The sequence below is a fragment of the Oryzias latipes genome (assembly GCF_053564925.1).
Source record: "Oryzias latipes strain Hd-rR chromosome 1 unlocalized genomic scaffold, Olatipes_Hd-rR_3.1 chr1_Y".
Taxonomy (NCBI): domain Eukaryota; kingdom Metazoa; phylum Chordata; class Actinopteri; order Beloniformes; family Adrianichthyidae; genus Oryzias; species Oryzias latipes.
The window spans coordinates 4114738-4595553 of record NW_027616335.1 but is presented as its reverse complement, the minus strand read 5'-3'; the positions used below and the strand labels follow the sequence as shown (position 1 = coordinate 4595553).

The following is a 480816-nucleotide window of genomic DNA, read 5'->3' as shown; positions in this document are numbered from 1 at the left end:
ATATGGAGGGTAGGGCACCCCCCCTCCCTCCATGCAACCCCTCCCCTTTACTTCCTGAGACATCCAAGCCCCGAAGCAGAAGACCGAGTTGAACAGAGCCAGGTTGTTGAGCTTTGCTAAAGTTGAGCAAAGACTTGATATTCTGAAAATATGTGTAACTGCAGAGGTCCTGTCCTATCCGGCTGCCTGTGGCCTGACGGTGTGTTGTCATGACAGAGATTCATGCTTGGTGCCATCAAAACACGCCATTCTCTCTTTTATTTTTTAAATCAATGCTGTTGTTTTATTTCTCCTTTATAGTAAGATCAATTTCTGTTTACCTTCCATATTTTATGTAGTAGTTTTATGTTTTAAAGATTTTTTTCCAAAAATATATGTAAAAAACAAACAATCAAGCTGATCCCAAAGTAAAACTCTTCACTGGGGAGTTGAGGGGTAAAAACAAATGACAACTTCATGCAAAAAATCAGATTGTGCAACTTCAATACAAATGCAAAAAATGCATAATTTTAGAAATTCTTTGTGGTAATTATTTTGAGAAAAAAACCCTCACTGTTATGCCTTTATTTGCATTTTAGTAAATTAAGTTCTGCTTTTAAGATGCAAACATGAGTTTTAAAAAAATTCCCAGCTTTCCTTGAAGATGTAATGTTTAGTGCAAGAAGATGGAAGACTAAAAAAATAGTTTTCTTTCATTGAAGTCCCACTCTGATAATCTCTTGATAAAGAGTTCCCAATGGTCTTTTAAGTATGATTTTCGTTTTTGGCCAAAAAAAAAAGTTGTTTTCTGTAGCTTTGCTGCAATTTAAACATATTTAACGTCTATAATTGTATGACAAAAACTAATCAAGCTGTTATCAGAGTAAAACTTATCACTGAGGAGTTGAGAGACTTAACACTGATAGAGGTTTTTGTCAGATCAATTTAAGCATCATAGGAATTTGATTTTTTTTCAACTTTCTTTTATCCTTTTTTTTGCAATAGTGCTCAGCTTCATCCAAAAAAAGTGCATAAAATCCTTTTTAAGAGCCATATAGGCAAATGCACTCAATCTTACATTATAATCCAGCCTGCATAAACTTCTCCCCCTCTGCCCAGATCCCACTGAATTTAAAGGATCCCATCAGCATTAGTGAAGAGTGCTATTTCATTGTTTTTCTCCTCTGAGTGGCTCAAACACACATATCAGGGTCAAATGTGTTGTGAGAAGATTCAGAACACTCCCAGCACTCTGTCTGAGAGATAAGGCGGCCATGCCTCTGCTCCATTTTAAAAATGTAAGTGTACATGATACACTTAATCCCAAGAGATTATTCAGAAATGTTTTAATTATTTATTCATCTATATGGTGTGTGATTACTGCATTCAAATCTTACACAAACCTGGTGTTTAACTTGTCTCTCTTTTAGTGCTGGGATACTGAAGCACAGATAAAATCATTTAAACTTTTGCCACTTTTTTGACCAAAGTTACTTCTTTATACATTTCTTTCTATAAAATATTTCCCTTTTTTTTAACCTTTTTCCAGCTCACCACTCACTCCTCATTTCTTTTTTTTCTCCCCCCACTCTGACAGCTCTGTGCCAATTCCTCCGGCTTTACAAATATGATAAGGCTCGAGCTGCAAGAACTATGCTAATGGTTAACCAGATAATTCATCCTACAGGGTGGGAATAGACAACAGTTGGAGGCTTTTCTGTCTCTTTTTTGGTGTGGCTGCGCGCCTTTTGCCACACTCATTGAAAAGGCAAGAGTCCGAATGGAGGAGACGCTTCAACAAGAGAGGCAGGAGTTGGAGGACACAATCCAGAATGAGGAGGAAGGTAATTTACAGTTCTCCTTCTCACTTAATTGAATCATTTTTTTGTGATTCTTTTAATATTGTTCATCAGCTCAGACAAGGTGTTTAACATCAGTGCACAAATCCAACACTAACATAAGTGTGAAAATAGTATAAAAAGGCCAGAAAAGTATCATTTTTTTGTCAACAACTGCAGTTCAGCATGTGTTTAACTTCACATGACACCACCTAAATGTGACTTTCATGAATGGATTTGTCTTTTAAAGGTGGGATTCGTCGCCGATTGAGAGACAGGGACCTCCTCAGGAAGAGAAAAGCCGAAGCAGAAGAGAAGGAAACTTACCAGTGGGTTTTTGGGTAAATTGGTTTGAAAGCACAGTCGGCATGAGTGCAGTAACCTACAGTACAACTGTGGGACGTATATCTGTGGAGTGATAAAGTGAAGAATGTAGTCTAAACAACTGCAAGTGGAGCAGAAGTAATAAACGCTTTCTATTCTTCACCGGGACGGTGTACTTTACTGGGACAAACCACTATCAGCTACTTTACTGCTTATCACTCCTCTGGTTTGTATTGAATATGGAGCAAGAGAAAACCAAAGGTTGCTTTGGTCAGTCTATCCACAGCCCAGGTCCCAGTCAAGGACTTTGTACTGTTAGTTTTTCAGAAAATCTTCCAGTATAAATATGTCATTGTCCGCTGCTGGTGACTTTTGTCACAACTGTCGTTCTGTTTCAGGGTGGAGAGCCAAAGAAAGAGATCAAGAACTCAAAATGGCACGAAGAGGAGGGGGAGGCCCAGAAAGATCGACTCAGGGCCTCACATGTCAGTTGTTCAGGAGGAGGCGCCTGACACTCAGTTTCCTCCTACAGCTGCTGTGGCTCCTGCAGCGGCGGCGGCAGACATCTCAGAGCAAATCTCAGGCTTTCTGCCCCCCTGTGTGGTGAAGGAGTCAACGTCAGCTCCTGCGCTCGCTTCTCCTGGACTTGACTTTGTCCAGAGCTCAGTGTTTGATTCTACTCTGCCATCTTCTGCTCCACTAAACCCAGTTTTGGTTACCTTCTCTCCTGCTCCTCTTCAAGATTCAGCTTCACTTCCAGCTCTGACCCCCGATGGAGCGCCACCTCTATCTTTAACCACAGGACTTGCTCCTGCTTTTGCTCCTTCTCCTGCTCCACTTTTTGGTCCTTCTCCAGCTCCTGCTCCTCCTGCTCCCGTTCTTGGTCCTACTCCTGCTCCAGCTCCAGCCCTTTTCCAAGACGGTGTTCCAGCTCCAGCTCTTGTTCCTCCCTCAGCTCCCTCCCAGTTGGAGAACCTGTACGTAGAACCTGGGCAGGAGGAAAATCTTGAAAAGGTCCAGATTGAGGACTTGGGTCCTGATGAGGAGGAAGATGTTTCTGCATACCCAGGAAAAGGAACAGATGCAGGTGGGAATGTTGTTGAAATACAACAGAAGTTCAAATCTTTGAAAGATTTTGATTTACGCCCCCGTTAACTACCCTTCTCTTTGTCCTTTTTAGATTTAAAGGAAACGATGCTGATCAATGCGCCAGAACAAAACAAAATCTTCTCAGTTCAAACTTTGCCCTCCACACCACAGTATCTGCCTGGAAACTGATCCTGTTTTTCCTAAAATGACCTTTAAAATGCTGGTTTTAGGCTAAGAATGCGCTCAGTCAGTGTTGGAAAAACACATTTTGCTTTGCTTTACCTAAAAATCAAGGAAATCTTACCAATTAGTTTGCTTATTTATTCACTGAAACATTAGAAAAAATATATTTTACGTGTGTGTTTATGCGTGTATTTTATCTAGAAGTCAATATGCATCACATTAAGCTTCTTTTTTAATGTGCTAAAAATGTTATGTAATTATAATACGTTTGATTCCTAGTGTTGATAGTAAAAGGATTATTGTCTTATTGATACACATGTAACAATAAAAAGAATAAAGTGTGAATAAATGACGTGTTTTCATTTTAAACAAGGCTCAAAATCGGTTTAGATGCTTTTTTTGTGCTACCATTGAATGACTTGTTTTGTGGGATGGATATTTTGGAATTTAAAGAAACAAATAATATTTTCCTGTGATTTAAAAAAAAACTATTTTTGACCAACAAAGTGTAGCCTGAATGGTGTGTGGCCGCTCCATCATCAGATATACCAGCCTGGCACCGCCTCCTCCTCCTCCTCCTCCTCCTCCTCTTGCTGGACGCCAGCCTGCTCTGTCACTGCTGTGCGTGGCTATAACCAGCATGATGGCATGCCGTTTCAACAAAGAATCACTCAACTGAACACAAATTTGATCATTTTTTCTTTTAAATTAAAAGTATTTGAGTAGGATTGAAACATCGTTCTCTGCACAGAATCTAATGCATCTTTTAAGTGGATTAATGAGGGCATAAATGATCAAACAGTGAGCTTTTGTATGCAACCAAAATATGTTTCGTGTCCACTGTCCACGTCTTGTAGCGGACATAGACGGAAGCAATGAATCAAAGACAAAGAAAGTGGAGACAAAAACACATTTTTGCCACAAATGGAAGCGCGTACTCTTGCTCTGCTAGGCTGGCGTTACATTTTATTTGAGCTTTTATTAAGTCTTTTACTATGTCACTTATTTTATATTTTACTTTTTAAGTGTTTTAACCTTTTAGTTATTCTCATATAGGCTCCACGTAAATAAAAGCTATCTGATTTATGTCTCAGTTAACATATGTTGTATTCCAGAAGCCCAAAGGCTTAGTCCATGTGATTTTACATGTTTACCTGAAGAGGTCACACTTGAAATCCTTTTTATAGAATTTCTGTGCCCTCTTTAAACCGTTTTCTTCCCTGTCTCCCCCTCATGAATTCTACCCGTCTGCTTCATGTCATCTGTGATGCTGCTTCAATATTGCAGCAATATTTCCTTAAGAATTGAATTAAATATATATTTTAATGTAAAGAAAACATTTTACAAATATATATTTTTACAGTTTTACCTTCCTATTCTGCATTATTTTCATTTTAACTGTCGATAGAAGTTTCTCGTCTGCTTTTCATTGTTCCCATTTACAGGACACAATGTCATTAGAATAATCCAGAATGACTTTATTTGATTCAAAAGAAACTGCTTTTGCAGAACTTACTTAACCCCTGAAAACAACAAGTTATATTGTTTATTCGGTTGTTTGTTTGCTGTGCCACTATAGCTCGAGTTAATGAAACAGGTGTAAACAGTCAAATGATTGTTGTAAAATGAGAACTAGAGTCGCTTTAGGATGAAAAATGTTCAAGAGTATTAATCAAACACTGTTAATAAAAACAAACATATAAAAAAATATTAAATGATTATCCTGAACTTGTTCCCTACATTTTTAAATGAAGTTGTTGACATGAGGAATTACAGGGTGACAGGGGTTCAATACGCCACCTACTGGCAGGTTAAATTATTGCCATGCATTGAGATGCTTTGTTTTTAGACCCCCCCCCCCCCCCCACACACACACTCGCACACGCGCACACACACTCACACAAACACACGCTCAAACTAATATACAAACTTGTGTACACTACAAATTCCAGTGCTGTTTCCTATCTCATATCTCTGTCCATCTTCACAAACCTGGTCAACACAAATCAAATCCTTAGCCTAATAATGAGTAAGAATCCTTGAAGTTTCCTTTTTAAATATTATATATATACTGTACACTTAATATGTTCCAATTGAGTCTGAAGAAATATTCAGTTACTTCCTACATTCTGTCTATAGTAGAGTTGCTATATTTATACTTAATAAAATAAACTATTATTATTTGCTGCGGGATGCTATAAAGCTGTAATCTTATCAGCCTTGCACAGTGACACAAAGCCTCGTCATTGTTTTGATGGGACTTGACCTAAGGTCAAACATGATGGAGGTTCAAAGACATTTCTGGTGGTTTGCAGCCTCTGACACAAGGCGGCTCGATTGCATAAAGAAATTAATGAAATTGCACGTTTGCCAAAGAGTTTCATGGCCAAAGGTGGTGAAAGTCATTGATCTTCTAGCAGGACAGTGACTAGAAACTCGCTTCAGAAACCAGGTTACAGACAGAGTGATGGTCTGAAATTAATCTAGCTTCAAATCCGATAGGAACACAGAGGAGGACATCACAGGTGGAAGAAGCATCGAGCATTTCTGAACGACCTGAAGCGGTTTGCAAAAGAAGAGGGTAAGTCTGAAACTCATTTATTTGTTTATCATTTTTTGTGAAATAATCATTTTTTGAAAAGGAAAATTCATATGGTCACTACTTATAACATATAGATTTATCAGATTAAATAGCGTGTCAAACAATGCAAAATACAACGGATATACAATTATCAAACAGAACAGAGTTCAGAAAAACCCGCACATTCCCGCTCTAGTTGTTTTGGTTCTATGTTCTTCGAGTCCAAAGGAGACATCGCAATGCATCTTGGGAAGTAAACAGAGGGAGGCTCGAGCGGCGTTCGTTTTTTTTTTGCTTTTTGTTTGTGTGAGTCTGAGCTGAAAACAGGAGCTGCTGCAGTGATGGTGTCTTCAGTTCAGTGACCGAAAGATTATCAACTGTTCATTAAGTGATGAAAAAACAATTTTCAGTTAGAGGAATACATATCAATAATAAAAAAACTTTATTGTACAAATAAACATATACAAAAAATACGACTGGAACTGATACACTGAGATCACAGCTAAGGTAGACAAGAATCGAAAGTTTTCTCTGCATTAAAAAAACCCACAAGTGCTGATGATCCAGAACGGTTTGGTTACAGTAAAACAGCAAATAAATGTTTAATAAAACAATTATCAACTATTGTGTAGCATGTTGGAGGTTTTCTAAGACCCTGAATGTGTTACCTGATCTGAACGATGGAAAAAAAACCTAATGACCCACTAAATGAAAATCGTGTTTTTGGTGTTTTTAAAAAATTTTTTTTTTCAACTTGTCCTGTCCAACAGCTGGGCAGACAGATGAGAGCTGAGGGCCTCTTGTGTTGGACATATTTTACTTTAACAAGAGGGGTTATTAGTTTTTGGTGTTTTTAACTTGTTTTGAAGCATTTTTCCCATGCTGCACCAGTAATGTTAGGTCGGGATTGTGAATGGGGCAGTAAACTAGCGGCAGAGTGTGTGAACAAATGGATGACGGGAAATGGGGTGGGCTAACTTCGCACCAACAGTCCCAACTGTGGGTACCGGATGTTCTCGGGTTGCCGGATGTTCTCGGGTCCTTCGGGGGTCCTTCCAATGAGTTATATCACTAGAGGAGACATCACGAGGAGAGCACCGCCATCTTGGTGAGGTCAAGTTTTGAAGACCAAACCACTTTTTATAACATTTAATAAAGAGCTCTGTTTTTACTTTCAATCAGTTCATTATATGAAAAAGAAGAATGGCTTGAAATTGCTTAGTTTTGTTCAGAAGTACAAACTTCACGAGTACCCCTAACTTAACTAGTATTAGACTATTTAGATTTTTTCTATGTTCCTTTATTTTATTTTACTTATGTTTTTATTTATTTGTGTGTTATGTTCATTGTTTCTTTTTTTCCCCTCTATTCTTTATTTTCTATGTTAATATTTTGTTTGGCAATGGTGACTGATCTTCGAGGCAATATTGATTACATTGTTATTGTTCGTTGTTAACGTCATTGTTAATGTATGATACCGCAATTGTGAATAAAGTTTTAAAAAAACTTAGCGACGTTAACTCATTGGTCGTGGCAACTTACAGCCAATCAAATAGTGTGACGTCATCATTGGTCGAAGGACCCCGAAGGACCCCGAGAACATACGGCAACCCGAGAACATCCGGTACCCACACCCAACCACAACTTTTCAAGAAATTGGCAGTTTAAAAAATGTTTTGACTAAAAACAGCAAAATGAAAAGACCACTGGGAACACTTTAAAAACGGACCAAAAGATGATTGGAGTGGGACAGAGCAGACCCATGTTGATGCTGTAGGGAAAATGTTTATTAAAAACTCTAAAAAAGACTCCTAAAATGGCCTCCCTGTTCGACACTCAGCTTTCAGGGGTTGGTCTGTGGGGTTAAAACACCAAATGGTTCTTATTGAAAACAAACTTCTTTCAAAAAGGATTTCTGATGCAAAAAGAAACTCAGGTTCACTCTTATATATGGTGTTCATCTCATAGCTCTTGTAAAGCACCAACAGAACAAAAATAGCAAACAACTACAGAAATGCATCTTAGAAAGGTCACAAAATGAAATGAATTACCGTAATCTTCTTGGTAGGTTACTACGGCAAATCATCTGCCTCCATCTGACCCGCTTCTTTGAATCCCCCACACTCATCCCCCTCATGTCCTCCATGGCTACATCCAAGAACCTCCTCTTTGGTCTTCCTTCAGGCCTCCTTCCTGGTAACTCCAACGTCAGCATCCTTTTATCAACATAATCACTGTCCCTTCTGTCAATCTGTCCAAACCATTTCAGTCTTCCTCCCTGCATTTATCTCTGGAACATCTCACATGTTCTCTGCTGGATCCATTCCTGATCTTCATCACTCCCAGAGAGAACCTGCAAAACCATTCCACAAATTAAACGATTTTGTGCATTAAGATAATTGTGAAAACTCAATAATAATCACATAAGCATCTTCCTGCTGTTCACTGGTCTTAAAATTTGTTTCCCTTTCAGCTGGCAGGAATAATCAAAGTATCTGTTCTCTGTTTCAAAATGGGCTTGCCCCAAAACTGTGTGTTATCTCCTACTGGAATAGCTTTGGATGTAGAATTCAGTGGGAAAAGGTCTGGTCCCTGCCCCAAAAGTATTTCATCACCAATAAAATCAGAGAAATTTCTTTCAGAATTCGTCATAAATTTTATCCAGTGAAACACTTCTTTGATAAGTTTAAAAAAGACATAAACTGTTCATTTTGTCATTCCTCACCAGAAACTGTGCCTCATCTTTTTTGGTATTGTTCCTTCACTCAATTATTTTGGAAAGATTTGATACATTTTATAAGAACTGATCTATTTGAAGATTATAGATTATTTTATGAGCATTTTATTTTTGGATATTTTACACAAGGGAGACTTAATGCAGAGAAAATATTAGAAGTTAATTTACTTATAATTATGGCTAAATACGTAATACACGTGTAGATATGAAAACAAAAAAATTGTATTTTATGTTTCTGTTGTTTTTTCAGAAAGAAATGGTACTGTATGTAAACAGTATAAAATCCTCCACTAACAAAAAAGCTGTCAGAACATTTGAAACATGGTCTCTTTTGAAACTTTAACATATTCCTTTGCCTTTACTATTTTTGTTTTATTTTTGCTTAACCTGTTTTACATTGTTATTATCATGTTTTTATATTATTTTTTGTTCATTTTCCTGCACACAGTGTGGAATTTTCTTTGGTATTTTGTATATGCAATATTTGTTAATAAAGTTTTTTTTTAAAATTGTTTCCCCTTTAAACAGACTGAAGCTTCTCTATACTGCCCCCTGCTGTTGAAAATATTGCGCGCGCGATTCTAAAAGCAATCTGTGAAGAATTTGCGTTTTGGGGTTTTATATCTTCTATCATGTCCCATGAATAAAGTGCAGTGGCTCCCAAGCAAGTTTTTGAACAATACTGTAAGAAAAAGAACTTTATTTTCACAAAAACCGTCCACATTTGACCGTCGTCTGGTCACATGAAGCGGTCATGGTTGGCCAACAATTAAATCCACTTCCGCCTCTACAGGGCTCCATGCTTTCCCCACAGTTTTCTAAGGTCTCTACTGCATTAGTAATTTGCGCCCACAAAAAACTTATTACTAATACATATATATCTAAAAATGAAACCGCCGTGTGATTGTTGCAGCGAGCATATACAAAAACTGAACCAGCAGGTTTCTGTCATGCGCAAGGAAATAAAAAACCTGAGGTAAGTTGGTGTAATTTTGGGGGGGCTCAAAAATCCTTGTAAATAGATGCAGGCATTAAATGTGTGTTTCTGTGAGTAGAGCAGTTACATCGATAATATTAATGAGACTGGATCTTTTCAGGAGTTACATGTATCAGCCCATAGTTCTCATGGTTTGTAGTTTTTTTCTTCCTCTCTTCAGACAGATGCTGGACAGTTCAGTCAGAGCTTTCCGCAAACATCTGACCTCAGTTCAGACTGCTGTGTCCAGGATGAGCTGCTGCAAGGAGGAGAAAGCTACAGCACCTGCAGCCGCCTCACCTGCTTCTCCACAGACAACTTTAGAGCAAGGTCTATTCTATTCTATTCTATTCTATTCTATTCTATTCTATTCTAACCTGTTCTTTGTGACAATAAAAGGGGAACAAAGAGAGAAAAACACATCATTTCTGTCCTTTTTACATAATAAATAAAGTCACTGGTACACCTTTTTTCCTTCCCTCAGAAAATAAAAACAAGAAAAAAAATACATCAGATATCAAAAACCAACAAATGAGGGTTCCTTAGTTAAAACTCTATAAAACTGTTAAAGATTGACAAAATAAACCAACCTTTGTGTATATTTTTGTAATGTTACATAAAAAAATACAAAATATGTTTCTTGATTTAGCCTCTGTAATTTGTGACTGAAGGTCACTCTATAACCTCACATCATGTCATTTTTTTTAAGTTGCATGCAATTTTAAATTACAATTACTCTTATTTTTTTCAATTTATTTGTGTATTTTGAGGTAAACATTTATCAAGCACTTTAAACATTCATTTTAAAATACCACAGTTTACTAAATGTGTAAATTTTAATATATTTGATAAAAGGTTGATTGGTCCCCATAGCTACTTCCTGTGATTCATTATCCTTTTGCTTTTTTCTTTGTAAAATATAAATGTAATTTCTATAAGTCCCCATATTTCATTATAATAGATCAGGTATGAATAATCAATACAATGCATTGATTTCTTATGACCATGTAACTTTATATATATTTAAATATGAGATTTCCAGGAAAGCTGATCACCCATCTAACCATCATGTATATCAATCAGGTGATCATGCATAGTAAATATAGCTAGACGGCATTTGTTGAAGATGATAATAAAGTTCTTCTTGTTAGAAAGCCAGAATATTGATATATTAGCTTCAATTTCAGGGATTATCCAGACCACGCCCATTGGTTTCATTAGTTCCTGTTTCGCCATGAAGAACGGGACTCCCAGGCAGCCCACGGTTTGTGGTCCGTCGCGTGCAGAACTCCGAATCCAGCAGAACATCTTCAACAACCCTCAGCATGCTCTGCTGGGGCTGCAGCAGTTCTCTTACGTCTGGTAGGATGCAGTGAAATTATAATTTGTGCACACAAAATATTATTTTTTTGTGAACAAAATAATTTATGTGCACAAAATATTCATTTATGCACACTTAATATAATCAAAATTCCAATTTGTGGCCACAAGGAATTAATTTGATGGATTTTTAATGTCTTGTTCAGGGTTTTGTCTTTTCTTTGCAATCACAGATGTTTCTCAGATGTTTCTTTGTTGAACTCTGTATCTTTTTGTCTGAAGCCTAGAATACGTTCTAACCAGATTTGTTCTCGTTGGCCTGATCTAAATGCTGCCTGTGCTCACATAAACAGTTTTTATGGCAGTTCTGTTGCCTTTTCTGAGCAGTGTTTGTCGTTTATTCAGTTTCCAACATTTCTTCTGCCTTTTGTGTTCTCTCCTGTGTGCAGGATCATTTTTCTCTTTCACAAAAATGGACAACTGAGTTGCAAGGCCAAAGTGAAGCCTCCTCGACTGAACGGTCAGAGGGTCGGAGTCTACTCCACCCGCAGTCCACACCGACCAAACGCCTTGGGGCTGACGCTGGCCAAGCTTGACAAAATTGAAAGTGAGTGTCGGTGAACCAAAATGTAGCTTTTATTCTCTAAGATATTTCTACATCTAATCAGTTAAAACCACTGAGCTTGAAATAACTTTACTTAAAACCATCAGTTTGGGCAGTTTATCACCTGGCATCAGTGTTACGTGTTACATCTAAAACGGTGACTAAATAAATGACCGTTTCATCGTCAGCGTCTCGGCCTGCTGATGTGAGATAGCTTAAATAGTTGTTCTGCACTAAAATGATGTGTGAACAGCAGCTCCCATGATGCCTTTCAACTGATGATGTCATCAGATAGAACTTTCAACTATAAAATAACCAATTTTTACTAATTCATTTTTGAATACAGACTTGAGGTAAATTGTTTTAAATTCCTTCTTGTTTTTTACCTTTTAGGACACCAGCTTAAAAGTTTACATTTGAGCGTGTATGAAAGGTTTCATTAACTATTTTGAGACCACTATAACTAGAAAAAGACATTATTACTTATTGAAAGCGTATGATCTGCATTTGTTTTGTTGGTAGGTCATGCACACAAACAGAGAGCAGATTGAGTCTGAAACGAATGACCATAAAATGCCACAACCTTCCTTGTTTTTTTTTTGTGTTTTTTTTTCAAATGTCAGGATCCTTTCTGCCCATTTGATGATTTATGGACTTTAAATCATCATCTGGTTTTTGGGAATTTAATTGATCTTTTCATTATTTTTGTAACACACTGAAATATTTGTAAAGTTAATTTGTTTTGAAGAGGTTATGACATCATGAAGGTCTGATTTAAGAACTAAGCTGAAGTTAAAATGCTTTCTTTTCTTTTTTATTCTTCTTGAGGTGACACATTATACCTGTCAGATATTGACATGATTGCCGGTACGCCGGTCCTGGACATCAAACCCTACATACCCGACTACGACTGTCCGGACGTCAGGATGAGCCTGGAATCCCAGCAGACAGACTCAGATCAAAATATTGGAGCTCCTGGTGACCTGAACACAGAGAAAAATCCTGTAAAGTCTGATGAAGATGAGGAAACGGATGCTCCAGGGAATGTTACAGAAATAAATGCTGAGGTTCTTCCGACAAAAGACTGCTGTGAAAAGGAAACTTCTCCACTGAGCACTCAGGTTTCTGCTCCTAAACACCTTCAGAATGTACTGAAGGAGGTCGAGGCCTTTGTGACCCACATAGACACCTGTCAACCGTCCTGTGAGAGCAAGAACCAGGTTTCAGACTCTGCGAAGTCAAAACCAGCAGCTCTGAGCACGGAACGCCCCTGCTATGGTGTGGAGGCTGCTAGATGGATCAGACAGCCTCCTATTGCCAGTCTGGATGTGCGCTTTACCCCACGGGCGGAGAGCCAGTTGGCAGAGTTCCTTCCTGCGCACCCATCAGGTGAGCAGAGACTAAGTCCCCATCAGAGAGGGCTGTTGTGATTCACACAGGTCAGAAAAGTGAGAGTCTGAAAAGCCCAAGCGGTTCTGTTTCTTCCACAGGAGCTCCTGGCAGCGACAGACCCGGGTTCCAGTTCCTGCGCAGTACAGACGAAGCAGCTTCTGCCATCAGGGGGATCCTGTCAGCCGACCCGAGGTCGGTGTACAGGAGAACTCGCTGCAAGGACAGGCTCTTCTTCTTCACTTTGGACACAGCTGACGTCACATGCTGGTTTGGGGAAGACTTTGCTGAAGTTCTGCAGGTTCGACCCGTTCAGAGCCACATGAAGAGTTATTAACCAGATCCTGTTGAATGTTCCTGCTTTATCTTCCGATTATTTATTTCCTCTGTATTTTTGTCAAACCCACTTGATTAACAATGGTGCAAAAACGTAACCAAATAAAGAATTATAAAACAGAATTTCTGCTTTTCTTTTGCCCCCTACATGCACAGTGTCTAGGCAGACGCTTTTGTCGGTGCCCTTAAACATTTGATGAAATCCACAGTGAGCAGTTCCAGCAGAACACAATGCTAATTGTGTATCTAAACATTCATACAATATGAAGATTATTGGTGAAACGACAGTTTTACTTTAGATAATTTAAATAAGTTGAGCTGATTATTGCTGCAACATTTTTGTTCAAGTGTAATTTGTAGCCAAAGTTGTTCCCATTAGGCCACATGTGTTATTGTGTGCAATTGTGTTTTTGGAGTCCATTTAAAAAAGTGTCTGTGTGTAACAACAGCAATTCCTACAGTCCCACAGGTCGAACTTATGGTGTTTAAAGTTTATTTATTCAATTTTTTCAATTAAATTTAATTTGTATAGCCCAAATTCACAACAACAGTCGTCTCGATGGGCTTTGTTTATCATCATCTTTGCCAGCAAAGCAGTAATTCAATGCGAAGCAGAGAAATTTAAAAAGTGAACTTCTGTCTTCAGTTCCAAATAGAAAATATAAACAATAAATTATATGGTTTTACCTTCATACAATAAAAATACACATGACTCTTTTAACTAAATGTAATCAATTCTATTCTTAGAGGATATTTTGTCCTTTTTTAAAATGCTTACATTTCAATACCTTCTTGTTTTTGTTCAAAAGGTGTAGCTGACATAGAATTCCTTTAGAAATGACCACATCTTTGCCTAAATCATAATAAAAATGTTTTAACTGTAGAGTAATAATAATTTAAAAAAAACCTAAAGATATTCTTTTTAAAATGCCAGATTCTACAAAAAGGGATCTTTATTTTATGCGTTCAAATTGAAGCACACGATCTATTAATCAATTTAAAAATCTAAATCATTTGTAGTAACTCATAATGTGCGGTAGATGGCAGCAGCAACGATGCTGCACAGAGCACACGGCGTGGCTGAAGTAACGAAGAAGAAAACGAACCAATAGGAGCTCAGATGTTTGTGTTTTTGAACCAGACGCGGTTGAAGGCAGCTAAAACGACACTCGTTAACAACTGTCATTTGTGCCTTTTCTACATTGAAGTTCTTGATTGGTGATATTTCAAAGGTACATTTTTAATTTAACAACATATTAAGTATTTACTTAGTACCGTTTAGAGAGCCCATTAAAATGAAAATTTGTTTGTTGATTAATGTTTATTTTACCTAATAACGACAAACCGTTTTGCCTAATTCGAGTTGGAAAATTAATTGAAATGCAAAGTTACTCAAGTATACATTTTATATCCAGATGTTATTTGTATTCCGGAATTTAGTTCACCCTTGCAAAATTATAGTATCCGAAATGTTTGACTGAAGTCCACAACAGTATAAATTAGAAATTACTTGTAAGGCTGTGATATTAGCTAAAATTACATTAGCATCTATTTGAGATGCTTTAGCATTTTGATTAATTTTTTTTATTTCTCTACCTCCACTTTAATAAAAACAAAAAGAAATGCAGATAAACTATGTACCTTTTATCTGAAGGGGTGATGTATTTAAAGTGTTCTTATTGCAGATCTGCTATGTTTATGAATGCCCCCCCCCCTCCCACAACTGTTGACTAGTTTGCTTTACAATAAGTGAAGATTTTGATTACAAAGTCAACTACAATGTTTGCCTTAAAATCAAGAAAAATTGATTTATTTACATGTCAAGTTGTTGTTGAATTCTAAAAAGTGGAGAAACAAGGCGGGACCTGGAAACATTTTAAAATGACATAAAAAAACTGAACAGGCTTGATAAAAGTTTGTTTTTGAATGCAGTTTTAAAGGTTTGTCCTCATCTTCAGAGTCATGTCCTCCAGGAAGTCGAGTTCCAGTAGGGAAGACCTGGTAAGACTTTTCAGCTTCCTGATCAAGAAAGAAAGGAAAGTTTTTGACCATAAAATAAAAAGCAGAGTAACAATAATTTCACCAACTTTTGTTCACACCAGCCTTCCAGTAAACATGGAGAGCGTACACCCCTTCGAAGTCTGGACAATGAAATCCTACATTTTTCAACTCCGTCATCTGAACTCAAGAAGCTGTCCTCTGAAGCTGCGAAAATGTCAATGGTAAGTTTATTTTTTTTCCATTTAAAAATATTCATTTTAATATATCTATCTCATACAAACCATCTTTGTCACCAACAGGCGAGCTTTTCGCCGTTCGGCCCAGAATTCCAGTTGAATTCCCCTGTGTTCACCAAAATGACACAAAGCAGTCCTCCCCATGTGGACTGGTCTACGTCCGACTGTGGACCTGAAGAGGTCACGTTCAAATCCTTTATGTGTGCCGGTGGTGAGGTTGAGATTCCCGAGTCTACAGTTTGCCACCAGGCGAGTATTATTTTGCCTACAGATGTTGACACTTGCTGCAGTGGAACCGAAGATACGATCCCCTGTCCCAGCGTGATGGAGCAGTACTGCTGTGATCACGCAGAACACCCCTACTACAACCCCAACATCCACCAAGCCTGCGCTGTGGACATCGGCTCGCCAAGACTCGGGGAAACCTCCGCTCAAGCGTCTCTTGATGCCACCAGTGACGGACTACCTTACACAGGAAGTGAAGACCACCATATCACTTTGAAATCCTTTGACTGCCACGGAGGGGAGGTGGAAGTTTCCGATGCCACCAAGTTACAAGACGAGACCATTCCATTGCCCACAGAGCCGGATTCATTAGAAGACAATAGTACAGAAATCGCTAACTTCTCTGATTTTAGCCATTTGTGCCAAGAAGAACATGCTGATCACCCATACTGTATAAATGACAAATGTCCTCTGATCGCCACCTTTTCTGAAACCATAACTGTTTTTGAACAGCCTGGAAGCAAAGCTACTGAGTTGCCTTCTAACAGGCTTACCTGTCATGAAGATGAGATTCAAATCTCAGTAGATGAGAAGAGTTTTCTCCATTTACCAGCAGTTTCCAGTAAAAAACCCTCTAACGATGATCTAGCTCCAAGCGTTTTGGCCGCAGAACATGATCTGCAAAGTGATCACCTAGACTGCTCTGTTCCAAATGAATCCTCACCTCACCACAAACAGCTCTTCCCCAACCAGGAAATACTCTACAGTTCTGGAACCTTTGGAGATGAACATCTGGATCGGACGGTCCAAGGAGATCCAGTTAAAGCCACCTTCTGTGCTGTCTTCACAGCAGGAGGCGGCACTGGAAAAGCAGTTGACGACTCGTCTGGTTTACCTGGACAGGCTCAAATGAAAGAGGAGGTTGTAGAAGGTGTGGGTGATGGAGATTCACCAGTTTTTAATGAATCCACGAACAAACCGAGTCAGAGGGCTTTACTCGGCGAAGCCACGGATTGTGAGGTAGAAGATGTGACACTAATGCATCCTTCAGTGCTCGCTGGGCCTGCAGAGGTTTCTGTGGATGACATAGCAGCACAGCAGGTTAATGCATCACACAGATCCTCTGAATTCAGTGAGATAAAAGAACGCGCACTTGGCTCATCATCTGTTAATGGTCCTCTTCTTTGCAACTCTGCGGAAAAACCTGTGGAGAACACTCCTGCGGTTTTGAAGGTCCTGTCAGAATGTCACTCTCTTGCTTCAGCTTGGAAGTTGGGGATCCTGAGTCCCATTGTCAAAAGAGCATCTATTTCTTTACTGAAGGCGAGTGAGCAGATCGCCAAAGACAAAAACTTGGCGGACGATTCTGTTCTTGAGGGTGACAAGAGCTTATTTGCCCCGTCTGGGTTATGTACGGAGCACTTGGAGAGCCCCATGCCCAGCCCTCTGTTCAACTCCACGGTGGTGTGTCACAAATTCTCGCCAAGGTCGGCCACAGTGCAAGAGGGCGATTCGGGTAAGCAGTCCTGTGTCGAGCCTCAGCCTGAAGTCAAGCAGCACGGTGAGGAGATTCCACTGATTCCTGAGGGGCAGCTTCAGCAGCAGCTTCGGCAGATGGCAGAGTTCCTCATCCTGGCGTGTGGAAAGATTGGCCCCGCTGTCTCCACCTCTGCCCCGCCTCCTTTTGTCGCTGCGCCTGCAGAGTCCCTGAGTGTTTGTGTGGGCACCAGTCCGGTCAAACTGGTGGACTGCAGTCTTAACACGTCTGGCCTGTTTGAGAGGAGAAGAGAGTTCTCTGTAGCGGATTCCTGCACCCTGACTGACCCCCTCCTGTGGAAGTGAGTCTTTTCTGTCTCTGAACTCTAAACCTCCCTGGGATTTTGGCTTCAAAGTAACTTCTGGTGATGTTCCAGTTTACCTCCAGGCAGCTTGGAGAGTTTGCCCAGACGGGAGCTGGAGCAGAGGCTGACGTCCAGCACCATCATGATCGAGGCTCTGGTCCAGCAGCTGGCCGCAGCCCGGGCTCATGGGGGGGTCTGCGCAGGCGCTGCTCCTTCAGACCTCCGAGAGAAGCTGGTGCAGACGGACCACACCGAACTCAACCAGGTAAGAAGACGAGCTCCTTGTAGAAGATGCCGTGATTGAATTTTTACAATATTAGTCATCGGTGTGTCAATTCTGCTCTTTGATGATGTAGACATCGATGTACAGAGACTTGTATCTGGAAGCTTTGAGCAGGATTGAGAAGCTGGAGCTTGATGGGGAATCCCTGCAGAGTCTCCTGTGTTCTTTGGATGATGTGAGGGCGACCATGGTGAGGCTTAAATCCACTATAGGTTCAATAAATATATATACCTTAGTGATCATATTTAGCCTCAAAATAAACTTGTGCCTAAATTCTAACAGGCTAGTTTGGCTGGAGACACGGACGCCGCCCTCTCTAACGTGAAAGAGATCTCAGTGGATATTAGAGCGGATCACCAGAGCCTTCTGTCACACGTAACAAACTTGTCTTTTATTTTAATATTCCTCTTCTTAATCCATCCAGGTCTAAATAGTTTCCTCCTGTGTTTCTATTTTTTATTTTTTCAGTACGGGCAGATGAAGGCTCTCTTTGACAAAGCCAAGGAGTCTCAGAGGAGAACGATGGAGAAGGCGAAGGAAGTTATCGCCCAAAGAAACGACATGAGGACTCGGATGGAAGACGCTTTCACAGCTAAGGAAGCTGTAAGCGCTGACTGTCTGGATTTGGAGTAACACTGCGTGCTCCTGCGCCCCCGTTCTGCATTATCATGAACTTCTGTTTGTTGTAGGCCTTCAGCGCGATGGAGCAGCTTAGGAGACATTGTTCTGCAGAGATCTCTGCTCTGGAGGAGAGCGTGGGGTCTCAGCAACAGCTTGTGGCTGCTCTAAGACACACCTATCCTGAGCAGGTACACACACACACACACCTACACCTACACGCAGTGCATCTAGTTTCTCTGAGCGTTAATTATCTTAATAATCTGAATGTTTGTCTTTCGTGCTTTAAATCCACAGGTTGCATTAAACAAGACTTGTAGTGAAACTCTAAAGTCAGCCAACGAGCTTTTGTCCCAAACTATGGATGAGCACTCCAATCTGATGAATGAGGTTTGGTTATTTTTATTTTAAATTATAAACTAAATGCACAGGTGTTGTATTTCTAATGGCTAAATGTACACTGCTTATCAAAGTCTTAAGACAAGTTAAGAAAATGTAGGAACTTTCATTCCAGAGCTGAAACTTATCAGGGTTCTTGCTGGAGCTTCAAAATGCAAAATGACAATAATTAAAACTAACATTTTTAAAAGAAATGCACAGTTCATCAGCTGATCAGACGTTTAGCGCTGCAGCCTTTTAAAGACAAAAACAGAAACACTTTCATTCAAAGGTATTTCCTTAGTGTAGTAAATAATCGCCCCGTCAAGGTCTCTTGATGGCAAAGGCAAAAAAAAGTCATTGTTTTTTAACATGCAGGGTTGTTGCGCTGCACAAGCAAGGCTTCTCACAACGTGTCATCGCTGCTGAGGGTGGATGCAGAAAAATAGTAGTTTTGAATATTTTTTTGAAGGATCTGGAGGGTTACAGAACAATAAAGTGGCAGACCCCCAAAATATTTCGCTGGCACTAAGCCGAGGATCCAGACAGATGTTCATCAAGAAACGGGATGGTCCTCGACCCAAATTAAGACCGTCACTGGTGCTGCTGACTGTAGCCAAGCAACAATCGAGTGGCGTCTGCAAGAGAAGGGCTCCATCAAAGGTCACGTCAAGGGAACACCAAACCTGGAAGAAAGTTCTCTTCTATGATGAGAAAAAAATGTCCGTTTCTTCTTTTTACATTAAGCTCTACTTAAAACCTTGTTCAAATCTAGCCCTGCAAAATACAAATTCTTGCCATTGGTCTTAAGATTTTGATCAGGATTTTTTATATTTCGTCTTTTTGCCTGTATGTTGAATCATTACCTTGATGTTTTTTGGTTTTCCTAGCTTTGCACAGTCCAAAACCTTCTGCAGAGAACTACCCCCATGCTTCTGAGGCTGAAGGAGGCAGCAGCCGATGCCTTGACGGAGCGGGACGAGCTCGTTTCTGCAAGAGATGCAGCCAAAAAGGAAAAAGAGCAGGTCTAATGCTTTTGTTTTAGTTTGAATTTTTTATTAAAAACATGTTTTTTCTTTGCCCTAAAATGTTTTTCTCTAAAACACTTTTACAGATGGCGGAGGAACTGGAGGAAGCGCGTGTGAATCTCCAGGCTGCTGGACAACAGATTGGGGATTTGAGCCTTCAGGAGACCATCCTCACATCAGGTAGAGTCTGAAATCAGGTTTTTTTTTTTTTTTAGCTTGATTATCCATTCCCCTTGTGATCTGCTGAATTATTAATGATTTACAAACGAAAATGTTTCAGAAATGGAGGTTTTAAGACAGAAGCTGACAGAGGAGGAGGAGGAAAAGGCTCAGCTTGACAGGAAGGTGACAGAGTTGTCTGCCACCATTTCCTCCACACTGGCCTCCTATGCTTTCTTGGAGCAGTCTCTGGCTGCTGAGACCGCTAAGTATGTTTGCATCTCGGTAAAGAACCGGCATATTTGAGAGCTTAAAGGAAATGTGCTTCGTTTTTGTTCATTGAAAACACACGATTTGTTCTTTTTTTGTTTTAGGTTGCAGCTGTCATGGAAAGACATCCAGCAAGCGAATGAGAGAGCCTATCAGTGAGTGGGAATCATGTTCGGTTCATTTATTTCCAGCTTTCTCCTTTCTCTTTAGTTTTAGATTTAGAGAAACGCCCCCCTTCAGTGCCGCTTGTCCTTTGTGTTTGCTTACCACCAGGTTGGAGGCATCTCTGGGCGATTCAGAGCGGCGCGTCCGCCAGCTGAGTCAGGCTCTGGCTCACAGCGAGGAGCAGCTCGGTCAGCTGCAGAGCCTCTCGCAGTCTCAGAGTTGTCAGATCCAGCAGCTGCAGGATGCTTGTGCACAACTCAGCAGCGTGAGGGAGATGAATGAGGTTAGCTCATCCGTGTTCTGACCTCTCTTGAATTAATTCATCTATTTTTTTGTATTACTCTAAATTGCCTGACCCTATTTTATAAACGGCTTTTGCTCATATTAGTTCCAGGAATTCTCTGCTTCTCATTGCAGATTAACAATGAAAACAGATTCTTTCTGTTTAACGATTTCCATCTGCTTGTGTTTTTTTTTTTTCCTGCAGATCTGAACAAAATCTAAGTGCCCCTTCGATCATCTTTCGAATCATTTTAAACACATTTCCAGTGTTCTTTTAATTAGGATGATGCCATTTTTAGCCAAAAATAAAAAACAAAACCTGTGTTTTTTTTAGGACATAGTTCCTGCAGAATGGCAGGAGTTCATTAGAAATTCCCCTCTGAGTTGTTGGCTGGACTGTAAGTGCAGAGCAACCCCTCTTCCTCTTCCTCTCCCCTCCTCTTTGCTGAGAGGGAGCTTGTAGCCCGCCCAGCGTGTTTTCTGTCACAAATACGCTCCTTTGCAAACGGAATTTTTGCGTCTGCTCCTGATTGACAGTTTAAATGAAAAAAGTACTCAGAAATGCAGTTTTAATCTTTCTTTTTTTTATATTTATGTCCTCCAAGAACATGTTAAAAACACAATTTTCATTGGATTTGGTCTTTAATCCAGTCTGAATGTGTTTTTCCTGATTGAATGGTGTTTTTTTGTGTTGAAAATGGGTCTGTCCTCCATCCTACATGTCAGTTTCTGCAAATGGAGAACGAGCTGGCGCGGGAGCAGGTGGTTGAGAGCGAGCGTCTGCTCAGGACCAACATGCAAAGTCTGCGGGAGAGAAACATCCAGTGTGAGGACCTGAAGGGGGAAGTTGGAAAACTTCAGTAAGTTCAAGCTAACATTCCCTTAACTTATGTTGACTTCATTTATACATTGCTAATTGTCATCATTAGGCATCCTTATTCCACTAGCTAGCACTTAAAATAACATTTGACAGTTTTTACGACAGATTTGAGTCTTAATGGAAATTTGCAAGCGAGTCTCTGAAATGTTGTTATCTTTTTGATAATTTACCAACTGCAGTTCTTTATGTTTTTTATGTCCATAGATATATTGGTTTTAGCAGAAACATTACAAAGAATCAGAATCCAGGAGTTATTTTGCGTGCACTTCTAACATTCTTTGGTCTGAAATTGCTTTTTCGGTCAATGGTGGCGCGTTTGTTTGTTGCAGGACTGAAAACCAACAATTGCGTGAGCAAATGGTGGTCACAGAATCTGCAGCCAATTCAAACCGGCAGGAACTGGAAGAGAAAATGGCTCAGGCCGTCACCCAGATCACGTTGTTGCACCACACGCTGAGAGGTGTGACCGATGAGCTGCATGCTGCTCTCAATGACCAGGTAAGGTTACATAAATGAGTTTAGACGGTAAATGTGCAGGCCGCACAATAAACCGCAAAATTATTATTATCGCAACATCAAGTTGTGAAATATCCTTATCGCAAAAGTCGGGGAAAATCGCAATAAATTGGTAAACCTTAAATGTGCTAAACTAATCTTATGGCAGCTTTAATTATTTAACAAATCGAATAAATCCATTTATGCATTTGACCAATCGGATGGAGCTTTTATGTTAGATGTTGGCTTCCTATGTAGACGAGGGTCATTTGGAGAATAATTTAATATATTTTGACTCTTATTGAAATTAAACTGTTGCAGTGAAATGGAAATGTTTTAATTGTTTTGCTATTTGTTCAAGTATCGCAAGTAATATCGTCATCGCAATATTGATCACTAATATCGCATATCGCAAGTTTTCCTCATACCATGCAGCCCTATTAGACAGGGATTTCCCCTGGACCTCATTTAGGAGGCTGTTTGAACATCGTATGAAAAATGCCACCTGGATGTGGAGGGAGGACGTACCACAGCGAACCCAGAACAGGCTTGAGAGATTAAATTCTCCTGGATGCGTGATGGGGAGGGAGGTTTGACCTTACCTGCTGTCTCTGTGAACACCTGATAAACGACAAAGAGTAAAGAAATGCGTGGATTTGAAAAAAAAAATCCAACTATCCTGATTTTATTTAGGTTTAATTTGGAAGAACTGACTATCAATGCGAGCATGTTGACGTGTATGTAAGTCTGTTTATCAAGACCACTCAAGTACTAAGTGCAGAGCGTCATTCTTAAATGACACTACGAATGCAGTGACCTGTGAGAACGAGTTCTTCATGGCTGTATCCTCAACAGAACCAGAACCCATGGACCATGGAGCCCGGCCCCTCCTCCAGCTCTTTAGTTGACTGCATCATGGGAGCTCGAACAGCTGAGAGACAGACTGACACTAAAACGGAGGAACCTGCTGGATCAGGTGCATGATTGTTCCTGTGTGTGTGACATTCATGCGGCCAACAGCTGTCAGCCTCATTAATGCAGTGATGCCCAGTTCCGTCTATACTGAGAGTCTTTATTGCTCTCCAACTTTGTCAAGTCTGACACTCAACCTGCTGCTTAAGGAAACTGGGGATGATCTGTAGAAGTTAGGATTTGACATAAACGAACACTTTTTAAAATGATCTGCTGATTTAGTTTACTTTTTTTTGGTTATGATCACAGCTTTTATTAAACTAAATTATGAGTTATTAGTAAAAGAGCCATCTTTAAAAGAAAAAAAATTTAGGAGACGGATGTATAAAAAAATGGATTTTTTTTTCCTCAGACAAACCTGAATCCAACGGTGAAGCTTTGTTCAGTGAGACCAGCGCCTTCACCCGTGTTGCAGCACCTAAGCAGAGCATAAAGGCAGAGGAGCTGGAGGAGGAAGAGGAGCAGAGCAGTGTGGCTGACCTGCTGTCGGGCCTGGGCTGCACCGTCGCAGAGCTCACCGCTGCGCTCAAGTCAGTGCGGCAACGAAAAGATGCTCAGTTGGAGGAGCTGCAGAGGATAATGTATGTAACCGAACACAGATGGAGACAGATGGAGACGTGGTATCTGTCACATTATCCATTCATTAACATTACTGAAGAACCAAATCGCTTTGGTTTCAATTTACAAACTCTCTATTATTTGATTTTCTATTCAACCTAATTTTGAAAAATATGAATTTGTCAGATTTATGTACTAAAATCCTTTTTTTTTTGGTTATCAAAACCAATACAACGGAGAAGATCTTTCAATAATAGAACAAATCATTTTTTAGATTATTTCTAACAAAAAATTGAGATTTTCTCGGCCTGCCAAGGATAAAATAGCTACATTTTAAATTTAACAAAAGATGAAGGTTAAATGTTTAACACATTTTTTATAAGCCAGCTCTCATTACCATCATTTTAAAAATGGTCCTTTTTTTTTTTTTGTTTTACTAAAAATGTACAAACCTAGGTTCACACCATCTCATTTGTTTACCTGTTCATCTGAAAAAGAGCCCCAAACATTGAAATTGTTTTTATCAGTAATATTTAGGGAAAATAAAAGTAATAAAAAAAACTTGAATTTTGGCCCTAAAAATCCTCATCATAAAATGTGTAATTCCAGCTGCAGCCTGCAGGTGGAGCAACAGACCATAACCAACAGGCACGAAGCTGAAGTCCTAGAGCTCAAAGTTCAGCTCGGCCGTCTGAATAACTTGGTTGAAAAAGGAAACCAGGCTCTGCAGCAGAAAGCTCAGGTGAAATTCTAACTTTACCTTTTATTTAAAAAAAAAAATTTGTGCAAAAGGTGAATGGAAATGATGAGACGAGTTTGAGAAATGTGCACTTTTAATTTTATAGGATGAGAAAACTTTAAATAAGCTGATGGCGGATGTTCAAGAGACCCAGGAAATTCTCAGCAAACATAAGAACGACAATAACGTAAGGAAGTAAACCGTTTAAAACTCGTTCTTATCTGCTGTCTTGATTTTTCTAATGTTTGTTTTGGATTTGAAATTCTCCCAGGAGCTGCGAAGGGACGTCGCCGAGCTTCGGCGCTCTCTCCAGGAGTCGAGAATTGAGGGTCAGTTCCTGCGAGAGGAGCTGAAGAGGGCAGGAGGCCAGTCATCTTACCCGGCACATTACATGGAAGAGAAGATCCAATTATTGAAAGAGGTCCGGAACTACTTTTGTTTTTTCCTTTTTTTTTAAAGGACGCAGAACCAGTTTTGTGCTTTTCCATAGCAGTTTTCGAGCTTCTTGATCAATAAATCAATATACAACTCATTAAATTGAGTTATCTTTCACATGTCATGTGATGTTCAGGTGGAAAGAATGAAGGTGAGACTTCAGGAAGCCGATCAGGCTAGAGCGAAACTCCTCGAAAGAGCAAAGAGACATGTAAGTTCCACTTTTTGGATTATTTTTATGACAGAATCTAAAAAAGCACCTTAAGTAATCTGGGATGTTTTTATTCTCTTCACAGCAAATCATCCATCAAACTAACCAGCAAAAAATTGAGAATGAGCTCCAGATATTGAACAGCATGATTAATAAAGTCAGAGAGGTGAGAGATCCTGTTGTCTTCTTTTTAACCCCTTGTGTACCGTTTGTCAGTTGAATAACTCAGATGTATCTGTCATCTTGTTTTTATTTATTTATTTATTTCATTCCTGCAGACGCTCCTGTCTTTGCCAGACGTTGTGCAGAAATGCGACCAGCTCCAACAGCTGGTTGAATACATCGGATGATTTGTTTATGACTTTTATCTAGTTGGTTTATTTATATTGTACTTTTCATGTTTTATGCAGATTGAATAAAATGATTTTGGCTTAAATGTCTTTTTTTTTTTTGTATTCTACTTTGTAGGATGTTGCTACATTTATTGGTCTGGCCCAATTGGGTCGCTCCAAATCTTTATGAACCTCTTCACATTCCTGATGCGACGGGTTTTTATGGTGCTGTTTTCTTGAATGGTGGTCAGAATCCCCGGATGCATTAAAGTGCCTGTTCAAACATTTATCAACATTTGAATTCTCAGTTTTGGTTTTCAAAATTATAAAGCAAAAAGGATCCCATACTATTGTTTTCTGTTCAAAATGGAACCAATACAACACTTGAAAATGGGCCAGTTTTGGCTAAAAAAAACACAATTTTAATGTTTTAGAAAAAAATAATATTTGTAAAGTTAAATACAAGATTATAAATCTTGAACAAATTATAACAATGAAGATGATAAACCTTTAAAAAAAAGCTCCTGCTTTCTTAATGTCAAACATCACATTTGCAGACAGATAGTCGCTTTAAACTTTTAATTTAAAGTTTTGAACAAGGATTTTAACAGTTCTTCATATTCAACTGTAATAATTTAACAATTTGTTAAACTGTTGTCTACCCTCTAAGCTTAAATGTTTTCATTATTTAGTTTTTTTTTCTGATAAATATGATTTATTTTGTAGATCTAATTAAAAGTAGTGTTGCCCAAAAGAAATCATCAAACTAAAAATATTTGTAAAGTTAAATACAAGATTATAAATCTTGAACAAATTATAACAATGTAGATGATAAACCTTTAAAAACGCTTTCTTAATGTCAAAAATCACATTTGCAGACAGATGGTCGCTTTACTTCTAGGGGGATGAAATGTCATTTTCCTTTATCAGTGGATCGGAGTGCATCGATGCTTTGACGGGATAAATGAGGCCGGTCACAGTCACTGCAAACACCAGGGCTCCAGACTGCACTTCAAAGCAGTTGGGCTGAAACGCTGCTTAAAAGTAAGAGAAAACCCCCTCCACTCCTAGTAGGCTTTTATTTTGAAATCAAAAGATTGTCTGATGTGAAACAACTGAAAATGCAATGACACTGTGATGTCTGTAATTTTTTTTTATTCCTGAACATTTTATTTACAGAGTGGCCTTTTTAATGCTGTTCTTTTTCATGGCAAACATAAAACCAGTGATCTCCACACAAGCTGCTTACGGTTAAGTTTGGACCACAATAATTTATATAAACATCACACAGTGTGCCATATCAGCTCTGAAGTACCGTCAATATTTAACTTGCACATTCAAGTCACAACAAAAACAGTAAAACCTGCAACCACACATCTACTTTACATGTAAATGGCATCCCCGCGCGTTGACATTTCAAACCAGACATTTTCAATGTTTTCAGCTGTAATTTGCCATCAGTCCTGACGGTGAGCTCTAGCGTTCATGCAGGGAAGTCACAGTTGGTTTATCATCATCATTGTGGCTTTTATGAAATCCGTGGTGTTTGGATGCAGGTACGCCTGGCTCAATTCACATCCTCTGAAGTCCACCATGGTCTAAAGCTCACACTGACATTCTTAGTAGCTTAAATTGCAGAAACAAACCGGTCAATGTTCCCTGTGTAAGTGGGGTGTCTTAGGTATCCCCCAGTATTGGTGATCGGCCCTGGACTGTTGTAGTGAGAGAAGGAGCCTAGCTGCACTGGGGAGACCCTGCCATAGTGGTCCATCGTCTCTGCGGGGCCGTGAGCTGAGGCGTGGATCCGGCCAGCTGGTGGGTAGCTCTGTGTCGAGCCCTGTCCGTAGGAGCTCTGGTGGTGATGCGAATGGCTGCTCGGTGCAGAGTAGTTGAATCCTGGGTGTGCCGTGGAGCGGGGAGCCACCGTCCCCCCACATGACTGACCTTGATAGCTGGGAGCTCCTAAGCCACAGGGCGTTGACCCGTTCATGAGTCCCTCCGGACTGAAGGTCCGACTGGGCTGCTGCATGCCGTCTACCCCTTGGTTGGCCAGCATGCTGGCTGCAGAAGGGTGTCCTATGATGTTGTTGATGCTGAACATGCGGGTCTGACTGTGAGCAAACCCAGGCGGGGATGGAGAGGGGTAATAGGCAGAGGGCAGCTGCTGCCCGTAGGTGGGGCTGACAGTCATGTTTGGGTAGACCGGGTTGGAGTATGCAGCTGACCTGGGGATCTGGACGGGAGAGAAAACCGGCGTGTCGTGGACGTATGAGGCATAGGTGCTGAGGTCGCAGCGCTTAAACCTCTTCCTGCGCCGCAGAAAGCTGCCGCTCTCAAACATGTCCTCTGCATTTGGGTCCAGGGCCCAGTAGTTGCCCTTTCCAGGCCGTCCTGGCTCACGGGGGATCTTGATGAAGCAATCGTTGAGCGTCAGGTTGTGGCGGATGGAGTTTTGCCACTTCTTCGAATTGTCTCTGTAGAAGGGGAATCGCTCTGTGATGAATTTATAGATGCCTCCTAGTGTCAGCTTGCGATCGGGGGAATTGGCTATAGCCATGGAAATGAGAGCGATGTAGCTGTAGGGGGGTTTTCCTCGTTGGAGGGGTCTCTTCCTCCTTCGGCCTCTCGGTTGCTCCTCTGTCTGCGGTGGAGGGTCAGAGGTCGGCAAAACAGCATCTGATTGAGAGTCCTTTTCAACCTTGACAACTGGCATCTTGGACAGATGAACAAAAGTGTCCTCAGAAGAGAGAAACTTAAATTTATGGCACCAATAGTTCCTCCAGCGCTCCTTTATCTAAAGTGAACTAAACAAGGTCCCAAACAACAAAAATAAATAAAAGACATCTGCCCATCAATCTCTTGCTAAAGAGTTTTTGACAACTCACAGTCTTTGAGTCCAGAAAATCTTCTTGAAAATGCAGGAGAAGCAATTCAGCTTTTCAGACTAAAGTTTCATGAAGTAGTGATCCTTCTCCGGCTGTGTTCCATTGTTTGCTGTCAGCTTAGGTTGAAGAGTTGAGCTGTGAACGCACCATTTGCAGTGCTGAAGGTGTGAGAGCCAGTGAGTCACCCAGTTACCTGAAGAGAGTATTACCTGCCCAGACAGCCGGAGAGCTCCGCCTCCGCTCCCCGCATACCTCACCTATCATAAAGCTTGTTAAAGTTATCTTTAAGAAAGTTTTATTAAATTAAGAAAATATAATAGCTTTTTTTTTGTATTGTAAAACATTTAGCCCTTGAAAATATCTTTAGTCTGTAGTTGATTTAAAATAAAAATATTTGTGATTACAGCTCTCCAAACATTTATTTTAGCTGTTAAGAGCTGGAACTGTTTCCTCTTTTTATTCAAATTTTTTCTTAAAGCTGACCTCAGTTTATTTTAAAAAGTCTGAAATGGTCTATGTTGTTTTGACGTTTAACACTAAAACACCTCTTTAGTGGTAACTTAACCTACGGGTTGTTTTTCTATCTTGCTTCCTTGTTTGTTTTGTGCCAGTGGTTGGACAAGCCAGCTGTGTTAAGAGATGTAAATGTTGTCCAGACAAAGACTCTCCTGTGATTTCAGCATGCAAAATACAGACCAGGACGCAATCTGAACCTGAAACTGGAGGGGAGAGAAGGATGATCCAATATTGACCAGTGAGTTGGAAATGGCTCCATTTGAGAAAAGCTGCAGCAAGACAATTTCAGTGTCACAGATCATCCTTTTTTATCTAAAATCTGCCAGATCCATCCCTAAACCACCGCAGGTCTCTCCCAGACTCTGCGGTTTGAGGTGGTGCCGATCCCGTGTGCTTTTCTGGTGGTTTTGAAGTTGCAGGACGGGGTTCACCCACCCAAAGCTTTTAACCAAACAGAGTAAAAGCCAGCAGCACACTCCCACTACTCAACAGCAGAATGGGTTCAGGCTGCAGGCATGTGTCAGAGCCGCTGCAGAGAAAGACCCAGAGAGCTGGTTTGCTTAGACAAACAGCCCGATGAAAAGTTAATTCCTCTAGGAAGGTCTGTGGAGCCTGTGGAGCAGCAGCACCCTGTTTTGGGATGGATGGGTGTGGTATGTGATAAGACGAGGGTAACGATGAAATCCAAACCTGTTTGGTTTTGTTGGAAGAATTTTTTATCACTTTGAGTAATTGGAAAAGGGAAAAAAGTGTATTTTAGGGAGGGCATAAAAATTGAAAGATCAAAAACTGAATTTTGTTCCATTTTATGTTTCAGTGAAACTTCTTTTTACAAAACTTTTTTGCACAGATAAACTTCACTGCGATTGAGCAAAAAAGTCCTTTTGTTGGTGCTCTGAGGAAAAATTCCTAATTAAATGTATTCCCACAACAAATAGCTAAAACTGGATCTAGAGCAGAATTCTGCAACCATATACTAAAAGAGGCATTCGGGGCTGTTTCATACTGATCAAAACCTAGTAGGAGCCACAAAATCTTTAAAAAATTGAATACAGCTTTTGCATTCATTTGTATTGTCGTTACTTTTGAAATATGCATGAATTATATTTCTATTTTTGCATGAATAAAAACAGAAATATGCAGAGAAAAATAATTTTCTGTAAATATATATACATTTTGTAACTTTTGACAGAGGCTCGTGTGGCTTTCTTTCAAAAATAAAAGACATCCTGTGCCACACAGGATCATCCCACTGAAGCTAATGTTCTCCAATGAAAGGTTTTAAACAACAAAGTAAAAATTGGCATTTTTTCTGTCAACTTTTTCCCTATTTACTACTGTTGTTAACCTAAACATGACTATTGGTTTATGAACCAATAGAACTAGTTTAAAGACTGAAAAAAAATTCTTAACAACTGTCTTCTGTGTAGTTAATAACCATTGTTGTGACACAAAACAGAGTCATAAAAAGAGTGATAAGAGAAGATCAAATCTGTTGCTAAAGTAATCTCTGCACAATGGTAAAGGAATGGGAGAGCAGAGCACAGTGTAATGTCAGCAGAACTAATCTAAATTAAATCGATGTTGACAAAGTCATTTTTAAAATCCCTGGCTACTATCTTATTTTTCTTTAACCAGCGAGCCACAGAGGGCTAACAGCCACTGGTGGGTCTGGAGCCTCAGGTTGCAGACCCCCATGTTTACGTAGAATTATATACAATAAAGATGGTTCCGCATGCCGTTGACACTTTTTTCACACATTTTTATGTGTACGGTAATTGTGTTTCATGATTTGTCAAGTGAGCAATAATAATTGTGCTCTTGTAAACCTGATGCTGTGTTGACCCTATTTTGGGAGCAGCAATCATATTATTGTTAAAAAAATCTGTTTTCAGTTAGTATTTACAGGTAAATGAATAAGGAAGTAGACAAAGATCGGGTTATTTGAAATTTATTAAATAAAAAATCTGATCCTATAACACTTGAATACTATGAACTCTTCAGAAACTAAAATGGTTTTATGACATTTGTATTTGATTTGTAATATCGTGTTTAGTCGTCCCTATCGTCACAAGACCATGACTGCTATTTATCCACCCAAGCCTCTGACAGGTTTGATTGACATGTAATGCAGTTTGCAGCAGACCTCACCATTTGCTTCTTATGCTTGATGGTGATGAACAATCAGCGGTGAGTAACTTCTCTGGTACTTGTTGATACTGGAGCTCAGGCTTACATTTGTCATTGTTCGCTTCTGCATTTTGATTTAGCTCTTATTCAGTATTTGCAGTCTAATGTTTGCCCGCAGGCTTTTTATCATTGCATTTGTGGTGGACGGATTAAAGAGGGCTTATGCTGCTGCAAACTCACTCCACTGTCAACATTTGGTATCACGAACCTGTTTAATGTGTCAATGCAGCCTAACTACTTCAGTCAAAAATGCATCAGTATAGATTAAAAGTTGATTGACTTGACAAAATCTTTGTAAAGTGATACCACTGAAGGTTATTCACATTTATTCCCTATTTGTTTCAATCTAAATCTCCAAACCCCTGAACCTTTTCTAAAGAGCCCTTGAGCTCAGCATCACTGAGTGCACCCCGGAGCCTCCAGGACTGCGGAGCCACGCTCTGCTGCAGCTGTGAGAGGCCTCCGCCTGTCCATCACAGGGTGGTGTAAAGACGCAAATGACGGCCGGAGCCAGAGACAGCTGCACAGCCGAGCAGCGCTGCAGCTGAGGCAAATGAAGAGCTCTACACTTTGTGTGCCATCTCTGGCCCTGTCTGCGCCAGCGAGAAACGGCTCTCTCAAAACAAAGACAAACAAATGAGACATTTGAATTTGAACACTTGAGTTTAACCATTCAGTGGCTGCAGCTTGGAATGGTCTGTGGGATTTGCTCTTGTCACATTAGCAGAGAGAGTTGAATGAAAGCTTTAAATGTAGAAGTGGTTGACCACAAACATTTTTAAATTGTCATAAAGCAAATAGTATGTGTAATGTAGATGCATTCAACTCTTTAAATTTTTTAAAAAGTTTTATTCTTTTTAATAGCAAAGACTAATAAACTACCATTACGGTACTGAAAGGTTCTCTGCCCTTCCACCCACAGAAAGTTTAGCCTGGAGAACCTACTGGGTCAAATTTGGTCACTGTATTTTTATTTTTTCTTTGATTTATTTTGTTATTTTAGTTGATGTATTTATTTTTAAGGACTGGCGTGTACCCCGTCTTCATCCAACAGGCTAGGCTCCAGCAACCGTCTGACACCAAAAGAGATAAAGCGGGTTATAAGAAAATGGATGGATTTATTTATTTTATTTTTTTGGCTACTGTTCATGCCTGCTACCAAAAATGAACAAACGAGCAACAAATAAAATAAAATAACTTAAAATAAAAAATGTCAAGTTAACTTTAAAAACCTAGAAGAAATTTGTTCTTGGGTTCTCCAGGGTTCAACAACCCACAACAATTCATTTTCTAAAGTAATATACTTCAGTAAATGTTAATATACTTAACTCCTGGAAGTAAACTAAAGATTTTTTTGATAAGTTTCCTTCAAGATCTAGAAAGTCAGTGAAACATGACCTGTTATTACAGCAGTGGGTGGACTGATAGGAAGGCCGCTGAAGTCCTGACTCTGTTTTTTCCTCCCTCAGAGAGGAAAATAATAAAAAAGAAACCCTTCCATTTAAAAAGAAAATCCCAGATATGTATGAACCCTTTTTTAAAAGTACTTCAAAATGTAAGACTTCTAAATGTTTTATTTGGTTTGTTTATATTTTATTTTTGTAACAATCTTTACTTTTTTAGTTTGATTTTCTTTAAAAAAAAATCTTTTATGCTCTAAAAGATTAAGTTTGTCCTAAGAATTTTTTTTTAACGATTACCTTTTATTATAACAAAGAGCAATAATGACAATCTGCATAAAAAAATAATAATAACAAAACACCCATTTAACAATGGTACATTCTTTTTTTTCATTTTTGGATTACACTTTGCATCCATTCTTCTGTGTGTGTGTGTGTGTGTGTGTGCATACTGTGTGAGGCTCGGGGCAGCGTAGAGAAAGTGAAGGCATCTTGTTTGCATTGGAAGCTCCAGGGGTTGGTGGGGATGCAAAGTCCTGACGGTTGACTTGCTTCAAACTCGGCCCAGTTTACATAACTGAAGCAGCTCACTTCTTTGGGAGCTGCCGTTAAATCAATGTCTGCCCTCCACAGTCGCTCTCCATGAACATGAGGAGATCAAAAGAAGAAACACCTGTCATATATCTATAGAATCTGTCAATAGTTTGCAAAAAACAAATATCTCAGGGCCTTACAGCATGTATGTTTTAGTCAAGTTTTCTGTGTGGAGGAATTTATAGGCTGTAGGGATGCAATAATTTTTTAGGTTAGGTTTTAGGTTTTGGGGGCTTATTTTGTGCACAGTCAAAACATTTCAGTAACCAAACCATTCCAGTGATGTTACTGTTTGAAATTTAGATTCGGATTTGTTACTTGGAATGTTTATGAAAAAAGAAGGGTTTATGAAAAAAAATGTGGCTGTTAGACAATGGCTTTAGTTTTTCAGAATTTATATTTTATTTTTTAATGAATTTATTTGGTTCAGTGGCAGTAAATCCAACCATCAAGCTTCACATTTTCTCTGAGATTTGGTTTCTGTGCCAAGCATTAGGACCAAACAACTCTAATTTTGTCTTTACTTCCTTATTTGTTTAGCTGCAGTTTAGTGAATCTCCACTATAAAGTCTCATAAAGTGTGGCTTCCACACATTTAACATGCTCAGTTAGACCTTTAAGATCAGATATGAAGCACTCAATTATAGTTATCTTGGCATTTTACGACCAAACTTTGGGTCGCATTTTTTGTTTTACTCTTTTATTTATTTTAAAATGCTTCAACGACCTTTTCCACATAAACGGGAAGCAACAATTTATCTGTCTGTCATTGAAATGCTTCAGACCAGTTAACTGCTTAAGTTTTTGCTCTTTCTGAACGTCTGGGCAGCAGCTAATAATCATCAGTTTGTTTTGCTTCTGTAAATCTTGTAAAGGCATTTATTAACTTCTGGTTAATGCCCATGCGTTGCTGTAATGACTTTATGTTTTTAAAACTGCAGGATTGTAACCCAAGGGTGCTTCACTGAGGTCTGCGGGGAAAACACCACTGTGGCAGGATATGTGGTGTACTAAGAAGCTCACGTCATTTGTAAGTCTGAAGTATTTAACTCTAACTTCAGGTCTAGTCTTCCGTCTCAACATTTATGTTTAAAAGGAATATTTCCTCATCATAAACTACTGGAAACATAACAAAGGCAGCTGGTGTTTCTGGATCTCCAAAATAAAAGCATCATAAATAGAACTTTTGTTTTGACATTTGACTGATGTCCTGTGCTGAGAGATAAAAAAAAAAGATTGTGTTTGCAGTCTTAAACCTTAAGTCTTAAGCTTGATTATTGTTTAAACGTAGTAAAAATGTTATATTTGAAGAGCCAAATAAAAAAAAGTCAAGTCTCAAGTGACTCTTCATGCAAGACCTAAGTGTGACTCATGTCCAAGTCGCCATTTCTGGAAGTTTAAAAGTGATTAAAAGGTAACAAAAAGGTTTATTTCTAGTTTTGATCTATTTGTAAAATGTGTTGCTACGTTTGAATGTAATCTTCCATTTTTATCGGTATCTGTAGTAGTTTACGGATCCGGTTCATTCTCTGACTAACAGTGTGACTCACCCTTTGCCTGATCGCGACAGTAATTCACTTCTGCAGTGTAGCACAGCTCACAATTAAAAGTTATGCCTCGTTGCAAATGTCAGTGCATCTGTGTCAGTTGGTGCTCTGTTAGGATCTGTGTGTCAACACCTCATAGATGTCTCAGCCTGCACAGAGCAAAGGCAGCCACACATGAGAATTTTTTTACCCATGCCTGCACCTGAAAGGAGCCTGGGTTTCACAATAGACTTGCATGTTAGGGTGGCCGTGGAGGTTGAGCACCATCCTTATTTTGTTCTACTTCATTAACACGGATTCATTTCTGTCTGTGCGTCTGCTGTCTCAACACCAAAGCGGAGAGGAGCAAAGCAGGGAGGTTTTTTTGGCTCTGTGTTTCCCATGAATCAAAGCTTTGCTGTCTTGTCTTTTGAGCAACGCACTATAACTCATTCCGTGTGTGGGCGCAAAATGGCACGCAACTTGTTGAACAAAGGGATGACATTTGTGTGCTTTTCTTTTAAAACACCTTTTGTGAATGAAACGTTCCTCCAGTTATTTTAAATTTCCTATTGCGATGCTTAAAAAGAATGAGAACTTTCCCATGTTTGCCCTGTAAATGTAGAACTTTTCTAATCAACTTTACAAGTGTTTTTGGTTCTCCCATGTCATCCAGCTTTACAAAGACAGAATAAAAAGTTAAAAGGTGGAAATAACTTCAAATGTAACCAGTCGGTTTTGGTTTAAAGAGACTGAGAAATAAAGTGTAGTGTAAAATGAAAAAAGCATCAAAAAATGTAATCATCAGCGTTGAAAGTGCTGCCTGAAAGGTAAAGAAAGTGACTTTTTCTTTTTTGAAGCAACAAAGTCGCTAAACCAGAAACTGCTTTCTAGTTCAAGCCAGGAAAGGAAAGGGTAACTATGCCCTCAGCAACAGGCGTTAAAGTGACCACTTTCGTTGAAAAGTCTTTGAAAACAGGCTTCATGCACTGCTGTGCACGTGTCTATGACCATTTTCTGGCTCTGTTTATTAAATTAACCCTAGATCACCACTCGTATTATATTTGATACGTGTGTTTCTGAGACCCCAATCTCATTAGCATATAATCCAAACTTTTCTTAAAAACCCATCGTGTATGTTACTTGGTACATGTTTTCTGTCCTGTAGTTCATCATCATTCCACTAGGGGCAGTACAAGGGCTTTTCCTGTCCATGTCTGAATGGCTGCTTCCATGAAATCTCAAAAACACTTTTGTGATGATAACTTTTACAATTTCATAGTGAGAACAACTCATCTAATGTCATTCTGCTTTTTTCTTTTTAAAACGACCATTCGCTGTATTTAAAGAATGCACATTTGTTGATAAATGCTTTATAATACAGTGACAGTATGTTAAAAATGTGGTTTAAATTGAAGTCAGTGCGTGAATTAAGTGTTTTTTTCCTGAACAAGCATGTCAATATTTTTGTGTATTACACTAACATTTTTATGAGCAAAAACGTAACAAATCATCGACCAAATCAAAATTGATAGAATTTATGTCATAATTTTTTAAAATGATTTTATTAAAGATAAAGAAAGAAAATATCTCAAATTAAAAAAATATGAATTTTATGTCAGTTCTTTGATGTAAAGGGCTTGACAGGATTAAAATAAGCTGTTTATGGGTTAGAAAACTGATTATGCATAACTTCTGAACAAATGCACGGCCAGCTCAATATCTTGTACGTCTACTCTGTTCATTCGGGGGTTCAACACAAAGCTTTTGTTTGCCATTGCTGACAAGCTTTCAGCGCCACCCAAATCCTCTGACTTCCAAACAGGAAGACAGGTATTCATGCAGCCTCTGAGCACAGTGTTGTGTTTTCTCAGCTGACATTTCTTTTTTAAGGAGGCAGATGAAGCACTTGTGGAAAAGCCTTTGGCTTGGAATACAAATGTTTGTCGTTATTTGATGTTCACCCAGGTTTCTTTTTCAGTACAAGAAGGAGGAAGAATTTTTGTTCATAGAAGTTCTAAAGACTCATGGAGTAGTGTTGAGAATAAATCAAATACAAAGTCAAGGATCTGAGTTGATTGAAGTCCTTGTTTCTTCTCACAAACATTAGCAGTGGACAGAGGAGTCTTGTTGTCAGTTTGCTTCAGTTCAGTGCAAAATTTGTAATATGACCATATCAAATATGTGCTTTACAGGTTTGCAAAAAGTAATTAGTTTTCATCAGCCTGGAGAGTTTTTGTACTGATTACAGAAAAGCCACTTCCCTTTTCCTGAATCTGTCATTTTAGATTTGCTTGTGTAAACAGCCTGTTTTTTCTGCTCCATTACAAAAGATACTACCTGGTTAAATAAATGATATATTTATATAACACTTTTCTACCTTCCTTGAAGGCCCAAAGCACTTTATAGTCTCAGTCACATTCACACACACATTCACACTCTGTTAACTTACGGTGGCGCCAACCTCCAACCACCACGAGCAATGTGGGGTTCAGTGTCTTCTCCAAGGAAGGACACTTCAACACACAACGGGACCCTAAGGGCCTTGTCACACAGCCATTATGTACATTTGCACATTTTCCATGTATGAAATCTCTGTCTTACGGGATACTTGCTTGATCTATGTAATTCATATGTGTTTCTTGCCTTTATCATTTGTCGATGTGTGCAGATGTCTGTCGAGGGTTTCGGCCAATGGGTCTTTATGTAAATTTGGTTTTGAGCAGTTCAAAATTTTGGGTCGGTTGAGAATTACGCATGTGTATTAAAGTTTATATGAAATTATTGCGTAAAACTTATGCAATAGTATATGCAGATGCAAATTTGTGTAATTCCACGACTGTAAAGGCCTGTTCACACCGGGACAAATTTCGCGCGTGATATTCGGCGACGTTTAACGCTTCGTGACTAAACAAAGGGCACCAATGTGAGTGTGCACACCGACGCGAAAAACGCCACGCGTAAAAGTGTCGTTTTTTTTAAAACGTCTCGGGTTCGTTTTTTTGGTTTGACGCACCACGTCAAAAACAATACGACCAATGAGAATGCCGCTTTTGCACACGTGTCTGGCGCTTCTGAAGTTACAGTAAAACACAACTTGGGGGCGCTTAAAAACAAAACTGTCTTGCCGAGCACACATACGTAACGGCGAAGAAGATATACGGCAGGTAGCATCTACACTGCCGTGAAGAAATAAGACAAAAAAGTCGAACTCACTGACGGACATTCTAAAATATCCCCGAAAACGCTCATGATGCATTTTCAGCTCTTGTACCAGTCGATAAAACTCCCCATGTTCTACTCTCCTCGTAACAATGGGATGTACCCAAAATCGGCGTCTTTTCCGGCGTCTTTCATCATTCAACAGAACAATAATTTCTTTGTTTATGTTCTTCTTTCTTCTTGCTTCTTTCTTCTTTCTATATGTTGTATGATTCTGACAAGCGCGTAAATACTTGCTCTCTTCTTCTGAGTGAAAAGTGAGTTTAAGAAGCGTAAAGTTGCGCAGCGCCACCTTGTGTACAGGGGGTATTTCTGTTTTACATTAAGCGCCATCTAATGTCAGGGAATGAATTTGCATACTCACTCGGCTCATCGTCAGCGAAAATTGCCTGGGTGTGAACACAAAAAACGTGGCGAAAAACGCTGGCGAATAACGTGCGCCGATATTCGTCCCGGTGTGTACGGGCCTTTAGTGTTCCACGTATGTCTAATGGAGTTTTCACACATGTACCAACCAATATATATATATATACATATAGGTGGGGGTTTTGTTTGTTATTTTGGCCTCTGTTCACCCTGAAGTCTTTTTGCTTCACTTTTAGTTCTTTTCGTTTTTTTTATTCCTTTGTAAATAAATGTGTTAATCTTTGTATAGAGAAAATTCTTTTGTTTTTTTTGTTAATTTAAATTTGGTGACAAAACCATTACTTTTTACATTATGCTCTTCTAGGGCCCCTAGACTTAAAAGGGGCGTAAAACAGATGAAGCATTTTATTGCAAAAAACAATAAGCTGTGACTATTGTATTTCATGCTCTGCAGTATATCATGCAATGGGGGGAGCATGACATTTCTAAAGCATGGCTGGCTCCGTGGGAACCACTCGAGAAGCGCGTGCTACAGGAAAACACTGCTGCTTTAGTGAGCTCGGATCCATCGGGCAGGAACTGCAGAGTCTTGCGGGCGATGAGGGCCTCAATAAACACTCCAGTGGGCCGGAGTGGTCTTCTGCTGGGGACTTGACGTGCTGCGGGGCAAGTAGCGACTTTCTGATGACAGACAGAATTTGCGCTCAGTGTATTTAAACACGCATGTGCAGCGACGTATGTATCAGAGGATGTTCGATTGGCCGTTCTGCATGTCAATCAGGTCATGTACTTCTTGGTGAGGATTTTAATTTACTGACAGATTTTTTTGAAATATATTTTTATTTGTTTTGGTTATTTATCTTTGCTGGCCTGCGATCTACCCTCATTTCCTTGAAGATCGACCGGTTGATCACGACTGACTGACACTCTGACTAAACGACTTTACGTAGTGTTAAATGTGGTACATTCATAATAGATCTGTGAAAATTTCACGTAATTTCAGAACTTTTCTCACTTTTTCTACGTATATTCACGTATGGCCAATTGTCATTCTTGTAAAATGCCCAAAATGTGTTTAGTGGCTGTGTCCCACGGCCTTAACCTGCGATTTTCCGACCAGAGGTGAACCGCTCTACCTCTGCACCGTTACAAACGTGAAGAGCAGCTAACCTTTATGGATTTTAGAAAAGCCAAGATTCATAAAATCCACATTTTTTTGTGCAAACATAGAATATATAAACTCTAACTAGAAAATCAGTCTAACAGTCATGAGTTAGAAAGTAAATGTTTCAGTAGAAAACATTAGAAAACGAGGGGTGTTGTTTAAGCGAGCAAGGACAGCCAGGTTGATTATGGGCAGAATTAAGCTATTTTTACTCTTCATTCAATTCTACCTTGATTTTTTTTTTACTCCCAAATATATATTTACAGTGCAGGCAAGAAGGATTTTTTTTTGACCAACTCTCAGCATAAAAAAACAACACCATTCATTGCTTTATTGCCTAGCAACTGCTAAAGAGACCTCAGCATCTAGAACAGAGCTGTTTTTCACTGTTTGTTAGATCATATTAGGCCTGTTTAGAAAAAAAGGCCTTCTTTTTGTCTGTTTTTTTTGGAAGATTTCGAGAGCTAAATGAGCCAGGTGGTGGCTTATTTTTTAAGCCCCTAAGCTCTTATCTTCCAGGACGACTTGAGTTGGGGGGATTCAGGCATGAGCACTGCTGCAGGATGCGATGCAGAACAGTCCACTTGTGCGAGCAGCAAGAGCCCGTTGTGAGGCTGGGCTGCGCAAAGGGAGGTTGTCCCTGTGACTCAGGCTTGCATGGTAACTGGCCAAGAAAGAAAGAGAAAGAAATCTAGGTTGGTATGCTGTTTCTTTCCAGTGCCACCTGTGTGTCTGTTACAGCGGGATTTGTACCTCCTCAATCACTGACACTCCTGGATTATCTGTTCTTAAAGGAAAAGGCCAATACAAGCCACATCTTGTGTGCAAGCAATCAGGTGTTCACACAACATGTCTTCCCCTTTGTGGATAGAGTCTGCTGAAGAGCTGCTACCAGTGTAATTACTGCAATTACCTGCTGAAGAATGTTTTCTCAGTGTAACTCTTCACATTTGTAAGTTTATTACATTGATCTCAAAGCCCCCCTGAAGCCAAATTGTATTTCTATTTGGAGCACCTTGACATAGAGGTGAATTTAGCCTCTGTAGCTTGGCAGGTTGCTTCATAAGCAGCCTTTGTGGTATTGTTGGAAAGTGTTGTGGGCTTGGGTTTATCAGACAGTCAAACACAGGGTAAAGGTTGGCTGGCTGTTGAAGACAGAAAAACACTTAAGTAGTGCTGATAATCAAAGTCTCATCTGGATTCTCACTGCAGGTGACTCGACATTACAAAAAAAAAGTACCGGTGATGGAGACAAAACCACCCTTTGACCCCTGACAATGTCATTTACTAAAGCTCTTATCTTTACTCTTAACTGCATTAAATTATTATCTAAATCTAAACTATTTTAGGAAAACAGAAAGAGAAAAAAAGTCAAGAAAACAAACCAAAACTTGCTGATTTTTTCTAAACCAGCAATCAAAATAAAGCTTTATAGTTAATTAGTAATATGTACTAAATAGTATTAAGATATTAAATAGTATTAATAGTATTAAGAAAAATGAGCAAAGTTTTACAGTGAGGAACAATCATCTGGATTGGAGAGTAGTTTAGTAGCTAGCTAATCACTAATTATTACTCATTTGTGACTCATGACTTGTTTTTAGTAAACTACTTATAACTTATTAAAATTGTTATTATAATATTATTAATAATAAGGTACAAAAATACTTTTCAGGCCATGAGGAATAGGTTTGGTAGGTAATTATGACCCTTTAAGTAACTCATAAATCACTTTTTTTCTAAAGAAATGTATTATTAGTTGACTATTTAAAACAATACACTGCATGAAACCGTGGAGTAAACAATACTTTAACAAGATTTTTTTTATAGTTTCTTTGATTGACCTTTTCTCTTATTTTCAAAACAAAAAATAAAATAGTTAAATAAACATAATGAAAAGAAACTGATAAAGCGCTCAGAAAAGGTGTGAGTAGAAGAAAATCTTAATTAAACACAAGAAGCATCACGATACCAAAGTCATGATTGTCTGTACATTCTCTTATTAGGCCTTTCATTTTTTGGCACGTTCTCAACACTTTTTAGTCAACTTATTGTTTGTTTTTGATACAAATCTGATCTACTGCTGGTTTGTTTATCTAAAGAAACAAAAAAATATTATAAAACTGTTAACAAAGTTTAAATATAGGAAAATAGTTACATTTGTTGATTTATAAAAGTAAGCCAATGTAATTTAACATTTGATATGTGGTGGACTTCTGTACTTGAATTCTGTGGATTTTACAAGAATAAAGATTAAGTGTATTTTACCATCAGCTCTTTAAGATCTTAGTAAAGGTGCCAAAGTAACAAATATTGAGACAAATGGATAGCTAAACAGAATACCAGTTTATGCTATTTGCTTGAAACGTCTGCCATGTCTGAGAACACTAACGTTTCTTGGTTTCCACGCGTAGGCGAGATGAGCATTGTATCTTCTTTCAAAACAGCTTGTGCTGCTGGTACGTGAATGTTCTGTTGTCAAACAAGTTATTCTGGATTAGTTGACAAAAGACTTTGTGAATCCATCTATAACTTTATACCGACTACCTCCATGGTGAGTTAAAACTTAGATTAAATCTGCAGATTTGCTGGTGTGTACAACATCACCATAAAGGAAGAATTACAGATGGAATCCATTTCTAAATTGTGTGCAAGTGTTGGGTTTGCATGCCCAAGTGCACACGCTCCGGTTGGTTTGGATTGTGTGTGAGTTTGAGGCAGTGCTCACAGGCTGGTAAACTTGAGCAATTACTCTCCATCATGCAGAAAAATAGTTACAGATGCACTTTGGCATGGCGATGGGTGTGCACGTGTCAGGAATTAAAGACAGAAAGAGAATTTGTCCAGAAACAGACAGGTTCCACCAGCTCACATGCTCAGACGTCTTCACACCGAAGAGGAGGGGAAGTTCTCACACCTTCTAATAGAAAAACAGGCTTGTTTGAGATCCCACCCTCCCTAACATCCACTGCTTTATTGATTTGTTTGTGTATCAGCTTTTTTGTTTGGGACACCATTTGAATGGACTGACGGATTTGCACACCAAATGTTCTCCCATTGTGGTGTTTTGCATGCTGTGCGGCTGGCCCTCAACCTGGCACCATTCATCAGGGAAGCTCTTTTTCCCTGGCTGAGTTGGTCCCCGAGCTAAACCACTGTGGACAATGTACAACCCAGAAAAAGAGGCAGAGAAGCTAAAGTGCCCAAACCCTGGCAACCACTTTATCCGTCCAAAACCTTCCAAAGTGAGAAAAAGCTTTTTTTTTTTTTTTTTAAGAAAAACACTTTTATTAAGAATGCTTCTCCCAACAGGATCTGTACATCTGTTTGTACAAAAAAACGTATCTGCTTACAGAAAAATGCACGTGTAAAAGCCATATGATATTCTGTTACTAAACATAAACCATTAGCAAATATTTGCGATCTTTTTAGGTTATTTAAAGTGCAAAATTACACAAGAAAAGATAATAATAGAGTAAATAGAGAAATAAAAAAAACATAAAAGGACAGCATCTGTGCAAATCCAGTTGCGCCACCTTTATGGGCAGATTAGATTTATGCAGAGATGATGATAACATTTTCTTTAGTTTCAATGCATTACTTTTAAAATTCAATGAAACTTAGGGAAAGGTTGAAAAACCTTTTTGGAAAAGATTACTTAAGATGGTGACAGCAGGATCTGCAATTTTTTCCATTCCTTTTTTACAATCAATCTGCAACAACTGTCCAGGTTTGGTGACATTAATTATTCTGTGTTCAGATGGCCTGCAATAGAACATATTCTTTTATTTTTTAGTGGTTAGGGCTAACAAGGTGAACAGTACCTTCTTGGGGCAACACTAGAAAGTGTTCTAACTGGGAACTTGTTTAATCTACTGGGAGGCTTGTATACCTCGTGAAAGCAATAATAGCATAGCTAAATGATCAGGGGCATTGATTTCTGTGACCTGAACCTGAGTAATGCTTTGCTACTGAACTTCTGTACCAGTCATAGTTTTTTTATGCACAGGGGTGTCAATTAGTGTATGTTGCACCAGGACACCCTATAGAGGTCAGTGATCGACTTTGTTGCTAACTAATTTGTCTTGAACACTCTGAAGAGAGGAGTGGAGCCTTCATCTGATCACCACCTGGTGGTGAGTTCGATTCCCAAACAGACTCTGTAGAGTCCATTTGCAACTTTCCCAAGTCTGTTTGAGACTCTGTTGGGACTCTTAAAGCCTCTGTAGGGACTCTGTAGAGTCTGTTTGGGAACGTCTGGCTCAACCCATAGACCATAGACAGAAAAGCCCTTTTATACCCACATCAAAAGAATCTGTAACCCTTGTGCTATCCTAGGCATTTTAACATTGGGAGTGGGGTCATCTAGACCCACTAGACAGTGCTTTGAACCTTTTTTCTTCAATGATTTGTGCTCTTCACTGGTGTCCATGGATTACATGAAATCTTTCCACCTTTATCCACCTTTGTCATTGTAGGGAGAACACGTCAATGTGAGGGTGGGGTCATCAAAGATAGCACAAGGGTTAACCAGGAACCCCGGCCTGCTGAAGGCATTATGTCAGACTGGACCAGAGAGAGGATGGATGGATGAATAAATGAATGGATTGATTGATGAATAGATAGATGAAAGGATAGTGGATCTATGGGTGAATGGTTGAATGGATTGATGAAGAACGGAGTTGGATGGATAAATAGATGAATGGCTGACAGGATGGATGGATGGAATAATGGATGAATGAATGGATGGATGGATAAATGGATGGATGAAAGGATGGTTGGATGGATGTAGTTTGTGTTTTATGGAATTAGATAAAATAAACAGAGATTTGTGTTGTAGTTAAAGCCTTTGGTGACTCTTTGTAACTCTTTCTTTGTAAAAGATATCAGAGATAAAACAGTTGGACATTTTACACTTTGACCTCTTTTAGCATAACTTGTTTTTGTTGTCACTAAAAACTGATAAACAGAGGCGTCCTGGCTGATAGGTGGGACCTCCATGCACTTGGGTATTGTTTGTTTCTCCTCGTGGCCACGGTCCCTCCTTCCTGGGCTCCGGCTCTGCTGCTGCCGTACAGCTGCCTGACCTGTTTCGCTGCTTCGTTTGTCATCTCCAATCACTTGCTTTTTGAGCAGCTCTGACAGACGGGGGTATTAGCTGCCTCTGTTTGGTGTTGAGAGCCGGGCTTCCCAGCTGAAAAGAGAAACTATGCAAGGACAGCATAGCAAAACATGTAGCAACACACAATGGCACACTCCTACCAATTCTGCTCAGGGTGCATATGTTAGGACTTCTCTGAGGTTCACCTTTCTCTTTTGTTTTGTTTTGTTGAACTTTTGTTCATCTTCTTTTAAAGCCAAGAAACTTTTCTCTTAGGCAGGAGGCCATAAAAATACTCAACTTTATGATCATTTGTCCTTATTTATGACCCAGTTGTGCAGGTATTAGAAAAAAGGAAAATTATTTTTTCTAACTATCATTAGTATCTTAATCTTTAATAATGTTTCTGCAACTTTCAAGACACTGTTTGGACAATTATAGTGTGGATTACTCAAAAAAAGGTGGAAAATTTTAAATAAAAACAAGGGCTGACACTCATTCCTGTCTTCATAAAGGCTTACGTTTTATCTCTCAGTAGTAGAAATGCAGCTGGCTATACCCATGGATTAAGAAAAGGAGAAGGTTTAAGCCCAGCACTTGTTCCAAACTAATTATTCATTATTTATGTCAGAAAGCAGTGTAACCAGTGCGCTGCAGTTAGATTCTGAATGTCCTTTTGTTCCCTTGGCGTCGGAGGGTTTGTGGAACTTGACTGGTGTGGGTACTTTGCGGTCTGCTGTGGTTTGGGGTTTAACAAGAACAGAAATGCAGCTTGCCATTCATGCATTAAGAGGCGCGTCTGATTCAAGTGTCAGATATGATGGAGTGGCTGCCTACGCTGCTAGTTTAAGCTTGCTATGGTTGAGCTGATGACTCCTCGTGTAGCATTTCTTCCCTTTACACGCAAACTAAATATGTTTCTAAATCCAGCTCATGCAGACGGGCCAGTTAAGCTAGATTTGAGAAGAAAACTTTCCTTACAAAACAGGTGAGAAAACAAAAACTCTGAAGGCAGGTAACGTTCTTTTAAAATGTACTGAATAGTGTTCAGTCAGGGATCGTGTGGCGTTTAAACGTGGCGTGGTCATTAGTGTGTCAGGGTCTGCAGCACAGGAGGGTTTGAGGAGACAACACGGCCTTTAAAAAAAAAAAAATACAGGCCACCCACGAGGAAAAACCACTAAAGGAATGCTTTTACAAAGATCTCTGCGTTTCTGCTGTCAGACCTACAGTATGTGTGTAGATCTGTGTTTGTCACCACATACCTCTGCAGGATGGAGGTGGAGTGCATGCTGATTTTTCCATGTAGTAGTGGCTCAGAGTCAGTGGATGCAGCCCCGATCTTGGATGCTGACAGATATTTCAGTGCGACCCCCCCCCCCACTTGAGTGTCAGCTGTGTTAATTCATACAAACAACTGAACAACAGTTGAGCAGTAATTGAATGACTCCTCCAAATGTATTTGTTTAAGCAAAGGTTTAATTGCTCATTTGGAAAGATGGAGCAGTCATTCCACCTCCCGCTCATTGCTGCCGGTTGCCTGATAAAACACTTGCAATGACGTCAGCAGAAAACTGTTACAAAACAACTGGTCAGAAAAAATATCATCTAAAGGAAGATTGAAAACATTTGTGTCTATGTTTGCCTATTTTTACAGGTTAGCACTTACCAAGGATAAATAAAAAACTAGACTTGATAGATCATAAAAACCAACTGAATGATCTTCTCCCTTTCATCATAATTACACAGACAGTGAGATTAGTGCATCCCAAGAAAAACCAATCAAATGTGTGCCAGATCTTATCAGGTTTGCTGTTGACAGCCTTTGCTCTCTGCATTTTGAAAATGATTGTTGTAATGTTTGGCAGCCGGCTCTGCCAGTGCTAACATGGAGAGATGGCGGTGAGACTGACGCATGTGCCGTGTCTCCAGCTGCATGTTTTGGCATGGAAAAGCTGCTTTGTGTTTTAATAAAGTTTGATAAAAGAAAACTATGAATCAAATTTTCCATGAAATAAAATGTCACAGCAACAAACATTTCCCGTCTTAGGTATTTTTATTTTTTTGATGATTCATTTTTGGGAAATAAATAAAATCTGAAGGATAAAGTGCACAAAAGAGATATTTATTTTCAGATACTTGAGAAGAATTTTTCCTTCAGAAATGCCGGATATGTTTACATTCTGTTATTTTTGGCTGTAGTGTGTTTCAGTGAAGAACCATTGCACGATGACAACCGGAATTTTCAGTCTAATGATAACTTTTCTTTTAGATTATTTCTTTCTGCTGCAAATTCGGTCGCAGAGTTAAAACGTCAATTTTTAATCTTGTTTCCAAATTTGCTTGATAATTTTTGTACATTTTTTTTCTTTTATTTATTGACACTGCAACAAATTATTTAATGCTTCCTTATGTCAGATCTGGTTATCAAAGGTTCTCTTAACCCTTGTGCTATCTTAGATGACCCCACCGTCACATTGACGTGTTCTCCCTACCATGACAAAGGTGGATAAACGTGGAAAGTAGGCCTGCACGATTTTAGAAAAACCTGCGATATGCGATATCAGTGTTTGAAACTGCGGTGACGGTATGACTTGCGATAAATGGAAAAATAGAAAAGCAAAAATACCAATACATTTTGGTTTCAGTGTGAGTTTTATTCAAATAATTCAACACAACTTAAATTAACGTCCAAGTATGTACCATAGAACTTGCCAAAACTATGATGAATGATTACAAAAAATTTATATAGATGCCCAGGAATAAAATAGGTTGGTGTCTCCTACATTTCCATTTTACTGCAAGTGTTATTAAATAAGTCAACATAACTTAAAATCCAAGTCTTTTTCAAAAAGGAGAAAAAGTTAAGACCTATAGCTGTGGCCAAAACATAAATGAACAATGAAGAAAAAAGATAGAGGCCCACAACTTAAACGTGACCTAGTACGAACTAGGGCTGCACGATATGAGGAAAACTTGCGATATTAGTGATCAATATTGCGATAACGATATAATTTGCAGTAAATAAACAAATAGAAAAATAAACAAAAACATCATTCCCATTTCATTGCAACAGTTTAAAAATTATACTCCAAATGACCCTCGTCGACACGGGGGACAAACATCTAACATAATAGGACTCCATCTGATTGGTCAACAATGGGAAGGCGTCCATCTGATTGGTCAAGGCATAAAGGGATTTATTTGATTCGTTAAATGCTTCAAGCTGCTAGAAGATTGTTTTAACACATTTTGGGTTTGCGATTTATTGCGATATTCGCCGTCTTTTGCGATATGCATATTGCAGAGCTGGATATTGCGATAACGATAAATTTGCGGTATATTGTGCAGGCCTAGTGGAAAGATTTCATGTAATCCATGGACACCAGTGAAGAGCACAAATCATTGAAGAAAAAAGGTTCAGAGCACTGTCTAGTGGGTCTAGATGACCCCACTCCCAATGTTAAAATGCCTAGGATAGCACAAGGGTTACATTCTATAAACTTACTTTGAATGTGAGCTGTTGTTTAAACCATTATTAGCTTAACAAGTTTTGAATTAATGCATTTAAATGTTTTTTTTTGTCACTTTAAACATTTTTTAATACAATTTATTGTACTTTAATTTAAGTTGCTACAGCGAAAAGAACGTTTTCTGAGCTAGTTATATCCTGGTGAGAACCTTTAAAAACATGTTGCTTTTAAAGCTGATCTGAATGTTTTTAAATATAAATGTACATTGTTTTCCCTAAGTGTCGGCATTTAAAAAATAAAGTAAAAAGGTTACTATATAGTTGCAATTCTATTTTTTCATATCCTTTCCATAATTATTATATATATTTCCCTTTAAGGATGCTTTCAAGTTCAAATAATTACAAAAAATCTAAAAATAAAAAATAACACAGAAAAAGGAAGATTCCAAAGCATTTAATAACTTTTATGTTTTCATACCGCATGGAGTAGGAGACGCCCTTTATCCACAGTACCCACCTGTACACATATCCCAGTGCCAGTTACTTCATCTTTTGGTTTGCATAAGTCTTTGTAGTCTCACGGCAAATGTGCGGAGCAAAACAAACCGAGGGCTGAGTCCATATTTGCAGTGATCAGGATGTGTGACACAGACTCTGACCCAAGAACCCAGCAAAGTTCATATGCGGCAAGACCTCAGGTTCCCCTGAACTGTAAACATCACGGTCGCACAGCCGTGCACCCGTGGTGGTGTGTGCGCTTGATGTGTGGAACTGGGGTGTAACTAAGTGCATTAGGACTGAAGTGAGTGCTGAGAGACAATGGGTGGGGACACGAATGGCTCACTGTCCATCAGCTGTCAATCAGCTTAACACTGGTGACACATCAGAAAAGCTTCACTTATCTCATCTGATAACTTTTCTGATCTTTGTTTAGCACAGAGTGCAGAATCACTTTGGCTAAATATTTACTGTGTGCAAAATCTATTCAAGTAACTTTTAAATGACAAAATAGATACTTTTATTCCAAATGAAAAACCCCGGGCATCCTGATTTTTTCCCCCTTTTTTCCTTTTTCCTTTAGCTAAATAGTCCTCAATTACAGAAAAATGTAAGAATTATTATTGCACACATTTATTTAAAAAATGTTGCAATTGCACATAACTGCAGAAAATAGGCAAGTTTGCAAATAATAACTGTCATTCACTGAAACGATTGTGTTCTGTGCACACAATATAAATGACATGTAAACACAACTTGTCTTGTGTTGTGAGAACACGATAACAACATTTGCCCACAAGATAAATAGAAAGTAAAATCTCTTTTTTTTTTTATCCCAAGAGCACACAATAGTTATGTTTACACAGGATTTAATTAGATCGCACAAAACTGTTTCTTGTGCTCATTAACAAAACTTGAAATTGAAAAAAGGTACGAAAAACAATTAACAAATTTAAAGTATTAATGTTTTTTCTTCTGTAAAAATGACACATTTTTAAGCTTAAGCCTGGTCTAAACTAAATACATCTCATATTTACAGTCTACATTTATATAATTTACAACAGCATAAACAAAAGCAGCATTTATTCCTAAATATTTTTATAGAATTGTTTGGCTCATTTTAGCATTTAGAAGTTAGAATTCATGTTTTCAGAATGGTTTGGGTGAATATGTGCTTTCATTTGGTTTAGGTATTTCTATATTTATTTCTATCCTTTTGACATTTTTTTGTATGGTCGCCTGTTTACTTGTAATGTCTTATGTTTTCCTACTTTAAGACACTTTGTGCTGCTTATATGTAAACTTTCCATTTTAAGTAAAGTTTGATTTGAACCAAAACTAAATATTTTATCTAAATTAAATACAGCGAAACTGGCCAACTTTAAGGTCGTGTACGCAGTCACTACGTACATTCTGCGCATTTTCCAAGCATGAAATTTCATTTTTTGTGATACATGCATGATCTACATAAGTCATAACTGTTTTTGCGTTTGTCATTTGCTGATGTGCGCAGATATCTGTGGAGGGTTTCGGCCGACAGGTCTTTACGTGAATTCAGTTTTGAGCTGTTCAAAATCTTTAGTTGGTTGAGAATCACGCAGTTTATGCGTATTTTACTTAGTTTATGCGCAATTATTAAGTAAATCTTATGGACTTTCGCATTGTTTTTGCAAAACGCATACACAAATTTGTGGCTTTCCACGACTGTTCCAATGGACTTTTTCATGCATGTACCACTGATGGATAATTTTTAATATTGTATATACAATGCTCATATCTGTTAAAATTATGTAATTGACGCACAAATTTTGTCTCTAATTTGGGTTTTACATTGATTGATGTGTTTTTTGTGTGGTTTATCCCTTGTGCTATCTTAGATGACCCCACCCTTACATTGACGTGTTCTACCTACCATGACAAAGGTGGATAAAGGTGGAAAGATTTCATGTGAAGATCACAAATCATTGAAGAAAAAAGGTTCAGAGCACTGTCTAGTGGGTCTAGATGACCCAACTCCCAACGTTAAAGTGCCTAGGATAGCACAAGGGTTACTTGTACTTCTTCCGTGGTTTTAACGTGATTCATTCGTGAAACATCTGTGAAAATTTCACATGAAGACCACAACTTTTTCGCACTTTTTCCATGTTTACTCACGTATGACCAGTTTTTATCCATGCAATATATGCAAAAATGTATGTACCTGTGTGACACGGCCTTTACTATGAACTAGACAACACGATTGCAGTAAGGACCGCTATGAAGTATAAACCGGCCTTTACTTTTGTTAAAGCTGCAGCAGCACTAATATCATTTTTTGCTTGTGCAGGTTGTAAAGGTTTGCAGTTTGTAACCAGGTTCACACAAGCATAAAACATATTTGACATATTTTTGAAGCTTTGGGGTGTTTACAGCTACAGACTTAACTGATAATGTTGTGCAAACAGGATTACCCTGAAGGTTTTGGGAAGCAAAACGATATTTCATCAACATTTTCTATGCTTTTGAATTTAAAAATATAAAACAGTTCATCATATTAAACATTGCAGTTCTTCTCTTATAACAGTGATATTGAGCAAAACTGTGACATCACGGTTTGTGTTGAACTTTTGCCTTGTGTGCACAAATGAAAAGCTGCTAAACTATAATAGCTCACCAGTATTTATTTGAGTAAATTACACTGACTTATCACATGTCTTTTTTTTCTACATTGAGCGTACAGTTGTAGAATGCGATGCAACAGTAAAATCAAACAAACCAAAACACAAAAAACAAAGACAATCATGTGCAGCACAAAGAGGCCATCCTGTAACATCACTTCTGGGTAATATATTGTTTGTATATATATATACACACACACACCTACACTCTATATTTTTGTCACAGTTACAAAAATAAAATACAATACTATAGATGCGTGACTATACGCACAAGGTGAAAACAAAACACACAAAGCTGTACAGTCCTCATTGAGGGCAAAGATACACGGCATTTTAAAAAACCAAGTGAGAAAGAAGGAAGGTTTGCTTTGTCTTAAAAAATGAACCAATACATGACATCTCCCAACTGTTTCACTACACTTTAAAGCCAACAAAGTATCTCATTTGTGCTTCCTTTTGACAAAAAAAGACCCCAAAACAATTAAAAAGTAACACATATATGGTATTTGTAGGTTTTGCATCACTCGTTGTGGGTCTGTTGGATGTAATGACTCAGTGCATTGACGTTATTTTGTATTTCTCAAAAAGCTTGGCAGGACATTATCTCTCTGATCCCCCCGAACATAACAGAAACTGTATGCAAACACGCAACCCCTCCCTGGACATGCATGCATCACATCACTACAGCATGTGTGAAAGCAAAGAGCGCAGCTGCAGCACAGCACAGCAGTTCATACCTTGTCCATGGTGAAACCAAGAGCCTCCAAACTAACACACATGTATGGGTTCATCTGAGTTTCCTTTTTTTTTCCAGTAAGAAAAGAGAAGGAAACACTTTCACAAAATAGTTCTGAAAAACAGAACTATTTGTTCACAAATAGAAAGAACCTTTAGTGTAAGCTACATTAGTTTTAGGTGACTAAAACAGGAAATAAATTATGTTTTTTCTTTTTACTCCCAGCATCTTAATCTACTGTGAAACTACAGCACACTAAAGTGAGCAGCAGGGAAAGGAAGCAGCTTCTGCAGCCGCAGAAGAAACAGCTGCCCCAGAGGGCAGTTAAACGCTTCACAATACATCAAGAAGATTTCTTAGTGCTTATCAAGTATAAGCTGAAAAACCATGAAAATGTGCAAATTGTACTTTTTCTTACATGTAAATGTCAAGATTTCAAGCATCACATCTCACGTTTTCCCACAATTTGCTCACGTATGTAAAGTTTTACAACCATTTTCTGATGAAACACCAGAAGACAAGCATTAGCTTCACAGCCTGGTGCACATATCCCAAGTTGTGCCACCAATCATTGGTAAGAACGTACTGAAACTGGATCGGCTAGGGTTAAAATGAGGCATGCTTACAACTCAAGGGACAACAACCACGAAATAGAGGCATGTTAGAAACAAAACAACCCAGATTTACTTTTTTAAAATGTAAGAATGACTGAAAAACAGTTAACCTACGAACTAAGAAAAAAAAAAGAACAAAAAACACACATTTGTTCTGCCTTTTTGTAGGATAGTGCAGAAAAGCACCTGTACAAAAATGAAAATGTGGATTTGCAAAGCTGTCCTGAAAAACTCATGAAGGACTCACGGCCAACTTAAGCCAAGACAATAGCTGGGACAGGAAAGCCAAAAACAACAACTGAAGACTGGAGGTACGTCAGGGGGAGGGGGGGGGGGTGTACAATAATACCAATCCTGCCTTTTCCTCATCATTGTTACACTCTTTATGGTGCATTCTTGCTCTTCAGTCTATGCTGCTGCTGTTTTGACCCTTAAGGAGGACTGACTGTGGTTAGCAGGAAATAAAGTTTAGTAACAGGTTAGTGGAAAAACTGGAACTGGAGGCCAGGCGGTGTTGCAGACACAGCTGGTAATCTTGACTTCTTAGTGGGGCAACGGCACAAGGATATCCACATAGTTGATGGGAAAAAAGCCTGAGTTGCCATGCAGCATCCCTTCGTACCAGTTGTCGTCGATCTTATTGGTCAGAGTGATGATATCGCCTTCCTTGAAACCTAGCTCCCCTTCATTCTCAGGGTCAAAATCGTACAGCGCACGACAGGAGGGCTGGTCCAAGGGGGCTGGAGATTTGGAAAGATACAGAGTGTTACAGGAGACTGGAGGAGATCAAGATGCTGCGTATAGATTATTATAATTACATTAAAAGCTCACCTGGAGACCTGGCTGCAAGAGGGAAAAAGACAAAGAGATTCAAATCACGAGTCAGTGAACAGGTTCTCTTAATCAGAGTTAGGAGGAGCAGGTCAATATTTAAGGGAATATAGTTGTGTGGGAGAGTTAGATGAGAGAATGTAGTCTTTTTTTTCCTATGTAATTCTTTCACAATTGACAGAAGACAACAAAGACTAATATGTTGAATTTTGTGAAGGAAAAACTTGTTTATTTCTGTCAGATGTCTGGATCCTTTTATAAAAGTTAGAGAGCAGCCTTGTCTCTCTATCTGTCCTTGTGCAGGTCCAGATATAAATACTGTCTTTCATCTATTCGAAGATAAACACATGTGTTTTTTTTAATACTTTACAAATGTTGACCTAAAGTTTTTGAACAAGACAGCAAAAATGCTGATTTCTTTCTTTGAGATGATTTATTAGGTCATCACAGCAGAATGCTACTTTGAGACTCTTTTTTGCTATTTTGCCTTCAGTCTGTGAAAGAGCATGTTCTGTTGCACTGAAATCACATGGATGGACTGGCTTGTGGGATTTTACCATTTTATTGTAGTAAAATCCCACATGCCAGCATCAAAAGATGATTAACTTTAAATACCCGCTCTGATCATCTTATGATCTGCTGTAAAAGTGTAGTGGTCAAAACATGCTACTTATATCCTGACTGCTGTTTCAATGCATAAAAAAAGGCTACATAATTTACTTTTTTCATTTTACTTATCTACCAAGTCTGTTTCTATGAACTTTTTCGTACAGTTTAGTGTTTTGGGATTATTTGCAGAAAAATACTGTTTTCTGCACCTGTATTGAGAAGTTCTCAGGCAATCATGGACAAGTGAAAACATAGAAATGTAAATCCCATGTTGAATTGTATTATAAATGTAAATAATTCCAAAGCAAAAACCCAAATATCCTAAATGAGAGTTCACTAAATTATTCTGTTTTTTTTCTTTTTTACTTTTCTAACTTCCTGGAAAGTTATGTACGCTGTGTGTGTACTGGGTCTAATGCTGCTTTCACACTGGGCTTCTTGGGCAAAACAAATAACTTTCTATCCTAGTTTGGAGAAAAAAATACAATGGAGGAAATAAGCATTTGATCCCTTGCTGATTTTGTTGTTTTTCCCACCTAAAAAGAAATTGACCCTCTGCCATGTTAAGGTCATTTGAATGATGAGAGACAGAAAATCACAAAGAAAATCAAGACATCAACTCTAAATAATTTATATACATTTAATTGCATTTCATTGAGGGAAATATGTATTTGAGCCCCTAGTAAGAGTTCAGGTTCACACAGACCAGTAAGACTCTCCTCATCAACCTGTCACCTGTATTGCAGACACCCGTTTGCACTAATCACCTGTAGAAAAAACACCTGTCCACAGAATCAGTCAGACTTCAAACTCTCCAACATGGGAAAGACTAAAGAGCTTTCAGTGGATTTAAGGAAGAAGGTTGAAGACCTGCACAAGACCAGAATAGAATACCAAACACTATATCAGCTAGAAGCTGGGGGTCTAGATGACAACTGTTGATGCGATTGTCCATGACCATCAATCCACCTATAGGTCTCAGACTCATAACAAAATCTTCAACATTCTTGTGAGAGATTGGCTTTAAACAACATGGCAGGAGTTAGTTAATGATCTCAAAGCAGCTGGGACCACAGTCATCAAGAAAACCAATGGTTGCAAAGTACTCCTGCTTACGAGGGCACATACTGTGTGCAGGCCCGCCTGACGTTTGCCCATGAACAACTTGATGATTTAAAGTCAATTTCTTGATTATCTTTCATCGTTATTTTCTTTCTCGTATTGTTTAAATGAACCTCTCATTGGGAAGAGAGACAGTCAGCTCTTCTCCAAGTGGGTAAACCTACAATATCAGCAACTTATTTCCTCAAGTGTGTGTTTGTGTGTATTTATTTCATCTTTTTCTGACACAGTTGTCACTAAGATCTCATCTCACCTGGATCCGCAAATAAAGAGTCTATAGCCCCAAAAATATCTAAATTGTGGCAGCAGCTGCAGGTTTAATATCCAGACAGAAAGCTTTCATCCTCTCATCTGACTCTGAGCAAACAAGCACATTTCCCCAAAATGTTCAGTTAACAAAAAACAAAGGAGAAAACAGGAGTTAGAAAGAAACAGCACTGCACTGCAAGCAAGAATGCAGACGGAAAAAACACACGTGAAAGAAAAAAAAATAAGAGTGACAGTGAAACTTTGGATGTCTCCCATAGTCACTCTTTCTCACCTGGAGATCTTGCTGTAAGAGGAGGGAAAAGCAGGAGAACAATTGTCAAAGAAGAATTTTAGCAATCAAATGTTGACATGAAGAAACAATGAAGTGATGTCGCAGAAATGGAAAGGTCGGTTGAACACAAAGTGAGAAGAGCCTCATTTAACACCAGCGAGACAAAAAACAACACATTTGGATAAAGTTGTTTGGACAAAAGTGAGCAGACAATAAAACAGAGAAAACAAATGCTGATTTGCCAGAGAGCTTTGGATTATTGGAGTTGATCGGGTAATTGTAAGGCGAGCGCACAGCACTTGATTTTCTGCTGTTCCATAAAAGAAAACGTGAGAGGAAAAAACATGAGAGAAAAGAATCATACGTGTACTCTCCTCTCACCTGGAGACCTTGCTGCAACGGGAAGGAAGAAAAACAGCAGGAAAGGGAGGTGAGGGCGTTAAAAGAGCCCGATTAAAGAGGATGTCAAAGAGGAAATGAACTGATGAGCACACAGATGGGAAATAAGATTAACCTGGCTCACCTGGAGACCTGGCACCTAAAGGGAGAAACACAAATCAAATTGGAAAAAAAAAAATCAGATTTGCATCGAGTCATCTAGATTAAAAAGCTGAAAAGATACAATACCCTCCCTTTGTTGTGGAACCATTCTTTTCAAAAAAAAATTTTCATGGAAACATTAAATTATTTTCTGAGTTTCTTTATGTAAAAATTCACCAAAAAATTAGTTTTCCTTTTTTTTAGTTTTTTTGTTTTGTTTTTTACAATACCGAGGCTCCGTCTGACGTATGAGTCTCACCTGGAGAACGAGCCCCATGCATGCCTCCATTGTGGGTCTCGGTGATGGAGAAGTCCAGAGATGGACGTGGTTTTGGGACGTACTCTTTCCTTGGTTTGCCAGAGGCCTCTCTTATCCTGCGGATATGAAAACAAAAATCCCTCAGAGCCCAAAAAACCCCAATCAAAATCAACCGATAATTTTTTCCCCCTAAATTCCTGAATGTTTTAATTAGAAAAGGACAGATTTTCTGCTAAGCATGTTGGTGTAACCAACTATGAAGACCAAAAACACAGAAGCAGCATCAGAACTGACCGTTCATCCATTTTACTGGAGAGCTGTGTGAGGATTTCTGTGGACCGGCTGTGATATTCCAGCTGAGCATTAACCAGAGCAGCCAGCTGGCTAACCTGTTCAATCTGAAGACAGCAACACAAGAAGACAGGATCTACTGAACAGAACTGACAAAACATGCCATGCTTGACACTAGAAGGCCTTTGTTTTTAGGATGAAATCCAGTTGTAGAAGGTTATTTCGTAACATGGGTGGTCTACTTTAAAAATGACAACAAAAAAACTCAAAAGTTGTTTTTACTATTCCTGTTTGGCAAAACTGGTTTAAGGTTAAAAAGTGTTTTTTAAAAGAATAATGATACAGAAAAAATATAAATAAGGACAAAATAGATCATTTTAATATTATTTCAATGTTGTTTTTTTTAATGGAAATCAGATGGAAAATAAGTGGATAGATAAAAAGAACAAACAAATCTAGTAGCTAATATATATATGTAATGAATATAGTGATAAAATGTTGACTTTTGGAAGAAAAGAATGGGTTGTTAAAAAAATAAGGAAAATAAATCAGTGTGGTACTTCTTTATGCGAGCAACGGTAGAGATGCAGTCATTGCTACAAAAAACATGATCTGGCATAGATAGATGTTTACAGGAGGTTTTAACAAAACAAAGAGTCAAGAGGATAGAACGGGTCATCAAGTGTCTCCTGATGTAGATAAAAGTGTAAAGTGGGGCTGATGATTCCAAACTAACATCGCTCTCCAGCAGGTTGAACATGGACAGCTCAGCAATTTCCTTGGAGTCATCAAACTTCTCGAGGGCCTGTTTGATCTCATCTTCCGTCACTTTGCCCTGGCGTTTCTTTTTATAATCAAAGTCCAGACGGCGACCCTCCAGTTTCTTCAGGTGATGCTGCAGAGTCGACATTAAGTTAAAAACCTCATCGCTGGTGATGATGCTGACATGTTTCTCATCTGCCTCCAAGCACACGAACGCTAAACTATCATACCTGGATCTCCTTGAGGTCTTTTTCATGAAGGTTCTGCATTGGATCGATGAAATTCTGCTTCACCTCCATGTCCAGAGCGTCCTTCACGTCACTGAGCTCACGCATGGCTTCCCCCACATCGATCAGTGCAAGACCTGAAACCAGCAGCATTAGAAAACTCAGCAAACAAATCACAATTGACATATTTAGATGCCAGAAAAAACAGAATGATGTAAAGAAAAATGGAGTGATTTTCAGAGGCAGGATAAAAATCTACACCAGAGTTCTAAATCTCAAAGTTCAAGCAGTAACACAGCAGGGCCAAATGCAGGTGTCTTCAATGTCAGAGAGGCTCATAAACAATTTGTGATGTTAAGACTGCATCCTTTGGGAACCTCCATTATTCCCTCTTGTGCAGCCTGCAAAGAAAGAGGCGCGCCCTTCGGGGTTAGTTTCGTGTTCAACAGCTCACCAAAGCTAGAATCTTCTCCCAGCTCCCTGCCAAACCTCTGCATAGACTCCCCCAGGACGGCCTCCGTCTGCGTGTAGCCCGGTCCCTTCTCCTGGCCTCGCATGCGTGACATGGAGTTCATCATGCTCATCTTGGCTCTGGTGGCTGCATTGACAGAAAACACAAATAGAATTAAAAAAAAAAAAAAAAAAAAAACTTTGAGGTTCTTACTGTTTATCTGCAGTGCAAAGGCAAACTGAAGCAACTGTAATTATTTTATTATTTGTTTATTTATCTATCTATTTATTTACCCTTTTAGGACAGTTTCCAAGAAGAGTTTCCAACAAACTGATGAGATAAACATCCCTCATTATGAATAATCCGAACAAAATATGCACCGAACAGATTTTGATTATTGGGATCAAAATTAATACAGGAATCATTTTTTAATAACTCAAACTGTGAACTGTTTCAGCAAAAAACATTTATTTCAAACACTCTGAGAGTAGATTATGGAACATTCTACACGTGTAAGATGCAAAATGTTAAAATAAAGCACAAGTGATTGATGAAAAAATGAATATTACAAATTTTCTGGGACAATGAGCATGGAGTATAAAATAGTGTTCAAATAATCAACAAATATAATTTAGCAGCCTCGGTTATGGTGCTCAGCTGGGTTAGGTACCTGGGTTTGGCTGCAGGTACTCAGTGGTCTTAGTGATGACGTCCATCACTGCTCGGGAGGTGGTGTCCACCCTCTGAACAGATGAAGGTTTGCACAGAAATATCGGGTAAGAACATGTTACACACATGCAAACAAACCAGCAGAGAGAGTATGGATGCTGTATTCACATTTGCAGACATTTGGGTCATCTCCAGATTTTAATATTATTTCTGTAACTCAAATACAATTATTTACATAAGCTTAACTTTTCAAACACATCTTTGTTTTTCATTTTTGCAAAATTTGTATTAGTTTCTTGGTGAATTGATATAAATAATGTAGATTATTCATATCAGGTTTAGGATTTACAACAACCTACAATACCTACAATTCAATTTAAGTTATTTATTCAGCTTTAAAGGAAACTGACAATTTTTATTATGTATCTGCTATCAAAACAGGAATTAAGGAAATAAAAACCAGATAGTCCAGACGTGCCTTTTCCATTACAGTGAAGTCATCATCGAGCTTTGTTCCTTCTGCTCCTCCAACCTTTTCACTCACTCTCTGCAAAAGATAAAAAAGAACATCATGTACATACAATTATTTCAGGTTTTTTAAACTCTAAACATATTTATGTTGTCCTTTAAGGAAACAAATAAACGCAGCTGTTTTCAAATGTGTTCTTTAAGCAGCCAGAAAGATTTGTATCATGGAGGAGCAGAGACAGTAAACACGCACTGAATTACAAAAATAGACTTAATTCTACCTCCGGCAGTGAGGCTGACAATGTTTCCACATTTGGCTCCAAGGTGCAATACAACAAGACACCACTAGTAGGGAGCAATAAGCAAACAAAAACAGCCAGATGCAGTCTTTCAGGGACTGTCTCAGTGTGACTGAACCGATCAGGACGAAGAAAGTCAGACAATAAACCTTTTAAAGGAAAAAAGAAAAGTGAAAGGCACTTATTGTCAGTGCTTTTCCCAGCTTTCTCTTCTCTTTTGCTAAATCTTTTTTTTTCAAAGCAGTTTGGACATCTCTGAGCTGAGTCAGGAACAATCGAGCACATTTTTCAGTTGGCAGAGCAGTGATCTGTGAAAGCACACAGGGGGTTTATAATGTTAAGCCTGTGGCAGAGGTTAGTGCAGTGTAAGACTTTCTGAAAATTGTTGCTCTGTGACTCATCACAGGAAACTCTTCCCTGATCCCACTTGTGTTGAGCCCCCAAAATTCTGACAGCAGTGCAAAAAAAAGGCATACATATTGAACAAATCTTGCACTGGACTGCATTTCCTCTCATTATCATCAACTATGCATTGCCTAGGCAGTTACTTTAGCTTGTTCCCATGGAAACAGGGACATGCACACCTTTCCTGCAACAGACGCTTCCTTCTGTCCCGTTTGATCATCAAGGATCACAAAGTCGAGGGTAGCGCCAGGGAACAGCATTCTTTGGCTGCGAGTTGATGCAAATATTTTCAACTGAACTACATTCAAGATTTTAGCTTTAAAAAACTCTTCATTTTGTTACTGAATTTAAGAAATTGGTTTTACACTGAAATCTTGTCAGGTTCATTAATTTAAAAAAAATTGTGAAAACAATATTTGAAAAAAGGTTTTTCCCAAATATTTATTCATACAAGCGCCAAGCCATTCTTCCTCAGCCTCTCTTTAAATAAAAGTGATTTAAACACATAAAATTCAGAAAAAAAACAAGATTCATAAGCCTTCAAACCCCTAATTTTAGTCAATCTTTCATTATTAATGTGTTAGCTCTGATTCACGACATTCAAAAACTGATAAAAACATGACCCACAGTCATTTTATGACTTCCTCAGCTAAAAGCAGCATTAGTCACGCAGCATCTTATAGGCACCTGTGGGCTGGAAGATTTTCAGAGAAAAAGTAAGAGGATGTTCGAAGATGAGCTTTCGGGGGATTGTTATATAAGTGGAAGGATGGTTGATGACGTGGCTGCTGCAAGCACACCTTCAAGCCCATTCAAGAGTGCAGCAGAAAGTCAATGGTCACGGTTCTTTGGTGGCTTCAAGCTGAAGAGGCGGCAATTTAGAACAGTGATGACAGGAAGATGCAAGCAAGGATGCCCTCTTTGAATCCAGCACGTCACAATCGATCAGTAATGGAAGGTTGACTGGGGGGGCAGTGGTGTACTGCTCACACAATGTGACACAAGGAAACGACCAGGAAGCCAGTGGTGAAAAACTTTACAAAAGACGTGTAATGGTGTAATCGGCCTCATGTACAAACTAACTTCATACGTCAGCGTCCTATGAGGAAAAGATGAAGGTGAGGAGAGCTTTGATGGACTGAGGATGTCCTTTCAAAGTCCTTCAATATACATAGAATATGACAACTGTTCCAAGCAGTTTTCAAAACATGCACAATCCTTGATTTCATGCGCCAAAATGCGAAAACGCATTAACAGCTGGGGTTTTTGTTTGCGGAGACAGGTGCACAGGAAGACAAATTCAAGGCGGTTTCTTTGGAAAGCGTGGTTCAACGTCTCACCATGGCCCCTAAAGTAAACAGCTAGCATCAAATATAATTACTACAGCAAAGCAGAGATATTTGTTAACTTATAACAATAACGTTTGAGCCTCAATGCTTTAACAGCAGTTATAAGGAATTGGCTTGTCTTTTTAGCAAGATTTAATCTGCTGTTTCAGTTGAGCAAACACTATTGCAATTAAAAAGCTGCAAGGTCCTGGTTTCAAAGAATTGTTTATCTTCAAAGACATAAATTTGTTTCTATCTGTACATTTCATCTCTGACACACTGCTCTTTTTCTAAAGAAAAATTACCATCTCGCCCTGTGGAAAAAAATGGTCTACAAATATTTAAACAACTGTTTTCCTTGTAATTTGGCATGTTGTTCCAGCACACCATTTTAGAGATTTTACTTTTTCTCAGCAAAGATGAAAAATTCTGCCAAAGCATGCAAAGCAGTCAGAAGGAAACTGATTTATGTTCAACATAAATAAATGTTAAGATAATTGTCCAGTTAAAAAAGGAAAGGAAAACAACAGAATAATACCTCAAGGTGTGGGACTACAAAGACAGGCCTGATTTCGTCATCTCTCTTTACTCCTTATTTCCTTGATTTTTTTGTTTTTTCCCCCATTTTCTTTTAACTACAAGCTGATTTTGACTTGACTAAATATTCTTTATTTTAAAGTGAACAAAAAGTCTGTAGGCCTACGTGCACAGATGTGCGTTTATATAAAAAAAACAAGCCATCGCCTGTCCCATCTGGTAATCAAATTCCAACTAATTTTAAAAGGCTCTTTGAGCCACCATGAAAAGGGAAAAATTAACGACACCTTTAACTTCCTGGAGACTTTAAGGATTTTATGGATCGCTGACAGGTGTTTTGATAATGTTCCTAATGTCCTCAAAGCAACAACAACCAGGAGAGCAATATTTGTTCAACAGTGACTGTTCATCAGCAGTGTTTTCTTTTCGATAAAGAGAGCTGCCCTCACAGATTAGTGGAAACACTTTTGGCAAACACAGTAAGGCAGTTTAACCAGCAGGGAGTTCACACCTGTGTGAGACACTCTAAGCTAATGCTATTAAAGGCAGAGACACACTCTGACACAGAAAGCATGTTGTTACTTTTACACGCAAGTGCTGGATTAGATTCTGCTTCCCCCTGCATGGACATAATTAATCAATACTGCAGCATCTGCAGTGTTGTTCCTTTACTGTGCATGAACAGTAAACCTATCTGTGTGTGTGTGGGTGGGTGGGTGCGTGGGTGTGTGTGTGTGTGTGTGTGTGCAAAGCATGTGTGTGTGTGCGCGTGTGTGTGCGTGTGTGCAAAGTAGGTGTGTGTGTGCCAATAATGTTCAATTAACTATCCTTTTTGAACAATTTAAGCATAAAGTAAAATAAAATAAAATAAATTAAAAATGTCCACCTTAATCTTCATTTAGCATTTATGAAAAAAAATCGCAGGAAATTTTTTTTAATTTTAGATTAGAAAATGTAAATTTTTACATGTTTTGAACATTTTTTAGCATGTCATTTATTTACTATTGTGATTTTATAATGTGCTACAACAAGTGAATGTGTTGCTACTGTATACGTAAAAGATAATGAAATTGTAGAACATTTTCTTTCTTCTATAAATTTTTCCTTTCATGAAGCAGCAAAACTAGCGACTACAAAGCTCAGTTCGCTGCACAGGACTGGTGCGTGGGGGGGGGGGGGGGGGGCGGGGCAATAAACTTCATTCAGTGTGGGTCCTTGGGCAAAACCATTTAAGCCACTGCCTAACTGTGCAGTCACCAGGGGGGGGGGGGGGGGGGGGGGGGGCAAGTCTGGGTCCACCTGTGCCGGTCCCCAGCCCGGAATAAATTCAGGGTTGTGTCAAGAAGGGTATCCGGCATAAAAAATCTCTGTGGAAGCTGATTTGCGGCAGCGGCCCCTGACAGGTTATGCCAAAAGATGAACAACATGAAGCATCAAAAATAAAGAAAGACATGTATAGCTGGACAGCTCAGTTGGTTACGTGGCATGTGAAATAAAAGTTTGATTCCCAAAGAGAGCAATTAGCAATTTACATAATCCAGTGTGGGTCCTTTGGAAAGACGCTTCATGTTACCACCTATACAATGTAGCAATTTGAGGACAAAGATTTTTTTTGCAAAGTAATGAAAGGCAGATATGTCATTTGGGTAAAGAGAACTACATTTTTTTCTCTCAAGCATGATGAATTCTAAATAAAAAGCTAATGTCATTAGGATTCAACCTAAGGCAAACGTGTCTGTTTACAGCCTGCAACATGGCACCATATTTGACAAAAAAAGAGGACAAATAAAAGGCTAACGTTCCATTACACGGGTATGATGAATGCAAGAGGCTCAGCAGCTAATGTTCTTACTGTTCAGAATACATTTTCTAAACCACCTAAATGCATCCACAAGCATTGCTTGTGACATATACTGAACACGGTGCTTTTAGCGTCAGCCTTGGTCACATGGTGCCCAATGTGAGGCTCACAAGGAGCGGCTGTCCCTGCCTCCCACGCCTCCCCCTCCCTGTTTCCTGCTCATCACTCTAATCCCTACTGGGCACAGAGAGGCCCCTGCTTTAAATACGTACCGAGTGGAAGACAGAGATTAAAAATGACAAAAGTGATTAGTGAGGCTGTCAGGATAGCCCCTTCTCCTGTACAATCACAGAAGGATCTAGCTCCCTCTGAGTGTTTTACCCCCTTAAACAGGTTTTTACCTTTAATAGAGACACAAACACTTAAAGCTCATTTCCTCATTCCTCCATGTTTTTCTCAGAGAAAGACAATAGACAGAATAAAAGGAACAAACACACCCAAAACACTTAAAAAAACGATCTCCTAATTTTGAAAAAGCTCAAAAAGATGCTCTCTGACACACAAATCTCTCTGTCTTTGCTTTGTTAATGTCCTCCTCTCACCTCCGGACCCCCTCTAGTTTTCACTGTTCCCATTGCTGTGACTGTCATGGTGAACTAGCTCTAATATTTTTCAGCCACCGCAGGGCTTTCATTTTACCACAAAGTCCAGCCAATTTAAAGCTTGACCTCAGCTGACATGGATATTTAAAAGCAGCACAGCAGTAAGTCTCAGCAGTGACTCCACATTAATACCTTGATTAACGGTGAACTTCTAATCTTACTGCCCATCCCAAGAATAGACCTACACTCTTGTAGAATTGAGAAGAATCCCTGTCAGAATGGGGGACTGAACTTCTCGCTCCATCTGCTGCTTCAGGTTAATGCCCCCCTTAACATCCAATGTTATCTGAGAACTTGGATTATACTAATGAGAAGAACCAAACTTGTAAGTTTGGTCTTTAGGGGTGTTAATATTAATCGGTTTAATCAATTTATAGTCCTATAATGCAACCAGATTGATTAGTCTGAGGCTAATTGTTAGTGGAATTGACCTATATCATTAGAAAATCTTTTCAAAATGAAATTCATCCATTTTAGGTCAGTAAATGGGATTGTTCAAAATGAACCAATATTGACTAGGAATCGAATCGTTAAATAGAATTGTGACATCTGTATTAGTCTTCATTGGGACCAAATACGTCTTCATTCAAACCCAACAGTCATTGCTGCTTCACCTAAATGCTTTTCTCTCATTGTGCCGCCTATAGCAATTTTAATCTGATTTGTAAGCCTTTGCATGTCTTTTATGTAACATCATGGATGAGTCTGAGCTGAGGAGAGGTGTGCACACACTCCCTTCATTTTGAGTAACACAAGGGGGAGGATGGGTGGTGATGGGTGAGAACCAGCTGGCACTGTGCGAGTGTGTGTGTGTGTGAGACAGAAAAGAAAGCGTGCTAGAGCTTGTAAGCATTTCTGAACACACTCAAAAATAGAGCTTGGGTGGCTGCCTGCATGGTATGAAAAATTGACAGGACCTTACAGAGGTTCTAGACTGGAGTCAGTGAGTTCAAATCCATGTTAGGAGTTTTGGAGAACCATGTAGTGTTAGCATTTCCTCCTCCTTCTAGCATTTTCTAACACTTACATTAACTGAAGTACACACACCAAAGCAATAACACGCCTGCCTGAGAATTATGACAAAGTGTGAAAGACTCATTGTTATTTACTGCTAACAAGTATTCATTTTCCTTCTTGTTTTTATGGTTACATGTTCAAATAAAGATTATATACCAGAATAAATCTTTGAATTCTTCTGTTGTACATTAAAATCCTTGTGCTATCTTAGATGACCCCACCCTTACATTGACGTGTTCTCCCTACAATGACAAAGGTGGATAAAGGTGGAGAGATTTCATGTGAAGATCACAAATCATCGAAGAAAAAAGGTTCAGCGCACTGTCTAGTGGGTCTAGATGACCCAACTCACAATGTTAAAGTGCCTAGGAAGCACAAGGGTTACAAGCTTTTTTTTTGGGGGGGGGGGCACACTGGCAGCACTGGATTTTATACACTTCAAACTATTTGATTGTTGGAAAGATTTAAAGTTTATTTCTAGAGATAGAGATTCAAGATATTTTACCAGGTTTTATGATGTTTTGACTTCTCCTTGCTCTAGTCTCTCTGTGTCTATTCATCAATGCCACATGTGGCTCTCAGAGCCTTTTTTGGCGGCTCTCAAATGGATTTCAGTTTTCAAAATGCACAAACAATAGCTATTTAATTTATCTTAATTTTTATCTGTACATCTGTGCTCATTTTCAGAGTCATAAATACATATTTGAGCTCCACTTCCTGGTCTGCCTATTTTCTCATTGGTGTCTAAGTGTGTACGATTGTGTCAATACCAATGAATGGTCACAACATGTGGATCCATATCTGATTTAAAAAAATGGGACAAAATACAGGCAAATGGATACAAAACAATGAAAGGACAACTGAGGATGTGATCACAGAGGAGACTCAAAATGAAAGTCCACAGGAAGATGCAGGTGAGGCGACGGGCGCGCAAAATGGCGGTGAACCAGGCAAAAGAAGAAAAGCAAGAGCAACACAAGACGAGCACAGGAAAGTTCAAGATGAATGGACTTGCAAATTTGATTTGTTCTTCACGGGGCTAACCCATTGTGCTTAATATGTAAGCAAACTTTGACTGGATTTAGGCAGAGTAATTTGGAATGTCCTTTCAAAACTGTGCATCTCAAATTTTCTAGGACAACAAAATCTTTCACAGAACCACCTCAGAGGCCTCATATGAGATAGCATAGATTTTGGCACAGGCTACCAAAACCTTTTCAGACTCTGACTTAGTGAAGAATTGTTTTTTTGTGTCCGCAGAAATATTGTTTGCTGATTTTGACAACAAGGATGCAATTATCAAGCAGATTAAAGGATTACAGCTCTCGGATTAAACAATTACAAGGAGAGTTGAAGACATTGCACAGGACATGCAGGACCAGATGCTAACTGATTTATGTGGCACACCTCATTACAGCATGGCAGTAGGTGAGAGCACCGATGTAACTGAGGCTCCCAGAGAAGATTCTTTTTAAGAGGAAATGCTTTGTTTATTACCTATCCTTGGATAAACTAGAGTACTACTACTTTACTACTAGAAAAAAAGTAAAAGTAGAGTACTACTTTTTTTTTTATATTTATTTATTTATTTATTTAATACAAATCTCATTTTCGATAATAATTTCAATAATATTTGTAATTATAATTTTCAATAATTTAATATTCTTAATAATTTAATACGAATGTCATTTTTTATGTCATTTTTTGATGTTATATTATATAGATTATTTCTGAATGTCGTTTTTTGCTGCCACAGATATATGAAATTTCCCTATAGTGGGATTAATAAAGTCATCATCATCATCATCATCCTTGGATAAACTAGAGGTGAAGATTCTCTTCTGATTTTTTTTTTTGAAGAACAGGGCATCAGCTTGTGAGTCTATGCACCGATGTAACGCCCGGCATGCACGGCAAGGAGAGGGGTCTCATTGTGCTTATGAATAAAATACCAGATATCGCCAGCTTTGTCAGTTTCCACTGCATTATCCATCAACAATCACTTGTTTCCAAGCTTAGAAACCAACAGTTCAAAAATGTGAAGAAAAGAGTGGTGCATGAATTTTATCTTCTCAAGAGCTCTAAATCACAGACAATTGATTGAAAAATATGACAAAGAGTACAGTGATTTGGTAATGAACTGCAAAGTGAGATGGCTGTCTCGCGGAAAAGTGCTCGATAGGTTTCTGAGCCTTCTCCCTGAAATCTGGACACTCCTGAAAAGCAAGGGGAAAGATCAGACAGTGCTGAAAGACCCAGCCTGGATCATGCAACTGGCCATTCTCTTAGGCATCACCTGTGACTTAAACAGGGGCGATTTCTTTAAGACTGCAAGGGAAGCTTGGCTTCCCTTATGTCACAAAATTAATGGTCAAATATGTACTATTGTATTGAATTCTATTAACATTTTATTGACTAAAAATGCGTTAAAAAACGTTCATCTCAAAGACGAGTTCATTCAGAATCAGTTACATATAGCAGGTTGGCTGACTCGATTTCCTTCTCCCGCAGCATCACAGTGCATTTCCCTATTGAAGCCCAGCGTCCATTGACTTCAATGAGGCTGCTTTGAACGTTTTTTTTCAGCGCTTCGAAACTAGACGGTCATTGGATAAACGCTGCGATTATGTCCCGCCCACGGATGCTCAGCATCTCTGGGGGTGAATGGGGAGTGGCTCGGCCCGGACTCCGAGCTTCTGCATGATGATTGGAGGGTCTGTCGAAAGACTGCATCTCCTTTTGACTGACAGCGGTTCTGTACTATAAGGAATCACTGAAGCTATTCGCGCTCAGTCCAATCGCGGATTTCCCAAGTTCAGTTGAAATAAAAACTGTTGCAACCTATTTCTTTGATATTTGCTTGGCGAAATTGCTTGATTTTTTACTTTTAAATAAATAGATAATTTTATGATGTAGGCCGAAAATGAGCTTCCCCTCTCTGACAGACCAGTAGCCGCCACTGGACTTAAATGCTTTGACCCTGCAGCTCCAATGGAGATGCAGGCTTCCAAGTGATATGATGCGAGCTGTCAAAGTATTTCAAACCAAAATATGTGATCTGTGGATACCTGATGAGAAACACAATCACTTCCCAAAACTATGGAAGTGATTGTTATTTTTTTAAAGATCAGTTTTTCTCATTCTGCTTTTGTGGATGTTTTGAAGGAGCTGAAAGGATAATTTAAATGCAGGTTTAGTGATTTTAATGAACCCAATGACATTTTTTTTTAACTTCATTGAAAATCCTTACCATCTGAGTGTAACCCAGCTTTTACTAACCATCACACCACTCCGTCCTCTCAATCGTGCCAGCATTGAAAATGAAGTCATTGAGATCCAAAGTAATGACATTCTCCAAGCTGAACTTAAAAAAAGTGTTATTCACTTCTGGAATTTGGATTGTGAAGCAGACTTCTCCACTTTGAAGGCCGTTGTGCAGAAAGTGATGTCCTGTTTTGTCAGCACATACACATGTGAATCTACCTTTTCCCCAATGAACACAATCAAGAGAAAACAGAGGAAGAGACTGACCAATCCTCACCTGAAATGTTTTACTCGCATTGCTACAACAAACTAGAAATACGAAATGAAGAAAGTCAAGGAACTGCATACTGTGCTTCCTTGAACTGAGGTAAATGCACACACACTGTTTGGCCGTGTTTTTAAAATCAGTGTTTAGATTACACACAATTCTTTAGTGCTGGGGATATTTTCTGACTCGCCCTTTCTCTATGGTCCAATCATAGTGGCTCTTCTTTTAAAGAATAGTGAGGAGTACTGCTCCACAGCCTTTCAAGCTTTTGTTAAATTCAGCACAGTGGGGAATTTTTTCGTCTCAGTAAGAAACAAGAAAAGATCAAGACAAGATCTAGATATTAGCAAAATATTTTTATATATTTTTTGCTCCATACTCTTGTCTTGTCAATAGAAAAACTTGAGTTAAAACTAAAATAAAACTCATATTGGTTCATTTAAGAAATGTTCACAAGACATTCAAGGGGAATTTTATCTAACAGAATGACTGGAGAACAACATGAAGTCAGATTAAATCTCCCATACAGTTTGGTCATCAGACCAAAACAAACAAAAAAGTAGGCTTATGTTCTAAAAAAAGCAAGTGCTAGTGTTAGATTTAATGAGGATTTATTAAGCTCAGCCAACTTGTACTAAAATCATATTCTAATTTTCTTCTAAAATGAGTAATTTCCACTTATTTAACTATTTTTTTGCCACTGTAATCAAAATGAATTACTACATTTGCAGTGTAGCCACATATCAACAGTCTGATTAGTTTTAAAACGTAATTGTATTTAGGTATTTGTCATTTATAAATATTCCAATCTTATTATGCAAAGAAAAAAAGTACAAAAAAAAGATGGTGAGAGCAATTTTTTTAAATAAAAGTGCTAAATTTTCTTTTCCAGCCTAGGAAAAATATTAACGAGGGCTTAATATTTTCGAACCTGGCAGTTTCATTGGTTGGAGCTCTTTCACTTCCATTAATCTCCTACACAGACAGCAGAAGAGAGGAAAAACCATCTAACATCTGACAATTCAAATGTATGTGCAAGTGACTCATCCTTCACCTTCAAACACGTCTGCAGCCATTTCTACGACAAATGTGTCACATTTACATCTACAGGAAAAGAAAGACAGTTAAATGTATTTTTAGTAAAACGTATATATATAAAAATGCGTTTTATTTTGTTTATTAACATCAAGTCAATGCTTGTACTTTCAAACTGCTTCTGTTTGGTGTAGTTCTATTACGTTATTTATCTTCTATACACATCAGATTACAGCTATGTGATGAAGTTAATGTATACGGCACAGAAAATAAACCGCTATTATATTAAATTTGAGGCCTTTTTCACTTAGATGGAATCTAGATGGTATTTACTCAGTGCAGCCTGAGGGGAAAGTGGCAAAGCAGCCATTTTATTCGCAGTATCTGCTGCCTCCTTGACATGACACCATGCTGTCTATTATTTATGCCTTAGCGGAAACACTGGGAAAGCTCAGGAATGACATCAGTGTATTTTTCCTTGCAGGAATGATGCGCCCTGGATCGATGCACGGGGCAGCTGCCATTTTCGCCTGAACTCATTGCACACACAATGGTGTTTACACATGTCAGACAGCAGCAAATCTTTTGGATTTCTGACTGTGAACATACAATGTGATAAGTAGCTTAAGATAGAAAAAAAGGAAAAATTTAAGCCGTAAAAATGAGGCTGACTCAACAAGGCGCTTTATGTGTCAGACCACAAAGCAAATGAAAGGAAAGAAATGCTTTCAAAGAGCTCATCTAGAACAAGAAGACAGCTGCACTGCATCAGAACACGTCATGCAATCCTGCTACACTGCAGACAACCTAACATCGATGAAGAGGCCCTATCCTCGTTGCTATAACTTCAATATCCTGGGTCAATTTTCTTTAAACTTTCATCAAGTAAACTGAAAGTCTTCCAAGTAATTTATGTTCCTTCAACAATGGATCTCAACCAATCAGCTTCATTATAGGCAGATTTGGAACCTTTGAAAATGACTGTTAATGACTGCGGTGAGCCGCTGCTACCAGGCTGAAAAGCTGAGAACAAGTAATCAATATACTACAGCTGGCAGTAACATAATAACTTTTTTTTAATCATGTATAGAAATCAGACTTCAACACTAATAGTGGGAATGCAAAAGATAAAGCCAAAAGAAACAAAAATTAGTTAACCCTTGTGCTATCCTAGGCACTTTAACGTTTGGAGTTGGGTCATCTAGACCCACTAGACAGTGAGCTGAACCTTTTTTCTTCAATGATTTGTGATCTTCACTGGTGTCCATGAATTACATGAAATCTTCCCACCTTTATCCACCTTTGTCATGGTAGGGAGAACACGTCAATGTAAGGGTGGGGTCATCTAAGATAGCACAAGGGTTAAATAAGTTGCTTTCAAACTTAAAACTTCCACAAAACTCAGCGGTGCGAGTTTTGACAAGGACCAGGGGGCGGGAACACATTACACCCATTTTAAAATCAGTGCATTGGCTCACTGTGCATTACAGAATTTATTTTAAGATTCTTTTAATGGTTTATAAATGTTTTAGTGGTCTTGGACCTTCTTATTTAAATGTTATTTTAAAGTATGAGCCCTCGTGGACCCTGATGTCCTCTGGCACTGGCCTTAGTTGTTCCTAAGGTGAGGAGACCAAGAGACACAGTGAGGCCTCGCCTGTGGAACAGCCTGCTGGCCCAGAGGACCGCAGAGTCTATAGAGTTTTTTAAGAAGAGGCTCAAAGCCCACCTTTTTTAATTGGCTTTTACATGACTTTGGTGAATTCTTAATTATTTTTTTTTTTTTTTTTTTTTTTTTTTTTTTTTTTTTTTAAACTTGTCCTGTCCAACAGCTAGGCAAACAGATGAGAGCTGAGGGCCTCTTGTGTTGGACATATTTTATTCTAACAAGAGGGGTTATTCATCTTCAGACAAACCAAAGGTATGTCTGAATAAACCCCTTTTGTAATTGAGGCCAAACTTTATTAATTTCAATCATGTTTGAAAATCTTTGGTGTTGGACCGGACGGAAAAGGAAAGAGGGGAACAAGAGAGAGGGACGTTAGAGAGAGGGGGGGTAGGAGGGTGATAATAGGAGGGGAAGGGGGGTAAGACCATGAAGCAGCATAGAGCAGGCAGGTTTACTGGTTGTTTATCGTTACGGTACGGTTCAAATGTAGTACAAAAAGGGCGGGGCCTGTTCACACACACTCAAATATTATCAACACACCTGCTAGCCGCAGAAATGTCCACATGTCAACATGCACACAAAACAGATAGTGTTCACGAACGCATACTTATGCCTTTAAACCAACTAGTGTGAAATCTTTCATTCATTCAATCATGCAAACTATTAGTGCAAAGGTGAGCTAACACCTGTGCTCAGGTGAGTGTTTATGTTCTTCTAAAATGGATGGTGGAATGTGAAAAGAAGGAGGAGGAGCGCCCAGCCACCCCCACACCCAGACCCCCGCCGCAGCAGCAGCGGCAGCCGGAATTCCCCCAGCGCCACACGGGAACAGGCAGGGAACAACCGCCCCCCGGGCGACCAAGACCGCCACCCAGGCCAGGGCCAGCAGGACCGCCGCGAGGCCCCCAGAGCCAGAGAGCAGGGAGGCGCAGAGGGAAAGAGAGCGCCGCCCCAGCCCAGCCAGGAAAGCAGCCCCCCGCCGCGCCGGAAGAGCCCAACGCAGGGCCCCACCGGAGAGGGACGCCCACAGCCCCAGACGAGCACCCCACCACCACCCAGGAGTTCCGGGGGAGTTCTTAATTATTTTACTCATGATCTATTTATTGATTTATCTATTTTCTCAACTTAATACTATTTATTTATTTTTTCATTGTATAAGGAGTATTATCATGATTTTTATGTTTTTAATACACTACCTTTTTTATTGTTAATATATTTCTGATGTTTAAGGTTACACTTTAATAATTTTATGTATTTTATTTTATTTATTTATTTTCATTTTTATTTATTTTTTAAATGACTAATATTGATATATCTTATATTATTTTTGTTATTGTTATTTTATCAAAAATTTTATTTTGATGTTTGGTAATCCAGTACTTCCTCTTGGGGATCTTTTGTTCTGGGGCACTACCGGCTCTGCCTGCAGGGGGTGCTGTTGCTGCAATGCTTGTTCTCATTGGGCCAGCTGGGGTCCCGCTCTGTGGTCTTATAGCCATGGAGTGGGCCCTAGCCTGCTCTGTGTTGTGCGGGCGCTGTGGTAATGATCCGTACCAAGCCAGACTTTTCTTTATGCTGCAATTCTTCGTTTTTGTTCAGGGTTGTACTGGGGGAACTGGGTGGGTGAAGGGAGCAATCTGGTGAGGGAGGGGTCCCATCTGTGTGTAATTGTCCTATGTTTTCTGTTCTAAATAATTTTCATATTTTATGACTATTTTATCTGCTTTTATGTTAAGCGCTTTGTGTTTTTAACCAAAAATCAGCAATAAAGTTTGTAGTATGAAGTTTGAAGAAAAAAAATCACAAAATAATAAACAAATAATGCTTTGGACTGTGAATAATTGAACATTTTCACTAAACAAAAATTTGAAAGCGCTTACAATGTGTCCATTCTTCATTCACTCCTCATACATACTTGCTGATGGTAAGCTACTGATGTAGCTGGGGCAGACTGACAGAGGCGTGTCTGCCAGTGCACCCCTACGGCCCCTCTGACCATCACCCAGACATTCATATGCATTCACACACCAGTGGAGCCACACTGGAGGCAGTGTCTTGCCCAAGGACACAACAACAGTTGACTGGGGGGAGCGGGGATCGAGCCGCTGACCCTTCGATCATTGGACGACCTGCTCAACTGCCTAAGTCACTGGCTATGTCTGAATTCCCTTCCTACTCCCTAACTACATATAGTGGGACTTTCTAGTGCCATGGTTTTTAAAAGCAATTTGGACAGTCTCACTACTTTTTATTTATTTTCTTCTAAACAACAAATATGACGTCACAGATGTCCCAAAGTAAAAACCTAATAAATATCTTTATATATCATTAAATATTTTATCATTAAATATCATAATATCATTTTACGAAGATCTTTTATGGTGTGAAAATTTAAAAATAAGCTGTTAGCATTGCTGAATGTCCCTTGTCATTCAACAACGCCTGTCACGCTCTTTTGGGTCCTGTTCCATCAGGCCCCTCACAGGTGGTGCTGGACCAATGCCCTCCAGGGCCCTGCTAACCCAAGGCCCTGTAGGGCCCTTTGTTCACATCCTTCCCTGCTTATTGATATATGCTAATGAGGTTCGGTTTTTACTTTATGAAACCTGTGATGTCACATTTGCAGGAAAAAAAGTAGAGCATTGGAAGGGAATTTGGACACAGCAGATTCAATTCAACCTGAGTCTTCATAAACTTTTTTTTTTAAACTGCTTTGATACACATATTCAACAATAACTAAAAAAAATGCTAAAAGGATATATTGACAAAATAATTTACATTCTGCCAGTATCACGTTGTATGTGTTTAGCTAAATATGAAAAAACAAAAAACAAAACATTTAATACAAGAGGTATCAGAGTTTATGCACCAAGACACATGCCTGCAGAAAAACTATGTTGGTACAAACAAGAGCCTGCTGTTATCTAACAGGCCCACATTGCCAGCAAACATCCTTTATTTTTACCCAGCAACAGCTCCACATCCATCAAGCTGCCCGAGATGAAAGCAGTTTCATTATCATTGTAGATAATGATAAATGTCTTTAACGTGAAACTCCGAGCTGTCATTACCCAGAAACAGATCAGTAATGGATCCCGCGGGAACCAGAGAGGGTGCAGCTATATAAAAATCAATGGAACAGAGGGAGAAAACTATCAAGAACATTCTATCACAGCATCTAAATCCCTGCAATCAAAACAAAACAAAACAAAAAAAATTAATACAGCTGCCAGCTGGAATGACCTCAGAAACATGGAAAACACAATCTGTATATAATATTGACTTTCTGTTAAGCACTGTTCTGATTACATTTCCTACCTTTGAGAATGACAGCAGGTCTACGAGGACACCTGGAATACTGCTGTCAGCTGCAGAAATGTATAACTTAGTGGTTAAGAAAAAAGAGTATTTTATTTAAACTTGCACCCGTCTTTAAATTGTGGTAAAGTACCAAAAATAAAAGAAAATAAAAGTGATTACATTTATTTTTTCTGTTAATCAACAGAGTAGTAATTGAGTTCATCTTGAATTGGTTCAAATTTGAAATATAGAAAACATCTATTTTTGAATGTCAGAACAACATCTGAGATGTCTGCATTACAAAAGTCAAAGGTCCTAAAATTCTCCTGTTAAATAACTGCCTCCAACATCTATGTGACGGTTTCTAAAAAGGTCCTTAAGTGTTTTTTTGCTTTTGTAAAATTTCCTCATGATTATTAAGTTATTTGCTTGTATATGTTATTTGGATGCTATAGTAAAGTTTGAATCGTTTCCTCATTTACAAACAGTTAATAAATTAGGAATAGCTGCAACTTAAAAAAAACTTCCTGACAACATATATAAGAAATATTATTTTAATCTTAACAAGTCTTTAGAAAGTAATTTATTAACAACTTCTTCGTGATCTACTAATTATACAGTTATAAATCATTAATATATAGTTAACAGGTCATTTAGAACTTATTAACTAACAGCTTGTTAGTTAGCAACTGTCCATTTATATGCCACATTTGTAAATCCTAAAATGTTATTCAACAAGTTGTTTATAACTTAATAACTAACAGTTAATTAATGATTTGTTAACGAGATAAAACAGATGTTATTATTATATAGTGTGACCAAATCTTTAACATTATTTTTGTGGACATTTTTCCAAATCTAAACCTAAGAAATCTGTAACTGCTACATTTGAGTCCAGTCTAGGTTAAATGAAATTGTGCACGTTTAATATTTTTTTCGTATTACTTATTAGCTTTTACTCTGAAACTACATCAATTTATGATGATGATCCATGTTTTTAATCTCTTTTGAGCCAAAGTACATTTGTTCCTTACTAAAAATCCCAAAGCACACAAACAACCAAACATTTTATGGAACCGGCTGGTGACTTTACCTGCAGAGAGACTTGCACGTAAAATATTTGATTGGAGCTCATATTTATCCCTGGTGTAAAGATGTGTTGAACCTTCTGTCCTCTGTGAACCTACAATCATTATTTTTAATTGGTTGAAATGTAAGATAGATAATGTTAAGGAAACTTTAGTTGGTTTTTATGAAAAAGAATGGAAAATGAAACTGCTTCAAAAACCAAAATTACGAACAGATTTGCAAATTAAGGACACATTTTCTGCTGAGCCATTTGTGAAGTACAACTTAAAAAGAGGTCAAAGATCCTTATGTGCTCAACTTAGAGCAGGAGTGCTCCCCCTACAGGTGGAAGTAGGGCGCTTTAAAGGCGTTCCTGAGGAGGAAAGACTCTATGAGGTCTGTGAGCTGGAAGTGGTGGAGGATGAATTTCATTTTTTGTTTTATTTTCCTTTGTACGAAAAACAGAGACTTTTTATGTATGGGGTGATAGAAAAGAAATTACCTGATTTGTTTTGGTTACCTGAAGATAAAATCTTACGTTGGCTTTTTGAAAATGAAATTTTTTGTTTGTCAAATTTTGTGTCAAAGGCATGGAAAATAAGAATGGACACTTTGTATTCTGTTAGACTCTGATTAGGGGGTTATTGGATTTTTGTGACGGGCATGTTTCTTTATGTATTTTGTCTTTCAGTGTCATATAAGCCCGTGTGCGCTGGGCACATTAGTGCATGACACTTAAATAAATAAAAGCAATCAATCAATCAAAATAAAGAAAAAAAAAGAAACTCTACAGACTATAAAAACAATATACAGTCATTCTTATCAAAATGTCTTAATAAGAATCACAAAAGAAAAAGAAAAACATAATTTGGGAACTTGCATATTTCTACAGACTGTGATCATGACCATAGGGCTGATATTCTGGCAATAGTCAACGCTTTATTAGGTGAAACTGAATCATTTCCAACAACACACCTGTTGAAAAACACTTACCGTAAATAGATCAAAACCATAACTGAATACTCTGAAAATTATTGAGCACAATATCAGTAGAGTTCCAAACGTCATTAAGTTCCTGACAGAAAATGTACTTAAAACTTAAACACTTTGTGGATGTAATGTAAAGCTGACTTTCCATTATATAGATGCCGCCCAGCCCTAAATTTATCTCTACAGTGATTGCTTTTAACAGACTACAGTATAGCCAAACACAAATTATATTCAAGCTTTGCATCCTTCGAATCCTATTCTCCTGATGGCTGAAAATCAGCATATGTTATAAATGTTTATAGAAAACCACACACACACACAAAAAAATTCTTGTTTTCACTGAAAGGCTCATTACTGAAATTGCAAATTGGCAGCATTTGACAAAGTGTCTCAATCTATTTCTGACCAGAACACTCAGCTGGAACCAAAAACACCTAACAGGCCAATGTGTGACAATCATCCTTTCATTACTGCTGAAAGCTACGGCCTCCCCTGAGATTAAATTTAGAGAGTTGAAAGAGATGATGTTTTTGTTCCAGCAAGAAAAGTAGGTCAAAAGTATCATTTGAGTCAATCCATCAATTATCAGTATTTTTAGGTGTGACACAGTAAGATAAATGACATGATGCATACAAAATGATAAATTCAAATAGTACCTCACAAAAAGTGAACTTGTGTAAGCCTCACTTTGAACGTGTATAAAATAGATGCCAACATGATTTCCATTTTAGAATGTAGAAACAGCGAGAATGTAGCTGCAGAACATGGCATCAGTGTTTCAACACTGTCAGTACAATCAGATCTGTTCTGTTTCATCATTCAAGACATATTATATGGTACCTGCACCCCAAGGTCTCCAAACTGCCACAAAACATTCAACCGCTTGCAGCATCTGCCCCTCAAAAGAACGCCCTTTTCTGAAGTACAACTGTTGAGCCTGAAAGATCTGTTTCTGGACATGCAACGACCCCCCAGTTTCTGGTTATCTAACTGAAACCCCATTGGTTTCTAGCACCACGCTGTGCGGCGTCGACCAAATCGGATCCAATCCGTGGGGGTGAGGATGAACCCGTTCTCAGTCAACACCCTGAGCACCAACGCTCCACAGGGCTGCATCCTCTTTTCACTGATGACACACAACTTGGTTCTGAAAATATAAACTTTTAAAGCTGAAACATGAAAAAAATTCCCTACCCTTGTTTTTTCTGAATGACAAAATTTCTTTCTTTACTCACTGCAACATGTAAACAATAATGAAATGACAACAAACTGATTATAGAGTCTCAAAGAAGAACATAGAGAATATTCAGCATTATTCTTGGATAAAAGACATTTGCAATGAAATTAAGGCTTAAATGGTTTGGTGTGTGCACTGTGGGTGGTGTTTGTCATGTTAAGACTTAAGAGCATGAAAATGACCTTGTTTACCAGAAAGATAAATCCTGCAAGTCATGGAGGTGATGGATAGATATTTAAACAGAGCAAAGCTGTTGTCATAGAAGGGCTTAAATGCAAACAAATGGTTCACAAATTAGCATTGGTGTGTTTATACAAGCATACACACCTGATGTGAAAGTGTTAGTGGATTATAGAAAACGCATCTGTTTTCTTCATACATCCTCCTAAACCTTCAGGAATAAGAAGAAGAAAAAAGATGATGGTTGTGGCTAATATAAGCATCAAAATGAAATCCACCTGAAAAGATGGCCTGGCTTAGACAAACACAAACAAGGCTGCTCTGACCCTGTCACATGGTGGTCTCGTCGGGCACATGCAGCACGTTTCCCAGATTACAACCACTCTGCTCTAATTCTGAGTGGCACGCCGCTCCGATATGATGCAAAGTCACTGTCTGCTGATTAAACTGGGTATAATCCCCGCCAAGCCATTCAGGCTGAGCTCTACAGCAGCTGCGAGGATGATGTCTGCTCATGAGGGCTCATGTGTGTCCAAGGTTAAGATCAAACAACATTTTCTGATAATCGGGATGCTAAAGTACATAGTGTCCTTTCCCATCTCAGGCATGCTCTCTGCCTCTCCTCCATTACTGTCACATCATGTGACAGTCAGCCGTTGAGCGAAAGACAGGAGGAATTGCCTCCTTTTTCTTTTCTTTTGCTGCTTTTCCCTTAAATTTTCTAAATGACTTTCTTCTTATGATGTTATATCCTTCAATCCTATCATGGTGGTCCGCTCATGGTATTATCTTTACTATTTCTCTTTTAGTTTAAATAATTAAAGAAACAGAACCTTTTCATTGCAACAAAAACTACAATCTCAATAGATTTCATGAATTTCAACAAACCTAAAAAAATGTGCAGGTAAAGAGTAAAATAAAGCTAAAGCCTTTTAAAGGAATTGCTCACACATGAAGTGGAGAGAAAACAAGTGCTCCCAAAATTACAAATACAAGGAGGATTCTGGGTTGTTTTAAAGCACAAACCCCAACAGCAACAAAGCTCTGACAGTGGTAAAAAGGAAAACATATCGTTTTGGGACATATTCATGTTACAAAAGTTTCCTTTTTTTACTTTAAAATTAATAATAATGCAGAACGAGATTAGTGGACATTGCTCAGCAAAGGTTTATATTTTACTTGTTGCTCACTAATGTTTCCTATTTATTTTATTTTGTAACATTTTTGGAAACTCAAAATAATCAGCACATAACCATGAAAAAACCCAACTCATAACAGTGATAATCACCATCAAAGTCTCAATCTGATCATTTTTTGATTTACTTTTTCCAGTTGTCTTTTATTTATAATTATGCTGTTTTTTAGCCAAAATGAAAAAAAAACAGTTGTTTTTGTATGACATAGTTTCTGCAGAGCGGCAGTAGCTCACCAGAAATTCATCTCTGAGTTGTGGGCGAGACTGTTGGTGCAAAGCAGCCCTGCTGCCTCTTCCTGTCATCTATCTGTTTACACTCTTAACATTAGCAGTGCAACAAAAATGGCGAGCAATGTTTGAGCTATCCAGCCGTAAAGTTTTGAGCCAGATGTCAGCTCAGACGAGGAAAACAAAGACGTTCATGGATCTATCTGTCCAAAAGGAAAGCATCAGAATGGAGCAGACCAGGGATCTTACAAGCTTCATAATGATTTGAATAAAAAAATACTGCATTTTGAGCTTAACTTTTTCATATATATGTCCTCCTTCCTTAAATATTACCAGCTCAGTGGCCTTGGGGTGGAGAGTCCTCCCTGTGACTGGAAGGTCGGCTGTTCAAATCCAGGCTGAGTCATACCAAAGACTCTAAAATTTGGACCCAATGCCTCCCTGCTTGACACTCAGCATTAAGGGGTTGGATTGGGGGGTTAAACCACCAAATGGTTCCCGAGTGCGGCTGTGTCTGCAGCTCACCGCTCCGCTAGGGGATGGGTCAAATGTGGAGAACAAATGTCACACCTGTCACACACCCAGGTGTGTGACATTTAATGGTACTTTAACTTCATAAGAAAATGTTACAAGAACATGTTAAAAAAAATAGAAACATGATTTTCATCACAGTGGGTCTTTAAAAATGAGTGAGTTATGTGGTTCAGAGATTTTTTCATTAACAAAATAATACAAAAAATATTTAAGATTAAAAAAAAATGGCACAAGTCGTGTTTAGATTTTTAATTAGTATGTTTGTAATTTTGCAGGCTTCAAAATCACATTTCTGCCTAAATCCTTTCAGTCAGTAAATTCAGTATGCTCTTTCAGTGTGAGACTAAAGAAACTAGCACATTATGTATCATATTTCTATGAAAATTGGTTTGGTGCACGGTGTGAAAATGAAAACCAAAGGCGTTATGTGGGTACAGAGTCCTCATGTACGGTACTTTAATGCTTTGCTTGAGAAAGTAACTGTTTTGCCGCACAATTTGGCTCACGACCTCAGTTTGGAGAACGACCTTTTGCGCCAAAGCAAGATAGACACAATATACACAGTGTGGCCACTCAGGCTGGAAATGCATCCGGATGAGCTAATTCAATTACAGAGCTCTTTATCATAGTCATGGAACAATCTGAGCCTAAACAAAAGCTCATATCAGGTGGTAAAACGCTCTGAGGAGAACAAACTGCAGGCTTTTAAGTCACATTTTAGACTCATTATTGCTTACAGGAGGTCAACCATTATTAGTAGGTATTTATTTTTCTGATGGCTCTCTAACAGTAGATCTGGTGCTTAAAAACGGTTTCAATGAATTTTCTTCTTCAGCACCACATCATCGTTTATCTCTCCTGCAGTGGCTGATGCTCGGAATACATAATGTTCAAGTTCTGAATTAAACATCATCTATGGCCTGAATACAGATGTTAAGACAGAGGCAGAGGCAGGAGGAAGAAGAGTAAGGAGAGAAAAGGAAGACACAAGGAAAGGCAGCGTTGGATGCTCAAAAACTAGAACAACATGCACAACATATAAGCTGCAAGTTTTAAATAAAAACCAAACAACATTGTGTTTAAACATGGCAAAAGTCCCCCTTTAAGAAAAATATTCAGATATGTAGACATTTGAAACATCTGGTAGAACCACATAAAACAAAGGAATCCACAAGTTCCTAGTTCTGACTAAAGAACCGTTTCAGATGATCGGGCTCCACCAAGCCATCAAATAATGGAGGAGAGTGTAAAAACTAGAAAATACTTAGAGAAGGCTTGACAGGATTTTTATCAAACATGGACACACAGTGTTAAACCCTTTTGTAAAAGAACAATGTTTTTTTTATGGCGTAAATGGTAAATGGCATATAGCACTTTTCTAGCTTCCTTGAAGGTCCAAAGGGCTTTTCCAACCAGAGGTCGGGCGCACCAGGGCCATGAAAACACCGCTGATATAGGAGGCTTAATTTCAGGTGCCAGCTGTCTTGTGTGTTTGTCTGTTGTGTGGAAAATGACTCTTTCAGGCTATTCTAGATTTTTAACAAAGACTGAAAACATGTGATCCACCATGTTCCAGAGTTGTGTTCAAGTTAAGATTCAGCTTCATTAAAATGCACAAAACATCAGATTAACTAACAACCTGAGCATACCAAATGAAAAGGTTTTTCATCAGCTGTATTTTAGAAAGGTTTACTGGACTCATAATAGGAGGACTTCCTTCAGGGAGTATGGCGCGTCCCAATCACATATGGACTCATCTGCTCAGCAGAGAAGCCAGATTTTAAACCCTGCCAACATCCAGGAAATGCAGCAACATTTCTTTTTATGTAGCTGCTGTGGTTTTGAATGGAACTAAATGATGTGGCATTGCACAGGTTTACTGTAATAATGTTGTGCAGAATGCAGCACACATATTTATGGGTAATAGCACTTTAACGGTTTTTGTAGCTCCTTCTCTTCCCTGTTGGAGACTCATGAATGAAGTGAAACAGCACAGCTATTATCCGGCACTGCTGGTCTTCACGCAAGTTTCGTGTTTGTATCCACAAGGTGAATGACTGAGATAACACAGCCAGATACTTACCTGGAAAGAAATTAATTAACAAAACAACAACCCTGAAATATCAGAAAGTGTAAAGTTGGCAGGATCATTTCTCCATCCTGGCAGGAAAAACTCCTCCACGTGTATCAATTTCCATAATCAGTACCACTTAATTTCAACCATCTGACTTTCTACAGTGCACGTTCAAGCATTTCCCTCCTTTTTGCTCTTTTTGGTTGCTCTAACTCTTTCACCCCCCCTTCTCTTCTTTGTAATCTCCCAGCTGGATCTGCTTTACGCTGCACTGCAGTACTTCCAAAAAGAATCCAGGCTGGATGAGTCACTGACTCACAATCTGCTGCCCCGGAGCCCCGCAGGCGTCAGCAACATCCAAGGACCCCACATGGTCCCCAAGCTTGCGTGGACATACGTCCATGCAGGCTGCATCCATATTTCTATAAGGCAATGTGGAAATGTAAGATCACACTTTTCAGTCCAGTGGAAAAAACCTCCTTAAACAATTTTATTTCTGATCAATATGAAAACCAACTCTTCTAGGGACTAAAAACTAGGAATTGATAATCAGTACACACTCAGGGAAAGCTCCTGTAAGACCAAAGCTTAGGATAAAATGAAGCATCACTGCTGCATTACCAGCAGCAGGAGCACACTCCATTCAAATCTGATAACTGCTCGACAGTAAGACTGAAGTAGACTCCAACAATCATGCCGCTGTAGAGTGGCAACGGTTCACTGGATCTCCACACAGAGCAAACTCAAGACTTCAAGCTGTTTGTACATCTGTTCCACCATGATGGCTTCATTTCTCAGCTTTCTGTTGCAACACCAAATAGAATCCACAAAAAGATTGGGTCCTTTTGAGCACACCTGGAACCCAGATCAACCACATTGTCGAAACAAGCCAGTAAAAAAAACAAAAAAACTTTAAACTGTGAGTTTAGGTGCATCAAAAAATGCTTAAAAAATATTAATTAGTGCATCATTGAATAAAAAAATTTAACTGAAGTGTAAAAATTGTGTCCATACAATAGATGTGTTTAGCACAGTGCTCAATCTAAAAGTGGTGTGGAATAGAAAAATCCAACTCGTTTTTTTTTGCTCCAAATATTATTAAATGCATCACAAACTAAACCGTCTACATAAACTTTAAGTGAGTCAGGGTGAGTCACAGCACTAATAAAACTGCTGGTTGCAACCCGACCGACCTCCAAATCAGTCGCTTAAAACCCTAAAAATAAAACCTCATATTATCCTTTTTACATAGATGCTGCAGTTTATGTAATGAACAAAAAACTTGCACGCCTAAATCTATAAAACCCATGTAGATTTGATCAGATAGATGGAAAATAAACCAAAAAAGGTAAAGCTGAAAACATTTTATTTAGATAAGCTGCAGAAGCTGAAACCCAATGACATTTTGTTTCCTTCCTTAGTCACTTTGCATCCAGCCTTCCCCTCCTGATAGCAGCTCAAACTCATAGTTTGTAAATAAAACATGGAACTGTAGAAATGAAGATAAATTCCATCAAGGTTGAAATGTAAACAGGTGAGAAAATGTGTTGATTTTTTAGAGCAGTTTGGTTGGTTGTTTTCTTCATCATCACAAAACTACCTTCATAAAGATGTTTTTTCCCCTCCAAACTATAGAAATAACCGAAGAATCTGCCTATTGAACCATTAATTTAACGTATTAAATGGTGTATACTTTTCTACCTTCCTTGAAGGCCCAAAGTGCTTTATAGTCATAGTCCCCTTCCCCTTCACACATTCACACACTAATGGCCGGTGTAGGTACCATAACCGTTCAGCCTGGAACTTCCGTTCGGGGTCCTTGCGACTGCAGGTAACGTCACATTATGGTAACCCCACTTGGACAAACTACGTAGCGTCGAGATCTGCTTGGGCTCTACAAATTTTCATTTCACGTTCCCTTTTGTAACCTAAAGTTATTTTCACTCATAAATTGTGTCTGATAATATTCTTTGTAATATTTATAAAGACGTGTTGCCACAATCCGCTTGTTATTCCAGTTTAAGTTCAGCCGTGGCTGAAAATGTTGTTAGCACGGCTAAATGTTGTTCTTCCGGGTCCATTCTGCCAATAATAAAGCACTGGGCGCACAGATTAAAAAAACTACAAGCGAACATGCATTTAATAATAATCATAACAATAATAAAGGCATGTTTGTTTACAACTGACTTCATAATATTTTCTTCTATGGTAGTATCGTAATTTGTCCAGACCAAACACTATCTGACACGTTCAGGTCAGCGGACCAATGTACAGCCAATCACATAATGTGACGTCAGCATTAGTCCCAGGACCCCGAACGGAGGTTCAAGGCTTGTTTTGTATTGTGTTCAATAAAAAAAAAAAAAAAAACGCGGTTCAAGGCCGAACGGTTTTGGTACCTCCTTCCCGAACACTGGTGCCAACATTCCACCAGAAGCAAAGTTGGGGTTCAGTGTCTTCAATTCAATTTTACTTATATAGCCCAATTTTACAATACTAGTCGTCTCTATGGGCTTCTTACCATAAAGATGAAATCATAAAGAACATGAAGTAATAAAATTAATAGGTATTGACTAAACTAAACTACGGTAAACAGTCTAAGCTTAACTGGGCATCCATGCCCTTAGACCCTCCTTCTTGCCCAAGGACACTTCGACATAGGGGCAGGCAAGGCGGAAATTGAACCTGCAATCTTCCAATCAAGGGGTCGTGCGCACTCCCACTGCACCACGTTTTTAAAAAGCATTGAAGTTTATCTGAATATTATCTACCTACTGATTTTCCATAAAATCAATTGAATATAAATCGAGCTTTTGGGAAAGGTTTACTTCATTAAATGATTCAGAGGCAAAAAGAAAGAATTAGTGTATATAAATAGGCGGAACTGTCTTGGAGATTCTTAGGACTTCCTTGTGTAACAAAACCCCCAAACAGATTTAGATTATGTAAGAATCTCTGGAAAGGTGGCACCGACAGCCAATTATCCAGCATGGACGGATGTTCTTGTCCTGTGCAGCATCTGCACCACCAAACTGTGCTGTCCACACATCACGTTCTCCACGAAGGTTCTATAACCACAAGAGAACATTTGCTGCAGTCGTTAGGAGAGAGACGTTTGCTGTACACTTGGAGGTAAAGTAGAAGCCTTCACGCCAATGTTGAAACTTGAGACGAAGAGAGGACACTCTATCATTAGTGCTTGTGTTTAGACAAAAACTCCCCTGCAATAGAGGAAACACAGAATAGACTCCTGGTGAAAGTACATCTAGTCAAAGACAAAATCTCTGATCTCCCTAAAAGGACAACGACAATAATAATCTACATTGACGCCTGATGTCCTTAAAAGAAAAGGAGTGACGTCTTAAATAGAGTTTGTGGTGTCAGTTACCCAGTTTTATGTAAGATGTTAAAGCTGATCATGTGTCATTCACGTTTCTTTTGGAAAATTAAAAAAAAAATGTGATCAAGAAGCACTGGAAGCCTCCTCAACAAGACTGAGAATAAACACTAGTTTCTAAAACAGAAAATCACGACTTTGTTCATCAATTTTTTTTAAGAAAACACCAACAAACAAACAAACACCTGATATTAGAAGCTGGAAAATGTACAGATCCAATTTTATTAGAGAAATTCATTTGAACTTCATCAAACCAATAATCTTTTGACCCACCTCCCATCGGAGTGTGGTGGGAGGAAGAATGGCTGAACAGCATGAGTGGATATATCAGCGAACAAGTGGCCAGATTGCAGATAAATCTGGATTACAAGGCTGAGGCTTGAGAACAGAGGGGTTGAAGGGAACCGTCTGCCACTAGGGGTGTGGGGTGGGGGTGGGGTTGAAGGCGGTATTTGTGTGTGTGTTTTGTTTGAGGGTGTGTAATGTTAAGGAACAGACGACCGAATACCACAGAGACAACCCATTCCTCGCTCAAAGCCAGAAGAAGCACTTTGGGACTGAAGCACTAACGGAGCTGTGAAAAAACCACAAACAGCAGATTCTGCCTTTTCATTTCCAAGCGCAACACCAATAATTCTTCGTGCTCATACGCCGCACCTTGTATCATCTTTGAAACACAGAGATGCATTGTGTGGCTCCAAGCATTTGAAGCTGTAAAGGAACATCTGCAGGGACACAGAGCAGCCCCGGCTAATTGGTGACAACTGACTCATCGCATTGAGTTAACACACTCTGTGCTGCCTTGGAATGACTCACTTGGGGGGGGGGGCTATCTATTTCCAATCTGATAAAATGAAGTATTGATTATTGAGAAAAATTTGTTTAGAGTACGGGTGTAGGGAATAAAATCGATTCGACGATAGATCGATATTTGGTGATATTTGTGTCGATATAAAATGCTGTCAGGGTGATATTTATTTAATTATTTATAGGTGTCCTTCAGCGTCTCACTCTTGTTTTCCACGTAAACCCCAGACCGCTGGTTGGCAGCAGAGCACACTAAGGCTCTTTGAGCAGCTCTACATCGCACAAAACAACAACAAAATCTTGCGAGAATCAGCTTGTTTTGTTGTTATGAGACATGCACTACTTAATTTTTACTTAAAATGGGTATAACTCTGTAAAACTCTGTGGCATGTTGCTGTCAGTATCATATAAAAGCGGGGATTCTGGTGCTTTTTAGTGGGCTCAGATAAGAACAAGAGAAGCAGTGCAGCTGCACAGTGGCTAATGCACGGAGCATCGGCCAAAATGCTGTCGGCAAAGTGAGCCAAAGTTCTGCAGAACATCACAGCAATAGAGTCTAGTTCTGCAAATGATGGATCAGAGCGAAGTGTAAAAAGGTCTGAAAAAAGGCCAACTTCGTGGCTATGAGCGTTTAAATCTGTGTTTACTTCTGCATGTGAGAAAGCAGAGCAGCAGTGGTGCAATGCAGACTGTCATGTAAATAAAGCATCTTTGTCATATTAAAGTGCGCTTCTTCACCCTGTCATGCTGCTTCATCTCACTTTAATGTTTCTGGAAAGAATTGGTGATTTTTTTTCTCCTTTATTTTTGAAGTACCGTTCAGGCTCCTGAACTGTTTAAAAGAACTGAAGAAGCTACATTAAGCAATAATGAAAGTAAACAGCACTTTATTTCCTCAATCATACTTTTAGAACCTTATTGCTTAAGGTACATTTATTCTCTTTTTTCTTATGCTGAAAATTTTTTTGTTGTGGAAATCAGACTATTTTGACCCCTCCCTTTAAGAACAAATATATTTTAAGTTACCAAAAGAAAAGCACTATGAATTTGCTTGGGTAAAAGCAACTTATGTGAGATACAGTTGCAGTGCTTAACATTGTCATCATTAAATAAAATTAATTTTACCATTTTATTTTAATGAAAGGCACATTGATATTCAGGTAGATTTGTTTCTAAGTCATACTCTTAGCAAAAAAGAAAGTGTTCCAGTACAATGTTAGGATACGTATTGTGTCGCCAGACTCTTGCCGATACACACCTGTAGTTTAGAGCAGATCAAAATGGTCGCTAATGAACCATTTTCTCAGCCACCAAGGCTCTTCAGGTCTTACAGTCTCTGATTCTGTTTGGGTAGAAACTGTAATTTCAGCACCTTAGACATCAGTGTGACATTATCATTAGGAACAAAATATAAAAAAGACAGCTTTAATCTCAGTTGTGTTTTACCAAAATCCAAACTGGAAACAGCATTAATAGAACTTCTGTTCCTATGTTCACTCAATGGTCACTTTGTTAGACACATCTCTCCAACTTCATTGTTCATTTCTAACCAGCCAATCAGATGGCAGCAACTCAATGCATTTAGGCATGTAGACATGGTCAAGACGGCTACAGCTACAGTTTAAACCGAGCATCAGAATGGTTAAGAAAAGTGACTTTGAATGCGGCATAGTTATTGGTGCTAGACGGGCTGGTCTGGGTGTTTCAGAAACTGCTGATCTACTGGGGTTTTCACCCACAACAATCTTTAGGGTTTACAGATAATGGTCAGAAAAAGAGAAAATATGTCCAGTGAGCAGCTGTTCTGTGGGCAGAAATGTCTTGTTGACGTTACATGTTTTGGATATAAACTTAACAAACCTTATTCAATTAGTGAGACAAGTTCGCACTGTCACCCAGAAAATGTATGTTTTACAAGTCGTTTTATTCTGTAATTTTTCTGTCATCTCACCGTGTTACTGGGATGAACAGACCCTAATCTATAACCAGGCCATTTTTGTTCAGCACACATGTACTGATGAACCCATGGTTGTCCACTAACCTGTGTTTTGTTTGAGTTTTGGAGCTAAAACTTAAAAAAAATGTTAACTTCTCTTTTGCTAGGATGGTTTATGTTTAAATACATGTTTTACAAATATGCATCCTCTGACTGGATAATCTAAATCCAATAAAAACTCCAAATGGGAATGACAAAAATTCAAAGTACTGTATGAAGAGAAATCAACCTTTCATTTTCCAGAGGGAGTGCAGTGAACTCAGTGTGGAATCATTTAAAATTGAGTGAGAAGCTGTCTTGCTTTGATCAGTCTTTGTGGCAAAACAGAACTCTGCAAAAGGTTTTCTTACATTAGATATTTTTAGACTGAGGTGAGCCCCAACAGATAAATTGCAACTGTTCAGCAACAGCTCAGAAACAAAAGAACCAAAAACAGAAAAGCAAGCTGTTCTTTTTATTAAATTGGCATATCTGGTAGGCTTGGAGCTCGCTGGTCAGATGATTCTGGCTGTTTGAGTAAGAATGTTTGGTAGGAATGCTAACTGGTGACCGAGCTAACTTAGTAATGCTGAGGCATGATGGCCAAGTCTCATTCTTTCACTCTTCTTTTTTTCCTTCCTTAAATTACTCACTGAGATAGGACACATATGCTAACACCCTGATTCTGAGGGAGGGTTTTATTCCGTAAGCTCCTTTGGCATTCTGGTGGTACAGTATTCGGATTTCGGATGACTTAGGAAATATTTTCGGTTGTTTAATGTAGGAAGTACAGATGCAGACAAGTTGAGGGGTGGCAGTTCCTGGGATGTGGGAAAACCCTGTTGAGTCTTCTCTGGTTTGGTTCCATTGACTGTATAAGAGAACTGGACTGAGGGACTTCTCTCCTTCGCATTTCAAACAGGAAGTACCTGCCGGCTCCAAGAAGCCAAAACCCCATAGACTTGTATAGAGAAATAAACAGCTATTACTTAGTCATTATATGTCAGAATAACCATTCTTGATCTGTTATATTTTTTATCATATTCTTGTTAATCCTAATTTTTTTTTTATTGTAAGTTATTCAAGGTATGAATTGGCCAATCAGATACCTCAATAAAAGTATGTGGTGCCCCTGGCCCCCACCATGAACGTTCAAAATGTATGATTGACAGATTCTCCAGCGGTCCTCTTTCAAGTGGTAGGGCTGTGGCCTTCCAACAAGCTCACTCCTGATTTGAGAGGGTGGTTGCCACAGAAACATTGAATTCGACCAATGAGGACCAATCACCTTATTGATCAGCACTTTTTCTTTTTTAAATCATCAACCAGCCCCATTTACATTCCTCTTTGTGGCTGTAATTCATCTAAGAACAAAACCACTGGTAGGAGTCCTTTTAGGGATTAGTAGATGAGGACAGGCAGCCTGCTTCACCAGTGAGTGACTAAAGCTCCACGTGCCTGAAGCCGTCTGTCACTGTCACTGCGACCTACCCATCTCCTTCCCTCAGAACCAAAATGCTCCAAGTTGACATAAAAAATAACTTTAAAGCCACGGAAGTGGCTAAAAACCACAGTAACAGATCACTTGTTTTTTCTGATTTGATATTACTAAGGAAGACTTTATAATAATAATAAAAATCTTAGCCAAAAATATGAACTATTACAGACGTGGTGAGATGCAACCATATATACAAGAATACCTCTGAGTAACCTTGGAACAAAATATTTCATCTAGCATTGGTTGAAGATACCAGGCGGCTCACAATCAGATGCAGAAAATATGATTGAATGAATCTGTTAAACCGCAAAAAGGGCGTATAGAGTGCGCTCAGAGTGCGCCAAGGTCAAGGCTTGCCGCCTTTGGCAGCAGTGGATTTCCGTCAAGGCGGCACTTAATGATTGCATAACATGGAACGGGTCGGATTTCCCCTCTGTGGTTGGCTGGAAGGAGCAGGGATTTAAAGCACCTATGTTCCAAGGAGACAACGTGTGTAGCTCAAAGCGCGAGCAGCTGCAGCTCTGCGGGGGTTTCTCCTGTGCGGAATGTCATCTGAAGGGTACAAAAAAAAAAAAAAAGAGGCAATTCTCCATCCCATCGGTGCGCCATCTGGCTCCCAGACGGCCACACAGGCTTCAGGAATGCTAATGATGGTGTCTTCCCGTCACGCATTGAATAACCGCAAAGTGACGGGAAGGCTGCAGACTGGAGCAATGATATATGCATGAAAGTGTTGGTGCAGTGCTGCACCACAACCCTCTCAGTACAGCTGATGGTAGCGCCAAACCAGGTGGCGCGCATAGCTTCAGCTCTGACACGCACGGATTTCTCATCGCTGCAAAAAACAAAGCTGAACCTAAAAAATCACGCGCTGTCACTACAGAACTATGCAGGACTCCATCATATAACAGCGGCGCGGCTTTTTACCTGAGTGGCTTTGTGGAATTGCTTCTTCAGTCCCGCCACAGACATGACTGCTACACGGCGATGCTGGCCTGATGCTGCAGGTGAGAGCAGAAAAAGCAGACTCTGGTGAAGGTCTTGCGGGCTTGGATGTCCCCAATCTACGCTGGCCCTCTCCAGAAGGAAGTCCTGTGTGTGGGCGGCAGAGTAAAGCCCCGATCAGGCTATTGGACGGCCAGCCCATACGTCTTAAAAACGGCGCTGACGTCGCAGCCTGCTCGTTTTAAAGCGGTGGGTCGTCATCACGGATAAATTAAAGAAGAGATTTTTCTAGGCTCTCAGAGCAGCAGTAATGGGACATTTTATTGTTAAGATTAATCCAAATCAAACAGAAATACTCTGCGTAGAGACATTGTAGAACACCTCTGAGGGGAATATCCTGCAGGAGTTGTTGCCTCTTTAATGAGATGTACGCTACAGGCCATGTGACTTCAGCACCCTGGACAGCGCCCATCACACCGAGCCACTGAAACTAGCCAAACAAAAGACCAAAAATGGTTTTTTGGCGCTCTTTACGTAATAAATGAAGTATTATAAAGATGACAAAATATGAGTTGTAAAACTACAGGAATAAAAAAAATGAAACAAACAAACAAAACAAAACAGGAATTTGAATAATTTGTTTTATCTTCATCGTATTTCGCAGGAAAGTTGTGTTTGTACACTCCTTCAGGTATGAAAAATATTATATAAAGACACATATCAACCACACAGACTAAAATAGTCTCTCAACTCTATGAAATAACATAAAATATAATTTAACATAATTGTTCTAAATTTTCCAGAATGGAAAATTGCAACTACCAGTATATAGATAATATATTTAGATGCTGTGGAAAAGTACACATAAAGTAATCTTGCTTTGAAAGGGAGATCCCTAGAGATCCACTCTAATGACAATTGTGTTTTGACACGTTTTTTTTTTTTTTTAGTATTTTTCTCATAATGAAGGACATTAATAAAGAAAATTAAGCTTAAAATAGAACATTTGAATTTCTCTAAAAATGGCATAATCATAATTAAAAGACCACTGGGAACGCTTTTAAAAATAACTCAAAAGATGATCGGAGTGAGACTTAAATAGTATTAACCAGCAGTTTCTTTGACTTTAAAAAAAATTCATTTAAACATTTGTATATACATGACATTTTAGAGTAAACCCAAAATGCTGCATAATTTTCTTCCATTTGCTTATTGACATCTAAATCTTAGCAAAGCAGAGAAAAATCAATTTATAAAACCCAAAAAACAAAGTAAACTCAATACTGTTTTGGAGAGAAATTCCAAAATGAGAAGGACATAGAAAGCAGGGAACAATTCCATGATATTCTTACAGTGTTAACATGCGCTGATAAGCTGAACTAACAAGTGAGAATAACAAACTGAAGCAGAAATATTTGGTAAAAAGCCTAAAAACCAAATTCAGTTTACTCATTTTCATTTGTCAAATTTGTTTTGGCACAATTTCTGAAGCCTTTTAGTCTTCGACTCTGACCGCTCCAGAACCTTCATATTTTTAAAATGTTTTTTTAGACTTGCTGATACATTTAAGATCATTGTTCTACTGCAAAATCATAGCCATTTTTATTTGAAGGAAATTCAGTATTTTTTGGATGCTCTCTATTGGGATGTTTTTTAAAGCGAGATGGGCCCTTTACCGTAATCATATTCTTTTTCTGTTTGGTTTTTGTCTGAGAATCCTTCCATTAAATTCCCTTTTTACACAGTTTCTTTGCATTTACGCTGAAAATTGACCACGGCTGAAGCAATAAAAGAGCTACAGGTTTTTAGATACAATGCTACACCTCAGAGGTGACGTCTTGACTGAGTTTGCTACCATTTCTTCTCTTGTGTCAACTTTGGTTGACTGACCACTCTCCTTGGAGGGTTCACCACCGTTCCTTACAGTGTATAATGACTCTCACTGTGGCTTGTTAGAGTCTGAGGCTCTAATCAAGGCCTTTAATAAAAGCTCTGTAACCTGTAGTCAAATGTTGTTTCTCATTTCTGAATTTTGATAGATCACAGCATGATTTGCTGCTTCTAAAGGTCTCACTGCCTTCTTTTTTTTGTCAAACAGCTTCTGACAGAGTGTTTTATTTTTTGTGCAGCAGTGGCAGGGATCAGACCTCACAGTGGTTTGTGAAATTGAACTCTTCAGAAAAATATAATAAATATATGCAGAGGTGGTTGGGGGGGGGGGGGGGGGTATTCTACCTTTCCTGTTAAGTCATAAAAGTTTCAATAGCACCTTTCTTTTCTTGTTTTAAATTTAATCAAAACAAACTTCATAATTATGGCCCAAGCACATCCAAGCGTGCAAATGACCGTTTTACAACTTTAATAAAGGAAAAAAAAGCTATAAAAGGTGAGAAAAAAAATAGTATGGTACTTGATTGTCAATAATGCAGCACAAACTAACTCCATACTTCAGGAAACTGGTAATGTCATATTTATTGTTTATAAGACAAAGAAAAAAAGTAGTAAGCATTATGTCCAAATTGCTTTTAAATTCCAAAACACTAGATAGTCTCACACTATGTAGTTTTCTAGTAGTTAGTAGTTTTCCTAGTACTGGTAGTTAGGGAGCAGGAAGTAGGGAGGGAATCTGGTGTGAACATGTTGCTAACTCATTTAGCTAATGTTAGTGTTCTTGTGCTATTTGACACTTAATCTACGTCTGAATTCCCACCCTAATCCCTAACTGCTTAAAAACTAGACAGGACTATCCAGTCCCCTGGATTTGAAGGTCATTTGACACCATGCTCACTAATTTTTTAGTTTTCAAATGGAGTATATGACGTCACAGGAATCACGAAGTGAAAATCTAATTGAGAATCTAGGGCACTCGATTTTGCAACCCTGTGCCTGAATTAGGGCCCTAACCCCTATATAGTGGGTTCGCCATTTTGTTGTGCTGTCCGAAACTACGATTCCAAAATCAAGTGCACTAGAAACTCCCCAGAAGTCTCTGCGAAAAACCAGTGTGGATCGATGCTCACTAAATTGGCAAATATAGACCATAATGTACTGCATATAGAGCATATTGCACCAGATGCAATGCATTGCATTATGTAGATGTAGATTCGGACAGCACTACAAAATGGGGAATGCACTATATAGTGCACTACAAAGTGTGTAGTGAAGAAATTCGGACATTCCCTTGGTCTTAATGTTAGCATCATGCTAGCTTGCACTGCTAAATATGATACATCAACCCCAGCTCCACCAGTGAGGGCCCTGGTAAAACAGGGCCTGTGAAGGCATGGCAGGCATCGATGAATGCTAGCAGCTTTATGGTCATTTTGAATGATCACTTAAAGTTTTGACAGTATTATTTAAATGTCAGTGTGACAAGTGTTAAAATAAGTTTAAAAAAATATAAGTGAAACATGGTATATTTGCTAATTACATCTGACAGTGATGGTATAAATGTTTATGAATAAGTTTGTTAAAAAAAAAAAAGATCACAAAAAGTATATTTTTTTAAATTACTCCAAAAAAGTAAACCCTCATTTTGGATCACAACAAAAAAAAAAATTTTATTACAAAATATATCTGATCAAGAATAACTTTATTTGCTCTGGTGCTAAATAAACAAATAAAACAAATTGTGTATTTGTCTGTTACTGAACTACTACGTCTGATTAAATCTGCTTATAACAGTAGAAAAGTGTGGAGATTTGAGTCTTTATTGTGTGTGGCGGTGGCCATCACAGATTTTCTATGGTCCTATAAAGGAATACTGACCTTTTTATACCACAGTACCCACTATTAGATTAGATTTTCAGTCATGGACTTCACTAGCAAATGCTAACAGTCACTGATTGTGCCTAAAGTAAAGTTTTCTGCTTCACCATAAAGCTGAGCATTACAGAAATAAGAAGAAAGTATCTGCACAAAACTGTCTTTTCATAGACTTTTTCTTTTTGTAGAACAAAAGATGTCTCTTACTCTGTTTTTAGTATTAGTTCTACAAAAAAAAGATGTTTTCCTTAAATAACGCTACTAGAAAAGCCTCAAGACTTGATGATAGTGAATATTTTAGTTGGATTGAAAGTTTGATTGTTTATTGTTGTTTATGTGTGTCCTGTTGTGTTGGAGGACTACAAATAGAGCGAGGGGTGTTAATAAACCTGGTAAAAAACAGATTTTTACAATTGTACTTTGTCCCTAAAAAATAAGCAAACAAAAAACAAAACAAAATTGTTGACATTACATAATCCATGTACACCACTAATGGGTCCATTCAATTTGACTGAAATGTTACGGTATGATATTTTGTGTTCGTTGTGAGGCTACACACATCCAAGCCACCACTGGACAACTTGCATGGTCCAAACTGAGTCCAGGTATGGTGACATTTATGCACAGCAACATTTCAAAGCCGGCACCTGGCTGCAGGACCAATGTGGGAGATTTATCTGAATCATAGCCAAGGAGTCAGCAGCACACATCTGTCAGCACAATGGCATCAGCCTGCAGCTGTTGAGCTACATGGGTCGACTGTCAGAGATATAAACCCTGCAGGGCCTTTCTGGCAGTGCTTGAGTGAGTCAGAGCTTCAGACACCAGTGTTTAGCCTGTTATCCAGAAACATATCCATGAGGATAACTAATAAAAAAGCTGCATCTGTTTGTTTGTGGTATAACGTGTTTGCCCCTTTGAGCAAGGCATTCAGAGAAGTGCAGCAGGAAGAAAAAAAAAGTGCAGTTATATGTACACAATCTACTATTATGGAAGTATATGCATGCAAATGTAAAGAGAATTGTGGACAATTCTGCACATAAATAAATGCATTTGATCAAATTCTCCTTTAGCCTCCCTATTTTTAGCATCTGTGCTGTTCCCTTTGGCTGCTGTAGCAGAGAGGACATTTCATCACAGCAGAACAGCAGCGCCATCCTGTGGAGAACTGATGAAGACAAGTTTAAGTCTCCAGCTGATTGGCATAATACTAAACTGCAACATGCCTTAATTCAAAATTGGTAAGGTTTAATTAACAGTAATAAAAATGAGAATAAAAAAAAAGTTCCTTTCCTCTCCAGAAGCATGTTTTATCGATATTCAATGTTTTACAAAAAAAAATCTAAAAGTAAAGATTAAAATTCTTCATGAATGGCACGCTTTACTGTCGTTCAAACCATGAGGCTCTGCTGCCATCTAGTGGTAAAAAACGATGCAGCAAATTGGAGCCACAAATTAACAATATAGATTAAGATTAGAAAACAAGCAGTACTGAAAGCAGGAAGATATTCTCTTTCCAGCTGCACAGCGCATGATAAACAAACCGTCTTTTGTTTGTGTGACTATTGTTACCCAAAAGAGGAGTCTTTCACACAGATGTTGTTCTTTTCTTTTGTTGGCAGCTCAAATAAACTGTTGGGTCCCACAGCTCGCTGATCTGCTCATCTGTGTGTTGACTGAGACAAGCATCTGTTTTTACCTCAACCCAGGACATAATACACCCAGGCTTTGCAGCCCAGCTGTGATAGTTGAGAGAAGGTTTAGTACTTATTGTTTAAATTTTTAACACTGATGGCCTGCCTCAGCGTTCATCCTCCTGCCTTGAGGATGAGCTGTTTTTCTGCAACCACTGTTGGTTCGATTAGCTTTTTATTTTATTTTTTTGTTACGTCTGGAAAAAAACGACAAACACATTTTATCAAATTTTTATGCTATTAAACAATGCTGACTGATAACTAGATGAATCCCAGTATACTCATGTGATGACGTACTTCATGAACTTTTAACAAAAAGATTTATTTTAAATAATTTTTTACAACACATTTGTCAGATCATACAAGTTTCTTTTTAACTAAAATGTATGTTTGTCAAAAGCTAAAAACATCTTAGCCCTAAGGAACATTTTTTAATCAGAACAAAATCAGAACAAAGAACAAAGATCAATGCATTGCAGGTTTTATTCTGTAGTGATTTGAAGCTAAGTGTTGCTGAAACAGAACTTGAAGGACACCAAGTCAAAATAAAGGTTTCTTCATGGCTGAGAGGTACCTCAAGCTTCTTTGCCAAAAGTAAAACAAACAAGCAGAAAATAAGATACATAAAAGAAGAGTTTTTTTTTTGTAATAATCAACTCTGCAGTTTGTGAAAAGGAACATCTCAACAAAATAAAAATTTTGCATGTTCCTCAATTAAACTGCTGAATTTCAACAAAAATCAGATATACATTCATTCAAAGACGAATCAAACTTAGAATAATTAATGGTCGACTGTGCAACCAAAGATTGCTTGAAAGCGAGTGGAAGGAAGCAAACTTATATAATAATCTCACCCCTGTTCTACTGTATTATTTTTATTACATGATTTAGCATTATCCAGTTCATAACTTTATCAGACAGAATTAAGAATTCTTAAGTATCAATAAAGCACATGACAAAGATGAATTACTTCATTATTATGTAAAAAATGACATAACTCTATTTTAGAAATCAACATAGCACATGCAGATCAGTTATCTAAAATATGTGCAGAATTTTTTCATTAGAAAAATCCTAACTATGATTAAAAATAACACTATAGCATCAAAAATAGACATAACACTGTTTCAGAAATCTTCATAACATATGCAGATCAAATTTAAAAAATCTGTGCAGATTATTTTTCATTAGTGAAATCATGAATATAATTAGACATAACACTATTTCTGAATTCATCGTACCTGCAGACCAAGTATCAAAAGTAAAACATATGTATTATTCACTAGAAAATCATAAATCAATTTTTGGGGCAAGTGAAGTGATATAATTAGAGATCAATTGCTTTAACCATCTTCAATAATTGATTAAGCAAATTTAATATTATAATTATAAGGTAATGCTCATTAGCAAGATACAAACATTCCTTAAAAACTAATTGTAAAGAACTTAGCTCGCTTCCTGTCCTGTAGTTCATCACCATTCCACTAGGGGCGGTAGAAGGGCTTTTCCTATTTATTTTAAAAATGGCTGCTTCCATGAAATCTCAAAAATACTTTTGGTGGGAAAAAAATTGTTAACTTTCTTAACTTTATGGTCAGAAAAACTCATCTATTGTTATTTTTTAAAGACTACTTGCTGTATTGAAAGAAGGCAAAATTAGCTGGTATTTTTTCTTTATAATGCAGTGACAGCATGTTAAAAACGTGTGAATCAAAAATAAGTCAAAGGGTATATAAGAATCTGTTTTGTCGAACACTAGCACTGTTGTTAGTAAAAAGCTTACCAAATCAAAAATTTATACTACTTATATATATATATATATATATATATATATATATATATATATATATATATATATATAATTCTGTCAATTCTTTGATTTTTCTTGATTTTTTTTTGCTGCCAAAAATGTAGTCATAAATTTAAAAAAGGCTGTAGGAATTTACACTTTTAATCAAACTTCCTAACAAAATCCTTAAAGCATCTGATTCGATCTTGAATACTAACAACTCAAACATGAGTTCATACCTGCACCTTTATGTCAAACTGATCTCAAAATGTGAATTTGAATAAGCATTTATTAACACATTCAGACAAAAGAATGAAAACCATTACAAAAAAGGCTTTAACAACAAAACAGGGGGCATTTGTCGCACACGTCTGTAACACGCGCCTGCTTAAGATTGTGCATTTCTGTGTACTTCACAAGGTCCAAAATCCCCACGCCATTCCACTCCACTCAAACATGCTAATGTACCTGTACTCTGCTCTAATTGGTCCCAGGGATGCTCGCCCTGCTCCACCTGTGTTCATAGGAAGCCTCTAGTCAGTCCTGAAGTCAGGCCCCCGCCACTGACTAAGCGCTGGGCCTGCTAATATTATGCAAACAAACACTTTGTTGTTTGGCGCTCCTTACGCCAGCCTCGCCACTGTGGAGGACCGGGATGGGGGGGGATGGATGAAGAAACAAAGGTTGGATGGGTTGGGGTGGGTGCTTGAATTTATTAGTGTGATTACCTGAGGTGTGCAGCTTCATAGGAGGTAACCTGCGAGTCTGCTTCATACCCTCCAACTCCAGACTGCGCTAATGAGAGCTTGGAAAAGTTTTTCAAGGTGGTGATGCGCTTTGAGGAGCTGCATGCCCCAAACTGCTGTGAGACTTCATTTTCTGGAGGAGAGAACAAAAGAAAACTATGGGTTTTGTATTGTGTAACACAGAACAAATGAAGGCTGATAACATTTAGATTGCAGATCTATACCGGTGTATTAAAGTATGTAAAGTGATTTGAATGGAACTGCAAAAGAAATGAGCAGCGTATGATCAGCAGGTGCTACTCACCACTTTCCTTGTCCCCTTTGACCCCCTTTACTCTCCCCTTCAACCTCTGTCACCCTGGTCAGACCTGCATGGGACAAATGTATGAAAAGCGGCTTTTCTGTTGATCTTATATCCATGGCAACCATTTTATTTTGGGTTGCCTGGGGGTGACAAACAGGTTTGTGTAATTTACAGAAGAATCTGCAAAAGTAAATTTTTGGATTTTCTTAGCAACAGAGTTTTTTGTTAACCATGCCCAAATTCCTTATTTATTCATATTGTACTGTATGTTGTATCTTTTCATTCACCCTGAGGCAACAATTTGTGTTTTAAATTCTCACAGTGTTTTCAGTAAAAAATATGAGCAGGGGGGAAACACCATTATTGTAAACTTGCCACGTGCAGTTCAAAATCGACAACTTCAAATTTCAACATTTTTTCCCCAAGTAGCTTCCCAATAATGCTTTAGGAATTAGGGGTCAAAAGATCAAAATTGCAAGGAGTTTAATTTTGTAGCTGGTACTAAAGGGGAGTTAAAAAAAAAAATCAAGATGGAGGCCTCTTCTTGAGGTCAAAGGTCAACGAAACTTTGGTTGTGGTTTGATATTTAAGTTGGCAGCATGTGATTCACATTTCAAGAGGATCACTCTGAAAAAAGTTTTATTTTCCCATATTGCACAAAAATTGCCAAATTTCATAGTTTGACACAAAATAGTCACCAAGCTATAGGTACCATGGCCCTTCCATGATCATTTTAAAATTCCTTTGGATATCCCTGACACGTATGGTTTTGTTTAGCTAGTGGACTTTGTAGTCTTTTTTTTTTTTTTTTTAAAGCTCCATGAATGTTTTTAAGCATGTGGCGGGGGCAAAATGTTTGCTCAAAGACGAATTCTTACAACGGGAAAGAAAGAAGAATTGCAAAAGTGATCTGGTCCTTGCAGTTCAGAACTGCTGCAGGCCAGACTAATAAGACATTAGTTTTCATTGACTATGAAATTGCGCAAATTGGATTTGTGATAATAAATTCCCCGAATGGAAATACAACTAAAAAAAAACTCGTTTTTTTAAACATAAAAACATTTTAGCGGTTGGAGGTGCTTTTTGAGGCTTATTGAAATTGACGTTTTTCGCAAAACCGCATTGAAAACACTTTTCGGATAAAATGAGTCAGAAAGCAACGGCAGTGCGCTTCTTGGTAGGAACTGGCTGCCTTGGACACTGCACAGCGGGCGCCACAACATATCCCAAAGCATCACACAGCTCATCAAAAGTTAAGCGTGTCATGTGGAATTGCAGAATCCACAGCTCCTCTGTAAAATCACCGCTCCCACGTGTAAGGAGCTTGCCGCTCCGTGGCCTGAATAAGATGCCAACATCTCCTTTGAAAGATGATGATTTGAAAGTATCTGCTGTAAATTAAAGTATCGTTAAATTCTATCACCATGTTTTTAAATAACTCATCAAGTGAGATGGTTTGTGTTTATTCGCATAATTATCATTTTTTTTCGACATTTTTAAAATTTGGATAAAGTTCCTTTGCATATGTTTAATGGAAACCCAGCTCATGTCTAGTTTAAAAAGATGGAATGGAAGGAGTTCAAGGAATCAAAGAAAAGATGTGTGCTGCTACTTTCCCATGTTTGAAAAAACAAAAAGACTAGAAACCAGATCAACCCCAAACCCAGTGTCTTTTCTTTCTGCCTCTCCGAAAGCTCAGATCCCAGTTTTAAAGAAGCAGAGAGACGCAGGACAGTTCGTACAGATGGCAAACGTGAGAGTGCAGGAAGTCCAAGAAGAGCACCGGAAAAGCATCAGGAAGCCAAACCTGAAAAAAGGGATTATAAAGTATGGATACAGTGGAGAGCATAACGTTCCACTACCTTTGGCCCTCTGCCTCCACTTTATCACACAGCATCAAAACATAGCTTTATTCCCCCGAGTGGCTTTCCTTTTTATCTGCTCCCTAGCTTCCCACGGCGGGCTGCATCCACCCATAATCTGCTGCCGTTTCATGTCTGGAGCACAGTAGAGGAGGATAAAGGACTTGTTTGAGTGAAGATCAGTGAGGATGTGTACATAGCATATGTACATCAGGACAAGCCTTCCTTTTTTCAAAGTGCCATCTGTTCTAATATTAAACATTATACATAAATAGATTTGGAAAGGGAACCTGTGCGCTTCAATATTTACCACCAGACCGATACCTGGTTGAGGTTTGTGTCATCCACTGGGTAAACAGCATCTACCTCTCGTTTCTGAACCAGCTCTCTGCGGATCTGAGGATAGACACAATGAAAACAGTAAACATGTTGCATTATACATTTTTCAAAAGCATATTTGGCACCTTGTTATTTATGTCGGTGCCAAGTGTCTGCTATCAAATCAGAGCAAATCGACGTATTGGCAGCGATAGCTGGTGTGTGAAACTGTGTCAGTGAAGTGATGGAAACCACCAGCGGCCGTCTTGTGTTCATCCACAGCTGTCGAACCAAATCTTCAAGGACTAATTGTGCATCAATTGGAGGCTTAAGAAATTCTCAGTTTGCGTACTGGCAGTTCTTTGTATTCTCGGTGCATCCTCCCACCCAAGTGGCATGCAGTCACACTAGATAAAAGGAACTCATAAGTAAAAAATAAAAATAAAAAAAATAAATAAAAGAACAGGATGCCTCTTATTTTTGACTAACCCTAAAGTCAAGGCACTAACCTTCTTCTGGAACATTTTACGGCTGAATCTGTGGAGAAAACAAAAGGCAAAAAAGTGAGAAAAAAGGGATAAATGACACTGCACCCAAACCAATTAAAGTGGAAGAAAAGAAAAACTTTTAATTTGATCAAAATGATTCCCAACGGAAATTTCTAATGAGAATAATACAAGAGAAGAAGGGAAAAAGACAAGAAAAACGACAAACAAACGAAAAAAAACAAAAGAGGAATCATCCACGACACCTAGCGGGGAAAAGCTGGTGTGAGTGAAGAATATTGGGTGAGACGAAGAGTGTTTTCAAGATCATTTTTAACATCTTCACTGTGGGAGCATCAGAGGCAAGACCAGGTTAATTAAACCCGAGGGAGAACAAGCTGAAGGGGCCCGCATTTGAATATGTCACAGAAATAGCACAAGTGTGTCAGACTAGGCCGGATGGCAGGCTCGGCGAGCAAATATGTTGACTGTGCAGTAAAAGCTAAAAAGAAGAGAAGAATAAGAAAAAAACAGTCAGGGAGGGGTGGGATCATTTGCATAGCACTAATGTTTTGCTCTTTTTTTATCTGCCGTGCCACAGGATTTTTGACTTATTAATGTTTGTCGTTAGCCGCATTGTGCTGGAGGACAGTGACTGGAACAACACTGGAGAAGTTTATATGGGACAAATATTGACAATAGCTGGCTCCTGGGTATCCAGAAGAAAAGATGCAAACTATGTTAATGAATGGTAATTAACCACTGGGGTTCGTCTCTCCTGAAATCCCAGCTAAATTGGTCCCCGAGTTGCAGCTAGAGACAGTTCTGGCCTAATCCTTTATTATAGAAAGATAAAGGAAAACGACATCATTAGCATATATTTGTGTGGGGAGGGGGGGATTATAAAGTGAAATTATTTCTTTTTTAATTCCTGAATGGAGGATTTCTCACATTATTGTTCATTATACATAGTAAAAATGAAAACAGGGAGGCAAAAAAGGAGGAAAAACAAAACAAGGAAAAGGTCAAAAAGGAAAAAGACAATATTAAGGCCTCCTGTGCAGGATGCCAACTCAAGGATGGGAGCCAAAAAAATCATTCAATATTTAAAATAGTAATCACAGAGGAAAAGGAAGATGAAAAATGTTTCTTGCTAATGTGCCGCTGCTGTAGGTGTGTGTGTGTGTGTGCAAAACCATTCTTGTTAATGGTGTCAACGACAGGGGTCACTTGTTTCAGACAGAAACCATGCCAACAGGCACCTGTCAATCAGGACAGGTGCAGAACCCTGCACCATCAAGCTACGTTTACACCGCCCTCGGCAATGCGTGTTCAAGCGACTACTTCCAAAGAAAGTTTATGTAAACAGGCGTATATACACGTTTTGAGCTTCTGCACAAAAAATTCTCATGTTTGCACATTTTTAGACCGTTTTCAGGCTCTAGGTACAAAATGCGCAGCCATTGGATGCAGGTTAAAAGTTAAGCCAGAGCAAACCTTGACCAATCAGGGACTTGGATTTGGTAGTGACGTATGGATGATTCATGAAAGGGCCAACATTGATCATGGGGGAGAAATTATTAATTGGAGTTTGTGCCTGGCTGGAATTCTATGACATCAAGTCTTTTGTGTATTGGAATAGAGCTGTGAAAGAAAAAGATTCACCAGATTTGCACCGCTTCGACATTTCACACCAGGACTCTTCCAACTGTAAGTGGTGGACAAGCACTAGTGAACAGTACTTAAGAAGCCCCTCCCTGCTTGTCCACTGCACGACAATTTACTCAAGACGGACCAAAACAACAACAACAAAATTGAATTTTGTTTTTATTTACAAACAGGCATTTTGTGAGCAAAATGACAATCCATGTTCAGAGATTTATAAAATAATTGTCAAATAAATTATTAGACAAAACGATCAAGAATAGAAGCCAAGGAAAAAGAAATCTTTCAAAAAATGCATCCTTGAAGAGGATTTGATGCACTGGCTTTCTAACATTTGTGTTACTCTACCACAGTCCTGACTTGCCACTGCAGTGTTAAGCGATAATGAGCTTCTCAGTGTGTCAAAGAAAAAGAGCAGAGAGTGTCTGGTAAAGGTTTGGGTAAGCATATGTTTTATCACCTGGGTCTGAACTGTGTGAAGGAGAGTGGCTGTGCTGGAAATGAACTTGGCACTGGAGCACCTTGTCAGTTAGATGTAGTGCGGTGAGTACTAACACAGATGTCGAGGGCTCATTTACAAAAGCTGGAGTGCTGTGTTGAGCCAGTGGCCCTGAGGGAGGAGGCCGCGCTTTTCTCACAAATATTGGTTCTGCCGCCCCGGCTCAGCTTGGCTCAGCCCAGCTCCCACAGAGGAGGAACCGGGTAAGGAAAGAGGGAGGCAAAAAGAAGAGGATGACAGTTTTCCCAGTCGCAGCCCAGGGAGTCAGGGTTTTTCGCTGACTGGTGTTGTGAGCACGGCCAGCTCTTCTGTCAGCACTTTCCTCTCCTTCATCTTCACACGCACAGCCTGCATGAGCTGGCTGGCTGTGGGGATCTGCAGGTGAACAAAAGACAGAAATGAGACACGGAGAGGTGATTTCCGATAGAGTCGAGGAAAATGAGGAAAACACAAATGCACCACTGTTAAAAAAATAAAATTAAATTAAAAAGTAAATAAAAGATTTTGGAGATTTGGAAGTTTGTCAGGAGGTCTGTTTGCCATTTTGTGAAACAAGAGAGCCCCAGATGGAGCCTTTGGACCTGTGAAATGCCCGAGGAAGTGTTCCTGCTGAATATTTTGACAATACAATTCCCTCTGCAAGCAACAGAGCTGCAGCTTTCGAGTCAATCCTGCTGCTAATTACATCTAAACCTACATTTTTGAACAATGATAACATGTTTCCGTATCATTGTGGATTTTTTTTTCACACATATCAAATTCCCATTAGTATATTCCACCAGTAGCATCTATTTTGAAAGTAAACGCGCTTCCAGGCTGTGCCTCTTTGACGGATTAAACTAGAAAATGATCAGAAAGGGGAGAAATTGAAAATATTTTTTAAAAATATATAAAAAAAACAAACATTATTTTGGTATGTCAGTACCAAAAAGACAGACAGCCATGAAAACCAAAGTAACCATTCTTTAGCTGCTTAATATAGAATCTATTGATTAATGCTTCTTTGAAACCTCGACATTAAACTGCTTGGAAGCTCATGAAAATGGTTTTTAGCTTTATAAAAAAAAGAGCATATCTGGAGCATAAAATGGTTTGTGCAAAGAAAGGTCTCATTGCTGCAAAGACAGGATTGTGACAACAGTCCAATAAATCATGCAATATTCAAAAGGTTAAATACGGAGATTGTGTGTGTGTGCTTAGTTGTTATGGAAACACGAAGATGCTAAGTGTGTAGCTTTTTAAGAAATGAACATACCAGGAGTTAGGTGCAGTTCATCAAGCTTACTAAAATAACAAACTTTCACCCCTTTATTAAAAAAGAAAAAAAACTGTTATTTTTTGGGGACAGCTATAGTGGTGGTAAATGTTCAGGTTGTGATGTTTGACTGACAAGTATCATTTTAAATGGCATTTTTCCCTAAAAGGTCATATAACTATTGGAATAACATTCGTGTTTTAATGAAACAAACATTCCAACACCAGGATTTGACACCTTCATAAAACATTTGTGATCTGCCTGAAAAGCCATTACCTACTCGCACACACTCATGTAGTCTTCCTACTCCATGACATCTTTTCCTCGTTATTAAAGGGAATTCTGGGACGTGTGCACTGTGAAGTTGTGTGTTTGTGCGTGTGTGTATGCACTGGCATAAATGTGTGAACTTCAGCAGCACCGGATGCAAAAACACAGAGCTGCTCCTCAGAGAACACTACTCTCAAGTAACTGCTGAGACATCTTCCTCTGGCTCTGTCCTCCGGGGAGGATTCACCCAGTCTTACACACACACACACACACACACACACACACACACACACACACACACACACACACACACACACACACCAACACACACACACACAAGAGTGTGTGCGCAAACACACACATGTCTTAATCAGCTAATTGCATTTAGAGCCACTAACTATGCAAACAAATGCACTAAAATAGAGACACAGCCACAACACGGGGCTCTGTGGGACGGCAAAGACAGACTGGATCATTAAGAGTCCCGATACGGGAATGTGAGTAAACAACACCAACAGGTAAACATGAGCTAGATAAACTCAGAGTTTAATTTAAGTCAAAAACTGATATCAAAACGATGAAATAAATTTCTAATTTGACCCAATATTTAGTAATTTTATAAAAAAAAGCCTCCACAAATACAATTTGAACTTTTTAAACATTTAAGCTTTTTATGAGACTGTCAACACAAACACCACATGAGGAATTAACAGCTCCAGCACAAAGTCTTCTGAAAGTTGTCAAATCAAAAGGAAAAAAGTAGTTTTTTTTTGTATATATATTTCACACTTTCTAATGATTTTCTACCTCTGTGAGCAGATTTCTGGTCAAATGTATTCATCCACATGCTCACAAAAGGGACAAGCATGACTATCATCTCTTTTATCTAACCAGCACATTGGCTGAGGACTGATACCCTGCAGGATGGTTGGAGGTTAGCTCTGATGCAGCTGCTCTGCTGGATCCCCTGGGCTGCTTAAGGCTGTTTTAAGAACTGGCACTAATGTTATGCTACAGCTGATTTAGCTTGGGCCTCTGTCCCCTCTGGCAGAACTATCACCAGAACTAGCGCTAAGCAGTCACTGTTTTGCAAGTGACCCTGTCCCCCTTGGCAAAACTACAACAGCTACAGTAGCATCATCCCATGCTAACTCCACATCCATTACTATTCAACAGGCCCTGCAGAGCAGAGCTTTTCTCTAGGTATGATTTTATGAGCGTCTTTCAGGAGCCGACTGTCGTGTAAAGGCACAGACAAGCATGCGCGAATGTGTGCGAAGATAAGATCACGGACTGTGAGCAAAAAAGTGTTTTTAGGAGCCAATTAAATGACACTGCCATTCCACAGCCCTGGGGCGCACCTAAAGGCAAGGAGCAGCTCAAAGTTTCAGCCCTCCAGTGACTGCTGTGTGATAGTGGCATTACACACGAGAGTCTTCGCTTTTACATAAAAGATCGATCATTGCAGCTCTTTTGTCTCTGAACAGCTCGGCACCGTCGTTTCAAAAGGTCCAATTTGTAAGTCCCAGTGTCGAGCAGCTGGATATCTGAATGAAACAAAGAGGGGAAATCAAAAAGCCTAAAAGGTATAAGATGAAACATCTGCATGCTGTCATCAGATAAAGTCTTTTTATGGCTCCACTGCAAACTATTTGATACTTCCAAAGATTTAAAACCTTTTTTGTAGACATTCAAGATATTTTACCAGGTTTAGCAATAGGCTGCACAAAAAAAACGGAAATTTATTGCAATATCAAGCTGTGCAATACGCATATCGCAAAAGATGGTGAAAATTGCAATAAATGATTACCTTAAATGTGCTAAAACAATCTTATGGCAGCTTAAAGCATTTAACGAATCAAATACATCCATTTATGCATTTGACCAATCAGATGAAGCCATTGGATGTTAGATTCCTGCCTCCTATGTAGACGAGGGTCATTAGAGTATAATTTATGTAATTTGTTAACGATTATTTAAATGAAACTGTTGCAGTGAAATGGAATTTGGTTGTTGTTGTTTTGCTATTTGTTCATGTATCGCAAGTTATATCGTCATCACAATATAGATCACTAATATCGCATATCGCCAGTTTTCCTCATATGTTGCAGCCCTATTTAGCACCTTTCCAAGCTTTTCTCAAAGTAATTTGATCACTTTTTGTCCCATTAAGAGGTAGGAACTAAAAATAAGAACATTACTTTTTTAAATGAGTCCAAGTCATTTTTCTTCATACACTTCACCATAGAACAACTTGATTTCAGACTCAGAAAATATTCAAGATCATCTGTCATTTTTGGTTCAATTTTAAGGACGATTTTTTTAAGTTCAATAAATATTCATATGTTTGACTGGAATTCTTTTTTAGTCTTTTGCAAACGATAAAGCAGATTTATGTTCTAAGAATAAGTGCTAGTTTTAGATTTTAAGAGGATTTATTAAGATAGCCCAACTTGTACTAAGCTGCTATTCTTCTCGTTTTGTTCCAAATGAGTCATTTCCACTTATTACACCATTTCTTTGTCACTGGAAGCAAAATGAACTACAATTAGTTACTCACATACCAGTTGCTTAAAACTAGCAAAAAAATCCTTAATGGGTTGTATAACATCTAATGTGAAGTAATCCTATATAACAGTTAGCTTTTTAAACGTATTTTTCCCTTTTTCAACGTGTGTGTGTATTTTGATATCTAGAAATACGATATAAAACTCTATCAAAATCAGTTCACTTAAGTGAAAATGTACTTGCGTACTGGATAGAAATGTTTTAAAACTTTCTAGTGATTTTCCTGTTTTTAGGCCAACTCTTTTTGCAGAGAATATTGTGAATAAACGATAGATTTGGACATGATTGGGCATGTTACCAAAAATATATGTTTTTATCATTTTTACAGTAATAATAAATAACCACTGATGCGCACAAAAACTATTCTTGCATTAAATCTTTGTCCCTCGCAGGTGAGTTCTCACCAATGTAGGCCACTTGTCAAGGTAAAGAAAAAAGTAGGTATGGTAGCTTTTTCCTCATAGGGGAGAAAATAAATCTCTTTGATCTTTGATCTTCTCACTTTTGTTTGAAAATCAAATTTATTAAACTGGGGAATAACAACAACAACATTATAAGTAGATTAAAAAAAGCACAAAGGTACCAAACTAAGAAGCCTTGCATTTGATTACCTCCAATAATGAATGTGTCACATAAGCAAACAGGGCTCAGGTAAGAAAAATCACCAACAAGCCTATTCTCCTGCTCTCCTTCATAATTACCACCCCTTGCAGCAAAGAGGATCCCTCTCTTTTTCTCCCTTTTAGGCCGCCGGGGACTGATATGAAAGGGAATTGGACACTTGGGGCCACAAATACTGTAATTAAAAATCTCTCATTTTCTTGATACACTGTTTGGAAACATCATTTCGATGTACAACATGAATTTGTTAGCGATCTGACCTAAATACACCCAAGATTAAACAGCAAAAGCCCCAGTCTTTGTTGCAGGTTCCTACTCATTAGGTGAGAAAACTAGGTGATTTGGGCACGATTGGAGAATAAATATAGAAAAGAGGTAAGCGCGCAAAAGAGGTGCAACCTGCAGGTGAAATTCAGCGATCAACAAGAGGAAGTTTGACTCACTGGTTGAGGTAAAGAAAGAACTTGATATGAGAGGGTGGCTGTGGTGCAGAAGTAGAGTGCTCCACCTCTGATTGGAAGATCACAATTTCGGTTCCTTCCTTGTCTGCCCATGTGCCAAAGGGTCTTTGGGCAAGACACTGAACCATACATTGGCACCGGTGTTAGGCAGTGGAGCCGCCATCAGTGTGTGAATGGGAAGGTGAAGCTACATTCACACCGCCTTCGGCAACACACGTTCAAGTGACCACTTCTAAAGGAAAGACAATGCATTCGCGTGTTTTGGGCTTCTCCATACAAAACTCTCACATGCAAGTTTCTACAATCTTCAAGTCAAAGTTTTAGAGTTAGAGGGTTTATATCATAAAAATTAACCTATAGAGCTTTAAAGTTTTTAATATTGTTAATTCCTCACAAAAAACAAACCAAAAGGGGTATTTTGATCCATGTCTGAGTATTCCATTAAAAACAAGCCCCTCCCAATCCACGAAAATGAGCGGGTTCTCGTATTCATTCATTTCATACGTATGAAAGACAGTCTGCGCTGCCAGCATGGCCCCCAGGCTAACATACACACTTTCTCCATGGAACAAGATCTGCAACAACGTTTCCTTTCATATGCACAGTATGCAACCATCCGTCTTTGCAAAAGTTTGGCTCTAGGTTGACGTCATGAAATGGGCGATCCCTACACAGAGCAGAAAGGCGGTGCCTCAGAGATCGAGTCGTCTTACTTCCGGGTAGGAAAATGAGCTGTGAAAAAAACTAACATATCATAAAAATGTGTTCATTTGTGTACCAAATTATATATTAAAATATATTTGGATATAGTTTACATGCTTCAGAAAGGCCCAATATAGGCCCCTTAACGTCCCATTAAGTGTCACGCACTTCGATGAGTTTTCCACGTTTGACCCATCCCCAAGGGGGGGGCGCTGAGCTGCAGACACAGTCACACTCAGAAACCATTTGGTGGTTTAACCCCGCCCCAATTCAACCCCATAATGCTGAGTGCCAAGCAGAGAGGCACTGGGTCCCGTTTTAAGAATCTTTGGTCTGAACTGGCCTGGATTTGAACTCATGTGTCTGGGGGACACTCTTCCACAAGGTCACTGGGTTGGTTTTCAAGCTTTACGTCCATTTTGCCCTCTTCCAACCCTCTTCCAATGGTCGATGACGGACATGCACTAGTGAACACTATCACAAAAAAAAAAGAAAAGGCACCCTCCCTGCTAAATGCGCATTTAGGAATCTGTGTTTGGTGCGTTCATAAGCGCGGGTCACATGCTCTGTGTGAACATAGCTTCACTGTAAAGCCCTTTGGACCGTCAAGGAAGGCAGAAAAACATTATATAAACTAACTTCTTAAGTGATTTTAACACATCTAGACAATTTTTTCCTCCGAAAGGTAATATTAGTTTCACTGTGCTCCAGTAGACTAGATGCATTCAGCAAGCTCTTTTCCCAATCCCCATTGCCGTTTCAGTGACGCATTTACAGAATCAAGGCTGTGCTAAAGTCCCCTCTTCACGGATACAAATGCACTCACAGAGACAAAAAAAGAGTGGATGATTTAATTTGCTCAATCATTAAATGAGGCTTAATTAGTCACTTTCCTTCAGAGAGAAGAGTGCGAGTCGGAGCCGTTTCTTGTCATTACATTGCCATAATAGGCCACACAACACGCCGTCTGTCACCCTCGCAGGACCACACAACAGAAAAGTTTGTCTGCACATTACAGCTGTCGGGAAATAAAACATCCCATGTGTTGAGAGCTGTTAGTTTAAGCACCAATGGAGTAAGTGGAGCAACAAACCCACTATGTGATATTCATATACCTGTGTCTACCCCTAATAAGGCTAAGCAAGGCCTCTCTGAAATGATTTCTGTCTTGGAGACCACACATACAAGCCTAGCATATTATATAAGGTTATGTATGTTTGGTCCAGGTTGGTCTGGCCTGTCTCTTCATCTCTCTTAAAACGAGTTTACCTGCTTGTTATGGCTGGGAAGCTGATAAGAAGTGATGCTTGTACATCTCCCCAGAGTGTGATTGTGAGGTAAATATTAGCAGGCCCTCAGCGCCACCCCAACACCAGTAAACCAAAGCGCTGTCCTCTCATAAAGAAATCAACACAGTCAATGACTTTTTAAATCTTATTATACTGTCATGAGCTTTGAGATAGGTATACAAAATGAGTGTGAAAAATTATCTGGAGGAAGTGTTTGTGTGTGTGTTTGCAGACCTGAACACACACTCGTCCTTTCATTATTGGCCGGCAGCAGAAGCCAGTCATTTCCCTGTCTTCATAAAGACTCGGCCCATTAAATTCTACCTCCAGTCAATAATTAGGACTCCACAAATAAACCAAAGGCAATTAAATCAATGCTTCCCCGGGCTGGTGTTTGGAGCTCGTGGCCCACACGGACACTCCATCTTCACTGCTGGCCTTATTCATGGTATGCAGCAGTGGAGCCACGCTGTGCACTCCCTTGCCTACTCATGATTATTAGGTATCACTGTCCCTTGATCCCGGCTATGGAGCGCTCCTCATGGTGGCTCTCCCTTGTGAAGCATCCAGTTTGATTTCATTAACTCTCCAGTAGAGTTTAGGGAAGAGAAAATGAACACAATGTTTCATTTTGTTTTGAGCGGATATATGGGCTTGTGTGGGGGGGATCTATGGCTTCTTTGACATAAAGAGAGGAGGCGGTAAAGCAGCTCACATGCAGATACATAACTTTAGATCTCCGTCGCCCAATTTGCTAGTATTTCACACGGCTCTCCTTCTTGTTATGTTGACATGTGGCAGCGCATGACAGTGATTGCGAAAAATAACCCACAGTGAGTTGAAGACACACATACCTCTTTTGGAGACTTATGACATTGTCAAGTAGAAAAAAAACTTACCCACACACACACACACACACCCACACACAAACACACACACACAAAGACGGCAAGTGATGGGTTTGGCCATTGACAGGGCCACTGAGATAATAAAGTGCTGTCCCACTGGCAGCTCCATTAGGCACTGACAGTGACAAGATGAGGCTGTTGTGAGAGCGCACGGCTCGCGCACAAGTGTACACGGATCCGGACGTGGCACACACCAGCAGATGGACATAACCTCATCCTCTTTCAGTGACAGAACAGTCAGTTAAGGACATGGATCTCTCCCGTCTTTCTTTTCACTGGATCTATTTCTGTCTCCCCGTCTTCATCTGAGGTAGACTGTGTAAGTTCAGGTCTGCGCATCATCATTCCACCATTAGGAAAGTTGGTTATTAATGTCACAGGCAGGGTGACAAGCCGGGCTGTTAAACTTCACAGATGTTCTGGTTGGTGATATGTGCACAGGCTAGAGAAGAAGCTAGGAGTCCCTGAAGTCCAAGAGTTACCCAAGTCACAGTCGATTTGTAGACTTCAGCAATGTGCTGCTGAATTCTCTTAAAGTCCCACTCCGATCATCTTTTGATCTATTGTAAAAGCGCTCCCAGTGGTTTTTAATTATGATTATGCGATTTTTAAGCACAATCAACAGGCCTGTCTTTCTTGGACATAGTTTCTGCAGAGCTGGAGTAGCAAATTAGAAATTACCCTCCAAGTTGTGGCACATAGTAATCTTTCCCTTCATTCCTTTGTTTACTCTCCCCCCTGCTAGCTTACAGCCCATAACAGCTTATATATGTCTTCAATGATGAGAAAAATGCCATTATAACATGTTAAAATACAGTTTGTAATTCTTTAGTTCTTTAATGCACTTATAATGATCAGCTTTGACAATGCGCCTACCTAAAAAAAATAAAAAAGCATTCAATATTCCATTTTGGTTTAGAAATGTTCAACTGTACATAGGCAGAGAGCTTGGTGTCCATTGGATACAAAAGAACAATTTAAAAACACAGAAAGCAAAAAGAAACTGGAAGACAGAGAGAAGTACATGTATATAAATAAATAAACAAAAAACAGAACAAGATGGACTTGAAAGGGGATAGAAAAAGTCTGATTCAGTGAAGGGGGATGACTGTGGTGGTCCCAGCGGTCCCCACAGGGACCTGGGGGCAAGTCTCAGCCTTGTCATACTCGGCTCTTCTCCTCCTCCACTGCGTACAGCAGCTACAGCCCCCCCCCCCCCCCCCTTCCTTCACCACCCCTGTTCTGCCCACGGAAAACGTCGATAGCAGGCTGCCGGTGCCGAGGTCTCTAGTGGACACTAGCTCATTCTCCCGGCATCGACAGGCCCGCCAAATCAATATTTAGTTCCCCACTAACAAGCTGCCTCGGGGTCTGAGCCAGAGAGGGAGGGAGGGAAAGAGAGGAATGCGGGACAGTGGAGGACGAAAGACAGAGCAGGGACTGAGAGCTGTCCAGCTAGAAGGGAAAAACATGGATTCAGAGAAGTGCTGTGTGTGTGTGTGTGTGTGCGCGCGCTAGTGTGGGAGGGGGAGAGGAAGGTGGAAAGGTCAGGAGAAGATCTGGGGAACAAGAGAACTGTGTCTGGTGTGTGTCGTGGTGCGGAGGCGACGCATGAGTGCCTGCAGCAGCTCCTGACATGAACAGAGACGAGACACACATTCGACACTCTCAATCACTCTCATACTCTCGAACACGTATCACAGCTAGCAGAGGTTGACAGTGCTCAAGTGAAGCTCCAGCAGAGCACTCACAGATGAGTGGCTGAGTGCACACAAAAGGCTCCAACAGAGATGATGTACTCGCCTTTTTTTGTTTCATCTTTTACATCATTGTTCTTGAGCCTAGAGCACAACTACTGGGGCGGGATGGCAGTTCTGCGTGATCTATTGTTACTGGGTAAATCTTGGTGCCCTAATTACATTTAGACTAATAAAGTGGTACATTTGTCAAACTAGTTTACGGAAAAGTCAAGACCTTGAGATAAAACACAACATTTTAGTCGCTTTGAGTAACTAATTATTAAGAATAAATAATTACCTAAATTATTATAAAAGCCGAAAAAATGTAACATCTAATAAACTGAATAATTTATCATCCTATAAACATTTTTTTAACTTTTAAAAGCAAAAATAACATTAAAAAAACATTTGCACACTCAGAAAAAAAATGTTGAAAAAGATGCTTTTCTGTGATGACATTGTAGGTCCACAAGAGTTGCATCATGCTCCATGTCATAGAAAATTCCGTTTTCTTCTTTGCCCTTTTTTTTAAACCTAATACTAAGAGTGTCATTCTTTATATAAAGTTCAAGTATCTTAAAACTGTAGTAAGTGAATGCATATGTGTGTGTTAGGAATGCCTTTTGAGGGCATAAAAGTGGAAATCAAATTTATTTTTCACTTCCAGAACTATGTGTCAACTTTGATCTTGCAGAGAAAAGTAACTCAGTTATTAGTGGCAACTGCAAAAACGTCTTGAGTGATATTTAGCTGGAGACATCAGCATTAAAAAAAAGTTAAATGAATGTTGGGAACCTGACCTTCTGCTGGAGGATGAGGTTTAGGTGATCAAGCCACTCCTGGTCTCTGGAACTCTGACCGTACCCCTCTGTAGTCTGTAAATAAAAACAGCAAACACACATCATTTAAAAAAAAAAAAAAAAAAAAAAAAAAAAAAAACAGGGTATGAGAAATGGTAGACACTAAAAAATGAGAACTGTGCTCGTGTCTGAAAACATTGATTCTTTTAGGATTAGTAGTATTTACTTTGTAGACAGATTATGTAAAAAAAAGTCAAAACCTTGGGTATCACAGTGTGATCCTTCCAGAGAGATAGTACCACAGTGGCTTACCTCGGCCTGACCCTGCTTAAGGCTGAAAGGTAGCATCACATTAGGTGAGACCTTGAAGAAGCTCTCTAGAGGCACAGTGGCAGTGTATGCCAGTGCACCTTTGCATAGTGCTCTATAATAAAGACCTTAAAGAGAAGCAGCCTTGTTAGCGCTAATGAACAGGTTGGACTGCCCGCTCATGTGCACCTCAGCACTTATGCATTACCTCTGCACTGCAAGTCCAAGTGTTTGCTCACGAAATGATGTGACAGGGCTTCCACTGCTGTAAATTGGCACATGTGGAGGTGTGTTTGTGTGTGTAAACTTAGAGGTTGCACCTGCAAATAAAGTTGTGAGGTTTTAGGCATCTGTGCAACAGAAATCTGCAAATTGGTTAAGACTGACATAACACAGCATTCTCCTTCTTTCAGACTCTGGTGCCTTGAATACTGACTAAAACTAGGTCTAAAAATGGATGCGGTGGCGTGTTAGTAAAGGCTAAGGGAATATGCTGTCTTTTGTTGCAGTCTCACACAAACTATATGTGTTCAGTCTTTCTCTAATTGTACTGTCATGAACATAATCCCTTTACATACCAATTGTCACCAGCAGGGTTTACCATTTAACTTTCGACTTTCTTGCAGTTCATCTGAGACAAACACAATCTGAGCTCAGAGTGAAAGGCTGAAAAACTTGCCTTTAATCAGAACTCTTGGATTTCTTAGAGCAAATCGGAGATTTTCAGATTAGCAAACAGTCTCTTTCAGTTTTCACACCTACATTCTAGTTACAAAAGACAGTAAGGGTGTTAGTCTTTCCTCAAAAGACACCTTAATGATGCTTGACAGCAGAAAGAATTTACCGGTATTTAAAAGTCTCGAGTCAGTACTACTTATTTTTAACTGTGCTTCTGATAAGCCAGACTTTACTATAATTTAACAAATATAATTGATAATATTAAAGGCTTTGTTCAAAGTTACTCTTTATTGATATAATTAACATTACTATTTTTAGTTTTTTATCCATTTTCTTCCTATTTTTTTGACCAAAGGTTTGGTCTATAAAGAGTTTGAGAAGAAAGGTGAACTTTAAATTGCTCTTATCCCTATATCCCTATAACTACCCCATAATACTGGGAACGTCTGCTTAGTTTAATGCGGTGTTGGATAATGACTCAAATAGGGAAATGTTCAACCCATCAACTGCATCTATAAATTCATCCAAAAAATTTAAGGTGCAAACGTAAACCTTTTGGACGCGGTTAGAACGTTAATCAAAAAGCCAGGTTGCATGGTGGTGCAGTGGTTAGCAGTGAGAAGTCCCTGGTTTGAATCCTGGCTGGGTTCTTTTTGTGTGGAGCTTGCATGTTCTCCTCGTGGGTTTTCTCCAAGCTCTCCAGCTTCCTCCCCCAGTCCAAAAACAGGTGTTTCTACATTATCCCTAGATGGAAGTGTGAATGTGTTTAGTTGCAGCCCCATAACATATTGATGACCTGCCCAGGGTGTACCCTGTCCTTGCCCAATAGCAGTTAGGACAGGCTCCAGCAACCCTGGGATCCTGAAAAGGATTTAGTAGCTTTAGAAAATGAATGGATTTATCAAAACCTCACCTGAGTCTGAAACCACACAATCCTATCATTGTACAGTGTGTATATATATATATATATATATATATATATATATATATATATATATATATATATATATATATATATATATATATATATATATATATATATATATATATATATATATATATATTATGACAAAGTAGTAAACTTAAGTTAATATACTTTAAACAATTCAGAAACTATAATTACATGTGTATGATATGCATATGAAAAATCTGTTGGTGATCATTTTTTGAATGTCATCTTTGGATAAATGAGTAACACTAACTTTAGTTTATTGATTGTTTAAAATGTATTGACCAAAAAATGAGTTTACAATGGCGAAGAAGGAAATTAAGATACAGATCTAAAAATAAATAAATAAAAATTGCTACAATAAAAAAAATTTGAAGGGACATGTACAAACACCATATTTAAAATCTTAACTTCTGAAACATTTAGTCATGTAATACATTTAAAGAAATCACTGAGTTCATAAAAGTACTTGAATGCAGACAGTGTAAGAATCTTTCACAAAATTTGATTTTTCTGCATTTAAGCAATTTTTTAATATAACCAGACAACATAGACATTGGTGCATCTAAATCATTTGTGTAACAGTTTTCCCTAAAAAGAGCACTTTCATGGGCCTAGTTTGATGTGTGATGACATTTGTATTAAAACAGTGAAACATTTAGTATTTGGATGTAGATAAGGTTGTTTTTTTTTAAGTCCAGTTTAAGAGCTTGTTAATATAAATGTGTTTGGATAATTAGAGTAATCTTTGAGGTAAGTTCCACCCTGAACACAATCTGGTCTCTACCTGGGAGAAGTTGTACAGCAAAAAGTTTAAATTGATGATTTTGGTTTTTTATCTGACTAAGGTCATCTCAGTAAATGCAAAATTGACTCTCAGTGACCTTCCTGGTTAAATAAAGATTGGATGAAGGAAAAAATAAAACAAATGCAAATGATAAAATCAAGTAATGGTGTTTGTATGATCAAATTGGCTTCAACAAGTATGACTACAACCTGCTGACAGATAAAAGCCAATTTCTAGGATTTTTGATCTGAGAGGAAGGAACTGTACAACAAAACTAGAGTCAAAGTAACCCAGTCAGACCTGATGCAACATGTGGGCATTGAAAGTTTCAACCCTTGGAGGAAGCCTCGGGTCTAAAGGGTTAAACCTTGTATGAGGTTTAAATATATAGCAGGCATTGACAGGTTTCTGATTGAGTCCTAATTACTGACTCCTTTACGGCAGCGTAACTTCCCAAGCCATTGGCAACACACCTTGGCAGACATTTAAACCCTAACTTTGGATGCAATCAAACTTTACTCATCAATAAAAAATTGTACAAAAGACGAGATTTTTTGGGGAAGTTGGAATTGGTGGAGGAAAAAAAAAACCCCAGAGATCTACTTTCTCCTTATTTTGTATCTATCACACCAACAGGAATCAAAGTACCTCTACCCTGAGGCCAGAGTAAAGCAGATTTTCGTCAGTGATTTTATCTGAACTGAAACAAGTAGATCAAAGGTATTATGTTTAAATATATTTACACAGAAACAATTACATAAAAACTTTTAATTAGATCTTCTTAGTAGCAATAATCATGATTTACTGATCATAAAAACTGGTATGGAATCCTAAACGACTGCTTCTTCGCCTTACCTGATCGGGTTCCATTATGTCTGCTAGATCATTCTCTGACATGTTGAGAATGGAGGCAGCAACCGACTTGGCTTTGATCATAGACTTGGCTGATAAGTTGTTCCTCGCTGCCATGGAGCTAGCCTGCTTCAGTTTCCTCCTGTTCATCAGCTGCTGCTTGACCTCTTGAACGTCTAATAGTATTTCGCTGGCCAAGGTCTGAGGGGGAGGGGAGAAAAAGAAATTAAATTTTTTTAAAAAAAGAAGAAAAAGAAAAAGAAGGGATGATGAAACTGATGAAGAAAAACAAGAGGGATAGCGATGTCTAGCAGATGAAAAAACGAAATTGATCAAGCATGCGCCAGAGAGGCCTAGTACATTATGGAGGAATATTGAGTTTGACAAAGTCAGATTCTCTTGGTTTCGTCTCGCACTCTCCTGCAGGAACGTGGACCTGAGGGTTTGTTGCCCTGTCGATTGGAAGCTGAGGGAGCACGGCTTTGATATTAAACACACCCCAAGTTTTGCAAAATTCTCCACAGACAGAAAATGATGCATCAGAGAGAGGGCGAGAGCTACTAACACATAAAATACAGCCATTCATTTATTTATTTGCTTTCTGAATGTCTCACGGTACAACAGGGCAGCATAACGCAGTTAATAATTAAGCTATGAGGGCCGTTTCAAATGGTGCCCAAGTGTATGGCAGGAAAGAAGAGGAAGGCCAAGGATGGCACGGTTATCAGGCACTAAATGAGAGTTTGCTCTAAATACAGAGAGACAATTAAATGTTAAAACTGCCACTGTACACAGGAAAGTCAATAAAGTAAACTCCCCTTTGCTTCATTTTGAGCTTATTGATCGAGGCAATAATCTTCTATATCATTCCCTTGTAAAGCTACTGAAAAGCTGACCTTGGTTTGATAGCCGTGGAAGAAAACTCAGAATACACAAAAACAAAACACAAAGCGATGCGCAACATGTCGTAGACGGGTAAAAAAAAAAATCAAATGTGTTATTACACATGCACACTGAAAAATGCTTTAAGAGACGTCATCACAAACAAAACCAGATAAACATCTTTGATTTTTTCTTTGCTTTATACAAGTTTCTCAGGGGAAATTTGTTCTGAAAAGTCCATGCAGACTCTGGTTTTCATAGTGTTTTCACTAAATACTTTATTTTTTAATTGTTTGGTCTTACCCTAAACCTTTTATTTACCTCTTGTTATGTCCTAAATCTTTAAGACTCTGTGGCCCAAGTCGCCATTACTTGCAACATATTTTCATTCTTAACAATATTTTTAGTTAAAACAGAAGCCGTGTTATTTTTCGTTTTTGAGTTGACATATTTAGAACAAAACATAAATCTTATGCTGGTGATCTCAAAGCAAAGTTTAGCCCGAAGGGATTCAAATCCCATTGATTAAATGTTCTTTTCTAGTTTATTTACAGCTTAATAGATGTTCAATGGCACCAGGTAAGAGTTACATCAAACTGCAGAAAAGACAACTAGAGAAGAGATCCAGGAAAAGATTCCCTCATTAAATAATCCTTGAAGTGATGATGGGGAAAGATGATGGCAAGCAAAAAAGTATTCTTTTAAAACTTATGACTTACTTTTTCACTCAAGTAACCTCTCAAAATAAATATGAAAGTGCAGAAGGAGATTATAAAATATGCCCTAAAACATGGGTCTAACTGATGAAAACATTGTTAAATCACTTTTAAGGTTCTTTAAGTCTAAGTTGTGCAAAAAAAACAAAAGTATTTTTGCAGCTTTTTGTGGTTGTTATTTCTCAGTGGTGATGACTAGTTAAACGTGCAGAAAACAGATCCGGTTGTGTGAAAGTGTGTATTATGTGAAATAGTCACAGCACAAGGTGCCACTGTTTAGCAGTTCAAGAGCAGAGCTTACAGCCTAAGGCGAGCACAGGGGCCAAAAGAGAGTCTGGCACACAATAAAAAATTCTCCAAACATAAATACACACACAGTGCATACGGGCACAGAGAACAAAAGAAAAAAGAAACCTTATAAAAGACACATCTACACGCATGCACTAACACACATGCAGCCCTCCGGTCCTGATCAATACATGACAAGAGTAAATCTCCTCCGGACGTCAGCCAGTCCAATCAAAGGGCTTGGTGTTCTTATAGGGGATCACAAGAGCCAGAGGGAGACAAACAATGATGTGAATCCTCAACAACAGCAAAATGGCCACAACAGCTTAGGGTTATGGGAATGGAGGAGAAGACTAATAGAAGCACGACTATTTATTTACGTGTTTTTTTGTGAATGAGCCTTGATGTGTCATGCAGCTTTCATTTCAGGACATGAGGCTTTTATCACCATCTGACCCCAGATGCAGGTAAACACAGCATCACTTGGATAGACGAAGGTCGTGGGATAAAAATCACATCGAAATGAAACAAGGCAATTTTAGAAACTTTTCCAAATTGTAGCACTAAATGGTTGGCACTGAAAAGAGTTTATTATTTGTTTTTTGTTTTGTTTTATGTGTGTGCACAGCAGCTCTGCCATGGTTATCTATCTGACAGGCCCTTTTCTACTCTGGTAGACACACGTCAGCCAAGCAGAGGAGACGAAAAGCCTTCATCAAGCTTAGTCAGGCTCTCCAATGTTCACAAAAACTAGACATTGAATTAGGCCAAAGAAACAATAATTGCAGTTTTCTTTAACCCAAAACACAATTCGGTTTTTACAGAGGTTGTTATTGAAAAAATAACACCAGTCAGCAGATGCTGTTGACAGGATTCTACTATATTTATAAGACTTAATGGAAACAGCATACAAAGTGTGCACTTTTTCATTTACTGCAGTACAGTACCTTAATGAAACAATGAAGCTGCTCCAGATGGGAAGAGATTTGGCCAAGCTGTCTCTGAAGCTTGGCAATGGTGTTGGAACTCTGCTGGGTCAAACCCTCCATTTGTTCATGGGCTGTCTTTTCCAAGGCGGCCAAAGCCGCCTCACTGGCTGCTACGTGAGACTGCAGGGCTTGAATGCGCTGCTCCTGTTAAGAATAAATACGCAGGTGGAGTTAGTTACCTGATTTCAACTCAACTCAAAAGTCTAATTCATTCATTAATTAAGTAAAACTCCCAACAAATGATTTAATTTATAAAATTTCGTACAAAGTATATTCAAATAAGTGACTGCATTTTGAATCTTTAAAGCAAAGCTTAATTATTTTAAAGTCATCATCTTCCATGCCATATTCTAATTTTTAAAATGAGTAGAATTGAGCATAAAGAAGCGTACTTAAAGTGATTTTTAATGAATACAACTTTTCCACTGTGAGAAGTAAGAAAATGTTGAATACTAACTTTCGTGTATTTTAGTCAGACAACTAATCCCGTGAGAAAGATTTTTTTTTCCATATTTCTTTTAGTTTGGTAATAGACTCCATTCAGATACAATAAAACTGAGATCTCCATAGATAACTTCAGGTTTAAAACCACCCCTAACGCAGCTCACAGGTGGAAGCCATGGAGGAGGGTGGGGCGACAAACGCAGAGCTCGCAGAATTGAACGAAGAGGGCTTGAGCCGCACACCTGGATCTTCAGTAGGACGCTGAACAGGTGAATTAATTGGGCTGAACCGCCCGCAGGGAGGAGTAATCAGGTTAAACGCACTGCTCGAGCTGCCTGCCCGAAATACTCCCAAGGTTGTTCATTTTGATAAGAATTTGCAAATACCTAACATTACACAATACTACTTAAAACTAAAGATATGCTGCTGTCTGATGCTTTGGTTTTTTTTACCTTTTTCCCAAGATCCTCTTTCAGTTTTGCACAGGAATCTTCACATTGGCTTTTCTCTGTTGTTGCCACATTTAATCTTCTCTTTAGAGATTCAATGAAGGATTTCCTGTTGGTGCCTTCCTCTGATAAAGCCTTTACCTGTCAGTTAAGAAAAATAAATACATATGTATTTGAAATTAAAATCAGAGAAATATAAAAAGAAGAAAGTCCGCCTTAAAAAAACTAAAAACAGAAACCAACTCCTCTAACATATTGTTTGCTGTTAAATTGGTTACAAAGAAGTTAGTGTACACCTGGTATATACATTTAACACAAGTTAAATAGATCCTCAATTACTTTGTGTCAACTAAAATGATAAAAGAACATGTAATATATTTTCTGTTACACAATAAACATTAGGCTTCACAACAAGGAAAAAGGTCTAAATGTATCCAATATTCTGTTAAATGTCATTTGCACCAGATAAAAGCACAGAAAAGCTAGATTATTTGTAAAGTAGTTTTCATACACAGAGACAACTTGAACTGCTTTGCAGAGCTTGAAAAGCTTTTACAGCATAGATAAAAACTAAATGTTCTTTTAAGTTATGACTGGTTCTACCAACTGGAGGCCAAGAAGGTCTGAGTAATTATAAACTAGCAAAAGATTTTTAGAATCAATTTTATCAAGGGACTAAGGACAAAATGACCTGCAGATTTTTACTCTTTTCAGGAAGATCAAAAGGAAAACAGTTACAGTGGGAGGTTACTGTACTGTTACTGTAGGAGCTGAAGCCCTGAGCTGGTACCTCTTATCATAAATGACAATCACAGTCCACATGTTCCCTCCAATGTCTGACAAAGCCTTAAAACAAACTCTGCTAAGTAGCATACTATGGGTCGAGTGCGAGTACCTTCTTCTCCAGCTCTTCTACTTGTCCCCGGTAACTTTTCTCCATCTCCTGCAGAAACTTCAGTCTCGTCTTCAAGTCTTCCACCAGCTGCCGTTTCATGTGAACATCTCGTTCCGTGTGGTTCATCCTAAAAATCAGGGATCCAAATATAAAACAAAAGCAGCTTAGATTCTGGATGGGACATTAATGCTTTTGCACAGAAATAGCCTTTGTGAATGCAATTATCTGCATTGAAGATCCACACACACACACGCGCGCACGCACGCACGCACGCACGCACGCACGCACACACGCACACACGCACACACGCACACACGCACACACGCACACACGCACACACGCACACACGCACACACACACACACACACACACACACACACACACACACACACACACACACACACACACACACAAAGCTGGCAGCCACACTGTCCCCATGCGGTACATCAGGCATGACAGCTCATTATGACAACTAAATACACTGGCATGCTGCTTGGGTAAGTGGAGGGGTGTGAAATAGGGATGCATATATAATTCTAACTGGCATATATTAGCTCAAGTGCTCTGGCAGGGAATGCTGCTTTAAGTGCGGCTGGGGAGCCCTTTTTGATAAACAGTATGTCGAATCAGCAGTGACATTACTTTAGAGACTGTAATCAAGCATTTAAATGTTTATTATCTTCAACTCAGCCTTATGGCAGTCATAGAAAAACACATCAGTGGGGACACTTTGCTTGGAAGGGACTATTTAGATGAGGAATCTACTCAAAAAGAAAGGACTGCTGAGACAAGTCTTCAGAAGCTTTCACATGTTAACAGCAGAAAACAACAGCGACGTGTCACTTCTCATTTAAGTAACCCACTGTGCAAACATGTTTATTACTCTAAGTTCTACACAAAGGCCTCCTTTTAAGTAGCCCAAGAATGTTAACATGTTTTATTCTGTTTTCATAAAAGCACATATAAGGAATTTTCATCGTCGATACCTCGGGGAACTGGAACAAATAGAATAAGGATCATAAGAATGCAGCTAATTAAGCAGTTTTGCTGGTTTTTTTTTTAAATATCAAAGATTTTGTGGTGCACACATTAGGTTGTGCATGCTTTATATAAACAGATGATGCAATGCTGCAGCAAACGCTTTCGTATGTGTAAATGTCCCTGCCTCTCTAGGTGCACGGCTGCCTGAGGGTGGACTGGTTAAATAAGTGCGAGCTTGTCCTATTGGAGTGACATTAAATTAAATGAGAGAGGAGTCTAGCCTGGGGACTTTGGAGTGGGGGGTGGGGGGTGGTAGCACGAGTTGGTTACCCAATGGATTTGGCCATTAATGAGAAAACCCATATTGAACCTTTCAGATGACTGTCTGGTGTTGACTTAAAGATGGAGAGCAGCAATAAGAACCCCAGCAGCTCCCTCTGCCCCAATGCTAATGGCAATTAGATCGACAACATTTATTTTAGATGTTCTGGTCTCGCACACCCCAAAAAGAATAGAGGATAAAAAAGAATGAAGGATAGATGAAGCTTCTTATGGAGTTAGTGATTCCTATTTATGAGCGTTAGTGGAAAGAAAGAGAACCTCAAACTATATCCCGATCACTCGACCGTTTGTTCCTTTTGTTCTTAGCTTGTTGGCAATATCGTTCATCAAACATGCGTGTATTGTAATGATAACAGTCAGTGGTGTGAAGTATGTGTGCGTTAGAAAGGGTGAGAGCTGACTTTTCTGTGTATGTTGTTAAGATCGAGGTACGGGTGGATGTTTCATGTGGCTGATAGACAACGGGGCTAAAGATGAAAGAAGCAGCTTCATAAATAAGGCAGGGCCATAGTGCCGGATATTGACTGAGGACATGCCGGTGTACTTTGAAATTCATTTCTTTTTTCCCCCCTTCTCTTCTTTAAGGCGAAGCAGCCTTGCTCCCTGTGTGTGTGCTGAGATTTATATTTCAGAGATGTCTAGACATGTCTTTCATTCTGAGAAGGGATCCCTCCATGGAGGCAAATGGAGTGGTAGACCAGGAGCTATGGCGAGCTACTTGTGTGTGTGTGTGTGTGCATGGCTGAGTGTGTGACAAGGGCTAAAACAGAGGCTGAGGCGGTCGCACAGCCAGAGCTAAGGGATGTTCAGTCTGTCGAGTTGTGATCCTCAATGCCTTGGTCACGCACAAACACATATCCACTGTGATAGTACACATGCCCAGGATGCATTATTGAGACTAGCGGGCAGAGGACAGAGCATACAAGACAAAGAGAGAGAGGAAAGCAAAAGTGTTGCTTTTTTTTTTTTTTTTTTTTTACCTTTTTCTCAGTTCAGATAAAAAATGCAGTCAAGATCTCAACAGTCTCCCTCAGTGGATTATGTATTACTATGCATTAGTAAGACAGCAAGCGCTGCTTTGAGTGAACCGTGTAACTCATTGGGGCTTATGGCCCGCAGGCCAGAGTGCTGCTGTGTAGGTTTTGGTGTCATGGGCCAAAATGGTCCTTTTCTGCAGCACAGCAAGAATCAATACGCTGCTTTGATCAGCATTCCTCATCAGCAACCCACGTTCTCATCTCCAAAACTACATGACACAAAAGACACCCACATGCACACATGTGTACGCATAACCGCTCCTTTGGTTATGCGCTTGTCCGCCAGGACGCGCACACATCCACTAGTGAATCACAGGGAGGAGACGCATGTGGAAGTGGAGTGCAGCGCATGGAGTTCTGCCACAGGGTGGAATCAAACACTGCAGATGAGAGCTGAGCTCGGCGTCTCTGAATGCTTGCATACACTTGCATACAGAGACGCTGGGAAACAAAGGCGGAAAAAGGGGTGCAGAAAGATGAAACAAAATTTAAAAAATAGGTTCTACAGAACACAAGTAAAAAAAAAAGAGAGAAGTTGAAGTAATAAAGATAAAGGTGTGACACTAACTTGTCTTGCAACTGGCAGAGCTTTTCTTCCTTTTCTTGGAGTTGGCCACGCAGGGCTTTGTTAGCGGCCATCTGCCGTGTGACCTCGGCACTCGCACTCTAGGGAGAGGGCACATGTCATGTGTGTTCATTAATGTGTGCAATAGAAGGTGGAGAGGTTGTTTCATGATACAGGTAATGGCAGGTCAAGCACAGCATGCCACCTCATTATAGTTACAGTGGGAGGGTGGACAACCCAAAAGGAGGTGAAGTGATGATACATTTTCAATAGAAATAATTGGGAAAAAAACAATAAACACACAACAGTCCCAACTTTATTTTAATTTTAATACAGAAGCTCTCCTGTAAGCCAACAAAAAGTGTAGTAATATATAAAGTCAATTGAATACACTAGAAATAACATCTTTCTAACCAACATAATTCTTTTTTTTTAATATTAAATAACTGGTTAATTGTAAATCATTGGACAATGACAAGATTCTTGGAGATTCAAGTACACCGACTTCCCTTTAAATGGCCCCAACCTCTAAAGGGTATTGAAAAGCACCATCTTTTGAAAATGTGCTCACTCAGAGGGTGCACCCCCATTGCGTGTCTTCACCTCCCTTTCAAGCTGTCACCTGCCATGACTTCCTCAGACGTAACGACAGCAGCAATCTGTTTTGTGACACTGATGAGCTGGCTGCTGAGAGGGTGATAATGCTGTGTGGTGCACTCCCTCCTCGTTCCCCCTGTGATGTAGGGTAACGGCACGAACCTCTCAAATACTATCAAATGTTGAAATCTCACATAACTTCAGGTGGTGGAAAGTCAAAGGCTCAAGTTATCCATGTTTAATTGTTCTTAAACCTCAGTTATTTTGAAAGGAAAACTTTTACAAAGACTGATAACTTTTACCATCCTTAAAGGCCCATTCTGATTGTAGAAGGCATGTAAAATCATAATTCAGCTTAAAATAGCATGTCTGAGTATTTCTTTATTCAAGTTGTTGTGAATCAGGAGCAGATGAAAAAAATGAATTAGTAAGAAAGCAAAACAGATTGTATTTGTTACATAGAAAATGCCCTGGGTGGGTCACAAGCCTTCCACTCCACTTTAACAGAGAGCTCTCATCAACAGTCCACTCTGCAGAAACTATGTCCTAGAAAACAACAGGGTTTTCAAAAATGTTGACTAAAAATGGCATAGTAATGATTAAAAGACCACTGGGAAGGCTTTTACAATAGATCAAAAGATGATCGGAATGGGTCTTTAAAGAGGGAGAAGATGTTGAAACCAGAGAAAAATTTGAGGCCTTTAATTAAATACAAAAAGAAGACTTTTAACAAGCTTTTTCCAAAAAAGTAATATTTACAACATTAAATAACTGGAAAGTTGTTTTGTGTTGGTTGCCTAAACTTGTTAAACCACAGTGTACACCAAAAATAAAAAGATAGATTTGAGTTTTTAGCCTAGCCAGCTACTTATAAAGCTTATACCAATATATATTTTTTTAGGTAATTGAAGTTTCATTTTATACTAACTAATACAGTTATTTCAACAATCAGTTTGGATTTATCTGTACAAAATGAAGGAACACTGTAAAGTCAGACAACAGTTGGGAAATTACCAACCTTCAGCCTGCCCTGCAGTTGTTTGACCTCAGCCTCCAGGCTCTTGGGGCCAAGGTTAGCTGAGGCAGGCAAAGTTTTTCCATGGCACTCAGTGTTTACCGGTGCAGCTGATGAAGTTTGTGGGGGTAATGTGATCCGCTTCCACTGTTCTAACTCCATCTCCAAAACTTTTTTCTGCTGCTCCACACCAGCCAAGTCAGAGGTCAGCTTCTACAAATTAACCAACAGACACAACGTGTAGGTGAGAGCGTTAAACTTTTTCACACCAAAGAGAAAAAAAGAAACGTGTTTGTGTGTGCCGAATGGAAAAGTCATAGAAGCTGGGATAAACAGAAGAATACAATGACAAAACTAATTATGCTGGTTAAAAAAAGGGTCAATTGCTTTTATATCACATCATGCATGTCTTTACATAAAACACATAGACACACATAAAAAACAACGGGGAAAATAAAATCACATACTAATAATATTGACTTTTGGCTTTAAAAATTAATTCAAAAACTGTACAGTTTTAAAGCTGTTTTTTTATATGTATGTGTGTTTCAATAAAAAATTGAAAATCTTTAAATAAAGTGTTCAAAAATAAAATAAAATTAATTCAAATAAACTAAGTGACTAAATCATACTTCCATTTACACTTTCAGATAGAAAAAAATACTATTGAATATTTGCTATTAAATTTAGTTTGATGTTTCTTCTCTAATAACAGTAACTATATTTTTATATATAATGCTTTTCAAAGCTTACAAGTCTTTTTTCTGTGATTGCTATGTTTATTAACAGCAGGTTATGAGACAAAATATTGTACTACAAGTAGGTTTTCAGATTCATGGTGTAATGGGCAATCCTGCAAGGATCAGGATGAACTTTTTATGTCCAGCACACATTGAGTGGCTCGGTTTAGATTGATGAGTAACAACCATTTGACCTGATTGGGTGCGATTTCTAAAAGCTGAGATAAATGATATTACCACATACAAAATATATGAAAATAGAAATTAAAAATTCTCACCTTTTTAGACCAAATTTAATTAAATCACATTGTCACAACTCTGGTTCAATATTACAACAATAGCTGATATGGTATCATCTCAAAAATCAAGTATGCTTAATGGCACAAATAGGAGACATGATATGTTGTAACATATGCCACACTCATTGAAAACACACATGCACACACAAGTGAAACCACAGATTCCCTGGGGTTTGCTCTATGCTCTGCATACATGGAGGTTATTGATATCTGGTTGCTGCCTGACACCTTTTAATAGAATCCCTCTTGTTTTAGGTTTCCTCTGCTCTGCTGAAGACACACATGCCACGTCCCCAGAGAGGGTGAGGGAGGGAGGTGTAGAGAATGAAAAGTGGGGCTATGGCCTCGGTGGCAGCGCTGAAAAGAATTAAGAGAGGCATTGATGACGCTTCCTGGAAGACGCGCTTTGATTTTCAGAGGCCATTTTCAGCCCCGGTGAGAGACGACACAGACATAAACGGATATACTGCCCCCTCAATTAGAAGAGGAGAGATGACACCACTTCTTCTCTGGTCTCACTCATGACATTGAAAGAAATCGTTAGTGAGCTGAACATGCAAATACAAGAATGAAAAAAAGTGCCCTGCGCTAGAGAACATTAAGTCTTTTTTCTTCACAAATTAACAAGTACAGGTAAAGAAAGTTGAGAATACTTTTTTCTAGCATGTTTAAGAAGTACCGTATTTTTTGCACTATAGGTCGTATTTAAAAGCCGTAATTTTCTGTTTGAAATGACAGTGCTCTTTGTAATACGGAATGTCTTATACATGGATTAATTCTGGTTGTGTTTACTGTTGTTGAAGTGAATTTAAGGGGAACACTGCTCTCTGTCCAAGTGTTGGGTTGTGAGTATGCTAATGCAGCTACCGTGTAGCAGTGTCGGACTGTGTTTTTTTTTTTACGTGTTACCAACGTGGTTGAAAGTTAGCGTAATCACAGTGACTTTTATTGTAGCTCTACCATTCTATTATTTTAAATGTTGCAAATAAGGTTGGGAATTACAGGTATTGTGAAGCAATACAGGTATTACAGGTATGTGTAGCATGCTACACACTAGCTCAAGACTTACTGTGAACGCGGTTAATAGTCTGAGTGACTATGTAAACACATATGAGTGTTTCGGGGTTCGAGTGAAGTGTGAGTAGCGTCTTTTTCAAAACACGGAAGTGCCAACCGTTTGAAAAGGGATCATGAAAGAGGAATTAATAACTGCGGTTTGTTCCAGGCCGGAATTGTATGACACAGAGTCTTTCATTTTGGACAAGAGCTGTGAAAAGAAAAAGCCTGGAGCAAGATTGGCGAGATTTGCACCTCTTCAACATTTTGCACCACGTCTATTCCAACTGTGAGTGCATGCGCTTGGACCAAGTAGCGACAGCTCAGTGTGAACACCGTCTGCTAAAAACGTGTTCAAGAACGCCTGTTTAGCTTGTTCTTGAACACGCATCACATGCCCGGTGTGTACATAGCATTTTAGTTTGGTGCACCTTATATAGGACACAAGTACAAAAATAGACCCATTCAGTGACGGTGCGCCTTGTTATGTGGTGCGTTTTATCGTTCAGAAATATGGAACACAAAAACGTGGATGATCAAAGTTAACAAACTGCTTAATAACACTAGTTATTTCTTCAAGTCAGTTTTTTTTTTCACTCAGCCTAAGCCCTAATCAGTTTTAAATGATGTGTGCAGCTTTTCTTTATGATATTATACCTGTTTCATCTGCTTAATCCTGTTATAATCCCTGACACTAAAATGTTAGGAGAGGGCAGGACAGATCCCACTTACCGAGATAAGGATAGTGAACTTCGAGGTAATGTCAGAAGTTGTGGTATTACGATTAAGGGAAGAACATCCAAAGCTACCAAATAATCCTGTTTTTAGATATGCGTGAGTAGAGGCTTTACTCATCCGTTATACTTGGAACAGCCTAGTGTGCAGGTTCACTTTCGTGTTTGAATGCATACAGATCTTTTTTCAACTGAGACCTTTTATTTCTTCTTTTCTAAACCTACTGTATTGTATTTCAGTTGTTTTAACCCTCCTGTTATGTTCGTTTGTGAGGAACAGAGATGATGTTCCTGGGACAATTTGACCCGGTGAAGGTTTTATTAATTAAAAGATGTCTGAAACCCAAAAAATCCTAACAAGCAGTGTGAATATTTCATTACTAACTTCATTACTAATTATTCTATCAAAACTTAGTGAAATGGTGTTCCTGACCTCTAACAGCTAGTCGTTGAATTATTAGATAATTCACTCGTTTTTCTTAAAAATATACATGTTCTAACTTTTTTCAAATTTTTCACTACTGTATTACTTTTAAAAGACCACCATATAAAATAAAATACTTTTACATAACATTGAAACATAATCTTGAAATTTTGTTTTACATGCATGCACTGTGAACCAGAAAAAAAACAAAATCACAATACAACAGACAAGCAATTGCAATATGAAGTTGTCCGTGTGTGTCTGTACATCTACATTGCACAAGAGTGATCAAGTTATGTTAAAAACACAGAGCATTTCTCATTTTTTTGGTTATATACTATTATGTTATATGATAGACTTTTAGTTTTGGTTCTGTTAAAAGAAAAACACTTTTAAAGAGATTGGAGTACTTAAACCAACACCTATGTAAATGAAATCATTGTGAAATGTATTTATTTCTATTTGTTTATGAATCTAATTAAGCTAACTCATCAGGAGAAAGAAGAACAAACTTTAGTTAATGATGACAATGGGCAAAGAAGGAAGCAAAAAGGACAGAATGGCTGAAAGATCAGGAGACAAAGCCAGACAAACAAGTCTCTGTGAAACTGCCATGCTACCTCTCACATGATGGCCCCTGTGGAGGCTGTCCTAAGCCAATTACAAGCAGAGAGTTTTAGTTAGAGACTTGGCCGGGACCGGCTAGAACAAGTCCAGAGTCCATCACCTCTTGCCCTTTCCAGAGAGCGAAACAAGACCTAGCTTTGACCAGTCAGTCAGCACCAACTTTCTGTAGTGGAGTGGCATTAATACTGCACGAGGAAAGAGGAAACAAAGAGGAAGACAACAATTCCCCCTCTGTCCACTCATTCACTCAACATAGTGCGAGTTTGTGTGTGAGCGTCCACGTGTGCCTATACTGCTGTTCTGAGTCTAAGGTCTGGTTGGGTTTTAGCAATCGGATGCCTGGATAGACATGGACCACTTCCTAGGCAGCAACTTTATGAAAGATGCACTATGATCTTTGTGTACGAGTCCACAATACCGCATTTGTACTATTTTGCACCAAAACATTCAGATGAAAACATGCACTTAGACATGTGTCCTGTGGGTCTTTGCTGGTTACACCTTTGTCTCAATTTACCTTTTAGCTTTTTTTCAATTATGACCACCTCTGCTAAAATGCTGCTTTGGAGTGTGTGCTCATTTGCAGAAAGAATTAAAGATTTAGGAGATTTTTATTCAGAACCAAAGAGTCATATAGACGTGCGATGCACATTCAAGAACATGCGGGTTCAAGAACCAGCATTTAGCACATGGTGTTAACACTGGATGAGTAGGGAGGAGATTCTTCTTTCTGTTTTCTACTCTTTACTAGCACATGTCGTAACATAACTAGCGAAACGTCAAAGAGGTGTAAATCTGGTGAATCTTGCTCCAGTCTATTCCGACATACGAAAGACTTGGTGTCATATATTTCCAGCCAGGAACAAACTGCAATCTTTTAATTTCTCCTCCATGATCAATTTACAAATGGTTTGTACTACAGTGAATTAAAGGGGACGTCATCCATACGTCACTACCAAATCAGAGTGCCCGATTGGTCAGGAAGCAAGACTTTTTAATGCATTTACATGCGTTTACATTGTCTTTTCATTGGAAGTGGTCGCTTGAACGTGCGTCGTCAAGGGCAGTGTGAATGTTAGAGTTTCTGACGTGTGTGCAGCAGAAGAGAAAACTTACTGTCTCCCAAACTAAGTTTGGAAGTTGAACCTCCAACCAACAAATCGGAAGGTCAGCCACTCAACCCACTAAGCTATATTCACCCTTACTGTGTGTGTCTGTGAGAAGGAAAGCAATTTTTGGAATATGTTGACAAACAGACAGACAATTGGCTAAAAAATAACAAACCAGAGGAAGAATCGATGTAACAATCAGGGGGACAAAAAGTGCTTTGTTTTCAGTTCTATTTGGATGAGGTTAGGCCTGTCAGCTTACTCATTAAATAGCTGCACTCTTACTACTGAGAAAAAAAATATGCCATAAAAAGAAAAAACTTGGTAATAAGACATTTCCAAACAGAACTGCCCTTTTCCCTTTGCACATGTGCTTATTTCTCCCCAGTTACCTGTGTTTGCTGCTTGCTGCTGTGGAGTTTCTCAGTGAGTGTGTTGAGCTGTGATGTGATCATCTCATTGGCCCTTCGCAGCTCTCTGGCTGAGAGCAGAGCATCTTTCCTGGCACTTCGCAGGATGTCAATGTGGCGCTGTAGGGACTCGACGCGCTGCTGCAGAGAAGAGGTGGAGCAGCGCTGGCTCTTCATCAGCATCCTCTTCTTCCTCCACCTCCTTTTCTCTCCTCCTGTCCCTCGGTCCCACGGCTCATGCTGTTTATCATCTAACAGGAGGAAACGTGTACTGCTGCCTGAGAGTTGAAGTGCAAAAAAAAAAAAAAGTAAAAAAACTCCACCGAATCTTTGTTTGGTTGTTACGGCTGGGAGTTAACAGGGATATGTAAAATTGTTTGTGTATTCACAAGTGAAAACTGTGATATTTTTAACCACTGGAATGATTTACATATCTATTTACAACCAATTTATGATTGTCAAGCTTAGGAAAAAATCCAAAACAGGGCTAAGTTCTCAAATATTTGTAACTGATCGACAGCGTGTAAATACATTGAGTGTTCTATCTGCTTTAACTAATAGCTGATTAGTTTTTTTTAGTCAAGCAAAAAAAAGGAAAATTTGTGCTACCTTGGGCCAGAACATGAGGTTGTCTTCTGTTAGATCCAACGGAGGTGGTTTCTAAGTTTGAGCTTGATGAACACCTGTAGGACTAGAAAAACCCCTGAAAAGTCAGTATGATGAAAAGCAGTTTAATCCAACACAACAGTTGACATGCTGCGTTTCCTGAGAGGAGCTTGCGACGACACGATGATCACAGTGTGCGTTCAGCTTAACGTGGCACGACAAATCACCCTATGCTTAAATAATTCACCTGAGCATGTTCAACAGATTCCAACTTGAACAAGTCTCACTGAGGGCATTACTTCTGACACATGCTCGCAAACGCCGCCTTTGTTAAATCACTGTCTGAGAACCACAACACACTCTGACGGTATGACAGGTACGAGTGTATCGATGTGTATGCAAGTGTGTATGTGCCACCTCCCCACTGCACCACCGTTTGTAGTGACATCAAAGGCTCCCTCCCTCCCCCCAGAACCACCGATTGCACCCTCCTTCCTCTCTGCCTACATCCTTTGGATGTGATCAGTGCCAGGTTTGATCACACATGCAGGGAGGAAAAGGAGATGAACCCTTTGGTTTGTGACGTGACACGTTTTGAGGGGCTCTGGTTGTCACAGCGATGAGCTCAGGAGGAGCTGATGGGCATATTTAGTGGATCAGGAAAGAGGAAACTGAAAGGGGATCTGAGAGAAGACTCCCGACAGCTCCCAGGTTACATTTACAACAACAACAACAACACCCTTTTCTCCTTTCATTGCGAATAAACAGAGGAGGGGAGAAAAAAAGGCATAAACCTTTTAAAGACATTTCTTTGTCTCTTTTCTTGACTGACTTTTTCTCTCTTGGCTTTGGAGCTAACATGCCCTGCTGTGAATTGGTTTGATGTGGACTAGTGCAAGGTTTAAGAGCCCATTGGTTCCAAAGTAAGCGAAACCGTTAAGAGGTGTCAAAATATGCTACAGTGTCATATTTGCTAAAATACATATATTTCCATTTTAAATTTGTGTCAATATAAAATAATCAAACATCATTTGCTCAGAAAACAGTTTATGTAACCTTTTATGGTAAAGATCAACTATGATAAAAACTGTGTTGTTGATATTTTTAATACATTCTTGTGGCATTTTTATGATAGAAGACATATATTAAAAAAATAAGTTTAAAATTCTGAGTATTTTTTTTTTAAATAATTGTAAATCAGGAGAAGACGAAAAAATGTCATTTGAAAAAGAGCCTATTTGTGACGTAGAAAACATGCTGGGTGGGTCACAAGCCACCCTCTACCCCTTTGGGAAAGGGGGCGGAGTTGCTGTATGCCAACAATGCCGCCCAAAACTCAGAGGCAAATTTCTAACGAACGCTCTGTAAAAACTGCATCCTAGATAATGACAGTTTTTTTTTGATTACGGCGAAAAACATTATAATCCTAATTAAAAGACCAATAGAAAAGCTTTTGAAATATATCAAAAGATGATCAGAGTGGGTCTTTAAACAGTCTACTGATAACCTGGGAACCCACTTCATTAACAAAGATTATTTATTTTAGACAAATTATCAACAAACAGACAAAAATCTTCAAAATTGACACTTTTCTTTACAAAGCAATACAGATAATTAAATACATATTCATACAATGATTTTGTATTGGACAACTTTTGTATTTATATAGACATATAAGATTCAATGTTTGAAGTAAATACAATGTGTTCATATTGTGGTGTAGTAATCAGGCTAAAATACTAAATCAATTTAAGTTCACAAACTCACAACTCTGTTTGCTTCAGTACAATTTAATTGTAGAGATTTCCACTCAAAACCAAATTGTTTTGATATTAGAAAAACACTTTTAACTAGTGATATAAACTAGACAAAGGTAAACATTTCCTTTGTAAAATTCAGAATTCTTACAAAAAAGAATTGAATGAAAATCCATTTAAGGATTTGATGAATCAATATTGATTTCCTATCGATAGTAACACCTCGGCATGGTGTCTGCGTTTTGCCCGTGAATACAAACAACATCCGAACTTTTGCAAAGACGGATGTGCATATTGTGCATATAAAAAGAAAGCGTTCTGCCGATCACCGCTAGCTCCAAGGAGAAAGTGGGTGTGTTAGTCCGAAGGTGGTGCTGACTCTTCCTGGAAGGGGCTGTTCCTCACTTTGTGACATCACAATGTGTTTGTCATAAACACATTCTTTATCATGGATTAGGAGGGGCTGGTGCTCAGAGCGCAGGTTTTTAGAGGATTCCTCAGAAATGGATTAAAATACCACTTTGGGGGTGTTTTTTGTGATGAATGCACATTATAATACACTTAAAAGCTCATGATATAGGCCCTTTAAACTCCCTTTCTCATAACGTTTGCTAAAAAGATTTTAGGAAAAAGATAAACGGATCTGAAAGATATTGTTGGCAGAAAAAAATAATAGTGCCCAAATTTTCTAATTATTGTTCAACACGTCATCAAGTAATAAGTAAAAGCCAACCTTTTTAGTTGAGGGTTGTCTATGAAGTACAGCCCGCGACGGCGTCCTGTTGAGACTGTCCGAGAACTCTTCTCCACTGTCGCTGTTGAGAAAGGAAAGAAAAGAAAGTTTATTACGCAGCAGAAGTTGAACCAACAACCCTGCCTGTTAAAGTACCACCCTTAGACAAAAATCCAATTTACCTTTTATGGTTGATTTAGTTGACATCAAGCAAAAATATGTGCATTTCGCCCTCCTCCTTCAAACAGAAAATCAATGTCCCATCCAATTTCTGAGCTGGAAGTGTAAATGTGGGTGTAAATTAAGTGAAAAGCTGCAGTGTCTGATGCTGTTGGTGAATGCATCAACATGTATGAGAGTGGCTGTGGCCTTCATTAGCCCTCTTGGTGTGACAGACATGTATGAAAGGCACGGTTGAGCAGAGCGCAAAGTTGCATCTGATGGGCGCATGGTAAGGGCTTCCAGAGACACACAAACACACCACACACACACACACACACAAACCCAACACAGGTTTATTGACAGTGACCTTTGACGTGAAGGTGGAAGCCACTGACATTTACGCTGGCGGGTTTATTACGGTGGGGCCTGGAGGAAGCAGCAGAGGTAAAGACCACAGAGAGAGGATCTAACTGGAAGATGACATGGCTGGGGGCTAGTTGGGGTTAAAATCAGTCTGGTGGGGGCACAGGGACCTTCTGAGCAGTACTAATCACCATTTTTAAGTGCATGTTAGTTGACAATTCAGAAAAGTTTTTATACTATACATCTTTAAACTATTTATTTACTATTTCTCATCTTTTGAGCTATTCTGAAAGTGCTCGCAGTGGTCTTTTAATTATTAACATGCCATTTGCTGCCAAATAAAAAAAAAAAACGTGTGTTGCTTTCCAGAAAAAGTTTCTGCAGAGCAGCAGTAGTTTATTAGAAATTCGCCTCTGAGTTGTGGGGAGAACCTTTAGCGCAGAGAAACCCCACGCTCATTCCCCTGTTGCTGAGAGCTTGGAGCAGGGAAATTGTGGCCCTCCCAGCTTATTTCCTACGCAACAAATACACTCCTTTTAAACTGCATTTTTTACATCTGATCCTGATTCACAGTGAGTTAAATAAAGGAAAACTAGGAAATGCAACTTTGGGCTTATTTCTCTTAATATACTGTATGTCCTCCATCCTTGCAACAAGAATGTGTCACACACCAAAAAGGCAATTTTCATTGGAGTGGGTCTTAAAACACATTTACTTGTTCAATCTAGGTTGTTTACAACTAACTGCCTTTCAAATATTAAAAAAAAAAATCAATAACAGTACTCTTTTGGCCTGCAACAAAACGCCTAATACTACAAAAATAAAAATGTCCCAACTCATTTCACCTAAGTTAAAGAATTAACCGCATAAAAAATGACACTATCACTGGTTACTTGGGTAGAAAGCCCATGCTCTTTGAAACAGACAATAAGAGTACTATTGTTGGTGCACTGAAGTCATTTGACAAAGCTAGAAGTACATAGGACAAGGCCAAAGTCAACGAGAAAAGAAACGGGAGGAAAGAAATGAAGCCTCATCAGTGGCCTGATCAGGTCTGACATCTATATTTGGCACAATTTAGGCCTCTGCTCCTCGGGCAAGCGTACTGTAAATCTGAAAGGCGTAGAGCAACATATCCATGAAAATAAGACACACAGAGGGCTTTACAGCAGCAAATCACCTGACAGGTGCCTTAAATAAGACTACATCTCAGTTTAAGACTCCTTCACAAATCCGCTTAGATCCACCTCTCAGGTAAAGCGTTTATTAGACTGCAGCTTATTAGCCACATAGAGAGGCATTAGGAAAGCAGGGCATTGCTGCACCCAGTCCCTGCTAACTGGCCTCATGTGGATACAAGTGGATTACAGTGTGATGAATTAGTTGGTGGAATACTAGTGAGTAAGCAGGACTGCGATAAAGACAACAGATAGATAAGGCATATTGGAAAAGAGAAAAAAGCGGATAAAAGAATATCCATTAATGTGTCGGAAATCAGCAGCTATCACTCAATAAATGTTGGCTCAGTAGCCTTTTTGCATAAAACATACATGGAATAATTACTGTTGATGGTTCGTAATTTAGAGGGTGTTAAACAGCTTGTAGACATCTGGTACAGATCCGAGTTAGGTCATTCAAAATTTATCTAACTAAATTAAGGTGAATAGAGAGGAGAGGAGCATAGGGTGGAAAGGATTTGTATGTGTGTGTGTTGGGAGGTGGTTAAGGGGTGGCTGGAGGAAATGAGAACACCACACACACACACACACACACACAAATTTATGAATTGACATACCACAAAATAGCCAACATAACTAGACACAAGGTGGGGTACGCTTCCGTGGTTGTGTGCGTGTTGGGGGTGGTGGCTTTTAGCTGGGGGATCCTTGGAGCTGTCAGGGGGGTATTAGTAAATATGCAAAGAACCAGTAAATTAAATCAAACTGCCAAACTGTCAGTTTCAGGGTGGCGTGACTTGTGCATGAAAATGGTATCACTGGAAGGTATCAAGGCTTCGGCGGCCCCCTTATCCCTGGGCTTTTCTGGCATTGGTTCAACTTTGTGTAGAGAGGTGGCTAATTTTGCATGCAAATTTCAGTCAATGAGCTCCAAGCACAGTGTCCCAGGATATTTCAGAGGATCTGACAGAACATTCCCCCTCCTCTCAGCTTCTCTCTATCATTCTTGCTCACCTTCTTCTTTTGGCTCCTGAATATAAACTAGACAGACAATGAAATTCAATCACCCATTTGGTTATGGTTTTGCATATGCACGTTGTCCCCTCGATGCTACGTACCCCCACAATTCAGTCATCCTATTCTCTTCTCTCCAGCCTCCTAAAAATAATGAGGGGGAAGGACAAGAGAATAAGTATATTTGTGCATGTGCGTGTGTATCATTACCTATCTATGCTCATGTCCTCCCACTCATCCTTAGTGGGACTGGGGCTGCGGCCTTGCCAACTGGTAGCTTGATTAGGACTGACTGTTTGGTGGCTGTGCGGGTGAAGAAGACGTCTACGCCTGGTTGCCTTGAATTTGACCTTGTTGTTAATACTGGTAGAATTCCCAGTAGTTCGTGTTGGTCCTGCTGCACGATTCCTATAGAAGTCCCTAGCTGCTCTTAGGATCCCCAGCTCCTGTCTCAACTTCAGCAACTGATGATGAAGCCTGGCGATCTCTTTCTTCGATTCGCCAAGCTGGACTTCGAGAGCCATGATATCACCACGATGCTGTGCCTCCTGGGCCAGAGCTGCCTCTTCCCGGACAGCTTCTTGCACTCGTTGATGATCCGCTGAGGCATGGAGTCTGCGGCAGCTGTGGGCCAAGTCTTTGTTGGCCTCCAGCAACAGCTCTTTCTCGTCTCTCAGCTTCTCATTCTGCTCCTCCAGGAGAAACATCCTGTGCTCCAGCTGTTCAATCTGAAAGTATCAAATATGAAGCTTTCATGGTTCAAAGATTCCATCTTTTTCCATCTGTCCGTCAATAAATTTAGATATGGAAGTCCTAAATATATTTCTACAAACTGGGGCCTAAAGCATGAAAGGCGCGTACACACAATGTGTGTTCTATGCACAGGCTGGGAAGTACAAAAGGAAAATATGGATAGATTTAAAACCATATTAAACCAAATTTTCTCACTTATTCTATGCACTTTCTGTATTCATGACACATAAAAAAATTAGTACACACCTAAATTAAAATCTAAAGAGAAAAACCAGACCCTGGCTTAGCTGAGTGTGATACAGCAGAGGTATTGACCTGATGTATAATACAGGAAGAATAGAGTCTGATGGGTTTTTATTCTTCTATTTTTTTTTAGGCTACCATACATTTTTGGCACAGTTTGCAGTCAGACTGGGAGCCTAAGTTGCTTTAAATCTGTGGGCCTCCCACTACAGGGTTGAAGTGAACCTGCTGGCCTCCTTACGGCTCCCAACAGCTGATGCACACTAGTAGATGGAGTCTATGACACTCACTCACTGTGAATAACAGCAAATTTAAAAATCTTTTTTATTTGCCATACTTTGAAATGTGTTTGAACTTGTCATACGTTTGTAGGAGTGTACTTGCTCAGATCAAAAACTCCCACTCACTCCTGATTTTAGCTTCTGTCTTCCTTCAGTCTTCCTGAGGCAGCAACGCACCCATCAGTAGCATGCTTCAGCCACAGACGTCTTCATTGAACACCAACTTTGGTATCAATCCAGCTGTTAGTTATCTTAACCGTCGCAAAACCTTCCAAAACCTGCTGTGTTCATAATTTTTTTTCCATTTTTCTGTTTCAGTTTTTCAATTGTACCTTTTATTGCCACAAAAGTGCATAAAAAAACTAAATTAATTTTACATTTACTCCCTTTTTTGTGTTGATTTATTTCAATTTTAGCCATCAAAGCTATTTTAAAGCAATATGATCAAGTAAGAAACAGTTTGGATAAAACATTTAATAAATGTTATATAAAATTAAAGATGGGATGTATGAAGTGGCCAGTGTTCGTAAAGATTCATCCATTTAAAAATGCCTATGAGCTTGTGATTTTTGTGTATTTACAAAAGTTTAGTACAAAATCTGGGCAAACGTCTTTATGTGCGGCCCCAGTTGTTTTGCTCCTCATAAGCATTCCATCTTACATGCTAAAGAAGGATGGGGGCCAGGTATACAGCCCCTTATTATGATCTCCTTTAACTACACAGCAACCAGGAGCACTTAGTCTTTTTGTTAGATCTTCAGTGGAAACTGTTTAGGAGAACAGAGGCTGCCTGCTGGGTTCATGCCTCCAGGCGATTTCCCCCTGTTTTGGTCCCACTATGCCTGGTGGTGAAGTTTGGTACCTTTCAAACAAAATTAGAATGCCACACAAGCCACAGATGATTTATGAAAGCAGAAGTGGGAGGCAAGCAGTATATGAACTCATTAAAGCACTGCTTTAAGACCACATGTTAAAAAAACCCACCATATATATATATATATATATATATATATATATATATATATATATATATATATATATATATATATATATATATATATATATATATATATATATATATATTTTAAGGTGCAACTCAACAACAGTAAATATGCATTACACTGCTTTCACCAGGGTCCTATGGTATCTCCCACAATTTCATTTTTTATCTTAAAAAGAAAAACAAACTCCTTACTTGATCGAACAGCAAACACCTTTGAAATATTTTCAAAGCAAAAGCAAATTTTCTGAAAGAAATCTTCCTGGAGATGGCCCTGTCTAGTTTCCTTTCATTGGTAATAATAAAGAGCACTTAGTGGCAGCACAGTGCTGTATGTACCTTTTTAAATGATTGGTCCATTCGGCCTGAAGAAAGCGGAGGCTTTTTTGGAGTGCTGCTTTTGACCTGCTGCTCCTCTGCCATTTTGTAAAGCAATTCTGTAAAGAGGAACAAAGCTCATTATTGTGACACACTGTCGAATTCAGTCTGCTCAATCAACAGAATAATGATGAAAAGGTCTACATTAAATCAATTAACATTAGTAAAGTCTAATTTCTTCTCTGTGGTCCACTTTCTTTGTTCTTCTTGTCAATCACATCCCTGCTGTTGTTTTCATGTGGCCCTGATTTACATCACTAACACTCTCCCCACATTTTGACAAATTTTAGTCTTCCTTTATTTGAAATCAGTTGAAAGGTGTTTTGTTTGGTGGTTCATATGGGAAACGGTGCTCCATGTGGAACCCTCTCTAAGGGTCTTAAACAATCCAAAAGAAGTGCCTGAATCCCCAGTGAACACAGCCTCAGGCTGCTCTGCTTTGTAGTCCACACTGCTTCCTCAAAGAACCAATAGTCCCTATAGACAACTCTGATGCTTTATTGTGGGAAGTGTATTGATAGGGATGAAAAAAATATGATTTAGGCCTTATGATTAGAAAATAAGAGTTCAGGAGCATAGGGATTTTGCATACACGTATTTTGGGGAAAAAACAACTAGATGTTGCCACCAAAGAGGACGCTGATTCTTTGTTCAGCTATTTGCAAGAGCCAATACAAAACAGTATGATACTTCCTGCCTTTCACTCTTTCCACTTAAGGATTCATGACAAGATGACCAAAATAATTGGTACAATGAGCCTGAAAACATCAAATATTCAGGATGATGACTCCTCAGGTCAGTCGATCTCATGGCCAGCGTGCTTGGAGAAAGGTAACAGAAGTAGAGAGTAGAATAAGAGGGTTTTGTTGTAGAGAGCTGCAGCTTCTTTGCTTTGCATTGACACCTTGCCCAAGGAAGTTTGTTATATTGAATTAGGTTGCCCTTTTGTCTTTCTAACATGTCACATTCAATCCCACAGAGCAGCAAATAGTACAGGAGGGCTGCTGTGTTCACTGGGTACATAACCAGGTTGAGAGACAATTATCCAGTACCAGTGCTGGTGGCATGGGAGTTGGTACCTCAGCACTATCTTGACAAGATGAAGTGGTGGCTCCCTAGTCACACTGTAGAAGGAGGTTCTGGCACTGTTGCATACATTAATGTCTCTCCCATGTCTCCTCATAGGATACAGCTCAAAGGCCCTCTTTCTTTCATCTGCTGCTTTTTGTTAGCATGATCCATGTGCGAGCTCCTAAAGCCCATTTGATCAGGTTACAGGGGTCCCAAAGAGTAAATGCTCTGACCATTCATTATATTCTCTTGCTAAGTCAGCGGCATCTTAGGCTTTAATTATTTTTTCGTTCAATGTTTTCGGAATGTTGCTTAAGCAGGTCTGAGTTTATATTGTTTGTGCCTTACTGAGTGTATGTGTGTTGTATTAAGTCAGACTGATTTTATTGTAGATTTCTATTAATGATTGTTTGTCTCTGCACTGTATTCCCACCAGCACTGGAAAAATAAAGCAATTTTGATTTGATTTGATTTGAGATGTTGGTTGCACTTCTTACTTAAACACAGAAAAGCAGAAGTTCATTATTTTAGAATGATACCCATTTATGTAAAACGTAGAACTAAAGGAACATGATGTTTTGGCCAATTTTGTATTATGAGTTTATGTAAAAACCATTACAACACAGTTTTAAAAAGACTCCTTAGAATTATACAAACCTTTTTTAGACAATTATGGGACACATTTTGAAGAAAATATGAGCTACACTCTTATACCTAAGCCTATGAAGTAACCAATGTAAAAGTAGATTTGACAGGTTATGCATCTCAGTGAAATGACTGATGCAATTTAAATCTGAAAGCTAAAGAAAAAAGGAAAGACATTCAGAAACTACAAAGTAGTTTATGAAATAAAAACATGAATACAAATCAATATTTTCACCCCTTTGAAAAATGTACTACTTGTTAGAAAACAGGTTTTCTGGGGGGGCTTTTATCCAAGTGTCCTTAGTACGGCGGTCAATAGGACAGAATTAAGCAAACTCTTTTGTGCTACTCCAGCATTGGTAATGCCTTAGTCATAACCACTGACAGTAAATGAGAACTGGACAAAGCAACCCCTCCCCCCTCGCGTTCCAAACAGGAAGTACCTGCTGGTCCCAAAAGCGTTCTAAACAGGAAGTACCCGCTGATCCCAAAAGGCCAAAATCCCATAGACTTCTACAGAGAAATAAACAGCAATTACTCAGTCATTATGTTCGTCAGAACAACTATTCTTGCTCTGCTAGCTTTTATTTATGTTGCTTATCCTAATATTTTTCATGATTTTATTAGCTGTAGTAAAAGTTATTCAAGTTACAAACTGACCGAGCAGTTGCCTCGCAGTCAAATCGTTTGATTGAAAGATTCTCCTATGCCTGTTTTCAGTAGAAGGGGTGTGGCCTTCTTACACGTTCCCTCCTAATTGGAAAGAGTGATTGCCATAGAAATGTAGACGGACCAATCACGGTGTACCGGGGACGTCTGGCTCCAATATGGCGACGGATATATCAGGGAAAAATGGCTACTGAATTGACTTCAAGTGGTTGGAACTGGAAGTAAGACATTTTCTTTGGTTGACGCCACACTCCCTCAGTCCAGTTATATCTTATAAAGTCAATGGTCACAACTGCCCTTACGGGTGGATATTGGCAAACCTGTACAGGGTATGCAGGTATCCTGCACGATAGTTTAAAATCGAAGACCACTCACTCGGTGAGCCCATAGAGAGAAAATGTTCATGCACATGCACAGCGATAGATCATAGCAAACACTTAACCAGCATGTAAGATAAGTAAAGGTGAAGTAGGTGAGATGCACCTTTCTTTTTTTCAAACTCCCAGATACCTGTGCACTGTGCAGGGAGCCTGTTAGTTCTGTTCAAGTGAGAAGTGTGTGCCCATTGCGTGCTTCAAGTGTGCAACCTGGCTGTTAGAAATAAGGAAATTAGACAATCAGAGTGTAGTTTGTGTGGGCTTCCTATAAGTACCTTACCGGCATTCATGTAACCTGTACACATTCCGTAAGTGCAGCATTTGCTTGTGGTCAGTAAGGAGCCAGTGCGTGCACCTTACTAATGACTAGAGTGCTGCGTTAGAGGACCGTACAACAGCATCAACCTTACATCATAGGTGCATGCAGTTTCCATTATCCTAACAGATACTTCACGATACATTTACCTCACGCACAACAACTATACATTTCATTTACATGATGTCGCTTGAGTCTCAAGGGAACTGCAAGACACACCTGCGCTCCCTTTAATTTGGGGCCATGCCTTTCTACGAACCTCCACGGACAACCCAAAAATCTGCAGCACCTGTACGGGTCAATTCCTGTATGGGTTTGTGTGACTAAGACATAAAGAAATGGAAAGTTGTACTTTAGGGAACTATATGATCAGCTCAGATTAAAAAATGTCACAGGAACGATGAGAATGATGTTGGCAGACAAGATGGATATTATCTATTGCTTTTATGAAATTACCAGCAGCTGATTGGGCATTATCCTTATGTTCATACTGTATTGGTAAAACCTAACTATAGTTGGTACAATTTATTACATGTCTCCACACTATGAGAGAAAAAGCTAGTTTAAAAAATAACAGCCCCCACTTTAAGGCCAATCATTCACCACCACCCATAAATAAATAGAAGTTACTTTACCTTGGTGTTCTTTAGCGAGGCAAATGTGTAGCTCCTTCACTGTGGCCCTGTCCATCGCACTTTGTACTCGCAGAATGTCCAATTCTTCCTCCAAGCTGGCCCTGTGAACACACAAACAGAAATTTGTTTACTAAGCAATGTTCCAAACGTTTTTTTTAAATCAAAAAAATATAATTTCGTTATAAAATCAAATCGTGTCTGGTTGATATAGCAGATTAACCAAATCTTTGAACTAAGCAAACATTTATTAGAAACTATTAGGTATGGTTGCTCCAAAGCCAAATTTAGGAGCAATTTATACTAATTCTAATAAATGTTTAGGAGAAGCAGTGAATCAATTATTGCCAGCTACCTAATAAAGGTTCTAAAGCCTAAGATTCTGTAAAATGTCCTTGTTAGACCAAAATTTCTCTTTTAAATCTTACATCCATGAATGGAAGATAATTTGTCGTTTCCTGTGGAGTACAGTACAGAGGTTTTTTTAAGCTTTATGTCCTAAAGGAAGTTACATTTGCTCCTGAAAGGGACAAAACAGGTTAAAAAGACGAATGAATGAAGGATATGAAGGAGTTCACTTTTAGCAGAAATATTTAGAAAATATATAAATAATATATAAATTTGAGTGAAATTTAATAGAAAACCGTCACTCTAAAAACATGGATGCTATTTTAGACTCAGTTAACAGGGCATACCCTGCTAAAAAAAAACATTGCACAGTAAAAGAATTCAACTAATTAAAATGTAATGTATGTGGAGATCAAAATGACAAGCACAAAACACCATTATAGAAGAGAAAGGTGCACATTTGTGTGTATGTGTACATGAATATAAGAACCTGTTGTACACGATGCCCAATTACCTATCTAGAAATGATCTTGATTCTCGCTAAAGGCTAATTATGAGGAGCCACGCTTCAGACTTTGCACTTTCAAGTTATTATTAGGACCCCAACTGGAGTCTACCGAGGATACACAAAAGCTCACTGACACATCCACACCTGAAACGCACACCCAACTTCCCTCCCCTCTGCTTCTTAGAGTCAGAGAGAAACACAAAAATCGGCCTTTAGCTAGTGTAGTGGCAGTGTTCCCAGAGTTGCTCTCATTTACAAACTCTTTATCTTTGATTACTTCTGTCGACATGCTTTAACAGGCAGTAGTGTCAATGACAATGAAATTGAGTTTAATGTTAAATATTGTTGATTCATTCTAATGTTGGAACATCCAGCTTCTTTCTGTACATATGATCAAATATTTGACATAGGAAAAGCTGTTTACACAGCACAGAAAAGGGAAATAATTAGCATTTTTATCACACACAGTCCAGAGGTCTGGTCTAATGGCTGACTGAAGCTTAAATAAATACACAAATGACTCTCCCCTGAGGCGTTAAAGAAGCAGATGGACATGTGTCGCTTCTCAAAAGATTTTATTTTCATAATTGAACAGTAGTCAATGAAGAACAGACTCTGTTTTGAATGACCTGGCTATTAATAAGGCCTATGAGCTGAATCTCCAGTATGTAGTGAGATTTTTCCATGTGTTTTCCATGTCAGGCTGTTTTAGATGTTGATAGTATTGATGCTCAAGCCGAGCTCATAAGCAAAATATTCATATTTTGTTGAAGGTGAAGTATGGGCTCCGGAATGGAAAAAGATTAGTAACTTAAAGACACGAGCCACCAGTTTACAACCCTGATAATTCGGTATAATGAACAGTTTAACCTTACTTCACAAAATCTGCTTTTTGGTGCCGTTCTGTGAAAAAATAATTATTATACAGTCCGTGGAGGGGCTGGCTGACCATTAGCGTAGCAAGGACCTAGATGTCATTATATGCAAACATAGACTTCAATGTAAAGCTGCCCAGATTCCATTTTCCTTGCAAAGCTTTCCATCAACATTTGAAATGTTTCTGTAATTGTATTCTCAATTTGTGAGACATTTTATGTGTTCATGCACTGATGTTGGACTTGCAATCTACCTTTACAGTATGAATAGGTTTGAGGTTATGGTTTTCGAGCTTCTTAATGAATTCAACCTGCCATGTCTTTATGGATCCTACCATGTTTAGTGCGACACAGTTATTTCTAAAATAGAAAAATGGATCTTCCCAAAATGTCCCCAAAAGGGTGAAACCTTGTCCAAATGCCATTTGGGAAGACAAATGGGAAATATGGGCTCCATAAATAAGAATTCAATTTATTCATGAAGCAGTTAAAGTTCTTACATTTTTTTCAGTAGAATACTTTGCAGAAACCAGGAGAAAAAAATGTAGATAATTCAACTTGGCTGACTTTATGTTTTTAGAACAAATATAACCATTTTAAACTTACTGGTTTGAAATACAGTCGGCTACATTTAGTCAAAAAATTGGTTCTGCTAAATTGTCTTAGAGCAAAATGTGGACGGCTCAAATAATGGAATAAGGTGGATCATTTACATTCTGTATTAATTTCCCACTTTATTAAAGGCAGAAAATCAAATCATGTGGCAACTGGAAGAAAACACACATGATAATTGGTAAACACTAAAGGCAACAAAAAGATGATGCATTTGGTAATGATGTAGTCTACAGCGCATGACTGCGTCTCACAACTCGCTTATATTCCTGCTTAATAAACATATTTTGCTCCCATGTAGCATAACGGGTTTAGGCCCTGAGCCATCCACCTCATGTAATTTGATCTCATCTGTCCCTGTTTTACACAAAACAGCTTAGAGCAAAGTTGAAGCTCCACAAGGTTGTACCACATCACTACAACCATCTTGCTTTAGTACCCCTGCCCTTGTGTTTCTTACTGCAGACAAGGAAAAAATAAAAAATAATAAAAAAAAAGATCATAAAAAAACAAAAACACTACTGGCATTTTTACCTTTGGGGTTATTCCTACTTTGGATCAGGGTAATGGATACATTTGGGTAGATAAACCACCTTTATTAGCAGAAATATTGACTAAAGTACTTTACTTACTCTCATCTACTTTATCTGAGGGCACTACAGTAACAGGGGACAACACAGGGGCTTAAAAAACTAAAATTGGAAAAAAACAGGTACAGACACCTAAAACAAAAAGTTTAAACAATTAAATCTATTGACTATCAAGAAGAGTGGAACATTTTCAACAAACTGAAATTGAAACTAGTGAGCTCATTTCACACAAGAGAGTACTACATATTGTCGTAATAAATTCTAAACTGGACACCTTTTATTCAATTTTTTTTCATTGACTCAAACAATAAAGAATCTGATTTAAAAATGACATTTTGATCATCATTAAAAATCTGAGAAAAAAAAACATTTTTTCATTTTGACATGGTAACTATTGCCCCAAATAAATAATGAGGATAAAACCTTGGCTGTCTCATTTAAAAGCATGCATAAAACATTCCGCTGGTGTGTGCATGCAAAAATGTGTCCCTCCTCCAACTAAGCCCTGGTCTAGGGAGCAAAAGACTCATTACATCTAATACCTTTTAGCAAATCAGGATGAAACGAAAAGAAATAGTGGAACATGAGGAACATTAGGGCAAACTTTATTAAACTTAATTAGAGTCAAAGTCGTTTATTGGGGAGGTTCATGTCCTTAATGGTCACTCTTTACACAGGAGCACTGCAAACGATCTCAAAGGCTTTTTCCCCAGTAATAGCGATTTAATTTATGCTTTGATGTCGTCTGAGTGCATCATCTTAAGTCTGAGGGTATATTTTTTATGTTTATGGAGTCTAAATAAACCCGGCTTCTTTTTTTGGCCAACACACCTTTACAACAATTAACAAGTTTAGCCATGAAGTATCGCAGACAGATGCCTAATGATCCACATAAAAATGTGACTTTTTTTTAAGTACACATAGTATCTGTTTACTAGGGGTGTAATTTATTTTAACAACGATTCAATTCATATGATACGATTCATAGTCAATCTTTGTTCATTTTTGAATGAGCCGATTCAATGACATAAAATCGATCTTTAGCTTGTACTGAACAGTGCAGGTGACATTTTCCAGATTCCTTTTATATCTTGTAATGATGCCACTCTACGATCGTGTTCTTATTGTTGGGGATTTTAATATTCATGTGTGTTGTCCTGAAAAGCCTTTGGTGAAGGAATTTTTAGAGATCATTGACTCTTTTAATCTTGTTCAGTGGGTGTCTGAAACCACTCATGAACAAGGACACGTACTGGATCTCGTCCTCTCCCATGGACTACCTGTTTTTAATATTGAGATCTGTGACTTAGCTGTTTTAGACCACATGCCTGTAGTGTTGGAAGCTGGACTTTCACGCACTGCTGTTAAATCTACCGCCCCTCCTCAGCGTCGCAGGATTTTTAACTCTTCCACTGCTGGTCAGTTTTCCTCTGCTTTTAACCAGCTCGTTGTCCCTTCCTCTGCTGCTGATGTTCTTGAGCTGAGTTCCTGGTTCAATTCCTCCTGCACCAGCATCCTGGATTCTGTGGCTCCTCTAAAGACACTAAAGCCCCGTCTTAAACCTGAGCCCTGGTTCAATGAGAGAACCCGGGTAGCTCGGAGGGCCTGTAGGAAAGCTGAACTCAGGTGGAGGAAGGACAAACTGCAAATCTCACTACAAATCTTGAAGAATTGTTGGCATTTTAACCAGGGCACTGTAAAACTTGCTAAACAAGAGTACTTGGCTAATATTATTGTTCTTAATCAGAACTCCCACGGGTGCTTTTTAAAATGATAAACTCTGTTCTTAATCCTCCACAGGGGGTAGAAGCTTCCACTGACCTGTGCAATATGTTTTTACAGTTTTTTAACAATAAGGTATCAAATATAAGGGCTGGCATTACTCTACCTTCCTCCGACCCATCGACCTGTGTTCTCTGCCCAGCTGTATTCAGAGAATTTGAGCCAGCGTCTCTTCAATTTTTAAATGAATTAGTCAGTCAAAGCAAACCATCAGGTTCTCCCCTAGACTCCATCCCTCCTAGGTTTTTCAAGGGGGTCTTCCCCAGCGTTGCACAGACGGTCCTCTCTATTATCAACAGCAGTCTGGCTGCTGGTGTCGTCCCCTCCACCTTTAAACATGCAACGATTCAGCCGATACTTAAAAAACCCAGCCTGGACAGTGCTGTGCTGGCCAATTTTAGACCCATCTCCAAGATGCCCTATATCTCTAAACTCTTGGAGAAAGTGGTCTACTCACAGCTGGAGGATTTCTTAAACAAACATAAAATTCCTGAAGTCTTCCAGGCTGGGTTTAGACCCCTGCACAGCACGGAGTCAGCACTGCTAAGAGTCAGCAACGACATTCTCTTGGCCAATGATGCTGGAGATTATGTTGTTCTAGTTCTGCTGGACCTAACTGCAGCATTCGACACCGTAGACCATAGCACTTTAATTTCTAGGCTCCAGAACCTGGTGGGGATTCAAGGTACTGCACTGGACTGGTTCAAATCCTACCTGGCGGAAAGAACCATGTGTGTCAGTTTAGGTGGTTATGAATCCACCACAGCTCGGGTTTCCTATGGGGTCCCACAAGGGTTGGTTTTGGGACCTCTTCTGTTTTCTTTATATCTGTTACCTTTAGGGTCCATTCTAAGAAAACACGGCATTTCCTTTCATTTATACGCTGACGACAGTCAGATTTATCTGCCGCTTAAAAAGGATAATCTCTCTGTGACGCGGCTCCTGTCATGTCTCCATGACATTAAGGACTGGTTGGCCCTAAGTTTCTTGAGTTTGAATGAAAAGAAAACAGAAGTTGTAATTTTTGGACCGAATGATTTTAGTGGACCATCCCCGATTGATCTGGGCTCTCTGAATGGTTTCTTAAAATCAACTGTTTCTAACTTGGGTGTTAAATTGGACAGTAATTTTAGGATGGACCAACAGATAAGCTCTGTAGTGAAGTTAAGCTTTTTAAGCCTTCGTCAACTTGCTAAGGTAAAACCTTTTTTAACACCTGCACAATTTGAAACAGTAATCCATGCTTTCATCACGTCCCGGCTGGATTACTGCAACTCTCTTTATCTTGGACTCAGCCAGTCGTCTCTCTTGCGTCTCCAACGTGTTCAAAATGCAGCTGCTCGTCTTATGGTTGAAGCACGCAAGAGAGACCACATCACGCCGATCCTAGCATCGCTTCACTGGCTGCCTGTGCATTTTAGAATTCATTTTAAGATTCTTCTGCTTGTTTTTAAATCTTTACACGGTCTTGCCCCACTGTACCTCTCTGAGCTTCTCTCTCCCTATTCGCCGGCACAGTGCCTCAGATCAGCTGATCAGATGCTTCTGGAGGTACCGAGGTCCAGACGGAAGCTCAGAGGGGACAGAGCTTTTGCTGTAGCCGCTCCAAAGCTGTGGAATACTTTGCTGCTGGCCATTAGAGAAACCCCTTCACTGTCCATTTTTAAAACCCGTTTAAAAACCCATTTTTATGCCTTGGCTTTTAGCCCAATATGAGACCACTGTTTTTCTAACCGTTTACTGCTTTCTCTATAGTTTTATCTCCCTCTGTGTCCTTCCAAATTCACCCGTGCACATGGGCACAGAAAACCTTTTTCCGATTAGAACAAACGTTCCCATGGCTCACACTTTCGGTCGGAATGAATAATTTGGGCATGCGCAGTAGGGTAAAATCACCCGGGTGAGGAACCAGGTCCCATTGTAAACAAACCGCTCCCACAGACAGACAGCATGTGCAGCAGCTCCGTAATACGAGACGATCTTCCAAACGTGCTTTTATTAATGTCATGATTATTATGAAGCGCCTGTTCGCTCATCGTTATATTTAATCCGTGTGGTCAGTGCTTTTTTGTGGAAGAATTAAGATGGAAGAAGGCTTAGGACAGGCTAACACGGGCTAACAACATGATTAGCCTGATGGACACAAAATCCAAGACCGTGCGAGAAACGCAGCAATCTGCATATTGGCTGTACGTAAATGTGTGGGAATAACATCAGCCTATATTTTGTTGAGACACAACTGGAAACACAAATCCATGTCATTGTTTGAACCGTTTCTAAGGACTGAGCGACATTTATTTCTGCTCTGAAAAGTTCACACACCGCTCCAAAGCCACTCTGTGAGCTAGCGGCCCGAGCTCTGTTCGAACGCGGTTCCTCCTGAGTCCTGCAGCCGCTAACACAGAGGGGCGGGACGGATCGCAGTCGGATTTCTCCCACACATAACAAAACAACAAAACGCACACGTAACAAGCATCCTCCTCCCATCAGACACAAAATTATTAATACGGCTCCTCTCCTCACTCGGGTGCCAGTGGACCGAGTGAGCGTCGGGGGGCACGAAGAGCTCCTGCCCCGCATCTCTCTCGTGAGGGGTGAAAGAGAGGGGAGAGCCAGCGGGGCGAGAGCGGAGCGGTGCTTTTCACGGGGCGTCCGCGGAGCAGCTGGCCGGTCCCGTATGGAGTGATATTTCTGCCACCATGTTGCACACAAAACTTTCTAAGTTGAACAGAAAACTTTCTAAGATTTTTGCTCAAAAATTATTATTTTTTTGCTCAAATTTTCTTTTTTTTGCTTTCAAAAACGTTTTTTGCGTTTGCAAAACACATTTTTTACGTGCGTTGTGTCAAATCTTGCTTTTGTCTTCTCTTTGATTTTGCTTACTTATGACTACTTTGAGCGCGACTAAGCGTGATGTGACTGCCACTGGCATCGCCAAAAAGAAATTTGCATGCGTTGTGTGTCATTTCACTTTTTTCCTATCTTTGCTAAGTTAAGTTTCGGTTTGATGTGACAAGCTGCCATCAAACAGCTGCTGATTGGTCCAGATTCTAACCAATCAAATCGCCATATGAATCTAACATGGTGTCTGCTACCGAGGCTCAGAGGCTGAACCAGCTCTTTTTACCCTCGTTTTTGGATGAAGACGTTTTCATTTTTTAAATAATTCATACTTTTTTTTAGCATTCGTTCATTTTTATGAAGTCAGATTTGTGAATTTATGGCTGAGGATCTCCTGAAACTGTAAAGTTTATCTGCTGACATTACATCAACACGTCTGTTTGATCTGTGAATCCTGCAGAGCAAAATATTAGTGAAAAGTCTGATTTTCTTTAAGGTCTGTTTGTTAAAACAAAACAATAAAAGATTTAAAGCACATATGATTTTATGCTGTACACGTGTTTGGGATCAGATGAACAGCAGTAATAAGCAAAAGAATGATGGCTCACCACAGGAGACTCAATGCATTTATCAGAAGCATTTTTAACTTTTGTGTAAATTTTCACCAGTGTCTCATGTTTTAGAACTTGTGAGCGTTTGTCCAAAGTTTAAAAATATTAGTCATCAAAAATGCTATTTTATCTTAATATTTCAACAATTATTTATTAAAATAAAACAAAAGTTCAGATACAAATCTTAAAAAGTTTAACTTCTTCCAGCTGGATGGAGTCGGAGCTCGGACGTTTTTTTTTTTTTTACTGCAGACGTTTTAAACACGTTGGTCTCTACACAGACAGGAATAAATACAAAACTCTGTTTTATTTTAGCTGCTTTGCTGCTCCTTCTGGGTTTAACTCTGAGACAAACGGGCCAGAGTGGGTGAAAACGGCAGAACCCCGTACGAACAGAACCGACACAAAGTCCAAAGTCAATGTCTGCCTCGGAGTACCGTCAATATGAGACGGAGACACTTTATCGAATTACATAAATGCCAAAAATTGAAAGGGCGTAAAGACAACCAAGCGGGCGTATTTAGAAACTGCGTGAGTGAACCCTAAAACTGTGATGGCGCAATTCTAACCAAGCGACCCCGTATTTTACAACTGAACGGCTGAAATCCTAACTGAACAGTGATCCTGCTCGGTCAATTCTCCTTTGCGCCCTCACCTGGATTTACGCTCAGTGTTAAGGGGGCGTTTTTGTCACTTGGGGGCGGTATTCAGGGGTGTGTTTGTCACTTAGGGGCAGGAACCTTTCTGGTTGATCTGATTGGCTGAAATTTGCATGCCAAGCAGCGGGGCGGGACTTTAATTTTGGGGCTTTAATAGAAAAGGAACGGCGGCTGTAACGTGGATTAAAAGCATTAAAATGGTTAAAAAATGCAGTTAATTTCACATGAGAAAACTTACAGCACAAAAAACCTGCTGCACTTTTTTTACCTTAGTTTTGGGTCGTTGGTTAATGTTTTAATCCGCGTTACATCCGCGGTTTTTTTTTCTATGATTGCCTCCAACAGGGGGGGGGGGGGCAAGTTTGACACAAAGAGCCGACATTTCTAACTGTGATAGTCAACCACACCACACACTGACCTGCCAGACAAACACACAATTAAAGCCATGTTATTTCTCATAACCCCCTCCTCTCCTCTCCTTACAACAGCACTGGATTAAACGGCGCCGTTTCAGTTTAGTGTTTTTTCTGTGTTTAACGTAAACACACATATCGGTGAAACGTGCACGCTGGTGTGTGTTTAAAAAGGGCAGCGAGCGCAAAATGAGTTGGTTGTGATTTATTTTTTCAGTCATCAATCAGCATTTAAAATCCATCAAAGTCCTCATCTTCTGCATCTGGAACAGCTGGGCTACATCTCTATCAGACACGCCGGCTTCCCTTTCCTCATCATCAGAGTCCGTCTCTTTGCTATGCGGCTCCAAAGAACAGTGACAGTAGACACCTCAGGCCAAGTTTAAGTCCTGCAGTCCCAAAGTGTGGCGTAACTCGCCGGTGCTGCGTCCCGATAAGGGGGGGGGGAGGATGGACAGCGTTTCATTGTCATCTGCTGGAAGTAGCAGCGCTCAGCCTCGAGTCGATCTTCCGACACAGGCCTTTCCTTTACCGCGGAAACACAGCAGCTGCTGCGTCTTCTTGTCCGAGTTGGTTTTCCAGCGTCCTCTCTTCCGAACCATGGATTCATTATTTTAAATTCTCTGGCAGCTGAGGTTCGATAAGTTAGAAAGCTCTTCACATATTCAGAGTACTTCCTGCTTCAATAACTCTTCTGATCAACGTTCAAATATGTCAGCAAGTATCTAAATCCTTTCGTATTAACACAGAGAGTGTTAATAGTGTTAATAACTTTCAAATGTGTCAGCAAGTATCTCAATCATTTTGTATTAACACAGAGTGAACCGCAAATGCATTTCTGAAGAAAAAAGATCGTTTTTTTCCCCTTTTAATCAGAATTGTTCGTCTCAAGGTGTAAATGCACATATGCAGCGAGCCGGCTGCCAAGGGACCGTCAACAAAGTGCCACCTCTGTGAAACACCATTCTGTAAAAATCAGTGAACTTTCAGAAAGCGAATAAATGTCTATATTTATATGAACTGGTAATGAAGACTCGTCAGCATAGTCATGCTACATTATTATTTATTATACTAAAGTCAACCTCCATTTTATTGCTTATAGTTTTAAAATTTTAATAGAGACATGAATCATAAAATAAATGCTCAATAGCTCTGAAGATACTAAAGCTTCTGTCACCAAACCTCCTGTACTGACTAATCATGACCTTATTGTCCTACTGCAATAAATATTATGTCATAATTCACGTTGTTTATTGTTAGGAATTTTTCATATTTAAATATTGATCAGATTTGGTCAAAAATGCTCAATGGCTTTGAAGATGCTGTAGTTACTGACACAAAACTTCCTGTACTGACTAATCATGACCTTATTTTCCTACTAAAATAAAGATTATGCAAAAGAAAATTCTGGCACCTTCAGAGCTATTCAGGATTTATGACCAAATCTGATCCATTTGTAAATATGAGAAATTCCTATAAATAAACATAGTGAACTATTGACATTCTTTATTTTAGTATGACAATAAGGTCATGTCAAGTTACTGATAACTTTAGTCATGATTCATATCTATTACAATTTGTAAAAGTATATGCAACAAGATAAAATCAAGATGGAATTTCCTACAAAATATGTATTGTAACAAGAATATGCTTTATAATAATTTTATGGTTTTTTTTTGTAAGATTATTGATTTTTACACAGTGGTGTTTCACAGTTCACAGAGGTCGCACTTTGTTGACGGTCCCTTGACAGCCGGCTGCTGCACGTCTGCATTCACAGCTTAAAGCGAACAATTCTGATTAAAAGGCAAAAAAACGATTTTTTTTTTCTTCAGAAATGCATTTGCGGTTCACTCTGTGTTAATACAAAATGATTGAGATACTTGCTGACACATTTGAAAGTTTATCAGAGGAGTTATTGAAGCAGGAAGTCCGAATCTGTGAAGATCTAATTTAACCGAACTGCAGCTGCTCTATTCCTGTGTTCTTCCGCGTAGCTGATAGCTTGCAGTTTAAACTGTGCCTCCTAATCGTGTCTCTTTGCATTTCCAGGGTTTCCAAAGTGAAGTTGTTCTGCATTATTCACATATCTGCTCCTTTGTACTATTGGGGGGTGTCTTCTATCACGTCCTCTCCTCTCTCCATACCGTCATCATGCTGTTCTTAGATCCTCTTTACTGAAGTCACACAACAACACATTAGGGCCGCTCTGTACATTTTGGAGAAAATGGAAGACTTTCACCTTATGGTTGTGAAAGTACTGAATATAGAAAATATGATAAAAGGCAGAGAGCCACATGCAGCTCAAGAGCCGCCTGTTAACCCCCCCCCCCCGCACTGAAAAATGAAGGTCCCGCCCCTCTGTCTCGCCGATAAGCCATGCAAATTTCAGCCAATCAGATCAACCAGAAAGGTTCCTGCCCCAAAAGTGACAAAAACGCCCCCTTAACACTGAGCGTAAATCCACATGAGCGGGCAAAAAGGAACTGACCGCGCAAGATCACTTCTCAGTTAGAATTGCGCCTGCGCGGTTTTAAGGTTCACTCACTCAGTTCCTAAATACGCCTGCTTAGTTGTCTTTACGCCCTTTCAGTTTATGGCAGATTTGTAATTCCATAACACTTGATTGGTTAGAATCTGGACCAATCAGCAGCTGTTTGATGGCAGCTTGTCACATCAAACTGAAACTTAACTTAGCAAAGATAGGAAAAAAGTGAGATGACACACAACGCATGCAAATTTCTTTTTGGCGATGCCAGTGGCAGTCACATCACGTTAAGTCGCGCTCAAAGTAGTCAGCAAAATCAAAGATAAGACAAAAGCGAGATTTGACACAACGCACGTAAAAAAAATGTGTTTTGCAAACGCAAAAAACGTTTTTGAAAGCAAAAAAAAAAAAAAATTGAGCAAAAAAAAAAATTTTTGAGCAAAAAACGTAGAAAGTTTTGTGTTCAACTTAGAAAGTTTTGTGTTCAACATGGTGGCAGAAATATCACTCCATAGTCCCGCTCTAAAGCTTTCTCACAGCGAAACACCATCTATGCATGACGTAAACCAGAGCAGTAGTGACACACGATCGGAATGACCGTTTACATGAACAACGATCGGATAAACGATCGGTATAACCCACCTACCTCGATCAGAAAGAAATTCTGATCCCAACGAGTCTGATCGGGGCAGAGTATTCCGAACGGCGCGTTTACATGACACATTTTCTTTCCGATCAGGCGTTCATTCCGATTACTTTTGCCCATGTAAACGCGGCTACTGTCTGGTCACGTTTTGCTCAATTCAAAGTGTTTCCACACATTGGACTGGAATGATGGACTGATTTTTTTTTTTCAGTCATCACATGTGTCATCTGCTGTGATGGTACTTGGTTCTTTTTACGTTCTAGTAAAATAAACTTACTTTGTCTCAATCCAAATGGTATTTTCCCATATCGATATAATCTATTTATTTTATTTTGAAACAATAGATCAATTCAACTAAAAACTTGCCTCTTACGGATCGATCTGGTTGGATCGTAGGAATATAAATCAATTAAGTTGATTGATTGTTACACCCCTAATGTTTGCCACAACAAAAATAAGTTTATATTTAGTGACAAACCCAAGGCAATGCAGCAGAATACTGGTAGATTGTTCTAAATTTATGAAAAAGATTCAGGGAGAAGGAGAAAAAAGTTAAATACTGTTTTTGTTTTTTTTTTAAACAATGAAAAATTTAGTGATCAAGCGTATTATAATTTTGTATTTCTATATTTTAAAGGCTTCTATTAGAAGTTCACGTTGCAGATCCATGCTTTTCTTGAAGCACACTTAAATTATTGAGCCACAGGGTGCCTGTGTATTGACTGAAAGTTAAAAAAAAAAATAAGAAACCTCACTAATCTTCTCTCTTTACTTTTTCGGGTGTTAAGATCAAACAGTGGAAGGGGGCAGGATTTTATAACTTTCTGCTAGCGCTGTGGGGACTCGCTGTGCAGGAGTTATGACAGCGATATTCATCGTGGGAAACGGTCGTCTTGATCTCAAGACAGTGTTTTGTAAGTGTGTTTTTTTGGGGAGGGGAGAAGGTGAAAGAAAGCATCTGTGAATATCATTATGACAGTAAAATGAGGCAAATGAGAGTTTAAAGAGAGAGAGTTTTCTAAAGCCCGCCACTAGGAATTTAAAGCCATAAATATTTCAACTGCCATGGGTTAATTAGTCATTAGTGGATCATTGCAAACACTTATCTAGCATAACCTTCACAAGCTGATTATTATGGTACGGTCAGTGGAAAAAGAGGATTTAACTGCTTGCCTCATGAGCTTCTTGTCGGTTAATAACAGACTTACTGAAGCTCCAGGTTTCATGCGCTTGGAAAGGACCCTTTTTTCTACTTTTTCAGTTGCTACCAGATGACAGTTTCTGTTTTGTGCTGAATGAAAATAAAACAGTTTGGTTAAGAGTGATTTTCCACAAGCATAACTTTTCGCTCCAGCTAGCTCAAACAACAGGTACAAAGTGCTTTGTACAAGTGCACATGTGTGGAAAGATAATACAAGGAATGAAGTTTTTAAAAAAGAAAATAGAGTTTAAAGATCTCCGCCAAGTATGCTTCTGCACCAGCCACCTAAGTATGGAGAGGCCAGAGTGGCCATCACTGAAGGAAATGAGGTGGAACCGGTCAGGGGCACAGAAAGGGTATCAACACCAACCCCAGTGGACAGGCCAGACCATTTACACAGCTAGGAAAAAAATAAGTCCAGCCCAAGTCAGACCTATGTGGTTTTCATAGCAGGTCAGTTCCAAGGACCTTTCCTGTTCACCATGGTCTCTTCACCTCCACATGCCCCGCCCTCAGATCATCTAATGCTTGGATCTGCTCAGTTGTAGTCGGGGGCCTGGCAAGTGGATGGACATCCCTTAACAGGCAGCAACGGCGGCACTAGGGCTGCTAGCCTTTAATTAGCTCGGACAGCTCAAGCTTGGAGAGAGGCAGCCGGGCTATATCATAATGAGTTCAGCTGGGATTAGGAGGACAGGGCAGGGGGGTGAGCAGAGAGGAAAGCTGTGGAGGGGGGGGGGAGTACCAGAATTCTGGCCTCAACCTTCTGCTGGATCACAGCGGGCTGGAGGGAGGCAAAGAAAAGTAGGAAGAAGGAGAGATGAGGATAAAAGGCACAGGATCGAAAAGGGAAGAGGTGAGGAGAGGTGAAGGCGAGGGAAAACAGGAGAGGAGGAGACTCTAGCTTTAGGCCAAGCTTTGTGTAGAATCACAGGAGCTAGTGTTTGTCAAACAATTACTGTTTTTTTCTACAGATAAAGACAGAAAATGGCTGTCCTTCAGACAGAGATAAAGACAAATATCAAAACAAATCCAGACGGGGAGAACAAAAAGAAAAAAACAGAAATAAATGTAGCTTTTATGCAATAAAGGTTGCTGTCTAAAGATAGTGGCAGAAAACAGAAGATAAGGCTTTTAGAAAAGTAAACCCCAAATGTGTGCATGGACAGTACATAGCTGCACGCATCTTAGAAAATACATTTTAAATAATCCTAAAAACAAACAATGTCGTCAAAATTAACATTTTAGCTACATTTAGAATCCCACGCTAATTTATGAATTAAAAGCATGTCAGCATACTTCATCTAGCAACACAGCCAGCCTACTTTATTGTACTTTTATTAGAAACCACTGTTTCTCCCCAGAAAGACGTAGTCAAGGATTCTGACATTGCCTGTTTGTGATTACACTTTTTGGCAGTGTAAGTTTAATGATCTTGCCTTTGCCCCTGCCTGCTAATAATGGTGAGAGTGGATGAATGGTGTAAAGCTTGGAAAAACTAACTCTCACCAACATGAAGGGACAGTAGGTTAGCTTGTGCACACTGATGAATGAGGACTTAAGTGTCAAAATACAACATTTGTTAAGGAACCAAATTCTCCCAATGGTGGCATCCATGTTTTTTTTTCCCTTGGACAGTTTTGATTGCCACTTACTTTTCGATGGAGAGTTTAGTTGTAAGGTTTTTTAAGTAGGCCAGCTCGTTCCACACAGCATCACTGTTCTCTTGTCGTAGTTGCCAAAACTCTGGCCGGTGTGCCTTTCCACTTGCCCTAGACATTTAAACACGCATACATAAAAAAAGAAAAAGCTCATATAAAAGCAGAAGTGACATTCTAGAGCCAAGAAAAAAACAATTAACATCTAAGATGAATGGACGAACAACCTCAACTGATAAGTGACCATGAAGGCAAGAGTACTCCCTTTGGTCATTTCATTTTTAATCTAGTCCTAATTCTGATTTTGTTATTTAGATATGATTAGCAGCATCATGTACACATATGCATAATGGTTTGAATCCCAGGGCACGATAAACACAACCTTCACAGCGCGAAGGCCCTGGTTTGAATCCCCACAGGGACCTTTGTGTTTAGTGTTTGCCTGCTCTCATTGTGCATTTCTGGGTTTTGTTCACACACTCCAGCTTCCTGTCTTAGTCCAGAAATATACATTGTCGGTCAATTGGTGGATCTAAATTGTTATTAGGTGTGAATGTGAGTGTGTGCCTCTGTGTGTGGGCTTGTGCTGGACTGATATACCCGGCCTTCACCCAATGGTAGCTTAGATAGGCGCCAGCTACCCTGTGACGCCAAATAGGGAAAGTTATCACCGTTTTTCGTTGTTTTGTACAGTGCTGTACTATATCCAGCCTCCAGGCTGGCGTTCAAACTATGCTGACATGAGCTTTAGTGCAACATCTGTCTGTCTGAAGAACAGAATAGGGACACCTAAAGTCTTCTTTGGTACTCTCGTTCTTAATGGTTGCATCAGCACGTATCAGCAGCATAGTCCATCCACATTTTAACTGTTTGATTTCACATCCTTACTGAAAGCTGTAAAAAAGCGTGACCCAGCAGCATTACCATTGTCTCAATTTTCTCCTCTGTTTACTACAAAAAACTTGCCAACTTTGAGGCTGGATTCTAAGGTAATGGTAAATGATGTATACTTATATAGCGCTTTTCTACCTTCATCCAAGGCCCAAAGCGCTTACAGTCACAGACCCATTCACACACTGGTGGTGGCTCCGCTGCCGAACACTCGCGCCAACCTTCCACCAGAGGCAAGGTGGGGTTCAGTCTTGCCCAAGGATACTTCGACACATGGGCAGGTAAGCCGGAAATCGAACCTGCAATCTTCCGATTGAAGATTGACCGCCCTACCACTGCAACTACGGCCGCCCCACCGTGGTGTTTCTTTAATTCAAAATTCAACTTAAATCAAGGCGTGTCTTGGTGTGCAGAGCAAAACTGTAAAGTAGAAAAAGTTTAAAAAAAATAATCCTAATGAGGGCTACAGGTTCCCTCACTCACAGTGCCAGAAATGCTCCAAATAAAGTAATAAATACACACGCACACACATGAACAAACATTACTGCCTCCCAGCTACATTTCTGCAGAGATACAACTCATCAATCAGTCTTAGTCCAACACATTCAATTCCAATTTGCCTTTCATCTGCAAACTAAAAGAGGATTTAGTGATAAATCCACAAATTGCAAAAGCAGCTGTTAAGAATATAGCGTCACTCAAACGGCCTCTTTCACACAAGCACAGTTACAAACACGTGTTTATCATTTAAGCCTAATCAATGTGATAGCGCAAGAGAAATTGGCTGTAAGGGTCATTGCTATTGTTAAAGATTCCTACTTTATTTATATTGCGTTATGCAGCGCCAAAACAAGTTAAAGACTAGTAACTGGGAGTTGAACGCTGCTGAAAAATGGTAAACCTTTTTTTATTTGGTGCTAAACTGCAATTGCTCCTGTGAGTAGTATAAAGTCACTGGAGTACTTTGTTGTGTATGTTACAAATACTTTCTATGTATTTTTTTTAGACACTAAAGAGATTTTTCTTCATGTTACAAGCACAGCAAACAACCAGGACAATTTCTAATGTGTACTGTAGCAACAGCTTTCTGTAGAAAAACACATTCATAGAAAGGTATGGAAAAAACCATACAATTTAAATTGTTTACCGTAGACTTTGAAACTGTTGAACATGGGGTCAGAAGACGGTTTTCTTCTTTAGGCCGCAGTGTATGTTCCCCTATGGTATTTTAGTTTCCATTATTAAGCAGGAGGAGATAGAGAGAACATTTCCATGCTGCTGCAGCTAATTGCTCTGAATCAGGGGGAATGTGTTTATGGGTGCAACTTTGATCAGAGTACGGATGCTTTAATAACCTTTAATTTTATTTGCTCATCCCCATCATCCCCAGTCTGATTAAAAAACTTTTTCCCCTCTCTAATATAAATAAGAAGTTGGATTTTTTTCCCTTTTTTCCTTTATGGCAGTTTGGGAAAAAACAGTCATGCTGTAATGGTGATTGGCGGCGGGAGGGGGTCAATGGGACTGCACAGTAGCTGCATCCTGATGAGCCAAGTGATCTTACGTCTGCTTTGCAACTGGCAAAAATTTGAAGGCATTTTTTAACCTGGTGAGAAAAACAAGGATTTTATGTACATGTATGTACTGTATTCTGGACGAACACACAAGTTCAGGTCTGTTTCAGTTTTTCTTTTTAAAAGATTCTGGTAAAGACCAAGTCAAGAACATTCTCTAAATCTCACAGACGTTCATACTGTGAATAAAGATTCACAACATTCTTGATGACATCTCGAAGTAACGTAGAAAGAATTGGGAAAAATGTAAACTTTAATATAGATGTATAAGTAAAAAAGAGACACATCAATAGAACAACATCATGGAAAGTATTAGGATATCCCTAACAAGCGCAAAATTGACCAAGACTAGACTCCTATCCCAACTGACTAGTTAAGGCTCCAATTTGAGGCATTGATGGGAATATTTAAGTCCTTTTTTAATTGTGTCTTATTCAAAGCAGGGAATACCCCAGCAGTTCCAACTGCTATTTAAGGATGTGGCTTAATGCCAATAAATGCCAAGATCATAAAATTGAATGACTGACTGCTGCCAAGAAAGGCTCTGATGGAAAAGGGCAAAGCTGCCTATTGCATCAATTTATGTCAGATTGAAACATGGCACTGAGACACAGTAAGGGAGCAAATTGTTGCATAATGCTTTCTGAATTAAATCATGGTGACGATAAACAAATAAATATATTAAATTAAAGTAATTATACGGTCTTTAATAAAATATACAATATTACATTAGCTAGAAAATTACTTTCGTGACTTGATTAATATGCCGTAATGGTTTTTCTGGTGCTGGAGTTCTCTTGTTAGTCTAAAGATATTCAGTTGAGCTGTTTTGAGCTAGCATGAGCAGAGTCAAGACTAAAGATGAACATGCTCCCTGACTTTCTCCACTTTCACACAGATTTCCATTGCACTGGTGTTTTCTTTAATTAACCCTGTGAGAAAACAGCTGACAAAGTTAACACTCCGCTCCCACAAGGCCAACAGGCAGCCACACCTTCAGCTTCTCTTTAAATGGCCTCAATGGTACTCAATTGCTAAAAAAAGATGTATTAAAGAGGTTAAAGGGAGGCAATAGAGAAAACAAGAGACATATGTTAATGACATATTGCAGCACACTTTCTACTTTGTGTAAAAAAAAAAAAAAAATCATGTGGTTTCTGTTGAAGCAGGAAACGACTCCCCTCTCATCCCTCCCTCCACAGGCCTGGAGAAAAAAAACCCAGAGGACTAAACACCTCCAGCCTCTAGCTCTCACATATTAATGAACGCTGAGGGAAAAGCGATGCAGAGGCACAGGGACTGTCCAAGCAACTAAAATCTATGAGCAAAAAATCTGTTTTTGTAAAGGCATGAAGGAAAATGTACTCACTTTCCCCAAACTAGCAGTAAGTCCTCGTCTGACCTCAAATGAAGAATGAGTCAATCAGTTCATTTCAGTTTAAAAAACGCATAGAGCACCAGTTTACAACCACGCTTCACCCAAAGCGCAACTTAAAGAGCAAATAGTATCAACAATTTATTTTTTTTGTTTTTTCCCAATTGCTAAAACACATTTCCAAAAACATTAGACCAATTTCACCAAGCACGATTTGAAAAGAAAAACAAAACATAGAAAATACTCGACTCTTCAGCCAAAAGCTCACTTTGAGGTCACAGTGAAAACTCTATCGTCAAAACTAACAAACGCACAGCAAACACAACACACTACACAACAAAACACTTGACACTGTAGACAAAATGCTTTATAAATAATGGTAAAGCCTACTAGATGTCTAAAAAACATCTTAATAAAACAAACTTGTCATGTTTCCACAAATGTCAGGATTGTTTTTCCTTAAAGTCAGGGTTCATGGACAAAATATCGGACCATCATATATCTATTCATAAAAAGTTATTGGTGGGGGCGTGATTACGGATGCATTAGAAGGTATACACATATCCTCCCTTACAATTTATAGATCAAATGTAAAATATATGGAAGCAGCAGATATTGTGGTTTGTCAATATTCTTGAGCTCTCATTTTTTGCAATGTTGGGAATTATTTACAATTTACAAACAACACTACAAGAGAGTAAACAGGATACTCACAAGCCACTTGATTTCTCAATTTCTTTAAGCTGATCTCTAACTGTCTTGTAGTAGTTTTGAATCAAACACATCCTTTCACGGCGTTTCTTGTGTGCTTTTCCCAGTTCTTCAATTTCCTTGGTCTGAAATGAACAAATACAAAAATGTTTTAGTAAATAGATGTATTCTCAAAGGAAAGACACAGTTTAAAAGTTGTTAAAATAAAAGTATGCTAGTACATCAAGTTGACAGACAACATAAAACAAACAGTTCATTATTTCCACACAGGATCAGGATAAACTAAAGAAAGACACATTTGGAGATTTAGAAAAATGTAAAATCTGACAATAATTGATAATCGTTTAAACTAAACAAATAATTAACTGGTGTCTTGTACAAGTTTTACCTTGCCATTGCCTTAAAATACCTGGATCCAATCCCAATGATGTATGCAACCTTAATAAAAAGCAGGTGTAGTTAACTGACAAACCAAAATCGAGTGCTATTTACATTCAATTCATTCATCTCTCAATCTTCATGAACTTGTGCTCTGAACTTAAACAAAAAACATATTTTTAAGGCAAACCTACCTTTTCCAGTTTGTTATTGTGTTTTGTTTTGAACATTGAGTTTTGATTTCCGTAAATTATTTTTGATTTCCGAAATGTTTTTTTCCTATTTACGGACACCAGGAAAGGTAAGCTACTATGGGACATCGCTGATTGGATAAAGGCGTTTGTCCATCATTTCAATCAAAAGTTATTTGACATGAAGCGATAGTGGAAATCATTATCCAATCAACACTTTCCCCCTAATACCTACCTTTTCTGGTTTCTCATTGTGTTTTTTCTTCTTCTAACATTTCAATTTTGTTTTCTAGAAATTATTTTTGCTTTCCAAATGTTTTTTTCGTTTTTGATTTGATCTCTGGAGTTTTGTCTTGTTTGCTAAAATATAATGCTGTTTTTTAATATTTGCTCTGCTTTTTTATTTATCATTGTGATCCTTAAAATGTTTTTGCGCCACGTGATTTGTTGAGTGATTTGAACTTCAGAGCCACCGTAGAAACGTATTTTGGGATAAAGGGTTCTTTAGAAAGTTGTTTTTGTATTGCAGGATTTAGCTTGTACTTTTGAGTGGCAATTAAATAAATGTTCCAACAAAAGGCAACCAGAACTGGTGTTTGTCCTTACTCAAAATTGTGTTGTCGCATCTGCAGAGTCGAGCCCCAGAATCCCCATAACCTCTGGTGTAAGGGGTGGGAGTGTCAACCCTCCTGTTACCTAGAGTGTTAACTGGAGGAAAGCGTGTGAGCTTTGGTGTGTGGTGGAGAACCCAAAGCAGGAGTAGCCAACACTCAGCAACAGAGTTGACCTCCGATCTGTGGACAGTTTAGCTAGCTACCAAAAAAGAAAGGTTTCAAATACGCTCTGAAGTGAGTAGAGGCGTTTGAATGTTGTTGCGTTGGCCACTTCTAGAAATGTGACGCTGGGGTCAAAATCACCAGCCAATCAGAATTGGCTTCATGAGATAAGTGCTTTTGAGGAAAAGGCAGGGGGCGTATCCCATAGTTAGACATAAAAACAAATGATATAAAAACAGAAATTTATTTAATATTGCAATAATTTTCTTGTTCTTGTGAGTGGCAATTAAACATTCATTCGAATGAGAAGGTGTGTCCAAACTTTTGGTCTGTACTGTACAGTGTTTGCTTCCCACTGAAATAAACATGTTCCTATTCTATTTATTTTTCTATTTTCAATCTTTCTAGAGCAGTTTGTCTATAAAAGTGACTGATGTCCTATAAAAGGCATTGTAGTGTCACGTTACAGTAAGCAGCGCTGCACTTTCCCAGACTGTGGGAACCATTTGATTGCATGTGTTGTGATATGGGGATTCTCGCAGAAGATTTGTAGCTGGCACTTTTGTTGACAGCTATTAAAACAAAGCAAGAATTGGCTGCTGCTTTAGAGAAGGAGCAGGAGAAGACAGCATATAGATTTTCTTGTCAGGGGCACCCGCACTCCCCATCACATTGACCTTAGTAGTAAGGGCAATGGAGGAAAGTCTTTTAACAGACAGGACATACAGAGGTGAAAAGTCAGTTCATAAAGTGGAAGAAAGACAAAGACAGGGGAGAGAAATTAGAAAAGAGAGAAGAAAGCAAAGAAGTCGAGCCAAAAGAAAAGTGAATGGAAGAGTGCAGGACAGGTTTCTGCTTGAGTGGCCAGAGCTAGCGAGAGTTGTCGAGTGCTTTCTGAAGGGAAGGAGCTTGTTTACTGCTGATATGACACAGCTACCCTGCAGAGAGGGAAATGCGAGCTCTCTGCCCTGTTATTATTAACAAGGACAAAGAGAACACAGAGAGTACACAAACATGGACTGGACACATGAGTGTGCGCACATGCATACCGTGCTCCATCCGTGCTGCCAATGTGACATGTATGGATTTTCCCTAGTGAGAATTATTCACAGAAGACATCTGCAAGACAGCCTTGCCCCCATCAAACAGCCCTGACCTCTTAAAAAAAAAACCTCTTCTCTAATGAAATGGGCTGAACCAGAGCTGTGTTAACTGGTGGAACTAAGAGCTGAGAGAAAACAGGAAAGTTGAGGCTGACAGTGGGGTTCACTGATGTAGGAGAGAAGGGAGGTGGGATAGGAGGTGATTGGAGGAGGTTGGATAAAAGTGGCCATATCATGACTTCCCCAAGTACTTATAAAGCTTCCTCAATCAATAAGTCCTTTCATTTGGCCAGCAAATACATCTGTGGACATTGAAAATGAGAAATAATTACACAGCAACAGTTACTTCTTACCAGATAGAAGACTATAAAGAGAAATGTTTCTTTCCACTCAGCTGTCGCAATCAACATGGTGATGGCCTGACTAACACACAATTTTGAAACAGGAGAGACTAGGACTGGGCTTCCAAAAGTTTAAATGGAAAGCTTCAAGGGCTGCTGATGAAAGGCGGGTTTCTTGCCTCAAAAAGCTAAATGTTTGTGAGGATTCTCATTGTTGATTCTTGACAGAGAATACTGGCTTAAAAGACAGGTCAGATAAGCAATACATGTACATGTTGAGAATCCTTCACTCAACAAAGGGATACAATTTATCTCCTATTTACCATGCGGCCCTTTCATTAGTTCCAAAAATCAGCTAAATCATGTGTTCGTCCAATGCCCTCAATAATCCTGGTTCCATTCTTCTGTGCCGTGCATACGTTCGCTGAATGACCCTCAAGTACCAGACAAGTAAATGGCACAATTAACTAAGACAGTCATGCATGTTGTGCCGGTCTATGTTGAACATTACGGTCTGCGAGTAATATAATTCAGACTCGTCAGATCTGACAGGGAAATGATGCCTCATGTTGTCCAGGGATTTGTATCCTAAAGGGAGATGACCTTTGCATAATCCCTCACTTCCTGGCCAGACACAAAGATGTAAAAGGACAAAGAAAAGAAGTGAAGACAGGAAATCTGAAGTAGGGCCATATAGAGAAAGGAAAAAAGTTTGATGGTAGCTGATAAAAGAAATATTAAATTTAAAAAAAAAGCTTCAAAAGAACACCATGGAGTACATAAAGGACAAACAGTCAATCAAGCCCAAAATATATACAAATAAATCGTCTATCATCAGAACATTCCCACCTGGTAATTTACAGCCTATGGACAACTCTGCTTGTCTGTACACACATACTTTCACAATAATGTGAGCATGAAAGGTAGGGACGAAAGGTAAGACCGGTCAGGACATAGTCAGAGAAGTGTGGCTACTTTAAACACACTGGAAAGTGTCATGGCTCATTGTTTTGGCTCAATCAGGAATGTCTGGTTTATAAAGAAAATAGAAAAAAACAATGCACCCAAAACACTTAACTAAAAAAAAACAAAAAAACAGTTGTGTCTAAAAACGTCTGTTTTCAGAGGAATTAAGGGGCTTAGTAAAAGCCTGTTGTAGATAATTTCATTCACAACACTTTCTGACAAAAAGCAAGAGTGAAAATCTCTACTGAAGCAGACGTTTGCAGCAGTTGTCAGGCGTATTTAGTGTGTGTCAACACTATGCCAAGAAGTACAGCCATCACTGGCGGTTTGCGTGACTGAATGACTGAAATGTTTCACACTAGTTGGTTTTAAGGCATAAGTATGCGTGTGAGCACTATCTGTTTTGTGTACATATCGACAGATGGACATTTTTGCAGCTAGCAGGTGTGTTTGACACTTGGGTGTGTGTGTGGACAGGCTCCGCCCCTTTTGTACTGCATTTGAGCCTTACCATGGTGATTAACAACCAGTAAACTTGTTGCTTTATGCTGCTTCATGGTCTTATCCCCCTTCCCCTCCTACTATCACCCTCCTTCCCCCCCTCTCTCTAACGTCCCTCTCTCTTCTTCCCCTCTTTCCTTTTCCGTCCGGTCCAACACCAAAGATCTTCAAACATGTTTGAAATTAATAAAGTTTGGCCTCAATCCCAAAAGGGGTTTATTCAGACATACCTTTGGTTTGTCTGAAGATTAATAACCCCTCTTGTTAAAATAAAATATGTCCAACACAAGAGGCCCTCAGCTCTCATCTGTTTGCCCAGCTGTTGGACAGGACAAGGTTAAAAAAAAAAAAAAAAAAAAAGAAGTACAGCCATCAGAAATGATATTAGGGAAACAACTGCTGACTTTTCTTCACACATTTAGAGCACCTCTAACTGTTAGTTGCAAACAGAAAAGGTTCATGGAAACAGCAACAAACATTTGGAAGTTGGAGTTGCATCTTGGAGTCTAAAAAGATGTTTTTATGATCAGATAAAGCATAGTAGGAAAGGTTTAAAAGAAAAAAAAAAAGCTTATTTGGGAAAATTTTGGTGGAAAAGGTTTTTTTGAAAATCAGAACCCATACAGATGGTCAATATTGATTGGTGACAAAAATATGCCTCTAGATTCAGGAAGTGTCACATTTTTTTGTGTGTTTATAGATGAAATGACAAGTTTGTGTATTTTTTAAAAACAAACTTTCTGAAACGGTAAGATCTGAGGAAAACCAACATTTTAAAAGAAATCACACTTTTCTGAGGAAAGGTTTACATTTTTAAAGCCAGGCAAAATAGCTGAACACCTACATAACAGTTTCACCTAAAGAGTGTAACATATAATGAATTGTTTCGCATCAGATATTGTAATATAATGTACTGTGTACTAATATTTTCAAAATATGGTAAAACCATTTTTTTAAAAAATGTTTCTTTTACCTGAAAAGGAGTGCATTTATTTAATACGTAAAAAAAACTATTTACCTTTAATCGCAAAAGCTCTTCAAGGTCTTGAATTCTTTGTTCGGCTCCCTTGCTGCTGCCGCTTCCCAACACCACACTGCTGGCTGGGGACAAAGACCTGGACCGCTGAACAGGTGTTCCCTGGGTGAAGGTAAGCAATGAAGCACTGAGGTGAGAACTCAAACACACTTCACTTTACAGAGAAAAGCACAAGTCCATGAAGCAATTAACTTCTGCAGACACACCGAATGAATGCCAATAATGGAAATATTCATGTTCGTCCCATTCCCTTCCCATCTTCAGTAAAACGTGAACATGTTTAGCTGCACACAAACGCACACACACAAACAACCCGGCTGCCAGAGGAATAAAGCAAGCTGGAGCCGCACCATGCAGAAGCCAAAGGGAGGAGGTTCACTTCTGTGTGTTTGGAAGCCGGAGTTGCAAGCTGAGAGAAGCAAAGGTTTCTCCCTGTGACTGGCTAATGAGTATGTTCATTTCCATTTACATTGTTTCTTTGACAATAATGATGTCCCATTAGGGGAGACTAAAGGGGCTATAGATTCCAGAATGTGCTGGGCTTCATTACAAGAGGTGGGCAGGGAGGCTGCTCTAATTGCTCTACTAGGGGCCTCCAGGTTACACTTGATAGGACAACTGGAAGAGCTACCGATTAGAGGGGGGTGCAGTTTGCGAGCCAGAGTCTTCAGTAGAAATAAATAAAGAAATGAAGAAGTGCTGCGGCTCTGCTGTACAAAAGCGCTGGGAACAATATGGTAGAAGAATATGAATATGAGAGGATAGCAGGCCCCATGCAGTGCCAGGCAGGGCTGTCCAGATGGCAGGCTAAAATATGTAATGCGACTAAATGCCCAACAGTCCTTGGGCAGGACTGCATGAGCAATTGAGAAGGAGAAGGAGGAGGTTAATGATAGAATACTTAATCAGTAACACCCATAATCCGAAACTGTGTTTTGATTAACACTTACAAACTTTGTCTTTAATTAATGTCATAAAGTGTAGCATTCTATGCTGGGGACTTCAAAGGCATTGAATCTTTTGAATCTACTTCCTTTTAGCAACAGTACTGAAGAAAATCTAGTATAATGCCAGGTCTGTTTGTATCAATTAAAAAAAAAAAAAATCAACATAAATTCCTTTTCATGTTAAACATGTTTGGGAATGTGCCCCGGGGCTTCAGTTGACTCCAGTGACCTGGTGGACCCGGCTCTGATAACATGTCTGCATGGGTGCCAACCATGTGTTCCAACTCTGCCTTAATGACTCTATGCAACTAATTAGCAGATTGATCTGCATATTCCTGATAAGTGGCAGGCCAACTGGCTTCGTCTGTACGTACAGGGGGAAAACCCAAACACCAAAAGGAGAATCCAAACCCAACACTGAAACTTCAAGATGACCAATTAAAAAGTAACTTGTGGGGACTATCCAAAACTCTTTAGTCAAACCTCTCTCTATGAGGGTTTGCATGTAACTTTCAGCAGAGTCTTAGAAACATGTTTATCAATCCCTAACTCTTCTATTTAAGCAAAATGTTTTTTTATTAAAAAAAATTATTAAAACATAAAATATAACAAAGGATTCTTAAAGGCCCAAAAATACAACAAGAAAGTAAACTAATATCAAATTAGGGTGGGGTATGAGTGCCAAAGATTTGAGTTCAGTTTGATTTTTACTTGCACAACGCTCAACAAAATACAATTTTTTAACTCAGATTTCCTATAAAAATTGATTGGTTATTAGAAAAAAACAGTTTTTACACAACTAGTTATGTGAAGTGTACAAAGTGGAGGGTTTTTTAGGTGAATTATTTATTTTGTATTAAAAACTTACAGCAAAGCGTTTTTTTCTGGAAGAAGAAAATTACAAAATTTGCTTTAAAAGAAAGTTAATTATTGGATTAAATGAATAATTATTGTATTTTCTAAAGGAAGACTACTTTTATTGAATATATAGATTTATTTCAACCAAACCATTTAGAAAATACATTTAAAAAATAAGTAAATAAAAATCGGAAAATGAAAGATGATGGAAATACTGTAAATCTCAAATCCAAAAGGGGTTCTGAATCAAAGTGAACATTTTTTTCAAAAACAAGACAAGACTTTTTTTGGGGGGAAAGGAATAGATTTTCCAAAATTGTAAGTATCAGTCCAACACTAAATGGTGCAAATTGCAGGCTTTGTAGGGCTGTAAATGGTCTCTGACTTCAGCTAGCAGTAACACTCACTTTAAAATCAGATTTAAAAAAAGAACTGTGCTTGTTGCTGTAAGCTACACATCCAAACACTATGCTACTTTAAAACTTGAGTTTAATCTAACAAACAGGTTTTGTATTGCATGTAAAGCAGTGAAACATGCTTCACTTAGCTGAGGAAGGCTTCTAAACAGATACAAAGAACTATAAAAACTCATTGCAAGTCCTATTTCTTATATTTTACTTTTTTTTTTTTTTTACTAAACAAGCAAATAAAATGTGTAATATGATAAGCCATCTATAAAGTCTTATTGTTTTGCCATTAATAATAAATATGTGGGTGGAGTATAGTCCATAGCAGGAAAAATATAGTTTTAAAATGAGAAAGACCAGACAAAGGTTGATTGAAAGATCAATAACTACACAGAGCCTTTGATGATAATGACAAATTATGCACAACATGAAAATACATGATAATATAATTCATAGCTTTATTCTGTGTAATGAAGCATATGAAATGTGAAAAAGCTGGATTCGGAGTGTCTCCTCAGATCAAAATGGGCATATTTTTACAAAAATAAGTTGGTTTTGCATCTCATACACTTCATTTTCTGGTTATGTGTCACGGCAGACAGATTAGGTCAGCCAATCGTCTATGTAAAATCATCTAGGAAAGAACCATCTAATAAAGTAATTGTGTTGAAAGTATCAGTGCATTTAGGGGAGTTTAATTGTGGTTCATTGTTAGATGTAATGAGGACAACAGTATAAATCAAACAATGTCTTTAGGCCGTCCTTGGAGTGAGTGAGGCCATCTAGAAATGTGTCCTGCCAAACTTATGAGTGAGATTCAGAGCAGATCAAAAGCCTCTTTCTTGTTCATGATGTACTGCTGAAGCGGTAAATTAGCCAGTGCCTGAGCCCAAGGCATGCGTGAAACCAGCAGCACACGCCAGTCTGCTCACAGTAGGAGGGGCGTTGTGTTTGTGTGTTGGCAAGTTCAGGACAAAGGTTGACAGAAGTTTGCTCTGCTGAATCACATGATTCTCATCAGGCACTTTTTTTTTAATGATATTTCTTCTCCGTGGCTTTGATCTATCTCATATAAGCAAAACGGTTACGTGAGGGCATGCTGACTCGTCACACAGGTGCTGTCTGTGGCATAATTACCAGAGGAGTGAGCTGACCTACCTGTTGTCTTCTGACGGGGCGAGCAGATCTGGGATGGAAATTCTTGTCTTCAGGTGTGAGATCTGAATCTGTGGTGGAGGCCTGATCAGTGTGAGAGCCGAGATTTTCAGCATCGGCCCGCTCTACAACCAAAGCCTGCACGGAAAGAAAGGCAACAAATTTGTTTGATATAAACATTAAAAAAAAGACAATAAAGGTAGGTTTTTTACTAGAACATGAACATATGAATAAAACAGACTACCACAGGTGTGCAGCTGGTAAAAGAAGAACTCTGAAGACAAAAGCCTGCAGCCTACAGAAAAGTTGCAATGATGGTGGAAGATAAAGTAGTACAGTTTGGGTATCTTGTTGTTATTTTCCTTCAACTTTTTATGAATTCATTCACTGAATTAAGTGCTTCAACAAGCGCACTCATCTGTTTATATCATCACCTGCATTGTTTCTCTTAGTTTTTCATTGTAAAGCTTGATTTCAATACTGCGGAAAACTTCTGATCGGCACACTAAAGTATATAAAGTTTTGTGATAAAACAAAGACCTTTACAGAATGTTATCCGCAAGCAAATATGGGTAGAATGTCATCACCTTTTTCCAAAAAGTCCTGATTGCATTATCAGAAACCTGGCATCTGGGTGTGACCTTGTTAACTGCCAGGGTAATCAACTTTAACCAAAGGGGAGGAGAGTGGATGATAAATTATTAGTGAGGAAGATTTTGTTCATGTTTTATTAAATTGGCCTGTCAAAGGGGGCTGGTCAAATTATCTGGGGCCTCGTTTATTGGAGGTTGGCCATATTGGCGCATCTGTTACAATTACTTATAATTTTCAGGCAGGCAGCAGGACGAAGTGGGTTTTTTAGCATCAGCCACATAAAGCAATTTGGAAATTAACTGACGGAGTGAGAGGTGTTTAACTCTTTCTCAGTTCCCCACCCCCCACCTCCCACCCCATCCTGATGTTCATCCAGTAAAGACTGAAACAGGAAAAGAACTGAAGGGAATAGAAACATAAAAAGGTGCAAAATAAACATAATGAAACTGCAGCAAATCTGACAGATAGGGGAGCGCGTGAAATTAAAATGACAGGAGAGAAGATGCTGGTGGAGTGGGAGTGAACAAAAGTACGGCAAGATTGGAAAAAAGGCTAAGACATAAAAAAAGAAAAAGAAAAGAACAAGTCAGCCTTGGTAATTACTGAACACGATTAGGTTCTTAGGGGAACTTGTCGGGCACTAGTGGCCCTTGCCAGTGAGGATGCAGCAAGCAGGAACATATGGAGTGAGGCTTGTGCTTGTGCTCCCCGAAGCTCGTGACCCGTCTGCTGCCGAGCCCTTGAGCGGAATCTGAAATGAGACTTGCCAGACCTAATGTTCTGCACATGCACCGTTTATGTCACAAAACAAATCTGATCACTGTTAATTAAGGAGGGGCTATAATCAGGAGGGGGGGGGGGGGGGGGCACAGAAAACCACGCAACACAGTGCTTAGAAAAATGTGTGCTCACACAGGCAAATCCAGACCAATCTTTAGAACGACAGAACGCGTGGAAAAGTATTTAAATCTAAGAGTTTTTTATGTTCCCTTATTAAAGAAGGTGTGTATGAGGGCTATGCTAACTGAGGAAAGGTACAGCACAGAGTCCGCACATGTTTTATGCCTGCGTAGGCAGGCCTGAGTCCTCCCACACAGTTTGCTTGACCCCAGTGTATGTGTTTGAATGGGTGAGTGTAGATCTCTGCAGCAGCACATGGCTGTGTTTCAGTAATGAGATGGACTGCGCAACACACCCGCTCTCATCTAATGAGAGCAGTTGAGCTTGTAAAACACACTGCTGGCCTGCATGTCATTAGCATGTCTGTGGCCCCGAATCCGGCCCGGCTTCAAACGCAAACGCCAAACTCCTGTCGACAATATTCTTTGATAAAAAACAAAAAACAAAAAAACATCCCGCGCACAAGATGAGCGGCTGACCAGAAAATGCAAGCAATTTTATTTAGGTATTTATCCTGGACGTCAGACGATTTAAGAGCTAAATGTAGATAAATACTGTGATTTTGCGTTTTCTTTACTTTTTCTGGAGAACAAAAAAACCCAAAAGTTGGCAGGTGGGGATGGGAGATTTATGCAAGAAATGCGAGTACCTGTGTAGCTAGATCCAAAAGCATAATAAGTGAGGAAGAAATATAACTAAAAGAGGCAACAAGTGTTTTATTTTCCTTTTTTTAAAATTAAAAAATACAGTATTCACAATAGCATATCTAAAACAATAAAAAATGAAGTAGCCTAAAGCACATAACAAAATACAAGTAAAAAAACAGATAAGGGGAAATTGGCAGACACAAATCAAATATATAAGAAAAAACTCAATAGTGGAGTCAATGCTGACAGCTAAAAGTAACATCTACATGGGAACCTTTCTTTAGAAAAAATACTCTGATTTGTATCATTTTTTTTAAATAAACAAAACAAATTTCAGTAAACATTTTAAATACAGATTTAATTCTCTTCAGGAAGTGTCCATGTTTACTTTTCTTATTCCCATGCCAACAGGAACATTTGAGAGCTTTGAATGACTGCCTACACAATTAACAATTTGCCTTTCATTCAGTCTGATGATTAGCCAAGAAAGCCTGGGGTCTGCTATGGTTTCTAATGTGGGGGTTTAATCAGCACTCAGCTTTGATAGCCAGAGACTAAACTACTCCAGCTATTGTTCATTCATTCCTCTAATGAGGGATATTCCCTTCCTCTTTATTATGATTGTGACCACCTGACCTTGTAGCCACAACTTTGCTAATCTGTTGTTGCGTTAAGGCCACACACAGCTGATTTATGCTCCTTTAAGAGGAATAAATCTAACACAAGTGGTAAAAACTACACAGTTACTCGTAATCTTTTTGCATTGGAAAATAAGAAAAACTTTAAACACTGAACATGTTGACCTACTTTTAAAATTCTAAAAAGGAATCTGGACATTACCCTATTGAAATATTACATTTCAAATTCCTATATACACATAAATATTCACCTATTAAAGTGTCACAACTATGTTTGTTTGCAGGCTTGCAATGGGGAGGTCGAGTTTGTGCATATTGTTTAGTATCTAAAATCATAAATAAGAAAGATTAGTAAGAGAGAAATCATACAAAAAAAAGAGACAAAAGTAAAAAAAAAAACACTTAAGCTAAATAAATATATCCAAAACTAAAACATGCCAAACCATAGGATTTTGAATTTTTCAAAGAATAAAAATTAGTTCTCCGTTTTGTTTTTATTTTAAACTCAGTTTCGTGTGTTTAAGAGTTTAAACTCTGAATTTACTTAAACAAAAAAAAGTCAAAACTGATAATCCTTGTTTAGATAGGTGTCGTCATTAACAGATTTTTGAATTGTAGGATCTAAAAGCGAGCCTTGTTAGTCTGTTAAACAAACTTCAGAGCATCGAAATGAACCTGTCTTTATTGTATCAAAAATGTTTAGGTAAAATAAAATAAAAAGCCCTGGAAACAGCTGTCAATCAGTGTGTCCCATCATTTTACCCCATACTTCAAATTATTACATCTTAACAGCAAATGTTAGTAAAATGAGTTTGATTTATTTATTAAGGTAAGTTCCGATGATCCAACTTTAGTTGATAAAACTCAGACTTCTCACAGCAGCTGTTTCCTTCCTTATTATCGTCTGCAGAAAGCCTAGAAAGAGCGCGGTATTCAAAGCTATGGCTCTGGCACATATTTAAATGAGCTCTGAGCCTCTCCACTGTTGTTCTCCTTTACCAATACATTTAAAATTTTAATCAAATCGGCCCTCACAACCTAGGCATTGGAAATTTAACAGGGACTTCTTGAAGAATTTAAGAATATATGTACTTCAACACTTGCAGCTTAAGTCAAACACAACAGAGCATACGTAGAAATCCACATCCTAATAGAAGGGCCCTGCAGTTACAAAGCTTTGGGTACAGGTTCGATTAGTTTGGTGTTAAGTCTTTAGTATTCAATCAAAATGTTGTAGAAACATTTTGCTAGCAATATTGTGTTGCAGCCACAAAACAAGTCTTTTTTATTTTATTTTATTTTATTATTTAGGAAGTAAAATAAATCCTCCATATCAGGCGGGTAGTCTGAAGATTCTGTTGGATATTTTTAAATTGATAACTAAGGAGAAAAGAACAATGATTAATTTTTCATTATTAGTTTTTAGTAAAATTCCCTTTTCTTTAGTAGAACACTTCCAATATATTAACAATTTGAACTATAGTCCTACAACTTAAATCTAGCACACTCTGGTACTATTGTAGTGTAGTGTGTTATTTGGAAAACATTAGTAATTGTGTTAGTTTTAGCATAAAACCATCTCATTCAAACGATCATGCTTTATTTTGGTTATAGCTGTTTAAATTATGAAGATTACAAGGAGTTTGATGCATCTTAGTTTTTCTTGGACAGAAAAACCTCAATGCTGTGCGTTTGTATTTTCTCCCCCATCCAAAGTCCACACTGCATACACACAATACTAACTGAATCTTCTCTAAATATAATATTAATTACTGGGGGAACACTGCTGTACTGTATTTAATTACTGACTAAATGAACCGTTTATACTTTACTGCTGGTTTAATTAACCAGGTTAAATGAGATAGAGCAATTGTAACTCGTTTAACATTTGAGCTGATACCTTTTGACTTCCCCAATCTGGAGGCAGCCGTTTCAGAAGATATCAACCAATCAAATTACACAATTACAGTTTCAAGAGGCAGCTACTAAAAAATATTACATTAGGCTGAAATAAGATCTTGCTGAAGTTGGTGTAAGAAATGGAGTTTAATCTGGGCCCTAATATTGCACCAACAAATAATTACATGATGGGTGAACGTTAAGAAAGACATTTTATTTTTAATACTTTTCCTCCTGCAGTTGTTGCAACTACAAGCATAATGCCCAACAAAGACTATACTTGTTTGCTAATATTTTGATATGTTTTGAGGGTTACAAGAGAAGGTTTATGAACCTAACATTCTTCATGGATCACCTGAACAAGTAGTTACTGGTTGTAGTAAAAACTTTTTTTTTCTAAAACAGCTTTGACGATATATTGCGGCCTTAATAAAACTACAAAAACAAGATTATCAAAGAAATGACCATTTTTGTTGAAACCAAATTTAAAAAGAAAACATTGCAAAATAGTTACCAAATATCAGATGTGGTTGTTGAGTTTTTCATTGAAAACGAAAATGTTTTGAATATCACATAAATAGCCTAGAATACATTTTAGAGATGTTTTTCAAATAGAGTGAATGTTAACATCTCAGGTAAGCACGTATCAGAGAAATATCGCCTGCTCTGTATCGTTTAGCGGGGTTCAGTGTACTCCGCAAGTCTCCAAAAGCCACTTTTCTCTACAACACTAAACGGTTGATCAACTAAAGCTAACTCTTTTGTTATTCTGTTTGCTTTGGCACTAGCCTTTGCAAACTTTTCAAATCCGCTGGTCACGGACAGAGTGCTGCTATAGGGCTGCAGGATACGAGGAAAACTGGTGATGTGCGATATAAGTGATCAATATTGCTATGACGATATGACTTTCGATATGACTTGGCTTGCATCACCACTATCTAGGAGTGTGACGGTCCATTTTGACAACGATTTGATTGATATAATAATTTGTGGTTGCTGATAGTTATTATTACTTCATTTTGAACGATCCAATTCGATCCACTTCACTGACCTAAAATGAATCCAGGGCGGCTGTGATGGCATTTGGTCGTTTTTATGTTATAGTAAAATAAACCTACCGTGCTTCAATCCAAATAGTATTTTCCAATACAGATTATAATTGATTTGTTTCATTTTGATGCCAATACATAATGGCTTAGGTCAGTTCAATTCGATTGAACAACTAGCCTCAAACAGATGGATCTGGCTGCATCATTGGAATAATAGGAAAATTAATCGATTCATCGATTAAGTTAATTAATTGTTACATTATTGTTGCATTAAATTAACATAAAATTGATTTACACAAAAATGTAAATGTGTTTAATTTATACTCCATCAAATGATGAAACTTTACTTAAACTCCAACAACTCCGTAAAAAGTTAACAGTACAGAAAATATAGTACAAGTGAGAAGTCGTAGCACCTCTATCACCACATCATTAGGAACTATTGAGGCTTTGCATTGCCTTGGGCATCTAGTTCAAAGGTACATAGCTGAAGTCAAACACCTGCTGACTGACAGATGCAAAACTGCATCCTTAACTTCATTTTCTAATGCTGAACATTACTAAGCTTCAATTAAACTCACCTCTTTTCACTTCTAATCTAGCTTTTATATCTGACTGGAGTGTGTTAAAAGGTCTTACTGCTATGTGGGTGGGGGAAGAAGATCAAGACTGATAAAGCAGGTAAATCCCGAATTCAGGCGAGAGCAAAAAAAAGGATCAGATAACTTACATAAAAAGACAGTGGCGCAAAAAGTAAGAACATAAAAAAAGAAAGGGGCAGATCAAGGCTAAACTAGAGCACCATCAAAAGACTGATTTGGATAAAGACCACCACTGCAGGCAGTGGTTGAAGTGTCAAGATAATGTGGTGCTTGCAAATGTGTCTGCCCTTGCACCACATTACCGGCTCTCTTTTGGAAAGACGGAACACAAGTTATGTTCCATTAAATAAAATTTAAAAAACTGTCACTAAAATCATAGCAGAAAAAGCATTCGTGAAAAGTGGAGAAAGGGAAGTTTTATCAAAAAATATAAATAAAAAAAATAATCTCTTGTTTTGAAAATAGTAGTAAAACTTAAAAAGGAGGTTACCTTGAAGTTGGTTTGTTTGTTTGACGAGGAGTAAAGGGTTACATGTTGAGCCTGCTGTTGCTGCTGTTGCTGCTGCTGCTGAGGATGTTGAATTTGCTCTTGTTGTTTCTGTAGTTGAGCCTGTAGTTGTGAGATGAGCTGGTCTTTGTCAGCTAACTGGCTTCTGAGTTCCTGGTGACTTTGACGGAGCTTGGATTCACTCATTACAAGAGCCTGGTAGCACTGACTCAACTCCTTGTAAAGCTGTCAACAAACAGAAGGATGGTGTTTGAAAAAAGGGAAATAGCATTTAAAGACCTACTCCGAAGAACACTGTGCTGTTACTGGCTTTAACGTCTTCTTGTGGCAGTTTTTTTCTGATGACGGAGTACATGTTTGAAGAAAATCAAGCTTAAAATTGCATTTCAGAGTATTTCTATATTCACATCATGGTGTATCAGATGCAGATGAAAAAAAATGCAGTTTGAAAAGCTTATATTTGTTATGAAAAACGTACAACGGCAAGCCACAAGCTCCCTGCTTGGCTCTATTCTGATGCACATCCACTTGCAGACAAATAATTCCATATACGTCTTTGTTTTCCTCTAGTGAGCTGGCAAACTGGCTAAAAACTATACGGCTGCATAGCTCCAATATTGCTCGCCATTATTGTTGCACCAGTAATGTCAGGTTGGGGTTGTGAGGGGCTGTAAGCTAACGGGCAAGAGTGTAAACAGATGGCTGTCGGGAAGCAAGGGCGGGCCTACCCTGCGCCAACTGCCCATCCCACAACTTAGACGTGAATTTCTAATGCACTACAGTTACTCTACAGAAAATATGTCTTTTTGATTTTGGCAAAGTTAATCAAAAGACAGAAAACAAGAGCAAAGTGGAGATATGACCCTTTTATGGGGGTGAATGTATATTTTTGAAGTGTTTCTTTCTGTTGCTTAAGCTGTCAGTGCCAATGTGCAACTTCTTTATTCATAAAATACATCCACCCACTGCATTTCTGCAACAAGCTGAGCTGCAGTCAACTTTACAGCTGCTAAATTTAGCAATAAAAATATAAAAAGTTTAATCTACTGAAAAGTGAAAAGACAGCTGTTAAATTCATTTCAAGATCAATGCCAGGATGGTAAAATGTTATTTCTTCACAACTCTATTAGATTATACTAGCAAATCTCCTTTTTAAAAATACAAAAGATCCATACCTTAATGTTTCAAAATTAAATGATTTATTTTGTGCAAACATATTTTCAAATCCTAACTGAAGTTGAATAGTCAGCAGGTATCCGGAGAGCATCAACAGCACCATAACAGTTTTAGAGAAATGTTCTCAGAACAGTGCAATGACTGTAAATTACAGCAAAGTGGCAAATAAATCACCATAGTAGCTAAGGGGAGAATGGAATTCAACAAATTGGCTATAGCGATGCTGAGATTGAGGATTGTCGCACGTGTGTGGCTGTGAATACCCTCTGATATGAGGTGGTGTCAGCAGTGTGTGCCTCCTCCTGGTTCCTCAGGACTCGTTGTGTGTCTAGATTGAGTACCTCCAGCTGTTTGATCAGGTGGCTTTGCTCCGCTGCATGCTCTGAGCTCTGTCTGTACAGAGTCTGCACATCTGCAAAGTCACAACTACAAAAACACACAGAACACGAAATAAAAACCATCCAACTAAAAGTCCAAATTCTAAATTTGCCCTTTAATGAATCCTAGATCATAAATGATAGATAATACATCCTAGACATTTAATAACCCTTTTTTTAGATTTGCCAAAATATTTTAAACAAAGAATGTTAGAAAGGGGAAACTTGTGATTCACAAGATTGTCATTTACAAAATATACACTGAAAAGACATAAAATGATATTGAACTGATCAACTAAACTCGCATAACTAATTATCCAGGATGTGAAGGCGTCCATCTGATTGGTCAAATGCATAAATGGATTTATTTGATTCATTAAACACTTCAAGCTGCCATAAGATTGTTTTGGCACATTTATGGTAATCATTTATTGCAATTTTCGCTGACTTTTGGGATAAGCGTAATGCACAGCTTGATATCGCGATAACAATAATTTGGGATTTATTGTGCAGGCCTTCTAGAGATGAACAGTTCTTCAGCCATCAAAATGAAATGTTTTCTCTTTTGGTGTAGCATTCAAAAGGCTCTGTTGACCATGTAAATATTTCTAAATGCATAACGCTGCTACCAAATCAATGGATGATTTAAATTTGCAGCAAAATGCAGGAAAAGAAAAGGGCAATGAAAATGGCAACCAGTGAGTACAATATTGTATTTCCTTAGTTAACAATTTAAAAAAAAGGTCTTTAACAAAATGTCTCTTAATTATTCAAAATTACAACTTTTCACAGTTTTTAAAGAACTGTTTTTGTGATCATCTGTGAGTCTGTATTTCACTCCTGTGAAATTATAATTCACTATTGTTATAAATAAGCTAGCTAAAGATGCAACACTGGTGTGACTGACATGTCCGATTGCCTCTGGTCTTAAAAGACAAAAGTAGTTAGAAAAAAGGGTAAGATTAACAGTAAGGCTCCTGGAGTTCTCAAAGTTTTTATAGTATCGACTAAAGCTTAGCCAAAGCCGGCCCCGTTCCCTTTTCTTTCCCTTATAACGCAAATCCACTTGGCAGGGCTTATAAAATGGCTTTAAGTGAGCCAGAAAGGAAGGAATCCATGTCACCCCCAATCCTTCAAACATGGAACCTAATTCCTTGTGAAGTAACCCATGTAAAGTGATATGCATTTCAGAAGGATATCTATATGGGAATAATACATTTTTCTATCATGTAAAAAATGACAAAGTTTCCCTATTTTGAAGGGTGAAGTGGGTTATTTACAAAAGGAAGAACCTTTTTTTAGTTGCTAGAACATACCAAAGGCGATGAAGTTGCTCCTCTTTTGTTGCCACTTCCCTCTCCTTGGTAGTGAGCTGCGCTTGGAGATCGTTACTGTGTCTCTGCAAGGTGGACAGCTCCAGCAAAGTATTATGCAGGTCCTTTTCAAGATCCTGGTGTAGGAGAATAAACAGAATACTTAAGTCAGACTAAAACAAATTCAGAATATCTTTCATCAAAGCATGTTACATAAATTAGGCATTAGTTTCTTAAAACAAAACTAGTGTTTTGAACTGAATTGTGGAGTTGGACTGCTCCAGAGATTCTTTTTTAATTTAATTTAGAATGTATAAGTCAGATTGGAACTGTGGAATCCATAATGGAGGAATTAAAAGTAAGACTGGGTACAACACAAGTACTCCAATGAAATTAGATGACTGATTCAATCACATTATCAAAGTCTTGCTTCTATAAGGGTAGAGACATGTAGGAAAAGAAAAGATGTCCTTGTTAGCTTGCTAGCAGTGATTCACAGTGATTTAAGCGACTCATAGTTACTTTAAATGTGTTTGTAGTCACATCTAAATGTTAAAGCAATGTTTAGTCACTTTGGCTTAGAATAATGTTTAAAAGACAAAAAGTGACCAAACGATGTTGTTTAGGTGGTGTGTGGTAGTTGATGAGTATTTTAAACAAACATGGACACAACCGTCCTCTCAACAGATTTTTCTGATTGGTGGTGATCTGACAGGTGACAAAACACACAAAGACAATGCATCTTTTCTGTTTACTGAATTCCAGGTCACTATATCTGGAGTTAATAATTAAAAGAATAGTGAAAAGAACCACGGCACCTTTTTTTTAGAAAGACCCACGCACGTATATGTCTAAGCAATGAGACAAAAGACCAGGGTTGTAAATGCTGTCTTATATCAAGGTTTGCCAGACTCTTTTGGAAACAATGATTTCTCTATCTGTCTTCTTTCTCAATGTAAAGTGTCTGACTCTTAACAGTTAAAAAGGAACCTACAGCTTTCTTTTCATAAACAGCAAGACTGGCTGCTCTAAAACCAGCTTCTCCCCTCCATTCAGCTTTGTGTTGCAAAACTCTTTTGTGTCCAAAAGGGCTGAACAATTGTCCAAAACACTTACTGATGATCACTTAATCAAATCAACTTTATTTGCCGATCTAAAGTACTGTATTTGTGCTCTTAATCTCCTCTGGAAGAAGCAAAACTGACTTTGTAGGACTGAATGAGGTGCAAAACTCTTCACTTCAGAAAAAAGAGTCACATTTTTTGTGACAAACTGAAAGAAAAAGATTCTTTCTGGGAAATAAATATTTCTAAATTCTGTAGACTATGTCAGATCATGCTGCTTCTATATTTTAACCTGCTATGTAACACAGAGGTGGGAAAATTGAGAGGGCCTAAGACCCATTCTAGATCTGTATCAAGTATCTGAATACTCGGATACTTGAAACTGTGCAATCTGTTCCCGAAAATTTCTGATTGTATCAATCTATACATTTTCTGAAACTTATTATTTGTGTCAAACAAGTTGTCGAATTACTCAGTGAATTCCCATATTTTTCATAATCCAAGTCGAGTATTCAAAATAATGTGAAACCGAGGTACTAATAAATATTCATTGTACAAAATTATAATTAATGGCATGCAAGTACAAATCTGCAAAAAAATTCCTAACAAAGTAAAAAGAAAGGACGAGCAAAAAGGATTTAATTTCAATTAGAATGCTTAAACAGCAATAGTATCAGTGTACGCATGAGTACAAATATGTCTATTTATGATTTAAGACTATGGTAATTATAATGGCATAAATTACATGCGTATGTGAATGTACATATATAGAGATGCATCTTCTTTTACTTTTAATCTTTATTCTTCCAATCAAGTCACAATCAATCATCCAAAGTTTTGATTGCTTGAAATAAACAAATTCCAAAAAGTTGTAGTTTCTATCGCATTATATTTATCTACAACAAAAATAAATAAAATATTTTAATATTGTGTATTAGGGGAAAAATGACAATACTGCAAACTTTTAAATCAGTCGCATGTCAGATGGTAATTTTAGGGTTTGATCAAAGTTTTTTTTACATTCATAGGGAGTGTGTGTGGGGGGGGGGATGGGAGATTAAAGAGTTCAAGGTCTTTGTGGCTCTAATGGTTCTGTCCCTGCGCTCATACCTTTAATCTGGCCTGGGCGGCATTCTTCTGGTCTTGCTGACTGTTGACCTGCTGCTGTTTCTCCTCCAGGTCAGCTCTCAGGGCAGCACAGCAGGACATTAATCCCTCTTTTTCCTTCTCCAGAGCATGCACCACCTGCTGCTCCTCCTCTTCTTTCTTCATACTTTTGGTCTTCATTTCCTGGACACACATAGGGAGTGTGTGTGTGTGTGTGTGTGTAAGAAAAGGAGAGGGTAAAGTAAACAATGGCGACAACACAAAAAAAACCACACTCACACACACAAAAATACACAATAATAATGAGAAAATAAAGAGGGAAGCCTGGAGACACAAAAAGCGGAGTAGCCCATAGGGCTGGAGCTGAAATGAATACATAAACAGTGAAATCGGCTTTTCTGTACAAGCCCCCCGCGTAGGTTGCTGATTGGCCAAGGTCATCTAAACTGGAGGACTGGACCCTAGCGAGCAGGTGTTGGTTGGTATGGGCCAAGACGTGCTGCAAGAGCCGGCCTCATATGGGCATAGGGGCCAGACTGTCAGCTTTAATGAAAGATCCTAATGAGAATGCTGTTTGCTGCAAGACCCATTAGATTCAACCCAGGTATCCTTTGATGCTGTCCCCCACCATTTCTCACCATGAGACGCAACCAAGCCTGTGGAAGGACCATTTCTTTATTAATTAATCATAACCGTGTCCCATCTAAGCATAATTAGAGAGAAGCCACACCATCACGTGTGCAGTGTACACTTTCCTCCACTGAAGGAGGCATTAAGTATTTATGTGCAGGTAACAACCTCCTTTTCTTAGCTCCCTTTTTCCATCAGGCACACAGTTTCCAGTTGTGAAGGATTCTCTGTTGTCAGTAGAAGGAGAGAAAACTGAACCCAAGAGTGGGTGAGACATAGTAAGGATAAAGAACAGAGAGGAAGACAGATTCTGTTCAAGAGGCATGAAGAACCCTTACCATCCACTAAATGATTCAAATGCCTGAGGCCTCAGCTATGGGGGCTTCTTGTGTTGCATGTCATATAGAAACGAGACTTTAAAATCGGAAATCCTGCAGAAAAGAATGTTCTACCTACCTCAAGTTCTTGACTCTTTCTGGTCAGGTGTTCCTGCAGAGCTTTCAACTCCTCCTTTTTTAAGGCTCCCTCCTCTTCAACTGTTGTTCTTTTTTGCAACAAGTTGTCAATTTCCTGCTTGTGTTCCTTCACTTTCTGTGGCAGATTCATAGAAACAGAAGAATAAAGAGAAAAGCACTGGACACTAATAAAACCGAAGCAAACAGAGCAGTAAGTTGCAGGCTACTGAGACTTATTGTTTAGAATCCATTGACTGTAAATGAGAACTGGACTGAGTAGTGTGACATTTAGAAGAAGATTTTCTTCCAGTTGTAATGAAATAAAGTCAATTCGATTGCTGCTTTTTCAGTGTATATACATTGCCATCAGGAACCATTGATTGGTCTGAATAAACATTTCCATGACAACCACTCTCTTCAATCAAGACTTGGTTTGCTGGAAGGCCACACCCCTACCAATTGAAAGTGGGCTTGGGCGAATCTGTCAATCAAACACTTAGAAAGTTCGACAGGAGGCCACCTACTTTTATTGAGGCATCTGATTGGACAGTTTATAACGTGAATGACTTATAGATAAATTATTATTAGTAAAATGATCAAAAATTAAAACTAAAGTATCTGGGCTAGAATGGTTATTCTTACAAACATAAAGACTAAGTAATAGTTGTTTATTTCTCAATAGAAGTCTATGGGATTTTGGCTTCTTGGGACCATCGGGTACTTCCCATTTGGAACGTGAGAGGTGAGGGGTCACTCAGTCCAGTTCTTTTATACAGTCAATTGTAGCACCTGGCAAACAACAAAAACATACAGGATCATTAATTATTCTCTTAAAATCAGTAAAATGAATGCTGAATGTGCCAAACTACATTCATAAAAACTGCAAAGAGAAAATAAAACTCTTTAATTTTTTAATGTTGGAACAGAAGTGGGTCCTGTCTAAAATTGCTCAAAAAGCACCCTTGCGCTTAAAATAAATAAATAGAACTGGAAAGTATTAATTGTTGATACAATGTACAATTTGCTTAGCCAAAGAGAATGAAAGTGTCACAGATTTCATGATTTCCCACTTTTAATGACATCTACTTGGTATTTGACAACTCTTGTGGGCTCAGTAGGAGGAGAATGGTTCCTTAACACTGCTTTAGAAAAGGTCATGCATTGGATGGTAATCCACAGCCAGCTGTGGGTACACTGTCTTCAATAACACTGTGCTCGGGATGAAATTAATTGCTCCGTTGAGGAATATTGCTCAGAATTATCCAAATAGCGGATTTAGCGTTACTTACTACTTCTAGCCGGTCATGCTAAGAACAGAAGGGCTTTAATAGAGATTTATACTGGAGAGCAGAAAATACATTCAAACACAGATAATGAGCTAGGCAAGAACAACCTGAACTCCAGCAGCACTAACTCAACTGACAGATGAAAGGAGCGGAGCATGTAAAGTTAGGAGGTCTGGACAAAGAGATCAGAAAAGAAAACTTTTGAATTGCATTCAAGAATGAATATATTACATTAGAAAATTGAAAATGGACAAAAATGGACACACAATACCTCCATACCTTTAAGACAAAACCTTTTAGCAATTTTGCATACCTTTTTAAAAGGCCAAGTGGCCACCAGATCCAATAAAGAAATGAAACATTTTCTTTTTCCCTTATCCCAGTGTATAATGTGAGAGTAGTTAGCGAAAGTTATTGCTAATTTAATATAAAGAAAAACACACGCGATTCAAGTGGTTAACAATGTCAAATGTGTCATTTTGGGTGGATTATATTATATTTGAATACATTTTTTTTATCTCAAATGTATATCTCTGAGTTTAAAAGTGTGTATTTTATTGTCCATACCCCAAAGGTATCCATAAACACTGGATTAACTGGCTAAAAGAGAAATAGGTTTGCATAAGAATTTCCAATAATTTAAAAATCAATTAATTCATGAAAAATTATGAATTACTTTAGTATTTCAAAAAGTAAACTTAGAGTTTAGACGTTTTACTGCACTCAGGAATAAGGCGGAATTCACTGCCTAATTCTTGATTAAATTCCATTTAAGATATATTTGTATATTTTTGTAAAAAATATTTTCACATAGATTTTATTTTAAGCCAGTCAGGTAGAACAATCCTAAAAAATATAAACTGCTACATTGAATATGAACACAAGAGCAGTTTTGAAAAATACAAAAAACATTTGAAAGGAAATCTATTTTTTCTTGAGTTAATATTTCATTGTTTGAGTAAGGATAAATTCAATGAATTAAATGTTTGTTTTGTTTTTCCATCCCAACATGGAATCCTATATTTCAGATGTTTTTTCAATCAAGACAATTTACAGTTAATGGTGAGAGAGAACTTCTTTTCTAACATGTTAATGTCTTTTCTGTGTTTACTTTTTCAACAGGAACGCTAAATATTTATGATTCTTTTGCCGCACATCATTACTGCATTATTAAGTGCTAAAAAGACGTGGCAAACAGATCAGTATACCGGTAGTCTCAATTAGAATTAACTTTTTTTAATGAACAAAGTGATGCAAAAATGATGATGATATCAAGTAAATTACATTGGTTATTGTAAACCCATATGTCATCAGGTTCAGGAAGTTTAATAAAACTTTGCATTACATCTAAACTTGTTTCATGTGTTTTACTTTTTCTTTGGGCGATAAAGGAATAAAGACTCATTTGTCCTAGCAATGCAAAGGGCATCACAAACAAGAAATATTCAGTTGAGTACATGATGGCAGGCTTGGACAGTAGAATCTGAACACCTTGTTGCAGTTTTAAGTTCATTTTTTATATGATCAGCATGTACTTGGTTTTCAGCGCATTAAAAGTAGAACTGCAGTGTACCTGTTCTAGCTCCTGTATCATGTAGTCTTTGCACTGGAGGATCTCCAACACCTTCCTGTCCTTAATCTCAGTTTTGTGTTTCTCACTGAAGGAAAGAAGGAAAAAAAACATATTTGATTGCTTAGCAAATATAATGCCTTCCATAATTGGCTTGTTACATTTCTTCGAAATCCAAAAACAAACATTTGTGAAATAATTCCTTCATATAAAAAGACAACCGTCTGTTTTTTCTCCCTTAGGGTTTTCTGGGCAAAGTTTCTGTGACAGACAATGTTCTAACTAACTAAGTGGATTAACATGAATTTGGATTTTTTTTTGGTTATACATAAGGCAGACAAAAACAAGACAGCATTTGGGGACACGTCGGTTTTAACTGTATAAGAACACCTGGGACCACCCATTCTATTCCCTCATCTCCTGTCCCTTTACATCTCCCATCTCTTAGGTCTTTCTTTTTATTTCTTTTTCTTTTGGTCTCTTCTGAACAATCCTCTCCCCTGATAGACACTGAAATACATTTCTGTTGTTCTTGGAGAGGCTGGAACACAGGCAGGCTAAGCTGCATCTCCTCACATATTGGGCTCTGTTCATTCTGTCCTGAGCAACCAACCAATCCCTTTACAAGATCCACATGGTAAGGGGAGAGAGGGATGAATGGCAATTCCCAGCGGGCACCAGCGCTTGACTGGAGTCGACACAATTACCATGTCAATATCCTCTTGCGCATCAGGTGATTCAATGCACATATGCTCTCTAGGTGCATGTTCCCCTTCCAGTCTCAGAGGACCAGCATTCTTTGATGCCTTTCCTAAGAGGACTATAAGGAACTGTAGAGAGTGTAGATGAGAACCGAGAAGCAGTGGTTCTAAAAAAAAAACGGGGGGGGGGGTGCCTTCTGCAAGTTGCAGTAAATGCATTTAGGCAGCATTTTCAGCCCACTAATGTACCTCAAGAACTAAGTCACATACCAATAAGTGTATACGTATGTTCAAACGTAAAATGGTCACACTTCGATGAAAACCATGTTTTTGCGATGTTTTTAACATCTTCTTGAGGCATTTTTTTATAATGGAGGACATATCTGAAGAAAATTAAGCTGAAAATTACATTTCTGAGTATTTCTTTATTCAAATGCTTGTCAATCAGGAAAAGTGCCAACCACAGTCTCACCCACAACTCAGAGGCAAATTTCTAATGAACCATTGCAGCTCTGCAGAAACTATGACTTAGAAAAGGACACAGGTTTTATTTTTTAATTTTGGCTAAAACCGGCATAATCATAATTAAAAGACCACTGGGAAGGATTTTTACAATAGATCAAAAGATGATTGTAGTGGGACATTATAAAAAGGATTTAATAAAGCATTCCATTGAATTGTGTTCCAACTTTCTGGATAAGCCAATTTTAAGTCTTGTTTTATTCCTATAGTAAAGGGGAAATATTTTATTAATCTAAATGTCTGTCGTCAGGAATGAAAGCTTCTCTGAAAGTTCCCATGCTGCCGTTTTCCTTGTGGCTTACCCATCCAGGAAAAAAGGGTCTTATCAAATCTTACAATTTATCCAAGAAAGATCAGAATTTGGCAGCACTGTTTCAATTGTCCAGCGTATGAGCCGCAGAGGGAAAGTGTTTTCATTAAAACGGTTTCCACTGTTTGAACTGAAAGATGGGGGATAAGAAGGCTTAAATCAGCGTTTGCTCCAGATTCCCTCATAACCCCTATAGAATGGACAAGGTGCTTGAAAAACCCACTAAATGACTTTCACACACACATATAAATATATATATTATTTTTTTGTGTGTGTGAGATAAAGCCACCTTCAACTGTTGAGCTTCTCCGGTGGCAACGTGAAAGATGAAGAATCCACTCACCGCTCAACTACCAAACTGACAGCCTGGGTCAAATCAGGATTTGCCACTTGCAAGCGTTTCCATAGAGACCACACAAACTCCTTGTCTGCCTGTTAAAAAAACAAAACAAAAAAAGCATGTCAAGAGCTGTTACTTCAGAAAAAAAAAGTATTTTTGTATACTTTTAGCATCAACAATAAGTTTGATCTTAATGAATTCCTAAAAGGAAAACAGGTAACACATCAGAATTGACTAAACTGAATACGATGCTTCTTGACATTACCATAAGGCAGTAAGGGGGGAGTCAATTAATAATTTAAACAACTTGTACAAAGCTGTATTTTTTTTATCTAGCACTTCCTTTTTAATCATGAGGCTCTTTTTGCAGAGATCTCCATCTCTGAGATGTGACCTTCGACTCAAGGGAAGTGAGCATTGACACTTGTCATTATGAACTATTTATGACTTGGGAGCAAGAATCCCAATCAAAACACAGCAGTGGAGCCTGCCGCTTCCTTATTAATAAATAGCTCTCTAAATGTGTTTTCCAGCGCAGCTCCAAAGTAACTTAACCCAAAGAAAGTCAAAACTGTTGACGGAGGGTGTCAACTCAAAACCGGCAAACCTAGCCAGCCCTCCCGATGCATTTCCAATTCAAATTGTCTCGCTGGCTTTTCAAACATTTGAAGCTACATTACATTTAATGAGGGACATCTAAGAGCTACATTTTCTGACATTAAAAGACAGAATTATACCAGATCAACTTAATATAAAATTATCTGATAAATTATGTTCACATCATCATAAGATAAAAGTCCTCCCTCCCACAGGAATTTACTGGTCTCCAATTAGTACATGAATTTTAACCCCCTTCTAGAAAGTGTCTAATCAATTATTTACCAAGATGGCAGCATCAGACCTTGATAAGGCCATGAGCTGAACATATAAAGTGGAGAGATGGTCCTGTACTTGTCAGTGTAACTGAGTGCTAGTGTCTGTGTGCGTCTGGGGGGAGGGCAATGACTTAAGGTGGGCAGAAATTTCACCAAAAAATAAATACATCAACCCTGGAATGCAGCTTGAGTTGATATCAAGCAACACTGTGTATCTAAAATATGTGGTCGCCCCCTCTGTCGGGCTTTTAGCTGTCATTAGCTGTTGCGCTGACAACAGTTCGGTCAGGATGCTCATCAAAAGCTCTCCTCTGCCGTATGTGTGCTTAAAGATGCACTGAATGTCTTTTTGATTATTGCTGAATTATTCATTTTGAATCTGGAAACTAAAACACCATGGGCTAAACACAACAGAGAGAGCCACTGGAATTCAGCACATATTAGTAAATTAGCACTGTCTAGCAGGACCATTTGCTGCCTGACAGATCAAACTCTTTGTAGTTAATGGCCCTCCTGAAATACATCTCGCCAAAGACTTAGGACATCAGTGGTATTCAAATGCCACTCTTTTAAAATGTACACTGTAAAACTCACGGCTCTTATTAAATTTACAAAATCTCTGACGCTCACGTTTCCACAAGACCACCAAGGACGACCTCCAAGTCAGTACGAAGACAAACCTCAAATATGACACCTAGAACCTTAAATTAGGGTTTGAGTTTGCAAAACGAGTTCATTTAACACAATGAATGAATGATTATATTTGTACATATTTTAGATTTGTATGTACCAAGCATTTATACATTCAAATTTTTTAAATGCCAATGGCCTTTTTTTTAAATTATTGTTCACTTTCATGCAAATGAGTTTCACTTTTGTAAAAGAATTTAGCTTAAAAAAACAACAACTCCCAAATATGTGCTTATATTGTACTTGCATAGGATTAGATTAGTAACTGACTGCTTTAAGTATCAGCAACGGACAAAGGTGATAATGTAGCACCCCTTTTACCCAATCATGCAGAACCTTCAGATGCTTGTGTCCATCTAGCAAAGGGATTTCTGTTTATGTATTGTTTAACTGCTGATATTCAATCTCACTGATTTTTTTTCATCTAACAAAAACTCATTTGGTCACATATCAAAGCTTCAAAGTTTAGAGTAAGATCCATCCATTTTCTTAACCCGCTGTATCCCTTTAGGGGTCATGGGCCTGCCACAGCCTAACCTGGCTACTGTTGGCCTTTGCCAAACAGAAGCCAGAACAATTTAGAATCATCAATTAACCTATGAAGCATGTGTTTTTTTCTGACTGTGTTTAGAGTAAAATGTCAAACAACAATACTTTATGTGACCCTTTTCTTGTCTGGCAGCCTCTACAAAGGTGCATGAGTTCACACTTGTTCAAAACTCCTAACATATTCATGAATCACACCAGTGATGTGCCTTACAAATACCGTACATTTAGATTTTACAATGAATAAAATCAGTCTGCTGAATATAAAGCTGAAGTAATAAAGTGCTTTTCACATTTTTGAACAGGCTGTAGAGCACTGCTGGAAGACAAACTACAGAAATAAAAATGTTTTGAAAAAGTGACCACACTAAATAAGCCCCCAAAGATACTCTGTCACTGCAAAAAAAAGGCTTTTAACTCTAATTTTGGTCTTAAAGCATCTTTAAAAGGAAGAATCCCGAGGTTTTATCAGAAAAGTTAGTAGATGGATTACCAATAGAGATATTGGGACTTGGAAAATGTAGATGGAAACTCATCTAACAAAACTGAAGCTTAAACCTTCATATTCATCAACTTTAAATTTCTTCTGCCCCCTGCAACATTATGTGGATATTTAAAGTTCCACATGCTGGGTCAGTATCCTCATGTCATTAGACACCACCTGGTGGTGAATATGCAGGCCTCTCTAAACAGGTTTACAAAATGAAGCTGAATACTTCTTACTGCTTCCTAATATTCCTAGATAGTTACATAAAATACAGAAGAAAGGTGTGCATCTAAACAGTTTTTACTAGCTATATTATATGTTCATGAATAATAAAAAAATCTGAAATAGAAAAAAAGGCTTTATGCATTCTTCTAAAACAGAAAATCTTTTATAAAACTTGATTACTTTCACAATTCCTAAGTGGTAAGAGTTTTTTTATGTGATGATTTTATCTGCTGGAGGCTGAGTCAGAAGACTACTATGCTTTGAAGCATGTGCTGTTCTCCAAGTCCAAAATATCACCTCCCTCAATATTTTCATCCTATTTTAAGGTCAAGAGGAGCAGCAACCTCTACATCTCAGATATAAACCCTGAAAGTGGAGTTTTCTCTGGACAACCATACCAGCCATCTATAAGGCGTCTTTATTGTTAGATGCTGCCGTTCAGAGACAAAGGACAAGAGTGAAGGAAACTAAAATAAACTTTAGTTTTGAAGAAAGTCATTTGGATATTAGTCATTTGTAGCAGTTTGCAAATGCTCAGTGGAACTGGATCAAAACAGAAACTTTTATTTAAACTTGTCTAAGGGACTGAATGAATTAAAAAAACATATTTGAGCAACTCAGTTTCATGAAAAGTAATAAACTGGGACTTAGTGGTTATTCTGCATATCATACTGACAGCCTTTTATTAAATGCTGTTAACATGAAAGCACATTTCTTGCAGATATAATAGACAACAAATCAAATCATACAGATTTTACACAGCAAATATACTTAAACAACGTGGTTTTACAGACCTGGCATTGCGTTAACTCGTCGGATAAATTCTTCACCTCCTCCTCCAGATCCAAGATGCGAGCTTCACTGTTGGATTCCATTCTCGGACTGCAAGGAAGTCACATTAATAAGGCTGCTGGGAAAACTCATAGACGATCGGAGCAAATAGAAATCCCAGGGACTTTTACATGCTTCTGGTCCTTTAGGCAGAGAATAACTCAACGGGGCTAAAACATTTCAGTATTTGCACTTTACCTGACGTAATTGAGAGTAGACTGAATAGAAACTAACATTGAAAGAATAACAGCTGCGGCACTTTTTGCAATATCAACTGATACAACAATGTATGTCAGCTACCATTTTGATTAGCCAAGCATCAACGAAACGTTACTTCCCACAACAGCAGACTAATGAAAGTCCTGTGAAAGTACCGACACTATATTATCCAAGCGGTAGTACGTAAACTTTCATTACTTGTTGATATAGTTTCCCACAAACTAGAAGATGATGTTAGCTCTTGTCACCGCTGTCGGTCACCACGGAAACTCTTGCTTTCAAACATGCCCGCTGTTTTGGTTTGGCTCTTGACGCGTCAGTGACGTTGCGACATTTTACGACAGTTCCCGCAGTAGCACGGCGGTTGATGAAGTACAGCAGAAAAAAGCTGTTATAAATTCATTTTAATTCTTTACTCAAGATATTCCTACTGCTGGAACCCTATTTAGTTTATTTTATTCCGTTTCACATTATCTGTATGTTTGTCTTGATGTAAAATGTATAATAATAGTTTTTGTATTGAAACTGATTTTTACAATTTTTTTTAATCCTTTACTAAAGTTGAGCAATAGCTGTAAGAAATAATTGCAACTAAAAAATCAAAAACATTTATGGGATGTCTCTTTAAAGAAAAAAGTCCATCAGTACAAAGAATTGTGATGTTCAACTACCATAAGTGCTCAGTCTTTTATACTCTTGCTAACATTTTACTCTCCCATTCAGCATTCAAAAAAGTAAACAGTGCATGGTGTGAAAAAATGTTTTAACTGGGCAAATGCACATTTTACCATGCAGTTCTTTTTCAATGCATACCAGCTTAAACAGTAAGTTGTAATATTAAATGTTTTATTTAATTCCAGATAAATTTAGATAGATGCTGTCTTTCCATGTTTTTGAGAAATCCTAAAGGAGCTCAAAAGAGGCAGGAATAAAAAAGAAATCACGGTAAAATCTTGTGGTCACAGTATTTTCTTTTTCTTTTAGGCTTGTTTGTGCAACTATCTTAACTGGTGCTCTGAGTAGATGTGGACTACATTTCATAAAGGTTCCCTAGTGACCCAGAACCCTGTTTACAAGGCTGTAAATCTCTGTTGTTATATTAACGTTCAACAGCTGCATGCATGGTAGTGAAACAAAATGACACTGACATATGATATTGATGTTTATTTTGTGGCTTATGTTTTACACATTATTTTTCTTTGTTATAGACTCATTTACACTTTGCTCATATATCAGTATTCCTAATGATCCGTCGTACCAAGAAAAACAACGCAATATGAATCTTGACTCGTGAGAAATGTAAGTGTTGAATATGATCAAGAGGAGAGCAAGAAAAAGGGGATGTCTGACATCTGGCTTGATGGTAAGACAAGACAACTCCATATTGTGTGCCTAATGTATTTAACTGTCCAGCCAGATTTGTAGCCAAAGATGAGAGTGGGAAATGAAGAAATATGATGACCAGCAGTCCTTCTGAGTTATGTTGGTTTGCATGCTCACTGCCAAATTTAAAAACATACACACACAGACACACACATATAAAGCAAGAGAAAATCTACAATTGACTTGCCATGATTAGGCTGTTACTTGACCCACAAACATTGCCTCTCATTAGGATCCTAATTTGTAGAGCATTTTTAGAATCAGTTGACTGGATTCATAATATGCAACAGCTGCCCGCTCCCTGTTTCTTGTCCAGACAAGAAACGCAAATGACACATGGATCTATGAAAAACCATCTGGGGGGTGGACTATCATGCAGCAGGAAATTTAAAATCGTACACTGTTGTTGCACCTTCTAGTACAGGTGAAACTTGTATATATGATTGTAAATGTCCATATTAATGTCCAATTTGATAGGGATGGTACACCCCAAACAGGTCAGCAGGAAAAGTCAGTCAACTCCAACTTCCATTCAAAATATATTCACTGAAATATCAGGTAACTCAATGTGGCCTTGTTATGACTTTTTCCTCTAAACGATTATGAAGTTTTTGTACCCAGATATTCACAGCCGACACAGACATGTTCCACCTTGTTTTGTCAAGGTACACACTCCCCTCTTCCCATGTTTAGTTGACACAGGAAGTTTACGTACACCACATAAAAACACACATATGCTTTTTTTCTCACTGTCAGGCCTGAATTTAAAGTAAACTTTTCCTGTTTTAGGTTAATTACAATTAACAAAATTATTTCTATTTGCTAAATGTCAGAATAATGAGACTGCGTTTTTTTAAGACAAGTTTTTATTACTATTATTAAAGTAAAGAGTTTACATTTCATTAGTATTCCATACTATTGGGTTTGAACTGTAGTACTTGAGTCAAACGTCTTAGATGTCCTTCCACAAGCTTGTCACAAGGTTTGGTAGGAATTTTGGTCCAATCCTCCTGACAGAACTGGTTCAACTGAGCCAAGTTTGTAGGTTACCTTGTATGTACACGCCTTTTCAGCTCTGACTATGAATTTTCAATTGGTTTTAGATCCGGGCTCTGTGATGGCCACTCAAAACACCGACTTAGTTACACTCAAGCCCCTTTGTAACCGGTTTGGCAGTATGCTTCAGGTCATTGTCCATTTGGAAGATTCATTTACTTTCCGGCAGATGTCTTTAGATTTTGCTTCAGTATTTCTTAAAGTGCAACAGTCCCTCCAGCGGCAAAACAACCCCACAACATGATGCTACCACCCCCATGTTTTACAGTTGGGAGTTGTTCCGAGGCCTGCAGGCTTCCCCCTTTTTCCTCCAAATATAACAATGCTCATTGTGGCCAAACAGTTCAATTTTAGTTTCATCAGACCGCAGGACTTGTATCCAAAAATTAAAGTTTTTATCCTTTTGTGCGCTAGCAAACTTTAATCTGGCTTTTCTGTGTTTCTTTTGGAGTAATAGCTTCTTCCTGGCAGAGCAGCCTTTCACCCAATCTCTGTACAGAACTCGTTTCACTGTTGATAATGATGCATTCTTACCATCTTCAGCCTGCATCTTTGGGTTCTGAACTTATCGGACCAAAGTACCTTTATCCCTTGGACACGGAACCCGTCTCCTTCCTGGCTGGACGTTCCCATGATGCTTATACTTGTGTACAGTTGTCTGAACAGATGAACGTAGCACCATCAGGTATCTGGAAATTGCACCCAAAGATGAACCAGACCTGTGCAAATCCAAAGTTGTCTTCCTAATATCTTGACTGATTTCTTTTGACTGTCCCATGATGTTTTACAAACAAGCAAGCGTGTTTCAAATGTGCCCTAATATATATCCACAGGTGTTTTTCTAATTAACTCAAATGCTCAATAAACGTATCAAAAGCTTCCAAAGAGATGACATCATCATCTGGGGTTTCTCAAATTGTTTAAAGGTGTAGTGATCTTAGCGTTTTTAACCTTTGTGCTATCCTAGGCACTTTAATGTTGGGAGTTGAGTCATCTAGACCCCAAAAGACAGTACGCTGAACTTTTTTTCTTCAATGATTTGTGAACTTCACTGGTGTCCATGGATTACATGAAATCTTTCCACCTTTGTCCACCTTTGTCATGGTAGGGAGAACACGTCAATGTAAGGGTGGGGTCATCTAAGATAGCACAAGGGTTAAACTTCTGACTATGATAAAAGTAACAAAAACTTGTCTAAAAAAACATAGTCTCATTATTCTGACATTTACAAGCAGAAATGATTTTGTTAATTATAATTTACCCTAAACCAGAGAAGTTTATATTTATTTCAGTCTGACGGTGAGAAAAAAAGCATATGTGTGTTTTTCTGTAGTGTATGTAAACTTCTGGTTTCAACTGTAGCTGTTGAACCAGTGGCATAGAGGTACAGTGTCTGACCTGACTGGGAGATTGTGGGTTTCAATCTGCAGTCAGGTCATGCTCAAACACTCAAAAAAATGGGGCTTCCCTGCTTGACACACAGCATCAAAGTTGGAATGGGGAGGTACATCCTAAAGCATGACTGTGACTGCAGCTCACTGCTCCCAATAGGGATGACATTTTTAGGTTTGTTACAATATGGATGGTTTCAATGACAACATATTGTTCTCCATCTAAGAGCAACTGAGGGTCATAAAAGTCTTTAGGTTTTTATATATTGAGGGCAAAATAAATAAAAAGATGTGTTAAAATATGTTTCATCCCAATTTTTTTATTAAAATGATGGTCAAACTTGCCCAGAGCAAAACAATGGTTTTAGAACTAATCTCATCAATGTAATTGTTTTCCATAATTGCTAAAAAACAAAACAAAAACTAAAAGTTTTTGATATGACAATGTGCGTTTTTTAAGAAAATTTCTGGGGAATTTGTATTAACAACCACAATAAAATCATGATTTCACTTACTACAGCCTTTTAGCAGAGCAATGCAATGCAAACATACATTAAAAGGAAAAAAAAGTGAAAACACAGATGTGGTAATTGTGGACATGACAGGAAGTAGCTCAAGAAATAACTTTCGGTTTTACAGTGGTATCCTAATTTAACTGATAATGGCCAAAATAGCTTAAATATTCTCTTTTATTTATTATCTTTTTGGATGAAATAGGAAAAAATACTTGGAAATAAAACCCACCTTAATTCACCCTTGTATAAGAACACTTCTCTATATGACTCAACAATTGCAACTGTAATTGAGCTGCAAATGTGAACTGACTGATGCTTTAAGTTGTCCTTGCAGGCTTCTTGCAGCTAATAGCCCGATTGCGCAGAGCCTTGAAACAAGATGGCTCTTGCACTGACAATCCCAATAAGCATGCTTATCTCACTTCTGTTCTGCCTCAGTGGAGTCACAGAGAAGTTGGAGTGCTCGCCAGCATTTAGTTTACCAGGGGAAGAAGTGACACAGGAATGCGATCATGCAAATGCACCTGCATGAAAAATTCAAGAACCAAATGACAAGCCCTGGTGTGCCGACGCTGACAGAGGAAGGAAGAGCAGCACATCCCGAGGAAAAACATGACACTCCGTGGAGATTTGTGTGAAAACATGGTCTCCGCCTGCTGCCTCAGGTAAGAAAGGATATTGTCTGCATTAATGTGGCCCAGCTTTGATACTGAAGGAACAAAGTGCCTCAGAAGTGCAGGAGATGACAAAAGACACTAAAGAGTCACAAGTCCCCAGCTTTAAAGAAACATTGATTGCTCAAATGCCTGTTGGGATGTTAAACCTGCACAGTGCTTAACAGAACATCACACCTCCTACATCAAAATGAGACAGGCCTCAACATGTGAGAGTTTATTGCATGGCTTTGAACACAGCCTTCTGTAATGTGACTGATGACTCTATTTGTCGAGTTAAAGAGGAAGATTAAATAATAATGAGCTATAATCACACCGGGTGCCATTTGGAGTCTTAATTTGCCATCTTTAAACTTAACTTTACCCTCTAAAATAATGTTGTATTGCTGACATTTTAAGCCTGGTTTGCCCAAGAAGAAGAGTTGTAATTTCTCCCAGTGGAAAAACAGACACTTTTGACCCTGAGCATGAGCCATCCTCATGCTGGATCCTGTGAAACCTTGGCCTGGCTTTAAAAAGCAGAGGACAGAGAGGCCATTGATTACATGGCATATATGTGCTCTTAAATCAGACCACTTCTTGCACAAAACTTTTCACTCCGTTTGACATTATGTGCATTCTTGCTTACACGTGATGCTGATGACGTCCCGCAGACCCGTGCTTGCCGATTTCTGCTCTGTGCACAAGCCCCTTTTCTTCATGTCCTAACCTGAGCTCCAATGAGATGATGAGGACTTCTGCTTGACTCCCATCTGATGACCTTCTGGTTCCATTCTCAACAGCCAAGAGCCCTCATAAAGGCTGAATTGATCCTCACCTCTTTGACGCAGCAGCATGTATGTGTATGAGACTGTGTTTTTGTGTAAGCACACTGCCATGAACTGAGTGCGGACTCAGTAGCAGTTCACCCGTACAGTATGCCATAGCAGCCATCCAAAGGTGCGTGGGAACAAGGAGTCAGGCTATTTCCCTTGGGCTTCCTGTCAGAGAGCTTGTCCTTTGCTTGGTAAAAGGGTAAATTAAGGTGGAGAGTTTGTATTTAAGTTCATATTTCCCCTGAGTTTCAGAGAAAAGAATGAGGACATGGGACATCGATTGCCGTGAGTAAATGTTGTCAGGTCAGCAAGCAGCTTTTAGACGAGAAAGTATTTGTCTTAAGTACAACTCTGGGGCTTTCATCTCGGAGAGTGAGAAGGGATCAAACTGAGAAACCTATTTTTGGTCACTAAAACAAAAAAATAAAAATGAATAAAAAACAATATTTTTCATAAAAAATGCTCAGTTTTCCAGCAGAACTAAAAAGGTTAAATGTACTGTATAACCTACAGGTCAATTGCAAAATTTAACCTTTAAATTGACCTAAAATTTTAAACACTTCTACTTCAAAAGACAAAAGAAAAAGACTTTAGTTGAGAAATCTAAGTTAAAGTATAAAAATGGGAGTTTTAAGCAATTTCCCAGCTCTTTTCTGGTGTGGAGGAGAATAGTGTAGGAAGTACTCAGAAAACTCTTCAGTGTTCAGGATCATTGAAATGACCTTTGCAGACATTTTATATGCTTCAGTAGTGACCGGGAGTTAATGAACAGAAGCATCTCCGTGGATTTGATGAATCCACAAACTTGGCGCAGCAGCTGATGGTCATCCCAGGAGGTGGAACACTTCGGCAGTGGGTTCAATAGCTCATTATCAGTGGTCCCGCTGGGTAATTAGTGAACAGTGGGATCCTGTCACAACGACAAATAAATACATACTCCCTTTCTATATAAAAATGCCTCAACTATACTGTATTCATGGTGTGGCTGTCGTTTTAAGTAAAAAAAAGTATGCTTAAAATTACAATGTTCATTTTATTTAGGCTTTTTAAAATAACAAATGGGCCAACTACTTTAATCTTTTAAATAATAACAAAAAAATGCTAATTGTATAAATACATATTGTGTTTTACTCTGCTTGATGATTCCAAGAAGCTTTCAAATAACTGCTCTATTTTTCTACTTTGTTCTAGTTTGGTTGCTGTTCCAAAAATTATCTGAACCCAGATCATTTTGCTGTGACATAACACCAGAACTACTGCAAACCACTATGTAGCAGAAATGCTGTTTTAATCTTTTAAAATTCTCACTATTATCTTTTTGTCCCACTTATCTAAATTGTTTCTGGGTTTTTTTTGTATTCCACACACTTGATGTTTATCTACCCTGTACAATAATAATTTCTCAAAGTTTCAAATTGTTACATGTTTTGATTTTTAAAAAACATTTCCAAACTATTGAAACTTAAATCTTATTATTTACAATTACTGCACAAAAAAGTTGACTTTTTCTGGGAATTTAATTTTAGCATAATTTTATAGTGAAAAGCTGAAATATAGCAGCACTCTTATCTATCTGCTTTGTTACTGCTTTGTGCAACAAAGAGCTAAATCCAGTCAAAAATCAAATGCACGCATGAGCTAAATTTTATAATATATTTTTTAGATTTAGAAGCACTAGCTTATAATCTTGTCAGTGTGCTTCATAGTTACAATGGCTGCATGATTACTCAGCTCACGCAAAGGTAAAAAACAACAACTTCCCTCTATTATTTTAATTAAACAGAAGCATAACTTAAAATTCTTAAAAATATATAAAAATAAAGGTATTTAAAAAAATATTCTCTTGATGCAGTTGCTACAAATGTGAGATGATTTGAAGGCTTTGAGAAGGCCAACAATAGCACTCCAAAAGAGTGAACACATTTTATTTTGAAAGAGTGGCGGATGCAGGCCATTTTGCATACAACCACGTATAACTTCGTAAAAAACAAACAAACGCAATCTTAAGTGGTGTTAACTCAGAACACAGGAGAACCAGTGTGGTGATGCAAAGAGTAGAGAGTGGAAAGCGTTACCGCATGTTGAATTTATTTTGCTGCTACATAAACTTGCAAACTTGCAGAGAAGTTTTTGGGGGCTAAATAAATTCTCCCTCAATATACAGTGGGCCAAAGTAGCTTATCAGAATAATTAAAAATGACAGTAATTAGCTCAATGCAAGTAGAAATTCAAATAGTCTTGTTAATTAATAATTAACAAGGTTGATGTTGTCGTGATTACTGTTATTAACCCCTAAAAAATAAACAGTTTAACTTATGTCTTCGCTTTCATGTAGATGTGAAATTAAAATCATATTTGAGCCAAAGTGGTTTGGTGAAAAATTGGAATCAGAAGCCATCAAGGGGTTAAAGACCCATTCCAATGAAAATTGTGTTTTTGGTGTTTTTAACATGTTCTTGTGCCATTTTTTCTGATGATGGAGGACATTATGTAAAGAAGAGTATGCTTAAAATTGCAATTCTGAGTATTTCTTTATTCAAATCGTTGTGGATCAGGAGCCATGCCATTGGAAAAAACTTGTAGGTGTGGCGAGGCACCTACAACTGCAAGCCGCAAGCTCTCTGCTCCGCCGCATTCACTTGTAGACAAACAGATCCATGTGTGTCTTTGCTTTCCTCGTCTGAGTTGGCATCTGGCTCAAAACTGTAAGGCTAGATAGCTCCAATATTGCTCGACATTTTTGTTGCATCGCTAACAACGCTTGGGGTTGTAAGCTAGGAGAGAGTCTGAAGGGAGGGCAGGCTTATTCCACGCAAAAGTCCCGCCCACAATTTAGAGGAACTCCTGCTGCTCTGCAGAATGTGTAAGGTTGAATTTGAAGATAAATATTATGTTTAATAAGTTTTACGATATTGTAAATTTCTGGTTTGAATGAACAGAGGGAGAATAAAAGTGTAAAAAGGACTAAAGAGAAAAGACAGAGTTTGCAAAGAAAGTTGCTTGAGGTTTACTATTGGGCTAAAATTATGCACAAACACACACACTCATACATCTGCCTTAACACAAACGATAAACACATGGCTAATCACAAACATTCAATCCATGCAAGACATATATATTACATAAAGACTAACCTTTGTTGAACATGTATCATACCTGCCTGCATTAGAATGTCGAGGTTGGTACAAAGGTGAGCAGGTATCTGTGCTCAAGTGAGTGTGCATTTTCTGAAACGTTCAAGGATGTTATGGAATATGTAAAGGAATGCTGGAACCCCAACCTCCCACACCACAGCCTACAGGCCCTCCAGATCACTTCTGTGCAGAGAGCCGGACCAAAGGATATCAACCTTTGGACAATCCAAAGCCAGACACCCTGAAACAGGATTCCAAAGGGCAGGAAGGCACAGAAGCATAGAGAAGGTAATACCCCACATGGTCAGCTGAGGTTATTCCAGTGCAGGATACAGTCAGGGACTGCCCCCATTCCCCGCAGAGGAGGGTTTAAGGCAGATGTCTGAGATAGAGGTCTGACAGGATAAAAAACATGATGGGTTACGACCAACACAACCCCCACCAACCCTACCTCCCTCACCCTTCACAGCATAGATGCACTGTGATCCCCAGATCCCCTTAGCCTGATCTCAGGGATCCAACTCTCTGTGTGGAGAGAGGGCCAACAGGCCCAGGTAGCAACCACCACCATCATAGCCAATGGCTCCTCCCACAATGGACTGGTGGATGGGGGGAAAGTATGGAGTTAATTCAGTCTCAATAATCAGAAATGCACACAACCGGTTTTACAAATGCACACGCTCCGATTCACAAATGTCATTTTATGCAAACGTGAAAAATAAATTCGGAAATACACACCCTGTGTTTCACAAACACACAGATTGTGTTTCACACATGCACACTAAATGTTTTACAAATGCACAATAAGTGTTTCTCACAAATGTGCACACTGTTTTTCCCAAAAAATTTTAGAAATTCACAATAAATGTATCAAAAATGCACAGTAAGTGTTTCACAAACATGATTTTTAGGCACACATGTGATGTGAACTCACAGATCATTCGAATTGCAGACTGTGCATTCAAAATCCCGTTCTCGTTTGTGAATCTCCCCGTGTGTGTGAGAGATTTTTCTACGGTGAATATTGAGACTCATCTGACGGAGCGGGTCAACTAATCTCACCATTGGCTAGTGAATCTGTCAATCAAACTCATCGGGAAAGCAGGCGGGTTCGCTTTTAACCAATCGAATGGCCCCTTACACTCCTCACTTTCAAAGTGACGAGGGAGGGAGCTGTTCAGCACAGCAGTTGAAAGGACGCGGGCGGCAAACATGGCGGAGAGGTCTTCTGAACGGGATCAGTCTCAGCCCGTAAGTAATGCATTTATTTGATCATTCCCTCGTTGTGCGTCCTGTAATGTTATTGAATACTAAGTTGAAGCGTTCTCCTTTGCCAAGTGACATGTGTGAATGCTTTATGAACACTGCAGCCGAGTCGTTTGCAGAGTACCCCCACCGCAAATTAGCTTAGCTTTGTTTTGCTTAGCCTGTGCAAGTTGTGTCTGCCTTTGAGTGTGAGTGAAGTTCAAGCCGGTGTCGGTTCAAGCTAGCGTCTATAGCCAATGATCTGTAGGTTCTTAACATGATTCATAAGGAACTAAGGGGAAAAGCATGCCGGATTTACAGCAGCAAAGAAAGTTTAATAAAAAGTATTGATTTGGAGACGGCGATTTGTTTAAACACTGATGCTATGCTATGCTAACTAGCTAGTTGTTCCGTGTGCTGCCTTTATGTAAACGCGATCCGGGTTAAAGTTAGACACAGCATTTTCACAACCCAGACTTTAAGACGGGGTGGACTGTGCAACAAAGTTAATTCATATGACATTCATGAAAACAGCATTTTTTAAATATAACATACATGAATCCACTGTTGAATGAAAGAAGCCTCAAGTTTCTAACGTTAGAACCCGTATTCATTGTGATGACCAGCCCTGTGAGATTGTGTCAGAGTGACAGCCACTAAAATCCCCGTATCTTTACTTCCAATGACGTAATGACAAGAATCCCAAACATTATGTTTTTAGGCTGTTTTGTAGTCGATAAGTAGTCACAGAAAGGGTGGATGGGAGAAATCAGCTGTCAACAGTGATTTGAGTAGAAGTTACTGTAAGTATTACACACAGGCTTCCTGTGATCAGTGTCTTGTCTCTGATTTTTTTTAAAGGTGTTCTTTACTACAAGCTCAAGTAATCATAGCAAGAGTGTTTTAAAAAAATTCCCCTTTCATATATTTGAAAATTATGTAATTTAAGATCAGACAGCTAAATTATCTAATCCATGTTTGTTGTGTTTTTATTTATTCTCTAGGAATTACTGAATGTGACAGCGTGACAATCTTTTGTTCCTCGTGTCATCAGGCAATACAACTCTCTGGCAGGGCATCTTACAAGTAATTTCTTTTAATTTTACCCACTGATTTTCCAATTATTTACCTTTTTTTATCAATCTTTTTATTTTGTGATATTTCTATTTGTAATGCATGTGTGTTTATGTGTTTTTTTATGATGGCCATTTTAAAAAAATTTCCTAAGGGATTATTAAATACCCTTCTATTCTATTCTATTTCATATTTTATCATCCTATTGTATTGCTGTTTTACCTGTCAATTGGGAATTTAGCATTTTTGCCCCTGTAAATATCTGTCAGTTGAAAGTATTTGTACTTGTATTCCATGTATCCTGTACCTGAAGATAGCAGAGAACAACTGTGCAGACACCCACTTGGCCTTCTTCAGTGACGCTGTGAACGTGTAAGGCTTTCCTCTGAGGTATTCATGTCATTCATAAAGAAATATTTTATTCACATATCAGGCAGTATAAGTACTTGGTTATTTGTACAAAAATAAAATAACTTTTTTTAGACTCCTCTCCATAAACAAAGGCAACTCTAAAACTATTTCCCCTCATGAGTAACATTTTACCCCCCCTCAACAGTCTCTCTCACCTCATTTTTTTCCTCAGTGATACATGTAACCCACTCCTGCAATTTTTTTAACCTAGAAATTCTACTTATTGGCATCATACATAAGAACATTACATTTTAAACTGATGTGTACCGTATTGCCGATGCATTTGTAATTATGTGTTTGAGACATGATTTTCATGTTATTGTCAGGGTGAGAGGAGATCACGGAGGAGAAAATGTGGGCATAGCCGAGTTAATGCTCACAGTACGTACAACTGACACAAACGGCTTCATTGTGGGAAAAGTGTACACACAATCAACGGTGAGTTGAAACTAGTTTTAGAAGCTTTAATATATACACAGGGCTCCAGACTGCGTCCATTTGGTCGCATTTTGCGACCAAAATTTGAGAGTGTGCGACTGAATTTTACACCCAGTCGCACATGTGCTACCAGTAAATTTGCCTCCTCCACCCTCCGTATTTTTTATACATTAAACATGAAAGGAGCACGTCAATGATCGATGAAATGAGAGATGAAATCATCAATGAGACGCGAGCGTACACGCACGCAGGCAGACACACACACTGGCGCGAATACTCATGAGACTGGAGCACACGCGAGCACACACTCGCGTTTCATTGAGTGATGCCTGAGGCGGCCAATGTGTGTGAGAAGAATAGGGAAAGTCACTGCAAGTGGCTAAAATATGTGGAGGGGCGGGGCCTAGAGATAATCGAGCGCGCGTAAACATCCGTGGGAAGGAAACGGAGACAAATATCATCACAACTTGATATGTGCGTCTGAGCTATGAGCAAGCGAACTATTGATTCGTTCTTCCGATCTGCAGCTAGTGTACCAGTGACAGAGTGTACAGCAGGGGTCTCAAACTCGCATGAAATCGAAGCTGCAGCGAGACTGAAAGAGACCAGGAATTAGGAGTTGTCCTTAACATTCAATTTCGTTTTAATATGCCTCTCCCCCTAAGTATGAGCTGTGATATTACATCTTTTATAATTATTTTAATGTTTTGTAATGGATGTAGCCTTTTTTTAATCAGTTGGTATTTTAAATTATTTTAATTGATCAGTGAACTACAACCCATCAGGACGCATGTCCCATAATGCATTGTTTTGTAGTCTGTAGGGCAGCTTTTAGTCAGTTCAATACTAAATTTCCAGCTGCGTTCGCTCTGATTGGTGTCTTGCTCTCACCCCTTTCTCGTGATATTTTTGTTTTGATTGATGAGTGATGTTGGAGCAAAAAGAAAAATATACGTCACACACCAGGTGATCTGTGCAGTGTTGCGTCCATCTGGGTGATCTCAAACACGCTTATTGTGCATCTTGGCTGAACCTATTTGGTGTCACCAACATGAATTTCCATCCTCTAATATTTACATACATTTAAGTATTGTTTGAAACTGTGAAATTACGAAAGGTTACTACGGTAATCACTTGTTACTAAAAACTTTTTTTTATTCTAAAAGTATGGTATTTTTTTTACTATTTTTACTTAGTTGTACTGTCGTGACAGCGATGGTGATGTCAGTTTACCTTCATGTTGCATCTTCAAAAGTGCAGAATAAAATATGACACTGAATTAGAAACAGCACATTGTAATTTCTGCATCTATTGTTAAAGTATTTATTCTTAATACAGTGGAAATTAGTAAATTTGGTTAGAATGTTGATTTACGGTATGCGCCCCTAAATTTTCTGGTTGTGCCCCTAAAATTTTCAGTTAGGGGCCACTATGCTCCTAGTGAAAAAAGTTAGTCTGGAGCCCTGATACATAAAAGTGAATGATGTATTAAAAATAAATCTGACAATATAATATTTCTTTTTGCTTTTTTCCAAATACAGGATTGAGCTCCTCTGGTGTGATGTCTTCGTGAGTGTTACTGGTTTATATTACAACATCCTGCACTCTCCTGAGGACCAAGACTTGCTCAATATCAGTCACATCACGTATTCTGCTGCCATTACATTTTTCTACCACGCATTCAGGCCAGTTTGGATGTCTTTAGTGACGCGTGGGACAGCCATCCAATCAGGACGGAGCAAAGCATGACACCAAATCAGCTGTGGCAGTTGGGCTTGACCCAGAACCCTGTTTCTGATCCCCGGGTAAATGCTTTATTTAATCTCACTGTACTGGACAACTGATTTGTGTGCAGTTTGACTAAAGTGGAAAGTATCAAGAAGAGTATCATGAAATCATAATGACTACAGTGAATTTTCATCGAAAATGAATGAAAAGGATTATTGTTGTGTGGTGCAAACTTCTTTCTCTTTCGGCTTTTCCCATCAGGGGTCGCCACAGCGAATCATCCTTTTCCACCTCACTCTATCATGAACATCTTCTACCCTAACGTTAGCCAACTTCATGTCCTCTGTTAAGACATCCATGTATCTCCTCTTTGGCCGTCCTCTTGCCCTCCTGCCAGGCAGCTCCATCTCCAACATCCTTCTACCAATAAATCCACTATCCCTCCTCTGAACATGTCCAAACCATCTCAGTCTGGCTTCTCTGACTTTGTCGCTAACACAGGCAACATGAGCCGTCCCTCTGATCTACTCGTTCCTTATCCTGTCTAACCTGGTCACTCCTAAGGAGAACCTCAACATCTTCATCTCCGCTACCTCCATCTCAGCCTCTTGTCTCTGTCTCACTGCTACCGTCTCTAACCCATAGAGCAGAGCTGGTCTCACCACTGTCTTGTACACCTTTCCTTTGAGTCTTGCTGACACTCTTCTATCACACAACACTCCTGACACTTTCCTCCACCCGCTCCAACCTGCCTGCACTCGCCTCTTCACCTCTTTTCCACAATCCCCATCACACTGAACTGTTGACCCCAAGTACTTAAACTCCTGCACCTTCTTCACCTCAGCCCCCTGTAGCCTAACGCTTCTACCTTGATCCCTCTCGTTCAGACACATGTATTCTGTCTTACTACGACTGACCTTCATACCTCTTCTTTCCAGAGCAAACCTCCACCTCTCTAGCTGTTCCTCCACCTGCTCTCTACTCTCACTGCAAATTACGATGTCATCCGCAAACATCATTGTCCAGGGAGATTCCTGTCTTACCTCGTCTGTCAGCCTGTCCATCAGCATAGCAAACAAAAAAGGACTCAAAGCTGATCCTTGGTGTAGTCCCACCTCCACCTTGAACTCCTCTGTCTGACCTACAGCACATCTCACCACCGTCATACTTCTCTCATACATGTCCTGAACTACTCTGACATACTTCTCTGCCACTCCAGGCGACCTCATACAGTACCACAGCTCCTCCCTCGGCACCCTGTCATACGCCTTCTCTAAATCTACGAACACACAATGCAGCTCCTTCTGACCTTCTCTGTACTTTTCCATCAACATTCTCAAAGCAAAAATGGCATCAGTGGTGCTCTTACGGGGCATGAAACCATACTGCTGCTCACAAATCCCCACCTTCTTCCTAAGCCTGGCTTCCACTACTCTTTCCCACAGCTTCATTGTGTGGCTCATCAACTTTATTCCTCTATAGTTGCTGCAGTTCTGCGTGTCACCCTTGTTCTTAAAGATCGGGACCAGAACGCTTCTCCTCCATTCCTCAGGCATCTTCTCACTCTCTAGAATCCTATTGAACAACTTCGTTAGAAATTGCACTGCTGTCTCTCCTAAGCACTTCCATACCTCCACAGGTAGGTTATCAGGACCAACGGCCTTTCCGCTCTTCATCCTTTTCAGAGCCTTCCTAACCTCATCCTTTCCAATCTCTGCTACTTCCTGCTCCACAACAACCACATCTTCCTCCCTTCTTTCCCTGTCATTTTCCACGTTCATCAGCTCCTCAAAATACTCCTTCCATCTTTTCTGTACACTCTCTTGGGTTGTTAGCACATTTCCATCTCTGTCCTTAATCACCCTTATCTGTTGCACGTCCTTCCCATCTCTGTCTCTCTGTCTGGCTAGCCTGAACAAGTCCTTTTCTCCTTCCTTTGTGTCTAACCTGTCATATAGCTCATCGTAAGCTTTCTGTTTGGCCTTTGCCACCTCTGTGGTGCAAACAATTTCCCTAAATTGTTTGTTTGTAGGAAGAATAGCACATCTGCAAGTTCAAAATGCATCACAATGCATGGCCTTATGAGCCATCAGATGTACTAATGTCACTACTTTGTTAAGGTTCACTTATTTGCAAATTATAAACAGTTATGGAGATATGAAGTCTGCCTGCAAGCAACAATATAAGTTATTATTAGTCGGTCACTGTTCCTACATAATCTAAAACACAAAAAAAACCAGTGCTGTTCATAAACAGTATCTTTTTTTTTTTTTTTGTCAGGGTATGCTGGTTCCAGAGATTGAATGGGAGGAGAGTGGATCCATGGCTGAACCTCATCCTGGGATCAATGTCCCGGTATGGGACAGTCCTCTTTTGGGTCCACAAATGTTGGGACTGCAAGACGACATCAATCCATTGTGGAATTCAGACCGTTTGGGAGTGGACCTACATCTTTACTGTCCAGTGTGTTTAGAACTTAATTTAGGCGACATAATTACATACAGAAGAAGAGAGACTGAGGGGAGCAAGACAGAGTTCAAATCAATACTGCTGTATTGTTCAAGGGACTTCATTGTATGTAAGGAAGTTATGAAAAATTAGTTCCAGTTTAAATAAAATTCAAATCAGTAGAGATCCCACATTTGCTTAAATTTTGATGTTTTAATTTGTCCATGTTTTCACTGAATTTTACTCTGCAATAAAGGGTGAATGTTTGCACTTTGTTGTTCTATGACCATCTTTTGTTGTGTAGTATTTAACCAGCTATAAAACCCAGAGAGATGAGGATCTTTTTTGCAAGGGTGACCTGGCCAAGAGGTGTATATGTATATGGTTACAATATAAAATCAATGACATTTGAGTTATTAAAAAAATAAAATTAAGGTCAAGCAAAGTGACTTCGGGCTGAGCAGGGGAGGTGTATTGGGTATCTGTGATTGACAGTGAGATGAACTTGAGGTAATGTAGTCCCACTGCGTGGTACGGAGCAAAGTGATGCCAGTTTCTCCACAAAACCTGTGGAAGTTGAAGATTTTTCTCCTCCACCTTCATATGATCAAAACCGTGTCTGAGTGTTGAAATGACGCTAGCATGAAAGCTAAGAGAATAACGTACAAACAATCCCGAGTGAAACATTCATTTTAAATCTCATGACCAGTACAGAGTTCGATGGATTCAATGTCAACTGCATTCAACCACTGTTGCTTTGCTTCCAGGTCCACTGAAAAGTTGCACAAGCCAGTAATTTTTGACAACCGAAGGCAATAAACCGACAAGCCATGCTAAGGCTAACACGCTAACGACCGACTGGTACAGAATCAAATATGGGCGGAGCTTTTGCCACCCGCAGAAAGCGTAGAGAAAGTGTAAGGGGCCATTCGATTGGCTAAAAGCGAACCCGCCTGCTTTCCCGATGAGTTTGATTGACAGATTCACTAGCCAATGGTGACATTAGTTGACCCGCTCCGTCAGATGAGTCTCAATATTCACCGTAGAAAAATCTCTCACACACACGGGGAGATTCACAAACGAGAACGGGATTTTGAATGCACAGTCAGCAGTTCGAATGATCTGTGAGTTCACATCACATGTGTACCTAAAAATCATGTTTGTGAAGCACTTACTGTGTATTTCTGATACATTTATTGTGAATTTCTAAAATGTTTTTTGTGAAACACAGTGTGCACATTTGTGAGAAACACTTATTGTGCATTTGTAAAACATTTAGTGTGCATGTGTGAAACACAATCTGTGTGTTTGTGAAACACAGGGTGTGTATTTCCGAATTTATTTTTCACGTTTGCATAAAATTACATTTGTGAATCGGAGCGTGTGCATTTGTAAAACCGGTTGTGTGCATTTCTGATTATTGAGACTGAATTAACTCCATAGGAAAGGGACAAAATTGCGTGATGCAACCACTGACCTTGTGGAATAAAACGAATCCTATGGGAATTCAAGAACGGCTGAACATATGGCATTCATACAGGACTGTCACCCAACACTAGCATATGTTGGAAGAGGTTTGGTGCGTAATGTCAAAGAAAAGGTTTGACCGAGGAAGCCCGAAAAGCACATTTACGTGCTATGACATTTAGTTTTCATTGGAAGTGGTCAGTTGAACGTGTGTTGGTCACTCCTTCAGAAGCAGACCTGGCCCGTCGTCTCCAATCATCAGACCCTCATGAGAGACAGGCTGGAGCTGATCTGGTCTGAGGAGCTTGACCAACAGAGCTGCCCAGACGGGTCTCGTGGGTGCTCCAACCAGCCAAACATCCCCAAACTCCATTCTGCCGAAAGATTTCCGCCCATCAGCCACAGAGTTTTAGATTTTAGTTGTTGAATGCAACACACAGCCGTGTTTAGTCCTGACTCATGCATTGCAGGCGACAGCTATCACTCGTTTTTGCATAATACTTTTAATTTAATTCTCACTGTGCAAATAAGTGCATTACCTATTATGCAATGAAAAATTACAGTAAAGGACAATATATTTGTTTCTACAAATCAACTTCCAAATGAGTATGGATTAAAGCCTACCTTTTGATCCCGATGTTTAAGTCCAAAAAGGTGCAGCATTAAAAGTGTACTGATTTCATATTTACATAGTGTGATTTTGAAACCACTGTATACACTGCATTCATCATTAAGTAAACCAATGTTCTGGTCTGGCAGTCCTTTCATAATATCTGCTCTCAATAACCAGCTGTGATTGTTACTGACTATCAGAGCCCTTCTGTGATTTCTTGACACAGATTTGTAGCTCACTAATGTTTTGTGTTTTGGCTGGCAAAGGTTTGATTTCAGGTGCTCCATCAGTTCATGTATTAAAAATGGACTGACACTAGAAAGGTCAATATTTTGGCATAGACCTGGCACGGGGTAATCAGGGTTATATAACATTTATAGCACATTTAAGCTTTCTAGAGCTTAGGTGAAAAGTGGCTTAATAACATTGTGATTTCAATTGCACCTCCTCTGCCTAATTTTATGATCAAATTTAAAAGATTTGCTTTTCTTGTAATGAACAGACTTGTAAGCTACGTTCACTCCGCCCTCAGCAATACGTGTTCAAGCAACCATTTCTTATGAAAAGTCTATGTAAACGTGCTTAAATGTGGGTTTCAGGCTGGTGCCTTCAAAACTGTTGTGTAGCTACACAAGTTTCTACAATCATTTTTGGGTTCTGCGTACAAAACGCTTGGCCTCTAAATGCGGATTGCAAGTCAAACCAGGTCCAACTTTTACCAATCGTAGTCGGATTTGGTGGAGACATATGGATTGCGTCTCTGTTCATTTGTGGAAGTGCCAACTGCTTAAAAATTGATCATGGAGGCAAAGTCTTTCATGTATCGTAATAGAGCTGTGAAAGAAAATGCAAGTTTCATGAGATTTGGATCGCTTCAACATTTTGCCTATAGCCTGTAGGTGGATGTGCTGGTACCAACAGCTGAAAAAAGAGGAAGCCCTTCCCTGCTTGTCCGGTGTGAACACCATTCGCTAAATGTGTGGAAAGAGTAGAATGCTAAACGCAGTTTCTTGAAGGCGTGCCACATAACTGTTGTGTCTGGCAGTTTCGACTGAGAAAAAGAGAGTGTTCCTTCTCCAGGTGAGCAACAATGAAGCACATAGAGGACCCATGTCAACTCTGACATGGGGCAGGAAATAGCAAGAATCAAACCACCAACCTGGGAGGAGACTGTGCGACCTGCTTTAGCCATGTTATGGTGTTGAAAGTCCAATATGGCTATTTGTATTTATGTATATATTCTCCCCCAGGTGTTTTTTAAATAGACAATCTTTTAAAGGTTTTATGTTCTGCTGCTTGCATAAGTTTGTAATATCTCATTTAATTAGTAATATAACCCTTCTGACAAACAAGCATATGGTCCTGCTCTCCCACGGCCTTGGCCAAGGAATGAATATGCAGATCCTGGGACCTCAGTAGCTTGTTACTCTGAAATGAATTCTACACAAGCCTAATCCCTGATCTATTATTTACCCCCTGACCAAACATGCAAGTGGGGCATCCAGACGCTTGACTCGATAGAAATGACTGCAGTGGGATTTAGCAGCCTGTCTCACCCCACAGATGAGCCAGGCTGAGGCGGGCAGGCAAGTCACTCTGAGGAACACAGACTGCTTCTCTCAGAGCTAGAGTCTATCCTCAAAACACACACACACACACATCCTAAAGTATAAACACACACATCCCTCAGTCCTTCAATCCCCTCACTCTGGAGATGTCAAAGTCCCATTTCAAACAAATTCACTTAAAAAACATAAGTTCACGATGAAAGTTTTATGAGCGTGCTCAGCTCTGAAGGGTCTGAGGGACACTTTATGAAATCAGTGTGACATTCTCAGCTCACACAGAGATGTCCTAAACTGTTTCCGACTGTCAAGCGTGCATGCAAGCGCAAAGGAGCGCGTGTGTGGCATGGGTTGTAGAAAAAGTTGGGGGGGGGGGGGGTCACGTTGATGATATGCAGTGTTTTAAGAGTGCTCAGATTGCACAGACGTTTTGGTTAATTTGATTTATTTGTTCAAAAAAACAAAACAAATTTTATTTATTCAAAATTATTACTAGGTATGGGCAGACAGAAAGACAAAAAAAAAACATTTGTGAGTCCTAGCTGGTTATTTGGCGTTGCACAAGCTCTTCAACGCTTTTTTTTTTTGTCTTGAGGCTAAGGGTTTTCTGGCACACTTTTGTTGCGCAAAGATGCGACTATTCATACTGACACAACGCGTAAATCAGGGCTGGGCACTCAAACTCTCTGGATCCACAGTCACCTGGTTAAGGGTGTCAACCAACGCGTAAAACACTGCTTTGAATTCATCAAACTTTCCAAGGCAGACGCCTTTTCTACAGCCGCGGAGGATCCGCAGCTTCTCGGCGCGCTGTGCTAACTCCGCAGAAGGAAACCACCGGGGAATACTTTTTTCTCCCCCCTCTTTAAGGTAGGAAAAGCACTTGCGACCAGCTTGTGTTCTTGACATTGATCCCCCTCTCGATCTGTAAGTTTACGGCTTCAAGAAGAAGAGGCAAAAGGGGTTCCTGTCATCGGGAGTCCTTAGGCGCAACCGACGCACGTTGTTCCTTCAGCGCAGGAGCCGTGACATTTCGATCTTCGTGGATGAAAAAGGAGAGTTCCTTTTCCCCCCCCGTGATACACCAAACTGCCATAAACATTGAAGCAAAGTTTGCGAAAAAAGAACCCTTACGGTGATCCCCCCCCCCCCCCCTCGCCCCGGTACGACAGACTGGACTGAGAAGAAGAAAGTTCCCCACTTGAGGGCGAAATCAGACTTTTTTGAAGACGCCAAGTTTGGAAAGTGCAGTAGCCCCGGGGTCTGTCACATACAGCATGCAGCAATGGTAAATATGGCTTTATTGCTTTTGCTTCTGGGTTTAATAAAAGCAGTAAGAACTCCACATTTACGCATTAAAAGTGCAGCCTTTTTAACAGCTCTTTGTTGAACTGTAATAGGATGAAATATTACTAATACACCAAAAGTGTTTGTCTAAGTGGTCAGTAAGTTTTAAGGAGCTTTATGTGTGTTTCTTGTGTGTGCATTCTTTAATTTAAAACAGCAAACAAACACATTAGTCTCTCTGCATTAAAAAGGTCTTGTTTCTGTTAAGAGACCCCCCCCCCCCCAAAAAACAGTAGAATATATATATATATATATTATATATATATATATATATATTCTACTGTTTTTTATATATATAATATATATATATATATATATATATATATATATATATATATATATATATATATATATATATATATATATATATATATACATACATATATATATATATATATATATATATATATATATATATATATATATATATATATATATATATATATATATATATATATATATATATATATATATATATATATTCTACTGGTTTTTGTCATTTTTGTTATTTACAAAACGTTGTATCCTTTTTATGCTTTTTTAAAAATTTAAAATCACTAAGATGAATGGTGGAAGTGTTTGATAATACAGCAAACCTAAAACTTAAAACTTATTTTGAAATCTGAAAAGTCCACATTTGTGTAATGGTTTAAAAATTCCAAGTTTCTTTTTCTCTCACAAAATGAAAGCAGCTTGAAACCAACCTGTGGGGGGTGTAGTATTCAGAAGTCTACCGTTATAATTTAAGTTTCGACATATGCAAAAGAGATTGGAAGGAGATGGGGCACTGATGGGGAGATCCACTTGATCAGCCTTCACAGTTTGGTCATTGCAGATTTTTGTCTAACATACTTATCTAGCTGTATGTTAGGAATGTTTTATGGATGGATACTGTGAAGAGATGTACATTCCTGGAGATTCGTTTTATTAGCAATCTACATGTACTGCTGTCTGTCTGAGAGATCTGCTTCAGCTTAGTGAAAGTCACATTTTATCTACTGAATTAGCAAAACGGAGAAAAAAGAAGGAAAACAGAAGTCTTTTTTTTCTGTTGTGCAGCACAGCTAGTACCTTTTAAAATTCCCTTTTCAGTCACAGCAAAAGTGAGCATTTGAACAGTAATAAATGACAAATGAAAGTAGAAGAATAATTTAATTTCCCATTGGTAAGTAGAAAAATTGTGTTAAATTCCTGTGATCGATTAGGGTGTGCCATGCGTCTTGCCCCTATGACAACAGAGATAGACTCTGGCTCTTCTGTGACCCTGAACAGGATGAAGCAGGTATGGACGATGAGTGAATTAATGCGGCGGGAGATGTCCTTGTTGTGCAGGAAATAGATGCCCAGCATCAGCCTGTGATGCTGCTACGTGAGGTTAAAGAAAAAGTTAAAGTTGTCAGAGAGACCGCAGCTAGGTCGTGATTCCTCTGAGTCTCTGAGAATAAGAGATGGGAGTGTGTGTGCACTTGTGTGTGTGTGTGGACAGGGTGCCACTGGTTAGCCGGTTCAATAATCTGCTGGACAGGTGGGCCTGTGACGCCCCCCTCAGAGACGCTGCTAATGAAGAGAAGGGCTGCTTAGTGGTGCTCTGCTCTGACCCCACCATCCCTCCCTGTCCCCCCTGCCAGCTTCCTCTGATTACTGCTCACATTGCTACCCCCCACCTCAACTCACCCCACCCCAACACTCCTTCGACCTCTCTTCTCCTCCCAGTTGTCTTGGTTTGCCAAACTGAGTTTCTATATTTCAAACCAAAGCTTGGTTGCTAAAGCATGTGGCTCTTTAAGATGTTGTTTTTGTGGATCCTTGGATATTGCTTATTTTTTATATTTTATTTTCTATTATGATGCCCAAGTGGCCTGCATGGCCAGCGCCATTGTCCACTACATGTGGCTCGTCTTCAGATAATCAAGTGTGGGAGAAAAAAAATTAAAGTCTCCCTTTTGTTAAAACTGATTTAACCCAAGCTAATGTTTGAACTAACCCTCTAAACCAGACATGTCCGGCCCATGGGTCAAATGCAGCCCATGCTCAAATTTCCCCCAGCCTGCAGTTTTTTTTAAATATATAATCAATAATATGCAGCCTGGAGCATTTTCTAAAAAAAACCATAAAAATAACAGTGTGTGTAATAATTGTTATTTTTGTAAATTTGCCAAGAGACTATGGCTGTTTTCAAGGAGCTCAATACGAAAAAAGACTACCAGACGAGACATGCTACCTACTACAAGCTATAATAATAATAATAATATTCATTCATTCATTCATTCATTCATTCATTCATTCATTCATTCATTCATTCATTCATTCATTCATTCATTCATTTATTCATTCATTCATTCATTCATTCATTCATTCATTCATTCATTCATCTTCTTCCGTTTGTCCCTTTCGGGGTCACAAGGCTGCTGGAGCCTATCCCGGCCACTTATGGGCGAAGGCAGAGGACACCCTGGACAGGTCGCCAGTCCGTCGCAGGGTCACACACATCACACACCCATGTACACTCATAATAATAATAATTAATAATTAAAAGAACAATAAATAGAAATTGACAGAAAATCAAAAGTGAGTCAAGATGAAAAGGCAGAAATAAACAGATGATTATTGATTTGAAAGTTTGTAAAGAGTCTATGTTACGGGGGTCAGGAGGGAGGGAAGTCCAGAGTTTGGGAGCCGAACAGCTGAAGGCTCTGCTTCCTATGGTAATGAGGCGGGCCGGAAAACAGAGAGCTAAACAGAGGAGGACCAAAGAAAACGAAAAGAGGTTTTGACATGGAGTAGGTCTGAAAGATAAGGGGGAGCCAGGTTATGGAGGGCCTTAAAGGTGAACAGGAGGAGTTTGAATTTGATTCTGGAGGTTATGGGGAGCCGGTGCAGCTGGTGGAGAACCGGGGTGACATGACTGAAGGAGGGGGTTCTGGAGAAGAAATGTTTCTAAAAATGGACAACTTGACAGTAGTTTTGTTAAAAACGTCTTTAGATGTATTTGTTTTCTGTGTGAACAAAATACATTTATGCCACTGCAATAAAATGCTCATTAGGTAATTTGCATTTAATGTTTTTCAAACAGTTCAAACAATGTCAGGCTGAATCACTGGCCCTCAATTATTTTTATCTCACCAAATCTGGCCCATTTTGCAAAAAGTTTGGACACCCCTGCTCTAAGCATGTAGTCACAGGACCCCAGTTAAACGGAATTAACTACTGTGGTAATATAAGCCAAAATGAGATGTCCACGCATGTGGACGCCAGGTCCTTAGAGGTTAAAACGAGGCTGCGGGAACACTTTTCCTGCTTGCTCCAGATGATACTTTGCAACATCAAAGGAACATTCTTGCAGTGTTTTGGTTTAACTAGAGTCGGATCATTGCCGTACCTGCTCTGCTCCATCTATCCTCAATAATCTCTGGTGTGACTGATAGTGTGTGTTGGCAGTGACAGAAAAGGAAATGTTTGGAAAGAGGGAAGGGGGCAGGTCGCATACCTGGTGGCAGCTCAGAAAAACAAAACAAAAAAGAGACATACAGTAAGCTCCGGGATTTACTTACCAAACAGAGACTCTGAGAAATATTCAAACAAATTAGATCGCAGGAGTCCTAATTTAATAAGGAGCACAGTGTGAGACAGATTTGATTTAAAACAATATACATGGGAGAGACATAATTGCATTCTTTTGTACCTCAGCACACAAAAAAGAAAACTGAATCTTTAGACACTTAAACTCTTAAAAACATTAGGAGATTTGGTCAGTGTCTGCCTGATTTCTCAACTCAAAAGAGAGGCTTTTGTAACACAGTGAAATGAATAGGTTTAACAGCTGGTTTGACATTTGCATTAAGGATGCTCTGACCTCATATCTAGAAAGCCTCAATCTGCTAAATGATTGTATCAACTGTGGTGCAAAAAGTGGGAAATTGTTGAATAATTGGATTGAAATCTGCCTCTTTGCTTCTAAAGGCCATGTCACACAGCCTCTATAGTACATTTTCTGCATATTGCACAGATAAAAATTGGTTATATGTGATTATACATGGAAAAAGTGAGAAAAGTTGTGGTCTTTAGGTGAGAATTTTACTGATATATCCCGAATGAACCACGTTAAAACCACGGGAGAAGTACGAATAAACCACGCAAAATACACGCAAGTCAACATATAACATGAACCGTACGTGATTAGTTTGCTGATTATATGCAATTTGAATGTGATTCATGCCTCAATCACATAATTTTAACGTGACGTGTGTGCTTTTTTACGGGATATAAAAGCTATACATCGGTGGTACATGGGTGAAATGTTTGTTAGACACGGGGCGGAGTTGCAGGGGGGAAATATTAAGAATTATACCATGGTCCGGGTGAATACTCGATTCTGATTGGCTGCTGGATGTGCATTAAAAAGTGATATACAGTGATCCCTTGCTAAAACGCGGTTTACTTTTCACGGTTTCGCTACTTCACGGATTTGCATCGTGCATTGTGTTCTGCATTCTGATTGGCTACAAAAGTCACGCCGCTTCTTCTCTACCTGTGCGTCAATAACGTTGCAGTTTAATATGTACACGTATGTAAAACAGCTTGCCAAATTTACATGCAAATCACCTTGAATTTGGAATTTCTCTAAAACCCATAGAAAAAAGAGCGACAACAACTGCCTATCACTATGTTCTTCTCCCGAACAAACACACCTGCACCGCGGGCTTCAAAAGAAGAAAACACTGCAGAGCGGAGACAGGATGCAGCGGCTCAGTCTGAAGAGCAGTGAAATACACCTGAGTCACTATTTGTCCCACTGTACTTTGTATTTTATTCATAATCATTTTAAATTTTCTCCCGTTTAATCCAATTACTCCCGGGTTGCGGTGGGCGGGGCTAATCTCCGCGATTTGAAGCCTTCTGTTCACATCGATGATTAAAATTATTATTTGACAGAACAGAAGTTATTTGTTGAAAAAAACGTTTCTAAAGTACTTTGGTTTGTGAAACAAATGCTTGAGCCTGTAAAATTGTTTGTTCTTTTGTTTCAATGTATAATAGAGTTTTTAACTGTATAATAATTGTAAAAAAAAAAAAAGGTTTCTACTTCACGGATTTTGTCTATCACGGGTTCTTTTTGGAACATAACCCCCGCGATAAACAAGGGTTTACTGTACTTTACCGCACGGTTAAAAAAGAAGTTCCGGTCATCTAGCTTAAATGTTTTGTATCACTGCGCCGGCTTCTTTAAAACAACCTTCTGCTTCATCATTTGGACAAAAACAAGCGGTAAGAGGTTAACTTTCTCTCTGAACTGATGCTTTCTTCAACCTATCGGAAAGATCAGCATATATATATATATATATATATATATATATATATATATATATATATATATATATATATATATATATATATATATCACTGAGTCTTGACTGTGTGCGGCGTGACGCAGACTATTTGTCATGACACGCCGCACCATTTAACAAATATTCTGCTTTTTGTGAGAGAAGCGATGTAAATTGGAAAAAAAACAAGAATTAAGGACTAAAACCGGTTTACTATTTATTTCTTTTGTAAATGACCATGGTATAAGCGGGTTAATGGCCTTCGAAGTATGCATTATCACTTTTTAACGCACTTCGCGTTGGACGGTTCAGGCCTCCACGGCGTGCGTTACAAAGTGATAATGCATACTTCGAAGGCCATTAACCCTTACATCGTCAATACAAGTTTCTTGGAAAAATAACAAAAGCAACATTAAAAAAAGAAAACAATAATAATAATAAAAATGTTAGAAATACATATTTTAATCCTTTCATGTGTAATGGCCTTCTACTCTGGTGTTTTACCACCCTTTCAAAGTCTTTTGCCCCCATCTCCACCCCCCATGTAAAATGTTCTAGCTCTGCCCCTGGTTAGACACATGTGGACATACACGGAAAAATTCTAATAATTGCAGATAATCTACTTAAAATACATGCAAACTGTGTAATTCTTTTGATCAGCTCAAGAAAGACAAACACAAGAAAGACTTATGAATTACGTATATCACGCATGTTTCGTGAAAGTTTGAGATTTCATCCGTGGAAAATGCACAGAGTGTACGTAGTAACTGTGTGACATGAATGGCCCTAGTGTTTTTGTTCGGTAAAATGATATATTTTTTACCCTATATGTGTTCAGTTATTATGTCACTGTTTCTCTCTATATAATTCACTGTATGAGTTTCAGCCACCCACCTTTTTTTAATGGGGAAACCTTAAAAAACACTTACATTTTGCTTGGAAATATACATGCCTCATGCAGTTTTTTGTCGTCTGACTAAAAGTCATCATTTATAACATTTTCAGCTGCAAATCGGATTGGCTTTAATTGATTATGTCCAGGAATAATTACCAGCCACTGTGTAAAATAAACAATTCCGTGTCACTGGGTGGCATGTGTTTAGCCAGTAGGGAAGCTGAATTTTACTTGTAATCCATACGTTCTCGTGCAGGGCTAGAATATAATTCATGTCGACGCAACAGAAATACCAGAGAAGCTGAAGCTGTAGCGAACAGGAGTACAGTTGTAACCAAATGGCTCATTTGGGAGGTATAAGGTTATGTGGTATAATTTATATTTTATAGCTCCCGCCTGCATGAACTGCAGTCCAGAATGAAGTTGTTCGATTCTGTTCCATGAGAAGGCAGTGAGAAAATATGGGGTTTTACTTGTAATGCAAAATCCAGGCGTTTGTCGTTTTACTCCTTTTTGGCTCCTTCTTCTTGTTGTTGTTTTCTTATTCCAATTTTTTTTTAGAAGAATAAAAATAAAAAGATAAAACTGCTACTTGTATACCAACTTGAGGAATATATTTTTTTTGTGCGAAGACGCTTTTGTGTCCTTTTTTGGGGCACTACCCCATGCATCAGTGATTTAAAAGGAAAGGAAACATTTCCTCAGGTCATACAGGAATTTGATTAAAAGAGAATAATTTGCCCTAAAGGTGTCTTTTTTTCTTCTCTACAAAAACTGGTGGAAGAAATCTGATATGACAAGATAAGTGGTGGCTCATGAAAAATTCCTGAGGACTGAGCAGCAGAATGTTGACTTTGGAATTATTGCCCCAAGTGTCTAGTTCCTTGCAAGTAACCGTGCCTGACAATGTTATTTTTACCTGAACAGCTTTTGAATTCATTCGACTGCTCCTCAAACCATAGTCCGTCTAATTAAACAGTTCAAATAAAGACTGGATGAAACAAACTTTACTGGTCATTCAAGGAATTTTCCTCTAAAGAGAAAGACCAACATCTTATATAAACTAGATGACAAAGACTAGAAATATAACATGAATCTTATTTATGGAAAATGAAAGGGTTATAACAAAGTACCGTGTTTTCCGGACTATAAGTCGCCCTTTTTTTCATAGTTTGGCAAGGGGAGCGACTTATACTCCGCAGCGACTTATATTAGAAAATAAATTGAAATAAATACATTGTTAACCCTCCTGTTATGTTCATTTGTGAGGAACAGAGATGATGTTCCTGGGTCAATTTGATGTATGAGGTATGTTAAGCGTTAAGAGTATGTTATGTGACTCAGAGAATCAGCAAAGCTTTTTTACAGTAAGATCTTGAAGGCTAAAAACATAATATTCTATTTTCCAATGATTTCATAGATTCAAAAAGCAATAAAAATGACAACTGTTTCTACAAATACAGGATGAAAACAGAGTATTAGTTGGTCAATGATGCTTCATGAAAGGAATAAATAAATAAGTATGAGAAAGAATTACGGTGAAATTATGAGATAAACAGTCTGCTATGATTGTGTCAAATGAGTTTGTGCAAGTTATTAGTTCTTGGTCTCAGATTTTGTCAAATAAATTTCCTGTCAAAATGCGACTTATAGTCCGGTGCGACTTATCTGTGTTTTTTTCTACTTTATAATGCAATTTTGGGCTGGTGCGACTTATACTCCGCCGGGACTTATAGTCCGGAAAAAACAGTAAACACATTTTTCGTTTTCCTTCTTTTTTAGATGTGCACAATCTTTTGAACAACTTTTTTTCCTCTAAAATGTTTGTCGTGCTTCCGTTTTACTCAAAAAGGTAAACGTTTACATGCACACCAAACGTTCAATCTGATTTTTAAGATTGTTTTGAGTTACTGAGTTTTTCGAAAGACGTGTAGAGCAGATAACTCAATGTCGTTTATCTGATGATGGTATATCGGGCACTGAGATATTGAAAGCATGCAGATTTTTTTCCTGACAAGACGATACTTCCCGGCATCTAATATCATTTGTAGCTTCACGTCTGCCCATGTGAAAAGGAAACCCAAGATAAGGATGATACGATTCATAGTTGATATTGGTCCATTGATTCGATCTGATTCACTGACCTAAAATCAATCCAGAACATCTTTAGCCAAAAACTGCACCAGTGTGACTCAGAGATAAATACCTGGTACTGAACAGTACAGCTGAAGTTTTCCGGAATCCTTGTATTTCTTGCAAGATTCTCAAGTGTAAATTAAATGTGTTCAAACAAATAAGTCAACAAGAATTTATGGCAAATCTATCCACATTTTATTTTCATAAAGTTCGATCCACTGTTGTTTTTCTACATCAAAATAATCCAGAGAGCATTATTAGAACATTCTAGCAGACTGTATGGTCACGTCTTTAATAAATTCAAAGTGTTTCCACTTTAATGACGGCTTGATCATTTTTGACTTTACGTTCTTGTAAAATAATCCGTTTGCTCCCTGCAAACGTAATACTCTGACTGTTGTCAGTGTTGTAGTAATAAAGGTCAGACCAGTTAAGGTTTTGAAAGTAGCAGGAAGTTTGAACATTACATCATCAGGTAGTTCAAATGAGAAAATGGAATAATGGACTGCTGTTCCATGTAGAGTGGGATTTTCTGGTGATCACATTTCCTTAGTCAATTTGGAAGAGTCTGATTACCTCCAGTTATTCAATATTTACAGGATGCAAACAAGCTAAATATAGATATATATAAAAAGTTTAAGGCAGAGGTTTTTTTTTTTTTTAATATAAACCATTTTATATAAAATATTTGTCCATAATTGATCATCTCAAGCTTTGTGATGGCTGATAAAGGTTCTACTCTCAGACATGTTGGTCACCCCCCCCCCCCATTTGAAGTATCATTGAGTTAAAAGGACTAAATAATAAACTTTATGATCCTTAAACATGACACTTTTAGTTCACATACAAACATTTGTTTGGTATTTTTGTAATATTATTATTTAAAAGGAACTTTTGATTCATAGAAGGTAATCCTTCAGTGAATACTAATCTAACACTTTAATTTCCTCAAGAAAAACTAAAAAACAAATTAAACTCATAATTGTATTTCTAGTTTTAAAGATAACAGAAAACAGACTTTAATTATTAAAAGGCCAAACTGAAATTATTTTAAATGATCTTGAAGAGTAGTTTCTCATGCTCTCTGAAGGTTCTACTTACTCTTGGTACTTCGACTGTTTGGGTTTTTTTTAAAGCATTTTTAGCTCAGTCCTTGTACAGGACCATCTTTCAAGGAGAAAACTGATTCTTTTTCAAATTCTAAGATCTCCCTTTAGACACAACATTGCATCATTGCTTCAGTGACTTTCCATGTCGAAAATGTTAGTAGTGTCATTTTAGGATGTAGACAGATCAAAAAAATATTGTAAAAACATTAACAAAATCCCATGAAAAAAGACTACAAATAAGCAACAAGATTTTTTCAAAAGATTTTAGGAAAACTCAGAAAGGTATTGCTTTAAGTGACTTTGGAAGAATGTTTAATTTGACCTGTCTCTATATTATAGGTTCAATGCTGCGTTCCATGAAAAAACTTGTTTGCATACATGTTTACATCTTTATCTTTTTGACTGAAATAAACCAGAATGAAGTAGTCACATAAAGTTTAAACATCTTTCAGTCAGAGGAGATGAATTGGAACCAAGAAACTTCAGTCTCCATGTTGCATTAAACAAAGCACCTCCTTGCTCACAAAAGAGTCATTTTTTTCTTGCACTTTCAAGGATTCCTACATGAATGTACTGATAATATTACAGATGCATGCAACCTTGTGGGTTGAATGCATGATTGTGGATCTCTTAATGCAGTATAGATACTTTGTTTGAGTCATGCCTTTGATTTTAGATAAGAATTTGCAGCATACTTTTTGAAATTTTTAAATGTGTTCCATATTGATAACGATGGTTTAAAAGTGTACATTTTTTCCAGGAGATGTTTGCATCTTTTCCAAGACATTCCCTATTGTAAGGACAAAGTCCAAGCTGTATTTTATTCCAACGCAATACATTTTAAATAAATATATTGCTTATTTGATCAACAAAAGGATTATGCTGAACCTATAGACTGCCGCAACAATAGGGAAGTGGAAACTTTAGGGGTAGTTTAATAATTTAAACACATTAGATATAAGGTCTAAACTTTACAAAGTTAAGCAGACTTATAACACAAATGTATGCTAAATTTGGATATTTTCAAATAAGGAAATACAATTTGAGCTAAATGAATTATAATAATACATTGTCTCCTATTTATAGTCATTTTGTTTTTTACTGATGTGTAGAATAAAATGGGGATGTATGTACAATATTCGGCTTTGGAATGTCTGAAATGCTACTACTTTTTAATAACTGTTGGCTAATGCAAAAACAGATGTCTACTCTCGGGTTTTATACTATCCATCATCTAAACTTGATTAAATCATTTTCAGGGTTGCTGGAGCCTATCCTAGCCGGGCTACAGTTTGCCATCCCATTGCAGGGCCTGTAATACTTTAGCGAATATCTAATGTTGTAATCTAATATCTGGATGGAAATAGATTGCACATTCTATGTAATTTGGGATTAAAACATAGTAAGCAATAATTATAGTTAACCCTTGTGCTATCCAATGGGGTCAAGATGACCATTGACGTGTTATCCCTGCCCTGACAAAGGTGGATAAAGGTGGAGAGGGTTTCATGTAATCCATGGAAACCAGTGAAGATCACAAATCATTGAAGAAAAAAGTTCAGCGCACTGTCTAGTGGGTCTAGATGACCTCACTCCCATTTTCAAAGTGCTTAGTTAGAGAATTTTGAGTGTGACAAGGAAAGCGCACATCAAATCTAGGACACTAGAGAATGAGTGCAAAGAATGGGGTGCTGCTGGAACATGAAAAACACACTGTATATGCGGTTTTCTGTGACACAAACCTTTGGGCAGAACACTTGGGCCATTGCATCTCACACTCAATGGATAATCAGCTGGTATCTGCGCATGTGATGAACAACCTTTCCCTCGCAGGAAGGATGAAAGATGGGGCACAGGGACTGGTCAGGGCTCTCATCAGCTGTTTCAGGACACAGCAGCTGGGCTTACAGAGAAACAAGAGTGCAGTTGAGCAGCAGACTGTGCACAAATTAACATCCAAAGTAAACAAGTTACAATAGAAAAAAAAGTGGAAAAACATAATTATAGTCTACTTTAATTACCACCACTGGTTCCATTTCAGCCCTTAACTCATTCAGAAGCACATATATTGTAAGACTTGATGTTGGAAAGCCCATGACTCAATAATCTTTGCCTCTGGCTTTCCAAAGTATTTGCATGAGCAGAAAAGATGCACTCTCTTTGTTGCTTCTCATTGTACCAATGCTTCCTGACTGAAACAATGACTGCATGCAGTCATTGTTGTGCCATCAAGGTTGTGCCAGTTTGCACCTGCCTTTCAGACGTGCAAAATGTAGACACAAAAAGCTGGATCACATAGCAGATTCTAAATATCAATGCACAATTTTCAATTTTTTATGCATTCTGCTAGGATCGATCATAATGCAAATATACACAGTGAATTACATGTGTGATGTCAAGTTGGCTTGTACTTTTATGATTGCAAATCTTTGGAAAATCAGTGTCAAAGTCTTCTATTTTTTATATTTTTTAGTTGATGAAACTTTTTGTTGTTGCAAATTAAATGTTGTTTTTACCCGCTGATCCACTGTGCTGTTTGACAATTACAAAGACACCTTGCTAAATCATGGTTCACCTTTCATCTCTGTTTCACAGATTTTTCAGAGCAATTTTGCATATTTTTCGCTGTTTTGTTTTTTTTGTACATTGCAATGTGTTCTGCTTCCTGATTGGCTGGTGACTTTGTCAGTCAATCTTCTCTGTGCCATTTCTGTTTGCCAGTTACATACATTTTTGATTGCCAGCAAATCTTTGTTTTTTTTTCTACAATACTGGACTCAGTGTTCTGTAAAGGAGAGAGTTTAAACAAAAGTGTGAAAATGAGCATGTTTGTCTGAGAGAAGTGTATAAAGTGTGTAGTGAAGGGTTTTACAACCTTAGAACATCTATAATCCTACAACATAGATTTTACCTATCACAGGTGTCTCCTGCGATAAACGAGGGAACACTGTACTGACAAGAAGGTTGTTGTCCATTTAAAACAAAACAAAAAATAAGAAACACCTCTACATTCCCAAAGTGTTAAAATGTGTTGCATGGATGATGATGCGTTTTTTGTGGTTGTATAGTCAAGACAGAACATTTTTGGTGAAAATCATTTACATAAATCTCAACTAATTTCAGCAGGTTAACAATAATTGACTTGTTTAAGCTAAAATTTGAATCAAAACTGTTCAATTGGATTGCCTCAATGTTTCTCGCCATTTTTGTTGAAGTGGTAATGTTAGCTTTGGAGTTATGAGGTGAAAGGGAAAGAGAGTGTACTATCCTGCTTACAACTCAGAAGCAAACCTCTAATGAAGTACTGCCATTCTGCAGAAACTATGTCCTAGAAAACAAAATTTGGCTAAAAACGACATAATCATAATTAAAAGACCACCTGAAATGCTTTTTCAATAGATCAAAAGATGATTGGAGTGGGACTTTAATGCACTGCATGCTGTGAGTTCACAGTTTCAATCGACTGGGCTGCAGTAAATCTAACTAAACCATGCCATGCACAGTTTACTTAGACCCGGATGATACTTTGGAAGTTCTACCATGTCATTGTTGGTGACAAAGCTGCCATTTATAGTGAAAATCATTGTAATTAAGCAGTCTCATGATGATGGGATTTTTCTGTCTGTTTGTGTTTAAGTTCACTTTTTCTGTTAGAAAGACTCAGAGCTGTGTTTGAAGGGAACATCTGTGCAGTTTGTGCGTGCATGCCATGTGCACACGATGTGTGCGTTTGTTTTCTTTTGCGTTTTTTGGGCTGTTTTCGGAGCGGTGGAGAAATCTGCTGACAGGTAATGTGTCAGGAGGGGGACAGTGGCGCTTTTGAGACAGACACAAGAGACACGTCTCAGAGAGAAGGCGGGAGAAAGAGGGCCTCTTTCATGTGACTCTGCATTCCACCAAGGCACAGGCCAGGGGAGGCACAAGACGAGACATGCGTCCCCCTCGTCACTCCCCTCTACCCCCCTTTCAGTGCCCATTCTCCCCGCCCTCCCATCCTATCCAACCTCTGTACCTCCCCTCCACCAAACCACCTCAAATTTTTTATCAAGAACGCTCATGCTGGAATTCCTTCTATGCCAGTGTGCTTTGCAAAGAGGCACAAGTGCACACAAATGTGCACACACAGTGTCACAGAGCAATCGGTTTTAAATATTGTGTCGCTGTGTTAGGGCTGTCCTTGTTCTTCGCCAAGGAGACTTGCCTTGAGACACTCATGCCCAGAGACAGGAACACATGCTTGTACACACATTCTCTTGTCCCCCTTGCTTCTTTATTGTACCTCCTGTCACTTGGTCCTATTCATTTAACCTTTCATTAGTGCAAGCAGACAACGCTGTGTGTGTCTGCTCAGCTTTAGGAACAATGCCAAAAAAGCCCCACTGTCACAGTTATTAGATTCCTTTAGTCCCCTTTTACCCAGGCAACTCAATATTAGGAGAGTCAAAGTGTGGCAGCAGGGTGTGCGGGGAGGAGAAGGGGGGGGGGGGGGGGGGGACTGGGCTCCATGGTTTAAACCGCTGCCCAGCTCCTATTGTGAGGGGTCTTTTTTTTACTTGTCAAGGACATGTGCCACATGTTGATAGTGGGCAGATCCCCAACAGGGTGGTGAATGTCAGTTACAATAAGGAACAGAGACACAGACAAAAATAAGCCGTCATCGACTGCTGTGGTAAGCAGAATACCCCGGCAAAAGAAGATTTTTAAAAATTGTTTCAATTTTTTAGAAGCTAATAAATCACAGAGGTTGTGAATGTATTTGTCAAGAAGGTGTAAAATTACCAGGACGCTATATTTCTTTTTTAACATTTCTAAACTATAAACCAGCTTAGTGACTCATCGGGTTCCATCCTGAGACTGGGAGGTGTCAGCTTGATTCCTCAGGTGGGTCATACCAAATACTCTAAAAATGGGACCCATTGACTTCTTTTTTGATGCTCAGCAGGGAGGATTGCATTGGGGAGCTAGATTGCCAAATGTATCCGAGGACGACTGTTACTGACTGCAGATCCCTCCCGCCAGGGGAGAGTAATGAAATGGGGAACAAACTTTCCACACTTACCTGAAGACTATCCAAGTTAGCAAACTGGTCTGAACGGAGCAGCATTTTTCTCACTTTAGCACTGACTAACCAGAGCACACTAACCTTATTTTCCTCTCACAGATGTGTCTTTCATGTCCACAAAAACAATTTGTTCACCTTTCAGCATATCCCTTCAGTGGTCGCCACAGTGATTCGCACAGGTGGTTTGGCAGAAATTTTTATGCCTGACACTGGATGCCCTTCCTGACACAACCCCGTATTTCATCCGGGCTGGGGACCGGCACAGGGGGACCCAGACTTGGGTTCTCTTGTGGCTACATAATTAGGCAGTAGCGTGAAGGGTCTTGCCCAAGGATAAAGCTCCTCACGCTGCCTGGGAAACGAACCCTGGTTTCCCAAGTGCCAGTCCGACACGCAGCTTACTGAGACAGGCATGTCCAAAGTCCGGCCCATGGGTCAAATGCAGCTTGCATTCAAATTTCTACCGGTCTGCAAGTTCCTGTGATGAAATCAATAAAATGGTGCCCCCAGGATTTTCTAAGTACTGTGTACGGTTTCATAACCTTTGTTACATTTCACATGAACCCAGATTTATTGTTAATGAAAGTTTTTTTTTTCAGACCGACTTTGTCTTCATTTAAATTCTGGGCTCCAAATTAGAAATTCACAGTAATTTTCGTTTAAATGTCTTTAGATATATTTCTAGTCTATGCAAAGAAATGACATTTGTTAAAAAGGTTATTAAGTATTTTTCATTTGCATTTTATGTTATCATAACAATTAGACTGAATGGTTGGCCCTCACACATAATCACTGCTCCAAATCTGGCCCTGAACTGAGCCATCCAGCCACTTCATTTCCACAAGAACAACTAGTTGCCCTAAAATTCCTTGTTTTTTTATGCTTATGAAAAAAGTCAAAATAATATATCAAAAACAAGTTCGCACAGCATACATTCATGCTCATTTTTGTTTTCTACATTCATAAAATCTCTCTTTTTTGTCATACTGTTGCATTTGCACCCTCTAGCTACTTGTTCTGTGACTATATTCTTCTTTAGTCTTTGTCTCTGTTTGGCCTGAACAGTATGTGTCTGAAATCCTTCCTCTCATCCTTTCTTCCCCCTCCTTCTTTTGCCTTACAGGTGTTGATCAGCCTTGCTCTCTTTCACACAGCCATCTCTCCCTAATTCCTGGATTGGACGCTTGTCTTTTCCCAAGACTGGAATTAATGTTGGTTTTATTGTGTTCAGTTGCCTAGCCCTGAGGTGCTTCCTTCAGGTCAGCACAGCTCCACCAAATTCTGGGAATGTTACTTTAAAGCACTTCTGCTTTTGACTATGAATGCACGTTTTTGAATGTGCACACTTGTGAAGATGTAGAAACCAGAGGTCACTTATTTATCTTCGCTGTTCAAGCTATCAAAGAGCAGATTTCAAAATGCTCTCAAATCAAAGCGATTTTGACATTCACATTTGAACTCATGTCATTTTGAAAAAGCGACAGGATTCCTTCAGAACTTCATGTTTCTTCTTGCTTAAATGTCAAGAAATGCTTGCCCTTGATCACACAAGGTGGAATGCACACAGTCGCTTAGATGTCTTTGTTTGCTCAGGGGTTGATTCTTTGTATAAACGAAATCAATTTAAAAACATTTTAATCAAAAATTGTTGAAAAAAAGTTCCCAAAGCACCGTAATGAAATATTAAATGTCTTTGTTCTTTAGTAAATACTCCTTATTTGGTATCCTCAATATCCTATTTGTCCAAGAGTACAATCATCAGCAACAAAAGAAAAAAAATAGTACATATATATATATATATATATATATAAAATTGCAGCAGTTTCATTGATAAGACTGTCTTTCTTTCTTTGTTCTTCTGTGGTGCTTCAAACATCCTCTTTTTTTTGTCACTGTATTCCTTGCTTTCTTTCTTTCCCCAAGACCCCCCCCCCCTCAACATGGACCTTGTATTTATTACCCTTTAAGTAATCACTTTGCTTTCTCTTTTGATAGACTGTTATTGCTCTAACTAGCTGAGGTCCCTATAGGTATTTGGAGGCATTCCAGTTTTATTAGACAAAGGCCTCATTATTCAAGGCCAGCATTAACTCTACCATTAGGTCCATTTTGCCCTCTAGTCACATGTATCTAGTAGCAGCCAATTCATATTATAGCCTCTGAATACTTAGTGTTTACAGGACAAACATGCTAATTGTATTAAGGCAAAGTTAAATAGTAAAACATATTCAGAAAGTGACTTTATCTTTGATGAGTTGATTGAAGTGCTCTCTTGTCTCCTTATATCAGTAGATGATGCGATTATGAGACATTAGCCAGTTTTGTCAATGAAAATGTGTTACGTCTATTGGAGTTGCTTTTTTTAATGACTTTTTTGATTGTTAATGCTACGTTCACTCAGGCTCAGAAACGCACATTCGAGCAACCACTTCCAATGGAACAAAACACAAAAGTCCTAAACGTTGTAAACATGATCACGAAGGAGAAATTAATAATTGCGGTTTGTGCCCGGCCAGAATTATATGACACCAAGTCTGTCATGTATTGGAACAGAGCTGTGTAAGAAAAAGCCATGAGCTAAATTTGCTGGGTTTGCCCCGCTTTGACTTTTTGCACCAAGCCTCTACCAATTGTAGGTGGCAAACAAGCGCTAGTAAACAGTTAAAAAACAGAAGAAGAAGAAGCCTCTCCTTGTTGCTTCCTGCTTGTCTGGTGTGTGAACACCACTGGCTAAATGCCCATTTAATGCCCACCCTGTAAAGTGCATTCTTGACATGTCTGGTGTGAATTTAGCTTGACATCCAAGCATCATTACGCAAGCTTTCAAGTGTTTTGCGAGCTCTACATACAAAACGTGCAGGCATTGAACATGCGCTGAAAGTTAAACCATTTGAAATTTGACCAATCAGGGACTTGGATGTAGTAGTGACGCATGGGTTACGTCCTTTTCAAACTTGGAAGTGCCAACCGGTTGGAAATTGATCACAAAGGAGAAATTAGTCACTGTGGTTTGTGTCCGGGCGGAATTATATGACACCAAGATTTGCAACACTTACATTTCGCACCAAGCCTCTTCCAACTGTAAGTACATGCTCTTGTATTGGGTACCAACAGACCTGTGTGAACACCAGATAGTAAAAGCGCATACAAAAACCCACATTCGGCACATTTTTGAACGTGCCACACATGTCCGGTGTGTACATAGCTTTAAGAGAGAGTGCTAATAAGTGAGATAAACAAACTAATAAAGATGCTATGACGTTGGCATCAACTGTACTAGTCATTTGAATAAATGTCAATACATTCTAAATTTAAAACACATCAGACATGTTCACTCAGCATAAGGAAATTGACCTATCAAGGCAAAGCATTAATTTAAAGCAGTACATCCATCCCTTTTTACAACTTCCTTAATCCTGTTTGGAGTCACTTGGTTGCTCGACCTAATACAGAAGAAACAGTTTTTTTTAATGAAAAACAAGTGCTTCTTGTTATTAAGTGTTAAGTAGGTGCTCATCACTGACTAAATGAGCATCAACTATTCCTGCCAGTAAGCACACAAAAACATTGTACAGTGTTAGAAAATTGTTCTGATTTTGAGATTTCTACAGAAAGAAGAAAATGTTGCAGACTTTGACATTTGACACAGCCTTCACATCAACCCTGGAAGAAATTCACGACTGGTAGGTATATGTGAAAACTGTTTGAGACTCAAAGCTCCTGCCACCACTGTGTCACTGTGTAAGTGCAAAAATGAGTACATGTTTTTTTCTTATTACTATGTCAGTTTTGAAGGACAGGCCAATTATTTCCCCTTTTTTTAATGGGATTTAGACATGTCAAAACAAGGCTAAGTTTGACCGACATCACAGAACTTGTTGCATGAAAATAAAACATTTTAGTCTCAATGTGTCACTTGCTGTTACATTTCAAAAAGCCTGTATGTAAGCTTTCAGCACATGGGGTACCCCACTGCTGTCAAAATCGCAGGAAACTTTTAAACAACTGAATATTACCTGTTGTACCTGTTCTTCTGTAAATGAGTCACAACTCCACAAAAAATTGAACATTTGTATTTTAGTAAAACTTTCCATTTGTGATTATAGCAGGAGGATTTTAAGATATCATTGATGTTCAAGCTAGACCATGAGAAGTTTTGGAGAAATCTTTTTTTCTGCAAAGCTGGACGGTGATGCAGTGGTTAGAGCTCACGGAGAAAAGACCCTGTCTCAAATCCCAGCTGGGTCCTTTCTGTGTGGTGTTTGCATGTTGTCCCTGTGCATCTGTAGGTTCTCCCCGGGCACTACAGCTTCCTCCCACAGTCCCAAAACATACTTTAGAGGTTAATTGCTGCTTGGTGTGCATGTGATTATGTTGCCTTGCAACCGACTGGTGATTTGTTCAGGGTATACCCCAGAGCATGGCCCAACAGTAGCTGGGTTAGCCCTAGCGACTTCATGACCCTGTAAGGGGTATAGTGGGTTTAGAAGATGGATGCTGTTTTTAGCATAATTGTCCACAAAGGTTTTGCAATAAAAAACCCACAATCAGTTTCTTCAACTTAAAGGCTCTTTCAAAATAACAATTTCTATAGTTCATAGTGTCTCTAACATGTTTGTGTGTAGTGTACTGTGTAGTGCACCCATTGGCCATTCCATCTATCATCAATACCTTTTTAGCCCTGGTGGAGTCCTGGCGATCCCTGGAGCTTATGCCAGCTATCGTCTTTGTCCTTTTTTATGGGAAACTTGTTGCTGATGGTCTTTTTGGAACTTCAGTCAACTTTCTATTATTTTTGGAAAAATATTTGGAGCAACATTACCACAGAACAAATGTGTTTGTGGAGAACTGCAGATAATTCAGTTTGCCTTGAATCCTTTATTTCCTTCATGACTAATCAGAAAATACCTGACATGATACTGAGAACTTAACTGACCTGAAAATGTCTGTGTATCATATCATATTTCCAACATTTTTTATATAAATGTTCCCATAACACATATAATGCATGCAGTAAAGCTCAAAAATATGTATATGACTTGGCATCATTACAAAAAATTTTTTTAAATATTTTATTTGACACGGCAAATATTTTGCCAAATCAAACAACATTAATGCTCCAAAGTCAACTGAACATTTGATGCTGACAATTTGTGTGTAGCACATCTTTTCTGAAAGTTTACCGTTGTGGCTTTTTCTACTCTCTAGGAGCGAAATCTAAGGTGCCCCAGTTTTGATCTGGTCTATTTCTTTGTTACAGCTTTTTAATTTCTTTTAGCCACCTGAGTGTCCAATATGATCCTCATCCCTCCTAATCGATGGCCCCTTATTGACTTTCTTCGTTTGGTCAAATATCTCATCGCTTTCTGCCCTCCAGGGCAACAGGATCCAAACTAATAAGAAATCTCCTCAGTCTCTTGGGTTGGTTCTACAGATGAAAAAAAGTATTAGTGCAGAAATTGTTTGTATCTGTGACCAAAACCAGATTTTCAACAAGTTTGCTAAGTTGATACTAAAGTCTCTGACAAAGATGTTACCACGTAGACTGAAATGGAACAGCATGTTAGTAAAAGTCCCAATTCGTGAAGCTCACTGTAGAAAGTCTTTATCTCTCTGTTCAGTTATCCGTTACTTTTCCTTTTGGGTATGAAAATCCTAAAAAAATAGTGCAGAGATACCTTCATTTGTGATAAAGACATAAATATAAAGAAGAATTCTCTTTGTTCTACATATCTTCTTTCAATAAAGGAATGACGCATGACATGTCTTATAACATATCTCAAATGTTTTCAGTTATTCCTATCACACCGCATTTTTTATTTTCTATGCAATAAAAAGCTGTTTAATCCTGTAGGCAATACACTAATTAGTTATCCTTGTATGACCTTTTAGTTGCTTTATCTTCCACTTGCATCCAGCATATAATAGGCAGAATGAGAGGAAGAAATATGTTTTAAACCTGTGATAACCACTGGACAGAATGACATCAGAAATATGTTCTGTGGTCCACTTCATCTGTGGTTTATTCTACTTAATTATCTTTTTTTGTGCAAAGGGAGTCTGGGTTCTTATGGGTTAATTTCAACTTTTTTAGAAGTTGGAAAATTTATATATTTTAAATTATACCAAATGTTTGAATTATTATTTTGAAAAATCCAATAGGAAATATGTCCTGCTGAAAAAAAACCTTTTATTGTGAATGTATAAAAAATATGAGAAAAGAAAAGTGTTCCAACATGTTTTAGCAGATATAGAAACAGCTAACAATCACTTTCTCTGTTTTCTACATTCAATGGTTTCAAATCTTTGTAGAAAATGTCAAAGGTAGCGGATTCTAAGGTTGAAAATATATTAGAGGGTGAATTCAGACTGATTTGCTTTGTTTTCCCCGATAAACCGGAACAAACTTCCAGTCTGAGTACACTCAAGTGGACCCTGGTCTGGATCCAGAATCCGCTCTCTGACCCATCTTTGTAGGTAGTCTCGGTTTGTTTCTAGTAGGACTGAGCTTCGGTTCGCTCTGAGTTTCCTCAGTCTGAATACAATCTGTTCCCGGAGCAGAACAACTGAACCAAAATGGCTACCGTAGCCGGTTACATCACGTGATGTAAACAGAGTAGGAGCCTCAGATAAATGTAAAACAACAGTTGTCACGTTATCAAAGAGTAAAAAAAGGGTCAAACTCCTAACTTGTTAGAACGTTTATTTTAAAGCGCAAGACTTCCATTATTTCAGACTCTAGTTGAACCAATCAAGGTTGAGGACTCCATCCAGACCAATTTAAGCAGATTCGGTCTGGACCAGTCTGAATACACCCAGAGGTATTTTTAAATTTATTTGAGGGGAAGCTTTGTAAACAACGTTTTAACACCAAAGCTTTATCTACAGTGTTGATATTCTTTGATAACTGCAACTTTTCAACCATTTACGCAATGAATGTGATTCTAGCAGATTCGGAAAGTGGAGAAAAATAATCAACGTAAATCAGTTTCTTCTATCACAGAGAAAAGCGTCTTTGCTTTTCTCTGCGATGTGTTGCATAACGGCGCAAAGCCCATATGAAAAATCATCTTTCTCCACATCAGGATCAGCTGATTCATGTCAATCGCATACATGATTGAAGATTTACAATATTTCAAACAGTGTGTGTTATTTAGGGGTTGCCGGTAACGCCTCTGGTATCATGATCTTTGAGCTTTGGAATACGAGGTCGCTTCTTTTACTGTTTTGCACTGGTGTTTGGTGAAGTTAAAAACTATGGTTGGCTCAAATGAAACTCTTTAAATAAATGGTCCGCTGCTTGACATTCAGCATTGAGGGTTTGATTGGGGAGTTACAGTAAAACACTAAATAGTTCCAGAGCACAGCTGTGACTGCAGCTTAGTGCTCCCTCAGAGCATGGGTCAAATGTGGAGAACACTTTTTACTTGAAAGTAGTAGAAACAGTCAGAGCCACCTGAGAGCCCTAAAAGTAACTGAATCTGTGTAAACTTAGAAAATGTAGTGTATGATGCAGGTCCACCCTGTATGTACAGAGATAATTATACTGTTAAAAAAGGGGGAGAGAGACAGCCTGCCTCTTCAGAGCACAGCTGTCATTACTCTGACGGATCCAGTTGCGCACAAATACTGATAATGGGAATCTTTCAACAGCCCGATCACTGTTATTTGTAAAATCAGGCATTAATACAGAGGCTTTATTCCCCTATTATTGTTATTTTGTAGGATTGACTCTCTTGATTCTACTGTGCTAAAAATAAGGTTTTAGAAGTGAAAGTGGATAAAAAAATGTTTGTGTTGCAACAATAATTGGGGCTACTCTAATGGAGAAGAGGAGAAGCTTGTTTTTTTCTGGATCTCTAAGAGGGGTTTCTGCCTTCCTGCCTAAAAATGCAACAAAATGATTTGGCTGAGACAAGGAAAAATACTTTTTTTTAATGTGGCAGGTCAGAATAAGACCTTGGTGCAAATTTAATGCTACATTCACACTGGGCATGTGTCGCCCGTTCTTGACCATGAGGTGTTCACACTGGACTGTTGCTACTAGGGCATGTACTCATAGTTGGAAGAGACTTGGTGAGAAACGTCGAAGAGGGGAAAATCTGACGAATCATGCTCCAGACTTCTTTTTTCACAGCTGTTCTCTCTGATATACGAAAGACTTGGTGTCATATGATTTCGGCCGAGTTCAAACCGCAATTACAAATTTCTCTCCCATTATGAATGTTCAGACGTTGGGCATGTCCCTGATTGGTCAAAGTTCAACTGGTTTCATTTTTAATGTGTGTTCAATGGCCTCGCATTTTGTATGTGCAGCCCAAAAATGAACTTAGAAAGCGCAAAAGTTTTGCAAAAGTTTTGAATGCTGATGCCCGAAACACGCATATACACATGTTTATGCTTAAATGGGCTTTTCATTGGAATTAGTCTCTTGAACGTGTGTTGCCGAGGTCTGTGTGAACGTAGCATAAGACTAGCTGGAAGGACTTCCTGCTATCTTCTGTGCATCTAAGGATCTTCAAGCCCAATCAGGTCCATCTTCTAAAGTTCAAAATAAAGATGAAGAAGTCAGAGAACCTTAAAAAAATGTACATAACTAGACTGAAGGTTGAATAAATTGTGAAGATCTCAGAAGCTTTTTCAACTCCCTTTGTATTCTTCATTTGTATATTTAGTTTTATTTTATATTAACAGCTCCCCAATTGCTTTAATAGTTTCTCTCTGTACCGTCTCCGATCTACAGTGATTGGACAAACACTGATGTCCCTAGTGATACGAGAGGAATAGGATGAAGAGCTGTTGTGGTTTTCAACAGCCAGGCTGTGTATTGTTTACTGGGTTTGCTTGATTGCTCTCTGTCCAAATCAGATGGTACAGGCAGTCAGGGCAAGGGTCTGCAGGGATGGCCTACGTTGTGGAGTGTCCCATTGTGCTGAGAATATTCACTCAAGCCATGGTTCTGAGCTGGACCCTTTTCCATAGCTCAGTAAACACACACAAACTCACACATAGTGGGAGTCATACATTAGTCCACCAGGGAGTATATGGCCATGCATAAAAATCAGGATGTGTATTGAAGGATGTGTGTGGTAGGAGGCCCTGTCTGTCCTCACGTCACAAATAATTACCCCCTGTGTGACTTTGCTTTTCACAGTGGGAAAACACAGCAGACCCTCCTCTCAATGACAGTTCCAAACTAACAGAACTGAAGTTCTTCTTCCACTTTCAGCTTCTCCCATCAGGGGTCGCCACAGCGAACAAGTCGCATGGTAAATTTGGCAATGTTTTACGCCGGATGCCCTTCCTGACGCAACCTTCTCAAACCGGGCTTGGAACCGGCAGAGGTAGAGAAGGGAACAGGGAGCAGCCTGGAGTCGAACCCGGGTTTCACGGATGGAAGGCGCCGCAAACCAGCACGAGCTAAACTAACAGAACTGAAGTTGTTTTATAAAAAAAAATACATGACAGGCAGGCTATGTTTGTATTAAAAATTTCTTAGCTTTTCAGTTTAACTTCTCATATCATCACTAGGGAATGTCCAGTTCATTTACAGGCAACAAATTCAATGAAAAACCTAAATAAAGAGGGCGATTCTGTAAGGTGTAATCTGCTACCTCCCAACGTAAAACTTACAATAAAGCCAATTAATGTTTTTTTTTAAATGACTGTAACTCATTGACTAGATAGTGGGTATATCCAAAGAGCAAGTTTGCATCTGATGATAGCTAAAGGCCAACACAGTCACTCAAACTTTAAATACTTCCTAAAGAAGGATTTTTTTTTGTTAATTTCACAGGCTTTTTTTCTGAGCTAAACTTGTTTTCTAAGTTTCATTAAATTTGTGTTTCATGGTCATGGTTACAGAGCGGGTTTGGTCCTGCAGGCTTCTTTGCTAACCTTGTTAACCAGCAATATAGCATTAGCATATTTTATCAGAGCAAAGCGTGGAATCAAAAAGTGACTTTTATTTATGTTAAACCTAGAACAATAATTGAACATGAGACCACTTATAAAGACCCACTCCGATGAAAATCATGTTTTGGGTGTTTTTAACATGTTCTAGTGGTATTTTTCTCATAATGGAGAGCATGCATTAGTCAATTAAGCTAAAAATTGCATTTCTGATTATTTTTTTTATTCCTTTCATTGTGAATCATGAGTAGACTAAAACAACATTTAAACAGGGCTTATTTGTGACAGAAAATATGCTCCCTCGAGCTCTCAGCACGGGGAGGGGAAGGGGGGGCGGGGATTGCTTTGTGTCAATCACAACTCAGATGTAAAGTCCTGCCGCTCTGCAGAAACTATGTCCTAGAAAATTACATACAAGTTTTTGTATTTTTTATTTTGGCTACAAACAGCATACAAAAGATTATCAGAGTAGGTCTTTAAGGGCCTTTTCACAGCATCTCATCTAAACCAAATGGTCCCGACAATATGATGGAGATTGCTTGTAACCCCCGGACCCACTCAAAGACCTTCTTTACTATTTTTTCTTGGCACGCTGATACAGCACAGCTTTGGCAGTCTCCTTTGCATCACCAACACTGGAGGATATCTGCAAGTGTTTTTGTGTTTTGTCAATTAGCTCCAGCATTGTCTCGTCAGCTAAAATTTTCAGCTGAGACTTAGCTAGCAGATGCTTAAGTTGTAGACAATATAAGCCCCTTAGTTGTCATGTTTGAAAGTTATTTGTCATAGTCATAATGGTTTTACATTCTATGTTTTGTCTCTTTATAGGAACCATAAAATTATATTAGGATAGTGTTTTTCCTGTTTTGTGCTCACAGAATGAATCAGTTTTAGGGTCATTATGGCATCCAATGCCTGAGAGTAGCAGCAAAGTGACCCCAGCAGCAAAACAAATTATACTATGATTTAGTAGTTTGTGCTAGGAAGTGGAATTCATCCACAATCCAAAAACATGCTTCACAGGATAATTTTGACTTTAAGGGTGTTTTCCGACTTGAAAAATCAGTTGGTCTGGTTAATTTGGTCTGGATTGTGTCCTGAACCTTGCGTTTGGTGTGTATTCAAACTTGATATTTTGCTGACCAATTTTGAACATCTGTATTAAAATTACTTTGGTCCAGCGGAATCATGTTTCAAGGTGTGTACTAAGAAGACATCGGCTATCAAGTATGCTGATAAGTGTTAATGATATAAATAGATTGTCAGCAAAACAGTGTAATCTGCAATGTGTATCATGTTAAAAGTTGTTTTAATGAGCCTGCATTCATTCAACCATGTTTCAGTGAGCTGCCGTGTCTCATCATTGCTCTCATTGGTTGCTTCTTTCCTGCTCTGTTTACATCATATGGTGGCTGTTTTGGTCCAGTTGCTCCAAGCACAGAGCCTATTTAGACTGAGAAATCTCAGAGCAGACCAGAGCTCAGTCCAACTGGACATGAACCGAGACCACCTCGAAAGATGGATCCGAGAGCGGTTCCTTCTCTCGGACTGGGTTCTGCTGGGGTGCCTTCAGACTGAACATTTGTTCCAGATTATCAAGGGACACAAACTCTGGTTTACTTTAGGTGAACCAAATGTGTCCAGTCTGAATACCCCCTTACTTGTAGCTTAGGAATGAGTGTGTGTCTGGCAAAGTATCGAGGTTGTACCCCGTCTTTGCTCTGAAGTCAGAACAGATAGGTTCCTAAAAACAGGCCCCAGCAACCCTTATGACCCTGTGATCTTTATCTTTTTTATTTACTGGATATTTTGTTGCAGTGATTATCTGTACTTTACTTTATTTTACATCTGTACTCAATAAAGTAAAACCAAAAAACTGTGTGTAAGTCCTGTCAGTGTGTGTGCCAGTGCTTGTTTGTGTGTATGTTTTTTGTTTACACCAGTAACACAATTTTTTGTTCAACCTTTTAAGACATGGGTATGGTCATGAAAATACACCAGGGTGACAATTCTTCTAATGTTTCCACACTGTGGTGAATTTGCAGCAGCTGAGTGAAAAAGTATTTGATTATCACTGACAAAAAATTGAGGGAATTCAATCTGTGTGTCAGTTTGGTGCTTTAAAAGTTTTGCCTGCGTCTTTGGGGATTGTGGTGGCTTGATGTTGTTTAGATTTATCTCCCATCCTTCTTTCCCAAGAGAGCTGTCTTCATAGCCATCCAGCATCCTGTTCCCTGCTTCACTGCATCCATATCGCACTAATGATCATGAGAGTGGACAGTTGCTTAATGCAGTAGTGTCATCAGTTCTACTTTCTGATAGCAGCTCCATTGCACTTGACGCGACTTAAATGTATCTCCCCCATTCGAACCCCCCGCATAGATCGGCTAATGTGGTTTTGAAACACCTCGGTAAAGGTGTATTAGATAGGTGCCAGATCACATTTTCAGTGTATGATTACAGACAAGGTTCCCTTTCATTTTTCATGGCTAAGGTAACTGTCAAACGTTTAGGCACAGCATTAAATCGTGTAAATACACCATGAATTTTTTTGGAAAAAGTGCTTAAATCCTGGTGCTTTACGTAATTTAAAAAATAAATAAACAAATACTCTCAGTCCTGTTACTTTCTACCATTTGTTCTGGTCTCTTCAAATATTGACCCATTTTCTTACTAAATAGCTGTACATAACCAGCTTAAAAATGTGAAACCATCAGATGTCTGTAACTGGTTGTAGGTTTTCCAATGAATTATTGCATTAAAGTGGCCATCCTACATTATAAAACTATTACATTTGTTAGTTTATTTATTTTTCCTTTACAAGGAAGGAGTCATGTTTAGGACTGTAACAAACTGGATTTACTGAACAAAGGAGGCTTTTTTCTATTTAACTAATTTTTTTAAATAAATAAAACACATTGTTTAAAGCCCATCTCCTGAACTGTTTTATTGCATAATTACACTCGTGAGAAATACTAGGAATCTGGAAAACATAATGCCATCTTTAAAAAATACCCACAATTTCCATTAAATAAAGAATTACACAGTGGGGATTGTCATCAATATCAAACTCGTCAGGTCAGCTCTGGTGATTTGATTGTTTTTTATTCGAGATGCAATTGTTTGAGAAGAACAGTGCTATTTAGATCTTCTGTTGCATGAAGTCAACTTTCTAGGAGGGCAAGGCTTATTTGTAACACATAGCATTTCAAAAGGATCTTAAAAATAAGATACTTGCACTATTTACAATAACTCTAATAATTTGTATGATTTGTTATTATGAGATGTATGTGTTGTTGGTATGATGGGTCCAAAAATGAAATTGTCTTGATTTTATTTTAACATGTGAAGCTTTTAAGGTAAATATGATGAATTTGGTAGGGTGAAGTCTCTGGTAGAGTTACAAATGGCAACATCAGAGATGCCATTTGCAACTTTGCAAGCAGTCATATTATTGTTATTATTAATATTCATTTTAAAACAGCAGTTCTTTTAGGTGAGGTCCTATTGCAAATGCTTATTGATGATTCTTTTTAAATATTTGTCTATAATGATACTAAATTTGCCTCAAAAAAAGGGAGGGGGGGCTTTTTTCATGGGGGGCAATAAATAGGTTCATTTTACTTTAACGTAAAAACGGCCAAGTTGAAACTGATCAAGCCATTATTGCAGTCCAAAGTGTGGAAACACTGTTACAAAGTCATGTGAGTCATGTAACCATACAGTGTGGCAGAATATTGTAATTATGATCCCTTATGATTATTTTAATGTGGAAAAACAGCAGTGGGCTGAACGTTATGAAACTAAAATGTGAATGGATTTGACAAACTCTTGGTTACTTGGTTGTTTGTACACATATTTAATTTACTCTTGATTATCTTGCAAGAAATACAAGGAATCTGGAAAACCTCAGCTTCACTGTTCAGGACCCAGATAGTTATCTCTTAATCACACTGATTGAATTTTTGGCTAAACATGTCCTGGATTGATTTGACGTCAGTGAATTAGATTGAATCGGATTGTTTAGAACGAACCAATATTGACTATGAATAATATCATAAACTATAAATATAGCTATGAATCCAATCGTTGTCAAAATGGATAATTAAAAACCTACAAAATACAATATTAAGCATTAAAAACGAACAAAAAAGGTGTTTACCATTGGAAAAGCTAAGTTTACATACACATTTTGGCTGTTGGCATTAGATAGACTCGTATGGTATAAATTAAGCCCCACAGGTGGCACTGACTCAAGACTGCCGGATATTCTTAACTGGCCTCTCTATCGTTTAAATATTGAGGTCATCACATGTGTACAACTTGGCCAGATTTGTCACTCATTACTGAGTCAGAGTCAAGTTCCTATTTCAGAGTCACAGGCAGAGTATGCTAATCCTACAAACTTTTAACTCTTAGTTTGAGGCAGACATACTTAACCAAAATAAAATGAGAAAAATACGAAACTAAGATGAAGCCAGAAAGACAAAATCTGTTTGATAAAGAAGCACAAGTTACCCCCAGTTTTGGTCCAGTGTCACAGGGCGAGGGATGTTGCTCCTTTTGAGAGATGATGTTGATTTAAAAAAACATGAAAATTGATTTGACCTCATTTAATTAAAAATGAGTTGTATTTTAATCTATTTAAGCAGATGAAACAATTAATTTGAATTAGTTTAGTATAAATTGAGTTTGAGCAGAGACTTTCATTGCTTTTCTGAGGAATTAAGACCAGTCTACAACATAATTGTAGATCTCATTGTAGATCCATGTCTGTCCCTCTTGTCTTTCCTCTCCTCCTTTCATCTGTCCCTCTTTCTGTCTTCCCTTCTTGCAGTTCATATTTCAGTTTGCTCCCAAGAGCTCACAGGTCTGTGCCAGACGGAAATTCGCTGAGGCTGCAGGAGCCCCCTTGGAGGCCACATGGAGGTGGGACAGGAGGGGAACAATCAGGCCCAGTCCTCCCTGACTATCCCTCCCCCGTGTTCGCTCCCATGTACTTTTTCCCTTTTTTTTCTCTCTTTCTTACTCATGTTTCGTCTCTCCGGTCTCCGTGTGTCCTCTATCCAGCCTGCCAGGCTACACAGGTCCTCAGGGTGACTTGCTCTTGGCTGGGGTCCCTCAGTACAGAACCTTCCCCTCACCTCCTTTACCCACCGGCCCCTTTCTTTCCCCCACTCTCCCCTTTCCTTCTCCAATGCTCTCCCCAGGGGCAAGACAGCGAGGCCATCCAGTCCCGAGCTGTCCATCAGCCAGGGTGTTTACTTGCAGTGTGACAGGCCGACACATCTGGAGCACATATTCACCAATGTTCTCAGTCCATCTCCATCTCACTCTTTGCTGGCCCTATACATCCTTCTGCTGCCACCAGACACATTCCTTCCTCTCATTCTTTGTCCTTGTTTTAATGATCCTACTTCTCATCTACATACACACATTTGAAATGCACATAAACACACACAATTTTCCTTTTTCTATTCACCCTTCCTGTGGTTTTTCAGTTGCATGACAGAAATTGGAGTTAACTAACAGTAGGGGTGGGCTGGTGGCGAAGGGGAGGTAAGTAATGGCAATGGGGGCAAAAGTCAGGTTTCTTTCATCATTTTCTTTTTTTTTCTTCTCTCCTTCCTTCTTTTCCCCTTCTCTGTATCTTTGCCTCTCTTTTTTTCTCTTTCAGCAAATTCAAACTCATTACAGCAGCTCCTCCTCCACCATTTTGGAAACCCATGACTACTTGTCTAATGAAGTGTCACCTTTTCTTTATCCTCCAACTTTGTCCCCCCCCCCTTCCAAACTCATCCTCCCATCCTGTGTCGCACCCACCATCCCACCCTGTCTGTTTTCCCAACATTCCTGCGCTGGTGTGTGACTGTGATGGCTTGTCATCTCGTAGGAATGTCCTGCTCTCCCACCTCGTCCCCCCAATTTGGCGTGAAGCATTTGCTCCTGGTTTCCGACTGCACATGTACACTCATACCCACCCACACGCATGCAGGCACACACTTGAAATGCTAGCTTTAAAAAAAAAAGTGTTCATGCAGATGGTGTCCATTGGGCTGCATACCTACTCTTGGCGTGTGGCCACAACAAGCACAGCCATTCTCAGATAGTCCCCAGCTTGTTTTTCAACTGTAGCAAGTGTGCACAAAGTTATTTTATCTGATGTTGCCTGTGGTAAAAAGAACCATTTACTCTTTATGGTAAATCCGAGGAATTCTCTTGATTACACCATTGAAAAATAATCTGAGTCTTTTTAAAGTCTTTCAAGTAGTTTCATATATTGAATAAAGTTAACAGTGAGAGGGATTATGTTCTTTGTATAAAATATGCTGACATTTTTTTTCCTGAATAGTTTTAACAAGACTCCGATCTACACAAGTGCTCTGTACCTACAAATGGAAGAGATTTTTATAATATGAACCACATGTGACATTAGCTTGCAAAGGGATGCATAATGACTTTCCAACAGTCTAGGCATGTCTTATATTCCTCTATCCTTATATGGAGCGGACATATCACAGGTTAAACAGAAACTCAGGGGAGCAGGTTTAGCAAAACACAATAAAAAGCAAAGATTTGTACTTTTTTGATGTTTTACTCTTTGTGGGTATGACCTGACTGGCTTGGGATCTTCTGGATGTGGTTGGTTTGTGGCCATCTAAGTGACTCTTTGTTCGAGTGAATTTTTATTTTGTGTTGTTTGTTTACATCATGTCTAATGATTCGTTCACACCAAATGTGATTCCCCTCTACTCCCTCTTTTATGCCGTGAGGCAAATTCACTCCTATTTGTGTGTCCAGTTTATGAGGGAGTGTGGGAGAAGCTGCCATCATGTTTGCTGCGTTATTGAAGACATTTATGATGTTAAGAGAGTATCTTCAATTTATTTGTTTTAAAGAGATGTGAAAAGAGTCTCGTCGTGTCTCGATGCGGCAATATGGTTTCATCAAATTGCAGAGTGGAGCCAACAGAAAACTCAAAAAACTTAATTAAGTGCAGGACTCTCTGATGCTGGAAGCTGAGACAGGCATATTTTAAAAAATAGAAGCCTTTCATAATAAATATCAATATTAAAATAGATGGACACAATAGACACCCTAAAACCCCACACTTGCACATAGAATGAGGGTTTTTTTCACCCCAGAGCCTACATGCAACCTTCCCATAGCTCAGGTGTGCGGTGCCCTACGGGTAGTTCAATTCAATTCAACTCAATTTTATTTATATTGCCCAAAATTACAACAATCGTAGACATAAAATCACGAGTATTATAAAGTCATAGAATTCAATAGGTAAATTCTAAACTAACTAAACAGACTACATTAAACTTGTCCCTGCCCTTAGACCCTCCAAATGCCCCAACAATTGGAAGGGTAAGGAGAAGCCGTATGGGTCGGGGAAGAATTCGGTTTTGGCCAAACACTTCAAGTGCTACAACCTTTCCTGGCGTAGTGATAGCATTGGTTACCTTGCCTGTCCTTTTAACTCTTCTTCTGTTCATTTTGTTAGTTAGCACATTTCAAACCAGTAGTCTACAAAAAGTTTAGAGAATGGCATAAATATTATTTTTATGTGAGTGAACTGTCAGAATGATGGAAAAAGTAATTCTGGAGTAAACAGCTAGGTTTTAATACTGGAGCTGTCGCCAGTGTAGCTTTTCATAATTTTCACCATAATTCACCATAATTCTTCAATAGGTTTTGTAATTAAGATAATTCCAATGGATTCTGAAGCTGAGAAAAGCAGCTTTTGGGCAGCTGTGGTGCGGTGGAAGGGCGGTCGACCTCTGGTCAAAGTGTCCTTGGGCAAGACACTAAACCCCACCTTGCCTCTGGTGTAAGGTTGGCGTCAGTGTCCAGCAGTCAGTGTGTGAATGTGTGTGTGAATGGGGCTGTAACTGTAAAGCGCCACAGGCCTTCAGGGAAGGTAGAAAAGTGCTTTACAAGTATACGCCATTTACCATTTGTGACAATATGCATATACTGCCATAATAAGGATAAGAAGGAAGACAACACACAGTGGTAACACAGTGCACCTTGCCCACTGTATTTCCATGATCGATTTGGTTATTACTGAAATTTTTGTCCCTTTTTAAGTTGAATTTATCCTTAACTATAAAAATATCGTTTTATTTGAAACCAAACTGTAGCTAAAGAGATACAATGAAAAACACAAAGTTATTTTTTAGAATTTATGGGGTTTTGTAAGAAATGAGGAAATAATCTTTAAAAGAACACAAATATATTACAAAGATGCAGTAACGACTGAGAGAACTATTATTAAGTATTATCAATTTGGTCTGATTACTTCCATATTGAGATAAACTAAAACGTTGTGCATTTTGCAAACATGTGTATCAGGTTAAATATTGAACATTTTGGAAATGTACCTGTATGTTTTGTGGTCTTGTGAAACCAAACTTTGACTGTTTGGTGGTAACAACCTGCAACAGACTTAAAGAAAAGAAAAAGGTTGGGAGCTCACACGTCTCTAAACACTAAGCATAGAGGTGGCAGCATCATGTTTTTAATAATTGGCTTTGTAGCAGGAAAGACTGGTGGCTCTTTAAAAAAGATGCCACGTGTAAAGAAATTTGCAGAGATGTAGAAATAACATTTCAAGAGAAGAAGAAAGTTAAAATTGTCTGACATTAATAAGCTTTTTATATAGGTAATAACCTCAAAACATTACAGCAGAATTTTACATTTTCATTTAACCAAGTAGACCTACTTTTGTGTATCTGCACAAACCACACTAACTACGGCTTAACCAGCAGCAGGTAGTTTTTCATGTGTAGACTAGTTCAAACAGAGGTAACTTCAGTTTTAATACAAAAATTTTAAAACAGTACTTGTGCTTAATATTTAAAAGTTATTGTACATTTGTGTGTGTTGCCACGTGTCTGTGGTTTGTCATGTAGATTTCCACTTTGCTGAGGTAAACCCCTGCATGTGTGTATTTGAGAAGACCTATATCTGTTCAGGTAAAACGACTACTCTGGAGAAGCCTCTGCAAGCATGTGTTTGTCATTTTGCATGTATGTAAGTTTGAGCACATGTCAATTCAGACTTAGTCCCTGCGCCAAGACATAATGTTGACTATGGCTATGTTCCCCAGTCTGGTTTGCCCATAATAAATGCTGCAGATTAGAAAAGTAGAACCACATTGGGTTGATAAGTAGCCTTTGGAGCTCGTTCGCCATGCCATTGAGGAAGGAGGGAATGCTTTTCCCTCTTCACCTCAACTCTTGAGTATTGCCTTTACTCATGGCCGAAAAACTTTTTCTTTTGCGTCTGCATGCAAGCATGTGTATTCAAAGTGTTCACTGTGGTTTGTATGTTTAGAGTGAGGGTGTGTGGACTTTGAAGGAATGACCATAATGTGCCTTGCCAAATCGCATTTAAATACAAGTACTGCAGGGAGCCCTCTGTAAGCAAGAGCTCACAAGAGGGCACACAAAATGTAGCAAAACACAGGGAGACGACAGAGAAGTAAGTAGAGCTGGAACAAAAATACAAGAGGAACATGTCCTTACACATGAAAACTCAAGCTTGAGTAGGGAGGGTGCCGGTGAAACTCCTACAATTTCAAATGGTTGTTTTTGATACCAAGTGGCTGTTGACTCAGTGTGTTTGGCTTTTTTCTACATTTTGTTTCCCTCTTTCCCTTTTTAATTTATATTTGTAGCGAACGTCTGAGCACCTGAGCTGACACTCACACTTGCACTCACACTGAGTTGACTCCACTGATTCCACCGCCTCCTCTGACATTAGTGTTTCTCTCCCCTCCTGTCTCTGTCTTCTCCTTTTTCTCATAACAAATAACAGTGGAGAATTCCCCTTGCTTTTCTCCTGGGGAATTTTCATTACCGCCCAGTCCCCCTGCCCAGAAGGACTATCTCTGCCTTGAACCGTTCAACAGCTGTGGTATGGACATGCTCTTCCAAAAACAGGCCCACTGTTCATAAACACCCGCTGGGCTCAGGGTGGGGACTCAATGTCAATGTCCACTGCTCTAGAGACAAGCTTCTCTAACATGTGGCCCACCCCATGGTCTCTTTTCCTGCAGAGAGAAAGAGGCCTGGCAGTTGGGCCTTGCTGCACCTTATTCCTCTGTGTTAAACTAAGGTAAAGAAAAACATTCTTTTGTTTTGTATTTCTCTTAGTGGCTATTTGTTGTGACAAGATTTTATTTGTACGATAGTCACCATCTATTAAGGATTACAAAAAAAACAAGTATATTTTTTAGATCTTGGAATATGACATTAGCAAACCAGGTAAAGTTAAAAAAATCTTTTGACCATTTCCTTAAAATTGTATTTGTTCATATTTTAATGACAATGCAAAGCTAGTGGAACGTTAGCTGAATTAATGAAACTCGTTGCTCACTTCTGTGGCATTGCCATGTAAAACTCAAACTGTTGTGACAATGTTGTTGAATTTGGTGCAAATATTTGCAAACATAATTTTATACGTCTTTTTGTGGGTAGTAAAGCTTTTTACAGCACCAGGTTGGCTGTGTCGAAGTTCATCTAGCCTCAAATTACGGCACTTTTGGTTGTTTGGGTTGCTCTTGTGTTGTCTTTGGGCAATAGCCCCTGGCCTGCCTTGCAGTGGTGCCAAGTCCAAGGCCCTGGTTCCAAACTAGACAAAAGTACCATATAGTCACAACCATGAGGCGCTGCTAAAAGTCGTACATTTTTTCCGAAATGTACGCTGAGCCCTATGCCTAATGTGTTGTTGTTGTGTGACTTCAGTAAAGAGGGCGTGGGAGAGGACAGCATGAGAACGGTAAGGAGGGAAGTGTGGACGTGAAGGAAGGCCCCACCCAAATAGTACAAAGTGTAGGTATGTGCATTATGCAGAATAAAATCGTTTTGGTAACCCTAAAAATGCCGCCTGCAAAGAGACACACTTATGAAGCACAGTTTAAACTTCAAGCTATCAGCTATGTCAATGAGTTACATCGCTAGAGGAGACACGCCCGCTTGGAAAGCCTAGCCAATGGTGGTGGAGCGCGACACCATCTTGGTGAGGTCGCCGGCAACCAAATGACAAAGCCTTTAGTGGCATCTAAGTAGCTTTCAAATAATTTATATATATATATATATACACACATCTATATATACACATTTGTTGTTGTTAAATAAGAGAAGCAGTCAGCCTTAAAAGCTCAAACTTAAATGAAGAATGCATAGTTGCAGGACTTCTTACAAATAAAAAAAGATTACAGAGAATTTTAAAAAACATCTTCTAAACATTTAGAAGTTTTAGACCTCTTTGACATGTAATTTAAATTATTTATTTAGAAAAGCCTAACAATATGTCAATAATTATAATAATAATATTAATAAAAATGAATAATAATAAATCAATAGTAAGTTAATAATAAATAAAAACAATAAATCAACAAAAAGTCAATAATTACAATAATAATAATAATAATAATAATAATAATAATAAATATTAACTGGTGTCCATGGATTACATAAAATCCTCTTCACCTTTATCCACCTTTGTCATGGTGGGGATAACACGTCAATGTAAGGGTGGGGTCATAGGATAGCGTAAGATTTAAGTCTGAATCCATTGGAAACCTCCAAGAAAAGTTCAGTCACTGAGTCAGAAATTTATAAATCTATATTACTATAATAGCCTAGTCTTGGTATACTGTATATAGGTTTAACACAATAAATTTTACATTTATGTCAACAGTAAATTATACGTAGATCATGCCTACATGTTGATAATAGCCCTGCAGCATCATACATGTCAACATGTGTACTATTAATGACGCCACTGCAGCATTAAAAGGAAAAAAAATATAGTCCTTACCAGCAAAATGTTATGCCTTTCTCCTTCGAGGACTCATTTCTCAGATTTTGGCAGTTGAAACCTGCACAATGAACTGGCATTTTGCAAAAAAATGTGTTCACTTGCATGCACTGCAGCAGTGAGTTGACCTCACCAAGATGGCGGTGCTCTCCTCCCATGAGAAATCAAGTGATGTCTCCTCTAGCGATATAACTCATTGAGGACCATGGGAATCGAGCAGCTGCGAGTGAATTCAAGATTAATGAATCCATGGTTCGCAAGTGGAGGAAGCTGGAAAACGAACTCAGACAAGTCAAGAAGATGCAGCTGAGTTTCTGCGGAAACAAGGTGAGGTGGCCCGAGTTGGAAGACCGACTTGAGCGATGGATTATCGATCAGAGAACAGCCTCTGTCAGCAGTAACGCTGGCAGAAGAAATGAAAATTGAACATTTTCGAGGAGGTCAGTCTTGGTGCTTCCGTTGTATGAAACGGTGCAATCTTTCCATCCGGGCAAGGACTACGGTGGCGCAGCAACTTCCAGCTGATTACAATGAAAAGCTGTCCTTCATCCGCTTTTAGTAAGTCTTAGTCTTTTACTAAGACTGGGAGGCAGCGCCGGGTGAGTTACACCTCAGTTTGTAATTGAATTGTAGATCCTTGGGTTAATGTGTCTCCTTGCACTGTTCTGTGAGCTTTCGCAAAAGCCGGCATCATTCATGATGAGCCGCGCAGCAATGAGACGGACTCTGACAATAATGAAAGGGAACCTTTACTACAGTTGTTCATTTCAGAGACAGAAGATGAGGACTTTGATGGATTTTAGGATGCTGATTGATGACTAAAAATTGAAAAATAAATCACAACCAAATCAGTTTTGCTCCCATTGCCTTATTTTAAAACACACACAAGCATTCATGTTTTACCGGTATGTTTTAACATGCCTGCGCCTTAAAACACGATGCACCTTTTGTATGTAGGAAATACAGGAAAAGCACCCTTAGCTGAAACTGCACCCTATAAGCCAATGTGCCCTATGGTCGTGAAAATGTGGTAGATTGTCTTTTCTGGCTTGGTGGAGAGTTCTTGACCCAGGTGGAAGAGTTCAAGTATCTTGTGGTCTTATACAGAAATGATAGGATATCTGAGCGTGTGACAAAGTCTCAACAGGTAGATTGTGCAGTGTGGTGCAGTGTCTACTTTTATGTGGTTGATGTGCCTGTTTACTGGTCGATGTTTGTTTTAACCCTTGTCTGTGGTCAGGAGCTCTGGGTCACAATCGAAGGAATGAGCAGTCCAAATGAGAAAAGGGGTGGCAGGTTGGCTGGGTGCTTCCTCAGAGAAAGGGTTGGGAGCATTGTCACCTGAAGATAGTTTGGACTGCTGCTCCTCCTGAAGTGGTTGAGGTATCTGGTTTAGATGCCTCCTGGATGCCTTCCTGGGGAGGGGTTTTGGTCATATCCCAACTGGATGGAGACCCTGAGGAAGACCAAAGACATGGTGATTGTTGGCCGGCCTAGGAACACCTTGGGATTCCCCCGGAGGAGCTGGATGAAATGTGCAGAGAAAAAGAAAGCCTGGACACCTTTGGTTAAACTGTTGTCCTCATAACCCGACCCCGGATGAGTGAAAAACACTGGATGGAACAGTACATCTTGTCGGTACAACAGCTTCAAGTGTTACAACCTTTTCTCCAAGTCTGTTTCCTTGGTCTAACTGATTAAAAAAAAAAGACATGTAGAAATCCTTTATAAATGAACAGTGAGTCTTGTTTTTAGGCAAATGAGGGTTTGCTTGTTTTGTCCAGACTATTGTCAAAGTGAGCTTTTACAACTGGCAAACTAATGTGTTAACCTGCTGGAATGATGACTGTCAAAAGTCCAGCTTGCCCTTTTTGAGCAAAAAATAAGAAAAAAAACAAGGATCTCAGTGCAAATTGAAAGAAGCACATCGTCATAACCCTTGTGCTATCTTGGGCACTTTAACATTGGGAGTTGGGTCATTTAGACCCACTAGACAGTGCTCTGAACCTTTTTTCTTCAATGATTTGTGAACCTCACTGGTGTCCATGGATTACATGAAATCTTTCCACCTTTATCCACCTTTGTCATGGTAGGGAGAACACGTCAATGTAAGGGGGGGGGGGTCATCTAAGATAGCACAAGGGTTATAAAAAGGCTGAACATGACTTTCAGACAGATGTGAAACAGTGACATAGTGAAATGCACTACTGGCACAATTAAGTAGCTGGCCCTTGTCCTTAGCTTGCTTTTTTCTTTCTGGTCAATTTTGGTTTTCGGGACCACCACATAAAACCAGCAGCTTTTGCAACTGCTCACTGTTGTTTGAGTAGTTTGGTCCACCACTAAATGTGCAGTGTGAAAGTTCTATAAACCAATATACGATGTGATGGGACATCCATCCATCCATCTTCTAAACCAGCTCAATCCCTTTTCGGGTCACTGGGTTGCAGAAGCCTATCCCAGGCTCTACTGGGCGAAGGCAAGGTACAACCTGGACGGGTGGGCAGTCACACATATACATAGATAGATCAAAGGCAATGCACATCTCATGCTGTGATGCCCTACAGTAAAATGCAAAACAGCTTAAATACAGAGGCTCTTCCTCTGAATCCATGAAAACTTCATTGGAGGAGGGTTGCCTTGTTACCTGCCTGGCGACATCTCTTTCTGCCTATTCAGCAGATTGTAAATCTGCTGGTGGGGGCTCACTGGGGTGCAGTGTGGTGTGTGTCATAGTTTTTCTCCGAACTGTGAGAATGTGTGTTTACAGGAGATTCTTATATCTCAAGTCTTCCTTGGAAGAAGCCAGCAAAACTTGGCAGTAGTAGCAGTGGAAGTCCCCTATCCTTGGCCACAGTCCTGTGTGTGGATGTATGTGTGGATGAGTGTGTTTCTTCACATAGGAAACAGCTCATTTAAGTGTACCGAGGCAGGGATGGGATTAATGTGTGGGAGACATTTTGTTCAAATACCAAACATGAGATTATTACGGCCCAGACAATACATAGTTTACTCCTTACTCACATCAATGTCACAGGTCATTTGTGTACTGTCATGGATAGTTCACTGCAACACATAAATTCTGTCATTGTTCTAATTTCTTTCCCATCTACAACCACACTAATGAAAGTCACAGCTGGTAAGATGCTTCCTATGAATCCTCTCCTTTCCAAAAAACACACATCCTGGCAGTTTTCAGATTATCAGATTAAGATGAGAATTAGCACGGTTCCAAAGACAAAAAGTAGGATGAGCAATTCATGCAATGTAGCATGTAACCACATTACATATTAGGGACGTTCCTGGAGCAATGTGATGATAGATAAATAAATAAATAAATAAATAAATAAATAAATAAATAAATAAATAAATAAATAAATCCTTAAACATAGCACAAGTCATGTGATTAACACTTTCAATTCTGGTATGCAATAGGTATGCAACATTTCATTTCCCCCACAATTTATTTCAATGGTATAACATACAATTCGGTTTTAAACCTAGAATTGTGGCATCCCTGCTGTGCATGCCTTTGTCATAGATCAAATACTGGTAATGCCACATACACACCAGACATGTGATTTGCATATGCAGGTTCTTGAACACGCTTTTACCGTGTGGTATTAACACTTGTTGCTCCCTGATACTAACACATGTACTCACAGTTAGAAGAGGCTTGGTGCGAAATGTCGAAGCAGTGCAAATATGGTTAATCTAACTCCAGGCTTTTTCTTTTACAGCTCTATTCCAAAACATGTAAGACATGGGGTCATATAATTCTAGCCGGGCACAAACTACAAATATTTGTTTCTCCTTCCAGATAAATTTTCAAACAGTTGGCACTTTAGTGAATTAAAAAAGGGAGCCCTCCTTACCTGTCCCCGATTGGTCAAAGTTCAACTGGTTTAAGTTTCAATGTATGTTCAATGATTGCATGTTTTGTTTGTAGAGCCTAAAAACGGACCTAAAAAACCTACATAGCGATGCATGATCACAAGAATTTGAAACACAAAAAAGCCTGAAAGACACATTCACATAGACTTTTCATTGGAGGTGGTCACCAGAACGCATGAGTTGCCAAGGCTGGGGTGAGCGGAGCATAATAGTTTCATGTACCTTCTTAACTCAATGGTCGAATCCGACTTGCTTCCCAACCCCTCCATTTAGCCTTGCAAGTGGAGAGAAATGGAAAAAATTGTGTCTTCAAATCTGGACGTTACTGCCGCTCGATGACATCATCAGTAGCAGCTAGTCATCTACTTTAGCGCGTAGCTGCCAGTGCTTGGAAAATACAAAACGTCGGTTTCATAACTTTAAAAAACGTACTCAACTTAAGTTAAACTTCTGTGCTTTTTTTTAGCCATGTTAGCTAGAACGTCTGAAGAAATGCCTTTTTCCCCTTCATACCACAACGCTACGCGGATCACCCTACTGGCAGAGGGATAGCCAGCTTTAAGTCGGGATGGCCCCTCTTTAAAAAACACTTCAGCTTCAAATGCCCTATACAATTGGAACAATAGGGAGGATCCAGACGGCTAGGAGAGCGATTTGGATTCGACCTATTTTGTACAAGTATGTCTTTATTTGGATTCCGAAATGTTGCAGTTCCATGTTTTATTTTTTTAAACAATTATTTTAAAGGATCAGCTAAGAAAGAGAACTAATTGACCAAGCGTATGATGTGTACAGCATAGGTTCAGGAGACAGTGGGAGGCAGAGCCACAATGTGAAGTAGTTTATTTAGTTGGGAGACACCTGGCCAGAGTGGAGAGGCTTGAAACACTATCAGCCTGCTGGTTCTGACCTCTCTGCCCCTCCTTCTAACCTTTTTCTCTGTAGTCGTTCTTCAGTGGACTGTTTTGCTCCTGTCCTCCCTGTCTGTCCACATTCCATTCTCCAGGATACCTCTCCATCTTGTCCCAGTGGAGTGTGTGTATTTGAGTGTGTGTGCCTGTGTTGAAGGAGGTGGCCCACAGGCCTTGCCTCTGGTCACTTTATTAAAGTGTGTTTTAATTTTCTCCTAAGCTCCTGTGAGCCCCAGCACATCCTGATACATACATACACACACACACACACACACACGCAAACACACACACACGCACATAGACGAACACATGCAGCAACCTGTCCTGAGACATGGCTTATTAACTATGCTGCTGTCTGCCACATACTTGGTGATTATGGGGTTTGTATGTATGTTTGTGTGTTTCTGTATAAGGCTGGAGACAACAGACTCATCCTGACATTATAAAAGCAGACACTATTAAAATCTACAATCAGACAAATCACAAAAACAAAGACGTTTAATTATGTTGCCCACAATGAAAAAACACTGACTGCCTGACCGTGCAGCTGCATTTTCATTTGCAATGCTTTAAATTCTTTAAATGTGACTTTTATGGTTGCATCATCTTAAGATGATCATATTAAGATCATATTAAGATAAAAAAAGCTGTTTTAAATATATGTGTTAACTTTCTGTTGAGTTTTATAAAGCTTTTATATCACTTCAAAGTATCTTCCCTTCTTTATATCTTTATCTCCCATGTCTTTTATTATTTATAAGTCCCCCCCTTGTGTACATTGTTCCCAGAGTTTCCCCTATGTCGCAGTATTAAATATGAAGGGGATTTTGTCTCTCAGGAAGGGAGAAAAGTCATGTTGGGCTATCCTAAGGTCCTTGTGTGTGATGCTGGGGCCTCGGGCTCTCACCGTAGTCTCACTAAAGAGGCTTCAGGGCACAGCCAGGAGGAATTTTCTGTATACATTTGCAACCATGCTCCTGTCTGTGTGCGTGAGACACTTTCCCTCTGTCTAACAAGGATTCCAGCAGAGCTAAGCTTTGTGTGAAAGGTTTTGTTCGCCTTACTTGTGTATCCGCGCGAGTGTGTCACCGTGTGTGTGTCGCCACGGCGGGGTAAGCGGATGTATGAGGACCGAGACAGTCTGTTTTACATGTGTCACTTGTGAGTTGCTTGCGAAAAATGCATTGAGTGTGGAAGGGCCAGCTGGGGTAAGAAAGGAGCAGAGGAGTGAGATAAAGGAGGAGTGGAAGGAGGGAGGGAATCAGGGAGTAAGGGGCCCAGCTGTAGGGGATTAATGCCCAGAGCCGAGGAATGTTCCCCAGCGCCCCCTCAAGAGGGAGGTGAGAAGGGAGGGAGGGGAAATAAAAGACAGAGTGCATGGCTGAGATGTGCCCCATCCTATGCAATCTGTATTTTATGTTTGTGAAGGAGGAGAACATGATGGTGTTTTGGCTTGTCGGTGCAATTCACTGTCTCAACCCCCCCCCCCCCCCCCCACACACACACACACACACATGCTCCACCCCACTACCACTCTCCACAGGCATCTCTGAGATGAAGAATCTAAAATCTCAAAAAAAAATTCTTAGCTATGATAGTATTAGGTTTAGGGGCTGTCAACTGGACTTGGTTCTTAAAGTTAGAAGGCGTTTCACCTTATCCAAAAGGCTCAGAATTGACAAAGCCTTTTGGATAAGGTGAAACGTATTCTAACTTTAAAAACCAAGTCCAGATGACAGCCCCTAAGCCTGCTACTATGATGGAATCAACCTGGATGAATGAGAGTCTTCATAGACATATTCTTAGCTATGACCAAAATATTGAACTATTATTCATTTAAATTCAGTCAAATTTCAGCAGGCAGCCCAAGGTAATCAAGATTGACACATTCGGTAATATTAACAACACTTATAGCCCCTTTCAGCAAATCTTTTTTCATTGGTGTTTTTAAAATATGTTCTTGTGGCATTTTTCTTTTGATGGTGGACATATATCAAGAAAATTAAGCCTAAAGGCCTGTTCACACCGGGACGAATTTCGCCGGCGATTTTCGCCGACGTTTAACGCCTCGTGACTAAACAAAGGGCACCAACGAGAGTGTGCACACCGACGCGAAAAAACGCCACGCGTTAAAGCGTCAAAAAAAAAACGCCTCGGGTTCGTTTTTTTTTTTTGACGCGTCGCGTCGAAATCTACTCGACCAATGAGAATGGCGCTTTTGCTCACGTGCCTGGAGCTTCTGAAGTTACAGTAAAACACAACTTGGGGGCGCTCAAACACAAAACTGCCTTGCTGAGCACACATACCAGCGAAGAAGATAGACGCCAAGTAGCGTCTACACTGCCGCGAAGCAATAATGACGGACATTCTAAAACATCCCCGAACCAAGCACCAGTTGGAGCTACTGGTGCTTGAAATATTCATGTTTTCTTTGTTTGATTCTGACAAGCGTGTAAATACTTGCTCTCTTCTTCTGAGTGAAAAGCGACTTTAAGAAGCGTAAAGTTGCGCAGCGCCACCTTGTGTACAGGAGTATTTCTGTTTTACATTAAGCGCCATCTAATGTCAGGGAATGAAATTGCATGTTCACTCCACTCATCGTCAGCGAAAATCGCCTGGGTGTGAACACAAAAAACGTGGCGAAAAACGCTGGCGAAAACGCCTGGCGAATATTCGCCCCGGTGTGTACGGGCCTTAAATGTGCATTTCTTAGTGTTTCTTTATTCAAATTGGTGTGAATCAGGAGGAGACAAAAAATGCAGTTTGAAAAAGCCTTCAGTAGCAATGTAGGCGCTACAATCGGTGGGCCACGAGCTCCCTGCTCCACTCCATTCCGATGCATCCACTTGCAGACTAATAGATCCACGTGCGTCTTTGTTTTCCTTTTCTGAGCTTTGGTTAAAAATGGCGTAATCATAATTAAAAGACCACTGGGAATACTTTTAAAAATAGATCAAAAGGTGATTGGAATTTAAGAAGTTTTGGTTTTTTTTAAAAATAGAGGCCTTGCTCATTTTTACTCCCTTGTCTTGGAATTTGGCAGTTTATTGTTGTCTAGAAGCAGAACTGAATTCCTTCTCCCCAAACCCACCCCCAAATGTTTTCACTCTCAGTAGTTCAGTTTTTTTTTCCTCCTGTCACTTCATCCAGATCCTGGTGTTGACAGTTGTCAGTTGAGGCCCTCTCATTTTTTCGTGTAGTGGTCAGTGGGGCTTCACTGATCTCCGCTGATGACTCTGAAGAGGTGACTGCAGCAGTGGAATGGAGGGCCTGTCACTGCGACAATAAACCCGTCTGTCTATACATTTGCCTGTTCAGCCGTGTATCTCTCCTCCTCCCATTTGGAAACCACTCCACCTAGCCTGGACAATAACCTCCCGCATGCTGGTCTCCTCGTCTCGGCCTTAACATTTCTTCCAGCCACTTAGGTTGTGATGGGCTAAAAGGGATGCTTCAGGCAATGCTCAGACTTAGCAATGTTATTATTTGCTCACAGTCTTGTTGAAAGTGCCTGACAAAGACTTAACCCGTCACTGTGTGTGTTTTTGTTAAAGTGTGCAAAAAAATAACAAAAACCTGCCCAGATGGAAATGACCAGAACTGATGGGTGTCCATTAAAGTTCCTACGTGCGTTGGGTCATTTTAATCTGACCTCTACAATAACTGCTTCCTGTTGAAATGATTTACTCGACTGTAGGAGAAAGACGAACTCTTCTAAAAGTACCTGTTCAGAAACTCTTCCCAATCTGGAGCAGGGTGGGGTGTGACAACAGGCCAATGAGCCAAGAAGGAGCTTGGTCCTCCAGGGATGCAGGTCTCAGCACGTCACGTCTCAGTGACTGAAGTTCTAATGCTCACAATTAATCTCCTCCTGTGCAGAAAACGCAAGATCAGAGACATATTTTCTCTTGAGGACACTGGCTGACAAAGACCATGAACACCAGGTGACACCATGCCAACTTGGTAACACGCCACAAACCAAATAGACTTCATCTTCATACCCTGGGAAGATTTCTTTCTTCTTCTTTTATATAATAGACATTGCAAAACCCTTGACAAAGCCACATTCTGCTTTAAGAATGAAGTATTCATGCAGTCAAAAAAGTTATTGGCACAGTGACAAGACATTTTCAGTAAAATCCTTCACATTAAATCACCTCATGTAATCCAGTGTCGTGATAAACCATTCCCTGAAACTTTTAAGTTTCAAACTGTGTACGCAGCAGCCCTCTGTGTAGCTGATAAAGGGATAATGGTCTGAATGGGGGTCATTAATTACTGTTCCCCGTGAAGCTGAAGACAGGAGTGTTTAACTTTTTTCCCCCACATAGCTGTGGTTACCTGAGGACATTCAATTTCTACAGATACAGGACAGCTTCTTGCAAGTCTCCTATGGGTATGTTGTTACAGGTGTTTCATTATAAATGGGAATCTTGAAATTACAGCAGACTTTTTTCCTTTTTATTAGGGGAAACCCTGTACTTTTATGTTTATAAATGGCTCTTTAAAAAGCTGGTGTTTTTATCTCTAATGGTACTATGAACTGAAAGTCTTCAGATGGGATGGAGTTAGAAGATGTTAAAAAAAACAAAACAAAAAAACAAGTGAAAATAAGGCACGATTCATAAAATTAAATGATTAGATTGTTGTCCCAAAGTAAAAAAAAAAAAAAAAAAGAATCAGAAGGCTTACGCCTGAGTTTATGGTACGAGAAAGAAAGTAAATAAGAAAGTGAGAAAATAAAAACCACAGGGGGAGTTGGAGGCAGGGTGGAGTGTTTGTAGGTGTCTGGCTGTAACAGCATGGGTCTCTCCCCTGACACCTCCACAACTTATCATTCCTCCACATTCCTGCACAGGGACACTCCCCTGCCCGCTACCACTATGTGTGTATGTGTGCTGTTTTATGTGAAAGGGCATGTCGGCCTCCTCCTCCACGACATATGGCTGCTGAAAGTCTTTTGTGCAAGACATGCTTATGTGTGTTTGTGTGTGTGCGCGCACAACTGTAACACCGATGTGATATACAAAAGCGTCAGGCAGCAACAAAGAAAGACAGAAACAGAAATCATTTAAAGAAAGAAAAACAGAAAGACAAATATTTGCATTCTGTACAGCAACTGTGTCCTAAACATTGTCTTCCCTCAACACCTTAGCAGGATCTTGTGTTGTGGCAGAGTACAGAAAACATCTCAGGGATTTCCTGCCATTCAAAGCAGCCCCCCCGAGTCCCTTCTCCTCTCCAACCTCACCTTCTGTCCACCTCCTCAAAAGCTCTTGAAGTGAAGGGTGTGGCCACATCAGTTTGTTCATTTATTAAGGCGTCCAATCTGTGTGTGTGTGTGTGTATATTGTCAGAGGAAGGTCTTTGTGAACTCTTACTGATTACAGAAGAGAGGATGTGTGTTATTACAGTAGCTTAGTAGACAATGTCATGAAGTTACAGGGTTGGAACTACGGCCAACTTCCTTTGTTGTCAATTCCAAGCCAGCAAACCATCTTGTCATCCCACTGTGCTTCTCTATTGAAACACGGGATCATCCTGGGAACTCCTGAGTTTATATAAAAATGTTTTACTTTGTTTGAAGTGCGTTTTCGGTATCTCTGTGTTTCAGTTGTTAGCCTCTGGCCCAGCTCTCTCTGCATGTGCCGCATTTCTGGCCTGCCTTTTCAGATCTGATTTTAAAAAATCAACTTAAATATACGCATAATTGTTCATTTTGAAAACAATGTCCTTTTGGAGTTTTATGTAGTCATAAACAACTGTTTACTTGTGATGGCTTCTCAGACTCATTAGTTTTGGTAAAAAAAAAAAATCTTTTAACTTTAGTTATCATCTCGTCCATTGTTTGCCATGAAAAAAACGAGATTAGATCTATAAATAAAAACAATGTAACATAATTACTAACCACTTTTTTGCCTTTTTTGTATCAGACTATTTCTTTTCCACATCAAAAAGTTCAGTATGCTGTGAGTGTGCTGCTTTTGCACAGCTCTTGAAGCTTTAGTGTCTTTCTGTTTAGACGACAAAACACCTTTAACAGTTGGCACGGCAGACTGAAGCCAGAAGACAGCTCTTTGGAGCAGGGTCTTTGATGAAAAAGTGTGTGCTTGTTTGTGCAATAGGTTTCAACTTCAAATGCTGCCTTTTTCTTTTTTTATGAGCCCCTCTTTTCATCTTGGCCAGCAGTTGGCTTCTGGATCTTGATTAATTGAAGGGGGAAATGCTGCTTAGCACAACCATTAAATGTTTGCTGTGCCTTGCAGGAATGTGTTAAAAGTTTTTCATTCGGTAGGAAACAGAATATGTCGAAGATTATTTACTATTACGGAAATTGAGATTATTTAGTCATTTTCCTTCCAAAATGTTTAAAGACACACTTAAAAGAAAATCGTGTTTTTGAAATGTTCTTGTAGCATTTTTCTCATGATGGATTACAGATATAAAGAACTTAAAAATCAAAACTATGCTTTGGAGTTTTCTTTATACAAACGTGGTGAATCAGGAGCAGACGAAAAATAGAATTTGAAAAAGTTTGCAGTAGTTACGTACAAACTACAATGCTCTGCTCCATTCTGATGTATCCTCTTGTAGACAAATAGATCCATGGACGTCTTTGTTTTCCTTGTCTGAGCTGACCTCTGGCTCAAAACTGTAAGGCTGCATACCTCCAAAATTGTTTGCCATTTTTGTTGCGCCAGTAATGTTATGTTGGGGGTTATGAGGAGCTGCATGAGCGGGAGAACGTGTAAACAAAGGGATGATGGGAACTAAGCGCAGGTACTGATATATACAGACAAAACCATATTTACGCACACATCAGTTACAAGCACATGAGGGGTTGTGAGACTCTTCACTACTCCTGATTTATGCTTGGATGATGTGTTTAACTGCTGCGAGAATACTGGTTTATCAGAGTTTTCTTATTAACCACTTTGATCAGATCGATGCAGGGATGTACAATGGATAGACCTGATTGACTCTTTCCACTCTCTAGTGTAATTTCAAGTTAGATTAGATTACATGACTTTATTTATCCCACGATGGGGAAATTCATTTATCCGTGGCAGCAACAACGACATTCAGAAATAACAGCAAAAAAGGACATCAAAAACCTGCTTTGTGCGTGCCTGTAGTATGTCTGTATGTTTGCTGATATTCAAGTGCACATATGAATGCACTATTACAAGTACACCCGCACACATTTATTGTATGACCATCACACACACAAATCCAGTAAGTCTATTTTCTCTTCAAAGATCAACCAACCATCTGTTCATCGGTCTGTCAATATTTGTTTACGGTAAATAAATATATAACTACACATCATGTACACACATTGTATACATTTGTGTGTGTGTGTGTGTATAAAGACTAAAGAAGAGAGTACTTGTGTGGGCCAAGGCATTGTGCCCTTCCCTGTCTCTATGCCTGGATGCTAACCGCTAGTGAAGGCTAGCCAATTATCCCCAATCAAGCTGCCCTCTCTGGAACTGGTGTGAGGGGAAGCTCCCACAAGAGCTTATACTAGTCATTATGGGGCACATCCTGACATTAAATTTTCTCTTTTCCTCCTTCACTTAATCTTTTCCTTTCTTTTTTTCTTTCTTTCCCTCTTTCTTTCCCAGGTATTGCTGCAGTAAAGCAACAATCACACAAACAAACCAAAAGCATGTGTTCCAAGTCATGCCTTTTTAATGATTCATTTAGGAAATTTGAAGTTGATGATGGAGAGGAGAAGCGTAGAATGGGCATGTACACATATGAAAGGGAAATATGTCTGTTTTGCTCAGCCATCTACAGATGCACAGGAATTTTTCGTGTTAGTGTGTTCCTATATTGACGCACATGCATGCTTTTTCCCCCCCCGCCTCTGGAGACTCAAAGACAGATTGGACTGAAATCAACTCAGGTAATTTACCCAAACAGGGACAGTGATTGCTACTCCGTCTGTCCATATGGCTGCCATTCTTTACTCCTTCGACTCTCCCAAAGCCTCTGAAGGTCTTTCCACGGGGAAAGACGAGACAGAGAATTTACTGTCCTCAACCCTGTTCAGGCAGAAATCTTAGTTTGATGTGAACCACACTATGTCATTGCCTTGTAGGGGCTCAGTCAGATGGGTGAGCATTGAAAGACAGACCAGACGAGGTGTGGTGCCTGTAGGTGATCCACTTCATTCTGTTCCTGTCTTGTTGTGACAGGACTGGCATTAAATAAAAGGAGTCACTAACAGAGAAGTGACAGGCCCCTTCCTTCCACCCTCCCTCTGGTTTTGTGTGTCAACGATCTGTGTGTTGGGTGTGTGCATTGCTATGTGACACAGAAGTTAGCTTATCAACCTTCTTAGCCACTGCGTCACTTTGAAAATTTTACCTCATTTAAATTCCATTGCAGGTAGCGACCCCCCCCTTCCCCATCAGGATTTTACATGTGTAACTAGGCTCTGGAGCCCTAAGGAGCTCTGTGTCTTTATAAGTTGAAAATTATTTTCAAATAGCATCATTCAATACAACCCACTTCCTCCCTCAAATTTTGGTTCAATATTACAGTCAGGTTTTAGAGAAAGAATCAACACAAAAATGTAAGAGAATTTTTAATAAAACAGAAATACCAAAGGAGAAATTTAGTCTTCAGCGTTTTTTTTGATACTTCTAAGTATTTCCCTGGTACAGCATCATCATAAATACTATCCCGCTCATATCCAGCTCAGATGCTCACATCACACACACACACACTGCTATATTATTTTCTCTCTCTTCTGTGGCTCTCTGCTGTAAAATGAGTTTACCCCAACTCCATTAAAACCCGCGCCAGCCTGTCCCCTGACGCTGCTGCTCTATTTGCATGTTCAAGTGAGCCACTTCCCAGAATGAAGGATCTCCTCTCTTCCTCCTTTCCTCCTCCTCGCTGTCCCACCGGAACACACAATAAGTGGGCAGATGACATTCACGCAGAAAGACTGCAGTAAAGTGACTCTGTCTTCCTCCCCCTTTTTCTCCTGTCACCTTCCCTCTGTGTCACGACATCACAGGTAACGAGGGGATATTACAAATGACACAACCAAACAAGCTTTAAATGGGCACTAATTTGATTGGCATCTGAGCTGCTGTCACAAAGAACAGCAAGGAAAAATGTCCAGGCAGTGCTTACCCAGCCAGCTTTAGTTAAGTCACTTTTTGTCCATTAAGCCCGTTTTCCTCGTCCCTCTCCTTTACTCCATTAGCATCTCCCTCCCTTGTCCTACCACCCACCAACCTCATGCCAGATTCTAATTCCGTGTGTTCATCTTCTCAGACCAGTTTTCCCACTACCAAAGCAGCTCTTTTGCATTGAGTTTGTCTTCTAAATATGCTGCCTCATGTCGACCCTGTACTTTGCAAACATCACCAAATTTGAAAGAACAATATTAGATCATTTATGTTGGTGATAGCTATAATTATGACTTCTCACTTTCTTTTTTACATGTGCTGCTGCTACCATCTCCCCATTCTAAAGGTAAGCTCCTGTCATCCTTTTGTTGAGCAGACATTCCAATCCATAAAGCCTTAAAGACCCACTCCGGTGAAAATTGGGTTTTGGGTGTTTTTAAACAATGTTTTCTGTTGCCTTTTTATGATGATAGAGGACATAAATGAAGAAAATTAAGTTTGAAATTGAATCTGTTAGTTCAGAAAGGGGCCCAAGTCCACAATTTTTCAAAATAGAGATATTATATGTCCTATGGTCTTCAAGCTATCTGACTATGTTCAAAAAAGTCCCAAGTCCGTTGTAATGTATTGACTATGCTTGAAATTTAAAATGCATTAAGTGCAAAATTCCTGGAATTGGGCCTCTCTTGCATGGGTTTTGCTTTATCCCATAGATGGCAGCACCAGTTATCCAATATGGCAGCACCCCTGTTTAATTCAAGAAGGGCCCAAGTCCAGAGACTTTAGTTTGCTAGTCCTCTGAAATTATAAAAGTGAGGTGCTTCATATTATAGCATTTTTAAGCAATGAACTGGTGCTAAATCTGGGTAAAGTATTGATCTTTTGGTGTAGCCTCCCTTTAAGCTATACAATTAAAATCATTTCCTGGAAAAACAAACCTCTTGGACTTGGGCCCCTTTTGAACTAACCGATACAATTGCATTTCTTCATTCAAATTGTTGTGAATCAGAAGCAGATGAAAAAACTACAGTTGGAAAAAGATTGTATTTGAGATGCCTAAATGCAATCAGCAGGCCACAAGCTCCCTTCTCCACTTCATATTGATGTATCCATTGGTAGACAACTATAACTGTGTTTGTCTTTTTTTCCTCTTCCGAGCTGACTAGCTCAAAACTTTACCTCTCAAAAACTCCAATATTGCTCACCATTTTTGATGCACCAATAATGTTAGGTTGGGGTTGTGAGGGGCTGCAGGCTAGCAGGAGAGAGAGTAAACAAATGGATGACAGGAAGTCAGTGCAGAGTTGATCTGCAGTAACTATGTCCTAGAAAATGACCCTTTTTTTTTAGTTTGGCAAAAAAATGGCATTATCATCATTAAAAGATCACTGGGAACGCTTTCAGATCAAAAGATGATCGGATTGGGATTTTAAGCGTGCATGAAAAGTTGCCAATATGCATGTTGACTCACAGGCCATATTTCCTCATCTCTCACTATCCAGTCATGTTTAATTCAGAGCATCACACCTATTTTTTCTCTTTGTTTCCCACTAAGTTTCACCAGATGTCTTTATTTATGTCTGTGATGTTGAACTGTGCCAGCAGCTATGCCAGGGGCAAACAGCAGAGGCTGTGAAGTGCTAAGAAGTGTCACTCCAACATACATGAGTTGTCAAATGTGTTTGAGCTAGTGTATAGATGTGCTTGACCTGCATGTCATTGTGTTAGATGCATGTGACACAGGCTTTATTAAGCCTTTGTGACTGCAACTTCACAGAGTCTGACAAGCTGGGGCGCCGAAAAGGGGGGGGGGGGGGGGGGGGTAAAGGTGGTTGATTCCAGGGGCCCAGACTGAGAGTGGGGGCCACAGAGGCCCCTAACAATGATGAAATGATAAAACAGAAAAATAATTTCAGTGATTCATTAATACATATATATTCACAAATATTTTAACAACATTTTTTCTTTTGGAAACATCAACTTCTGCAGGGTCCCCCTACACACCCCATAGTCATTTTAAAATGGGTTGGTCCAGCTGGATTGAACTTTTACAAGAAGCACAGGCACGTGCTTTGTGACAGACAGGGCCACATGGTGTGAGGTAGAGAAGACATACCTCAATAATCAGGATGCCAAAAAAAGAGGGAAAATAAATTAAGAGAGAAAAAGGTGTTAAAGGGTTGAAAATACAGTGTTCCCACACTTATTCGCGTTTCAATATTCGCGGTTTCACATATTTGCAGATTTTTTTTCAAGTCACATGACTGATTGAGTTCATCACAAAAATTCAGACAATTATTATAACAAAAAGCTCTGATGTTTTCCTGCCTTATTCACACATCAGATCTGAAGTGAAATACATACCAAATAGAAAGGGAGGACATGGAAGAAAAATGTCGAGAATGTAAAAAAAATAACAATACGCTTTACATTATTTGCTTTCTCTGAGTAAACTAAAGGAACAATCAGCCTGACTTCATGTAGGATTGCGTAATCTCGTGCTGCAGAGCTCGCAACCTGGAAATATGCACAATTGCGATTTTGAGGTGAAAATGATTAGAATTAAACGTATAAATTGCATTTATAGAACAGGTTAGTGTCAACACATATTTATTTTACTATCCATAAGCTTTACATCTCATGATGGCACATGAGGAAGATGACAGGTGAAGCACTGCCTGTCACCTACCTCTCTCGTCAGACCGCACTTCCCTGCTTGAAACGTGTTTCAACCAGAAACTAAAAACTCCCGAACCGATCCCCAACCCGCCCAAATTCTGTCCATCCACCTAAAGCAATTTTTACCCACAAAGTCACAATAAAAACCACCCTATTGAGCTGGAAACCATCCAGTCTGGCAATGCTACCTCTTCTTGCTAAAATATTGCGAGTCTCTGCCTGAACTTGCTGTTGACTGGAATATACCATTGCTGCAGAAGGACAGGGGAGAACACTTTTACATGATCAATCTTATGTCAGTTCAGTGATTTGGGGTGTACGGACGTAAAATTTAGACATTTTTATTAAGTGTTCAGCTCGGGACCACAAGAAAGTTGGAGGCCCCAGGCAATCGCCTACCTTTACTTAATGATAAGTCCGTCCCTGTATTTCATCCAGCATTTCAGAAAAAAAGGTGGGCTTGTGGTAGAAAATTATGGAATTTTAACTTTGTCCCTATAAGCTGGCTCGCCTTTCTCACCATGTTAGGTCAAGAAAAATGGATTTTTACATTTTACTATTATGTTAGTTAAATAATCGATTCATTCAAACATTTATCAAGCTGTTCTTATTGAGTAATAGTTGACATCCCCTCTGTCAGAAAATTTCCTAAGAATTCTAAACAGTCAAGTGCACCAGCATCAGCACAAACAGCATCTGCAGCATCAGTCTGATAATAATAATAATAATAATAATAATAACAAATTTTACCACAATAAAAAAAACAAAGGTGAATCTGTGATAAGAATGATTATTAAAGTTAATGAATCAATATATTTTAACAATTTTAATAGTGAAAAAAAAGGTCTTAAAAAAAGAAAGAGAAAGAAAATGTGCAATGAGGATGGTGTGTAAGGGGCCCTGTAAAAATGATTATCATGGAGCCCAAAATCCTTAGCGGCGCCCCTGCTGACATGAAAGAAAAGCAAGAAGAGGCAAAGCAAAACAATGCATATCTAGTCTACAAGAAATCACAGAGCTGGATGTTGCTAAAATTATTGGCTCATTAAAAAATTCTAAAGCCAAGGATGTCCATGGGCTGGACACAAATATCATCAAACTATGCAAAGAATCCTTACTTTTACCAATAACACATATGGTCAATTTATCATTTAAGCAAAAATGTGTGCCATTGTCTTGGAAAATGGCTACTGTCACCCCAATTTTTAAATCTGGTGATAGTTCAAACATAGGCAATTATCGGCCGATCAGTATCCTTCCTGTGGTCTCTAAAGTTGCTGAGAAGTGGGTAACAAAACTGATAAATGAGCATTTAAATAAAGGCCATTCTCTTTTACATCCAATGCAATTTGGTTTTCGTGAACATCATTCAACAGAGTTTGCAAACTGTCTATTTATAGAAAAGATCAAACACATGTTGGATTCTAATCCTTGCGTCGGCGCTGTATTTCTCGATCTAAAAAAGGCATTTGACACAGTGAATCATGAGATTCTTTTGTCTAAATAAACATACTTCAACTTTTCTATGGATGCAATTCAGTGGATAAAATCATATCTAGAATTCAGAAAACAGTGTGTTTGTATTAACAGTGTCAAATCAACTTTCTTAGATGTCCCTGTTGGTCTACCACAGGGATCAATACTTGGGCCTTTATTGTTTTCTATGTATATTAATGATCTGCCAAACACATGTGGTAATGTTGAATTTCAAATGTATGCAGATGATGCTGTCATCTTCACTAGCGCAAAAAATATTCAAGAAGCAGCCTCTATTCTTACCTCAGCTCTAGTTCCTGTAAATGAATGGCTTTCTAAATCTTGCTTATTGTTAAATACAACTAAAACTGTTTGTATGATGTTCACTAAGCAACCATTGGACATCAAGCATTCAGGTATATTTTTGGAAGGACAGGAACTGGAAATTGTCTCTAAATTTAAGTATCTTGGTGTGACTCTTGATTCAACTCTAAGCTTCAAGAGCCATATTAAAAAATATCGAATAAAGTAAAATTCAATTTGAATAATTTTAAACAAATACGACCATTCATAACACTTGGAGCTGCTAGAACGTTTCTGCATTCAACGATTCTATCACATATTGAATACTGTATTACATGTTGGTCCTTGGCGGGTGTAAATACGAGCAAAACCATAGAATCACTTTATAAAAAATCCCTTAAGGTCTTATATAGAAAACCAATGTCATTCCATGTCTGTAATATCTTGAAAAAGTACAAGTTGTTAAGCTTTGAGAATTTTAAAAATTTTAAATTTGCTTGTTTGATGTACAAGGTGTTACATGGACTTGCTCCGCCTCCCATGTCTGACTTTTTTAAAAAAAGGACTCACAGCGCTCTCAGGACTAGGGCCTCGTCTCGGGGGGACTGTGAGGTTCCATACAGAAAAACAGCCTTTGGACAAAACCCCCTCTCTGTAAAGGCCAGTAAACTCTGGAACAGTCCACTGTACATCAGGGAGTGTCAAACATTACAGACCTTCAAAACACAGCTCAAGCAGTGGCTGAAAGCAAACCAGTCCTGTAGCCACTGACTTTTAACTCTCATAATGTACCACCTTCTTGTGTTCTTATTGTATCTGTCATTCTGTCTTTTGTTTTGTCCTGTTTTATGTTTCCTGCCTAGGGACTATGGATGCAAATTAGCATCATTGCTATAATCCAGCATGTTTACGCCTATCATTGTTTGATAGATAGATGTTCATTAATGTGCACTGTCCCTATTAAATAAAGCTTAAATAAAATAAATAGTTTTATTTACTGATTAGGAAAGTCTGTAAACCTTATATGAAGTATAGAAATACCTAAAAAAATATGTCAGATAAAAAAGTAATAATATGGGATCAAACAAAACTAAATAACATACAAAGAAAGTTCATGTTACTAAAGTTATTCATTTTGGTTTAATTAATAAGAATATGTTAGATAAAGGTCTAATATTTGATTCATAAGAAGAAAGAGTTGCATCAGACCTGCAGAAATACTTTCACATTAGGAGCATAAAAACAAAGGCAGCTTATCATTTTACTTTAAATTATCAAGACAAAAAAGAAAGCCAAGTGTTTTCCTACCAATCCACCAAATTTTGCAGTCTGTGATGGTACACATCTCGGAGCTCCTGCAGAGTGAGCTGGATGACGATCCACCATCCTGGGAAGATGAGAAGAGATTCCCCGAAAACTGACAGTAATGGGCTTGATTTTAAAAAACATGAAAGGTATCGCAAGTGCTGAAGAATGGAAGTAACATGAGGCTAACAGCATAGGGGTTGAGTAGAGGTTTTATTTTTAATGCGACCGTGCATCTGGCTGCTTCTTGGGCTCAACTTTTAGTGGTTAGTTTTTGGTATTGAGGGGCGGGTAGCGCCTGCGGGCCATGCAACGCCGCTTGCTGCTTTAATTTTCTTTCTTTTTACTTGCTTGTACATTTAAGAAGAAACCCAACCAGATATTGAAAAGAGTTTAAAAAATAGTTTGGTATTTTGTCATGCTAGACAAAATATGTGAGAAGAGTTTTCATCAAGGTCTAAGTTGAAACCATTGACTGTATAGGAGACCTGGACTGAGTGACCCCTCCCCCCTTGCATTCCAAATGGCAGCCCTGTGACCCCAAAAGGCAAAAATCTGGTTTAGAAAACGGATGGATGTTGTGGTTTGTGACAAAATGTTTAACCCAAAGATTAGTTTCTTTAGAGTAAAGAAGAGTGCAATGTCAAATGATCGAAATGTTCTCCCTGTTGTCCTGAGTCACAAAGTAAATCAATCATATTGCTACAAAAACCTTAAACTTTTCTGTGAAACTTTTCATAAACTACAGTAAAACTAATGCCACAGAATACATTTTTCCATAAAACAAATATTTTTACATGACGGTGAAGGAATAGGTGTGCGATTGGTTTCCCTTGGGTTTTGTTGGACATGATGAATAAAAAAAAACTTCCATATTGACAAGTATAGTAATACTTACGATGAAAGGTGCACAACCTTGTTTTAACTTTCTGAAAACTCTGTTGTACATATTCGGTCATCAGCATCTTTTTGTGTGCGATCAGAAGCAGTAAACATATGATCTGATCAAACAAGAAAACCAGGTTGTCCATTAGTCATCTGCTGTTATAGTCTAAAAAAAAAGCCACACGAGCCATTAATGGCTTCTCTGAAATAATTGCTGCACTACTTTTTCTGTTCCTATTCACTGCTGCATGACATGCTCTTGCTCTGACCATTGCTGTACTTGTCAACATCCTTGTTCTGCTGCTTTACGGATGATTCCTTGAATAGAGAGGCTCTTGGTAGGATGGAATTCTTAAAGGAAAGGCCTTTTTTTCTCCCTTAGTCTTTTTTCCAGCTGTCTGCCAAATTTCCTTTACCTTCTCCTCTGCTCTCTTGCTTGCAAGCCCTATTCATGTTGAAAGTAAACTGCATTCATGTACTCAAGCTAGAGGCTCTCAGTACTCGAAGGGCCATTTTTTTCATCTGCACTTCACAGACCACACATAAGCACATCTAATGGTTTGGATAAGCCAAATGTTGTGGAGACTGGATTTTTTTGATAAAGGGCTGACCCTCTTGCCCACCTTCACAATGAAATACCCTACTTCTCCGGTGTTTTGTCACTGTAAGGTTTCTTATACAAGTCTGATGGGTGTGACAGAGTGGGAGACAGGAGGGAGGGTTAGAGAGGGATGAATAAGGAGTCTCACAGGTCCGTCCACTCAGCCCAGGTTAATGGAAACCATTATCAAACACAGCCATTCTGTCTGGACAATCAGACACCTTCACTCTCTAAGGAAGGTACTTTGTCAGTTTTTTCCAGACACACACACACACACATGGACACAATTTATTCTACATATTGTCTAAAGTTGATTACTTGTTTTGCTTGACACTCCTGCTGAAAGTTATAACAGAATGAGTCCTCATTTACACCCTTTAGGTATCACTATTTCAGTACATGGGAGTTATTTATGTCGCGATGAGCTTGATGGTCAAAGTCTCCACTCAAACTTTTGTTCATACGTATTATATGCAGTTATCCAACAAATCATTTTCATGCGGAAAAAAACTATATTTAGGATTTTCTAATGTTTTGTTTAATTGAAAGTAACAAACTTTGTTTGTCAACAAAGTGGAATAATCAGTTGTGTCTAGTAGTTGCAATTGTACAACACTTGGTTACAATTAGAAATGTACTTAGGATTAAAGACCCACTCCAATCAAAATAATGTTTTTAACATGTTCTTGTGGCATTCTTCTCATGGTGGAGAACAAATGTTGAGAAAGTTAAGCTTAAAATTGCGGATCTGAGTATTTCTTTATTTAAATCATTGTAGCATCAGTGGCGGACAAATTAGAAAAAGCTTGTAGCCGTGACCTAAAAGCTAAAATTGGTGGACCACACACACTCTTCTCTGCTCCATTCTGATGCATCTGCTTGCAGACAAATAGAGTAGATCCATGCACGTCTTTGTTTTGCCTGTCTGAGCTGGGATCTGGCTCAAAACTGTACGGCTGAATAGCTTTTGCTGCATGTTCTGCTAATTACAACAGCACCGCGCATTGTCACTAGCTATTTTTAACACTTGTGCTATCCTAGGCACTTTAACGTTGGGAGTTGGGTCATCTAGACCCACTAGACAGTGCTCTGAACCTTTTTTCTTCAATGATTTGTGATCTTCACTGGTGTCCATGGATTACATGAAATCCTCTTCACCGTTATCCACCTTTGTCATGGTGGGGATAACGCGTCCATGTAAGGGTGGGGTCATAGGATAGCACAAGGGTTATAATCTAAAATAGCTGCAAAGAAACTTTTCTTAAGATTTCAGATTCATTAAACTTTTCAATATGTTTTAATATTGCAAGTTGTACAGTGACTAATCAGATGCCTCAATAAAAGCATTTGGTCTGACATCAAATCGTTTTACAGATTCTCCCAAGTGGTAACAGCTCACCTCAATTGGTGAGAGTGGTCGCCGTAGAAATGTTGATTCAGACCAATCATTGCTTACGTAGGATTTCTGGGTTCAACATAGCGACGTCTGCATCGCAAAAAAAAAGGCAACTGAATTTATTTGGGGCCAGAAGTAAGCCATCTTCTATGGGTGGCGTCACACACACTAGGCTCAGTTTTCATATACGGTACATGCAATGACTACACATCAGGCTGTGTTTAGGTGTGTGATGTGTAACCCTTGTGCTATCCTAAGCACTTCAACATTGGGAGTTGGGTCATCTAGACCCACTAGACAGTGAGCTGAACCTTTTTTCTTCATTGATTTGTGATCTTCACTGGTGTCCATGGATTACATGAAATCTTTCCACCTTTATCCACCTTTGTCATGGTAGGGAGAACACGTCAATGCAAGGACAGGGTCATAGGACAGCACAAGGGTTAATACACATTGTACAGTTGCTGAGCATTAGTATTGGTTCTTCAGCTGAAAGCTGTGTTTTCTTTTTTGCTGTGTGCACACTGGGTTGATTTGGTCTCAATCAGAGCAGAGTCCACCCATCACAAAAACCACAATATTGCATTGTAAACACACATTCACACACATAGATACAGGCGTGCACGCGGGGCAGTTAGCCCGCATCTCCCTGTAAACAGTTTACAGTTCCTTCTCCCTCCCTCATGCAGACACAGGCCAAAGTGTCAGTGTTGTTTTCAGCTAATCCCTCTGTTTAGGCTTTCTTGACCGCCTCTCGCAAAGACAACGTAATAGCACATGCCCTGAGAAGTAGCTTTTTTTCATTTGTAAACATGTGATGTTTTTGTCACACATGCTGTACGTCAGCATCCTGCACTGATCTTCATCTGTATGTATCTCACAGTTTGTTTGGTTTCTGCCTCTTGTCCATGAACTTCTCTGCCCCGCTCCAGGCTCTTTTGTTTAGTTGAGCACATGCTTTTTTTCTTGCTGCTCTCCCCTTGATTAAAACTGACCCAACCATCTGAACAGCCCCACCTCATACAAGCGCAGATCCTAAGTGCGTGTCGAGATATCATGTGATTTTGGCTTACCTTGTTCAATAATTGCTCAAGGTAGGAAAGGCTTTTAAATTAAGTGTGTTTTGCTGTCCTTTTGGGTGATTTTCCTGTTGGATCAAAACATGTTTGCACCCCAAGCTGATGTTACCCTTAAAGACCCACTTCAATGAAAATAGTGTTTTTAACATCATCTTGTGGCATTTTTCTTATGATGGAGGAAATATAAAAAGAAAATTAAGCTAAAAATAGCATTTCTAATAATTTCTTTATTAAAATTATTTTAAATCAGGAGCAGACAAAAAAAAAGCTTGTAGCAGTGACTTAGATGGGCCACGAGCTTCCTCTACCACTCCATTCCGACGCATCCACTTGCAGACTTATAGACCCATGTATGTTTTTGTTTTCCTTGGAGCTTTAACATAGACTTTGCACATAGTTTCCCTAAAAGACGCACTACGATCATCTTTTGAGTTATTTTTAAAGGCGTTCCCAGTGGTCTTTTAATCAGGATTATGCTGTTTTTATCCCAAATAAAAAAAACTGTCATTTTCTAGGACATAGTTTCTTTAGAGCAACAGGAGTGCATTTGAAATTCAACTCTGAGTTAGGGGCGGGACTTTTGGGGCGAAGCAACCCCACCCCCCCTTCCAGTCATAAATGCAAATTTAAGCCTAATTTCATGTATGTCCTCCATCATAAAAGAAAATGCAGCAAGAACAACAAATTAAAAACACCCAAAAAAATTTCATCAGAGCAAGTCTTTAAACGAGTTTGCGAAGGTGTTTTTTTTGGAGGGCATGGTGGTGAGAATATGTGGGCTTCAAACATATTTCTTTTAGTATCGTTCATTAAAGGTGCTTGGAACTGCCAAAAACCAAAGTCCAGCCAACTAGAGCACCCAAATAACAGCTTTTAGAAAAAAAACTAGCTGACATTCAATGCCTGTTCAGTGTTTTATTAGAGGAAAGAAGGAATAATTTGATCAATAAAGTTGTGTGGTTTTCTTGTTTTCTTTTAATAGGCAGTCCTTAACTGAGGGTTTTTTGGCAGGAGATTTTTTTTGTTTTTCTTTTTGATAAAGGTGTGTGTATCCCTTGTGCTATCCTAGGCACTTTAACATTGGGAGTTGGGTCATCTAGACCCACTAGACAGTGCTCTGAACCTTTTTTCTTCAATGATTTGTGATCTTCACTGGTGTCCATGGATTACATGAAATCTTTCCACCTTTATCCACCTTTGTCATGGTAGGGAGAACACGTCAAAGTAAGGGTGGGGTCATCTATGATAGCACAAGGGTGTTAATGAACATGGAAGTGTTGAAGAAGACATAACATCTTTTTGTAATGAACTTTCAACTTTAGTTATGGGCGCTCAAGACTACTAATAAAAATAATTATAAATAGATAAATTTTTGAATCTTTTTGTAGTTGTCTATTCCTATAAATTAAAATAAAACAAAAAAAAGTATTTAATATAATGTTATATTATATAGCTAAATTTATTTTAAAAAATCAGATTTATAATAGAAAATGCTACAAATTCACATCATAAACTATATAGCGTTGTTCCAATATTAGCGGAGTCAAACAGATTATACAAAAAGTTTTAAGGCTTACACTTGTTTGTGTTTCTCCCGGTTCTGATATCTCTGGAGACTTTGATTTGATTATTATTATTCTAGCTCTACAGAATTTGTTTAGATTTTTTGGTTTTAAGCCCATGGAATCTTTACTGATATTTTTAGGACTATTTTTCAGACATTTGGCAAGAACCTGACAAAAAGTGAAGGAACAATACCAAGATTTCGGCTTTGATTTTGTTCTTTAACAATCTAGGTTTTCTCTTTAAAACATGTTCTAAAATATACAATTCTTGGTTTAAAACCAAACCACGTGACAAAGTTGAAAAGAATCGTGACAAAAGTGAATCGGTTCATCCCTACAGATACAGGATTACTTTGAAAATTTTATTTTGTTTTGTAATACACAAAACATAAATCAAACCGAAGAGTTTTGAATTTTGAGGTTTAAAGAATCATGAGGAAATTGTCGTTGCATCCCTAAAAAATATGCAACACATATAACACATATCTTAATAGTGTCACAACATTTTGTGGTTTGTTTTTGCAAAAATCTCTGTTACTGACTTGCAATTGTTGATGTCATTACCATTCAAACAAGAACCAACTTATTGTATGACAAAGTTTTTTAGTTAGGCAGCAATATAAGGCACTGAAGCATAGATAAGACAGTCACATTGGTGTTTTAGTTATGTCAGATGTCATAACAGCCAAAAAATGAACTTTTATTTTTCTAGTAAGCACCCTTTAGGAACCAATGAAAACAAAAAGCTAAGGTGAGCTTGAGTGTGCGACAGCAGAGCAAATGGCAAAAGTGCAGTTTTGTCAGTGCACTCAGCTTTATGTGTAAAAGGAGGAAGCTGCTCTGAAAAGTGTTTGATGTGATCAGACACAAACACCAGAGACAACTCCACCACACTCTAGTGGTCCCAGCATCATTACCAGCTGCATCTCTGTGCACTGCCTTATCTACTGTGGCAACTGATACAGTGGCATTAATTCCTGCAGCTCTCAAACACTGTGTACTCACAGAGAGCTCAGCAATCGGAGGCATGTTGTCCCCACGGTGTCTCTTCAGAGAAAAACTGTGTGTGTGGGTGTGAGTGTGTATAGTGACCGAAAGTAGTTCAGAGTGAAAGCTGTTTTCACTCAAATATCAAATGGTTTATATCTAATGTTTGCTTCCTCAATAATGAAATTTGGTGCTCCCCAAAGATCAGATCAAGTCAGGAGAGGGCAGTCAAGTCTTTCTCTCAGTTGTTTTATAACTTAAACACACACAATCAAACACACACACACATACCTGCTTGGCTTATAGTACATGTGCACTCTTGTTTTTGCCACCTCACTGAAAATCTTCAGCTCCACATGCCTTTGATTTGTGAGCTCAGCCGATTCAGCCATTAAAATTACCACTCAAGTGGGAACCGCGGCTGTATGTCGAAGCGTGTGGAACTCAATTCAGTGTAGCGGCTGCCACACCTGTTCAGCTCGCCACGTTAACATTCTCAAGTGATCTCAGACACATTAACGCTTTGAACCATGAGCACTCGCTCATATAAGCTCCTTAAAATCTAGTAAAGTTCATTTTTATGTAGCTGGAGCTTTTCTGTTCATATGTCAAGGCTCTGCACAGCTGTGCGTTTTTGAAATCTGTGAAATGACAGTAACTGGTTGAAATTGTAAAGCCAATTTCCTCTTTATGTCTATGTTTAAACTTTCTTTTGCTGCCATTTTTCCTCATAGATTTAGATATAGATAGATGGTTCGCTTCGTATGACTAATAGAGTGTGTTTTCTTTTTGGCTGCATAGGATGACTGTTGTTACCGTCGTAAGTCCCACTCCTATTAATCATGTGTATCTGTGTGTATCTATTGGTGTGCAAATAAAAAAAGCTAAAGTTGTTCTCTCTGTGAGGGTTAGGGGTTTTTCAGTTACTAAATAAACTGTTTGTTTTGCAAAGTATTTAATTTAAAAATGTTAACATCAATCCCAGATATCACATCAGCTTGCCAATAAAACTCACAACTGTGTTGGTTTTTAAATACATGCTTGATTTTAACACACACATTTTTATCACAATTTTTGTAAAAAGTGCTACATATAACTACAAATATAGCTTAGATTTTGGGATCTGTTTGTGAAGCTAATTTAAATTAAAAATGGATGATAGTTTGGCTGCAGATTAAAGGTTTTCCTTAGTAACTGCTTAAAAAGTTGTAGTTTTTAATTAAAAAAACCCAGGTTTTTGCAATTATTGACATAAGTCAATAATTAGTCAGTAATTTTTGTGCCACAAATAATTGGATACAATCACTCATAGAAAATGCCTGATTATCTGTATGAAATAGTAAAAGCCATTGTAGCTGCATTTTTTAATTTTAGAAAGAAACCATGCCAAATTGCTGTACATTATAAGGGTGTAACATAAAATGAGCAAATATGTGTTTTAAATACACACACATATAAAAAGAATCTAGTATAAGTCTGTTAAAATAATTGCTTCCAATTTATTGTATGACATTAATGTTAATTTAAGATCAATCGCAGATTAACGGTATATTTACTGTTGTTTGTTACTGCAATTGTAAAAGCTTTTAATTTGAATTCAAGTCACAAGATTTCTTAAACAAAACATTTATTTTTGTAAGAAAGTTCAGAAGTTTGAATTAAAACATTTGCTTAAGACATACAATGTTAAATATTAAATTAATTAAACTGCAACATTACAAAGTAAAATAGCACACTATATTGTCGAACTTCCAAACTGAAAAAAAAAGAGGTTCAAAACAACAAAATTCCAAGCAGCTTTAATTAGAATTCTAAATTCTAATTTGCAATTATTTTTATCATTCCTAAACTGAAAAACTGAACTGAATGACAGACTGCTATAGGCTGCATGTATATCTACGGGTAATGTTTGCTCAAGCTTACAGACACACTCTTTGTCTCCTCCTCTTAGATGATTGAACACTTTTAATGCCTGTGATTAGTCTGGATTAGCTCAAGAAAAGGATAAAAAAACTTTTGCAGGTGAGCAGACCTGAGCGTAGGGAGGTGAATCTGGGCTCAATTTAAAGAAAAACTGGAAACAACTCTGAAACAGAAAGTTTGACTAACTTCATGTCCATACCACACTATGATGAAACTTCTACTGTTTTTCCCTGCTGTCTCTGATGTGTTTGATGGGAACATGAATGGACCTGCAGTTCTATTGTTTATGGCGAAATATAGATTCTTATGAAGGCATTTATAGGTCTTGTTAAAGTCTTTGTTTCTCAGTTGTTTTTTTCAAACATGTGATTAACATGAGATTACATTTTTAGTGTTTATTAATAATCTGAGTTAACATATTAAAAAACACAATACATTTAAAAGTGATTGAATCTTAACATGTTCCTCTCCGGGCAACAACAATTTTAGAGTGGGTGTATTATTTTATTTGATCATCAGAAGTTTGAAGATTTCTCTTTAAATCTGAGTTGTAGCATAAAACATGTTGGCTGCCCCTCCATTAGGAAACATATGTCCTTAGGTATTTATCCTGGCCACTTTATAGAAGAGTCCTTACAGTAAGTACCTATAAAGACAAGAGTTTTTATTAAACCAAAAACATGTGACCGAGACTTTTACCATGACCTTTATAGGAGATTATGACATTTCAACAGGACTTCTTAAGGCTTTGGAAATCAATTAGTCCTCAAATTCTGAAATTAGCCCAATCTGCACTGATATCAGTTAGAAAAAACATGTCCGTGAGGGAGGACACCTGCATCCTTTTCTGTTTAGCATTAGCAACTGTTGCAAAAAAGGTCTACCGAAGGTTCAATTTAGCTTTGTATGTTAAATGCATTACCGCTGTAGGAGAATAGTATTTTTAACTTTACAGCAACACATGTTTTTTATTGGAAAACTCCTAAGCATCAACTATAAACTATTCAATGCAAACAGAAAATATCAAATGAGCACCTGCTGTCACCTAGCAACAGGTGCTGGTTTCTGAACAGATCAAAGCATTTTTTAAGAGTGTAATAATTTAAAGACTATAATGAATACAGTGGGGCAAAAAAGTCTACCACCAATTGTGTAAGTGCTCTGACTTAAACAGAGAAAAGGCCTGTAATTTTCATCATAGGTATACCTAAACTTTGAGAGACTATGAGAAAAAAAAATCCATAAAATCATTTTTGTCTGATTTTTAAAGAATGTGTTGGTAAATTATGATGGACAATAAGTATTTGGTCATTAACAAAAGTTCAACTCGATGCTTTGTTATATACCGGTACCCTTCATTGGCAATGACAACAGTCACCACAAGGTTTTCACAAACTGTTGCTGGTATTTTTGCCCATTCCTCCACGCAGATCTCCTTTAGAGCACTGATGTTTTGGAAAGAAAGAGAGATTTTCACTCAAAATCTGACGATACATGACCCCGTTCATTCTTTCCTTTACATGGATCAGTCGTCCTGGTCCCTTTGTTGAAAAACAGCCCCAAAGCATGATGTTTCCACCCCCATGCTTAACAGTGGGTATGGTGTTCTTTGGATGCAACTCAGCATTCTTTCTCCTCCAACTACGATAAGTAGAGTTCTTACCAAAAAGTTCTACTTTTGTTTCAATCCTCATTCATATAGAAAGAGGGTTGATAGCACTCTGTATCAGACATAAGTCGTTTGATTGGCCTTTTTGACTAATCTGCTTTCTATGCTCTAGCAAAAATATTTAATTATAAGATTCTTTTTACACAGGTTCTTAAAAATAGGTTTATTTACATCCTCAATAAATGCTTTAGTCACAACTGCCGTTTTGGCTGGATATGGGGTGTCTGTGGGTGAAAAAAGGGCAAACCTTTAAGGGGTGGCACGTACACACTTTTAAGGTCTTAGACAATCCAGAGAAGCTGTAGAGCGAAAATGTTCATGAACAATTTTTCTTAGGCATGCTGCGGACGACATGTGGTCGCAAATACTTAGACAACACAAAATGGTAAGTTCAAAGTTTGAATTGTTACAAACCCCCCCGTGAAACCTGCGGGGGCCGGTTAGTGTTCAGTTGATAAGCGCGCACTACTTGCTAGCAGCGGGACTGTTAGAAATGAGGAAATTAAACAATCAGATTGTAGTTTAGGTGGACATCCTACTTGCGCAACCCCATGCGTGCAGCATTTGCACACGGTCAATAAGGAGCCGGTGCATTCGCTAATTACTGGAGTGAAGCGTAAGGGCGTAGTCATAAGGACCTGCAACTCACCTTACGAAGACTTGATGATACACTTACTACAAAATCGGCAATGGTACGTTCCATTTTGATGATGTCCCCTGAAATGGATGCATGAGCCTCAAGGGAACTTCAAGACACACCTGCGCTCCCTTTAAGATGCGGCAACTGTCTACGACCCTCCATGGGTCTGGACAACACTAAAACCTGCAGCACCCCTCCTACATGTGTCTAAGGCAAAATGGTCAAACCGTAACCCTTGTGCTATCCTAGGCACTTTAACGTTGGGAGTTGGGTCATCTAGACCCACTAGACAGTGCTCTGAACCTTTTTTCTTCATTGATTTGTGATGTTCACTGGTGTCCATGGATTACATGAAATCTTTCCACCTTTATCCACCTTTGTCATGGTAGGGAGAACACGTCAATATAAGGGTGGGGTCATCTGAGAAAGCACAATTGTTGAAAATGGTGTTCCTCTAAACAGCCACATTCCAGTTAAGATGTCTTGGTTATATAATTTAAATGTATTTATGACAAACTTTGTATAAAGAAATAATTGTTCTAATATTTTGACTCTAGGCTTGTGAAAGTACAGGAACTATCTGCTTTGTTTTTGAACTTTTTGTATGAGCGCGCATGTACATTTATGTGCAAGAGTGACCGGGAACGCAAGCAATTACTGGCAGTAAGGGTCCTCAGACACCCACAGTGCCTCTTACTCTGGGCTAAACGGAATGCAACCCCCTTCTATTTTTTCCTCTGTATTTTTCATACCTCTCATTTATTTTATTTTTTACTTCTCTTTTCTCTTTGATCTAAATTACATTTGTATGAGCCGTAACAAAGGGCCAAGGATAGGGCTCTTTCCATGTTTTATTGTGGGAAAATAAAATATAAAAAAGGGGTGGGCGGCATTTTAATTCAAATCACATATCTGTAATTTGCACAAACAAGTACTGAAAATACCAGCAGTAATTACATTAAACCTGATGTTTGGTTTTTGTCTCTGAGTGCGTGATCAGTCGTGTAGAGAAATGGGAGGAGATCTCCAGTTGTTGCATTGTGCTTATTAGTATGCACGGCCTGAACTATGTAAGAAATGAGTTTTTGGTGGTCCCTGCATCGTGTGGTTGGGGCCTTTTTGTAGCCAGTATGCCTTACGCCAGGAGTTGTTCCAAATTAAATTCTATTTTGTGAACAGATAGTTGCAAAACAGTGACCACCTAAAAAGAAGCAAGAAAGAATTATGAGTATCACGATTTGGTACTTTCAAGTAAAGCTTACTGGAGGAATTGCATGTCTCTCCTTTTCTGTCTGTAGAAACCTCAGAAGACTGTATCAGCCATGTGTTTATGCCCTCAAACAGACTCTAAATGAGATAAATAAGCTCATACTAAATTGGCAGCAAGTGTCCAAAGTGATTATTCTTTCCGTAATGTCTTTCCGTTGGAAGGATGGCCTGCATGGGAGTACTACAGCGGCGCTTCCCATCATGGCAGTCAAGGTTTTTCAAATGCACATAAACATGTGCAGTGTTTCCATGCTCTAACCCTATTCTCTTCAGCCTGTCTCTAACCCCCCCCCCCTCAAAAAAAAAAGAAACTTGGCGCATGAAAGAGTCTTACATTCCCATCCAATGAGTCGTAGTGTGGCAAGTCAGCAGAAGGACCCCAGATTGTGCTGGCTGCGACGCCTCCTGTGTCGTTTGGGAGCGTGCCTGGGCCCTCCGTCTCAGTAACCTTGGTTTGCCCCCCCTGTGTTTGTGAATTCCAGTCGGTCCAGTAGGACCACACTGTCCCCAGCAAAATTATTTTCTGGCGGTTGGCAGCTGGTCTGAGTGGTGGGAAAGTAAAGTGAAATCTCAGATATTTATTAAGATGATGAATCAGCTTGAATGTAATGTTTTTGCTAAAAATGGCGTGGGAGATGTCCAAAAACTAGTAAAAAAAAGATTTGTGGATGATGTAAAAGAAAAAGAAAAAACTTTTTTAAAAGGAGCCTCAACATTTCTGTTATTCTCTAACTTGGCCTGGGCCAATATACGTCCTTGAAGTTGAGCTAATGGTTGAGATTAGTTGCAAAAGTCGCAGCAGATTTGTCACATGTCGTGCAGTCGCGGTGTTTCATGTCTGCCAACACTCCGTCTCTGGAGTGTTTAACCTTCACCGCTGGTTCTGCTGTCTAAGGAATTTAACAGGCATAGTCATTTTCCCTGATGTCTTTCTGGTTTTTTTTTAATACATCTGGTTTCAAATCAGAGTTATTTGTGGTGCGGCACTGTGCTCTCTGTGGTTCTCAGATTGGCTGTATTATCCCTGAATTGAGCATCTAGTCTTTCACCGTTATGCTAGAAGAAGTTTCTTTCACTGGACATAGCTGATTACTAAAAACTATTTTGTCATTGTTCTTCTAATGTTTCAAATCAACCACACTTTAGTGCATCAACAATTAAAATATTTGCATTTCAACCAAAACTTCTGTGACCTACCATTGATTTAAATTTAAAAAAAAGAAACAATGGGAAATCTCTTATTGACTTTGTTTTGATTATCTGCTATACAGTAGAAAAAAACAACAAGCTTTCTGTCTATGAATGACACATGTGAACCTTTTTAAAATATTACAATTAACACAAAAATAAGCATTCAACGCCTTATAATTTGCTGCAAATTAAAATAAAAGGACATGGCTGACACGGTTTTTTCCAAAAAAAACTTGCAGTCTGATGGCGGTGCTGCAAGATTCTTCCAAAAACGCGTGTTGTAAACCTGCAAACTAGCTGCAGCTTAAAGCATTATGATGTGGACATGACTGCTTTCGTAGTATGTCTTTCAGTTTACATTTGTCCTAAATAAATAATTTCAGTTCCATTTAAACAAGACCCTTTGCTCCTCTGCTTTATAAAAGTTCCTATGTGTTTCAAGGGTTTTTCATAAATGAAAATGAGTTTTGTACTGTATTTCTTTTATGCCTCTGATATTTTTATATTACTACAGATTCCTGCAAAAATATTTGTCAGAAAAAATATTTAAAACTCTACTCTAAATCATATTCTGATCTATTGTTAAAGCATTCTCAGTGCTTTTTTAGTCATGATTATGCCATTTTGGGAGAGGAAAAAATACTGTGATGTTTTTTATTGGACATAATTTCTGTAGAGCAGCTGAAGCTCATTTGAAAGTTGTGGGCAAGACTGTTGTCGTGGAGAAAAGCCTGTGCCTATTTCCCATCATTCCTTTGTGTACACTCTCTCCCGCTAGCTTACAGCCCCTCACAACCCCAACCCAACATTACCAGTGCAACAAAAAACAGCAAACAATATTGGAGCTATCCAGCCGTACAGTTTTGAGTTTTGCTAGCGCGGACGAGAAAAACAAAGACGTACATGGATCTATTTGTCTAGAAGTGGATGCATCAGAATGGAGCATAGAAGGAAGATTGTGGTTTGCAGTTATAGGTCCTAAGTCACACCTACAAGCTATTTCCAACTGCGTTTTTTTTTTTGTCTGCTCCTGATTCACAATGATTTGAATAAAGAACCACTCAGAAACTGAATTTTACACTTAATTTTCAGTATATATGGCCTCCATCATGAGAAAAGTGCTACAAGAGCACGTCAACCCTTGTGCTATCCTAGGCACTTTAACATTGGGAGTTGGGTCATCTGGACCCACTAGACAGTGCTCTGAACCTTTTTTCTTCAATGATTTGTGATCTTCACTGGTGTCCATGGATTACATGAAATCTTACCACCTTTATCCACCTTTGTCATGGTAGGGAGAACACGTCAATGTAAGGGTGGGGTCATCTAAGATGGCACAAGGGTTAAAAACACACAAATTTCATCAGAGGGAGAGTTTACTTGTAAGACCAGGTTTGTTCCCTTTAATCTGCCGCCATGCTTGCTGTTCTTTTCTTGTCTGTTTGCTTGACGGTCCACTGTGTCACAGTGCTACTAATGGCCACTGCTGAGCCAGCCACTTTCTAAATGACAGCCTCCTCCGCTCAATACAGCTGCCTTGCAGTAACACACCCGCTCATCTCTGCCGTTTTTCTTTTCCTCCCCTCACCACTTCCTCTCATGCACAGCACCTCGGCCTCCCTCTCTGGGGGAGGAAAAGCAGTTTGTTGTCAGCTTTCTCCCAGAGTTTTCCACACAACATGCCTCTTGATGAAAGATTTACCCAGTCATACATCACATATCACAAACTGAGTGACTGACTGACAGTGTGTGACAGGAGCACATTCTTGCTGTTGATATCACTCTCACAAGCTCGATGATCTGTTCATTTATCATTCATTGCTCTCCCACTCTCCTCCTTCTTTTTTCCCCTATTCCCTCGTCATGCAACTCTCCATTTTTATCATCTTTTTCTCAGTGGGCATACCTGTGTGTATCTGTTTTGCAGCAGAGAGCGGTGAGGTGCACCAATCAATGGCAGAACTTGTACTAAAGATGTTACAGCCAAATCAAGTTTGGCCTTGGTTTGACGCCATCAGCCCTGCCAGGCTAAATCCTGGACGAAAACTCAGTCTTGATCACTTTCATTCTCTTCACATATCAGCTTTCCTGCTTCTCTGCACACCCCAGGTTCCACTTAGATTTAATGCAGTTCAAATGACTTCTTTAACTCGCAAAGGAAATTCAGTAGCACTCTTGATGACTGAAGCATTCATCTTGCATTTCCCCTCAATTTATCTTTGCTGGACCTCACACATTCACACCCCCCCCCCCCCCCCCAACAAAAAATAACCCCCAAAAAACTCAGTGGTTGTTCAGCAAGAGGTTCTGAAAAAAATTAAAAAAAAGGAAAAACTGGTGGGTGATGGCAACGTTTTGGCACTGGCAGCACATAACTGGATTGCTGTAATTATTCATTGGGATAGTGATGCCTTCCAGGGGCTGAAGATTGATTAGGTTTGATATGCAACTCAGTGTAATCTGTCTTTGACCAAGGCTCCTGTCCAAATTGGCAGGAATAATAAAAAGAGAGGGAGTTATTTTTTATTTTTTAAAGAAAGGAGAAATGACAGAGAAAATGAAGATAGGGTGGGTGGACAAAGAAAAGACAGGAAGAATGAGGCATATCCTGTGTCGTATCTCTAGAGGCGCCCTTTGCCATACACAAACCATCAATCTGCAAACAACAGCAGCAAAGCAACCATTTTGTTTACAGTCGAGCATAACTTGGGCTAAGTAAAGCCATTGGCTGCTTCGTTTACTGCATCTTTTATTGACGACATCAGAGTGTCTTCAATTCAAATTCTTGGCTTATAAACTCTGCTAGCCTCCTTTTTTATAAACTTGTATTTGTTAGCCAGGCTCACGTGAGTCTCAGTTGTCTCATTTTCCACAACTTAAGTGTGTCTTCAGTTAATCCTCCTGTGTAAGCATGGCAGAACTTAAAAGGCTCTGATTAGGCTGTTGTATCCCACAGGTTAGCAAGATGTAAACTCGTGACACACTCACAGTGCCCATACGTACCCCAGAGACGACTCTTTGTGTTAATTAGAGGAGTCTCAACTGCAATTAGCTGGCTTTACAATGAGCACACACACATATCTTGAAACGAATATGTGGAAAAGGCCACAAACATTGTTCAGAGTTTCTTAGACATCTGTGTTTCTCTCTCTCTTGTCATTAGCTGCCTGTGCCATATTGATTTAAAAATCACAAGTGATTGTGATGACATGAAAACAAAGAAAGAACAAAGACGATGTGGGCTAAAATGCAGTTTTAAATTCAGATCATGATCTTAGGCTATGGTTTTGTGGGATTTCTTTGTTTATAATGAGACACTTCACAATAATAATGTTCCTTTGAGTCTTAAAAAAAACCCTAAAAATGCCTGTTTTGAAGTCAATGTGCAGACAGGTAAAACACTCATTTTTATAATATTTTGTTGTTGTTGTTGTTGGTGTTTTGTTGCCAATATACTGCTGCTTTTAAAATAAATCTTAAAAATGTTGCAAATGGTAGGTTAGGGATGTATACTGTAGCCACAAAGGGGGCACAAGCCAGGGTCTCATTGTGCTGGTCCCAAGCCCGGATAAACACAGAGGGGTGTGTCAGGACAGGCATCCGACGTAAAATCTTCGCCAAACCAAAAATCACAATCAGATCTAAGCTGATTTGCAATGGCGACTCCTGATGGGAAAAGCCGAAAGGAAAAGAAAAGAAAAAGAAGAGGTAGGTTAGTGATGTGGAACTTGTATTTGTAAACCTAAATAACACACACTCTTTGACATACTGTAAATATATGAAATTTTACAAGATCAACTTGAATCAGCAGATTCTGATGTGGAGAACAGCAACTGATATACAACATTTAACAAAGGTAAAATGTTGCAAAACAGCGCAAAGCCACTTTTCTTTGTGACAGAATCAGCTGATTTGCGTAGCTAGTGTAAGCACTTCACTACTGTTATGCGTTGCACATCGGTGCGACAGCTGAAGCTCCGGCAGGGACCCCCCCCCAAGGAGCACCGGGCCTATACCCAATGCCCTGACCGTTTGAGACCTACTCCGGCACCCAGACGAGAGGGACGCCACCGCCCGGGAGTCCTGAGCCCCCACCCGCCCCCAACCCCAGAGGCAGGCCGGCACAGCCCATCGTCAGCCCACACTGCGCTCCCGTGCAACCTGCCGCCAGCCCCACCGAGGTCGGAGAAACTGACCACCCGAGTGGGAAGGCGGACGCAGGCGACCAGCGGAGGCCCCAGACAGGGCCAGGGGACGGTGAGGCTGAGGACCAGGCTCTAGTTGCTGTAAGCAACGATGGAAAAGACTGGAGTGTCCCGGTATGCCCAAGATAGGGGCTCCACCCGGCCCTAGGGGATGCCGTCCAGCCCGCTCAGATGTTGTAGACTCCCTCCCTGCACGGAAAAACAGCCGCAAGATCTGGAGCCCCCACAGCGCCACCAACACCCCGGCAGCAGACGCCGGCCCATCTTACACAGCGTGGGGGGCAGGGGACAGGGAGCCACGTGACCATCCCCCTCTAGTTGTGTATGTGTGTTAAAGAGGTGCTGTTAAAATTGGTGTACAGGGGCGATACAGACTCCCCATTCTACAACAGCAGAATCTAAACACCCAATTGTGTCCACCACAGGGCCCTACATGAGTAAATGTAACATTGTAAACATTGTAAACATTTTTAAACGTGTTCTTGTTCCGTGTTGCATGTTCTTGTGACAAGAACACAGAAACTGTCACGGCGGAAATACTGCTGCATTTTTACTTAGTCATTATTCTTATTTAGTTGTTTTTATTTATTCCTATATCTACCTTAACTTATTTTCTTTTTTATTAGTTATCCTTTTTTTGTCCTACCCCTCACACTTTTTTATACCTTGCTAGTTTGCACGAGAGCACAAGACACCGCAAGACAAATTCCTTGTACATGCGCTGTACTTGCCCATAAAGCTGATTCTGATTCTGATTCTTTTAATAAAGTTCTAAGCAAAAACCTAAAGACAACATGGGACATTTTTAACAATAGTCAGAAATTGGATTTCTCATAAGGACATTCTAAACAGTTTAAAAAAATAAAAAAGTAAAAATAAAAGTGAAAGCTATAAGAATAAACTCCATTTTGATGCTTTAATAGAAAACTTTGTATTTCTTCTTTCTTGTTAAATTTTAACATGACATCTTCATTTTCACTCCTTGTTAGACTTTAACATGCATACTTGGTTTGTGGTGGCCACAAATCTAGTCATCTAGTCTACTTGTGTACCAAATTAGACCAAAACTCTCCCCATGTGCTAAAGCCTTGTCTGCAGGAAATCAAGGCCAGATGGAACTTAAGTGAACGAAACCCCTCTTTGGCACATACTAGTAATGAAAATGGTGGCAAGACCGAGGCCTCCCTGGGGCTAGTCGGAGGTTTGCTGAGGACACACTGACGTGTACTTGCACAGGTGTGCATACCTATTTTCTGAGGCTCACACGCAGGGCAGCAAACTCACCGAGGATGTGTGCTGTCAACTTCGCGGCCATGCTGCCTTGCCGCTCCTCTCCCATGTTTACTTATTTATTGACTACGATGGCTGTGATGACAGGGCCACTCACCCTCAGACAGCCTCCCTGAGCTCCACAAAGTCCCTTCAAGCAGGAGCGTAAAATTTTTAAGAGCCCCAGGCCCGGTTTGATGATTTTGACGCGCGTTAGCGTGTACTCAAGTTGTCGGGAGCATTCAGGGGGCTAACTGTTCTAATGCGTTTACCCTGCTGCCTTATGAGTGTGTTTGTGTGTCTCAAAGCGAAGGGTCACTTAATAATTTAGTCGTTGGGTTTCGTCCCCCTCTCCATCCATTCACAGCTCTTTATGTTTTGCCTCTGGGAATGTGGAGGCCATTCCTCTCCCTTTCTGGAAGTGATTGAACGTGCAGAGACAGGTGACAGAGTCTGTTGCAGTGTGAGGGCAGAGTTTGGAGAACTGCAGCAAGGCAGAAATTTAGACTTTATGTGAAGCATTTATGTGAAAGGCAGCAAACAGCTGAGGTTTGGACTATAGTTAGGGTGAATATGCTCATGTTTTTAAGAATTTGTGTTTATTTTTTAAAAGCCTTTATACATTTTGTCACCCGTCTTTAAAGGCTAAAAGTGATATCATAGATAAACCAAATAAAACAGATCCGCACTTATCACAGGACATATACACATTCCTAAATTTATAGCCTCTGTGAATGTAAGACACAAGCTACTTTGTTCTTCTTATCCCTGTTTTATGTTATTGCTGCTGCTGGTGGAAGCAGTTTTATGTGCGAATAGAGAAGTCAAAGCTTGCATGACAAACCTGTGGCTGCGATCGTAATAATCAAATAATGTAACTTGGCCACATGTAAGAATGTGCTTTAATACACAAGAACTTTCAACAAAGTCCCCCAATGCCAATGACCTCCTATGTAGTTTAATATGACTTGATGTTCACTTAACCCTCACTCCATTTTTTTGTAATGGAAACCTGATGGTAGAATTATAATGGCTTCTTCATACTTGCTTTTTTGCTTCCTGGCTGTCTGTAGTATTGGAGAAATGGAGGGGAGCGATAGGCAGTAAGATAAGACCTTCAAATGTGCTGGTCATTTGGCTGGAATGGACTTTGACGTTTGATGCTACACTTCCAAACTCCTTCTTTTTGTGCACAGCTCAACAAAGTACTGGTTGTGAGGCTCAACCCAAACTTTAGTTAAACTTTCTTTCCTTCATGCTGGAAAAGGTTTTTACTGCAACGGAATGATTTGTGTGACATTTATTTGGGAGTATTTGTTGGCAAGGGGAATCACTAGTGTTTGTGTGTTTGTCGTGGTGTTAGCGGTTATGTTCCTTGTCATGTGTGTGCCATAAATAAAGAGTCTCCAGGCTAATGTAATCCACATGTGTTTTGTTTCCACCTCCTTGTTCGGCATTTGTTTTTCAGCGAGTTTTCAGATGGTATACAGACCCTCTGAACCGCATCTCAGCTTTTGTGAGGTCATGGATTTATTTATTTTTACATTTTTTTTTTTACATCAAAACAGCTGAGGACTTCCCTGTTACTCACAAAGGTTAATGGGTATAAATTTCCGCTACCCCATTACAGCAGCACTGCCCGACTGGTTGTAGATGACCTCCATCAGAACATATTTGCAGCAATACTCACCAAAGGTCTGTGTGTGATTTGATCAACTTTGGTTGGTACATTTAAAATGTATTTGCAGAAAGTGTTCTCAGATTGATGCGCTGCTTAAACAAAAGGCTAAATCTGCTATCAGTAGTTGAAATGTATTCTTTACACACTGATAAATCAATGTCACACATGGTTGCCTGATAGTTAATTTACTTCCCAAACATTCTAAAATGTTAGATTCCCTTCTGTGCACATCTGCTGAGAATACAGTTGAACACCCAAACACATAAATTAGAAATTTAGAACACAATTAAATGACAACTTTGGCAAGCAAGAAAGAAAGAAAGAAAGAAAGAAAGAAAGACAGACAGACAGACAGACAGACAGACAGACAGACAGACAGACAGACAGACAGACAGACAGACAGACAGACAGACAGACAGACAGACAGACAGACACTGTATTTCATCCGGGCTGGGGACCGGCACAGGGGGACACAGACTTGGGCCCCCTTGTGGCTACCTGATTAGGCAGTAGTGTGAAGGGTCAACCTACATCAGAAATATCATTGAAAGACAACTGAATCAGAGGACAAAGCTCTAAGTTTACTGGTCAATCTCTATGTATGAGTTGTGGGTTCTGGAGGAATCACTAGAATCTTGGATGTAATCAGCGGAAATTAGGTTGCTTTTTTGGGTGGCAGGGGTGTTCCTTAAAAAAATAGCTCTGCCTTTCAGGAGGAATTCAGAGCACGGAGCTCGTTCAGGTTGGACATATGTTGAGAATGCCACCCGCAGGTCTTACTACAGAGACCTTACAGGCATGTCAAACCGGGAGGGGGCCCCCCAGTGGATTCTAAACTTGCTGGGTAGATCATGGTTGTACTTGGAACACCTAGGTAAGCCTGAAGAGGTGGCTAAGGAGATGAAGATCTGGGTTTTCCTGCTAAGACAGAAGAAATATTACAATGATAACAGCATTGTAAACAACCATCATAACATTTTTCCTACTTTTCTAAACACCTTTGGAACATCTGAATTATTTTTGATGCTGCCTTTAAATAAAGATTTGTAGGACCTTAACGCAACTGGGGGGAGATGTCAGAATTCACACTGAGGGGACTCAAACCAAATGGTAAATGGTATGTACTTTTATAGCACTTTCCTACCTTCCTTGAAGGCCCAAGGCGCTTTGGAGTCACAAACCCATACACACAAACATTTAGATACTGTTAGTAGCTCCGCTGCCAAACACTGGTGTCAACCTTCCACCAGAGGCAAGATGGGGTTCATTGTCTTGCCCAGGGACACTTCAACGTATGAGTTGGCAGGGCGGGGTCGAACCTGCAATATTACGATCAGAGGTCGATCGTCCTATCGCTGTACCACAGCCCCCCATAATCCTAATCCCCTAATGCCACCGGGCATGTCATGATCATTCCTGAATGCCCTAAATAGGCATTCTTGGGTACTAACACGTGTTATCCCAGTTGGAAGAGTATTGGTGCAAAATGTTAAAGCAGTGCAAATCTCACAAATATTGCTCCTTGCTTTTACAGCTCTATTCAGATAAATAAAAGACTTGATGACATATAATTCCAGCCAAGCGCAAACTCCAGTTATTAATTATTAATTTCTCCTTCATGACCAATTTTCAAATGGTTGGCACATCAGTGTTTTGAAAAGGACGCCATCTAAACGTCACCACCTAATCTAACTTCCTGTTTAGTCAAAGTTCAACTGGTTTAACTTCTAATGCACATCCAGTGGCCGCTCGTTTCTCGGGTAGTGACACATGAACGCGGGATTTTTGAACGCAGAAGCCCAAAATGTGCATATACTTGCAATTATATAGGCCAGGGGTCCCCAACATTTTTGAGACTGAGGGCTATTTCATGGGCACTAAGTGGTATGAAGGGCGCCACAGGACCTGTTTGCTAAAAACTTCCTATCCCCCCCCCCCCCCCCCCCCGCACACACAAACTCAATTTGAGGACGTCCTTTTGTGTGCCCTATTTTTATTTGCTCATTTTACACACAAAAACATGCATGAATTTTCTAGACTCAGGGTGAACTCAGTTGCAGAAGGGGGGGCCTAAATCCAAAACACATTTTAGGTTGCGGGCCGAACAAGATAATCATTTATTGAACACACTAAAGCTAAACTTTTAAACCTTTAAAACTTTAACTTAACTTAATAATAAATATATTCTGTCAAAATTATGCAAATATGAATAAACAAAGCCAGGAAATATTAATACCGTATTTTCCGGACTATAAGTCGCCCTTTTTTTCATAGTTTGGCAAGGGGTGCGACTTATAAATAAATTGAAATAAATACATTGTTAACCCTCCTGTTATGTTCATTTGTGAGGAACAGAGATGATGTTCCTGGGTCAATTTGATGTATGAGGTATGTTAAGTGTTAAGAGTATGTTAAGTGACTCAGAGAATCAGCAAACCCTTTTTTTTACAGTAAGATCTTGAAGGCTAACAACATAATATTCTATTTTCCGATGATTTCATAGATTCAGAAATGCAATAAAAGTGAAAACTGTTTCTACAAATACAGGATGAAAACTGAGTATTAGTTGGACAATGATGCTTCATGAAAAGAATAAATAAATAAGTTTGAGAAAGAATTACTGTGAAATTATTAGATAAACAGTCTGCTATGATTGTGTCATATAAGGTTGTGAAAGTTAAAATGCGACTTATAGTCCAGTGCGACTTATCTGTGTTTTTTTCTACTTTATAATGCATTTTTGGGCTGGTGTGACTTATACTCCGGTGCGACTTATAGTCCGGAAAATACGGTAATTAGAAATAGTAAATCAAATTATTCCGTTTTCTTTGCTCTTTTTTCATTTTTTCAGAGCTGAACTCCTGACATCATTTTTAACGATAAGTTCATTTCTGCTTGGTGTGTGATGTTCTGTGTGCGTCTCTGGTCCTGTGTGTGTCTCTGGTCCTGTGTGTGTCTTTGGTCCTGTGTGCGTCTCTGGCCCTGTGTGTGTGTCTCTGGTCCTGTGTGTGTGTCTTTGGTCCTGTGTGTGTCTCTGGTCCTGTGTGTGTCTCTGGTCCTGTGTGTGATGTCCTGTGTGTGTTTGTTCCTGTGTGTGTCTTTGTTAAACTTTTAAGAGGGATTTGTTTATTTAAAAACCTGTTATTTTGTAAATCCTGTTTAGGTCTTATAAAACATTAAAAACTAAATTACAGAACTCATCACGGGAATTACTCCAAAACTATTTGGCATTTTCCTAATTTTGTACAACACCAACAGTAAAAACCCTCCAAAATCCTCAATACTTTCATAAACAAATGATCTATTGTTTATTTATGGTGTGAAAAAGTACAGCTGTTTTCCAGCCTGCATTACCTGCTGTCTTTATTTATATGTTACTATCACCAACTAAACAACCGTAAACATAAATGGATATGGAAAATACAGATAAGTATTAAAAGAGTCAGCAAAAGTTAGTGAAGGATGACATTATTAGAATGAGCTGAGTAATTTAGGCCACCCAATGATCCAGGTGTTGCGCAATGGTCTCTGTGCGCCGTTTTACCTCGCAACATGCGCCCACTACCCTTCCCCTTCTCCTCCTCACACACACACACACACACACCCACACACACACACACACACACCTCTTTCTCAAAGGCGGGAGCGCCGATTCGCAAGTTTCAGGCTGTTCCATACTCTGCCATATATTTCACGATAGCAGAACTAAAGTGCCACAATTACTAATAGCAAGCACTGAATGGCCACCCTCTACTATCCAGGCATGTACCGTTGCGCCCGAGTCTTAATTCACTATCTTCTTACTTAGTAACAGCCCCACTGGACATGTCCAGAGCTGCTACCCGTGCCCCATGCAAAGCACAACCCCGGTTTGTTGAGAAAAACACTCACATAAGTTAGTGGACAATCATATCTGTCCGTTTATTTTGAACACACCCATCACCAGCCAAACAGCATAAACCTGACTTCTGCTCACAGCTCCCTCACTTATGGTGAGCGATTTAACACCCGAGATTCAACACTTAACATGTGTCTTAAAAGCTGAAGGCGGGGCAAACCCCCAGATCGCCACAATATATTGATTTGCTATATAATCAGTGCTATTTTTGGAGCATTCCCTGCGGGCGCCACAAGGGGTGCTCAGGGTTGGTGACCCCTGATATAGGCTTTTTATTGGAAGTAGTTGCTTGAACACGCTGTCCGGGCCCAGTGGGAACGTAGCACAGGACCATGCAAATGAGCAAAAATACATCCCAAAAAGAACCAGTGATGCAATACCTTCTGCTCTGACAGAAACCTGACTTTGGGTGATATATAATAATCTGGTCCTTGAATGTAATCCACGCCCCACTGTTTCATTAAATATTATTGTTTTACTAACTAACCTCTAAGATATCCTTAGGGAAACAGTTGTAAAGGTCAAAATAAAACCCACTGATACTGAACTCTCTTCTTCATCTCAAAGATGTAGGTCTTTGTGAAAAAAAAAAAACACGTCAAGACGAGCAGAAAGCTGAAAGAGGTAGAGACGTTTAAGTGAGGAGGTAAAGAAAGTCAGGTTAGAAGAGAAGGACAAAGGGTAAAAATGGATAATGAGAGATCGGGAGACAGAGAATTAGCACTGAGCAGATAAGTGAGGGACTTTGTCAAACTCAGTGCTGAGTTCAATGGAGATCAAGCTGGTGGAGGGGGTGGGGTGCACTACAGGGGCACTGGCAGGGTTGCCACGGCAGCGTTCCGGATGGGCAGGCGGTCTCCTCTCAGGGGTGAGGGGGACGTGGGGCTGTCAGGGAGCCTGGCAGGTGGAGACACAACGCCCTGTGACTAGGGGGAAAGCACGGGTCAGTGAGAGAGGACAGGACTGAGGGGATGGAGGTGGTGGAGGAGTGAAGTAGAGGCTTGTCTGATGAAGTGAGGAGAGGGTATGAAAGGGGAGGGAGATATGTGAGAAGTAAATGAGGGCAGAGGAGGAGAGCAGCTATAGAGATGATTAGAGAAGAATTATCCAAGTGTAAGTGTGGATCACTGGAAAGTAAAGAGAAGGGAAGAAAAGCAGCAAACTGAAGGGCTCTGGGTGCCCCAATTTATACATCATTGAAATAGTCTGAAAGTGCGCCAAACTATATTTTTCTTCAAGAATCTCCTCACACATTTCAGTATTCTTTGCTCTCGTCAACCAAAAGATGCAATGATTCAAATAATCATGGTACAATTATTGCAATCACAATTCAGTCTTCTAATGAATTATAGTGTAGACTCAAGAATTAAAAAACAACACGTTCACCGGTCATATCCGATCTGTGCCACATGAGAGGAAAAAATCAGAATTGGGTCACTTGAACCATGCAGTGTTAATGGGGCATTAAACTCAAGTTACATCCAATAGACCTGCCAATCATTCCAGCAGGTAAACCTTAGCAACGATTCTAATGGTAAATTTAAATAGAACAGCTCTGCTGACAGGATTTTATTTGAGACATTTTTAGAATGTCAATCTTGTAAACATAATCCTGAATTTTTAAGAGATTTTATATCAACCTATTGATTCATCCATTTATCAATCCATCCACCCATCCCTCCCTCCCTCCATCCATCTATCTATCTATTTACCCAACCATCCATCCATCACATCCTGCTTCTTTTTCGTTGTAAAAATGTGGATGCTGGAAAGATATCAAAAAGCTGAAGTAATAACTGCAGCGAATGTTGCCACCAAACCTGATTGAGTCAATAAAATAAACAGCATTTTTATTTTATTTGGTATTGAATTTACAGAATTGAACAAAACTTTCTTGTTTGCACTTTCTTTCATGGAAAAACCACTAGAGAATAATATTTTTTTATTTTTTATATTGTTTGCTCATTTTTATCTCATGAAATTATACAGTACATTGAAATCAGCTGGTTTATGTGAATTTATTTTCTTATAGTAAACATTTTTTTATATTAACTGTGGTTGTTTATGCCTTTGATTTAAACTTTAGGATGGAAAAAGGGGATGAAAAAGCAACATATTGTTGTGGGATTTTCTGTGATTCAGTGAAGAGAACAAAGGTCCAGTCAGCTTTCTTTCTGCAAGGCCAGAGGTGAATATGTGCATGACCGCTGTTAAAGTGTGTGCACTGGTGCTGATAAAATGGTAGCATTTTCCTTTTGACCTCATGAGTGGTTGTAATTTTGCTTGGAAAAACAAAATGTGGAGAGATTTTATGCATACCATGTGTCATTAGGTCATGTGTTGCCAAATAAGCATTAGCAGGTTACGGTCTCAGCAATTAACCTTGTGCTGCTCTACATTAGCATGAACATAGTTGAAAACTGTAAAGAACTCATAAGACTCAGCCACGACACTCTGCTGGCGTCTTCATTATCTGCCTTTTTCACAAAGGTGCACTTATTTGTGGAGCTCACATCGCAGTGATCAGTGACACAGGCAATCATGTGGCTCCCTCACATCTCTCAGACCTTTCAGTGCCCTTGTCTGACTTTTTCTACATCTTTCTCCCAGTCTCGCTCTATCCTACTCTCACAAGTGGAAGGCTGTTCCTGTTGGTGTCACATGATGTCTTGTGGCCCTGTAGTGGTAGCAGAACAGTGACAGTTCTATCCCTGTGCCATCTGATCGACACACTGCTCCCTGTCACATGCACACATGCTATGACCATAAACCAGGTCAGAGACAGTAGCTGCCCCTAAGCATGTGCTCCTGTTGCTTGTGAGCTTCACAAAGGCAGCACACACTTTTTGGGAAATGCCACTTCCCTCCCATGTCAAGCCATCATTTTTGTTGGTTTGCTTTTTTACTTTGAGTTGCCCAACTTGAAATGGGGAGGAGGTTGGAGGTGAGATCTTCAGAAACGTAGAGAGTGTCTAACAGTGGTAGATATAAATTCGTGATCATGCATCAACTGGTGTTTTATCAGCATCTTCTTCTGGCTAAAGGGACACCATTTTCCTTTGCTCCCTTTTGATGATGTTCATTCGTTGCTTAGTTATTGCCATCTCAATACAAATTGTTCTGTTCTACTTTTCTATGCCTGCCACCAGCATCTGTCCTCACTTGACCTCCTCTTAGAGTGCAGAGATGGAGTTGCACTTTGTTCAATTGAAATTTTGCTGACATCGATGTACTACACACACTCAAGCCCAAACTGGAAAATAAGACAGCAGTTAAGGATTGTAATTATGGGTGTTTCATGACCTTTGCATTTGTTTTGTACTAAGTGATGTTTGCTCAAACTGGGCGCCTTGTCACTCCACACTCGGGGGCTCTTGCTCCCTATTTCTGGGCTATCTGACACATTAGATGTGTGGAAAACAAGCAGGCAGCTATGAGAGCTTTGATGGTAGTGAGGGAGGATAACTTGTTACTGATTTTTTTTACCCACAAAAAAACAAAAAGCTCAAAAAGGTTTGACTTTTTTTTCTTATGTTGTATGTGGATCCATAACTATAACCAGATAGTTTTGTATCAGGAAACCCAGGCCCTTAAAATCATTTAAATGTTATTTTAGACCCGCACACCTAAATAAAACTGAAGATTAAGGCAAAGGTTGGTCTAGCTCTAATCGTCATTCAGGAGATCTGACTCATATCAAGTCGGACTACATTTTTGCATTTAGTTCCTTTTTTTTTTTTGAGTTGGCTGTTTAAGATTTATAAAGCATCTGGGTATCATTTGAGGACATTACAATAATGCATACAATCTTTTTTATGTTTAAACCAGTTAATTGAATTTAAAAAAACTACAAAAATCCAAAATTTTCACATCTATAAAGATAGTAATCCCATTACTTTGATTAGTATTTTTTTACATCAGAGTACAGTTCAGTTAAATGACATTGACACTTATTATTAAAGAAATTGTTTTACATGCAGCTGAAAGTTACAGTTACAGCCAGCAGTTCGAGGTTTGTAATTTTTTTCTTATTTTGTTGCAATAATTTGAAATAAAATTGATTTTCATGACTTGTGGGGCTTAAAAGGGTTAATGTGTTTGTTTCAATAGAAAAAATATTTATTCCAAAGAAAGAGCAATTTTTTTTTAAATGTTACATTTTTTTAAGTATAACTTCATAGAAGACTTAGGTTGTACCCAAATTCCTTCACTTCTCACTACTTAGTGCACTATAAAGGCCGTTCTCCATTTTATATGGATGTCTAAATCCACAATTCCGAAATCTAATGCCTTAGAAATTTCCCAGAAGTCTCTAGTCTCTATCAATACTCACTATTGGTATATATATATACACCGGTATATATATATATTTATATATATATATATATATATATATATATATATATATATATATATATATATATATATATATATATATATATATATATATATATATATATATATATATATATATATAATGTATTGTTTAAAAATCAGAGTCCGCTGTGTTTGAATGATTTTTCATTTGAAAAAGAAAAAAGTATTTAAATGTATTGTTTAAAAATCGTCCTAGTCTTCATCATCAGAACACAGTGGATTCAAAAATAGTCTTTGTAAAAAAATGTTCAGATTTTTTTTTTTTACTTTGGGAAATCTATGACGTCATATTCGGGGCTTTTAACCCAATAAAGTCCACTACATCAAAAACTTGTCAAAAATTGTATTAATTGGGGAGAATTGAGATGTTTTATAAACCCTTTGAAAAATTCCACCCAAAAATTGCAAAATCCTTTCTTCAAGGAAAAATAGATAGTATTAGCTCTAGCAGAGTTTCTATTGACTATGAAATTGTGCAAATTGTATTTGTAATAATAAAGTCTTAATGGAAACACGACAATTTCAAAAAACTTGAGAAAAAAAGTTTTAATTGAAAAAATGTATTTGAGATTGTAGGAAGTGGTTTTTTAAGTGGTTCAAAATTGACATATTTCGTAAAACTACAATAAAACACTTTTCGAATTAAATGAGTCAAATAGCGATGGAAATGCGCTTCTTGTCTTGGTAGGAACTGGCTGCCTACAGCATCACACAGCTCAACAAAAGTTAAGTGTGTTGTGCGGAATTGTTGGATCCACAGCTCCTCTGTAAAATCACCAACCACGATTTCCCATATCCCTTTATCCGTAGCCACTCCCACGTGTAGGGAGCGGGCCGATGTCTCTTTTGACACGCCGATGTCTCAACAAGACGCTGATGTCTCCTTTGAAAGGACATTTATAGAAATAGTTTTGCACATATGTAATGAAAATGCAGCTTATAAAACATTCGAGTAATGAGGTAAATTTTTTCTCACAACAATGTTGGTTTAAGATGCAAAAATATTGGATATGGGGAACAAAGCACCTTATTTACTCAGTATCTTAAATTTGATCCACACATTGATGTAACTGTATTATAAAGAATTCATTATTGTTATACTCTTCTAGTTCCCCCTAGCATTAAAAGGGGCACAACATAAACTGGGGGCTCATCTGGGATTTTGTTAACCGTAAGGGTTTATTTGATTCGGTATTTGATCTACGTGGGTTTTGTTCAGATTCTATATTACTTGGAGGAAGAGTTTGTTAACAGTTTTTCCCTTTGTGGGCCATAACTTGACAATTATTAACAAACATATCTTACTTACAATACAGCAAGTATAGTCATTTAAAAATGTATACCAACAAATGCGTTATTCTCATCATAAAGTTTAAAAAATTGGCAAAATTGTTTTCTTCCAAACAGTTGTTGAGATTTCATAGAGGCAGCCATTTCCAAATGAGCTGGAAAAGCCGTTCTACTGCCCCTAGTGGAATGATGATGAACTACAGGGCAGAAAACATGGACCAAGTTATGCTTTTTTTAAGGAAAGTTTAGATCATGTTAATGAGATAGGGGTTATACAAATGATTAGGTATCAGTAAAAGAGTAAATCACATGGATGCGTAAGCATCTTAGCATCTCCTAAATTACTTATCATTACTCTATCATTGAGTTTGTTATCACTGTTTCATAACTTTTTTTCTCTGCAGACTCCTCAGATTGCAATATTTGTGAGTGGCCGGGGTCTGAGGGTGCTACGGCAGAGCTTCAACCTCATCCACACATTTGTATTGATCCAAACAAGCCTCAGTGACTGTTGCTACAGAGCAGGCTGCCCTCCTCATTCAGGGCTACCCTACACTCACCATGAGTGTCAGCTAATGAGGAGACCCACACACCCGACACTAATAAACCGTACTCGCATCAACATCTGAGCTGCCACCAATCCTGCCCATTTCCTCCTGCCTCACCCAGCTACCCTCAGTCTCCATCTTCACCCCCCTTTTTGCTCTGCCTCTTTCTCTACCTCACTTTTCCTCTAATGAGTTGCAACACTGATAACGAGCCTGATGATCTTCCATTGATTCAGCTATCACTTGCTTGTCTGGTAATTGATCCGTAGCTGAGCCTCTAGTTAATTATATGGGCTTCGACATGAACCCTTGCCCCTCAGGGAATTCTCAAGTCCTGCACAATAATAGTTTTAATAAAAGAGCACGAGGATCTTTTTTTCTACCCTTTTTTTCTAGATAATACTTCTTTTTTTTAATCTTTCTGTCTCCTTTTCCCTCCCTGTTTCCCCTCCAAATTTCTTCATCCTTGTATTTTCACCACATGGTCATCACTATAAGGAAGAGAAAAGTGGGGGTGGGTGAAAAATGAGGAAGAAGAGTGAGCACTATTGGCAGAGTCCACTCCTCTCTCCCACAAATAACAGCCATTAACCAGCCAGGTCAGAAGCTGAGCCACCAGCTTGACTTGAAACACTGAGTGCCACTTGAAAAACCCACAGACTAGCACATTTACTGACAAGAGGGAGGCAGAAAAGAAAAAAGGACGAGGGAGAGTAAAAAGGAACCTTGGCGGCTAAATTGTCACTTAATATAATTAGCCTAAGACTTGTGAATTACCTTTTCAATAGGAGCGGAGCTGGTTGTACACGGGCGGCAGTTGACACATTCAGAATTTCTGAACAATGCTGCTTGTGGCTCTTGACAGGGCATTGTCCACAAAAGATGAAGATGTAGCCAAAGAGCGGCAGGTTGATTTAAAAGCTCAGATTAAAAAGTAAATCCGGAAGACAAAAGACACAGACGGGAGGATGGGGAAGTTAAGAACTCAAGTGGAGACAAAAGGCTCGGATGTTCATTTTTCAGGTGGCAAGGAGAGCGCTGTTACCTTTGTGTCTGCTTCCAGAAATCCTCATATGTAACAACTGGTGTGATAATCTCAGCAAAGGTTAACGTCGCACTGCCATTAGTGCGTGGTACAAAAGGCTTTTAACACACAGCCGAGCAGCTGTCTCCAGCAATTTAGCACAAAATTTGAAGTGACTTTAAGGAGGCCATTTAATGCAGTTGGAAAGCCAAGTTCTCTCCCTGTCCCTCTTTTGTTCCTGTGCAGTGGAAAGATCACTGTGACATCTCTCTCTCGCTGTGGACCAAGCCCCTTACTCTGTCATTTCTCTAATGATAGTGAGGGGGGGGGCAAGATGGGAGATTTAACATAAAGAGGAAAAGATCAGAAGGTGTTGTTTGTCCTAAGAAGTACAGATCTCCTTCTTTTTATTGATTTTTTTAGTTTTTTATGCTCCATCTTATTTTTTTCTGTCTGCCTCTTTTCCTCCTCCATCCCTCATTTTATTCCCTTACCTTTGCTGCTGTGGGGACCAATTTGACTAAAATGGAACCTCTTCCTCATTTTTTTCTTAATTAAAATCGGAGAGCCTCCGCGGACAAGAAGGAGGAGGAAAGGGGAGAGAGGAGGTGCGTGGAGCGTGCGCGTGCTGGCGGTGGCAGATTGCTTGTGTTTCATTAGGCTTTCATTAGAGCTGCAGTAGATCAAACAAAGGCAACCGGATTTTTAGGAGATGCAGGATTCCATTTTGCCATAAAAGCTATGATCAATTGTTGATCAACTGTTATACATCTTTTTTTCTTTCTTATTTTTTTTGGTGGCAAAATACTAAACTGTTTGACAGCGTTCAGAAAAAGTGCAGTGTGGTGTGTATATAGAAGTTGGAAACTGCTTTTTCCTCCAACCAAAGTGTGTGTGCTCGCATTTGTGTGAGGCAGGACTGTCCCACAGGAGAACTAAGCTGCTCTGAGACATGCTGGCCACTCACACAGCGCAAATGGTAATAAGGCAGAGGGGGGGACAAACGCTCCCCCCCCTCCTCCTTCTTGGTGAGGCCCCCACCTTCCTTCCTCTCACAGAGGAGGTGTATGTATGTGTGTGTGTGCAGCACAGTGTCATTGAGCATCTCAGAGTGGAGAGGCACAGTTGACTCAGTTGAGCCTGCACCGGCCTGGCACACACACTCCTTCGCAGCTTGGCTCCTGGTCTCCGGCGCGCACACACACACATGCGCTGCGGAGCTCAGTTCTTGCACAGCAGCGGCGGAGAACAGAGAAGTCGGAGAGAGATAGGAGCAAAAGAGGGAGGACATTCAGAGGCACTGACGTCGAGAGAGGGACACGGTCACGTAGAGAGAAAAAGAAAAGGAGGCAGGGAGAGCTGGATAGTTGGTGGCTCCCTCCCACACCTCATCTGCACTTTCCTGGGACAGGCACAGATTTGATGGTAAGACACATTTGTGCTTTTTTTGGGGAACTTTTTTCTTTTGTGTTGACTTTCTTCTTTTGTCATTTCTTAAGGGATTTTGTGCAGATTTTACATCTTTGCTTTACATTAAAGTTGACACCAAATTTTGAAGTTTATTTTGAAATTACTGCAAGGAAATTGTTTCTCGCTGACAACTTTTGCATGTGTGACTGCTCTCTGCTTGGTCTGGATTTCTCCTGTGCCTGCATATGTTGCATGCATGCGTTGAATGAGTGCAGACAGGTGAACTTGGGCTCCACTCTGCGTCTTTGTAAGTTTTGAGTCAGGGTTTTCAGAGCAAAATGACTGACAGCTGATCTGCAACAAAAACAAAACTCAATCTACAGACAACATGCACCCCTCCTCGCCAACTCCATTACCTTCCCTCCCCTCACATTTTTTGTCTGTTTTGCTCCCTTATCGCTCACCTTCTCAACGGCTTCAACTTTCTCACCTCCATCCTTCTCCCCATCCCTCCTCACCAGTGGTCCGCTCATCTTCCCCGTCCAACATGAGGCCCCCCCTGAGGAAATGAACTGCCGGCCTTCTTTTCCATGTCTTCATGAGAATAAACTCCACACATGCACAGACGCACACACTTTACCAAAGAAACCGCTCACACACATCTTCTCCTCTGTCTCTCGTTTCCTTGTTATCCTCCTTTAAACGTGAGATGAAAAAAGCTAGCACGACCCTAAGAGAACCCACCTTCACTGACTTCTTTTTCTTCTCTCCTCCTTCACACTCCCACATCCCTCCTGCCCTCCCTCCTCGTGTCTCCCTTTCCCTAAGTCCAAGGAGGCAGAGTTGGATGTGAAAGACAGAGAGAGTGACACCGTCCCCCCAGAGCCCAGCCAAGACCCGGAGCCGCCGAGGCCACCTCCAGCTCAGGCTAGCGGACCCACCGGCGCAGCTGGCATTTGTGTGACCATCCCCTCCAGTAGTCAGAGCAGCCGCAGCAGAGGCAGAGGTCTGGGTGGCATTAGCATTGTTAGCAGCAGCGCTGAGGGAGCAGGAGAAAGCTCCATGCAGTTCAGCACCAGACCGCCTAGTGCTGAGCAGCCGGGCTTCATGGGGACATGGCAGCAGAGCACTGACAGCAACCTCCTCTACAGAATGTCCCAGCAGGTATGTCAGCTCAGCCTTACCTCCCTGTTTTGTGTGTTCATCTTTTCTTTCAGAAGACAAACTTTTGTTTGGTTTTATTTATTTCTTTGTGTTGTTCTGTTGTTCTTCATCACTTCTTATTATCCCAAGAAAGTCTTTGTGTTGAAGGATCATGTCTGTGGCTTGTGGGGGGAAAAGAGTGTTTTTTGTGACATTTAAGATCAGGATTCTCACCTGTTATTTCAGCAACTCACCTTCCATGTAGAAGAGTTTCAGAATAAAAGCTTGCATGTTAAAGTTCTATGAAGCATGCCTGAAAGTCTTTTGTGTGCGTTGACATTTGATTAATTCAGTGCATGATCTAAGTGTGTGTAATTTTCATATCCTATAAAACATGGTTTTGCATACCCCACACTTTAACTAGGAATTGTTAAGTTCAAGAAAATATATTTTTATTTTTTTGGTGGGGGGTTTCTTACCCTGACTTATTGTCTGGACTCCACACATCCATTCTCAAGTCTGTGTAATTGGTCTGTGAGGGTGTGGAGTTTAAAAGCAAGCAATCGCCATGTTTTTGTAACCTCTGCGCCGATAAAGCCTCGGACAGAGGGTCCCCTCTGGGACGGGCTTATTAACTTCATGTGGCCGAAGCAGGAAGTCCCTTGCGCGGTCACAGATCAGCAAAGGAGTCGTGAACGAACCGAGTTTTGGAAAAGTGGTGGTGATAACGGATAGTCTGCGCACACAGAGAGGAAAGTCCACATTTCCTCCCGACATTGCGGGTGTTTACATTTGATTGTAGATTTTCTTTCTTTCTTTGTCCTTTTTCTTTTCCAACTTAAAACAAAAACATAAAGGAGAGGATTTCGGCACGAGCCAATGTGGTTTCGTGGGAGAATCGCGTATTGTGCCATCTCCAGCAGCTGCGTGCGCGCGTGTTTCCGTGTGTCCGTTGGCGCGCAGTGCACGTGTCTGAGGGGGAGCCGGAGTAGATAGAGAACGGTTGCTGGGTTGCAGTTAATCATAGCGGGACCTGCAAGCTCTCCGTACCAAGCACATGTTGTTACGCACCCAGGCCACAGCGGCTCTTGCGCAACAGCATCACGGCCGCTCCGAGTTGTAAAATAAACACAGATTATTCTGTCACTTAATATTTTATTTGTGGAGAAATTTTAAAACGTTTTCCCTCTATTTCTTTCATTTATTTTTACACCAGGGACAGTTTTGCGTTTAAAGACCTGAAATGATTATTTTCTTTATTCTTCGATTACTCTTAATCTCGTGTTTTATGGGGTTTAATGCTAAATACAATTATTTGCACAACTTTTTTGTATAAAAAAAGACATTAAACACTAAGTGTTGTCATTTAAGACTCTGTCTCCTTGCTTTATTTTCATGCGTTTTTCTTTAAAGGAGTTTTGCGCACGTGAAAAAAAGTGATGGATGGATCGTTAGGCCAGCGTCGGCGAGCCTCCTTTTCTTCTCTCAACTGCCGGCTGAGCAGGTGGATGGGCCCTAGCGCTCTACCGGGACCCCACGCCCGGATCCCCAACCCCTTTTCCACAAATGCGCACCGTTGTTTCAATATAATCAGCCGTGGGACTCGCTATTTATCCTTCCTTGCACCACTCAGAAGATATCTTTCCATGTTTAGTAGGCATGACATAAATTCTCTAAAGGAAGCCTGTTTCTTGACAGACTCGCCTTATTGGAATCTAACCGATAATGACTTTGTGTTTGCCGAGCCTGGCGCACCCAGGGGTGTTGGAGAGAGATGCGTTATGGGCTCGTGCATCCCCTCCACCCCCCTCCTCCTCTCTTCTTTCGTAAAGATCGCCTGCGTGACACGAGAAATGCTGTAGTTTATCGTTGTTAGGCCCAATTATATGTGATCAATACTCGCGCAAGAGAAGTCAGCGCAGCGCGTTTAGGAGGCGCGCGGCTGGGGGGGGAGCTGCGATTCTTCCGAAAATCCTTGTAAATTACGCACAGATAAACACACACTCAAATATAAACAGAGCAGCACCTAAGGAAAATAATGTGCTGAGACATAAACAGAGGTTGTCTTTAAAATCACCTTCCTCTGCAGCCTGCAAATAAGATGTGGTTTGCGGCAGGTGTGTGGTTTTCTCTTGGTGCGTAATCTTTATTGGCCACTCCAACAACAGCAGAGACTTTGCAATCAGCAATTAATGACTCAGTTTTTAAACGACTTTTTGTTTGTCCTCACTGCTTTTTACAGAGTAAAAGGTGTATCTGATAGAGACAGAAGCAAAATTCCTGACTAAAACAGATTGTTTCTTTTATTTGAATTTATTGATTCTGTTCACCTGTTTGCATTTTGCTATTTTTGTGTAAGTAATTTTTTGCCTGAAAAAACTTCGTAATCTTTTTTGTTCTTCCTAAAAAAATTGCAACACAAAGATTGCATCAGATAATACGATTAAAAGCTTTTATTTTCTTAAATTAATTTGATTTGTCTGGTATAAGATGAAACAAACGTGCACTTTTTGTAATTTAGCCTATTTTCTCTTTGTACATTTTCTAATAATGAACGAAAAAAACGGCGCATTATGGCATAACTTATTTTTAAAGGCCTTCGTGTCAGAAATAGATTTTTTAAAAAGTGCGCAACAGTGGATTCTACTAAATTTTCTCAAGAGCCAACAGAAATAATCAGTAATTCATAAAAAATCGGTTAAATTCATTCGATAAAAGCATTTATTTCCTATTTCTGCAAAAACATTGTAAGAAATAATTTTCGGAATTGCCAAAAAATATTAAAAAACAACTAAAAAATATTCAGAAATTAGAAAAAAAATTGTAGCTATTTAATTATGTTCTACTTTTTTCCGCAGAGATTATATTTAGAGCATTAAGTGACCAGCAGCTTCACGTGCGTGGCTCTGAAAATCGACCCCTGCAAGTTAAAAACTCCGGAGTTAAGTGATACCACGGGCCTAATTGGCTCATCAGGGATGTTTCCTTTATAGCACAGCAGCCGGAGGCCGCTTTGTTTCTATTTATTTGATTATTTGGTTCGCTTCGTATTGGAAACATGTAGAGAAAGAACAAAAACTTGGGATCTGAAGGGCGTGTAAAACCAGATCATCCACCTGAAGATCTGCTGAGGCCACCCTGACTCTGCGCGCGCAACTCGGAAGGAAATGAGCACAAATACCTAAATAAAAAACTAAAAAGGAGAAAGCAGTGTTTGTCTTACATTTAAAGCTATCTCTAAAATAGCCTCTTCCTTTTCTTTTTGCAAGGGTGCTGTAACGCGGCTTCCTTTGAAGTGCGACAGGTCGACTATGGGCCGAGACCTGGAAGAGGTACAGTGGCATTACAGTTTGCCTGACTTCTGTCTGCTCCCAGCACTGCCTGTTTCTTTTAAAAACGGAGCCCTCTTAAACTCACATATGAATAAAACAGGGTATTGTAACATACAGTTGTAAATGTGAGCCCAAAAATGCATCATTACATCACAAAAATGTGGAAAACTTGATCAAAATGTGTCATTTTCACCTTTGCTTTGGATTTTACCACCTGGAAAATAAATGACTTGCATGATTATTTACATATTTTTCAGGATATTATGTTGCAATTACATTTTTATTAACTTAATTCATGTGTCGTGGGGTTTGATTACAATATTGTTTCAGTTTGACTTTCAATCTGAAAAGCAAAGTCCTTCTCCCTGTCACAGAATAGTTAAGACAGACTTGTCTCCTTAGGTCATGTCATTCACAGTGCCTATAAAAATATCTCAACTAAACTTTTAAACTCTTACTTCATTTGCTCGTTGTTTTGTTTCATGCTGATAACTGGTCGTTTTCTTCGCTGTGCATTTCATCAGTGCTCTGCATGTGCAGCCTGCTCGGTCCTGTCTGTCCATGTCAGAGCACTGAAAGTGCCTGGCATTTGCTTTCAGGGTATGATGACAGACATATTTGTGGAACAGCTCTGCTTTGTTTTGTCTGAGTGAAGAAATGAGCTAGATATTATCCTCCACAGCGTCGATCATGGTGCAAGCATATCTGCGTATTAATGGACTCAGATGGGCCTGTAGCAGTGTGTGCGTGTGTGCAAACTTTGTTTTTACATGGTGGTGTACAGATGTGTTGCACATTGCATGTGTGCTTCATATGTCTTTTTTTTCTTCTTTATTTTGTTGACTGGGACTGGAAGGCAGTGATTTGACGCATATGTGCAGAATTATCCACAGTCAGTGGATGCGTGTGTACATGTGTGGTTACATTCAGCTGTTATTATTTCTGTGTCTGTCTTTGATGGGTCATTGCACACAGAACATATGGACGTCTATACATGCATGTATCTGGTGTCAAGTGTGTCTCTGCGCGTCCTGATACTGACGTTTGTGTGTGTGTTGAGGCGTTCGTGCTTTTGCCATTTATTTTTCTGAGTGGGTGGCTAAACAGTCATATGCCAGTTGTGTGAGTGTGCGTCCTCTCAGTGTGTGTTGGCTCTGGCTCCATGTGTGTGCGGGTGCTAGCTGAAGTGTCTCTTGGCTGGCCCTGGATGGAGAGCTGGAGGAGAGCAGAGGTGAAAGAGGAGATTTGCAGAAACGACACGCACCACTTCCCCCATTACTACTTTTTCTTCTTCTGCTTCTACTGCTCTGTCTTGCGCTGCCTTTTTCTTCTCTCACTTGCGTTTTCAGTCTTCTTCTTCCCCCACCTTCACGCCCTCTGCTCAGTCTCCACTTCACCACTGTCTTGCTTTATAAAAACTGTCTCCACCCTCCATTCTCAAACGCTAAATCGGATTGTCCTGCAGTTAGACAAAATTGTATTTGTGTCACAGAACCTCTTTCAATTGTAGTAATTGAAAATCATACAAAATGATGCATTCAAAAACACATTTAAAGTGCACCAGGTCAAATAAAACAACTATAAAGCTGGTAAAAGAGAGTCCTGATGGTAGAAGCAGAACTCGGAAAGGTCATCAAATTAATTTTACAATGACTGTTAAAGTGAAAGAGAAAGGGGCCACAGATGCTCATGTGTTTACGGTTTGAGCGCTCTATTAAGAATCCATCTAGCCTGACGAAGTGGGAAGATGCACAAGGTTCCATTCATGCCACGGTCCCCTCCATGTTTACCCAAGAAGCCACCAGGGTGAAATGACGTCTGGAACACTTTTACCTCAAACTAGTGTCAAAATACATTTTTATGTGCTGCTTATTTATTCTAAAGGAATTTAATTACTTGCTTTTTTATGTCAGTCATATGTTTTATTCTGTTTTTTTCTTTCTCTTTAAACGTGATGTGTATAAAGATGGAGCTTTTATGTGGTGCCGATTGGGTTGTGCTGCAGAGTTGTTGTGTAGTGATGCCCTGCAGGATGGGTATGCCTGACTTTTGACTCTGTGTGCGAGACAGAGGGCAAACAGCGATCAATAAGCATCATGTGAGCAACCCTCATGGGCTCCAGGTCAGCTGTTTCCCGTTTGTCCCGAGGAGACAGCCCCCTCACCACCATGGAGAATGCTTGAACGATTTGGAGGGATGCAGAGATGTAATCACGGAAGTCCAAAAGGGGGGTTTTCTTTTTTGCGCTGTGCCTTTGTGTGTATTTTGTGCAGTGACACAAACGCACGGCCATCTGTGGGGAAATGTGTTGAGGGATCTCTTTTACATCAGCGTGGCAAAATAATCATGAAATATGTGTTATCTGGACGGAAAATGTTACGTCACCCGTTGGAGGGATTCGTGAGGGGGAATGACACCAAATAATTTAGAATTTATTTATGTTTTTGCAAGCCAATCAGTGAGGCAACAACTTATGTAAGACAAATGAAAGAGGATTTGACAGCTTTTGGATTGAAAACATATTAACTTCACTCACCTTAATTCCAAGTGACCTATCTGTTCCCTCTTTTTCAGTCTGATTTCATTGTGAAAAGCCAAAGTCCACACATATTTTTTTCACTTTATATTGCATTTTAGAGATGCCCACGAGGTCTATATTTTTTGGGCAGTTCCCTGATTTGGGGAGAAGTCGCCGGTGTAAAGAGGAAGTGTGTGCTTGAAGGGCCAGTCGCTCAGGATGTCACCACCCCACCGCTGCCTAATGAGGTGGACATAAGCACAGGGCCGGGCACACACTTGAGCACGCACACACGCATGGCCAAGGTGCAGCAGCTGTCATCCAGGTTTTAGCAGTTGTGAACGTTTTTAAGGTGAACTGCGAAGTGTCAGAAGCTTCTTTCAGAGGCATTTTAAAAACCCATGGGAAGCCAGCGTTGGTATTGTTTACCAGGCCACCGGCACAGCGGGTGATCTCAGATAAGAGTATTTTGTGTAAACAAGACAAAAAGGAGGAAACACGCACAAATATTTGACGGTGCGTGTGATATTTTGAGACGTGAACATATGGAAGAGACATTGTTGTTCTTTTGAAGCAGTTCTTTCCCTTTCTGCATCCAGAGGAAGGTGACATTAGGTGTGACCTGCGCTAAGTGACAGGAACTTGGGCATACTTTCACCATGGCTTCTCCCTTTTCCTGTTATTCCTCAACTCCTGTTATTTTGTTTTCCTTGGAGCGGGGCCAGAGCAGCGGGCAAATCGACAGTCTACTATTTTTACATCCGTCTTTAAGGACCCCTGTCTGCTGGCTCTGCCTGCAAATTTGCCCCATCAGCAGTGGCAACCAAGAAGAGCTCTCAAGGCACCAAGCCTTTCATTTTTCTGTTGGCGATGTGACTAATGCTGTCACTGTTATGTGAAAAAGCACTCACAGTGAATTGCTACTATTATTGTTAAAACCATCATCATCATCAGCAGCCATATTTATAGTTATGGATAATGATAGTAATTTTGTTGGCGGCTTGTAGTTGTCTCTGTCTCTTTCACCTGGTAATCCAACATGTACTGTTAGGTGACTATTTCCACTGTAGGTTTTAGATGCGCTGGCCAATTTTCAAAGTTGTTGTTTGAAGAAAATAGCTTTCCAACAGGCAACACACATTTCATGCCCACAACTCACATGTGCAGGGGTGGAGGGGGGGGGGGGGGGGATGGACAAGGCTAAATGCTTCATCTCTTAATGCATACATTGAGCTCTTGTGTCTGTGTGTGTGTGCGTGTGTGTGTGTGAGAGAGAGAGAGAGGAAAGAGGACTTTTTTTCTTTCTTAAATGCTCCCTCTACTTTACGTTTCATTTTTCTTTCGCTCCCATGTTTTATTCTTCGCCGATCTCTCCGCTCTGCTCTGTTCTGTTCTGTCTCCAGCTTGCCATAGGGATTTGATTGCCAGAGGCCCAGGGAGGATTTTTTAGGGAGGTTCTGGAGAAGGGAGGGTAGTGGTACCGGCTGTGGTAGGCTTTTAGCCAAGGTACACTCACACACAGAGACACCCACATCCACACACACACACATAAACGCACAGAGGCATACACTCTCAATCATATCATGCCTTTTGGGTACATATTCACACTGGAACTTTCTGCATTTAGCTGTAAGTCTTTGCTCATTAGCCACCTTTTTGTTGTGAGCAAAGTGTTAACGCAACATGTGCAAGCATTTGTTTGCACTCTCTGCTGACTTTGTAAAGATGTTTGCGCTGTTGGATTAATAACATTTAATGGCCACTGTTAAATGCAGCTGCCTTGGCATCCTACTGCCTGCATTTTTCTGGCAGGCTTCAACTCCGGGTAGCCTTTTTTTTTCTTAACCATGCCTTGAGCGTATGCATGCAGCGCAGTGAAATACCACTGTGTGTGTGGGCTGGATGGGAGAGGCATTGTGTGTTGTCACAGAGCATGGCTTTTCATTTACATGGGGTCCCCATGGGTGGCTGAATCGAAGCATGCGAGCAGATCACAGATGAAGAACTTTTGTATTCCACTTTCCAACAGTCTATAACTTAAATTAAATCACAAATTACCTAATTAGCCTACAGTAATATACATTAATTGGAATGACTGGGTCCTGTAGCATTTAGCACTTTGGCATTGAACACTGGTAATCTTCTGACTTTAACAGAAGTGACAGCCTCGGTCTTTTCCAACGGGACAAAGTGAGAATGCATGTTGGAAAAATGCAAATGTCATGCAAGTTAAAAGAAGAAGATGTGTTTGTGTTGTTGACTCGCTGGCTTGGAGCCACACATAAACGCCTGCTTTCTCTGTGCTGATGTTTTTCTGTGTTAATGGCCTGAGCTGCCTCTTCCTTTGTCGGGAAACACACTCCACCATAAGTGCTTTGTCTCCTGCATGATGCGTGCGACTCTGACTGCCATTTAATATTTTATGCCATTTAATCCATTTGATATGTTTCCTCCAATAAATAAATAAATACAAAACAACTTTAATTGGTGGCTTGTTGATCGGGTTAGTGTTTTTTAAAATGTTTTATGGAGTTTTATTTCTTAGATCAAATGTGATGCATCACTTTTGCAATAAATTGGAGAGGGTTAAATTTTGGGGACAAATGTGCTTCTTTCTGATAAATCAATGAATAAGAAGATGTTAGGGTAATGACAGCCAGGGGACAACATCTGACAAAATGGCGTTTACACGACATAGTTAATGTTGTAAAAACCTTCCGAATAATATGATGAAAAGCAGCCGACGGTTGGTGCTTTAGTCATGAGGTGAGGAGGAGCCTCTCTTTAGAGATCAATTGGTAATAGTCTGAAGTCACAGAGGCGATTAGAGGCGTCAACTTGCCTGTGTTGTAAATGCTGTCAGATCTGTTAAAGGAAGCCTAATACCTCTCAGGTTGAAAGCTGTAATAACATCAGCTGTAACTGAATCCGCGGGGAAGTGCAAGTCAGTCTGCATGTGCCCGAGCGAGTGAGTGAAAGAGGACTGGGAGGGAAGGGGAAAGTGTTTCATTTTGTGTAGATTACATAGGTGTGTGCATTTGTGTGTGCATGCCTGATACAAAGCAGGGCCAGCGCGCATCAAGGCGAGGGCCGCGGGCTTGCTTCCGGCGTTTTTTAGGCCACCAGATGCCTGTCACTCTTTTAAGAAAAAAAAAAGAGCAGGGGATGAGGAAGAGAGAAGGACAAAGAAGGAAAAGTGGCGGAGAGAGTGTGTGTGTGTGTGTGTGTGGGGGGGGGGGGGGGGGGGGGGTTTGCAACACTGCTCAAATCATGTCACGTAGCGCTAATTCATCCAGCCTCATTAGAGAGCGGGAAGGGACCAGAGGGCCTCTCTCAGGACAGGGGCCCGGGCTCACAGACATGCACAGCCACACACGGATATGTGCATACACTTAGTTTTTCTCTGGCACATACTTACACACAGATACAAATTATCTCTCCCTCAGACACACACACACACATAAACACACACATACAGATGACACTGGCACATGGCGCAGCGCGGGGGCAGTTTGGGGAATAGAAAATTGCCTTCTCAGGAAGGCCCTGGCCAATTAAGGATCTGACCGTATTGAATGTCAAGTGTTAATTTAGGCTCCCCCCTCCCTACAATGTCCCCCAGCTTCACCCCTCAATTTCCCAGCAGTGGAGGTGGTGGTGATGGTGGGGGTAGGTGAACGTGTCCCAGGGATGAGCAAATACATGTCAAGCCAAAGTTGATTGCCTCCTCCATATTATGTGTCCCAGGCAAGTGGCAAATGTGCCTCCGCCTTTTAGCCTTCGGCGCGCCCCCTTGGGGGACTCCGCGATAGAAGGAGGAGCAGAGAAGGAGGATTAACTGTACAGCAGTGATAAGAATAGGGGGTTTACATGGGGGCAGGGGTTGCAGGCGACAGAGAGGGAAGTAGAAAGCAGGGTTGGTTTGATCCCACAGGACTGGGTTGTGACTTTGTCTTTTATTCAACTTCATTTCATAGAGAGTTTTATTTGAAGTGTGAAAAGAATCGTCCCACTTCAATCATCTTTTGACGTATTTTAAAAGGGTTCCCAGTGGTCTTTTAATTATGATTATGCCGTTTTTTTTTTCCAAAATAAAAAAAGTTAAACTGTTGTTTTTTAGGACATAATTTCTGCAGAGTGGCAGAAATTGATGAAAAGTTGCCTTTAATTTATGGGCAGGACTGCTGGCACGGAGTAAGCCTTCCTTCATTTCCCATCATTACTTAGTTTACACTCTCTCCCACTATCTTACAGCCCCTTACAACCCCAGCCTAATATTATTGGTACAACAAAAATGGCAAACAATATTGGAGCTATCCAGTCGTACAGTTTGACAAGGAAAATGAAGATCTAAATGGATTTATTTGTCTGCATGTGGATGCATAGGAATGGAGATTTTACGTGACAACTACAGGCTTTATTTAAACTGCATGTTTTTCTTTCCCATTTCACCACAATTTCATTTCATTTATTTATTTGTTCCTTTCATGATGTTGAATTAGTTTACATGTTTGTCTTACATATTAAGCATATAAATATTAAGAAATACATTTTTAATCTAAAGTTTCCACAATTCATGTCCTCTACTATCAGAAAAAAGCCAAAAAGAACATTTTCATTCGAGTGAGTCTTTAAACATTGAAGAGGAATATAAAAAAGATTTAACTTTGTTGTCATGCAAGACTTTAAATGATCTCAACATGATGGTTGTCCACTCAACAGCCTTTAAAACGCTAGACAGGATTGTTGGACTGATGGTAAATCCCCACCTCCTTACCTCTATGATCTAATAGACATCCACTTAGAGTTAATGGGCAGATTGCCTTTCTTCTCTTGTGATGATTATTTTCCTCTTTAAAGGTGGAATTGCCAGCTTGTCTTTCTTATCAAACCTCACTTTGCCTTCTTTTGTCCATGTATCTTGTGTCACTCCCTCTCACGTGGGTTCCTGGGGAGTATTCAGTGATGAAGGTGTTAGCGCCTTTCCTGCATTTTCAACAAGCCCAGAACGTCTGTTCTGCCCTTTAGCTCACCTCCTGATTTTGGAAGCCCCTTTGTTTCACACGGATGCTGCACATGTTCGCTGGGAACACGTGTTCATGTTGAGCATGTCTGGAGCTTGTGTGTTTCTGCTAATAGTGGGGATGTTGTGAAATTCAATAGGGAGGCTGAGCACCGTTCATTTAGGCCGGTGTTATTGGCGCCTGCTGCTTCTTGCAGAGCCTGGAAGCCACCTGCACATACGCGGCCTAAAAAAATGTCCGCGCACATATTGATGTACTTAGCGTCTTTGCATATTTTGTTAACTGTAATCCATCGACTAAATTGGGAAATAAGACTTACCTGAAACAAAGCAATTTATGTAAGTATCAATATTGATGGCAGATGTCTGTGAAATTAACGTCTAAAATTATGACAACTACATTAAAATGACTGACAGCAGTATATTTGAATTATTATATCTAACAAGGGTGAACAAAAAAACAACGATCATCCTTTTTAACATCTATTTTATCATTCCTCAACAAGGAAAACCCCATTTTGAGTCTACAATTTTCTAATATGATTCAGCCTGTGATCAATGACAGGACAAGCTTCCAGGACCTCAGGAGAAGGGACGCAGTTGAAGCCAAATAAGCGCTCCGTCTTTGGGTAGACTTCGATGTCAGCAGAGCCACTGGAGCTCCAGCGGCCTGAACTGAGAAGTCTGTCAAGCTGTAATTGATCACCCGGACCTGGGGAACTGAGGGCGAAAGAAAAGGGTTTTGAAAGGATGCAATAGATAAAGCTAAAGGGAAAAGGAAGATGGAGAAAAGAGGAGAAATAGTGAGACCAGTGGTTTAATCTTTCTAGAACGGCCATTTTTTCCCCTCTGGATGATAGATATGGTAGGTGCGGTGTGTGACACAGATGGATCGTGCAGGCATCTGGGGTGATAGAGTTATAAATTAACACATTACTGCCCCTAAATGTAGACGACTGTGGACAACTGAACGGCGGCATCATCAAGCCTGCAGGCGCACACACGTATTCACACACAATTACAGTCTCACTGATGCGTCTAGCTGAACTCAGGATGTGGATTGCTCTCCTCAAGTGGCATTGATTTGTCAAAGCGCTGAATTAGCAGAAACGCTCCAGCTGCTGCTCAATGTTCTACTTTCCTTCCTTTTTTTTCTGTACGTTTCACTTAAATCTTCTTTACGTTTTTTTTCTTTTATGTCTACCTTGTTGCTCCAAACTTTTGTTTCGTCTCCATTACCTGTGTGAAGTGTTCACACATTTTACCTGAGTTTGCCCTTTTTGCCGTCTTGGCAAACCAAGTGACGTTTTTTTTGTTGCTTTTTCCTATTTTTTGTGTCCAGCTGGGACTTTTCACTTAAAGGAAAAGTTGTGTTTTCTCTCCAACTACTTGTGGCCTGCACCGTTTTCACCAGCCAAAACTGTAATGTCCCTGACTCTCACAAGAAAGCGGTGCATGTATGTGGCTGGGAATTGGGATTTCATAACCAGGCGTATATCCAGAGCAGCAAAAAGCTTGCACACTGTAGAGGCCACACACAGTGACAAAAATCTATCCAGCTCGCAGTTTTAAAACTCTCACACTAATACATCTACAAGATAACCACAGTGAATTCCACTGGTGCAAATGTCATTTAACAACAAATGAATGCCTTTGGAAAGAGTGCGGGGCTAAAGTAAGGGTCACTAGTCCTTCTGGCTGCTGAACGTGTAGCGGTGTGTTTTACTTGGGCTTACGAGCCGGGCAGACTGTCTGCTTTCTGATTCTGAGTCAAGGCTTCTAGCCAAGAGGTGCAGATTTGTTAGTGTCTACTCCATTATCACCCATCACTCTCATGGTTTAGTGTGTGTGTCAGCGAGCGGGACTGGGGAGTAAAGAGACTGTCCCCCGCTCTCTGTGGTTCAGCCCAAACAGTTAACATCTGGTGACCAGTGAGTGACCTTCTTCCAGCCTCACACACATTCAGACGTAGACATAAACGCGCACTAAGAGCCTAACTGCATCCAAGCGATGAGTGAATGACCACCCCCTTTCTGTGTCCTCCCCTGCTGAGTGTCCGTCTCCACCAGAGCTCTGCCCCCCCCCCTCACATGCACAGATGACTGGTTGATGAAAGGTTTTTGGGTGACCAGGATTTTTAATAATTAAATAAACGTTGGCAATCTTTTTCCCATTTAAGCTCATCACAGACCAGATACCACACTCTGTTATAATATTATAATAATTTAAATGCACACTCAAAAACCTTAATTAATTCTAAGAAAAAAACAGACAAGTACGCTTTGTATTCTGTAACGCCTTGTTTTTGGATTAATTCTGGTTGCGCTTATTAATGCTGAAGCGATTTTGAAAGGTATTCTATCCAAATATTTAGTTGGGTGCAACGTGTCGGACTGTGTTTTTTACATGTTACTAACAAAGTTGGGAGTTAGTGAAGTCACAGTAATGTTTGTTTTAGTTCGATCTGTTTTTTTATTTTCTTTACGTGGCGGTTCTCATGTGGCTAACTTGCAGTGGTGTCTGACTGTGTATTTCTTATGTGTTACTAACAAAGTCGGGATTAACTGGTTTTGTTATTGTGCTAATGCGTCTTATGTGTAACATGCCACAAAACAATTACTGTCAGTTAACTAGAGTTACGCAGATAATAAAATCTGATTGACTTATAGACTTATTTCTGACTTTTTTCTTTCACTTACTGTGCATTATAATTCGGTGCCCTTTATATATGACATAAATTTAAAAACTAGACTATTCATTGACGTTGGGTCTTATAATCTGTCGCGCCCTATGGTGTGGAGAATTTAGTACTGTATTGATCATTTAAGGTTTTTGCCCCTTGAGGACTTTAATGTGAAGATTATTAATAGTCTCAATAGCATTTCTTGTTGATATTTAGACGATTACTGCTTTTTATCCTCTTGTGAGAGAAAATAAAGTGATTTTGAAATATTTTTAAGAGTTGGTCCAACATATACATTTGATTTGTTCTGTAATGAAAACCGTACCAACTACTTGAAACACAAGAAAAATATATTTAAAAAATATTTAAAATCAGTTTTATTTGGTTGATGATAAGTAAGTTTTAAATAAATCAACAACAAAAAAAGATTGGGTGTGTCTTATCTACTTTGTGACAGGAAAAAGAAAAAAATGTTGCAGAAAAGGGGTGACACGTACATCACATGGTTGTGGCATGCCAGGGTCACGACCTTTATCCCCCTGAGTTTCTCCCTGTGTTTTTTTTTGGAGGAACTGTGTCAAAGAGTCAGTGTCCCTTAAAAGTACAGGAAAATTGTGGCTCCTGGTCAATGGAGTCTGGGTGAACAGGGAATGTGCGGAAAGCAGGTCACATGCGGGGTCTAAAGGCAGCATGTTGTTGTGACTGAAGCTCTCCCTCCAGATTACATGTGGACAAAAAGAAAAAAAGGCAAAGTGTGTTGATAGGGTGACAGCATTAAAAGGGGAGATGTGGTGACAAGGGGCAATGAAGTGAAAGCAGAAGTGAAGCATCTCAGCAAGAGGCTCACTTAATGTGAGGGATAGTGAGCAGCCTTGGGACTGGTTGGTGTGAGGGTGAGGGGAGTGCATCCCTCGCCTGAGGCTGATGCATTGTGACAGTCACTTAGAAGGATTTCACTTTCCCTAAACTGTGGCTTGCAGGAAGAAACACCATAAGTTGGGACAATTACAGAGTGAAGGAGATATGACAGGACACATGCAGAGCCGCGGAGGGAGGGAGGAAGGAGGGAAGCGAACCAAGGAGTGTGCATTTGTGCATGTGTGTGCCTTTACTCAGGGGAACACAATCATATAATCTGCTCACATTTGGTGGATTTATTTACAGTACATATGCTGTCCAAATACTTTGTGTGTGTGTTTGCCTGCAGGGGCCAGGAGGTGCATGGTGCGCAGCGTGTCAGGCAAGATTTGCGTTTTGCTCCTCATGGTACAGCGTGTTACCACACTACCTCCCTCATTCCTTCACCTCATGCCTGTAACTTAACCTGCTGACGGAGGGCAGGAGGGAGGGAGGAAAAAAGAAAATATAAGAAGCTGCAGGGAAACACAGCCAAGTGAACAGACACTAATTTACTTCAATAGTTTGGACCTTTTTTTTTTGTCGTTGCCTTGATAAATGTCCCAAATGTTCTTTTTGCAGCAGTACACTGTGTTACCCCAGTGCTGCAAGTTTTGCCAAGAAATTCAATATAATTTGGGTGTTAGGTGATTCCAAGAAATACACTTTTTTTTCCTGTTTCATTGAGTCGTTTTCCTTTCAGCGGAATTATGTCTTTTCAGTGAGGTTTTGGTGAAATTGTCTTTTTCTGTTTCTCTGGCTTGTGTTCTTTGCACGATACACTTCAGCTATACACAGTTCTGTTTCTTTAACACAACTATTGATCAGTGCAAAAACAGTATTTATCTAGAAGAAAATGTAGAATGTAGAAAGGTAGAAGAATTTTTATCTACATTTGGCATTAACAATTATATTGTCAGTAGTTTTGACAAAATTCAAATATTTAGTTAAAAACATGAGTTATTTGTAACAAACTATTGCTAAAGAGAATTCCTCAGGGAAATCAGCTGATTGCCATTACTGTTATTTTTGTTGTACAGTTTCCTTATGAGTATAATTGTTTGCTGCACTGTAGACTTTTATTTTGGTCAGTTATTTGAGATTTACAGTAGTATTGACTACCTTTTCCCCCCTCTCCTTTTTTATTGGTTTGGTCAGACACAGGTCAGACTGCTGAAATTGAATGGTTATAGTGGGGTAATAGGTTGAATTGCTGGATGGATGACCTGATGTCATGTTTATTTTAAGGCATATAGCCAAAAAATGTAAATTACATTGTGAAAAGATCCATTATTTGTAATCCAATATTCTACTTTTAAAAACACAGTGAAAAAACATCAAAAGAATTTGAACTATTTTACTATAACCTGTTATAGAAACTTGTTTGAAATCGCCTTTTACATTTTTTGTTGAATAACTTTACTTGTGACATTATTGGATGTGTCCTACACATTTCAACACCTTTTTTACTTTCCTCCAGACTGAATCGTTATTCTTTTTAAATAAATCAAACACACTTAAGCTCATATTTCCACATTAGTATAAAATCTACTTTTTCCCCTCTTAACACCAGACAGAAAGATTGGTAATTACTTTATCAATTTTCCAATTTTCAGTGTCTGAAATTTCTTTAAAAGCCAGGTTTTTCAGAGACTTTGATGGCCTTATAGAATTTTCATTCAACAAGGAACTCTTCTTAATTATAGCTGATGTTGTTCTCTAAAAGTGAGGTTAAAACTTAAAAACACACACAGACAGCAAGCAGCATGGAGATTTCAAAAGTTATTTAAAAGTTTTAACAAAAAGAAATTACCTGAACTGGAACTCACACATTGTCACATTTGTGTCACATTTTTGGATCTTTAAGCAAAAATATGTTTTTTATACCATTTATCACAGTAATTACCTGTGACAGGGGTCACCAATGGTTGTGTCTTTTAATCTTAAATCTTAATAATATGTCACTCATGTCTGTTCACGCCCATCCTTTAGCAGTTTAGACGGGTCAACCACGTCATGACTCCCTTAAGCTACTTTGATCATTAAGGAGAAATTACTAGTTGTTGTTTGTTCGTGGAAGGAATTATGTGATGCAGTCTTTATCGGAACAAAGCTGTGAAAGAAAAAGCCTGGAGAAAGATTTGCGATATTTACACCGCTTCAATATTTTGCACAAAGACTCTTTTTTTTTTTTTTTTTTTTACAGTTTACATGTTTTGCAGACCAAATGTTTTTTACACTTTTGCAGCTGTATTTATTTAATATTTATTTCTTTATTTAATAAGAATCTCATTTTTGATAATAATTTTTCATAATAATTTTAGTAATATTTTTAATTATCTAATATAAATGTAATTTGTGATGTCCTTTATTGATGTTATATTATATAGATTATTTCTGAATGTCGTGTTGCTGCCACAGAAATGAAATTTCCCCATTGTGGGATTAATAAAGTCATCTATCTATCTATCTATCTATCTATCTATCTATCTATCTATCTATCTATCTATCTATCTATCTATCTATCTATCTATCTATCTATCTATCTATCTATCTATCTATCTATCTATCTATCTATCTATCTATCTATCTATCTATCTATCTATCTATCTATCTATCTATCTATCTATCTATCTATCTATCTATCTATCTATCTATCTATCTATCTATCTATCTATCTATCTATCTATCTATTCTAATCGTAGGTGGCAGGCAGACATGTGCTAGTAGGCAGCAGAAAAAGAAAAAGAAGAAGCCCCTCCTTGCTAGTTCAGTGTGAACACCATAGGCTAAAAATGTTTTCAAGAACCTGCATTTAGCGTGTTCTTGAATGTGCATAAGTCCGGTGTGTCAGTGGCTTTATAAACTTCTGACACATTTAAAGCACACTTTATCTTTGCAGTTGTCTCTGCTGAAAGCAGGAACTGGGCAAAAAACAGTCCATTTTTGCAGTCCAGCAGCAGCCAGAGCTCTACAGTCCTCTCGGGTTTTAATAATTTATCTTTCCTCGCTATCCCTAGATCATGCACTTTCTCTCCACCACTCTTCCTTTCCCCCTTCCCCCTCGTCTCATTCCTCTTAGCACTTGCTTCATTTGTTTGCTTTGAGGAGCTAAATCTTGTTTGCACGTATTAAGAAGTCAAGGCGGATTATACCCCCACCGCCGAGGCCCTTGCAGCGTCGTAGCTCTCTCTCCTCACACTGTGTTTGTGGCTGGGTGGCTCTGTTTGCAGGGTGCCCCCACTCCCATTGACTCAGAGAGGTCTAGTGCGCTAGGCTAATTAGATTAATTCCGACGCCTGTAATGATTGTTCACCATCTATTTTTAATGACTTGTGCATATCAAAGAATGGTTAACCATGTGACGAGCATAGCTCACTCCCTCTGCCCTGTGTGTCAGGCACAGTTGGGGGCCCTAGCTTAACGCTCGAGTGTCAGCATAGTGTTGCTGTGTGTGTGTCTTTTTGGGTGTGCATACATTTCTTTCACTAAAAAAAGCACTTATATATATAAAGCAAATAAAAAAGGAAAGGTTCAGAGCACTGTCTTGTGGGGTCTAGCTGACCCAATTCCCAATGTTAAAGTGCCTAGGATAGCACGTTAAACAATGATTTTTTTTAAAAATAAATTGCCACAACCACTAGGGGGTGCTGTAGACGTGTGTATGAGTATTTGCTACTGACAACGAAGAAGAAGTACAGGTTAGTCGTACACAGTTGGCAGAATTGTTCCAAAGCGACACAGAGGATAAAGAATTTAGGTAATTTTTTGTGATTTAAAGTGATATAAAGAGTTTAGTTGACTTGTTAGCATATTCTTATGCTATGGTTATCTGAATAAATGTTCATATGTTGCACTAATAAAATAGATTCCTTCTGTTTCATGAGACTGTTTCGGTAGGTGAAGTGTGAATATATTCAGTCTCTTCCTGTTATCTATTCTTTTGCAATTTTCCTTTCAAGCAGAAATGTACTTTCTTCTTCCCGTAATATATTTTTTCAAAGTTGCAAAATATTACATATGATTTTATTTTCTTTGCTATGCATGTAATGGCTGCTGTGACATATACTCCAGAGTGGCCTATAGTCCAAAATAATTTCTAATTTACCAAACCAGGTTTTTTGTATTTGTTTTTACTGGCTTCTTCTTCAGCTTTAGTGCAGAAAATAAACAACCTCACTATGTGTCATTTAACATTAAATCATTAACACCTCGCCATCCCTGAGCAGGGGTCTTCATCACTACCTTTATGCATTTGAGATGTTGCTCATCTTTAATAGATAGATCGAAGTCGCTCCCCTCTTTCTTTACTCCTCTGTATCTTGGCTCCTTGAGAGGGAGCATAAATATTTGAGAGGGAAGCAGTTCAAAAGTGGGGCAAAAGGGGCGTTTAGCGTAGCCATTTGGAAACACAAATGTGAAATGAGAGACTGTGAGGAGTGAAGGAGGGATGAAAGAAACGGCGCGAGATCATGATTTCATAATTTTCATTTTCTGTTCCTTTCAGAGGTTGAATAAACATGTTCAAATGCAACTCGCTTTCCATTCACTCGTACACACACACTCACACACGTTCACTAGATTTCCATAAAATATTAAAGGAGGTGTTTCCTGTAATTATAGCACTGTTTGCCTCTGACTCAAAGCCTGATCTGTAATTAAACAGGATTGCACACGCTTGTGCCAAGGTAAGCCACGCACAAACACACCTCTTAACCCCCAAAATTCTACATCCCAATCGCCACGCAAATACACAAACTGCAAACTGAGCACAACTTTTGAGAAGATTGCTGGAATTTATACTCCTGCAACACTTGCTCACACCCTCAATGGGCTCATTCACACCGAGGCTTTCGCAAACACACATCCTTCACCTCCTCACACACATTTTTATCTAATTCCCACAAGGAGAAGAAAATCAGGAGTCTGTAAAGTACTATCTTTTCCAGACACTCTATTGTGACGTTATCCCTAGTTGCTATCCATATATTGATCCACCTCCTTTTTCCCTCTTTCTAATTCTCTCTCATCCTGCCACCCTTCACCCACCTATCCCTTATCTAATCTGGCTGTGCCACTAATGGCAGCCATTCCAAGCCACGAACAAGTGCCATAATGTGCTCTGGTAAGAAGTCATGACGTGAAATGACCCCATTGATTGGCCTGCATCCCCACTGACAAAAAGAGGTGGCGGCAGTCACTTATTACTGTTAATGAGCTGTGGGACCATCCCAAAGTGGCATGTCGAACATGCACATTTGCAGGAGTGCATGCATGTGCTTTCATATGGATGCATTTGTGCTTCGTATAATTTTCGGGCATTACTCCACCTGTCTGTGTCTCGCCACATTCCTGCTCGTTAGTGATGGGAGATCCCACCGTGTGGGCAAGTGACGAGCTTTTAATGGCTGCCACTTGGCATTGTCTTGTCTGTTTTTTTGATGACTCGTGCATCTGTTCCCATTTTAGCATCTGTTGTACACACCTGGGGTTCTGTGATGAACAAAGCAAAATGCAGACACTTAGTGTAACAAATGATACCGGCTTTTAGAGCTCTTTGAGGAAACCTGGTTGGTCAGCCTATGTGTAAGCTGTGGAGCAGGAGCTTTAGTGGAAAAACAGTCAGAACAAAATTGGAAAGTTTGGTGGGAAACCAGTCAGTGTTGAGGCCACAAGCACGGTTTATCCACTTTTTGTACACAGCCACTGTACATTTGTCAAGCTGGCAGCACCTTCCTGTACTAATCCATGGGATGCAACCAATCAGCCACAGTGCATGTGCGACACATGTTTTTTTATTCAATCTTCTTGACTTTTCATGTTCCGCCATCACCAGAACGCTTCCTGCTATTTTCTTCCCAGCTCTGTACAAACGAATAACAGATGTTAAAATCTGGAACAGGCTCTCCCGCTCCCTTTCCTCTCGTCCTGTGCTGTGACTAGCCTGTGACAACCTTTGCACTCGCTCCTCTTTTCCTCCTCTTTCATTTTCCCGAAGGCTGCCCATCCCTTGTCTGCTATGTGGGGACAAGATGCTGCACCCAATTTTCCACCCAATGTCTGATTTAAAGATGTTTGCTGGGGTCTGCATACGTGTAAACAAGCATGTGTGCACAGCTGTTGGCCCCCCAACAATGTGGTCAGTCAACGATCAATCCATGTTAACAGCAAAAAAAAAAATCCTGCCATTTACATAAAATAAAAATAAAAATGTCATTTTGAAAGCTAGTTTTAAACAGTGAAGAACAGTTTATTGTTTTTTAAGCACATGACTCAAATTAAAGATATGCTGTTATAATAAGATAAAGCTGTTTGTAATGGAGATGATTATTTTACTTTTCCTGTTAATTGGCTGCAGGGGTGGGCTGGTCACCATTCCACCATCGTGGTATGCTTATGTTTACAGTTTGTTATAGAGAATTAACCAACAGAAATCAGCCTTTCATACATGGTTTTTACCTCTGAGAGAACCTATTCTCTGCTGTCTGTTTGCTTAGATCTTCCCATAAAAGTAAATGATTAAACTCCCATTCACACATTTTCTTATTAATAAGACCGTCAAAAAATAAAAAGTCAATGGTATTTCGTTACTGCATGCTTGAGAAATTGTATTTATGAAAAGCTGTGGCTAAAATGCAGGATATAGTGAGGTGTCTGGGAAGAGTCAATATTTTCATATGTAAGCCTGTGAAATTAATGACCTAATATCTGCAATGGAGAAGCTTGTTTTAAAGAGATAATCCTGCCTGTGCTTCTTCGTAAAATGGGACCAAAGAATCAATGAAGGTTTAGGCTCTGGGAAATTACCAGAGCATATGCACACACTTACCGTGCATGAACGCACACAAAGGTCGAGCAACTTGCACACACGCAGTTTTGCAATTCTGAGAGAGGAAAATTATTTACTTGATCTCCTTAACTGACCGGTATGAGTCTAAATCTATAATTAAATTTGGTGTGAAATAAAAAGCATTCATCGACAGTTGGCACTTCTTAAAATCACCAATCAGTTCTTGAATGTAATCCAGAGGGCAAATGAGGTAGGGAATTGTACCTCTACGCCATGAGAACACGTGCTAAAGGAGGAATTTCTACTTTACTGCAGTTAAATAAATCTACACTTTGACATTTTCCTGTAGAACAATTTTCCTTTTTTTTTAAAGAGCACTTTTTATTTAACTTAGTGCAAGTTATGTGTGTCTAACCCTGTCCAAGCTTATTGATTACAATAGCAGGAAAGACAAAGACTCTTTGTGTTCACCTAAAGAGCTGTAGTTTCCTGCGCACACACATTGACACACTCGCACGCTCAGAATTAAAATGTCATTACTTTGCTGGAACGGAGGAGCTCAACAAGACAGAGGAGACAGTAGAAAGGAGAAAAAGAGAGCGCAAAATGGCACTTAACATTTTCATTATCTAAATGAATGAAAATCCCATCAATGATGCTTCACATCTGTCTGAAAACTAGCTGATAATTATCAAAGGAAGATTTGTGTGCGCTTCGAGGAAAGATATCTTTGTCTGACACCAGCTTTTTCTGGACTCCAAACTTTGATTCACCAAATAGTTAAGAGAACTAACTTCTCATATTGAAAACTATATTAATGTAAAGCAAAATATTACAGTATTGCAGCACCACACTCATGCAACATGAGTCCCAACTCCTTTGTGCCATATTTTGGTATGGGAGAAGGCGGACTGGGAAAAATAGACAGACCAGAGACGTAGGGGGCATGTAGAGGACAATCGTTAGACTACACGGAAGGAGGAGTCAGGAAAAGCTGCTGTGTGTTGGAAGAACCAAGAAGCTCAGAGGTCCCAGAGCATCTGGCAACACGTCGCGGGGAGCCACGGTCCTTGTCATTAATAGTGATGAAATCATTTAAGTCATCAGGACTAAACGAGCCAGTTAAGAGACACTCAACGCTGCACTTCTGTCTAGAGACAGAGTCGTCTGTGTGCCCCACTGGCACTGACACAGAGACAAATAGATGTGTGCATGTGTGGTAGGAGCAGGCAGGGTGAAGAAAGTGCATGAACGGTAGAGATCTACAGTAAGTGTTGTTTTTATGCAGCCGTGTTTTGAGTTTCCAAAGCTTCTGCAGGGTGAAGTTATTTGAAAATAACTGAATTGTATCTCTTGAATTAAAGCGAATGGCTTAAAGTTTAAAGGAATTTTTTTTTATTATTATTTTAAAGTTGCTTCAAATTAATTATATTGCACAACTTTTTCTCAGAAATTCAAATAGCACTGATTTAACCAAAGAATATATTAAGTGTCCACAATACTTAAAGCCAACGACTTTATTGCAAGAACATGCACTTTCATTATTTTGGTGTTAAATTTGTTTTCTAATTACAACTAGGAAGATAACATGCCTACAAAAACACAGAAAACTCGACAATAAATAACAAAAAATGCTTAAAGGACACTCAAACGTAACTGCCAATCTGCTCCAACCCTCAGAACAGCAACGACAAACGTGTATCCAAGCACTTCCTGTGTCTTCAATTCTTCATTGTCGGTGCACCACTGCAGCAAGTAAATACATCATATTTTTTCTATTGCCACTATAATATGAACATAAAGTTAAAAAAGGGGGAAAAAAGTTGTTTATTATTGGTGCGCCACAATTTACAAGAGATGTACAATCATTAGAGCTGCAGCCAGTGAATAACCAAACCACTGGCTAAATCTGCCATGAAATGCTAGACTGCTGCAATAAAATCTAAGCATCTACACCAAACTGGAAACAGATGAACCCTGTAAAGGATACACTGTTCTTTTTTATTTCCCTTTTGCTTCCTACATTATCTTATAGTATTGCTTCTTTTTTTCTTTGCATAATCACAGTACATGTGTTGATCTACTGAATGCTTAATGCACAGCATTTGCAGATGGTAATGCACATGCTGATGTGTGTATCATATTATGGGCTGCACAAGTTCTGAGGCCACAACGGAAATCCATTGCCAACAACAGCACGGCTATTGGCAAGGAGCCATACCACCCCAGAGAATTATGGAGAAGGGTTTAAAAACCAGAGATGGAGTCTAAGAGGCTAACATCTAGAAGGGGGTGGGGGGGGGGGGTTGTCACTGTGTTACACTTAATCTGGTGTCCAGTTATTCATCAGGAAACTGTCAAATGCCTTCCCAGAATTTCTCCAAAACATGTTTTCATCTCGTGCTTCAGGCAGCTCCTGACCAGCAAGGTGTGCTGCTGTCATTTAAAGCCACTGATACCGAGCATTACGTTGATGTAGAGCAGAGAACCACAGATTTATAGACTACATTAGGAGTCAGATGAGAACATTATGGTGTTGGTTGTGAGTTAGGTCATGGGCTCTGTGCCTTGTTTGCTCCTGGGGCAGGGTTGTGATATCGCCTTACTTCCTCATGGCCCTCACTCAGATGGGACAAGTGTGCTTTTTCCATCATAGCCCCAGACGACTTTTTTCGACGATGTTGGCTTTCTTGCTGCATAACGATACTTGATTGCTGCAAGGTCATGCGAGATGGCTGGTTACACTACGCAGATGCAGAATGGTGACTGGTTTATTAGCTTCATAGACATAAACAATGTGCTGTTTTTGCTTTTGCAAAGCCGACTAAAGTGACCGTGCGGTCCATTGAGATCACGGCTCGTACTTTCAGTCATTTATTTCAGTCAGTGTAACAATTTCAGTCGCTAACAATGTGGAATGTTAGTAAAAAGCCAGACAGTGCCTCGATTATCACTACCACTGCCCTTTCCCCCTCTCTCCTTTGTCTTGTCATCCTATTCTTCCTCCTTTTTTTCCCCTTGCCTTCCGTCAGTGGCCTTGCTGTTTATTGACAGAGCAGTACATTCTAGACATATCTGGGGGATTAAGTTGCAAATTTAAGCAATGAGAAAATCAATGGGTTCCTCTTTTAATTCATGAGAAAGGCTGTCACTGTGAAAAAACAGCAGGGCGATGTGGCTGCTTAGATCACATTCATCTGGGGAGAAGCAGAGGAGGAGGAGGAAGAAGAGGAGGAGGAGGAGGACAGCATCCGTTAAATCTCTCCATCAAATGAGGGCAGAGCTAAAGGTGGTTAGCTTGAGATAAATCCTCAAAAGGGGGGGAAAAAAAGGTCTTTTGTTTCTACGTTTATCCGTGTCTTTAATGACGGAGCTCTGACTGAGGTAAAAAAGATTATTTAAAAGAGCTGCATTGCTAGTTTTTTCCAGATTTTAGCATTTGAACATTTAAAACAACATGTTATGAACAAAACAAGTAATAGCGAAGAATTACCCATTCACACCTCCCAGCTCTTGAACGTCAGCCATCTTTGGCAAATAGTCAAGAAAGTCATCAGATGCAGCGAATGTTTTACAACTCCTCTAAACCAGTCATGTTCATTCCAAGGATACAACTACAGTATGTTAAAGTGTATCCCCTGCTGACTCAAAGGAATTTGATTTTTTTTAATGAACAGCTCAATATCCAATTCATTAAAGTGGCTGTTTTATTTGATGCACTTTCCTTACTCCAGCTGAACCCGGAGAGCAAGCCTTGGGGATGAGGGCAGATGGAGTCCTGGCGAAGGATGTCCAGTTTCTCGCTCCGTAAATGTGTCTATGTGGCCTTTAGAGAGAGACTTGTGGACTCGGGCGGATTGTGACTCTCCTCGGCAGAGGCTGAGATCAGGAGTTTTACTCTCTCTGGCTGCCGAACAATAGGGGATGTAATTGGCTCTCCTTCATCATTAGAGGCAGGCCGAGAGGCAAACCTAACAACTGGTGTGGGGCCATCCACCAGAGCTTTCTAGAGCTCTCTGAACATCCATCTGCCATGGAAAACAACTCACATTGAGAGTCGTGTTAAGCTTTAGTGTCGTATCAAAAATGTCACCCGTGGCGCTGCTTTGTGCGTACTGTAATTACAGTTTCTCTTTCATTTAGTGAAGTGAATGTGCACTCTGAAATCTCCTTGTGCGACATATGAAGCTAAAGACAAATTTAGGAAGAAAAAATAGGTAAAAAGATGGACATACATAACCTACAGCAGTTTGGAGGCCCTGAGGAGAAAACGCATACAGGGGAAAGGGTCAGACCAGGAGGGGAAGGAGTTCCTTAGCATGGGCCTGAGGGCTGGTTGGGGATGTGTCAGGTGCGTGAGCTGCGCTCTGTGCCGTGCAGTGTTGTTGTTGTTACACCGAGGGCAGAGCCACAAGTCCGAAAGTATTGATTTCCAGCCTTGTCAAAAGGCAAAGAACTGTCATGTGGAGAGCCCTGACCTTGGTACACATACTAAGACAACTATTCCCCTCGGCCCCCTGCGGCACGGATAGGAGAGAAGAGAGGAGCGAGAAATATCAGCATTGAGCAGCAAACAACAACCAGAAACCAAGTCTCCTGCAGGGGGTGAGAAGGAAGAGCAGAGGGGAGGAGGGGGGGGGTTGAAAGAAAAAGACAAAGAAGGTAAGGGAAAGGAGGTGATAAAAGTAGGAACAGGAAGCAAGACAGAGAGACGAGTGGAGTTAACAGTCAAAGCCAGGACCAGTTCCCCTGAGTTGTCAGTGGGCAGCCCAGCGTCTAGTTATCACGCTGTTTGAAATGACAATGGCTTGACTTGTATTTTCCTCCCGAGACCTGTTTCAGATCTATAAACCGGAGGGGTGGGTGGGTGGATACCAGAAACAAGAAAAGGCTGGTCAGATATAGAAACGGAACAAGCAGGTCCTGGCAGAAGCCTGACAAAAAAGAAAAGAGACGCAGAAGGAGTAAGAGATTGGTTCCTTCTGTTTCTGTATCGCTCATGTACTTGAAGCCTTTGAGATCTACAGAGAGGACGGAAGAAAAGAAAAAATCAAGCAGCAGCTCCAGTGAAATGTTTTTCATGTGGAAGCTCCAGGATCTGACAACAAGGAAGAGCTCCCTGTCACCTGCAGCTACACGGCAGGGCTCATCCCAGATTGCTGCGGAGCGCTCCGAGCGGGGAGACAGACGGAGGAAACAGCCTACAAAGAGCTCTCCCTGGGTTAGATTAAGGTGACAGACACTTAAGAGACCCAGCTTTAGTCACACATCTCTTGCCTCAGATCAGGGTCTTTTGCTAACAAGCTCAGTAACAAGTTCCCTCTCTCATCCATGGAAGCTTCTGAATAAAGGCCACTTTTTCATGATGAAGAGTTCTGCATAGAGTTGTAAGGGAATCTGTGCACAAAGTCTCTTTTTAGCGAGTCTGTAAGAACTGCACTCCTAATTGAATTAGCTGGCTTATTAGTGTTTGACATTGTAAGCTTGGCCATAAGTGAAGAAGTGGGGACTTGGGGAGTGGATTTAAAGAGCAGTGTTGGTTTTGGTTCTAATTTTACACTCTCTTGACACACATTATTCCCTTTGTAGCTGCAGTTACGCCCCCATATAGAAATGCTAATAATACGCGCGCAGGCTGGTTTTAGCGGCTGCCAAACCAAGGAAGCTCAGTCATCTCATAAGCCATTGGCTACAGCCTTGTCCAGTCCCATCAGTGATGGAGACTCATCATTTATGGATAAAGTAGGAATAGGGAAGTGGGTATAATTAAAAAAAGACCATTCATTAGAAGAAAAACTATGTTATTAGGCTAAAAAAAAATCAAAAGAAACAGGATTATTGTCCTATTTGAAGATAAGAATATGCAACATTCTTTATCCTCTTACTCTCAATCCTCTTATTTGAACTGGTTTTGAAGAAATAAAGATTAATCACACCTTTAGCTATAAAACAGTTTAGTAGCCTTGATGATGACTCCTGCATGTGATTCTGCCTTAATTTGACCAAAAATAATTGCTAATTACGCTTGCTTGTGTTATTTTATTGTTAAATCCAAGGGCTTATGCAGAGTTAACTCAGGAAAAAAAAGGAATCTTTGATCAAGAGCAACAACATTCAGTTTTTATGAGTCTGTGCAAATGCGCGCACACACAAGCGAAATGAATGTGTCTTTACCTGCTCAGTCCGCACTGTAAAAACTACTGTCTCTAACCGCATAAATCCTATTTAGATTATATAAAGTACATAACACATTTTGGATGGGACATGGCAATCTAACTAAACTATCACTTGTCTTTTTCTTGTCAAGACCCGACTCTGCTTTTAAAAGTGCTAAATTGCTCACTTTTAAAATTATATATAGTAAAAATGAGCATTACAAAAAGATATAATTCAATAAATTAATTTAAACTGGGGAAATTTAGATTTTTTTCAAAGAAAATTGCATAAATGTTCATATTCAGATTACACGTGCAGGACACGTGTATTCACCTACAGGTAAAAACAGACCAAATAAAGAAATTAAAAATGCATCCAGTGCAAGACTTTGGGTTTAAAGCAAGAACATGGTTGTGTCTTTTAAATTAGGATTAAATTCAGTTAAAATGCTTGAATTTGTACAAAAAAATGAATAAACAAGGACAGATTTTGCCCCCAAAAAACTGCTTCTTTACCCACAAAATGATCTCTCTTTGGATATAAATGAGAGCAACCCTTTGAGGCCAGCCGGCCTGTCTGCTACTGTAGGTGCCAGAGGGAACCCTGACAGGCAAATGCACTGACTGACATTTGATGATCTTGGGGACAGGTGGTCAAAGTGAAACTGGCCGTTCTTCACATTTCACACAAGCTTTCAAGTACCAGCATGCCAAGAGAGAAATCCGCCGCTCATAAATCCAGCAGAGAAACATACTGGGCTGTACTCTGAATGGTGTCAACAGGTATGATGAAACACGGGGAGCATTCAGGTTAAACAGCTTGATGACATAATAGCAGCTCTTGTTTCCTCACATGAGACAGCAATTTGGGATGATGAATGTATTGTTGGATGGAGAATTCCAAAATATAATTCTTGCAAGTGATAAATAGAAAAAACTATTGAATGAATGTATGACAAATTTTTTTAACCCTTTGATGCTTATTGATGCAATCAAACCACTTTGGCTCCAAAACGTAGCTTAAATTTAGCATCTATAAAAGCACAAACACTTGATTTGTTTTCACAGTCATCAAGGGGTTAAAACATTTTAGTTATGTATCTTTTGTGGAAGGGCTTTTCTTTAATGTTTTTGTTCAAAATATCAAGCATGTCAACATTTTGTTATTTTGTCTGAATTTCATTTCTTGATCAAACTATTTCTTTCCTGCATTTCCCTGGTGATGTACACATTAGTCTTATCCCGGCATTTCACCTGGGGATACATAGGGCCCATAAATATGGAAGGCACCTTACCCTGTAGCTTCTTAATGAGCTTGCGTGTGTGTTAGTGTCTGGGTGGCGTGCCGTTTGGTGTGTCGCACCACGTCCCCGCTGTTTGTTTACTCACTCCGACAAAGATACACTCGCTCAATGATGGTGCTCAGCACCTCTGCCTGTAAGTGCCAAAAGAGCGGGCTCCGGCTCCTCCTGTAAATAATGCATCTGCCAGCGTCGTGCAGCTCGCAGGCGCCAGTTGTCTGGGGCTGTTTGGCACCCTGATAAATCTAAAAGGCGACCTGTCGCTCTGCATTTACCGCTATTTTTGTGTGTTTGTTTGGAAAAGTGCGATTGTCACTAGCAGGCGGGCTTCAATAGCTCCATGCTGTGTGAAAATGGTGCATTATTTGTACACACGCTGCTGCCCCTGAGGCTGCATGGACCCTGCGAGTCCCCCGTGGCTGCACTGATGCCAGCACGTGCGCAACCGCGGCGAAGGTCCCCATGGAGAGGAAGTGGGCCATTAGTACAGTCCTTGCCCCGCCATTTTATTCCACTTCAGTACACATTACAGAGGGCCGCCCTTTACAAACTATCTAACACATACTAATTAGTCTAGCGACAGAGACGATTTTTTCCTTTGCTGATGGAGAATCTGTACAACTACAAAGCTGGGCAAAAAAGAAAAAAGCCCTGGACTCATACTGCATTAAAATCTCTCTTTTGCTTTAAAAAAAAGTGTGTCATGTTATAGGCCGGTCTCCCTATTTAATAGTGCTGTGAAAACATAACTGATGGAACCATTTCATAAAGGAAAAAAAGGGTAGTTTTATTTGTTTGAAAAAGAAATAAACCTCCTGGCTTTAAAGTAGTTTGGATATACAGTTAAAAGTCCTTTTTTCTTTTCTTACATGACTGGCCTAACGTTATAGATTAGCTTGTCGAGCCGTCTTCTCTCCTACCAACTCGCCTCTCATGCAACATCTTCATTTTCTGGAAACAAGAACAACCACAGGCTTAATGAAACTTAATGATGATAGTCATAACACAACAATAATCCACTGGTCTGGAAAACTAATCAATGCGTCTTCTCTCCTTCCACTAATGACCTGTGAAAACAAAGCAATAAAAAGGCGGTGTGTGTTTATTTTGGGCTAAGCAACAGGCTGATAGCACCGGTGGGTTGATTAGTGTAAAGAAAAGACAAGATGGTCACACAGATTAAGGCTCACACAAAGCTGGTGTCATCACATGATGTGACGGAAAAAGTCTGTGAATCTAAAGGGCTTCTTTAAGTTATTTATGATTTTTAAGATTAATTTTTTTTTATTACAAGTGTCCTTCTGTTCTGTGTGACTTAAGTAATGGGGTGTGCAGAAATTTTATTTTGTTTTATTATGCATTTTTAGCTGATTCCTTCCAGCCTGTGGCTGTTTAGTGGAAAAAACTGCGAATGCAGCTTCAGGACTCAACTTCACCCGACACAGTTGGGTCAATTTCTTTGTGGGAGAATTCCAAAAAACAATTCAGGCCCACTTTTGAACAAAGTCCTGCTTTTTTTCAGGCCTATTGTTTTTAAAGGAGAAACTAAATCAAGAAAAAGCAAAAACTAAGGACATAATATTGTATGTACTGTGGCTCTTTTATTCCCACATTCCCTTGCTTCCTGTTTCAGTTTTGATCAGCAGCTAAATCATTTCTTGAACCCATCAACTGCAGCAAATAGTTCTTATTTTGTGTAAATAGATCATACATTTTGCAGCAGGGTTATTCTTCAAAAAAAAAAAAAAATTCAAATTCTTTATAAAGTTTTGTGATAGATGTACTTTGTATTCCCTGGTCAGAGCATAGGATTGCCTTAACACAAAACACACTTCATGTGTCAGCTTCAGGGATCACTGTCAGGTGGATTACATGGAATGATGGGGTGATGTGTCTTTTTTTTTTCATCAGGCTTGCCAGAGAGCCTGGTGTCCTGATTAAAAATTTCAGCTCCACTGCCTTTCTAATTAATTAGCGGGGCCACTCAAAGGATCGCTGCGGACCAATTAGTCTCTAGCAAGCCGATGATGCTTATCGCTACTGCATCACCATACAGCTGTCGCTCCCTGCTCCGAGGACGGCTGGGGATGGACCCTCTAGGTGCTCTCGCAGGTTCAAACATGCATGTGTGTGTAATTCACCAGATGCACAGAGAGAAGGAGAGAAATATGCAGACACAATCGGCAAAAAGAGATTAAAATCTGCAATCAAATTAAAGTTAGATAAACTCTAACATACTTAAAGAGCAATTGCATTTTGAGGGGTGAAAAAATAACAGCAGATAAAATGCTTTTTGAGCTCTGACAGTGAGTTGGTCCTGCATGCTGACCACAGGGCTGGGCGGGGAAGTGTCTGCAGTTCTTTGGAGAGGTGGCTGAGTTTGCTGACTTTGTGAGAATGGACTAGTTATAAAACCAAGGCAGCTCATTTCCACTTCAAAAAGGTCGTCTGAAACATGGCATCAGCAGGCCTCTGTTGCAGTCGCTGGTTGTACACGTGTCTGTGCAGACTAATACATGCGTATGCACGCGCACACACACACACACACACCCTCCATCTGATCATCCCACATTTACTAATATTCCTAACGTCTCCTCATCGCCTTTTTACCCGGAGTTTACTATTTATGCATACTTGAGGAAAATGAGCTGATATAGTTTTTCTGCAAGACTGAAAAACAGCCAATAGCTAAAAAAAAAAAAAAAAAAAACACTTCAAAGCCCCCAGTCGTGGTGAGTACGCACTAATGAACACATCACACACTTCACACACACAAACACATAAGTTTGGTTACTGAGTGGACTGAAGATTGGCATGTTTGAGAATAAGAAAATGTGTGCGGGTGCACTTCCAAAGCGCAGACACAAACTAACACCAGTCACTTTGCAACTACAACAGTCAGCACCATTGTGGCTGATTAGTATGAGGAGAGGCGATGAATATTAGAGAAGGACTCTGAAGAGCTGCAGATGAAATGTGGAGACGACGTCAAAGCATTTTGCTTCTGTTTCGTTCATTAGCTCTAAATCAGGCCACTGACGGTCTGTCCGCAATCACACAAAGACAAAACTGCACAAACAACACTGCTGGAAATAGTTGTAGTTATTAGATCGGCATGTCTGACATTTTGTCGACATAAGTAATTAATTTAGCCTTTCTATTAGGAAAGTCCAAAGAGCCCAATTAACATAGCTAATATTGCTGCATCGTGTAAAAAAAAAGCATCTTTTTTTTTAATACAGAGGGAATATTTAAATGACTTGCCTTCATTATTCAAATGTACAAGCAAAGTCATCACAGGGGAAGGAGACAAGATGGGATTCCGAGTGGTAGGAACAGGAAAATGATAATCAATCTTTTAATTGTGCAAAGCAAAAGAGCATATGAGCCTCTCTTTGGGTTTTCAGGAGTCATTGAATAGCTGAAGGTCTACTGACATTTTTCTTTCTTCTAGACAGCAGCTTCGATGTACTTTTGTTTTCACTGAGCACCATGTTGTGCTCATAATGTTTAAAATTATTTTGAAAAAAAACAACATTTTTTTGTGGGTGACAGTCTAATCATCTTTAGGCTATTTTCAAAGGATTCCCAGTGTTCTTTTAATTATGATTATGCTGTTATTAGGCAAAATCAGTATATAATCAGTTTCTGTAGAGTGGCAGCGAAATTCACCTCTAAGTCGTGGGTTGGACTGTCCCAATCCTCTCCCGTTAGCTTACAGCCCCTCACACCCGCAACCTAACATTAGCGGTGCAACAGAAATGGTGAGCCAACCAGCTGTACAATTTTGAGCCAGATGCCAGCTTGGATGAGGATGTCTACAAGCCTCCCAGCATAGGTACTATGTGACGCCTACAAGCTTATTTTATTATTCCTTCATCTATTCCTGATTTACAATTTGAATAAAGAAATATGTAAAAAACAACATTTTGAGCTAAATTATCTTCATCTATGTCCTCTATCATGAGAAAATGGCACAACATGATGCTAAAAACACCTCTAAGTTTAGCCTACAGACATGCAGAATTTTAAATTTTTCAGCTCATAAGCTCATACAGGAAGGAAGTCCCACAACTCTGGAAGCAGCCCACCCAACACTCAAAATCCAACAAGAATACATTCATAGAATAAAAACCTAAAGGTCAGCTGCAAGTGAAAGAAACCTTTTCGAGTTGATTTGAATTTTTAAGTACGTGTTTTAAGGACGTGTTTTTCTGTTTTCACATCAGTACCGGGGCTTGTTTTGTAGCTAACTGAGAGGGCCCCACTACTGCTCTTGGCTCCAATCTCCCACTCGGATAGCTATAACAAAGTCAATATTACAAAGAGGTAACACATGTCGAGGTTTGCTCCAGCCCCGCCTGGTCCTGTGATCCTGTATTTGAACACACATACATGGTGTAACCTTCTGTGCTAGAAAGCTTACCTCCAAGAAGAAAAATGCATCAGCATTTTTTTTTTTTGTTGCTAATTTGTCCTCTGTTGATGCTGGTATGTTGGCTCTCCTCACGTGTGAAATTGTTCATGTATGACTGAGGTAGTGTGACCCCAGAGCGGTATTTCGGATGAATTAAATAGCGGCATTCGTTCATATGAATTTTGCCTAAATGTGTGTGTGTGTGTGTGTGTGTGTTGTGTGAGGGACAGTTTGTTTTGTTTTTCCCTTACTTCAGCACATCTGAGAGAGCTTTTCTGGAACTCCTGAGCCTTGTCCAAACAAAGATGGACGAATGTGAGGGAAGATGGGGGTGGGGGTGGAAATACGGGTGTGTGCATATGTGCGTGGAAGTGTGTGTGTTTGTGATTCTTCAAGTAAGCAGGGACTAGAAGGGCCTTGCGAAAAACCAAGAGGAGGGCTAGAAAACCGAGCCCCTGAGAAAGGCAGCTGGAAACACGAAGACTTGTGGTCTTTTTTCCTCCTCCTTGCCCCCCCCCCCCGACATACACTCTTCTTACTCCCTGGTCCAGCTGCACTCAGATGTGTCTGCATGCCCTCCCCCCCCTCCGAAACCTCATCACCCCTGCGCTCCCAAGCTCAATGCCACTGCCAAGAGGAGAGAGTGTCACAGCTGGTAATACTTACTGGCCATTTCACCGCGGTGAAGGCATGAGATTCATTAGGCCGCGTGTTTTGTGCTGAGTACCGGCCGTGTTATTGTTAGGATGTGGTAAAATTATAAATATGGTGGGGGCGAGGGGGGGATCGGAGGGAATCTAACTGAAAAGGTTGGAGCAGAATGAAGGAGGTGGAGGAAGAGGAGAAACATGCCACTCATTAACTCCTCTGCCACAGACTTGTTTCTCATGATTGGGTGGCAATAAAAAAGTCTGTCACAATTTGTCAAAGTTAACGACTCAAAGTCACAGCAGCACTCAAGGGCTGGAAGGCACGCAAGTAAATGCCGAATCAGTCGATGGCTTTATAATTGCCAAAAAAGTGAGGAATTTGTATTTAGTCAAATGAAACAGACTTCCTGCAAAAGAGTTTGTAATCCTCTTACTTTCTTTCCTTTCACCTGCTTGAGCTCTGCTGTATCTTCTATACGACCTGTGACTCTGAATCAATGTCTGTCCTCCACTTCAGGCTCTCTATCTGTGAACTTTGTAAGAAGCGATAAAGATTAAAGCAGTCAGAAAGTCTTTCCCGACTTTAAACTCGCATATTTAAAGGCACTCCTCATTCGCCTGTCTCATCGTGTGGCTCCAGGAGTCACACAGATGTCATTGCAGCGGTGTAAGCTGCTGGTTAAATAATCTATCCCTCCCCTCCATGTCCCTATCTTTTATTTGAGTCTTAATTCTCTGTGTCACACAAAATACTAATGGAAGACTCTGCTTTCCGTTGGACTGTTCTGTCTGAAGCGGGATCTACAAAACTGGATTGGGAGCAAATGTCGCTATGCTGGCTGAGGTAAAAAAAAAAAAAAAAGACAGAAAGAAAAGGTAGAGAAAAGGAAAATGCATAAATGTGTTTTTTTTCCTTGCATTTCCAATTTTTGACAATAATTTACAAGAATGATGTAAGTATGTGGTTTCAAATGACTACAATAGTGTAATTATCCCCGGTGCGGCGCAAAGGTTTAGTGTTACCACAGCTGTTGGCTGTTCGAGACCAGGTGTTTACAAGTAAACCGTCACCGCTGACATTTTGTTTGAACAAAGCTCTCATGAAAGAAACAAATATTATTGCCCATTCGTGTGTCTTGAAAACCAGCCAATCTGTCTGCTGTAGTTTCTCATTTGGAAAATAATAATACAACATAAAAAACCCAACAACAACAAAACACACACATAAATAAATTGGGGTTTGCTTGTGCTCTGCTCTGCTAGTGCGTTTTGCATAAAAATGGCAAAAGACAACAAAAAACTGTTGGGGAGATTAAATCTAGGAGCTCTTCCAAGATTTTTCTGGCTTGAAGCTGGTTTGAGAGTAGGAATTCAGTGCTTGTGTGCGTCTGTGTACACGAGTTTGCATGAGAGGGGATGTTGGAGAATGTGAGCGCATATAGTTCAAGAGGTTATGCAGCACTGGAGGTGGTTCTGGAGTCTCAACCAGTGCATTCTTGTGATGATTAAATGTCAATTTGGGGGAGTCTCTTCATTGCCGTCCTCCTGTTGCCATGATGCTGTCAAGATCTGCGCTCCTTGAGCCGCCATGTCTAATGCCTGCTGTGAAATTTCCCCTTGCAGAGAGAGGTCGGCAATAGCTCCAAGGTATTCTGAGTGGTGATGGGCCGGGAAGTACAGATCAGATAATCACAGTCCCTCTCTCCTCCTCCGCTCGTACCACCTTTACAAAAACACAGCATTTTCCTTTTCTCTTTCATTTCAAACCCTCTGCTTCTTTTCTCCTCTTTTCACTAGTCTCCCTCTACCAAACATGTGTCTGGTTGTGCAGTCACATCCGTCCTGCAAGCCTACAGGGAGGATCCAAGCGAGATGTTGGTGTACTATTTGCATTCTGTGAGGGCAATCAGTGGGCCAGCAAGTGCAGGTGTCAAGTGTAACACGGCCCAGTGCTTATCTGCAGCTGGACACTCCCTCTGATAGGCTGAAGGTCAGAGAAGATGTAGTATATATGGACAACAATGGGCTCTTTATTTTCCTTCCTGTTCTGCCCACACATGACCCGTGATAAGAAAGGATGTGCATAAAGACTAATAACAAAATTCATACTTTTCTGTAATGATGAAACAACATGTAGATAAGTTATGGGCTAACATTTATTCGTTTTGGGCAGGTAAACACTTAAGTGAAAGTGTCAAATGTGGAGAAAATCATATATATATATATATATATATATATATATATATATATATATATATATATATATATATATATATATATATATATATATATATATATTATTTGATTCGCTATGGGATTATTGCTTTATGTGAAAATATCACACCCAATTTATACAAAAATTTAATCGGTCCTATTATTTTGTTATTTCTAATTATAATTTCATTCTATTTTTTTGTTTTATTTTGAAAGGACTCAACGCTGCACATTCTGAAGAAAGAAAATGGGCCGTTTTAGCATCTTTTTTGCACAGCCTTTTCCCAACCTCCCTCTGCATCTCCACTTTCCTTGAAAAAAACCATTTCCACACCGTGCCAGCCTCCACCTGCCCCCACCCCACCCTTCTCCATCCCCTCATACTGCTCCCTTGCTGCTGTATCCCAGATCTCTGCGTTTTCACCAACTTTCCATTCGTTCTCCCCTCATCAAACCCTGCCTCCCTTTGCACCCAACTTTGAAGCAGACCCGTGTGTCTGTGGACCCAAAGGTCTGTCACTGGGCAGATGGTTTGATCTTTGGCTGGGGAAATGCTTTGAGGAGAGCTGAGAGGGGCCAAGGGTTTGGACTGGGGGGCCTGTGCATGCACCTGCTCTCTACCCGAAGGACAGAAGAAACTACTGCTCCCTTGATGCTTAGCTATTTGAACTCATAGTCTAGTCTTGTGTTACGCATGTCTCTCCATCTCTACCGGTTGCAGTAAGAGTATTGCTCTCCCCTTTTCCTTGGCTGCTTGGAAATATCAAAGCCAGCTGGGTCCTTTTTCTGTCCTTTTCATAAACAAGTGACTGTCCTCAAGTGCATGGACAGCTATTTATTGTGCAAGTCAGAGAGAGAGTTTCATCATTGATCTGGGTGGAAGCGATTGGCCCTCATCAAGCCCAGATTTATTTCTGTGACTGTCAGTTTATCAAGGGGGAATGTTGGAAGGTTTACTTGGATGTGAGCTGGATTTTGAAATATTCCCTAATGACTGTCCTGTCTGTGGATGTGCAGGAATCCAGGGGTGTGGACAAAACTAAAGCAGGAGTGTCTTCTGGGATGGCAGTGGACAATAGATGTCAGGGTTTTGTTGTTGCTATTAAAAGACACACTCCAATGAAAATATTGTTTTGGTGTTTTAATATGTTCTTTTGGCAATTTTCTGATGATGGAGGACACATATAAAGAAATTAGGATGAAAATTGCATGTCTTTATTCAAATTGTTGTAAAATCAGGAGCAGGCACAAACATGCAGTTGGAAAAAGCTTGTTAGCTTGATGCTACTACGGCAAGCCACAAGCTCCCTGCCCCGCTCCATTCTGATGCATCCACTCGCAGACAAATAGATAAGTGTAAATCTTTGTTTTCCTCATCTGAGCTGCCATCTGGTTTAAAACTGTACAGCCAGACAGTTCTGATAATGCTCATTGTTTTTATTACACAGATAATGTTAGGTTGGGGTTGTGATGGGCTGTAAGCTTGTGGAAGAGCATGTAGACAAATGAATGATGGGAAGGGGGCGGGCTTACTCCAAGCCAACAGTCCGACCCACAATTCAGAGATGAATTTCTTACGAACTACTGCCGCTCTGCAGAAAATGTGCCCTAAAAAACAACACAGGTTTTTAAATTTTTTTTATTTGAGCTTAAGACAGCATGATCTTAATCAAAAGACCTCTGGGAAAGCTTTTAAAATAGCTTTAAAGATTATTAGAGTGGGACTTTAATGTTTATAGGGGTCCAGACTAAAGATTTTTAATAAAAATGACAGCTTTTTTTTTTTAATCTGCAAGTTTATTTTGATGAGGTGGTCAAAGAAAGGACAAGACATTAAAAATGATAGATTGGATTTAAAATAATTGTCTGTCATTTGGGCATTAATCTGAATACAGTTAATCTCACCCCTACTGTGTGTTTGTAAATTCAACCGAAATCTTGATTTTCCCTGTTGTTGCAGCACTGAGGCCGCATTCTTTTTTCATTACAAGCAGGTGAAAGCAGAGTACAGCAAGCGGGACAAGCTGCCAAACATCTGAAACTTGTGTTTCGGCTTTTTACAGACACAATATGTCCGCAAAACAACAAAGTTCAGATGCTCTTCTTTCTTCACTCGTCTTTGTGAAAGGTTTATTTACTTTGCTTACTTTGTTTTCAAACTTCATTTTCAAATTTTGAGCTTCTCACTAAAGCAGTTTACAGGACAAAAAATTGTGAAACAGTCATTGCCTGTATTTGATCAGTTTTCAGTTATGTCAACTGATCGACAATTATTCCTCAAGTCTGCTAAATAACAGGGCATTAGTTAAGAATGCGTGCAAACTGCAGATATTTCTGCTCACATTTGTTTGACTTAGGAAAAAAAGGAGAGAAGAAAGAGTGAGGTCCCAGGTCTCCGCATGAATACATGAAAACACATGCTTCTCTTCTCCTTCTGTAATCCACCGGGGGCTCACGCCCCATTTGGTTCCCATTAGCATAGCTCTGGTCGCTCTGCCCCGTGTCAAAGCCCAGATGCACAGCTGCACACAGGACAGGGACCTCTGGCTCTGTGACTGCCAGCCGCTGGGCTCAAAACGAGAACCGACAGGCAGGATGGGCCTTCTCCTCCAGGGAGTTCAGGGAGAGATATTCACTCTTTAACATATAAGATACCTTAAAACCTAAAAAAAAAAAAAAAAGATACCCCAATGATTATTCTGCCTTTATCAGTACGACTTTGTCAGACAAGAAAACTGTTTTTCAAGTGAAATCTGAAGGAAACAAGTCTAAAAAACAGCGATTAGCCTTAGCATGAGGTATTTGCTTAGCTGTCTTTTGTGGCATGCTGTGCCTGACTACAAAGACTTTTGTGTGTTTTATTTGTCACCTGTTTCCAATATGGACATTGTGAAGCCCTGATCTATCTGAGTCAGGACCCTGTTTTATGACACGCAAAGCTGCCGTGCCCCCCCCAACGCACATTGGCCGCACATTTCTGGCAGGAAATTGACAGCATTTCAGCAGCTAACTCATGGATGAGATAATATCTTGTGGATGGAAGAGAAGACAAGATGCTCCCAGTGTTTCACTTGACCCTAAGCATAGACAGTGTGTGCATGTGTGTTTTCATTTAAAATCGCAGCTCTGCTTAACTCACCAAACAAGAAATGTGGTCTGTGGCTTTGTGCTGAACATGGTCAACGTTTAAATTAAACAGGAGGAACAAAACTCACCCAAAATCCAGCTGCCTGGGTTGGTTTTGTTCTGCTGAAAACATGCACATGTGTCTGACAGAGAAACTGTTGACACTCCGTCAAATGTATCCAACAATGGGGAAGTACAAAGTGTGACATAATACTTTAAAGCTATCTACACACTGGGCATGTCATGTGGTTCAAGAACGCTAATATTCTTTTAGCATAACGTGTTCACTGGACTGTTCGAGTAGCACATGTCCTCACAGTTGCCCCTGATTGGTCAAAGTTAAACTGCTTTTACTTTTGATTTGCGCTTAATGACTGATATAGATACCAAATACTGACTTAAAAACACGCATAGAAACACGCATCACTGCAAATGCGTGTTTACATTGATTTTTTAGTGGAAGTGGTCGCTTGAAAGTGCTTATTCGAACCCTGTGTGAATGTAGCATCCTAGTGATACTGTTCGTTGTAGTGGCGGCAGATAAACGTTTGCAGCTGAGTTCTACATATTCTGTTGTTGGCCTTGAGCTGACTGTCATGCATGTTCACTCACTATCGTGCAAAAATTTCAGCCATCTTTTCATGCAGCTCCCCTTTTCTGTAGTTCTTCTGTTCCACTAATCGTCTTTTAATTGAGAGTCCTTTCCAGGACCGATGCTGGCCATGTCTGACCGTCAGTGTTTATACATTTGGACTGGGACAGGGACTGTAAGCCAAGAAAAACAACCATGAAACATCATGCCTCCAGCAGTGAGACACATGAACTTCAGCCAGCTAAAGGCTGAAAATGATGCTGTCTGAGTGAGCTTGGTTAGGCTGTTAACCAAAGTGGTACCTCGGCAGCAGTGAGGAAATGTTGACTGTTGTCTGGGTCTAATTAGTACAGCGCTCTGAGTTATATTTTTCACTTTAGCCTCTAAGTTTTCCTGTATTTCAAGTCACACACACTCTCGTCTTTGTCCTTTTACTCAACATCATCCTCTTTAGTTTTGAGCCAAATGGGAAACCCTGTTGATACGATACCACAATGACTAATGTTGAGTATCTAGCCAGGGATCAGACAACACTGACTGTTTCCTGTGTCTGTTGTGACAAATGCATTCAGTGCAGATGAAGGATGAGGACCAGAGCATGCCGCTAAACCAAGCTCAGGTCAAGCATTTGGCCAGGGCCTACAGGAATGTGGCTGTGAATAACTGAAACTCATAATGTTCTTGTGGCATTTTTCTGATGATGGAGGACATACATAAAGCAAATAGAGCTTAAAATTGCATTTCTGAGTTTTTCTTTATTCAAATCATTGTGAATCAGGAGCAGACGATTGGAAAAAGAGCTTAATTGTGACTTAAAAATATGCTGGACCGGCCACAAAGCTCAGCTTTGCAATGGAGAGGGGAAGAGGGGACGGGGTTGCTCCACACCAGCAGCCTACCCACAGCTCAGAGGTGAATTTCTAATGAGCTCCTGCCACTGTCAAGAAGCTATGTCCTAGAAAAAAACAGTTTTTTTTTCAATAAAAATGCCACAATGATAGTTAAGAAACCACTGGGAATGCTTTGAAAATAGCTCTAAAGATGATAAAGGTGGGACTTAAAAAAAAATATATTTTTTTACAGTTTTTTGACACTTCCATCAGCCTTTTTTTGTATCTTTAAGATATTTACCTCCTGGCAACAATAACGTGTAATTCCACCACAAAGCATTTCTTCTGCTACTTTTCTCTTTAATTTTTAAACTAAATGTTTCCCAGAACAAAAATTAAAACCAAAAAACACTGTCTGCCCCTTTTGTTTTCCTTTTCTCCTGTCAGTACATGTTTAGAGAAGGGGAGCCTGCTGCTGCTGCTTTAAAGCTTCTTAATGCTGTTGTCTGCTTAATGGACCAGATATGAGAGGTGCTGCTACCCAGCGTAATAAGTCAGTGATTAGAGGGCGCCTTGTCACAGCAGCAGCCCTGCAGACAGTGGCACGCTCTAATTGCCGTATTAGACGCCCCTTAACTATCTTGTCAGCTGTCAGACCCCAGCTCGTAAACAGCAGAAGTGCATTTGATATTTCCATTTGTTTATTTCCACTCTTCTTTAATAACGCTGCTGCAAAGACAGGTAATTAGTAAGACCTAGGCTGACTAATGTCATTGAACAGAATTTTGCTAAGAATGCTCGTTCTCAGTGCAGGTAGAGTAAGATGTTTTGCGAAGAAAACTTACATAAACTGAAAGTTGGTGATTAAAAGCCCCAAAATGGCAACTTCACTTAGCTCTTTTCAGTGCCAAATGGTAGTTTTACAATTTTTAAAAGACAAAAAAAAAAATACTTTTCAATGTTTTGGCCAAATCAGAAACTGTTTCTTAGTTCCCAGTGCTTTTATTATACTATATAAGCATTGGAAATGTATCTGTTTTGTTTTTTTAATTTAAACAAACTGTTTTTGTTTTAATAAGTATGCATTTTGTGACACTGCTGCTGCAAAAAAAGCTGAATTATAAAAGAGATGCTGCAAAAATATCTTTAGGAGGCATAGTAGAGGTCTAGATGCAGATAGATGGCTAAATAAAGCTGAAACAAGTTTAAAAAAATCAAAAAATGTTTCCAGTGGATCATAAATCAATAGACTCTCATATTTGACCATCACCTGTAAAACCTCCAGAAACACCCATGACTGTTCCATGTAGCTTCTCAAGGGAAGAAAAAATGAACGCAATTATGGTGAAATGCTCTGGATTAGAGCATCACCGGCTCAGTGAATCACCCTCCATACGTGCGATTCTTCTGACACATGCCGTGTAATCCTCAGACACTGTGAGGATTGCCGTGGCTGCACCTGGAGAGCTTAAAAATTGTGTAAAGTCAAATAATCTCTGTCTCCTGTCTGGTTCTGTGTCAAACTGTGTGGTGGCACGGTTAGAAGTGGTGTAATTTCTGCTTAATCTCAGATAAACCTGTGTTCACTTTGACACCTCTGGTAACTAATCTGGATTATGGCACCATTGCAAAGAGGAAGTAAATAGCTGGTCTGATAGATTAAATAGCCTTCCAGTTGGTTCTAAATGTATTGCATTAAACAGTTCGGACCCCCATGGGTTTTTATTCTTATCCCGAGTGAATATGCAGAAAAAGCAGAAAAGGCTGTCTCCTTACTGAATTGACCTTAGTTGAAAAGACAAAAAGCAATCTGTGCCGATCCATTTACTGAAGAAGTGCTGATTGAGGCGACATTGTGAAATGCAGCTGTTGATGCAGATATGGACTCCAACCTACGACCCTTTGTCTGTGTCACATAGGTGTCACTCCATCAGGAAAAAAACAGTTTGATGACACGGCATTGTCAGTTCAGACTATAAATCCATAAACATTTGATAAGTACAGCCTTAGTGTGAGATTAATAATTCACTCTTTTATAATGTTGTCATAAACAGATGGATCTTATCAATTAAAGACAAACAAAAAATGTACTTTTGTGTGTCAAATAGAATCAAATTCTGCTTTTACAGTTGACAATTTGTATTTAGTCTTAAATATTTTGGGGGGGACAAAACATTTTCAAAGTAAAATACAAAAAAATATGTATCGGTTTAGCTTTATAAAAAATATTGCTGCACAATTTCAGGTCAAATCCCCTGTAGACTGATAAAGCAGCACCCATGTTAAAACCTCAATTTGTCAAGTCCTCATGTTCGTGTTAGAAAAAGATAAACCGAGACAGTAAAACAATTAAGATTTATGTTTCTAATTTCTTTTGCATTTTCCTCCCTTTTTCTCACCTTTTGCCTTATCTTTTTGTTTCTTCATGTCATGCTGGAATTTACTGCTTGCAGCTGCTCCTTTCATTTGGATGATGAAGCAGAATTCATTTCTATTTATAATTCAACAGCTTCCCCTTTGCAGAGCCGAACGGTCATTTTGATGCGTTTTATTAAATCAAGCAAAAGTCCTGTAAAATGTGTACCTGAAGATTTGTTTATGTGGTGGTGAGCCTCAGCAGGCGGTTATCGCGCTGTAGTGGGATGGACTCGTCATGTCTGGACACTTAACCTCTCACTACTAAAAGCTTTCCAGGGTCAGACAAAGTGCAGGTCCAGGGTTAAGTAATGGAGCTGCGTTCAAAACAAATTATTTTTTCGGACGTTTTATGTTGATCCACATCAGCTCAGCAAAAAAACAAAAAAAAAAAAACCCAGCAAATTAAGATGCATATTTGTAAAAATACTGACCAGACAGTCGGGTGGAAATGTGACATTTATCCCACTTTCAGAATGTCGTAAGCCTTAGGGATTTGCTCTTCTAGAACCAGCTACTACTTTTCATTTGCATCTCATTGCATATTCTTCCGATTTGCATTTTTCTTTGTAAATAATGGCAACATTTCTTGTGTGTTTCTGCAGGCCATTCGCTGCACTCTGGTAAACTGCACATGTGAGTGTTTCCAGCCTGGAAAGATCCACCTGCGAACATGTGACCAGTGCAAACATGGCTGGGTAGCTCATGGTAAGGTTAAATAATACTTGTTTTGAGTGCATACATATTAAAATTGAAGCAAAAAAAAACATAGTTTTTGCCCTTTCTTCTGTGCAACAAGAAACTGTTTTTACATAAATATTTATAGACATAGTCATTAAAAGAAAATTTAATGTATGCATGTATTTAAAGGGAATTACACTGCTGTGATATAAGGTTTTTAAATATTTTATTCAAATGATCTCTCTATGGCTGCCTGTTGAGGCAAAACTGAAGTTGCCTGTGCTTTACATTGTTTTTTTTTTTCCACTTTTCCACTGACTTGATATAAAACAACCAAAGGACAGGTTTGGAACGGAGAGACAACACCTTGTGAGCTGTTCACGCTGCTGTAGAAAAATGGAGAAAGAACAAAGAGAAAAGGGATGGGAAAAAAGATAAAAGAAAACACCTGTTTGGCTCGTGTCCGCACTAGAGCGGGCTGTGGGCCCTGTGCACAGGACCCCTTTGACTAGTTTTTAATCTCCCACTCTGAACTGTCAGGCACACATCTCCGCTCTTGCTCACTTTTCATTTCAAGTCGACATTGGCAGGGACTTTGACAAGTAGTTCTTCATATTTTATTACGTTCGTGTCTGGCTGCAGAGTGTTGTCAGGCTAGGCCCTCATCAGCAGAAAAAAAAAAGTCGTCCCAGGATCAGAGAGAGACCCAACCAGGTGTCACCCAGGCAGGGAAGAAGAGAAAAAGGGGTGGGTGGTGGTGGGGTGGGGGGCATGAAGTAAGAGAAGAAACCGGGACTGAGACTGAGAGGAAGAACAGGTGTCGCCCAGACAGCCAAAGAGGGAAAAACTGCAGACTATGCTCTCTAGCCTCTGCTTGCATGTCTCACACTCATACACCGTCGACTTAATCGATTTATATTCCAACGATCCATGGCTACAGATCGATTTTAGGTCAGTGAATCGGATCACTCAATATTAACCAATATTGGCTATGAATGGTATCATCAGCCACAAGTCATGAAAGGAGTCCTATCATTGTAAAAATGAATAGTTACATCCCAATTAAAAATGTACCCACAGTTTTTTATTTGTGTTTTGCCTTCCGAATTAGGGAGGCATCTAGACAGTTGAGGTGGACAGAATGCGTAGTGAGTGAAGGAATGAGAACTAAGGTTTGGTTTGGAAGATAAAAACCATCCTAAAGCCTCTTTTCTGCTCTGATGAGGGGGAACTTATTCGTTTTTGCTGCCGTGTTGCACTGTCCTTTACTTTTTAGATAATCTGAGCAAACATAATGATGAATAAATATGGTTCAGTGGTGAAAAAGGAGGGCAGGGTAATTGGGCTGCACACAAAATTCAATTAAAAGAAAAGAATGATTAATTGGAATTTCTCTGTTTGACTGACATTTTATAAGTCTGACTGCAGAAATCTATTTGCCAATCCTTTTTATAGGTATTAACTTTGTCCCTCTATGCTTTTTTTCTGTTCACATTTTCTTTATGTTTTTTTGTCTTCTGTTTCCACTTATGCAGCTCTGGACAAGCTCAGCACTCAGCACCTCTACCACCCGACCCAGGTGGAGATCGTTCAGTCCAATGTGGTGTTTGACATCAGCAGCCTGATGCTGTACGGCACTCAGGCCGTTCCCGTCAGGCTCAAGATCCTCCTCGACCGCCTTTTCTCTGTGCTCAAGCAGGAAGAGGTGCTGCACATCCTCCACGGTCTGGGCTGGACCCTGCGAGATTATGTCCGGGGCTACATCCTGCAGGTGAGTGACAGCAACAGACACCTGCCAAGCGTCCCATGGGAGTAAACACTCAAATACAGGCATCATTTACTGCTTTCCTATGTATGAAGTAGTTTTTTTTTTTTTTTTTTAAAGCAGGAAGCATGTCCAAATAGGTTCTCACTAACCCACATTACTGGACTCTTTGTTAGGTATGGTGGAGATTGATGTTTTATGAAGAATGTTGTTTGAAAGCACTAATCCAGGCCACTTCGCTGCCATCCCATTTTTCCTGCTGTGAAAATCCGGGCCTGTCAACACTATAGTACGGCCCTCTGCTGGAAACATGAGGGAAGAAGGAAAAGTTGAGAAAAATGTAGAGCCAGCAAACTTTGAAACAACTGAAGTGCACTTCCTTTCTTTTCTTTCGCTCTCTGTGCTCCCCACTCATCCCTCCCATTTAATTGCATTCAGACACTTCCCTCAATCAAAGGCACAGAGTCTTTTTTTTAAATGTTGAAACAAACCAAAATGTTCCTGAATGAATTAGTTAACAGAGGTGAAACATGTGCATGTGGTTAGCACGGTGTGTGTGTGTTTTTGTGAGGGAAGGGGAGATGGGTGGTGGTGGTGGGGTTAATGCATAAATGGTTTAGTTTTACTAGGAGTGTAAATGGAACAGCATGGCGAACAGTGACAGGGTTGCATGTGAAAACAGCTCCTGTGAGTAAAATGCTTGTCCTGATAAGAAGAACACACTAATACTCATAGTCTTAACAAGCCAGCGCTTACATTTCAGCTTCTTTTTGATCACTAAAGTGTCCAGACATAAAAATGTAGGACTAAAGTGCAGTTATTGCTCAGTTTTTGTTTTTTTTTAAGTTAAAATTGTCAGAAATGTATTTTTTTCTTTAAATAATAAAGATCCAAATGTGTTATTTCATAGAATTTTAATAAAACTGCTAAAAGCATGAACAGGAAAAGCTTACACGTTTGCTATTTCAAAACTAAAAAGCCACAATTTGTTTATAGTTAACCCATTGATGCCAATTGATGCAATCATGCATCAAACCACTTCTGCTCAATACATTATTTAGCATCTACTTGAAAAATAAAAGCATAACTTTCAATGCTGGAAATAAATAAATTCAAATCCTTTCTATGACCTCTGAATGCTTCAAAATGTAACGGCGAGAAAAAGTATTTTATTGAGCAAGAACTGAGAAAGAGTGGTTCCCATAGTGTTAGCTTCTATGTTTTTATCAGCTGGTTCTAATAGTCAACTGGTGGGAGCCCCGTTGCTCAACTGCTTAGCCTCATGTCACGCTACTGGCTTAATCCTCTAGATCTCCTCAGAAAGGCTTCAAAGGCACCGCGGCCGTAGAGAGGCAGCCAGTCACTTAAGGACAGTAAGCAGTCGTTGTACAGCCCTATTAGCCTGTAAGCAGCTATGAAATTCAATCATCTTCCCGGAGCCTCCGGGCAACACTTTATGTCAGGGGTGTGTTCCTCACCACTACGCCGCACTAAATGAGAGATAAAATGAGAAGAACAGCATTACAGATGATGGATAATAAGTTGTCTTTTTAATACTGATGTCAGGGGACGTCATTTGATGATAAATTTCTTTACCGTAATCCTAGCAGTCAGGCTTTCAAGCCCATAGTTATACTGATTTAAGGTCGGAACAAAATTGTTTAGGCCACCCGGGTAAAGATGTTAATTTCTGTTTTAACAAGATATGCCACAGTTACCCAGAAGAGACACTCTGTTTATTGTTTACTATTTCTAAAGTAAATGCTTTTAATGAAACCTCATGTCATGGTGCATTTGATCTGCCAGTTCAGGTGAGCTCACTGCCTTCAGTTGTTTTCTACTTTTAGGGATTTTTGCAGCTTTGCTCTCTTCTAGAGAAAGAAATGTCGAAAAGGAAGGAAGTGAGCAAAGATAGAAAAATGGAATTTAGCCTGGCTGTTGTGTGGGATGCATAGTTGGTGTCTCACACTTCAACACAGGTTAGCTTTTTTTTGTAAAGAAGGAAAAAAACAAATTTCTGCAACAAGAGGCAGCCTGAAAAAAGGAAAAGAACACAGATCTTACAAAGAGAAATCACAAGAAAACAGAAAATTATCTGTCCATGCAGCAAGTACTTTTAAATCTTAAAATAGGATATCAAAATCTAATTTAGAAAATAAGGAGTTTCACACAGGCATTAAAAATAATAATAATAATAATAATAATAATAATAATAATAACAATAAGATAAAAAGCTACTGTTATACAGAATTGATTAAAACCGAAGGTCATGCAGCCCAATAAATATTTTTTTGCTAGTATTGAGAAAATGTTTTTTTTTTTACGTTTTATGTATTTAACTGTAGTTAATTTTGATTACAGTGATAAAAAATAACTAGTGTAATAAGTGGAAATGACTCATGTGAGAATATGATCTTAGTACAAATGGCCCATCTAAACAAATCCTTATAAAATCTAAAACTAGCACTTATTCTTAGCATATAAATCCAATTTTTTGTATCCAAAATTATAACACTAAATATCAGTCTAACTGGTCAACATGTATTAAGCTTTGAAATTAAACTGAACCAGAAATAACAGAGCTATTTGGTTATTTTCTTTAAGTCTTAAATCAAGTTTTTATTTTATTTTATTGAGTGTGGAGCAAAAATGATTTTGACCCATTTGTTTATTTCTAGATTTTAGCTCTTAATGAAACAAAAAAAATACTGTGCTGATTTGTGAGGAAAGGTATAGTGCAAATTAAATTTTAAACAACTTAAAACCTGGTAGGAAAGCAAGGTTTTAAATCTTTGCAAGTTTTAAAATAAATAGTTTGCAGGGAGGATGTGTTTTTGACCGACACATCTATTATCTCCTTCTGTCATGAGTTTGAACATTTACAGCTTTGCCTGTAGGTTCTATTCCCAAACTCCATAATTTAAGGCCACAGCCACCTTTAGGACTCAATGTTCTCCCTTGATATTAAACAACACAGCTGATGTGCTTCCGTCCAAAGCTACTTTGTTGTCAGGAGTTGACTATATGTGCTTCTCTGTATGTTAAGTTAAGTGAAGTCTCCTACTTGCAGATGGAGACTTTAGTTCTGAACACGGTGTAGTTCAGGTCGGGAGTCCACAGCTTCACGGAAACTCAGCTGCTTTGATGTGGATGCAGACTGAATGAGCCAAACACCTACACATCTTACGCACTCCGTTCACATACCATCAAAATAAACAGGAACACTAACTCCTGAGTCGCTCATTCAAGTCAAAGCATCCATGCGGCCTCAGTGCCGTTGAACGCACCACTTGCCATTACTACACAGTGGAGCATTAAGAATCCCTAAGTCAAACACAGAACTCTTTTTGACCTTAAAGAAACATATAGTTAAAAATAAATCGAAGGATCTTTAGTAAGCGGTACAATTATCTTTTAAAGGAAAAGCTTTCTTTCCTTTATTTAAAGCTCTGTTGGGGAGCGGGCACACACTTTCCAGGGTTTTTATATTGCATCTATTAAATCTGATTTTTCTTTTGAACTGAACAAGTCTCCATTATTCAACTCTAAAAATGCACACTGGAAAAGCAGGCCCCTTAGAAATAAATAAAAAATTCTTTAAACAAGCCAAAATAAAATCTGCCAATGGGGTAGGACAAAATAGTCTCACCAAGAAATCCTTATCTTTTAAGAATAAAACTTAAGTCAGCAAGACACATTTTCTCAAACTAAGATTATTTTGGTATTGAAAAACTTGTTTGATAAGATAATTTTTCTTGCAGGACAGAAAAAAAGACATTTTTGTTCTTAAGATTCAGTTTTTGGAGTGCAGTTGTTCAATAGTTATGGTCTGAGTTTGAAAAACTAGCTGTCACTTATGCTCTAGAAGATGTCAGACTAGTGTCTCAAAGTAGGTCTTTGCCTGAAAGAGAGATCTATCTGTGAACTAACGTCAGATATACACTGCAAAAACTGAATCTTAAGAAAGTTAAAAAGACCCTTGTTTCAAGAACAAATGTCTTATTTTTAGTTTTGCAAAAAAAAATCTTATCAGGAAAGTTTTTAATAGCAAAATAATCTTGACAAATGATCTATTGATGACTAGAAATTAATTTTTGAATAAGAATTCTTGGTAAGACCATATTTCTTACCCCATTGACAGATTTTTTTTTTAAAGAAAATATGCCAATGGGGTAAAAATGTTTGGCTTACTTTTGAAGACCCTGTTTTTGCTGTAGGATATGTAGTGCCAAGTCAAAAATGCATTTTTGTAGAAGCTTACTTTCTCAATCAGAGATGTTGTGTTCCATAACTGGCCATTAGAGCAAAAAAGATAAACTAATCCTGTAATGTTTCACTCATTTCTTTAAAACAAAACTGCTTACATTTGTAAAAAAAAAAAAAAGAAAAAGTGTACATCTTCTCTGAAATGTTTCTTTAATCATAACACATTTTTTTATTATCAGATTGTGGTTACTGACGATTGTGGATTTGAATCCATTGCTCATTCTCCATAAACTTTTATTTTACTCTTTATTAGGGGAATATGTGCAACTATACGTCTGGCCAAAATTCCACGTCTTGCTTGTCGGCATGACTTTCACCTTCTCCAGCTCACACTATTTTATCTTTTGGAGCGTCCCTCCCTCATTCTTCCACTGCTCTTTTGCCACAGTTGCTTCCAGACAGAGTCACGGCCGATGTGCACCAGATGCCCCTTCTCTATGTGCCTGAACTGGCAGCTTGTCACAGCTCACTCCTCTCCCCAATTCGGACAGATGGAAATACTATTAGCGTGGGCTTCTCTGCCTCAACCTCCTCTGTCTCCACAAACTCCATGCTTTGTATTTTGCCTTACTTATTTCTTATCCCTTCGCAGAGCAAAAAGAAAAAAACAAAAAAAGAAGTGGAAAGCCAACATATGGACTCAAGCCCAGGGTTTTCCTGAGCGACATTCTCAGTAATGTTCTGTCCTTGTAGAACATTGGGCTGCCTCTGCTTTTATGAGATGTGGTTTTTCTGACTCCTTCCAGGAGGCCCAGATGGAACCGCTAACAACCCCCACCACCACCATGCAACCACACATGCATATACTGTACATACACAAACAGCTTTAAACCCTAATTGCACACACACTCGCAGGAATGCTTATTCAAACTATCAGGCACACAAAGAGCCACAAAAATCACACTCTTCTCCCCCAGCAGCTCCCTGACCTGGGGCTTTGTTTCAGAGTCAGATGGCTGGGCAAGAATGGGTGGGGGTAGGGGTTTGGTGTTTTCAATTAACATGACAGTAAACTGTACTTTTTGAAAAATTAATAATTATAATATAATTATAAACTAGAAAAGCAGGACATTTTGTTTTTTTATTTCAATTGCAACTACAATGTAGTGCATGGATGTGATAAACACTCATTGCAATTGCATGGAACCGGGGTGCAACAGTGTTTATATAAAATTAGAGAAAACATTTCTAGTTGCAGTTTAGACACAATAAAAGCACATCTCCGTTTTGTGTTTTCATTTCTCAATAATTTACTGCATTCCAAAGTTACATTTCAACGGTTCTGTCATGCTTTCTTCTTTTTATGCTGCACTCCTCTCTGTCTAACCCTGTCAACCATAAGGGTCACCATATCTCTCTATCCTTTCCTGAGAAACTTCCATTTTAGGTAGCCAGACTCTGTGCAACAATGTTTTTGGACCCAATCCCCTTCTCCAATCTCCTCCATACGGCACACTTGTAACCCTTATTCTCCTCCTGTCCTCCCATCCTCCTCTCCACCCTCCATCACCTCCCCTCTCTCAGAACCTGTTTTCTGTTATCACTACTTAATGCCTCACCCTGGGAGATGGACGGGGGAGAGAGCATTCTTCTAAGGTGGAAATTCTTATGTTCATATGGTTATGATTTGGTGGGAAGGTCAGGCTCGATTTTTGCTGGAAGGCTTACGATTGGCTCTCTGATGGCCATGCTGGGCTCCAAACACTTCAAAGACAGCCGGTGCACTGAATCAAGGTGAATCTCAACCCCTCTACAAAGACACACACACACACAAAAGCAAAAAAAAAGTTACCCTCCCTTTGCTTCTAAGATGGCCTTCAACTGCTCACCTCTTCTTAAGCCACAGATAAAAAGTTGTGATTTCAGATAAAAGGATCAGTCAGAGAAAAGAACCTTATCACAGTCTAACACTGAAACCTCACAGTTTAGTAGCATAACTCGTATTTTAAATATTTGCCCACTAGCATGTTTAAAACGAGCATGCATTATACAATAAACCAACTAAAAATCATTTTACATGAAATGGTAACCCGCCTCAATGTCACCTCCCTCACCAACGTGCTGAGTGTACAGCACATTCTTTTTACACAGAGCCAAATCCTCAGTCCACTACTCTGGAGTCCTGAACCCAAGCCTCAAATGAATTCAAGCTGCAGAAGCAGGGTTATGAGCAGGTTACACTGTATACAGGAATTTGTGAAATAATTCCCCTTATATTGGATTTGGAGGAAAGTCTGCAGTTTTGACAAGACTTTACCAGCTGCTCTTGTTAAAAAAAATAACCTAAAAGGCAAAAAACTGAACTAATCAGTTAATCGATGGTCCATGTTTTCAATCCTCCTGAGGAAATAATGAGCCTCAGGGGAGATGTCACCTCAACTCTCCCATACGTCTTTCTAAAATGACGACAGTGTCTCACAATCAACCTATGACATGAGGTTGATAAATAGTTAATACGTACTAACATTTTTCCATCACAGAAAAACAACACAGCATATAATCATCCCCAAAATGCATTCAAACATCATAACAGCACAGTACTACAAAAGCCTATAGCGTGCAATGCAAACTGCTGCAAGCTAAACCAGTACAGAAACCAAACACAATGTAAGGGATTAATATTGCATTTTTCTAGCTGAGGTAAGCAATATCAAAGTCCTAAAGGTTATAGCTATACTTTTTCAGAAATGCTAAATACACAACTAGGTACAAGCACTTGACACAACTGTTTTTACAGCTTTTTTTATATATATAAATGGAGCATTGCAATGACAGATTTTTTTATGCTGCAGCATTAAAATGTTGAATAATTTTACAATCAAACTATTTAATGTAAAAGTAAATTGTTGTGCAAAATGCTCAAGTGTATTTAAGAGGGACTGCTTTATTGAGACCGGATTGGAGTGCAATGTAAAATCTGTTTAACATGCATGATCAGGTCTAGGAGTCCTTTAGGAACCCTTGCAGGGTTGTTTTTTTTTAGAGGGATTGAGGTTCACACAGATAATCTGGACACACACACAGGTTACATGAGCGCCACTTTCTTACCCATTTCTCACAAAGCCCCAAGAGAAGGCTGTCTTCAAAGCCTGCCAGCCAATCCTACAGCTTTACCAAAGATGTTGGTTTGATTCCCTGGTTGGGACTCTTCCCATGGCCCCCGCCACACCCCAGCATTCACAAAAACGTATTTCCCTTTAGAAAAAAATAGCTGTTTCCCCATGTCTTCTTTTTCTTTTTTTTAAGTGCTAAGTGTTTTTTTTTTCTTTCTTTTTTCTTCTTTATTTTAACTTTTTAAAAATAATTTTCATTTATCGTCATCGAAAGTTTTAATTTAACCTCGACAATCCGTGTTCTACATACTCTTTCAATCCCTCTTTTGCATTCAGCTTAATTTCTCCTTCTCTGCATCATAAATCTCTCTCATAAGTTATAATATCCTGTTGCGCCTGTGCTCCAAGGAGGAAATGGCTTCGGAATTCTGAAGAAGCTTTTCAAGCAGCCAAGGGTGGCTTGTTGTTGCAGAGGGAAATTGAATTTTACTTCAAGGTCAGTGACACTAATGACGTTGTGGGAAGGTGTTGATCTTGTGAAGCACTGGTTTGCCCAGAAGCGTCCCACCGTATCGATCCAAATGAGAGATTCTAGTCCTGCATTGATTGTCACACACTGAATTGTTAAGGAAAGCTGCAGGAATTACTTGTTTTGGTGGAAGTGAGGATAAGAGTGTCTCTGTACTCTCTGGGGTAGCTTCTGTTAAACAATAAAAGTAAGTTTCATGATGATTCTAACCAAAAGAGCAAAATTGTGTGGATCTACAATATATCATAGCTAAAATTCTCCTACGCGCAGAGAGAACTAATCCCTTTCATTGAACTGACACTCCTATGCAGCACGGTTAGTTACGGGTTGGTGTCCTGTGGTTTGAGTGAATGTATGTCACTTCCTCTACAAATGGAAACATTTGGACGCTGAAGTGTGTCCTGAGGTAAGAACTGTAGAAGCTCTCACTCATAAAGTAGCAGGGAGGCAGCTTGTGGAGGAAATGAGCTGGGCAGACTGGTGGAGGCAGAGAAGTGCGACATGCACTGAAGGACCTCACACACACAAAGTCACTTATTGCTGGCAACCCACACACTGGTGACTACTATGGCGGTGCCAGGTACCATGTCCATCCCTGTGGTTTCATTGATCTTTGTTTGACTCTGTGGTGTCCCTGCTTAATTGCACACAGCTCACACTGTGTTGGGCCTTAGTGTTGTGTGGTTGTGTTTGCCAACATCAGTGCTCACCTAAAAAGATGCTTCACAATCTAAGGAATAGAAGATTACTCAGAATCTGGAGAATGCTTACATTTTTTAGATGGGTCAGCACCTCACAGACTTGGTGGTGTGTTTTGATTTTTTATTTATCCCGTTTTTTCCTTCACTCCTCTTTCGTTATCCTCTTTGTCTGACACGGTTGAGTGCCGTGGTTAAGCGGGGTGAGCTGTCATGCAGGAGCGAGGAGATGCCAATGACCATCCCCGTCTGCTTCTACAGAAAAACACAGCTTCACCAATGCCAATTTGTCTGGACTAGGGGAGTAACGATTAATCGGCCTATTAGAAGAATCAATTTATATTCCAACAATCCAAGCAGATCAATCTCTCTGAGGGAAATTGTTAATTGAATTGACCGATTCCTATATAAAACTGAAATTAGATTTATAAATGAATGAAAATGAAATTAATCAATTATATCGATCTTGGAAAATACCATTTGGATTGAGACAAGGCAGGTTCATTTTACTCCAACGTTAAAATGATCAAGTACCATCACAGCGGACAACACACAAGTGATGGCAGCAAAAGGTCAAAAGGTTTTGCGAAAACGTGTCGATGGCTAAAATACAAAACCTCATATCTGCTTATTTTTAGATTTTTAGTTTTTACATTAAATGGGGAGAACAAGGATAACTCCACATTTTAAGTGAATCTGCAAGAAAATCCTGCCCTTTTTTGTGACATAAAGGTCGCAAGACAAAACCACCTATCACCATTGACTGAAGTATTTGAAACAATTTTCTTGTGTCCTGAAAAAAGGGATAGGAGATTTTGTATTTTGGCCATGGATGTGACCATAGAGTGTGGTGTTATGTTCCAATAATGTTCTGTTTATATTATTTTTTATTTGGAAAAACAACACTGGGCTGAACTTTATGACACTAAAATGGGAATATCTTTGACCTTAATGCTTATTTACTTGTTTTTTGTACACATATTTAATTTACACTTGATTATCTTGCAAGAAATACAAGGAATCTGGAAAACTTCACTTGTACCATTCAGAACCAGGTATTTATCTCTGATTCACACTAGTTGGATTTTAGGCTAAAAATGTCCTGGATCGATTTTAAGTCAGTGAATCGGATCGTTCAAAATGAACCGATATCGACTATGAATCGTTGGGTCAAGCAAAAATTATGATATGAATGGATTTTTTTTTTTATGAATTGTTACAACTCTAGTCTGGACAGAGGAGTTGAGGAGGACAATGAAAGTAAAGCAATGATGGTTCCTGGAAACGAATTCTATCATAGATCAGCTTTTTTTTTCCAAAATATTGATTGGAATAAGCATGCAATCCAGACTTTAAGACCTTTTTTTGTTTACCTATTTGTTTTTATCCTTTGCCAAGCCAATAGACAATCAGTGCATTAAGTGGCGACCAAATAGAATCAATTCATTCAGTTTACGCAGATGAGTGCAGAAAACGAGACGTGAAGCAGCCGCTCTCTATGTTTGGAGTGGCTAATTAGGAGCCCATTACAAAGCTCCTCAGCATGGTGCTATCCTGATTGTTTATTTGAATTTCACTAAGATGAAGCAGAGTGAGAGTGCAAGGGGGGAGAAGTGGGGAAAGAAGGAACTAATAGCAGTAATAAATGGATAATAAATGGATACCTAACAGGCAGAGACACACTTGTGCACAGCGCTTAGCTAAATGTCAACCCCTGGGCTGCCTACAAAATGGCTCTTGTAAAAATGGGGCAAAAGGCATAAAATACATGTCTACCAGCTTTGTCGAGAAGCTTGGCTCCGTCCTCTTTAAGGCTGTCTTATTAAATGGGTAAGTTGCTGAGTGTTGGGACCACCGAGTGAGCTGTTCTGTCACTGGCGCATGGCTCTCTGAGGGCTGAGTGCAGCTGGCGTAAAAACTATATCATGCAGAGTCACCAGAAATGATGGTTTAATACCCAGTGATGCCTCAGTTCCCAGCATTCACTGCTCATCCTGCCAGTGGCTTTCACAGACCTTTCCAGCCCTCAATTTTGTTGTACAACATGCAGATCTAAGCTATCGACTCCCACAATAAGGCATGTTGGAAAGGAAATCAACAAAGACGGTGCATGGGTCTCCCATAGAGGGCTTATCAATACCGTGCTACAGGTGACTGACTACAGTGAGCATGCTTGCGTACAGAATACAAAGCAAAACTTCAGATCTGCTCTCTCTTCTATTGGAACCTATTTGTGTGTGTGTGTGTCTGTGTGTGGGTGGGTGAGTGCATATGTGTGTGTGTGTATGTGTGTGTGTGTGTGTGTGTGTGTGTGTGTGTGTGTGTGTGTGTGTGTGTGTGTGCATGGGTGCACAATCACAAACAGCCAAGAACTATTTTCTGTCATTTTCTAAGGCCCTTTGCCAGCTTTTTTCTTTGGTGCCAGGCAGTGCCCCGCTCTCTCACACACACACCCATACTTGTGTTCTCCATTCCTTGTGCACTTTTAGGCAACTTGATTGCAAGACTGTGTGCAAATGCACTCGCACACAGCTGTGCACGATGATCTGCCCTCTGCATAAACAAAGATAAGAAAAGGAACGCTTAGCACGAGGCCCCAAGAGGTACAAAGCCATTACTAGGAGACCACAGTCGCGTGGCTGTGTGTATGCACGCTCAGTCATGTTTGTGTTTACGTAGGGCTAGTGGCACAGCAGAGGTCCTCAAAACTGCTGCTTAGACTTTGATGCAGGGGCTGCTGTTTGCCTGTTTGCAGCAGTTAGCACAGCTAAAGACCTTACGGGGGAGAATGTGAGGTATGATCCTTTTTGACTTGCTTTGATAATTTTTGCCATCAGTCTCTTCTAACTAAGAAAAAAAAAGTCACAGAGGGTGTAAAAAAGTGCCAAAAAGTCTTGACAGTTCGACAAAGGCTTTGTCAGGGCCATTGGCTCGCATTAAGCATTCTCTCACACCTTTGCCAAGCAGCAAAGCCTGCTTAGGTATGTGGTGTGCTGTCTGCTTCTTGATCCCTGACAAAAATCCAGCTTGTTCAGGTGACACAGTACAAAGTGTTTTCCTTCTTTACGGAGCTGACAAACCTAATTACAGTGGTAAAATTCCAGGGATCAGTCTCAGATCAAGTATTCTTAGTGCTGTGAGCTGAACACCCTTTGTCCCTCAGGAAAGGCATATCTTCAGATTCCAGGGATATCCCAGATTCCCAGGCTTGAACACTGAACATGTCACTAAGATTTCCAGAGAAGTAGACTTTTTTGTTTTGTTTCAATTCAACCTTTTTCATTTTTCAGTGTTCCACAGTGGTGACTTTAAGGACTTTTATTTTTGATAGCATCAGGAATATTTTACAAGTCTAGTCATGCATTTGGATTGGTTTTAAAAGTATAACTTGTCTGGAAGAAAATAGAAAGCTTTGGGCGCTTTCTTTTGCTTTTCTCTTGGGTGCAGCACTTAAATGAATTCCTCTGCATAATGACCACATCAGTTGTAGAGCTCTCTGAAATAAATTCAGCCATTTTTTTACCCTCCGGCTCTTATCAAAACGTCAGCCGAGCCACCTTCTCCCTTTATGGACATGTTTTGCTAATCTGGCTACTGGCCCCTAGGTTTTAAGTCAAAACAGGTGTTGCACACCGAACCCGAATCTTGTATTAAAGTAAGCTCTGAGGCTCAGACTCATTTAAGGTAACATTTTTTTTTTTTTGCAAATGCTTTTCAGAGTCAAGGTGCCTACACCTTGTTTCATTCCGGGCAGACTTAAAGAAAAAGAAACACGAAAGCTATTTTTATATGGCTTACATTTCAAGAATAACTTGCTGGGGATTAGAAAGACTTATAACAAGTCTTGTCAGTGCCTCAGAAAGCCACTGAGAACTCATGTGCTCCCATAAAACCAGGCAAGTCCAAAATGACACTTGCTGTGTCAACTCAGCATTTATTGATTTCTCCTTAATTATAACAAAATGCTTGTGTTACAACTTAAGCTCTGTTTACACCAAACATGATATACATGTCAGGATGTCCACTTTTAATGTTAGGTCAATGTATAGATGTAATCAGAGGTCCTGGGGCGAGGTTTGAGTGCGGCGTCCGGCAGCACTCCCTAGACTAATGCGAGACAGCAAGTCATCAAACTGGGTCACAAAGAGACAAAAGTACAGCTGAAAGTGGTCGTCATTCAGTAGCAGCTCCTGGAGTAGATGGTGAACCTCACTGTACTGGGAGAGTCTGTAGATGATCTCATGAACCCAGACACGGAGACGTGATTTTGTAGAGCTAGTCAAAATAAATAAACCTAATCTCTCAACATCATACTTCAATGCTTCCATGTAGTGATGAGGTTAACAACTTTAGTCAGTAGATCCTCCCACAAGCCTCTGGGGCGTCACGTTTATCAACAAATTTTTGGACACGCTTCAAGCAGCGAATTTGACATGCATCGAATGAGAGGCGTCCTATGCAAGTTTGACGTGTAAATCACATTTGGTGTAAAAAACAGCATGTCTTATTTTCCACTTTAAAATATAAGCCATACACAATAACCATGAATCTGGGGCATGACCCAACAAATGTTTCTGTGTCAGTCCTTTCAGCCACCATCCTGTCTCTCCCTTTTTCTGCTCTTTGTGGAAGGACAGAGAGATTAAAGGAAGCCTCGTCTCCACCCCAAGGAACTACCATCACTCAAAGATGAGCGGTGCCAAGCTCTGAGCTCTGTCCCGCTCTCTGACTCTCAATCTGTTGGATACACAACATCCCCCTGTGCTCTTTGGCCCCTCTCTTCATCTTCAACCCACTCACTTGTGCGCACACACACACACACACACACACACACACACACACACACACACACACACACAGCATCTCTGATTTGCAGTCAAAAAGCTTCATTTTTTGTGCATGTATGCAATAGATGTACGTAAGTGAGTGCACATGTGACAGAAACCTCTTTGGATACACTATTAATTACTTTTGTCAAATGTTAGTCCATATTCTTCATAGACTTTTTTTAGAAATCCACCTTTCGCATACTGAAAAACATTTCAATATATATAAATATATATATATGGAAAAGTAGAAAATAAAAAAATAATAATGAACAAGAGAAACAGCAGCTTACATCTGGTACCATGTCTGTGCTTCACTTTTCCAAGTATGTGTCTGGGAAGGAAATCTGGTGGGACGGAGCCTGAGTCGGCTTGGAAGCAGTAGAAACGGATGTCACACTGGAAATTTATATGGTGGAGTTCAGGGAGCAATGGCTTCAAACTGACAAAAAAAAAGTCTTATGAGCAGTATGGCCCGTATGTTTCCCTTTCTCTGGTCTTTTCTTCTCTGAGATGTTACTTCTTTGCATCTGTGCACATGCCAAGTATTATTGTTAACGGATGAGAGGTACAAAACCAAGCCAGAGGGCTGGGGAGGGAGTGGGTTGTTAAAGGGAATGACTTGTATTCCCAGTGTGGCGAAAAACATACCCGAACAAAAATGTGAAGAAGAGCAGGAGCCAGTATCTTTTTCTCTGGATGAAAATGGTGTTTTACTTGGATGAATGTGACCCTGGAGCCTTCAATGATGAAAGTTGAACATGACGGGAAATTGTAATACAACTCACACAACATTAATATAACAATCAAAACCGAAAAATTGTCCTTTTTTGGCAAAAACAGCAGCAGTAACTACACTTCTATCATTGAATCTTGGACAAACAAATCAGAGATCCATCAGTGAGGAAATGCAACATTTGAGTGTGTGTCGGTGTGTGTGTGTGTGTGTGTATGTACCATGAACTGGTTGAATCTCAAGTCGTCATCAACTGAATTGGGCTCCTTAAAGACCCACTTCGATCCTCTTTTGATCTATTTTCAAAGCATTCCCAGCGGTCTTTTAATTATGATTAAATCAAAAAACATGTGCCGTTTTCTAGGACATAGCTTTTGCAGAGCAGCAGGAATTCATAAGAAATTTGCTTGAGTTGTGGGCGGGACAACTTAAGACACCTTTCCCCTTTCTGTTGCTGAGAGCTATCTGTTTACACAGACGGCCGCTAGTTTACAGCCCCTCACACCCCCAACTTAACATTAGCTGTGTAACAAAAATGGCAAGCAATATTGGAGCTATCCGGCTGTAAAATTTAGAGCAATACGAGTGAAGTAAGATGAGGAAAACCAAGAGATACATGGATCTGGTTGTCTGGTTGTCTACAAACCTAAAGACCCACACTGGATTCAGCTCATCACGCCCCCTGGGAAACAAACCCTGGTTTCCTATGTGCCAATCCTACCCACAGCCAACCAGTTGCCCACTTATTATCAGTCAATCAACTTAAAATTTTAATATACTGTAAGATTCCATATTATTACCCTATGGATTGAATCTTTTGGAGAGGATAAACTGTGCCACTGTGAAAGCGATACAGCCTCATGATCTGAGCCTGTGCTCTGTCTGCCAGGGCACCGCTCAGCAGTGACATCTGCTAGACTGCGCTTTTTCTCCCACCAGCACTGCCGCACACCAATTGAGATCAGACAGATGCCAAGACCGCTGTGGCAGCTCTGTTTTGCTATGGGAAACATGCTGTCACATCTGGTCCTTTCAGAGAAAAAGAGACATGAGGGAAGAGATAATGCAAGGCAAAAGTGGGTGGAAGGATCAGAAGGGGTGCAGAGACATGAAGGATTTCACCAGCACTTCCACACATAGACATGTCACAGGCCCAAACATCAATGTGGGTGCCATAAGTATGAAGCCCCTTCAGGGTGACAGCGTGATGAGAAGGGAGAATTAGACACCAGCCATGGTGTGGTATTCTAAGCGTTACTTGCCACCCCTGCCTAGCCCGTTCCGCTCCCCCTCTCATTAACCTCCAGTCTGATTGCCCCCAGGACTCCCTTGTGCTAATTAAAGGGGGAAATATGTCTACGATGCATGCACTCCCACGCAGGCGTACACACACACACACACAGGGTTTTGCACAGCTGACAGAAACGCTGCCATAACTGTAGGTGTGAGAATGAAAGGCTCGTCTGCTATTGTGTTTCATCTGTGTTCTGAATGTGTTGGCAACCACAAAGTTAACCCCAGCAGGTGACGGCTAGCAGCACCGCTGATTACTTTTACACCGACAGCCTTCATCTCAGAAGTGCGCACTTTTTTGATTTGGCTCTGCTAAATCAAGAAGTAAGCGTTTTGTCTCAGCATGAAACAATTAGGGATGAACAGGATATAAAAGTGTGAATTGATCTTTTCCCCTTGTCAGTCACGTATTATAATTACTGTTGTTGTAACACTATCAAATTTTGATAGTTACTTTAGAAAATTAAGAAAGGGGAAGTGTTCATTAGAGGGAAAACTGGAAAAAAAAGTATGATGAGTGTAATTTCCTCATCTTTAAATGACGTTTCATTTGCTATGGTGTGTTGCACGGGGAGGATGCAAATTAACTGATTACAGAGGTGAATCACACATGAGGTTGCAAGATGACTGTTCAAAGCTCTACTGCCAGGGAAACCGGCGTCTTCCAGCACAGACGTTTGTGGCACCATGACATCTCAATTTAGCAGGCTTTTGTGATCTGAGAAGCAATTTGTCATCACAGAGAGTGCACATTTTCTTCTTTTGTTTTACATGCTGTAAGGGACAAGCAAAGCAGACGCTAACATGATGTGGGAGTTGTACAGCAAATAGCCATTTGTATCTGGTTTGGACCTAGGGACGACTGTGGAGGAGGGAAGGAGAATAGGGTATAACAGTAGAAGGAGGGGAAAGGGGGAGGTGGTGGGGTACAAAAGCGAGTGTATTTAAGAGCACTTGAGTGCCCCGCGTAGATGTAGTCACTTCTCCCAGCGGACAAAAGCAGTTCCTGCGGCACCGTGGCATGATTTTTCACTTTAGCAAGTAGCACTCGGTGCTCCTCCATCAGTCCCCCTTCTTCGTTTTCCTCTTCTCTCAGTGACTGTGTGCTTCAGTGGGTCCATCATTCCCTTTCATTCACTCTTGATTACAAGGGGCTCAAGTGCATACAGTTTTATACCCCCACCCCACACACACAAACACACAATTTGACCTATTTGTCCCTCCGCCGTGGGTACTGTAGAATTCCATTGTGAGGGCCATTAGTGAGCATCTCAAGGGGTTAAGAGGGGAAATGCACAGCCAGTCAGATGGGCAATTAGACAATGACAAGATGAAATATCCTCTATTGTTTTGTTGCTTTTCGTTTCACAGCGTACCATTAGACCTGTGGTTAAATCATAAATGCACTTGCCTTTTATTTGCCTTCTTTTTTATTTTGTTTGTTTGATTGGAAGGCTACATTTCCACACATCCATATGCAAACACATTTGTAATTACCCCCTTTGTGCATGTGGCAGTGGGTTAGTCTGCCAAAATCTGATGATCAACAGACCTGGTTCCCATCACTGTGTAGGAAACGTAAGAAGCAATTATGCAAAGTATAGAGAGGACTGAGCCAAAAGTTTTTGTCTGTCCTGCTGCATTCCAGGAGCAAAACCAAATTTGATGCATTAGTGTGTTCGTGTGCTCGTCAGTGCGTAGAGCCTCGAGCACTGCAACACCACTTTGTGGAGAGGTGCACCTTTAATGGCCAGACCACAGCTCTTTCAGTGACATGGCCTTTTAGGAATTCCTGTCGCCAAAATCAGAGACCAAGAGGGCTGATTGTGAATATTAAATTTTCAGCCTAATTTCGCATAGATGTATATAAGTGGGCACTACTATCTGTTTTGGCAGATCAAGCAAAAGCTTACCAGCCTTCTGAAATGTTTTTTTGTTTCATCTGATACCTTTAAAGTAAGTATCACATTTGTCTGGACAGATGTTTAGTTGAAAGTAATGAGTATCTGAAGAAGCACTGGGAAAGAGTCCCTTTCAAAAGTAATTGTAATTGTAATTGTAGTTATGAGATATATATGGTATCAAATTATGATACATTGTGTGATTTGGTAGACATTGCTCCAATCAAACAAAAATCGCCTTATTTACACACTGACTTAAATTTAATCCACACATATTTAACATTTTGTTATAAAGAATTCATTATCAACAAATTTTACATTCTTTCAATACAACAAGTACACATTTAGAAAACTTCATAAAAGTGGATGAGTAGTTTTCACCATAAATTTTTGAAAACTAGCTTGAAAATTTCCCGCCAAAATTTCATCAAAGCAGCTATTTTAAAATGAGCAGGAAAAGCCCTTGTACCGCCCCTAGTGGAATGATGATGAACTGCAGGGCAGAACACATGGACCTGGTTATATATACTTATAAAATGGATTTTAAAGGAAGGTTTCGATAAGGCTAATGGGATAGGGGTCTCAGAAATGTGATACGAAAGGTTATATAGGATTATGTATTAGAAGGAAACCAAACAACCTATTAAGGGGTTACATTAAACACACTTTTTTAAAGTGTCAATTTAACAGCAAAAAATAGGGGGACCAACCAAACAGGTAGAATGGGTATGAAGTAGCATTTAAAGTCATTAAACATGAGTTATAAAGATTAATTAATTATTAAAACACCAAGGCACTTTGTATAAAAGGAATATATGGTGAGCACAAATAATCTCTAATCAATATATAGAGTTAGTGGCAACATGGTTCCTAATTACGTCCACGTTTGACCATGTTTCTATTAACCAAGCCACTAATTTTTTTCTTCTTTCAAAAACTCTTCAATTATCCTACTCCTTTACTATTGTGTGGCCTACATGTGAGGAGGACATACACCCACAGCACAAATTAATAGGCCAACACTTAAAGGCAAGCATGCCAGGTATGGGCCCCAGGACCTCTAACTCAAACACTTCCAGCCCTCCAGGTTGATAGATAGTAAGAAGAAAAGAATTGCCACCCTATCGCATACTTTCCATCGTTCTCATTCAACGCTAATCATTTTCTCAATGTTACACCTCCACCACCTTTTCCTCCTTTCTCCAACAGCAGAGAGCAAAGTTTATTTCCCCGAGCTCCTTAGAAATCTCAGAAGCCTCCATGCCCATATCTCACCTCTGGGCTACAGCCAGACACATTCAGCAACAGCCTATTACTATCGTTCCCTCTCCCTTTCCCTCCTAACTAGATGCAGACAGAACTTGAACATTAGTTAATCCATACTTATTGCATCTGGGTTCCTCTTACAGCCTTGTAATTCTTATGGAAAGACATATTAGCATGACACATTAGGCTTGCACATGTCTATGAGGTGAGACACTACAATGATGCTAAATTAGCTTACAGGGGGCCACACGGGACGGCTGCTGCTAGCTGACAGCTTGGGTCCAGTCTGCCGGTATTGAGTTTCGGTGATAGGTGTTTAGTTTGCAGCGGCACATAGGACAGACAAGGGGAATGGAAGGTACTCCAGCTCATTGGGTTTACTGACAGGAATCCTGCAGACAGCAATACTAAAGGGATCAATAGTAGTGCACTGCATAGCACTACAAGACCAGGGCAGACCCAAACACTGACAGATTACATTACACTCAGATCTGAATCAGGAGATGAGGCATTAGAATAAACACAAGACAAACATTAGCCATGCACTCAAATTACAACAATTACTTAATTTTTCTAATGCATAATCACATTTCCCTTTCGATTGAAACACTGCTGAGCATTTGTGCAAACAAAAACACGTCTCAACGTCAGCAAGTCCCAAACGCTGTTAAGTTTTTCTATGGCGGTCCTGGATGCAAGCCACCAGGTGGCCTCGTACCCCCCGTCTGAACAAACAGAGCCGCAGTTTGTTTCATTTCCTATATGTCACCTGGGCCTTGCTCAGACATTGTGTGGTCAGCCAACATGCTGACACGGTCATCAAAGGTGCCAGGGATTTGCTGCTGGGCCAAATAGTTGACCTTTAGTAAAGGAAGCTTTATGACAAGTAAAAGGGAGTTACCGTTTGCACAGTACACACCCAGTATGCAGCATGAAAGTGAAGATTGAAGCTGTGTGTGACCCCCCTACATTCACAGAGACAACTTTCAGTCTGATATTTAATATCTGATATTTAATATTTTTTCATAAACTACTAAATTTTTTATCAAAATGTTTTTAAACAGGCAACCTTAAATTGGTTACTAGTCAATCAGCATTAATAATCTTTGAAGGACAAACATGATTTGTTAGATAAACATCTACACAGTCAGAAGTTGCGTGACATAGATTAAACGTGTGAAAGACCAGATGTGCTGTGAATGGAACAAATAAATGCTGATTCTGTAAGGCGTCCATAGTCCTAAAATGACCCCACTAACCTGTTTCCTTGTTCCTTTGAATACCCACTCTCATCCTGTTTCGGTCTATTTCAAAAGTGTTCTCAGTGGTTTTTTAATGATTATGTCATTTTTAGCCAAAATCAAACAATCTGTGTGGTTTTCTAGGACATAGTTTCTGCAGAGCGGCAGATGTGTATCAGAAATTCGCTTTTGAGTTGTGGCCGGATTTGTTTGCACATTTGTTTGAAAATTCAGCTACAAGCTTTCAACCCGAGGCCTTTTTTTCGTCTGCTCCAACAATTTAAATAAGGAAATACTCAAACACAATTTTAAGCTTAATTTTGTTTATATATGTTCTCCATGATGAAAAAAATGCTGCAAGAGCTAAAAACACCAAAAACATGATTTTCATTGGGATGGGTCTTTCTCTATCAATATAATCCAAAGAAAAAAATATTATATTAATCTGTAAGATGATGCTGTCTATGCCTGTTCACAACTGTGTGTACAGACCCAGAGCAGTAGTATGGAATGTATACTTCATCTTTTTTTTCCTTTTTTTGGTGGTCTGTTATCATTGTGTGTTTTGTATTTTGATGGTCTAAAGCTTCTCTTGGTGTATACGATACAAAGAGGCAGCACCAGATGGATATAGTGTTTATTTTTCCTGAAACTAATCACCACTAATCACCATCAACTCATTGAATTTATGACAATAGACAGACTCAGGAACCTGGAACCATATCCTCAGAGACCTGAGATCACACACAGACTCACGCACGTGTATGCAGAAGAATGTTTTTCGGTTGTGATCTTCTGGACCACAAGGATGGATTTGTGCTGGTTTACAGTGTAAGTTACACTGCAGCCATGCTGGTACAATTGAAGATGAGGAAGCCAATTTACAGCCCTTAATTTCAAAAGAAGGGGTTATAAGAGTACACTGCTGCAATCTAAGCCCTTTTTTAAAAAGTGTTTCATCGTGATTTTATTAAATTAATGTAGTATTTTAGCTAGATAAAACATGTATATATCCTTTAACCTAAATGCTTATGCATAATCTAGTCCTTTTATTCCGTGTGCTGATTAGGTTTTCTTCACTGTTCAAATTGTGTTTTTATCACCTTCTGCTGGCTGTTCTGAAGCTGTGACTTTTCCTTTAGAAATTGGAATTGACAGTAAAGGGTTTTCACGCTGCATTAGTTCTCAAAAATAGGAATTACTTTTGCCATTTAACAATTCCCAGCTCTCTGTTTTGAGTCATAGTTTAACCTGCGATGACATATTACACTTAGCAAAATCCTTTATGAAGGCCATCAAATTTGAGCAGGGGATATTTCCCCTTAAAGATCAAATGAAGGCCTTTTAGAGGCAGATTTAAACTAACACACCAAATGAAAATAAAATCCAGTAGAGTGAACAGCACGTTTCATCAGTCCAAAGCTAAAAAGTTGAACTTCAAACTCAGGATGTACCATTAAAAATGTAAACTTTTGCATCAAATTTAATTGATTTACTCTGTGGCATATTGTGAAAACATAAGTAGATTCAAATGTCATTTATTTGTGTTAAGTACTGAGGAACACCTGCCACTGTTGTCAGCAGAGCTTGTTTCATAGATTTGGAGTTAATATGACAGACTTACATTCCTTTGGGGTGCCTGAGCCCCCAGTGGGTTTTCCCTCCGTATGAGATTCAGTCAGGCAGTGAAATATTGTCGGGCAAAGGAGTGGGCTGGAGGGAAGGTACCAGAAAGGTGGAGAGACAAAGAGAAAGAGAGAGACTTGAGTTAATGGTCTTGCATCTTCCTGGCAGCATGTCAATAATGGCTCTGATCACATTAAATAAAGAGTCCATTAGCTTATTCTCTTTCCTCCTGCGTGCTGCACAGCAAAAGCACAGGAGAAGACTGAAAAGCTGCTCTAATGTAGTGTGTCTACATGTTACACACACGTATATCTGTTTCCTTCCAGACCAGAACAGAAAGAATTGGCTGGCTCACCTATAATCCACAATCCTTTGTGTGTTTAAATGTTTCCTTTTATGCTGCTCTTTGAAAGAGTAGAATATTTTCAATGTGTAGAGATACTGAGCAGAAATATAATAAAAAAGGAATTTATTTTTTAAATGTAGGACATTTTGTGGTTTTAATCTGTTTACTTAACATTTAAAGTTCCACTCCGATCATCTTCTGTAAAATAATTACAGTGTTTTTATTTTTATTTTGATCAAGCCGTTTTACACAAAAATAAAAAAATTGTCATTTTCTGAAATAGTTTCTGCAGATCGGCAGGAGTTCATTAGAAATTCCCCTCTGAGTTGTGGCCGGGAGAGTTTGTGTGGAGTAAAGGCCTGTTCACACCGGGACGAATTTCGCCGGCGATTTTCGCCGACGTTTAACGCCTCGTGACTAAACAAAGGGCACCAATGAGAGTGTGCACACCAACGCGAAAAAACGCCACGCGACAAAGCGTCAAAAAAAAAAAAACGCCTCGGGTTCGTTTTTTTTTTTCGACGCGTCGCGTCGAAATCTACTCGACCAATGAGAATGGCGCTTTTGCTCACGTGTCTGGAGCTTCTGAAGTTACAGTAAAACACAACTTGGGGGCGCTCAAACACAAAACTGCCTTGCTGAGCACACATACCAGCGAAGAAGATAGACGCCAAGTAGCGTCTACACAGCCGCGAAGCAATAATGACGGACATTCTAAAACATCCCCGAACCAAGCACCAGTTGGAGCTACTGGTGCTTGAAATATTCATGTTTTCTTTGTTTGATTCTGACAAGCGTGTAAATACTTGCTCTCTTCTTCTGAGTGAAAAGCGACTTTAAGAAGCGTAAAGTTGCGCAGCGCCACCTTGTGTACAGGAGTATTTCTGTTTTACATTAAGCGCCATCTAATGTCAGGGAATGAAATTGCATGTTCACTCCACTCATCGTCAGCGAAAATCGCCTGGGTGTGAACACAAAAAACGTGGCGAAAAACGCTGGCGAATAACGCCTGGCGAATATTCGTCCCGGTGTGTACGGGCCTTAACATTACTGGTGTAACAAAAATGGCGAGAAATATATTGGACATACATCGATCTAGTCGTCTGGAAGTGAATGCATCAGAATGGAGCAGAGCAGGCAGCTTGTGGCTTGCCGAAATAGCCTTTACATCACACTTACAAGCTTTTTCTAACTGCATTTATTTCGTCTGCTCCTCTTTCACTACAATTTAAATGAAAATTCAGAGCTTAATTTTCTTCATATATGTCCTCTATCATGGGTAAAATGACACAAAAAAAAGTTAAAAACACAAAAAACATGATTTTCATCAGAATGGGTCTTTAATAAACAGTACAAGAGAACGCGTTTAAGCCAAAATTTTCCAATATCCTTTTTCCACTTACCTTATTAATATGGTAAAGACAAAATTTTGCTAGTCATTATTGGTTATAATGTACATTTTATAGAGGATAGAAACAAGTAATGGATTAGGACACAGTGCAGCCACACAATTACGGAGGCAAAGAGCAAATGTGCGCATATGTTAATGCACCTACTCTGTAATGACCCCCTGCCAGAGCAGTAACAAGACAAAGGAGATGTGAAATAAGTCGGACAAAGAAGCATTTATAACAAAACACACGCACACACACACACACAGAAAAGACAGAGCAATTCTTAGCTGCTTCACTGCTTCGTTTTGGCCCTGGAGGGAGCACAGAGGCCCCCACATCTGTCTCCCAGGCCTGCGACAGACCCTGGCCGCTACGTACAGGCCCAGCGGATCATACGAATCATCCTCAATTAATGTGAAACTTCAGACGTTCCCTCACCGCTTCTATCACTCCACCTCTCATCACAGAGTCATTCATTCTAGTTCTGTGTTAGATCGCTGAGTTTTACACACCAACTACTATTACTGTTCCTCAGCACAGCTGGGTAAAAGCTATTCTGTAAAATGTCGAGGGTAGTTTTTGAACTTTAATAAAGGTGGTGGAAGTGAAAAGGAGGATAAGTAAAAAAAATTTAGTTACCTTATAGTAAAAAAAGGCAGTGGAGGCAGAATTTCTCTAAAACCCCTTCATCTCATACATCCACCTTCCTAACAATCTTGAACTGCGCTTTAGGTGGCCATAAGTCTCACCTCTGTCGATTAGTGAGCCTGTGGCAACAACGATCACACAGGCATGAATTTTTAACAAAAGCTGTGAGTTGAATTAGGCTGAGAGGTGAAAGCAGGGTGTCTTGTGGCCTGTTAGTTGATCAATGTGTCTGGTATGGCAGAATAACCCCTTTGGCCTTTTCACATTTACTTATGCTGGAGATCAGCAAACACTCTTCTCTAGGTGCGATGAGCATATTATTAACCAAGGCAATGCCCTGTGCATCATTCTTCATAAAATGATAAAGAAGAAATCAAACTGGAAAGCATCAAGTGCATTTTCCAATAGGAGGTGGTGCTATTTTCTTCCCACCATCACATTTAACACTCCCCCCCACACACACACACACTCTCTCACACACACAGAGGAAAAGTGCATAAAACTGGGTTTTCACTTTTAGTTTTGTTTTATCTTGTTTCACATCAGTTATAATTAAAATCTTAATATTTATAGAAATATTACAACTATATGGTAAAAGACGTCATGGAATTTAATTTATTAATTTTACAATGTTTTAGTAGCTAAGAAGAGCTATTTTGGAAGTCTTACATCTTTATTTTTTGAACATTTTTAGCCATATATGAGAAATAAATGATTATATAGCAAAAACCTTTTTAAATAAAAGCTGAAAATATAAAACATAATGTTCTAATCCATGATTACTTTACTTTAATGAACAAAATTAACATACACAAATTTGTTTGTTTGTGTATTGATGTAGATATCTTTCAGGCTTTTTTAAATACAAACCAACTTTTAAACAATTGTTTTATTACTTGCAATTTACTGGACATTACAAAGTCACAGCTTCATGGTCCTGTTCTTTGAAATATTTTAGGTTTATGTCTATAACTGATACATTTGATGAGAGGCCAATAAAGAAGACATTTACTATATCACAGGATGTAAATGTTGACCTTTTTGGGTCTTACAAATGTCCCCCCACCTGCAACCCTTTTGCAGTTCGCCTTTTTTCTTTGGTTCATCACAAAGGAAGAAGAGGAATTCCTTGTTCACATGTGATCTCTGACCTGCCACTGGGAAGCCACTGGACGAGCAGGCTGTGTCTTGGGAGCTCTTGCCCTCTTATGTGATGGCTCCGGGCAGTGGGTTTCTCATGAACCCATTCCCCACGGCGTCTCCTCGCCACTAGCTTCTCTGCATTATTCATACTTCCCAATATGGAGTTGGAGAGGGAGGCAGAATATGGAAAAAGAAGGTGTCAAGGTTCAAGACCTTCTCAGATCACAAGGAACTTCTGCTTAACCTCCCTTGAAGTGGCAAACACAGGAAAAGAGCGTGTGTGTGTTTTTTAAAGAAACTATATCTGAGAGCGGGACTGGAGATCAATGGGGATTCCCTGGAGGCTCAGAGGAGATCACATGCACTGCAAGGTGATTGGTGAATCAATGTGGTTCCCATGGTTCACTTTGCCATTGTGAGAACTGATTTTCCCTGTGGCATGTGAACTGTCTTGTGATCAGTGTGGTTACTCTTGTGTTTGTATGGATCCGACAGGGCATCATCTAGGAATTTTAGTTGTTTTTTCCGGACACACATCAATAATATAAATAATGAAAACAATCATTTCTATTTGCCTTACTTCAAGATTCATTCAAATATGAGTTAGAATTCATAAAAAGCTCATACATGTTAAATTGCTAAGAACTCATCATGTAAGCTATGATAATCAAAACGACCTGCCTCCTAATATGACCAATCAAATAACCTGCTAATTGCATAACCGCCTGATTTGTTTTTACTGACAGTTGTTGCCCAGCGCATGACAAGCCCATCATTTGCTCATCGTCGTTGTTGGCGGTTTATCTCACTCTTCACCCACTGCACAGCCCTCCAGCTCGACAATATTAAAGACAGCTGTGTATTCTGAAAACAGCGCAGCAGCAAAGCGATAAATAAATACAAAGGTTTCCAGATTAGTTCTGGAAGACGTGAAGGCAGGCGGATAAAATAAACTAACAGCAGAAGCTGTCGACCAGATAAAGTAGGGTACCCCATCGCCTCTCTCCTGTAATTATTGGCTAATAGTCATTAACCCGGCAAACAGAGGTTTAGCTGCATTGTTTAAAGGACTCAGGGATGCATAATGACGGACTAATATGTCATAGCACTATGGGAAATGGGGAGGGGTGGATTAATGAGATTTTACTGGAGGGAGTGTACAAGAAGAGGTGGAGCACGCCTGGAAAATATAGGGGGGAGAGGGCCACATTAAGCTAATTGGAAGATGAGTGCCTACTTGTAAAAGTGCTTCCAATGGCATATTTGTTTCTTTAGCAGCAGCATCACTAGGCTAATGCAGGGGAGTGGAGTTGTGAAACTTATAGCAGTAAAGATTATAGTGGCATGTGTTTGCCTTGAGGTGTGTGTCAACATTCATTAGATATGTATTTTGGCATATTTTATGCCTTTTGTATTTGACCGTATCATTATTTTACATGTGAATTAATACTTTTAAAGGGAAAAATGACAAATTAGCGTCACCCATGCCAAAAAATAAAGCTAGTATATTTTATTCATTTATGGTAGCTTGGCTTCCATGTTTGTGTTTTTATAAAATCCTTTCTCCAGGAATGACCCTGTTTATTTTTTATTTTTTATTTTTTTATTTTTTTTAACTTGTCCTGTCCAACAGCTGGGCAGACAGATGAGAGCTGAGGGCCTCTTGTGTTGGACATATTTTACTTTAACAAGAGGGGTTATTAATCTTCAGACAAACCAAAGGTATGTCTGAATAAACCCCTTTTGAATGACCCTGTTTAAGTGCATCTTGACCAGGGGTGGGTAAACTACGACCATAGTGACCCGTTAAAGTATTAAATCTGGCCAAACTGGAATAAATTATATAATCCCTATTAATAATTTATTTTCTCTGTAATTCTGATGTCTCCTCATAGTTGGTGCACTACAATTAAATTGACCTTTGTTTTGGTGCAGACATTTTTTTTTTTTGCATTCATGTAGTGTTGGAGGATTTGGTGTCAACATTCCTGTGTGCTTTTTGAGTTGGACAGTCATTTTTTCAATCATTCCAACACCACATGAATGCAGCATTACTTTAATTTTTTAAAAGTAAAAGTTTTTTCCGGAGAGACATCAACCCATGGAAGCAACTGACCGTAAAATGATAAACACAGAGGGTTTGTAAATAAAAATTCCAAATATATATATATATTTTTGATTTTCAATTAAAATTAAAGCATGTGTTTGTTCAGATTTAATGTTATTTCTTTCTGTTAAGAGGTCAGTTATCGCATCTGATCCTAGTCTGGCCCTTTGTGATAAATTTTAGAACCTATTGCGGCCCACGAGTTAAAAAGTTTGTCCATCCCTGATCTTGACTATAAAAATAAATTTTCCTCTAAGAATTAGTTCTTAGACATGCAGATTGCCAAAAAAAAGTGTTTTTTATTATTTTCTTATCATTTAAGGAGTGAAAAATATAATGCAAAAAATGTTTGAACCAAAAGAAAATATTGTTATAAAGACGTTTTTGAATAATTTAATCTTGATATCATTGTAATGATTTGTTTACATATACTGCTTTTTCATATATATTCAAAATCAAATACATATAGCATGTATTTTTAGACTTAACATTTACATCATTGTTGCAGAGCAGGTCATTCACAAATGGCGTGGTCTTTAAACTTGAAAGTGGAACTGATGGCAGGGACATTGAAAAAAAAATGCAAATTGGGCTATAGTTAAATTAAACATCCGTTATTTTTTACAGATCTCAAATCAGAGACACTGTTTAAAAGACTAAAAACTGCATTTAAAGATGTTCAAAGCTGAGTTGGATACCTTATTGTGTTTAACTGTGTAGCACAATTTAGTTGTGTGTGAATAATGTCAGACTGCCTTACTTCTTAGAAACACAATTTCTTAAGAAATCTTCTGGTAGTAGAACTATTTAAAGATTCATTTTTTAATTTGCTTTCATTTTTTTTTTTTAGTTTAATCAAATGGAAGTACTAATGCCCAGATGGCCATGCAGTGTGAATAATAGTACTCAGGCTAGAATTTAAAGTCATACCTCCAGGCTAAAACTCCAGAGTGCACACAGAATGAAAGTACAAAAATGTTTTTTAATGTATATTTAACAACAAAATACCCCAGTGACTATTGATGTTTCGTCTCAGAAGAATCTGTTTCTCCAGCATATCTGAGGGCATGATATGAAACCACTCACACTTTTATTTTCTCTGTTTCTTCCTCTATGTTTCTCCCATACGATCTCTTTTTTTGCTGTCTCTTTTTAAACATTTATCTTCTGTTTTCTCCTCACAGGGCCCTTTGTGCTTTGTGATGTTGGTTTTTACAGCTTTCTACTCACCAGTATTGCCATTTATATTTTATAGGCGCCAGCAGCTGGGAGCACATAAGAAATGTTATCATTTCAGTATGACTAATTGTCATCGCTTCTATTACTCCCTTGATTCCACTTGTTACTGGTCTCCCAGGAGCCTGTGTTTGGGCCATAGTGTTTACACTGCATCTTCATGTTTCACTTGTAAATTTCCCTTTTTTTTCCAGACAAACGCCTTATATCATTAGTTCCTTTAACATTATCACATGTATATATATATTTTCTCCATTTGGTTAGATTCCTACAGAGAAGTAGAGATGCCATCCAATCATGGTTGAGCATTGTCTTGTGTTAATAATTAAAAATACCCCTTTTCTAACAAAGTTTTTGGTCTTACAAGTAAATGTAGGACTTTTTGCATAAAAAATGTTTTTGGTGGAGTTTTAAACTATTTTTTCAAGGAAAAAGAAAAATTTGGGGGAAGTTGTTCAAGGCCCATTTCAGTGTTTTATATGAATGTTTGTAAATCACTAAATTTTTAACAACTGCATAAAGGCTATGTCACACAGCCACTATGTACATTTTGCACAAATTGCACGATTGCAGATAGGTCATACAGGAATATACACGGAAAAAGTCTAAAAGCTTGTAGTCATTATCAGAATCAGAATCAGAAATACTTTATTGATCCCACACGTGGGAAATTTGTTCGTTACCATAACAACTGACAGGAAAAAAAGAGTAAGAATAATATAAATAAAAATAAAAAAAGAGAACAAGGAAAATGTGGTATAATTTAAAGAGCTATTTACAAAACAGTGCAGGTAAAGAGATGTGCAAAAGAAATGTGCAAAATAAAGAAAAGAGAAAAAAAAAAAAAAAAAAATTATGTGAAATTTTCACAGATGTTTCACGAATGAATCACATTACAACCACAGAAGTACAAATAAACCATGCAAGGAACACGTAAATCAATATGGAAAAAGACTGTGCGTGCTTATTGCACTGTTTATATGCAATCCATTAGTGATTTGTGCGTCAATTACATATTTTGTACGTAATATGTGCGCCGTATATCCGATGTAAAGGTTCTACATCAGTGGTACATGAAAACTCTGTTAGACATAAGTGGAACGGTCGTTGGAAGACACAAATTTGTTTCATAATCTCACAAAAGGCACGGACAATTGCATCAGATTTATTTAGGATTACATATAGATTATATAATATTTGCATATAAACTACGCAAAATACACGTATACTGCGTAATACTCAATAGGCCAAAAATTCTGAACAGCAGAAATTCAAAACCGAATTCGGGTGAAGACCCGTTGGCCGTAACCCTCGATGGACATCTGCGCACATAGGCGAATGACTAAAGCAAGAAACACTTATGAATGTATCATAAAAGACTGAAATGTCATACATGGAACATGCCCAAAAGAGTATGTAGTGGCTATATGACTCAGCCTTAAGATTTTATTGCAAGTGTGTAGTATACAAATCAAAAATAATAATGTAAAAAATAATAATAAAACGAATGAGAACAGGAAGCGGAGAAAATGTTTTGCAACATCTGAATTTTAGTAATGAACCTATTCCATGATTATGAAAAACTGAGGCAATTCAGAGTCTTTTAATATTTGTATTTTTTTCTGTCGTTTTTGGACATGTAGGATGCAGCAGGCAAGGTACTGGATCGTTGGACTATCATGTCCAGAGAAGAGGAGATTATCACCCTGCAGCAGTTCCTGCGCTTTGGTGAGACCAAGTCCATCGTAGAACTGATGGCCATTCAGGAGAAAGAAGGTCAGGCTGTTACTGTACCCTCGTCCAAGACAGACTCTGGAATCAGGACATTCATTGAAAGTAATAACAGGACACGCAGTCCAGGGCTCTCCTCCATACATATAGAAAATAGTAGCCCTTCAAGCATTCACCACTTTGAAAATATCCCTAACAGTTTAGCATTCCTTCTGCCATTCCAGTATATCAACCCAGTCTCTGCCCCCATGCTTGGTTTGCCTCCAAACGGGCTCTCTTTGGAGCAGTCTTCCATGCGGCTGCGGGAGCCCAGCCTACCAAATCAAGGAGAACAAGTGGAGACCAGTGAGTCAGAGGTATCTCTATCACCGTTCCGCACTGGTCAGAGCCCTAGTCGAGGAGTTTTAGGAGCCATGAACAATAACACAGAACCCAAGAAAGAACCCAGCAACTGTGGATCGCCAATTTCCCCTTCCCCTTCTACTCAGCAAGCTCAGCAGCAACAACAGCAAACACAACTTCAGCAACAACAGCAGAGCCAACAGCAATCCCAAAGTCAACCTCAACAACTAAACAACCTGAGTGACCACCAGGTTCATCATCAGTTTATAAAAGATGAACCTTCCAAAACTATCTCACACTCAACTTTCTCCACCAAGATGCATCACCGTATGCGACGCATGGGAACAACCTCACGAAAGGGTCGCGTGTGCTGCAACTCCTGTGGAAAAACCTTTTACGACAAAGGCACATTGAAGATACACTATAATGCTGTACACTTGAAAATTAAACACCGTTGCACCATTGAAGGATGCAATATGGTCTTTAGCTCTTTGCGCAGCCGTAACCGACATAGTGCCAATCCTAATCCCCGGTTGCACATGCCCATGTTGCGGAATAACCGTGACAAGGACCTTATTCGTGCCAACTCCACCACTGGTACACCTGTCATCTCAAGCAGCAAGAATGGTGGCTTTACACTCACCAGCCCAGGAAGACCACCATTGGGTTTCACTACTCCTCCAGTAGACCCCTTGCTTCAGTCTCCTCTTCCAAGTCAACTGGTATTCCCATCCCTGAAGTCGGTCCAGCCAGTTCAACCAGTGCCCCCATTTTATCGAACTCTAGTGTCCCCAGCAGACCTCGTCAGTTCCCCAGTGTCACTGCCAACCAGTCCCATCATGCCCACCTCTACCAATAGCACCGCCCTGATGGACCAGCAACAGCAGATACTTGCTGCTGCATCGGTTGCATCACACAATAGTATGCACATGTCAGAAGCAGGTCCCTTGTCACACCGGCTAGCCACCTCCAGTGCCAGTCAAGACCTCAGTATAAACAGTGACCCCACACCCAAAAAGAAACCTCGTAAATCCAGTATGCCAGTTAAGATTGAAAAGGAAGTGATTGATGTTGCAGATGAATATGAGGACAAAGATGAAGATGACGATAATAGTATACATCATAACCTCAATCACCAAACATCTCTTTTGCACAACAACATCAAAATCAATGGAAACTGTAACAGCAAAAACAACAGTGGCAACGGACACCAAAGCGGTGGTAGTGGACAGCATTCTCCCTCTCAGGATGAGATGAGCCCAGGCCTAGCTCTCAGAGGAATGATGAGGCAGAGTGAAGATGAATGCAGGGAAGGGACTGGCAGTGACAGCAGGGGTGGTGCTTCTGAGCTACGATGTATGGACAGCTTCACATCAGAGGATCAAGACAATGAGAGAGACTTTGAAAACGAGTCAGAAACCTCTGATTCAAAGATGTTCTACAGAGATGAGCTAATGGATGCAGAGGAAGAGCAAAAGCACAACAGGGGTCTAAGAGGCCAGGACAAAGTCCTGGACAGTGAAAGTGGTCATGAAACCCACATGAGAAAAGAAGTAGAAGGAAACGGCCATTCCTCGCCCCCCCCTCACCATCCTCCCATCAAGATTAAAGAAGAACTCAACGATCCATCTTACGACATGTTCTGCATGAGCCAATACGGCCTCTATAATGGAGGCATGGCAGCAGCAGCAGCTGCTGCTGCAAGCATGGCAGCTCTGCATGAGAGCTGGCACCATATCTCCTCGATAGGATACGGTGCCAGTCCACCCAAGTTCCCTTCTTCCCAATCACCGGAAGGGGATCCGTGTTCAAGTCCTGATCCCAAGATCTGCTATGTGTGCAAGAAGAGCTTCAAGAGCTCCTACAGTATGAAACTGCACTACAAGAACGTGCACCTTAAAGAGATGCACATGTGCACTGTGGCTGGCTGCAATGCTGCTTTTCCCTCCCGACGGAGCCGTGACAGGTCAGTGCTACGTTCAATGTCGCAATTCTGTCTCATTACCTGTAAAATGTGTGTAATAATCAGTGGTCTGATTATGCAAAGATGGCTGCTTGTCTCCTGATAGTTTTAAAGGAATTGTACATATTCTAAAGAACTTTTTTACCTCTATTTCTTTTTAAAGTTCTCTTAATAGGCTTTGACTGAACATCTGTTAGTTTATGCAAAACTTAAAATAGATTCAGGGACATCTGCTCTAATTTCAAGTTGAAAAGAGTTGAGTGGCATGAGCTGGAACACTTACACATGTAGCCAAAGACACAGGCGGCTGTGTACGTCAACCCTCCAGCTGCAGTGTCTTGTTTACCTGATCTCACTACCTCACCTTGTCACAGGAAGGTGAAGGCGCATATATTAACATCAAAAGCAGTTTGTTAAACCGCTGCATTTATTAGCGCATTAGGAGGTGAGGCTAACCACATTCACCTGGGTTTGTTAGCACATATCACTGGCTAGAACAGCACTGACAGGGGTAAATGACACAACTTATGTTGGAGGTAAAGCATCCTACAGATGCCCAGAGGTAGTAAAGGATCCTAAAGATATGGAGGGGGGAAAAAAGAAACATTTTGTTTGTGTTTGATAGTGATTTCAAAAAACTATATTTTTAATAGCAAATAACAAGTGATTCATTCATTTTTTTGCACACTACCTGTTTACTTCGACTACCTTCCTGCACCCAAACTTGCTCATCATTTTCTTCACCAAGCCTTTTATTACATTTGCTATTTTTGTGGCTTCTGTTCCTGGCACTGTTTTTTCATTAGCTGCACGTAAATGGAGCTGGTGATTCTCAGACTCTATTATGGTGGATATGAGAGGGTATCATGAGGTGCGAAGCAGGAAGGTTTGCGTCCGTAAATGTGAAACCCTGCTGCTCACCTAACCCAGCTTTGCAGACAACAGCAAAATTGAAGAAGTGTTATAGCATGTGTTGCCTCTCCGCAACTTAATGTCACCACTGAGTGTGTTAGGTCCCACCTAGGCTTAAATGCTTCAGGTAAGGCTATAGTCTGATACGCAACACGTGCACACTCATTCTTGTTTTTAAATATGCAAACTTTTTTTTTTAAACAGATTTTTATAGCTTCCTGGTAAAAAATTATATTCTAGTTAGCAGTAATTAAAAAAATTAAAAAACAGGCAGTTAATACAAAATTTCCGAATGCGCTTTTCAGTCAGTTTTGCAAATGTACATTAATAAATACTATAATATATATATTATTATATATTAGTATTATAGTATAATATATATATATTATACTATAATACTATAATACCTACTTTTCACCTACATTTCACTGCGGTGTGTGGGCATATATTACTGCCCTGCAGGCTCAAACAGGGAGCAAAACAACAGACAGTGGAATCATGGAATCCTGTGGCTTTCAGATGACTCAGTACACAAGATGTGCTCCCATCAAATCTGTGTCTGTATAATCCTCTAATGACATAATAAGAGTTTGAGTATCATTAATGAAAAAATAAATTACAACAAATTTTTTTGCTTTGTTTTCATCGGTGCATTTAATGGGAAACGGCACGGACACTTGCACAAAATGAAAAATGAACAATTATTGCTTGTAAACTTGATCTAGTCTTCCTCCAGAATAGATTTATTTGCCAACTATGATGTGAGTGTATGTTTTACAATTACATTTTGATTAATTGCCTGCTGCTATATGTCATCAAGAATCAGGAATGTCCTGTTCTTATCTGATATGTCCAGCAAGAAAGAAAAAAAAGGCAAAAGGGCTGCATGAAAGGCTTTCCTTTCTTTTTTTTTGGAGGGGGAGGTGATCTAAGGAAGAAAACAACCAGTTGCTGATATCTCAGCGGGAACATATTTTGTATGAATACCCCTAAATTCCTTCCACATCCGAAAATTTTACGCAGACCGCATACACTTCTACAAAAGCAGATAATTTTCTTTGCCCTGAAGCAGGCGTGTAATGTGAGTATTTTCAGTAGAAAACGGAGAGCAGTTTAAGCATGTGTGTGTTTTACTGTGTACAGTGAAGTGGTTTCCCTAAGCCTCTTGGCTGACTTCTGCACAGTGGTAAATAATTGCATATTTATTTTGGGAAGTGAACACGAGCGATGTAGAGGCTGCATGATAAAGTACCAGAGTGGTGTTCTCCACTATTTATCACTATTATTAGTCTTCGTTATAATAGCTCTTCTTTATTGTGACAAAACTTTCCTTGTTTATCATATGTTTATTATCCTGTCCAACTTTTCTTTTAACCTTCACCCCAGTGTGTTATTTCTTTGCTGCCACTGTAAGCAGGTGGCCTTGCTATGCTCAAATTCCCTGGGTGCAGGCGCGCAAAGTCCGTGGTCCCTGCATGGGCCACTGAAAAGGGAGAGAATGAAGGTTAATTATGTTAGAGTCTCTTTCCTCCCCTGTCCTTCCTTTCTCCGTCTTCCTCCTTTTCTCTTGATCCCCTCACGCCATGTGGAGCTGACTCCTCTGCTATCCAGTCAGCTCTGTTTGTTTCCGTGTAAACAAAGGACATGCAGCTCTTATAGAGAACACGGTGGAAAACATTTATTTAACATAAGTGCTGAATGAAAAACACAGATAAAAAATACGTTTTCCCTCCATTTTTATGGTTTAGTGGAGTGTTTCTCATTGCATGGAATACAAATAAATAAATGAATATTTATATAATCAAACCTGACTCCAATTAAAATGCTTCAAAAGGAAAAAAAATGGTAAAGGCTTGCAAATAATTTTGAATCACAGCTTTTTAAAAATCCTTAATAATTTAAAAATGTGCCTTCCTAAAAGGCAGAAACAATGCAAAATAGATATAATGGTAAAAGAATGATAAATGTTACTAAAGTTCCTGTCCTCCCACACACACCCAAAACCTCATAACCCACCCGAAATGACAGGAAAGACAAAGAACCTCTGGTGTCAGTCTGATTCAGCCAGCCCCTCCGTCTCATTTACACATTATGAGTCATTTAGATGACATACACAGGTGTGGATATATATACATACACATTCACACCGACACAAAAGCAAGGGCAAGGGCCATCAGATGAGCCTAAAGATGATTAACGCCAGTTGGGACAGGCACACTCTCACTCTGCCTCCTCTGCACAGTCAAAAATGGCCTCTCTGGAGGCCTCCCCCATCTTTTGGACGAAGATGAGGCTGTCAAATTAGTTTGCCAGCCACATTACTGGCCAACAGGGAGGTACTGTTGAGAGGGAGGTGTGTTGGGGGGGGCTGAAAAGACAGAACACGCTGAATAGCATACTGAAGAGGAGTGATAGAGGTAGAGGGATGGAAGGGAGTGAAAAACGGGGCAGAACGTCTAAATCTGATAAATGAAAGGACGAGGGCATTATGTCCTCTGTGTTTGGATACAGTTAACTTATTTTGATTGTGCGGGGAAAGGAAGTACCGCCAACACAGAGACTGAATAACAGTCTTAATTATAATGACCATAAATGAGCTTTTTCCCCACTTCATATAAAATAACATCTAAATAATGTAACATGTAGCCAATTTTATCATTCATTATTTTATTTTGCAATAATAGTTGGGATTATTTTCTTTTTTTTATGTGTTACAAATTTGGAGTAACATTTTTTTAAAATACTTTTGACTACTTACAGCATGTTGTTTAGCATATTTGACTTTAGTAGGAAGACATTGTTATTTTAGAGCTTATTAGCAGTGAGAAGGTGTTGTTTTACAGTTGGAGACATGTTACTATGGACCTGCCTACCTGAGCATCATCGACAGCATCCAGACCTTGACAGAGTAAATGTGTGCCCCCAAATCAAATATGTTTCCGTAGAAACGCAAGAAAGGATTTTTAGAAACATGGCAATGTGCACTCACCCAAAAATGCTGCACCACTGACAGTAAATCAGTGACACCCTTTGTTCACAAGTTAATGGTGAAATATTAGAAACGATTATGTCTTTTTAAAATCCTGCTTTATCAGACAATCAAGTAAACATAAATAAACATTAATGAGTGCAAGCACACATGCATTCATGATTAATCGTTTTTGTTACGCTCCCTTCCCACAATGCTGACGATGCTCAAGTGGACGGGCTCCTGGTTGCTTGGTTCACAGAAAAGGGTCCCTCAAATGAATGTATTTCTACCTCTTGCAGGACAATGTCGGATAGGGAAGTAAATAATTAAAGGAAAGGGACCCTTTTTGACTGCATCAACCCTGCCACTGCTGGTAAGCTCTACAATCCATTGTGACTCCATTTTTTTGCCCGTCCTAATACGGATGCCTTTTTTTTTTTTTTTTGGTCATTTGGTTTGCTTTACACACATGTGCCCTCCCTGCATGGAAACCCTTCATACTAAAGGCTCTTAAAGTTTGCACATTGTTGTCACTTGATTTGATGAACCAATGGGATAGAAGTAGGCCTTGCATATGTCGAACTTGACAATGGTCATTGGCATCTTACGTTTTGTTTTAGGTATTTTTTTTGTGCTGTTCTATTGTGTCATGTGTAGTGTACACCCCCCCCCCTCCATTTTTTTAAAATCATAATTAATAAATGAACTAAAAAAGGTAATGATCTACAATTTAAGTTCATTTCACCTTGCACCTTTAGCATGGCTGCGTGTGCTAACTAAATGTTTTCTGGCTTAAGCATGGCTTTGGTTGCTGACTTTGTTTTGGGCTGTGACACCTCGAGTGATACAGCTTTCCTTGTGTTTGGAAAAAAAATGTCCATCTCAATTGAATCCAGTGCTACATAAAGACATGTTCATTGAGGTGCTCGATTAAGCCACCTCCAATAGAGAATAAATGCAAGAACGCTGTCAGGGCCTAGAGCTAATATGCTATCCAGTTCCCCTCGATTATCACATTACCACTGCTCGAATCAATTGATAAACTCCCATTCAATATGGTGGAGTATTTAATTGAGTCAGAGTCTATTGGATTTGAGTGCTGTGCAGAGCAGACATGCTGACAGACGTAAACACTAGCAGGATGCTCTGTCTCGTTGCTATGTTATTGCACTTTCTCAGAGGAAAGCTACAGGATGGATGTCTCTTTCTTGAAGTGTTTTTGTATCTGGAATACCAACATTATTAAAAAATGATCTGATATAAATGAAAAAATATAATTTTATATTTTTAAATGGTTGTTGGTATCTAAGACGTAGCTATGTATCATATACTGACTGTCCTCTCATATTAGGCACAGCTCCAACATCAACCTGCACCGAAAACTGCTGACCAAAGAACTGGATGACATTGTCTTGGACCCCCGACTCACGCCACTGCCTAAGGACCTGCAAGCTGAGCTGCTGGCCAAGATCTATGGTGGGCACCATACAGGCTTGGACCCCTTGACCAGACTGGGCATCGGAGCCGCCAGCCTACGGTTCCCTGGTCTGCCCCACAATGGCCATTCCGTTATGAGCAACGAATACCCTCACCATTCTCTACACCAAGAACTTAAAAGCCGCCACGCCAATGGCTTCTTGCAGGGCCAGCCAGATGATTACATGGTGTTGGACCTGAGCACCACATCCAGTGTTCAATCTAGCAGCAGCGTCCACTCCTCACATGAGTCAGAAGAGGGCAGCGATGAAGGCATCTTATTAGATGACCTTGAGGAAGAAATTGAAGAACAGGAAGAGGAGGGCAACAGCGACGGAGAGGACTACTCCCAGCGGGCCGAGGACCGGGGCGAAGGGGGACATCAGGATGAAACTGGAGAAGTAAGAGAAGGACGAGGTGAGGGTTTGGGTCCTTCCTCACCATTCCTCTTATCATCCATGGGGGCCAGTAATGGCAGCAGTGGTGGGATCCTCTGTAACATCTGCCACAAAATGTACAGCAACAAAGGGACCCTGCGAGTGCACTACAAGACTGTGCACCTGCGAGAGATGCACAAGTGCAAAATCCCAGGTTGCAACATGGTGTTCAGCTCTGTGCGCAGCCGGAACAGACACTCTCAAAACCCCAACCTCCATAAAAACATGCCCTTCTCTACAATAGTAGACTGAAAAATGACTTGCAACTCAACCCTCCTGTCAGTCTGCCCACTCATCCCCTCATCCTTCATCTTTATTTCTCCTCTAATTAGCTATTAGTTTCGGCACAGGACCATCAAATCCAAGCAACATGCCTGTATTCTTCCTTGCTCTTACTACTTTGTAAGTCAAGACATTTTTATCTCCATTTATAAAGTTATTTAACTCTAAATGCAGTTTATCATTGCAAACATTGACTTTTCCTCATCTGGAAGAAAAGGATAAAATTCATAGGCATGGAGTATGCTTTGTATTAAAAAAAAGTTTTACGTCATAGGCTCCCTTTACCTGTTCTTTTCTACCTTTCTGTGTACATCCATCTCCAAAGAACCCACTCAAACTCTCATTTGTGAGTTTGCCTGCAGAAACTATAGTATTGAAAAAAAGAAAATCTTCTCGTTGTATTTGTGTAATTATACCTTTTAAACAAACCCCTTACAAAAGCATGACAGCTTCATATGTAAATAATGTCCCAAGAGGCTTTTGTTGTGAGAGTTGTGTTGATGGTTGTTTGCTTCTTTTTTCTCTCCTTATGGTTTTTATGTTACAGCCAAGTACAATACTTCAGCTGTAGGCAAGAAAGAGGTAGCATCTTAAAAAGCTTGACTCATTTATGTTCGCGTTGACAAAGAGTTTAAAATTGAGTCCTATGGGGGAAAAAACAAATATCATGTGACTTGTTTTAAGTGCTTGTTAAATATTCAGAGTTTGCCGGCATGCTTTTTTAGGCTCCAACACTGATATCATTCTCTGTATTTCTATAATTTTTTTTTGTCTGTTATGTTTATGAGCTTAAGTATACCAATTCAGTTTTTTGCACTTTGCATCTATAAAAGGGGATGTGTAATATTATTATAAAGATGACTTTTGCTATTGAAAATGTAGGTGTTTCTCAAGGTCATTGGTGGCTACAGTGCCAAGGGAGGTGACACTGCCTTTAAGATATTTGTGCCAGTTTTTTTTTTCTTCTTTTTTTTTTTGCACATGCGTAATTTTAAACACAGCTTCGAGACATAAAGTACTTAACAGAAGAGATCTTGCCCCATGACTCTTAATCTACGTTCACACCGGGCTCGGAAACGCAAGTTCGAGTGACGGCTTCCACTCACAGGTCTATGTAAACATGCATTTATGCAATGCTTACATGCGCTACACACATTTCTAAGTCTGTTTGTGGGCTCTATGTACAAAACGTGCGGAAATTGAAAATAAACCAGTTGAAGTGAACAATCCGGGACCCAGGTTTGGAAGTGACGTATGGGTAGGGTCCTTTTTAAAAGACGGAAATGCCATCATTTGAAATTCAATTGTGAAGGAGAAAATATTAAATGTGGTTTATGCCCAGTCGAAGTTATTTGGTACCAAGGCCACATGCAAATGGCTTTCTTACCCATATGCCTTCTCCCTATCTCTAAATGTATACATCCAAGGAGAGGGATGTGGAAGAAAATAGTGTCTTCAAATTCGACTGCCCGATGACATCATCTATAGTCGTCGGTTATCTATGTTAGTGTGTAGATGCCACCGCTCAAAAATACATAAGATCGGATTTATGACTTTAAAAACCCATGCAAAAACAAAAACTAATTACTTACACTTAAGTATAAACTTCAGTGCTTCAGTGCACACCCATGTGAAGAAATGCATGTTTTCTTTGACCCACGCGAATTGTCCTACTGGTGGAGGGATACCTAGCCCCCGAGTCGCTGAACTTGGGGGCTATGAACACCATAAGCACGTTCAAAAACCCACGTCCGGTGTGTACGAAGCTTTAAATGTCCTAAGAAATTAGCTTCGAAAGATTTTGATAATAATCAAGTCAGTCTAACTGTTGTTACAAAATGTAGTCAACATTGCGGAAAACTGTGCTTCAACTTATGTAACTATAAAAAAAAAAGGAACAAAAAAATCCTTCAACTGTGACCAAAATACGAGTGTTTAAAATCAAGCTCTTTTAGTGTGACTAAGCGATAGGGTCATATCGCCCGTTTTGATCAATCTCAGACACTTGAGTCTTAAAAGTTTTGCTGTGAAAATTTGCTGGATGTTAGCATTGCTGGGTGCCCCCTTTTAGACACACTTAATTAAAATATTGCCATTTTTCTTTTTTGAAAGTGCCAATCGCTGACTCACGGTACAAATATTTCAAATTATTGGACAAACTAGCCAAGGGAAAGGGTATTTATTAGAGGGTGATATATCTTCATTGAGACGTTTTGTCCAGTAAACAATAACATTGTGAAAAGACAAAGAAAAAATCTGACATTGTTAATCAGTTAGACTTGTTTATCAGTGTATCCGCCATGTGCTACTTCAAAAGAAGATATTTTCCTCAACTGGTGCTACCCGCAGCGGGAACATATGCAGTGTTATGCGGTGTGCTGTACAGTATTCACATCACCTTCCATCCAAGTTTCATTTCTCTTAGTTCAACCTTTAGTCATTATGCTGTAAAGACACAACCTATTTTATTAAATGCTTTTTAAATACACAAACTCGAAACACATGCAGTTTTTAGTTGTCTTTTTTGTAGAGATGAGAGGGCAGGACAGTGAGGGCTGAGGCTGATGGAAACGTTGCAGAGGCGGAGGGCTGACTAGGGAGGAAAGGATGACAGGAACAATCATTAAAAATGTGCCGCTTCCCTGTTACCTGGAGGCGTCCCGCCATCCCAGCTTCTTCTGTCTAATAACTCACATGTCACATCGTTACACTGCCAGGCGTCAAAGGTGCTGACAGGACTGTGACACTGACAGAAGAAGAAAAGAAAGAAAGGAAAGACATGGTGTGCTATGAACAATTTAATTGCACTCAGTCAATTAAGTTAAAATCAATTCATCTCTTCATTTTCCATGTGTGCTTATTCTCCTACTGGGAAGATTGTAATTTAAAATTGTAATTTAATTCTCATCCTTCCTTTTGCCTGTGTTTTCCTGTTTTTTTTCTGTCAGAGCTCAGTCATTTAACGTCTGCCTCCCTCGTTTCCACTCCCTTGCCTAGTCCACACGCCACAGTGCAGATCCTACAGGGACGCACACTAATACTGTATGCTCAAGTTCAGCAGACAGCCATGGCATTGGAAAAAAAAAAAAAAAAAAGAAGGATGGGTAATTGCCTGTTTATCCCAAGTGAAGGGAAAATTGAGTACAGGAACCCCAGCCTTCTCCCTGGAGTGAGTTTCACTGAGCTGCTCGCTGCCTCATTCACTCATTCGCTCCCTCAGGCCCGTATTCTGGCACAAAAAAAAAAGGAACCCTGCTGACAGCTGTCTCCGTAACACACAACAGAGGAACAAGCTCTGGAAGACAAACCTGAGATCACTCTCTTCTGCTCACTTAGTTAACTGAGACCAAGCTGTACACAGAAAATAATCCTTTTTGTTCAATAACATGACTGTAGAAACAAAAAGATGACAACAGCATAATCAGATTGTTTTTAAATCCCACAAATACATTTTTAATTTTGAGCAGTACTTAATTTGTAAATTAAGTCATTTTAGGCAGTTCCCAAACTTGTAGGTGTTTAGATGAAAACCTTGTCTTTTTATAGCAGCAGTCTGATTAGGTTGGACCAGCAAAGCATGAACCTGAAGTGTAGCAGGGAGGCACACACACCAGGAATATAATGATTCGGCCTCAGGTCATTTGATGATTTGGGATAAACTATAAAATAAGGCATTCTGATTTTTTTCTCTCATTTTCGATCAGTTGACTGTTGATGTGATCAGACATACTGAATTCTGCATATTTTGGCCTAACAAGAATTGAAAACGAGTTTAATATAGTTAAAATGTGAAATGTGATTTTGGTCGTAAATTACATTTCAGTTTTTCTACGCTGTCAAGTTAAATTATTGAGGATGAGATATTAGTTTAGTTTAATTAGAAAAAACAACTGTTCAGAAAAGAATAGCAATTTTTTTGTTAGTAATTGCTATGTTTGACACAGCCATTATGGTGATAAAATGACAGATTCAATTTTAAACTCAAAATGAATTAATATAGTTTGTTAAATTTATTTTGAAAAAGAGCAGGTAAAAGGAAAAAAAAACTAATACAAAAATCTTCCAAAAATACATTTTAGTGTAAAATTCTTTACATAGAAATATGACATTTTTAGGTAAAACGGTATTTACAATAAACCGACTCTACTATGGTCCAGGTAGGTTTTTAAATGAGCAGAATTAAAGCTTTAGAAGACAACATATCTTACTAAAAAAAAAAAAACATTCAACAAATTAACACTTTGAGTTGAGAATCAAACAGAAAAACGGGATTGCTTGAAAGAATCAAACTTAATCACTTGATGCAGGATAGAAAGGGAAAAACAGAGTCAGAATCCTCCTGACTCTCTTATGCAGTGAAAAGGCCACATGCAGGTATTTACACTCCAGACACCCTTCAACAGATGACATCCTTCCTCCTCAAAACTAGCTTTCGCGGCTTTTATTGTTTCTAACTTCTCCAGGTCAGGCTTCATTTTGCTACATATCAGCTAGCACAGCTGATATCCAAAAGCACTTTGGATGGAAGACATTCTTCAGGATCAAATCTTAAATATTTGATCGGAGCTGCATTTATCACTTATATTCTGTTTAACCTACTGAGAGGGAGAGGGCTGGAAAATGTCTGTCTTGTTAGTTGGTGTCCATTTCCTTCCTGTCACAGAATGAGTGAGTATACCATGAGGATGAGGTGACACTGCATGCAGTCAATGTAGCTTATAGGTCAAAGTGAGGTACTTTTCTTAAATTTAAAATATGCAGACAGAAATAAAAGTTGATTTGTGTCTAAACAAAATACCCTCATCAGTTTTAACTGGAATATGGGAAACATTATAAAAAAAAAAGAAATAACGGTCCTCAAAGTGTTTGCCATTCTGTTTTCCAAATGTTTTGCATTTTTAAAGCATTTCGTTTTGAGAGGTAGTAAACTTAAACTTCTACCATATCTCATGTGTTTGTGTATCCCAATGCATTTTTTTTTGTCTTTGTAAAGCCTATCCTACAGCGCTGGCACTCAACAACGTTGCATGGCTACAAAATCGCACTGCAAAGAACCAAAAGAGCAAAGGAGCTTTGTGTCACTTTGAACATACTGTATGTTACTTAAGGAGGTGTTCCCCATATGTGGACAGTAAAAAAAGGAAGAAAAAAAACTTTTTAAAGGACTGGGTTTTTTTTTTTCTTATTAGCTTTTCTTGTATTTGTCTCTGTATCATAACTGTCCATGGTTTTTGCATAAAATGCATAAGGGTTTTGGGATGTAAATGGAATTTTATTCATATTTTGTCCGAATACCTCTTGTAATTTGTATCAAAATTCTTGTACAATTTTTATATTAAAGATTTATCAGTGACTGGCATTTTGACATTCCTTTTTTTTAATGAACCTTTGACTCGTAAAACTGCTCTCTATGTTATGCTTTATTTAAGCCAAATACATTGAGTCATCTGTAATGTACAGATATAGCAGCACAAAAAAGTGTCAGTCAAGCCATTTTAAGGAGACACAGTGATTTCAGCACATTTCCTAGATCTTTTTAATTAGACTACGATAAAAATCATCAGGGAAAAGGCTATCTTGACCAATTAGTGGACGATTAGATTAATAGAGTTATTAAAAGATGTTCTGGCATGAGGAGACGGTGCTACAGTAGTTAGCAAATTAGTTAGATGGTCACTGTAGGGATGAATGAAGGACAAAGTACTACTTTCTGATTATGCGTTGAAATCAAAATAAAGAGGTACTGGTGACAGAACCTGGAAGGAATAAAATCATAAAGGTTTTTTTTTTCCATTTCTCTTGAAGAACTTTTCTTTGAGTTGGAACAATCAATCTTTTAGATGATTGTCCTTAAATTTAAGAATGTATTATGATTGAATAAATATAAATAATAATTTAAAAAAATGAAACTGTTGAAACAAAAACGACGTGAAAGTGAAGATCAAATGGGATCTCATAAGAGATTTGGATAAAATAAATCCCTGCTGCCTCACCACCGGGAGTCAGATCACAAACAAATATCAAGTTTCAGCAACAAGGTCTGACAGTCTTTAAATCATTTTTACTTTAATTTTTAACTATAGACTTATTTAAGGTGTGAGCCGAGGTGAAGGTTCTTTGTCCGCAATGCTAACTTTAATTGATTCAAAAACACCAACCATCAGCGTTTTTCTTTCTTTTGGCAAATGCATCAATAACTATTCTAAACAGGCTTGAGTGTTTAGGTCGAGGAGGTCATAAGAATACACTCAACAAAATTAAAGTTTGGTTCCAAGGTGAGTTTTTTTCTTTTTTTATAACTTCTGTCTCGAACCATCTGCGCAAAACATAAATTTCCCAGTTTTGTGTAGTTTTTTTTTTGTTTTGTTTTTCTCAGATGACCTGACAGTGTTATCACACATCCCTACCTGTCTCACAGCTAGATAAGAGAAAAGTCCTTTACAACTTAACCTCTCAAAGACAGAGGTCTTTCATTGGTAACTGAGGATCTTTAGTGGTCTGCCTTAAATTTTGCAAGAAATTTGGGGTCCAATCAACAACAACTTAGACTTGATCAAAGGCAAAAGGTACCTCGCTTTGGCAACAGAAAGGTTAAAGATTGACCCCAAACAAATTGGACACTTAGTGTAGTTGTTCTTGATTAACATTGGCTGAATTTGATGTTTTTCTGTAGTTTTTTTTTGTATTTTACTTTCAATAAAAACAACTGCTAGATGACTACTCATGAATACATTATTCATTTTCTTGTACTTTTTATTTAGATTTTTTTTTTACTGTTGAACCTGTGTCTACATTTTCCTATATGCTACTTATATCCTATACACAACATGGCACTGGCTGGACTTTGGAAAACAAAATTCATTGGAGACTGAGAGACTCAAGTGGACTCTATTATTACTTCAAGAATTGAAAAGAGGCCGGGATAGGCTACGGCAGCCCCATGACCCCGAAAGGGACTAAACAGAATAGAAAATGAATGAATGAATGAATGAATTAATTTAAAAGATGTAAAAACAGAATTTGGGGGAATAAAGTAAATCTATGATTTCCAAATGCTTCCAAAAACTTGCGCGGTAGCATGAGAAATGGCTGAAATGGACTGCATACAACTATAAGACTTTTTACTGAGCCTTATCGATTTGGTTCTACACCAGTGAGGCCTGCAATGCTGGCTAATGCTATTGACGAGCCATCAGTCTTGTCTAGAAGTGTGGAGGCATGCAGCTCTTTTTCCAACACCAACCAAAGAAGGAGAGAGGATGACAAGAGAAGAAGGGAGGGGAAAAACATCAATGGACAGTGATGGAGAGTAGGGAGGAGGGCAAAGATGCAAGCGCAGCAGACACACTCAGACCCCTGTCCATGGTTTGGGAACACTAAATTAGAAAAAAGACAAAAGGGATGAGAGAGGGAGAAACTGTAAACAGCCAAATCGATCCAACTAGAGTTGGGCAAATAAAAACCATTAGAGACAGATTCTGATGCTCCACAATTCAGGGAGTTGGTGTAAATATCTCCTCATTTCTTCAGTGTAAACAGAAGTTTGCTCCAGCACATGATTGTTTCAAAAATAGCTAAACTTAGCACTGCTTTAGTTTGCTACACATACCAAATGAAAAGGTGGGAGTGTGGTTGGGATAGTAAAGGGTTAATTCGGAGGAGGGTGGAATAAGTGGTGAATAAAAAAAAGCCCTCTGGCAACCCAGGGACAGAAGGAACGCTGAACTCATCACAAACCCCTCTCCTGGCGTCCGCCAGCACATAATGACCCCCAACAAGACGGGAATCCCTTTTAATTAAAGTGAAGGGAGATCAGTTAAGCAGATGGTTGCCGACAAATATTAGGGGAAATAGAATGTTTAATGGTCTGTGCACTTATCACAGGCTATTTTCCACACCCAGCCCCAAACTGATAAACAGGACAGGACCTTGTTAATCAACCTTACAACCTTTAAAGCTTAAGATAAGAGAATAATTCGGGATCCTTGTAAATTAGCTTGAGATGTAGCTCAGTCTTTGGCCCCTCATGTGCTCAGGGCCAGACTGCCAAAGAAGGAGCAGAATTTCTATCAGTGCCGTGGTGTTGTACAATAGGGCAGAAGTTTTAGGGTAAAGTACATATTTCAAGGGGATGAATATATTTTTTTCTGGTATTTTTGAAAGTTTTTATCTGTCTTGTGGTTTGACCCTCCTGCCGCCAACCAAATGGGCTCTTATCAGCGACACAGGAGAGTCACCTGCCTGCATGGAAATAATCTAAACAGAGGCTTGATATCTACAGAGCCTCTCTAAGCAGGTTAACGGGTTGTCAAGTCATTGACAGGTAGTTAGATGTAAGATGGAGGTTTTATCAAAGCTGCAGCAAGCCTGAAATAGCAACTACAGATGTATGCAATAAAATAAAACATAAACAGTGAGGAAGGCAATTTAAATTCCATGCAAATCACAAAATTGCAATTATTATTATTATTTTTAAACGATTTATAATCCAGAGCGCCTTATATATTAATTAATTATGGTTGTTGTGACTGATGTCAAAGTGATTGTGAGAGGTGCATGGCGCTCTGTCAAAATGTCGGTCTGATTTTCACGAGCTCCAAAAAAAGTTGGGTGTTGTTGTGAATACCCTAACGTGGCTAACAGGTAGCGGTGTTGGGTTGGGTTTTTTCGTGAGACTATCTAGGTTTGGAGTTAGCATACTCACAGTAACGTTTGTTTTAGCTGTATCAGTCTAATGCAAACAATGTTGGGAGTTACATGCATTGTGAATATGCTAATGCAATGCATATATTATTGTTGTTGCTTTTATCTAATGTTTTTTTATGACCCTTTTTTGTTTTAACTACTGTTTATATATGTCATTTTTGTTCAGCAGATTGTGTTCAGCAGTTTTAAATGCAATGCATTTTGGTCTATGTTCACTAATCTGGTATTTCGCAGAGACCTCTGGGAAATTTCTAGGGCACTGGATTTTTGATTGTAGATTTGAACAGCACTACAAAATGGCAAACGCACTATATAGTGCACTATGTAGAGTGAAGGACTTTGGATACAACCTTAGAGTTACTGTGAAAGCAGTTAATAAAGTCGGACTGACTGACAGCCTTATCGTATCTTTGACACTTTTGTGTCGCTCAATGCATCTTATAGTTCAGTGCCCTGACATACATTTGAAAATAGATTATTCATTGACGGTTCACCTTATACTGTATACAAGTAACCTTATACTGTACAAAAAGTACAGAAAGCAATCTGTAGGCGGTGTCCGTCTTCTGCAGAATAAAATGCACTATCACATATTTTACCAAGAAAAATAATCCTCAAATAAAATGTTAGAGCGATGTTCTTTGGAAAACAAATTCATCACTTTAAATTGTAACTCTCTAAATGTGTTAATATATGCAATACGTAAACAACATTACCTTTGTTTTAGAATGTAAAACTAAATGTATTTCAAAGGTGTCTGATTTTGTTTTATTCATACTATGCCCTCAGGAAAAGCAATCCTTTATACCCTCATTTTCATCTCCACATTAGTTTAATTTAACAAATCATGTTTTTCCCTGCATCAGTAAAACCTAAAGTACACTACCTTCCTCAACTTAACTTTTTCTTCTTTTCTGTATCACTGCAGCTTAAGTTTCTTTTTCACCTCTATTGGTTCCTTCCTGTTTCTTGGAAACGTAACACCGGATAAAAGGTAATTACATTGAGAAATGCAGACATTTATCAGAGTTTGTGGTTTGGGACCTTAAATGTTCCTGCTGACAATTTTCCCTTATAGCAGGCCACTGTGGAGCTGGCAAGTTCTGCTCATAGCCCCAACGCCGAGCTTGAAGACTTAGAGTGCTGCCATATGTTGAACTTCTGAGGTGCCAACAGCAAATGTGCTGAACTGTGTGACTCAAACCATGAACTCCATGCCTTGGCAAAGGATGCGTTCATGGGATACTTGCATGAGCTGGGAGGTGTGCATTCAACTGCACAACTTGAGGATGTGTGACCGCAATTATGTCTATCTGTGTGTTTGTCAAGTATCAGATCAAGAATACATTTGCTTACTTTTTTGCATGCATACTCATACATGCCTGAGTATCCAGGGAGAACATCCCCTGACTGCAATGGGTCACACCTGGTTATGCTTCCTCCCTGTCTTCCCTCTAACTCCCTCCCCAATTCCCACACCAGAGGCATCTGGAACCTATTGGCAGCAGAGTCACACCGAGCCATAAAGCCCTCAAAGGCTCACAAACGCACTAGGGGTAGAACGTCAAACAATGTTGGCCCAACAGGCTGCCAACAGACACAACACATCTTAAACCTGAACAAACCCCACTGCTCATTTTTTATCCTCGCTGTCTATCTGTGTGTCTCTCCAAACCATTCCTTTCGTTTTCTGTCTCCCAAACCCCACCTGGGAATGACTTAAGGCAGAATTTTGCATTTTTACCCCTACATGGAATTGGTACTGATTTTAAGGGAGCTAAATACAGCTCAAACAACCAAGACCGTGGAGAAACAGATACTGATGTGGCAAAAAAAGGAAAAGCTGCTGTCAAAATACCTTGTCATAGAAGGAGAGCCCTCCTGCATCCTCACATCTCACTCCAGCTGAATGCATTTAGGTTTTAATCAAATGCCTTTGACAGTAACCATGCTTGCTCTGTAGAGTCACTAAGGGGTTAATGATCGCTCAAACCAATCCACTGATAATGTGATCTGTCCTGGATAGGATCTCATGAGTGTGACTGAGACCCACAGTCACACAGCCACTCTGAAAGACATAAGAGCAGGGGATGAGGTGGGGGTCAATCTGTCACAGCCTTGTAATGATCGATTCTCCATATCGGTTACGGAGGCTTGGAAGCATGTCCCAAATTTGATATGCTTTTTAATGCAGGCCAAGATCTCAAAACAATGCAACACCGATAAAAGAAAAAAATAAGATGACAGCAGCATGAACAAAGCTTTTGCAGCTGAGCAATTAAATAAAGCTGAAGCGGGTTAGGTGTAGTTTGTTCCCTACCCTCATTACGAATTGCTTTCTTTCTCCCAGCCATTTCTCTCCTTTTTGATTTCTGTGGCATAAAAAATGTTGGCTTGTGTTTGAGCACAAAAATGTGTGTTGGAGCAATTTCAAACCAGTATTTTATTGTTAACAAATGCTGCCTTTGATACTGGCTGAACTGAGCAATACTCTTGCTGTTTGTTTGTGCTGGAGGTGAAAATGAGTTGCTAACATTTGAAACTGGAAACTTGTGAAATAAAATGTAGGACCAATACACACGCATGCGGCCAGCGCTCCTTAAAGTCGTGCAAGAGCAATGTTTTTCCACTCATTAGAGTGACTTTGAAGTGTGTGTCTGAAACCTTAGCTTGGGAAATCTGACAGAGGCAAGACTGTGGTGCACACTTACTCACCCAGGAACACAGCATCTCAAGGTAGCGTATCCACATCCTATTAGTTCATGGTAAGTCTACCAATAGGCTGCAAACAGATTGGGGTATTAAGCAAGGTAGAGTTTGATCATATGGCCCTTATCATCAAATGCAGCTGTATTAACTGTTATTTTTCTCACAAATTTGTAAGCAACAGAATTATAAAAAGGGAAAAAAGAAATAATCATTAATAAAAGATTTCCTTGGCTCAGGTTCGATTGACTCCTGTGATGAGTGGTGCAAAGTCTTGCCTCTTTGCTGTCAGACCCCAGGGTGCTGTCTAAATTAACTGGGACGGGTGGATTATTACCAGAATGACCCTTTCCCTATTCACCAGTTTTCTCCTCCGTGCGCGCACACTTTATCGCACCTACACACTCTGAACGTCAGCTGCTAAGCCTCAATAAATCTGATAAGCCACCCTGGTGGCTCCTGCACCCAATCGGCACACAGAACAACATGGCCAGTATTAGGCAGCTCCAAAGCCCTTGCCAATCGGGACTTCAAAGAACTCTGAAGGGCCTCACTCGCACCCCTGAAAACTGCCCAGTCTCCCAGCTCTCCCTTATCCTACTCCCTACCCCCGTGCCTGGGTGATGTCATTATTGAAGTCTTTGGCGTACTATCCGAGGAGTAAGTTACCATTGACAGCTTCAGAGCTTGGCTGGCTCACCCATGAGGATTCATGACTTTGAAGCTATTGGTTTTAAGCTGCAAATTGCTCTTTTCAGGATCGCTCTACCTACAGGCTTAATCCACAACCTCCTTTTTCCTCAGTACACTAGAGCTTCACTTCATTGCACCCACCTGCACTGTGCCCAATGGCCAGCAGAAATCACACACAAACATGCTTACGCACAGTAGAGAGATAAGGAGTGCAAACACATGCTCACAGATTTGGCCACATAACTGGAAACTCATACTTAACCTTGACCCATATTCACTCTATTCATCAGCACTTATTGTAGTGCCGGTCCTTTCTATATGCTGCGGCAGTAAGAAGACAAAGAAACAACCATGCCAGTATGCCTGATGCAACTTTAATGTTGCAGGATAAGTTTAGTTTAAGGTAGAGTCTAAAAAAATGGAAACACTTAAGATTTAAATGGGTATGTATGTAAAATGTGTTTTCATTTCTCATCTTGTGCTAGAAGAATTAGACCTATGATGGCAATCAATCAATCAATCAATCAATCAATCCAGCTCTAGTACAACACTTTAAAAAAATGTAACAATAGGTGACTAGTATAGATTTAAACTGTGTTTACAACAGACAACCACAGGTTACAAAAACCCACATAATCCACAGGTATCCTGATGAAACACAATAGTTGAGGGCAGTACAGAACCACCCTACAACCAGCTTCAGCATTTTTATTTAGAGATACAGCATGTTTCTATCGGAGCTTAACGATATGTAGTATAAATCTACTACAAATTTGATCTTTTTTTAGTTCAACAACACATGTTTTAGAACCCTTGATTGTGAGGATTGTGTACTATAGTTTGGAATTTTTGTGATATTTATTTGTTTCGGTTCATTTCTGTCATGACTTTTCCTCCTGTCACATTCACACAAGGTTCAAGGTAATTTACCACAGCTGTTTTCATTTCTTTTCATTGTCCTCAGCTTAAACAAGTGTTTTTTGCTGCACACTCATTTTTGTCATGTTTAAGTTTATTTATTGAATGTTTTAATTTATGGGTGGCCTCCTGCATTTTGGGTCCTACACCACTGGTTGTTGAAAGAATTTTAACAATGACATTTGTTTTCTGCCAACTATTTTCAATTTGAGGAGTTAGTTAGTGGATTAAATGAAACAGGACTTAATTAAAGAAAAAAAATTGGATCTCCCAAAACAACATTTGATAAATTATACAAAGGCTTATTCGTAAGGGTAATCCACAGCAAGTTACTATAAGTTGTTAGGTCTAATTGGAAAGTTTGAAGCATACATAAAAATTCTGCAAACATTGCAAATGCAAATGTAACTCTTTAACTGATTTTAAATTTGTTTTATTTTCATGTTTTTGTGTTATTTGCTTTTGTGTGTGAGTGTGCCAATGCCTCCTGGACAGGTCTCTCTCAAAACAGAGATTTAATCTCAGAGGGCTCCCCGATAAAATAAAAATTAAATTAAAAAACTAAAAATAAAATAGAAAGAATTGCTACCATCTCACAGACTAATCCGTGTGGCTTGACCTCTATTCATACCAAAGCATTATGTATGTGGTGGCCCACTGGGTTCTGGACTTGGACCAGTTCCGTTTTCTTTATACATGCCTCTGTTTGGTAATATTATCAGAAACCATAGCTTTAGCCCCCACTGTTGTGAATATGACACACATCATCAATCAGAGCTATTAAAAATCCCAGATCAGACCACTAACTTGTTCAAACTGCAAGCCTGCCAGCACAATATTAAAACTATATAGATACCCTGAAACTCTTTTACCTTTGAATCCCACAGAAACACAAGTCATTGTTATTGGGCCCCAAAAACTCAGATGTTCTCTGTCCATCACTTCAATTATTTTTGATGGGATCAGCCCTGCTTTAACCACTAAAGTAAATGGTTATGTAGCGCTGTTTTACCTTAAGTAGGACCCTAGGCACTTTTACAGTCACATTTACCAAAATCTCTCATTCAACTCCCAATTAAATGGATGTGTGGAATCATTTCATACCATCTGTGTAACACTGCCAAAAACTGGAGCTTTCTTTACCCAAAGTGATGCTTAAAAAAAACAAACCACATAGTTATGTTTGCATTACCGAACTAAAGTGATGCATTTATAGTTGCAGGCCAAAACCATTCCTTCTTTACATTTTAAGTTTTTCGGTGTATTTGCAACGGTTGTCCATCTGGCACAGAATCCACTTTGAAATCCTTCCAGTAACATGAAAGGATTCAATAACGTAGACTAGTCTCTCTAAAATTCAAAGATCGTGTTTTATTTAATCATCTAACGTGGACTCTTCATTCTCTACCTGCTGGCTTACTCGTCATCTTTAAAAATAGGCAAAGCCAAAACCAATGACACATCTCTAAATTCTAAGGTTTGATTAGATTAGCATAGATTATTTAAAGGGGGAAATGTTGTTTCATGAAACACACTAGTATAATATATTAATATATGAGTGAAAATTAACTAAAAGTCTATTTTTCATCTGTATTTACCTAACCAACTGCCTGCCAAAGTGCACAATGCCAACTTTCTTCTAAATTTCACCTAAAACCATAAAAAAAACCTTTTAAGTAGGCTAGTCTTTCTGAAACATTGCTTGTATGTTCATTATTTTACTTTAAAATCTTTTACCATTTGACTCTTGGTTTAATTTTACATTCTATTTTACTGTGAATTTTTGTGTTTTTAAAATTGTTTTAATCTGTAAAGCAACTTCAATTGCTAATTTTCAGGGAAAATTCAGAAAAAATGATTCTAAAGTTGGAAGGTAGAAGGGAAACTGTCTCTCCAATCGAGCCTACAAGGAAAAAACCCTGTTCCCTAAATATTTGCTGTGATGCAGTACACTGATCAAAATCCTAATTAGTCTTCAGGGCATGATGGGATTCGTCCTTGTAAACTTCAGGCAAAGCATGGCTAAATGATTTAATTTTTGGAATAGTAATCTGTACATTTTTCACTTCTACACAAGTGTGAAAAGTAGGAATGGGAAGCAACTGACATAACTTGAAAGAGTTTTTCATTAAACCTTTAACTACCGTACTTGAAATAAAGGCTTGAATGCAATACTATGACTTTTAATACAACAACCGTGTCCTAAAAACCAACAAATCTACGACCCAATCTAGATGCATTGACATAGACTGCGAGGTGTTGGTGGTGTTGAGGGAACGGGGGGAGTACACAAGTAGTGAAGGAATACCAGTACTCCCTGGGTACGAAGCTCTGGCAAAAGAACTGAGAGGTGTTTTGGCTTGTGTTACATTCAAAGAGAGCAGCGTCTCCCAGAAGGTAGCTATAAAAAGACAAAAGAGGCATGAGGCCATGTGGAGAGCTTGTTTAAAGGAAGCAAACACCTACTCTGTCATCCCACCAATGCCACCATCACCACCACTGGGGAGGGGAAAGAAACACACACCGAGGCTGAGATCACATAAACGCTACATTAAACAGCCATTAAAACAGGCATACAGATCCACACTAATAGGAGACTATTGGAACTGTAAAACTTAACGTTCCTGGGTGACATGGCTTGTTGGTTTGTCCAAGTATAAAAGATAGTTTTGCATCAAGAACACTGACAACATCAGAAAGGAAATGACACCTAGCCACATCTGCAAGGCTATAAGGAAATACAGCCACATGAGCAAGCAATGGATGAGGGAAAAATGCAGATTCTAATCTCTGCAAGAAATTGGAGGTGGTTCAAAAGGCTAAAGCAAACTTATTAACTTGCAAAAAGCAAAACAAGACCTCAGGGCTTAAGTCACATCTCTGCTCCATGTACACACGCAGAAAAATCTACTCAGAATATGAGGTGTTTTTTGCAGAGAAAAAAACATTAAAGATGCTTTACCACACCTATGTAAGCCGGGAGGTACAGCAGCTGTCTTTTGTGACCAACATACATAGCATGCAAGTCTGCATTTTGATGCAATACACAACAAGTGAATTCAAAACCTCTCTCTGCTTTGATTTTACATCTGGCCACTGTGGCCAATGTGGTCAAAACATGGAAGAATGGTTTGAGTGAAGGGGATAAGACATCTGAGAAAGAGGAGAGGAGAAAAGAGGACAAAGGAAGAAAAGAGGTTATGTGCCACATCCAATTCTCAATATTTACGTGTTAAATGTGTTCTGCAGTTCTTTCTCCTAGCAGGTCCATGGGAATGCAATCCATTGGCCTTTTGCCTGGGTAAATGTGTTCCCTATGTGTGGGCTCTGCAGCCCTCTATGTTGTCTTCAATGGAAACCAAGGTGTGAGAGAAAGGTGCCTCTGGTTAAAATCTTTTTTTGTTAGCACTTAACACATATGGAAGAGGGAAAGACAAAAACGAGGTGAGGCGGAAAAGAAAAAAATTAAAGTTATGTGGTTGAACCCGAGTGTGGGAGGTCCCCCCACTTTACCCTCCACCGCCACCGCATCTACTATTAAATACCTTTGGAACATCCCAGCTGGCTTTTTAAACAGAGCTTGCAGAGGGTAACTGGTTGATAACTGGATGAAATTAAGCATGCCCAGAGGGGGGGGGGGGGGGGGGTGTTGTGAATCGCTGGGTGTCCATGACCTGGCACTGCTCTGGCCCTCCAGCTCATTGTTGCAGGCCCAAGAAATCATTAATAAGCCCATTACAATGAGAATTTTACCAATCCAAATGGAGTGTGTAACACCAACAAATGCTAAAGTCGGAATTTATGGCTTTTAAAGCCCTTGTGGTACAAGCCTTATGGAGTTTGCGCTCAAGCTGTTAGCCATTACATTGACAGACAGGTTTCTACATCTGGTCCCCTGCATTAAACAAGGTAATTCTATTTTCAGTTCTGTTTTTCGGTACAAAGTTTTCTTACGTTTTTTATTCTTAACCTGAGAAAAGTTCCCTAAACATTTCATCATGTCTATTTATTCTCCAACTAATTTGATTCAAAACAGCTACATCTTAAAGTCCCACTCCAATCTTCTTTTGATCTATTTTATAAGTGTTTCCAGTGGTCTTTTAAGTATGATTATGCCGTTTTTAGCTGAAATAAAGAAAATAAAAACTCTTTCGTATCCTAGGACCTACTTTCTGCAGAGCAGTAGTAGTTATTCAGAAATTAAAGTTGTGGGTGGGACTTTTTGCACAGAGTAAGCCTGCCTTCATTTCCCAGTATGCCTCTGTTTACATTCTCACAGCCCCTCACACTTCCAACCTAACATTTCCGGTCCAGCAAAAATGGCGACCAATGTTGGAGCTATCCAGCTGTACATTTTTAAGCCAGATGCCAACTCAGATGAGGAAAATTTAGACGTACACAAACCTATTTGTCTGCAAGTGGATGCATCAGAATGGAGCGGAGTAGGGAGCTTGTGGCTTGTCAAAGTAACTCATACGTCACACCTACAAGCTTTTTCCATCTGTGTTTTTTGTCTACTCCTGATTTACAAAATTTTGTAATAGATAGATACTCAGCAATACAATTTTAATCTTAATGTTTCTAATAGTAACTGTCCTCCATCATGAGGAAAATGCTACAAAACAAAAACAATTTTCAACGGCTTGGGGAATTTGAAAAGGTCCATCTGAAAGAATATCTTATAACGGTTTTGTGCAAGTCTAAGTTGAATCTGCCATCACAAAACTAAGATGTATTAAATTTTCAACTTGTTTGCAACAACAATACTTCAGCCTGTATTTCTTGTGGCTGAATGTCAAAGCAACTTGTACTTTCAGATTGTAAAACAGTTTAAGTGGATGAGAGATAGAAAGGAGGGAAAAAGATTACAGGAAATCCACAAATCAAACACAAAGCCTAACTTTAAAAACCGTGCATGCATGCAGAGAAGCACAATCTCCATGACAAAAATCTGTCAGTTTTTAAAATGCTTGCATGTGTAAACAACTAAAAAGTATGCCAAATGTGTCAGAACCTAGACGAAGGGTGGAGATCTGCTGATTGAGTCATGTGGTTGCATGTTCTTCCTCAAATAAACCAGCATATGCAGCGCATTCACATATGGCCAAAGCACTTGAATCTGCACTAAACCATGTCTCTGCCATTTCGCCAAGAATGCTTTACACTCTTTAGAGGGCATAAACATTATTTTACCTTTGCATAACTTTGAATTTCTACAATAGTTAGAATTTTTTGGAACAACACCTGGTTATTTGTAAACTGGGACTTTTTCACTTGAAATATTTTCCTAAACCAGCATATTGTCATGGCATAACTGCCAGACAATAACCCATGTAAAATGTAAACATTAAAGATTTCTTAAAAAAACGGTAAAAAAAAAAAACAACCTTTGAACTATATAAAAGTACTTTCTAATTGATTCTAGGACTTTCGTTAGGAAAAGTCATCAGCACATGAAGGTATCCAGTGGCTGGCAAAATTGTGCTGCTAATTGTCATGTGGTGTGTGCAGGTTGCCAAGAATAGACAGTGCCATGTGGCCTGGTGTCTTGGGGTTTGTTTCTGGCCATGATAACTTGATATAGAGGATAGGAGGGCATTGGTTTCTCCCGAATTGAATTAAACTGTAAATACTGTTTGTGTTTTTGTCGCGATTTCCTGTTTGTTAGTAGTCCCATTAGGGGTTTATCTTGGAGCGCTTCTTTCCTCTCACACACACCCAGTTCTTGTCTTAGTCTGTACTCTCTTCCTCCTACACAGTCACTCACACAGAAAAAAAAGGCTTTACAGATGAAACACATTAGCAAACACAAGGCAGGGGACACCAAGGGAGGGGTTAAAAAAACTCTTCTGTTTCAACCATATCAGCATTTTTTTTTGCAAATTCGCAATTAGTCTTAAGGGCCACTGCAAATTAGGTCTCCTGACAAATAAGCTATCAGGAAAGGACATGAAGTTTCAATAAATCTGAGAGACTGCTAAAGGCAGTGGTGTTTTCTTACTCAACAGTGTGGAGACAGATTCCCGACAGACAAGATTGGGATCCGCCTAGAGAGGAGCGTCACCTCAGGGATTCACAGCATCGAACTCCTGCTTCTTTTTTAAAAGCGCCATGAAAGAACTCACCCCAATGAAAACTATTCTCTGATTAAGATATGAGAAGGGGGGCGTGGGTCTGGAAAGCCCCAATGAAGACTGTTTAATGTGGGTTAACTACCACCAGTGTCTGTGTCTACACTCCTAACTTCATAGATGAGACCACTTTACACTCAGAATGAGAGTGCAGCGGTCCCATTCAGGAGAGTCTAGAGTTGCGTCTCATTCGTCTTTAAACGTATTATAGAGGGGCCTGTGCTGTTGCTGATTTGATCTGCTGTCTCAATGGAAAGACGTAAAATATAAGGTTTTATTTTTGAAAGACTTTGCAGTTCTAACTGTACAGTTATTGATGGTGCATCAACTAACCCATTTGGTCATGGCACTGGAGGCGTTTCCTACAAGTATGACAGTTAATGGAGTTGGCTGAGGAAGCCTGAGCAAGGATCAGGTTAAAATGGATTCCTAGTTTCTGTCCATTTAATCAAATTCGACAAAATAACACACCACAATAAAGTGCTTCTTAAGGTCGAGAAATGAGTTTAAAGGAGAGGCAAACTGATGACAAAGTGAAGGAAAGTAGGATGGGACTGTGAATAGCATTAAAGCACCATTTGTCTGCATTACCTGTGTGGAGAGGAGCTGAAACTTCCTTGAGAAGGAACAGTGATGGGAGAACACATTAATGTGGTGGCAGGAGGGACTGCTTACTAGGTTACACACAGATGTAGCCCAAGATTGAATTGTCAGCAATTGGGATGCTTGGAAAGTACAGATTGAAACATCTGCTTCATATTACAGCGTGATGCATACAGTATCACATTATGTGACCATGTACGGGCTATTTGATCAGATCCATGGTACAAGAGGCGGTACTGCAACATGCCTTTAGGACTGGAGTCATTGTAAAACAACACAGAAAAAGTTTGTCTAAACATTTTGAATTTTAGCAGTATAACACAAGTGTCTTATACACACTGCCAATGAGTTTGTGCATTTTCCATTTTCTTTAGAAGACACCTGGTTGAGTACAACAGTGTTCCCTTGACTGTTGCAATAGGTGAAATCTGCAAAGTAGGATTATAGATGTTTCAAGGCTGTGAAACCCCTCACTACACACTTTATACACTTTTATCAGACAGACATGAACATTTTCACACTTTTCTCTCTCATGTAAACTCTCTAAGTTTAACCCTTCATGGAAAAATAAGTTCAGTATCGGATCAGATCACAATAGGAAATGTACGTAAATGTGCCAAACTGAACACATCCTGTACAGGAGACAAAGCACGGAGGAGACTGACAAAAGTCTACAGCTATTTAGGATGCAGAACACAATGTGCTGTTAATAAAAAAAAAGCGTGTAAAAATTGCATTGAAAAAAAAGCATAACAGCGAGACCACAAAAAGTGGACCACGTAATAGTAAAGAACCCACAATTGGGATGGGCAAATTTTACTTAATTTGGTTTATTAGAGCCTGCTCATAGAACACAATGTGCACAAAAAGTAATGTTAGCATAGTTACTTCATAAACCAGTAGGTATCAGTGGTTATCTTTACCGTCAGCCGCAAGACATCTCAAAATTTGCCTATGTCACCAAAATTATTTTTCTTTGCTGTATTTTTGTTTCAAGCAGATCCACAACTTTCATTTAAGACTAAATAGACCCCTTTCTATTTCAGAACCTTGTTGTTTCCTAGCATTCCTGACACACTCTTCTCAATGCTTTGCATCACAACTTTTGTTATGACATATGTGGTCATGTTTCCAACACACAGCTACCTCCTACTTTTCTTAATATATTCTAATCTTTTTTGGCTTTTGGGTCCTAAAATGTATAGCAGTCGATTCTGTCTCTGAGAAAAGCGGCTTTGCGCATATTTGTGCAAAGTTGAAATGCAAAGCGGCTTTTCTCTGCGTCAGAAGTAGCTGTTTTACATTGATCGCGTTATGAGTTATGGTTTGTATGTGTTTTGCCAGTGACATTTGCAAGGTTAAAGGGTTAATAAAGCAAAAAAGTTGTTTAAACCTCTAAAATCTTCGATCAATTACAAATTCTGGGGGTTTTCTGGGGGTGGGGGTGCATAACATCGCAGCATTTTTTGTAAAGTGACAGTAGAGACAAACCTAATGCCGTTTGGATAGGTAAAAGGTAGTTTTAACTTTAGTGAGTGTCAGTGGTAAAACAAAATCTGTGTTTCAGTTTTTTTGTGCAAATGCTTTTTGTAGATGTAAAACAATTTAATCTGCAAAAATGGAACTGGAAAGACACACACAGAGATGAGCAGGTGGTGGAAAGAAAAAACACGAGGACCATAAGTTGAATCCAAGATAAGGTTTTCCCTTCTCTCTGGGGAACCCTCCCTGCAGCCCCGCCGCTTATTTACTTCAAAGTTGGAGCCACTTGCTGACACAAAATAAAGCTGGTAATTAGATTACACGTGTTGTGTCAGTCCCAAGACAGCCGGAATCATTAGTAAATAAGTAAGGTAGAAAAACACTTTTTTGCCCCTTCATTGAGGAATTTACACTTCAGTGCATCAGGAAGGGTTCATTAGTCCATTTAAGTCTGACAGATAATCTCCTATGGATCCAAGAATTAAATATTGTTATAAAACAATGCTAGAATTAACATTCTAATATTCTTTTATGTAGTGCAATTCAAATAAATCTACATAATTCAATTCAGCCAAACAAGTTTGGGTCTAGGAAGTAAAGCAACTCCTAAGGTTAGGTTTAAACTAGACTGACAGCTGGGAAACAGTGACAGCTCTTTTGCATCAATCTGTGCAGACCAAAAATAGCTTATCGAAGTCACAGCATCTAGTTTAGTTTGGAGACAGAAAACTGTTTGCAGATGATAAGTGTCTCCAGTGAATTTGCATGACGTCATGTCCCCGTAATTTACAGAAGATGTTTAAATCTAGCTAACAGTGCATTTCTGCAGCACATTAACCTGCACTGTAGGGATGAAATCTCTCTCGACTTCCCTTTTTGACTCTGGGCTCACCCGTCCAGTCCCTGTCCTAATTGAGTCAGCTCTCCTCTGCTGCTTGGACCTTATCATATCACGCTTTCTAATTGACCTGTGCTGCTTCATAAGACAATGCACCAGGAGCTTGATAAAAGTTAATAATTTTCACTTTGTCCAAGGCTCTGTCCCAATTAGGTCCCTTGGCTGGGGCCGACAGGGCGGCTAACGTGATTACAGGAAAGGCTTATTAGTCTGCAGCAGCGATGAGGAGCAGGAGGAAAGACCCTAAATGAGAATGAGGAACACAGAAAGTGATTACCACAAGTCGTCTGTGTGGTTAAGAGTCGTGCAAATCAGATGCACAGTGGGACAGGTCATTCTTCTTCCCCTACACATATACAAATGTTCCATATTTGTATGTGATCAAAGACTTTATAGTTATAGTCACCAGTTTTTGACCCAAATAAAAATGTACACTTTTAATGTTTTTTTTTTTATTTTTTTCTTTCTCAGGTGTCCCCAACATTAAAAGGGATCACAGCTGGAGCTGTAAATCCAGAGGCATTAAGCTATTTGTCACAGTAGGTCTGAGGTTTGGTTAAGAAGAAGCCATGCGAGTGAAATGTGCTCAGTGAGAGTTCACCAGGTGCCAGGAGCAATGGCATCACTCTAATTCTGACTCCAAGCCAAGTCACCCTCAACAGAGAAGCTGAAGGAACCAGTCAGACCCAATTAGGTGTAATTGCCCCAAGTCTATCACAGTTTGGTGCAAAGCTTTTACTTTAGTTTTTTTCCACCTTGTTTGGAATCTGCTCGTTGTCATTCAGAGTAACAAAATCTGTTTTTTCGTAGAGAAAGAGTATGGTCCAGAATCCTACAATATGCAGTGCAGGTATGTTTTATTGCCTGAAAAAGCATATTTAAAAAAAATAATTCTTTGGGTTTTTATAAACAAAAATTACCTTTTCAGTTAGATTATAAGGTAGGAATTAAACATTTTAATAACAAAAATTTCATTTTTTTTTTATTTAAATTCAATAGTTGTGCTTATGTAAGAAAATTGAAAGCAAAAAAAAAGAATTTTGAAAGCAAAAAAAAAACTTTAAAGCAAAGAAAAGGTATTTCAAAGCAAATATTTAATATTTTCATTTGCAACTTAGAATGTTATGTGTGCAACGTGGTGGCAAAAATATCTTTAAAAAAGGGAAGAAAATTATTAAATAATCAGCACAGGTCAAATGTAAAATTTTGACAAGTGAATCAAATTCTGTCAGGTTCAGTAGTTTGGCAGGGATGCCCAGTGGTCAAGCCAGGATAGACTTAAAGCGATTGAAAAATCACAATTGAAAATTAAAAAAAAATAATAATTGGGAATTTGAAAACGGTTTCAAACTTAAAACAAATATTGAAGTTTTGGTGAAAAAAAGTACATTTGAACGTTGAAAAAAACAACTAGTAGCATAACAATGCTGCTCCGGAGCGGAAATGACATCACCACAATCTCTATCACTCTATGTCAATACTGTCCTGTTAGCCAAAGAGATCAAAGCCCCGCCCCAATGTAAAATTAGGATGAACTCCAAAAACAAAAAGTCTGAATTTCACCTGTAAATTGAGGAGTGAAAGTAAAGAGGGAGAAAAATGATAAAACAAAAATTGAAAATATCAAACAGCTATATAGATATAAAAAAAAAAAAAAAAAAAAATATCAAACAGCAATTGCTACAAATAAACATTATTTTTACATTTGGTACAATTTTTAGGTTTAATGTATACTTTTTTTTTATTCAATTTTCAAATTTACAACTTTTTTACAACTCATTTTCAATATTTTTTTCATGTTTAGATCATTTTTTTAAATATACAATTTTATTTTTCAGATTATTCATATTTTCTCAAAGTTCGCACTTTCAAAATTAGAATTGCCTTCAAGTTTCTTTTTTTTTTTTTTATCCACGGAGCTAGCGGCGATCTGCAAAATCTCTTTCCTTTGTACAAAATGAACATCTGTTACATGCACATCTTACTTCCAAGAGGGAATATGCTCAGGAAAATAACTAATATTCAATTTAAAAAAATGTGTTCTTTTGTGTGCTGCAAGTAATAAATTATCATATACATGGATGCTGTTTACCATAAAAGGCTTGAGAATAGCATGTAATAGGCACTGATTTGACCCCATAATGCCCAGCACTACTTCTATTCCAGAGTTTACATTAAAGTAATGCCCAGATAGGTTTTTTAGCAAATACTGAACTTTCAAACATAGCATTTCATCACTTCATGTTAAAAACCTATCATTTAGAGAAAACAAAAATGCTATCTACAATCTATGTATCCATCTTACAAAGAGAAGTAAAGTGTGGCTCTTGCTCTTGGCTAATCTGATGGTGCACAATAAAGCTGTTGATTTCAGCTTTTATGGAGATCAGTAAGTTTTGACATTTTTTTAACCTTTTCAAAAAAAAAAAAAAAAAAAAAAAAAAAGCTGATGATACGTCCAAAGAAAGAAGCCACAACAGCATGTATTGTGAGGCCTCTTTCATGTTTAGTTTTTCCTACGCTGTCATGTCCAATCAAACACTGGTACCAAGGATTAAGGTGGTAGACAGTTGAAGGCAGTTAAAACAAAAAGGAAAAAAGGAGCTCTTCTTTAAATGGCGACTTCAATAGCCCTCAGTGCAACATTATTGCACTTGTGCCATGCCTGTTGGGGGTGTTTTAATGACAGCTCTCAAAAGGCTGGCCTCACACTCCATGATTAAGGTTTTGATCAGAGGCAGAGGAAAACACACAGTTAGTCCAGGAAAACAAGGGAAAGTCTTGACACACAAAAAAGACACCTTGCTCACTCAGCAACAGCGATTTCAGCCGAGGGGTCCCGCCTACAGCCATCCAGCTAACAAGTGCAAAGTCCTGTGGATGAGAGGAGAGTGACAGCGGCCTGGCAGCCTGCTGCTGTGTGATGAATATTTCATCTTGTAACTTTGGGTTTAGTGTACATGTCTGAATCTAAGAAAACTTAGTCCTCGTACTACAAAACAAGTCGGCTTTTTTAAACATGCAATGAGTTGTGACTCAACAATAAACTGATTTATAGATAATAAACCATACCATGTGTTTTTCTTGGCTTAACAAGGCAATCTTAAACAAATTAGACAAATGTTCCACTCTATAATCATTCATCAGTGGTGGTTTTATTGACAGGACTCTGAAGGTAAATATTATTCATATCATGCCTAACACAGTTTATCATATCCAGTTACAGTACATCACAAAGAGTCAGTTAAAAGACATAAACCAGAATTTGATCATTTTGTTTGGAAGACAAAATATATAAATCATGCAAGGATTTAAAAAACATGTTATATTTCAAATAGTGAGAGCTGCAAGTTTCTTGAAAATCCTTGCCTGGCTCATGCAAATGAGCAGTTCTAAACACTTACATGTAACTGACTTTTGCTTGTGTTATGCCGTCACAGCACGGTAATCTTCCACTGCTTTCTGAGAAGCACTGTAGAAAGTCTTTTTTTTTTCTTCTAAAATGTATTGAAATATTTACACACTCTTTTCTGTCACTTGGAGAAAATGAGAGGAAGAGAATGCACAATCAATAAGCCACAAAGGCAAAGTCCAATTATGTAAAAGTGTAAATTATAGATTTGGTGTGATGCCAAGGACATTCCATTTCTTACCTACTCTCTGGTTTTCCCTCACATCCACATGCACACAGACGCAACCAAGAGGAAAATGTGAAATTCTAATGTTTAGAGCCAAAAGCTGTTTCAAGTGCACTGTGACTACATAGTGCATGTGTGAGACTGTATTCAAATCTGGGCTTTTTAGCATCAGGGAGCACATTTTCACAGAAGGTTTATGAAAAATGCATCTATTAATTCATTATATCGATTGAAGCAGTATTATAAAAATCCAGCACTGAAACACAACAGTGATTCTGTCTGCCTCAAGTTTCTATTTCCATAATTTAATTGAGGTCACACAGGCTGCTTTGAAGAAAGTCAGAAGTTATGGGGCAAAAAGCTTTTCCATATGTTTGCATTGACCTTTAATTTTATGAAATGTGTGTTACACAATCCTCAGCTTCCATGGGTCAACCTCCGTGATTATTCATAGCAAAAAACTAGCAGCTGTTGACTCTGACAGCCACATTCCTCTCTTGCCTCCTGCGTTTCAATTTGTCTTACAGCAAAAATCTCTTCCGTTTTTAAATACCAGGCAGGGCTTTTTCCCACACAGGTCCTGCTGAGGTGAAGAATCCCACTCCTGCCACCACAACAGCAGATATGCCAAGGTCTTCTGAGAGGTTAAAACATTCTGCTGATGTTGGAAGAGGAGGAGAGAGGAGTAGATGGGGGGGTGGGGGGTGGAGAAGAGGGTCTCTCTGACAGTCAGAAAACAGTCCCTCACAGCGTTCGCCCCAGCCTCTGCTGCAAAAACAACACTTGAATTCCTAACAGCGAATGCCAGGTGGTCACAAGATGAATTCATCAGGGCAATGCATAACGCAAAAGGCGGAGATTATCACATTGCAGCAGCCCTTAGGCCACGGTAGCGCAAGCTGATTGGAGACAAGAAGGAGGCCCAGGAGAGGAGCTGGTCTTCCCTCTGGCCAGCGGAGAGGTGCTGGTCCACTCCTGGGAGAGATGAAGGAGTAAGGGAGGGGGTGGGTGGTTCAGAGTAATGGTTCACCTCGCTACAGGCAGCAATCCCAGTGGGTCGGGAGGAGGCTAGGAGAGGCCTGAAGGCCACACACACACACACACACTTGCATTTTTGCTTTTCAAAAGACGCAAACACACATCCATTTGCCAGATGCTTGGCAACATTTTCACCATCATGGGACCTGCAGTCCCAGCAAGATGAGGGTTAATATCAAACAAGAGTGCTTGTATGTTTTGCCACTGTAACCCCGAACTGTTGAATAGTTAAGTCTGACTAGCCCATTGGTAGCTGTGGGTGGGTGATCTTTTCAAAACAACACTGCAAAACAAATACTACTGTCATTCAAGGGCTCATTCAAATGGCCATATGGGAGACATGTAAAGGGATCAGGTTTGAGAGCTCATGGTAATATATTCAGAGATTTGCAAGGGAAAAAAGCTTCTTGTGAGAAGCTTATCAGCATTTCAGTCACTCTACAACAACAACAACTGCTTCCAAACACTAATTTTATTCCAAAGTTATGATTTAACAATAATATCTTTATAAAACAAAAACATTTGTATTTCATTACTCCTTATACTGCGACTAAATACAAGCAGACAGGAGGTATGAAATGCTATGTTAATAGGACTTATTGCCGGTAGCAGAGCATTCCAGGAATGTGCTGTAGTCAGGCTAAATCCATTCTAATTTTATTACTTTAGTACCTTAACCACTTTGTCTATGCATAAACTGCAGCCTATTGCACCTGTCTGACAATCAAACTTGCCCCAATAAATTCATCCATACATACATTTTCTTAACCTGCTATATCCCTTTTTAGGAGCCTGTCCTGGCTACTGTTAGGCGAAGACAGGGTCCACGCTGGACAGGTCTCCAGTCTGTTGCAGGGTCACACAATCAGTCCCACTCGCATGCACACCTAGGGACACTTTAGAGCAGGGTTCCCCAAATCCAGGCCTCGATGGCCGTTGTCCTGCTGGTTTTCCAGAAACCCTGCGTTACTTGCTGCTGATTACCTGGATCAGGTGTGTTTAGGCAATAAGTAGCTTCAATGGCAAGTTGGTTGGAAAACATATAGGACACCGCCCCTCAAGGCCTGGATTTGGGGACCTCTGCTTTAGAGTAATAAATCTGTAAAGCATGTTTTTGTAAGGTGCTAGAAAGCCAGAGAGCCAGGATTAAACCCACAGGGAGAACATGCAAACTCCACACAGAAAGGTCCCAGCTGGGGTTCAAACCAGGGTCTTCCCACTGTGAGGAAAGAGCACACACTGCTGCGCCACCACACCGAACTCCACAAAATCATCAAATCATAGTCTGTATAGAAAATGTGAAACATTTGATTTGTAAAAAGTTGGGAATTACAAAAAAAAGAGAAGTACCTGATTATCTGCGGTAAGAAACTAAATCTTTAGAACCATTATGCTGATGTAACAGATGAGAAAAATAAGAGCATTAAAAAAAAGATGAAAGCCCTTTTTTATTATTTAGGGTTTTCTTGCCTTAGTATCATATTGGGCAGAAACATCACAGAGTAGCTTTTTTTTCTTTTCAAACACTCGTTTGCTTCTCAAAATTGACTTTTTTGCTTTCGTAATGATAATTTATGTTGCAAGGTTGCAACCCAATCTCATGACACAACCAATGATTTTCATGTCTTCCACAGCACAGAGTGTTGCCATTTCATGGCTGGAACTCAAAAATGTTTGCGAGGGAAAATCTTTTTGCCCTTATGTCTGTCTGAAAATATGGACATCTTGATGTTACCACATTATAGTTACCCCTGTTTTTACCACAGTCATTTTTGATTTGATTTGATTTGAAGTTGTTTATTTCAAGCAATAAAATAAGAATAATACACAAAACAAAACAATCATCAGTTATACATTCATAGAAAGACCTATCAAACTTAGGATAAATAGACATTAAATTAAAAATTGCTTGAAAGGGAGTGGAAGGAAGCGAACTTATAAAATCCCTCCCCTATTCTACTTTACTATTTTTATTACATGATTTATCATCATCCGGTTCTTAACTTCTATCAGACAGAACTAAGAATCCTTAAGTATCAATAAATCACATGACAAAGATGAATTACTTACTTATTATGTAATAAATAGACATAACTATTTTAGAAATCAACATAGCAAATGCAGATATCACCGACAAGTATGTTTCTGCTCTGAATTTTTGACCGTATGATCACCAAATACTGTACTTGTCATCAATGTGAGAGTGTATGTGTGCAATGTGTGAATGGGACTGAGACTGAAATGCGCTTTCCTTTTGCATACACCATTTATCCCATTTACCATGATGGTTGCCTCAACTTTTACTGCATTTAATTCATTTTTTTTATAAATCTAGCATGCTTTATGAACAAAAATCTAATAGTTACTGTGAGTGACAATATTTTTCATTCTTACAACAAGAGAAACACAAAAATGTAAGCCAATTACTTATGTTGAGTAAAAGGGTGGGGTCCAATTGGAGTCATCCCCATTTGTCAACATTTTTTCAGTGTAACGTAACGTTTTTCATAACAATCACACAGTCTTTTGAAATTCAGAGCCCTATCAGACAATCAAACATTTCATTTGAAAAGTCAAAACAGGAACTTAATATAACTGGGATGGCAGAAGTTTTCATAGATGTGCACAAAAACCTCTTAGGAAGCCCGAGGGGTTTGTAATGGAGTATGATTTGGATGTTTTTTTTCCCCCCACACACTCTTCCAGGTTATCAAATGCTCCTACTTGTGCACATTCACATTCACATCACTAATTTGTGTTTTACATTTCAACCTTAAAAAAAAAAAGAGGAAAAAAACGTTAATAGGAAGATTGGTGAATGCAACGAGCCCCCCCATAATGAATTTCCCAGCAGCACACACAAGTTTGTGTGGTGCTTAGATTTTCACCTTTGGTTTATTTCTCTTTACCAATTCTACATAAGGTATTGACTTGATGATTTGGTTTGCAAGTCCGGTGAGACGCTGCAGCATCGGCATGACAGCTTCATCTAATAGGCTGACCTCAATGACAGCCTTGTTCCGGCACGGTGCGTGTATGTCTGTGAATCTGACTGTTCATGCGTGCATATAGGTGTGTGTGTCATGTGTCTCTGATGGTATCGGTGTGTTGGGGGGGGGGGGGGGGGGCAGACTCATTCTCAGTTGCATTAGCACAGGAGCGGGACTGGGACACATCAACAGCTTGATCAATACGTGAGAGTCAATTACTGAGGAAGCGCGTGCTTAAGCAAGATCTGATTATTGGGTTCATGTTCAGTCCACCAAATGGACCAAATCAATGCAAAGTGATATGTGCTATACACACTCCTTCCCAAACACATACACACTCGCTCCGGTCCCTCCTCCTTTTTCCTCCTGTCACCTCGTGCCGCTCCAACTGTCCCCACCTGCTCACATTCCTCATCGGAGGAAAGGAGGCTGATCAAAGAGAAAGGATTTATGCTCTGGTGCAGGAAATAATGGGACTGTGCTAAACTTGTCCAGACAGCACAAGTGTACCAAGATGAAAAGGTTGGAGGAGCTTCAACAAACCTTTAAATAAATCATGTCTGGGGATAAGTTATGATTTAAGCAAGCATCATCCTAAAGGGTCTCTGACTGTGCTCGTTCCACCCTACCAAACCAAAACACACAGAGAATGGATGGGTTTCAAAAGCTATGCTAGCTTTTTCTCACAGAGATACAGTGCATACTTAATCATACTCTGTTGTTTCATGCACATCTTACATATGTTGCTGACATTAGAGTCCACAGCAGGTTGTATTGCTTTTCATCACATCGTTCAGGCTGTGCAATGGAATCCAGCATTCTTCTCAAACACTAAGTTCAATAATAGTTGAAAGTATACCAAATCTTCTGTGCAACACAGTAGTTTCATCTGCTGTCTTTGTGTTATAGATATTAGTGTGTGTGTATGTGTGTGTGTGTTTTTTTCAACATTTGTCTGTCATATTTGCTTTGACTGAAGATTTTGATCGTTGAGCTGCTGCTGCCTATAGGCCGTCATCTCATCAAGAGGGATCACACAGCGGGCTGCCTTGCTTCCTTTCAGAGAAAACTCCCCTTCAGTTCAAGCCCCTCCCTGGGCCGGAACCCCACCTCACTGTCAAACTACTTCATTATTTACCTGACTGAAAAATTGCACCTGGAACACGGAAGGCACAACAAAAGAAAGAGGAAAAACAGGGTGATGAGAAGTCGGTCGGTGGGTATACAGGACCAACAAGGCAAGAAATCAATAGTTGAGAGATTTTTAAGTAAGGGTTTTTTTTTTACACTCTCTCTCTCTGTCTTTTTTTATCTCATAAGCTGCCAAACATCACCAGCAAAACTTGCACGAGGCAGTCGTTGCCAGAGGGTGAATCATAGCGATATTGATTTGATTATGTAAAAGCTCAGTGGAACCTCAAGCCAGATGCAGAAATAACTCCTCACCTAAGTCCTGCGGGAGAGTACACACACTAGTTTGGAGGAAAAAAGTGAAAGACAGAGATGGTGGAATGAGAAAAACAGAAACAAATATACTGATCTGTGTAAAAAGCATAATTGCTTCCCTCAGAGCTAAACTATATTGTTCCTGTTTCTCATTTAGCTATTCTTTTGAAGCTGCTTTGCTCCAAGATTTTTACACAATAATTATCTTTACTGAATTGAGAAATGACAGAAAAACTCAGCGGGTTGCTTCCAAGAAGTGTGCTTTTTCTGGTTGATCTGAATTGCACGAGAGTGTGTTATCTAGCAGTACTGTAGATATTAATAAAAATAAATAAATAAACAAATAAATAAATGAAAAGGCTGTGAAAGGAACTGTTTGGATTCTGATCTATGGCACCCTCTTCTGGACCCACAACTGCTGGTCTTACTGCCTACAAAGAAAACAAAAAACACAATCTAGTCTCAGTAATTGCCTTTTACAAAAGCAAAAAAATCAATGGTAGATTTAGATGATAATCTATTAAAGAAAATGCTAAACATGATAAGGGCAAATCATTTTGCTATACGTTTACTTACTAAAATGAATTTCATTATAACATCTTTATAAATTAAGTGGCATCCCCACAAACAACTTATTCCCTCTTCCTCCGTCTCTTCTCTTTCTCATTTAAAATTTAGTATCTTATTAAAAATAAGTCATAATGAATCACTATAGTTATATGACTTGACTAAATTTATTTTTTACACAACAAAAACATTATTTTGGGATGCTTTTCCTTCTGTTTTTTGCCATTTTTCCCTAAATGTTTTCAATTTGTTGTTTCATATTTTGTTTGAACTGCATTGAAAAAAATAGAAATGAATTCATATTTTGAAAAGTGCACCAATAAACTAAACCAGTTTAATAGTCTGAGTCAATGTAAAAATCAACTGTGAACTTTTCTTTTCCGTTTTTTTCTTTGTTTTGCTTTCATTTAGAAAGACATTAACCAAATTCCCAAAAACAAAAGGAGAAAAGAAAAGAAAAATCCTGATATCCTCTCATCATGGTACTTAGTTTTTTCCATCATTTTGGTTCATTAGATATTAATGTGATTTAGTGTGGAAGAATGCATGATGGACCCATCCTAAATGGCATTGACTGGTTTAAGAGTAAACATCAATTCAAGATGCACATAATCATATTACCTGGCTAATCAGAATTGATTTTTATCTGCATCAGGGTGACGGGGAAAAAATACATGCAAATGAAAAAGGCATTTAACCATGAAAAGCCGAACTACAGGATACCTACAGGACAAGCATGCACTGGGGATTTAAAGTTTGAAAAATAAGTTGCTTTGCTCAAAGTGCACCTTCCCTAATGAAATACTTGTCTCCCATCCAGGTAACATAACTAGTGAGAAATCTTTCTTTTCAAGATAAGGCGGGAGCTCTTAATTAAGGCCAGTTTCAGTGAGAAACCCTCATTCCTGTAGGCTTCCTCTTCAGAATAAGGATAATTCCCATTCATATGGAAGATCTCTTAATGATCACTCCCACACTGGACTCAGCCCCCAAATAATACCATGCCTTAATCAGCATATTCCACAATCAATTCTAGATAGATTTCCTTTGCTGCTGATTACTTTAATAACTTTAACATATCTATTAGCAAATGGGCATGTGAATGGTATCTTTGTGATGATTATCATTTGGCTATGAAAGGGGAGGGGGTAATTTAATTACCATCCAATATTGCTTTGTTCAATTATGCAGAAGCCATTTATGTTTCTTTTTATTATTGAAACTGTTGTTTTATACAAATAAAAATATTGCTTTAACATAAACAATATTTCGGCAAAAAGCCTGGAATAAATAATAATAATAATTATAAATACAGTGTCCAATAAAGGTTTTTAAAATCTTTATGTTCAAGCTTTGGCAGAGCATAGTTTGCTTACACTTGCAAACTAAAGACAAGCTCAGAAGAAAAGATTAAAACATTTTAGAAAAATGGAACCTTAAAGAAAAGAACAATCAAAACGTACACAACTGAAAAAAGGATTCTGCATTTGAAAAGTAAGGCTGACAGAAAACTTTTAAATTTTTTGCAGTTTAGGAAAAATATACTCTTATTTCAAATAAATCTACATGACAGATTGTTTTTGTATGGAGGAGCAGGAGAGATTTTTTTTAAAGTAAATGTTTTTTGATGATTATTGATTAGCTGTGATTTAAATGTAAGAATTATTAACTATGATTTCCAATTCAACAATTACCTTCCCAATACATCATATACATTTCAAAGTGTTTGTAATTCCACATTGTAAATTTCCATTTTATTATTCTTTAATTAAATGCTTGATAAATATTGGGATTAGCTAACTCATTTGTAAATGCACTTACAAACGGATTTACAAATAGATTTAAAATTAGAATGCATTTTCTGAGAGAAGAACTTAATCACAGACCCCCTTAATTTGATTAGAAAACATTTAAAAAATCATTTCATAGATTAAAAAACCCTGATTACTTGTTCTATCATCATTGCATTCCCCGCTGGATTTTTTTTTTTTTTTAACTTGTCCTGTCCAACAGCTGGGCAGGCAGATGAGAACTGAGGGCCTCTTGTGTTGGACATATTTTACTTTAACAAGAGGGGTTATTAATCTTCAGACAAACCAAAAGGTATGTCTGAATAAACCCCTTTTGTAATTGAGGGCAAAATTTATTAATTTCAAACATGTTTGAAAATCTTTGGTGTTGGACCGGACGGAAAAGGAAAGGAGGGAAGAAGAGAGAGGGACGTTAGAGAGAGGGGGGGTAGGAGGGTGATAATAGGAGGGGGGGGATAAGACCATGAAGCAGCATAGAGCAGCAAGTTTACTGGTTGTTTATCATTACGGTAAGGTTCAAATGTAGTACAAAAAGGGCGGGGCCTGTCCACACACACACACACTCAAATGTTATCAACACACCTGCTAGATGCAAAAATGTCCACATGTCAACATGTACACAAAACAGATAGTGTTTTGTGTACAAAACGCTGGATTTTTGAATACACATCTCAGATCAATTTCCTAAACTGGTTACCCTCCCTGTTTATATTTTGTTTTATTGTGTGTGCATGATACCTTGGTGCCTTAAAGTAAAAATGAAGAAAAAGAAAAGAAAAGATATTTGAATGTAACTAGCTCTCTGATTGGTTACACTGCTTCACAAGTTTTAAGCTATCACGACACCAACCCTCCCACAGACTGGTCCTTGAACATGTCCCATTCTGTAATTGGATACTGCTATAGGAGGTTGAATTAAAAAAAAATAAATATATATATATATATATATATATATATATATATATATATATATATATATATATATATATATATATATATATATATATATCATGTACGATATACAAATATACATATTCATGATGTAAGTATTCATTTATTGATGTTTTATAATTTATATTTAAAAGACAAAACATCCCTGCCTTCCTGGAGAAAATCAAAAATGTAAACAAGAACAGTTTTTTTTAACTAAAATTTTATTTAATGACACTGGGTTATAAGATTATTTTCTTTACCACTATCTAAATTTCTAGCATGTCAGTATTAAAGCTGTTAGAATATCACATCAGATTATCCTAAGATAAACTGTCAGTCTAGCTTTTAGTTAGCAATTTCCCATTTTCAAAGTTAAAGACTTTAAAACGCTGAAGCAGTTTTACTTATATCCTATCCTGACTACATATTAGAGGAACTGAATCTGAGATAAAATAACCAAAGATTTCCTAAAAAATAAAGATAACCGTTTGACAGACCTACCCAGAAAAAAATCAATAAAAAATATTTTTGTTTCTAGCTCTTGTTGCCTTAGGTGAGTAATACACTCAGTCAATACTTTTAAAATGTATTTTTTTAAATGTACTAAACCATTTTGGTTGAGATGGCAGGTAAAGGGATAAGAAATCTTTACTTGGTAAAATTTACACATTAATCATCATTAAGAATGTTTGCAATGAGAAGAAAAAGGATTTGGAAGTAAGATTCTGAAATGTAAATGGAAATCTTACATGACTGTTTTCTCCATTAATAGAACTCCCACTTATTGTTCAGTGTTTTTTCTCTCTGTAACTTTCAAGCTTACGTTAACATCTCAAACGAGCTGGTTTAAAAAGGGCCTCTGTTTTCAACAACACATCAAGAGCCTCTGCATCACTGCAGATAGGGAGTTCTACAATGAAGTTTGAAGATTAAGACCCCTTCAAAAAGCTAAGTGGAGCAAGCCACACAATAAAAGGTAGTTTGTCTTTTAAGTAATATTTTCAAATGTATAGATTTGTCCTAAATGTGTTCTTGATTTGTTGGATGGATGTTGTATAGTTGGGCAAATGTGGATTTGTTATTGTGAGGGGAAAAAAATCTGTGTTGCATTACATTTCATCATCAAAAATACTGGGAGAAATTGAACTGCATTTTAAATGCATCACTCCTGCTCTAAGACTTTGCCCTGTGCGTCAGGATTTTTTTTTTCTTTAGAGAAAATAAAAATCACTTTTTTTTACCATTGGGCTGTCACTATTGACATATTCTAGGGTCTCCCCTGGCCCCCTCCCCTTCACCTGATGTTATTCTGTCCCTGAGGGTATCATTGGGAACTCATGGGGTACCAAAGTTTAGTTTTTCAAACAAAGAAAATCTAATGAGATCCAAGCAAATTAACAAACAATTCTAATAATGTCATCATTATTGTTTAAATGACGTGGTTATTGAAAGCAACATAAAATGCATATGTTGAGTTTCATCTAAAAAATGTATGTTATCTCCTTCCTTTTCAAACAAGTTCAGAACTAAACTTGTGTGAAAAGTAAGGCCTTAGTCACATGTACCCATACAGGATTTGGCCCTCAGTGGTGCTGGTGTTTTTCGGGTTGTCCTGGCCCGTGAAGGGTCATAGACAGGAACGGCTGCATCTAAAAGGGAGTGCAGGTGTGTCTTGCCGTTCTTTTGAAGTTTGTGTGGTCACCTTAAGGGAAGTTATGAAAATGGAACATACCATTGAGGAAGTGATAAGTGTATTGAAAGGTTAATGTAAGGATAATGTCCGTTACACGCACTTATGACATACGGGTGATGCTATCTTACAGTGCCCTCATGCCACTCTCTAGTCATTGGAGAGGTCCGCATTCTCACTCCATACTGACTGTGTGCAAATGCCCCTCACACAGAGTATGCAGGTATGCAAGTACCCATAGGATGCCCACACAAACTACACTTTCAATGTCTAATTTCCTCAATTCTAATAGCCAAGCTACATGTATGGAGGGTGTGAAGCTACGTTCACGCCTTCCTCAGCAACGTGCACTCAAGCAGCCACCACCAATGAAAAGTCTTCAGGCTTCCGTGTTCAAAACTCTGAAGTTCACGCGCTTCTACTCAAGTTGATCGCTTTTGGTCTCTAATTTCAAAACATGCGGCCATTAAGCACACACTCAAAATAGGTTGAATTTTGACCAATCAGGACCTTGCATCTGGTAGCGAATGGTGGCGAAATGATGGCGTACTCTACAATTGGTAAATTGTTTCAATTGGTATAGTTTGTTTGCGTTTGAAATTGTATGACACCAAGTCTTTCATATATCGGGATAAAGCAGTGAAAGAAAAAACCTGGCACTTACAACATTTCGCACCAAGCCTCTGCTGTAGGTTGCAGACATTCGCTAGTATAAGGTTGCGACAGTCCAGTGAAAACACCATGGACTAAACGTGTGATCATAAATCTGTACAATATGTTTGCATACTTTCTCCTTACTTACCTTTAGATGTTGTTTATCTTCGCCATGACCTGTCGCCCACAGCACAGAACATTTTTGCTCTACGGGCTCACAGAGCGGTCTCTCCCTTTGATATTGCCTGTGGGCCATCTACATGCCTCATAAAGGTTTGCCCATTTTTTTCCCACAGACAACTCATATCCACCCCCTAAGAGGAGTTGTGACTAAGGCATAAAGCAGCACCAAAGTATGAGCTCTGAATACCATAACCAGGAGTTGTAGAATAGATCACATCATACTGTTAAGGAACTCAAAAGGGTCAGTGAATGTACAAAAGCCCATTCCCCCATTGCCTCATGGCTCTTAGAAATTACAAAAAAGCAAGGGAAAACAAGAAAACTGTGCAATTAAAGGCCAATCCTCTCATATAAAGCAAAATAAAAGCACTGTACAAATAGCAATAAACTGTGGATAATGACCTCAGGATGCCAAAGCAATATTTTCCCTCCTTTTAATTGTACTTGTATACACTCTCACTGTTTCATGTTATGGGGTCAGGCTTTTTAAAGGTTTCACAGCTGCTTTGAGGGGAAGGGGACAGCATCCCGGGGCGCTTTCAGCAGTAAAGAGAGTCGCTGTGCCAGCTCCCAAGATCTGGATTCATTAGTCTCTTTAGCAGCTCAAACATGACCTTAAATGGTTGGGCCATGTGCTGGCAAGGAACTCCTCGCGCCTTGTTTCAATTACATGGAATCAAACATTGGAGGTATGCTAGGCAAGGGTCTTTTTTGAAAGGGGGAAAGATGGGAAAAGTGGTTTACAAAGTTCTTGCCCTCCCTTGCCTCAAAGGGTCTCTGTGTTTTATTTGAAAACTGTCATTAAACAAAAGAAAGTGTTGTTTTGGCAAACAGTTGTATTTGCAGTACTAATGTGTGTGTTTTTTCTCTCTTTTGTCTTTATTAAAGCTGTGCTAACTATTCTCTGCATTTTATTGCAAGGTTACTTTGATTTTATGTGACTTGTCAGTCTTATTAAAATGTCAGACAGAATTAGATTGGATTTTGAGTGTCACTCCCCACAAACACGTGTTTTTCCTTTTGGACCTTGGGCTGATCTTCAGTTTGTGGAGCAGCTCTCTGGCATCATTTGCATCATTCCGGGGACTCCTGGAGTGCCTACAGCTGCTGCCAACATAAAATCTTGTACCTCAATGCCCCTTTCTGAGTAAAAGGCCCTAATCTTCTCTCACGTTCACCAGGAGTCTTTATGGGTAATGAGGTCACTCCATTGGAAAAGGATCATAAGCACACATACACTGTCAGAAAAAATGTGCAAAATTTGTACCTTTAGAGGTACAATGGCTTGTCACTGGGGCAGTACCCTCAAGGGTACAAATGTTGTACCCTTTCATATAGGTGCGTATCTGTACCCTTTCAGTATGTACCTTTCAAAGGCAAATATGTACCTCTGTGGACTAAATTGTACTTTATAGTGCTATGGTACCATAATGTACCTTTAAAAAAAGGTACAAATTTGTTCTTTTAAGGGTACTGCCCCAGTGACAAGCCTTTTGTACCCTTTGATGGCAAATTTGTACCAGATACAGCACATTAAAAGACCAGTATACTGTTTATCACATTTATTAAACATTCAAAACAATTACAATTCTGACATTTCACAGTATGTACAGTGTCACAACAGGTTGCATATATTTACAATTATTAGCAATTTTACAATAATGAAAAATCTATATTTTTCCTTCAGTTCACATTGCATTCATTGTAACTATAACCTTAACATTTGATCAATTGTAAACAGCACATAGCACTTCAGTTACCATTTTTAAACCATGAAATAAAACTTGTGACATTAACAAAAGAAGCACTAGACCTCATTTTAAGTAAATCTTTCAACTGCATTCTACATTTTCTAAAAATAGATAATAAAAAAGTAAACTTATAACCAAGTTTAAATGCATAATTTAAATAATAAAATGCATAAATGTGATAAGATAATATTGATACGAATTCTAAAAAGAAGAACTATAAACACAAAAGATTACCAAGGATTACGTTTATGTCAATACCTAGTAGATCCTCTGCAAGCATCTCTTCTCTTGCTTCGTTGTAGACTTTAGCTAATGGAGCTTTTCTTTGAACAAGCTCAAGCACCTTTGGCACAATACTGGTAAACGCCGTCCTTGAAGCGCTGGCTTAAACTGACAGGTGATGGATGCATTCGGTCAACATCAAACAACTGAAAATTGGAAAAAAAATAGAAAATTAATCATTCACTTTATCTAAAACAAACAAAAGACATAAAACATTCTAATATTCTTTGTTGCCTCTTTCATTGCCATTTCCCTTTAGTGATCTCATTGTATAAATATTACTTGGCTTGAATGACTATATATTTATATATGGGTTTAGAAAATTACAATGTTTTTACAATTGAGTTAAAGCTGTTAATGGTCATTTTAGCAGATGTCTCAGCTCATATTGACATTCAAAATGTATTTTAAGCTGAGAACTGATTTAAAATGTCACTGACCCCTGAGGTTGTCTTCAAGAAAGGGTACTTCTTTAGTATATCCTCTCGCACCTTGCTGAACTGGATATGCAGGACATTCACATGACCTTCAACGGATGATGCATCCTCACCAATGACAGCAACCACCTATTGGATCAAATTTAAAAGTCCATATTAATAAAAAAAAAAATACAACCGCAAGCACTGATTACTGGGGTTAAAGCACTTTGAGATGATGTTTAAAGACAGTTTGTGCAGAGTGGTTTGGAGTTGATCAGAAATTAACTTCTGAGTTGTAGGCGGGGCTATTGACACAGTAGTTACCCTCTGATGATGTCCGAACATCCCTTTGTTTACGCCCTCTCCCTCTAGCTTACAGTCCTTCCAACCTAAAACTAACATTAGTGGTGAAAGCAAAATGGTGACCAATATTGAAGCTTTCTGGCCATAGTTTAGATCAAGCTCAGACGAGTATGATGAAGATGTTAATGGATCTGTTTGTCTGCAAGTGGACGCATCAGAATAGACCAGAGCAGAGGGACTCGGACCCACCTCATTTCGTGTGGTGCGTCACAATAGAGAGCTTCCTCAAACTGCATTTATTTTGTCTGTTCCTGATTCATCCCAATTTGAGTGAATACTCAAATGTGCAGTTTCAAATGTGTTCTTTTAAACGTGCCCATCATGAGAAAAATAATGCGACATGTTAAAAATGGGGGACCCACTCCAATGAAAGTTATTTTTTAAAATGTAGCATTTTTATGATGACATATTGTTATAAGATTTAAGAATAAAACTGTGTTTCTGAATATTTATTTTCTCAAATTGGGATGAATCAGGAGCAGATGAAAAGATGTAATTTGAGAAAGCTTGTAGTTGTTACGTTACAAGCTACATTTGGCAGGCCACAAGCTCCCTGCTCCGCTTGTCTTCATTCTCCTCGTCTGAGTTGGCATCTGGCTCACATCTAGAAGGCTGGATAGCTCCAATATTGCACGCCAATTCTGTTGCTTGGGGGTTGTGAGGGACTGTAAGGTAACGGGAGCGTAAACAATGACATGATGGGAAATTAAGGCCTGTTAACTCTGCAAAACAGTCCTGTCAAGAACTTGAAGGTGAATTCCAATTGAACTGCAGAAACCATGTTCCAGAAAACATTTTTCCCCCTCAAAAACTGCATAATCAATGTCTGTCTTTGTATAATAATAATGGATTGGATTTATCTGCGCTTTTCAAGACACTCAAAGTGCTTACAGTGTGTCCATTATTCATTCACTCCTCATTCATACATGGTGATGGTAGCTACGGTTGTAGCCACAGCTGCCCTAGGGCAGACTGGCTGCCATTTCGCGCCTACGGCTCCTCTGACCATCACCGGGATCATTCGTGCACATTGTGAAGTGAAGGAGGGTGAAGTGTCTTGCCCAAGGACACAACGACATTTTTTGGCTGATGGGAGCGGGGATCGAACCGCCAACCCTTCGGTCATTGGACGACCCGCTCAACCACCTGAGCCACTGTCGCCCGTGTAGTCAATATCTTGTTAATTATGCAGAGATTTGTTGAAGGAAATACAGAAGAATTGTATGATGAGGACAGTATTCCAGAATGTATTCAATGTGTTGTGACTTACTCGGTGCAATCTGCTGTTTCCCTAGAAAACTTTAAACTAGTTTGGATGATCTGCCTTACTGCACTGTTTGACAACTAAACTGAATTGGAAAGACAGCCTGACTTTGAATGCTTGAAATGACTTTGTGAAAAGATTATTTACTTACTTTGGCAAGAGAGGTGCCTTCAACTCTTCGTCTTGTTGTAGGACTGTGTTGTAATATTATGGTGTCATCTGAGTCCACTTCAGTATCTCCAATTGAACTGGTATTGCAGCTCTTTGCAGGACAACTCTGCTGATCTGTCAAAGTATTAAAGCTTTCAGTTACTGTAATATTTAAATTAGTATGATAGCAAAAACAAAAAAAGTAAAATCAAAGATTTTTAAATACTGACCAACTTAACAGTTTAGCAGATTTATTATCTTGTCTAAGACAGCAATAGGATAAAAAAAACTTATACTTATTTGCCCGTGTTTTGTTCCCCACACTATCCTGTCAAATAAATCATTAACCCTCAGACTCCTATTGATGCAAATATACAATCAAAACTCTTCAGCTCAAAAATGTTCTTAATTTAGCATGTACTTGAAAGCAGAAACACAGATTATTTCCCTTGGAAATAAATTCAGGCATCAAAGGGGAATTTACCCAAAACCATTCAAAACAAAATAGATAAATTACAATTTAAAAGAAAAACTTCACCTTCTGGATTTGCATCTTTGGCCAGACAACTTTCCAACACACCAAGGTTTGGGTTTTTCAACAGGAGATCAAAAACCTGCTCATCAACTTCTGTCTTTGAGTCATCAAACACTTTCAAGTCCAAGGTTGGGATGTTGAACTTTTTGGCAGCTGTGACACAGCAAAATTATGTTTAGAATACAGCACAGAAATTACCTTTAAATTAAAAAGCAATTAAAAAATCTGTTTGCATCACAGCTGACAGTTTATCCACAAAGTTGACTGATTCCTGTAAAGAAAAATGCTGGAAATTGTGATGTTTCCACTCACCGCATTCCCAAAAGGATTTGGAGGTCAGCTGAACTTCAAAACATTTATTTTTTTTGGCGTTCGAGTCATGTTCACGCACAGCTTGCATCTTTCCTGGTGGGAAAAAAAATAATATATTACAAAAAAGAAAAAACATTACAACACCAAAAGGTACCAACACAGCATTTATTCAGATGTAAACCCTGTTCCAAATAAATTTATACATTTTAAAATAGTAATGGCAAATATACAGTTCACAAGCTGCCACAGCAATGTTGCAGAATTTGCAGAACTGCTAAAAAAACACTGGCGACAATGCACTGGCTTCTAAGGGCCTACAGATTTATTTCTTGGAAGTTCATTTAAAAAAATTATTTTTTCCTGGTTTATAAATGAGTTTTTGGTATGGGAAATCGTGACGAGTATCTGGAATCACGGACCTCCATTTAAAAAAAATAATCTGCAGGAGAATGATCAAAATCAACAACATTGTGTAAACTTCGCTTGACCAACAATGAGCGATCATGACAACCTAAACAGTCTGTCACTGTCTTGCATTCGAGAAATGGTGGCTGCGCGCGCACAGCAGCTAAGGCAGGCTGACATATGGGAAGGACTGCCATACTGCGGTGTAAAAAATAAATAAAAATAAAACGTTATTGGACTCCTACACATTACAGATTAAAATGATTAATGCATTGAATTCGACGGACCTGATAAATATCAGCAGGAATTATGGAGCTGGTCGTTTCAAAAGTAGCTGGCTTCCTTACTAAGAAAGACAGAAAGACAAAAAGGAAAAAAAAAAAGGGGGGGGGGGGGTAGGCAACAACAACCGGTGCATAAACGCCAGCGTACATACACCGGTAAAACGGCGACAAAATTATCTAGTGAAAAAATGTATATATTTCAATGTATTTAACGGAACGCGGTACAACACCAATAAAAACAACAACTTAATTTATTTAATGGCTGCATTTAGCTGAACTTCAAACGGCTGAGGCTAACCGTTAGCAAACTCCCGCTCATAGTTTTCAATCTCCTCACAGGCACATACACGGTGGAAAAGCAATATTCCACTACACAAAAGTTATTCCTTACAGATAAAATAACCGAACCCGCTTAAAACAAGTTTCCAACTTATTTTTGAGCAATTAGCAGACTTACCTCAGTCACAGCCTCTATCTTCCTCCGGCCGCTGCGGGATAACAAAATGGCGGAAGAAACGAAACTTAAGAAAGTATAGTGGGCGTGGTCTCGCTGGTTTACTCCAACATATTTCCTCTACGATTTTACACCTACTTAAATTAAAATTACTGATGGTAACTCCGAAAAAAGTACTCTCATTTTTCCTGTGTAGGTACAAAAGCTAAAAGGTACTAATATGTACACAAAATGTAACGTAGTAACAGAGAAATTTACTTTTTTATGAGAATGTATGATTAGAAAGAAAATAACTTAAATTAACAGCTCAAAGACTAGAAATTTAAATTGAACTTAGGCCAAGTTAAAGCACACCATATAAGGTTAAAAACATCAAATAATTTTGTCTACATTGTGCTTTTGTTCTAAATTAAAGGCAAAACTTAAAACAGCTCTTATATAAGTAAAAAAAAACAAAAACAGGTTCACACTAATACATGTTTAAAAGTTATTATCTTGATGCTCTGCACAATCAATAAAATATAATGTGCTTGTGTACTGTTCAGAACTAGTCATAAAAGATGTGTGGTCTCTTAAATATATTTGGTTATTTTGTGCATCTTTTCCAAATAACCAACAATGTATTAAATGATTTTGGGTGACGTTTCATACACTTTGAATTATTACTTTTGTCACACAAGTGATTGTACCCTTGTTTGTGGAATAAAGGGTCCAAATATGGGCCCTCTGATGGTTGGAAACATATTTGTACCTTTTTTATCCTTAAATGGTACATATGAGTACCCTAAGGTGTAATTATGACTCACTTAGGGTACAAATTCACCATTTGTACCCTAAGTGTTCACAAACGTACCCCAACCGTACCCTTTTTTCTGACAGTGTATATAATGAGATGCAACTGGAAGGAATTGAAAGTCAGTAAACTGAAAACAAGACAAAAACAAATGAGTATACAGCACAGGCTGTAAATTGAGAGGTTTTAGAACGCATAAAAATTGCAGCCAGATTTGTCATAAAGTGCTGTGACCAACAGAGAACATCATTAGAATCCTGAGGGTTTATGAGGCCAATCCCCCAAATCTGTTTTTAATTTTTTATTTGTTTAAACCAAAAATCATCCAAATCATTTCATCAACCAATGAGATTTTGCTTTCATTAAATATGCCATACTTAAAGACCCACTCTAATGAAAATTGTGTTTTTAACACGTTTTTTGTTGCATTTTTCTCAAGGCTCGGGTTTGTAATGTAGCAAATGCAATAGACAGGCTAAAGTCTCCCTTCTCTGCTCCAATTCTGATGCATCCACTTGCAGAAAATAGATCCATGTCCACTATATTACCAAAAGTATTTGGTTTTGATCAGAATCAGGTTTCCTAATCACTTTGTCTGGTCACAGGTGTATAAAATCAAGAAGTCAAGCATGCAGACTGTTTTTAAAAACATTTGCGAAAGAATGGACTCTCAGGAGCTCTGTGAATTCTAGCATGAAACTGTCATAGGATGCTACCTGTGCCACAAATCCAGTAGTGACATTTCCTCGCTCCTTAATATTCCACAGTCAACTGCTCTATCATAACAAAATGGAAGAGTTTAGGAAAAAACAGCAACTGAACCACAAAGTGATAGGCCACGTAAACTGGCGGAGAGGGGTCAGCGGATGCAGAAGCACAAAGTGTAAAGAGATCGCAGACTTTCTGCACAATCGCTACAGAGCTCCAAACTTCATGTGACCTTCAGATTAGTCCAAGTACAGAACGCAGAGAGCTTCATGGAATGGGTTTCTATGGCCGAGCAGCTGAATCCAAGCCATGCATCACCAAGTGCGATTCAAAGCGTCGGATGCAGTGGTGTAAAGCACGCCGCCACTGGACTCTAGAGCAGTGGAGATCCTCCCATTCTATTTTTCCATCCATAAATCTGATGGACGAGTCTGGGTTTGGAGGTTGCCAAGAGAACAGTACATTTCAGACTGCATTGTGCCGATCATGAAATTTGGTGGAGGAGAAATTGTGGTGTGGGGTTGTTTTCCAGGTCTTGGACTTGGCCCCGTAGTTCCAGTGAAAGGAACTCTGGATGCTTCATGATACCAAAAGATTTTGGACAATTCCATGCTCCCAACCTTGTATGAACAGTTTGGAGCGGGCCATTCCTCTTCCAACAATACTTTTGGTAATAAAGTCTACGTCTTCATTTTCCTCGTCTGAGCTGGCATCAAAACTGTACAGATGGGTAGCTCCAGGACTGAAGGTCTTTTTGCACAAAAATAGCAAAATTATTCTAAAAACAAATTTACAAAAGCATCACAAAATGTAAAAAAAAATTGTTTAATCTAATAATCTCCTAAATGAGTAAAACTCTTTTGTCAACAATGTACCACAGCTGAGCCAACCTTCTTTTCTACATCCCATAATGCATAAATAATGGGAAAAATTATGCCTGAAACCACCAATTTTAGGTAATGGATTTCTACCAGGTAATACACACCATTGTGGAATTTTATTTAAAAGTGTTTCTTTTTTTACACGAGAAAAAAACTTGGGATCAACAACCAAAAACCTAAGTGCTGTAAAAAGTTGATCGATTTTTTGTAGCTAGCGCAGCTTTTGATATCAAGAAAAAAATAATTTTCCTAAAGCAGACCTGCTGGTGCTGTTGGGTTCCATGTTTATCTGAATTTTATTTAAAATCCTTGAAAGAAGTATGTCAGCTTGGCCTGCCTTCTCTATGGATTCAGTGGTTTGGACTTTTACCTGGAGATTAGCCATCAGCACAAAAGAATGGGTCAAACCTGAAGAATCACAACTATTATTTTCAGCAATGTAAATTTCTTTTTGTTTCAGTATCGTTGTGACACAATTATAAAAGTCATAGATTGTCTTGTCAGCTCTTTAGCAACATCGCTTATACTTTACTATGCTTTCCAGAATCAATACAATATTTCTCCCAATAAATAATGTAGGCCTGAAAAAGGTCCATTGCACACATCGACAGTTGGCTGCAATTAGGGAGCAGCAGCAGAAGTAACTGATGACAGTCCTTCCCTCCCTCTGGCTCACACCGGATCAGCAGAAAATGAAGACGCAGAGACCACTTTGTCACCGGCTGAGGGTGGACCTGGAAATGACTCCTAATGGAAAACGGGCTCCCTGTGCCGCCACTGCAACTGCTGCTCAAAGCACTTTCTCCAGGCAGATGAGCTAACCCCAGACAGTTTCCAGCTCCCTTTATCTAGGCTTTTAATATGCCCTGAGCAGCCTGAAGCAACCGCTAACTGAGGTTAGGAGCCGTCTGTGACAAAATGCATCAGTGCTTTTCTTCAAATGTTTTTACATTCATGTAAATCGATCACTTTGCTTTCATTACGTGACTTCCACCCAGATTCACCCAGAAAGAAATGAAAAATTACTCCATACAAATAATAAAACTATAATAAAGTTCAAGGGGAGGATGATCAGTTTCTCCTCCATACTAATTGCGTCATCAACACGTCACGGGCCAAATTTAAGTTCCTGGTTGGTTGAATTTTTAACCAAAGTTCAGATATTTGAAGACAAATATTAGGCATGTGTCACAAGTTTTACCATGCTGATAATGCAAAATGCGCCGCAGGAGGTCTGATCATGTCTGTACATTGACTCACCATTGAAACTGGCCGCCCCTCCTGCACAAATCACGTTCATTGTGAGCGCAGCATTATAGAGTAGGAAATCGTTATTAAACAGATTTTTTTTTTTTTTAAAAGAGTGAAAATGAACTTCTACTATTTTGGAAGTCAGAGTAAATTCCATAGTTTGGAGAAGACTGATGTGCCAACAGCTCTCCCCAATTGTTGTGAGAGATTTTGGGACATTGAGGCCACTGGGTTTGGAACAATGAGGTGAGCAGCACTTGCATTCATTCAACAGAAGTCTGGTCTGTAAAAAAAAAAAAACAGAATCTGTATTATTATCTCTTGAGTGCTCAAAAGATAAAAACTAAGGTAGTACTGGTTAAACCAGCTTCTGCCCAAAGGAAGACCATTTATCTGACTCCTTTTGCTTCCAAGTATGTTCCTCTCAAAGGGTTCTTTCAGCTTTTCTATTACGTCTTACAATTTTGTGAGATATAAAATGTTTTACCAGGGCAGTCAATGATGTCATACTTGTAGGAAGCACCACAGGCAGTGACAAAGACAGGCAAAAGCAGCCTCTCTTTATGTCACTGTGCACCACCCTGCAGGTGTCTCACAGTGATGGAGAGGGCTTTGGGAAACATTTATTTCTCTGATCCACTTTATCGACCGTGCCACTGTCAGAAAGTAGCAAGCAGTGGTAGGGGGGCTTGAGTGGAGCAAGTGGCTCTCGGCGCACACATTGACACTAAAGTGGACTTTACCACTTTCTCTTTAGCTGTGAGCCTGGAACCTCTTTATGGTGATTGTTTTATCAGGGTTCCTGTCCGTCCCCTGGGAAACCGAGGTCCAAGGAGGATGACCCTCATTTTCTGAAAGCAAAGTGTTCAGTATTGATCAGCAGGAATGAGCAGCCCTGACATGGGTTAATTTACTGGAGCTAGAAAGGTTCATTGTTTCCTGTCATTCCTGAACTGATCACACTGACCTTTGCCGCACTGTCCTGTCTTGTACAGAATGTCCACACATACATGTGCACACACAGGCCCACACACGCACACACACCTACAACTGGATAGTTTCAAATGGGTTCTCTCCTCACTCAATGACTGACCTCAGCTTGTTTTCACAGAGGCTTAAGATGCAAAGTTAACCAAGTGATTCTTATGTGAGACTATGTTTCTCCTTAAATATACTGATCAGGAACAATATTTGTTGAAATTAAACATCTGATCTCATGTGAGTTACTACAGGAAAAATAAAACTAATTATTTCCTAAATGAATGTGGTGCATGCACAGCAACAGCAAATCCAAACTGCATATGTTGCATTAATGAATCATCAGTCATCTGAAACTTCATGATTACTTCAGCACAGCATCAGAACAAATCCCTTCTTCAACCATTTTTTAAGTTATGAATAATATACTTTCAGAGTTAGTTATAAGATTTACCATGAAAAATAGGGTTTAGAGACATGTTTCTTTCCCAAGATCAGCTTTAAAAGTACATATTTTCGAAAATGATTCTATTAAGCTAAGATCAGTCCTTGTTTTTTCTCAATTATGCGTTGGTTCTCTTCAATTTTTATTATTCCAAAATAAATGCTTTAGGATTGATTTGTTTTTACCATCTGTTACATGGGGAAAGGCAGCACGCAAGGTTTGAGGCAGATTTATAAATTAATTAAATGGAGCCAGGACAGTTGACCAAATAACCACTGGGTGGATTTTTTTTTTTCCAAGTAAGAGAGTCTCCACTGACTACAATGTAAAACTATCAAATGTTGCAATAGGAATAATGTTTAATTCGAAAAGCATTTTTGTCTTCTGTGGTTACAATTAAAATCTGTGACAATAAGACTTAAGTGATAGCTACATGGCGATGATGGCAAAATGATCAAATTTCTTTTGAATTTGCAAGCAAAAAATGAATGGATTATCTAAAAACATGCTCTGTGCAGCTCATATATAAGGTCGCTGGTCAATTTCAGCAGCCAAAACTTGGATTTAGGGTAGGTGTGAAATTTATCAGTAACTTAAGGATTTTTTGAATCAGTACTTTAATTTTCTGAGATGAAAACAGTAAAAAATAAAATACAATATAAATTAAAATAAAAAAATATCAACATGAAATAAAATCAGTTCTCATACTTAAATCCTCACTTATCTTAGCCAGAGAGCTCTTCTGAAAGAGAAAGAAAAACTCAATGATTATCTCTTTGTGGTCAGCTAATATTAAAAAATACAAGTCGTAGCTGGCTTAGGAGCAGCGTTTAGGACATGCACCCTTCATCCCACATTGGACGTTAGAGGCTCTGGGTACACAGACATTCATGTTGATTCCATAATTCTTTTATGCATTTTAGAAATACAAATGTAAATTTTAAAAATGTAAACACAATAGGAATGAGAACACTTATGGACACAATTGGCCAAAAACACATCGTCTTTAACTGCTGCTGCTATGAAAAGAAAACAGCTCAATACTTTCCCAAATTTGAAATGGAATATGATCAATATTAAAATCATATCTTCTGCTCTGAGTATTGAGAAAAGTCACAGGTCAAAGGTGAATGTGTTTGGCTGAAAAGGCCAGTTTAGTTACATTCAAAGGTCAAAGCCTTAATGCAACACTCAATTCAAGCTTGTTAGGGGCATGGCCTGAAAACCAAACTACATATTTAACACAGGGCCACATTGTTGCAGACAATGAAATCTAAACAAAAGAATGCTCTCTTTAAATAATTCAAACACACACACACATTATATCCAGCGAGAGTTCTAGCTTGACATGACGACATTTAGGTGCTCTGATATTTGTTTCAATGAAAGTCAAGTTGAATGACCCAAAAAACAAAACAAGAAAAAATGTTTACATTTTTTTCTTACAAAAAATGTACGCTGCTTTCAGAGCCTTAGTGATTTATCTGACCATGATTCAAAGGAGCAGCGTCATCTCACACTCAGGATAATTTAAGTCCGTATTGCTGCCAACACATTGTGCCATCTTACAGAAACTACTTGCATGGATATTTTAGTCCAAAGGATAAATGCGCCTGGATCCTCAGTAGCTTCATGACAAAGGAGGAATGCGTTCATGTTACCAAAGCAGCGAGTGTTTTAATGGAACAATAGAAGTGGAAATTATTTTAAGCCTCCAGAAATATTTACATTTTTACCTATACTTTTTGTTTGCCTAAACTGTTTCATTAATGATTATTTTATGGAGTTCTAAATAAGTAGATGCTGAAATATTATGAGTTGTTTGATTTTGTTTGTGTAATCAGTGATTCATTGTAGTTTTTTCAGTAGTATGTGATTAATACTATGTTTTTCATAGGATGCCCTCCAAGAAAATCCATTTCTAAGGGGGAGCTTGACAATTTCTTTTCAAGTACGGTATATATCATTTACTATTTACTATATAGCATGCATTTGACATTTTGTGGTGCTGTCCGGATCTACAATTCCAAAGTCCAGTGCCCTGGAAATTTCCTGGTAGTCTCAGCAAAAGCCCAGTGTACATCAATGCTCACTAGATTGACAAATATAAACTATAATGCACTGCGTTTGAACAACTTTTCATGTGAAAAAAATGTATTTTCATTTTTTTGAATAAAGAATCCAAGTTCTCATCATCAGAACACTGTGGATTCATAAATTGTATGTGTAAAATGGTCATATTTATTAGGTTGTTACTTTGGAAATCAGAGATGTCATATTTGCTGGTAAAAAAAAGTAGTGAGTGTGGTGTCCCAATTGCTTTTAAAATTCAGGGCACTGGATAGTCCTTTATATATCTTTTATAGTTTTTGAGTAGTTAGCAAGTGGGAAGGGAATTTAGACAGAGCCATAGACTTTCTGAAGTTCAAGAAAATGTCTAAATAAATGTTGTTATCAGTTGCTTTAAAATAAGACATGACCATAAGTACTGGCCATTTTTCACAGTTATTGTTGTTTCTCTTTTTTTTTTAAATTGCCTTAAAACAACACACACAGTTGAGCCACACAAAGGTTTTCTTCATTCTAAATCACAAAAAAAACTTGTAATTTTACTTGTACTTTTTTTTTCTGGAAACATGTAAAAACACATTTAAAAAGGTCAAACATGCAGGTGCAAAATAGTTAAGATATTATCTATCTTAACTTTTTTGGTTCATGTTTGCCACCTTCAGTTAACTCAATGTATCGCTTTTATTTACTTTGCCTTTTTTTTTTTGCAGAATTTACACAGCTGGGGTAGGAAGTATGGAAGAAATAAATCCATGAAGTGTCATCTCTCTCCCCTCCCCTTTGCCTGGCATGTGTGAGTGCTACGCCATTTCTGATTAGTGCCGCCTTTCCCTCCCAGAAAGGCAGCAGACAGGAACAAACTGATTACTGCCCATCTTCAGGGAATTGGAGACACCTAACAGGAGGATCACATTAACATATTAACGGACTCTCGTCACCTGAAGCCCTCCTAATATCCGTTTCGTGCTCCTTTATTTTTTTGGAAGCTGGTTTGGTTTGAAGCGCATTTCATCTTCAGATGGAGAGCAAATAAATAAAGAACGATACTGGCTCATGCTCTCTCCCTGGGCACGCTATCTGTCATCGATGATAGGTGAAGAGGAGAAGGGAGTCTTTGAAGTTTTTCGACATAAAAGGCGCAAATAAACGCAAACACATCCTTTCAGCTACTCACATGAAATTAGGACCTGCTGAAGAAGGGGGTAGGAAGCTGGCCTCCGCAGCCACACCTAATCAAACAGACGGCAGCAAAGACGTCAGTCCGGGCTCTACTGGGAATATCAGAATTAGGAATGAGAAAAGAAAGGTTTAAAGGAAGCAGCGCTTTAATCTGTCTCTGCCACTTTTCCACGATTTCAACGACGTTCTGCTGAAACAAAACAACAAACAAAGAGAAGAAATAGAAAAGTTTTGCGGCTTGATGAAATCGATGGAAGGAAACTTTGCGTTGGTTGACAGGGATGTGAATGAAGTTGAGTCTCACTTTAATATCTTCAGTCTTTGATTTTTCTTTTTTTTCCATTGAAAATAAAGATCCGAAATGGTCCTGTGCATGAAGCCTGAACGAGAGCGTCCCTCTTATGACCTACCTCAGAGCGCAAAGTATGACAGTGATAGTAACCAGAACTGTGTACGAAAGGCCTCATCACATTTTTATTTAAAGACAGAATCAGCTAACTGCCAAAAAAAAGCAAGGGGACTCAGAGATCCAAAAGAAAGCTGATTTAAAAAATAATGCTGGAAAGGGTTTGTCTTTGTGTTTTTACAACTTGTAAGCAGAGTCTGACTTAGGAAAGGCTAGGCAAATTGCTTTTTATAATAAAGGAATGATGAAAGACGGAAAAAAAGAAGGGTGTGGGTGTTTAACAGGAACCTGGCCTCTTCAAAAAACAAATCAATAGATATGGCGATGATAAACACAAGGGGGACTCGAAACGCAGCATGCAGGCCGGGGGGAAGAGAGAGGACAGGTGTCAGTGAGGCCAGCAACGGAGTTCAGGTGTTTCCTGACATTTTTGAAGGTTAAAAGATTGTAACTGTCTAGCTGTGTCAATCATGATCAAAGGTCACACCTTGTCCATTTTTCATTAATTATACCCTCAAATGTCTTTAGAATGCAAAGAGCTAACATTCCCAACTCCCTAAACAACAGCCTCTAAAAGGTTGTAGCGGAGGAATACATGCATCCATTTCTTAAGCTTTCACAAAAGCAAAGGTTTGGTTGAGTCTTGTTTTATTTAGTTTTATGCTTTTTTCCTGACTTGTGTTTATTTACAAAATGCAGTCTACAAAAAATCTTTATTTTTTCATTTATTCCAACATATAAAAATGTTTTCATGGCAAATTATGAGCAATGAAGCTTTTAATTAATTAATTCACGCTGCCAAAGTCAGCGTGAATTATAAGGGATTATAAGGGAAACCAGATCTCCCCAGCCAGACCAGGAGAGAGGGGGAGAGACTACCCCGGAGCAGGAGCACCCCCGACAACGGGACCCACCCACCCACCAGGTGCAGAGGAGGCCCCCTCACAGGGGCCCCTTCGGCACTGGGGAGCATAGGGGACCCCGGCGTCAGGCCCCGAAGGGCACAGGACACTCCTGCTCCGCCACACCGGGCAGCAGTCATTAGGGCCATCAGGTACCGGACACCGAGACGGGGGTCAAGGACGAAACCAGGACCCACAGGGCCCAGGAGCCCCACCACCACCCAGCCGGAGCCTCGACACCACAGGCCAGCCTCGGCGCCCGACCCAAGCAGACCATAGATCACCACGCAACCACAGCTCCACCCTAACCCCCCACACTACCCTCCACAGCCCCCTCACCCAACACCTTCCTCAACCCCTCCTCCTGTATCGGCCCCGATGCCCTCCCCACTCTACAAAAGGGAAGGTGAGCCCTAGCAGGCACCAGCGTGGTATCCCCCAGGCCTGTCCTCACCCATGCACTCTCACACACAAACACATTTTTCGGGTTTCCCCCTGCCCCCCGGCCGGCCAACCGACCCCCCAGCACCACATGCACCACTGCCCTGGCCAACAGGATCCCCACACGCCAGGCCGCCCTGAGAGGTCCAGGCGGGTGAAGACAGGCCGCCCCTCCCCGATCCCACCTATGTATTGTGGTGTGGGTGTGTAGTGTGTGTGGTGCAGACAAAATAGGAGGTGTCCAGTGGGGTTACTGGCTGTACAGTTTTCAGCCAGATGACAGCTCAGATGAGAAAAATCCGAAATGTACATGAATCTATGTCTTTGCAAGTGGACGCATCAGATTGGAGCACAGCAGGTGCGTTTAGGTGTGAGGTAGCTTCTACCTCACACCTAAACGTTTTTTCCTACCACATTTTTGTCTGCTCTTGATTCACAACAATTTGAATAAAGAAATACTCAGAAATACAACTTAAGCTTTATTTTCTTTAAATGTTTTCCATTTTAAGAAAAATACAACAAGAACATGTTAAAAACACCAAAAACATGAATTACATCAGAGTGAGTCTTCAACATGTTTTTGCTAAACTTGTTTTGATTCATGGTATTTTTTTTGTAAATCAAGTTGTCAAAGTTACAAACTGGACAATTAAATGCCCCAGTAAATGAATGTGGGGCCTGCTGGCCTCACGTCAAACGTCTGAAATGTTATTGTACCGGATTTCTGACCAATCAACACTTGCTGACGAAGTCTGGCTTGAACATGGCAACATCCGTGTCACAGAAAAATAGCGACTGAATTGACTTTATTTTATTGGAGCTGGAATTAAACTATTTTTAATGGGTGACGTCGCACTCACTCCAAAATAAAAAAAAAATTTACGCATAAACCCAGTCAAAAACTCAATTAGGAATGTAGACAAACCAATGGTAAACTGTTTTTTTGCACTCTAGCTGACCCAAACAGATTTTCATCATTTAACTAAAAATAATGATCAAATACATGATACACAAGTTTTGGACAAAATCCTATTTGGTTATCAGTGTTGGTTCCAAGGGGAAATTATTCAAATTTAGGAATCCTACAGAAATGTACAACAGAAAATCTGTTCCTTTTGGGAAAGTGTTGTTCTTAGGAAAACAGCTTAAACTTGTAAGCAAAGCCATGAAACTGCCATGTTTACACAAGCTGCTGGGGAGATTTGATGACTGATGGACCTTTAGCCTCCACCAGTGTGTGAATGTGTGAGTGAATGTGTGTGTGACTGGGTGAATGGGTCTGTGACTGTAAAGCGCTTTGTGCTTGTAGGAAGGAAGGCGCTACATAAGTATACGCCATTTACCATTTACTTTGCAGGTACGTCTGAGGAACAGGTTTTTAAGGTGATGGTCTTTCCTGCTGGTCACTTTGACCTCTTCTGGAGCACTAAATGCTTTTCTTGTCTTACCATTGCCAAACAAGGCTGAAATAACAATGCTTTTCTTACGCTCTGAGGACATGGAAGAAAATGGCACACAACCTGAAGTGAACAATATATATGCACTCAAAACACCTCTCAGAGCATTCCCTGAACAAGATGCTCCGCTGCTGCGACCAAGCCCTAAAGTGGGCAGTGGACTCTGAGGCATGAAATAATAATAACATCCCACTTCCGTCTCCTGGCTGGAGAGAGTATACGAGGGCTTTGTATTGTCACCGTTCACAGGAGAGATACCAGTATCACTGAGACTTTAATGGGAAAGACAATAAGGCTGGCCTAAAAAGGATCGACATTAAAATTTCATTGGAGACTTTTGTCTCTTACTACATGTGACGATGTGTGTATGAGTGTGTCTGCCTAAGTGAATGTGTGAGGGTGTAAACGACCACTGGGACAGGTAACAGCACTCCCAGCCCATCTCCAGATCCCCCTTTTGTGGTATTTGGTTCAAGTCATCTTTCTTGTACCTCGAGAAAAGGCTTCGACTTGCTCCCAGGTTTGTCACTGTCCTCCATCCACCCAAACATGTGGCTACTGTTAAAAAAAATGTTAAGGGCAAATTGGATTAACACCACAGTCTAAGGTCTGGGCACTTAACAAACACAGAGGCACTTAAGGGAACCCGCAGAATGATTTGTGACTGGACAAAGAAGAGCCTGGGCACGACCGCAGGGCTGGTGTAATATGTCATCTACCGGAAGAGCTATCAGCTCAGCCTACTGGAAAAGGAGGAAACTCCCAAGTGCTAAAGCAGAATTATATCATGCCAAGAGGTTCTTTCTAACATTTGTAACTTTTTTCAGAATAAAAAATATTAACGATTACGATAAAAGTCCCAATCCAATCCTCTTTTGATCTGTTGTAAAAGCGTTCCCAGTGGAGTTTTAATCATGGTTATGCTGTTTTTAGCCAAAATCCCCAAAAAGCTGTGACGTTTTCTAGGACATAGTTTCTGCAGAACGGAGTTCATCAGAAATTCGCCTCTGTTTTCATGAAGTCTTCCAACATTTCCCGTCATCCCTATGTTTACACTCTCTCCCGCAAGCTTACAGCCCTTCACAACCCCAACCTAACATTATTGGTGCAAAAAAAATGGCAAGAAATACTAGAGATATCCAGCCATAAAGTTTTGAGCCAGATGTCAGTTCAGACGAGGAAAAGAAAAACGGTCATGAATCTATTTGCCTGCAAGTGGATGCATCGGAATGGAGCGGAGCAGGGAGCTTGGGGTCTGCCAATTGTACTTGGTACGCAGCAACTACAAACTTTTTCAAATGACATTTCTTTGTCTGCTCCTGATTCACATTTATTTGAATTTTAAATCTTAAGAAACACAATTTTAATGCTTATTTTCTTTACACATGTCCTTTATTGTGAGAAAAATGCCAACATGTTAAAAACACCAAAAACACAATTCTCAAGGAGTGGGTCTTTATAAAATTCCAACTCCAAGAAGCTCAGAAGAAAATGTCAACATTTGCTAGGCCAAAAATTGTTTCACAGTTGGATTTATTCTGTTGCTGCCATTTGCACTGGCTAATAATAGCGAAACAAAAAAATTGACATGTTTTTAAATCTTTTTTTATTTTGTTTTAAAGTATTTTTCATTTTGTTCTGGGGCAGCCACAGAACCAATCAATAGTGGAGGTTAACACATTGGTATGGTGCTCATGTTGATTTACAGTTGGGAGACTTGACCCCAATACACCTTGTATTCTCTTTGACATTGTTGAGCTTGTTGCAGTAGCACGAATGTATGGGGGAAAAAATCCTCATTCCTTTTCTATCTTTCATTTATCAAGAAGTGGTTGAGCTTGGATAATGCATGTTTGGACTCACTCTTGAAATAGTTCTACACGGTTGATTGGAATATTTCTTTGTGCAGAATAAACGTTTAGAGGTTAATGGATAAAATTTAAACAGAAATCGTTGATAGAGTGAATTGACGACACAACAGGGTTTTGCTAACTGTGAGGGTTTGCATATAAATTTGCGAGTTATTCTTCCCTCCCTAAAGTGTTTTCTTTCTTAAGATGCTTGTGCAGACAGCCATTAATAAGTGGCAAAGGGCAATATCAGTTTCATCTGGTGACATTTCATGGTGAGGTTTAACAATTGATTACCTCTCTTTGCTCTGTAATTGTTTCTTCAAGGTAGTGTGATCCTGTGTGCAAGTTAAGTTCCATGTATGGATTTCTTTCCAATTAAGGTTGGAATTATTCACAGGGGGCTCACCCTTGACTGTCTGCAAACAATGACATAACATTGGAAAAACATTTTTAAACCAATCAATGAGAAACAACCAGATGATGTTGGCTGAATGATAAACAGCTCCTCTCTTGGAAATGCACCACAAAGGCTCTTAAGCGGTCTAATGTCAAGTGGAGTGACATGCACAGACATACTTATGCACACCCTTACAATGGTCTTGTTGTCTCGTGGCTGGCTCGCTCTGCAGGGACTCTGCACCACCTGCTGATCAAACCTAGGCAGGTGGGGAGTTGAGGTCTGTGGGGAACGGTGTTCCAAAGGAATGGCTTTATGGAAATAAGGAGCCTCATTCAGGCTGTGATACAGAGTCTATGACGCACTGACACGAGCACCCCCCTCCAACACCGTTCTCCAACATGAAACCGTGTTGTATGAGAGGGGGTCACCGTTCGCCCTAATCAGGGCCGTGACATGACATGCTGTAGGTTGCCCCTCAGTGTTAAATATTTATATCAGCAGCAGCAGCGTATTGCTTTGATGGATGTCAAGACTCTGACACGTGCTTTCCCTCTTTTTTATTGCTCTCCCTCTCTGTCTCTGTTTCTATTTAAATTCAACAAAACAGCAGAAAAACCACAAAGTTCCAAGCTTTGCAGTGTTTTGAGCTACAGTTGTGACACTTTTGCAAAATCTAAACTTTTTGCACATCATTACAAAATTATGCCCAAAGTAGAAATGCAAGTAAAAGTAAAAAATTAGTGTAGTACCCGACTTCTAAAGTGAACAATTAGAAAACCAACATTTTACGTTCCTTTTTTCATGAATTGATATCATTTTGCAAAAACACTTGGCACAAAATAAAACAGTTTGGGGATGACTGAAATCACTGGAGGCAGTGTTCCTCTCCTCTTGCCTTCCTGGCTCCCCAATGATAGGTGTCAGAGATATTCTAATGAATGTCAGCATACATTTCAGGGGGCCATGCTCCGTACAAACCACTGGAGTGGCCCATCTTGCGGGGCTGCCAAATCCCCTCAACTCTAAGCTCTGCACCCCTCTCTTCATGTTCAAGAGGGTTAAGAAGATTAATCAATGTCAATGTCTTTTCCCTTTTGAAGCCAATAAGGTGCACACTGTCTGGCCATGCCCAACAGAACATCGCTTTGTTCCGTCGCACAGCAGCCCCTTCGCTGCCCTCACTGACCCCCCAGCAGTCCCACTTGTCAAAGTCAAGGGGGCGTTTGGCGTTTGGTAAAGACTGGCCTTCCGGATAGCTCTCAGCTCCGCCCTGCTTGACCTATTCTCTGATATTTGACCACTCGGTTGCAAGACACTTGCTCTTTCGAGCTGAAATGTCACTGGGGCATCTTGTCAGCTTGCAGACACCTCAGCCTGACAAGCGATTTTACTTTGGTGTGCTACAAGGCAGAAAATATAGGGCCGTGGCCTTGACGCAACCAAACTGTCAGGCAGCCAGCAGGGCGACTTGATACCCACTCACCGGCCCCTTGTTAATACACAGAAGCTGTAAAATAAATTTGTGCAGCCCAAAAACAAAATATCTTGCAAATGACGACAGCTGCACTGCGCCTGTCTCTGCAGTTATTATGTGTCAACAGACTTAATGAAGTTAACTTTAAACAATAAGATGACAAACTAAAACCAGAGGATTGGGAACACCCACCACAGGAAGTCAACTTTTGACTCCTCCTTTACTGAGCTCACTTTAATTGTTGCCCTACGTGCCCCCCTCATCACTTCTTCTCCTCTTGTCATCCTGTTGCTCCTTTTGCCCATTTACTTCTAATGTTTCTCTGAAATCAGCATGTTTTTGAGTTAAATGGGAGAAAGCACGCTCCTGTCTCGTTTCCTTGACTGCCAGTGGCATTGCAGCATGAAAGAAAAGGATGGGGATTGGAAGTAGCAGTCACATCATTTCTGGTTTGCACAACCTGTTCAAAGTTTGCAACTAAATGCTTGTCTTCAGTTGAGCTGACAGGGGAGAAGTGGGCGCTCGGTGAACCATGGCTGGGCTGCCATGAAATGACAGGAATCATTGGCATACATTTCAAACAGCCTTGCGCTACCCTATTAAAGTGCCACATCCCCCTTTAAAACAGACAAGAAGGAGTCTGCTTTGATAGATAGAGACTAAAATGGCTTATTGATTTTCTCACTCCTTTTTTTTTTCCTTTGTGAGGAACTTTTAAAAATTAAACGCCAAACTTGAGTTTGTCCTAATTACAATGAGATTGGAAAAATCTGAAAAGTGGTCTCATGTGACACCGGAGCCTCTGTATAATTACATTCGCTGAAATGTTCAAGTTTTGTCAAATCAGTGGTGAACTCTTGTTTTGTCCTTTTAGAATGAAAACAAGAATGATGATACTCAGCTTAATAAGTAATTTCATCATGAAATCTTTTTATTGAATGGGATGTAATCAATACCTTTCCAAATTTCAACTATTGTTGCAAGATTTTCATGAAGTCACATTAAAAGTATTTTTTTTAGTAATTTGATCTATTAAAAACCAACTAAAATGTAGGTCTTTGTCTTTTTTTTTTCAAAGAATAAAAACGGTTGATTATAAATCAATTTAGATAATCTAGATTTTCTATAATGTGCTTTTCTAAAGCAAGGCAATTTTCCATGATATTATTGTACATTGGCGAAAATTAAATGCTTCATAAATTTGATAATTAAGATTATAAAAGTTTAGCTGCTTGTAATAATCAGTCTTCACATCTATAACGTTAAGAAAGCACTGAAAACATTCGGCCTTTCTTATTTTTTTTTTTACATTTTTGGCAGAGGTGTTGTTCTTTCTCGCCTACAGCCTCTGAACCGCTTGACTGCTTAAGCCATTATGACAGAGGAAGTATGGAGAAGTAATGGCTCCTTAAGCAGTTTACAAAGCTGTTAGATGAAGACAAAAAGCTCACGGGGGGAACAATTGGACTGTGGTAGAAATGTTTGAGGAATTAGATTTAAACGTGAATCTGATTGCATTAGGCTGTTGCTGAGGTTTTAGGTGATACACATGAGGTTAAGTTTATGGGGATAACTGCATGGCTTGTATTCATAAGAAGCACTCAGTAAGTGCCTAAGACCAATTAAGGGAACTCCAAAATGAGGTTTGTCAAAATTTTCCAAAAGAAATGTGTCATTAGACCACTCTTATGTTGAGAATTGGAGATGTGTTTTTCAATAGACTGTAAGTAAACAATAATTACATTTAGATGATTATTTAAATTGATGAGCTGTTTTCAATAACTCTTGATATTTCTGAAGTGAAATATCAATGTAACAAATGTGTGTTTTTGCTTTTTCCTTACTAGAATTGTGTCTTGTAGATGGAATAGTTATTAAAACCCCAAATTCATCAGTCTAATCTGTGACTGTGACTCGACAAAGTCTTAACAGCCTTGTCAAATGCTTTGTGCCTTTCAGAATAGAGACTGTGTTCTGCCCCATCAGTTTCATAAGGCCTACATTATGGATCGTTGGGTATGTTGAGACACCCATAGCAGGGGATCATCTGCTGCCGTGCTTGATTCCCACACTGCTCAGCCCAAATATTACAGCCAAAGGCACAACACGGTGTGTAACAAAACGATCTGGGGGCATGAGCAGCCTCCGTTTTTTATATCCTTCAGTCCTCTCTAATTAGGGTCTTTTTGTCATACTGAAAGTGAGGCACACAGTAGCACTTCTGGGTGTGAATGGTACAAAAGACAGGGTCTCATTTCCATCTGACAATGTGATGGAGATTGAATGTGAGCTTTAGGAAGATAAATGGGCATCCCGCAACCCTCGACACTGTCTGCAACGCTGCTCTGTAGCTTTCCCAGAGGAATCACTTAAAGCTGAGTATTTGGGGTGTTTTTCGTTGAGTACTCCTTAGATTTGTCAATAAGTTGTCAGGTCCCGCACTCATTGCCATTAAATAAGTAAATAAATTATACTTTAACAAATAACAATTAAATTACCAAAATAATTTAAAGGAGGGGTGTGAGCATCATTGTCAACCTTAAAAATACTTCAAACCCTTTTTCTTGGCATTGATCAAAGTTTTACTTTGAAAATTCTTCAGCTTACCAATCAAGTTTTATTTTGTCTGATGTTTGAATGATTAACTGTGATATGGAAGTAAGGAAAGGCAAGGCTGTCATCATTTTTTAATTTTCACTTTTGTCTGAAAACACTTTGCAATTGTTGCTAACAGTTTTTTTTAAAACATTAAATAACAGATTTTAAGAAAATAATGTTAAACATAGTGCTCTGAACACAAAGAAAATAAAAAAGACTTAAACTCTGGACTAAATTACGGATCAAATAAATTATTTTTTAACAATCAACAATTATGTTTGATTTTACATCCATTTATAAGAGTCGCTAAATTCTAAATGGTTTAGTTTAAAAAAAAAAAAAAAAGGTTTCTCAAGAATAATTTGTGACAGGGTGTGGGCATGGGCCAGAAGGGACAGGAGAATGAAACTGATTGTGCAAATCACCATGCGTTCATATATATGTGTAGGTGGGTGGCTGCGCCGTGCAGAGTGGAGCTGGTCTCTTTTGCTAACAGCCCCAACGGCCCCGCTTTAGGCCCGGTGACAGGGCTCTGTCTCTCAGCCACACTTGACTGGGTCCCGCTGACACTCAACTGTCAAGATGGCGAGCCCTCAACTACTGCCCTAACATGCTCTACAGCTTCACCCAATTAACTTGCTTTCACTTGACATTGCGGCAAAGAGCTTCATAATAGGTGGTCAAGGTGCAGTGTGTCTGCTTTCGCCCCTCTCTGACGACTAGCAGAGCCAATACACACACATCTAAGCGGTAGCCCGTATTTTGCTGCCCCTCCCTCCCCACTCCCTTTTAATGCATTTCTGCCTCTGTAGGTCTAGCAGGCCTCTCTTGGCTGCTTCTGCCTGTTCATTGCGCTGTGACAGCAGGAGAGCATTGATCCACGAGACGGGGATGCAGCGGGTACAAACGGTCTTGCATGGAAACCTACATAAACTTACCTACTCTTTTCACAGAACATAGATATATATTAGGATTTACGCATAAAAATTTGTGAGAATTTGCTTTCATGTATCAATTCATGTTTTTTTTGCCCATGGTGTTGGTTTATTCTTCTAAATGTGTGTTTATGGAGCATTGTGCAGCTATCCCCAGTTCTTTCTATTAGACATTCAGTGAGTTGGACACCAAGCCAGAGTGGGCAAAGGAAAGAAAGCGATTTGACCCCCGACTGTGCGTTTGGGGAGGAGTGTCTTGAAGCATGTCAGCTCCACTCAGGCTCCACTTCCCCTCTGTGTCCTTCCTATTTTTTCCCTAGTGCCAGGCCTAAACTTTGAAAACATCCACCTTAATAGGACCTAGTCAGCGAGAGCTACTCTTCTGTCTATCAAACTGTGATCCAAGGTGTCAGCCTGTGCCGACTTTGGCAGAATGTCTCCAAACGAACAGTACAATGGTGTTTCCCTCTCCAGCACCCGACTACTCTAGTGTAGCCTCCTGACTGCTTGGCCTCTCCATCTCACTACACCACCTCTCCCTTAGTTCACCCACTTGATTTCACCTCATAGAGCACCTTGCAACAGTGGGTTGACTGACAGCCACAAGTCAGTCTAATTGTCTTCGTCTCCAATTTAGACTACATTTGAATGCTACACTGTTTTTTCGCCTTCCTAAGAAGTACTACCAGGAGACGGTGGAAACTTGAAGTAGCTCATAATTATTTTATGGCAGGGTCTGATCAAAACATACCCTGTAGTTCTGCTAGAAGCTGCAGCGATTAAAGCATAAGAACAATCCTTGTGCAGCAGGCATTGTCTATTTCTAAATAATATTGGAGGTGTTATAGAATTTAGAAGCTAAGGTTTTTGGCACCTGTGGTGATTTCATTACAAGAAAAGCCAAAAACTCAACATTGTGTGTGTACCAGACAAAAACGTTGGGATTCAAATCCCAGAATGTAACAATTCCAGTTAATCCATCCCACACTCTGTCAAAAATGATATAATTTATAACTGTCAGGCCCTGTGGCATTCCAAATTTTGAAGCATTGATCGAGGATATTGACCATTCACCAAATGCACATCCCTCCGCTTTAACAAAACTTATATTATTGTTTTGTCTGCCCTTGCTATTAGACAAGAGCCTCCCGCAACAGTTCATTTTACTGCATAAAAAGCAAAGCAAAGTAAAAGAGGATACAGTTTTTATCCTCACCTTTTTCAGGCGCACATTAATTTTGTTTTTTAATGCCGTTGTGGAAATGAGTAAAATGACGTTTCTAGGCAAGGTCAGGATGTAGTTATCTCTTCTCCAGAAACTTTGTGTCTTTAGCAATGTCCCTGTAGGCATCCTGTTCATTGTCTATGTGCAACAAAATTACTGAGCCTAGGAGTTGTTTGGGTTGGTTTTTCTGATTGTTCTATTGAGCTTCAAGAATTAATACGGAGCTTGAGCTGCATTCGTTTTAGCATCTAGAATGTCTCTGATGGCTCAGATGGTTGAGGCTTTGGCCATTAAAATTAAAGTACCTTAGATAGATTTGAACCAAAAAAAAAGTGAGCCTTCTTTTGTATTTCACAACATTTGTGAAAAGGGAAAATGAAGTATTTCTGCAAAGCTTAAAGTCCTGAGGTCCAGCAGACTTGGTGCTTCCTCTGAATTTTTGCAGCACTCGTACTGAAATATAGCATTAATTACAGTTTCTCTCCTCCGTCCCTCGTCAATAAGTGCTGCTCATTTGGCCCTTCTGGCTTCAGCTGTATTTTATTGTTGAATCTCTTTGAAAAGGAGGGGATGTGAAGCACTGTAAGTTTGCCTGCATGTCTGTCTTCTAGCTGAACTGGTGCTGAGATGCCAACGCATGCCTCTCTGACCAGCACTACATCAACAATCCAGTCAAGGTACTCTTGGAACAAGTCCTAGACGTTTTCCACATTCATGCTTAAAACTTGAGGAGGCACGCACATCCACACACGCACACATTTGTGCAGAAACCCAGTTAGTCCCAAGGACACTCATGTGGTTTTGCATCCAGTCAACCACTCAAACAGACCAATTCAGTCTTCCAGTCGTTCTAAAGCCTAAACCCACAAACAGAGCTCTGGAACTGAATTATCCACTCTTAACAAGTCCCTCTGATCTAAATGACTTTTATGGTGCATTGGAAACATCAACCAGAATTTTCTGGATTGAGCTGTTGGAAGCCTTGAAAAGGCCTCACAAAGTATCCACATGATGAAATGTCCTCCACAAAATGTCCAGTTTTTAATTTTCATTTTTCAACAGATTTTGGCATAGATTCATATGCACTGCTTGGTGTTTGATCCTTTTCGTGCAATTTTTAGCCAAAGTTACATTCTTCAGTGAAGATTCAGATCATATCAGAATACGCACTGTGTTGTCAGGAGTGCCATTAGAATGAAATCAGTAGTTAGCTCCAAGGAAAAAGCCTTTTCTGTGTTAGTAGAAATATCAACATTTTAGAAAAGAGAAAGATCTTTTTTACTTGTTTAAATATTAGGGTAGCCATTTCTGAAATAATTTTTTTCGAGGACCGTAATAAATTCCTTTGCCAATTCATTGTGATACATATAAATTATATTAGCCTTGCAGAATTTTTTAGACTTTATAATTTTTAGCAATACTATCAGGTACATATTCTCATATTTTCTTGAAAGAAATAGCAGGCTTTAAAAGCAGAAAAAAAGAGCATAAATGGCAACAGAAGTAGTGGGATCAGTTTTTATTGCCAGTTGTCACAACCTCCTGTTCTCACCAGGAAACAAAAATGCTGAGCCAGAGAAACTAGAGACGGTTTAAAAAAAATCTTTCTTCTGCCTTAACATAATTCTGGGATATTCCAAAAACAGAACCTTTAAATCTGTGTCCATTCACATCCAAGCAGCTCTTGTGGAAACTTGATTCATAAAACTGACACACACTCCTTCCTCTAAGGAACCATGACTTCAGGTGGAACAGACGTTGGATTCAACACACAGGTTTCTTGTCAGAGGCAGACCCAACGTGGTTGTAAAGCCTTCAATGCTCTAATGACAGAAAAAAGCCTCTGAAAAGTCTGCTTAAAAGGTTGCAAAGCCGTTTATTGGTAACTATTGCATATTCATGATAGAAAGGGGGACTGACATATGCCAAGGACCTAATCTGTATTTCTGAATATTGCACAGCACAGCTCATGGAGACGGGAAATCCTGCTGTTATTGTTTAAACAGTGTCTACACCATTTGCCAGTTGTACTCCAAATTCAAGCCACGATTTGTTTTCATTTAGCTTTCTCCTGCTGCAGCTTACATTTTCTGTCCGTCTCCCCTTTTTGCAGTGTGCTTTTGTGGTGTGGTATGGACTGTTTCTGAGCGTATGTTTGTGCCCTCATGAATTCATTTTTTTCTTTCAGTGAACCTAAAGGCCGGTGAGCCAAGGATAAACTATCACCGTATCTAAACAATCATGACATAGAAAGACGAGGGAGCCGACGAAAAAGAGCGGAAAAGGAAAAAAGGAGAAATAAGGAGAGGAAATGTAGATATGAGCATGTAGAGGAATGGAAATGGCACCTCTGCAAGACTTTTTGTAACAGCGACAGTAAATGTCAAAAATGTAACAGTGACTGCTGTCTTATAACTCCATGCAAGACAAATAAAAGGTGGAAATTTTATACTTTGTTAACAGCAAACGAGTCTGAAATTGTCCTGTTTACTGACTGAATGAAACATAATACATTAATTGTTGTTCTCTTTCCCTTTTTTAAAATAATAATAATGGATCAGATTTATCTATGCTTTTCCAGATGCTCAAAGTGCTTACAATGTGTCCATTATTCATTCACTCCTCATGTATACTTGGTGATGGTAGAGGCGTGGCTGCCAGTGCGCCTACAGCCCCTCTGACCATCACTAGGACATTCATACACATTCACACACCAGTGGAGCCATACTGGAGGCAGGCAGGGTGAAGTGTCTCGCCCATGGACACAACGGCAGTTGACTGGGGGGAGCAGGGATCCAAACCGCCAACCCTTCGATGATTGGACCACCTGCTGAAGCTCCTGAGCCACTGCCGCCCAGACTGCAAGACCTACACTGATGAAAAAGGTGTTTTTGGTGTATTTTAGAATGCTCTTGTGCCATTTTTCTAATGATAGAGGGCACGTATTAAAAAAAAAAAAAGCATAAGATGAAAAAATACAGGTTGAAACAGCTTGAAGCAGTGACGTGGGTGCAATCGGTGGCCCACAAGCTCCATGTTCCACTCCATTCTGATACATCCACTTGCAGACAAATAAATCCATAGATCCGTCTTTTTCCTCATCCGAGCTGACATCTGACTCTAAACTGTACAACTGGATAGTTCCAGACGATGGCTCTAGTACACTGGAATGGTCGCTATTTTTGCAGCACCAGTAATGTTAGGTTGGGGTTGTAAGGGGCTGTAATCTTATGGGAGATCAAAGGAATGATGGGAATTGGGGCAGGTATACCCAGTGTCAATGACCCTGCCCACAATTAAAGGTGAATTTCTAATGAACTTATACAACGCTGCAGAATGTCCTACAAAACAACCCAGGTTTTTCAATTTAAAAAAATGGCATAATCATAATTAAAAGACCAGTGGGAACGCTTTTAAATTTAATCAAAAAAATAATTGGAGTGGGACTTTAAGTAGAATATTTAAATGTTGTGAAAAGGATTGGAGAAATGTAAACCAGCATTAACAGCTAGTAGATGGTTTTGGACTGATTCAGAAAATGACTTCTAAAACTCCTTTTAGACTTCCTTTTTAAACCAAGTTTTACGTGGATGTCTTAAAAAATGTAAGCACAGTCAAACTTATTGCAAACAATACAACGCACTGGTCACACAGACTTGTCTAAAAGCTTTCTGTCCATCTCTCTCTTTGTATTCCCAATTAAAAATTCTAAATGTCATATTTTACCTTTGAAAATTGTTGCTTTATTATAGGGATATGAAGAATACAGATATGTATCAAAATTTGATTGAGCACTTTGAGTAACACCAGTATCACTTGAGAAAAAAAACAGATACAAACAAGATTATGTGGGTAAAACGGTAGAAATCGATCTGGAAGTAAATAATTTCCTGCAGACTTTCTTCCTCTTGTGTTTTCTACTGTCTTTGCCTTTTTATGTACATGCAATGCAAGCAAAAAGACATCCAATCATGAGCTAAGTTCTACTGAGTCAGGTCAGTTACAACTGAATGACAGGGAATCACAGTGACGGATATGTGTTGTGAGCGCTAACCATGTGAGGACCATTTTGTGATGACCAACAGCACTTCATAATTCCTGAATAAATTCATATGACACCCTTTTTTTTAACCACAAAGAATAAACAGTGGGCTGCCCGGTGGTTAGCGCTGTCGCCTCAAAGCAAGAAGGTCCCAGTTCAAATCCCAGCTGGGGCCTTTCTGTGTTATGTTTGCATATTCTCCCAGTGCATGCATGGGTTTTCTTTGGGCACTCCGGTTTCCTCCGACAGTCCAAAAATATGCTTCATAGGTTGACTGATTACTCTAAATTGTCCCTAGGTGGGAGTGCGTCTGGGCATTAATGTGATTGTGTGGCCCTGCAACAGACTGGCGACCTGTCCGGGATGTACCCCACGCCCAACAGTAGCCAGGTTAGGGATGAAGCCGGTTAAGAAAATGGATGGATGGAGAATAAACTCTGTGAAAGATCTAAAATTCCTGGTTTCAATGTCTTAAGCTGTTATGTCCTTCAGATATTTTGTTCTTGTTGCTTAAAATAAAAAGTACCAATGAGTAAAAACAGAGTTTCTTTCTTAAAATGTATTGTCATTTTTAGTTTTAAATGCCAAATAAATAACACATATCTAAATTTTACCGATTAAGGCAAACAAACTGGACTGTATCGTATCTCCACAAAGTTAGTTAAACCGTTTGCATATTGATTCGTGGATCATGTATCAAGATGCGTATAAAATTAAGTGAGAGGAAAAGATAAACAGCCCACTTTATATTTATTTTTCGTAGTCAGAGAAATGTGTATATATCAGCCAGAGAAGGAAGAAATGTCCAGAAGAAATCAAATGAATTCCGATCCAAAGAAAAAGTTACTTGATGTTTGAATATTCTCAATCATCCAGGTCATGGTATGACAGGAAACTGTACTATCAGTGGCTCTAACAGAGTAAGAAGGGGTGGTCTACGTCTTGGCAGGGAACATGCATAAGATTAGTGTATTTTAGAACAATTATGAATTGTTCTGAAAAAAAAACAATTATCAATTGTTCTGAAATAACCAGACCAACACAGAAAAGTCAATAAACACTGAATTTCAGAATTTTGAATGCACTTAAGTCCACTATGTACCAATTGTTTTAAAAAAATAACAAACTGCACTATATCTGCCAGTGTACTTCTGTATTATTTCTAATTCTATCAAAACAACCCACATTTTGTATAGGCCTGGAAGAATCTGCACATCAAAAACTGAAAGCTTTACTCACACCCAGTTGAAAGCATTTGCAACAGGCACTTTTCCTGTCAGTAACAGGTTGGGAATGATAACTAGTTGCTAACATGAATGGCTGCTATTATTAAGCATTCAGCTGCCACAAAACTGCTGGATATTAAATAAAAGAGACATATGGATACCTCTGATATTCCCTCAAAGACACCCATCTCTTTATGTTTATCACTCCCCATAGTTGATCCGACAAGTTCATTGCAATATCAGGAAGTGATGAGTCAGGCAGCTGTGGTTTCTGTGGGAATGCAGGGATAAATAGTGAGCTGGTCAAACCTGCATCTGTGTGTTTTAAGAATAGAATGGATAAACCTGATGACAGCATGACACAATGGGTAGAAGATAAAAGCAAAACCATTAACCTTCATCTCTTCTACGGTACTCTTATTCATTCGTTGTTTTTTGTTTAATTCCAATTGTATTGTAGCCACTTTGGAATACATATACAAAAGACTGCGTAAAAATTACACACACCTAACAGCTACAGAAGCCTGTGATTTAATTGTTTCAAAAAATACGAAACTATAAATATTGAAGGAATGTATCGGATTTGTCAAAGATACAGAGGTTGATTTATGGTATGGGTGTGCACTTGCATTCATACTGATGCTTTAAAAAAAGAACATGCTTTTTTGCATGCTGTTTTGTGTACATGTCGACAGGTGGACATTTTTGCAGCTAGCAGGTGTGTTTATAACATTTGAGTGTGTGTGTGGACAGGCTCCGCCCTTTTTGCACTACACTACATTTGAACCTTACCATAATGACTAACAACCAGTAAACTTGTTGCTTTATGCTGCTTCATGGTCTTATCCCCCTTCCCCTCCTATTATCACCCTCCTACCCCCCCTTCTCTCTAATGTCCCTCTCTCTTCTTACCCTCTTTCCTTTTCAAAGTCAAAGTCAAAGTCAAAGTCGGCTTTATTGTCAAATGTACTGCATCCATAAAGACATACAGCACAGATGAAATTGCTTTCCTCTCACCCCATAGTGCAAGAAGCATATAAAAAATAAATAAATAAACGACTTAAAAAATAGATAAAAAGACAGCAATAATAAGAAGAATAACAGTAGTCTAAACAGTGCAGAGAGCAATGAGATGGTTAAAGTGGCAGTTTAAAGTGACAACAGTGCTGAGAACAATAAGTGGATGAGTTAGTGATGGCAGTCTTTGGTGAAAGTGGTGATCTGAACTGTTGTAAAAGTTTTCAGTGTGGGCTTGTAGGACGGAGTGGAGGGGCCAGAGGGGGGAGGGCAGGGAGGGAGTTGAGTGTCCTTATCGCCTGATGGAGGAAACTGTCTTTTAGTCTGCTGGTTCTGGCCTGCAGACTTTGCAGCCTCCTCCCTGATGGCAGCAGGTTGAAGTGTCTCTGGGATGGGTGTGAGGGGTCCCCTGCAATCCTGATGGCTTTGCGGGTGAGGCGGGAGCGGTAAATGTCCGAGAGGCCAGTGAGAGGGACACCAACGATCTTCTCAGCTGTTCTCACAATGTGCTGCAGAGTCTTCCGGCAGGACGCGTTGCAGGCTCCGTACCACACGGTGATGCAGCTGGTCAGGATGCTCTCGATGGCCCCCCTGTAGAAAGTCTGCATGATGGGGGGAGGAGCTCTGGCCCTCTTCAGTTTGCGGAGGAAGTACAGGCGTTGTTGGGATTTCTTGGCCAGTGACGCAGTGTTTTGGTTCCAAGACAGGTCGTCGGAGATGTGCACCCCCAGGAACTTGATGCAGCTCACCCTTTCCACAGCAGCACCATTGACAATCAGTGGAGCGTGCTGGGTGGGAGTTCTCCGGAAGTCCACAACCATCTCCTTTGTCTTCTCCACATTCAGGTGGAGATTATTGTCTTTGCACCACAGAGCCAGCCTGCTCTCCTCCCTCCTGTAGGGGGTCTCATCGTTGTTGATGAGACCCACCACTGTTGTGTCATCCGCAAACTTGATAAAGAGGTTGGAGCTTGATGTTGGGGTGCAGTCGTGGGTCAGCAGAGTGAAGAGAAGGGGGCTCAGGACACATCCTTGGGGGACCCCTGTGTTCATTGTGATGGTGCTGGAGGTGTTGTTGCCGAGACGAACTGCCTGTGGTCTCCCTGTCAGAAAGTCCAGAAGCCAGTTGCACAGGTGTTGAGTCCTAGCTGGTCTAGCTTGTGGATGAGCTGCTGGGGGATGACTGTATTGAAGGCGGAGCTGAAGTCAATGAATAGCATTCTGACATGAGAGTCTTTTGTTTCCAGGTGAGTGAGGGCTGAGTGGAGGGCTGTTGAGATGGCATCATCGGTCGAACGGTTTGACCGATATGCAAACTGGTAGGGGTCCAGAGTGGGGGGGAGGGTAGACTTGATGTGCTGCATGACCAACCGCTCAAAGCACTTCATGAGAATGGGGGTGAGAGCGATCGGGCGGTAGTCATTGTAGCAGGAGGGAGAGGACTTCTTTGGGACCGGGATGATGGTGGTGGCTTTGAAGCATGAGGGGACAACAGCCTGGCTCAGTGAGAGGTTGAAGATGTCGGTGATGACATCTGTCAGCTCATCAGCACAGTTCCTCAGGACACAGCCAGGAATGTTGTCAGGTCCTGGGGCTCTCTGTGGCTTAATCCTTCCCAGTGAGCGCCTCACGCTGTCACGTGATAGCATCAGCACTAGGTCACTGGGAGGGGGAGGAGTCTTCTGTGCCGGGATGCTGTTGTCTGCCTCAAAGCGGGCAAAGAAGGTATTTAGCTGGTCCAGCAGAGGGGTAGAGTAGTCGCAGGCCTGTGGGGCGGGCTTGTAATCCGTGATGGTCTGGATGCCCCGCCACAGGTTCCTGGTGTCACCACTGTCGCTGAATCGGTCAGCCACCTTCCTGGAGTGCTCCCTCTTGGCCACCCTGATGCCTCGTGACAGGTTGGCCCTGGCTGTTCTCAGACCGGCTTCAATCCCAGCTCTGAAGGCAGCGTTCCTTTCCCTCCAGAGTCTGTGGACTCCTGTCAGCCATGGCTTTTGGTTGGCTCGAAGGGTGATGGTTTTGGTGACTGTGACATCGTCCATGCACTTCCTCATGTAGGATGTGACAGTCTCTGTGTACTCCTGGAGATCAGTGATGTCATTATAGGTGGCTGCTTGTTTGAATATACTCCAGTCAGTGGTGGCAAAGCAGTCCTGTAGAGCCTCAGTAGATCCCTCAGGCCACACCCAAACCACCTTTTCAGCTGGTCTGATGGCTTTGACCTTTGGCCTGTATGCTGGCATTAGCATGACAGTGGTGTGGTCTGAGGCGCCCAGGTGGGGGAGGGGAAGGGCTTTGTAGGCTCCTTTGTGTGCGGTGTAAACATTGTACAAGATGTTTTTACCTCTTGTGGGGAAGTTGATATGTCCATGGAGTTGTGGAAACACGCTCTTGGGGTTTGCATGGTTGAAGTCCCCGGCCAGGATGAGGAAGGCATCAGGGTGTGCTGTCTGCTGTTCACTGATATGCTGGTGTAGTTCATACAGAGCCTCACTCCTGTTGGTGGTGGAGCTGGGAGGGATGTATGCTACTACCAGCAGTATGGAGCTAAATTCTCTCGGCAGGTAGAATGGCCGGCATTCAACGATCATAAACTCAGCCAGGGGGGAGCAGTGTTGGTAGACCACTCTGGCAATCCGGAACCAAGCATCGCTGATGTAAACACACAGACCTTCACCGCGGGTCTTGCCCCCCTCGACGAGCATCCTGTCGGCCCGGAAGCATGCTAACCCGGCTAGCTGGATGGCACAGTCCGGGACGTTGTCCGTTAGCCACGTTTCCACAACACCATCCGGTCCAACACCAAAGATTTTCAAACATGATTGAAATTAATAAAGTTTGGCCTCAATTACAAAAGGGGTTTACTCAGACATACCCTTGGTTTGTCTGAAGATTAATAACCCCTCTTGTTAAAGTAAAATATGTCCAACACAAGAGGCCCTCAGCACTCATCTGTCTGCCCAGCTGTTGGACAGGACAAGTTAAAAAAGAAAAAAAAAAAGAACATGCTTTGTGTTTTTTTTTCCTCACTCCAGATCAGTTAAACTAATTTACACACCATCTTCCATCTCCTCACATACGGCCCCATGATGTTTAAATTACAGAGGGGGTTGGAGCTCTGCAAAGGAGAGAAAAGGGGAAAAAAAGTTTCCTGAACATGGTAGAAAATTATTTTCTCTGGACAGTTTTAAGAGTCGACATCCTGGGCTGGAGTTCTCTAATCATCACCAGGGCAATTTACAATCAGAACACACATCAAGCTGGTTCAGACCAGCTCATCTGTTGACTTTGGCCCCAGCTCAGAACAGCCTTCTGCCCTATGTGCGTGTCTGTGTGCTCCTTAGGCATTTGAGACTTGGGTGACTCTGCACTGGACCCTGACAAGGGTGGGGTGAACCTCAGTGGGGCTGAGGTGACCGCACACATGCACATGTTCAAACACACATTTGACTACATTTCACACAGCCACACACCATAAAAACACACTGCACAAACATGGGAATCCAACAGACTACAACACATTTAAGATTAAATTAAAAAATACCCAAATGAACTGACAAAAAATGACCTCCCACCCAATATCAACCTTATTCCGTGTGGCCCTGGTTTACAATGTACAGCCTCTGTGTACATCTGCATATGTCTGGTCGCACTTCTCTCCCACCCACAGTTCCCTTGGCTGGCCTCCACTTAGCCCAAGTCCAGTGTGGGGCTGCTGCCTCGCCGCAGGGCTGAACAGCCTCACTGTATATCTGCCTCTCCTGTCTGTCCTCAGCAATGTGCTTCTGATTAGGTGGCTTAATTACAGCTGTAAAAACAATGTTGGTATAGGCCTCACAATTGCAGTGTGTCAGATACTATTAGCCAGTCTTGAAGCTCAGCCATTGTTACCCAACTCCTGAAACAACCGTAAGCCTCTCCTAAACCCAGCAGTATGTCCCTCATTCCCTTCTCCTCTGGTTCCTCCAAAACTTTTTGTGTGGCTTTGAGCTTTTTTCTCTCTTCCTTTCACAATTTGTTTTATGTCACACACTGCATTCCAGACATTTTCAAAGAGGCCAAACAATCCAGGACAAACTCTGGTTTGCAGACAGATCTCAACACAGGCAAGAACATCATATCAAGTAAACAACAGGATCCACAAAAAAGAAGGAAAAAACAGCTTCCTCTTCAGCTTATCGGGTGTGAATTACACTTCATTCATTTCATTGGCCTTTTGGTCAAAAATGCTTAACCCTTTATTAGTGGTCTGTGGTTGTTCAAAATAGGAACTCTGGCTCTACGGTGGGGTAAAAGGATATTCTGTCAGCAAATATTACAAGGTGGTGAAGGCTTCCAGAAGGGCAAGGTCAGACAGTCTGCGATGGGACACAGAGCATGTGTTGGGCTCTTTGTGTTTCAGTGACAGTGACTAAGGAGCAAAAGCATGAGGTGTGCCAGAAGTCTGGTCCAAGGAAAACGTGGCAACACCACTGAGTGGAAGCAAGAAAGAAAAACAAAGTGAAAACCTCAAGTATGCAAATCCTGGGTGGTCCCATCTTTGCAGAAAGTCCCCTTTCTTCATCTGTCTCCATCCTTGGGGCGGCTTTAACCTTCAGTCTCCTGAGAGCCAGGTGCTGTGGAGGAACAGAAGACATTCATCAGGCCCATTACAGCTAATCAGCTGAGTTAAGACTAGACACACCAGAGAGAGCAAAAGAAATGCACAGAATCTGACCGAGAAAGTAAAAAGTTCTGCGGCCTGGGACATGCCAAGGGACTGTTTCCAAACCTTGCAGGCTTCCATGGTGGCCTGCATTATGCTTGTGGCTGGCTCAGCAGCTGGCACTTCAAGGTTTCCGTAAGGGCTAAAGCCAGGCTCAAAATTCACCGTGGTACGAGGAGCAAGAGACCAAAAAATAAACAAGAAAGCCAACTCCCTTGGCCTGTATTGATTGCTGAGCACTTGGAAGGGCATATCTTTACTTCCTAGCCTTGAAAGGCCGTCTTGTCACTAAAGGTGGAGGCAATGCAGCATTCTGTAGTTTGAATAATTGATGACTGATTCCTAAGTAATCAGTGTCCTCATAAGACAATGCATTCCCTTTCTCCCAAGTGCAAAGAAAGAGCAAGGCCTGATTTTGTCCCGTGCCTTCAGAAGCTAAAGGTAAAAGCTTTAATGCACTGAGGCCACTGGAAGTGCAGCGTATAAAGGCCTCCCCCTGGAATTAGCTGGGATTGTGTGTCTCTCCTTATGAAAGGCCTTATCAGAGTGGCCTTCCAGTAAAAGCAGTTGAGAGAAGATCATTTAGTGAGCAAGCGTGTCAAAGGAGAAAGGCATCAGCACTCATTCATGTGTGCAAGTGAGGGATAATGTGTGTGTCTGGCTAAATGTATTCTAAGTATGAAGTTTGTTTAGATGGTGTGCATAAAACTATTTGTAATAACGAACAAGACTATTTCATGAATGCCAGAGTGTCTGCCTGTCTGCCAGTGTGAGTGAGTGTGTCTTTCTGTCCTGGAATGCACAGCCCCTTCCTCTAAACAGGAAAGAGTACAGTTAATAGTTTCACCACCCTTTCCCCTTTACATGACTGTGGCCAGACTACAGAAACTTCAACTGTGGGCAAATGTTATCCTCATCTTGAACTCCTTTCAAAGGAACAGCTCAGAAATATTTCACTTCCTACCTTTTCCCTTGAAAATACTTCATAAAAAGTGTCTGAAACAAGACCTAAAACACCTCCGTTGATTTACTTCAACAGCTTTTCGCTTCATTTTATGAAACCATGAATAGAAAGTAGAAAAAAAGTTGAACATAGCTGTGAGGTAAATGCTTGTTTATAGAGACCACTGCTTTTATTTACCCTGTGACATTTCTAAATGAGGCAATACATATTGCAGCTAAAATCTCTCAGGGCACACTGTGTTTTATCTTTAAAAAAAATAACAGCCTCAAAAATGTTCTAAAAAAAGACTCAAAATTTGAAAATGTAAAAAAAAAAATGAATCCAAAAATGTCTTCAATTATTCTAACTCTGTTTGGATTCAATGCAAAAGTGAACTTTGTAAAGTACCATAACATAAATTTAAAATAATAATCAAAACAGTTTGATTCATTTCATTCATACATTTATTTATATATATTGCAATTTTTTATATAAATATTAATGTAAACTTAGCTTTCTTTAATCAATATCCAAAAAACATTGTTGAACACAACTAAACTTAGTGTGTTGCAAAAATGTATTAATATGGGGACATTTCACTGCTTGTCAAAGGTGAAAGGTGAGAAAACCTTTATATCAACTTGTTTTAATAATAAAATGAAAATAAAACAATAAGCTGGTCTATTGTTAAAAACCAAAATATTATATTTTTGAATTAACGTTAAGGCCTTCGTGAAATAAATAAAGTTGATAGCAAAAGAAATACCAATGCAGTTTTACTACAGCTGCTTAAATGTTTATAGGAATGCAGCAAGATCATTTCAATATCAAAGGCATATGTTCCCCTCATTTGCATTAAAGGGAGAGAGGGGTGGGGGCACATTTGGAGGGAAGAGGAGGTCCTTATCTCAATCAATCAAGACATGTTAGCTGTGCAAAAATCACATAATTAAAAAAATGCATAAATATCACAAAAATATTCAATTATGATTTGTTTTTATCCCTTACCCTTCCCTCTTTTCACTACGCTGTGACAGTGAAGAGGAAAAATGATTAAATATTTATTGAAGAAACAGCCAAGAAACTCCCTTCTCACTTGGGCTGCAGAAATAAAACTGAAAAGACAGTAAGATGGAGAAATATGCTGAAGGTGTCAAGCCTGCTGCTTGAATCTGGCAAAAGTGCTAATTTTCAGTTTCAGCCACATCAAGCGGGTTGTTTTTCTTTTCTCAGGATGGGCTGCGCAGGAGCTTGCATATTCATGGCCTGCCTGTTTTGAGAACCTGCCACTGAGCCTCTTCTGTGGCTCCCCCGCCCAGCTGGCCCCCCCTCTTTAACCAGCTTTTCTGTGCTGGATAGCCTCAGAGCCTGAACCCTTCATCAAGTGACCGTCTGACACCGTAAGGCTGTAAAAGTGACAGCCATTGAGCCTTGCCCAGATAATAAACTGGACTTGATAAACCTCTGAAATAGAGACCAGGTCCTGTCACTGCTGATGTGCTTGCACAATCACTGATGCACAAATAAAAAGCACACATCAAAAGTGTCTCACATCAACTACACTAGCAAATAGCATCACGTCTCTCCTTTGACTGGGTTTTATACCAGCTTCACAGCGCTGTGAGGCTGTGGAGGAATATGTGTAAGACGCAAGAGCGCCTGGATGAACTAGGCAAGCCCAAATATAGATTTATGAAAAACCTTACTAGTTATACAGTCAATATAACATTGAAATGCATGGGAATAATTCTCTGCATACAAGGACAAGTACCTCCATAAATCTTAAGGATTAATCAAACAACTGGTTGAGTGTTTTTTGCTGCTCTGAAAGTTTTCATTGATAGAATATCCCCCTGTGGCTCAGAGCAACAGAAAAAAAATGTTTGATGGAAGATTAATCAGAATATCTAACACTTCAGCTGGGAGCTTTTCACTCTGAAACAAACCACTGGCATCTTTGTGTGTTTTTCATCTGAAAAAAAAAGAAAAAGTGCAAATTTTGAGTGTTATCAATCCAGTTTCCTCCACCCACACTATATGACGGCTGTGTTCCCCCTCCTTCTAACCCCACCCTCTGTAGCAGCAGTACATGAAGTGCTCCTGCCTGGTCCCCATGGAGTCTCCTGTGTGAGTACATTACCTTAGAAGTGTAGGTATCGATTGTGGGGACTCTGTGATACACATTCACATACAGTACAAACACAATTGATCTTCTTTGGGGCATTAGGGGGGTTGCGAATGGGGGTAAACTGGAAAAAAAAAAGACATGCACACATGTAACGGATCACAGGTCTCACAAAGTATGAATTAAGTGGAAGCAACAAAACAGCCTCTTGATAAGAATGTGACCTGCAGCAATGTTTCCCATGAGTCAGCTGGTGAGTATTCAACGCTATCTGAGATCTGCTGAAGGCTCAGAGGACCACAAATATCCCATCATTACGGTGGCCCTGAAGTGCAGATCACACCAACAAATCATAGGAAAACATTAAAGCTCACAATGACAATTAGAAAAGAAAAACGGAAAAAAAAGAATTTTAGTAATCAAAACAAAATGTCTAAAAAATGAAATGAAAACAAAAAACCAAAGGTTTTGGAAAACAAAAATAATTTACAGAAATAACAAATCAAATCAATCAAAATGAAATGTTAAAAAAAAGAATCTGGCAAACGTAGGTAGCCTACTATGCAACACTGATGATGATGTTTGAGTTTTTTCATATGCCTCTTCAGTTTCTGCACACTAATAAATAGTTTTATAATCAGTGTGGAGCAGATCCAGTTTCACTTAGTGCTGTCAGTCAAAATGATGAACAAATATCATCATCCAATCAGAGATAGTTACCTTTTTCAGTTTATGTTAAAATAAATCTGAAAAATAAAAGTAATTTTCTGAAATCAGAATGAAATGTTAATAGACAAAACACAATTAGAAACTGAAAAAGGTTTTTTAATGACACGTCACTGATTGGATGAGAACGTTTCAACTGAAAGTGTTTGGCACGAAGCGACGCTGGATCATACAAATCATAAAACTTTATTAATATATGGACACCAAAGAGGCATTTGAAAAAACTCAAATATCAGAAATGAGATATTATTGTCCAATCAGTGATGTCACATAGAATCTACCTTTTCCTGTTTGTGTTGAGTTTTTTTCATATTTCACTCTGAATTGAAATTACCTCTGTTTTACAAAAGATTTTTTAGAATTGCGTTTTGGTTTATGAAATTTTGTTATGATTTCTAAAATATAATGTTTTTTACCATTTTCTTTGTTTGTTTGTTTTTGAATTGTTGTGATTTGTTATATGTTTTTGCGTCGAGTTATTTGTGGGTGTGATTTGCACTTCAGGGCCACCGTAAATCATCCTGTCATAAGTGTAAAATCACAGTATTTATTTATCAAGTATTTTTTCTAAACTGCTACAATGCTGTTCCTATGACATTCAAGGCTAAATTATAATAGGTAGTCCTTCTGGAGTGACAATATGACAGTCATCAAATTGAATAAAAAATGCTAATTCTTAATGTTCATTAAAGACAAAGCAAAGAATTATTCCACCTACGTAAAGACTGAAAAGGTTTGACATTTTCATGCAGTTTCGGAGTCTCTGAAGGGTTCAGGCTTCACCCTGTCAACAGGGAAAGATGGCTGGCTTTGAGCCTTCATGACTCTTCAGGGTAAACCAAGAGCAAAATGTAGGTGAAACAGGGCATAGGCATGATAAGCCCACAATTCTTGAAAAGGAAAGAGGGTGTTAGGAAGCTTTAAATTTATACTTTTTCTCACATGTGGATGCTTAGACGGCACTACATTGGTTTGAAAAATAAAACCAAATGAGTTGAACAGAAAAAGATCTTCAAGCAAAAGCAGCTTATTTGTTCTAACATTAACAAAAATATTCTCTTTAAAATGAAAGAGAGAGTGATGGATAACTATGGGGTGGAATTGTATTAAAAAAGACTTTTGAATCAATTGCATCTCTTTGCCCTTTCCGATTAATAGCTTTATCTTCTGGTATTAAAAACCAAACTTGGCTTCAAAAATGTTTTCTACCTTGCAGTTTGTACCCTCAAGCTTCACATAAATGCGTAAATTCCAAACACTACATCGTCTTTTATATTTAGATAAACTCTGAATGTAAATGAATGAGTAAAAAGTCATTCTTGGTCTATTTAAACCGTCCCCTGCAGGCAACAGTATTTACGAGGAAACGGTCATCATTGAGTCTCTGTTGCGGATCAAAATGTCAAGCTCCACCGAGAATCTGAGCTGTGCTGTTAGGGCCAAAAGAGCAGTTTCAGAGCCCCAGGACCTCAGAGCAAAAGAACATGTGATTTGCACATACCCAAATATGACTAATTGACCTGAAATGTAGCCTGTGCGCAAAAACTCTGAGATCAATACGAGAAGGAAAAAGCAGACCCTGGAAGGAGCATTTCAAAGGATCACTTTTAATGTCTTCTGGAGTTACGCTGTACAGATCAACAAGTCATGAAAGGTCATCCGAGTTAAAATCACAGCTGCTGCAGCCCGTTAACAGAATGTGAGGAATGGATGTTTGTCACCAAGCAGTGACGGACAGCCTCTGCAGTGCATTGAAATATTCATTGTGACGGAATTTACCCATCACATGCTTTCTACAGTTGTTTATAGTGCACGCTTAGCGGGGTAAATCAATACGCAGTTTCACCAGTCCTGACTGGAGCCACAATACTGCTATGGCATAAAATTCTCCGACCTCAGGTGTGTTTGATTTGATCAGCCAACATTTTCACCGCTCTATCTCCAGCTGCCCACTCCTGTCTGCCATCCAGGTGTCTCGAAGGTAATGATGTGGGCTGAAGGGAAGTTGTGTAGCCAGGAGGCTGTGACAGCTCCTGGATGATCTTTGACCCGAGAGGAAGACAGAACAACATCAATGGTAATTCCCCTTCAAACACATTAACTGGGATGAACTAGGTCCCTTTGAGCCCCTTTGAGTGGACTTGCATTGATCCAGAAATCCATGAATAAATTTAGTGCTAATTGATTTTTTTCCTCTTCAGAAAATATACCACTAATTCAGTGTATAGTCATTGAATGCAACCCATGGTGCAGCCGCCTTCTTTTCCTTAGGAATTTAAAGAAAATCCTAGCAGGACTCAAAAATATTCAGACAGGCCTCCGTCTGTCTGAGAGGACAAAACTTATGTATTTAATGGAGATTCATTAAAAACTAAAAGAAAAAATAAATCACTCCTAATTCAACAAACACAAAATCTTAAACCAGTAGTTTTTCTAGTATTATTTATTTTATTTGCTTATTTAGGTATGCTATAGTTGAATACAAAATACTGTCCAAAATGTGTTGACAATTGCTTACATCCAGCAGGCTGGCAAATATTTTCTCGCCAGTATTTGCAAAAACATGTTTTTAAAGATTCCTTTTTTTCTTTTTAAATATAGTTTAGCCAAACACAAAAAGAACTGTCCAATTTAACGGTTTTCAAATTTTTTTTTTTTACTAAACAGTGTTTATTTTCTCATCTTTTTTTTGTTTATATATATATATATATATATATATATATATATATAGATATGTGTGTGTGTGTGTGTGTACCAAGCCGCTTTAAACTGTTGTGTTTATGCCCAAGATATTTACAAATATTAAATAGCAAGCCTTATGTTTGATTGTCTCTTAATTTTTTCTTTTTCTACATTTTTTCTATTTTTAAAAAAACAAAAGAGCTCTATACATGGATAAGAATGCACTCACTATGAAATCCATGGGTTTTTTTAATCAAAATTTAGCCTTTAATGTTACATATTAATTAATAGAATGAAAATTTATATATCCTTTTTTGTAAAATAAAGATTATAATAAAAACATTTTAACCTGTTAAGTGAACAGTCATGCTGCTCATTTACAGACATCTAGGTGTTGCGCTGATGGTCTGCAGATTTAAGTATTACACTGCCACCTACTGGTAAAGAAGTTAACAAAATGTTCAGAATAGCAGTGATTTTACAAGACCTTCTATAAATGAAGTGAAAGAGCCTCCATTTCTGTTATGCTTTGAATAATGAATAAATAAAAATACATTTAAATTCAAATGATGGTTAAATATTTCGAGATGTGTGTCCTTGAGGGGCCACGTTTAAATGCCATCTTTTGGAGCTTTTGAAGGGGAGAAAAAAATATCCTTTTATAGCTTGTCAGAACTCTTTACTTTCTTTTGCCGTAATAAATAAATAAATTAGAGGAACATATAACATCCGGGCATAACAAGTAAAGCAGACTTGACATTGGCGTGTTCGGAGCATCTGGGACGCCCCAGAGACAGAATCGAAGACCTGTGCAGCCTTGGACTCTGTCGATGCCAAACAAACACAGCGATCTCAGGAACAGCAACCCAATACCTTTTCAGCCATCATCATTAACATCATCATCATCATCTTCACCGACTGTGTTTGTTAGTCATGAGTTATTTCTGTATAATGTGTCATCCTAGTACAGACCTCAGTGTGTTCTCCTTATCCTGTTGTGTGACCTAAACAAAGTGTTTTTTATGATGATGAACTTATCCAAATACATTTTTATTTTATTAAGAGGTTATATGAATGATTTTTTTTATTTCAAAAGTGTAATTCTAGCTGAAAATCTAGCCCAAATGACAAATCAGACAGAAATTGAATTGAACTTAGCAACAGCTATGAGAGCCGCACTGCAATCTCCATTACTTCAGCGTTGTTTGGAGCGAGCCAGCCAACTGCATAACCCTAATTAGTCAAGCTGTATTCGTTCAAGTGATTACAATGCCCCACACAGTAGTGAAGAGAAGCATCTGTCACTTGGACTCAAATAATTTCTCAATTTTTCCATTGGAATGGATTTATTATAGTCCCTGACTGTAATGTGGCTTCTTTAAAAAAAAAAACAAAAAAAAAACAGTAAACTGATCTGAACCCTTAACATAGCACTTAATTAGACTCTTATGAAGACATACATTTTTGGTTGCAATTAAGATCTGAATGTTTGTTTCTTTTAAGAGGAAATCAAATACTCTCAAGATTTTAAATTAAAAGAAACAACTATGGGATTTTTCTATTTTTGACATTCAACATTTACTCAATGTTTTCAAATGTTAAGAATAAAAATATTTAAACAAAAGAAGCTTTTTATTGTCATGTTAAAATGAAGCTACTTTTTTTTTTACCCCAGACTTTTGAGTTTCATTGTGTTTGCCATTTCTGAATCTCCTCAAGGCCACACATCTGCTACTCCTCAGCACACACAACTGGGGAAAAAATCCCAGGATGTCGCTTTGGTGAACTAGCTGCTTGGTGAGGAGGGCAAAGGATGCAACCATCAGAAAGGGGGATTTGGGTGATGAACCTGGGGGCCTTACGAGGGGCAGGTTTTGAAGATACAGCCCACACCTTGGCAGATGTGCCTCAGTGTCACTCTGCATCTCCAGCTGAATGAATCACCAGACAGATGTTTAACGTCAAGGCTGGCTTGTCATGCCAGGAAAACACATTCAAGCACATGCCAGACTCGGGGGGGCACATACACACACATACACACACGCACACAATTAATAACCAGTAGAGTGCCTCCACACTAAGTCAGACTGAATCAATGATATTTACCATAATCTTGGGGAAAAAAGCGAAGATTAAAGAGACTAATAAAATATCTAAAAAGAGAATAAAGATAAAGTGAGAAAAAAGAGGCTCTTTGAAGAAGAAAAACAATGATGTGATTTGCACAACACAGAAAAATATGTTTTCCTTAAAGTTAAGGAGTCTCTGGAAAAGTTCCTACAGAATAACTATCGTTCGGTTTTGGCTGTCTGCCTGTGCCATCTGTAGGAAAAATGGCCTGAAGGGGTGAAAAACAAAAACATTTGATGTAACTTGGTGAAGTGTTTTAGGTTTACATAAAAATGTCATCTTCATTGAAAACAAGTCATTTCTTGTAAAAGACACGTCTTTAACCCTTTTTTTGGTTTGTTTTCAGGTGAAAATGCACAATAAATCCTCTGTAATCCAACTAGATTAATTTAATTTAAGTAAAAATAAATAAAAAGTCAGGAAAAAAACATACATTTAAATTAATTTAATTAAAAATTAGCCCCACAAAAAAATGTTTTGCTCTAAAAAGTAACCCAAAAATATGTCTCAACATGAATAAAGAATTGGGTTGAAGGATTTACCCACGTGTTTTTAGAGTGTGTTAACCCCTTCATGCCTGACTTTAATTACAATTAGATTTTAAAACATCCCTTCATTGTTCTATCTATTCATTGTGATGTTAAATTAAGTGGAGTCCTACATTTAATGGTAAAGGAAGGGTTTAAAATTCACTTTAAAATGTAATTAGAACAACCATTTACTACATAAAAGGGTTATGGCAAAATATGGAATTTGCTCAACCAAGTTCAATTTTAACATCTATTTCTTGAGCAAATCATGAAACAATTGAAACGTCCGACGTCTTAAAAATGTATTTTAAATTAAATTTAATTGTATGGCAATTTTGTTCCAAACGCTGAAACAGTCAGAGAAAAGCAGTTGAGGGAAAGGAGCTTTTAAGAAAGAGATACTGGATCTTTGAGAACATTCTTGAGACCCCTTTTCCGTCTTTTTGAGAAGCCCAGGCAGATAAAAGGAAACACTCGGGTGGATTAAAGTGTTCAGAATGTATCAGCATCAAACCACTAGAGTTTTTGGCCTCTACATTTTTCAAACACAGTCAATAGATCTAAATATTTTACTGTGCCCTGGCCGATTTATTGTTTGATGTTTAAAAACTTGGGTGGAATGAAAGAAAATTCATTAAAGAAGGCCCCAGAACGAGGCCCTATACGATCAGCTTTGAAAGTCTAGTTTAACTGGGATATTGATCATTCTCTTTCTTCTGTGACAAAGGCCACCAGGGACGCTGTAGGTGTCGGTGGATGAAGGCTCACAGCCAGTAACACCAGATGTGAGTGTGTACAGTGTAGGTGAAGCTGGGAATTAGGCAACTGACGTAGAAAAATTCAATAACTCAAAAAATTATTTTTTTTGTTTCTGCTTTTTGTTTTTCTTCTGAAAAATAATCTGTAGACAATTGGGTAAGTTTGGGCCGCAAGCTTAATAACTTTTTTTATTGAGTGCATGATGGATGAGAAAGTGAATTAGTGATGTTCCACATTATTAAAAATCAAACATTTTCTGCTTCACTAAGAATTCTTTGAATAAATCAGAGTTGCAGACTTTATGAATTGGTGATAATTATTATGAAATGTTTCATGTTATCTTTTTGCACATAAAGCTCAAAGAATAGAAACAGAGAGGGTTCCATTTAGAGTAGAAAACATTCTACTCTGCTAAAAGGGGGCTTTAAAGTCAGCCCTGTGTCTCGAAATTGTTCTTTTTGTAAATGCCCCAAAAGTTATTAGTTATTATTAAAGTTCTGGTCTGGTAAGTGGTTTCAACACCCAAAGGAAAATCAAAACAAGCCACAGCAAACCCTCTTTATACCTTTTGATTGAAGAGGCGTTCAAAATTCAAAGGTAGTATCCTCAAGTAATGTTATTATGGAGTTTTAATTAAAAGTAGCACAAAAATGTGATGTGTGTTCTCCAACCTGAGAAAAAGTACCTTAAAGACCCACTCCGATCATCTTTTGATCTATTGTAAAAGTGTTTCCCGTGATCTTTTAATTATAATTCTGCTGTTTTTAGCCTAAATCAAAAACGTGTGTCATTTACTAGGACATAACTTCTGCAGGGCGGCAGGAGTTCATTAGAAATTCACCTCTAAGTTGTGAGTGGGACTGTTGGTCTGAAATAATCCCATCCCCACTTCCCATCATTCATCAGTTTAGACTTTGTCCTGCCAGCTTACACCCTTTCACACTTCAAACTTAACACTACCAGTGCAACAAATATAGTGAGCTATATTGGAGCGATTCAGACGTACAGTTTAGATCCAGATGTCAGCTCAGACCAGGAAAACAAAGACATACATGGATCTAGTCATCTGAAAGTGGATGCATCAGAATGGAGCTGAGCAGGGAGCTTGTGGATTGCTGTTGTAAGTTCTATGTCACAACTACAAGCTTTTTCCAACAGCATTTTATCATCTGCTCCTGAATTATGACAATTTGAGTAAAGAAATACTCAGATACACAATGTTAAGCTTAATTTTCTTTGTCCTTCATCATGCAAAAACACCTCAAGAAAATATTGAAAACATTAAAAACACAATTTTAATCATAGTGGGTTTAAAAAATATTGTGAGTTTGAAAAAAAAAACTTTTTTCCACTGTGGTAAGCTTAAATTGGTAATGCAGTTTAAACATCTTATTTCCATGGCAACTTGTAACCAAGTGGCTTTTTTCTCATCAGCAAAGCTACCTGTTTCTTTGGTGTGCTGCCCAAAAGTTTTTCTTCTTGGTTGACATCACTGACAGTAAAAGTATAATTTGTGCCAAACAACAAAAAGTGCAAACCGTTGTGTTGCTTTGAATAACAACTGTTAACAAATGTGTGTTTTACTCATTGTATTGGTAGAAACGTCCACTGTCTCCATATCCTTGTTTCTGAGTAACTTGAAAAGACACAAAGAGGGGAGAAAATGTGTGATGTTCTCTCTATTTACTGACTGTCTCAGCTGATAAAGGCCCTTCCTGCCTTTTGGCAGGAGGGTAGATAAGCATGTGGAGGTGGCGCAAACCAGGGGGCAAGGAGTGAACGACATGGTCGTCCTTCATAGATATTCCATCCGTGATTTTACCCTCAGCTGCCCTGTCAAGGTCTACGCATGCCCCTCTGAGGGGGCTGAGACAGGGTCATGGATGACACCCGCTTCTATGCCAGACGTGACAGCACAGCTGGGCCGCTTAATGACAGAGGGGCCAGGCCCAGCACACACCTGCCCATCCTGGGCAGGAAAGGCAACCCCATGGGGAGAAAAAGGAGCTGCTGCCATGTTGGATGGGCAGATGTTCTTAAGAGAAGACAGCAGAGGCAGCAGCACAACAGGGACCTTTCTGTTTCTTTTTTTCTCACTCGTAATTGGAAATCATGTAAAAGGTCAATTGTGTGATACTGCCTGTCCCTCTTTCCAAGTTGTGCCTTTCAGCCAGAACAACATTGACTAGATGACAGCTTTTGTCTCAATTACTGCTTAATTTAACAGTGTTACATCTAATGACAATTACATGTAAACATTCCGGATGCATAAATCTGCATACACAAAGAAGACTGAGCCATCTGTTGGGGGGCCATAGACAGGGGTTCTAATCATTGGGTACATTATTCTAACAATGTTATGACATTTTTTTTTCCCCAAAGGAAGCCAAGTTGTAAGGAAAGTCCAAACCATCAACATAACCGGCTTGCAGGCCATCGAATACTTGTGTGACAAGTCTGATGCAGTTTGAGGGCCAAGTGTTTTTCCAGCAAACCAACACAGTGACCTTCTCTCTGGCTTTCACTCTGATGAGAAGAGGCAAAGTTCTAACCTCAACAGAACTGCTATCTGTTTGTGGTTGTCCTAAACAGAACCAGCCACAGAAATGTCAAACACCATCAGCGTTGTAGGACCCAGCAGAGAAATATAGACAATCATAGACTGATTAGCAATCAAAACAAAGCGGACTTATTGCTATGAGCAGAGATAGAAGATAAATGATCTAGTTTTGCATTAAGTTTGATTTTTGGCCATAAAGTGCTGGAACTGTGGTAAAACATTTGAAAAATATGTAATTTATACAACAATTACTTATTCTTTTTTCTGGTTCCTCTAAAGTACAGTCAAACACATTGTGTTGGCATCTGACAAGGGAAAGATGCTAACTTAAATGTATGTAGGTTATTATAATTTTGTTTTAATCAGCTAAGAATGTAGCTTTTATGCAAAACTTCCCTGCACATGGAACAAAAACAAGTGCTGGGATTTCAGCAAAAGCACAAACAGGAAGGAAACAATTTCTTTCAGAATATTTTCTAAATAAGAAGGTTATAAGTTACACTTGTGCACGCAAAATAAAACAGAAAACTTCTCAAAAACATATTTCCGTTTTGGCCAGCTAAAGCCTTTTGTAAATAACGCTGTCATCCAGAATCACAATATAAAGCCGCACCAGCCTGGAACAACTTGTTGTAACAAATTTTGCTTTGATTCTTAGCAAATGTAGAAACTTTCTCTCTGGTTCCTTTTTTCTTTCTGTGTTAATTTGAACCAGCTGCAAAGCAGAATGTTCCATTGTGTCAGAGAAAGGACACTTACTTAATAACATACAAAACAAAGTAATTTATTTCAAAATAAAAACATGAAAATATTTTTTTTTCTACAATCCAATCAATAAAATATTAAAAGATATTGCAGCAGCCTTGGCCATTTGCTTAAATTAGTAATCATGCCCAATATATATATAAATATATTAGATATTAGTAACAAATAGAAGGCATTTAGTCCTCTCCATTGAAATGCACAACTGATGTGTGTTTGTTTGTGCATGCCACTTTATGAAATTGTAAGTGTGCAGCACACCAGAATGCACATTTCAAAGACAAGACAGCTTCGAGGCTTGCTGGACTTTTGCTTGTTATCAGGAGCTGAGAGTGAAATGGAGAGAATTGATCTTTTGTCTGCTGGAGGTGCACTCCCTTGGGTAGCGCCCGCTCACTTGCTTGGCTGCTATGCACTGCCCACCCACTCCCTCCCCATTCACTTTTACTTTCTCTCCGCATGGCGGCTGCCTCTCCTTCAGCTGACACTTGTCGTGCTGTTACTGGGAGAGCTGGGCGCTGAGCTGCTGACACCAGAATTGATCTTCCCTTTTTTCCCCATAAGCTGCATATCAAACTCCTGGAGACTTTGGAAGAGGCAAACAGTGAATGAAGGGAGAAGATAAGGGGTTAGGAGTTCTGCGGCAGTCAAGGGGGGTAGAGGAGATACTGATTTCAATTAAAATCACTCTCAAGTAGCAGTTTGGGGGCCAAAGAAGTAAAAAGATACATTATATACACTCTTAAAATACGGGTTTTTTCTTATTCCCTATTCTTATGTTATTCACATTGGGATATATTTTTAGAGCAATATTACTTTTGGGGTTATAGTGGTTTCATTTAAATCCAATTTACATTTTTGTTTTGGGGGATTTTTTTTCCTGACCCAACTTGGGTTATTTTTAGCTGTGGAGTTTTAAGTGTGTATGCTTATGACCAGGGAAATTTATTATTTTTAAGCTATTAATAACTTGGACACACGTTTTTCCCCGCCTGTATATCCTTTACCCACAGAGATATTCTGGTTAAAAACAATGATTATAGCTTTTTACTGTAATCTTGGTAATAGTATAACAAAGAATTTAAAAAATCCAGCACATCAGTGCATAGACAGAGCTTGCTAAATACACTAAAGTAAAATGTTAATTCTTAGGTACACATGCACATTTCTCTTTTTCTCAATCAATACATTTTTTGGCACAATGGTAGGTACCCATTTAAAAACTGTTTTCATGTGTTTTAGGTTTTTTTGTTACTTTAACTAATTTGTGACTATATGCCAAAAATATTTTATTTTGGGAAACCCTTTGTGCTACTGCCTAACTGTATAGCCACAAGAGGGTCCAAGTCTGTGTCCCCCTGTGCCAGTACTCAGCCCAGATAAAATACAGGGTTGTGTCAGGAAGGGCATCCAGCGTCAAAATCTCTGCCAGACAATATGTGCAAATCTGTGAAAGTTGATTCTCTGTGATCCCTGACAGGATATGCCACAGGTGAATGAAAAAGTGTAAAATCACTGACTTCTCAAAGAGCATCTCTTTCAAGGTGGCACCAAAACACCTCTGGCTGGTCTTTCTGTTACGGGGGGTTGGGGGAGCACCCAGGTCCAGAGAGGAGGAGGTGGCAGGAGGTTCCAGGATCACAGGTATATATTATTCTAAAAAAGTCCAAAACTACACATGAACTCCACTGCAGCATGCAGGCAAACTCAAAACTTGAATAGCACTAAACTCACAGAACCCCAGACCATCAACCAAACATTAGACTATGGGTCAGCACAGGAGGAAGGGAAGACAGGACTTAAGTACATACAGGACTGACAAGACACAGGTGGAAACAATGAGGGCAGATGGGGATCAAAGTAAAACTGGAAACAACAAAAACACAACAGGAAACCCTACAAAATAAAACAGGAAGTGAACTCAAACCAAGACAGAACAACAAAGAACCAAAACACAAAGGCAAAGAAACTGAAGCCAGGACACTTTCTGCCTCTGCTTTACACGTGGTCCAGCATTCAGTACTTTGTCTAGTTTTCAATCACCCAGATTAGTGGATGTTGCTCTAATATTTTGCTCATACAGCCGGCTTAAACCATATTTAGTCACCTGCCCTGCTTGGATTTGACTCTGTCTTTTATGCTTAAACTTTGAACTTTACCTTTTCGTTTATTTACTGGAAAATTAGCTGCGTCGTCCGCCCACTTAATTTTTTTCTATTTTCAGTTCAGACTATAGTCTGGTGGAAATAATTAGAGCACCAGCATTCCTCCTTATATAAACTGCTTGGATAGAAACCTCTGCTAAATGCAGCGTTAGAGTTACCAACCCCGGCGTGCCCCCCAGTTTTTGAGTCAATATTAGTATAAGTGTGGACAAAGATAAAGAAATTCTCAATAGAAGCTTTTTTTTGTATAGTAAATACTTGAAGAAGCAATAAATATATGAAACTGTTTGAAATATGTATTTTTGAGCCTTTAATTTGTAACGGCCTTCCACTCTGCCGTTTTCATTTGCCACCTTTCCAAAGACTTCTGGCCCCCACTGCCCCCTATTTCAAATGTTCTAGCTCCACCACTGGCTAAATGACTAAATGTGAGTCTAAGGCTGAATCCAAATTCTTCCCCTACCGCATAAATATTACAATTTCATCATCTGACTCTGACTTTTAGTGCAGAAGCATACAGCTTACACCTAATGTGCAGTGCCTTAAAACTGGTGAGCGTTGGCTTCTGAGTGAATGCTGTGAAGGAGAGCAGATCCGAGAGGAAGACTGGATAAAATTGGGGGGGGTTGCACAATGGGAACTGGGAAAGGTCTGAAAAGAAACATGATAATTTGCAGGTTAGCTATTTTGAAGAGCCTGGATGGCCCGATACTCTTGGTAAACACCCAGGAGCGTCAGAGACCAGAGAGGAGGGGGAAGAAGTCATTCAGGACGAAGATGATTCAAATTTAATAAGAAAAGGTTCTAATTGCCCCCATAACCCCTCACCCCCTGTTCAAAGCCAAACTCTAATTACGGTGAGAATACAGTGCACTGTCACCCAATATTAAGTTGTTGAGGAGCAGGCCGAGATAATCGATAAACACTTTAGTGTGCAGGGGGGAGATGCAGGAAAGACTGAGAAAAGAAAATGAAAAAAGTAACATGCCCTTTCCATTCA

At 39.3% G+C, this 480816-nt stretch overlaps 8 protein-coding genes and 2 long non-coding RNA genes across 32 annotated transcripts; 5 read left to right on the top strand and 5 right to left on the bottom strand.

The window, feature by feature from the left end:
- Positions 1-1199: 1199 nt before the first annotated feature.
- On the top strand, positions 1200-3762 carry LOC144990345 (uncharacterized). 3 transcript variants are annotated; one of them, XM_078943549.1, is made up of 5 exons: positions 1200-1277; positions 1667-1823; positions 2068-2146; positions 2540-3228; positions 3322-3762. In XM_078943549.1, exons 1-5 carry the CDS (start codon positions 1254-1256, stop codon positions 3417-3419), a joined length of 1047 nt encoding a protein of 348 aa, XP_078799675.1. In that variant the 5' UTR covers positions 1200-1253; the 3' UTR covers positions 3420-3762. The 3 variants fall into 3 exon arrangements, with proteins under 3 accessions (XP_078799675.1, XP_078799674.1, XP_078799676.1); XM_078943548.1 differs by having other exon boundaries at positions 1201-1277; positions 2068-2158; XM_078943550.1 differs by lacking the exon at positions 1200-1277 and having other exon boundaries at positions 1652-1823; positions 2068-2158.
- A 5740-nt stretch (positions 3763-9502) lies between these two features.
- On the top strand, positions 9503-13479 carry LOC101154757 (tRNA (adenine(37)-N6)-methyltransferase). The gene is made up of 6 exons (XM_004065925.5): positions 9503-9707; positions 9889-10037; positions 10895-11069; positions 11477-11634; positions 12460-13020; positions 13122-13479. Exons 1-6 carry the CDS (start codon positions 9619-9621, stop codon positions 13355-13357), a joined length of 1368 nt encoding a protein of 455 aa, XP_004065973.3. The 5' UTR covers positions 9503-9618; the 3' UTR covers positions 13358-13479.
- Positions 13480-14271: 792 nt separating this feature from the next.
- Positions 14272-25568, top strand: LOC144981301 (sperm-associated antigen 5-like). Of its 3 annotated transcripts, none has more exons than XM_078943877.1 (25): positions 14272-14588; positions 15315-15357; positions 15459-15578; positions 15657-17656; positions 17732-17924; positions 18016-18132; positions 18225-18317; positions 18411-18545; positions 18632-18751; positions 18858-18950; positions 19829-19963; positions 20053-20146; positions 20247-20394; positions 20500-20550; positions 20669-20843; positions 21569-21702; positions 22052-22220; positions 23073-23193; positions 23542-23770; positions 24357-24489; positions 24593-24673; positions 24758-24907; positions 25058-25132; positions 25218-25298; positions 25411-25568. In XM_078943877.1, the coding sequence occupies exons 2-25, from the start codon at positions 15319-15321 to the stop codon at positions 25480-25482; spliced, it is 4758 nt and encodes a 1585-aa protein (XP_078800003.1). In that variant the 5' UTR covers positions 14272-14588; positions 15315-15318; the 3' UTR covers positions 25483-25568. The 3 variants fall into 3 exon arrangements, with proteins under 3 accessions (XP_078800003.1, XP_078800004.1, XP_078800005.1); XM_078943878.1 differs by having other exon boundaries at positions 14383-14588; positions 15289-15357; XM_078943879.1 differs by having other exon boundaries at positions 14462-14588; positions 15297-15357.
- A 1034-nt stretch (positions 25569-26602) lies between these two features.
- On the bottom strand, positions 26603-28490 carry foxe1 (forkhead box E1). Of its 2 annotated transcripts, XM_011476296.4 has the most exons (2): positions 28350-28490; positions 26603-28268 (listed from the first exon to the last, which is right to left on the bottom strand). In XM_011476296.4, the coding sequence occupies exon 2, from the start codon at positions 28175-28177 to the stop codon at positions 27092-27094; it is 1086 nt and encodes a 361-aa protein (XP_011474598.1). In that variant the 5' UTR covers positions 28178-28268; positions 28350-28490; the 3' UTR covers positions 26603-27091. The 2 variants fall into 2 exon arrangements, with proteins under 2 accessions (XP_011474598.1, NP_001153928.1); NM_001160456.1 differs by lacking the exon at positions 28350-28490 and having other exon boundaries at positions 27092-28177.
- A 22549-nt stretch (positions 28491-51039) lies between these two features.
- sh3gl2a (SH3 domain containing GRB2 like 2a, endophilin A1) lies at positions 51040-91323 on the bottom strand. Of its 4 annotated transcripts, none has more exons than XM_078943546.1 (10): positions 90872-91323; positions 59187-59255; positions 58710-58782; positions 58043-58186; positions 57592-57725; positions 57336-57494; positions 56603-56706; positions 56309-56424; positions 56033-56047; positions 54773-55521 (listed from the first exon to the last, which is right to left on the bottom strand). In XM_078943546.1, exons 1-10 carry the CDS (start codon positions 90914-90916, stop codon positions 55496-55498), a joined length of 885 nt encoding a protein of 294 aa, XP_078799672.1. In that variant the 5' UTR covers positions 90917-91323; the 3' UTR covers positions 54773-55495. The 4 variants fall into 4 exon arrangements, with proteins under 4 accessions (XP_078799670.1, XP_078799672.1, XP_078799671.1 ...); XM_078943545.1 differs by lacking the exon at positions 54773-55521 and adding an exon at positions 55732-55902; XM_078943544.1 differs by lacking the exons at positions 54773-55521; positions 56033-56047 and adding an exon at positions 51040-53146.
- A 9740-nt stretch (positions 91324-101063) lies between these two features.
- Positions 101064-102011, bottom strand: LOC144990344 (uncharacterized). The gene is made up of 3 exons (XR_013654330.1): positions 101877-102011; positions 101374-101445; positions 101064-101184 (listed from the first exon to the last, which is right to left on the bottom strand). It is a non-coding gene; the product is annotated as an uncharacterized LOC144990344 (long non-coding RNA).
- A 1655-nt stretch (positions 102012-103666) lies between these two features.
- On the bottom strand, positions 103667-305936 carry LOC101171889 (centlein, centrosomal protein). 9 transcript variants are annotated; one of them, XM_078943539.1, is made up of 30 exons: positions 305653-305936; positions 261091-261237; positions 253903-254017; positions 227495-227650; positions 194729-194816; positions 191115-191203; positions 189242-189326; positions 186384-186518; positions 185301-185480; positions 183130-183263; positions 181700-181862; positions 180243-180485; positions 173427-173561; positions 170039-170158; positions 164768-164889; positions 160211-160327; positions 144985-145085; positions 141233-141330; positions 138827-139344; positions 135900-135981; positions 133413-133494; positions 132786-133081; positions 127408-127617; positions 125796-125893; positions 122868-122994; positions 121976-122113; positions 121038-121223; positions 118208-118405; positions 114630-114704; positions 103667-104391 (listed from the first exon to the last, which is right to left on the bottom strand). In XM_078943539.1, the coding sequence occupies exons 4-30, from the start codon at positions 227521-227523 to the stop codon at positions 104281-104283; spliced, it is 3960 nt and encodes a 1319-aa protein (XP_078799665.1). In that variant the 5' UTR covers positions 227524-227650; positions 253903-254017; positions 261091-261237; positions 305653-305936; the 3' UTR covers positions 103667-104280. The 9 variants fall into 9 exon arrangements, with proteins under 9 accessions (XP_078799665.1, XP_078799661.1, XP_078799664.1 ...); XM_078943535.1 differs by lacking the exon at positions 227495-227650 and having other exon boundaries at positions 305653-305791; XM_078943538.1 differs by lacking the exon at positions 227495-227650 and having other exon boundaries at positions 132786-133054; positions 305653-305791.
- Positions 205076-208801, top strand: LOC144990246 (uncharacterized). 2 transcript variants are annotated; one of them, XR_013654252.1, is made up of 5 exons: positions 205076-205203; positions 206202-206283; positions 206585-206643; positions 207009-207120; positions 208662-208801. It is a non-coding gene; the product is annotated as an uncharacterized LOC144990246 (long non-coding RNA). The 2 variants fall into 2 exon arrangements; XR_013654251.1 differs by having other exon boundaries at positions 206585-206661.
- Positions 215706-392646, top strand: bnc2 (basonuclin zinc finger protein 2). Of its 6 annotated transcripts, XM_020703682.3 has the most exons (8): positions 304917-305203; positions 306017-306352; positions 309601-309663; positions 349880-349982; positions 351491-351726; positions 381673-384068; positions 388248-388321; positions 389300-391442. In XM_020703682.3, exons 1-7 carry the CDS (start codon positions 305201-305203, stop codon positions 388276-388278), a joined length of 3168 nt encoding a protein of 1055 aa, XP_020559341.1. In that variant the 5' UTR covers positions 304917-305200; the 3' UTR covers positions 388279-388321; positions 389300-391442. The 6 variants fall into 6 exon arrangements, with proteins under 6 accessions (XP_078799668.1, XP_078799669.1, XP_020559334.1 ...); XM_078943543.1 differs by lacking the exons at positions 304917-305203; positions 388248-388321 and adding an exon at positions 216092-216229 and having other exon boundaries at positions 389300-392646; XM_004065927.5 differs by lacking the exon at positions 388248-388321 and having other exon boundaries at positions 304882-305203; positions 389300-392646.
- Positions 392647-428777: 36131 nt separating this feature from the next.
- LOC111948731 (uncharacterized) lies at positions 428778-433520 on the bottom strand. The gene is made up of 6 exons (XM_023963044.2): positions 433453-433520; positions 432307-432394; positions 431998-432147; positions 431461-431594; positions 429704-429829; positions 428778-429409 (listed from the first exon to the last, which is right to left on the bottom strand). Exons 2-6 carry the CDS (start codon positions 432392-432394, stop codon positions 429317-429319), a joined length of 591 nt encoding a protein of 196 aa, XP_023818812.2. The 5' UTR covers positions 433453-433520; the 3' UTR covers positions 428778-429316.
- Positions 433521-480816: the final 47296 nt, after the last annotated feature.

What these genes read in the sequence shown, in the direction of transcription:
- foxe1 (XM_011476296.4), bottom strand. Translation starts at nt 28,177, where the DNA reads ATGCCAGTTGTCAAGGTTGAAAAGGACTCTCAATCAGATGCTGTTTTG.
- LOC144990345 (XM_078943548.1), top strand. Translation starts at nt 1,254, where the DNA reads ATGCCTCTGCTCCATTTTAAAAAT. An exon ending in ACTTACCAGTGGGTTTTTGG is followed by an intron (nt 2,159 to 2,539) that starts GTAAATTGGTTT and finishes GTTCTGTTTCAG; the next exon opens with GGTGGAGAGCCAAAGAAAGA. An exon ending in AGGAAAAGGAACAGATGCAG is followed by an intron (nt 3,229 to 3,321) that starts GTGGGAATGTTG and finishes TGTCCTTTTTAG; the next exon opens with ATTTAAAGGAAACGATGCTG.
- LOC144981301 (XM_078943877.1), top strand. Translation starts at nt 15,319, where the DNA reads ATGTCCTCCAGGAAGTCGAGTTCCAGTAGGGAAGACCTG. An exon ending in ACTGACCCCCTCCTGTGGAA is followed by an intron (nt 17,657 to 17,731) that starts GTGAGTCTTTTC and finishes GTGATGTTCCAG; the next exon opens with TTTACCTCCAGGCAGCTTGG. An exon ending in GAGGAGCTGCAGAGGATAAT is followed by an intron (nt 23,771 to 24,356) that starts GTATGTAACCGA and finishes GTGTAATTCCAG; the next exon opens with CTGCAGCCTGCAGGTGGAGC.
- LOC111948731 (XM_023963044.2), bottom strand. Translation starts at nt 432,394, where the DNA reads ATGCAAGCTGTGCGTGAACATGACTCGAACGCCAAAAAAAATAAATGT. An exon ending in CAAATCCTTTTGGGAATGCG is followed by an intron (nt 432,148 to 432,306) that starts GTGAGTGGAAAC and finishes GCTGTGTCACAG; the next exon opens with CTGCCAAAAAGTTCAACATC. An exon ending in TCTTGAAGACAACCTCAGGG is followed by an intron (nt 429,410 to 429,703) that starts GTCAGTGACATT and finishes TCCAATTTTCAG; the next exon opens with TTGTTTGATGTTGACCGAAT.
- LOC101171889 (XM_078943535.1), bottom strand. Translation starts at nt 253,997, where the DNA reads ATGACCAAAACCCCTCCCCAGGAAGGCATCCAGGAGGCATCTAAACCA. An exon ending in ACAAACAAACCAACTTCAAG is followed by an intron (nt 173,562 to 180,242) that starts GTAACCTCCTTT and finishes CTTTCCGTGCAG; the next exon opens with GCTTTGGTTGTAGAGCGGGC. An exon ending in CTCTGCCAGTTGCAAGACAA is followed by an intron (nt 122,995 to 125,795) that starts GTTAGTGTCACA and finishes CCTGATTTTTAG; the next exon opens with GATGAACCACACGGAACGAG.
- LOC101154757 (XM_004065925.5), top strand. Translation starts at nt 9,619, where the DNA reads ATGAAACCGCCGTGTGATTGTTGCAGCGAGCATATACAAAAACTGAAC. An exon ending in AAGGAAATAAAAAACCTGAG is followed by an intron (nt 9,708 to 9,888) that starts GTAAGTTGGTGT and finishes TCCTCTCTTCAG; the next exon opens with ACAGATGCTGGACAGTTCAG. An exon ending in CAGCAGTTCTCTTACGTCTG is followed by an intron (nt 11,070 to 11,476) that starts GTAGGATGCAGT and finishes TCCTGTGTGCAG; the next exon opens with GATCATTTTTCTCTTTCACA.
- bnc2 (XM_078943543.1), top strand. An exon ending in TCTACAGAATGTCCCAGCAG is followed by an intron (nt 306,353 to 309,600) that starts GTATGTCAGCTC and finishes TCTTTTTGCAAG; the next exon opens with GGTGCTGTAACGCGGCTTCC. An exon ending in TCCGGGGCTACATCCTGCAG is followed by an intron (nt 351,727 to 381,672) that starts GTGAGTGACAGC and finishes TTGGACATGTAG; the next exon opens with GATGCAGCAGGCAAGGTACT.
- sh3gl2a (XM_078943544.1), bottom strand. Translation starts at nt 90,916, where the DNA reads ATGTCTGTGGCGGGACTGAAGAAGCAATTCCACAAAGCCACTCAG. An exon ending in ACTTCACTGTAATGGAAAAG is followed by an intron (nt 58,783 to 59,186) that starts GCACGTCTGGAC and finishes TCATCTGTTCAG; the next exon opens with AGGGTGGACACCACCTCCCG. An exon ending in TCCAGTAAAATGGATGAACG is followed by an intron (nt 56,425 to 56,602) that starts GTCAGTTCTGAT and finishes TCATATCCGCAG; the next exon opens with GATAAGAGAGGCCTCTGGCA.